At 43.0% G+C, this 576,716-nt stretch overlaps 2 protein-coding genes and 5 long non-coding RNA genes across 9 annotated transcripts; 4 read left to right on the top strand and 3 right to left on the bottom strand.

Moving 5' to 3' along the window:
* Window positions 1-94,912: 94,912 nt before the first annotated feature.
* Window positions 94,913-571,614, bottom strand: LOC309367141 (craniofacial development protein 2-like). The gene is made up of 2 exons (XM_081906495.1): window positions 570,455-571,614; window positions 94,913-94,974 (listed from the first exon to the last, which is right to left on the bottom strand). Exons 1-2 carry the CDS (start codon window positions 571,490-571,492, stop codon window positions 94,945-94,947), a joined length of 1,068 nt encoding a protein of 355 aa, XP_081762621.1. The 5' UTR covers window positions 571,493-571,614; the 3' UTR covers window positions 94,913-94,944.
* Window positions 145,141-145,527, bottom strand: LOC309367347. Its single transcript, XR_014167067.1, has 2 exons — window positions 145,412-145,527; window positions 145,141-145,334 (listed from the first exon to the last, which is right to left on the bottom strand). It is a non-coding gene; the product is annotated as an uncharacterized lncRNA (long non-coding RNA).
* TRIB2 (tribbles pseudokinase 2) lies at window positions 145,978-169,625 on the top strand (the record flags this gene model as incomplete). The annotated part of the gene is made up of 3 exons (XM_081906500.1): window positions 145,978-146,247; window positions 152,401-152,693; window positions 167,039-169,625. The coding sequence occupies 3 exons, from the start codon at window positions 145,978-145,980 to the stop codon at window positions 167,505-167,507; spliced, it is 1,032 nt and encodes a 343-aa protein (XP_081762626.1). The 3' UTR covers window positions 167,508-169,625.
* LOC309367423 lies at window positions 164,793-166,706 on the top strand. The gene is made up of 2 exons (XR_014167159.1): window positions 164,793-165,508; window positions 166,550-166,706. It is a non-coding gene; the product is annotated as an uncharacterized lncRNA (long non-coding RNA).
* Window positions 185,201-207,523, top strand: LOC309367437. 2 transcript variants are annotated; one of them, XR_014167173.1, is made up of 3 exons: window positions 185,201-186,246; window positions 186,796-186,929; window positions 207,478-207,523. It is a non-coding gene; the product is annotated as an uncharacterized lncRNA (long non-coding RNA). The 2 variants fall into 2 exon arrangements; XR_014167174.1 differs by lacking the exon at window positions 207,478-207,523 and adding an exon at window positions 188,385-189,142.
* Window positions 341,085-342,675, top strand: LOC309366208. The gene is made up of 2 exons (XR_014166574.1): window positions 341,085-341,488; window positions 341,857-342,675. It is a non-coding gene; the product is annotated as an uncharacterized lncRNA (long non-coding RNA).
* On the bottom strand, window positions 467,094-537,156 carry LOC309367369. 2 transcript variants are annotated; one of them, XR_014167098.1, is made up of 5 exons: window positions 537,029-537,156; window positions 536,643-536,718; window positions 533,492-533,560; window positions 489,933-489,994; window positions 467,094-467,164 (listed from the first exon to the last, which is right to left on the bottom strand). It is a non-coding gene; the product is annotated as an uncharacterized lncRNA (long non-coding RNA). The 2 variants fall into 2 exon arrangements; XR_014167097.1 differs by lacking the exon at window positions 533,492-533,560 and having other exon boundaries at window positions 536,633-536,718.
* Window positions 571,615-576,716: the final 5,102 nt, after the last annotated feature.

Raw genomic sequence — 576,716 nt, 5'->3', positions numbered from 1 at the left:
AGCAATATAAAAAACATTTTAACCCATTAAAAGTAGTATAGAACAGTAAAAGGACTCATTACTCAAGAATGGCTAAGAGCATATTGAAGATCACTTACCACAGATGAGTTATCCCTTGTGAGTTACAATGCACGTAAGGCATTCTTAAGCATGCTTACATGGGAGTAAATCCAACTCTGAACTCATTGGGAGTAATTCAGAGTAGACAGGAATATGAGTATTACATTGAGCATTTCAGAGTAACATATCCAGAGTAAAAGAAATAAAATTACCAGGGATTTGTATGTTGTGATGCCACGGGATCCAGCTGTTTGTGTATGTGGTTTCTTGCCATGCGAACTGGATCATTCACATAAAGCAATTATGCCTCAGGCATGACTTGTGGTGGCAGACACTTTGATTAACTTTTCCTGTTGGGAATGGAGAGAAGGCAAAGAGCCTTTTGTTCCACAGGAGCTTCCATAGTTCTGGGGTTTCCACAGTGCTGCTTACATCAGTGCGGTATTTCTCAGAACACCCAAGGTCCCAATATTGTCCCTGTTGGGAAAATATGCTCTGCTAGGGTTCTAGGGGCTTTAAACTCCGTGGCTGCTCTGTTCTGCTTCATTATCCAAAGTTTGGTGTTTGGACCAAGGAGTGGGGAAGGGGGAAGTGGCAGATCTGGGTACTTGACAGGAGCTCTGTCAAACCTTTTTCAAGTCCTTGAATCAGCTTGATCCTTCTAGGATTGAACTCCATCTCCATGCAGAGGCTATCACAAGAACTATAGGCTTTTATGTCATTGTTGCCGTCCCAGCACTTTGGGACATCCTTGGGACATGTGCCTCTATTTTTAATTCCTTTGCAAATGCTTTTCTATTTCGCTCCATTAACTAATTTATTAAATACGGTAACTATTTACTGTGTGTGCGTGTGTCTCCCTCCCTGCCCCCAGCCCTAACATACTTAGGGGACATTTTAATTTTTGCAATTTTTAATTGAAAATCAGTATAAGAATATTTTTGAATAAATGAATAGATATAAATGCCCTGCTCATACAGGATAACACTGACTCAGAACCACATACAGTGAAGCTGGGAAATTTGTCGTTAAATTTATGCCAAGAGTATTATTCTACTGACTATAATCCACGTCACAGGTATGGAAAAATAAGAATTTAAAATGGCGTCTGCTACAGTTTGATTTTCCTTCTGATGAACCGTCTATAGCTTGTCTTGATGTCCAGATTCTTCCCCACTATCTTCTGTAACAGGCAGTTGTCTGTAGAGCATCACTGGCAGTGCATTTGTTTGGCTGGAAAGTGCTTTCATTTTCTTCCTGCTGTATCTATTTTTAGTAGGCTGAGAAGAAAAGGTACTTAACGTTTTGTTCCTTGTATGTGAAGAGAAATGACACTTCTTTGTTGTGCGGAGACAAATTTCCATTCACTAACCTGAATGGGCAGAAAAGCATGAACCGGGTTAAACAATAGAATTGTCAAACCTTAGGCCGCATCTAGTCTTCTGTGAAAGTCACCCCTAATCTTCTGCAAATAAAGTTGAAATAAAATAAAAACACTCCTTTTGAAATATCCCAGGAAACCCTTGCCAAGTGCAATCCATCGTTTAGGAAGGGCTTAGTTTCAAACACGATTTCCTTCGCCTGTGCTCATGCACGTTGAGTCAGGAAGCTACAGTCTAAATCAATGCCAAATGTGTTTGCTTTTAAGACTTCAGGCGGCTTGTACGTAAACGATGGATCCAGTGATTCATAATTTCCATCCTGATTGTTTGCATTTCAATTTACACCCAGGCAGGTGAGCTGTCATGTTCAGGATCATCAAGCTATAAAACTGATGCTATCCATTAAGCCAGCTATTTGGAAAGGAAAAAAAATTGCATGCATGTAAACAAGCTCAGGAAAGGGAAGCATATTTCAAAAAAGGAAATAATTTTGCCTTCCCCCTGACATATAGTAAACAAAAGCAAAGATGGAGGGTTGCAACCAGTCTTGGAGTGGATTGCTCAAGGATTATGTTCACAACTTGGGAGTGCTCTTCAACTCAAAGCTAACTGGGCAGTCCTTGGTGATCACTGGGGAACGCAGGGAGTAGACAAGATAGGCTTTGGTTTGATCCAAAACCACTCCTCTTCTGAGCAGGGCCTAGCCAACAAGCAATTTTGGCAAGGTGGGTTTTTGGTAGTGTTGCTTTGCTTTTTTCAGGATTTTATTTTCCCATTTGCTTTGACATTTTAAGCTATGCACAGAATGGCTCTCAAACAGTGCAGAAAGTATTATAAACATAATTAAAACAAAAGAGCATGCAATAAGGTACTGACGTTTTTTTAAAACAACAGCAGTGTACCAACAATGCAGAAACTGAAAGGTAGAAAACATTAAAAATTAACTGTTCAGTAAATTAGAATGACTACAAATCTAAACAAAACATTTTCTTTTAACCAGCTACCAGATGCTTGTGCGAGAAGCTGCCTCTCCTTGAGAAGCGAGTGCCAGTGATTACCACCAATTATATATTTACTTGCCTTTCCTCTAGGGCTTTCACATGTTTTCTTCACAACAACCCTGTGAGGCAGGTCAGGTGGAGAAACAGTGAGTGGCTTAAGGTCACCCAGGGGTCTTCATAACTGGGTGGAATTAGAACCTGAGTTCCTAGAGTTTGTGCCTTAACATCCCAACCATTATACCATCCAGGTTGACATAGCTTAGTAGCTAAGATAGTGGTGGCAAACTCAAGGTCCATGGGCCAGAACCAGTCTGCCAAGACAGGGGAAGTGTCCTGCCAGCCTTTATCTCCTGATCTCAGTGCTGTGGTGCTCAGCGCTGAGATGGGGAGATCAAATTCCTCTGCCTGCTCTGTAGGAATTACTCAGTTAGAGGACTTTTCCCTCCCATGTCAGTGCTGTGGCAGATGGATTGGAAGCACTACTTGTTACTCTTCAGAGAGCATGTGTGCATGTGTGTGCATGAGTGTGCATATGTGAGTGTGCGGCTGTGTATGTGTGTGGTTCTGACATTGACTCACCACACGGATTATTTTTAAAAGTTACTAGAAAGTAGGTAAGCTATATCCCATCTGCTTCCAGATAAACAACTGTAGGCGACATATATCTGAAGTTTGAGTTACCAACTAATCATATTGCACCAGAAACATATTTATTCAGCTGTTAGCACAAAAACAAGCAGCTGGAAACCAACTCCCATGCTAACAGCAGCAGAACTACTGGGGACTCATTTATTTACTATTAAAATGTATGCAGTTGTCGGGGCATCTGGTCTAATTTTATTTTGTCAAGACTGGGTACCTGGGAGGGATGGCTGTTTGAATAATCTGCAGGCTGCTTAAGATGCATGAGGTTGTATCATTAGCATTGGAGTTTCTCGCAGAAATCATTTCCGGCCCCAATTTGAGTTGAGATATATTTAACGTAGCATATCACTGTTTTGGATGCATTCATCATAGGTGCTTGTGTGCAAACTGCACTGAGCTACCAACAGGAGAGAAAAAAAGAAAGAGAAAAGATGAGTTGCTCAAGAGGAGGAAGGTTGTGTTTTTTCCCCACTTCATTTGCTTCCAGAGAAAAAATGAGACTTGCAAAATGTACAGTCAGATAATTGTGTCCAAGCCAAAATTGCATTTAGTTGCATTCAGTTGAAAAATACTGTTTCGTGTTTACATCACGGAAAGGAATATGTAACAGCAGCCTAACACTCTTAAAATAAACTCATTCTGTTCCTGGTAGGGAATAACACCCTGGTAACTCAAATGGGCTTAAGCTCATTTTGTTGCTGTATGTTGACGTATATCCTTGGCCAGTTCTGGATTCCATTTTGATGAATATATGGATTCACAAATTTCAGGGGTACTGTACATCTTTAGAAACATTTGAGAATTAGATCCAGACTTAGCAATGCTTCGACTAGACCCACTAAACCCAACCCTGAGTAGAGAACAATTTCAGTTTCAATAAATGGAAACAGAGGAATTAAAATAAGTAATCAACAAGATGTTTCATTCTTGGTCCTAACATCAGAGGAAGCAGGTCAGGAGAAGCTTCAGGAGAAGAGCAATTCTTACCCTTATTATCTGAACACCCTTAAAGTTAAAAATATTCAGAATGGCATACAGGGCTGGAAAAAGCAACATAGCAATCAATGACAATTCAGCAATAATTAACCTCAGCCCTTATTGGTGCTTGGGGCAGTCACTCGCTCTCAGCCTAACCTACCACACTAGATTGTTGTGAAAATGATATAGGAAGGGGGACAACTGTGTATGCCACCTTGAGCTCCTTGAAGGAAGGATGGGATATAAATGTAATAAACAAATGAATAAATAAATTATATGTGAGGGACAGGGAGGTTGTGTAAAAAAGAAAACAAAAGGGATGTGGAGCCATTTTTTCAACAAAGGAAAGGAAACAGTTTCCATTCAAAGTACCATGCAAGTCGTTTGATCCCAAAACCAGTGCTTCACAATGGCAATGTGGAAGTTTGTTTGCCCCTCTTTTGTTCTGACATTGCTTGAAGACCATGCTGATCCAGCAAGCTTTTGGTCCGTCTGCCACTTGAATCTATTGTTTGAGGGCTCTCTGTTGTTGAAGGTTCTACCTGCAGCTTTTCAAGCTTTTTGTTTAGATTGCTTTATGACTGCTTTGTTTAGATTGCATTTTTATTGTTTATTTGATGCGAACTGCCTGGGACGTTTCTTTGGAAATGGAAAGGTGGAATGGACATTCTTTAGTAAACAGATAAATAAACTACAGCAGTTAACCAAAGTAAATCCATATTCTACTCATATCTGGCAGGGTGTGCATTCATCACAGTTCAAGACCCTAATTCAACACTTTGAAAATCAGCCCAATTTGGTCTGAACTGAACTGATTTGAAGGCTGTCTGATTCAGATCATGGTCCAAGGCCAAATTTCAATTTGGAAAACTGTTTTGTTCTGGTCATTTTGTTCTGGTTCACTATTACGGGGGAGGGGAAGAAAGAAAGCTTCCCCCCCCCCAAGCACCATTTCCCCATTTTTGACTTGTAAAAATACTGGTGGTGGGTGGGAGAGGGTTTTTACCATCTTGCTTAGTTCTAGTGGCATCAAAATGTCTTGGGGGCCAGTCATGCAATGCTGGCAGGTGTGTCTGGCCTGGGGACTTGCCTAGAAGATTGGGCCACAAACTGGAGGAGAGTGAACAGAGGGACAAAGCAAATGGAGAGATCATAGGATTAGTACTGTATTCACATTTCCCTTGGTGTCAACCGTAGATGCAGACTAGAGTTGGCCTTCAAGGAGGGGTCAAAGACAAGGAAGAAAACTCTTTGTCCAGGTTGGGTTGCACAGAGCATGGAAGAAGAACTCAGCAAAACACTCAAACTTATTAGGAAAAAGTCATTAGGAACTTGGTGCTAACCAGAGTGTGGCGCTTAGGGCTTTTTCAGATAGTGACAACAAAATCATTGGTTGATGTTTGATGTTAACTAAACTGTTATCTTAGGTGATAATTAAGACAAGCATTAAAAAGCATGTCAATTAGCTGAAAAACATTCATTTCATGTCTAATTAGGCTAACATCAAAAGTGAAAGACTCACTCGGTAATTTCCAAGGGCTCTTTCCTCTGTCTTGGTGTTTTATATATATATATACATATTTAAAATGCCACTTAGCTATGAACTTTCTTTTTGGGAAAGTTTATTAACTGGATGTGAAGTCCAACTCTGAAAGAATGGCGAAACCAGACACATTTGCTCAGAGGACACTGTGGATGGATGCACTAATCATGCCCATGAAAAGTGCTCATTTAAGATGAGTGGGGCTTTTCAGACACAAGGCTATAAATGCGAAGCCCCAATTATCCGAGCATCCATTAGCCTAGTTGTCTAAATTAGGTCTTCTGTGCTTCAAAAAAATAAGCTGGTAATGGAAAACATGGAGAGACAGCTGCCATGGATAAAATAACCAGGAGAAGGGAGAGGGGAGAGCAAATGAGATATGGGAGGGCCATTGGTTTGGAACCTGAGACTTGGGAGCCAAAGAAAGGTTGTTGAGGGTCCCCTCTGCCACCGCCTTCTTCTCCCATTATGGCCCCTCTATACCGCACTCCTGAGGATCAGAAGATCCTGCAGAACAAAGTGGGATGGTCAAGTGGCCAAAATCAGCTGGCAGCACCTTGTGTGAGCAGAGCTCCATTACGGCAAGCAACCATACACATCACACCTAATTCTGGAGGGACCGCTGACCATCTCAGGAGTGGCACAAATAACACAGGTGACGAGAATTTGTCACTTTTCTATGAGTATCACCAGTAGACAGAGTCAATGCAAAACAAGTTAGTTTTAAAGTTAATTTACCATCTAAAAGTCAGTTTCCCTTTAAGAGAGCCGGTGTGGTATGGTGGTTAGAGTGTTGGACTAGGAATGGCATTCAAATTCCCACTTGGCTGTGAAGCTCACTGGTTGAACTTGGGCCAGTCACTGCCTCTCAGCCTAACCTACCTTGTGGGGATCAAAAGAGGAGGAGGAGAACCATCTATTCAACCTTGAACAACTTGGAGGAAAAGGTGGGATATAAACACAATGAATGCAATAAATAAATACAACAAATATATATTTTTTTTAAATTGAAGGAGGTTCAGATAAGCCCCCTTATATGCTTTGAATGATGGGAGATGGGACCACTGCACTGCAGGAGCTAGCCTTGCTGGTCCCCACCCCACCAATTACCTTTTCAGTGACAGAGAAAAGGGAGCTTACTCATGTAGTGATGTACAGTGGTACCTTCGGTTACAGACGCCACTAACCCAGAAATAGTACCTCGGTTTAAGAACTTTGCTTCAGGATGAGAACAGAAATCGCGCGGCAGTCAGGCCGACTTGAAGCAATCCATTCAGGACTCCATATTGCACTTGTAGCTCACCAAATGAAGTTCTGGGTGTGGTCCAGAAATAGCATGCAGAGGGAGGTCCATTGCAACCTCACACTGGGCTAGTGCTCTGCTGCTATCCAGAGGCCCTCAGGATCCAGATCCACTCTGGATATTTAGTAGAACAGACTCCTCTTTTCCCCAGAAGTTCACCAAAAGAAGCTGGAGTAGACCTACTAAGTTTAATTCACTCCTAAAGAGTCACGATTCAGAAAAGATTGCCTCTGATTTCTGTATGCATTTTTAATAAATATGTTTTTTGACAAAAAAGAGAACATCAGATTAACTGTGATAGTGAGCATCTGCAGTTATGTGGGCATCATGTTGCCCTTGGTTCTTAAGTAAACTTGATAATTTCTGGAGTATTTATGTTACATTTTATATCCTTTTCAAGAGAATTGGTGAAACACACACACACAACCAGTTCTCTTGAAAAAGATGCAAATTGCATATCCTATTTAATTGCATAATAGAAATTAAGCAGAATCTATTCAGCTATCTATACTTTTACACACACACACACAGAGCAAAAATCCAGAATTCCAAAGCTATTTTTGTTTGAACTCAGAGTTTTACTAGCTTTCCACCCATCTGGATAGAGAACAAGGGGGAAAATACACTCGCGGCTACTCTGTGAAATGGATTTCAGTAATCATAAATCCTCTTTACTCTCTCATCATGCAGATGGTGTACAACAGCAGATGCAGAATAATGGAAGTTGCTTCAGTGTTCTCTAGATCATGTCCCAATTTAACAATTTAGGTGTAAAAATCTTCCCAAGAAGCTCTTTTCTTTCTTTTAATTTAGTTAGGGTTTGTTTCAGTTTGGCAATGCTGCATTCCTAAGCACATTGACATGGAAATAAGCCCAGGGAGACTTTACTTGTGAGTAAATGTGGCTCAGGCTGAAAATGTATCTTTCGCATTTAATTGATACAGGTCCTCTGAGGAGGGAACTAGCTGTGTCAATGAACCATCAGCTACCAGACCCATCAGCCCCATGTTACTGTCCCCCTTCCTTACCCTAGGATGATGCTACATTATTCATTTTCAGAACTACATATAACACCACAAGGCCACCATTTTTATTTTCTTATTAGCAGCTACAGGGCCTTCTTACCCGTAGGTGCTAGGGATGCGGGGCACCTGGGTGCCAGGCTCTCAGGGGTGCCAGACCAAGAGTCCGGGGCCCAAGAATTGAGTCTGGGGAAGAGCCCGTCCACCGGTCAGAGCGCCGCAGCAGGCTCTTCTGCTGCGGGTGGCTCTGCACTGTGAGTTCAGGGGCGACCGAGCCAGTGAGACACTGAGGTGGTCAGCTGGCTGTGCCTTCCTGTGCGCCTGGGACTGGGCAACCTGGGGGGTGGGGCGCGGGGTGGATCTTTGCACCCTGGTGCCACATGTGCTTACGACAGTCCTGAGCAGCTAACCTACCTTCATTCTCACATCTATTACTCTAGCTTGAGAAATAGTAGTTTCTGACCATTTGATGGTAAGAAAATAAGGAAGAGTAGACTGAATCAGGCCCAACCTTGGTCCGGCATCCTTTTCTCACAGTGGCCAAACAGATGGCTATGGGAACCAGGACCTGTGCAGAAGAGCACTCTTCCCTCCTGTGGTTTGCAGTGACTGATATTTGGAAGAATTACTGCCTCCAAACCGTACCAGGCATGGCTCACTCTTACTCTTTTTTCATTAGGTGGCATGAGAACTTTCAGGCTCTATTTCAAAGGAATAACAACATGGTACTCCTTCTTACTGGGACGCGGGTGGTGCTGTGGGTTAAACCACAGAGCCTAGGACTTGCCAATCAGAAGATCGGCGGTTCGAATCCCCGTGACAGTGTGAGCTCCCATTGCTCGGTCCCTAGCAGTTTGAAAGCACGTCAAAGTGCAAGTAGATAAATAGGTACCGCTCCAGTGGGAAGGTAAATGGCGTTTCTGTGCGCTGCTCTGGTTTACCAGAAGCGATTTAGTCATGCTGGCCACACGATCCGGAAGCTGTACGCCGGCTCCCTCGGCCAGTAAAGTGACATGAGCGCCCCAACCCCAGAGTCGGTCACGACTGGACCTAATGGTCAGGCAATTGTATGGAGAAAAAGATGGAAGCCTCCATGAAACTATGGGGGCAGCTGTCTCCCCCCCCCGAATGTTTATGGATGCCTTATAGCAGGATTGGAGAACTTACGTCCCTCCAGATGCTGTTGGACTCCCCTAATGATCAGCTGGCATGGCCAATGGCCAGTGATGATGGGAGCTTTAGTCTAGCCACAATTTCCTCATACCTGCCTTGCAGAAGATTTCTGTAGGATATACCACTAAGGGGGAAGCCCTCTGTTTCGCTGCACAATTACTGAGGAAGGTGTGGCATGTCATAACATAATGCTCCTTTCAGAGGCTTTCTCCTCAAAGTTTTTCACTGAGCAGCATGGCAAGAATTGGGCTTTCTGTGTGCTTCAAACAGCTAGAAATGGTTGTTGTTTACAAAAAGAAAAAAGAGCCATAGAAATTCTTGGACCACCTCATAAGTGCTTTATAATTTCCTTTTCCATTGTAAAAGTAGGCTTGTCCTTTTTGTATTTTGCCTAAGAAATCCACACAGGCATTGTGGGACCTACGAGACCACCTCTCCTAGTATGTCCCACAGAGGAACTTACGGTCTTCAAACAAAAACATCCTGAAGGTCCCAGGCCACAGAGAGGTTAGGCTGGCCTCAACTAGAGCCAAGGCCTTTTCGGCTGTGGCTCCGATCTGGTGGAATGCTCTGCCACAAGAGACTAGAGCCCTGCGGGACATGACATCTTTCCACAGGGCCTGCAAGACAGAGCTGTTCCACCAGGCCTTTGGTCAGGGCACAGCCTGACTCCCTCCTTTGGCAATCTTCACAGAACTTTGGCCCAATGGTTGTCATCAATTTGATTTGAATTACTTTTATACTGAAATTATTTTAGAATGTTGTACTATTTTATTGTTGTTAGTCGCCCTGAGCTCGGCTTTGGCTGGGGAGGGCGGGATATAAATAAAAATTATTGTTGTTGTTATTATTATTATTTGATGGCATGGATTTGCCTGCCTACTCAAGTGCAAAGGACACAAACATGATTAAGACCATTTTGTTCACACCTCCTCTCACAGAAGTAATTACGACAGGCGAAAAACATAATTCGAATCCTCCCCCTGCCCCAGATTAGTGCACTTTTGGAAAACTGTACTAACATAATGTATGGTGCAGCATTCTGAAGGCATGATAAATGTGATGCTGATTGAATTGCATACTGAACTGGAGGGAAAACAACATCCTCATTTGGTTGCAGTAGTTTCTTCATAAGGTGTTGGGACAATGTGGGCGATCAATTTCTCTGGCTGTAAATTTTCGTTTTTCTTTAAATAGAAGAGACACATCTTGAAGTATTACCTCAAACACACACACACATGCTGAAAAGGTATCTTCAACTGATGGCAGTATTGATAGAACAGAATTTCAGAGTGTTCTGAATACAGTAAAGTACCTGCTGAGTATGATTTACAGACTCCTACTGAGAGGGAATAAAGAATGCAGCCATGCCTCCCTTCAACCAATTTATAGCCTTCTGCAAAAGCAGTGCATGTGAAACAGCTATGAGTGATGGCAGAATGAGCAAACTCAATGTAAGCTTCCAGCACGGAGATACCCAACAATAGCCCAAAGAGAAAACACACATCCATAGGGTGCCAAAGGAGACGTATCTCTGTCCCGTACAATGTAGGGACAATTCAGTCCATCCATATTCTGTTCTTTTGTGGGACTCAACCGTTTCAAAAGCTGATCAGATACCGCGGCAGGAGTAAAATAAATAGGAGTGAATACAGACACAGCTGGAAAATGGATACAGAAAGAAGGAGCAGGGAGTACAGTTCCTGTTTGACCTTTTGGAAAATATGGGTGCAACCCCAACCTCCCAACCTGTGTATGAAGATGCATGGAAAAGGCACCTTAGGAGATAAGAAAAACAATGGATCTGAATATACAAAATCCAGGTTTGAAGTAGATTTGCTGAGTTCTAAAATTAAAATATTGTCAAAAATGTATAAATTACTTTTAGAATGGCATGTGAAAAATGAGGAAGTTAAATCGGTTGTGACACATTGGGCAAAGGATATTGGTTATAATATACAATTAGAGGATTGGGGAAAACTTTGGAAAGATGGAATAAATTTTACAGCTGGCAGTTTGCTTAAAGAAAATGTCATGAAAATGATGTAACACCAGTGAAGTTAGCAAAAATGTACAGACTAAATAATCAATGTTGGAAATGTAAAGAAAAAGAGGGTCCCTTCTATCATATGTGGTGCATTTGTAAGAAACTGAAGGCTTTCTGGGAAATGGTACATAATGAACTTTAAAAAATGTTGAAATATACATTTGTAAAGAAACCAGAAGTCTTCCTATTGGGTATTGTAGGTAGAGAAATACACAAGCAAGATAAAACATTGTTTTTGTATGCAACAACTGCAGCAAGAATATTATCTGCCCAAAAATGGAAACAGGAAGAGATCCCAACAAAAGAAGAGTGGCAAATGAAAATAATGGACTATGCCAAGTTGGTGAAACTAACTGGGGAAATTCAAAACCAGCAGGACCAGACCTTTTTGAAAGACTGGAATAAATTTACATTGTATTTGAGAGACAATTGTAAACAACTGACATCATTAGTAGGGCTACAAGAAGTTTTGTAAGGTTAGAGATATCAATTATTATCAATATGATGTTTAAATGGTGTATTTAAGATTTGGATTTAAGGGTAATAATAATAATAACAAAATGCAATATGAGAGTATAATTAGGAAGACCATTAGTTGAGGAGGAGGGAAGTCTCAGGCCAAGATGGCCAAGTGGTTTTTATATATTAAATGTAAGATGGATGTTTTGTCAATTATTTTAAATAAAATTTAATAAAAAAATTTATATATATATAAAGGAAAAGGCACCTTAGGAAGGCATCCCTCTTGGGTGGAAAGTGGGCCATTTGTCTCATGGGCTGTGTCCTTCACACCCAGAAAAAAACACCCTTGTTGTTTATTAAGAGGGAAGGTCCTTCTTCCTGCTAATTCCTCTGCCTCCAAGAAGGGCCAGGTAGTAGGGAACAGGAACATTATTCCAGAAAACCTCTGGGCCTTTCAGCTGTCCCTGATCTAGTCTTAAAAGATTGAATGTAAGCTTATATATTCAGTGAAGACAAAGTGGCTCTCAACATACAGAAGGTAAAACGATATTCTCATGCAGGCAAGGCTAGGGATTGAGATAGTGCCCACCCCTTGGCTTGCACACACTCAGCCATAGTGGAGAATTAGGTGCATGTGTGTATTCTCTAGGGCCCTTATTTACAACCAGGAAACCAACTGTTGTTCATACGTAGACTCCATTATGTTCTCACATCCAGCTGAACATATGGATGCTGGGAGATGGGATTCGGGACACATGGAAATTGAGGGTAGGGACTATGGGCATTATAGTACTCTTCCCGTCATGCATTCAATGGATGTATGGATACGAGTCAAGTCAGTCAACCTCTCAATGTGATCAACTGTCCAAGTCCAGGATCCATTTTTGTTCAGAAGCTGAATACAGTTCAGCTGAATACAATACTGTGAGTCAAGATGACCATCAAAGTCACAACGTTCTTACCGATCTAATAGTTGGGAGATGGTATTTCTTTTAAAAAGTATTTAATTTGAAGTCAAAAAGTTCTGGCTGTTTTGACAAATTTTCTTAAGTTACTTTCCTCTACTCTCAGGCATTTGATCGTTCATTTTATATCCTGCTATTTGACGGTTCTTGTTATTTTGCTCTTTTTAAGGCTGATCATGCTAATAGACCCAGGGAATGAGAGAACTAATTGTTGGAAGGGGTGCATTATTAATATATATATATATATATATATATATATATATATATATATATATATATGGTCTAGTGCATGGGATTGTTATATTTTACTTCCTTGCATTGCCCCTTTAAGGAGACATAAGAAAACGATTAAATAAAGAAGTAATGGTGGTGATATTGGTGATACTATCATCATCCACCAGTGGAAGTTTAACATGTGGAAATTTAGCAAAAGGTCACTGAAGATATATTTAATAATATCAAGGCAGGGACAAATGGTGGTATTGCTGTGATAATAAATCTATATCATTTTAGTTAGGAAATGAGAAGCATGTCTGAAAAGTCTGTAGGATATGAGTCATGCTTGGCACCCAACCCGCCTCGCCCTCTGATATTACTAAGAGATCTTAGAGCCATCTGATGGAATTATGTGTCATTTTCAGGACTAAAATTAGTCAATGTTCAAGATGCCCTAATGGAGTCCCAGTGAGTTTCACCACTGATGGAGAATTCAGAGCTATGAAATCTGTCAAGATATGCCCAAATGGATTGTAATAATAGTTCTACAGCACTTTTCATCCATCTTGCATAACTTCAAATGCTTTAGAGAGACAAATGAAGGCTTCCTGCATGAAACATTTGCTGTTGGAGATATCAAAACACACACACACAAAAACCATCTCAATGGCGGTAGGCAGACTCAGGAAGTTGGGTACTATGTCCACTTGCACTTAAGTGGACAAGATTGTGAAGTTGTGCCAAAAACTAATGTGGTGCTTAATCATAGATGCTTTCATGCTAAAGTTGGAGGCAAGTTCATAGATCAGGAGATAATGGGATATATGACACTGATTAGGATAAAAGAAAAATCGATAAGGGGAGACGTGCACTCACACTTGGCTTCAGCAAATCAACTCCATCAATGACAGGTTATATTTTGTGCTGTTCTGCAATTGCAGTTCCAGCCATTCCAAAGTTAGCCTTCATATTGGTTTAATCCAAAAGGTTGCCTTTATAGAATTAGAAGGGGTATTTTCTTCCTTACAAAACAACAAGCACATTCTTGACAAAGGGTGTATACTCAACAGGGAGCCTCACCAAGACCCTGTTAATATGGTGTATGTTGATTTATTTTGAATACTTATATGCTGCAGTAAAAGAAGGCAATGGTTTAAAAACATTCTTAACCACCTTAATTCTTAATGACACTACAGATTCATCAGTGCACTCCTCATTGGATCTTGCATGTATGGTTGGACTGTTCATTTGAGAACTCAATGAAAGAGGCTATTGGAGGTGGTGGAGGAACAGTAATGGGGAAAATGTCCCCTCTTATTGCTCTTTTTGCCTAATGAGACCTGCACAGGCTGCAGCGTCTGAGTCCACCACCTCAAAGTGTATTACAGAGTACCAGGCCTGGGTCACTTAGCATTCAAAGGAGGTAGGAGTTTCTCCTCACCTAGGCAGAAGGTATCATTATATGTTAGGATGCAAGATATCATACATTTACATTATGGATGCAGAACATGCGGCACTCCAGATGTTGCTGGATCACAATTCTCAACAGCCTCATTCAGCATGGCCAGGGAAAATGATTGGAGTTGCAGTCTATCAACATCTGGAAAGCCACAGGTTCCCCACCCCTGTTTAAACAGTAAGACAGGGCAACAGTTTAAACACACTAGAGCATCTTCCTGCAAAAGGTTCTGCTACAGTTTAATCTGTTCGCTCCTTCTTTTGGATGCCTGTCAGCCACATTTACATTTTATTTCTGTTTTAAAATGGAAAGCTTAAAAATTTGGAGGAGCACACCTACCTTCCCCCCAACATACAAACTTCAGAAAACAAGCATTTGTTTACATATGGGTTGCCACAGGGGACAATAGCTGCTTTGCTGAGAGTACTGGGTAAGTTGTTGTTGAGGATGAATGTCTTGTCTTCAAAGGTGAGGGTCTCTTTAGGCATACACTTGACCCAATTCTAACCTATTTTTTGCTTTGATTTCAGCTCTTCAGGCAACTGCATTGCTGGGACATGATGGACATGTTACCTAATTGTGACCCAGGTATATGAACTACAAGTTCTGAGCATATGAAAAAACTTCAGCTCAGAATACTTACTGTGAGCCAAGTTCAGATCCAGATTTTGGGGGGCCCTGGGCAGACTCCCCTGATTAGGTTCCTTGCCAAAGATGCAGAGTTCCCCACCAACCTGGTCCATTTGTGCACCAAAATGGTGGTGCAGCCACTTCTCCCTTCAGAAGCATCAGTGCTATAATCTAGTACTGTAATTTTTTATTTTTTATTTTGCCATCCTCATCACAGAAGTGTCTGTGGAGAGGATATATTGATTGAAACGTCTAGCCAACCAGATCGGTAGCTGGGTCCCTACTGAGGATATTCAATGAGCCAACATGACAGTGATGTGGGATTGAAGAATGGAATGATCGTTCTGTGATATTATGGCAGTGGACAAAGCTGTAATGTAACTTTTGATCAGAAAAGAAAAGAAAAGAACAAGATATCTCAAATGCTGTCCCGTGCTATCTCACACAACCCTGTGGGAGATAAAACAGGGCTGTTACTGAGCACTGGTCCAATCAGCCATTTGGAACCCAGAATATTGCACTGCTGCTGGGTAAGCCCAGTGTAAGGTACAGTGTAAGGTACAGTGGTACCTTAATTCGTTCCGGAGGTCTGTTCTTAACCTGAAACTGTTCTTAACCTGAAGCACCACTTTAGCTAATGGGGCCTCCTGCTGCTGCTGCTGCGCCACCAGAGCACGATTTCTGTTCTCATCCTGAAGCAAAGTTCTTAACCCGAGGTACTATTTCTGGGTTAGCGGAGTCTGTTTCCTGAAGTGTATGTAACCTGAAGAGTATGTAACCTGAGGTACCACTGTATATTGCTTTAGCTTGAATAGCTCAAACTATTTGGTATATGTCCACATCTTTTTCTTTAAAAAAAGTGTATATGAGTGATTTGTAGTGGGCACACACACACACACACACACACACACACACACACACACACACACAATAAGGGATAAATCTAGTTCCACATCTCTGCACATGAAGATCCAGTTGTGACATGTAAGAAGCAAATTGGCACAGCATCACAGTCTCTGGGACTTTTTGCAAAATCACTGTAAGCCTTGACCTCTCTGGATTTTTGAACTCTTTAAGCTACTTCTTGGGCTCTTTCAAATGATTGGGAACAAAATGCAAGAATTGCTGTCTTCTTTGAATGCAATGCTTCCCCTTCAAAACGATCAGTTCTACTGTTTTAAAAATAGAAATGGACTTGATCCTGAACAAATAAGGAACAAAAAAGTGGCCACAGATGATAATATAACACAGAACTGAGACTAGATGGGTTTCAGAAGGATGGGGGAGATGGGGGGAGAGAGAGAGAGAGAGAGAGAGAGAGAGAGAGAGAGAGAGAGAGAGAGAATAATGAGGGCAAAACCAGAAATGTCAGCTTTTTCTTATAAATAATTACCTTAGTACTTTCCTTTATTTCCAGTATACATAATGCACTCTGCCAGGGCCGTCTTAAGCATATCTGGCGCCGTGGTGCAAAGTTCCCTCCGCCCCCCTGCAGTGGCATAGCGTGGGTTGTCAGCACCCGGGGCAAGGCAAGTAATTTGTGCCCCCTAACCCGTGGATTTGTGCCCCCTAACCCGTGGATTTGCGCCCCCTAACCCTAACCCCCAGATGTTGCGCCCGGTGCGGCCAGCCCCCCCTGCACCCCCACGCTACGCCACTGCCCCCCTGTTTCCCAGATTTTTTTATGGAGGCTTGCACTGCCGGTGGGGCTGGAGGAGGCGGGCATTGGCTGGCGGGTGGCTCCTTCGGCGGGGAAGAGGCAGAGGCTGGACACGGCGCCTCCCGGCTCAGCTGGCCGCTTTGTGCCGTGGTGGCCATGGCAGACGGAGGCTCCAGGTGCGGCGCTGCTTCAGCGCGGCATGGCAGAGCCTGGCGAGGGTGGCAGGCTGATGCTGGGAGGTGCCGCGTCCAGCCTCCACCTCTTCCCTGGCACCCTCCAGAACTTGGCACCCCGGCGCCCCATGCTACTAGCCTCTATGGGTAAGACGCCCCTCCACTCTGCAGCTCTGTCCTGTACAACTCTTTTGTTTTGCTTCAGTGGAAGTTCCCTTAGCATGCTTCCAGCAGCATTCATACAGACACATATAGAGTTATTTCCCCTTTCAGTGTACAACTAAACAATTATGCTTAACAATAGCTCCATGCTATATTTGCATGCAGAAGAACCCTTAAGTTCAATCTCTTGCCATCTTTGCTAGGGGTGGAAAATATTGACTGAAGAAGTGCTGCCCATCAGTGTAGTGTCGACAGTAATGACCTGGACGGACCAACAGACTGGCTCGCTTCCTATGTTCCAGTCTCGGAGAAAGTGAAGGCCAATGTTTCTCCATATCCAGGTTATTCATGGCGGATATTTTATTTACAAATCAGATGTGTTCATGTTAGGTTCTATTTAGGAGTTGTCTTGCTTCACTTGCAAGACCTTATTTTTCTCCTCCTAATATTGGATATATAAAACAGACCATTTTCTGACGAGTCTTAAGGAGCTGCCGTATAAACATGCTGTCACATTGATTTTATGTAGCAGTGTTGCTGTTACTAAGTGCCTGACAGCTCTGACAACTCGATCGATAAGTGATTCTTTTCATGCAGACCTGCAGGTGCCTTTTGTGTGTCCCCCCCCCCGCCCTCTGGAAGATGACAATCAGACTCATTAAAGACAACACAAAACATTACCAATGACATGTTTCATGTCAGATAGATACAGATGGGCCCTATTATGATTTTATCGGGAGTAACTGATTTAATCAGCTTTGCCAGGACTTAGCCTATTGTTAATAATGCAATTTAAACCCCGTTCTCCCCTGATTTTGCAGCAGCCTATCTCAAATTTAAATGGTTAGAAGTGATGCAGATAAGCTCTTAGCGCCAATCATATTAGCAACTGAAAGAAAATGGCTGAATCGGCCCTGCCTGTTTGACATTCATTGTGAGGGATTATCCCATTCAGTTACAGAATCCCCTCCTTGAATGGCCAACGAGGAACAGGAAATGGCTTTCCAGAGCTGTTATGACAGATTTAGGCCCCTTAATTTGGTCCGCTTATTTCAGCACACACAACCAAATTCGAGGATGCTGCATTTTCAAAGCGGATTGAAACTGAATACAAATTTTACGAAACTTCATTCGTGTGTGGAATTTCCTTATTTTAATGCCCCGGCGCTTCTGTTTTGGGATGATTCGGTAATGAAATCCGTGAGAGGGATTAATTTCTTAAGGCCATCTTTGTCTACCTGGTGTTCACCCATCTAGTCCAAACATCTGGAGGGTGCTAGGCTGAGGAAGGCCTGTTGAATGAGTTGCCTTTTATTTTCCAAATCTCAGTTTCGACGAAATGGCAAAGGAGGGCTTGCCTTAGGTGAAGATTCATAGGACTGCCCTTCCCCTCCCATTCAAAATACAACACAGAACACCACAGAATATTCAGAGCATTGGCATCCAATAAGTTAATTAAATTCCAATGTGCTTCAAAGCAGGGAAGGAGAGCAAGCAAAGTATATTGTACTAAAGCATGGGTGAAGTAGATCATTCCAGATAAGTCATAGTTAATCTACAAAACTCAGTAGCTGGGTGTCCTGCACACAAAATGGAGGTGCAGACTAGTTTGTTCATGTGTCTGTGAGTAATTTGTTGGACAGGCAGTGCATTCAAGCCAAAGATTCTTCACATCAATCTATATACACCTTATATTGTGAGGGGGAAAGATTGTGTAATTCAGATATCTATACATATCTGCTTCCTTACTAGGTAAGGTAAAAAGGTAAAGGACCCCTGGACAGTTAAGTCCAGTCAAAGGTGACTATGGGGTGTGATGCTCATCTCGCTTCAGGCCAAGGGAACTGGTGTTTGTCCACAGGCAGCTTTCTGGTTCATGTGGCCAGCATGACTAAACCCTTATGGTGCAACAGAACACCATGTCAGAAACCAGAGTGCACAGAAATGCCATTTTACCTTCCCACTGTAGCAGTACCTATTTATCTACTTGCACTGGTGTGCTTTCGAACTGCTAGTTTGGCAGGACTTTGGACAGAGCAACGGGAGCTCACCCCATCATGCGGACCGCCGACCTTCCGATTGGCAAGCCCAAGAGGCTCAGTGATTTAGACCACAGCATCACCTGCATCCCTGACATTCCTGCTCCCTTACTACATATACACCACCACTCCAGCCACTGAGTATGCCAACTTGGCCTTAAGCACATTAGCCAAGCTCTGATCAACAGCAGATAGCAACACAACCACCAGGATAACTCACTAATGTGATGTAGAAAATGTCTCTTCCACATTCCAATTATGGTTGAGTCCCGAGAATGCCACCATTGCAATCTGTGGAGCATATCTCAAACAGATTTTCGAAGACCACATTCTTCACGTCTGCATGGCAGCTCCAGAGGAAAAGGAGAGAAACATCATAATTCAGGGAGTCCCTCCAGATTTATGCAGATCACAAGTAAGGCATCAAAGTAAAAATGCACTCTTGCTCGTACTCCAGAGAGACTAAGAACAGAAGAAGAGCCTTTGGATCAGGTCCATTGTTCATCTAGTCCAGCATCCTGTTCTCACAGTGGCCACCCAGATAGCAGATAATAGAATTTTAAAGTTGGAAGGGACCACAAGGGTCATCGATTACAACCCCCTGCAATGCAGAAACCTTTTGCCCAATGTAGGGCTCAAACCCACGACCCTGAAATCAAGAGTATCATGTTCTACCAACTGAGCTAGTATCAGATACCTGTGGGAAACCCTCAAACTGAACCCCAGCACAAGAGCACTCTTGCCTCCTGTGGTTTCCAGAAACTGGTATTCAGAAGCAAACTCTTTTAAACCTAAGTTAGTCTAACCATGTGCTTTGTGAAGAAGTACTTTCTTTTGTCTGTCTTGAATATTTGAACGTTCAGCTTCATTGGCTATCCAAGAATAATCTGTGGACATCATTGGGTTTGTTGCCCTGACTTTGGAGGCCTCAGTGAGGACAGCCTCAGAAGTGCTGGTGGGTCCATGTATGGCTCTGCAGATCGAACTTTGGTTCCCAGCCAATATACAGTGGTACCTTGGAATATAAACGCTTCGTGTTACAAACACTTCGGGTTACAAACTCTGCTAACCCGCAAGTAGTACCTCGGGTTCAGAACTTTGCTTCAGGATAACAGAAATCGTGTGCTGGTGGCGCGGTGGCAGCGGGAGGCCCCATTAGCAAAAGCACGCCTCAGGTTAAGAACGGTTTCGGGTTAAGAACGGACCTCCGGAATGAATTAAGTTCGTAACCCGAGGTAGCACTGTATTCCAAATGAGGCCTCAAAAAGGCCTTGTACCATGTTTCCTTATTGAGATGTTAGACCACAGCTCCCACCATCCCTGAGCCACTGGCCAGGCTGTCGGGAGCTGATGGGAGTTCAACGATGATGGGAAAGTTACAGGTTCCCTAACTCTGCCTTACCGGAAACACTGTAGCCAGAATATCCCCCCACTTCATTTGCAGCTGCATCACATGGGGGTTTCCCTTCAAATGGGGCAGCCGAAAAGTAGGATATGAAATTTTAAAGTAAAAGTAAATAAATATTAAGAACACAGTGCTCACTCTTACAGGTCTCCCTCAAGGTGTATCATTGTATCCAGGATTGGCCTAAGACATTTTGGTATCTGAGGTGAGCAATAAAATGGTACCTCCCTCCCCAACCAGGAAAGAAGGGGGGAGTACAGGTCTACATCAGGAACAAGGGATGATGGGATAAAAATCTACACCAGGATCAGCTGCCCCTATGGATCCTGCCATCTGAAACGGCCCCCTCACATTGCCTTATGGGTGGGCTGGCTCTGACTGTATCCACAAAGAGATAGCCATCTTAAAACTCTAACATTATATGGAGCAATCGGAATGGCATTGCTTCATTAAATGTGGCATTTCAGCTGGCAGTACTGTGATTAGTTGAAGAAGGCAAAGTTCTTTCCCCCTGCCCCAGCCACCAATTTGAAATACTTTTCTCTCCCTAACAATATCAGTAATGCACTTGCACAATTTTGATTACCGTGTTATTTTCCATGGCACAATGAAAATTGTAATAATGGTTTCCATTTCCTCTAGAAATTCTGCAAAGTCGATGCCTTAACACCATTAATAATGTTGGAAGATTCATGCTTATTAAAGCCAAACAAAACCACCTGGTTTTGATAGCTTCCTAATCCGCCTTAAAATAAGAGCTACTGTAGACTTTCTCTTTTTCTTTTCCACAGCAAAGCTCTGCAATTATGGATTCACTCAGGCTTTGTTTTTCTTTCTTTCTTTTTCTTTTTTCTTTTGCCAGCATGCTCTGTGCATCTTCTGTGTGCAAACTCCTACAGCTGTCAGCTTTAGGCTGACTGTGAAAAACATGCCTCTCTCAATGTTTCAGATACTTCCCCCCTCCCTCCCGTTTGATAGTTCATGTGACAAGTTATCCAGACGGTGCCAAATTACAGAGCTCAAATCGCAGATGGGTATGATTTGTACCAGATAGGCCAGGATAATCTGCTCTAGACAGAGGACTTCTATAAGTGGAAACACAGTTGTGAAACACCTGCCCAAACTGCTCAGCTTCAGTTTGCTTGGAATTTTTTATTTTTATTTTTTAGTCACTGTGTTGTCAATTGGAACCTCCAATTGCTGAATGCAGGCTCCATGCAGTTGCTGGCACATAGCAGGCTTATCAAACCGGATTCTGTACAGCTCTCTGGCAGGGTTCTTATACAGCTCTCTGCAGCATGGTCAAGAATGGATAGACCTCATGGGGCAGAGATGCAGAGACAGCTTCCTGGCACTGCCATTTCCTGGATGTACAAAATGGAACAACATAAGAATATAAAGAGAGCCAGTGGCTGATCTAGTCCAGTTCTCACAGTGGCCAACCAGATGTCTATGGGAAGCCCACAAGCATGACATGAGCACAACAGCTCTCTCTCCTCCTGTGGTTTTCAACAACCGGTATTCAGAAGAATGCTGCCTCCCACAATGAAGGGAGAACATAGCCATCAGGGTTAGTAGCCACTGGTAGCCTTATCCTCCAAGAATGTCTCTAATCCACTTTTAAAGCCATCCAAGTTGGTGGACAGTCAGGGTGCCATTTTGTCCCTTCACTTCAGGCAGCAACATTTGTGGTGTAGTGGTTAAGAGCGGTAGACTCGTAATCTGGGGAACCAGGTTCGCGCCTCCGCTCCTCCACATGCAGCTGCTGGGTGACCTTGGGCTAGTCACACTTCTTTGAAGTCTCTCAGCCCCACTCACCTCACAGAGTGTTTGTTGTGGGGGAGGAAGGGAAAGGAGAATGTTAGCCGCTTTGAGACTCCTTCGGGTAGTGATAAAGCGGGATATCAAATCCAAACTCTTCTTCTTCTTCTTTGTGAGCCAGCTCTAGCTGAAAGTTTTACATGCATTGCATTCATGGTTTTTTTAATTACTTTTTTTTAAAAGAAAAAGGTTATTATACATCATCTGGAACATTTATAGAAGGAGGATCTATGTAGAAATAAATTGTGTGTGTTGAATTTACTCCTGATGAGTTCTGCATAACACTGGTTCCTAATATCCTTGCCTGATCATGGATGTTTTCAGGGGAACCATGGACAGTGGTCCCCCATGTTTTGCACACAGGACTGTTTTCTACTAGGAGCTGTGCATACAGCATTGTGGGTCCAGCTCTGTGGAACTCCCAGCTGTGATCAGATGCAAGTCTGGAGAGCCAAAGGAGCTCAAAACGACCTCTTCCAGCAGTTTCATGTAGATCCCCACACCTGATCTACATAAAACTGATGGAGGAGGTCATTTCACGATTTGCATTGTGGAATCACCAGTTTGCTAATGACTCCCAACTCTGTCTCTTACACTCACCTGGTCCAAGAGAGTCAGTAGAAAGGTTGGACCTTTGTTTGGCAGCTGTGAAAGACACGATGAGGTGTGGAAGATGGCTTTAGGAATTTATTCTGCTTGGCGGATCTCATGAAGTCTTATAAGCCTAATGTAGAATGATTATTAATTTAGAAGTCTAATTATGCTTGCCTGCATAAGGAAACTCCTAATAACTGCTGGTGAACGGATGTTGGCAATGGCAGAAGTAATCAAGCATTCTCAGATTCCAGATGTAATTGTAAGCTGGGATGAAATTGCATTTGGCACCAATATAGTTTCAAAGTATCTTTAGCTTGTCTGAATTACTGTTCCAAAAGTGGGGCTAAGCACAGCTTGTCATGCCCTGCAATTGTGCTGAAAGCAGATAAAATAAAAATAGTCACCAGTTGCTGACATAGATTGTCAGCAACGGTATCCCCACCCGCTGAACCGAGGAGCCTAGGACTGATGACCCTCACACCTTTCAAAAGAAATAATGATTGTTATAGAATAACCTCTTTCATCACATTTTCAAGTTATTCTGTCTGTGCTGGGCTGGCAGAATAATTGGTGGTGCGTAGGAGGAAAAATAAAAAAAATACTGGAGTTCTGAGGGTCTTCAAGGGGCTTAAAAGCCATGAAATTGATTGGTTCCATTTGTAGTGTGTTATCTGGGATCACTCAAAGAGCGGAGGTGTTCTGTTTTTATGATGGGAAGTCAAACTTGCCAACTTGTTCTAAATAATACAAACTTGTATTATTATTATTATTATTATTATTATTATTATTATTATTATTATTATTATTATTACAGTGGTACCTTGGGTTACATACACTTTAGGTTACAGACTCCGTTAACCTTGTGTTAAGAACTTTGCTTCAGGATGAGAACAGAAATCATGCTCCAGTGACGTGGCGGCAGCGGGGGACCCCATTAGCTAAAGTGGTGCTTCAGGTTAAGAATGAATTAAGTACTTAACCCAGGGTACCACTGTAGTCGGTTTCAGAGAAAAGGCAATAACACATAAGGATTATGTATGTGTATTATATTTTATGATGATTCTACAACATTCAGGCTCAAAAAGTAGCAAACACATTTTAATATAAATAGACTCTAGCACTGTCATGTCAGTTTTTGACTCTTCAGATACCAATCATTTGAGCAACCAATAGGAGCAGTTTGCAAACAGTTCATTTTACAGTTTTTGATTGTTTATTTTTTACTTCTATATCCTCTCTCTCCTCTAAGAAATTTATGTCCCAATCTCTTCTTCATGTTATCCTCACAGCAGAGGAACTGTGATTGGCCCAAGGGCGCCCAGTGAACTTCATGGCTGAGTGGGGATTTGAACCCAAGTCTCCCAGAGGTTCAGATTACCTAAGTAATTTAGCAGGCCTGGGTGAACACAAAGATCTTCACCAGACATCTGTTGGCAGCTTGTTTGCCAGAAAAAAACTGAAAACAGTTTCAATCATTTTATGAAAATGGGTTTGTTTGTTTGTTTTTGACAAAATCTGAATATTCATGAGAAAATTGATGTCCTATAACATTTACCAAGCCAAAAGATGCAAAATCAGAACAGAAAGAATTATTATTATTATTATTATTATTATTATTATTATTATTATTATTAAAATAATTATTTCCCTAAGACTCAGCTCTGTAAAACATCACACAGAATTTTTACTGGAATTAGTTGCACTGAAGTCACCATAACTTACCAAATGTAAAATGCACACTGTAATTTATGTTTTGGTGGAGCCAAACATTAACTAGGGCTGCGTTGAGAATTCTCAACAATATTTCTTTAATTTGAATTGCATTAATGCCATGTGAGCTGGCTGTCTAGACTAAGGGGTGATTTTATTTTTTTAAAAAAGTAAAAATTAAAACCCAGCAACAACAAAATTGTGCTGTGCCCACTATATCTCTGCAGAACATAAACTTGCTATAGCTGGGGCAGGGGGGGCACATCTTAAAATATTGCTTTTCAGAAAGAGAGACATATTTTGTATTATATAAGTTGAGAACATTTCAGATAAATTTTGACAGTTTCAATTTAATGGGAAGATTCCTTCCATCAGGAGCAAATGGAGTGAAGGCACTGGTACAGTGATGGGCAAAAAGTGACTGAAAATAAGAGAGGCTGAAGGTATTGAAATAGTGAGTGCTCAAAGCAAGCTACAGTTGCTTTTCCTGGAAAAGTAGTGAAATGACAGAAAAAGCTTCACCTCCTAAGGCTTCCGTTCTTCTATGTAGAGTTTGGCCTATCTAACTTGATTCCACTGAATTCAACATTTTGGTGCTCCTAATGACATAATATTGTGCTTTAGATTTCTTCCTTTCATACCACACAACCCTGGTTGACAGTACTAAATCCTATATATTTACGGCATGCAACATCGCAGTGATACGCCTGGAGAAGACAGGAAATGCTGAGAGGGCATTGAAGAAGAAAACTTTCCAGAAGTTTGCTAATTTGCTAGGTGCTCAAACAGTCACAACTCAGCCTTTTACCCATTGTTTGATTGGCATCCCATCTAAGCTGGAGGATGAAAAACCACCTCTTTTCATTGAATATTGAACTTTATGTAAGCTTGGCATGTAGCAAGTTGGCAACTGGCTCTTTCTCTAGTCATCAGCAGTCAGAACGATTGCTGTCAATTTGCAGTATCGGCCCTACCATTGGGCAAAGAGAGATGGCTGCCTCAGGCAGCCAATTGTGGGAGCCTTGAAAGAATGGCAATCTGTCTGTTAATTTTTATTGTATTTTAACTGCCACACAAAGGTGCTTGTGGGTTTTTTCTGCCTTGTGTGTCTTGATGTGGGGAGAGACACCATTTTTTTCTAGGCAGCCAAATGTTTTGGGCTGGCTTTCTCTGGCTCTACAAAACAAACCCTGTGTAGTTATCAGCCCTATCCAAGCAGTCAAATAACCTGTGAGGACTTCACTAGGAAGGGAGTGTGGACACTTGCATACCAGCCCTCATTCCCAGGTTCCCTATACATGCATGCTCCATCCCTGACCTTCCTAGGGGAATGCCCAGAGAGATATTGTGCTTGCATTCAGCTGAAGAAGTCTACAAGTCTTGTGATCCCAAAACCATGATAAGGAGAGTTCCTGAATGTGAGAAAGCTTGTGTGTTCAGCTGAATGCTCTTGCAAGCTCTCTTTAGACCTTTCTGCTGACTGTAGAAAGGTGTATGCAGAGATGGTGGTTAGAGTGGGACACCTCCCTCCCATTTAAGCCCTTGCATATATTTTTTTGAATGCTTGAATTTTAGAATTTCATCTACCCATTCAGTTCTCATGACAGAAGAGGAAGAGGAAGAAGAAGAGGAGGAGGAGGAGGAGGAGGAGGAGGAGGAGTTTGGACTTGATACCCCGCCTTTCACTCCCCTTTAGGAGTCTCAAAGCGGCTAACAATCTCCTTTCCCTTCCTCCCCCACAACAAACACTCTGTGAGGTGAGTGAGAGGCTGAGAGACGTCAGAGAAATGTGACTAGCCCAGGTCACTCAGCAGCAACATTTGGAGGAGCAGGGAATCAAACCCGCTTCACCAGATAACAAGTCCACTGCTCTTAACCACTACATCGCACTGGCTGTTCACCTGTTCAATACACTGCATGATTGTCTTGGTTTACCATAAGTTTTAAGCTCTACTATGTTTTTTTAAAAAAATATTTTTATTAAAGTTTCAACAAATTTTTATCATAACAACACAAAACAACACAATAACAGACAAAACATACTATAAAACATAAAAGAACAGAAAAAAGTATATAAGTTCAAATCTTAATTTCTTGTAACTTACTTTCCCGACTTCCTCACACCTCCCCTTTCCATATTCCAATTTCTAATTTATTTTCAGCAGATTCTTCCACTATTTTAATTAATTTTAATATTGCTTATTTTCTTTTAAATTAACCATTCCACTACTGATCACTTATCTTCTAATCTCCCATCCTTTTAACCTTGATTAATTTTGCTATATTTCTTTTACTTATTACCCATAAAACATCTTTACATATTCCTTTCAACTTTGTCACTAATGCCACGCTATCTTTATATCCTGCATCACATTAACATTCAAATAATTTACAATGTTTTTGCAGATAATCTTTAAATTTCTTCCAATCTTCTTCCATTTGTTCTTCTCCCATATCTCGGATTCTGCCAGTCATTTCTGCCAATTCCATGTAGTCAATCAATTGCATCTGCCATTCTTCCAGGGTGGGCAAATCTTGTGTTTTCCAATACTTTGCGATGAGTATTCTTGCTGCTGTTGTTGCATACATGAAAAAGGTTCTATCCTTCTTTAACACCATCTGGCCGACAATGCCCAAGAGAAAGGCCTCTGGTTTCTTAAGGAAGGTATACTTAAATACCTTTTTCAGTTCATTATAGATCATTTCCCAGAAAGCCTTAACCTTTGGGCACGTCCACCAGAGGTGAAAGAATGTTCCCTCAGTTTCCTTACATTTCCAACACTTATTGTCAGGCAAATGGTATATCTTTGCAAGCTTGACTGGTGTCATGTACCACCTATAAATCATTTTCATGATATTTTCTTTCAAAGCATTACATGCCATGAATTTCATACCAGTGGTCCATAACCGTTCCCAGTCAGCAAACATAATGTTATAACCAATATCTTGTGCCCACTTAATCATAGCTGATTTGACCGTTTCATCCTGAGTATTCCACTTTAACAGCAAGTTGTACATTCTTGACAATACCTTAGTTTTAGGTTCTAACAATTCCGTTTCTAATTTCGATTTTTCCACCTGGAAACCTATTTTTTTATCCATATTAAAGACCTCTCTGATTTGGTAATAGTGTAGCCAATCTCGCACTTTATCTTTTAGTTTCTCAAAACTCTGCAATCTCCATGTGTCTCCATTTTGTTCTAGTATCTCCCAATATTTCGGCCATTTGGCCTCCATATTGAGTCTTTTCAGAGCCTTAGCTTCCATAGGTGACAACCACCTTGGGGTCTTGTTTTCTAATAAATCTTTGTATCTTGTCGAGACATTAAAAACTGCTTTCCTGACAATATGGTTCTTAAATGCTTTATGAGCTCTAACCTTGTCGTACCACAAATATGCATGCCACCCAAACGCATTATTGAACCCTTCCAAATCCAGAATGCCAGTGTTTTCAAGAAGTAGCCAGTCCTTCATCCAGCAAAAGGCTGCTGATTCATAATATAGCTTCATGTCTGGCAGGGCAAACTCCCCTCTTTCTTTAGCATCAGTCAATATTTTAAATTTTATTCTGGGCTTTTTGCCCTGCCAGACAAATTTAGAAATATCTCTCTGCCACCTCTTGAAACAGTCCATCCTGTCCACAATCTGCAAGGTCTGAAACAAAAACAACATTTTTGGCAATACATTCATCTTTATAGCAGCAATTCGACCCAACAAGGAGAGCTTCAAATTTGACCAAATTTCTAAATCTTTTTTTACCTCTGACCAACATTTTTTCATAATTATCTTTAAATAAATTCAGGTTTTTGGCTGGCATATTTATCCCTAGGTATTTCACTTTCTTCACCACATTTAAATCTGTCTCTTTCTGAAGCTTTTCTATTTCCGTTAACATCATATTTTTCTCCAATACTTTAGTTTTTTGCTTATTTAGTTTAAATCCTGCCACCTGACCAAATTCCTGAATCAGTTCTAAAACTCTTTTCGTATTAGATTCTGGCTCCTGCAACGTCAAAACCAGGTCATCTGCGAAAGCTTTAAGTTTATATTGTTTAGCTCCGACCTGAATTCCTTTAACCAACTGGTCCTTCCTAATCATATTCAAGAGCACCTCCAGGACCGTTAAGCTCTACTATGTTTACAGTCGGGCACGAGTGGTGCTGTGGGTTAAACCACAGAGCCTAGGACTTGCTGATCAGAAGGTTGGCGGTTCGAATCCCCCTGATGGGGTGAGCTCCCGTTGCTTGGTCCCTGCTCCTGCCAACCTAGCAGTTTGAAATCACGTCAAAGTGCAAGTAGATAAATAGGTACTGCTCTGGCGGGAAGGTAAACAGCATTTCTGTGCGCTGCTCTGGTTCGCCAGAAGCAGCTTAGTCATGCTGGCCACATGACCCGGAAACTGTATGCCGGCTCCCTCGACCAATAAAGCAAGATGAGCGCAGCAACCCCAGAATCGGCCACGACTGGACCTAATGGTCAGGGGTCCCTTTACCTTTACCTTATGTTTATAGTCATGGCTCCCCCCCCCCCCCGGCAAAAATAATAATCCTGGGAACAGTATTTTATTCGCTCAGAGCGCTGCAGTTATTTTTAACAAACTAGTTATTTGAAAGGTAGAAAGTCAACCAGTGCAGCTTTCACAATTGTTGAACTTCCATGCTGCTAGAAGGGTCACCTACTGAATTTCTGTCTATTGTGTCGCTGCTAAAGATGCCATATTTGCAAACTATTCAGCTTGCAAAAATGTCCTATTTAGTCTGCATCCTTTCTCCCCCAACATGCCAAGTGGTGCGACAGGCAGCAATAACATCTGAGCGCCATTTTCTAGTTTACAATGTCCGTAAGGGAGAAAGCTGCTAAACCATTATGCCTAGGAAACACTGACACAGACAGTGCTAGAGGATGAAATGATGGTAACTCTATCAGGTTAGTATATAGAGGTCGAAAGATTTTTGCCTAGAAACTGAAAGCTTGGCCCAACAGTAAAGCAAAACTTATTAGAAATAAGATGACCATGTCCAACATACCCAGCCTCAATTTATTGCAGAGGGTGAGGTTTGTTTTCCCCCTCCCCCCCAAAAAAATCACACCATCCCTTTCAAAGCCCATCAAGTGCATCTGGCATACATTTGCAGACATTTTAGTAATTCTCCTTTAAGGATTATTCAAGCAGAGGAAGAATGTTCCCTCAGGAGATAGCTGTAAAAGCCTTGTGAGGTTCTGTTTTCCTTTTGAACTGTTGACAAGAGCTGTACACCAGCACCAAGTGGAGTTATCCCCCATGTTTAATTTCCTGCCATCCTAGGGGGTACGATATTAGTCCATCTTGCTGTTGCTTGCTTTACATTCCCTCTAGGACAACAAATTTGGAAGGAAGGCAGAAAAGGGACTATAGGGATAAAAGATTTTCCTCAGAAGGCAGTGGTGACTCCTTTGCAGTGCCAATAAGTGAAGAAGAAGCATCAAGGAGTTTGGGTTTTAGTGCTATGGGGAGTCCCCTTATAGTCTCTGTGTTGCAAATCAGGCCACCCACTGGTCAGAGAAAGGTTAACCTTTAGTAGCAACCTGGTCATTCAGAAGCCATGAGAAAGTGAAGCTAATTTCATTACATGGAGATAAGTAACATCATGTCTGCTGAGCTGACAAGCTGTTGTTGGGAGCACAGAAGTAAACTTGGGCTGCTGAGAAGAAACGCCTTTTAGAATAATAGAATCGCAGAATTGTAGAGTTGGAAGAGATCCCAAGGGTCATCTGCAACGCAGGAATCTCAGCTGAAGCGTCCATGACAGATGGCCATCCAACCTCTGCTTAAAAACCTCCAAGGAAGAAGAGTCCACAACCTCTTGAGGGAGACCGCTCCACTGTGGAACAGCTCTTACTGTCAGAAAGTTTTTTCTGATGTTTGGTCGGAATCTCCTTTTTTGTAACTTGAAGCAATTGGTTCGAAACCTGCCCACCAGAGCAGGAGGAAACAAACTTGCTCCCTCTTCCATAGGACAGCCCTTGAGATATCACAAGATGGCTATCATATCTCCTCTCAGTCTCCCCTTTTCCAGGCTAAACATATCTAGCTCCTTCAACTGTTCCCCATAAGGCTTGGTTTCCATACCCTTGATCATCTTATAGCGGCAGCTAGACTGGTAACTGGGAGCAGCCGCCGAGACCAGATAACACTGGTCTTAAAAGACCTACATTGGCTCCCAGTACGTTTCCGAGCACAATTCAAAGTATTGGTGCTGACCTTTAAAGCCCTAAACGGCCTCGGTCCTGTATACATGAAGGAGCGTCTCCACCCCCATCGTTCTGCCCGGACACTGAGGTCCAGCACCAAGGGCCTTCTGACGGTTTCCTCACTGCGAGAAGCCAAGTTACAGGGAACCAGGCAGAGGGCCTTCTTGGTAGTGGCGCCCGCCCTGTGGAACGCCCTCCCACCAGAACAACAACTACCAGACTTTTAGAAGACATCTGAAGGCAGCCCTGTTCAGGGAAGCTTTTAATGTTTGATGTAATAGAGTATTTTAATATTATTATTATTATTGGAAGCCACCCAGAGGGTTGGGGAAGCCCAGCCAGATGGGCGGGGTACAAATAATAATAATATATTTATTATTATTATTATTATTATTATTATTATTATTATTATTATTATCTTGGTTGCCCTCCTCAATACACGTTTCAGCTTGTCAACATCCTTCTTAAATTGTAGTGCCCACAATTTTCAGTTGGTGCTTTGAGTGAGCTCTGGGCAAGAGATGGGCAAAGATTTTCTCACTCATTTTTTGCATGCCATTTTGCTGTTAAAACCCCAAGAGTAGAGAAGGGCATATCTGTCCATTTTAGTTTCTCTAAATTTCTCATTTTCCAATCTGAAATTGAGTTCTCCACATTTCCACATCAGTCTGCATTTTTTTTTTTTACAAAAAAATGTCCTCATGAAAATCCACCAGCATTTTAGTGAGAAATGCTCCCAATGTGCACATTTTTGCATGCAATGTTGCCCAATTCACACATTTTTTTTTGCAAAGCAATCTCCCCTGATATAATGCATTTCCATATGCTGTTTTCACTAATATATGCATTCAAATGCACACTTTACTTCAGTAAATGCTTTTTTCTTACATGGCTGGAGAAGGACGCTGGAGGATTTGGGAAAGTGCCAATGTCAAGGGATAGCTGGGTTTTGATTTGCTTGTTGTTCAGAAATTATGAAGCAAGTATGACTGCTTTTAAATGTGAACTGAAGTTCTCCCTTCTCCCTACTCAGGAGTCAGGTTAGTTAAAAAGTGACAATACTAAATGCATATTAGCTTTTGTGCCTTAGAATATTTTGAAGGCTAGGGCAAGGAAGAAAGTTAGGAGGAGCAAAAGATGTAATTTGAAGTAAGAAATGAAAGGGAATCAGGGACTCAATGGAAGGGGGAACTGCTGGTGGAGATTGGGGGTCAGGAGTTGACTAGTAATATTAATGCAAGCGAAATAAAACATAAATTTTAAAGGATGGTTTGAATCTTTTTTCAAAAAGTCATGGGGTGGGGGAGAGAATGTTGTTCGAAAGACTAAATCCTTTGGGTGTTATCAACATGTTTTTCTTTTCTTTCTTTTTTTAACTGGGATTTTGCCCAGGCCATAAAATTCCACAAAACTCCTTTAAAGGATGTGATCCTATAATTGCACTTTCAGCCATGGAGCCCCACCGAAATGACTCGTAACATTTGTTTAGGAACCCAGCCAGTTTGTGTGGGGTACTGGGATATTGGCTTCTTAGCTCTCTCGACCACCTGTTCTTTGGAAACCTTTCTAAGGCTGCGTTTGTTGGGAGATGATATTTTAGTGCCGTTCCTCATGTGGGAGAGCTAAGAAAATAAAAATCTGGAGGAAGGTTAGATATTTCCCTTTGCCAAACACAGTGTTGAACTCCTTGGCTTCCCCCTCCCACCCGATCAGCTCCCTGCAGGGCCCCTCTGCCTTTAAACAGTGGCACAACACCAAGATATCCAAGTGATAAATATTTCCCCACCATTGCATTGCCTTGACCTCCCGAGGCATCCCATTTGTCTCTCCAGACCTGTTTCTTAAGGGAGGTGTTACACAAACAGGTTCCGTATGAAGCAACAGCAGCTGCCTTATAGAAGGTCAAACAGCTTGTCCACATAGCTTAATACTTTCCGTTCTTCCCTACTGTGGCTTTCAGGCAGAGAGGGCTTTTTCTTACCACCTACAACCTCAGGAATGGGGAATCTCTGGTCCTCCAGGGGCTGTGGGACTCCCATCATCCCTGATCATTGGCTGTGCTGGAGTTGTAGTTCAGCAATATCTGTAGGTTCCCCACCCCTACGCTGCCCGGTACTTGGGACCTTCTGCATGCAAAATGTGTGCTCTGCCACTGAGTGATGGGCTCTCCCATCAATAACACAGGGTGGAATTTCACAATGCATCCACTCAACCCAATAGTTGAATGGTGCCCCGCCCACCTGGGAATTCGTTTGGCTATTTTGAGATGCCCCAAATTTGCCAAAACATATTGTCCCAAAGGCAGTGGGATGCGACCACTATGCCTTTGCCTCCACATCTGGGGAAAGGTGGGGTTGGTAGGTAGGGCTGGGAGTAATATCTGCTAGGCTTCATCTTTCAAGCTTTTCATAATAACAATAACATCCACACTAGACACACCATGCCTCCAGCCCACATGCTTGAGGAAGCTCATACTTGTCAACTTTAATGCCTTCCCCCTACCATGTTATTTTGGGCAAGGAGTGGGTGAGACCAACATCAGGGAGTTTTGGTGCCATGACCCAAACACTGGAAAAATTTAGTCTAATCTCATACTGCCATGTTGTTTTCTGATCTGAATGAATTAATTTCCTAACAATCTGCCCCCTTCCCCTAAATTCTTCATTTGGGTGTCATCACCAGGAACCAGGATGTGTTAAAGATATAGGTTTAAAATGCATAAAGTGATATGTTTGAATGCATTATTCTGAGAAATGCTTTGCAGATTGGTTTGCATTAGTCGGGAAGCTTGCCTCTATGTAAATATGGCAAAGAAAAGGGTGGATGTTTCCATTTCAGGTTAAATGATGACGCATCCCAGAAGCCCAAGCAGAGATCTCTCACAGCAGGAGATGAAACCTGAGAACTCAACCTCTTAGTCAGTTGGTGATGACAGCAGGAGCAGGAGCGGCAAAGTTCTACTGTGATGAACAAGCAAGTTCCTTAAGATCTCTCTCTCTCTCTCTCTGGAACCAGAAAGAAGAAAGTCATTGGTCTGAATTAAGGACAGGAGAAATGAGATTCTCTGCATCTGAGGACATGACTTTTACATAGTTCAAAGTATAATGCAGCATGATTAAATCACTGCAAAGTTTTATTTTATATTCTCAGAAGTGTACTAACATCTCATGCTAGGGGTGGGATGAAAATAACTATTGGGTGTTATTTGAATCGGCTTAGAATCTAAACTAGAATCTATTTCTGTGATCTTATTTGTCATGCTGATATTTTCCTGAAGATGTTGAAATGTAAGTAATTTATTTAAATACATAACATTATATTCCAAGTATATTTACTCTGAAGTGGGAATGGATGAGCCTGTCATTTTTGGTTTCTTCAGCTTCCCATCTTCCCAGTTTTAAATTCAGTTCTCCACATTTTCACACCAATTTGCCATTATTATTTTTTAAATCCTCATGAAAATTCATCAGCATTTCGGTATGAATGTACACATTTTTGCAAGCAATTCCTTCATATATAGTGCATTTTTGCATATTTTCACTAACAAATGCATTTTGATGCAAACTTTCCTCTAATGAATGCATTTCTGCACACATTGGGTTGTGGGAGAACTGCACTGAAAAATTCGGAGAAGTGCAAATTTTGAAAGGCAGCTGTGTTTCGGTTCATCCTGTGGATGAGGTAGTTTCTCATTAAAAGGCAAATTGAATGAAATTTCTTTATTTCTCACAATTCTCACAAAATTCTGACAAACTTCAGAGAAACTAACTCCCCAGTAACCATGCTCAGGACTGTAGCCTTAACTAGCAATTCTGAAAGGTTTGGTTTCTGATTCACAGACTTCAGTGATATAATCATTTTTGTCTTTGTGATATTACCCATTAGTTCTAGATGTGTGAGACTTGGTTTTCTTGTGGCTATGTTGATGTCTTTGCAATGTCAAATTCACAGGTACTGAAAGTATTGTCATGCTGTCCTTGTAAGGCCAGCTGCATAAGTGGTAAGTGGAAAAAATCTCTTTCCCAGGGGAAAAGTAAAGGACCCCTGACCGTTAAGTCCAGTTGCGAATGACTCTGGGGTTCCGGCACTCATCTCGCTTTATTGGCCGAGGGAGCCAACATTTGTCCACAGACAGTTTTTCCGGGTCATGTGGCCAGCATGACTAAGCCGCTTCTGGCAAAACCAGAGCAGCGCATGGAAATGCTGTTTACCTTCCCACCGGAGCGGTACCTATTTATCTACTTGCACTTCGACGTGCTTTCGAACTGCTAGGTTGGCAGGAGCAGGGATCAAACAACAGGCGCTCACCTCATTGCGGGGATTTGAACCGTCAACCTTCCGATCAGCAAGCCCTAGGTCCAGTGGTTTAGACCACAGCACCACAAAATTATTAAGTGGGCCACATCCTTGTGGGGAGGGGGGGAGCTAATGGCATTCAATGAAGAGAGAAAATCTTTTGTAAGGTCAGACTTTACTCAGAGTAAGTGGTGATGTTAGATAGCGACTTTCTATTTAATGTTCATGGTGTGTTTGTATATAGCTGAAGAAGGAGCATCTGTTTATATTCTAGCCTATACATTACAGGCAACAAATTGCTGTTACTACTTTTCAAAATCAGCCAACTTGAAGAAAAATGAATGAAAACTGTGGGGGGTAATGGTACCTCTGCCAATGCTCAGATGTGCAAGGGCTTTGCATGAACTAGATTTCAAGCAATGACCAGGAAGTAACTTGTCATTTGCTACCATGAAGTAACTTGTCATTTATTAACTATCCCACTCCCCTTTTCCCAGTCAGCGAAGAAAGACATGAATGAAAATTACATTTTTTTAAAAAAAGGAGCACCAAACTAATGATAAGTTTTTCATATGATTGATAATTTATCAATCACCTTCAACAGGAGGTGACCAAAACTCAGGGCTAATATGGGCTAATATCATAGCTGTTAACTTTCCCCTTTTCTTGCGAGGAATCCTATTCGGAAAAAGGGAAACGTTGACAGCTATGGATAATGTACCTCCTGGAGTGACTTGTGGGGTTCTGCTGGAGTTGTGCTGATCCTTCGTAGTTCATGATGCAGTACTTTCAGGTGTGAAAGGGTTCCCAGATATTGTCCTGGTAACCTTTATAAAAGCAATGGAAAACCCATGGCCCTCCTGATGTTGTTGGACCTCCACTCCCATCAGCCTCAGCCAGCATGGCCAATGGACAAGGATGAGAGGAGCTGCAGTCCAGAAACCTCTGGAAGACCACAGGCTCCTCAGCCCTAATTTTACAACAGCCTCACAAAATCACTCCCCTGTTATTAGACCCATGTTATAAATGGGCAAGGAACTGAATCTATAATGGCACCTGCTGATGTTATGGCTAAGGTAAGACTTGGGAACTTTCTAGCTCACTACCATACCACTGCTTTCCAAAATATACTAATTATTATCCTCCAGTAACTATTCCATTAATTTTTAACTGCAACACAGTGAAGGGAACTCTCAGCACACTTAACAAACCATAGTTCCCATGGTTCCCAGGATTCCTTAGGGCAGCGGTTCTCAACCTGTGGGTCCCCAGATATTGTTGGACTACAACTCCCATCATTCTTGAGCTCTGGCCTTGCTAGCTAGTGGTGATGGGAGTTGTAGTTCAACAACATCAGGGGACCCACAGGTTGAGAAAGGCTGCTTCTACAACTGTTTAAAGTGGTATGGTATTGTTTTAAATGCATAGTGCAGATGGGGTCCTAACATTGTTTTGTGGCATAATCATGATTGAATCTGGAATGGTGGTCTCTTTCTCACGCCCAACATTCACATTTACCCAGTCAAGTTGAAGGTAGCTAAAGAAGTCACTATTGAGCTTTCAAGGCCATTTTGATTTCCTCTTTACATATCACTTTCTACTGACAGTTCTCCTCCTACTCTGCGAGCCCCATAATATTGACCTGGCACCACTTGTCTGTCATTGCTCTGAGAAGTGTTGCTTTCGGAATTATCATTCCACACAGCAGGGCGCTTCTAGAATAACCTTTGCTGAGTGCTATTTGCACATACATTTCTATGTGATTGAAACCTGGGGAGCGGGGAAGGGTGTTGGAGGAGATTAGCGACTTCAGACACAAGGAGAATTGCCCAGAAAGGTAATTTTATAGCAGTGTATAAAATGAGTATGCTAAAATGACCCAGAAGATTGTCTGAATACACAACACAGCTCTACTCTGAAACAAATCTGGCCTTGTAAGGAAGTGTAAAATGCTCCAAGGAAGAAGAGCAGGTTATAAGTATAATTTTATTTAGTTGGTTAATTAGTTATTACATTTAGATCCCACCCTTCCTCCCAAAGGAGTCCAGCATAAACAGAGTGACAACTGACAGAATGAGAGACCCAGAGTGAAAGGTTATGACCTGGGAGGTCACAGTTCAAGGAACCACACGGCCATGAAGATCGCTAGATGAGTCTGGGCCAGTCATTGTCTCTCACAAGGTTGTTTTGATGATAAAATGGAAAGAGGGAGAACCATGTATGCCACTTTGAGCTCCTTGGGGGGAAAGGGGGGATATCATCATCATCATCGTCATCATCATCATTTAATATTGAATTTGGAGATGGGAAAGGTAGGTTCAAATCCTCACTCAGCTATGAAGCTCAGGGTTACTCTTTGGAAAACCCCAGGGTTGTACTGAACTTTGCCATAGCAAACCATAATCAGAATTGTTGCCCAGAATGTTCTGGGCTTGATCCCAGCCTTGGCTGCAGTCATGAACTGGGAATACACCTCATTTAATTAAATAAGATTTACTTCTGAGTAGACGTGGGACGCGGGTGGCACTGTGGGTTAAACCACAGAGCCTAGGACTTGCTGATCAGAAGGTCAGTGGTTCAAATCCCCACGACGGGGTGAGCTCCCGTTGCTCTGTCCCTGCTCCTGCCAACCTAGCAGTTCGAAAGCACGTCAAAGTGCAAGTAGATAAATAGGTACCACTCCTGCGGGAAGGTAAACGACATTTCCGTGCGCTGCTCTGGTTTGCCAGAAGCGGCTTAGTCATGCTGGCCACATGACCCGAAAGCTGTACACCGGCTCCCTTGGTCAATAAAGCGAGATGAGCACCGCAACCCTAGAGTCGGTCACGACTGGACCTAATGGTCAGGGGTCCCTTTACCTTTACCTTTACCTAGACATGGTTAGGATTTGACTGTAGTCATGCTTTGACTTAGACTCACTGAAATTGTGGGACTTACACTAGTTATGACTAATATCAGTACCATTGATATGATAAGGTTTTGTTCTATGCATGACTAAGTCTTGGATCCAACCCTCTCTATTTAGATATATATGTATCTGCTGCTGCCACCATTTAATTCAATTATGTTGTGCACTACTATGGCTTAAAGCTTTCAAGACCTTCTCTTTGTTTTGCTTCCAGCTCTTTCCTTAACCACCTGTCACTCTTGCCTGAGATTTGCAAAGAAAGGCAGCCTTTCCAGGAATGCTCGAATGCTCTGTGATTCACAGAATTGTGCGTGTAATGGAAACTCAGGTTTCATAATGCTCCCATTGGAGATAGCTTATCGTGTGGTTCAAAGGCAGGTAAGCCTTTCACTGTTTGTTTTAACATGTGATAAATGGGCTTATCTCTTCCCACAACCTGAAACGCTTATCAGCCAAACAGGGTTCGATCTATAGTGCTGTGTCCCTTCAAAACTCAGAATGACACAGGTCACTTAGTCTGTGTTAGAGATTGCAGAAGCCAAAGATACAGGCGTTGACTACGTCACGGCTTTCCTCAATAGGTTTCTTGTTCTAAAGGTAAAAGGTAAAGGTAAAGGACCCGTGGATGGTTAAGTCCAGTCAAAGGCGACTATGGGGTATGGCACTCATCTCATTTTTCAGGCCAAGGGATATGATGTTTGTCCACAGACAGCTTTCCAGGTCATGTGGCCAGCATGACTAAACTGCTTCTGGCTCAATGGGACATTGTGACAAGTGCCAGAATGCAAGGAAATGCCATTTTTCTTCCCTCCGCAGTGGTACCTATTTATCTACCTGCATTGGTATGCTTTTGAACTGCTAGGTTGGCAGAAGCTGTGAGCAATGGGAGTTAACCCCATCACACGGATTCGACTCGCCAACCTTCCAATTGGCAGGCCCAAGAGGCTCAGTGGTTTAGACCACGACGCTACCTGTGTCTTGTTCTACATGAAGGGGAGAGGCCTCATGTGGGATCTCTACTCTACACTGAACTGCAGGAGAGGGCAGAATGTAGAGACTTAAAAGGCCCTCTGCCAGAGGTCCCACCCACAGAACATTTGTTGTCTTCTGAAAGAAAGGCTGGGCGCCATCAGCCACATATGTCTTGTTATGTATTGAAGTTCTCACCCTGGGCCAGCAGGCGGATACTGTAGATAGTTATGCAAATGAAGGATCGAAAGTGACGTTCAGTGACTGGATAGTTTGTATGCAAATGAAGGATCAAAAGTGACGTTCAGTGATTGGATAGTTTTAGAAAGTTGCTACAGTTACATTGTTCTGGAGCTCTATATAAGCAGGCTGACTGAGCTCCTCAGTTAGTTCTGTTCCAGCTTACAATAAAGAGCTGCTTTGGAAGAATCGCTGTGTCGTCTGATATGTTCACCCACAACTTAACATGTATGATTTGAGTTGTGCACATATGGTTCTTTGCATCACTATCATGATAATCATCATGAAGTATACTGCCCTTCATCTGAAGATCACAGTATAAAAACGCAAAATACAACACATAACATCTACACTTGACACACCATGCCTCCAGCCCACATGCTGCTCCCAGCAAATCATTGCCTCCCACAATGCAGTGGGCAGTAGGTAGGAAGAACCTCACAAAGTTGTATCAAAAACATCAAGTAGTACTCATCCATAGTAACAATTTTCTTGAGCAAAAAACCCCTCTGTTGCTCAAGAAAACCCCATATTAATCAAACATTTGTGACAGCAAAACTATCACCTCTATTAAATGTGGCTGAGTTAAATTCATAGGCTAATTGATAGAAATTAAAAACAATTTGGAGAGAGCAGAATTTCTAAAAACGAAGGGCTGTACGTGCTTTCTTAGAGGTAATAATAATATTAATAATTTTATTACTTGTGCCCTGCCCATCTGACTGGGTTGCCCCTGCCACTCTGGGCGGCTTCCAGAATTTACAAAAACATAAAAAAATTAAACATTAAAAACGTTCCTATACAGGGCTGCTTTCAGAAATAATAATAAAGTGGCATAAGGTTTGCCATGGCCCAAGGTTTGACCAAGCAAGAGGAAAGCAGGAATAAGAGCTAAGTTGGCCATATTTAATGTGTGCTTTGCCTCCCACAACGTTCAGGAGGTCAATCCCTCTTTTGTGAGAGTACAAAGTTTCCTGCCCACATCAGCTGTTAATGTAATAGCTTCATGTCGAGAGATTATCTAGCTATAGGCACTTAGCAGACATATGAAAGGAGGAGAATAATTACAGTGGTGGCATGAGTAAATTGCTCATCCTTCACAAGATGTTCCACTGAAAATAATGGCCAGGGGTTGCAGTGACCCAGACGGGAATGGATTAATTGTGTGATGGGACCACATAACAGCTTAATTAAGTTATAGCACATCAAGGAAACAAATTTCCCTTTTTGGTATAACTATGGTAGTTAGTTGATAATTTTATACAGTGGTACCTCGGGTTACAGATGATTCAGGTTACAGATGCTTCAGGTTACAGACTCCGCTAACCCCGAAATAGTACCTTGGGTTAGGAACTTTGCTTCAGGATGAGAACAGAATTCGCGTGGTGGTGGCGTGGCGACAGTGGGAGGCCCCATTAGCTAAAGTGGTACCTCAGGTTAAGATCAGTTTCAGGTTAAGAACGGACCTCCAGAACGAATTAAGTTCTTAACCTGAGGTACCGCTGTATTTTAGTTTGCACACACACCACACATTTAATGCAACTCTTCCAAAAGAATCCCAAGATCTTTAGTTTGTTAAGGGTTTTGGGAATTATAGCTCTGTAAGGTTCCTGGGATACTTTGGAGCAAAATCTGCTTTAAATGTAGGGTGTGTGTGCAGCCAAAATCGCTAAGTACACTGATCTCAGTTATTCCTGTCTTTGTTGTTGTTGTTTAGTCGTTTAGTCATGTCCGACTCTTCGTGACCCCATGGACCAGAGCACGCCAGGCACTCCTGTCTTCCACTGCCTGCCACAGCTTGGTCAAACTCATGTTCATAGCTTTGAGAACACTGTATTCCTGTCTTACCATACTTCAATTAAAGCTCATGGGAAGATGCAATGAAGCAATACCTTCCATGGGGCTTTCTCAGATCAGAAAGCAAAAGCAGCCAGGGAGGCTGCAGAGTGCCAGGCAAATGCACACCCAAAGCTAATACATGATTTTAAAAATGGTGGACACACCAGGCTTACAAAATCTACACCTCAACAGAAGTTTATTTCGAATTCCAGCAAAATTTGCAATTTTGCCCCATAATTTGATTGCATTGCCAGTATCTTTGAATCATTTTGGAATCCCCGGCTTATTGAATTTGGAGAAAAATTATGGATGTTATAGCCCCATACCTTCAAACCAAAATGGAGTACTACAACTCCATTGTCTTCTCTGGCCAGTAGGAGCTCTCTGGGATCTGTGGCAAAGGACTTTCACATCACCTGCTGCTTGAGATCCCTTTATTGGAGATGTCAGGGGTTGAAGCTGGGACCTACAGCATGCAAAGAAAGTTCTCTATTACTGAGCTAAAGAGTGTTTTAGATCTGTAACTTCAGGTATTTCTTGACGAACAACAACCACCAAACACTGTGAGAAAATTCTGAGGAAAGCTTTGAGCCCAAGTCAGTCAGACCTACATTGCCGCCCAGTACGTTTCTGAGCACAATTCAAAGTGTTGGTGTTGACCTTTAAATCCCTAAATGGCCTTGGCCCAGTATACCTGAAGGAGTGTCTCCACCCCCATTGTTCAGCCCAGACACTGAGGTCCAGCACCAAGGGCCTTCTGGTGGTTCTCTCACTGTGAGAAGTGAGGTTACAGGGAACCAGGCAGAGGGCCTTCTTGATAGTGGCACCCTCCCTGTGGAACGCCCTCCCATCAGATGTCAAGGAAATAAACAACCATCTGACTTTTAGAAGACATCTGAAGGCAGCCCTGTTTAGGGAAGTTTTTAATGTTTAAAGTTTTATTCTGCTTTTAGTCCTCTGTTGGGAGCCTATGGGCGGGGTAAATAATAATAAAAATAATAATTGCCTACCTATATCCACTAAGAAAGTTACCACCTGGGTGAATGAAACAACACAATAATGTGTCTCACTTGATGCCCTAGCAGTAGAAAACCTTTAACTATCTGTTATGCATCTAGTAGGCAGCAGTTTTTATTGCATGATGCTTCTTTAACAGGTATATGCTATAGACCTGAATTGCGTACCAGTTAGAGCCACCACATCTCTCAAAATTACACACTACCCATATTTGAAAACACCTTATATTGGGAAACATGAACTGGAGAGTAGTTCTCTTCTCACAGCATGTTCCCATGATGTGCACCGTGGGAACTGATTCTCAACAACATGATTTTATTCTTGGTCTGCAATATGTGCCCATTCACATTGCGACATGTGACATGGGTCCTTGCCAAATGATACGGATTGCTTTAGAGCTGCCTATGTATCACTTGATAATTCAATGCCTGAAGGCTGAATATCGCCTCTCAATTGACTGCACTGAAAGCAGAGTTTCTGGGGCAATATGAGAGTTTTGTTTATGGAGTTTGTCCTGGGATTTCTCGTTCACATGTGCAAGTCATTACTTGATGCTGCAGGTCTCAACTGCGTGTGCGTGTAAGAAATCAGACCTACTCCTGGGACTAGATCCATTAGCTTTGAACTGGGTGTGATGAAAGTTGTCATTTTGCTTCTGTGAAATATTCTACATTTATAAACCGCATGTTCTGCAACAGCACCCAACCATTGCTTTGTTGTTGCTTTCTAAAAAGTTCAGTTAATTTCTAGGTTATTTTACTTTTATTCGATTTTGCAATCAGAGTTATACAACTGCAAGAACCCCAATTGGAAACAGCTGTACACAACGTCAATCAAAGCACCTTCCAGCTCGGGAATCTTACACTTCTGTGAACTGCCAATTTGTGTTCACAATTTCTTTCCCCTCACTTTGGTGTCTTGCTAAACTCCTGTCCAAGGGCAAATTCTTCATTCCCCCCCCCCCCCCAAATGAACCAGACTGGCAAGGTTGCTATGTACACACAAGGATAAAGATATACTCTGGTTACTCAATACATGTTTTGCAAAAGTTGACTGTTTCAAACAAAGTTGCAACATGCCACACAGTTTTGCAACACTGGGTGGAAACTGAGCACCTACATTTACAGACATATCTACCTTAGGTGGCTGCTTTGAACGTTTTTCATGGAATTGCGTCAATGAGAAACACACACGCCATGTTGCTCTTTTTATAGATCAGCTGTTACTCAGAACAGTTCAGTTTCAATCATAGGCAGGGCAAAACATTGCAAATGGTAGCCTGGAGTCTTGTAATGTCTGCAATCCGAAGGATATTTAGGTAGTAACTGGATGTAGTGCTGATAATGACAATCCTGTGTCAGTTTCTTTGCCAATTGTAGTTAAGGAACACTGAACATATCATCATATATTTTCTGCCCCTGCACAATACTGTGTGTCACTGTCACAGGGATGGCAAACCCATGTCTCCTCCAGATGCTATTGGACACCAACTCCCATCAGCCTATCTGTTAACTTTGCTGACTGAAGCTAATGGGAGTTGGTGTCCAATAGCATCTGGAGGGCCATAGGTCCCATACTTCTGAGTCAGCATGGAGGAAAGCAGGGACTTTTCCCTACATGTGGTGGCCTTGGCGAATTGTACACTCCTGTTGGATACATTTTTTTCACGAAATTCAGTTGTACACCAGGGCTCAGGTTGCAAATAAATAACCTTTTAAAAAAACAAATCCAAACCAAAGTTTAAATCTTTAGTCATCAGCTATCACAGGTAACATGGCTGAAGCTTTATAAAAGTGCAGGGTTATAGGGACAGTGAGGATTCTAATTTGCATCTGTATTTACAAGTGTGAAGTGTTCCTGTTCAATATTCCATTCCATTTTCCCTTTGCACCTCCCAGTTTTCCCCAATACAAAGTCAGCATTCCATGGCTACTGAGCATGCTCCATCATCACTTGGATTTTTTTTTGGGGGGTGGGGGGTGGGATTACCTCACCTCCTTATGGTTTTCCCCAAATATCATTTGTACTTCTGGACACTTTGGGATTTTCCCATGTCCGCCACTACCTCTGTCTTGTGTGCGGATGGTGCCATACATACGGACCCCCACTCAGAGAATGAGCTCACTATTAGTTTACTATTAGGTGTGTGTGGACCTAATACGGGGACATTTATACATACATGGATGTGCATAACTCACACTCAGTACTGGAAGACCTGCAGTGTGTCAAGTATCAGGTGGTATGGCAATGCTGTCTATGTTATCTGTGATGGCTCATTCATTGCCACTGCACTTATCAAAGGATGTCAGTGCCTATGTAAAGCAGGTCACAGAATCACACAGAGGTGTGACAGAGCAGAATTAATAGTGTAGAATCAATTTGGAGTCTGACAAAGGTGCCATCTTCTCAAGATGATTGAGGGGGCCTGACGCAATGTCCTGATGTCACGTGCATGATGTCGCAAAGAGCCAGGGGACAGAGCCAAATGTCCTCTGAACATTGAGGGGGCCCAGCCCCCTAAAAAAATTGAAGGCGTGAGGTGCCTTGACCTCTAGGATCTGGTGCTGATGGACTCTGAGGTGCAGATGGAATCACATTTCCTCAGTGTTTTCTCACTTGCGATCCAAAAGTGTTTCCATCTAGAATTTCCCTAGTAGCTTAATAGCTTATAGTACAAAGTGTACTAGGTTACGTATGGATACAGGTGAGAAAAAAATATTTCCCCCAGTCAAATCCCTAGGATTTTTTAGAAAGAATGAACCTGAACTTTAGGCCACCTTTACAAAAACAAAGGATTTACTTCAGGATGCCACAAGATTAGCCAGCCATAGTAAGGAGGAGTTTTGTGACCCATATCTAGGTATCACAAGCATGCCTCTTACTGGAATTGAACAGGCAACTCTGAAATGAACTAGGAAAAACTCAGAGAAACATTAACTATGTCTTCACATGGCAATAAGGACAGACGCAAACAATAGCCAGGGCCAATTATACCATCTCAGCAGAGAACATCAATTGCCCCAGGCAGCTTCATGTGAAGGGGGTGCTTTATTGTGCAAGGGGCTCTGACTGCAATAACTGTGTCATCTGCTTTCTTGTTTGGTGCTCTCTCTCTCTCTCTCTGCCCAGAGGGCTGCAAATGCCCTAAAGACTGTAACTGATTCAGTATAAGACAGCTTCCCATGTTTCCTCTAGAACGCTGAGGTTCAGCTTCTGGAGCCTGCTGCAAGATTGTGTCATGGTGGGGGCCAAATAGTCTTGGAATTAACAGGGCACATCTGAACACATGGTCAGCAGCCAGGATTTTGTTTTCAGTCCTAGAACTGAGCTCACAGTTCTGTCACACTAAACCCCACTCTTGGCTTCCCCCTTCCTTCACCTTAGCATAATTTGGAAGGGAAATTTTGTTGTTGTTGTTGTTGCTATTGTTAAGCAATTGGGAATCAAAAAGATTGCTGATCACTTAAGGAGCTTCAAGTTGGGCCTTGTTTAATCATTGCATGGATGTTCCTAATACATTGCACACACACAAACACGCCCTGCATCAACACAATGTTGTGGAAATCAAAATGGCAGCCTCTCCATTAATCAGGATTTCCCCTTGCTGGGAAAAATCCAATAGGGTGTGGTTTTTTTTTAATGACCTGTTTGCAATATCTGAATGGTCCATTTACAATATTAAGCTCCTGCCTGGAGAGCTATCAGTAGATTCTAAACTGCCTTCTGTCCACTGTTGAACAAGATCTGCAGCAAAAAATGTGTTGGTGCTGTCTTGCAGGCATCACTTAGATGCTCAGGTAAACAAATTATACCATCTGGTTGTGTGTATTACTTCACTTACCTCAAAATATGGTAAGCCAGCTGCATTTGGAGAGCCCTCCTGTCCGTTCTCTGCTGACTCTGACCCCTGACTTCTGCCCTAGAGGCACCACCAGATCAATTCCATATTGGTGCTCTGCTTGCAATGAAGTGTAGTGAGATAAATTTGATTTTTAAAGGAATGGATTTATCCCACCAAATTGCTACGCTGTATACTGAACTGCCTGCTTTCTTGAAACAAAGGCTAAAAGGATTTGGTTGGTTTATTTTTTATTTATTTTTTGAAAAACAAAAATCCTTCATTCTTGACAATTGGGAATATACATTTTTAGAACAACAGTACTGTATGCGTTTGGGCAGAGGAAAGGAATTGACATGGGAATCGAGCTCTGGTCTACGGAACAGTTCTATATTGGAATTGGAAAAACCTGTCTCTAAATAACAGACGGTTTGAACTATTGCTTATAAACAGGAAACGTATATGATGTTAAAATAATGAGTCACTTACGGTGTTTATCAGAATCAGGAAAGAAGCCAGCCCCTCTAAACTAAACAAATCCCTTTTTGTGAAGCCAATCCGTGCCTTATAGCATTGCGCAGGGTGATTCATCCTGTTCAGCCTGCTTTAATGGAAAATACTTCGAGCCATATCAATGCAGGGTGATATATTTAGACGTCATTATATTTAAACAAATGCCATACATGCTTAGTTATTCACAGTCCGTTTCGTTATACTTTTGGATCTTTGTCAACCCCATCCATCACTTTGCACCTTGGGGAGGGAGAAGCAAGGGGGTTCACATCTTACATAGGCATCCAGTGGGTCCAGTCCAGCCAAATTACACACTCATGTGACATTCATTTAAACAGAGAGATTTAAAGATGTGCCTATAAGGGGGTGTGAGACTTAAAAACCCTATTTTTGTGATGTTCAATGAAAGAATGAGGAGAAATTCAGGATGCGTTTAGAGACAGCTATTCAATTCGCATTTTCCAGAACAATATGAGAATCAAAACACAGCCATCATTTGAAATTTGGCACTGCACTTCTCCCAACGAATGTTTCTACACTAATTCAAGTTACAAGAAAGGAGATTTGGACTAAACATGAAGAAGAATTATTTGGCAGAAAGAGCTTTTCTACAATGGATCAGATTCCCTCGGGAGGTTGTGGACTCCTCTTCATTGGAGATTTTAAAGCAGAGGTTGGATGGCCATCTGTCAAGGATGCTTTAGTTGAGATTTCTGCATTGAAAGGGGTTGGACTAGATGACCCTTGGGGTCCCTTCCAACTCAATAATTCTATGATACTATAATTCTATGATTCATGAATAACAATAAACAGCTATCAAGTGCTGGTCCACCTTACAAGACTGTGTAGACTTGATTGTAATGTGGTTTTCAGACAGCAAGGGCACACAGGATATTTGCAGAGTCCAAACTACTGGGGAGATCATTTGTAAAATGAAAGAAGAGCATTGCCAACACTCCTCAGCTAACTCAAAGGTAACTTTAAATGCAACAAAAACCATGCACTTCACCCCTGAGAATTTTCACCAAGATTTTCACTCCCCTTTGATAATGTTCAAATGCAATATGTTTTCTGATTAATTCACAGGGAATTGTAGGGCAGGGGAAAACCAAATAGACGTTTACTACAGCATTGTCTCTGCTTTTATAGGTTCTGCAGGTTTTTGGAAGCAAATCCGAAAACCTGCAAAACCTGTTTGTCTCCAGCTTTCGAAATGGCCTTATTGTAGCTACCTACCTGTCTACTGAGGGAGAGAGGTTAATAGGGTTGCCATATTTTGAAGAGCAAAGGAGAGGACACATTTGCCAACTTCTACTCTTAACCATGGATCGCTATGATGACTCTCATTTTATATACCCATGAAAAAGAGGATGTGTCCTGGAAAAAGAGGACATATGGCAACAGAAACCGTTACTGTTGCTTTTATTTTATTTCCCCCTCTAATCCAATGTGCAAGGTGCTCCAAGTGTCAACCTGATAAACAGCAGAAAGCACAATCCACAAACCATTAGTAATACATTGTGCAGTGAGTCACTGATTACAGCCATCGTAGCGACGAGCCCTTAAAATAAAAGATATGCTTTTATTGTGGCTTTAATCACACTTTCCCTCACCATGGCCCTCAGACCTTCAATAGTAATGTATTTCATTCATATCATTTAAATGCAATGAAAGCACTTTTGTTCTCGGCTTTCTAGAGGAATTAAACTTTTGCTTGAAAAAGTGAAGCTTCCATGGAAGACAATTATTCATGGAAGCCACACGAAATCGTCTCTCCCTGCCTCTCGCATTCATCTTATCAATAACTTGTTTGTTTTTTGTTTTTTAAAAATGAGGTTACATGAATGCAGTGGTCTGCATAAATCCATTGGTGTGTGCCTTGCCATCTGCTCCGTCATCTTTCCTGAACTGTAAAAAGTGCAAAGCGTAGGGTCTGCAAAATCCATATGCAAAGATGTATGTTTAATTCAGCTGAGATTTGCTGTCACAGCAACCCTCCGAGCAACAAGGCAAGCCATATAACACTCAAGGACAGTCGCACTGCTGTCTGGGCAGGCAGGGTTACAAATGATCACATTTGATTGCATACAAATTGATGTAATTGCAAAATCTAAACCAGTTTTATCAGGAGTGCATAGATTTCTCTAAGGCAGGAGTTTTCAAACTGTGCTCCAGCCTGGGAACCTTGGAATTTCTTTCAGGCATATCAGGAGTTTCTCGAGAAGAAATTCGGAAAAGCTCAGCAGTATCAATTTCCTCTTGTGATCCAGATTTGTAGAATCATGCTGAGTTCATTTATAGCCAGCAAGTCTAGCATGAAAACAGTGTGCCCCCTGTAACATTATTCAGAATCCACTGCAACATTTTGGGGTTCATCAGTGGATAGGTCCAAACCAACAGAACATGTATTCCGCAAATATATTAGTTTTCTTATAGAAACTATATTTTAGCAGGAAGATGAGTAGCGCATGTTTGGTTAGGGACATAATAATGGTTTCTGGCAAAAGACAGTTTACAAATCAAGAGTCAGTTGGAAACATGGCCCCCTACCTAAATAAACGGTAGAATGCTAAGGTGGGTGAGAACATTTGAAAACACCATGCAATAATAATGGTGGGAGATGACCATGTTTGACTCCTCCCTTACACTAAACCAGTCAATCACAAACCACAATGAAGCCTTCTGAGTTTGGAATCTGGGAAAGGGCTTCTGGGTCAAAGGACATGACTGCTAATCAGTCTTCAGCCTTGGCACTTATCCTCTTAATGAAGCACTGCTGAGGCAGTGTTGTTTAAGGCAGAGATGTGGAAACAGATGCCCTCTGGATGTTGTAAGGCTACACCCACCCATTGGCCATGGCTGGCTGGAGCTGATGGAGTTGGGAGTCCAACAACATCATTTGGAGGGTGCCATAGGTTTCCTGCCTCTGACTTAGGCATCATAGCAGAGTATAAGAGGTGTGGACAAGGGAAGAAATGTCAGGGAGCATAAATTGAAAGCTGGAACATCAAGCTGAAAACAGAAGTTTTCGGACAAGGAATGGATACCCCTCCTCACTAATGGCTTCATCTTTTTTCAGACACACCACTTTGCCAAAAAAACAGCAACACCCTCTATTAAGGAAATCACTGCCCAACTAAAATGTAGGAAAACAGTGGTACCTCGGGTTACAGACATTTCAGGTTACAGACGCTTCAGGTTACAGACTCCGCTAACCCAGAAATAGTACTTCAGGTTAAGAACTTTGCTTCAGGATGAGAACAGAAATTGTGTGGCGCTGGCGCGGCAGCAGCGGGAGGCCCCATTAGCTAAAGTGATACCTCAGGTTAAGAACAGTTTCAGGTTAAGAATGGACCTCCAGAACGAATTAAGTTCTTAACCTGAGGTACCAGTGTATCAGGTTCTGTACAATGACTCCCTTAAAGCAAGATATCGAAGGGAAAGCATGGAGGGCCTTCTTGCAAACTGGGCTGTGTATACCTTAACACCAAATCTGTGTGGTGGGGTACATGACTTATTTGTAAATGCAAATAATCCCAGGGTCAATCTCTGGAATCTCCAGTTTAAAACAACAACAACCAGACGAAAGAGTGTTTTATGGGAAAGACCTTTGCCATAGATCCACTTCTCCACATGGGCATAGCTGGGGGGAGGAACTGCCCCCCTGATCAAGTAAAACAATAGAAATATTTAGCTAACTGACCAGTCATGTTGGTTCTGCCCCCTAACCAAAGTCCCCCCAAACAAAGTCCTGTCCCCCAACAAAAATCCTGGCTGTGCCCACGCTTCTCCACTATGCTTGTTTTTTGAGTGGTGGTTGCCACTGTTTTTATTCTCCCCACAAAATACCCTGGAATGACACTGAATCAAGGACATTACAGGTGATGCAGAATGGTGACCAGTCTCTCAGCCACACCCTCCTGCTGCTATGACATGCATCTGCAGCAAAGGGGGGAAGATTCCTTAGTCAAAATGGAAGAAGCTCTGCTCTTCTGGTCACTGCTAATGGGGAGCCCCATCCCTGAGAAGCTGTTGAAGAATTTATCCTTGCTCCTCAGACAAACTCAGCTAAATGACCTCCCCTCCCTCTGATTTCTTTGCCAAGAATTAGAGCAGAGAATTTTGAGAGGCCGTTTTTGCCCAGCTCTAAAGTACAGCATCGAGTAGCATCTTCCACATGTGGCAAGAGAGAGCACAGACAGAATTTCCATATCCCCTCAGCCACGATGATTTTTTAAAAGAAGTCAGTTCAACTGTGAGTCCACAAGTGCTGAACCATCAAATGGCATGTGTGAAGAGGCCTGTAGACTTGGGGGGGGGGGAGGAGAGAGAGAAAGAATGTTTTTTTTTATATAAACATTGCCCCGTTATTTTTGGCGCAGCTGAGGATCTGTTTATCACTCATTTGTGAAGCTCTATGTCTTAATATAGCAGCTCGTCAATTCAGAGGTAACTAATATTTCATTCAAGGTCACATTTCTCCCCCTACCCCGAGTTCATTCATCATTATCTTTCTTTCCTGAAATCCAGTATAAGTCATCTAATTGCAAAGGTGGCTGGCAGCAATGCCGTATGCCGCACGCTATAATTCAATCCGTGGTACTATACTGGAAGAAGAGGCTGCTTAATATATTTTCTGCAGCTGGGGAAACATATCAGGGGAATCATTTGCACTGGAAAAATGGCTCTGGTGGGTGATCTCATCCATCCTTTTGCAAGGTGTGACAAGAGAGTTAGGAAACTGACGATTTCATATCTCATCGGATTTTTGTAGGCTAAGAACATCCAAAATCAGCAGAAGAAGGGCTCAGCCCTCTGATGTGACAGCTATAAAAAGACTATTGTGAGTAACGAGTTGCCAAATGGAAATGGTCAGACTCATCAAGATAAGTTGCACCTTAATTATATGCTTCTCTGAAGGTTTCTACACTAGCCTGCATATGGAAACTCTTAATTGAGAAGGGTGGACCAACTTATTCTTAATCAGTTTCAGTGATTTTGGGTGTCCTATGCACAGATTTTATATATTTTTTTCTCCCCCATCATGTTCAGACCTGCAAAGGGAGAAGAAACAGTTTTAGAGCTGCAGAACAGACTCGAATCCCTCCAAGCCCTCTGAATGTTTGTCAGAATTGCAACACAATAGCAAATTCCACCCCAAAACTTATATGTTTAGCAATGACACCCACCTGCATGTACAGCGAGTTTAAATAATTATGTTGCAAGGCTTGCATTGCAACATTCAAGTTGATAAAATGAGGCCTTGGTTTACATTTCGTCAAAACCGACATAGAGCAGCCCTAAGACACACACAGGGCAAGTAATGTTTGAGCCATTGGGACCATGCAGCTTCCTGGAAGTGATTTAGGGTGCAATCCTAACCCCAGATCTGATGGGGTGAGTGAGTTAGGTTGTGATGGATCTCTGGCTCAGAAGCCTAGTTTCTGGGTCAGTTAGCCTGTGATGCAGTAAATCCTCAAATCCCCATCTCAAGTGCGTGTAAAGGTAAAGGGACCCCTGACCGTTAGGTCCAGTTGTAGACAACTCTGGGGTTGCGGTGCTCATCTCACTTTACTGGCCGAGGGAGCTGATGTTTGTCCGCAGACAGTTTTTCCAGGTCATGTGGCCAGCATGACTAAGCCGCTTCTGGTGAAACCATAGCAGCACACAGAAACGCCGTTTACCTTCCCGCTTGATGGTACCTATTTATCTACATGCACTTTGACATGTTTTTGAACTGCTAGGTTGGTAGGAGCAGGGACAGAGCAATGGGAGCTCACCCCATCGCGGGGATTCAAACCGGTTTACTTCTGATTGGCAAGCCCTAGCCTCTGTGGTTTAGACCACAGTGCCACCCAAGTGGGGGTATCCTGGAGTAATTCCACATTTTGCCTCAGGCCTCGACTGGGTGAACCAGGCTTGGTGGGACGAAAAATGGGTGTTCTGGGGAAGTGGTAGGGGCAAGAGTAGCAGGGAGGACTTATGCTACAACCTAACTCAATTCAGCTCAGTCAGCTGTCCAGTATTAAGTTGCACTACAAACAACATGAAGGGACGTGGGTGGCGCTGTGGGTTAAACCACAGAGCCTAGGACTTTGCTGATCAGAAGGTCAGCGGTTTGAATCCCCGTGACGGGGTGAGCTCCCGTTGCTCGGTCCCTGCTCCTGCCAACCTAGCAGTTCAAAAGCACACAGTGCAAGTAGATAAATAGGTACCGCTCCGGCGGAAAGGTAAACGGCGTTTCTGTGCACTGCTCTGGTTCACCAGAAGTGGCTTAGTCTTGCTGGCCACATGACCCGGAAGCTGTACACCGGCTCCCTCGGCCAATAAAGCGAGATGAGCGCCGCAAGCCCAGAGTCAGTCACGACTGGACCTAATGGTCAGGGGTCCCTTTACCTTACAAACAACATTATTGGGATAAAATAAAAGGAAGAAGAATGCACGGGCAGAGGATGTTTAATTCTCTTCTTTCCATTGTTTTCATTGAGTTCAAAATCACCCTTCCCAAACTGCTTTTACAACCACAGGTAGGAAAAGAAGATTTCGAAGGACAAATCTGAACGGATAACAACCACCAGGAAGGGGAAGGTTTAAGCAGCCTCTCCATCCAGTTCAAAATCACCCTCCCCAAGCTGCTTTTTCAACCCATATATGTCCCCCCCCCAGGCAGTTTCCCCTGCAGATGAAAAGGCAGGCTCAGGAAAACAACTTTAACTTAAAACAAACCCAAGGAAGGGAAAGCGCTGAGCAGCCTCTCCATACCTCCCCTTCTTCCATTTAGGCAGCTTTGGGTAAGGGAAAAAAGGAGAAATAGTTATGGGATTTCATCTAATGTGTAGTTTGAACTAGGTGCTTCAACAGGGCAGAGAAATCAGAATGACAGATACCCAAGCTAAATTTCAATATATAAATTGTCCCTCTCCCTGCACCAGTCAAATCTTTCTCATAGATGATAGGTAGATAGATAGATAGATAGATAGATAGATAGATAGATAGATAGGTAGGCACGATATAAAATAGATAGTAAGGTTTATATGTTATCTTATGTGAGCGCTGACCAGCTTTCATACTCTACAACCAACTGTCCCTGCTGTAAGCTTCAGAATTGATATAAAAGCCAAATCTGGCTTTATATGTGTGTGAACATAAGAAGAGTCCTGCTGCATCAAACAAAAGGCCTATCCAGTACAGCAGTGTGTTCCCCCGGTGGCCAACCAGACACCCCTGGGAAGCTGCCAAGGAGGACATGAGTGCAACAACATCCCCCTAAATCAAAGTCAATAGCTCCAGCTCAAAAGTTCTTACTCTGGAGCAGTGCAATTTATTTCAGAGAGAGTGAGCTACAAAATAATCAGACTTTCACAAGCACATGTCCCTTTGCTCTGATGGGATTTACTCGCACAGAAGAGCATTGGCCATCAATTGCCTGCACAGGAACTCATCTGAATCGCAGCAGATGGCATGGGACTTTCCCCTATCACTAAGGAACAGGATCCATCTGCTGAAAGGCGCTTCCTACCAAAGGAACATGTATCTCTTCTGCGCCACTTTCATGTCCTGCCAATGCTTATATACCTTTTATCTTGAAAAGGCAAAGAGAGATCTCCACCTTGGGTTGTACATGTGAAAATCCCCACTGTAGAAAGCTGAAAGTTCAAATGAGCATGACTAAGACACTGCTAGCAAAGATAAGGAGCGCTTGGCTGTGGCCACTGAAGTATGTACAATCTCCATATAAATATATATTGGATCAAGGGGTTCTGTTACAAACAGGAAGAACAATATCCCGCGGATACATGCCATCATCCGAGTTGGCGAAAGTCATCTTTCTGCCTGGGGCAGAGCAGCAAAATGGCAGCCCTCTGCCTGAGTCAAGGTGAATGGTGCCTGAGACTGAGCAAGTTATTTTGGCATAAAATCCCATAAGAGATCCTACCCATTGACACATGGGATACATGTTTTCAGAGCCCACTTATTAGGAAAACAAAGTGGTAGAAACTAGAATGTCCTTCTCAGTGAGTACATTGTGCAGAAAAGAAGAAACAGAGATTTAAGTTTTAATAAATTATTGGTGCTTCCATTAAAAAGCAGCCCCTTTTTTCAGTATGAGAAGCACATTTGAATATCCACACTCCTATATATAAATACAGTATGCCTCGCTCAGTTGATATGGTAAGATTATAATTAATTAAATTGAATTTTCAAATGCATCTTAAGAGAGATTACAGAAATAGCCAGTAAGCACCTCCAGGCAAATTTTAAAGTACATTTCTTTGTTCAGTTGCATTTACTAGTATCCCCCCCCCATTCCTCAAAGTATAAAAAAACAATTAAAATAGTAAAAAACATTAAATGCAGCATCCTTGAAACAAAAAATATATAAACTGTCACCTGTGATCTACTGATTAAGGGAGAGTAATAAATTGGCTGTGATGGTGGTGTTAGTATATTTAACAATTTTCTACCCTTTCATGATACCCCAAATCAGCTGCCTCAGTTTGCCTAATGGTGGAACTGGCCCTGCACATGATAAGTTGGATACAACCAGATGTGAATAAAAATTGAGGCATGGCTGGCTCAGGGTTCACAGTGAGACACATAGCTTCTCTGATAAAAGCCCTCTGAGACCAGGGTGAATGCTACTCAGGATTATGAGGAAGTCACAGACCTGCTTAAAAAGTAGTCTGAACAACTGTGGATGCCTTTATTTATTAAACAGTAAAGCCATAATCCCCTAAGTAATCGCTCAGGTTGTTCTCCGTAGGTAAAACATGCCATAAAAATGAGAAACGGCATCAATAAACAAACTGTTAAGTGCTCTGAACTGTGACGAACTTTCAGCAGAGCCAGTACTGTAAATAATGCAGCAAGGATATTGATGGTGGATATTGATGGTGGAAAGAAGTGACAAGTGTATAGGAAAGGGTTGTTTGCCTAATGCTGGACACCAGGACAGAATGCCTGCAAAAAGAAGATGAGGTCTTTCTTTCTTTCTTTCTTTTACTTGATAGAATAATTGATAGCTTGCTTTTCTTTTCTAAATCAAATTGGCAAGGACGCGGTTTCCTACGGAGCATGCTAATTGCATTACAATGTTACACCAAATCACATTTTAATTTCAGGGACAGAAATGAAGACCTTGAGATGATGAAGGATTCTAAGGCTGCAATACTATACATGCTTCTTCAGAAGAAAGCTTCACCGGACAGTAGCACTCCATGTTTAAGTAAAACATGTGTGGGTATTTCACTGCTTGTTCCATCCTTTAGAGGTGCATACCCCGCAAGCGTCCTGGAAAAAACTTAGCTGAGATTCCTGCATTGTAGGGCATTGGACTAGATGACTCTCAGAGTCCCTTCCAAGTGTACATTTCTATGATTCAAGTACAGACTCACCTGTTTGTCCAGGCATTTGTAGGTGATTAGCATATCCCTTGATGGAGTATGAGTAGCCCACCCTGCAGTTTTTAATTGTTTTCCTCCTAGTTGTAGTTTTAGTTCTTCATTGTTATGCTGATGTATAATTCTCACTATTTTAGTTGGTTTTATGCAACTCTGTGTTGCACACTGTAAATTGGTTGCACTGTTTCCTCACCTTGAGATCTTTTTTATGAGAAAGAGCAGATTAGAATTATCTCTTATAAATATGAATAAATATATCTGATTTACTTTGGCTATAGGAAGGGACATGTGACGCTCAATGTTTACTCAGAAACAAGTTCCAGTTCTAGGACTTACTCCCCAGTGAGTGCACAGGGAGAACTTCACTGCAAAATTCAAAGAAGTGCAAATTTTGAAGGATGGTCGTATTTTGGTTCACACATGTTGGTTGTTTTGTTTTTTTAAGCATGGATTCTGTAGATTTGCCTTTAATGCAAGCTAAATCAACTTTCATACAGCCCTTAAGAGAAAAAGGCGCTGAAGGAAATTGCAAACCACAAGCGGGTAAATAATATTATTACCAGAAATTTTCATTACAGTTAGTATGAAAGGTGTGGTAGTGGCAATCATCATGCACTATTCATCATCACTACCACCACTAGGAATGCTTCAGTTTCCCCCTCCCCCTCTTGCAAACAGTGAACTAAAGAGATTTACTGAAGGGAAAATAAAGAACCCAAATGAAAGCAAATAAGCCATTCAGCAAGAAAACGACTCCACGCTAAACTGCTGGTACTGATTGGTTTTCTACGACCAGCAGTGTGTATGAATAGCTGTTTGCACAGGTTTTGTTGTCTTGCTTCATTTCCTGCAGAGTGTGGTAATCAGTGTTTAATTATTAAAATATGATGGAGAGACCAACCCAGCTTTGCGGCACAATTTGTTGCTCTAACCTTCTCAGAAAGTTTCCCAGGTGGAAGGTATTCAGCCGAGTCCCCTCTAGCTTAACTCAGAGACGAGCAGTGTGTAGGCTGAGCACTGTGGTTCATGCGCAATACTGAGCGGGGGAGGATTGCACCTGTATTTCCCTCCACCCTGAGGGGGGAAATGAGCAGAAAAAGAGCCAGAGGGTGGAAGCAACCTCTCCAAACAGCTTGCGGTTGCAATCTTTTGAATAAGGATGAGGAGCATGTGGTCTTCCAGATGTTGTTAGACCGCAACTCCCATCACCCCTGGTCATTCTGAGTGATGGCGACTGGAATCCAGCCTTACCTGGAGAGTCACAAGTTGCCCATCCTTGCTCTAGAGGTGACATTTGTCAAATGTCTATATGGAAGGGTGTAGTTTTGACTTTCATCACAGGATTGATGAGGTCAAAAGGTGGTTGTGAGTCGAGGACCTGCCACCCGCTTGAGGTTAAGAAAGATACAAGAACACAGTATATTAGGTTAAAAGGCTGAAAAAGGCCACAACTTTATTGATTACAGCATGTGAGTGGCATTAGCTTAGATATTGGATAAAACAACAGAGCATGACTCCACCCCCTCAGGAAGGGGTGAGTCAAGGGTTAACTACCAGTAGGAGGAGCTTGTTGATGCAAATACAACTGTAAGCTCCCCCTGATGTCGCTGGGGGTCGTGCCATGGCCCTAACCACAAGCAAGGGCGTCGGACAGGATCCACGACCGCCGGATTCCTTTAACGGAATACACAAAAAGTGGAGGGATAGGTGATGGCCACACCCTGCCCTCCAATACACAAACCCAGCAGGGCAATGAAAGGGCAGTGCTGCCTTGGCCACATTTGAGTGGCTAAACCCTGCCCCCAAGCTTCCGCCCGATTGGCTGGCTGCCAGGGGGTGCGGCGCAGCAGCCGGGACAGCTGATGCAGGGGCCGGAATGCCCTCTGCCGATGCAGGAAATGGCTCCCGCTCACATCTCCTCCCCTCTGGAAGTAGGAGAGGCTTTCTCAGAAGTATCATCCAGCCAAGAGAAACGAAGTAAGTTCAGTTCTGTTTGCTGACGTTTCTAAAGGCGATCACCCAAGGCCTGCTAGACTCGCTACTATATTTATACTGTCATGGTGGTACTGATTTTTCTTTACTTTTATTATAAGCCAACTTTCAAAATGTTGGTAAAGGTCCTACAAAGTTGCGTGTTACGCTTTGGATGAGCTACCGCAAAAAAAGAGAAGGTATTATGCAAGTGAAAATTCGTTGTTGCATTTGAAATGAATAAGTTAAATGCTGGTTAATGTGTCACTGTTCTGTAACTGAAAAGGCTTCAAAGAACATAGTGATTTAAAATAAGTGGTGTTCCAATCTCTTGAGAGGAAGCGCAGCGTATGAACGCACCAAATAAATAGCATCCACCGCATTGCTGCAATTATATACAGACCGTTCTGACCTTGTTCTCAAAGAGCACAGAGGCCTCTTAATAATGGCACTGGGTTTTGTTTGCGTATGTAACATTAGTGTCTCACATCGAATATAACTGATCTGTAGAAAGGATTCTATGAACGGAAAACAGAGACGCTGTATGTACTTTTGTAACCTAATGAAATCTTTAACCAAAACATTTTAATAATAATAATAATGGCTGGGGATGCTTCATTTAAAGGTCTGATGAAGACAACCAGCCTACCAATGAATGTGGACACTTATGCACCACCGAAAAGAGGGCGAAAGAAGACACACATGTGCATACAATTCTCATATTCTCATTTATACATATCAAACGCAAATTTAGAAATGCTCACTATAATTTAAATGGAAATGCAGTGCCTCTTGCCGTAATGGGGAAGGCTGTGACCACATGACCTGCTCAGTTTCCTGTCAAAAAGTCCTGCTAACTGTTGATTGTCAACACTAAGACCTCTGTTGTCCCTCATGATGGTTGCAAATCTTTAAATTGGACTTTGACCAGACAACACCCAGTTTCCAAAAAGTAAAATTTTCTACCTCAGTTTTGTTTTGTGGAAAGGTATCTCTCCCCTTGCCATGCTTTTGAAGGTCAGGGGCCTTATTGAGGGGTAAGGCTTGTCCACATTTTCCACTTAGCAGTCAGCTGTTGTTCAGAGGCTTTCCGTTCCATCTCCATCCTCTGAGCTGCTTTTTCAGGGATCCCACTCTTACTTGTCCAAATGCTACTTACTCCCATGGCCTGTTCAATATGGGACACAGGGAGGGACCCAATGGCCACAGACCACCGTTTCACCAGTGCCTCAGACCATCAGTCCATCTACTTCAATATTGTCCACCCTGAATGATTGAGGCTGTGAGACATTTTTTTCTCTCTACTACCTTTTCTTTGATTTGATTTGTTTTTGTTTCATTTTCCTTTCGCGTTATTGACTAAATATGCATGATATGAACCCACCTAGAGTTATGTGAGTTATTCGTAGTCGCTGGCAACAGATAGTCACCCACATCTTATAAATAATTTACAGTCTTTGGTCCTCTTCATTTTAAAATATATGTTTTAATTGTGCTTTTAATTTTCAATTGTTGTTGTTGTTGTTTGATATTGCATTTAACTGGCGTTTTCATCTTGTGAGCTGCCCAGAGAACTTACATTATGGGATAGCTATCTAAATTCAGTTAATAATAGATACTAGATAAATAATAATTACTTGGGAAGATGGTAAATACATTTCAAAAACAAACAAACAAACAAACAAACAAACAAACACATAAAAATGTACATTAAATCTTAATAGATCTTATTACATTAGCTCTTAATAGGCCGGCTGGGATGGTAAACAAACAATGATGCATGAAAGGACTCAACATTATCTCATAATAATATCAAGACTCCCATTCAGTACAAAAAAAAAAGTCAAACTAAAATGAGCTCAGAGGCCTTATATGCCTCTCTCAGAGGAAATAGGCAGTTAGCTGGAGGTCAGTCTTTGAACCCAACTACCTCATCTAAGGGACAGATAAAATCAAAGCCAATCTGTTGCTTATTTTAAAAAAGGAAATCATCAGAGATGCTTAAACCGCCATACAAGATGTTTAAGGAGCATAAACTCCTCCAAGAGAACTTGCAATGCATCTGTGTTGCTGCCTCTTCTGTTCTCATTGCCGAGGGCTGTCCTCCATTCCAAACCTTGGGCATAAACTTCTATTGACTTTCTTCCCATGTTCTCACTGTCATCTTGGGAAGGTGTCGTTAGCAATTTTTCTCTTGCTGTTCAGAAGATAGATCAATGTCAAAGCTGCTGGGGGGTAAGGTTCCTTTATGCATCATCATACGAAGGGGAATTGTGCATAGATGGATTAAAATTGAAAAGGTGGCATTCAGCTGTTTTACTCAGAATAGATCCACTGGAATTAACGGACCTAACTTAGTCCAACACCTTAGAAGTAGTAGACACCCTGCAGCTAGGGATGGATAGATCTGTCCATCTCCATTTCTCATTTTTCCAATATTAAGTTCAGCTCATCACATTTCCACTTCAATCAATCATTAAATCAATCAATCAATCAATCAATCAATCAGAATTTATTATGGTCAAAGCACAACTGGGACAGCTTTCACAATAATAAAATATACATGTCAGGTTGTGGTTCTTTTTTAAAAGTGTGCATTTACCCCAATATCTACATTTTTTTGTAAGTAATTCCACCCAATATACATGTTTTGGCAAGGAACCAAGCAGAGGGCCTTCTGGGTAGTAGCACCATTCCTGTGGAATGGCCTCCTTTCAGATGTCAAGGAGATAAAGAACTACACAACTACACAACTTTTAGAAGATATCTGAAGGCAGCCCTGTACCAGGAAGTTTTTAATGTTTGGCATTTTATTATGTTTTTATATATGTTGCAAGCCACCCAGAGTGGCTGGGGAAACCCAGCCAGATGGGCAGGCTATCAATAATAATAATAATCCCTAATATAATTAATTTTTGTAAGTCTGTTTCAGTATTATATGCTTTTTGATGCACACATAATAGACACCCATTTTTGCTTAGGGAACTGCATCACAAAATTCAAGGAAGTGTGAATTTCCAAAGATTTTGGTTTGTGTATTTCAGGAAGCATGACGGTAGATTTAGAGGATAATGAGAACCAAACTAAGTTTTTCCTCATCAGTATCAATAATCCCTATCAGATAATGTGTGTGTTTATCTATTGTAGAGATGGCTTTTCACATTAATAGCATGATTTGAGGAAAGTGTTTAATATTCTCTTAAATAGAGTGCTAAATAAGGCAACCTTTGCACTGTTAAAAACAAAAAAGAATTTTTTCCCATTCTGCAATGAATTTATTTGCAGATTAGATTTTGCTCCTGATGCAGAGAGGTGTATTAAATATGTGTGTGTGTGGTGTGTGTTTTTAAAAAAGTTGGCGGATTTTAAATGAAACCCAATGACATGAACCAGTTGTCTAAATTCTAATTAACTTTCAGCTGAGGCAAAGCACTGAAACATCACCAGTAGTTTTTGGATGGTATAAAGGAGGGAATTTAAAGCTAATCCCTTAGGGAAAAGCACAACATAAAGGTCAAACTACATATTACGTTAATTGCATGGCTAGTAGCCATGCCAGGGGATTTTTCCAATTTGACCCCCCCCCCCAGTTTCTTTGGGGGCACATAGAAAGGGGGAGGCTTAACCCTTCGGTCCACAGCTGTGATTCTAATAAAAATTGCCTCCCTGCCCAATATTCATCAGTTAGCCGTAGTTGGGGTGGCGGGAGGAAGCTTCCAAAGGTACCTCAGGTTAAGAACTTAATTCGTTCCAGAGGTCCGTTCTTAACCTGAAACTGTTCTTAACCTGAAGCACCACTTTAGCTAATGGGGCCTCCCGCTGCTGCTGCGCCGCCAGAGCACAATTTCTGTTCTCATCCTGAAGCAAAGTTCTTAACCCGAGGTACTATTTCTGGGTTAGTGGAGTCTGTAACCTGAAGTGTATGTAACCCAAGGTACCACTGTATCAGTATCTGTATCAGTATCAAAGTTTATTCCGGTCACAGACCAGCATAAGAGAAAACATACAGGTAAACTGAGCACATAAGACTTACAACAGGTAAGGAATCAAAGCTTGAAACCGTGCAAATGTTTAAAAATCCCAGTGGTCCAGTTTGGCTCCTCTGCATCTCCAGATATGTGCCAGATATAAATGAACACAGGCTGTTTTCAGAGTGTCTGGAAGGTCTATAATTGTTACTCGACCTCTAGAATTACTTCTCAATAAAGAACACCAGCACCATTTTTGAATGAGATGGTTTTGCCACACCTGTTCCACGTTCTTCCATGATGACTGCATGAAACTGTGCTCCACAAGGTCAGGCACAGGGGTATAGCACTGTGATGTTGCCATTCTGAACAGTTGTATATTACTTGCTGCTGGCAGAATGCATGCGGTGTTGTTGTTTTGCTAGCATGACTCTGGATTACAGGGGGCAGAGAAATTCAATTTGGTTTGCATTAAAAGGCAAACCAGCATAATTTGCACTTTCTGAAACAATCTGCAAAGCTGTCCTTTGCACTTCTCAGAATATTCGGGATGCACTTCTTCAACCAAGTAATGGGTACAAAAACGTACTTGTTAGGGGAAAGTGTGCAAAAAAAGTTCATGGGCGCTAGTAAGAATAACATAAAATGGATTATATATGGGGAAATGGCTTTTGAAATATACTTGGAGTCGAGTGTGGATTTCATGCTCTTTATTTAGCTCATCGTAGTGAGGAATGAAAGTCCCCCCCCCCCAATATCTGCTTTATATACATTATTTACACAATGGGCCGCACGTGATTGGCTAATTCTGGGATTCTCCTGTAGGCCAATCAGGTTGCGGATTCACTTCCACCTGGAGCTGGATTGGGTGGCTCCTGTGGACCAATCATACTGCTGCATTGTTCTAGGACCAATCAGACTGCTGCATTCTGGACCCTATTGTTCTAGGACCAATCAGACTGCTGCCTTTTGGATCCTATTCAACTCAGTACGTAACAGCTTTGCAAATGCAAATTACATGCAAGTACCCTCCAAGTGCCAAAGGAGGCAGAGGCACTTGCTCAGTCTTAGTGGTGTCAAAGGGGCTAGACTTAGTTGTCACTAACCTGCCCCATGGATTTCAGTGGGACTTAAACATGGCAAACTTTTTGTGTTGAGGTTGTGGATCATAGAAGCATCCTATTTGAGCAGGGATATGCCATGCTGGCTGAGGATGATGGAAGCTGGAGTACATAAACATCTAGAGGGCCCAAGTACGTAGTCTCATATCAAGTACCCATGCTTCAGACTCAATCTGCATTGCAGGATTTTTTCTGCATCTCCATATGAATACATAGCTTGCAGTGGATTCTGGGTAAACAAGGATTTCGACCAAAGTCCAAATACAATATGGACTTGTTGGGTCTGTGTTACAGACACTGGGTGCAGGCACTTCCTTCTGGGAATCAAACAATATTTGCAGTGGTCAGTGTCTATTGGTGAAGCACCAAGTCCAGCCTTGAGCCAGAGCCTCCACCTGCTAATCTTCAGCACCTTATCTCAGGTGCCGCCAGTACTCTATGCCTTTGAGCATGTAGTTGGACTGGGCTGAGATCTTCTGGATGCTGCTAGACTATAATTCTCATCATCCCTAACCACTGGCTATGTTGGCTAGGGATGATGGAACTTGAAGTCTGTCTGGAAGGCCAAGTGTTCATCATGTCCTGTTCTAATGCAACAGAGAGGCACAAGGCACTAGGAATCTCAGCCTCCAAGGCTGGTTCAACAGTCTCAGTGTAACTTGTCACAATGGGCTCAACAATGATTGACTCTCTCATTTTGGTTCACTTCATTTTGTACCAGCCCTGCCCTGCTTCTATCCCATCCGGTCCCTGAGCTCCAGCCTCTGGCTGCTCCAGCTGCCTTTGGCTCATGTGCCCATCACCTTCCTGGTGTCAGACCTGGACTTCATGGCAGCCTGTGGCAAGCTGGGCAAGTGTGGAACATCCACGGAGGAGAAAAAGCAAGACAGAAAGGCTTTGGGTATCACCCTATGCCCATATCTGCATCTCTTCCTTCAAATCACCCCTCTCTGCATCTTTGTGAAAAGAAAAAAAGGGGGGGGGAATCCCTGCAATGCCAAACTCGCTCCTCAATTGCAACTCCCACTCTTCTGCTGTTGCATAATGTTTTGACAATGTCTTGGCCCAGAACCAAGAATTTGGCAATTTAGAGGAATTAGCAAAATGCTAATTTGGGCCTTTTGCTGGCGGTGCACATCCCCCCTCCCGACACACAGACACATCCAGCTGGAGCGATAAGGCTATTTGCAAATAGTATCGAATCCAAGACCGAAAGAGGCACCTGTCACCAGTCGCAAATTGAGAATGAGGGGCTGGCGCTCGAGGAATTGAGGGGAGATTTCCTTACACAAGAGGATCTGATACTGTATATGGACAGCAAGTGAAGAGCAACTGGTGTTAAGAGTTTTAAAATAAGAGCAGGACACATGCCGAGAGAGAGAGAGAGAGAGAGAGAGAGAGAGAGAGAGAGAGAGAGAGAGGAGTGTGCCTGTTTTGAGCAACTGTTTCCGACAAGGTGGGGATGGAAGCTGACTGGATTCCTTGTGTACTTCTATTTCAGTCATTCAGAACAATGGGCTAGCAGCAAATGCTTAGATGAATAGACCCATGTCCTTTGGATTAGGATAGTGTCACTGTGGTTGCAAACCATGGGGTTGGGGATGATGATGATGAAGAAGAGTTTGGATTTGGTATCCCACTTTATCACTACCTGAAGGAGTCTCAAAGCGGCTAACATTCTCCTTTCCCTTCCTCCCCCACAACAAACACTCTGTGAGGTGAGTGAGGCTGAGAGACTTCTAAGAGACTTCTGAGAAGAGTGACTAGCCCACAGCAGCTGCATGTGGAGGAGCGGGGAAGTGAACCCGATTCACCAGATTACGAGTCTACTGCTCTTAACCACTACAGCACACTGGGATGGATGTACCTCACAGCAAGAAAGAGAAAAGATGCGAGAACCACATGTGATTTATTGCCAAGCTAATTCCAAACACTTTTGGAATGTTCAGAGGGAAATAAACAATTAAAATATGATGTTTCTTGTGTCCTGAGATCTACTGATGAGGTCTGTATGCCTTCACTGGTAGAGGCACAGACAGCAAGCCATGAGATACAGGTCAGAGGTTCTCAAGTCATAGTCTACGGGTGACTAGCATTCTGTGGACATTCAGGTGGCCCACAGAACAGTTGTGAAACAGTCAAAACTATCTGTATTTGGTCCTCCACTTAATTGCCCCCACATCTGGACAATGGCCAGGGGGACTTTTCAGCCAAAATTGAATTTTTCAATATGCTTTAAGAGATCTCAGTGAACAGGCAGGCATATATGGAAGAAGGTGTTATAATAATAAATAAATTAGATGCAGCATTCCATAGAACACCATTGAAAGCTAGTGGCCAAGTGGTGTCCAAAATAATGAAGGCAGCATCTAAGCATACCCAAGCACTAGTACAAATGGAAACTATGCTGGGGAGTGAGGAGGACGTGGAGAAGACCTCTCAGAGCAGTACCCCTGGGCCAATGGTAGTCAATGTGGTGCCCTCTGGATGTTGTGAACTACAACTTCAATCATCTCTGAACATTGCCCATGCTGCCTGGGGCTGATCTGAATTATAGTACACAGTATCTGAAGAGAATTCTCTTGTCTACTCCTGCCAGGAACCATGGAAAGGGGGAAAGTGAACACCCCCAGTTTATGATTGTAGAAAAGTTGTGAACTTGAGAACATGACTTTAGAGAAGGCAAACTGTCCAACAAACTTTCTATCCTAAGCTTGCATCATCTCTATCTCATCCGGTCTCTCTCTCTCTCTTGTATAAATTAATAAACTGAGCATTCCCATGATAACATAATGTCAAATGAATAATGAATGGAGAGGTGAAGGTCTCTCCTCACCCCACTCCTTGTTCCTGCCTCATTGAGAACTTCAACAAGGAATTTGAGGTCAACAGCTGGGGTAAGTTGCCATCACTTCTTTAAAAGCTGGGACAATTTGTAAGGCGTACTAAAGTGAGAATATTTCATAGGCCACCCGAAGAACTGAGAAGAATTTTCCCAGCAAGCTGGACGGCTGGCATCCCCTCTGATCATAATCCAGCGCAAACTGTACCAAGAAAAAAACCAAAACAAAAAAACAACAGTGTTACAGAGAAGGATTTAGTGACACCCAAACTTCTTCACAAACAATGGGCAAGCACCACACAGTTCTCATGTGTATTAGTTTTGCTTCTGTGTTCAACTACACTGTGGAAATCTCTATCTAAATTGATAATAACCTTCACAGTCATAAAAAGCTGCCTTGCTCTGCACAGTTCTGGCAGCTGTTGACAATGTTACACTTGCCTCAGCTAATTGAGAAAACAGAAACTGCGTGCCAGGAGGGGGGGGGGGAGAGAAAGAGGGGGGGAACACCTCTAAGTGAGCTGCAGGACATTTGCAAGCCTTTCTTAAATAAGGAACCCCTTGCTATCTAGACTGATAACAACTCTCACAGCTGAAAAAGTGCAAATGGCAAGAGTGCCATTTACTTATGGCATTCAGAGCCAAGTATGTATGGATACAAGAGATACCCTAGCCTAGCCCATTCTCTCATCTACTTACCGGTCAATGATAGTGGGTAGTAAGATATTTTAACTGCAGCATATGATGTTTCCTACAGGAAATAGTTACAGCGGTTCTATAATTAACTAAAGGTCTTCACCCTCATCGTGAGCAGTTTTGACAATTTAAGTTGCTCTCCCGACTTTCTCCCAGTGAATATATCCTGAAAAGATTTCCTTTCTTTATTTCTCGGGGTAGCAAACCTAGCTTTGCAAATGAGTGTTAACTGGACCAAAGCTAGATTTCCATGCAAGTTTGGCACCCCAGTAGTGATTGCTTTGCTGTTCACATAATCAAATTGGTTTCATTGCATGAAAATACAACTCACGGAAGGAGTGGATGCACATGTTAGTTGTCATTTCACCCATTCACCCTATTGCTTTTCTGTTCTATACCCATAACATAACAATTCTTTTGTTTTACTTGCTACCTTTTTCACAGAATCACCGAATCGTAGAATCATAAAGTTGAAAGGGACACCAAAGTTCATAAGGTGCAACCCCCTGCAATGTAGGGATCTTGGCTAGAGCATCCATGACAGATGGCCATCCAACCTCTGCTTAAAAACCTCCAAGGAAGGACAGTCCACTACCTCCTGAGGGAGACTGTTCCACTGTCCAACAGCTCTTACTGTCAGAAAGTTTCCCCCTGATGTTTGGTCGGAATCTCCTTTCTTGTAACTTGAAGCCATTGGTTAGAGTCCTACCCTCCAGAGTGGGAAAAAACAAGCTTGTTCCCTTTTCCACGTGACAGCCTTTGGGATATCTCCTCCCAGTCTCCTCTTTCCCAGGCTAAACATACCCAGTTCCAGTGCTTTTTTTCTAAAAAGAAAAAGAAAATGTTAGGGGTACTCATTTTGACTCAAGAAAATCACCATTGGGAAAAATAAATACAGTAAATGCACAAAAGTGCAAAGATTCACAAAATGTTTTGGGGTATGCGTCCCCCTGCATACCCCCAGAAAAAGGCACTGAGAGCCAGTGTGGTGTAGTGGTTAAGAGCGGTGGACTCGTAATCTGGTGAACAAGGTTCATGTCTCTGCTCCTCCACATGCAGCTGCTGGGTGACCATGGGGTAGTCACACTTCTCTGAAGTCTCTCAGCCCACTCACCTCACAGAGTGTTTGTTGTGAGGAGGAAGGAAAGGAGAATGTTAGCCGCTTTGAAACTCCTTAGGGTAGTGATAAAGCAGGATATCAAATCCAAACTACTACTACTCCCTCAACCACTCCTCATAAGGCTTGGTTTCCAGACCCTTGATCATCTTGGTTGCCTTCCTCTGCACACATTCCACTTGTCAACACCCTTCTTAAATTGTGGTGCCCAGAATTGGACACAATATTCCAGGTGTGGTTTGACCAAGGCAGAATAGAGTCATATTATTACTTCCCTTGATATTTTATCCCAGCTGCCTTTGCAAGATACTCAGGGTGGCATGGATAGATTTTTGTACATAGGAAGCTGCCTTATACAGAGTCAGCCCATTGGTCCATGTGGCTTAGTATCATCTACACTGACATACAGCTACCCTCCAGGTTTTCAAAGAGGGACTATTTCCATCCCTACCTGGAGGTGCTGGTGGTTAAATCCAGGACCTTCTGCATGCAAAGCAGATGTTCTACCACCGAACTTTCACAATAGCCTTGTGAGCTGTGTGAGACTGGGAGGAAATGGCAGGCCCAAAGCCATTCTGTAAATTCTGTAGCTGAGCAAGAATTTGAACCTGGGGTTCCTGAGCGCACATCTGAAATTTGAACCACTACATCACTCTGGCTCTTAGTCTAGACCAGAGATAGAGAATGGGATGGCCTCCAGAGGTTGTTGAACTCCTATTAGCCCCATACAACACGGCCAATGTTTAGGGATGATGGGAGTTCGAGACCAACAACCTCCTGAGAGCACCATCTTGGCTAACTCAGGGTCAGATAACATACTGTCCAACATTTCTCCAATGAACATAGGGATGTCCTAAGAAAAAGCGGTACATTCCAGGGTCAAATCAGAAACTGGGATGGCTTCTGTAAATCTGGGGCTGTCCCTGGAAAATGGGGACACTTGGAGGGTTTGTTGTCAATAGCAATTGTGGGACCAATGCAATCTCTAATCCTTGTAAGGTTCAAAGAAAGATGCCGTCATTTTTAAGCTGGGAAGTGAACATGGAATTCCTAAGAAACCCGTATTTAAGTCTGCACTGAGTGTAGCAGCTACAGTTGTATGCAAAACGTAACAAATGTACAGTCATCTTGTCTTAATGAAGCCCAAACACATCTGCAAAGTCTTTGGGAAAAGACACCTTTTTTGGAGGGGGAAAAATGCTGCTTTTCTAAGAAACCAGCGTGTGATGCATTAACAGACTGTGGGAACTAAAATGCCTTGAAGGTGAAAAAGTGTTCTGAGCAAGTGTTTTCACAGATAAGTCTTTAATTAAAGCAGTGTGTCAGGGTCTCTGTGAGAATGAAGCATAGGCTGTGCATTCAGCACTCAGCTTCTACATTTGTTAGCCAATACTGTCAGCTAATTTAGATGAAGCATGCTTTCACAACATTGGACTATTATTTATTTCTCTTCATTTTATTTATTTCTGAAATGCATAACCTGTCATGTGGCCCAGGCAGGCCCTCAAATATATTTATTTAAGGTTCTATCCAACGTTAAAGTAAACCCTTTTTTAAAAAAAGAAAGAAAAAAGGACATGACTTCCCTAGGTCCTGAGTAGAACTTAGTCAGATACAATCCCTAGGATATTTTAGAACTTCCCTTCTCTCCAAAAAACCCCACCAGCGTGACTGACCTTCAATGGTTTCCATCAAGAGTTGAAATATGGAAACAACATTTTAACTTTTCTTCTCATTAAATGTTAAGGACCTCATCTGTGCAGGGACTGGAGTGAAAAGCAAATGAGCCATTGAACTGAGGTAAAACAAGCAGCAACATTGAATCCAAAATGTGGCCTGATCCAAAATTAGTGATGTGGGTCAGCATGGTGGGGAACAGCCAGCTGTAGAGCATCTGCTTCAAGTGCAGAAAGTCCCAGGTTTAATCCCTGGCCTCTTCAGGTAGGGTGAAGAAGAGAGATCCTTCACCATGATCTAAAACCATGGTGAGCTGCTACCAACCAGTGTAGACAGTACTGAGCTAGATATACCAATGGCCTAACTCAGTATATGGGAGCTTCATTTGTCCCATATCAACAGACTCTCCAAGTGTTCCTATTTTCCAGTGACAGTCCAGGATTTACAGAAGCTGTCCTGGTTTCTCATTTGATCCTGGGATGTCCCAGTTTTCCTCACAATGCCCCAGTTTCCATCAGAGAAATATTGAAGGGTATGGTAGGGTGTCCCCAGTGCTATTTTCCTGGGGGGACATAGGGGTATGTTTTAAAAATTAGTTTCTCCAGCACGGTGAACCATCAGTTCCATTGCTACCCCTGATGGCGGCCTCATTTCCTGTCACGGTGTTTCCTGAGTCTCAGATGGAATGAGAGTACACTTAAACATTTTTTAAAAGAAAAAAAGCACTGGGTGTCCCTATTTTCATTGGAGAAATGTTGTAAGGTATGGAGTTATCTAACCCCCAAGCGATCTGAAGGCAGCCCTGTATAAGGAAGTTTTTAACTGTTTTATGTTTAATTATGTTTTTATTTAAGTCGGAAGCTGCCTAGAGTGACTGGGGCAACTCTGTAAGATGGGCAGGGTATAAATAATAGAATTATTTTTATTATTACTATGGAATGGGATTTCTCTTTTTCATCAAAGAAATGTTGGAGGGTATGTATTAAAGAGTGTGGGGCTTAAAGAAGTGGGGCCTATCTAAGCAGCAATCTACAGGTGACACTGAAGTTGAAATCCTAAAGTGTATGTGAGGGGGACAAACTATGAAGGTGGTTTTACCACCTTGAGCCACTAGGGTGGAAGTGAGGATAGTTCTTGCATTAGGTAAAGGACCCCTGACAGTTAAGTCCAGTCGCAGAGGACTCTGGGGTTGTCCGCAGACAGTTTTTCCGGGTCATGTGGCCAGCATGACTAAGCTGCTTCTGGCAAAGCCAGAGCAGCGCACAGAAGCGCCGTTTACCTTCCCGCTGGAGCGGTACCTATTTATCTACTTGCACTATGATGTGCTTTCAAACTGCTAGGTTGGCAGGAGCTGGGATCGAGAAATGGGAACTCACCCTGTCACAGTGATTCGAACCGCTGACCTTCTGATCGGCAAGCCCTAGGCTCAGTGGTTTAGACCACAGCGCCACCCATGTCCCTAATAGTTCTTGCATTATCCCATTCATTTTCTTGGAAATTTTTTTTCAAAAATGTTGTGTGTCCCCCCCCCCATTAGAAACAATGTTTTCCCTCTCATTGGGCTCCCCAGGCTAATGTACCTTGAAAAGCCTTGTTTGGGCAATTGGCTAGCATGAGGAATGAGATCAGGCATTAGGGAATGATAACATCTTTAATTAGAAGCCAGTGACAATACTGGATAGGCTACGATACAGCCAGCTTCAGGGTTATCACAAAGAATCAGTACCAAATGTGGATGCTACGAACAAAACAAGATTTACTCTGTGGAAAGTTAAGGCTAAGAAATGATCAATCTGTGCCTTTGGCAAAACTTGTACAAAATACAAATTATTTAACAGTAATGAACTTCCTGCCAGTTGTAATTCACAGCAATGAGGGGAGGCGATAAAGAAAAAGGAGATTAAATCATAAAGATAAATCCAACTTTTAGGATGGGGGAAAAAACTCCCCTATATTTGCCCTACTAATAGCCAAGAATGGTGACAGAAATATATTTTAGGTAACTGTCATAGGCTTAAGAAGAATGAAGTGATTTGGCCGTATGGTTCAATGGGTGGAGACACGTCCCTGGTTTTCTGCTGTCAGTGAAATTAAAAAGACATGAAGGTTTGTATAGATAAAAAGTGGAGGAGAGGAGAGATAATGGTTCCAAACTGCCTCCGATAAGAGCGTGATGACAGAAATGCAAGGAGGCTCTAATGGCTAAAAGTAGAGTGAAGTAAGACAGGGAAGCAGTTCTGACTCCAGAGCTTAGTTACTTCATGAGAAAAATCTTGATAGAGGTCAAGTATTTCAGCCAGGAGGGAAAAGAAGTACAGTGGTACCTCGGGTTACAGATGCTTCAGGTTACAGACGCTTCAGGTTACAGTCTCCGCTATCCCAGAAATAGTACCTCGGGTTAAGAACTTTACCTCAGGATGAGAACAGAAATCGTGCAGCAGTGGCGTAGCGGAGGCGGGAGGCCCCATTAGCTAAAGTGGTACCTCAGTTTAAGAACAGTTTCAGGTTAAGAACAGACCTCCAGAATGAATTAAGTTATTAACCTGATGTACCACTGTATGCTGCACACAGATCTCAGTGGCAGACCCTGGGGTCTCAAATTTCAGTGGCGCCCTAGTCAGCGCCAAAATGGCACCCCTCTGCCTCTGACGCTGCATTCGAACTCATAGTTGTGGCACCCTTGGAGGCGGCCCCAAGGCTCCATGTCCAGCACAGCTTAACTGCCCTAAACCCAGATCTATATAGGGCAAAGGTGGGGAACTTCAGGCTCTGGTCCTCCTATTCAGTGTTAGAAACTGAGACATGAAAGCTAGGAGATAAATGGCACCTTAACCTAGGTTATGGGCACAGCAACAGAATTCTAGGTGCACTATTTATTTATTTTTAAGGTAAAGGTAAAGGGACCCCTGACTGCTAAGTCCAGTCATGGACGACTCTGGGGTTGCGGCGCTCATCTCGCTTTACTGGCCAAGGGAGCCGGTGTTTGTCCGCAGACAGCTTCTGGGTCATGTAGCCAGCATGACTAAGCCACTTCTGTTGAACCAGAGCAGCGCATGGAAACACGGTTTACCTTCCCGCTGGAGTGGTACCTATTTATCTACTTGCACTTTTTGGCGTTCTTTTGAACTGCTAGGTTGGCAGGAGCAGGGACTGAACAATGGGATCTCACCCCATCGCAGAGATTTGAACCACCGACCTTCTGATCGGCAAGCCCTAGGCTCTGTGGTTTAGACCATGTTTTTAAATAACAAGAATTCAAAGCTGAAAATGAATGAAAGGCAGCTAAAATACGATGTTCATTTTTCACAGGGTCTAGCCCACCCTCCTAATATTCTTAAGAGGGTCTGTTCTCCAGTCTTCAGAGAGTAGCTGGAAGTGTGGGAGGCAGAAAAACGTTTTAATCTGAAATCATGGGTGCAGTATTGAGCCCAGAGCTCAGACACTGCTTGTGCTAATGAAATGCCCTGTTGCAAAATGCACTGTTCCAGTTCTATTCTGCCCTTCATATTTTCTTCAAGACCCTCCCCAGCCCTCCCTGCATGCCTCAGGTGTTTTTCCCTGACCAAAATGTGTCATTGAACTGCTTGTGTTTCTTGCTTGTCTGGATGGAGGCTGTGGAGATGTGTACATGTAGAAACCACTGACATTTGTGTAGGTGGAATGCAGCCACACAGCGTCCTCTGCAAAGGTATGAGTCCAATCTATTGCTCTACCTACTTTTGCCTCAGGACCCCACTGACTTTCTGCCTCTGGACCAGCCCTGGAAAGGTTGCCCATGAGGGACTGTGGAATTTGTGCTGAAAATGATTCCTCACACCTGGTATATTAGGAAAACTCTATTTTTGGCAAAGGAGTGCCATACACTCTCTTTTTATACACAAAAGAGAGGAAAGGAAGTGAGTTGAGGTGACCAGGGCCAATTCAAGACATTTGCCTGAGGCAAAGGACAAGATGGCACCTTTTCATAATATATGCCAACTAGCCTGGCAGTCAATGACACTGATGACAGGATGGAGTTCTCCATTGTAATTGTAGGCAGCACGCTAGCTTAGCTGGTGAAGGGCAGACTGTGTGGTGCACAGCTCTGTCCTCCAACATGACTCCAATACTCTGTGGTTGCTTTGCTGCCCTCTCCCCATCATCCACCACTTAGAGATACCATCCACTTGAAGGACTCTTTATAGTTGCAAGATTTCAACTGCACAAACCACAACCACTCCCAGCATCCCAACACATTGCATAATGTATCTCACATAACAAGAGGAGGGTTTTTCTCATACCAAGACCATGGACCTCCTCATCCCAACCAACATGTTAATGTATGATTATGACCCTATACATGCAAGTTTACCCCTAGACAAGTAGGCTTTCTGCGGGTTTCAGAAAACCAGTATTTAAAAGGTTAAACGGGGGGACAGAGACAAAGCAGCCTTCCCCTAAGAGATGAGCTGCATTTGCAAATAGTGTAAGATTTTGTACGGCTTTTTCAAAGCATAATTGCTACATGGGAGAAAGCCGATAAAACAAATTACGGATGATCTCATCAAAGTAATAATGGTTCATCACCCATGTGGGCTGCCTGATGTTCCAGTGACAGGAACAGCAAGTTTATTTTCTGAAAATCTATTTGGATCAATTACTAGGCGGTCAAAATTTTGTGTAATATATCATAAGCGGGGTGCAGGGGAAGGGAGCGAGTGGATTTTTCATAGAAAATAAAATAAAAGCAAGATTGGAGCAATAGGGAATGGCAAATATGTATTTCTGAAGGAGTGTTTTGACAAGTATTTGAAGATTTCACTAAAAAGAGGAAAAGAAATACATTTAAATGTATGCACTTTCCAAATCCTTTTATTCCCAATATCTAAGAACCAAAGGCCAGTCTGGAGAAAGTGCACAAGTAAACATTTTCACTGCAGAAATGCATGTTCTAATGTAACGTGTTGCTACATATATTAAAGACTAGTAAAATCAGAAACCGAGTGTAGCAGAAACTGACCTGTCGACCCATCCCTCGCTACAGGTTGGTTTGTCTTTAAACCTGATAGACGCGTCAACTGCACTAACAAATGTGATTGCCTGCTGGTATCTTCACTCCCCCATTATAGCAACATCTTCTGCTAACGTTACAGCCCAAAGTGATTGGGGACGTAACACATGGCAGGGTTTTATTTAGAAAGAGGAAAATGGCCTCCTAGAAGACACGGCAACTGTATTTCTCATTTTGACAGAAAAGGGCAAAAGTACCATATGATTTGACAGCGTCTGAGTCTTTTGAAAACTTTTAAAGCCTCTTTTGGAAGCTGAGAAGCCAGAAGTGAAGTCTGCTTTGATGGGATTAACCTCCTGGACGTGGAGTTACCTGGGAGAGGTTTTCGTATTTCAATCAAGGTGATAAATATCACTGAGTATGCTTGAGGTTCCGTGGCATCATAATTCCATCGTGGAAATGCTTTAAAAGGCAATTATTCTAAATACAGATGTGTGTTGATTTTACTGCACTTCGATGACTTCTCAGAAATAAAGGTACCTGTGAAATCAACCTTCCCCAACCAGGTGCTCTCCAGATGTTTTCGACTACAGATACCAACTGTCCCAGCCAGCATTGCCAATAGTCAAGAATGATTGAGGTTGTAGTCCAAAAACATTTGGAGGGCCACAGGTGAGCCCTCACAGATCAGTTACTGCCTATATTTGCCAAACTGGGTGCCCTTCATGTGGCTCCCAGCAGCTGTAGACAACATGACCAACATGGGTTTCTCAAAAAAAAAAGTCATGCCAGACAAATCTAATTTCTTTTTCTTTTTTTATAGAGTTACAAGCTTGGTGAATCAGGGGGATGCTTTGGATGTAGTGTATCTCAATTTCATTAAGACTTTTGACAAAGTTCCCCATGAGAGCCTTGCAGAGAAACTAGAAAAATGACCAAACCCAAAGAATGCTCACTAATGGTTCCTCATCATCCAGGGCAGGGGGGGTGACAAGCAGGGTGCCACAGGGTTCTGTCCTGGCCCCGTTGTTGTTCAGCATCTTTATAAAGGACTTGGATGAAGGAATTGAGGAGATGTTCATCTAGTTTGCAGATAACACCAAACTGGAAGGGGTACAAGTGCTGCAGAGGACAGAATTGGAACTCAGTATGATCTTAACAGGTTGGAGAACTGGGCGCAAAGTAACAGCATGAATTTCAATAGGAACAAATGTAAGGTTCTACACTTAGATAGGAATCACTGGCTGCACAAATATAAGATGGGGGACAACTAGCTTAACAGTAGTACATGTGAAAAGGATTTAGGGATTTTAGTAGACCACAAGCTTTACACAGGTCAACAGTGTGGTGCAGTGGTGTGGTGGGGATGCATTTGCAGTTCAAGACTGCATCAACAGAAGTATAGTGCCTTGGTCAACGGAAATCATAGTACCACCCTATTTTGCCTTGATAAAACCACACCTGGAGTACTGTGTCCAGTTCTGGGCACCAAAATTTAATACGGATATTGTGGCCTCCCAACCTGAAGGACCATGTTCTCATATGAGTGTGACTAAATCTTGTCATCTGCAGTGTAAGTCCTCCTTTTCGTCCCACCACTGAGGTTAAGTGGGAATGCCCTTTGAAATGACCTTCCCAGAGAAACTAGCCTGGCCTCAGATCTCACTTTTTTTTTTGTTTTTAAATAAAATTGCTCAAGCAGGAATTCCAGAAGAGGAAACAGCTGCTTTGGGGGGTTGTTGTTGTTTAAATGATTCAGCTGGTTTACAAAATGTAACACTTCTTTTTTTGGTCTTTTATATCATTTCACTGTTTAATGTTAGCGTGCTGTTTTATTCTTTCGATAGTATTCTGCCCCAGTAGCTTATGTTGATGAGTGGCACATAAGATCACTAAATAAATAAATAAATAAATAAATAAAGTGTGTGCAAATAAATAAGGAGGGATACAATTGTATTTTTGGAGACACGGCTGTCACCCTTGTTATTTAGTGTTAGATGTCAACCTAAGGAGTGATTTTTTTCCTTCAGGCATTTAGAGTAGGCTGAGCTGAAGAACTGGTTGCTCCTGCTCCTGGTTTGCTGTTTGATCATATTTATTGATAGTTTATGTATATATTATATTTTAATGTATTTTTTTTTAAAAAAATGAATTTGACAGTGTTACACCCTGGAAACTTTCAGGTTGAAGAGCAAGTTATAAATGGAATGAATGAATAAAATACATTAAAAATATAAGTACTAAACTGAAACCTGACTCAGAGTTTTAGGGTTTCTAAACACCCCCCCCAATATATTTTGTTCTTCTGAAATACCTTGTGCGGTATTGTGAAACCTACAATATTCCAGTTACGGACGCGGGTGGTGCCATGGGTTAAACCACAGAGCCTAGGGCTTGCTGATCAGAAGGTCGGTGGTTCAAATCCCCGCGATGGGGTGAGCTCCCGTTGCTCGGTCCCTGCTCCTGCCAACCTAGCAGTTCCAAAGCACGTCAAAGTGCAAGTAGATAAATAGGTACTGCTCCAGCAGGAAGGTAAACGGCGTTTCTGTGCACTGCTCTGGTTTGCCAGAAGCAGCTTAGTTATGCTGGCCACATGACCCGGAAGCTGTACGCTGGCTCCCTCAGCTAATAAAGCGAGATGAGCGCTGCAACCCCAGAGTCGGTCACGACTGGACCTAATGGTCAGAGGTCCCTTTACCTTTACCTTTAATGATGATTACCCATGGAATATATTACAAGCGTTTCAAGTTCCAAGGGCCTGCAATTTTTTTTATTTTAAAAATGCGTTTTTATGTGTTCATCTGTTTTGAACACAACACAGTAAATAGTGTCCTGTCATTCCCACCCAAACCATGTACTTTGGAGAGAGGCTGCATTTATTTTCTGTAGCTGTTGCTGGAACTGAGTGGTCAGAGCATTTTAAACATCAATTTGTCAAACCTCCTTTCTTCAAAACAAACTGCAGTCAGTAAAGTGCAATCCTTTGAAATGGGATTCCTTTGCTTCTGTATTGTTTGGCCAGAGGAATGCAAGTCACTTCTATATTTGGGGGGAAAGCAGTGCTTCCATTTCCTTTTTAAAGCACATCATACGGAGACGATTGCTGTTCTCGCTGCAGGAAAACCTCTGCTGTTGAAAACCAGGAGGCCAAGCCTGAAAAATCCAATTCCACAGTCTAAAGGGGTTTTCTGCTAGGTGGCTGGAGGAGGACGAGGATAATCTATGAACTCTTCCCTTCACACAAAGGAAACACCATTAATCACATTTTGATCAGCGAGTAACATCAGCACAAGCCCAGAGGCCATGTCTGTTAGCTCTGGTAGGGAGAGTGTTAGCCAGCAGGGTGACTAACTTGGACTTATTTCCTGTTTTATAAACCCAACTTTGGGTAAAAACACTAAAAATAAGTGTTGTGAACTCTGCCCCCTCCCTTTTAAGTTCACTTAAAGATAATCAAAAAAGCCTTGCTGAATCAGGCCACAGGCCCGTCTAAGCCAGCACTCTGTTCACACAATGGCCAACCAGATGCACACGGGAAGGTGATTCCCAGCAATTTGTATTGAGAGACTTATTGACTCTGACAGTGGAGGGTCAATATAACCAGTGAGGGTGGTAGCCATTGATAGCCTACAAAAAAACACACATCTGTATATCTCCCACCATTTTTTGCAATCAATTTCTTCTAATATAATTCATGTTTGTGTATTACTTTTACTAACGTGTTCATTTCTATGCACATTTTTTACCCAATACTTGCATTTTGGTAAACAGTGTTTGGTTTGAGAACTGCATCACAAAATTCAGATATGTGCAAATTTCAATGGATGGCTTTGTTTCAAGGTATCATCTCTTGCTTCGAAAAGTCCAAATTTGATACATTTTCAGGAACTGAATTGACTCTCTCTCCCCCCCCCCCCCCCAGCCCTAGTCGATGGATGTGCTATTGGCTGTTTCTGTACTCTGTTAGGACCTCTTCCTTCTTACTGTCTTACTTTTTACTATGATCTTATTCCCAGCAACCAGGTTGTGAAAATTTTACTTGCAAAAAAAGTAAGATTTGAGGATCATTACTTGTGGAAGTGCTTTTTGCTTTATATATGCATCTCAGGGGCATCATATTTTCCCCTCACAAGACTGGCTGCTTGCCAGAGGCGCCATGTTCTCAAATTGATTGAAGGGGTGATGTCGCAAGGAGCCAGGGAGTGGAGCGACCACTCTCTGAACACTGAAGGATTCAGCCCCCTAAAAAAAACATTGGAAGGCTGAAACTACCTTGGCCCCATGAACTGGAGTGTATGCTGCCAGACCCTCTAAGATTTCTCCATTGAAAATAGGGACGTCCTATTTTATAATAATAATAATTTTATTATTTATATCCTGCCCATCTGACTGGGTTGCCCCAGCCACTCTGGGCGGTTTCCAATGTATATAAAAACATAATAAAACATATTTTAAAAACTTCACTATACAGGGCTGCCTTCAGATGTCTTCTAAAGTTTGTATAGTTACTTATCTCCTTGGCTCGGGTGTGTGTGTGTGTGTCGCATAACTCCATACCCTCCAACATTTCTCCAAGGAAAATTGGAACATCCTACCATACTCTCCATACTCTCTGATGAAAATAGGGACACCCTAAGGAAAAGTGGGACATTCTGGGATCAAATCAGAAACCTGTAAATTCAGGACTGTCCTTGGACAATAGGGACGCTTGGAGGGGCTGTGCTGCTTCCTGTGTCATTTATTGCTGGTTGATTTTGTCTGGTGGGGTGAGGAGCTTAGAAATTACCGAGCTGCCTTGGGTCAATTTCATCACTCCCACCCATACATCCATTTTAAAGTCAACTTACTAATGTTACAATTTGAAATAGCTGATGTGGTTTTTCTTGCAATTGCTTTGCCAGTTAAGTGATGGCATTCCACTCTTGTTCAACAGGGCATAAAGTTACAAAACATTATGCAAATGAACCAATTGTCATAAAACTGACTAATGAGCTTTAAAGGCCAATTATTTGTGTATGTCCACTGCTTAGGCTAGACTCATTGATCATTCCAACTTGCAATTACACATATTGCTTCAGTGCAGGTTTAAGCACTTCAGCATCTACAATTTATGATATGCAGCATTATAGGCCCTGAGTTACAGAAGATGGAAATAAGACAAGCAAAACCAGTCATTTTCTGACTTCAAATTATTCCTTGAATAATTTGCGTGTGTGCTTTTCTGCAAGGTTCATATAAAAATGACAGATTGGTAGGAACTTTGTTTAGTAAGATTTCTTTATTGTGTGCTGCCAGCTACCAAGTTATCATTTTGATATGTTTGGTAAATGATAGCACACACATCTAATCCAAATAGACATAAGATATGACTTTATTTTCCATGCTATTTTTTATTTTTTAGCATAGCAAAACAGGAAGAAGTAATCAATAAACCCAAGGCAAAAACATTACACTTGTAAAAAGAACCTGACAAACTGAGCTTATGGATGTTTATTCAACAGAGAGCCCCACTGAATTTAATTGAATGTTGTTGGACTCCAACTCCAATTCACTACAGTCACCATTGCCAATGGTCAGAAAAGATGGGCCTTGATATCCAGCAACATCTAGAGGGCCACATGTTCCTCACACTACTTTAAAGAACGGACACCTGTAGATTAACATAATTATGTTTATACTGGAGTTAATGTGAAACCCCCTGAGAAGCTGATTAGAATTGGATAGATCCAGTCCATGTCAATTTTAATTTTAATTTTATTTAGTCGTGTAGCCATTCTGACGTATTATTATTATTTTTTTTAAAAAATATTAAACACGCACACAATATTCACATTTAACTGTAAGCATTTTATATGCATCTCCCTAAAATACATATTTTGTTTACATTTCCTCTATAAAACATGCAGTTTTGTATGCTTTTCATTTGCATTCCCCACTAAAACAAGCATTTCATGTATGTCCTTTCCCTGTAATGTACACATTTTTGAAAAATGAAATTGCATTGCAAAATTCAGGTAAGGGTGCAGTCAATTTGATAACTGGCAGCATTTGAATCCATGTAACCGAATTAGATCAGTTCACTTTAAAATGTGGAATAAACAAAATGTTCATCCATGCCTAAAGCTCGTACATGTGAAAACTGCAGGTGTTCATTGAGTGCACCAACCTATAGTTCTGTTATGATCATACCAACCAGCATATTGTATCAAATATGAACTCACTGAGAAAGGGATGGCAGACATTTTGGCAACAGGGCAATGAATAGGTAGCAGAAGGCTACATTCTCCCTAACAAAAACAACCAGTGACAGAGGTTCTCAATTCCTCATCTTCCCTCCTTAGTGCTCCTCCTCTTCTCCGTGTTCTCCATTCGAAATCAACTGTCAGACTGTGAAAAGCAATTTCAACACCAAGTAAAAAGAAATCAGATTACCATTGCTCATAAACTTTGGGCAGGACCCCCCCAGCCGGCTCAGATATTTTACTGGGGGGCAAAGGGACCTTGGCCCCAAGAAGTTAGCTCCTATGGTCAGCAGCATCAGTGTCCCACAAGTGTCTGCATACCTGTGGGACATCCTGGGTACCAACCCAGAGCCTCCCCCCATCTCACTCCTTCACCACACACCATCTCCATCCCACTGGATGCAGCAGCAGCCATGAAAGCAATTAGGTAGTTCTCCACCCCCAGCCCCATGAACTGTAGCTGGTTTTCCAAACCTTATGCCAAATTAGACCATTGGCCCATCAGTATTGTCACAATGGCTTGTGGCAGATCTTCGGGCCTTTTCTAACAATCCCTGTCCTAAAATGCTGATGATTGGGATTATTTGCATACAAAGCATTGTTGTTGTTTAGTCGCTTAGACGTGTCCGACTCTTCATGACCCCATGGACCAGAGCACGCCAGGCACTCTTGTCTTCCACTGCCTCCCGCAGTTTGGTCAAACTCATGCTGGTAGCTTTGAGAACATCTCCAACCATCTCGTCCTCTGTCATCCTTTTCTCCTTGTGCCCTCCATCTTTCCCAGCATCAGGGTGTTTACCAGGGAGTCTTCTCTTCTCATGAGGTGGCCAAAGTACAGGAGCTTCAGCTTCAGGATCTGTCCTTCCAGCGAGCACTCAGGGTTGATTTCCTTCAGAATCGATAGGTTTGATCTTCTTGTAGTCCACGAGACTCTCGAGAGTCTCCTCCAGCACCATAATTCCAAAGCATCAATTTTTTGGCAATCAGCCTTCTTTATGGTCCAGCTCTCATTTCCATACATCACTACTGGGAAAACCATAGCTTTTACTCTATGGACCTTTGTTGGCAAGGTGATGTCTCTGCTTTTTAAGATGCTGTCTAGGTTTGTCATTGCTTTCCTCCCAAGAAGCAGGTGTCTTTTAATTTCGTGACTGCTGTCAAAGCATATCCTCTGATATTCTTCCAAAATGGCTCTCATCCAACACTGCTGAAGGTAGTTGTTTGGTGGGGATGAGGTGTCAGGAGTTCAGCCTACACTTGAGTAGGACCCTAGCAGAGACACATGCCCAACTGGCATATTCTCTCCCTCCTGGTCAATCGTTCGAGAGCTTTAAAAGCTTTCTTCAGCCCAAACATCACAGATACCAATGCCAACCGACACTGGCACACTTAGGGATCCTCAGAGTTTGTGCATCATGCATTTTGGCTAATCTACTTTATTTACACATAAACACACACGGAGCACTGCAACATGGCTCCCTTCCTCTCTAGCATCAGACAGCAAAGAGAAAAGGAACAAAGGACAATAGTCCCACTTCACGGAACACAGTAACACAAACATCCTGTCTTCGTCACTTCCCACTCTGTGGAGTCAAAACATATCATGTCATGTGAAAGACAACAATCCCATGACTGCAATAATGGAGCAGGAATTCTAACAGTTGAACCCCTATTCTCACCCCACCCCAGCTGATTTGCAGGATTCCAGATTTTTCTTTCATGAAGGTCCTTCCCGCCTGTTGGACTGGTTTGGAAGAATCACACGTAGGACATTGGTTTCCATGTAAAATCCACCAACCAGTTAGGAATACACATGCAGAAATCTGCCAGCCAAAACTTCTGCCCCCGAAAGCTTGATATTTTCTCAGTAGCATATGGCTTTTAGCTGGGTCTATGGAGAAAAGGCTCAAAATAGAAATTTTGTCCTTCTATACAGATGGAGCCCTAAGACATCCATCCATTTAAAAGGTTAAAGCCATGTTATAAAGCCTTCAGTTAAGTTATTTATACAATCAGAGAGAGAGAGGTCAAGATATTGATTTCTGCAAAATGCCAACAGTTCAGGAATGAACTGTTCTCTCTTTCACACAAGTCATTTTAAAGGAATTATGGGTTGCTGCTGACTGTGGAGCTTTAAAAAAAACCCTCAAACCAATTCTGCATCAAACACAAATATAAACTTCCCATTTTGCAATTACAGTGGCTTATGATCCGCTCTAGAAATCCCGAACCATTTGGGATGTGGGACATCATTTGGAAATCTCAGAAACCACTGCAAGTACGACAAAAGCCTACTTCATAGAAGAAAAAACTGGCGGTGCCCCCCAGCAATGCAAAATACAAAAACACGACCTCATTTTTTTTAAAAAAATAGATGGGGCATGGGGCCTTGGTGAGGACCAAGGTGGCATCTGAAGGCATCACACTGGGAACTCCATATGTATTCCACGCATCCAGGCTACCATCAATCAACATTAGTAAACATTTTTGCTCCAAGAAATATATGGGCTACCAAGAAAGTATCATGTCCTCCTGGGTTAACAAAACGGCATTAAAACCATTAAAACTGTGAGGTTCTTTTTAGTAGAAACCATAGAGCTGCTGCTATTGAGAAGGAGAGGTTCGTTCCTCTTCACTGCTCCAGTGCTCCCATTGGTCTCACAACCCCAAAGGTGGCCTCCAATTGGCTCACCAGTCTGCCCCTCTTGCCATAGAGGAAATAATTGAGATTATAATGTCAGGCTGCACACTGGAGCATCAGCTGCAGGTGCTGGGTTCTTCTTAACATGTGCCACTACCATCATTTGCTCATGCCTTGCTGCTTGATCAATGCCTCCCACCCCCAGGGCAGCAGGACCCTGCACTTCTGCCCACAAATCTGACCCTAATAGAACCAGTGGGTTTAGACCAAATTTAAATCTCTTCCCTTCACATGTTATGTCTATGCTGTACTGATATGTCTCTGAAATGTTAAAAACAACCAGTGTGGATAGTTAAGTATACATAGGATCAGAATATAGATGTTCCAGCTCTGATTGGTTACACAAGTCCATCAAAGCTGGAATCATCGTCATTTCGGTTCAGCTTGGGGGTGATGGGTTGTCCTCTACCTAATATGCTTGAAACAGCTTTGTTCTTCAAACAGGAGCTTGCATAATCAGTATGTTTCACAATAAGAGCTTAATTTATTAGACAAGAAATATGCTTGTCTAATAGTCCCCTTTCTGCAATCCGATCTACACAGCTAAACCCTCCCACCTGCACAGAGTTTAACTGAAGTTAACGGAGCTCTACAGCTGCTGAGATTTCCCTGTGCAGATTGTATTTCATGCCATGTAGCTATTTTTTATTATTATTTAAAGCACAATTTAATTAAAATGCATATAACATTCAAGTTGAACTTTCCATTGATATAGTCAGAAATCAAACTGTTGGTGGTGTTTTGGTCCCTAAGATCCATGAAACAAGCATATTTCCTAGATCTAGTTGGGGGACATTTTTTGTTAACGTTGACCTTCAATCTTGGTTTTTTTTTTTTTTTAATCTTCTAATTGAGAGACTTCAGATTCATAAAATATATCAAGGTATTGACATTGGGGGAAAAAGTGGACAGAGAAAGGTTTTGTTCCCTTTTTGTAACACTGGAACTTATGGACACTCAACGAAGTTTAATGTTGGAATATTCAGGACAGTACTTCCTCATGCACTGCGGTCAGACTATGGAACCTGATCCCATTGGAGGCAATGATGGTGGCCACCATCTGAATGACTTTAAAAGAGGTTTAGACAAGTTCATGGAGGAGAGGGCAATTGATGGCTACTGAGCTGGACCATAAAGAAGGCTGATCACCGAAGAATTGATGCTTTTGAATTATGGTCTGGAGGAGACTCTTGAGAGTCCCATGGACTGCAAGAAGATCAAACCTATCAATTCTTAAGGAAATCAGCCCTGAGTGCTCACTGGAAGGACAGATCCTGAAGCTGAGGCTCCAATACTTTGGCCACCTATGAGAAGAGAAGACTCCCTGGAAAATACCCTGATGTTGGGAAAGATGGAGGGCACAAGGAGAAGGGGACGACAGAGGACAAGATGGTTGGATAGTGTTCTCGAAGCTACCAACATGAGTTTGACCAAACTGCGGGAGGCTGTGGAAGACAGAAGTGCCTGGCGTGCTCTGGTCCATGGGGTCACGAAGAGTCAGACAGGACTAAACGACTAAACAACAACAACCACAATGCCTATGCCCTGCCTTCACAGTACTCTTCTGAAAACCAGTGGTAGGAGGCAAGAGAGCTCTTGTGCTTGGGTTCTGCTTGTGAGTTTCCCACAGGCATCTGGTTGGACACCTTGAGAACACGATGCTGGACTAGATGGGCCATTGGTTTAATCCAGCAGGTTCTTCTTGTGTTCTTATGTTCACCCTTAACCTTGTACTTGACATATAGCACTTGCAATCAAGCTCCATTTCCTTTCTGGGTTTTTGTTTAAATTTAAGTAATTTAATGCAGCTGGACTGTTGGCACATCATCATGTAAATTTGAGAGTGCTCAGACCTTTTGACCTACTGGAATTGAGATGTTAAGTCTGTTGCTCCGAGCGGCATTTCAGAAGCCACATGGGCTTCTCTGTATGGCTCGTTCGCAATGACTCAATTACAGAGAGCGTCTTCTAGAGAGCAGAACATTCTACACCCCTTCTCTCCTGCTCACATGACCTTGATTTCTCCACCATGTAAGCACTAAGCATATCCCGTGGTCTCACATGCTGTCCACTTACAACCCAGCCCATGTGTCTTTGCTTTTAGAAACTAAAAAGTTTATAAAGCCTTTGAAGACAAGAAGTGTGTGGGATGGAGATATTGAGCCCTTGGCACCTGACCTACCCCAGAGTTATAAAAGGTAAAGGGACCCCTGACCATTAGGTCCAGTCGTGACCAACTCTGGGGTTGGGGCGCTCATCTCGCTTTATTGGCTGAGGGAGCCGGCATACAGCTTCCAGGTCATGTGGCCAGCATGACTAAGCTGCTTCTGGCTAACCAGAGCAGCACACAGAAACACTGTTTACCTTCCCGCTGGAGCGGTATTTATTTAACTACTTGCACTTTGACATGCTTTCGAACTGTTAGGTTGGTAGGAGCAGGGACCGAGCAAAGGGAGCTCACCCCGTCTCTGTGATTCAAACCGCCGACCTTCTGATCGGCAAGTCCTAGGCTCTGTGGTTTAACCCACAGCGCTGCCCCAGAGTTATGGTTTTTGCTAAAAACCCTTTATTGTCCAATTCACTCGAAACCGTCAAATGTTGCAGTGGAACTTGTGCCGGTGATTGGTACTGCTTTGGAGTGAATTGGACGACATCATGTTTGGGGCTAAAGGTTCACCACATGGGTTACGGCTCCATTTTGTGGAGCGCCGTGAAATGTGGAGTTTTTAACGCCAAATATCAAAGGAAGCCTTGCCCCGAGCTTTGGCGCTGCTTTTGAGTGAATCGTACAATGTCGAGTTTTCAGTTAAATCTTGACCCCGCAGATTAGGGCCCTGAGGGTACATTTTGTGGGGACAGTGTGAACTGTGCAGTTTTGACCAACAAACCTTGGAGGGAGCTTGTGCTGGTGTTTAGATCCACTTACGTGTGAATCAGACGATGTTGGGTTTTTGGTTAAATCATGATGCCACAGATTAGGGCACCGAGGGGATCATTTTGTGGGGCACTGTGAAACGTGTTGTTTTAACCATTAAACATTGAAGTGGGACTTGTGCTGGTGTTTGCAGCTGCTTTGGAGAGAATCGGATGACAGAGTTCAGTGAAAACTCATCAGAGACAGTTACAGTTGCAAATGGCAACAAACTGTGCAAGGAAAAGGAGCAGGTTAGCTCAAGTGTGTTGCAAGTAGAAAAACTGTTTGTAATGAAGTGAGAGATGTAATTTACTTGCCCGAATTAAGATTTTGCTGAGTGCGACAACCCTGACCAAGCGTGGTTTTAATGTAAATTTGAATCACAACAACTGTGCAATTGCCAAAGATGGTGTTTTGTATGGACTTTTATCCGAAAACCCAACGTCATCCAATTCACTCCAAAGCAGTACCAAACACCAGCAGAAGTCCCACATAAGGTCCAGATCTGATTGCACCCCTAAGCTGTGAACCTGATCTTTAAGGAGAAATGCAAATTTATCCAAAACAGGTTGAACACTGCCTCTGTGGTCCTAGGAAACACTTAGCAACAACACACACCTCCAGTTCATCTGGATTAAATTTCAATGTATTAACTCTCATCCAGATTTATTACTCCCAGGCACATATGATACAGTACATGGCAAATGGTGGGGGAAAGGGAGAGGTAGTATTAGATTAGGTATCGCATACAATGAAATTGGTTTCAGGTCTATGATCACACTAGCGTAGATTAGATTCATAAGCATGCATTTATATTGTAGGGAAATCCAGTCTTTTGTAGCGTTTTAGTTACCTTGCTACTGAGGAGCACAGAGTGGTTAATCTATTCCATGTTATTGCTATTCCATGTACATCCTTTAGAGGAAACATTGAAAGTATGAAGAACCCATTCCAGGCCAGATGGCTGCAGTGGGCTCCCTGCTCTCCCCTCATAAAGCACCTCCCAGCCTCCAAGCGATAGTCATTCCTGTTCATGCAATACTGTTTTGGAACTTCTACAATCCTGTACAGAACAAAGCAACCCAGAAGTTCAAAGTGATTGCTGAGAAACAGATTCCCCTTCTTGAGACCTCCTAAGGAGCCTGGAACTGGGTGTTCTAGCTAGCGGTGTCTAGCCAGACAGCTCCACATTAGAGAATGTGCGTCATTTGCTGCCAATTTGCTACGAGATATCAGCATCTTGTCCAGTGGAGGTCCTTTTCATGTTTTTTCTCTCCTCTTATTTTATTCCATCTGGAGAAGGGAAGAGATTTTAGGGGAATCAGATAAGAAGGAGTATATTCATATATCATAAAATCAGCTGCGGATTGGTTCCTGGACAAGAAAAAAAACACCCTCCACAGTGCAAGTTGCCAACTGAGAGATGGGTAGTTGTTAAAATTCAGTCCAGATGGCTGTAGAGCAAGCCTAACTAGGGAGCAGGTATAATGCAGCCATTGGGAGCATTGGCTGTATGCGATATATATATATATATATATATATATATATATATATATATATATATATATATATATGTGTGTGTGTGTGTGTGTGTGTGTGTAAAGGTAAAGGTACCCCTGCCCGTATGGGCCAGTCTTGACAGACTCTAGGGTTGTGCGCTATAGGCCGGGAGCCAGCGCTGTCCGCAGACACTTCTGGGTCACGTGGCCAGCGTGACAAGCTGCATCTGGCGAGCCAGCGCAGCACACGGAATGCCATTTACCTTCCCGCTAGTAAGCGGTCCCTATTTATCTACTTGCACCCAGAGGTGCTTTCGAACTGCTAGGTTGGCAGGCGCTGGGACCGAGCGACGGGAGCGCACCCCGCCGCGGGGATTCGAACCGCCGACGTTCCTATCAGCAAGTCCTAGGCACTGAGGTTTTTACCCACAGCGCCACCCGTGTCCCATATATATATATATATATATATATATGCTTTCGTAGATTTTCACGGGTACAGGAATGCAGGTTTTGGTGTCCTCGGGTGTCTTCCCGTGTAAAAGTTGGGGTGTCTAGGCGACGTTTCCACACCTAGCAACTAATCCACACCTAATGACCCACCTAAGTGGTACTCAGGATATCACTCAAGAAATCACTCAAGATATCCCTCAAGTAATTAAGGAACAAAAGAAGAAAAGGCACACTAGCCTGGGAACTTCCTCTCTGCCCAGAACATTGGAGGCTATACACCACACCCCCTCAACAGTATTTATAGGAACTCAAACACTGAGATCCTGCTCTGTTCCAGTAACAAGAAGCCGAAAGCACCAGCCTGAAGATGACGAGTGAGACCTCGTCGAAACGTCGCCTAGACACCCCAACTTTTACACGGGAAGACACCCGAGGACACCAAAACCTGCATATATATATATATATATATATGCTTTCGTAGATTTTCACGGGTACAGGAATGCAGGTTTTGGTGTCCTCGGGTGTCTTCCCGTGTAAAAGTTGGGGTGTCTAGGCGACGTTTCGACGAGGTCTCACTCGTCATCTTCAGGCTGGTGCTTTCGGCTTCTTGTTACTGGAACAGAGCTATATATATTACCGTCTTGCTGAGAAGCTTCAGCCAGTCATTCTCTCTCAGCATCAATTTCTCCATGGCATGGGGATAATAATGCTGGCCTACCTGACAGGGCTATCTGCAGTAAATACTAACATACTTTATCTGAAGTGCTTCATGCACCTAGACCACACACACAGCATCTCAAAGATGCTGAAGAGTAATGGCCAACATATGCACCCAGGACAAACAGCAAGATGAGAGCTCTACTGAACCACACTTTTCTTTTCACATGTGTCATGGCCATATTGGCTCTTGAACCGGCAACTTGGGGTGCTTCCAGGCTGTTGCTATTTCGGAGTGGGATTCAGTTGCATACTGAGGCTGCTCAGTTAAAACTGACTTGCAGATCTTGTGCAATTCGCATGCTTCTCTCACCAACCAACTACAGTGGTACCTCGGTTTAAGAACAGCCCTGTTAACGAACTATTCAGGTTACAAACTCTGCAAAACCGGGAGTATTGCTCCGGTTAGCGAACTTTACCTCGGTTAAGAATGGGAGCCAAATGGTGGCGGCGGGAGGCCTCATTAGGGAAAGCGCAACTTGGTTTAAGAATAGTTTTGGTTTAAAAATGGACTTCTGGAATGGATTAAATTCATAGACCGAGGTACCACTGTACCCCTAAAATCAGACTTTTTCCCAATAAGGAAAGTGTACTGGAAATGGAGGAATAACATACTTGATGCAATGCCATCTATGCTCCCTGCGAATAAATCAGAACAAATGCCAATTAACCAACAGACATGGCCAATGCAGGCAGGGCAGCACAGCTCACCTGTTAGAATTCTGCTCCATGATTGCAGTCATGGGATTTTTGTCTATCACATGACGGTATATGTTTTGACTCCACAAAGTGGGAAGTGACGGAGACAGGAGGTTTGTGTTACTGTGTTCCGTGAAGTGGGGCTATTGTCCTTTGTTCTTTCTCTTTACTGTCTGATGCTAGAGAGAGAGGGGGAGCCATGTTGCAGTGCTCCCTGTGTGTTTCTTTGTAAATAAAGTAGATTAGCCAAAATGCTGAGTTGCTGGGGTTCTGTCACGCAAGCTGCGAAGACTCTGCGGATCCCTAAGTGTGCCGATGTCTGTTGGTATCCGTTGCTGTGATGTTCGGGCAGAATAAAGCTTTTGAAGCTCCCGAACAATCTACCAGGGCCCTACTCGAGTGTAGGGAAAGCTTCCCAATGGCAAGCATGACTGCTAGTTCCTGAGAGCGGGAGGGACGGGGGTGCAGAAACAGGAGCTGATTGCCCCACTGCTATGTCCACACAAAGCTCCCCACCCCTCCCCTGTCCCCATCTCAGGAATTGGCAACAATGCTTGGCATTGGGAGGGCAGGTGGGCCATGCCACCCTGCCTGTGCCATCCCACCAACCCTTCCTGCAAACAGGTAATATGGAGGTGACCTGTATAATAACCTCACAACTATTAAAACAATAGAACAAACCAACAACAAACCATTAAGCAACATTTTAAAATATACACAGTGTGCCATAAAAGCACCCTGACAAGTTTTAATGTGACAAGTTTTAGGACTTGTCCAGAAGCCAATAAAAAGGGTACTTGTGAGTATTCCACAAATGTGTATGCAGATGGGCCATTGCATATACAGATAGAACTTGAGCACTCTTCAAGCTTTCATAATCAGTGTAAAATGCATGAGAAGAGGCAAAGAGGCAAAGAGACAAGAGTGGTGACCTCACCCTTCTTGCCATTTTTGTTGTCTATGATTTGGAGGGTGACCTTTTGAAGCAAGGAGACCACTCTACCTATGTAGGCTCCTTTGACATTTTAGAAAGCTGTGCCCAGGATGACTCCATGAATGCAAGAAGTTCCCACTTGAGGAAGCTCATGGAGAGTGACAAAAATAGCAAAAGAGCCGAGTTCCCACTCTTGTCCTCATGACCCTCCTTGTACGTTCACAGTGATTATGAATGCCCGAAGAGGATTATAGCAGTATCATCTCAAACTGAAGGATTTTAATTTAGATGTGACCCTCTTCTGGTCATCAAAGGATAGCCAGCATCAATGTACCATCACTTGATATCTTTACACTGGGTTCCTGACACATGGGTGTGTAAACCAGTCCTTGGTCCATGGTCCCTAGCTTAAATGAAGGAGGGTATCCATTACCCAAGGATGCTTTGAACAGATTTTGTGAATGGGCCAAACTTAGGAAAAATGGAATTCAGCGTGCATCTTACAGCATCAGAATTTCAGGTTGTACTCACCACCAAAGAGATACTGGTATTTGTAATGCATGAACATCAGAAGCTGCTTATAGCAAACCAGACCCCTGGTGCATCTAGCTCACTTACTGCCTACAGTCAGACTGCTAGTGACTTGCAAGGGTTTCAGGCAGGAGTCTTTCCCAGGCTTACCAAGAGATACAAGGCATTGCTCCTGGGACCTTTTCCATGCAAATCATGTCCTCTTCCACAGAGCTACAGTTCTTCCCCATGCACCCTTAATTTTCTGTCTATAGAAGAGCTTTCACTGTTGATCTAACACACATTTATGCCCCCATGCCCATCACTTCAGCTCTAATTGTAATTCAGCTGCAAGTGCTGTGGCTGGACAACATTGATCTTTACGTATTTGTGCTTTGTTTTGAACTGTCAGTACTCAAATTGAAACAGTAGTTGAGGGCTGTCATATTCGTCCACTGAGCTGGACATTAACAGACAGGAGTAAGGACAAATAGTCTGGAGATGAAGTGATGGGGAGACAGCTTCACCTGTTGTCATTCAGCCTGTCAGGCAGCCATAAAAAGTGAGGGAGCCGTGCTAGAACACAACAATGGGAGAACTTTGGACAAAATGCAATCTATACGCAATTCACTTTCAGCTGCATTGGAGACCCAGCTGACCAAGAGTCACTCAACTGCATTAAATGGTCCTACTCTTAAGGTGTTTCATAGGGAGCTCTTGTTGCCTAAAAAGCAGCAATCAAAGCACTGAAAATGGGCCAATCAGCAAGAAATTTCACATGGTACGTTCTGTGACTCCCATGTTACAGCCCTAGTGCTGGGCTCCATATTAATGTATCTCTGTGAGATGTGGCCTTCAGAAGGTTGAGTCTTCACATGCTTGGCATACTGCTGCCAGTTCTGTAACTCAGGCGTCTCTAGAAAGAACACTTTTGAAATCTATCCTGTGGAAAATTCCTGTGTGTGCTTTGCAACTCAGCTAAAGGAGATGATATGGCTGATGGGGATAAGATGATGGAATGGCAGGTTGTTGTTCATTTCCAATGTCCCTGTATTCTGCAATTTAGACATATTCTTCAATATTATGTGACCATTGCACCAATTTTTTTATATTGAAGCCTTGTTATACAGTGGTGTGAAACCAGTTTCGATATAGTGCATCAATTCTCACAGCCCCCTCATATTTAACTGGTGGTTAGGAGTGCATAGTTAGCTAATTCAGACAGATATAATACTGATGGCACATGATGGGGTAATCTTCAAGGCATATGACTTGAGCATATCTTGTGGTGTCTTCTTTCCAGAGGACCACAGATTCCTCACCTCCTTGTTTTAGGCATGTTCCTAATATGATAAAGTGCCACAAAATAACCTCCACATGGATTCGTTTGACACTAAGAAGAGACTCTTTTTCAAAGCATCGCCTTCTTCACAAAATAGGATACTTAAATATAGCAGATCACCCTGTCTGCTTTTGTGAGAACATAACTAGAACGATGTCAAGCAATAAATTCTTACATTGCATAAGATTTCAAAAACAACATTATTGAAAAGTGTATATGTGGTATTCTTCGCCCAATTGTACAATTACACATTTTGTTTTCCTCCCGCATGTTAATTATTAGGATCCTGTCCTAGAATAATTGCCCTCCTACAACAATTATTAAAGTGTGAAATTTGATGCGCAGGCAGTGTTTACAAAGGGACAACGGTGATGCTCATACTTTGGCCTCATAACTTGCGAATATTCAAGAGTGAGAACGAGGGTCACCAGCCCCTGCATATTGTTCTTTCATTAACTTGACATTTTGTGGAGCTTTAAAATGTTTTGAGAAAGCTCTTTGCAAGGGCTTAATAAGGGGTTGATCGTTTTGTGCTTCAGCTATTTAATAACTTCACTGAAGTAAAATAATGCTGATGTAGGGAAAGAAATATGTGTTTTATCCATCCCAGCATTTTTTTTTAATTGGCAAAGCATATTAATTGGCAGCACTGAATTGCAAAAAATTAAATTTTTCAATATATCTAGCAAGACTTTTGGCATCTCTCTCTACTACACTGTGATGAGGATACTCTTCCCCTATGTGCTGCTGGTTTTCTGGATCAAGGATGAGCTACCTGAGGCGAACTTGACCCAGACAGTTGGAGTCCAGACCATGGAACAGACAATTACAGCCAGTGTCATGTTTCAATCCTTTTCCCAGTGGAACGTTGGGTGATGGCTATGCTCAGGTCTCCCGGTGCTCCTTGTAAATATTAAGATCGCCCTCAACATGCTGAAGCCAGCTTGACTGGAGTGGCTCCGGACTTCATGTTGCCGTGACAACCACAGGGTGGTCCCAACATATTGTCAGGCCAACACATGTGTTGTTGTTGTTTAGTCGTTTAGTCGTGTCCGACTCTTCGTGACCCCATGGACCAGAGAACGCCAGGCACCTCTGTCCTCCACTGCCTCCCGCAGTTTGGTCAAACTCATGCTGGTAACCTCGAAAACACTATCCAACCATCTCATCCTCTGCCGTCCCCTTCTCCTTGTGCCCTCCATCTTTCCCAACATCAGGGTCTTCTCCAGGGAGTCTTCTCTTCTCATGAGGTGGCCAAAGTACTGGAGCCTCAGCTTCACAATCTGTCCTTCCAGTGAGCACTCAGGGTTTCCTTCAGTATGGAGAGGTTTGATCTTCTTGCAGTCCATGGGACTCTCAAGAGTCTCCTCCAGCACCATAGTTCAAAAGCATCAATTCTTCGGCGATCAGCCTTCTTTATGGTCCAGCTCTCACTTCCATACATCACTACTGGGAAAACCATAGCTTTAACTATACGAACCTTTGTTGGCAAGGTGATGTCTCTACTTCTCAAGATGCTGTCTAGGCCTGTCATTGCCCTTCTCCCAAGAAGCAGGCGTCTTTTAATTTCGTGGCTGCTGTCACCATCTGCAGTGATCATTGAGCCCAAGAAAGTAAAATCTCTCACTACCTCCATTTCTTCCCCTTCTATTTGCCAGGAGGTGATGGGACCAGTGGCCATGATCTTCGTTTTTTTGATGTTGAGCTTCAGACCATATTTTGCGCTCTCCTCTTTCACCCTCATTAAAAGATTCTTTAATTCCTCCTCACTTTCTGCCATCAAGGTTGTGTCATCTGCATATCTGAGGTTGTTGATATTTCTTCCGGCAATCTTAATTCCGGCTAGGGATTCATCCAGCCCAGCCTTTCGCATGATGAATTCTGCATATAAGTTAAATAAGCAGGGAGACAAAATACAGCCTTGTCGTACTCCTTTCCCAATTTTGAACCAATCAGTTGTTCCATATCCAGTTCTAACTGTAGCTTCTTGTCCCACATAGAGATTTCTCAGGAGACAGATGAGGTGATCTGGCACTCCCATTTCTTTAAGAACTTGCCATAGTTTGCCTTGGTCGACACAGTCAAAGGCTTTTGCATAGTCAATGAAGCAGAAGTAGATGTCTTTCTGGAACTCTCTAGCTTTCTCCATAATCCAGCGCATGTTTGCAATTTGGTCTCTGGTTCCTCTGCCTCTTCTAAATCCAGCTTGCACTTCTGGGAGTTCTCGGTCCACATACTGCTTGAGCCTTCCTTGTAAAATTTTAAGCATAATCTTGCTAGCATGTGAAATGAGTGCAATTGTGCGGTAGTTGGAGCATTCTTTGGCACTGCCCTTCTTTGGGATTGGGATGTAGACTGATCTTCTCCAATCTTCTGGCCACTGCTGAGTTTTCCAAACTTGCTGGCATATTGAGTGTAGCACCTTAACAGCATCATCTTTTAAAATTTTAAATAGTTCAGCTGGAATACCATCACTTCCACTGGCCTTGTTATTTGCAGTGCTTTCTAAGGCCCATTTGACTTCACTTTCCAGGATGTCTGGCTCAAGGTCAGCAACCACACTACCTGGGGTATACGAGACATCCATTTCTTTCTGGTATAATTCCTCTGTGTATTCTTGCCACCTCTTCTTGATGTCTTCTGCTTCTGTTAGGTCCTTTCCACTTTTGTCCTTTATTATGGAAATCTTTGTACGAAATGTTCCTTTCATATCTCCAATTTTCTTGAACAGATCTCTGGTTCTTCCCATTCTATTGCTTTCCTCTATTTCTTTGCATTGCTCGTTTAAGAAGGTCTTCTTGTCTCTCCTTGCTATTCTTTGGAAATCTGCACTCAATTTCCTGTATCTTTCACCATCTCCCTCGCATTTTGCTTGCCTTCTCTCCCCCGCTATTTGTAAGGCCTCATTGGACAGCCACTTTGCTTTCTTGCATTTCCTTTTCATTGGGATGGTTTTCGTTGCTGCCTCCTGTATAATGTTACGAGCCTCCATCCATAGTTCTTCAGGCATTCTGTCCACCAAATCTAAATCCTTAAACCTGTTCCTCACTTCCACTGTGTATTCATAAGGGATTTGACTTAGATTGTATCTTACCGGCCCAGTGGTTTTTCCTACTTTCTTCAGTTTAAGCTTGAATTTTGCTATAAGAAGCTGATGATCTGAGCCACAGTCAGCTCCAGGTCTTGTTTTTGCTGACTGTATAGAGCTTCTCCATCTTTGGCTGCAGAGAATATAATCAGTCTGATTTCGATGCTGCCCATCTGGTGATGTCCATGTGTAGAGTCGTCTCTTGTGTTGTTGGAAAAGCGTGTTTGTGATGACCAGCTTGTTCTCTTGACAGAACTCTATTAGCCTTTGCCCTGCTTCGTTTTGATCTCCAAGGCCAAACTTGCCAGTTGTTCCTTTTATCTCTTGACTCCCTACTTTAGCATTCCAATCCCCTATAATGAGAAGAACATCCTTCTTTGGTGTCACTTCTATAAGGTCTTGTAAGTCTTCATAGAATTGGTCAATTTCAGTTTCTTCAGCACAAGTAGTTGGTGCATAAACTTGGATTACTGTGATGTTAAAAGGTCTGCCTTGGATTCGTATCGAGATCATTCTATCATTTTTGAGATTGCATCCCAGTACAGCTTTCACCACTCTTTTGTTGACTATGAGGGCCACTCCATTTCTTTTACGGGTTTCTTGCCCACAGTAGTAGATATGATGGTCATCCGAACTGAATTCACCCATTCCCGTCCATTTTAGTTCACTGATGCCCAGGATGTCAATATTTATTCTTGCCATCTCATTTTTGACCACCTCCAACTTACCCAGGTTCATGGTTCTTACATTCCAGGTTCCTATGCAATATTTTTCTTTACAGCATTGGACTTTCCTTTCGCTTCCAGGCATATCCGCAACTGAGCGTCCTTTCGGCTTTGGCCCAGTCGCTTCATCAGCTCTGGATCTACTTGTACTTGCCCTCCGCTCTTCCCCAGTAGCATGTTGGACGCCTTCCGACCTGAGGGGCTCATCTTCCAGCGTCATATCTTTTATATGCCTGTTGTCTTTGTCCATGGAGTTTTCTTGGCAGGGATACTGGAGTGGCTTGCCGGTTCCTTCTCCAGGTGGATCACGTTTGGTCAAAACTCTCCACTATGACCTGTTCATCTTGGGTGCCCTGCTCGGCATAGTTCATAGCTTCTCTGAGTTCTTCAAGCCCCTTCGCCACGGCAAGGCAGTGATCCATGAAGGGGCAACACATGTAGCTGGGCATACTATGGATTTTATTTTCATGGTTGGGTAGGGAGAGGGTGATCCAAAGGTGAAGGATGTTAAAACAGACCCTGTGCCATGGTCAGAACACCTCCTGTTGTTTTTTAGACTCTTTTCCCTTTGTGGGGATGCAGTCCACCTCCCAAGTCAAGTGGTGGAGCCAGAGACAATGAGAGGGAGAAAACAGTGGGGAACCTTAGGCCCTTAGATGTTGCTGGACTGCAACTCCCATAATCCCTGACTATTGGCCATGCTGACCAGGACTGTTGGGATTTGGAATCCAGCAGCACCTAGAGGGCCCCAGGTTCCTTATCTCTTGATAAGTAAGACATAATACAGGTGGGGGCTGGCTGAAGGGAGACTGAGGTTGGCGGGGCACAGTGCCATATGCAGTGCTGGATTTACATTTTTGGGGGGGCACTCTCTCTCCCCCCAAAAAACTAAAGAAAAAAACCCTGGATGTATATTTCCAAAATATAAGATAAAAAACAAATAAAATGGCTTTAGATACCTATTAGGTCCATAAATTACCATATAGCATATATTCAACACAAAAAACAGCAACAATTTGTTGTTGGCAAAGAACAGCTGGACATATAAAGGGCCCCATTATGAGCTTAGGGCCTCATCAAACCTAAATCCGGCCCTTCCCATATGCCTCAATGGACCAGCCTCTGTTATTTTGTTGAGGCAGAGGGTATCTCCTTGATGACAAATTTGTGGAAAGTTTTAGAAATCTTATAAATTGCAGATCATGTCTGATAAATGTGGAGAGAGTGGTGGGCATAATATTTGCTGAATGGACGAGTAGCTGCTGGCTGGAATGTCTGCTCATGCCCTTCCATTATGGCAGGAATGGGGAGCCAGTGCCTCTCTGTTGTTGGACTTCAACTTCCATCATTCCCAGCCAACATGGCCAATGGTCAGGCATGATGGGAGTTGAAGTCCAGCAGCATCCAAAGGGCCACAGGCTCCTCAACCTTGTGTTATGGACTAAGGCTGCATCTCATGCTAGTCGTACCTAAAGCAGACCCATTAACGTAAATGGACATCACTAACTTAAACCCACTACAGTGGTATCTCGGGTTAAGAACTTAATTTGTTCAGGAGGTCCGTTCTTAACCTGAAACCGTTCTTAACCTGAGGTACCACTTTAGCTAATGGGGCCTCCTGCTGCCACCGCGAGATTTCTGTTATCATCATGAAGCAAAGTTCTTAACCCGAGGTACTATTTCTGGGTTAGCGGAGTCTGTAACCTGAAGCGTATGTAACCTGAAGCGTCTGTAACTCGAGGTACCACTGTGATTTCTTGTATCCACTCTGAGTAGAGCTTAGTTCATGGGTAGGCAACATAAGACCCGGGGGCTGAATCCGGCCCAATCTCCTTCTCAATCCGGTCTGTGGACGGTCCGGCAATCAGCGTGTTTTTACATGAGTAGAACGTGTTATTTTATTTAAAATGCATCTCTGGGTTATTTGTGGGGCATAGGAATTCGTTCATCCCCCCCCCCAATATAGTCTGGCCCCCCACAAGGTCTCAGGGACAGTGGACCAGCCCACTGCTGAAAAAGTTTGCTGACCCCCAGAAGCCTTAGTTATAGCAACCCCAAATCAACAAAATCCTACACATATTTACAAGTATTTTGTTGCTACTATTCTTTTTATTGTGGACTAGGAATTTAAAAAGAAAAGAAGAAACGAGATGGGGGGGAAACCATGGTTCTAGTTTCTATGGCAGCTACTAGAATTAACGTTCATGTGCTTCAGGATTTGATCAAAGCCATGCAGATTTCTAATCACCTTGCCTGTGCAGGCTCACTTCAATTATGTTACAGTCCAGACTACTATTAACTTGGGATTTGGCTAATACATTCCTGCACTAATACTGAGATTATGCTGTTTTCCCTTTCATTGTAAAGCTTTATTACAAGGCTCTGACATACACAAGACTGTTTAATAATGTCTGCCCAGTTAACTAAATTATAATTTGCCCGTGTTTAAAACGACTTTTTCCAAATCACAGTACTAAAGCGAGGGGCGTGGGGGAATCACAGCTCCCTAATACAGGTTTTACGGTTCCTGGGAGATATGCAGTATATAACACCTGAAAAACTGACAGACGTCTGCTGAAAGCTACTAAGAAAAAGAAATCAAGTCTGGCACACAATTGTCTGCAAAATGAATCTAATGTAGAGATGCCCACAAGCTGCCTATTTTTTTCATTATTTATGATTGGCAAACAGGCTTTACATTGCTTGGGGACTCTTTGGGAATATTACTCATTTTTTTTATCATGTTTCCACATGGTGATTCATTCTAATTATGGAATTCTGCCTACACAGAAAAACAGAACACCGTTCTCTTCCAAAATTACTTATTCAGATTGCAGCTAAATTACAGAAACGTATCCTGCTAAGAGGCAGAGAAAAGAGACTATTTAAAGGTATCCAGCCTATGTAAGAGAGGCAGACAATTTAGGGCTCATCCACACCGCACATTTCTAGGTGCAGGTCTGGGCTTTCAAAGTCCAGGTCCGAACACGTTTCTTTCTGCCCTGCTGCTTTCCCCATGAAAACCCACTCTTTACTGCTGAATCAAAGCAAATGGCAATCTGCAGAAAACTTGAATTGCTGTTTGTTCAGATTCAGCATTAAAGAGCAGGTTTTCTTGGGGAAAGCAGAGGGGCAGAACAAATAAAAATAAATAAAGCACTCAGACATGGACCAGGAAAGTGCCTAGATAGATGGCCATTTCAGCGAATACATGGAGGTTGGGTACTAGGACCAGCAAGGTGTAGTAATTTTGGGCGCAGGGACAGTGGGTTCAGCCTCCTTCACCACCTTCACAATTACTGTGGATGTGGAGGTAACCTCTGAAAAGAACTACAACCAATCCCTTAAGCTCTAGTGACCAGTGGTATAGTGTGGGAGGGGTCCCACAGGGGTGGTTACCCAGGGCACAAAATGGTTAGAGGGCGCAAAATGTTGACATCCTGTGCTGCCTCAATGCACTGCATGCTTCCAGTGATGGGCTCTGTTGAAAATAGCTTCTCCATGCAAACCAGGAAGTGACTCTTATCTCTGTGTCTGCAATCTTCGGGGTGATGCAGATGCTGTTAGGCAGTTGAATGAGCATGCGTACTCCGTCCCTTTCCTTCTTCCCAGCCCCCAGCCCCAGTGGCCCCAGGTGCTAGCAACCCATGCTATGCTGCTGCTAGTGATGGGCAGCCTTTTTTCTGCTACAGAACCACCAGATCTAGGATCTAAGATTGGAGCTTAGCCTATCCCCGGTATATATATACTGCAGCAACAGCCAGCATTCACATCAGTGTAGCCACACACAAGTGCAAGCACACCCTCTCTCTCTCTCTTTTTTTTAAAGTCTTTTTATTGAGCTTCATTTCTCACATACACACAATGTAAAACAAACACATTAAAGGCATCAAAAACAAAAAGAAAAAAAGAGCAAGAAAAGAGAAATATTAAGAAAAAGCAGAAAAGGAAGAGAACAAAAAAAAAAAACGAAAAAAATACAATTAGACTAATACACAACAAACACTATCTGACTTCCTTCCCTCCTGATTTCAGACTCCTAATTTTAAAAATTCCATTTTTACAGCTGTTATTGGTTATTGATTTATACATCGTAAGTTTTATAACAAACCTGCTATAGTTGGTAGGTTTCCATAGGCAAGCACACCCTCTCTCATTCACCTTGACATGTCTCTCAAATCTTCTGTAACAAAAAAAATATTTTCGCTTTCATTCCAGTTAGCTTGCCGCTACTTTAAATCTACCTCATGCATGGGAACATGACCACTTTGACCCCTGAAGGAAACCAAGTGCAGAGAACGAGACGGGCAAGCTACACTGGGAAAGCTCAGACTCTTAAAACTGCAGCCGAGATCCTAATTGAGTTGCTGCTCTAGGGTATGGCGTCTGTAGCATAATGATTAATCCAGTCTCACACCTAGAGGAGCACGTTGCATAAACACACAACAATAAAAACACCCACCCACAGATCACCTGCCCTATGAATGAATGCAAGGTCCCATCTGCACTGTGCATTTGAAGCAGGATTATCATGCCAGTCTAAACAGTCATGGCTTCCCTAAAGAATTCAGGGAACTGTGGTTGCTAAGGGTGCTGAGAATTGTAATTTGCAGAGAGGTATTAGGGAGGGTTGCCATACGTCCAGAATTTCCCGGACAGAGCTGGAATACCACAGCTGGAAGCAGTGTCTCGGTGGAAATGTCTGGGGAAATCTGGACGTATGGCAACCCATGTCAGCAGTGTTGTTTGGGAAATTTTTCCCTTTTTTGCGATTTTGCCAAAGAAGCTCAAGAACTTTGGGCAAAGCTTTTGTGCCTGATTTTCACTTTTTGAAAAATGGAAACCCTATATTAAAAGGTAAAAGGTAAAGGTACCCCTGCCCGTACGGGCCAGTCTTGACAGACTCTGGGGTTGTGCGCCCATCTCACTTAAGAGGCCAGGGGCCAGCGCTGTCCGGAGACACTTCCGGGTCACGTGGCCAGCGTGACATTGCTGCTCTGGCGAGCCAGAGCTGCACACGGAAACGCCGTTTACCTTCCCGCTAGAAAGCGGTCCCTATTTATCTACTTGCACCTGGGGGTGCTTTCGAACTGCTAGGTTGGCAGGCGCTGGGACCGAGCAGCGGGAGCGCACCCCGCCGCAGGGATTCGAACCGCCGACCTTTCGATCGGCAAGTCCTAGGCGCTGAGGCTTTAACCCACAGCGCCACCTGCGTCCCTAACCCTATATTAGGAGACCCCTTTTTCCCTGAGAGACAATTCCCTAATAAGAGGGATTGACTGTTCAACCACTTTTCAAAATGCTGCTCTGTGAGGGGAACAGAAGGTCTCCTAACAATTCCCAGAATTAAAGTGATATGATACTGCTTTAAATGTATAATGCAGGTAAGTCCTGAGTGTCACAGAAAAGTTTGAGGAGTGGGTCTGTGCACTCTCATCCTGGACAGATAAGCTGGGTCTGTGTCATCTGAAAAACAATTCCAATATGGGTGCAGACTGGGGAAGATCTCTAGTTAAAAAGCTTTGTTGGAAGAAGTCTTCATGAAGTACTGACAATATATTGAGTAGGATTGAAAGGTCAGGGAAAGACCTACAACTGCTGCCAGTCAGAGGAGACAATCTGTATTAGGTAAGAGAAAGTGCAAGGCAGCTTTGTGTGCTTCACCCCCCCCCCACACACTTGATACCTAGGTGAATGAGATTTTCTGGATGAGTGTCATGTTATGAAACCAAAAGGCAGCAGTTGCCAAACATTATGCTAAGTCCTTCTGTATTTGGAATGTTGTTTCCTGGAGCTGCAGCTTATTATATGCTTTGTGCTTAGGCACAGATAATGCGGTGCAAGAACACACACGTGTACCAGCCCAGTTATGAATGGCACATGTGTGTACAAACTGCAGCAACCCCTCTTAAAAACTGGAAAGGGAGGGGAGTGTGTCCCAAACTTTGTTGATCACTGATCACGTGTGCAGTAGTACCTCTACTTACGACCACCTCTATTTGGGCCCGATCCAAGTTGCGACCACGGCAAACCTGGATGTAAATACCGGGTTTGCCGTGATTCACGCATGCGCAGAAGCGGCTTCTGCCATTTGCGCATGCGCAAAAACGGCTGCCACCATCTGCGCATGTGTGCTGTCACCAAATGCAGCTGCGCACAACGGCGCTTCTACCAGCAACCCGGATCCACTTATGGACGCACCTCCGGAACTGATTACGCCCGTGAGTAGAGGTTCCACTGTATTTAAACTAGAAAAACATGACTTATCGTTTTGCATGCACCATCCATCGCTGATTCAGGTGTTTTGCATTCAGGTATCTGCACCAAAGTACAAAACAGACCATAAGAAGAAGCAAGTGAAGAGGGTGATTTCACAACTAGAGAAGCTTGAAACCTGAACTCTTCCAGTTTGGATAAGCCTCACCCCAGACTGACTTGAATTCAAGCTCATGAAGAAGCTTGCTCTCACCCAACTCCTTCCTCCTCACCTTGTTTGAAATGATATCTCCAACTTAACCTAAGAAGCGGACAGCAGTGGGCTGTAGCTCTGTTCTCCCCCTCACATAATAGTTAACCATGTTAAGGAGTCCGTCTCCTCAGAACCTCCAAGTGTCATTATAAATCATTTCCCAGAAGTCTTTTACTTTTTTACATTCCCACCACATGTGGTAAAATGTGTAGGGCGTCTCTATTTTCATCAGAAAAATGTTGGAGGGTGTGCTCCCTACATAGGGCTAGGGTGCCCTGTGTATGGTTCCAATATGGTGTCACATCCAGGAAATAATAACATTAATGATAGTTTTATTATTTGTACCCTGCTGATCTGACTCGGTTGCCCCAGTCACTCTGGCTGGCTCCAACATAAAAATAAAAATAAAAAATTATCCCTATACAGGGCTGCCTTCAGATGTCTTCTAAAGGTTGTATAGTTACTTATCTCCTTGATATCTGATGGGGGAGGCATTCCATAGGGTGGGTGCCCTCTTCCTGGTTCCCTTTAACTTCACTTCTTTGAGTGTGAAAGTCCTGGGATGCTTAGCTTCAGGGGTAAAACCAACCCTGGAGTCTTTTGGACCACATTGGATCTATGGTGTTTTTTTTATATATATATATAAAAATGGCTTCTCACAGTGCTAGAAAATAGTGTGGGTGCAGGGAGGAAAGCTTACCTAGGTACATTTTTGGAGATTGTGCTTCTCTCACAACTCTGTTTGCAAGGCACATAGCATCTCAAAGAACAGAGGGTTTTTTTATGAACAAATTCAATCTAAATTTGGTGCTCCATGTATTTCCTGCAGCTGTGTATCTTCTATTTGTGTAGCAGTGGGTTCAATGGCACACTGCTTATTAGAATGGTTTCCAAATGCTCCAGTAAATCTCCATGGAGAGCTACCTCTCTCTCTCTCTCTTTCGCACGCCCCTCCAATTCCGCCCGAAAAGTGAGTAGAAATGGAGATGTTTAATCATAGGAGTCCCGTGTTTTTAAATAAGGTGAACAGCATGCATAGAACAAAAAATAAAATAAAAAATGCATTATTCATGGGATCATACTGTTTCTAAAGCTTAATAAAGAATTTGATTAATAATCTCAGCACATGTCCCACATACTTCTGCCCTGGTATGCATACAGATGCAACGTATAAGATTAGATGCGACTTGTAATCTCCTCTTGTCATTTGTGCTTTTCAGGCATTCGGGATATGGAGGAGTCGAGTCGGATGGCAAAGCCAAGCTAAGGAACGTGGAATTGTTTTCATTCCAGAGAAGGTGTGGGTGGTCGTCCTCCCGACTTGCCCCATTGCCACTCTTGTTGCACAGATTTGGATATTTCAGAGACGAAAATCTATACTCGCCGCCTAATGGACCAATAGGGAGCCGAGTTTCCACTGAAATCAATGGCAAACATCCATACAGTTTGCTAAAACATGGGGCCTTACTTTCTATGATCACAGGCAAGGCTGTTTCCCAGTGCTATCACCTAAAACAATTTAACCAGAAAAGCAAAGGATTCAACCTTGGCTCTTCAAAATGCAAAGTATATGGCGCAAATTTGTGGGCGCCATTCCCCAAGCAACCTTGACTTCTGTGGGTGTGGCAGTGGATGTGCAAGACCAATGAATGTGCTAGACAGGGAGAAACATGCTGTCTTGGACGAGCTATTTAGGCTTACTGAAATGCGTTTTGCTTCCCTGGATGTTTTTATTCTGTGTGAGGAATTCAAGGCTGCATTAGGGCAATTGTTCTGTCAGTGCAAGCATTTCAGCTTGTCATATGGAACAATCCCCCTCTTCTTCTCCTGCAAGCTATTCTCCTAAGCCCCTCCCCTGAGTCAATTGTGGGAGCATGGAAGTGTGGGGGGGGCACTTCTGCTAATGATAATCATCAATTGAAACTGGCTAAATCATTGATCTTTTCCAATTTGAAATTGTTGATTTGTTTTGTGATACTACTACTACTACTAATAATAATAATTCTATCCTTTATATTCCACCCATCTGGCTGGGTTTCCCCAGCCACTCTGGGCTGCTCCCAGCAGAATAGTAAAATCACAATAAAGCATCAAACATTAAAAACTTCCCTCTGTGGGTTAAACCACAGAGCCTAGGACTTGCTGATCAGAAGGTCGGTGGTTCGAATCCCCACAATGGGGTGAGCTCCCGTTCCTCGGTCCCTGCTCCTGCCAACCTAGCTGTTCGAAAGCATGTCAAAGTGCAAGTAGATAAATAGGTACTGCTCCAGCAGGAAGGTAAACGGTGTTTCCATGCGCTGCTCTGGTTCGCCAGAAGCGGCTTAGTCATGCTGGCCACATGACCCGGAAGCTGTACGCCGGCTCCCTCAGCCAATAAGGCGAGATGAGCGCCGCAACCCCAGAGTCGGCCATGACTGGACCTAATGGTCAGTGGTCCCTTTACCGTTACCTTTTATACACGGCTGTAAACTGCTTTCTCCCCCTGTGTTTCAAATTCTGATAATGAATGGGTGTCTATTGTAAGCTGCTTTGGGTACAGCTCACTGTAGGAATGCAAAATAGAAATAAAATCAATCAATCAAATTCTTCTGATGATTTTCCCAAGCAGGAACTAGGGCTGGGTGATATCTGGTTTTCAACATCGTGAAATATCGGTAGCTAAATATCGCTCACTGGACTGAGTAAGCCCCCTTACCACTCTGGCTCCTGCGAACAGGAGCTGTATGGGGGCTTGATCAGTAATGGAAAGAGGCCTCCTATCAAGTTATCAGGCCCCAAGGTGTATAGGGCTTTATAATCTGTTACAAGCTTCTTGAGGCAAGAAGTCCAGATGAGATACAAAATAATAATAATAATTGACAGACTTTTCATTTGCAAGGTTGAAGTGATTTTTTCAAAGGCTGTGTTTTATCTGCCAGGCCTATCTCTGTTACGTTTTGTTACTTTTTGTTAAGCTGCTTTGAGAAATCTCTATAATAATTAAAAAAAATAATAATGTATAGACATCCTTAAATGAAGATAGAAACTTGTTGGTTGATATCTTGGTGTTATCTCTTCTTGGTTTCCTTTTCCTCAGATGGACAGTTATGAAACAGACTTAGAAGGTCCAGCCACCCACACTAAGGTCACACAAACAAATTCATGAAGTCAGCATCCTTAAGAGAGAACTCAAATAGCCTGCCCTATAGTACTGACAATGCCCTCTGAGATGATCAGAACCCATCAGAACCCACCATATTCTAGTAAGTTTGGCAGCAAAACAAAATCTCTGGAAACTAAATGGATTGCAAAACTTCAATAACCCTGAATAAATAAATAAGTATTCCAGCCCTGTCAAACTATTTCAAGAATGGAACTCTTGAATAACCCTCACAAACTACAGGGGGTTTCACAGAACTGTCTCATTAAAAAGAAAAGAAAAGAAAAGACAGGCGCTTTTGTCAAATACTTATGGATTCCAGGCAGTGCAGGATCTGTCACAAACAGAGGGAGCTTCCAGATGACCTACGTATGGAATATTCATCCCTATTTGTTTGCAGAAGGATTAGACGACTTCGGCTATTTAATGAACATTTGCATTACCCTCTCTGTTTCCTTATTGCATAAAGCCCGATTTTGTGGGGATGCAGGTTTCTAGTGCAAGAGCTCTCAAAAAACTTTAAATGTGCAGCTGGAATTTGCCAGTATGTGACTGAATCCCAACTGAAAATAGCAACAGTCTGGAAACGCCAAGAGACTTAAAATTTGTAACGGAAGATGAGAAATGTTTTAGAAACGATTACTATTGTTACTGTTAAGTTTGCTATGCAGCTTGTTGTGATCTCTGCTGTGATGTGTGTGTGTGTTTTGCTGCTCCTTTTCTGGGTGTGGAATTTATTCTTCCATGCTTTTGTTTTATTTAATTTAGCTGTTCTCCATTATATAACTGTTCCCTTCAGTATGTAAACATAAAGGTCAATATAGCATAATGTCAAATGGGGCATTACATCATGTGGAGAAACATCAAAACAAGAGCAGTTAATCTACAAGTTGTTTCATTCTCTCTCTCTCTTCCTTTGCCCCTAGCCTAAAGGTTTATAACACTCAATATCCTATGTTTTTTATGTCATGGGTGATCATAGGACAACTACTTCTGTATGTATTTTGCCTCCTCAAAAATATTGTGAAGAATTAAAAATGGCCGTCCTTTGACTCCATTGAAAGCTTCACTACAGTTCCTTAATGGCCCCAAGGAGGTGTTCTGGTCTTAGTATATTCTAGGAATAATATCCAGGGATGGGGGAGAAATTCACTTCAGGGTTTCTCCATGCTTCCTCTTGTCCTGCTGCTTTCCGCTGGGGAAATTGCTCTTTAGCGCTCAATCGGAGCAAACAGCTATTTGGGTTTTCTCCAATTTAGAGCAAAAGAGTGGAGCAAGTGGGAAAACTGCTCAGACCTGTGCTTTCTAGCCATGGAGCAAGCAGAAGTGTGGACGAGCCCTCAGTTTGCATTTACAGTGGTACCTCAGGTTACAAACACTTCGGGTTACAGACTCCGCTAACCCGGAAGTACTACCTTGGGTTAAGAACCTTGTCCCAGGGTGAGAACAGAAATAGCGCACTGGCGGTGTGGTGGCAGCACGGTGGCAGCGGGAGGCCCCATTAACTAAAGTGGTACCTCAGGTTAAGAACGGTTTCAGGTTAAGAACGGACCTGCGGAACGAATTAAGTTCGTAACCAGAGGTACCACTGTAAAGGGAAATCTACCAAACCCACAGCTTCCCTATCAATGTATGAACCAACACATAGCCATCCTTCAAAATCCACACTTCTCCAGACTTTGCAGTTTTCAAGTAAAGTAATGTGCACCAAAATAATAATAATAAATAAATACATATACCAGGGCAAACATGCATATGTAAGAATGTCTATATTAGCAAATATTTTGGCAAAAAGAGCACAACATTGGGGGAAATTGCTCTGCAAAAAAAGTGTATATATTAGGAGACATTCGCACCAAAATACTGATTAATTAAAAAATAAGAATTGCAAACTGTTATGAAAATGTGGATAAAAATGAGAACGTGAGAGAAACTGAAATTGACAGATTTCCCATCCCTAGTCTCACTCTAACAGCCTTATGCTGATGTATACTAGGGATACATATGTGGCCCACATCCCATGCACAATATTGGATGCCTATTTCAGTTATTCCTTTGCAGATATGCTTAACTGTTCATGAGTAACCACTGGCACAGCCTCTTTGCCTTTCAGCCTTTTCTTTTCTCAGCAAAGGGAGACTTGCAATGGTGTGGGGGAAAAAATAGCTTAAATTGCTAGGTGGTTTTTCCTCTGCTTCCCTCCCCCCTCTGTCTTCAAAATGCAGTTTCCTGGTTTAATCTATCAATGCTATCTACATCTTCTATTATGTGCCATCAGTGAATTAAAAGGTGTTTTCATGCTGCGCTGTGCTGAGATATCATTTTGCCTGTGAATACTTCACTACCATATGCCGATCCCCTACTGACTTGCGGGCGTCGTCAAGCACACCTACAAGAGTATTTCAAGGAGAATTCAAGAGGGATAGTTTTCAGGGCTACGCACTATTAGAGTGAATTAATGCTGGCAAAGATACAGACAGCCGAGATGGATAAGAAAATTATTTTTGCCTTCGGAAGAGCCTCTGTCATGGCCCAAAATGTGCCATTTCCTTGTTACAAGTATATGGCAGCCAGTTAACAATTCAAAACCATCATAGGCAGACATTGACAGGGAAGGAGAGCAACTCTGTCAAGTCTGTTGGAAAGGCATTGTGGCCAGAACATCCTTGACCTCCAGACCTGAGCATTGATGTTTGCTGATGTCAGGCTTCAGGGAATCTGACCCCCCTCCCCCACGGCTGGCAGCCAGAAATGGGAAAACAAGAAGTTCTTACCATGGTATTTTATTCAATATTCACAGAGAGAGAAGTCCAGTTGCACCAGGAAGTCATCTGACCATGGCACTTCTTTTGTTTCACTTTTACTTAATGTCAGATCACCAACATCCATAGAGGTGAACATGTCCGTGGCTATGAGTTGGGCCAAACTTATTCAGGGACAGCCCCATGGAGGCCATGCTTTCCACGAAATCTCGAGCGACCCCTTCTAAGGTCATGTCAGCATGGATGTTAAAATCCCCCAGGACAACCAAGCTAGGTGTCTCCAGGAGCACATCCCACCATGACATGAAGCAGCTCGGGCAGGGAATCCTTGGTGCAGCTGGGAGGTCGGTACACCAAAAGGAATCCTGTACTGCCCCTATTCCCCAACTTCCGGAACATGCCCTCAGAAAACTGGGTCTTCCCAATAGGATGCCTGAGGGCTGAAGGACACTGAGTCTGTCAGCTGTCCCTCCCCTGGTGTTTCTTTCTCCTGCTGTTCCTCTCCCGATATTTCCCAGCTTCTCCCCACTGCAGCCTCTGAACTGTGACCTTCTGCAAACCACTGTTCTAAATCTATACTGTCCTCCTGTTTTCGGGAGGGTTCGGGGGTGGTGGTGGTCCCCACCATTCCTCCTCAGTCCAGTTCCTGACATCTGAGCTCCCCAATTTGGATTGCTTTGGGCTTCAGTGGTGGAATAAAATAGTGTTGTGTGTGAACCTGCATGTTGCCTGAGTCCCTTCTAATTCCTGGGGTCCTGGATCCAGCAAAGGTTAAAATTGTTGAACTAGCCAGGCAGGTTTATTGGTGAGTTAATCAGTTTACCTATGTCCACTGTTACTATAACAAAGCAAGTTGTTCTGTGCCAGAGGGGTAATGGGTGAGTCCCCTCCCTCACCTGCAATCAAGAACTTTAGAAGTGATGCTCCTCTACATGAGCTTTCTGCCTAGGACTCTTATGATATCCCAAGCTCAAGGGAGGAAGGTCCACGTGTGCAAGTCTACCCCTACTGAGACTATAAACAGCTTTATTCAAACATCTGCCAGGACCTCCAAGATGCTCAGTTACTTCACTGACTACTGACAACAGATATATGAGGATCTGACCTTCTTGATGGTGACACCACTCTTCCTTCCCCAAGGATGCCTTCGAGTGTGCTCTCCTGGGTTGACCCTTTGATGTGAACAGTCCAGGTTTTGCTCTTATCAGCTCTACCCATTCTGCCAGTCCTCACTGGGGTCGCTGTCAGCTGCCTCTCAGTTGTTGTGTGTTGGTGATGGAGGCACAGCAGCCCTGATATTTGCTGGGCTCCCAAATTTGGTTGGCTCTTGGCTTCAGTGGTGGAACAAAAGATGTTCTGCTAGGGGGAGACTGGCTGCCTGTGAAGGGTCCAGTTTCCCTCCCACCCCACATTAACTATTGGGATGCCAGGGTAAACTTCCTGGCATTACAGGCCATGACAGACTGGCTCCAAGAGGTATATAATCATGCTAAATAAATAACAAATGAATATCATATATAGTCCCAATTCCAGAATGATGCATATCTCAAATCCAAAATGATTTCTGGCAATGGCAATGAATGGCACATTCAGGTTTTGGATGGGTCGGTTAAAGTTCAATACTAGTGCTGATCTCTTCGGGCCAAGAGAGTGTGACACCGAAACAACAGCTGTGGGTGCAGACACAAGGTAGCAAAAGCATTAGGCTGTTATAAGGAACAAATGCTACACTAGATGGCCAGTGAGCCATTGCATCAGTTCTTCTGTTCTTGCAAAGAACTGGCCATCTACATTTGCAAAACCTAGACAATGATCTTTTTAGCATTGATGAGCAGCACAACGATTCTAAGTGTAGAGTCAGTAGTGCTCAGGTGCTCCATTTAATGTTGGCACATAGGTTTGCCAGAAGGTAGGCATACTGTCATTCTTGACTTCTCTCTCTGTTTGGGCTCTTGACATCTCAGTAGGAGGATGTGTTCAAGTGCAGGTTGGCTGTCAATCAGTGTTCCATTCAGTTCCCTAGCTATTAAAAAAAAAAAAGGCTTGAAGGCGAGGAATTGCTTTGAGTGAAGAGGCACCTCACACACCTTGCTGTTTTGGCAAACGTTGAAAATGTCAAGATTTCTCAACAGTCTAGGAAATTGCTTCCACTCTGGAATGCTCTGATTTAAAGACCTTCTTTTGCCCTTGAATAAAAACCAACAAAATAAGTCTAAAAGTCATGTTTGTTACTAGAAGTTCTTTCCCCTCACAATCTGTTCTGCCTGACTGAAATGTTGAGCAGGCAGTGTTAGCAGGTGAAAGCTCAATACTGTGCAATTTATTTGCCACACAGTATTTAGCTCTTCGCTTGGCATAAAATGAAAAGAGACAGTTGGCACCATCCCACAAAAATAAATGTACACCAAGTCCTTCCCTCTCCATTTTAAAAAAGGGTTGTATTCAGTGTAAGTTCTGCTCATCATAGACCCATTGAAATTAATAGGCATAACTAACATGTCTCAAAATTTCAATGGGTCTATGATGAGTAGAACTCATTGGAGTTCTACTCATCATAGACCCATCCAATGAAAAATGGCACCCTTTGTAGGGCTGGGGAGCATGTGGTTCTCTAGAAGTTGTTGGACTTCAACCCAACATCCCTGACCATTGTCCATGCTGACTTGGGCTGATGAGAGTTGGACTCCAAGAACATTAGGTGAGCCACCGCTTCCCCATCCCTGGTGTAGCTTGGCCAGGAGAGATTGTTCACTTCCTTTTAGCCTGTCAGACCCTAGCAACCATTGAATTTTGATTGCATCACTTCCTGCCGGTGGCATGAGGGAAGTGTGTGCATACGTAGTGCGTACATAGATTGCTGCAGTGTTGAGAGAGGTCCAAATGTGTGATTTAAAAACAACAGCACCTGGTGGTAGGAACCTTCTCCTGATGTGGGCTTCACCCTGTTTTCAAACTCAGTGCATTCACAAATGTGACACCTTATTTGAAGACTGGGGAAACGGTATCAGATATATACCCCCGTGAGGAAATGACATATCAGGTCAGAGCCCCTTTATAAGTCTCCAGGCATCATGGAAGCAACATTTAGTCAATATATTATTTGTTTATTTTAATACTTGTATCCAAACTTTCCATCATTTGGGGAGCCATAGAAGACTTTCCAGCCACATTAAAACTAACAATGAAAAGACATAAAACCAACAATTAAAAAAATAGAGCAGGAAGAAAGAGAAGTTCATATTCAGAAGTATCACTGGCACAATTTATTTGGGTGGGTGAGTACATAGGGCTTGTAATTGTTTTGCTGATGCTTTGTTAATTATTCTATATGATTTACGCTGTATTTGTGATGTTTGGCTATGTTCTGTCATGGTATGGTTAGCCGGTTTGGGATTCATTTGAATGAAAAGTTGCATAGAAATATAATGAATCAAATCAAACCAGGTCTCATTTTTTCATTCAGACAAGCAAAAGGCATGAGTAGAATTTCAAGGACGCATTCTAGCTAGACAAATAAGGGTTCAAAGGGAAGCCAGTGAGCGGTGTGACCTGGGGAGAGTTCCACATTCCAGCAGACCAGAATCATCTCTGTCTTGCTTGGATTGCTCCCTTTCAGCCAAATGATGCCACATTATCATTCAGAAGGTCAAACGACAGCTCAGCTTTGCGAAACCGGTAGTGTAATATTGGCTGTGTATCTGGCATTGTCAAAAGCAGATGTTCTCAAAGTGTGCTACGCTAATTAACTCCGTTGCTTAAACAAACCTGTTCCTGCTTCCTCGGGAGGATTTAGCTCCTAAGATTCATTCTTGTCACAGGTCCATAAAAAAAGCCAATTAAAGAAAAGCAAAGGGCAGGAGCCATGCAGAATCACTACCTTATTGGGTCTGAATGCACTCAATTGGTTCAACAAGTGTGTGGCAATTGGCCTGCAGGGCGAGGCTCCATCCAGTTGGGCTGGGTGTGTTGGCACTCCTTTTTCCTGGCCCGTTGAATGACTTCTACAAAAACAGGCCTAGGAATGTTCATGCCTTCAGAGAGACCCACCTCACACTTTGAGAACCAGCAATCTGGAAACTTATTAAAGTGTTAAGTGTGTAATAAAGTGTATATTGCAAAATTATAGGTCATCTTGGCTGGCTGCATTTATTGCTAATGTTAAACATGTGAACGGAAAGGGATGTTAAAGAAAATGAGTGATGGTTATAAAATTTAAAAAAGGCTTGTGGAGAGAATTTAGTGGAAAGTGAGTCTGGGTTTTTTAGCCAGAAATAGCAGTTTTTTTCAATAAGAATAATAATGGGTTTTAGATTTTCTTTCTGTGAGGTTCCTGGAATTCCAACAAAAAAGCCCAGCAGAGGAATTGCAGAGTCCATACATCTGGAGAACATAAAATAGGATTTATCGCTTTGGAGGAAATCGCAAGTGTACAAATGCCTGTTTCAACACTGTTCATAACTGAATGTATTTGGCAGGGGAGCAAAGAATTAGACAATCTTTACAGCCCAGCTTTTGATCCAGACCTGCACAGTAAATAACACAACACCAGCTGCATCCCTTGCCCCTGTGCACACAAAAGATTTGTGTTTTAATGCATAAATGGGTATACCACCTACTGGGAAGCTCCGTAAAGACCCCCACAAGGTCAATCCTGTTCCCTATGCAGAAGGAACTTGTGCCATGCATGAAATGATGGTGTTACAAATCTCTGTTGAATGGCATCCTCTGATCACTACAGGCCCACACAAGAGTGAAAAACACAGGTGTGTGTGTGTGTGTACACACCCCCCCCCTTTGTCAGTCACATTTGGAAGTGCTACCACTAGGGACTGCTTGGTTGGTGCTGATACATGATAGGGTCTTCTTGGTTGTGGTTCCCTGTTTGTAATCTGCCTTCCCTGTCCAGGTGCACCTGTTGCCCCCATTATTGACTTTAAGAAGGAATTTACAAACTTTATCGTTTACTCAGGCATTTAGCATACTTTTTTATGAAATGGTGCGTTTGCCTCCTTGGGCTCCTTTGGGAGAAAGGTTGGAATATAAATTGAATAAATAATAATAATTTAAACTGCAAAGCCAGTAGCTGAGGTTTCCTATCAAGGGACCGTGGGCAGAACTGACCAGGGTTAATTCTTTACTTCACATAACATTGATTATTATTACATATTATCTTTATTTATCACTTTTCACAAAAAGATTTCTCAAAGTAGCTCACAATTAATAAAATACAATTAAGCTAATAAGCAGAAGCACAACTTCCCAAGATATCATACCTCTTTGGTTTGTTTAATTTGCTTTATTCAAAGATCTTGTTATTAGATTTTTACAGTTCATTTTTAATATGACGACTGTGGGCTCGTTTGATAATATACTGTAACGAAACCTTTTGTACATTTGAAAACTACTATGCAATTGAAACCAAATCTACGGAAACAGCAATATAACAAAATATTCAGAAAGTGCATTTCCATCAACAATTATAAGGACTAATACCACCCAACCCATGACAAGACATATAACACCAAACAGGCCGGAAATCATACAACAGTCCAATCTAATTTAATAACGCAAAGCCATTGTTTCTCAGAACTTTCTGAATTCACCCCACTTTACAAAGGGTTGAAACTAAAGAAGAAAAAGTAAAGATCCCTTCCATGGACTTTCCCCTCTGCTGCTTCTTGAACCAGACCTGCTGCTTCTATTTGCCCTGCTGAATGACTGGAGTCTTGTAGAGGTAAGACGAAAGGCAGTCACAATTCTGGAAAAAGGAGTGGAGAATGGCGAGGGAACCTGTGGCCCTTGAGATGTTGCTGGACTCCACCAGGCAGTGTAACCAATGGACAGGGATGATGGGAGATACAGTCCTACAGCATCTTGGAAGGTCACAGTTTCCCCACCCTTGCAGCAGAGGAGGACTGGTGTCTAGCCAGGGGATTTTGCCGTCTCTCTGTAGCTCTCTCTGTAACTCTCTGACTGTAGCAGTCAGAAAGGCAAGTGTGTCCCCATCTAACCTCCCAGTTGAGGGAAACGTCAACTGCTCAGCATGCATGGCTGAGCTGATGGTCCTTCCTACCACCTGAAAAGCTCTAAAATAAGAAGCACATTTTGAAACTAAGAAACTTTTTGTTGTGGGTGTCAGGACAGCCCTTTATCCAAATATAGCAGGGGTGTGCACTGGCCACAAGATTCAACTTGTATCAATCTGTAGCTTTGGGAAGCAGTTCTGATCTGTTTCAGAGCCACTCTAATTCACTTTTTAATTTGGGGTGCAAGCAGAACTGATGCAACCTCCCCCCCAAATATGCCATCCTTGTGATGTATTCAGTTAAAATGGATTTTTTGCAGTTACAATGTATCTTACACATAAACAAGATCCATAAATAAACAAAACAGGGGGCAGGTCTACTTCATGCCTACCTGAAGGTCACATATTTCTCAAGAGGAGTCCATCCACAATTTGATAAGCAGTGGCACCATGTTTCTTTTGAGGATTAAAAAACCCCCAAGAACCTTGAAAGCACAAGTTGGAAAGATCCAGTTCTGAAGAGTAGACCACCATATTGCTAGTGTAAGATGTAATAAAGTTACATCTGAAATGTTAGATCTAGGGGAAATACAAAGGCCACTATTCCTCCACCCGTGGTTGGTTTACACGTAGCCAACAACTGCTTGAAAACCTTTGGGAAGAAGAGCTGTTCCCTTCATTTACATTCCAGCACCAAAGAAAAGCTTAACTCCTCCAGACATAAATACCACTGCTTCAGGGAAAGGCAGGCCAGGAAGATGGTCAGCTCTGAAGACTGGATCAGCCCAGTGGGCCACTAGAATAGGAGACATAGTCAATTTAGCTCATAATTTGCACTTCCTGAAACCGTGTGCAAATCCAAACACAGCTATCTTTCAAAAGGTGCACTTCTCCAGATTTTGCAATGCAGTTATTCAGCCAAAAAGAATGTGGATAAGGATGCATCTATTAGTAAGAATGCTATACAATAATAGCATGCAAAATAATATAGAAACTATACGAAAATAATACAATGGAAGCTTTCAAAAATGTGTTGGGTGGGCAAATCGGTATACAAAAATGTATAGGTTAGGAGAAGCGTGTGCTAAAATTCTGATGACTTCTTGTGAATACTTTTTTTTTAAAAAAATCACAAACTGATACTGCAGTTAATATTGGGAAAGTGAGACAAACCAAAATTGGTGGATTTGTCCATCCACAACATTGATATATTTTGGAAATAAAAATAAAATATCTCTCTCTCTCTCTCTCTCTCTCTCTCTCTCTCTCTCTCTCTCTCTCTCTCTCTCACACACACACACACACACACACACACACAGAGAGAGAGAGAGAGAGAGAGTTTGAATGTGTGCTCTTTGCTTGGAGAATAAACCAAACTTCACTGGAAGGAGAAGCTAAGACAGTGCATGGGCACTAAATTCTCCGAGACACAAGAAATTTAAGGATGTGCTTAATTACATACATCTAAAGTTACTATGGTGCTGAGCCCTTTCGACTGACCTCTCTGATCCACAGGAGGTGTAAATCAACATAGCTGCACTGAGGTCAATGGGGTTCTGCTGATTTATACAACTGGAGGGTCTGTCCCACTGAGCATAATACAAGACTAATGACTCCTGCAATCACTTCAGCCCTGGCAGCTCCAACGAGTGCAGTTTCGTGTTAGTTATGTATCCTGCACGCACACCAGAGCTCCAACTTACTGTAAATAGAAAGGAGAGTGCCTTGTTGCTGAATAATTTATGGCACATTAAAAATGGCCCAAGGCAATAGGCTTTTCAGGTTCCACAAAAGCCTTATGCACTTCCTCCCTGTGCAATTACGTAAAGGAAATGCTGACTTTCTGAGCTATGAAATATAGATTAGCCATTCAGTCAGAGATCAAAAGTACCCTTTGCAACAGGGAAGGCCTCCTTCATCAGGTTTTCAGATTTCCTGCTCTCACATTCTTACAGCAATTGCCAAGTTTAATTCGGTTCAATCTAACAGATGGGGATAAGAAGGACATCATAGCCACCTCTAAATAGTTCAGTGGAAGCAGTTATGGCATCTGTTGACCAAAAATGGAACCTCCTGGTGATTCTTGGGTACAAAGGCAAAACTCACAGACTGGGGACCAGACTTGTCAATGACAAAGGTGACAGTTAGGTGCTTAGTTCTCAATGATTCAAAGTGTGTTTTAGACACAGATGTGCAAGTTTCCAGCGCAGTAATGAGCGATGCCCACACCAGAAGTAGGTTTTCAACGATGCCTTTCCTCATCCTTCAGGACCAGCAAAATATTGTGTTGAGAATGGCTGGGGGCCTTTAAAAGTAGTGATGCCTGAATGCCAGTCTCTCAGGGCTGAGAAAGGACTGTCCTTACCAGTAAGTAAATTTTGCCAATGTTCACTTTTTATCCAAAGAATACAAATTTAATTTGGGGTAACCAACATAGTGCTATCCTGGTGCTGCTGAACTCCAGTCAGCCCCAGCCCAGCAGAGATGGTGTGAGTTGCAGTCCTAGATTGGGAGGGTGCCTCATTGGCAACCCCTTAATTAATCACAGATTCCTTCTGTGAAATAGTCATAAGATAGGTGCATTGCAGATTCCTTTGTATCCTAAGCCTGGTCATATCAGTGCAAGCCCTATGTCAAGGTAACCCTTTGTGTAGGGCTCTCATATTATACGACCTTCCAAACATATTGGCTATAATCCAGCACAGAGTTAAGTCCACTTAAGCTCTCTGAAATCAATAGACTTAAGCATACCAAACTCTGGGCTGAGCTCATGTCCACTGGGCACAGTCCAATGGCAGGTGCACTCAAGCTACATTGAAACCAATAACAATTAAGCACTTAAATCTCATTGATCTCAATGGAATTTAGACACCCCTGGCTTCCACTCATCAGCCATCCCCTAGTCTATTAGGATGAGCGATTATGCTCTATAAGCATAGGTTGGTAGGGCACAAGAATGTAGTTTCCTTCATTAAAGTGGTACCTCAGGTTACATACGCTTCAAGTTACATACACTTCAGGTTACAGACTCTGCTAACCCAGAAATAGTGCTTCAGGTTAAGAACTTTGCTTCAGGATGAGAACAGAAATTGTGCTCCGGTGGCGCAGCAGCAGCAGGAGGCCCCATTAGCTAAAGTGGTGCTTCAGGTTAAGAACAGTTTCAGGTTATGTACGGACCTCTGGAACAACTTAAGTACTTAACCCGAGGTACCACTGTACTCCATCCATTTGTAAAGAGCTCAACTGTTTAGTTACTCGTTCATGCAGAGGGATGAGAGAGAAATTTGATTCAATTCACATTTAAAGATGAATCTATCAAATTCGCATGCTCTAAAGCAATAGGAGCACCAAAATTCGCACTTACCGAATTTTACAACAGAGTTCTCGAACCAAGCAGAGATTCATATATTAAGGGTTAATGTTGTCCAAATGAATATAGTGGTGAAAATAACACAAAGTATTGTTGCATCAAGAGAAATTGCTTGCGAAAATGTGTACATGAGTCAAAGCTATGTCCAAAAATACATTTATTAGGAGAAATTGGCACTAAAATGCTGAATGATTTTCAAAAGGGTTTCTCTCAGACCAAAGGCAAATTGCTGGAGAAATCTAGAGAAGTGAATAGAAGATTGGAAAAATAAGAAATTGAGGGGACTGGAATTGACAGATCCTCCCATCTCTAGTCATGAATGTCAAATTTATTTTGCCATTTGTGTGTTAGAATATGTTTGTTGCATTGCACACATTTCCAGCAGTGGTCTTCACAGTGACTGTCATGCTTTGTTTACCCACAATACCCTGGATGTTGCATTGCTGCAGGACATCTGGGAGGAAATAATAGGGGAGAAATGCCAGCTGGCAGCCCCAAGGAGCAATCCCCAGAGTACATTCTTCTGCCACTGGAGACAGACAAACTCCTTACCCATCCCAAATGGCACAAAGAAGTATGAATGGGATTCCCATTTAGACTTCTGAAGCATTCATTTCAGACTGAATGAAAATTGAACCAAATAGGTTCCGTTCAGTTCACTATTTCATCCAGCCCGAAGGCATACCCCTCTAGCTTGGATCAGTTGCAATACAATTATCTCTGAGGCAGAAGACAACAATGGACGGTACCCAATGAAGTAGTTCCATTAGAACAAAGATTTCTGTTTGTGCCATGGAAATCCCCTTCCCTCTCTCTCCTCACATGCCCCTCACACTCTCCTCAAATCTGCTCCAGACAGATGGGGGCACAGATTTAGGGGGAATGGGGAAGAAAATGGGGAGGGTAAACTCTGTTGCACAGCCACATAGTAAAAGTAAAGGGACCCCTGACCATTAGGTCCAGTCATGGCCGACTCTAGGGTTGCGGTGCTCATCTCGCTTTATTGGCCGAGGGAGCCGGCGTACAGCTTCCGGGTCATGTGGCCTGCATGACTAAGTGCTTCTGGCGAACCAGAGCAGCACATGGAAACACTGTTTACCTTCCCGCTGGAGCAGTACCTATTTATCTACTTGCACTTTGACGTGCTTTCGAACTGCTAGGTTGGCAGGAGCAGGGACCGAGCAACGGGAGCTCACCCTGTCGCGGGGATTCAAACCGCCGACCTTCTCATAGGCAAGTCCTAGGCTTTGTGGTTTAACCCACAGCGCCACCCACGTCCCTGCACAGCCACATATTGTTGTTGTAAGAACTTTGCTGAATGATGTCCAATGACTCAAAGAATGAGTTAGCATTAGGGCTACCTGATGCCCAATCCCCTGAAAGCTACAGATCACTCTGGGCCATCCTACCCAAATTGTAGCCATCCGTAACTGTCTGTACCCAACTCAACCGATGCCCAAGTTCCTCTGAATATGCCTGATTTGACTTGGGCCTCAGTTGGTATGCAACTACTGTGTAAAAACCCCCCTCTGTCTTAGCATTTAACAGAGTGTTAGTCAATGAGTATTGAAACATTTCCCGCAAACAGGTTTTCACTCACACAATGTTTTGTTTTACTCAAAAGTCCTACTACATTCAATGGAACTTAATTATTAGCCCCAAGGCCCAGTTCCCTTAGATTTCACTTAGGAGAAGATGCTGTCAAAGCAATACTTTATGAGGCTTCTTTTGATGTTCCAAGGAAGTGGTGAGAAAGGAAGGTGGGAGATGTATGCAATACTTTATGAGGCTTCTTTTGATGTTCCAAGGAAGTGGTGAGAAAGGAAGGTGGGAGATGTATGTTCTCCTAAGGTGGCCTGCCATTCGTATTTCCTATCTCACAGTTCTTGTCAAATGCTCCCCCCACAAAAAGGTGCCACCTGACCAGAATAAAATGACCCAACCTATTCCTGCACCTTAAAGAACAGACATGTGTAAGATTTTCCTGTCTGCCTACAACAATCAGATACTTTCTCCTCACCCAGGTAGGAAGTTTCCTCTTTGGATATCCTTCTTTTGAAGCACGCTAGACCAGTTCGCGGCATAACATTACATAAGCCTCCCGAGACAGCTTTTGAGTGGCATGTCACAGTGACAGCGCACAAAATTGTCATCTAGGGTATCAAATGGGATTACCATATAATAGAGAGATGGAGAGGGAAATGGTTTGACAAGCAATGATGTGCCAACGTTTTAACATAAAAAGCGCTTGCCAGATCAAATGCACTTTCTCTCTGTGGATGGAATATTAGCTGCGGCAAACTTAGTCATGCCATCCTTGTATAATCCTCGCTATGGTACAGCCATAGGGATGCAAGACAGCAAGGCTTCTGCTTGAATACTGGGCTCGGGATGGAGCCCCGTGGCAAAACTCCTTTTGATTTCAATGATAGGCTAAGATCCAAGAGGAGCAGTTGTGGCTGGTGGGTGGAGCAAAGGCCAAGAGCTGCCCTCCCAACACAGGCACTGCTGCAGCTTACCTAGAGGGTGGGGTAAGGGGGCAGTGAGGTCAAGGTTGTGTGGATGCACTGGATTGGCTGCACTGGGGCATCCACCACCCTGACCCACCTCAGTGCCATCCAGGCAACCTGCAGTGATGCCAGTGTTGGGAGTTCACCTTGGCTACACCTGCAAAAGAGGAAAGGGAATGAGAGGTGTTCCTGAGCTGCACCTGTTCTCATTCATGACAAGCTGGATTCACCAATATACCATATTCCACACAGCTGTCAGAGGTATAGGGGTCCTCTTCTCCTTTGTATTTGGTCATGCTACTGGAAGGTCAAGGTCAAGGACCCCTGGATGGTTAAGTCCAGTCAAAGGCGACTATGGGGTTGCAGCTCTCATCTGGCTTTCAGGTCGAGGGAGACTGCATTTGTCCACAGACAGCTTTCTGGGTCCTGTAGCCAGCATGACTAAACCACTTCTGACACAACGGGACACTGTAACGGAAACCAGAGTGCACAGAAATGTTGTTTACCTTCCCGCTGCAGTGGTACCTATTTATTTACTTGCACTGGTGTGCTTTTCAAAGTGCTAGGAGCTGGGACAGAGCAACAGGAGCTCACCCCATCGTGGGGATTCAAACCACCGACTTTCTGATTGGCAAGCCCAAGAGTCTCAGTGGTTTAGACCACAGCGCCACCCGCGTCCCACATACTGAGAGGATATAGTGTGAAAGGACCATGAGGCTGCCACTTTGCTGGTCAGCATTTGGATGACAGGCCACCTTAGAACAACCAGAAGAAAGGTGGGATAAAAATTTTAAGGAAATAAATAAGAATGAATGAATGAATGAATGACTGCAATCCCAGTACTTTGCCTTTATTGAAATCAATATGACTTACATAGGTGTAAACATGGTCAGGACTGAGCTGTACTGCATAAGAAAGGAACCCAATGTAGCTTTTATTACCAAATACAAAGTGTATTTTACCTGGAACTGGCACTATTACAGGTACTACATAATAGTCATTCTGCACTTGTAAGAAGTTAGGATGACAACACCTAAACTTTGGAACTCCCTGCCAATTGACATCAGGCATGTGCTTTCACATGTTTTGGCACCTGCTAAAAACATTTTTGTTCAGGCAAGCTTTTTTAGACGTGCAGAAAATGACGTGTGTTTTAATCTGTTTTTAGCTTAAATATTAACTTTAATTATGTTTTGACTTTTCTTAAACATCTGCTTTTAATTTTGTCTTTTATTGACACGTATAACACTTGCTTCATTAATTTTTTTTAGATTTTTTTAAAAAGAAATTCTACGAAACAGGACAATCGTGTAGATATAGTTTCCCTAAAATTTCAGTTCTTGGAAGGACAAAGAAAAAGAAAGAAAACACATTGTCTTCCATCTTAAACAATGAGGGAGGGACAGTGCAGGATACTTCAGGAACCCAGGAAAATGTGCAGCACAGCATCATTTTATTTAAACAACTTTAGTATCAACAAGTTCTGAAGAGTTAAGTCTTCCAGAATGTTTCACGGCTGGCCGGCTAAGGCTACATTCAGACAGCACTTTATTCTGCTTCCCCAATGCTTCCTTACCTGACAATGACCACATTTTATATGATCTTTCACATGATGGAAAAGTCACTTATGGAAATCTAGCAGAAGTTTAGTGCTCGTTTCCCTGTCAAATGCTTCCAAAAAAAGATATGTTTGCATCCCGTTAACCTGAAAAATTGTGGGAGTTTTGCGCTGTAATTTCCCTGCAATATGATGACAATTTGAGCGGTATTCTGGCATACGGCTCTCTCTCTCCCCCCATTTTCACAAGTTAATCCTAAGGGAACAGAAGCACACATGCTCATAAAGGTGGCGACATGTCCAATGATGTTCGCTGTTGTGTCACACGGAACCCATTGTTGTGATTGAAATTTAGTGCAACGTGGTGATAAACACCCCCCCCACCAACCACAGTTCCAAAATGCAACAGGAAATACAGGTGCAAACAGAATGTTAGAAACCGGGACAGAAGTGCTGACATTATAATCAGAAAAGCTAATGTGAAAATCTCAAAATCTGGATGCACCGAATCACAACATGAGGTCTACGTAAAACAAAGGCTGGCACTCCTTCAGATTCTGGTATGACGTAACTGCTAGGAAAATGTGAAGTAACAACAACAACAACAGTAATAACAACAACTTACTATTTATACCGTACCCATCTGGCTGGGTTTCCCCAGCCACTCTAGGCAGCTCCCAACAGAATACAGTAGTACATCTGGTTACGAACACTTCTGGTTATGAACATTTCAGGTTACGAGATCCGCTAACCCAGAAATAGCTGCTCCTAGTTGCAAACTTTGCCCCAGGATGTGAACAGAAATTGCGCACCGGAGGCGCGCGCACAGCAGGAGGCACCATTAGCAAAAGCACACCTCAGGATAAGAACAGTTTCAGCTTAAGAACAGACCTCCAGAACGAATTAAATTCATAACTAGAGGTACTACTCTATTAAAAACACGATAAAACATCAAAAATTAAAAATTTAGGAAGTAAATTTTAGGTTTATATATGCATGGGGGAAATACTGCACGTTTTGTGAATTCCTAGAACATACTTTCTACTCCCACTTATGCTTGGTTGGAAATGTCACCCTTGTTCCCGTGTCAGAGGGTCCAGGCGAGACAGTTTAACATTCATCTGGCCTCTGCAAGCAGGCTGTTGCTTACATGTTCCCCTCGCTTTATGTTGGCCTTCTTCCTAGCTGCGTTGCACAATTTGGTGTCCTCCACCTACCTCCTCCTCCTCCTCCTCTTCCTCTTGCTTCACCTCAAGCTATGAATAAAGAAAGGCAGTTGGGGTTTGGGTGTCGTGTTACTGATTCAACAACTTGCATACCTTTCCTCTGAATCGCTCTTCCTGAGCCCCTCTCTGCACCAGCGGCTGCTCCCGCTTATGTAAAAGCAACACGAGCTTGCTGACAAAGAGCAACAGCACTGAGAAGCACTGCCAGGCGTGATGGGGGAAGGATGTAACAGGGGAGGGCCGTAGCTCAGTGGCGGAGCATCCTGCCTTGCATGCGAAAAGTCTTCGGTTCAATCCCCGTCATCTCCAGTTAGTGCAGCCAGTACATGGCTAGATGGAGTGATAGTCCGACGCAGTTAGGGACGCGGGAGAAATCCGATTCAGGTTGCATTTCAAAGCGAACTTACCCAAGTCACAACTGCCCGATTGAAACACGAATGGAAACATGGCTCTCCTTCGAAATTTGCACTTCTCTGAATTTTGCAGCGCAGTTTTTTCCAGCCAAGAAATGTGTCTAAAAATGCACGCTCCAGGGTAAAGTGTGCCTGAAACACACGTTAGTGAAAGTAGCATACAAGTCTGCAAAAAAGTGTGTATGGTGCAAAATTTCACACAAAAATGTGTGCACTGAAATGCTGATGAAGTTTCACATATTTATAGACATACATACATACATACATACATACATACATATACAAACACACAAACTGATGTGAGAAACTGAACCTAAACTTGTGGCGGGGGATAAAGAGAAAAGGAGAGAGACCAAAGTTGACAGATTTGCCATCCCTGGACTCAGTATAATGGCAGCTTCCTATATTCTCATCAGCTATGGTTCTAGGGGACTTACTGGAAAGCAAATCTCATTGAAAGGAATGAGAGCATACAATGCAATTCTAAGCACTGAACGTAGAAGCAAGTCCCAGTGAGTTCAGTAGAATGCAACCCCAACCCCACTTACCTGAGTCAAAACCCCACTGAATTCAATAGCGCTTACTTCTGAGTAGATGTAGTTAGGACAGCCCTCTTACTTCCAAGTTAATATGGTTGTAAGTAACCTATGCATGCTCTCTAGATATGCCATACTGCAATGCTCCCACACCTTGAATGTGATGAGGATTAGAATGAGGAAACTGGCACCTGGGAGAAGAGCAAAGTTCCATTTCCTCCCATATCTGCTGCCAATTTAGTGTTGCAGGGATGCATGCTACTTTCATCACCTTGAAAAATGCAGAATTCAGGATGTGCCTTTGGTGAGGTATCACTTGAAGTGTTTTTACGGCACTGTGCTTTAAGAAATGACCTGCTGCCATTTTTAAAATGTTACCTGATGTTTCTGTTGGTGGTTTATTCTATTGTTTTAACAGCTGAAAGCTTATTATATAGGCCACTTCCTGTTTATAGGAGTGGTTAATGGGGCGGCACATCATGGTAGGTGCAAAAGCCAGTTCAGGTCACAACCCAATACTTAGGAAGGACCGTAGCTCAGTGGTGGAACATTGATATCAGAATTTTGCACCTCAAACAGCACTTAAAGTCACAAGAGCAGGTCAAAACTTGCTTTTTGTCCTTTGGACACCTCACTGGGATGTCAGACACTCCAAAAATTAGATGCATGCAGCCTGTAGAGCAGTGTTTCCCAAACATGGGTCTCCAGCTGTTTTTGGACTACAACTCCCACCATCCCTAGCTAGCAAGATCAGTGGTCAGGGATGATGGGAATTGTAGTCCAAAACAGCTGGAGACTCCCATCATCCCTGACCACTGATCTTTCTAGCGAAGGATGATGGGAGTTGTAGTCCAAAAACAGTTGGAGACTCAAATTTGGGAGACAGTGCTATGGAGTTTTCATCTCTCTCTCTCTTTTTGCCTGGAAAAGGCCCAAGCTGCTTATGCACAGCATGAAGAGGCAGTGAAGGAAGAGCTTCACCTGTTGAATTTCTACTTATCATGCAGTTATTAAAGGCACAGGAATTCTACCGGGAAGCAAATGTGCCAGTTGGCTCCGTGGACCATCCATATGTTGACCAGTCCTGTTCTAGCTTGTCCGCAGATGAAAATGTCAAGGTACCTCCCAAAAGACTGTCCCATTTGACAAGCCTTATAAAAGTAAAGGTAAAGGGACCCCTGACCATTAGGTCCAGTCGTGACCGACTCTGGGGTTGCGGCACTCATCTCGTTTTATTGGCCAAGGGTGCCAGCGTACAGCTTCCGGGTCATGTGGCCAGCATGACTAAGCCGCTTCTGGTGAACCAGAGCAGCACATGGAAACACCGTTTACCTTCCTGCTGGAGCGGTACCTATTTATCTACTTGCACTTCGACGTGCTTTCGAACTGCTAGGTTGGCAGGAGCAGGGACTGAGCAACGGGAGCTCACCCCGTCGTGGGGATTCAAACTGCTGACCTTCTGATCGGCAAGTCCTAGGCTCTGTGGTTTAACCCACAGCACCAACCTTACAGAAACCCAAATCCTTATACAGATGTAATTTCATAGACATGAACACAGATCTGAAGCTGATCCCAGGAGACTATCCTTTTGTGAGCTTTGAAGAGTTGAATAAGAGTCCCCCAACATGTAGGACATACCTAACTCTTTGTCATTTCAAACTCCGTTTCATAACCCTTCCATTATTTATTCTGTACATCATCTTATCATGTTGGCATGGTAACTGCCTAAAATTGGTAACAGGCTGAGCTTTTATTGCCGTTTAATCAAAAAGTTTTCAGTACACCACAATGCTCTGAGTACAGAAGCTAAAAATATTTCTCTCCTTGGAGAATAAACAACTGTAGCATGTTTTACTTACATGCAAAAGAGAAAAGGCCTGAATTTCTTCCCAATCAAGAACTCAAGTTTGTGTGTAGTTCACCAGCACTAAGTAATCTCCTGAATGCTTTATCTTGAATATATTTTATTTCTCAGCAGTCACATTCAAGTCCATTATTTTATTTTATTTTGCTACGTTTTCATCCTGCATTTCCTCCAAGTTTCTCAGGGCCATGTATATGCCAGTCTTCCAGCAACCTCTGATTTTATCATCACAACAACCCTGTGAGGTTGTTTAGGTTGAGTTAGAATGGCCCAATCTGAGTTTTACAGATCAGCAGGGATTTGAACCTTGATCTCCCTGGCCCAAAATCTGAAAGCCCCAAATCACCTCACCATCCTCGCTCTCAGGCAACTGAGATACAGTGGTACCTCTGGATGCGAACGGAATCCGTTCTTGAGCCCCGTTCGCATCCTGAAGCGAACACAACCCGCGTCTGTGCATGAGCGAGTCGCAATTCACGACTTCCACGCACGCACGTGACGTCATTTTGAGCATCTGCACATGCGCGTGTGGCGAAACCCGGAAGTAACACGTTCTGTTACTTCCGGGTCGCCGCGGAGCATAACTGAAAAATGCTCAACCCGAAGCTACTTCAACCCAAGGTATGACTGTATTAGACAATCCTGTTGTTGTAGAAGTGGTTACCAGTTTGTTTCTGGGCCCACTATAAGGTGCTGGTTCAATTGACAGTATCAACTATCTCTTTAAGGAGGTGTGTTTGGATATTATTACTATCAGTGCTATTTTTCTAGAAAAGGGGATGCCGGATCTCACCACAAACACCTCCCTTCTTCTCTTATAATGGCAATGGTGCCCACCTGAGAGATGCCAGGACTGAGTTCTGGTGAGTTCCGGCTATTCGTCTTATTATTAATTACAGTCACATCCAGGTAAGCTATACATGTATACAGTACTATTTTTCAAGAAAATTGAACACCTACCTTGTTCTGTCATAATGGCATTGGCACCCATCTGAGTTCCAGCAACTGCCAGTTTGGGGGGGGGAGCTCTGCATGTATACATATACAGTGGTGTCTCGGGTTATAGACGTTTCAGGTTACAGACTCCGCTAATCCAGAAATAGTACTTCAGATTAAGAACTCTGCTTCAGCATGAGAACAGAAATTGCATGGCGGCGGTGCGGCGGCAGCGGGAGGCCCCATTAGCTAAAGAGGCCCCATTAGCTAAGGAGGCCCCATTAGCTAAAGTGGTTAAGAACAGTTTCAGGTTAAGAACGGACCTCCAGAACGAATTAAGTTCTTAACCTGAGGTACCACCCTAAAGGGAAATCTACCAAACCCACAGCTTCCCTATCAATTTCCCCCTTGTTCCTGGTACAGTGGTACCCTGGGTTGCAAACACCTTGGGTTACAAACACTTCAGGTTACAGACTCTTCTAACCCAGAAGTAGTACCTCTGGTTAAGAACTTTATCTCAGGATGAGAACAGCAATCGTGCGGCGGCAGCGGGAGGCCCCATTAGCTAAAGCGGTACCTCAGGTTAAGAACGGTTTCAGGTTAAGAATGGACCTCCAGAATGAATTAAGTTCTTAACCCAAGGTACCACTGTAATTAAAGCTGGCTTTGGATCGCTGATAAATAAGTTATGACCTGATGGACCTCCTAGTGGATGCAGATGACAGCACCAAGAATTTAGAGTGCTGGGTGGAGACGAGGAAAGAGCAAGACCAATAAATCACACACAAAGAGGCAACACCTGTGGAAAAGGATGTCCTTACAGACATGTCCTACCAAAGGCTATGGCTATTATGACATTCCCCAAAACCAGGAATACAAGTTTCCAAGGCACCTTCTGTGTCCTTGCCTAATTATTAGAGTTCACCCAGAGACTGGCTTCCAGCTAAGTTTCTCAGCGCCGGCTGAGCTGTTGCATCAGCGAAAGCGTTTCACGTGGGAGGGACTCAGGCTGCAAAACCAGCCCGTAGGAAAGGAGTGGCGGAATCCCTGGTTGCAACAGCCCACCTCCGGCAGCGTGAAGAAAGAATGCATTCCCCATGGGGAGGGCTCAGTCTGCTCTGCACAAACAAGGAAGGAGTAATGAGACGCCGTGTGCATGTGCGTGGAAACTGGCGAGAAGCGTAATGGAATCTGCACAAACATTCAGAGGGGTCGTTAAAGCCAGCCCGCCGTTGTGAAAAGCATGGGTGGCCGAGAGGCCAGGGGAGGCAGGTGGGAGGAGCAGGGAGCATTACTCCAGGGTGTTTTACAAAATAATTTCCTCCACTCCGCAGCAGAACAGGCATTTCCCTTATTTAGCTTTATATGAAGGCGGGTGTCGAAGCAATGATAGAAGGAACACTGTTAATTCCTGCGATATCAATTGCCCCAAGGATTACCTCCACTGTGGACAATGACTCACAACTTAAAGCAGATTCGATACTCATCATTTCAAGGAGTGACTGGTAAATATTGCAGCCGTTCTGCTTTTCTGTGCAATTATCTCAAAGTGCGGCTGTAAAGTACAAAAGGTACCTGTTTCTCGTTTGCAGCACGTTCTTGCCTATGGCCTGGTTTGCCCAGATTCAATGCACATTTTAAAAATTAAATAAAATACTGGGTACTGTAGTCTGTTAAACATGATGGGAACTGTAGCTCTGTGAAGGGGAAACTACAATTCCCAGGATTCTTTGGGGGGAGGCAGTCAATGTGCATTAAATGTGTGTTGAGTATGCTTTAAAAATATCTTATGGGTCTACCCTCTACTGTTTTCTGCTAGTTCCCAGGGACTTAACCTTGACAACAGTTCATGGTTAAGAAGGAGAAAGCTTAACCATTAGCCTGAGTTTGGCTGATGCACCAAGACTTAACTGTGTGTGCTAAACAGTCCAAAGCAGTCACAATCACTAAGCCATGATGTTGCTTAACATTGTGTGTGAATGCAACTTAGGTCTACTCAGAGGCAATTCAGTGGGGCTTACTACAGTTCTCATCATCCCTTACCACTAGCCATGCTGGCCCTATTACAGCTGGAGAGTTATACAAACTCCTCATTTCTGAGTTCGTAAATTGTTATTGTATTTAAGTATTTTTTCCCAAAACTTTGATACATAGCATTACTGATTCTTCCCTCTTCCCAGAAGATAAGCACTTCCTCTTCATCCTTCTGTGGTTTCCCTATCTCTATTTATTTATCTTTCCACTTTGGGATGTATATTACTCTTGCTGCTGTTGTCACATAAAGAAATAGATCAAAGCATCTGTTTTGGGAATGTCTGAATAGTACAGTGGCACCTTGGTTTAAGAACAGCTTAGTTTATGAACAACTTGGATTAAGAAAGCTGCAAACCCGGAAGTAGGTGTTTTGGTTTGTGAACTTTGCCTTGGAAGCAGAACATGTTCTGCTTCCTGTTGAGTGTGTTCCATTTGTAAATTGGTTTAAGAACGCTTTGGTTTAAGAACGGACTTCCAGAACGGATTAAGTTCGTAAACCAAGGTACCACTGTATAAATGGACAGGACCAAACCAGACTGTAGAGCAGGAACAGGAAACATCCTATAGCTTCCACTTTCCTTCTTCACTGGTCATGCTGGTTGGGGGGGATGGGAGTTGGAGTCCAATAACATCTGGAATGCCTCAGGCTCCCCATCCCTGCTGTAGAGTAGAGAAAACATACTGGAAAACTCTTTCGCATATAAAAGAGGGACAATCCAGCCCGGGAGCAAAATTTCTCATGGGAACCAGTATGAGAATATTTCCTGTTTCACAGTTATCATGTTTGCTGCTTTCTGGGGTTTTTTTCCACACGGGTAAGGGGATGATGGGTAATGAAATGATGGTCAGTTTTTTTATCGCAGGATGCAGCTACTGCCTAAGGACATCTGGAGTTCATTATGTAAACAAAATGTAGGAGAAAATCAAAATAATAACTGTTTTGAAATTCCTGATGGCCCCATTCGCAAAGAGCTCACAACATGCCATCATTCCTGCAGATATCTTCTGCACACCGAACTTGTCCAGTAGGTTGCATCGACCTGTCTCAGCATTTTGTCTTCTCATGCATTTCTGGGAGGAAGTCTAGTAGGGAATTCATCCGAGAGCTCCTTTATGTCAAGGTGAGGAAACGGCAGCTTTCCAGATATTGTTGGACTACAACTCCTATCATCCTCAGCCAGCCACAGGCCTCCATCTCTGCTTTATATGGAAAGCGTTATTTTATACAGTTAACACTTCTATGTCATTTTAGCTGTTTTGTGCTTGGGAGAGAATAATCCCTGCCTGATTTACAACACACAGAAGTGATGTGATTTCCTTTAAGTCATTTTAGCACCATCAACTTATTTGTACTTAACTCCACTGAAGTACTTAACATCTGAAGTAGCTTGAAGATCAGACTGCCATGCAGATTCCTGAGTTTCTGTGTTGTTCACTTCAGTCTTCCCATGCTGTCTTTTCATCCTTGAGATAAAGATGGCATGCTTTGCTGGAAATAAATGATGGGCGCAGCATAAGGTAAAGGTACCCCTGCCTGTCAGGGCCAGTCGTGACCGACTCTAGGGTTGCACGCTCATCTCGCTCAAGAGGCTGGGAGCTGGCACTGTCCGAATACACTTCCGGGTCACGTGGCCAGCGTGATGAAGCTGCATCTGGCAAGCCAGCACCAGTGCCGCACACGGAAACGCCGTTTACCTTCCCACTAGAAAGCGGTCCCTATTTATCTACTTGCACTTAGGGGTGATTTCGAACTGCTAGGTGGGCAGGAGCTGGGACCAAACGATGGGAGCTCACCCCGCCGCGGGGATTCGAACCGCTGACCTTTCGAACAGCAAGTCCTAGGCTCTGCGGTTTAACCCACAGCGCCACCCACGTCCCACCAATTTATAAGCCTCCACAATCAGCAAGGAGTGCAGCATAGCATGAGGCATATACCAGTATGAAATTGGAGGAGAGCCAGCCTTCTTTGTGTGAGTCAAGCTGGCTTAACTCTCCCCAAGGAAGGGGACATAAATTCATTCATAAAGCACACTACCTTCTGGTGGTTCCCTCACCGCAAGAAGTGAAACTACAGGGAACCAGACGGAGGGGCTTCTCAGTAGTGGCATCCACTCTGTGGAACGCCCTCCCATCAGATGTCAAGGAGATGGGCCTTTAGAAGACACCCAAAGGCAGCCATGTACAGGGAAGCTTTTAATCTGCGATGTTTTATTAGGTTTTTATATGTGTTGGAAGCCACCCAGAATGGCTGGGGCAGCCAAAAAGAGGTGGGAAGGCACTAATGAGCAGTTGAGAGCCCTGAATGACCAAAGCCTCAACCATCAGCTGGAGTTTCCTAGTGCAGCCGAGAGGAAAGGAAGGAAGTGGCTTGGATTCCTCTAGCCACTTAGACGTGAGACAGCAGTTGCCCATATCTGCAGATGGTACTGGAAAGCTGATATATCTAGGTTGGTACTATACCTGTTGGAATTAAGGAGTTGAACAAGTTGCTAGCACATCCAGAGCAGCAGCCATGTTCTAAGTACCTTTTTCATCATGTTCCTCTGAGACTTTATCGTTTTATCACTGCAAGGAATAAAACAGTCAATGCACTTGGGGGTAAAGCCATTTTGTCCAATATAGGAGTGGGTGGTATAACTTGAAGCCAAGGTAACTACCATCCATGTCTGCTAAGTTGTATTTGGCAGCCAAGTGTGGCATCAAAAGGAGCAAACTATAAGCATATTATTACAACCCATGTGAGCACATTTAAATCCTATGACCCTTAAGCTTTTTGTTTCTCAGGGGCCTAGTTTCACATGTTATGCAGAAACACAGCCTGTTTGCTTCAGAGTGGACAATCAGCAAGGAGCTGCAGCTGATCTTTGTACATTTCAAACATATTATGGGGGCGGTGGCTTAAAAATGCCATTTATTTCATGGCCCAAAGGCCAACCAGCGGTGAGTCCAGTCCAAATCCCATTGAACTCAATTGTAGAGCCCCCATTAACATTCACAGTTCTGGGTTGCATATCTCAACAGTATGCCTAGAATGACTCTTAATAAAGTGACTTAGCTTACCTCAAAACACCCTTTTCCCTTTCACTTTTTTATGAGAGTAAGCAAATGTTTTTGTTAGCAATGAAAACCCATTCATTATATAAAACAGCAGCTGGGAAGTAGGTGGTGGCAGAGCTGTTCAAACTCCGAAGCAAACAGCTTGTTGTCTTCCCCCTCCACGAGTGTTGTTTCTTCATATTTACGTCTGATGGTTGCATAAAAGCCACCTTTAATGACATCTGTGGAGCGTTTCTGAAACGTTAATTTTTCTCTGAGACCTTTTGTGTTTAATCTGGAGGGGTGAGGAGAGAGGTATGGCTTATTCAAACAGCTGAACATGCCAGGTTTCTTTTGTTCCTGATTATCTGTTTTCTTTCCAGCGTTCTCTTAATATCTGAAGTAAATGATCTCTTTAACATCAGCTGTGAAGGCTATAAAACCAAAACGAAAGAACAAAGCAATGCTACTCTCTAACCAAGCTTCATGCTGACATCCCAAAATACCAAAAGCTTTGGTCTGCCCTTCCTTGCTGAGATTTATTTGAGGAAGCGAGAGAACTTGGGGGAATAGTCCATCTGTGTGTTGAGTCAGGAAGCCAGACACTCTACCTTTTCATGGTACCCCAAGTGAAAACATTGCAAAAGTATCTGTCAAAGATCAGGAAAGCTCATTTGGGCTTGGGTTGTCACCAGAAAATGATTTTTTGTGCATTTGTCACAGTTTGGGAGACCTGTCATTAATAAATAGAAAATATTTTCTGTGTTTTTTTTCTGAAGGCAGAAATAACTTCAATCTGTTCTGCCTTGGAAAATAAGCATGGCGGAGACATTTGATTCAGTTTGCATCAAAACACAAACTTAACTATTTTGCAGTTTCCAAATCAATGCATGAGCCAAAACACAAATATCCTTCAAAACTCAAAGTTCTCTGGATTTCATAATGCAGTTCTCCAAACAAGTAATATGAGCAAAAAATGCATATGCTATGTATAGAAAACACATATATTGGGGGAAATTGCTTTGTATACAGTGGTACGTCGGGTTAAGTACTTAATTCATTCCGGAGGTCCGTTCTTAACCTGAAACTGTTCTTAACCTGAAGCACCACTTTAGCTAAAGGGGCCTCCCACTGCTGCCGCATGATTTCTGTTCTCATCCTGAAGCAAAGTTCTTAACCCGAGGTACTATTTCTGGGTTAGCGGAGTGTGTAACCTGAAGCGTATGTAACCTGAAGCGTATATAACCTGAGGTACCACTGTACTGAAATGCTGAATTTTCATGAGGATTAAAAAGTAAATAAATCTCAAAGTGATGTGGAAATGTGGTGAACTGCATTTAAGAACAGTAAGAGCTGCTTGGCAGTGGAAGAGACTCCCGCCAGAGGTGGTGGACTCTCCTTCCTTGGAGGTTTCTAAGCAGAGGTTGGATGGCCATCTGTCATGGATGCTTTAGCAGAGATTCCTGCATTGCAGAGGGTTGGGCTAGATGACATAGCTGACAACTTATCCTTTTTTTTTCAGGGAAATTCCCTTATTCCGAATAGGATTCCTTGAAGAAAAGGGGAAAGCTGACAGCTATGCTAGATGACCCTTGGGGTCTCCCCAACTCTAAATTTCTATGATTCTGAGACTGGAAAAATAATAAATTGCGACAGATTTACCTATCCCTAGTGGAGTGTGCTTTTGGAGAAAGCAACAAATGATCTCGAGTGTGAAATGAAATCTCAACCTATTAAGACTTAGATATAAAGGCTCCAGTTCAGACTCAGTTGCACTAAATTTCCTTTGAGATAAATGGGGCTTAATTCATGACTAACATCATGATCCTAACCATGTATTCTCAGAAGCAAGTCCTACTGAATGGGGCTTACTCTTAGCTGAGTGGGATTTGGAGTGCAGGCTATGTTGTCCCTTTGACTTCAGCTGCAATCCTAAACACACTTAGTAGGAAGCAGCGAGCATTGAACTCAGTCAAACTAATTTCCAAGTAAACATTTATGGGATTGTGTTCATAATGCATAGCATTCCTTTGTTTGTCATAGCCCTTCTGACACTTGCACAGTAATTACCATATAATTACTGCATAAGTAAACAAAGAAAAATTAGGGAACAGTTTTCCAGAACAGTATTCTGCTCTGGTCAGACCTCACCTGGAGTACTGTGTCCAGTTCTGGGCACCACAGTTCAAGAAGGACACTAACAAACTGGAACGTGTCCAGAGGAGGACAACCAAAATGGTCAAAGGCCTAGAAATGATGCCTTATGATGAACGGCTGAGGGAGCTGGGCATGTTTAGCCTGGAGAAGAGGAGGTTAAGGGGTGATATGATAGCCATGTTCAAATATATAAAAGGATGTCACATAGAGGAGGGAGAAAGGTTGTTTTCTGCTGCTCCAGAGAAGCGGACACGGAGCAATGGATCCAAACTACAAGAAAGAAGATTCCACCTAAACATTAGGAAGAACTTCCTGACAGTAAATGCTGTTCGACCGTGGAATTTGCTGCCAAGGAGTGTGGTGGAGTCTCCTTCTTTGGAGGTCTTTGAGCAGAGGCTTGAAAGCCATATGTCAGGAGTGCTCTGATGGTGTTTCCTGCTTGGCAGGGGGTTGGACTCGATGGCCTTGTGGTCTCTTCCAACTCTATGATTCTATGATTCCAAGTCATTATTTAATAATTAAAATTGATTACCAACAAAGTGAGTAGATAAAACAACCCCCATACTGCTTTGGTAGCAACCATACCCAAGAATCAGTTGTATGGACTTTGAGTTTGTAAACTGAAAATGGGAGACCTGCAACAGCAGTTGTCTGTTGATGGCAGAAGACATTCTCAGGTGAAGGCAAATGGAGATAATATCTGACCTTGAAGCTTGATACTCTTCTTTACAGAGGCGTATATTGTCACAGCTCCAGGCCACAGTGACCTTACATTGTTGGAACAGAGTTGTCTCAGCCAGACAGTTTTTGCCTGATAGGCGTGCTGGTAAATTACTGAACCTGAATTACTGATATCCTCCAAAAAGCATGCAAACAGAAACTTTGGCACTGTGTGTCTCATGTCTAAGCAGAGTACAAAGGATTGCTTTAACTTGGCTGAGGGATACCAGACCAAATGCCAAAGCGCGTTTCTGTGATGGGACAATGAGCCCTCAAAAGAAGTCCACATCTTAGGCTTTGTCTAAAGGTTCCAGTGTTAATGTGTACCAGGGTGTCAGAGCAGACCTTACAGACCAAAGGAGGCTGCAGAGACTTCACTTGAACAATTACTCTTGTTGTTGTTGTTTAGTCGTTTAGTTGTGTCCGACTCTTTGTGACCCCCTGGACCAGAGCACGCCAGGCACTCCTGTCTGCCACTGCCTCCCGCAGCTTGGTCAGGGTCTTTTCCAGAGAGTCTTCTCTTCTCATGAGGTGGCCAAAGTATTGGAGCCTCAGCTTCACAATCTGTCATTCCAGTGAGCACTCAGGGCTGATTTCCGTAAGAATGGATAGGTTTGATTTTCTTGCAGTCCATGGGACTCTCAAGAGTTTCCTCAAGCACCATAATTCAAAAGCATCAGCCTTCTTTATGGTCCAGCTCTCACTTTCATACATCACTACTGGGAAAACCATAGCTTTAACTATACGGACCTATACAACTAGAGCAATTACTCTAGGGATAGAAAAACCCATAAATGTTGGTTTCTCTTAGTATCTCGTTTTTGCCAGGTTTGGGGGATTCTCTGCCCCCCCCCCGGTAGCATCAAAGAAGAAGCAATAAAGTGTGTATTTATGGTTTTATTCAGTTACCAGGTTGCAAGACAAAGAATCCAATCCTTAACTCCATAGTGATGTTGCTCATTCTGAGCTCACTCCCCTTCTTTCCCAAGCAATAGCCCGTGGCCGTACAGGTGGCCTCAAGAACCAAACTCTTTGAGCCCTTTGCTCTTGCAGAGTCCTTTGTTCTTCCAAGGGAAGCAGAGGAGAAGGAGGGGGCAATCTCCAGCCCTCCTCTTCAGTCCAGTCCCTGACATTTTCCCATTTTTTTCCATTCAGGTCCCCACCCTTCCAAATCAGGTTGTGATTTATTTATTTTTAGAGTCCTCATGAAAATTCACTGGCGTTTTAGCACAGATTTATTCTAATATACACATTATTGTATGCCATCTCTCCTAAAGTAATGCACCTTTGCATGTATGTATTATTTTTATTAGTAGTATTTAAATTTATTAGTCACCTAAAAAGTCCCCAAGTGACTTACATTAAAAACAAACAAATGCATTATACCATGTATAAAAAAAGATTCATACAAAACATTAAAACTTCCACAAAACACCCTTCTCCCCCATAACAGCCGTTTTCAATAATTATTCAAATTTTTATGCACACTTTACTTGCTGGTGTACTGCACTGCAAAATTCGGAGAAATGTTAATTGCAAAGGATGGCTGTGTTCCAGTTCACGCATTGTTTCAGAAAGGTTGAATTAGGTAGAGACATTTTTAAATTTCTTCAACACAACACTTAAAATCCCATCTTCCTGTCAGAGGGTGGCAGGATAGAAACATTATTATAAATTAATCAGTTAACCCGATTTGCCCATCAAGTGCTCACTGGACAGGAATATGCATCCAATTCTGGCTCTCTGCTTAGTGCTTACTATGTGCTTGTCTCATTCTCTTATTAAATGTGCACACTTAAGATTCTTTTGGGACATGGGTGGCGCTGTGGGTTAAACCACAGAGCCTAGGACTTGCCGATCAGAAGGTTGGCGTTTCGAATCCCTGCGACGGGCTGAGCTCCCATTGCTCGGTCCCAGCTCCTGCCAACCTAGCAGTTCGAAAGCACGTCAAAGTGCAAGTAGATAAATAGATACCACTCCGGCGGGAAGGTAAACAGCGTTTCCGTGCGCTGCTCTGGTTCGCTAGAAGCGGCTTAGTCCTGCTGGTCACATGACCCGGAAGCTGTACGCCGGCTCCCTCGGTCAAGAAAGTGAGATGAGCACCGCAACCCCAGAGTCAGCCACGACTAGACCTAATGGTCAAGGGTCCCTTTACTTTTACCTAAGATTCTTTTAAAGTATGCACAGAAAAATGTGCAATATTAAAATTGAACCTTGGTGCCCTTTTCCCCCAGGAACTCTCAAAACTGGATGTCAGGAACAATAACAAGGAGCATTTCTTAGCGTTGTGGATGTCTCTGATCTGAAATCCTAGAGAGTCACTGCCAAGGACAATACTGGGCTAGACATATCAAGGGCATGACTCAGTGAAGGGCTACTTCCTGTATTCCTAGGAATGCTACATTGCCCAATGTTTGAGAGGAGGGAAAAAAAATGTCCTTCCTACAGTCCCGCTATTTTGGGACAGTTCTCGCCTCTCTTCCACATTGCGGCAGGAAGCGCCCAACGTGACTGTGAGACGAATCTTAAGAAACTGTCCTATTGATTCAGACCATTAGGCCATGTAGTTCTGTTACTGTTTGCTGCAGCTTTCCAGAATTTCAGACAGACGGGAGTCTTGACCAGCTATACCTGCATATTAAACCTGGGACCTCTTGTATGCAGTGCATGCGCTCGGGAAGTTCTCTGACTATTTTAATCTGCACTATGTTCTGCTAGGTCACTGTTGCTGTCAGCTCCTGGAGTTAAAATCATTGAGCTGGCAGCAGGTCACTCTTGGAGTCTTCGCTTTTTCTGGACCTGCTTGGTTTGGAAATCTGCCAACATCACAGTTTGGCAAGCGTCAGAGTGCAGAGTTAGCTATTCAGAGACAGTAGGGCTTTGGGGTTTTTTGTTTTTTTTTTAATAAACTAACTGTTGCATCATTCTGGCAGCAGAGCATTAATTACAAGGCCTCATTCTTCATTTTCCTCCTTTTTTATATATATAAAAAAGATGTATTTATGACACATAAAATAAACATTTTCATATTTGGCACGCCTAATTATGTTGATAATTTAATTCCCAGCTCCCTTCATGATATCTCCATTGTCATAGTGGTTATGCCCAAAATCACACAGCAAATGACTAATCAGATCTGGAACTAACAGAAATAAAGTTAGAAGATTCATTTGGTATATCCCAGTAGCACAAGCCAGTCTTCTCATTTCATTTCAAGTTGGGCTGAGCCAAAATTTCTTGGGAAACAATTGTCCAGTCATTTCTGTTTGAATGTTTGTCTCTGAGCTCTCTGTGGACCCCGTTTCGATACTGTTGAAGGTGGCTCAAGCCAGCAATGGGCTTGGACCCCTTTCTCCTAGCTTCTCCTAGCCTAGCCTGCTGTTTCGTCTAACATTTTACGAGCCAAAACTTCCAAGTAGAGAATTTTCTGGAGGTGAGAATATTTGGCAACATCTCCCCAATTTTACCCGCAATAAATAATGTGGAGAATTTGGGAAGCCGGTTTGGAACAGCCCTCAGCCAAACGTACGGTTGCTGAACATAACCTGAGGCAAAGGCTGATGATCTCATCTGCACTTCATTAATATCAATCAATCAATCAACAATAAATAATCTATTAAATTTATATACCACCTTATACCCACAGGTCTCAGGGTGGTTCAGAATATAAATCACAAAATACATAATCAAAATAATTTATATTATATATTACTTTGATTTACTTTAGCTGCCTTTCTAAAGACTTAGGTTTCTTTCTCCATTATTATTATTTTAGACAGTTGATAAGTCGACAAGCACTTCTGCACTCTCGCAGCTGGAGGGTGGGGGGAATGCGATGAGCTACTATAGGTGTAACCAATAGTAGTACATTGCTGAACGACAACTCCCATCATCCCTGACCATTGGCTCATCTGAAGGGCATTGCTTTGGCTACCCCTGGAATACTATCTGATACTGTCCCCTGAAAAGGACTGCACAGGATAAATAATTGGCAGAAACAATCCCTTGTCACTTCAGCACATCACTTTCATTTCCTTGCAGCCCCCCCATACAACGGGAACAAAAGGCAGAGCTTTCTGAAATGCTGGGCTTGCTGTTTTACACCACATTTCGTCAGCTGCAAAACCTAAAACTGCTTTGTGCGCATCTAATTTTTGTTTGTCATGCAGCACGCCACTGTAAATCTTGCACTTCTATTAAACAGCACCCTCCGGATTTATTTATTCTTAAGAGGAATGAGCAGTGCGCAAGCTTTTAAGTCTGGCTAAGCAGCAGGATGCGACTACAGTCATATTTCATGTTATGTTTGCTTCATGTTATGTTTTTTCAGGTTGCGTCCCGCAGCGGCCCAGAAGTACCGGAAAGGGTTACTTCTGGGTTTCGCCGCTCACGCATGCGCAGAAGCGTTAAATTGCACCGCACACCTGCGCAGATACGGCGCTTCAGGTTGTGGGCTTTTCATGTTGAGAACGGGCCTCCAGAACAGATCCTGTTCACAACCAGAGGTACCACTGTATTTGCTTGGTTCCCACCCCACCTCCGACTCAAAATCTCTGCATAAGGAGTTGCCAGCATCTTCTCTGGAAGTCCCCAGCTGTAGCCCTGGGAGGTGAGGAGGTGGTTGCAGGAGAGAATTGGCAGGTGGGAGGAGTTTGCGGCAAGGGCTGTTGCTCAGTGGTAGAGCTTTGCAATGCAGAAGGCCCCACATGCAATCCCTGAAGCTCCCAGGTAGGGCTGGAAAAAGTAAATAATTAAAGACAAAACAGCACAACAATAACAACCCCCCTTCCTACAGACAAATTTAAAAGGCTGTAGAATGTTAATCAGCCAAAAGGTATTGAAGAGGAACATTTCTGCATGGCACCTAAATTATATATAATGAAGGCGCCCGGCGAACCTCCCTGGGGAGAGCATTCCACAAATGGGGAGCCACATAGCTGTCAACCGTCCCTTATTTGGTGGGAAACTCCCTTATCCCAGCGCAGTTTCCCACTGCTGTCCTGGATTGATGATGTCCTTTAAACTTCCCGGATTTCAAGCTTGCCCGGCTCAGGAGGGAAGCAGTGGCGCGGGGTCCTCCGCCGCGAGAGAGCGAGAGCGATAGCGTGCACGAGCTGCCGTGTCTCCGTCTCTCCCTTTCCCCCCTCAGGGGCGCGTCGTGAGGAGACGGGTGGTAGGCTGGCAGGCAGCCCCTCTCTTGCGAGACTTCCACCGCGCTGCCAGAGGAAGCCGGAGGCGGCAGCGGCAGCGACTGAGGAGGCGGCCTGAGGGAGGAGGAAGAGGAGGGGATGGGGAGGGACACAGAAGGGTGGTGCTTCAGTGGCCGCCGTGGCCCCACAACCGCCTCATGCCAGGCTCGTGGGCGGCGTGGGCGAGAGTCTCTCTCCTTCCCTCCCTCTCTCGGGCGGTGAAGGGCTGATGGAACTCCTCGCACCAGGACGACGGCAGCCCCAACATGATGCTTAGTATACCCTCCAACCAGTGCAGCGTCTTAATGTAGTGATTTCCCCCTCTGCATCCCTTTCATAACTCTATTTTTTATAAATCATTTGTCCATCCATAGTTCAATTTTTTACTACAAGTTTTCTGTCAATCCTACCAATGTATGTAACTCTTTACAATAGCTTTTCAAATAAATTATAAACTTTCCCCATTCTTTATTAAAGAGGTCCTCTTCCTGGTTTCTAATTCTGCCTGTAAGCTTTGCCATCTCGACCTGGTTCATCAGTTTTGTCTGCCACTCTTCTTGGTCGGAGTTCTTGACCCTTAGGATCATCTAGTCCAACACCCTGCAAAACACAGTCAGTGGCAGCCAAAGCAGCATGGCTCTATCAGTGGTGGATTTCTATATAAGCTAAGTAAAATCCCTTATTTTGGCTGCGGATCCCTTATTTTTGAGGCTGCTGGTCCCTTATTTTCAAATCTGTAAGTTGACAGCTATGGGAGCCACTACAGAGAAGGCCTGTTCTTGTATTGCAACCTCCGGACCTCACATGGAGGAGGCACACAAAGAAAGGCCTTAGAGGATGAATGCAGAGTCCGAGGCAGTTAATATTGAGAGAGGTGGTCCTTGATACTGAGCCAGATGGTATAAGACTAGGTATAAGGCACCAGCCTATGTGCTTACCCATTTAAATGCCTGAAAAGAGCAGTGATGAAGGGTGGTATAATAATAATAGAAACAAAACCAACAGCAGCAACATATTACAAGTCACGGGTTCCCCAGTTCTGAACTATAATGGGCAAAATAATTTTGTGTTGGCTAAGCCTTTTAATTTATTGTGATTGACCTATGCTGTCTTTTCTCCCCAGAGATAAAGCATATTTCAATAGCATGTTGTTGTTTTTTAGATGATTGTGCATATGTCTTGCGTTTTTTTCCTAAGAAAATGAGTAAGAAAAGAAAGACTATTAAATTGACATGCATTCCCTGGATAAAATGTCCCGAATCAAGGCCATTTTAGAATTTGTTAAGGTCCCTTGACCTTGCCTCCATGAAACTTCCTAACATTTTTTTTTTATCTACCATACAGCCTTGCAGAGTTTTCAAAGGGATTCCAATCTACGCTTTCAAGTTGGAAGAAAATTGCTTTCACACTTTATAAAACTAATCAAAAAATCCATTCTGCCACCCATCTAGTTTTGATTTATATTGGTTTGCTGGATATTTCCCCCAATGAAGTAATAATAACAATAAATTACTCTTCAAACGAATCATCATTTTATGAATATTTTTATTTGATATTCACTCTTTCTCCACTGCCTTCCCTGCACCTGCAATATGCTAGAGTTCCACTTCCCTGCCATTTTTTGGTTTTTACTGGCCCTGCTCAGTGACGGCCTGACACAGAGATTAAACAGCAAAAGTCTTTCCAGCCATGAAGATAAGTAGCAGAAAAATTGACACCAAATTAATTTCCATGGGTCAGACTGCTGTTAAGAGCACAAGAGCAGGGCCAATATAAAAGGCAGTGGCAGCAGATCCAGCTCTGGTCACTACAGGCTATGAATCCCGCGTATCTCTTCCAGCTTAAAAATAATAATATTTTAAATAGTTAAATTAAGTTTTATGGCTGTATTAAGAGATCTTTTGCTGCTTTGAGCAAAGTCATGGAACTTCTGTAATCTACAAAGAGAGAAAATATTGCACTTCATGTTGTAGCCTAATATGATGATAATGATGATGATGATGATGATGACGATGATGATGATAATAATTTATACCCCACCCATCTGACTCGGTTTTCCCAGCTGCTCTGGGCCATGTCCAACAAAGTATTAAAAATACAATAAAACATCAAACATTAAAACTTCAGATGTCTTCTAAAATATGCATTGCTTTTATTCCTTGACTAGGGTCTGCCCCACTGCTTACTCTGCTCACCAATTCCCTCCCCTGCCCACTCTACCCTTGTGGGGTCCTGTGTGCCTTCTGCCAAGAAAACTCAAGAAAGTAGCTTATTTCTCTCCTTTGTCCTCCCTGCCACTGTGGAAACCAAGGGAAGGATGCAAGCTTTTTCCTCTTGCTCCCACAGCAGCAGGATAGGCTGGGGAGGGGGAGACTTCCTCCCCTTCGTTCCCCTCCTTCCACAAGTGGCAGCAGTGATAGGGGCTTGAAGGGCCGCTTAAGCCTCCCCTTTTTGTCTCATGCCGCCACGACTGCTGTGCATCTAGAGGCCAGCCAACGCTTCTGTGTGCCTATCTCATCTCTGGCCACTTGAGGCTGTCCATTCACCAGCTCTGGCCATGCTGTAGTTCATAGCACCACCTGTTGGTGACCAAGAAAACTGCACCATGACAACACAAACACATTGTTATTATAAAGTAAGATCATTTTTATAACTTTTTTTTAAAAAAAAAAGCTGAAAAAGTGAAGGATTATTAACTTCAGTGAAAGAAAGCGACAAGGGAATGGTTTCTCCCTCCCTCACCTTCAGGGTGGCTCACTACTTTTAAAGGGCTAAGCCAGAGTGGTTAGTAGAAAACATCCTGAACTCTTTTCCTTTAAGTTGCTGGGTGCTGATGGATTCTGCCACAGAGTAAGACTACAACTTCAACCCCACTTAACCGGGAGTTCACCCCAATGAATTTGGTAGGGCTTCGGAATAAACATGGTAAAGGTTGTGTTGTAAGCCCATTTATTCCAGAAAAAACAGGGCTTTTACAGCTATTCTAGTATGATGTGCCAAGTTGTTGTTGTTGTTGTTGTTGTGTAGCAGTGCTCCTGTGCATGTAGTGGAGAGGGAAAGCAGAGGAGCACATTCAGAAAGGGAACCAGGTGTGCCTGGGTGATTAATGGACCCTCCTTGCTGTGGCAAGTGAATGAGAAGGCCTTGAAGTTTATTTAAGGGAAATTATCATAGATGGAGCCAGAGAATGAGAAAAATAATCAAGCAGAGACTGGGTTTTCTTTTCTTTGATGGGGTAGCTATGTACAGCCCTGCAGTCATGCTGATCACATTAAACTGTGTTGTTTAGGGGCAGAAGGTGCTGGCTGCATTTTTCTTTAGGGGTGTCATATTTCAAAAAGTACAATCCCTGACACCCGCAAAGTTGTTGAGCTTTTGAGCAAACTCCCCCTATGGCATTTTTACACCCCAAAGCCATGACATTTTCTGGCATATGACGAGCCTGAATTTTGGGGACTCTCCTTCCTGGTGCTGCGATCCTGGGTGGGTGGACTGCCTGGAAGTGCCCTTACGTTTCAAAGGTTGTCGTTCAGCCACTAGCTCTCCAAGTGTAAAATAGCTCAATTGGTAGGGCATGAGACTCTGAATCTCAGGCTCACGGGTTTGAGCCCCACATGGGGCAAAAGATTCCTGCACTGCAAGTGGATGGACCAGATCACCTTTCCAACTCGGTGATTCTATGAGAAGCAGCTGAGCATCCCCTCTCTATGGGTTTGTGTGGAAGTAGGAGCGCCAGTTTGGCCCCACCAGCATGGGTGCCCGGGGCTGTGTGCATGATCCTGGCGCCAAAATGTGTGGGTGCCCGGCCCCTTCACGGGGAATTTTGTGGGTGCTTGGACACATAGGGAGCAGCCACTTATGTGTGCAAGCTTCCCTGAGTGAACGTCCCCTTACCATGCAACTGCCACTGGGAAATTTTATGTCAAGTGTTGCATTGCGGTATACTTGGCACGGATTGTTGCATTCCGACGATCATTTCGGGTGAGGAAGCCAGGCTTTTCATTATAACATTTCGACGTTTATATAACCAAGTTCTTCATTAAAAAAAGAAGAAGGAAACCCTCGATGTAGAGATGCACGAGGATGCCGGGAGGAGAGATAAAGAGAAAATCCCCTCCAAACACACTGCAAACTGAGGCTTAAACGGAAACAACCAGAGGTCAGTGCAACGCCACAACTTGTCACTAGCTGTAGTAGCAGCAGCAGCAGCAGCCGCCACGGCTCACAAAAGCTCCTATTTCACAGCTCGCGCTGCGGAAGGATATTTTACCTTGTTTACCCTGCAGCCGGCTCATTGAATGAGTGGAAAGAGGGAAGGGGAGGGAGAGGCTTGGGCAGGCTTTGCTCGTGTGATTGGCGCTTCGCCGGCTCAATGGGGAGGCACCTCGGGGCTCGGGGCGGGCCCTCTCCGCGGAGCCAGTCGGCTCTGCGGCGGCGGGGACTGGGCAGGCAGTCAGTCTCTTAGCCAGCCAGCCAGCCTGCTCGCCTGCCTGTGCGCTCCGGGTCGGCGTAAATGCGCTGGAGCTGCTGCAGCCGCCGCCGTTTGTGACACCCAGTAAGTAGAGACGCAGCGAGAGAATTCCCAGCGCACGTAAGTAGCTATTAATACGTGGTGGGGAAGATGATGCCTTGCTGAAAGGGATTGGCTCGGCCATCCCTTTCCCTCCCTACCTCCTCCTCCTACCTCCAGGAATTAAGAGAGATCGACGCCTGAAATAACTGAGTATATATACATATATATATATATATATATTCTACACACACGCACATATTCAACGTGCATCTTTAAAGTAGCAGCATCTCCTCCGCATCTCAGGACTCTCTAAAGGAGGGACAAAGAGGAAGCCGGCGAAAGGAGGTCTCCTCTCTTGCAGAGCTACTATTGTTAAGTATTCGCCTTTCATGCTGCTGCTGCTTTTGCATCATCACTACCATCATCATCATCATCGTCGCTGCAGGCGCGTCGCGCTCCAGGATTTGCTGAAAAGCGAAGGGATTTTCTCCCCCCACACTTGTCGGAGATAAATAAGCAAATCAGCCCCGCGCGAAATGGAAGAGCATTGATCCGCGCCTGTCCTTGATTGCACTTTTTGTCTGATCAAAGGAAACACGCGCGAGGGAGGGCGCGCGCACACGAGAGCCGTCGTCTCGGGCGCGTGGATCTTCGCGCACCTCTCTCTTTCCCGGTGGTGGACGGTGCCTTTCAATTTAGGAACGTTTTCCCTCCCGCAAAAGAAAAAAAAAAGAGAGAGAGAGAGGAGTAAAGAAATCGATGACCAAATAGCGTCTTTCTATTTTTCTCTGTGTGTATTTGTATATACATATATATTTATATCTATATATATTATATTTTTCATCTTTTTGTTGTTGTTGGAGCTCCTTGCTGACCCTCTGAAGTTAAATGCTCCCTCGTCGTGGTTTTGGGTTTTTTTTTGCATATCTGGATAGTCCTTGCTATCAGGGAAAAAGCTTCAGACGCCATCTACAGTTAAAACGTAGGGAAAGAAATTGATTGGGGGGAAAAAAGAAGGGGGGGGACCCAGTCGTCTGTCTGGTTACCTGAACTTAACACTTTTCCAGCCGTGCGAGGATTTTGCAGGAGCGCAGAGGAAGCCAAATACTAATAACGATTCTCACCTCTCTCCGTTCTCGACTTGTTCATTCCATTGTTATTTCTTTAAACAACAACAACAACAACACAGCTGCATTTCCTGAGAGGCCACGTTTTTGGAAAGACTCACGCTTTCGCTTTGTTTGTGTCACTTTGTTCTCTTGCGCAAAAGCTCCCCGACGTGCCGGGCTTCTCCGGGAGAGGGGAACCCTTCGGCTTGGCCATCCGCTCTCCAGTCTCCGCGCCCCCTACCTCCTGTTTCCTCTCTCGGCGACATAAACTGGACACTAACCCCACGGAAACCTGCCCTCCGAAATCCCCCTCTTTTCTTCCGGCGACAGCACAAAGGCATCGTTGCGGCCGGCCTGATCTTCACAATAAACACCCCTCTCCAAAACGGTTGTGTGTGCGCGCGCGCGCTCTGCTGCTGCTGCTCGCTCCCGCCTGCATCTGTGCGTGTTGTGTGATTTTGGGGGGGGGACCTTTTTTTGGAGGGCTTGCTCTCTCCATCCCCATGAACATACAAAGGTCAACCCCAATCACAATCGCACGCTATGGAAGACCTCGGAATAAAACCCAGGATTTTGAAGAGCTCTCTTCTGTAAGGCCCACCGAGTCCAGCCAGAGTTTCAGCCCCAACCTCGGCTCACCCAGCCCGCCAGAGACTCCCAACTTGCCGCATTGCGTTTCTTGCATCGGGAAATACTTACTGCTGGAGCCTCTGGAAGGAGATCACATTTTTCGAGCCGTGCATCTGCACAGCGAGGAGGAGCTGGTTTGCAAGGTAATAACTTTCCTGCCTCTCTTCTCTTCTCCCACCCCCTGGGATTTTTTTAATATTTTTTTTAAAGCCTTTCTCTGTCTAGCGAGTTTATTTTTAGAAAGTACTCCGGAGTGGGGGCTGGGGGCGGCGGCGAGCCATTGATTTAAGCACTGGGAGAAGTTTAATTAAAACAAACAGGGAGAAAAAAAAATCCTTGCATAATTTAAACGGCTCTCAGCAACTTTCCAGACAATGGCCACGTTATAACGGTGGCCTGGAGCCAAAGACTTGGGGAGGGGAGGAGGAGGGGAGTTAGGCTCTGAAGGCCACATAGGTGGAAGTACGTTTAATCTAATTTCCCTCCTCTCTTTCCTTTCTGACTTCCCAAAAGGGAATCCCTTGCTAATTTTCAACCGGTCCTCCGAGGATATTTCACTTCCCTTGCGTGGTGCTGGATGCAAACTTGGCAAGTTGGCAGCTTTGCCTCTGTGTAAGACTGCAGTCCTGTATAGGCTTACTTGGGAGGAAGCCTGATTCCTCAGAGAGGGAGTTTTACTTGCGAGTCGACATGTGTGGGATTGGAATGTGGATCCGAATTCTTTTTTTTTTTAAAATGCACACGAGCACCAAGCCTCCTTGCTATGGATTGTTTGCAAACACAATCGCCCACGTTTCAGCAGGAAACAACAACAACAATAATAATAAATCCTTGCACACTTGCATGCTTATTTTGTTAGAAGGCCATGCAGAAAACAACAACAGGGCTCCGACTTGGTAGGTTGCTGGCTTCTCCGGTCTCTTCAGCTCCCCAGTGAAGGTAAACTGTGGAGAAAGGAAGTCCACATGCTTCTCCTATGGAGGGAAGTGGCGTCGTCCATTCACTCAGAGGCGATACTATTTCCTTTGTTCCTAAACTGCTGTGGTTACTCTTTCTTTCGCTCTCCCTGGTGCCCTCTTGGAGCTCTGCTCCTGGAACAGCCCCTGGAAAGGCTGCATGGGAAGATTGCCACACTACACCACCTTTGTAATTACAGAACATTTTCCCCCAAAATGTGTATTTTTATGGGATTGAGAACAAAACCCAAACAAGCTGCAATCCTACTGTTGAATCGGTAGGCTGTGATATAGACACATGGACTACCCTTTAAATAATCCAAGCTTTTTGGTCACTGTAGACCAGGTGGATGTTTTTATTTAGATTCATATGTGGTGGCAAAATTAAACTGCAGCCCCTGGTTCGTGGCAAAGAGCTCTCTGTTCAGGGCAGTAAAAAAATGTACTGGCCACCCGTGAGTCATGAACCTTAAATCTTAATAAAGATTTAGTTCTGTGCAGTTTATACCTGATTATGGAAAGTAGAGCCTCTCTGACCTTGCAAGGACTTCCACTGCACAAGGAACCAGAAAGTGGAGCGATGGTGCAGATCATTTAAAATGCATGCATTAGTTTGTCCAAAATAGATGCAGATCAAAATATTATCAGCCTCCTCTTGTGGGAGGTGCAGATGAAAGCCAAAGAACGGGCAGCTGAAATGCAAAGAATGACATCTTTATGAAGGTGCACAAATCTCGCAAGGCTGCCTTATCTGCTTGAAGATTTTCAGGAGCTAGTAACTTCTTTTTACGCATCTAGTAGTTAAATCAGATCCAAAACCACCTGTGATTGTGTTCTAAAGGTATAGGAAACTACTGTGCGACAGAAGCAGAACTCCTGTATGAAAGAGCATCTTTGTCCATTATAATGTCTTTGAGGAAGTGTTAGGAATTTTCATGTTTTGAGGACACTGGCAACCATTTTTCGTAACTGAACGCCTCCCTTTAAACAAACAAAAACATTTCAGTTCCCCTCGCTTGCAAAATTGTAACCCTTCATGTTTGCCTTTAAAAAAACAAAACAAAATCTGCCTCTTTGGCTGATCCTGAAAAAATAGTGCCCTTGCATATACAGATAATCATCATCATCATCATCAACCGATTTGTCTAAGTAAAAACAGGCTTGTGGATTTCCCCCCCTGCCCCACCCCCATTAAGAGCCAGTAAACAAAGGGGGGCTGATGAGGCTTAATTTAATTTGGCTGGAACCCCCTGAGTATGCAAAATGCCATTCTAGAATCCAAATGAGCTCCTTTTTTTACACTCGCTGCTGGAAAGAGCTAAACTGGACTACCTATAAAGTCACATGTCCTGACTTTGCATTAAAAAGAACAACAAAGATAAGCTTTGGGGGAGCCAGTCAAAATGACATTTAAAAAAAAGGCTCTTAGGGGGAGATTTGGCTGTTAAGGGGAAACATTTTGCTTGCATGAGGGCCACATGTTTTTATAGTACTTAGAAGGTGGTCATGGCTGCGATCCCTGATCCTGGTTACCTAGGAGTAAGCCTCATTGGATTCAGCAGGACTTCAGAGTGGACAAATAATATCATGCAGATGATGTGCTGCAAGATTTCACAAGGAGACTGCAGTTGTGGTGGGAATGTATATCTGTTCCCACAGCTTCTGGTATCATTGATGGGTTCCCCTGAAAGGAAGACATCTGGAGGACACAAAAACAAACACCACCTGCAGTGGTCTTCCCTTTTACAGATATGTAGTTAACCGGTCACCAGCCCCAAGTAAAAGATCTTTTCTCTTTCCACGCGTCAGGAATAACAGGAAGAGCTGTGGCGAATGCAGTTCATGGAATTGCCGAAGCTTGCACTTATTTATAGAAACTTGCTAGAGAGTTTCTCAACCTGCCGCAATCCTCTGCATGTTTACCTAGGACCCATTGAATTGGGTGAGACTTAGTTCTGAATGGACATGCATAGGATGTTGCTAGTAGGTATTTCAGAGGCAAGCGCTGTTCCGCTTCAGAGCATTACAGAAGATAATGGCTTCAAGACAGGTTTTGCGTGCCTTAAATTAATTTCTGAATTGCTAAGCTACAAGCTATAGAAAGAGCAAGTGGTGAGCCACAGTCATTTATCCTTACGTTGCGCAATATGGTTGGCTTGCGTTCTTCAGCATTAATCTGACTTTGTAACTTCCTGACCTTCATTACCAAGGGACAAATGCATCAGAATCTCGCAGCCTTTGCGAATAATGAAAGCCTTTGTGTCACGCACTGGTTATGCCTTCTTACTGCAGTGCACCCGTTATTCTCAATGAAACGTTCCCATTGCCTGGAATCCAAATGTCTCAAGCACTGATTCATTCATAATCGCTGGATTAGTGGAACATTTTTTTATATCTATATTTGAGTTTCCCAGCATGCTTGGCGATTCCTTGCCATTTCATTCACGAGAACGCAAGGTGGATGTGCTTGCAAGGTTAGAGAGCCACTCGTTCTGCTTAAAAAAGATGCACTAAAAATCTCCATAAGGCAAATACAAGTTTGCAAGTCCATTCGAACATTTCCCTAGTCTTATGGGTAGGGAACTCGCAACCCAGGGGGCCCAACCCCAAAGTGACATCTCATATGTTTGCCATCATTGCGTTTGCACCTAAGTTCCCCTGTTGCACATCTCCCAGAATTTTCTCCTATGCAAGCCATCACAAGCGAAGGGCTATCCATTTTGCCTCATCTTACAACCGCCCGCCCTGTCACCGTGTGAACAGCAACCGAAACCTTGTGTTTTCTGTTGCTTAGCAACGGAAACACAGCAGAGTCCTTCCCTCGTTTTTTTAGCATTTCAGACACAACTCTGAGACGTCACCAATGGCCTCTAACTCCTTCCTTTTGTGAAACAGCAAGGGAGGTGTTTTCTGTATCGCCGCTCCAAATTCCTATGTGGCGGTCAACCTTGGGTGCTTTGCTGTTGTTGGACTACAACGCCTATCCTCCTCAGCCAGCTTAGCCAATTGTCATGGAAGATGGGAAGTGTAGCCCAAGAACTGTTGGGAACCTAGGGTTGAAGAGCATGGGGATAGACAAGGAGTGGGGAATGGGATAGACTCTGCCAACCTCTGTTGGTTCTTGGGGATGGAAGAGGCCATTGCCTGCATATTGGAGAGGGGAGGAAGGAATTTGAGAGCCTTCAGCTTCCATATGAGTTGCGGACCGTGGCACTATTTGTGTTGCCCAACAAGAATTTTGACTTCCCTCATTCCTTCCACTGCCAGAGAATAGAATCATAGAATTGTAGAGTCGGAAGGGACCCTGAGGACCTTCTAGTGCAACCACCTGCAATGCAGGAATACACAGCTGCCCCATCAGGGAATCGAACCTGCAACCTCAGGTGCATTATCAGCACCACGTTCTTTAACCGACCGAGCTATCCAGGCTGTGGAAAAGGAAGGTGGTGTGTAGAAATGGGAAACAAGGCTGTGCCCTCCAAAACTACAACTTTCGCCAACCCCAGGCAGCATGGCCAGTGGTCAGGCATGATGGGAATTGAGGTCTGAAGGGCACCATGTTGACTTACCCCTCTGATAACCAGAAGAAGGCGGTGATAGTAGCACAACTTGGTGTGCAAGATGGGTGGGTAAGGGGGAATCTGTGGTCCTCCAGGTGTTGCTAGATTACAATTCCCATAATTTTTGACCATTTAGACCATGGTGGCTGGGGCTGATGGGAGATGGAGTCCAACAATGTATGGTGCCTCAACCCTGGTTTTTTAAAAAATAAAATGGGAATACAGAGGTAAGGGGGAAACTGGGAGACAACGGAGAGTGCAATTATCTCATATAAGAAGAGAAAGGTAAATTATGTCAGTAACCAATTTGTGTGAATGGTAAAATGTTAATAAAAGTTTTAGTTTTTTTTTTTTAACAAAACAACAACAGCCCTGGTTTACCAGAGAGTATGGTCCTTTTAAAGAGATGTAGCATGCTCTGCTTACTCTTTAAAACCCATGGCAGAGTTTTCATTCAGATACAGAGCCAGTGTGATATAGTAGCGAGATTGTTGGACTAGGGCCTGGGAGGCAAGGGTTCAAATCCTCTCTTGGCCTTGAAAGCTCACTGGGTAACCTTGGACCGATCACTGCCTCTCAGCCTAACCTACCTTGCAGGATTCTTGGGATTAAATGAGGAGCGGGAGAACTATGGTTGCCACCTTGAGCTCCTTGGGAGGAAAAAAGAAAAAGGTGGGATGTAAATGCATAGAACCATAGCATAGAGGAGTTGGAAGGGACCCCAAGGGTCATCTAGTCCAACCCCCTGAAATGCAGGAATCACAGCTAAATGAGTGTCTGGGTGCTGGATCCATTGGTGATATGGGTGGACGGACAGATTGGACAGCCCCTCAGAGGCAATGCATAAAAGCAAAACAAGAGTGGGGGAACCCTAAATGTTTTGAAGCATGATACAGTGGTACCTCAGGTTACATACGCTTCAGGTTACAGACTCCGCTAACCCAGAAATAGTACCTTGGGTTTAGAACTTTGCTTCAAGATGAGAACATAAATCGTGCTCCGGTGGCTTGGCAGCAGCAGGAGGCCCCATTAGCTAAAGTGGTGCTTCGGGTTAAGAACAGTTTCAGGTTAAGAACGGACCTCCAGAACGAATTAAGTACTTAACCCGAGGTATCACTATACAGTGGAACCTTGGGTTGCAAACGTGATCTGTGCGGGAGGCACGTTCACAACCTGCAGCACCGTATCTGCGCACACGTGTGATGCGATTCAGCTCTTCTGCGCATGCGTAAAGCGTGATTTAGTGGTTCTGCGCATGCGTGAGTGCCGAAACCCAGAAACCTGAAAACATGCAACCCGCAGTGTTCCCAACCCAAGGTATGACTGTACTTCCCTCCCCTCCCCTTTGCTGTAACTTTATTGGCCATCCAGAATCAGAATTTTCATAGATTCTGAGCTGTCGTCGAATTTTTTTGATGCTTTTGTTTGCAAAGAACTGGATGTTCCTTTTTAAAACAAGCCTATTTATGTTTCTCCCCTCTTATCAGCCAGGAAATTAGGCCATTCACTTTCCTTTCTCTCGCGGATATAATTTACGTAGGCCGGTTGGAGTGTGTGTTGGGGTGAAAACCCTCGTTTAGTTTTCGTAAGGAAGAAAGCACTTCCAGACTGCTCAGGGCATAGTCTGCTGAAACAGAAGCGCCAGTTTGCAATTTGGACATATTTGCTTTTGTAATATGCAGAGGGGTTTTTATTAGTTTTTAAATCGGTGTGCCTTTGCTACAGCCGGTTTCCTTTCTCTCTCTAACCCTTTTGTTTTTATTGCCAATTGCATCTCTAGGTGTTTGATATCGGCTGCTACCAAGAGTTGCTCGCGCCCTGCTTCTGCCTGCCCCCTCACGACAACATCAACCAAATCACTGAAATCATTCTCGGGGAGACGAAAGCCTATGTGTTCTTTGAGAGGAGCTATGGGGACATGCATTCCTTTGTTCGTACCTGCAAGAAGCTGAAGGAGGAGGAAGCAGCCAAGCTGTTCTACCAGATAGCGTCTGCTGTGGCGCACTGTCACGACGGCGGGCTGGTGCTGCGAGATCTCAAGCTGCGGAAATTCATCTTCAAGGATGAAGAAAGGTAAGGGATTTCTCTCCCTTCCTCCTGGCCCTTTGGAATCCACCAAGGAGTGTGTCAGGGATGCAGTGTTGAAAGGGGTTGTTTTCTGAAGGCTCGTACTGTTAGCCCCATATGGAAGTAGAGGAAACATTCCTGCCAGTTTTGATGGAGGATCTCAGAGAGCAGGTGGTGGTTATTCCACCTTGTTTCCTTCTGGTCCCTGGGGTGAAACCACTGCCGCCATGTAGCTGAAGCTAAGCAGGTCTAGGTGGGGTGAGTGTCTGGATGGGAGACCTCGTGAGAATCTGTACGGCGATGAGTTACATGAGAGAAACATGGGATTAAGATGTAATGAAATTACACGCATGCATGCATACACACACACGCACGCATGCAGTGTTCCTCATAAACTAGAATCTGTACAAGTTAACTTGTGATTTTCCTCTTAAAACCAAAGTTAATACTCCTTCCGTACACACACACACACACAATCTACACTCACAAACATATCTTTTGAACAGTGGATTTCTATTTTCCATTCATTTGATTCCTGGGAAAAAGTGGGTTGTTGTTTTTTGGCAGTTACTGTAAGAGATTGCTTTGTGGTAGAAAAGCGACGGATGGGTTTATAAGATAAATAAAAAGAAGGGATGAATAAAGCGTGTACCGCCCTCAACCCCACCCCGGTTTGGCGACTGCTTAATCTATATTCTGCTTTTTGGAGCAATAAGCCCTTGTTGCCACGGTGTTGTAAACCCCAACCTACCCTACCCACTGAACGGATTGGCCGGGATTCACTTCTGCCTTACGGAGAATCTTGCACCAAGTGACCCAAAGGGCTGCCTCTGTTGATGACAGGTGGGAACATGGAGACTAGAGGCAAAGAGTGTGCCTTCTCATTCAGGTAGAAATGTGTGAATCACTTAACAGACCTTTTACTGGCCTGTAAAGCTAGGACAGGTGTCGCTGCTGCTTTTCTAAGCGGGGCAAGCATGGGGACATCTGGGTTGTTTTAGTACAGAAAACTCTCCTCTTAAACGAGTGTTTGGTTCCTGGGGTCCACTCGTAAAACCCAAAAACGTGCAAAGCCAGGAACCCTCCGAACTGCTGCCCACCTGTGGGGAGCTGCTTACCTGTCTTGGGGCTGCTTACCTGCCTCCTTCCCATAGCTGAGTAACACTGCAATAATAGCTGTGTAAGGTGGAAATAAATAAATCAAGAGAGGGTTTCCTCCTCTTTCCATTCATTTATTTTCTCCTCACCTGCAGAAAGCTGTGATCGTGTAAGTAAAAGAAGCATAAGATGTGAGTTACCTGTGTGATGTTTGTTGTTTTCTCTCTTTTTTTAAGAGAGATGTCACTTTTGGAGCAGAGGTTCTAACACACACACACACACACACACACACACACACACACACTTGCAATGCATTAAGCTTGACTTGAAAGGACCTTTTGTAATTCTTTGTTAATGTAATGAATTAGCACATGTTAATCTGGTTTTTTAAGCTTGCTAATAATATCCACAGAGGTAAGGAGACTGGAGGAGGCAGTGGAAGGGAAAAAAGACATGTTGCCTGTGTGATGTCCCGTAAATACAGCAGGATTCTTAGATGTTTGGGATGACTGGATAAGGCAAAGGGGTGTTTTACCTTTTCATCTTGGCACTATAAGCAAGCAAGAGTGAGTGTCTGCTAATCAGTGCTGATGATTAGAATTCCTTTCCTGTGCTTATCAGTTTTCTAGGGTACTTACATCATGTAAGGTAAATGCCATGGCTGGAGTTGACAGGCACAAGAGGGAATGGTGCTAGAACAATGAGGACCAGAAACAAAAAGTTGCTCAGTCTTCAGGGTGACCTGCAAAACATTTTTTTTTTAAGAGTTACAATTTTTTCTGCATTACTTGAAACCTCCTTAGCATGTTTCATAAAGTCTTCTTCAAATGCAAAGCGTGAAACAGTACATTCCTGAAACCACAATACAGTGGTACCTCAGGTTAAGTACTTAATTTGTTCCGGAGGTCCGTTCTTAACCTGAAACTGTTCTTAACCTGAAGCACCACTTTAGCTAATGGGGCCTCCCGCCGCCGCTGCACCGCCGTAGCACAATTTCTGTTCTCATCCTGAAGCAAAGTTCTTAAGCTGAAACACTATTTCTGGGTAGCAGAGTCTGTAACCTGAAGTGTGTGTAACCTGAAGCATATGTAACCCGAGGTACCACTGTAATTGGTATCTACAAAGAAAAAACTGGCTAGTGCGTTTGACTGACTGGTGAGAGTGTTTAGCTTTCCTTTCCTTTTGCCATCGCTGGATGAATGTTAAAAATGCTCTCACACTTTTTGACTGTTTCCCCGCCTACCAAGGAAACCAGGAAAGCTTTTAAGAGTAGACAGAGCATTTGCCTGTTGTGTTATACACACACCCACACACTATGCATGCACCTGTGCTCACACAGGCAAGTCTTTCTCCTTCGCTTCCCATTTTCCAAATACTGGAAAATGCCCAATTCCTAGCTGGCAATATGGATTTGGCAGAATAAAATTGGTGGTGGTTGGTGATAGGAAATGTTAACTGCAAACTTGATTAGTTGGATCGCCTTCTCAAGCTGTGATGTTCAAACTTCCCTAGCATAATTCCTGGGTGACGTGGAATGAACTTTTGATTGTATTCAAACTACTATTGATTTAGAATTCAAACATCTATAAAGTTTTCGAACTGCTAGGCTGGTAGGAGCTGGGACAGAGCAATGGTAGCTCTCCCCATCACACAGATTCGAACTGCTGACCTTGCGATCAGGAAGCCCAAGAGACTCGGTGGTTTAGACCACAGTGCCACCTGCGTTCCCCATCCCCCCCTTGCTTGTAATGTGTTGGTTTCTCCCCCTAACCACCCACCCTGGGCCTACAATAGAGTAACTGGAGTCTTGGTTGAAATGAGAAGTATTTTGAACACAGTTCCCCATGTTCCCCTGTAGTGGAACATGGAACTTAAATTTAACTTAGGAGACTTAGATCAGTTGATTTGCAGCTACTTTCATGCAACGGCTTTGGGGTCTTTTTCCTTGCACACCTTGTCACAACTATGAATTTGGGAAGCCTGGTTGGGGCGTGTGCCCAAAAGCCTGAACTGGAATACTTATGTGAAAGCAAAAAAGCCCCCTTCCATTTAAACACACACACCCATTTTCATCCAATGAATGGGACGCAGGTGGCGCTGTGGGTTAAAGCCTCAGCACCTAGGACTTGCTGATCGAAAGGTCGGCGGTTCGAATCCCTGCGGCGGGGTGCGCTCCCGCTGCTCGGTCCCAGCGCCTGCCAACCTAGCAGTTCGAAAGCACCTCCAGGTGCAAGTAGATAAATAGGGACCGCTTACCAGCGGGAAGGTAAACGACGATTCCGTGTGCGGCTCTGGCTCGCCAGAGCAGCGATGTCACGCTGGCCACGTGACCCGGAAGTGTCTTCGGACAGCGCTGGCCCCTGGCCTCTTAAGTGAGATGGGCGCACAACCCCAGAGTCTGTCAAGACTGGCCCGTACGGGCAGGGGTACCTTTACCTTTACCTTATTACCTGAATGAAAGTTTCAATAGGCTGCTATTCAGCAAATGTGTCCTAGATGCTTTGAGTCATTCTGTTGTTTGTTGGGAACTGCCCGAGAAGCCAATGGGCAGTGCATACAACTTTGCCTACGATATTGTTTGCTTGAAATGGCAACACCTAGATCTCTTGTGTGGATGGAGTTGTCGGAGCAAAATGGATGCAAATAATTTGATGTTGGGGCCAAAGCACAAAGGCATGGTCCCATCTATCTTTCAACTCTGTTGATAAGGATCGATCTGTGGGTCTTGCATAAAATAACTTTTATGCTCTTTTAAATTATAAGAGTCTAGAGCTAAAACACTCCCTAGGTACAGAGCTTGCTTTGAGTGATAGATTTATTTTTCTTGCCAGCAAATTATTAATGTTTGGAGGGTATTAAATCTTCAATTATATTCAAATATTAGCTGTCAAAATATTTGACACTGAAAAAGTTTGTGCTTGTTAATCAGTCTTGTTAACAAGGTTGGGATCATTTTTAAAATATTGAGACTTAAGGCATTCTGTTTACTTCTGAATTTCCTTGCATAAAAAGAGATTTGTCTCTAGGTGAGAGTTGAGAAAGAACCTGACTTGCCTTTGTGTTTTGTGCTAATATAAACATCAGTCCCAATAGTTTAAAAAGCCAGTGTGGTACATGAATGCCTACTAGGTCTGTATGTAGTTATGTTGGTCTGTATGCTTTCATTATCTAATCCCACCTGCTCACCTTGTTTAGCTAGGATTTGCATTACAACCAAAATCTGCAAAGGCTAGAGTCAGTCCTAGCAAGACCTAAGCTGATCAATTAGCATATCACTGTAGCAGCAGCATAGGAGTTCCTTCCTCATGGCACAGTCATACCTAGATGGAATAGTAGTGTAGGTATGATTCCTTCCTATGCCCCTTGTACCTGGACCTCCAGGGAAGACAGCAGCCAGGCACAACTGGCTTGCAGGAAAGTAGGTATTGTGCCACTGTGGCACATAGGAAGTGACCTTGTAACAAGTCATAGCATTGGTCCATCTAGTGGTGCATTGTCTGCACTGGACTGGTAGCAAGTTTCCAGGCAGGATTCCAGGCACGGGACAGTCCCACCTCCTTGGGGATGCTCGGGACTGAACCTGCAAAGCTCTCCCACTGCCCTTCTCCTTAGGAGTTGGACCTAAGGCATGTTGGACCTATGGAAGGAGTTGGACCTATGGAACGCCCTCCCACCAGATGTCAAAGAGAAAAACAACTGGGAGTGGCCGCTGAGACCACATAACACCAGTCTTGAAAGACCTACATTGGCTCCCAGTATGTTTCTGAGCACAATTCAAAGTGTTGGTGCTGACCTTTAAAGCCCTAAACAGCCTCGGTCCAGTATACCTGAAGGAGTGTCTCCTCCCTCATCGTTCTGCCCGGACACTGAGGTCCAATGCCGAGGGCCTTCTGGCAGTTCCCTCGCTGCGAGAAGCCAAGTTATAGGGAACCAGGCAGAGGGCCTACTCGGTAGTGGCGCCCGCCCTGTGGAACGCCCTCCTACCAGATGTCAAAGAGAAAAACAACTACCAGACTTGTAGAAGACATCTGAAGGCAGCCCTACTTAGGGAAGCTTTTAATGTTTGATACATTACTGTATTTTAATATTTTGTTGGAAGCTGCCCAGAGTGGCTGGGGAAACCCAGCCAGATGGGCGGGATATAAATATATTATTATTATTATTATTATTATTATTATTATTATTATTATTATTATTATAGCTAATGGGGTATGCACAGTCCTACTGCATTGCTTTCTAGTTATACCTTCCTGTAGATGCTTGGGTAAATCATTTCAGGTTTTTGCTCTGCTCTGCTCTGTTTTGTTTTATTTAACAATTCAGCGAAAGGAAACTCAGCCCACAAAAATGTGACCAGAGACACAAGCTGTTACATTCCTTACCGGTTGCCAAGTAGTAAGATTTCTCAGAGCAATGAATGACTCTGGTTTTTTAACCGCCTGTCACCCTTTATTGCAGCCAGCTGATTTACAGTGATTTACAGTTGGAGCTAGTAACCTTTTGAGCAATGCTTTGGGTAAGGGGGGGGGGTGAAGCCATGGAGGAATTATGGGAGGCCCCTGTTTTAAGATTCATCTTAAGGCTGAGCTTATGAATTTATTGGTTCCGGAACGATCACGACATCGGTGATGGGTTTCTGCAGTCATGCTAGGTCACAAAATGCTTTGCAGCTTTCGTAGCATGCTTCATCTCAGAAACCCTGTGTGGTAGGCTGTTGCTTTTTCCACTTGAGGAACTGAGGCTGTAGAGTTTGGGATTTGACAGACTCCTGGTTGCAGAGGTTATGGGGTGGGGTGGGGGGAGTCCCATACTTTTTTCCCACACTGAATTTGTCCTAGTTGTCAACATCAAGTGGCAGCACTGATCTGTTAAGTGTCGGCCCAACACAGACAGGACTGAGCATATATTCCAGATTCTTAGATCAAGGTAGCAGATGTGCTGCTCTCCAGAGGTTGTTGGACTAAAATTTCCATCATTGTTGACCATTGGACCATTGCTAGCTTGGTTTGACAATATCTGGGACCCACCGTGTTGGGTATCCCTGCCTTAGATGCCAATATGAAATTTCCAGGGATCTGTGCGCCAAGCTACACGTTGCACTTAATGTATAGTGTACCAGGATGTCGCCCAGTTTCAATTTTAGTTAATTGCAAGTGCGAACGGAGATGAGAATTTTTCATGGGATCACAGCTGAAGAACAAGCTTATCGGAGTCTCTGACAGCCCAGATTGCAGGTTGGTTTTGAGCTGGAATTTTGTGTATGTGAGGTATCACCTAGAATGATATTTTGCTGAATTTCCTCCCAATAGGTTTTGCCACCTGCACCTGATTTTGCTGCTCCCTGATCTGCTGTTTCTACCAGCACTCTTTGCCTGGTTTGTGGGTCTGGCTGACTCAGCGTAGGAAAGGATATCCACCGTTTGGAAGACCAGCCAAAAGCACGCTTAGAGCTTGGATAGAATGTTGGAGGAGGGGAAAATAAAGATCTGCATTTAGTTTTAAATTGAATTGCATCCTTTTACGGCTATGTCATATGTGACCCATCCTCTGTAAGACGATGTCAGTTGGTTTTATGGTACTGCAGATCTCGCTGGTAAAAATTGAGTGGTGTTCCATTTTCCTTTGTATTCCGGATTCTTTCCTTTATCCACTTTGATATCTGTGCCATTCCCTCTTGCTTTCTTGTGTAACTCTCCCCCCTTGAGGTGCACACATGCTGAGAAGCCATGTTTATGTAACTATGGAGGATGATAGTCCTTATTAACTCAGAACCGAGAAGAAAGTCGCAAGGTCAAATGAAGGGTCATCTTTGCTGTGGCAGGTGAAAGAAGAGATCAGTTTTCATCTCAGAAGCACCCCGCTTTTTTCTCATGATTTTGGAACTTGTCCATGTGTAGAAAGACTGTGGGAGGGGTTTTTGTTTGTATTTTCGTCCCCTTTGGGCAATAACTCTCATTTATCAAATAACAGAAAGGGAATAGTTATGGAACTTCCTTGGCATCAGAGTTTAGACTACTCTTTTTGGATTTCAACATCTACTCATGTTGTCGTTTAGTCGTGTCCGACTCTTCGTGACCCCATGAACCAGAGCACGCCAGGCACTCCTGTCTTCCACTGCCTCCCGCAGTTTGGTCAGACTCATGTTTGTAGCTTTGAGAACACTGTCCAACCATCTCATCCTCTGTTGTCCCCTTCTCCTTGTGCCCTCCATCTTTCCCAACATCAGGGTCTTTTCCAGGGGGTCTTCTCTTCTCATGAGGTGGCCAAAGTATTGGAGCCTCAGCTTCAGGATCTGTCCTTCCAGTGAGCACTCAGGGCTAATTTCTTTAAGAATGGATGTGTTTGATCTTCTTGCAGTCCATGGGACTCTCAAGAGTCTCCTCCAGCACCATAATTCAAAAGCATCAATTCTTCGGCGATCAGCCTTCTTTATGGTCCAACTCTCACATTATTCGCTTATATTGTGTAACAAAAGATTCAGCAGTGGAATTGATAATCCTGATGAATGTTGGTGCCTGGAATCTCGAGAAATGGTACATGTAAGGGTTTGACAAATCAAGTCTTGCATCTGCTCCTGATTTTTTACTCCTCCTTTCCAAAGTGCCACATCGCCAAAGACCCAGCAGGTCTACAGGACTGTGAATGCACATAGTGGCAAGGATGTTGTAGTTCCATGCTCTAGAACTTGATGTGATTGCATATACCCCTTGTGACATGCTCCAATTGACTCCTTTGTTTGAATCCTACCCTCCCATTGTGATGGCCCCCACTGACTTGCTTTGGGGTTTGTAAAGTCATGTTGCTTCATTCTGAAAACATAACATTCCACCATCCCTGGTGGGGTCCCAGTCATGAAGCACCATCAGATCCTGACTAACTTCAGCTCCAGGGTTGAAGGGACCTGTGGTTCTCCAAATGTGTTGCTGGACCACAGTTCCCCTCATCCTTGACCATGCTGACGGGGGTTGATGGGAGGTGGAATCCAGTAACATCTAAAGAGCTGCAAGTTCTCAACCCATCCTGTTCCTTCCTTATCGTGCCAGCAGGGTCACCGTGTTGTCTCCTTAGCCCTGGCAGAAACTCAAGGCGTAGGCTCTTTCCAGATCAAGTGTATTCTGCTTGCGCGGTTACCCACTACTAGTGTTGCATAGTGCTCTGCCAGCATGCTGGGCGAGTGGAGCGATGACATTGTGCTCAGTGGGTTTCATTTCAAGGATAGGATTTCCCTGTGCATCAGAATCTCTTTTGTAACCCTCGGATTCATCAGGGAAGAATAATGTGAACCGCTGTAGAGGGGGGAAACGTGTAGGACAGGCTGATTGTTTGCCAGAAACGGATGCTAACTCAGGAGTTTTCTTTGAAGGTCCTTCTGGAAAAGGCTTAATTGATCAGGTTTTGTTACATTGCAAAAGGGCCAAGTCTGAATGGACTCGAGTAATGAATGGCATATTGATAAGAAATTCAGAATGGTATTGTTTTTCATGGGCTTCCCTGACGGTTTCTATGGGGACAAAGACGCATTTCCCGTCTGAGTGCTATTTGCTGCCCTCTGATTGCACTTCTGTGGTTTCATTCACCAGTAATGGGAAAGCATTCACAGGCAGAATAGCTTCCCCTTTTTAAATAGCAATGATTCAAGCTTGCTTTTTTTTTTTTTTTAAGCATTAGACTAATGCAGGGTTCTGTCAGTGATCTGAGAGCTGCATAATGCTGTCTGCCCAAGTGCTTCTTCTATCTCCTCTTCCGAACTGAAATGATATACTCTAATTACACTGGCTCTGACAGAAGGCTTTGCATTATATAGTAAGTTTTATAAAGCGGATCTTATCTAGCTGTGTGGAAGCCCCTATTTATCTAACTAATTTCAGCGCAACCATTCCCATGGCTAAGGGAAACAGCAAAACAATTGGTTTACAGGATGTCTTTAAAAATGGAAGCTCGTGTTAGGAGAATATTTTTTTTTTCTTCATTCCGACTCTAAATCTAGATTCTAATCTAAAACGTGATGGTGGCAACTTGCTGCTTGAAATATCCATTGGAGTTTTGTGTCCGTTCTGCCTGTGGCACTTTGTTTAGCAGCTGGGTTCAAAAAAAAGCATTGCAGGCGATGCCATAAATACAACCCTAGTCATAAATGTAACCCTAGTCACTGTTGTCTGCGCCTACCCTGCATGCATGACACAATGTGGCTTATTCTTTATACATTGCAGATAATTTGGAAATGACGTGTTTCTCTCTCTCCCTCCCCCCACCCCCCATTTCCTACCATGTGCTAGAGGCAAAGAACCACCCTCTGGCATTCACTTCTACAGACTTGGGAGAGAGGTGACAATTCATTGTCCTGGGCTTTCCTACTGTCTTGCAGGTAGTCTCTCTTTCCCTGCATTTGAGATTGTGCTGCCAAGCCAACCAAAATTATGGACAATACCGCCTTTCCTAATCATAATGTGTCATGCTTTTGTTTCTCTTACTCTTCGGATGCACTAGGGTAGCAATTGTCTATGCTAAATAATTTTAGGGTTCTTGTACTTTCCCCATAATCAGTTTTATGAACAAATGAAGCCTGCCTCTCTCTCTCTCTCTCTCTCTCTCTCTCTCTCTCTCTGTGTGTGTGTAAAAAGCTACCCAGACATTGATCCACGGTGTATTTGCTCTGGGCCAATCCATTCAGCAGGATGAAAGCATGGCTCCTCCTCCTCCTTTTTTCTTTATCCTGCGAGAGATTATAGTGGAACATGCAGATAAAGGCCAGCTGTTGTTCAGTGGCCTGGTTTAAACAAAATCTGCTTTGCTGTGACTGCAGGTCCTTGATTCTTCAGTACAGTATAGAAAGGGTTGGTGTGTGCGCGTGTACTGAGAATCAAACGAAGCCAAGCTTGGTATTCCAGTCTTTGTGGCAGGAGTCAGACATGTAACAAAAGGACACCCTTTTGTTCAGAAAAACCCCGGAGTCCATTAAGCAACAGATATCTCAGGAAGGGAGACGAGAGTTGAGGTGGGGAGGATTCCTGACCCTCCAATGTCAGATTTTCTGCTAAAGAATAAACAGAAGAATAGAGAGAGAGACATGGGACGTGCATAAATCTTTTGGAAAGGTAACCAAGGCAAGGACAAAAAGCACGCTGCTTTCTGGTTTCTTATCTGTGGCAGTTATGGGCATTGCATGTTGACTGACACAACAGCAGAGATAATTGAGGGAAAGCAGGGTTGGCAAAAGGGTGGGGATGATGATTACATAAATTGCCAGGAGATGAACAGAATAAAGCAAATACCCTGTATGCATATTCAGCATGACACATGCTTAAGCTAACAGGGTGTACAAAGGAAAGGCAGCTTCTATATTCTTCAGAATTTCTGTGTTTTCTAATTTTCATTCCGGAGACCCAAACCAACCAACTCTCCTAAGTTGTTAATAGATCTGTTGCTGGGGTAGTTCTGACTATAATAAAGCTAGCAACACTTTGGTGGTAGGGATTTCTCATACGCTGAATTTGTGCTAGAACTGTATGGGAACGTCATTTGTGGGGACTGGGAAACAAATATGCTTCCACAGGTCTCAGGCATGGAGAAGAAGTATAGCTCAGAGATACAGCACAGGACCTTTCCCCCGTCCCCTCAGATTGTACGTGAAATATAAATGGTATGTGCTTCTGAGAAAAATCACCTCACGTGTCATTGTTTTGTATTCGGCATTCAAAATTCGCCAGGTGCCAGGCGCATTTTGACTTGGTTATCAACCATTTTGTGACCAAGTGCCAAGATGGCGCCTGACGTCTCCCACCATCTGGAGGTGCATGTTTTCACACATCAGCAACATATCCTGTAGTATTCTATCCGTTGTATTTAATTAGCACAATCAGAAATAATTTCAGGAAATGAAAGGTTGTGTTGAAAAATACAACTTTCAAGCCGTCTGGCCCCCAAACGGCAAACAGGTGTTCCTTTTTGGCGACTGTAACCCTGGTTTAAGGAGCCATTTGGCGCCTAGCTCATATATGTCTGAGTTTCTAGCTCTTATTTGTTTGCTTGTTATTTGCATCTGTAAACCTCCCCATATCAAGGAAGATCTCAGGGAGGAGAGCATACATAATAAAAAGCATAAAGCAATTAATTTAAGCATCGTTAAAATCACATTAGATCAATAAAAACTATCCGCAACAATTCAGCTGCAGCATCTGAAATGGTCATATTCACTCCCAAAGCTGCGCCAAATGCCTCTGTAAGCAGATGTGTCCTAAGCTGTTATCTGCAAAACAATCAGTGAGGGAGGCTGACTTAAAAGAGAAGCTGCAAGCAAGTTTTTAAGTATGCCTTGATTAAGAATTGGAAGGGTCAGGGCTATATGCTTCAGATCTTGCTTGCATCCGGTTGTTCATCCTTCGGGCAAGAAGTGCCCGACTGCAGCTAAAGAGATAGTGGCTGTGCCCCGTAGTAGTTTATTTCTGTGTTTGTTCCCGGGTTTCACTTAAAGCTGGTCTGTATGTTGACCATTTGGAAATGGGTGCATGTGCAGTACTCTGGCAGCACCTCCATTGTACATCGAGCGAAATGTGCCACTCAACGTGCGGCTACAGCTGCACTTACGTTGGCCTGGATTTCTGCAAACCTTCCACCTATTTTTGGAAGCGGACAAACAATGGAAATAGGCCATATATCTCACATTGTGTGTTGCTGGGTAACACACACACACTCAGGTTAGGTGTCTGTTGTGCACATAGTATTTCTAGATCGTAAACGTGAACCGGCCCTCCAAGAGAGACAAAGCAGTCAAGGGCAGCTTTTGCTGGTGCTTTTTAAAAAGCAAACAGTTGTTTCTGGAAGTAGTCACGTTATATAAGAATGGCATGGAAGTGAAAGCAAAGTACAGTGGTACCTTTGGTTATGAACTTAATTCGTCCCGGAGGTCCATTCTTAACCTGAAACAGTTCTTAACCTGAGGTACCACTTTAGCTAATTGCGCCACTGCGCAATTTCTGTTCTCAACCTGAGGTACTACATCTGGGTTAGAGGAGTTTGTAACCTGAAGCGTTTGTAACCCAAGGTGTTTGTAACCCAAGGTACCACTGATGATTATGATTATTTATGAAAGGAGTCCAGGGTTGCAAATGTAATAAGGGCCCTGCTGGATCCAGGATTAACGATATACCAATATATCACTATGTCTGAAATAAGGATGGAACTACGCAGAGGCATTGTCTAGCTTCACGGTTTTCCCCGTACACACACGTATTCAGTCATACCTCATGTTACGTTTGCTTCAGGTTGTGCTTTTTCAGGTTGCGTCCTGCGGTGATCCGGAAGTACCGGAAAGGGTTACTTCCGGGTTTTGCCGCATGTGCAGACATGCAAAATGATGGATCCCGTTCGCAACCAGAGGTACCACTGTATCATGATTCATGATATATTGCCAGGTCAAAAATTATGAAACCGATATCACAATATGGACTCCAAATCAGCTTGGGTCAATATATCACCCAGCCCTACTTTATGCTCAACATTGCACCTGGGATTTAGTTCTCAATGATGTAGCATAATTTTTGTTTGGGCTGTATGTACCACTTCAGATGGTTTGGTGGGCAGAGAGCTCCTCATGGGGCAATGCTCCTTCATTAATTATTTTTCATATCCTTCTACATGGGCAACTACCAGGTTAGGGAGAAAGTTTCTAGTCTAGTTGACTCAGTGGCATACTGTTTATTAGTTTTCTATGTAGAATAAGTTTTGTTTAATGAATAAGAATTCAATCTCACAATCCACATCTGAAGTGGTATAGTCCAGACACAGGTTTATCACCTCAGTTAGGCCTTGGACAACATCAGCAATGCACATGTGTACCTGAAGGTTTTCCAAATACTGTTGCATTCCCACACTAGTTTCTTAAATTACTGGTATAAAAGATCCCCTTTGTGACTTGATAGGATAAGTAGCATATAGTATGTCACTAGGGCTTTTGAAAGCTAGTGAGTAGCATCCCTTAGCAATGGCTTTTACCACATTTTATTATTATTGACTAGCTGGGACATTATCAAATCAAATTTTACTACTTCCTTACTGACACTGAGAACTGGAAGTTGACTTCCAGTGGCATGCAATGGCTGCTTTTGAGAAGATTTTGGAATATAGAGGATGCACTGAGGGAGAAATCAACAATAGCTTTTTAGCCATGGTGAAATGCTAGCTTCTGTCCTGTTAGGTAAGAGCTAGTGAATTAAACAATTTATGACTTCCTTGTCCAAAGGGTCATTGTCAAAAGGACTTGCTGGTAAATATGGCTGGATGCTTTTAGTTTTTTTATTGGCTATCTGTTTTCTAAACTAGAACCTAACAAGCTGGTGGTAGAATACTGAGCTAATTGCTCGGTTGTCCGTGAATATGAGTGGGTGTGGGTGTAACCTTGAGGAAAGGAAGATTCAGTGAATAAATGAACCCTTTTGGGGTGCTAGATTTCTGGGAAACTTCCAGAGCTTACGAGGCTACTGCAGAGGCCAGTTGCTATACTAAACAAATACATGACTTTGCATCACTTGTGTTCATTTTCTGTACTTAAGTGTGAGAGTCTGGTTGACTTCTAAGGCATGTCTATATACTTTTTTTCTTACACAAGTGAAAATGCTCCTGTGAGTCACCATGATCTGAAGTTACTGGGTTTTTTTTGTCCTTGTTACTGTTTTCTTCTTTTTATTTTAGGGGTAGTCTTATAACTGTTTGAGTTAATAATAATAAAAGAATCACTTTCTGTCAAATTTTTAAACAAATACCTTAAGCAAAATGAAACAAATACTTTAAACTTGAGAAATGGGGATTGTGTCTAATGGGAAAACCATGCCTTGGAGGGAAAACTTACTGGGTTATGAGTTACATTGGTATCTTTTCAGTGTAGTCTTTAGCTGTGTTTATGAAGCATCTCAAGTGTTGTTCTTTTTTAAAAAAAATAGTAATGGAGACGATAGGCTTTGGTTTGGCTTATGTAGTTCTCTGCAAGCCGTCGGTTTTCTAAACTAAAAACCACTGGTGTTCCGCTTTCCAACAAGTCCAATGAAATGTGTGAAAGGAAACTTCTGAAATAGTCAGTGCCTATCTTAAACTCCCTGGATATTCATTTGCCGGACCAGCTTCTGGCATTTTGGGAAATACTTGGGTCGTTTCCCAGTTTTGTGAGCATTATTGAATGTCCTTTGTCTTGGCGCAACAAGGCAACAGCGTGGGTATTTGTCAATGAGTCTAACTGTGTCCTGTCTCTTCTTGCCCTAAAGGACTCGAGTAAAATTGGAGAGCCTTGAAGACGCTTACATTTTGCGAGGGAACGACGACTCCCTTTCCGATAAGCATGGATGCCCCGCCTACGTGAGCCCAGAGATCTTGAACACAAACGGCAGCTACTCTGGCAAGGCGGCCGACGTGTGGAGTCTAGGAGTCATGCTGTACACCATGCTCGTTGGACGCTATCCCTTTCATGACATTGAGCCTAGCTCTCTCTTCAGCAAGATCCGCCGCGGGCAATTCAGCATTCCAGAGACTCTATCCCCCAAGGCGAAATGCCTTATACGTAGCATTCTGCGCCGGGAGCCCTCAGAAAGGCTGACTTCGCAGGAAATTCTGGACCACCCTTGGTTTTCTACAGATTTTAATGTGTCTAATTCAGGATATGGTGCTAAGGAAGCAACGGATCAGCTGGTGCCTGACGTCAACATGGAAGAGGACTCGGACCCGTTCTTCAACTGAGCGTCGGGGACTAGTGTTTTGGGTGCTGCATGGCCAGGAAGGGACAACATGAAGGGAGTCCTTTCTGGCCGTGCAGAATTATATCTGTGTCTCAGCCTGGCTTGATAGCAAGAGAGAGAATGAGAGAGACAACCTGGAGTTCTTTTTTTTCCTGGTTGGAGAAGGAACGCCCAATAAGTGAGCTAACACCACAGATGTAGCATGTGGATGGTTTAGATGGGAGGAATCGTTGCTATTCAGTTAGATTGACATAGAAAATAACGGAGGCGGCAGCACACAGAGAGACTGTAGCTTCTCATCTTTATGGAGCCAAGGACACTACGCATCCCAAGTTCCAGTGCAGCCACTAATCCACTCCTGATTCCGTTTCGTTTCATATATTTACAGTTCCCAGTAAATAGAAACTTTTGCCTCAACTTGCATCTTGGCATCGCACTGTTAGATATTTAACTTCAGCCATTATTCAGGGAAGGTACAACTAGCTATTATTTTATTCTTTGTTTTCCTGGATTATTTCCCACCCCCCCCCCAACAAAAAAAATCTGATGTTTAATAGTTACAAGTGGGATTCATTTTCGGCGGGCGGGGCGGGGGGGTAGCGCACAAAAAGGAACACACGAGAAGTGGGTGCTAAACCATGCCTTTTGATAGGTTGTTCTAAAGTTGACGTTTCTCCTTATTTTATTTTGGGCCAGGAGGAATTAACATTTAAAATGTTCTTTTCCACGTCCCTTGAAGTGATGAAAACTCACAATCTGTTCAGGGTTAGTTTGATTATTGTTGTTATTATTGGTCAAATGGCTTTGTGGCAGGAAGCAGCTACAATTCAGACGTATTTGACTGTTTTATTAGCAAAACTGACAACAACGAAAAGGAATAATTGTCCATATTTGGGGTTATGTGTTTTTCTTCTTAACCGGGATTGAAAACACTGGCTTCCAGTATACTGCACATGAATTTTGACCACAATATTTGGGTAAGGCTACCTTTGCATCACCTAAAGAAGAAAAAGGGGGAAAGCCCTAATCCTGTAAACAAATTTTCCTCTGACACCCCTGAACATGATCAGAAGAGCTTTTTTTATTTGAAGGGAAAAAGGCACCCCTACACTTACTTTGTGGAAAGGCAATGACTTGGGTTTTCTTGTTTTCATTTTAATTTTCTTCTCATTGATCTATTAATAAGCTGAATATTACCACGACACAGATCTGTCTTCTAAAAAGTACACGGTAATATGCACCTTTTTGTATTGTCAAGACTTATTTATTGATTAAACTGTCACAGTTGTGATGAATTAAGCCAGTACTTAATTACGGGTTGACTTGGGGGTGACATGTTACATGCTGTAGTTAACACACTTCTGTTTTGCTCTTCAGGTATTCCTGTCCCTAAATGATAATACTTTATTTTTTACTCTTATTTTAGCCTGCCCACCCAACGCCACCACCTTCCTTAGAGAGCTTTCATTTTGATTTAGACTGGCAAATGATTTTTATTACTGCTTTTTATATTGCTGTATGATATTGAGGGGGTGTTGGGGTGGGTGGGGACACAAGAAAACAAACAAAACAGAGATCTCTTGGCATAAATATTTGTGTTTCCAGTACCTCAGTTGTTCTGATGTTACTGCCTGTATGCGTTTTTTGTGAAGTGGTCATGTTTTTTGGATAGGTACACGTGGACTCTGTAGTATGTAAATGTTACTTGAATTTCGTGCTTAATTATAGTTATGTGGCATGTGCGTACTTGGCATTTGACGTATGGATGCTATACACCTGCTCTTGCAGGGAAGGTTTCGATCCCACTCTCAAGTTGATAGTTCCACAGTTCCTTATCAAGAGACAAAGCTGCAGCTGACCTGCCTTGGTTCTATTTTGGTATCTTAAGAATATAAAGGAGTAATGTTTTTACACTCTGAAGATGGTGCTGTGTTGAGGGATTTCTTCTTTTTTAAAAACAAACAAAACAACAATGTTTATTATTTTATAAACTTGTAGGAGGAAAGATTGGTGATGTGCATGGTGGGATTTTACTGCCTCTGGTGCTTTGTCTTGTATTTGGTTTAATGTTTTTTGTCCTAATCTCTTCAATAAACAAAATTGTGCATATTTAACTAAATTCAACTTGTGAAGGCTTTATTATTATTATTATTATTATTATTATTATTATTATTATTATTATTATTGGTTTACTGCCCTATATACATGGGTCTCATTATTAACCCAGGTAAAGGTAAAGGACCCCTGGATGATTGAATCCAGTCAAAGGCGACTATGGGGTTGCAGCGCTCATCTCACTTTCAGGCCGAGGGAGCCGATGTTTGTCCACAGACAGCTTTCCGGATCATGTGGCCAACATGACTAAACCGCTTCTGACACAACAGAACACCGTGATGGAAACCAGAGCGCACGGAAACGCTGTTTACCTTCCCGTCACACCAGTACCTATTTATCTACTTGCACTGGTGTGCTTTTGAATTACTAGGTTGGCAGGAGCTGGGACAGAGCAACAGGAATTCACTCCGTCACAGGAATTCAAACCGCCGACCTTCCGATCGGCAAGCCCAAAAGGTTCAGTGGTTTAGACCACAGCGCCACCCGTGTCCCTTCTTAACCCATGGCTAGAGGCATGCAAGCACAAGATTCTGAAAATATAAAGGGGGAAGGCCCATAGGAGTAGGGCACATGTTTTGCATGTAGGAAGACCAAGATATAACCCCTGGAGTCTTACAAGGACTCCTTGCCTGAAGAGTCACTGCCTGCCAATGTAGACAATGGATAATCTGATTCTGTATAATGCAGCTTCCTGTGAATTTTTCTTTCTTTCAAAAAAACCCCCCAATCTTAGTTCTGAAGTCAGACTTGAATACTAGACATAAAGACTTGGAATATTTGACTGAATCTGCATTAGTGTCCGAATTAAAAACGTTGGATTTTAACTCTTTGCTACATACAAGCTTGATTTGCTTAGAGATGCTGATTTTAAAATGCTTTCCTTTTATTTTAGGGCATATTCTCTGCATTTCAAAACAACACAGTTCTGTTTATGAAAGGTGCAATTTAGAATTACACACACAGACCCTTCCTCACGAGATGGCTATTAGGTTAAAATTAGCCAGACACATTGTAGTTGTGTGTTGAATATTTTGGCAATAACTGTTGATGCAGAGATTCATTCATTAATTTAATTTATTAGTCACTTCATACTGGGTAATCCCTAGGCAACTGACAAATAAGTTTAAAAATTTCTCAAATGTCATCACTTCCGCCCTTCACTCTGAGGACAGATTGTGGTAAGCACACAATAGCTACCATTTCTCAGGTAATGACTTTTTAATTTTAAAAAAGGTGTATAAAGTCTCGCTTTCAGAGGTGCATTCTGCATCCAAGAGAATCTGACAAGATGAGATTCCTCCCAGAGTGTTTCCTTGTGGCTTTTGGCACAATTACTGCTGCCTCTGCAGCGGCCGTCTTGCAGTTTCATATTGTTCCTCAGAACGGCGACAGGGGGGGAAATCATTAATATGTAAACTTGGAGAGAAATTGGTTTTTAAATGCAGCCAGAGTTTAAATTACCAGAAACTCTTTCCAATTAAACTCCTACAATAAATGTGCTTTAGAAAAAGCCCTTAGAAAAAGCAGGCTGCGATTCCTTCCTTTTAAGAAAAAAAGGCAGCTTGGGCAAGAGGAGTTGAATTTCACCGCCACCTCTTTCCAACTTCTCTTACTTCAGCCCACCTCCCTTTGGAGCCTCTGTGAGCAGCTTCTGTTCTGTTTGGGTGGAAATAGTTAGAAGTGTGCCTGTTTCCTTTGCACTGCCAATAATTATATAAAAATGTGGCTGACTAATGGTTGCTCATTTGCAGGGAATTATATTAAACACGGAGGCCTGCTTCGTGCTGGTGTGAGGGAAACCTTTAGGCTGAAGGAGCCAGTTTCCAAATAAGAGGCAGGTTTATAAATGCCTTGGCCTTATGTAGGCCTGAACTTTCCTACGTTACACAGTACTGAGATCTGAGTTGCCACCTCTTTTTATTTTCAAAGGTCCTGTGAGGACATACATCATACATAACTAATGCTGATTTTCTTCCAGGATTTTTCCAGAAATTCTCATCACCACTAGGTTTCCCAAACTTGGATCTCCAGCTGTTTTTGGACTGCAACTCCCATCATCCATAGCTAGCAAGACCAGTGGTCAGGAATGATGGGAATTATAGTCTGAAAACATCTGAAGGCCTAAGTTTGGGAAATACTGGTGTAAAGGAGTGAGTTCCACTTCCCAGCCCGCCACATTCACAGGCAAACAGTAGAGTTTACAGGAGCCTGATGCAATAAGTGTCTTCAACTGCAAGTTAATGGATGCATACCTGCCCTAGTCCTCAGCACTGTAAATTGAAACAGAAGAGAAGATTTGGTAGGGCTCAAGAATCTTGAAAAAAAGCATAGGCTAAGGTGCCCTTCTCAGTACTGCAATGGCATGAGTTTTGCCACAGGAAAGCAGGAGACTTTATCAGAGACCAAGGACCTCAGTGCTTTTTTTTTTTTTAAGAACAGATGAGGTTCTGGTACTCATATCTTCATAAAAGTGCTGTCAGAACCTGATGGGCAACCAAAAAAGAGAGAGGTGATGAAATTGTGTACTATCACAAAAGCACCTTCTGTATATATGTGTATACCGACATAACACACTATTTAAACCTGCAACCATTTTTTGTAAGTTTATTTTTTTTAAAAAAAATTATTAAACAATTTTAACAAAACCAATTATCAATCAAAATAACCAATTACATTTTTTGCCCCCTTTTACCCCCCCTTCCCTCCCTCTCCCACCCACTAAGGACTTCCTTCAGCTCCCCTCTCTGATTTGTTTGCACATATTATTCTCTGCATGTTAAAAATGGTACATATCATTACCTTATCTATCATATATTGTATTAACAAATTTGTGGGTGTTTATTCAAAACCTGCCAAGGAGTCCAAATCATTTTGCTTTTTTTTTAGATACTTTGTAAAAAGATCCCATTCTTCATTGAAGTCACGACTGTCCTTCTCACGTAATTTAAAAGTTAACTTTGCCAACTCCCCATAACTCATCAATTTTCCTTTCCACTGTTCTTTCATTGGAGTTTCTCATTTTTTGTATGTTTCAGTCAATATTGCTTATGCTCTGCTGGCTCATGGCAGGTTGCAGATGACTTACAGTAATCCATTCAGCATGACGGCCATTTAAAAGACATCAGGACACAGCTGAGTTGACTTTATACATAGAAATACATGCCACTAAATAAACTGAAAGAAACGATGGGCTACTTCCAAACCCACACCCCATATTTTCCAGGCAGATGGCAGAAAGGGGAAAGTATTGGGCAAGGAAGCAAAATAATCTTCAAAATCTTGAAATGATTCTGCACAAACTCTAAAACGGCTGAGTGAAACCCCATGACTAACAGCAAATACCAAAGACGTTACTGGACATCAGTGTTTTTCTTAACCTTTTGTTGAAGTCTATGAAACGTTCTAGCGAACTCAAGTATTCCAGCAGCTCTTGACTCATCTGTGCTTTCCTTGTCCCCCATTGCAGCAGCTGTGAGGGGATGTTGTTAAATCCACATCCTTAGAGATGGCCAGGAAAATTAGAGGCAGATATATGTGATTAGCAGGTACAAGATGGATTGTATGTTGATCTAATGAAACCCAACCCTACACCCTGATGATCTGTACTGGACACAAATATTAATTCCAGAGTCCACAGGTGGGCAAGACCTTTATTAGGACCAACCAAAATGTCACAAAAATGTGACAAGCTTCTGAGATCTCTAGGAGTCTTCATCGGGAATGAAGTTTCACAAGTTCGAGTGTGGATGGAAGAGGAAAAATAGTAAGGCTGGATGTTAACAGCCATGATGTCTGCTTACAGATTAAACAAGGCAGAGATTGCAGTCTGTTTACACATCTGCCTAAAATGGAGATTACAGGCGAAAGTGAACCTAGAAAATGCCCAGGTGCTGAGATATCAGGGTACGCACTCGGGTTTCTGGGATAAAGAATGGCTACTCCACCCATTTCTTCAAGAAAGCAAAGCCCAAGTTGTAAGTTAAAATTCCACACCTCATATGAGACCCGAAGTTCTTGGCAGGTAGAATGTGAGTATGCCACATAAAGCCTATTTTACCTCCAATCCTATGCAGAGTTGACACTGGGTTCCATATCAGGTTGCCCCTGAGCCAGAATTTCTCATTAGAGTTTGGATAAAGGTAAAGGTAAAGGTAAAGGGACCCCTGACCATTAGGTCCAGTCGTGGCCGACTCTGGGATTGCGGTGCTCATCTCGCTTTATTGGCCAACGGAGCCGGTGTACAGCTTCCAGGTCACGTGACCAGCATGCCTAAGCTGCTTCTGGCGAACCAGAGCAGCGCACGGAAATGCCGTTTACCTTCCCGCAGGAGCGGTACCTATTTATCTACTAGCACTTTGAGGTGCTTTCGAACTGCTAGGTTGGCAGGAGCAGGGACCAAGCAACGGGTGCTCACCCCGTTGCAGGGATTTGAACCGCTGACCTTCTGATCGGCAAGTCCTAGGCTCTGTGGTTTAACCCACAGTGCTACCTGCGTCTCAGAGTCTGGATAGTACTTTTCTAAAACCTCTGGATCCAGGAAGGACTTTGGCTGTCTGTGTGTTTAAGCTGTGCCACCCACCTACGCTCAACCTGTAAGACAACAACAGCAACAACTCCTGCAAATATTACAAAGCACCAATAAACCTCCAGCAACAACCTCCTTTCAAAGGAAAGGAAAGCTGGAAAAGTGCTGCCGTCCCCCCTCAAAAACATAACTATGAAACTCTTCACTGCTTGTAGAAGTGCCATGAAGAAAGCGCAATATTCTCGTTGCTTAATGTTTGGGAGTTCAGCCAGCGGTGGAGCTAGCCGCTTGAGCACTCGGAGTGGCACACATGCCGTGCAGCCAGGGGGCAGGGCAAGCCGCCCAGGGGGGCGATTGGCACAGCGATTGGCTTCCAGGGGGGTGGTTCGGTGATCCGGAAATACCTTTGAAAGTGACCCGGAAACTTCAACTAAGCCAGAATGCGGCAGCTAGACTGGTGACTGGGAGCATCCACCGAGACCATATAACACCGGTCTTGAAAGACCTACATTGGCTCCCTGTACGTTTCCGAGCACAATTCAAAGTGTTGATGCTGACCTTTAAAGCCCTAAACGGCCTTGGTCCAGGATATCTGAAGGAATGTCTCCACCCCCAGCGTTCTGCTCGGACACTGAGGTCCAGCGCTGAGGGCCTTCTAATAGACTATTGTATTTTAATACTCTGTTGGAAGCTGCCCAGAGTGGCTGGGGAAACTCAGCTAGATGGGCGGGGCATAAATAATAAATTATTATAATATTATTATTATCCTCCCAGGGGAGATTTTGTCACACCCCCCTCAGGGATGACAACCAGGGTGGACAACCCCCTCCTCCTTCCCCCTTCCTACGCCCCTGAGTTCAGCAGATTAGATGCTTTTTTGTGAGGCTAAACAGTCTGGATACTGCTACTGTGTGTTAGTTTTTTGAAAAACACAACAACACAGCAGCATGAAATAGTACTTTTACATTATTTATCCTAACCTTTGAATTATAATTTACTTTTAGTGTACCACTGGGTCGCTTGACATGCATGCATTTATAGCAGTTTTCCAAATTGTTAGAATTAATGTTGCAATACATCATTTATATTGCACTGCTCTGTGCTTCTGGTTTTATTCATCTTCTTAACAATCATGTGAAGCCAGTCCTACTTTTTTTCCTGATCTGGGGCTGAGACAGAGGTGAGTTGCTTAAAGATCATTCCCCGGTGTTTTGCAAGTCTCTCCCTGCTTCGTTCAACTCATGAGCCAGACCTAGTTCACTTTGCCCTTGGTCCTAAGTTTAAACTTGGCACGTTGAACATGGGTACCAAATGCATTCATATTTCAGTGGCAAAGCACATGTGTAATTGCTGACCCCAACTGTGAAGGATGTGCACGCATTCACATTTCCTTGCAATAAACAATGTGCCCTAGATAGTTTCACAATTTCCATATTCATTGCAGGGAAACATGACTGTAAAACACTGGTGTGCTGTTCACAATTCTTACCATTGTGCATGGATTTTACCATTTAAACTTGAGACCTTTTTATGACTCAGCTAAAAATACAAGGTATGAAACAGCCTTACAGATGCTAGGCCAAGAATCTGGTAGCGGTTTAAGTATAACTGTTTCTGACTCACAGGTAGGCACTTTCCATTTTATTATTTTTCTGACTTACATGTCAACACTTCCCATTTTATTATTTTTGCCCTGGGAGCAATTTGCCAAAACGTTCTAATGTGCGGAAATATTAAAATATGGAAATCACCTCTCATTACGTGGCAGGTTTCATATTTGGAGCAAGAACCAAACTCAGTCATGTAGCTTGTATGTGCTTTTGTAACACAGGAGAAAAAGTGTTTTGTTTTTTTTAAAGTTTTCTCTTATATTAGTGCAAATGAAGTTTTCTCTTTGGTTTTTTAAAAACTGTTTCATGGAGTTTGGTACAATCTAAATGGTGCAATAAAGGATGCTTTTTGTTCCATAAACTCATACACAGGTGAGAAAGAAACAATGAATGGAAACAAAGATGGCATCACATTAGTTCAGAAGTCGGCGACCTAAGGCCCATGGGCCAGAAGGGTCTGAACTGAGCCGCCCGCTCGGTGAGTCCCCGTGTGCTGCACTAAACCAGCACAGCACAGCACGGGGACTCTCTTCCGCAGCTCCGGAAATCACTTCTGCGCATGCCTAGATGCTGGAAATCATGTCTGCGGTGTCAGAAATCACTTCTGCGCATTCTCCTGTGCGGAAGCGATTTCCAGCGCCGCGGACATGTGCAGACATGATTTCTGGTGTCGCACTGCACGGGATCTCTGCGGGAGTGATCCAGCCCATGCCCGGTAAGCCTTGTCGACCCCTGCACTAGCTTATCAAATCTCTTTAGAAATATTGTTCTGTTTGTCACTAATCTGAAGGAAGCACATAGCCAGGAATGGAAGGAAGCAAGTGCTCCTTCAATGAACTTTTTCTTGCATCACATGACCCCTTCAGAGAACATGTGAGCAGGAAATGGATCCATGACAGTCAGCTATGATCCTAATGGCACATCCTTCAAGCCATGACCCCAATGCATGCACATCCAGCAAAACACATGAAAGGGACTTGTACGCACATACCACTGTACACCTGATGGAACATCTACACCATTGCGAACCTACTTCACACAAGGCGTCTGATTGTGTAGAACCAACGATGTGTGTGCTGATGTGTGTGCTGATGTGTACATGCTGATGTTCGAGGTGTGGCTAGGCAACATGATCCCAGACATGCGTTCTCAGAATGGCCATTTTCACACATCACATTAAGCAATGGTCACTGGCCAGCTTTAGACTAATGCTTGCTGTTTGCTTACAAATCCTGTTTTGTTAGGCAGCAACAAGCCATGTCCTGGAGTTTGGACACAACAGAAAGCCAAGTTTATTGGTGGCTTCCTGGCTTGTTCCTCCCAATTTTGCCATAGGAGGAGCAAATTGGAGTGCGCCAGCACACTTCTCGTGCATCATAAACCATGCTAAGCCATCAGCCGCTTTTTATGGAGACATATAAAGGTGGGCACTGTGTGTGAGAGTGAATACTTCATATGAAGAGGTCTACTGCCTGGAATAAAAGCATTTTGAAAAGGTCACCTCTAGCTGACTACCTCTTCATCGTTTGGCCAGAAGAGACTTCAAAACGCACTCCATGCTCTTATATATTTCGCAGGTCAGAATCCTCCCGCTAAGGACGGTATTGACTGAAAAGGATTGTTGTCGAATGAGAGGAATTAATGATTTTGCTCTTTCACAGTGAACAGGAAGCTTTCAAAGGGCTTTGGCTCAGCTCATTGACTGCTGAACCTCTGTGGAAAACAAAAAGGTTATGGTTTCAGTAAGAAAACCACGCTCTTCCTCTCACGAGTTTGCTGACTTGGTTTTCTTAAATTTTATAATGATGAAGGAGCAGTGTTTCATTTTCAAAAAGTCCTGGATCGAACCCCTAAGAACATGGAATATAACTACCTCAGTTCATACGGTGGTTTTTGGGCTAATACGTGCCAGTTGTTCCAAGCCCCAGTATTTTCTCTTTTGAAGAGATTTGGGAAGGAGCTTAAACAAAAATTTAAAAATGTCCACATGCCCTGCACAAACTTCTTCATGTGCCTCCTCCATGGGAGGGTGGCAACACGAGTATGGGCCTTTTCTATAGTGGCTCCTTGTTAATAATAATAATAATAATAATAATAATAATAATAATAATAATAATTTTATTTATACCCCGTCCATCTGGCTGGCTGGGTTTCCCCAGCCACTCTGGGTGGCGTCTAACAGAATATTAAAATACTATTAAGCATTAAAAGTTTGTGGAATGCTCTCCCCTGGGAGGTTTGCCTGGCTCCTTCAGTATAGATATATTAGGTGAAAACGTTCCCCTTCCACCAGGCCTTGGGTTGATTGATATCCTACAGTCTTTTAAATTGTATCTGTGGAAGGGGTGGGGTGGGGTATTGTTTTGCTGTTTTGGTTTAATTATTTACTTGTGTTTTATCTTGTATTTTATTCCGTGAACCGCCCTGGGATCTCTTGATGAAAGGTGGTCTATAAATTAAACAAGCAAACAAGCTGAGTATGTCCTCTTGCTAGAACATGTCTCACACCATCACTATATAAAGCAACGCAGGACAGAAAGGATTCATGAGTTGCAAAAGTTGAGGTTCTTTTAGGTTTCAGCCCAGGCATCTCTAGGAGTTAAGTCTGCAATCCTATACCCTTACTTCAGAGTAAGCCTTGCTCAGCTCTGTGGGACTTACATCAGGAACATTGGAAGTTCCCTTATAGAGTCAGGTCATAAGTCCATATTGCTCAGAATTGTCCAAAGAGACTGGCATTGACTGTCCAGCATTTCAGATAGGGAACATGACCAGGCGTATCTGGAGATCCAGAATACAGTGGTACCTGAGGTTAAGAACTTAATTCGCTATGGAGGTCCGTTCTTAACCTGAAACTGTTCTTAACCTGAAGCACCACTTTAGCTAATGGGGCCTCCCTCTGCCTCTGCGCCACCGCCATGAGATTTCTGTTCTCATCCTGAAGCAAAGTTCTTAACCCGAGGTACTATTTCTGGGTTAGCGGAGTCTGTACCCTGAAGCGTCTTTAACCCGAGGTACCACTGTAATGGGTTGTAGCCAACGAAAAATGGCTCAGAGTAGCTTTTAAAAGCTGCATCATACCATTTGTCATGGCTTCCTCCAAAGAACCCTGGGAAATGTAGTTTATAAAGGATGCTGAGAGTGGCTGGGAGACCCCTCTACCCTTCACAGAACCGCAGTTCCCAGAGTTCCCTGTGAAGAGGGATTGACAGTTAAACCACGCTGAGACTTTAACAATGACAGCAACAGAGTGAACCACCTCCTCCCCTTACCAAATTATACTGCTGAACTGAAGAAAGTGGGGAGGCAGGGCTTTTTTTTCAGCTGGAACTTGTTGGAACTCAGTTTTGGCACCTCTCAGTTGGGCACCATTGCCATTATAAGAGGACAAGGGAGGCGTTCATGTTGAGTTCTGGCACCTCTTTTCCTAGAAAGATAACATGGAGGACTGTTGGAGGACTGGCAGTGAGAGTTTGGGTTTCATTTCTGCATGGATGTACCTTGGACCCAAATCAGTTGTGGTACTGAAAACAAATCCCGGGGTCTGGAATTATTTAACGCCCAAGTCTATGTCTTTTGTACCTGGGTCTGGTTGGTGGGGCCTAAAAAAAGCAAAGGAAACCCCACAAGGCCTGTGCGTCCCTGCCCTATGACGTGTTGCCAACTCTGCAATGTTGCCCTGGGGCTTCATGACAGATTCTCCAGACTTCCACAACAGATAAATCAAATGAAATGATGGAGGTGGAAGGTTTGGGCATCACCGAAACCATACTTAGCAAGAAGGAAAACCACGTTGTACGCTGTACAGATTGCCATCTACCTAAATAAATGACTTCACTGCATGGATGCCTATTGCTTTGATAACTTGGAGGCCCATGACTCAACATGTCTGAGAGGTGAGAGTTACTCAGGTGTCTGGTTTGTCAGATGTGTTAAAACATGCATTAAGTGATTTTGATCAAAGAACAGATCCGTGGTGCATACTCAGCATAGATTGCATCTGGGATATTATATCGACTCTCCGGTAATTTTAATAAAGAGCAGGTTTGATTTTTAATAGCCTGAAAATGTAGGATTAGCACCCTGAGCTTCTTGGAGCTGAGAAGAATCCCGACTGAATATTGTTACAGATTTGGGAGGGGGGACTCCCCCACAATCCAAAATTTAATAAATGGTAGGTTTTTGATTATTTGGGATGTGAAGGGAGAAATACAAGCTGCAGAGGAATTCCTAGACTAGCCTATGCAAAACAACTTTGCCAAGCCAGAACCATTAAGAAACAATACAGGGTTATTGAGGGCCATCAGCCATGCAAGAGAACTGTCTCACCTGCTGCCCTGAGCTGTGAACAGAGGAGTTTGGAAGGTTGCCAGGGTAACTGTGTGTTTGAGGCGATAGGAAAAGGAAGTCTGGTAGCAAGGGATTCTGGGAAGAAGAAATGAGGTAGAGAGACTGGGATCCATCTCTGGGCAGGCTGGCTGCAGAACTGAGTGGGAGAGATGCCTGGGACTCCATAGCTATGGCGGACAAGCCCCTCTTGAAATGACCATGCTGTAAGATCTGTATGCCCTCCATGCAGACTGAGGGTGTAAATAGATGTATAAACCATATTTCTTAAAGCTACGACTGTCTCTGATGTGTCTCAATTCTCTAAAGGACCACAGACCCTGGAACCCCATGAACTCTTGCCTCCACTTGGAGGAGGCACCCAACATTTGTAACAGCATTACAGTGGTACCTCGGGTTAAGTACTTAATTCATTCTGGAGGTCTGTTCTTAACCTGAAACTGTTCTTAACCTGAAGCACCACTTTAACTAATGGGGCCTCCTGCTGCCGCTGCACCGCCGGAGCACGATTTCTGTTCTCATCCTGAAGCAAAGTTCTTAACCCGAAGTAATATTTCTAGGTTAGTGGAGTCTGTAACCTGAAGCGTATGTAACCTGAAGCATATGTAACCCGAGGCACCACTGTAATAGCTAGGAATTAGCAGAGCTTGAAACTTGAAGGAAGCTAGAAATTAAAATACTCTTCTTTCCTCATTAGTCTAATCCTTCTTTCCTACATTTCAATTGGTTAAAAAAACACAAACCACTTCAGAGGACTGATTCACACATGCAACCTTACCTTTTTATGACTACAGCACTGAGTATCATTTGCATGTGCTAAAACAACCAACACAGGTCAAAGACAGAACTTGTACAATGTTTCATTTCAAACTTAAGTGGGAAGGAGCTGCTGATTCAATGATTCAGGATGGGGTCAATTGCATGTGTTCTTCTTTATGCATTTGGCCATTCTTGGTAGTGCCGTAAGTTCATGGTTATTTGTGCAATTGCTTCCCAATTGGTATGAGTGAGAAATTTGATTTGGTTCACATTTAAAGGTGAGTTGATCAAACATGCACTTTCTTTTTCTTTTTTGAATATTTTATTTGTTGAATATAAGAACAACATATAATCAAATACAAGCAATCAAATAGTTTTCCTCTAACCCCCCTCCCCAAAAAACAGACCTAACTTTCTAAAACAACATAAGAACCAAAACACAACCATCCTTTGAAATTCACACTTATCTGAATTTTGCAATGAAGTTCTTCAACTAAATAATGTTTGCAAAAATGTACATAGTAGGGGGAAAAGTGCATAAAAATTAACACATTGGTGGGAAAACATGAGAAAACGCATTGTATTAGGGGGAAATGATTGCAAAAGTGTGCAATTAATCAAAGCTGCATGCAAAAATGTGTTTATTAGGCAAGATTACCAATAAAATGCTGAAGTTGATTTTTTTTTAAAGTTCCAGATTGCTGCAGAGATATGGAGAGCTGCATCTGAGATTGGAAAGATGAGAAAATGGGGGAACCAAACTTGCGAGCTTCTTCCCACCCAAATGACTGGATCATTTTAAAAGAGGCCTCTAATGGAAAAGCTGCTTTCATGTGACTGAGGCAGTATTTAAAAGGCTCCTCAATGAAACCACTTCACTCATTCAGCAAATCACTCATATCTCACTGTGGGATGAACCATTTTGTGGCTAAAGCACACCTATATGAGTCAGCCCTCTCTGAACCATTCTGAGCAGACAACTAATATATTGAAACTAGCACAAAAATCATTTTTTTAAGAAAGAACAATAATTGCATAACGACCAGGCAGAAGACATGTTGTTGCCTGAGGTGAAAGTGAAGATGGCGTACATCCATTTTATGTGCAAAAGCTGACCAAACTGTTGGTGGAGTCTTCCTTCAGCACTGGTGATGGGACATGTCACGGCAAAAAATTGGCAGCTGTTTCTTTAATGCTTAAAAAGCTGGGTCAGCATGAGTCAGCGGCCTGCACCGGGTTGTATATATAGAGTGAGAAATGTTAGTTTGTTGTTGGGTTGGTTGGTTGGTGAAAGCTGGTAGTGTTGATGTGTGTACAGTTGGTCAGTTGCTTTTGCAAAAAGACTTTTAAGAATAAAAGCAGAAAGTACTCTGCAGGGATACTCTTCTCATGGACTCTTTTATGCTGACAAGGGCCTGAGGACCAGGCTGAGGTGGCAAAGGGAGGTCAGAACCTTTCTTCCCCCCCCCAAATAACTGACAGGACAATGCCTGCATAGCAAGATAGGAAGTTGCCTTATATAGACTCATGCCATTACTCCATATACATGGGATAGCTCAGTTGGCAGAGCACGAGATGCATAATCTTGCATTGCAGGGGATTGGACTGAATGACCTTTGTGGTCCCTTCCAAGTCTACAATGCTTTGATTGTCTACATGGATGGACAGTGGCTCTCCAGTGTTCCAGACTGGAGAAATTCCTGTCAGCTCTACCTAGATTAAACCAAGTACATTTTGGTATTCATGGTCTACGTTCACTCCTGACAGGACCTTCCAGTGTCTAGTTATGATGTTTCTTGCTGCTGAGAGTGACTTATGAGTTCCTTGTCATGTATGTGTGCATTGTCATCTTGGAAGATATTTAATAAGGCTAACTAAATACAACCCCCCCAAGGACCTTCTGTGTGCAAGGCTAGAACTCTTCCCCACCATACCTGAGGGAAGCAGGTATGATAAGTCAGGGGGATGCCCAGCCCCCCACCACTTCCTGCCTCACAGCACCTGCCTAATGAGGAGGCCACCTCACTCTGCCAAACGGCAGAGCTGGCCTAGGTAGTCACCAGTCATTTCAGTGCTGTGCAGAAAGGATGTGTTCACAACCAGGAAAATGGACTAAAAGTCTTGGCAGTTCCTGCTCTCAGCATGTCTCTGAGGCTGCAATCCTGTACCCAGTTTCTACTGAACTTGCACTGCGTTTTTTTTTTGGCTCTGTTTCTCCATGGCTTTGTTTTTATTTATTTATTTACAGCTGTTGAGGGGGACAATTGTTATCAGGATCACAGCACATAGGGAGGGGAGATTTATCCCTTCCTCATTCCGGACACTGAAAATTGCAATGGTGGGGGTGATATCTCTCTCTCTTTCTCTCTCTCTCTGTGTGTGTGTGTTCCAATTGATGCCAGTGTCAAAGAAAGCAATCAGACAAATGCAAGATCCTCACTTTGTGGTGTATTCAACAGTGGGCCGTATCCAGCACTTCTCCCCCCAGACCAAACTCACCGGACCACATTTCCAGCACCTCTCAGGAAGGCGCCATTGCTATTCTAAGAGAACAAGGGAGGCATTCATGGTGAGTTCTGGCACCTCTTTTTCTAGAAAAATAGCACTGGTCGTCTCTGATGTTAGCCTACTCAGAGTAGACCCACTGAAGTTAATGGATCTAAATTAATCAAGTCTATGAAAAGTGCAAGTAGATAAATAGGAACCGCTCCGGCGGGAAGGTAAACGGTGTTTCTGTGTGCTGCTCTGGTTCGCCAGAAGCGGCTTAGTCATGCTGGCCACATGACCTGGAAGCAGAGTCGGTCACGACTGGACCTAATGGTCAGGGGTCCCTTTACCGTTACCTTTTTACGAATTTCAATGGGTCTACTCTGACTGGGATTAGGACTGGCCACTACCCCCATGCTGCCATGTCTTCAGGATGGCTGCCTGAATAAATTCTCACAGAGGAAATTGCAGACTTCAAACGCAGCTCCATTAACTGCAATCAGGCCCTCAACCATTACCCATTCTTAGTGCCCTTCTACAATATAGTGAAAGGTTTGTGCTACCCCCCTCCCCACCTCAGAAGCTAGTAATTAAGTGGATTTGCAGTTCAGCAGATCATAAACTCCGGCTCCAGCTGTGCAGAACAGTATGATTAATAGTGAATATGAGCAACCAATATAACTGGGCAGCACTGGGGGTATTGAAATGATTTGCAATGTTCTTCCTGGAACTCAAAAAACAACATCAGACATAATGGAATGATTGATTTAGCAAATTCCAATGGAAGCTTGGTTGGTGGGACTGTTACTAATAAGATTCAGCTACAATTTGCCCGAAACCCATCGTCCACTGTTATATCATCAAACGGACACAAGTTCCCATAAATCTTTCCATTTCCTTTGTTTCGTCTTTCGACCTCATCACAGCCTCTTAATTACCTTGTGTGGGTCAGAGAGATGTTATTGTCAGCCATCTTCCAATGCGCCCCTAGTGGCCACCCCCTAATTATGTTTTAATCTATTGCTTTATGGCACAGGATAGTCTGTAAATTTAAATAAAATGTAATAAATAAGCTAAATGATTGCTACCTCGTGCCACATTCCATTGCAAGACTGTGACTAAATGTAGACTCTATGGCTGCAGCATCAGTCAACTTTCCCCCTCCTCCAACTTATCTAGCCTGATGAAGAGTTCTGGAGAACTGAAAAGCTTGTGTGCTATTTTGTAACATGCTATTTTGGGAATGATTTATTCTATATGCAAGTAATGAAGCCAGACTCTCTAAGTGTTCCTATTTTCCAGGGACAGTCCTGGAATTATGGAAGCCGCCCTGGTTTCTAATTTGATCCTGGAATGTCCTGCTTTTCCTTAGGATGTCCCTATTTTCATTGGAGAAATGTTGGCGCGTATGGAATAGGACATCCCCAGGGCTCCATCCCCCCAGCCAGAACTCACAGAACTTTGGTACCTCTCAGGTGGGCACCATTGCCATTATAGGAGAACAAGGGAGGTGTTCATGGTGAGTTCTGGCACCTCTTTATCAAGAAAAATAGCATTGCCTATTCCTACTTTCATCGGAGGAATGCTGAAGGGTATATCTCTACAGTGGTACCTCAGGTTAAGTACTTAATTCGTTCCGGAGGTCCGTTCTTAACCTGAAACTGTTCTTAATCTGAAGCACCACTTTAGCTAAGGGGGTCTCCTGCTGCTGCCACGCCACCGGAGCACAATTTCTGTTCTCATCCTGAAGCAAAGTTCTTAACCTGAAGCACAATTTCTGGGTTAGCGGAGTCTGTAACCTGAAGCGTATGTAACCTGAAGCGTATGTAACCCGAGGTACCAGTGTATTTTCCTCAAAGAAATGTTGAAGGGTATGGATGAAGCCACACTGGGAATGGGAGGGAGGATCTAATTCAAAATGCATTAGGAGTTTTTCTACACATTTCATTGCACTTTAACTAGTTCCCTTGGACTTCTGTTTCTTGCATGACAAGTAACTCTTTATTTTAGAGTGAAATTTAAATGCTCAGAAGAGAGAGAGAGGTGGGGGGGGGATTTAGATCAGGCATGCAGAATTCACATCCCAGTTGCAAGTATGTTTGGTTTAAGCAACTGGGGAATAGTGGTGTGTGTGTGTGTGTTTTCACTGCTAACCTTTAGCCAACAGCTCTCCTTCCTGACAAATATGTTCATAAGACACCCCCAACACACACACACACCTTTTAAAAAGTCAGCCATGGTGTGGAGCTGCCTGGGGTTCAGCAGTTGCTCACTCAGGAGAAAATCCTACAGCAACCAATAAGTGAGAGCCAAAATATGTTGCAATATTATTTTAGAGGATTCATCAGCTTATTTCCTGCCAGTCTTGCATAACCCTCATTTATTTCTGAAGCCTGCCTTATGTGGATTTTTGTTGTTGAAAGTGTTCCACTTTCAGCGAACGCTTGGGTAATTCACGGAAACAGATGACTCATTAATACTTTCCCCCTGATGATATTATTCTGATCTTCTATAACCCATGGCTTTCTGTATTCTTTTTAGAAGAGTGCTATTTGTTTTCTCCTGAGCAAAATTCCAGCTCTGAAGTACAGAATGCACATGATGAAAACAATACTTAGAAAAAGTTCTCCAAAGTCTCTGTGAGCCTCCAATTCCTGGGAGAGCATCTCCAGGAATGCTCTGAGATCAGAAAGAGAGCTCTGACCTCAGAGAGGTAGATCTGATGTCAGGTTCCTCCTCACCCCTGTGGCAACTACCACAGAGCTCTGATACTGGTAGGGTCTAAAAGGGGTGTGTTTGTGTCAGAGGAGGACCAGAAGTCGGATGGATCTGAAAGCTCCAACACCTTCTTAGTTCCCACAAACAAGGAAGGAAATCACACTGGACCAGGAGCTGAGGTGATTCAATCCTGTTTATTAGTTAGAATAGGAAGGAAATTGTGTGCAAAAGAAATGTGGGGAAGGGGAACCTCTGGAGAAAGAAAAAACTGGTGCTCCTCTAGGCAGTCCAGCAGGGCAATGAGCAAAGCAATGTCAACAGCCCTTTGAGCCTTAGGACTGCAGCCCTCGTGGATTTAAATAAAGTGGCTCACATGTTGAATGATATGCACCCGTGAAATACAACAAGTTTGCAAGTCTACTCTCCTGATCTTTAGGGAAAGATGAAAATATATATGAATTAAATGTTTGTGTCTTAGTTTATTTCTTTTTAAAGCACACAGTCTATGGGAACATTGGACAAGGAGGGGTAATTCTGATGGTGGAATCAGTCATTAAAAACTGCAAAGTTAAGAACTCACTCGGTTTTGGGTGTTGTCTTGTATTGTTCATTCAACCTGAATGTGGCAGTTGGTGATGGCATTAAGGGGTTGTATCTTGCTATAACACAATACTATGTTTGTTTTAAATCTTCAGGTTGTTGTTATTTCTCCTTCTTCCCATCAGCAGTAGACTATGTTTCTCAGCACATCACCTCCAGAGCGGATAGAACAAGCTAATTGGAACCCTTATAGACATCATCAGATGACGGCGGTGTGTTAGTGACTAAGCCTGAAGGAGAAAATTGCTTCAGGTTGCTTCAGGTAACTAATTCACACCTCTTGAAATGATCCATGACCTGAAACACAGCTATCCTCTGAAATTTGCACTTATCTGAAATTTGCAGCTTAGTACAGAAGTGTATTTATTAAAGGGATGTATGCAAAAAATAAATAAATGCATCTGTTGCTGAAAAAGTGATTATATTAGGGGGAAATCTTGAAACAATTTGTATATTGGGGAGAATCAGATTCAAAATGTGTACATTAGGGGAAATGTGCAATAAAAAAACTTGTGCATTTTCATGAAGGCATTTATTTATTTTTAAAATCACAAACTGATGCAGAAATGTGGTTGACTGAACTTGATTAGAAAAATGAGTAACCGAGAGAAACCAAAATTGATTTGCCCATCCTTATAGTGAAGGAATGGGTTTCCCAAATCTAAAACCTGACTGTGCAGTCAGTCTTAAACAGGCCCCCAAATCCCCATTTTTCCTTCTCCAAGGGTGCATTAGCTAAAAACCATTAACTTGAGCACTTGAGCAAATGTATAACAGGAACCCAGCTGTATAAACTGGCAGTGAATGCAACTCATTAATTGCACAACTTCAGTCAATCTACTGGATGATGATGAGCCTGTGCTTTTAGGAAAAGCAATATATACTTGAAAAATGGAAAGAATGGAGCCTCAGATGTCAGCTACAGTTTCTACATCTCAGACCCATCATTACTAAGGCTTCAGTTACTGGAAAGAATGTGTATCAAGATCTAGTTCTGTAACTGTTAGCAGAGCATGCTGGTACCACAAGGCCAGAGATTTTCAACCTTTTTGAGTCCATGGCACCCTTGACCAACTACATTCTTTCTGCGGCACACCCCACTGCCCCAAAGAGAAGTGCTGCCTCATGCTGCCCCACAGGGGCCTGGGAAGAGGATGCCCCCAGTCTTAGTGACCCAATGAAGACTGGCCAAAGGTCGACATGAGGCCTGCACAGAGGAAAGATTCTCCTTCAGCGCCAGGCACTCAGCTCCCAGACAAGCCTTGCACACAGCAAGCCCAGGAAAGGCCAGTGCAGTGACTGCCTGCCTGGCCTCCCACTAGTCTGTCCATTCCCAACAGCAAGGGCTGGAGGGCTGGCTGGCTGGGCTCCCTCACCTGCTTGCTTGCTTACTCTGAGGCCGCCTCAGCTTCGGGCAACCAGCACCCCCTGACCAGCCCCAGAGGCACCATTCGCCTGGGGAGCTGTTGCAACAAACAGCCACACAAGCCTTCGGGAGGCAAAGACATGAGAGGGCATCAGAGGAGGGAGAGAAGGAAAGAGGGACAGAGGCCAGTGTTGCCCACGACACCCCTGCCCATCATTCAAGGCACCCCAGGGTGCCACAGCACACTGGTTAAAAACCACTGTCCTAGGCCAGTGCTGACTGGAACTTGATTTTAATAATTGTACATCCTGACCACCATCTGACCTGTGCCTCCTTTATGCCACCATGCAGGAACTGCTGCAGGCGCAAACCCTATATGAAGTTGTAGTTTTGTGCCAGACAGGAACAGTGCCAATTTTGCCTGCGTCATCAGCAAAAGTAGCGTGTGGGTGGAAATCCCTGGCACTGCACATCGTGAATATTATGCTGATCCTCTTCTTCCTCATTCATTTGGACTCAAAACGGAACGTGGGTGGGAAATGCCTTTCCACTATAAGAATTTTTAAAAAGCATTTTCCCATCACTAAGTGCTCAAATGCATCTCAGAGAGACTGGACAGACTGTCCAATTGTGAATAGATGGAGCCTACGTGGAAAATATGTACCTGTACAAGCTATGAGAGGGGTGGGGATGCCATCGCAGTGATAGAGAATCACAAAAATGACGCTTCCCTTAGAAGGGCCATGAAACTATTCTTATTGTCTTTCCAGAGGCAAGATGTATTTATTTTTCTTTTCATCGAGCTTTTGGACAAAAATCCATTTTTAAGGAGCCCCTTCTTTTAGGAATGATATGTATGTATGTATGTATGTATGTACGTATGTGTGTGTGTGTGTGTGTGTGTAGTGCTTTTTTCTGGGGGGACACAGGGATACACATACCCCTAAACATTTTGTGAATCTTTGTACTTTTGTCCATTTACTGTATTTATTTCCCCCGATTTGTACTATAAAATGGTGATTTTCTTGAGTCAAAAGGAGAGTACCCCTAAACATTTTTTAAAGAAAAAAAGCACTGTATGTATGTATTTCTCACTCTTCATTAAAATCCTTGGGCAGATGACAATAACATTAAAACAACCAACAATAAGATACAATAAAATGTTTTTTGTTTCTGTTTTGTTTGTTGGTTGTTATTTTTTTTAAATTAACTTTGGGAATTTGATTGGAAAGTAGCGTGGACATTTAATTTTCTTTACCCCACCCCCTAAAAATTTCAATTTTAAGGAGCAAAAGGTAAGTTTTGAGAGGAAAGCAAAAGTGTTAACCGCCCACTTTATTTTAGTTAGAGAACCCATCTGTACTGTACACAAGCCTACCCAGGTGCTTAGAAAGTTGAGGTAATTTTAATTTGTTTCGGTATGTTATTATTATTTATTAAATCTCTATGCCACTCTTCATCCGAGGATCACAGGGCAGTTTACAATATAAAACCACAAAAAATACATACGTAGCATAGTAACAAACAACAACAATACCACTGCCCAGTTTTAAAGGCCATAGATTGTTAAATTAGCCAAAGGCGTGTGTTTTGGGGTGTCGTGAGAGTATGATCCCGAAAAGCTCTGGGATCTTGCACAGGTCGTGTGACTCACATGGGAGCATGGCTGGAAAGAATTGTGCCCTGGTTTGGGGACTGAACATGTTGGAGGGTATGAGAATGGGGGCAACTGGGAACACTTGCTCAGGGCCTTGGAGAGCTAAGCTGGCCAGGGGGCTCCACTGCGGCCTGCTACTAGGCTTATGTTGTCATTGCAAGAATGCCCTTTTCCTCCCAACCAATCAGGGACTTAGTGCAAGCCTTTGATAGTAAAATCTGGACCTGCTTTACTGCATACTATCGTGTAGCGTCAGATCGGATCGGGCAGCGATGCCACAGTCTTGGCTCTCATGGGCAAGACTCCCACCCTGGGCCTCAGACAAACTCTGCACAGGCCTGGCTGAAGCTAATCACTTTTTAAATAAATAAAAAAGCCAAAATAAATATCTGTGAGTTTCTGATGTTTTGGTACCACTATCCACAGCGTATCGTGCGTGTACGCATATGCAGAATGGTTGTGAAATATATCTCTGTATGCGCCTCAAAGCCTTTTGCGTTCTTCCAGAACAAACACAAACTTAGATACATTTTTGGATGAATGGTTTGTGCATCAAGGGGGCATGAATGTAAGTAGGCTGTTCTGATTGAAGCCACTTGACATTTGAGTTCCTGAAATGAATAATGGTAATTCTTAGAGTGCATATACCACATTTAAATATCTGAATCAGGACTCACTTTTGGGAACTATGCAATATCCATGCTTGTGAAGCTTATGTTGAACTCATTTTTATTTTATTTTTTTGGTCTTCCATCTCTCATGGACTTCTTGGGGTTTTGAATTAATACCACAAATATGGATGGATTGTTCTGCTTACACCCCTGTGTAACTGAAGTCGATGGAAACATTTCATGCATGAAGATTGTTACTCTGGGTTTGAGCTGGGGTGGACCTTGGTAATATGGTCCTCTATACGAGGCCAAAATTTGACAAACATCCACCCAGCCCTTGCGCTGCCTTCCCAAAGCCAGCTAAGCGAGGTGCTGGGCTTTGGGAAGGAGGCATGAGGCTCTAGTAGGCCCCTAGTGCCCTCCCATCTCCTTCCAAAAGCTAGGCTTTGAGCAGGAGGAAGGAAGACTCTGGGACCCTGTCATAGCCCTCACGCCTTCTTCCCCAAACCCAGCACTTACTAGACTTTGGAAAGGAGGCGGGAAGGTGCCTCGTTGGCTCCTGCACCCTCCTGTTGGGGAAACTGGTCACACTGCCCTAAATCTATCTTTGATGAGGCACTTGCCTTGTTGCCTGCAATAAGTAAGAAGTGCTTCCAGTTAACCAAGTGCACCAATGCACATTGCACTCAAAATGCATGCACAGAGAGTGTTCCCACAGTCCCTGCATAGAGGACTGCCAGTTCTGAGCAGAGAAAAACCTTACGTCCATTGGGGCAGAGCCCATCAGCTTGGATGGGTGATGGACACAATAATAATAATAATAATAATAATAATAATAATAATAATAATAATAATAATTTATTATACCCCACCCATCTGGCTGGGTTTCCCCAGCCACTCTGGGCGGCTTCCAACAAAGTATTAAAATACAGTGGTCTGTTAAACATTAAAAACTTCCCTAAAAGCTTCCTGATGTTGTTTCCCTCCATTTTCCATCGAGCCCCAGACAGCATAGCAAATGGACAGTGATCATAGGAGCCGTAGACCAACAATACCATGTTGTGTATCCCTTGATGGCACATCATCCACATTTCTTTGCCCCTCCTTGTGGTAAAACCAACTTGGGGGAGGAGCGACAGTTAAGAAACCCCTCTCCTTCCACCGCTTTTCCATTTCAGATTACAGCCTGGGTGGCTGGGAATTTCTTGCTTGAATGACCGCCAGCAAGTCCATGGAAGAAAACTCTGAAGCCATGCAGAACAGATCACTCCAAAAAGTGATTCGGTTATACCCTAAAGTCCATCACCATATCCATTAAATGGCCAAAGAATGAAGCATTTTTGGGGGGGAGGGGGAGGGGGAAATTACACACTACTCAGACACATGCTGTGTCATATATGGCTGCAGTAGGGCTAGGAGATGTATTGCAATATTGTCCAAAACCGGTTTGAAGTCCATATTGTAATATCGGTTTCATTATTTTTGACTTGGCGATATATCACGAATCATGATGTCCGCGTGCTATGCAAAAATCACAACGGGGAACACAGAGAAGCCAGCCAATGCCTCTGCATAGCTCCATCCTTATTTCAGACATCGTGATATATTGGTAAATCGCAATGTTTCGCTGGTGATATATCACGATGTTGAAAACCAAGGATGGCCTGGCCCCAGCCTTCAGAAGAGAAACAGATGAGAAGGAGTGATTGCTTCCACTTATTGTTTTTCTTCCAACGCTACTATGAAAGTACAAAAGACATGTCATCTTTTGCATGTAGTCATCCTCATTCAAATTGTGGTTGTTGTTTCTAAAAGCATCCAGAAAGAAGGAAATAGACATGGCCTACATCATTCCCTCGGGAAAGCGAATAAGGCCTTTGAAACACATTGTTCGAATACCAAAGAATATTCAAAAAATGTTGTATGAAGGCTGCAGAGCTCCTGCTGCACTTTTGGAATATATATACATACACACACACATCAAACTGGTAAGCGAGAATCATATATTAAAAAAACCCACAAAGTCCTTTTCTCACAAAGGCTAAGCAGGATTTAACCCAGCTCCTGAGAGGAAAACAAAGTATTAATCTATGTCAGTGCCAAAGCAACAGGATGAGGATGCTATATTAAGAGTAAATGAAAAGGCTTTTCTCTTTTTTCTGTAATCTCAGTGTACACAGGTCACCTGCCCAGTCAACAAATCTTTTTTGTATTTCCTGGTAATTTCTTTTCCAATGTACTTGGTGGCCAGTTTTTGTTGATTGTATGAAACCATGTCACATGTATATTTTTTTGAACTTGCTTTATCCTTCAAAGAATTTCAGAAATGTGGCTCTGAGCCAAAAACCCACAAAGCCCACACAGCAAGCAAAAACGAACCAGATTTGGGAACTTCCATTTCAAAAATTTCCCATTTTAAGAAATGGGCACAGGGAAAGGGGGGAGATTGATTGATGCTTTTACATTTGGTTATTTCTCTTCAGAAAACAGCCCAGAAAGAAAACATCACAAACAGCATGCAAATACCATAAAAGAGAAGAAATGCCATTCAGTTATTTTTAACAACAAAAAACCTTTTAAAAATCATAAATTTATTATATATTTAAAAATCTTTAGAGCTGGGCATGATCTGTGCGGACCCACTGGTAATGTTAGTGTATATGGCTAACTTCATTGATTTCAATAGGCCAAATCTGAGCAGGGATGGTACCTGCCTGATGTCTAATGTGTTTATAGTATACTTATAGTCCCCTCCCCCCACCGATGAGCTCAATAGTGAGCCAGAGACATTTGAGATTTGGGTATGGATGCAAATTTAGAAATAACTACTATAATTGAAATAGAAATGCAATGCATCTCTCCAAAGTAGGGTAAACTGTGGCCAGGTGACTGCTACTCATTCATCCGTTCAGGTACTTAACTTCTGAAACCTTTCTGTTATGTATTAAGCTTGGATCTTAGAACAATAGGCAAGTAGGACCCTAGAATACAACAACTGATTGGCCTGCAGTAGCAGCCCAATCAGGCTCCAGGAGGGAAGCAGAATCAGCCAATCAGACGGGACTCATTGTGTAAAGAATATATATAAAAGCCTGAGGTTTTGGGGGAAATTCGATCACTGTTTTACAAGCTGAAATAAAGAGCATAAAATCACTGCAGGACTCCAAGTATATTTCACTTACCTTCTTATCGTTCTTTACGTTTAAACTGGATTTCTACCTTTGGATTGAGAACATGTGGCTACCATACAAGACAAAGCCTTGGAATAAACTATTTTGGTTCAACAAAGTTCACTGAAATATCTTACCTACTCCTAAAAGTAGTTCCCATAATTGCCAGGTGTACGGAATGTGAATTAAGTTCATTTTGGGGTAGAACTTTCATCTTCAAGTTCTTTCCCCTTCATGTATTTTTCACTCTTTAAACTTAAAGATAGTTGTTGTGAGGAAATAAACAATTTGCATTTCACTGTGAGTTTTTTAAAAAATGTTTCCTTTGTCTTCTTAAATATGCTTTGCACTTTAGCACAGTGGCTTCTAACATTCTGGATGCTGAGAAAATTTGCCAAAGGTGGTCTGAATAAATTGTGAACTGAACAGGAACAAAATTGGTTCATTTTGTAAAGGGTGGAGCATGAATTGGAACAGATTCATTTTGAGGGGTGTTGAAATTGATTGACACCTAGTTCCTTTTAAAACAAGCACCACAGAGGAGTTTAAGCAGGCCTCTCTTCACATACACTGATACCTCGGGTTACATATGCTTCAGGTTACAGACTCCGCTAACCCAGAAATAATACCTTTGCTTCAGGATGAGAACAGAAATTGTGCGGCAGTGGCGCGGTGGCAGCAGGAGGCCCCATTAGCTAAAGTGGTGCTTCAGGTTAAGAACAGTTTCAGGTTAAGAACGGACCTCTGGAACGAATTAAGTACATAACCAGAGGTACCACTGTATCCAAAGACGGATGCAGAATCCAACAAAACAACCCAGAGTGCCCTTTGACTATACTTCCAGAACATGGACCATAGGAAATATTTTCAGGACATACTATTTTGGGGCAGCTGGAGAGAGACAGCATGCTATCAGTGATGTGTGTGTGTGTGTGTGTGTGAGAGAGAGAGAGAGAGAGAGAGAGTTCATGAAAGTGAGAATGATCTTTAACTGAGTCTCGTTGTCCCACCCCAGACATTTATATACATCAGTGAAACTCAGCTGAGTCATTTTTCACATGGGTGGAAGCAGCTGCTGGCCACCTCATTATACAGCAGCTCACAATGGAGTCGTTCATTTTCCAAATAGTGGAGCTTTTGTGGCGGAAGAATCCTAAGAACCAAGGGCCATGTTTGCATGTTATAGTTCAAGTATACTGTGTGGCTTTATAATCACAGGATAAGGGAGAAGGCACCCACTGGCTGTGAATGGAAGTATTTTTCATCGCATTTGTATCCAAGTTGCTGAGGTTGGTATGCGCTGGGTTTTTCCTTGCTTTATCCTCAAGACAACACTGTGAGGCACATGAGGCTGAGAAACAGCACATAGCCACCAGCATCTCACTGAGGAAAACAGGGCAAGTTTTTGTGTCTGCCGAGCTGAGCCGAAAGTTGGAATTGGAAGCCGGTGGAGTGAAATGCAGGGTTTCTGAAACCAGGGGAGTGTCCTTTCTGGAAAGAAATTCCTCAAACATTTGTAGGGATAGAGGTGGTAGTGGTGGCAGCAGCAGCTACAGTGGTGATCTTTCTATCCTAAACCTTTTAAAATTCAATTCTGGTGCCTCAGGCAGTAGCTGAGATCCACTCAGTGGCTATTAGTCACCATTTTCTGCCCAGATTGTGAATCATTCTAGGGGAACTGGGGAGGGAATTCTTCATAATGAGGCTTGTGCCTGTTCCTTAAGTCTCTTTTCCTCCTACCGAATGCTAAATCGCCACAACCATTTACAAAGTTCTTTATCTTTACATTGGATTTGGGCCACACAGCCCTTCAAACAGAGGACTCCTTCAGTCAGAGCAGTGTCCTCTGTAAATTAGGAGACCTGGTTCTCCCTGCACTGAGGAGGAATGAAACGTATTGTGGTGAATTATATTTACAACTTCCATTTGCATGAATGGAATTAGTCTGAAGTCTAATTCTTCATTTCCGTTCCCACTCTCAAGCTCTTCTGCGGCTTGCTTGGTTGTGTTCCAAGTCCTTGATGGGGGACTTGTTTTAAAGCAGCCTTTCTCACCCTGTGGGTCCCCAGATGTTGTTGAACTACAACTCCCATCACCCCTAGCTAGCAAGGCCAAAGCTCAGGGATGATGGGAGTTGTAGTCCAACAACATCTGGGGACCCACAGGGTGAGAACCGCTGTAAGTTTGCTCTGGGAATAACACAATGCTGGAAACTTTATTATTATTATTATTATTATTATTATTATTATTATGGTGCACACCGGTCTACATCACTGGTGAATGATGTAGTCCCAAACTGCAGTTTAGTCTTTGTGTATTGGTCCTGCACATTCCCATGAAAGGCAATATCCCATCTACATTTAATGGATGGAGGAACTAACCTTTCTATGGGTAACTTCGTTTGCCCCTTGGTTTGCATACTAGTCTCTGAAATACAAACAATCTCTGGGTCAACATGCACACTAGCCCTGCAAGTGGGTAACTATATCACAACCTTCAAAGAACTACATGAAGTGATAAGGCAAAACACTGAGGCGACAGGAAGGAGAAATCGTTTGACTGGTGGATATCAGCTCTCAGGTTCTGAGCCTCAGGGAGGGACACAGCAACTCTAAAGTCATGCCTCTCCAAGGCAAGCCTCTAGGCCAGTATTTCTCAAACTTGGGTCGCCATCTGTTGTTGAACTACAGTCCCCATCATCCCTGACCACTGGCCCTGCCAGCTAGGGATGATGGGAGTTGTAGTCCAACAACAGCTGGATAACCAGGCTTGAGAAACACTGCTCTAGGCTGTCCTGTCTGTAGGAGCCACTGCCTTGCTATCTAGGGAGCAATTGCCAATATGTCTAGGATCCTGACTCTAATTGCCATTTCCTGTCTGGGAAGCTTCCTATGTCATAATTAATATCTGCTCATTCTCCCTTATTTTGTATAATTATGACTTCCTGGCCTGTGAGTGTCCTGGTGCGGTGAAGAAGGATGGGTCTGTTGCCTTTTGTGTAACTTCCAGCTCAGCTGAGAGAGTTTACAACTCACAATTTATCTGTGCCTCCCCTAGCTTCTAATTTGGGAAGAGGGATGGGTGGGTATGAAATGCGCATTGTGGGTCAAAGCCTGTCCCACTCTGTGAACCCTGAGACCTCCGAGTATAGGGTAGTATAATAATAATAATAATAATAATAATAATAATAATAATAATAATAATAATAATAATAATACTCTCCCCCCAAAAGAGGGGGTATCTGTGGTTCCACTATACAAATGCACACAATTCGGCTCTGCAGGCTAAAAGGCTACAGACTTAATTTGTCACAACTTGAGAGTTTGTGTTCTTTTCACAGCGCAATCCTATGCTTGTTTAGTCTGAAGTCAGCCCCTTATGTTCAACAGGGCTTATTTCCATAGGAATGTATCATAGGACTGATCATAGGATTGTAGCCCAAACAGTTATTTTCTATGTTAATATATGTATTTTTTCTGAAGGAAATAATGTTTGTTTGCGTCTGACTGTGTTGTTCTGATCTACTGTATCCAGTCACTGCTTTGCTGCTTGGTTCGTGCTTGAAAGAAACTTCAGTTAGTTTGGGGAATCTAAAGACCTCTTGACCAGAAATGACACTGGATATAATAATAATCAATAAAAAATATTACTTGTACCCGGCCAATCTGACTAGGTTGCTTCCAGCATATACAAAAACATAACAAAACATTAAACATTAAAAACTTCCCTCTATGGGGCTGTCTTCAGATGTCTTCTAAAAGTTGTATCTCTTTGACATCTGATGGGAGGGCATTCCACAGTGTGGACGCCACTACTGAGAAGGCCCTCTGGCTGGTTCTTTGTAGCTTCAATGTCTCGCAGTGAAGAAACTGCCAGAAGGCCCTTGGAGGTAGACCTCAGTGTCCAGGTGATGGGTGTGGAGCCGCTCCTTCAGGTATACAGGGCCAAGGCCATTTGGGGCTTTAAAGGTCAGCACCAATAATTGTGCTTGGAAATGTACTGTGAGCCAATGTAGGTATATGATGTTTTACTGGCAGAATCCAGCATAGGCACACTTACGTCTGTTTGAAAGCAATGAGTTTAAAGCTCTAGATTCAAGGGGCTTATCTATGCAGAACACAATGCTGAATTGTGGCTGCTGTTTTTCTCCAAAACCCAGAGTTCCCTAGGTTCTGGTTCTGTCTATGAAATCATCTGATTGAAATTTCGGATCGCTGATGCATCTGTTAAGATTGGGTCTCATGCCTTGCAACATGACACTCTCCCTGGCAGTTTTGAAAATGGAACTTACAAGTCATTTGCTCTCAAAAGTCAATTGCCTATTGTTTAAGAGGGACACAACCCAGCGACCTGGAGCATTGGGGGTGGGGGGTGGGGGCTTCGACTGGTTCATGATGCTCATCGCAAAATGTGCTAATGTAATGCAAAGAGGCATTTATTTTTCAATTGAATTCCTAACCCTGGAAACTTGGACGATGTTAATCTTGGTTAATAAATGCATTGCTTTGCTCCCGTGCAAATGGCTTCAGCATTTATTGGAGCAGAACAGCCTTTGCAGCAGCTTGCGTTCAGTGTTCTGGGGTGGGGGGTGGGGATACAAGATTGATAGAGACACCTCATTTAAGAATACATTGCCTTGAGCTATGTTATAACTAATGTACATACATCAACATTTATTGAACATACTGTGCACCCTTGGTAGAATGTTCTGGGATAAGCTTTTCCTCCGAATTATCATAGTATATGTTAAAGAAATGCTTACGGCAAACAGAGATCTCTCAGTGTTAGCCTTCGCCTGCAGTCCCCTGTGGCCCCACATGTGCTTCTCACTAGGCAGGATTACACTTCCGTTGCCTGCGATGCACATCAGTCAGCTTTCCCTCTGCCATGTCCCTTGGAGGGGGGGGGGAGGTGCACTTTGATTTTACACTATTTACCTCAACTAAGGCTTGTTTGAATTTTGGAACTGGGCCAGGGAGATGGGCATGGAAAGCCTTTCTCAGCCTTGCAGCATTGTCTGTGCCCTTGAGCAAATCACACCTTACAAAGAAGCTTGAGAAGAACATAGTATATAACTGCTCTTCTGAGCTTCTGGGAATCGTAGCATCATCGGATTGTAGAGTCAGAAGGGACCCTGAGGACCATCTGGTCCAACCCCCTGCAATGAAGCAATATGCAGCTGACCCATACGGGGATAGAACCTGCAACCTTGGCATCATCAGCACCACACTCTAGCCAACTGAGCTAAGATGGATGGGATACAAAGAAATAAATGAATTAATGAATAATCTTCCTATAAGCTGGAAGGGGATACTGCAAATGCGCTTTGAATTAATTCATTTATTCTTTACATTTATATCCCGGCTTTTTCCTCCAAGGAGCTCAAAGTAGTTTACATGGTTCTCCTCCTCCGTATTTAATCCTCACAACAACCCTGTGAGGTAGCTGTGGTTGAGACGGATTTCCCATCTTAGTCCAGCCCTCTAACTACTACAACACACTGGCTTTTCGATTTTGTGTAGCCAGTGGTTTGGTTCTAGTCAATTTCCTTCTTTGCTGTAACATCTCTGCTGGATTATTATCTCTGCTGTTAATCTTCAAAGCCCTCATTGGTTTATGAAAAGATTCTTCTCCGTCCATATATAGCTGGCTGGACCCTATGATAATCTCCAGAACCCAACTTTGGTGATGTTGGTGCCTAAGTCTTGTTTACGGCAGCGACCCAATTGTATAATGCCTTCTCCAGAGAGGTCCGCTTGGCACCCACACTGTGGTCCTTGAATAAAAAAGAACGCAAAAGAGCCCTGCCCCACACATTCCTCAAAAGTTGCAGGGATCCCAGGCTGCTCATGGACTGCCTTCATGCTTCTCGTGAAAGCAAAGGGTAAGTCAGTAAAGGGTAGCTGTGGGGAGGAGGGATGCAATTGAGAAACAAAATGTCCACGAGGGAAGAGTTAAGCAACCCACTGCCACAGTCCCTCCTGAAGATCACAAGCTGCTTTTGTTTTCAAAACAAGAACAAACCATCAGGAATATGTTCAAATCTGCATGTGAAATCTAGCTTTGCTCTTTACTGGGAACTGAAAATGGAAGGAAACTGATTGGTATGTCCTAAAGATCAAGCAACACTGAGGAGGAATGCTGGCCTGGCCTCAATTTATTCCCTTGGGGGTGGACCCAATTGGCTGGTTGGGCTCGCCCCCCCAGGGAATCCCAGCCCCCAGGCTGGCCTGCCATTGGCCATTCCACAGGTAGGCAGGCAGTCTTTCCCAGGTTGGCTGCCAGATCTTCGACCTGGGCAACCTCACCTGACCATTGAGGTTAAGCGGACTTTTAAATCATTTGATAAACAGGTTTTACAGATGAACTCTTGAGGAAAGTAGTAGCTAGCGTGAGTCAGTGAGACCTTATTATCCCAAATGACTTCACATGGATGTTGTGAAAGTACAACGGGGGAGAAAACCCAATGTTCCTTAGAAGAAGGATTGGATTTAAAAAGAGGGAGAGAGGCTGTTGATGAAAAACAATTCAAAATTAGCAATTTCTTCCTGCAACATCCTATGCCAAAGCAGCCTTTTAGCAGTGATCTCTGATCATCCCACTCCATCTCCTAATTCAGGGTTAATTAGTGCAAAAGTTAGATAAGATCGGAAGGCAATCGTTTCAACATTTCCATGTTTTGCTTGAAACCTCTCCCAGCCCTGTAGCTGATGAAGTTGGATGTTAAAATGCTAACAGCTTTTAATAGATTCAAGATGAGTGGGATCATGTAAAGAAATCATGAGTAATATGAGTAGGTTATATATTAAATATTTGTCTTTAATATTGCTAATATCTTAGAAAATATGTTCCCAGTTGAAATATGTTATTTCATCAGCAAATAAATGAGACAGTGATCTCTTCATCTCATAATTGTGTGTCCCCCCGCTTTATCTTCCGTAGTTTTTATATTTGATTGAAGAACTGTGATTTCTCTTGTGTTGGCTTTACATAGAAGGGTACAGCACTGTGAGATGCAGTGCAGATAAGGGAGAGCAAACGCTGACCGAATTAGCCATGTGGTCTACAGAGGCACATCTATGGAATTTCTATATGTAAATATTTAATACGGCAGCCTTCTTGGCTGGTATGCTATGCTTGCAGAAAAAGGTGATCTTGGAATATATTACATGCACGGCTAACCTCTATAATAATAATGCAATGCAGACAGGGATTGGTTGGCATTTTGGTATGCTTCATAGGAACCAACTTCTAGGGGGCAAGGTCCCTTCGTGTCCCCATATAATATTTGAGGGGGCTGAGCCCCACCCCCCAGTTGATGAGCAAATGGTATTCATGTGCCATGTTTCATGATCAATTATGTGGGGGGATTACCCCCCAATATTTTATTCAAGTTGGCACCCCTGGTATGTCTACTGAATTACACCAGTAGCCTTCAGGTACATTGCAATTTGTTGTTTAGCCGTTTAGTCGTGTCCGGCTCTTCATGACCCCATGGACCAGAGCACACCAGGCACTCCTGTCTTCCACTGCCTCCCGCAGTTTGGTCAAACTCATGTTGATAGCTTCAAGAACACTCTCCAACCATCTCGCCCCCTGTCGTCCCCTTCTCCTTGATCTTTCCCAACATCAGGGTCTTTTCCAGGGATCTTTCCCAACATCAGGGTCTTTTCCAGGGAGTCTTCTCTTCTCATGAGGTGGCCAAAGTATTGGAGCCTCAGCTTCATGATCTGCCCTTCCAGTGAGCAATTAGGGCTGATTTCCTTCAGAATGGAGAGGTTTGATCTTCTTGCAGCCCATGGGACTCTCACGAGGCATCTTGCAATAGGCATCTTCAAAATGGAAAGAGTTTAGCTTATACAGTATGCCTTTCCAATAGCACCCTTTCTAGTAGTTTGCAGATGCAGCTCACTGGATGGGGCAGAGCTGCTGCACTAGTTTCATGGCAGGCGGGTCAAAGTTGCTTACCAGGAGAGAGAGGGGAGAGAGGTCAGTGCAGTAGAAGCAAACCACCAGGGATGCCTGCTCTTGTCAGTGGGTTCCTTGCTGGAGTGTGAGCCCTCAACCAATGCCCACCATACCAACTCTTGACTGGGCTTAGGTTAGCTGGTTGGCTTCCCTGCAGCCTGTGCAGCGGCAGCTGAATTTTTAAAGATGCATCCCACAGTTGATGGACTTCAAAGTTCTGGCAGTAGCCACTGTGCTGCCAACACGAACGCTGAAGCGAAAAGGGCTTTTACTATTGAGACAGAAGAGCTTTTCTTCACCTCTGGACACAGCACAGGGCTTTCATGACACTCCTGTGATGTCATCTCCCCTTGTAGCCAGTAGGAGCCTGCGTCATCTGTGTGAGCCCATACAGCAACGATGTAGATTATTTCACATCAAACGTACCGCAGATGGTGACCAGCTGGGGAGCCAGATTTATTATTTCTTAAAATGTATCATCCCTTGTAAAATATCTTAATCGCTATCAGCCTCTGCAAATGCCTGGCTGGTTGACAGAGCGAGCCGCCTTCAATCTGCAAAGGGGAGCTACAAGTCGTACAAAAATGCTGCAGCTCCCTACAAAATTCTCACACCTTTTATTTTGTGGACGGCTATTGCTGCAGTGTTTTCTTCCCGCACTTCCTTTTCCGTAACTCAAAACAACGCTGTAACCAAGCATGCAAAGGAGCAGACATGGATCAAAGTTCACCTTCTGTTCAGTCCATTGAACTCATGTAAGGATATGATGCAAGCCCCAGAAGACTTTCGGAATTGCTATTTGTTTTATCTGGGGGGGTTACTCTGCCCTTTTATAACCAGAATGGAAAACTACTATTATTTCCTTTGCAGAGCTCAGTGGTTAGAAAACAAAGTAATCAGAAACTGGGCGGTTCACTCCCCAAAGTAAAATCAAGCCGGTAAATGCAGTAAGAGTAAGCAGTGCAAATGAAAAGAATGAAGGTTAGGAATTTTAGAGGAGGGGCAATGGGAGGGACGCTGCGCTGCAAGCCAAAGAGCTAGGAACTGTATTCATTGTTGCAGCAACATTAAGGAGGTGAATGTTGAGCCTCAACGAGGAGGAGCATGGAGAATCCATTTTTGGCATGGTTGCATATAGTGGTGGATCGCTGAACAACGAGCACCCTTATGGACCTGGTTGGTGCTGTTGGTACTGTTGTTTTTTGCTGCCAATTTTCAGCCGCACTTGCAGCACATATATTTAAAGCACTTTACAGCATCACTTTAACTGTCATGGCTTCCCACAAATAATCCTGGGAACTGCAGTTTAAGTGTGTTGAGAGTTGTTAGGAGACAATTATGCCCCACACAGAGCTACAGTTCCCAGAGTGGTTTAGCAACCAATCCCTCTTCCTAAGGAACTCCCTTTAACCTGACATCTCACCATTGCCACATTCAAGCACCGCTTATTGTGCAGCATTTATTGAACAGCACTATCGGATCACTTACTATATTTAGTGCCCTCAGTGAATTAACTCCCTTTGCTGTCTTAAAAATAAATGCTTGTGCTATATGGTTTGGGAACCAACTCTCCTAAAGACTGTCTACTATATGGGCATTTGAGGAAAAGAGAAGGGTGCTCAAATAGTTAAACTCAATTTCCTTGAGGAGAATCTCAAGCTGGTTCTGCTCCTAGTCAGTCTCACCTACAAGGGCAAAAGCTTACTTTGGGATCTAGGTATGTGGAGACCGATCTGGCTTTCTATAAAAATGAAACAACCAAAATTCAGTTCTTCCCACAAATTTAAATATGCCTTAATATAAAAAACCACTGGGCTTATTTCTCTGCAATTTGGCAGGTTTCTTACCCAGTAGTACTTCCCTTGTGTCTGTAATTTCCCACAAAAAATATGGGCAATTCTCTTGCAGGTCAATCTTCAGGTATCATATCCTCAGAAGGGGTGACCTTTTCTGAAAATTTCATCGAAATACTTTTTGAAATAAACACATAAATAAATTAAAATGAAATAGGCAGGCTTTGTCCTTTTCGGAGGGGCTTATATGTTGCTTGCCTGCAAATTCCATCCACTTCTGTCAAAATGAGGAAAATGTTACAGCCATTTTTTTTTTAAAAACTGTCCTAATGAAGTGTGTTTGTGTGTGTGAAGTTGTTTCAAATGGACCCTGCATCTAATGAGCCAACCTTCAAAGTGCCTCATACCAATAGAGACTGTTTTCTGAAGTGCTGACTCAGATGAATATTGTGGTTGGTGCACTCACCTATTACTTATCACCCTTGAAGTTATATCTAAAGTGAAGTGTGACTGGTGAAATCTTGTGAGACATTGAACCAAATACAGCCTGATGGCCCTGTATTGTGTTCTGACCAAGTACTTGACATCCTTAGTCCCCCAACCAGTTATGCTGCAAAAATGAGAGGCTTTCAAATCAGAACACAGCATTGCACAGTAAAGCATACAGTGGTACCTCGGGTTACATATGCTTCAGGTTACATACGCTTCAGGTTACAGACTCCACTAACCCAGAAATAGTGCTTCAGGTTAATAACTTTGCTTCAGGATAAGAACAGAAATCGTGCTCCGGCAGCGCGGCGGCAGCAGGAGGCCCCATTAGCTAAAGTGGTGCTTCAGGTTAAGAACAGTTTCAGGTTAAGAACGGACCTCCGGAACGAATTAAGTACTTAACCCGAGGTACCACTGTATATCATTGATATTAAATCACATTTCTTTCCAGTTGCTTTATTGGAGTAGAATTTCATACACTTTTATTATTGGGTTGAAGAAACTATTTCACTTCTCTGCTGTCTCCCACTGCATGTTTGCCATGATTTCTATTCCAGAAATGGAAGCCTGGAAGAGAGCATTGGGACCCTCTCCCACCCTACCCTGGGAGAAGCAGTAGAGGCTGAAAGTGGGTAGCAGGGTGTTGCTAAGCAGGCTTCCTAATGCTGCACATTACTACTAGTTGCTGAGAGGAGGTTTAAGGCAGTGGGGAGCTAGGTGAGGGTGTGTGGTGGAGCCAATCCAATGCTCCTGCCACTGCGCCCATATCACACTCAGCTCCCTGCTGCCTTGTCTCCTCCTTTCCCTTCTCTTCCTCTCGGTAACTGGCAGCAGCATGCGGCATTGGAAAGCCAGATTTGCAATGCTGTGCTGCGCTGCCAACTATTACTGCTTCTACCCCCTCCTGACTACATGTTTAAAACTCTAATTAAACTGTGCAAGACCACCCCACTAGCAATTCAATTTGGGGCCCAGGTGCAGGTCAGATTTGCACCACATTGGGACTCATATCAGAATGCGGCATGCGCATCCCTAAATTTTGTTGAGGGTTGGCCATGTTCCCCACATCGTACAGATTCACTGTGTGTTTGTTTGTGTTTGTTTGTGTGTGTGTGTGTGTGTGAGAGAGAGAGAGAAGACACCAAACAAACAGACAGACAAAATTAGAATCCTCATAACAGCAAGACTCTGTATCTTATACATAACTGTGCCATCTTTAGATACAGAGTCTTGCTGTTATGAGGATCGAACTGCTTCTTTTTTCAGAAACCACATTAAAGAACATGTGCTGGACAGCTGCAACACTGAAGCTGATGAGTTTGCTTATGATCCTGGTGGTTGGCACATCGAAGGAAATTCTTGGATCTGTTTGAACAGCAAGGCCCAAGCAACAGATCCACGAATATAATTTAGTGCCGATGTCACATATTTGAACAATAGTAATGCACATTGCTCTTCCCAAGTTATCCAGAATTCAACAAGTGCTAATTGTTTATTGCACTTTGCTTTCTACATTTCATTACATTTCCCTGATGAAATCCTTTTCTTCTGGAAGCACATTAAATGACTGTGTTGACAGGGCAGCTTAGAAAGGCAGGAAATCAATCATCTGGTGAGTTAGTCAAGTGATACGTTGCTCTCCACACTTTGAGGAGACTGCAACAACAGCCTATTTCTAGATAAAATATTGTTGTAAAGTAATAATGCACAAATATGCTTGTCCTTTACGTTCCATGAAGCTGAGTGCTAATTTGATGTTACAGTATTAGCATATGGGACTGTGATCCATCATGGCAATATAGTATGTGTATGAGACTGGTGGTTCATGAACAGTTCCATTGCAATTTTCACATTGCTAAGTACTGAAAAACATTGCTGCATCAGGGCAAGAGGGTGTGGAAGAATCATTAAGTGGAACCTCTGAATGCAAATATGATTATCTGCTGGAAGATTACACAGCTTGCTGGAACATGGCCCAGTTTTTTTTTTTGTGTGTGTGTGTGTGTGTGTGTGTTTAAATGATTTAATCATAGATGCAGACCACTGGTGGTCCTCCACACAGACATGAGTGTCATAAAATCATGCAGGGTGGGATGCTGATATATGGCTCTAGTTGGCTCATCATTTGGAGAAGCCCTGCCAAATATTTCCGTATTGTATCAATTTTGTTTTAATACAGGCAACCACAAAAATGTGATGGATAATTCTGATACAAAAACATAATAATTTTAATGGCCAAATAAAAGCAAATGGAACATCTGTGGATTTTTCTAATCTGTCATCATCTAAGATTAGATTTATGGGTTTAGCAGATTGTAACTCACTAATGGTTGTGTATTTTGCTTATTTACCTGCAGCACACAATTTTTAAAAAATGTATATATACAAGATTTAGGGAGCAATGGGATGAGTGGATATCATCTTCGGTACAGCTGGAGATATGCCGGCATATCTCCAACATCTTGGCTCAACTGGGACCCAGCCTGGTGGATCTTAAGATGGTGTAAGCCCTGAAGAAGAGGCATGTTTGGTGCAGGACCAGAGAGGGGGAGATCTATATCATCTATCTATCTATCTATCTATCTATCTATCTATCTATCTATCTATCATCTATCTATCTATCTATCTCTCTATCTGTCTATCTATCTATCTATCATCTATCTATCTATCTATATCTATCTATCATCTATCTATCTATCTATCTATCTATCTATCTATCTATCTATCTATCTATCTATCTATCATCTATCTATCTATCTATCTATCTATCTATCATCTATCTATCTATCTATCATCTATCTATCTATCATCTATCTATCTATCTATCTATCTATCTATCTATCTATCTATCTATCTATCTATCTATCATCTATCTATCTATCTATCATCTATCTATCTATCTATCTATCTATCTATCTATCTATCTATCTATCTATCATCTATCTAATCTATCATCTATCTATCATCTATCAATCATCTATCTATCATCTATCTATCTATCTATCATCTATCTATCATCTATCTATCTATCTACCTATCTAACCTGGCTGACCAATTCTGCACTAGCTGAAGTTTCTGAACCATTTTCAGAGGCAGCCCTGTACATAACACGTTGCAATAATTAAACTGTTCCTGCTGGGGGAATGCCACTGCCCCCACTCCACATTTATGAGCCCTCTCTGGCTGCAGAAAGCAATGCAAGGACCCTTTCAGTTTAAATGACTAGTGAAATACCCCCTTGACACAATGATGGTGGGAAGGGAGGGAGTAATACCGGTCTTGAAGAACACTACCTCTGAGGCAAGTTTGCCCCCAAACATTACTTCTTCTTCTTTTAACACCCACCCACTTGGAAATAGTATATTTCTTGCAATTCAAATAGTGGGACTTGGATGTTACATTCCATAAGTAAGACACGTTGGTTCTTTTTAAAGAAATGGTTGTAAATACAGCTTGAAATTTCCCCTATCCATACCAACTGATGGTATTTGTCCAGCTCTATAAATATTTGACTTCTTGTATGGCCAGTTGGCTTGTATGCTGTTGCCTTTTACATGATGCGACAGAAGCCAATTATTTTTTAGTGAACATGCATCTTTTATGTGGTTGAATTTTTTATTAGTCTAAATACAAAATATTTATGTTCCATTACATATTTACAGTCCTGTTCATGAAAAAATAATGGTAATCTCAAAGCAGTAATTCCCCAGAAACTGTTTAAAGGAATGTTCTTCTGCAATTTCCTGTTTCCCACAGTGAGTGAAACTATTTCTCATGGATGTGTGCAGAAGATTGTCTACAGAGTGGTTGCCATAGTCAGCTTGCAAGGAACGCACCTTTGTTGCCTGACTGTGCTTCAAGCAAACACAGCTGGACCTTTGGCTATTGACCTGTACTTTCCCCCTAGAATAAAAATGGATCCAGCTATTTTCTTTTCTTTCTTTGCAACTGTCACACAAGGCTCCATCATAGGAGCCAATTCCTATGGGCCATGGGGCTTCGGCCCACATAATAAAATATTTGAGGGAGCTGGGCCACCACAAAGTTGATGGGCATTCTCATTCAAATCAAATGTGTGCACTGTATCATGTGTTTGAATTTGCAGAGCAGGCCCTACCTGGGCCCCCACAAAAAATTATTCAAGTTTGCACCCCTGGGTTCCATTGTCCATGCGCGGGTCGCGTTTCGCCGCTTCCGCGCATGCACGTGACATCATTTTTACCGTCGGCGCATGCGCAAGGAGTGAAACCCAGAAGTAATGCATTCCGTTACTTCCAGGTTGCCGTGGAGCACAACCTGAAAATACTTATCCTGAAGCGTATTCCGAGGTATGACTGTATTGTCTGTTGTCTTTGTCCATGGAGTTTTGTCCATGGACAGCATCTTAAAAAGTAGAGACATCACCTTGCCAACAAAGGTCTGTATAGTAAAAGCTATGGTTTTCCCAGTAGTGATGTATGGAAGTGAGAGCTGGACCATAAAGGCTGATCGCCGAAGAATTGATGCTTTTGAATTATGGTGCTGGAGGAGACTCTTGAGAGTCCCATGGATTGCAAGAAGATCAAGCCTATTTATTCTGAAGAAAATCAGCCCTTCACTGGAAGGACAGATCCTGAAGCTGAGGCTCCAGTACTTTGGCCACCTCATGAGAAGAGAAGACTCCCTGGAAAAGATCTTGATGTTGGGGAAGATGGAGGGCACAAGGAGAAGGAGACGACAGAGGACGAGATGGTTGGATAGTGTTCTTGAAGCTACCAGCATGAGTTTGACCAAACTGTGGGAGGCAGTGAAAGACAGGAGTGCCTGGCGTGCTCTGTTCCATGGGGTCACGAAGAGTCGGACACGACTAAATGACTAAACAACAACAAATGACTGTATTAATATACTGCCCTTCTTCCGAAGGTCTCAGGGCGGTTCGCAAGATAAAAATACAAGATAAAAGCACACATAAATAATTTAGAACAAAAACAAAACAGAGCAAAATAATAACTCCCTTTCTCAAACACTTTTAAAAGCCAATAGAATATTAATCAGCCAAAGGCCAAAATATCCTGGGTCAGGCCTATAAATAATTAGCATTGATGATAGCCAATGTTATCCATACTCAGACCCATTGAAATAAAGGGAGGAACTTTCATCTCATTAAATTTCACTGGATCTGCTCTGGGTATGATATCAACCCAAACAATTGACTAGTTTTGGAAAGAGATTTCAGTTTTCTGACCCTGGAACATCTTTTAAATATTTGGGGTTACACTTCCAGTGTCATAACCTGAAGTTGAGCTGTACCAATGACCCATTTTCAATTTCTACAACCTCCCCATCCACCACCCCCGGGAACAGTCATTAGTTTTCAAACTATTTCCCACCATTACAATAATTTTGGGATACTATTATAAACTTAATTTCTGCCTGATATACTTTGGTAAAGATTCTAGGAAACATGTTTGGGGCCTCTTGAATTAGCCGGCCCTTATTCAAAAAAATCAGTTAAACTTATGCCACAAAGCAATCTAATGTAATAGCATTGTTTAGGTGCATATTGGGGCCCATAAGCAAATGTGTATGTGTGTGTGTTTTTAATGAAATTTACAGATGCTATTAGCAAAGTGGTCTTGCTCATACCATTAACGGAAAGCTTGGTATTTGGGGGATTTTTTTTTTTTGAAAATGTTAATGAAGCCACCTCATTTCATGTTTTCCTCCAGAACACTCCATAAACAGATGTTTCCTCGAATGCTTTTAAAAACCCCGTCACATTAGAGTACTATTATGGGGAATTTTATGTTCAAACGTTGACATTCCAGTTTAGAATGAGAGGCGTTGTGTGTGCATCCTCTTATAGCAGAAAGCCAGCGATTCAAGCTTCTCTGGTGTTTTGTTCTCCTGCTATTGGGTTCTGCTCTTCCGCTGTTTCCTCCAGCCTAGCCTCCTCCCGCTTTCTGTAATGCTGTGAGAGAGTTGCTTTGGCCAGCTATATGCCAGAGTGGACAGCTGGCAGGAATAGATGCAGAAAGTGAGCAATCGTCTCCTCCTCCCATCACACCCCCTTTTCTCTTTGCTAGACTAATTTGAGGCTGCTTTCGCTCAGTGCTGTCTGTAGCAGGCTCCTGGAGTATGTTAAAGCGTACAAGATAAGAAGAAACCCAGCCAAGTAGGGAGTTGCTGGTTTCTGTTTTTAAAAATCCTGGCATTTCAGGCAGCGTGTATCGGTGGATGTGCAGGGTTCCCTTTATTTGCTGGAGGCAATGGAGATTTGTTTTCAGAGAATAACTTTAAGGGCAGAGAATAAGCAGGGAGCCTTCCCTTTCGAAATGGCATGCAGGCTGCAATCTTATACGCATGGGCAAATAAGCCCTACTGAACTACATAGGACCTGTGTTGTGGGTAGACACATATGTACAGTCATACCTTGGGATGAATACGCTGCAGCTTAAATATTTTCGGGCTGCACTCCACGGCGACCCAGAAGTAACGGAGCGCGTTACTTCCGGGTTTCGTCGCTCGCGCAGACGCAGACGCTCAAAATGACGTCATGCACATGCGCGGAAGCGGCAAAATGAGACCTGCGCACGTGCAGCCACACAGTCGTGTCTTACGTTTGCTTCAGGTTGTGAATGGGGCTCTGGAACAGATCCCGTTCGCATCCCGAGTTACCACTGTATAGGATTGAATAGACAGGTGGCTGAATTCAGTCTAGACGTAGGGCTGTCTTTAGCATAGCTTCATTAAGACACACACTTTGGATACTTGTTTATTTATTATTTATTAAATTTGTATACAGCCCTAGATCTCAACATAAAATCACAATATATACATAACAAGAACATACACAACACATTTTAAAAGGGCATTGGATGTCAATCAGTCAAAGGCCTAGCTAAAGAGGAAAGTTTTTGCCTGTCAGGCGGCTGTAATCAACTCCCACGGCTGGTTGCCAGGAACGTACAAAGACAAGGAAAAGTCCTTACCGCTTGCTTTTTATTCAATATTTACAGCGAGAGGCTTAGAACATAGCCTCTTGGAAAATGGCGTTGTCCTGAGTTAATCTCCACCTTCCTCATTTGTCATCATCATCACCTCTACGGGTACCACTAAGTGCCCTCTGCCTTCAGGCTCGTTGCTCTCCTTCTTTTAAGACTCGCCGGGTTCTGGGAGATGGTGGGTCTGGAATGCTTTTTAGTGATAACATGTCGGCCAGCTGCTCTTCTCCTATTATTTCCCAGCTTCCCCCCCCCCCTCATCTTCCTCTGAGCTGTGACTTCCTTCAAACCTCTGTTCTAGTTCTGAACTGTCTTCCTCTTCTCTGGAAGGGTCAGGCTGGGAAGGCGGTCTCCAACTTTCTTCCTCTGTTTAGTCCCTGACATCACCTGGCACCTAAAGGTGTATAATGAAGGTGCCAGCTGAATCTCCCTGGGGAGCGCATCCCACAAATGAGGAGGCACTGCAAAAAAGGCCTGTTCTCGTATTGCTATCCTCTGGCCCTCTCGTGGAGGAGGCACATGAAGACTTCTTGAAGTTGGCAGATCAAAACAGGGTTGTTATTTTTCCAAACTGCTCAAGTTTTGTTTTGAATGCCTGCCTTTCTAGTGTGAGGAAGAGGGAAGAAAAGAAGACCCACACCACCTCAGCTGCGTCATGTATGGATGTTTATTACTTGAGCCCTGTCCAGATCTTATTAGAATAAGTGTTACCTGAACATGTGATCAGAACTCCTGCTTTTTCAAGGATAATGTGGAATGAGCTCACACACCAGTTGGATGCATGTGATGCCATTCCCCTCAGGGCACTGCTTAGATAATGTTCAGACAGAGCTTCTAATAACTGGTACAATTTTGATTTTATTGCTTCCCCTTTAATTTTTTGTGTATGTCGGGGGCGGTGGATGGGTGGAAGTAAGTGGCATAACAACAACAACAACAACAATAATAATAACAACTTATTTATTTATACCCCACCCATCTGGCTGGGTTTCCCCAGCCACTCTAGGCAGCTTCCAACAGAATATTAGTAATAATAATAAAAAGCGATAAAACATCAAACATTAAAAACTTCCCTAAACAGGACTGCCTTCAGATGTCTTCTAAAAGTCAGATAGTTGTTTATTTCCTTGACATCTGATGGGAGGGCATTCCACAGGGCAGGTGCCGCTACCAAGAAGGCCCTCTGCCTGGTTCCCTGTAGCCTCACTTCTTACAGTGAGGGAACCGCCAGAAAGCCCTCGGCGCTGGACCTCAGTGTCCAGGCTGAATGATGGGGGTGGAGACACTCCTTCAGGTATACTGAAGTAAATAAGCAAGTCAATAAGCTTTAACTCATTTACTCCTATTCACTTGTGCTGCACATTTTCTAAAGTGCTCTTGGCTGTCTATGGTTACTACTTGACACAGTTTCCAAAGGGACATTGTATCTGCCTTGCGGTGCTTAAAAGGATCTGCAGTGATCTCTAATTATGTACTTCCACTGCGCCTGTTGGGTTTGTAGTGGTCTGAGGACAGGGCGCATGCTTCAAAGACCAGGAAATGGAAATAGGGTGTTTTTGTTTTTGCTTTGCGTTCATTCTTTGGAAGAACGTCTTATGATTTTTCAGATGATGGTCATGTGAACAGGAAAGCAGACATACTTTGGTGGGGGTGGGATGGGATTATGTCTTGGGCTGACTGGGATTGTTCCTTGAGACACTGAGATTTGGGATTGGGCCAAACATGCTGACAGATTATATTTCCTGTTTGTTTTGGTGAGAAAGCACAGCAGAAGCTTGTCCATCTGAAATTCTTTTTTATTTGGTGGTTGAGGGGGGATAGATAACAAAGTTGAACTCTGAATGTTCCAAGCAATAGAGAGCAGAAAATGTCAATCGCTTGTACTTCCTGTTCTCCACCATACCGCCATGTTGGATAATGCTTCTGAACTTAATTTCGGTGACTAAGTCTGAAATTCTACACACATTTTTGGGGATGGTGGTGGGGAGGGGAAAAGTTCCATCAAATTTAGTAAGATTTGTTCTGAGTAAACCTGCATAAGGGAAGCGAAGATAAACCCTGTGGTTTCTTCAGTTTCCAGATCCGCATCCTGCCTTTTAATGAGGCAACACATAAGAAGAAGAAGAGGGGTGTTCCTTTCCATGGAACCATGGTGGTCTTTAAAGACAGGATATCTGGCAATGCTTTAAATGCATTATATTTGGCAATGGCCATGCATTAAAATAACAAAAACAAAGAAAAGGGAACTGCAGATGTGTCCTTTCTGCTTTTTAAGCCTTCCAGAAAAGGAGACGTTCTCCATATTTTGAAATAATATTGTCTGTTGGATGTCAAACACATTAAATTCCTTTCCCTCTTCTTTCCCTTAGCTAGGGGGATTGTAGCTGGGAATTTACTGGGAAACATCACGAGCGTCTGAACATTCATGAATGAAGGCATTTGAATTCACTGGGTGTTGACTGCTTTAGACCTCTTGTGTTTCATAAACCTTCTGAGATTTTCTCAGTCCATTCATTCATGGGTCAAGCAATTGGCCTTGGATCAAACCAACACAAAACTGCTGCAGTTTCTGAAATGCACTGTTAATAGACGAGCTGTAATATCTGATTTAGGTTTCCGTGAGAGAAAAATTCACCTCCTGGCAATATTTATTTGTTTATTTCATAAATGTGCACATCTTGAAATTGAGCTGAGGTGGCCTTATATCATCCATATCCATATGTCTTATAAAGAAAGCAGATGGAAATCAGTGCAACTGTGTGGTCCAACTCAGAATAAGGCTGCTTTATATGGAACATATGAAGCCTTCTCCACTCCTTATTAGGGATGGGAAAAAATCTGATTCAGTTCAGATTTAAAGGGAAATCTATCTAACTTGAAGTTTCTGAAACAACACAAGAATCCCAGTGTAGTCAACCTTCCCTGAATTTTGCAGTGCAGTTCTCCAGAAAAGTAATGTGTACAAAAACACACACACTAGGATAAAGTGTGCATAAAAATGCATATATTGGGAGAAATTGCCTTGAAGAAACGTTGCTATGGGAACATTGCTATGTAAAATTGTATCTATCATGCAAAATTGCACACAAGTGTATATATTAAGAGAAATTCACACCAAAATTCTGATGGTTGTTTTAAAAATTGCAAACTGATGTGAAAATGTGGAGTGCTAAATTTAAGACTAGAAAATGAGAAACACTGGAATTGGAAGATTCACCCATCCTTTCTCCAAATGCATTATTTTCCACTTAGTTCAACAGGTGCTTGAATCCTTTTCCTGACCATCATTCTCAATTCTAACTGGGTACACCACTTTCAGGTTAGATCCCGATCACAATATTTAGCATTTAAGTATCTTATCAGATAAAAACAATGAAAAGCTATTACCACCCTTCTTGCATCCCCTTTCCTACTTAATGAGCTTCAGATGTACATGTTCATTGGACAATGTCTGTAACATTGGGTGATGTTTCGTACATGTGAATGAGTAATCACCGATCAAAAGTGCAGAGAGCACTTTCATCAGCAATGCATTTTCAGTGGAGGCAGTTTACTTATTCACCTACATGCCAGTAATTCATACGATGTCAAAGTCAAGTAGCTGTTTGAAGCTGTTTTCTGAGTTCAGTTTTTCAGAACAAGGTTTTGGAGTTTATGAAATCCATAAGCCTTCACAGATCCTCAAGAAGACGTTTTGAACTCTGAAACAGCAGAGCGACAGCAATAATAATAATAATAATAATAAATTTTATTTATATCCCGCCCTCCCCAGCCGAAGCTGGGCTCAGGGCGGCTAACAACAGTCAAAATAGTTCAACATTCTAAAAACATTCATTATAAAATTAATTAAAATCAAATTAATGGCAACCATCAAGCAAAATTCTGTGTAGGTTGCCAGAGGAGGGCGTCAGGCTGCGCCCTGACCAAAGGCCTGGTGGAACAGCTCTGTCTTGCAGGCCCTGCGGAAAGATGACAGGTCCCGCAGAGCCCTAGTCTCTTGTGACAGAGTGTTCCACCAGATTGGAGTCGTGGCCGAGAAAGCCCTGGCTCTAGTTGAGGCCAGCCTAACCTCTCTGTGGCCTGGGATCTTTAGGATGTTTTTATTTGCAGACCGTAAATTTCTCTGTGGGGCATACCAGGAGAGGCGGTCCCGTAGGTACGAGGGTCCTAGGCCGTATAGGGCTTTAAAGGTTAAAACCAGCACCTTGAACCTGATCCTGTACTCCACCGGGAGCCAGTGCAGCTTGTATAGTACTGGATGAATATGATCTCGCAGCGAAGACCCCATAAGGAGTCTCGCCATGGCATTTTGCACCCGCTGGAGTTTCTGGGTCAGTCTCAAGGGCAGCCCCACGTAGAGCGAGTTACAATAATCCAGTCTGGAGGTGACCGTCGCGTGGATCACAGTGGCTAGGTCAGGGCGAGAGAGATAAGGAGCCAACTGCTTAGCTTGGCAGAGATGAAAAAATGCCGCTTTTGTTATAGCTGTAATCTGTGCCTCCATAGAGAGGGAGGTATCGAAGATTACACCCAAACTCTTAACGGACGATGCTGGCACTAATTGCACCCCCGCAATGAACATTTTTCTTCAGTAAACAATGGAGCTCCTCTTCTCTTTGTCTGAATTATTGTGGTACTTCATTCCCTCTCCTTGCACACTTAAGTAGCTGCCATTAAATTGTCCCCAAAGGCCCAGAGAAAGCTCTGAAGGAACATAATGCAGTACATCTCTTGATGTCAGGCAGGCATGACTGTGTAAGCAGTCTTGATGACCGGCTGCTTGGGATTTGAGTCGTCTGTTTGCAGAAGTCCTCGCTGACCCACAATCTATTGGAGCCAATAACTCTTAAACCAGGAAGAGGCTTCTTTGACTGAGGGCAGAGTTTGATAGAGTTGCAGCTCCTATTTAAGGCTGAGGTAAACTTGTGCTGAAACAACATTTGAGCTCTGCTCTTGTAGAGTTTCCAGTCTGAAAGGAGCTGTCCAGGGTACCTTTGGAACGTAGGATCAGAACCCTCAGACTGTTGAGGCAGTCACTTGGAATGGAACAGTTCACTGGGCTTAAATCCCACGGAAGTTACACTTGTGACTAACTTAACTCCCATTAATGTGGGAGGCATGAAGCACCATTCACTTTCTTTAGATCACAACCTCTGAATGGGAACTGTCTCCATCTAATGTGAGAAGTGTAGGTGTAACCTCTGGGCTACAGTAATCACTCTTGTTATGGTTTCTCCCACTCTTAAATAATCAGAGTAGCATGAGGTGGAATCATGGGGGAGTAGCAATCAATGCAAGTAGTGGTCCCAGGAAGCTCAGCTACAGAGTCTATAGATCTATAAATCCAATGGTTAAACATAAGTTGTCTATAGCATTCCCTGCAGAATTGATATCTCAGTAATTATGTTTGTCTGGGGCTCATAGGTTTATACAAACAACTTATTTAGCAAGAAGAAGTCTGGAGGGCGTTTCCTCTCCTCTCTCACACACTTTTGGACAAGAAACTGGCCTGTTTCTGATCTTTAATGGATCCAGATATTTCAAAGCATTGACCTGTGATAGACTAAAGTTTCCTAACTCACTGCTCTAATATCTTTGCCGTGGCTAAAGGACAAAACACAAACCTATAAATATAGACATTAGGAGAACACCACTGAAGGAAGCAAGGCTCTGTATGTGTGTGTTCAGGATCATAGTCCAGTAATCAACCCATAATGTGATTATGTGGTTGAATAATAATAGAGTTGTTCCTCTAATTGAATCAGCCTATGCAGGAGAGCCACAGACATGACTCAAAGGAAAGAAATCTTCGGTTTGTGGGGTTCCCTCCCCCTGATAACATTTGATCTTTGTCATGTCTTCCAGCACTCTGATCAACAGCTTGTCTGCTGTTTTAAGCTACTCAGGAATAATTTTTTCTCCCTCTCCCCCTCTCTGCCATTAATTTAGTTTCTTGTGCCCCATCAGACTGACAAACTAAAGCTAAACATATTTTCCTCTGTAAATAAAGACCATTTATATAACTAAAACTGTAAATGCAGACTGAACTTAGCATGTGGTTGCACAAATGCTTCAGAATACGCACACACACACACATTTTCAGAAGTTGTGTTTTTTTAGCATTGTGTTGCTGAAAGTAGATCAAGGGCTGAGATCATTTCTTTTGAGTTGTCGCTCAAAACACTTTTTAAACACTTGATCCTGGTAGCATTGTTGTCAGTGTATGACAGAGTATACAATGTTGAAATAAAAATATAATATGAATCTCAGACCCATATAAGCCTATCTGCATTAGACTGGATTGGATGGATACATTGGGAGATTTTCCTTGTTGCATGTAGCCAAGGAATGACTTCTAGGCTAGAGCTGTTCAATTCAGGAAGGCAATTTAAGGAGGAAGGGAGGGGAGGGGACTAAAGGCTAAAGCTCTTTTCAAGGTGATATATCCCTCTCAAAGTGGTTTCCTATTGCATCCCATCCCCAGCTCCATCAACCTCACTAACCCCTTCTGCCAACCCCTTATTTATGCCCAAATTTCCAAATTCTTCATTGTGACAAATCCTGTCTGATTTATTTCTTCAGATAACTACATGGGCATCTTTAAGGAAGGTCCTCGTTTTCCCTAAAGCTTCAGATTTCAGTTCTAGACTCATACAGGACTTAGTGATACCTCCATTCTAAAACTGCCACGCTTCCTCTAAATGGACCATGATCTGCACTAAATGACTTTCAAGATGATGGTTTGAAGTTCCAGCTGGTGCACTCCACCACCACTAGCTCCATCACCTCTGCCCATGCCCTTCTACTACTTATCAACTGTACATATCAACTTCTTGCTGTACATATCAACTTCTCACACTGACCAGTCTGTGGGCCACTGGACACCCAAGATACCTTCCGCCATTGGAAGCAACTGGGGAAAGATCATTTAAGTGCCAAAATCTACTTACGTTCTACTATATCTCAAGAGCATTTAAGGAGTTCAGCAACGTTAGCAAACAAAGGTTCTTCACTACAAGAGGTAAATCATGACAAGTAACAACCTTCTGTGAAGGGAATGTGAAAGAAAACACGTATACATTTTATGAATATTTAACAAACTTTCATTCATTTTGTTCCTTTAAATAAGGTTCATTTTTAGAGGAAGAGAAGTGTTTTCCTTTTGCTTCTACATATGTGTATATCATTAATCAGAAACAACAAAAAAATTAATAATATACTAGTGGAAAGATGTTGCTGTTAACTATCTCATTCTTATGCATTTAGCTGTGTCAATTCCCACCCCCTCCTAGACATAGTCATGTTTATTAAGGTGAATAAATAGGTCCTCCCCAAAGGGCTGTGCACAGGCCCCACGGATCATAAATCTGTTACAGGGGAACAACTGAGTTAGTGAAGAATGCATTCCTGCTCCCCTGTCTACCTCAGTGTGCATATGAATAAGTATGTGAGTGAACTTGGCTGGCTGAAAACATGCTCTCTGACATGTAGTTCCCAACCATGCACTCACCCCTTTATGTGGCCCTTGGGGCCCCAAAAGGTTGCCCAACCCTTCAGTATGAACGTTTGTCTGAATCCTGAGACATATGAGAAATGAAAGCTGCTGTAAAAAGAGTCACAGAAATGCATGATAAGGAGTTGTGGGGGGAGGGGGATAATTGGGAAACCATGTCTCTTCCTCCTACATGGAAGCGTTTCCCTCCCCCCAAGGGCCTGGAAGTCATTCTGATGTAAGAAAAACTTTCACTTCAGCACAACCAATTCTACCAGACTCACTGATGAAATGCTGTGATTCATTCTGCACGTTCCAGCACGCCCGTTCTTTTTATATCAATTAAGTCTTAGATGCCCTATAAGCAGCTGTCGAAACCAGAAAGAGGCCAAAACTCTGTAATGTGCAGAATGATCTAACTTGGATCAAATATGTCATTAGAAGCATTAGGGGATTTCCACTGTATTGTATGTTTTTGGAACAGTTTTGTTGTTAAAACTCAGAGATTTAGAGGGGAAATTTCTTATTTATCATAAGATGAAATAGCTGCAGTATAAAATGGGGAAACATCAATAATCTTTCTGCATCTATGAATTTGTCTGTGAACTATTAGCTACTCAAGTTTGGATGAGCGGAGTGCATTATAGTTTCCATTGCCTTAACAAAACCCTATAAATTCACTTCCTGTTCCTGTTCATACTTGAAGGCACCAAAACTAAGGCTGTATGTCATAGTCATTCATCATAAAGAAGTCTCATTACCTGGGAGAGGGAAATTTTCTGATGCTTGGAGACATGGAGTTCCATGCAGAGTAAGTTGAACGTAGGCCCATTGAAATCAGAGTGGCAGTTTAGTTATGACTAAAAAAAGTCTCTAAAAAAGTTAAATGAACTTAGTTTGAATCCAGACCATGTTTTGTATGTTTGGCTGTTGCAAACCCTCTTTGTGGTTGATGGTCATGGACCCCCCCAACCTTTGGAAGGGCAGCAGCGACTGGCTCCCCTTGGGTAGAAAGGCAGTTGGACCACAGCGAAGGTGAAGGAATTTGAGACATGTGCATCACAGTGGGAAAGCTGAACCATCCTAGACAGAGTTCAAATAGCTCAAAAGGAGCTCTCGCTCAAACAGAGGACCATTGTAACAGATGTTGTCTGCTACTCCCATGATGTGGTGGAACCCACAAATAAAGGGTTGATAGTTATTTTAAACATCCGAGATCTCCTTTATGGTTCTGTCATCAGGGATGGAGTTCAGGTGCTCTATATAGCAGCCTCTGGTTCTCTACATGTCAATTTCCATCAGTGCCCAACCAGCCAATGAGGTTGTGGGTCAGGGATGGTGGGAGTTGTCTAGCAACATCTGGGAAGGCCACCAGTCTCTCCCCCCCCATTCCTGCTGTAAAGGGAGGGCTGATGAGAATGGAAAGGAGGAACAGAATCTAGGCATGAGTGTGGTCATGTCTACCTTCCTGGGTACCATCGAGTGGCACACGTACCTGTTCCACATTACAGACTATTAGAGTATTAGACTATTAGAGGAAGAAGTGCTCAACCCATTACAATCCTACATGAACTGCACATTCAGTTTTCATAACAACTCTGCTCTCCTTGTCTCAATGTCTTCATTTGTGGCATCTTTAGGCAATGAAAAGAGAGCAGATTGAAATCATTATAGACACTGAGCTTCTATGGCCAATATTTATCAGTATTGATAAAGTGCATGTTTCACTCAGAAAGTCAGCTAAGTGCTCAGAAAAGGTAGGAAAATCTGATATACTGCTTTCCCCATACTTCTTGGAGAAATGTTAGCTTAAATTGGGGGGAAAGGAGGTATTTATTAAATCTAAGTATTGATTCTGCCCTGGTGTAATTTTTCTGCAAATCAGTGAATATGGAACTTCCAGATAACACAGCAACTATAGCCCTCTGCAGGCGCTACTTGGGACAGGTAAAAAGGTAAAGGGATTCCTGACCATTAGGTCCAGTCGTGGCCGACTCTGGGGTTGTGTCACTCATCTCGCTTTATTGGCTGAGGGAGCCAGCTTACAGCTTCTGGGTCATGTGGCCAGCATGACTAAGCTGCTTCTGGGGAACCAGAACAGCGCACGGAAACGCCGTTTACCTTCCCGCCGGAGCGGTACCTATTTATCTACTTGCACTGACGTGCTTTCGAACTGCTAGGTTGGCAGGAGCAAGGACCTGTACTTGGGACAGGTACATCTTCTGATATAAGGTATTTGGAAATATTGAGTTGCAACCAGAAGAAAATAAGTTGAACCTGTATTTCTGAAGCCTCACTGCACATTTTAGAAACTCTGGAAAGTCAGAATTCTAACACAGATACAGGCTGTGCAGCTTCAATGAGCACAGGAGGCTCCCTGTTTCAGTCAACTTCCCACTCACAAAGGGTGATGAACAGTAGTGGCCAGCAGGACAATGGGGCAATGTTGCTCACCTGTCTTCCCAACAACGTGCATTGCTGCCAGTTACTGAGAGGGACAAGGCAGCAGAGAGCTCAGCGCAGTGCGGGTACAGCAGCGGAACCAATCTGATGCTCTTTCCGCTGCACACACACCAGGCTGAGCTCCCCACTGCCTTGTCCTTCTCCCTCTTGATAGCCAGCAGGGATGATGGCATTGAGAAACCAGGTGAGCAACAATGTCCGTCTCCCCTGATCAGTCCCATGGTGATGACAACTATAATGGGGAGGGGATCAGCACTAGCAAGCTCATCCCCATATCCCTCCCTCCCATGTTTACTCTCTGAGAATGTCTGAAGAGGCTTATAAGAGGTTAATAAGTGCCTTATCATGCCAACTGCATAGGGCAGAGGCTTGCAACCTTTTTGAGTACACGGCTCCCTTGACTGACCACATTTTGTGGCTCTCTTGTGGGGCTCAGGAGCCCAGTTACGTCACCACTTGCCTGCAGATCTGGCAGCCTCTCACCCTTTTTCAAACACCCCCCCCTTGTGCAGTGTTCCCTCAGCCTCCTCTCCTCTCTCCTTGGGGCAGCTCCTCACACTGCCCCACAGGGGCCTGGGAAGAGAATGCCTCCAACCTTAGTGGCCCAATGCAGACTGGCCAAAGGTGAGCATGAGGCCAGCATTTTACTCACCTTGGGAGGCAGCAATGGCAGCAGCGGCACCAATGGACCTGTATAGCAGAAAGGCTCCCCTTCAGCACCAGGCACTCAGCCCCCAGGCAGGTCTTACACACAGTAAGCACAAGAAAGGCCAGCAAGGTGTTTGGCTGCTTGCCTGCTTGCCTGACCTCCCATTTGTTTGTCTATTCCCAACAGCAAGGGTTGGTGGACTGGCTGGCTGAGCTCCTTCACCTGCTCGCTTGCTTACTCCAAGACCACCTCAGTTCATGGCAACCAGCACCCCCTGGCCAGCCCCAGAGGCACCATTCACCTGGGGAGCTTGTAGCCAGGGTTGCTGCAAGAAACAGTTGTGCAAGCCTTTGGGAGGCAGAGATGCAAGAGGGCATCAGAGGAGTGAGGGAAGGAAGGAAAAGAGGAAAAGAGGCCACTGTTGCCCATGGCATCATTTAAGGCACCCCCATGGCACCCTGGTTGAAAACCAGGCATAGGGGAACTGAATGAGGTGTTCAAACAACACAGTACAGTGGACGCTTGGGTTGCGAACGTGATCCGTGTGGGATGCACGTTTGCAACCTGCTGCGTTTGCAACCTGCAGCGGCAAGTCTGCACACACACGGGTTGCAATTCGGCACTTCTGCGCATGCGCAACCGCCGAAATCCGGAAGTAACCCGTTTCAGTACTTCCAGGTTTTGGCGGGTGTGTAACCTGAAAAAACGCAACCTGAAGCGGCTGTATCCCGAAGTATGACTGTATGCAATTGGCAAAAACATTACAGTATGAAAACAAGGATGATTTCTTGGGTTGTGACACATTTTCTTTTATGTACACACACACATACATACATACATACATACATGTGGTCACCTTGGCATGTCTCAGTTCAAGCTACCTAACAAGGCTGTTTTGTATGACATGCATCTTTGAACCCCTTGGAGGAAGGACAAGGCATAAATGTATCAAATATAATTAAGGAATGCCTTTGTCTGAAAGATGTAGGATTTATATCCAAGGGAATGTGTTCCCAATTAGCCTACCAGAGTCTTTCCCAAGGCCACCTAGTGAGTCTAGCTTCAAGCACAGGACTCCCTCGCTCCATTACATCATAGCAACTTTCATGAAGAACCCCCCACTTTTTCTAGAGTTATTATCCACAGATTATTGTTATTTGTGTTGCCAGCAATGAGATGCTCCCAGAGCTATCTTCAGTCCTCTTTGTGCCTGTCAGAAAAGTATTAACAGACTAAGATGACTGTGGTTAAAATGGCACAATTTCTGGCACGCTTGTCTCTGTAGAGACTGATCTCCGCCCCCCGCAGCATGATAAAATATTGCCTAGTGACTAGCTCTCTCGCAATGCCTGTGCTTTGACTAGGAATCTTAAAAGTTATTTTTACTACTGCTACTATTATTATTCACATTTATTATACAAAGAAAAAGTCTCATAGTCACTCGATGAGATAGAATAAATTGAGAAGAGAAAATATTGTATTAGATTTGGATATAAGAAGAAAAGGTATGTGTATATAGAGAATGATTCAGTTCATTGTAAGATACTGTACCTGTAACTATCTTTTTCCCAGTTAGCTTGGTGGCCTTCAGCTATTGCTAAGTTCCATTTCTGTCCCCACTGAGTCATAGCAGCAGATAGCCTCACGTAGAGCCCAAGGCTGGTCAAAGTTATTGATGCCTGAAGCAGAATATCCCAGAAGTGCCTCTCTCCACAGTAAAAACACAATACTAAACTAAACAGCGGACAGCTGTCTCTTTCGGATCAGCTGCTTGAGGTGTTTGCTTCACCCTGCCTAACGATAAACCTGACCTTGAGTTTGTCTTGAGGGTAAACTGTAAAAGCTTCCTTTCACGCCATGGACAACTAACATTGGCATGTATGTGTTGGCAGGTTAGTAACATTTGGGGGGACTGTTGCAATTACTTTGGTGTGTTTCCATACTCTCCAAGTGTTCTCCAGTCCTGAAATTATGGAAGCCAATCTGGCTTCTGATTTGATCCCGGAATGTCCCTCTTTCCTCCACCAGTGCTGCCAGTGTTGGGACAAGCACATTAGCTGTACTTGCCCCAAGTGGCAGCAGCAGTGGCAGCTGTGAGGGAGCACCCCAGTGCCTCTCCATGGCCTCTTCATGGCCTTCTCCCTTGAACAGCTCATAGTGGCTGATGAGCAAGGAGGAGGAGATGCTTCTGCCACTGAAGCTTAGCTCTGCATGACACACTGGCTCTGAGGAACAGGCAAAGGACAGGGCCACCCGGGGAGGGAAGAAACTGGGAGCAGAGTGGAGCAGAGCACAAGGAGTCTTGATTATTTTTTTTAAAGTGCTTTGTGTTTTCATGTGTTTTTAAAATATATCGGTGCATGTTTTTCTTTGTGTAAATATATGAAAGAATAGAATAAAATAAAATTGGGATTAAGAGGTTTTCTCAGGACAGTGGCTGGCATTTGAGCTGTGTCCCATTGTAATGGTGGTGGCACTCGCCCTTCTTCTGATAAGAAATGCTCTGTGAGGGGTGGGGTGAAAAGGGGGGTTTGAGGAGGGTCAGTTTTTTTGGGGGGATTGAGAAGTGTCCCTATTGTCCTCAGAGGAATGTTGGACGGTATGTACTTCAGGAACTGTACTGAAGATATGGAGACTCCAAGAGGAGTGAGTTGTGAGGGCCAGCTGTGATCCACCTTGGGTTGTCACAAATGCGAACACCACCTTAGTCAAAGGTGAAGAACCTGTGATCTTCCAGGTGTTGCCAGGAGACCATCAGACACAGTCGGTAGGGCCAGTGGTCAGGAATGATGGGAACTGTGGTCTGAGAACTTCTAGAGGGCTGAGTTGGCCTGAGTTACTGGTATGATAAGAGAGAGTTACATGTCAAAGACAGTTGTATCACCCCTCTCCCCTTACCCTAATATATCACAATAACATGCCACATTTTCAAACGTATCAGTCAGAAGACAACAGTTTTCACCGGGAGCCACTGGCATAATTTTGAACATTTCTTTTCTGACGGAAGGGTTTGTTTGCTGCTAAAACGACATATATTACTTCAAATTTCAATTACTTGTCCTATTCTATTGCTATCACTTTCCCGCGTTAGAGTTTTCCCTTGGAAAATGCTAGGAATAATTTTGCCCAATAAATCCTGTGGGTTTTTTTTGTTTTTTTTTAAAGTTATGCCATTTTCTCAGAAGAAAAGAAAAGAAATCTCACCAAAAAAAGAAAAAGAAAAAAACCTTGACAACAATCCTGTTCACACCATGCTATTTCTAGCCGGGCTTTTAATGCTTTGATGACTTCAAAAGAAAAGGCAGCATGTTAAGCCTGCTTAATGTGGTATCTCAGTGAAAGACAACCAGCATGGATGACTAACCTTTCTCTTTCTTTTGCTTTGGAACATTTTAATTGTAATCCAATTATTCTAGCATATTTGATATACATCCAACACACTTCCCCTCTCTCTCTTTCTAAAGGGTGCACTAAAATGACTTTTTAAGACTTTCTACAAAATAGTGAGTCAGAAATGGGTTCTCCACACCCCCCCCCAACAACCAAAGGATGAGTCACAGAATCGCCAAGTCTCTCTCCTTGGAATGTACAAATAGAAAGAAAAAGCAAATTGCTAGGAGGGAACATGGGAAAGAGTCAAAGCTCAAGTGAGTTGCTGACACCCTGTTTGGAGCAATTGCCTGTCAGACTTCGGACCAGGCCGGTGTGTAACCTGTGACCTGACAAGTCACATGCAACCCACTAGCCACATGCTTTGGAATGCCAAGTGCTTATTAAGCCCTTGGCCTTTGTAGACCCAGAGGGAACACACACAAGCACACACACCTATTAAGCCTCTGGCTAGCTTCGTTATGGCCGATGTGCTTCTATGCTTTGCTTGGTTATGCAGGCATTCCTAACATCATGCAATTTAAACACACATACACAAAAAAAACACCCAATTTCCCCCCTACAAGTAGGTTACCAACATGAAAGTAGCAGTTTCTGCAAAAACGGTTGGGGCATGATTATCCTGCGATCCAGTTGTGTGGTGCTCTCTTGAAGTCAGCTGCTTGCTCACGAGTGTATCTCATTTTCTGCTTCACCACCAGTGGAGTATACTCTGCTTGGGGTCTGGAGTCCTGGAAATTCCCTAACCACCAGCATAATGAACCTCCTCTGCCCAGCATAATGAACTTCTTTAGCTAGAGAAGCAAGAGATGTAAATTCAGATATGCTATCTATGACAGTGACTCATGGTCTCTCCATTGTAAGAGTATGGAGGGCATGAGAGTGGGACACATTGATAGCCATTTGCACTTTCTGTTGATCTAAATATAGAGAAGAACACTCAAATTGAAAAGCATTGATGGGAGATAGATGCAACTGTTAGAATTCCTGCTCCATGATTGCAGTCATGGGATTGTTGCCTATCACATGACGGTATATGTTTTGACTCCACAGAGTGGGAAGTGATAGATACAGGATGTTTGTGTTACTGTGTTCCGCGAAGTGGGACTATTGTCCTTTGTTTATTCTCTTTGCTGCCTGATGCTAGAGAGAGAGGGAGCCATATTGCAGTGCTCTGTGTGTGTTTCTATGTAAATAAAGTAGATTAGCCAAAATGCTGAGTTGCTGAGGTCTGTTACGTGAACTGTGAAGACTCTGCGGATCCCTAAGTGTGCCGATGTCTGTTGGCATCGGTCACTGTGATGTTCGGGCTGAAGAAAGCTAATGAAGCTCCTGAACAATCAACCAGGAGGGAGAGAACATGCCAGTTGGTCGTGTGTGTCTGCCAGGGTCCTACTCGAGTTTAGGACGAGCTCCTGACAGCAACACCCCTCTGTTTGAGATGTGTGTTTAAGCAGGATATACATTAATAAATTGCACACATAAATATCTGTGAACTTTCTCCACTGATTGAATGAAAATGAAGGCATGCAATGAAATGTACCATAAAGCATAGTTAGATGGTCACTTTGTATTCACAGTACAGTTTACAAGGAAATGAGATAGAGTAATGTAACAGGAAGGTACAGTAAGAAGCATACATTAAAAAAACCCACCACTCACACACCCCACATGTATGGGTTTTTTTTGCGCAAGAGCATGACGGCCATTTGATTTCATTGGGAGAGCTAACTCAACAGAGAAGGCAGTAATCCTAAGCATGCTCACTTGAGAGCGCACCATCAAATTAGTCATGCCTAGAGCACACCTATTGATATCTATGGGCGTTAGGCTAGTCTGTGAGATTTACTTCCAAATAAGCACACACAGGAGGTCTAAACAGCCCAACTCTTCTCTTGAAATCAGTGGTGTTCCATAGTTCTTCATTGTGCTTATATCATGCTCATTCTATGACTATGAATCCAAGCCTGAACATATTGGCTTAAAATAATTCTTCTGTTTTGTTTTTATCTCTTTGCTAATGATTTTACTTCAAGGATGACTTCCTACCTCAGTAAGGCATCTGTTTTTGAACGTATCCTTTAATGGCTGCTTCATGCACATCGGTTTGAAATTCAGCACTGCGAAGCAATCATTTCAGCACCAATAAATAAGAAACCATATGCGATACTTCTGGCTTTCTGCTGGTGAACTGCTTGCTGTTTTTTTTTTTTTATGAACCACTCTTACAATACCTTTTGAAGGGCAGTGTGCAAATCCATCCATCCATCCACCCACCCATCCAACCAACCACTTGTATAACAATGACTGTGGTCTACTGCATGCCTCCTGCCCATTGCAATCTTAATTAAATCACCACCACTTAGAAGTCATGGGTGGTATTCACCCAGGTTTTACTCAGAGTAGACACAGAACGTTACTGAGTTGGGTGCATTGAATATCAATGAACCAAACTTGGTTGAATACCAGCAGCTATTAAGTGCATATCCAAAAGAAGCAAGGCACACAATTTAGCCGAGATCATACAAGTACTATCATATTCTATGAACACAAAGTTATTCTGTCTTTTTTTCTTTGCAGGAAGCATATATGTAGACTAGTTGTTGCTCTAAGCATTGATAGCACGAATGTGTGCATGTGTCCAAGAAGTAGGATATCAATAGATTTCTATATTATAATGATTTATTGTGGGAGGGGGATTCTCCTATTTATTTGATGTTGCATCCCAAAGGGAAAAAGGGAGGACTGTTTGCCAAGGCAGGAATGCAGCAGGGCGAGGCAGTGATGAAGTCAGGAGAGTTCTGAGTTGGCAGTGGCAGTCTCACATGGTCTAGACAGCGGAGGCTGGTCCAATTAGGGCTATTGGGGCACAGCCTTCCCAAGGAAAATGTCAAGCCATTGTTGTCAACGCCAAAAATATCAAAGCCATACATGCTTTCCTGTCCCCCTTCCCTCCCACATGTTATACTTCTATTTGACAGAAATATTTGCAGAGCTCTTCTAAAGTCAATCTACTGTTCTCCGGCCAGTCAGGTTTCTGTACTGCTCAGCTAATCCTAATCCAAAAGTGTAAAGGTAAAGGACCCCTGACAGTTAAGTCCAGTTGCAGACGACTCTAGGGTTGTGGTGCTCATCTCGCTTTATACACCAAGGGAGCCGGTGTTTGTCTGCAAACAGTTTTTCCGGGTCATGTGGCCAGCATGACTAGGCCGCTTCTGGCGCAATGGATCACCAAAACCAGAGCAACGCACGGAAGCACCATTTACCTTCCCGCCGGAGGGATACACACTTTTGGGCGTGCTTTCAAACTGCTAGGTTGGCAGGAGCTGGGACCGAGCAACAGAAGCTCACCCTGTTGGGGGGTTTCGAACTGCTGACCTTCTGATCGGCAAGCCCAAGAGACTCAGTGGTTTAGATCACAGCACCACCTGCATCCCTAGCTATGGCAAAGAGGTCCCTCCCATGTGCCACTGGGCAGAAAAAAGTCATGTGGCAGACATTTAAATTGCAGGGGGAGTGGCCCCTTCTCCAGATCCTGCTGGAAAGTCTCCTAGTCAATCTGTTGTTACGAGGGCTGACTAGCAGTCTATCAGGCCGCAGAGGAACCAGCCCCCACTGCAGGTTGCCAAGAACGGACAAGACAAGGAAAAGTCCTTACCATCTGCTTTTTATCCATATTCACACAGAGATGCTTGGGAATGCAGCCTCTTGGAATAATGGCATTGTCCTGATTGAGTCTCCGCCCCCTCCATCTCTCCCATTTCCTCACAAATCATCACTATGGGTGCTGAAAAGTGCCCTCTGCCTTTGAGCTCTTTGCTCTCCTACTTTCAATGCTTGCCGGGTTCTGGGAGGGGGGGGGGTCTGGAATGCTTTCTAAAGACACTGTATCTGCCAGCTGTTGCCTCTCCTGGTGCTTCTTCTTCTTCCTCCTCCTCTCCCATTATTTCCCAGCTTTCCCCCTCATCTGCCTCTGAGCTGTGATCTCCCTCAGACCTCTGTTGCAATTCTGAACTGTCTTCTTCTTCTCTGGAAGAGTCAGACTGGGGAGGCAGTCTCCACTATTCCTCCTCTGCCCAGTCTCTGACAGTCTCAGTATTGGCCTAGTAGAGCCGCATGTTCAGAGCTCTTCTATCTTTGCACCTACAAGTGCTATTCATGTGCAGTTCTATTACAGTGGTACCTCAGGTTAAGAACTAAATTCGTTCCGGAAGTCCGTTTTTAACCTGAAATTGTTCTTAACCTGAAGCACCACTTTAGCTAATGGGGCCTCCTGCTGCTGCTGCGCTGCCGCCACGTGATTTCTGTTCTCATCCTGAAGCAAAGTTCTTAACCTGAGGTACTATTTCTGGGTTAGCGGAGTCTGTAACCTGAAGCGTATGTAACCTGAAGCGTATGTAACCCGAGGTACCACTGTATTTTAAAAAATGAGTTTCTCACGGAATGCTCTGCCCCTACCATATTCTTCCTATGTGGGGTCATGGAATACACACAGCCCTACAATAGGAAGTAAAAGGTAAAGGTTGGGACGTGGGTGGCGCTGTGGTCTAAATCACTGAGCCTCTTGGGCTTGCCATTCAGAAGGTTGGCAGTTTGAATCCGTGAGATGGGGTGAGCTCCCGTTGCTCTCTCCCAGCTCCTGCCAACCAAGCAGTTCAAAAGCATACCAGTGCAAGTAGATAAATAGGTACTGCTGTGGTGGGAAGATAAACAGTGTTTCCATGCACTCTGGTTTCCATCACGGTGTTCGATTGCATCAGAAGTGGTTTAGTCATGCCGGCCACATGACCCAGAATGCTGTCTGAGGACACACACCGGCTCCCTCAGCCTGAAAGCGGGATGAGTGCTGCAACCCCATAGTTGCCTTTGACTGGACTTAACTGTCTAGGGGTCCTTTACCTTTACTTTTTTTTACATTAGGAGTAAAATACACCAAGTGAGATGGCTGGAGTTCAGAAGTAAAAAAATACTTCCAATGTAACACCTCCATTTTGAAAACAAGATGAAATTTGCAGGTGAAAGCAAGTCCCAATAGCAGCATTAGAATGAACTGTTGAATCCCTGAAGTGAGCTATTCCTAGCAATAGATTAGTAAATCCTTAGTTTTTTCTTCAATTTAGACACGAACTGCCACACCTCCTGCATGCTTCAGCCTTAGTAAGATCTTGTTGTGTTACAGTTAAAAAGTAACTCCCAGAGTACCAATGTTTTAAAGTATGCACTCCCGGCGACGCCCCACAGCCCACACTTAAGTTTCTAAATACCGATTGAATCTCTTCAATTAGGCTCATAAAGTGGCACACAACTGGGTTTGGAAATAATATAATAGCTGAAACATAGCAAATGCTAATCTTTTGTGCGTTACAAGAACATTTCCTATGCTGGTTGTCCATAATTCCGCCTAACGGGAGCTCAGTGGCACCACTTCCCCTGGCTTTCCCCATAAACAAGGATAAAAAGAGGTAATGCACAACCACCCATAATAATATACAATTCTTACAGCCAGTGAATAAACTCAGTAATTAAGAAGATGAAGCCTGTTACTCCTGAAATGAGCTAGAAGAGTGACACTTAAGCCCACACACAGGCAGTTTTCAGGCATCAACTAATTAATGCTTACAAAACTCCTGTATGGTACGTAGGTAACTGGAGGACATGCTTGAAGGGCTTGTGAAGAGAGTTTTGCTGGAGTATTTTTAGCCGGCGAACAGTCTTCAAAGCAGCCTGATCCAGCGATATTGACAGAGTCAGGAAGTGAATGGGAAGCAGGAGATGGAGTCATAGAAAGATCAGAGCTGGAAGAGTTCCAGGGGGATGCTGCAGCTGAATCCCTCTGCTTCTGGCAAAGGATGCTCTACGTCGGGAGTGGAGGGTCCTCCAGATGGCCAGGGGGATTCTCTCACTGAATTCTCTCTCAGAGATCATTCTCTGATTTCAGAGTTGCAGCATTGTTGAGCAAGTGCTGAGGTGAAGGCCACAGCCCACGCTGCTGGTGAGGTCCATGGAGGCGGACCTTGATGCTTGAATCACAGTTGCAGGCCCCATCTTCAGTTTGCAATGTGCCAGAAGTTCTGCTTCCCGCACATGGTGTGTGTGTGTGTGTGTGTGTGTGTGTGTAAGTCTGCTGCCACAATAATAGGTCCACCAGCAATCTGGTGCATTGCACTCTGGGAAAATAAATAGGGACAACTCCTCCCAAGGAGATGGCACTCACCCAAGTGTCCAGGTGGAGCACTTTGGCTGCAAATGCAATTTTAGTTCTTATGTGCACGGCAACCTGAAAGGTCTGCTACTGTCAATACCAGACCCCCTAAGTAACCCTATTCTCCAGGGATAGTCCTAGATTTACAGAAGCCATATTGGTTTCTGATTTGATCCTAGAATGTCCCGCTTTTCCTTAGGACATCCATATTTTCACCGGAGAAATGTTGGAGGGTATGGAGTTATGTGACCATCAAGCCAAGGACTTAGGTAACTAGGCAACCTTTAAAAGACATCTGAAGGGAAGGTTTTTAATGTTTTATTATGTTGTTATATGTTGGAAGGCACCCAGAGTGGCTGGGGCAGCCCAGTCAGATGGTGGTGGGGGGTATAAATAATAAAATTGTTGTTGTTGTTTGTTATATAGGATGTCCCTATTTTCATCGTAGAAATGTTGGAGGTTATGGACTCCAGCTGTCTCATCACAACATTTAGGCTTCTCAGCATGTGATGCGATGGCTAACAAGCAAAGCATCTATTATAGGTGGGCCCAAGCATAATATGACAATGTGCTCACTCTGTGTGAACGGAGGTGGCAAAATTCTCAAGTGGTGAGATCAAATTCTTGGAACATAACTGAGAGCTCTTTCATTCTGTTTTCATGCTCCACGCTCCCCTGAGCTGTAGGAAGTTCTCAGAACAGCGGGAACCATTTCCTTTTGAGGACAGAGTTCTGCATAAGAGTTAGCATGCCTTTTGTAACTAACTATTTATAAATGTGCAGGTTGAGCAGAGGGGGAGGAAACATGCTCACATGGAGGCCTTGCTCAGTGCCAAAAATAGTGCCAGTCCCTAAAAGCAATAGCATCGCCCAAGACTGTTTCTTGCCAACCAGATACAAAATGAAAGACTTCTTTCCCTGATCAGTCTTAAACTGCCAAGCTTTCTCTCAGAATCCATGCATGACGAAAACTTTCTGCGGCTTGCAGTAGCCACCCACCACCTAAGGTTGTCAAGGCTGCAATAACATATCCACTTACCCCAAAGACGGTGAGCCCCATTGATTTTGATGAGACCACAGAGCCTAGGACTTGCCGATCAGAAGGTTGGCGGTTCAAATCCCCACAACGGGGTGAGCTCCCGTTGTTCGGTCCCTGCTTCTGCCCACCTAGCAGTTCGAAAGCATGTCAAAGTGCAAGTAGATAAATAGATACTGCTCCAGCGGGAAGATAAATGGCGTTTCCGTGCGTTGCTCTGGTTCGCCAGAAACGGCTTAGTCATGCTGTACGCCAGCTCCCTCGGCCAATAAAGCAAGATGAGCGCCGCAACCCCAGAGTCGGCCACGACTGGACCTAATGGTCAGGGGTCCCTTTACCTTTACCTTTACATATGAGTAGACTTCTACATAGGGATGGAGGAGAAATTCAATTCCATTCACATTTCAAGGCAAGCCTACCTAATTCACACTTTCTGAAACATAGCTTTTTTTCAAAATTTGCACGTCTCCAGGTTTCGGAAAACAGCTCTGCAGTCAAGTAATGTGTACAAAATACACATGCTAGAGTAAAACATCCATAGAATCATAGAACTGTACAGTTGGAAGGGACCACAAAGATCATCTAGTCCAACCCCCTGCATTGCAAGAATCTTTCACCCAATGTAGGGCTCGAACCCATAAGCCTGGGATTAAGAGTCTCATGCTCTACCAACTGAGCTGTATTAGTGAAAAGAACATACAACATAGTCAAATGGGCAGCATAGAAATTATAAATTATTATTATTATTACTACAGAATGCATTATATTAGGGAAAAGTGTTTTGCGAAAAGGTGGATATTAGGCAAAATTGCGAACAAACGCTTATATTAGGAGAAATATGCTTGAAAATGCTGATGAGTTTTCATAAGGACTTGGGGGGCGAATTGCAAACTGGTATGGAAATGTGGAGAACTGAATTTAAAAGTAGAAAATGAAAAATAATAATGAGATAAACTGATTACTTGTATAGCAGTGTACTGTAAGCGAGCATTTTTGGCTGTACGAAAAGCCTGAAGAGCAATGACTATTGTACAAAGCGGCAGCAAGATGTTTACATCTAGTCATATTACAAAATGTCGTAGCGCCCTGTCTTGCAATATGAACCTACCTTACCTATACAGTAATTCATATCTTAAATATGAAGTGAGGAATTTCCCCTGCCCTCTAAGTGCTTTGCTGGTGAGGATTAAGGTAGGCTTTCAGTTGGGTGGGAGAAAGTTGGAGGTTCATGGGGTGTGGGTGGGGAATGAGCCAAACTATTTCCTATTTTCTGGGGGAAACATTTCAGAATATTCTGAACTAGTATGAAGAAGATGCTGCAGCCTCCCATCACTACTTACAACATATCATTTCAGGAAATGTCAATGCATAACTTTCCTTACTGAACCTTGTTTCATTTCATTTCCTTACTCTCTTTCATACTACACTCACTGGCCATATTTTTAGGACAGAGAATATGCAGAGCACCCAGTGCCTTCACCCCTCCCCCAAGCATACAATAATAAATAATATGGCACTAATGGGAAAAACTGATCCCAAAAAGGATTTGAGTTTCCTTCCTTCTGCTTGGACAAAAGTGAGGGATTGCCATTGAAAAAAAAACTGCACGATAAATAATCTTGTAGCACCACCAAGTGATGAAAATAACACAAAACAAATTTTGCATCGTTTTGCATGCAGTTGGATGTATGCTTACTTGGGAATAACCATCCCTGAGTTCAGTAAGATTTGTTTCCAATTGAATATGCTGGATGGATGGCTTTCTGGACTAAGGTGGAGCGTCAAATTTGTTTGCTAAAAAACCCGACATTGGTCATCACAAAAGCTACAAAGACTCAAGCTGACAACACAGGATGTCTCCAGCATATTGGACCCCATTTTTGCAATAATTATTGGTCTGCTAGAGCAAACATGGAAACTTTAGACATAACATATCATCTATCTATCATCTATCTATCTATCTATCTATCTATCTATCTATCTATCTATCTATCATCTATCTATCATCTATCTATCTATCTATCTATCTATCTATCTATCTATCTATCTATCTATCATCTATCATCTATCTATCATCATCTATCTATCATCTCTCTCTCTCTCTCTCTCTCTCTCTCTCTCTCTCTCTCATCTATCTATCATCTATCTATCTATCTATCTATCATCTATCTATCTATCATCTATCTATATCTATCTATCTATCTATCATCTATCTATCTATCATCTATCTATCTATCTATCTATCTATCTATCTATCTATCTATCTATCTATCTATCTATCTATCTATCATCTATCTATCTATCTATCATCTATATCTATATCTATCTATCTATCTATCTATCATCTATCTATCTATCATCTATCTATCTCTATCTATCATCTATCTATCTATCTATCTATCTATCTATCTATCTATCTATCTATCTATCTATCTATCTATCATCTATCTCTATCTATCTATCTATCTATCTATCTATCTATCTATCTATCTATCTAATCTATCTATCATCTATCATCATCTATCTATCATCTATTTCTATCATCTCTCAACTGGTTTCCCCCTACTGTTTAAAAAGAGAGAGCCCATGTTTGTAGTTGTTAGAGTTTCGTACTGAGACCAGGGTTCAAATTCCCTCTGGGCCATGAAGCTTACTGAGTGACCTTGGGCCAGTCACTGCCTCTCATCTTAACCTACCTCACAGAGTTGTTGTGGGGATTACATAAGGAGGGGGAGAACCTTGTGCTTGTACAGTGGTACCTCTGGTTACATACGTAATTCGTTTTGGAGGTCCGTTCTTAACCTGAAACTGTTCTTAACCTGAGGTATCACTTTAGCTAATAGGGCCTCCCACTGCCGCCGCGCCGTTGGCTTGCAATTTCAGTTCTCATCCTGAGGTAAAGTTCTTAACCTGAGGTACTACTTCCGGGTTAGCGGAGTCTGTAACCTGAAGTGTTTGTAACCTGAAGCGTTTGTAACTTGAGGTACCACTGTACAACCTTGAGCTTCTTGGAGACAAGAGTGGGATTTAAATTCAATAAATAAACAAACAGTTAGGAAATGGTTGGGAGAATCTCTTTAAAAACCTCATCCCTAGGGTATTATACAGGAGTTAATATAATATTACAGAGTGAACAATATTTTGCAAAAATTCAGAGGTGTTCCAACATATCTCCCCTCTTGGTTACATCCATACCATGTGTTAAAATCACTCTTCATAACTTCTCCCAAAGAACCCTGCTAACAGTGGTTCATTAAAGGTGTTTTGTTCACAGAGCTACAAACTACAGTTCCCAGGAATCTTCATGGCTGTCAAACTGGTATTAGAGTGTTTTAAATGTATGCTGTGGGTGTGACCTAAATATGCTGTGGGCACTATTAGGAATCTCCAAGCAGTGAATGCTTTCCCCATCGCATTCCATATTTGAAGAAGAATGAGAACGCTGTCTTTACATAAGAGATACTTGGGGTGCTGCTAGCAGTCAAGAGTTGTATAATGCAGTCTCTGTGACTCAAGTAAGAGATTTAGCAAACTGGCTATAGGCTTTACAGTTCTTGACAGTCTCTACCCCCCACCACAAAAAAAAAAGGAGACTCATTGTGTTTGGGTATTGTGCAGGTGTGATTTTGCTCAAGGGGCTACTTTTGTGTGTGTGTTTGTGTGTGTGGTGATGAATCATCTGTACTGATCTGTGTGATTTCTTGAAGCAAAAGCCTGACAGCAGCACTTGGGTGTTTGGAAGTTTGTGCAATGGAAATTGTCATATCGAGGCAATTCCAGGAAGGCCTGAAGTGCATCATATTTAATCTGCTGTCAGACAAAGTGTTTTCTCTCTCCTTTAGCTACAATAGCTCTGTTAGTCAGAAGCAAGCACATTAACAATTTTATATAAGGCATGGGTGCTGTGCCCCCGTTCGCTCCACTCACCGAGCCCCTCCCCTCTCCCCCATCCTTACACGGTAACCTATTAGATTTTCCACTTTCCACCTTATGCCACTGCGGTTCCACATCCTGACACTCTCTGGCCTGTTACTTCTGGGTGTCTTCTTCATCCCCAGCCACTGCTCCTTCTGCTCTTCACGTTGTTTCATGCTGAAACGAAACCCTGAAGCTCAAACTGTCATGGGGGCCCCTTCACAGAAAGGTCTGGGTAACCATGGTTATCTTCTTCACTGAGGTTGTTCCACGACAGATCACCACACTGTTACAACATCTGTGCTACTTACCTTCAGACTTTGGAATTGTAAAATAAAATAAAATAATAAAATAAATAAAATTTAAAAATGTAATTTGACCCAAATCAGGTCTACTGGACCCATTTTTTAATAATAATAATAATAATAATAATAATAATAATAATAATAATAATAATGTGAACCAAAGTTTCTTCTGGGGCCCCTCTGGGATTAGGGGCCCTGAAATTTAAGTTTAATTAGTTTCATAGGAGATCCACCCCTTATCAAAAAGGGGTGTATCCTTTCATTGGTGGACTTGGGGGGGGGCTCAAATTTTAGCTGTGCCCTGTGCAACCCTCAAATTGGGTGCCCCCAGCCTCCCGCTTTCCATTCTACATCATAGTTGTGGCACCCCCTGCAGCGCCCCCGAGATTCTGCACCCAGTGCAACTGAACTGGTCACGCTCCCCTAGATCTGCCTCCGATCCTTTTGGTAGGATTGCCAAATATTATTTTATTTCAGGTCAGCTTTGACCCTCCAGATGTTGCTGAACTTCAACTCCCATCAACCCTAGCAATGGTCAGCAATGATGGGATTGGTAGTTCAACAACATCTGAAGGCCCAAAGGTTTCCCACATTTGACACAGAGAGGTACACAGGCACAATCTTCCCCAATAACCAACCTGCCTCCTCCCATTCTATATTTGTTGTTGCTCCTACCTTGCACTGCAAATGTCCCTTAAACTCCATATACTTCATCTTTTCCCTCCTGGAAACACCAGAGGTCTAAACCTGTCTTACACACTCTGCTTCTGCCTTCCAGGCTTTTCCTACCCCACTAGTAATTAGTGGGACTAAAAAGCAAAGTGCCAAAGCATGCCAAGTCTGGTCCCTTTCTTTGATACAGCCACTATCTTTAAACAGCACCCAATAATTTCTGGCTGTAATCTTTCACTCCCCACAACACCACCACTATCAATTCTCTTTCTGTTTTCTCACAACTCTCTCTCTCTCTCCTCTTCTAGCCTCCCTGCCCAGCATTCAGGGAAGGGCTGGCAAGGGAGCCCCCATCTCTGATCATAGCAGCCTGGTTTGGCCTTCCCTGCTGCCTATCAATGGACCAGACTGCTCTGCATGCTGCATGACAACAGCCATACAATTTTATTATATAGTAAGAAGAAGAAAAAAAATAGGCATCTGATCAATCAATCTGATCCAACCAGTTGATTTTCTTTTGTCTCTCAATTAATTTGCAAACTACCTGCAAGCCTGTCAGGAGCACTGAAGTGTACAGTAATAAACTCTGCCTTCACACTGCCTCAATGATTCATATTGATTTGATGACAGGCTACGATGCCTGCTCTGATTGCCCCTGTGGCCCTTGGCTTTTATCCCAGCAGTGCTTTCTCATTTCAGTGATTGCCTGCTTGCTTGCTTGCTTGCTTGCTTGCTTGCTCTTTCTCTCTCACTTCAGTGCAGCAAATGCAGTTTCCCATCCCCTTTGTAGCATTCCAAGCGAACAATAAGCTGGGTTTTTTTAAAATTTGTGTCTCTCCCTCTCCCCCAAATTTCTCCCTTGTGTGAAGTGGTTAAGTTGAGCATGTTGCACAATTACACACACACACATACATACACACACCGCTTAGCACAAAGTGTTTTGTGTGGGTGCGTCCAGGAAAGACAAGGGAAAGTCAATTGACATTACTTTCCCCATGAGTGGATCTTTAGGTTCATGAACAATTTATTCTGCACAGTTGATGCTATTTTAGTTTGGTCCTCCAAAGAGATATAGCTCATGCAGGTAAAAGTGGCATATGAATGACTCTGTCTTAAAAAGTGTACCCACAAAACAGGAGGGTATATGAAATGCTTCATTATTATTATTATTTTTAAAAAAGCAACCCCAAGATTATATAGTCTGCCACTTGCAGAAGAGTCACTGTAGCTATCCTTCTAACATTTGGCAAAATTCATTCCCTCAGAAGGGGCAAACATGCATGAACATTTTATTCAAGTCAAAGTTTTCTTTAAAACACACCCACCTATCCACACCAAACTTTGAAAGTTGCTTAGCTCAAAATCCCACGGACCCACATGACTGCAATTTTTACACTCTGGAAGGGCTACTATGCCTGCAAATTCCACCCTCTTCTGCCAAAAGTGGAGGGGCAGGAGTTATAGCAATTTTTAAAATTTAACAATAGTGAATGAGTGGAAATGAACTGTTGGTTTCAGACTGCAAGCTGATGAGCAGCCTCCAAAGTTGTTCCGGTTGTTTTCTGAAGTTCTGGATTAGGAACTTTTGAGCCAGTGCACACCTTTAATGTAAATGATTACTGCTTTGCAAAATGCCCAGATGTAATATCCCATCTGGCAATTTCAGTCCCCCCCCCCATCATCTGCTTAAGTTAAAATGTGTCAAAAAAGCTTTGGAAAATTAGGCCCTAAGGATTTAGTAAAGCCAATGTATAACTACTGCACCACACCGAAAAGGAGGAAAAACACCACGCTGTGTTCATTCAACTCCGATCCTTCTACCTAAAATGGTCATGTGAATTGGCCTTTGCAAGCAAGAGGCCTCGTTTCCTTGGAAACAGTTCTGATAGATTGTGTTTACATAGTATGAGTCAGAAAAAAGATGTATGTCCAGTAAATTGCTTACAAGCTGTAGCTGAGATAATATATCAAGAGCACCTCATTCTGCATAAAGAAACTGAGCATTTTACCCCTCTATAAGACACACCACATTCAGATCAGTATAAAAAGCTGCCTATCACCCACTATCATCCATTGCCCCTAAAGGTTTGCTTCACTTTCTCCAGAGACTGTCCCTTCCGCAATTTCCTCTGTCATTCTATGTCTTTGGTTTGTCTTTGAAATGGGGATGGGGAACATGTGACTATTCAAATACTGCTGGGCTATAACTCCCATCATCCCTGACTATTGGGCCTGCTGACTGAGGATGATGCGATTTGGCACCCCAACCTCTGCATTAAATAGTGCAAGACGCTGCAGTTTCAGAAAATTAAGTCCAGTGGCTGCTTCTGGTCTTGAGCACTGGAGAAACCATACCCCAACCCAGTGCTGGATTTACGTATAAGCTAAAAAGCTATAGCTTAGGGCCCCACTCTCTTGGGGGCCCCCAAAAAAATTAAAAGAAAAAACCTGGATGTACATTTCCAAAATATAAGATAAAAAAACATATAAAATAAAGCCTACATACAGCAACAGTGTTTTATGTTGTGTAGGCTCCTATGATGCAAGTAATGGGCTCCACCTGCTAGCCTTTCCCCTAAAATATCACTGGTTCGCTCATTTCTATATATAACCTATGGAACTCTCATAAGTTCCATTATCACTTATTTTTGCTTATTAAAGCGCAAAAATCAAACACTGGAATGCTCAAGCAGGCAGAAGGTGAAAACTACCATGGATAAGGGAACGCAGCTACAAGCAAGTTGAAAAGAAGAACGAAAGACTTAGTAAAACCTCACTTGTTGTTATCTGACATATTATTGTTATTTTTTTAAAAAAATCTATATGCAGGAGTCGGTAAAGGACAGCTGAGAGATAAGGATATTTATTTTTAAAGAGGATGATAATTAGAGATAAATTTGTAATATAAGCAGCATGTAACAGGGGAAGAAATGGAAATAACTGAGAGAGTGGGAAGCCAATTGTGTTTTTTTTTTTGGGGGGGGATTATTAAATTAGTTTAACAAAAGTTACCCAGAAGCAAATGTGGCCCTCAGTCTATTAAAGTTTCTTCACCATCTGATACAGACAGAATGGGCCAGCACTAAAGTTACACTTCAGGTTAACAGCTTAATCTTGGCTCTGGATTCCAGAGTGTGCTGTCCTAGGTTCTGATGATGGGCTAAAAGCACGTTCTTCTTTGTGACTTGCCTGTCAAACTCTGGAAGTAATTTCTGACCAGGTCTGTATGTATTCCAGTGGCTTCAGTCACAAAAAAGAGGTTTATCTGGATCTGTCCCGAAATCTGCCTTCCGAAGTACCTGCCACAGGCTACTGGTTTTCCATGTGACTGCCATTTCTCCCTGGTCAGGGATGGTGACAGAATCTGTCTCAGCCAGATTCCATTCTGACTTTTGCAATTCTTGGATGGTTTCCAGGCCAGACCTCTGGCTGGATTCAAATGAAGTGCTTTGGATTTTGGAACAGTTTTTAGTTAGTTTGTTAATGTGTTAGTGTGTCAATTTGCAAAGCTGCATAATGGGTAAGAATGTGAGATGGAACAATACCATCATTTTAACATTGCATCATTTTGCAAATAAAGGGAAATGAAAAAAATGAAAGATGCACTTTCAGAGTTCACTATGGAGCCAAATTCACTGAAGGAAGAATTCCAATCCTGCCCATGCCCCCCCCCCAAAAAAAACACACACACGTTGTAAAAGCCAAAATGACAGGCAGATATATATTTGCACAATTTCACCAATGAGCCAATCTGGAACATGTAAAATTAAAGGAGGACAGAACTAACCTAGCATTTGGGAACACATTCTGGAACACTTGTGGAAACAGAACTGCTCTGTTCTGCTCATCCCTGGTTTTGTAGGTGAATCCTGTGCAAGTTTTCTCAGAAGTAAGCTTTGCTGAATTGTGTTAGAGAGTCACTCCCAAGGAAGCATACATAGGATTGCAATCTAATAGTGCAGTCCTAACCATGTCTACTCAGAAGCAAGCCTTATTGAATTCAATAGAACTCACTCCTAGGGGCTAGGATTGCAGCCTTAATTATTCAAGTTGACTTTAAAATTTTGCAAGTTAAAATCACACGCACACAGCCTTCACCTTGTGTGAGCTGGTATAATATCTTTGAAGACTGAAGCCTATATTTTCAGTAATAGGATTGATATCCTTTGTTACTGTAAAGTAAATCACCCCAGTATTCTGTTACACAATTTTTTTTTTAGTATTTAAAGTTTAATGTTTCATCAACAAAGCCTCCTCTATTATTTTTGCTCAAATATTTAAGGGATTTGATATTCAAGTCTCCCCTATGAGCAAGAATATTATCCCTATTTTCCCCAGAAGGGAAGATATAGGACAGAGAGGCAACATTTTTAAATCAAAGTTGTTCAGTGTACAGAGGCATCTGAAGGAAATAGCATTTTTTTTACCAGAAAAAAATATCCTTCACCTTTGTAGTGTGTTTCCTGTCACTGCTGTAACAAGACTCCTTGGCTAACATACAAGATTTCTTCTGTTGTGGTAAAACCTTTGAGCGTGAATCCATTTTTTAAAAAGAAAAGCCTTATGCCAAATATTGAGTTCAAAGTCAATTTCCTATACTCTCCAACCCAATCCAGATCTCCGTCATCCCCAGGGTATCCTTGATCTAGAATCCCAACAAAGGAAAGCAATACAGTGGTACCTCGGGTTAAGTATTTAATTCATACCGGAGGTCTGTTCTTAACCTGAAACTGTTCTTAACCTGAAGGACCACTTTAGCTAATGGGTCTTCCTGCTGCTGCCGCGCCGCCGAAGCACGATTTCTGTTCTCATCCGGAAGCAAAGTTCTTAACCTGAGGTACTATTTCTGGATTAGCAGACTCTGTAACCTGAAGCGTATGTAACCTGAAGAGTATGTAACCCGAGGAACTGCTGTATACAAATATGTTCTTGAAATGTAATTGATGGTGGGATCATTCTTGGGGAATGATTCTAGTTCACCTAAAGCCCACTGGTAAGGGTCCTTGAAATTAAACATTTCAATCAAAGCACAGACATATATATGATAATCACGAAGAAGAGACTGATGTGGGATTAAAAGAAACCTAAAATCAACATTGGCACTGAACATTTCCCAGGCATTCAACAAAAGAGGTTTAAAGATTCTCTCAAGGCAAATCTTTAAAAATGTAGTATATACACCGACAACTGGGAAACACTGGCCTGTGAGCGCTCCAATTGGAGAACAGCCTTTACCAAAGGTGTCATGGGCTTTGAAGATGCTTGAACTCGGGACGAAAGGGAGAAACATGCTAAGAGGGCAGCACGCTTGGCAAACCCTCACTGTGATCAACTCCCACCCAGAGACCTGTGTCCCCACTGTGGAAGGACGTGTGGATCCAGAATTGGCCTCCACAGTAACTTATGGATTCACAGTTAAAAGCGTGTTTATGGAAGGCAATCTTACTTGGCTATGAGTGATCACCAAAGAAGAAGAAGAAGAAGAAGAAGAAGAAGAAGACGACGACTAGCATTTTATTTGCTTTCCCATCTGCTACGCAATTCCCCATTTCCTATCATCTACATGGTGAGATCTGCATTCCTCACAGACATTTAGGTTAGCACCCTTAGAGACACGGCAATTGTGTTCAGTTGTTGCTGAACTACTAACTCCCATCGACTGAACTTGCTGGGCCAAGGATTACCAGCCTGCTCTATGATCCAATTCGCTGTTCACATGGTTGAAACTGTGCAGAGTTTGGTTTGGGGTTTGGAATTTTGTATCCGATGTTCACATCGGAAGTCACCAACTTATCATCTAGCCATTGCAATTATAAAGGACTTTGTGAGGGAAAAAGCCTGCCACATAAACAAGAAAGGGAATTGCATGATTGCAGCCCTAGTGACACTTCTTCAAATCAAAGTCAAATGAAGTGCACCGAATCTGGAATTTATCCTGTGTAGTGCTGGCTAAAACAGTTAATCTGTTTGCTTGCTACAAACCTGGAGCCCAACTTGGCAAGATCCACTAATTTGTATTTTATTAAATCCTGTCAAAATATAATTTAGAGTTAACTCCTGTGACAGTTTGAGAGAAACTAAATGAGGAAACTTTTCGTGGGTGGCATCTGACGTGCTACTTTGGGTTTGATGGCAACAATATTGAATCTGCATGACAATGAGGACTGTACTTTCAGCCAATTGATATCTGACTGTAACAGGCATGGCAATCTTTTTCTGTAGATTTGCTGAGTATACAAGGTAGTTGCCTCACATTGCCCATGCTTTCTGAAGACAGGCTTAATTACTTTAAATTCAGAAGCTTCCACGGTCCGTCCATCCCGCCCACCATCACTCTTTAAAACCCATATATCCATATTATTCCCTAACAATAGAGACTGACATTGCTCTTTCCAGGCTGCACAATTTACAGTAAAAAAAGAGGGAAAAGGAAAGGGAGAGAGGAGAAAGTTGTGTTATTTGGGAGGAGTACAAAGGAGTCACAAGCAGACCACCTACAGAGCATTTAACCAATGGTGGTCTGATTTTAATTGTCCCGTGCACTGGTAAAGTTTTCTTGTGATCTATGGCACTTAAAAGTTTCCCACGTGTAATTTCATAGAAGCTACTTTCTGAAAAGGATTATCTTGCTAAGCACCGTAAGAACCCAATTAAAAGCAATCTCTTGATTTCAGAATCTTTTTGATCACTCTTCAGTCGCGACCTGTCTCCAAATCCCCCAGCCACTTTCTGCTCCAGACTGAATACCTCAGCTGGGTGTGTTCCCAGCTTTGATACAGCCTCGGTTCAAATGCTGGTATTACACTTTATCTGATCGCAGCAGAATTTCCCTACCTCCCACTGCAAATAATCAGAAAAATGGAGCTCTAAATTCTTTCCTGATGATGATGGGCTTTCTATCACAAGTGTTGAATCCTGAATACAGGGGAAAGAATAATCATACATTTTCCCAAATAAAAGTGTTAAAACGTTCAAAGCCTCTGTTTCTTTGCTTTTTTGATTTTACAGAATAAATCTGTAAAAAAAAGCAAACTTTGACCAACTAGTTTTCAGTCTGAAAGAGGATGAAAGTTAGGTTTTTTGTTTCTGTTTTAAATTGAGATGGGTGGGGAGGTTGTCACCTTTGGGCTAACCCACATCATATAATGATGTATGGTGATCTCTCCTTCCTTTGTGCTATGACCCTCCCTCCATTATCATAACTTTCATGGAAGCTGAAAGTAGGTTAACCCATCGATTTGTCAGGCGTTCACTGAATTGTTGACTTTCTCTTTTCAGTGGCATCATTTACTGGCATGAATCATGAACAAAGTCTTTTGAGGCCAGCAGGCCACATACAAAATGGGTCAGGTAGACAATTCGCTTCTACTTTTGAGTTCATTAGTCAACATTTTACCTGCTAAAGTTGAATGGCTTAAATCAGGCTTGATCTGCATTTTGCTGAGTGTGTCAGCATTTAAAGGTCGTCTCCCTTTGTGAGCGCAACATATAAATGGCAGCCGATGAATATGGATAACGAGGAATCGGGAAACTTCAGCATATATAAGAATAGTGGATGCCACTCTTTCCAACTCCCATGCTCCCTTCCCTAGTTTTAGTGGCTTATTCCTGATGTTATAGTGTCAACCAGTCCTTTTATACCAAAGAGATTCAGCTTATTCTCTCTAGGGCTGATATTTGAATGTTGATAGCCCTTCCCCTCTTTTCTGCCTTTGGAATATTTATCCAAGGTCTGCAAAAATCTAAAAGTGGACATTGTCCAGATAGACTTTGTGGGGTGGGGTGTGGCCTTGGAAAAGAAGTGCCTACTTCTGGTGGGATGGATGGATATGCCAATTTTGGTTCTCTCAGTTTCTCATTTGTCCAACATTAAATTCAGTTTTCCAGATTTCTGCAGCAATTTGTGATTTATTTATTTTTAAAATCTGCATGAAAATTCATGACCATTTTAGTGTAAATTTCTATTAGACACATTTTTATATTCAGTCTTAACTAATATACACATTTTTGCAAACAATTTCACCCTAATTCAATGCATTTTTGTGTGCTATTTTCATAAATACCTTCATTTTTATGTACACTATCCCCTCAATTATGTATTTTCTCATTGCAAAATGTAGGTAAGTGCAGATTTTGAAGGAGAGCTGTGTTTCGGTTGAATTCATGTATTTCAAAAAGTGTGACGCTGATAGATCCGGCTTTAAATGCATACTGGATCGAATTTCTTACCCATCCCTTCTTCTGTGCTCCAGATGTGGAAGATGTTTTGCTTTAACACCTTATTTAGCATACAAATCCTACTTCATATGATGGAAACTACTTCCACTCTTTTGTCCTCTTACTCCCCCAGCACCCACCATTTCTCTGCTCTCCTTCCAAACCCCAAGCAGAGCAATGTTGCAGCTTCATGTACAGCAGGGATAGCCAAGATGGTGCTTTTCAGATGTTGTTGAACCTACAACTCCAACCATTAGCCATGCTGGTTGTGGCTGACAGGTGTTGAACAACTTGAGACCACCACACTTGCAGCCTCTAGTGTGGAGTCACTTCTGAGGGTTTTGGGGGAAAGAAGATCTGCATATTAATCCAGAAAGTGCGGATCAGGTCAGTTTCATAACAGCATTCGCTGACATCAAGTCCTTCAAGCATCCCTCCTCATGACACTCACCAGAGAGTGGTGGAGTATTCCTGTCTGGTTTTTGACCACAATAAAGATTGATTGATTGATATTGATTGATTGATGAAGTATTCATTGCAGCATGCATGGCAAGCAGAATTGTGATCCCCGGTGCTTGAACTATAGCCATATCTATGGCACTTACTGCTATAGCTGGAGAGAGAAGTGTTTACAACTAGTTTATCTGCGAACCCCGCGCCCAAAGACATTTGAAAGAGGGACTCGGGGAGCAGATCATATGATGGTGCCTGTTGAAAGAAAACAACAAGCTTGATCAGCAGTTTTAACACTGAATCCAGAAGAAACTGTGTATCTTGTGCAACAATTAAAAAGAAGTAAATAAAGGGTGCTGGTGGAGGAAATAAATGAAATATTTCACGGGGGCAAATCCCACCAATCACTAATTTTAGTGTAAGCATTTTGGAAGGACACACACAGCGAGAAATCAGGAGCCGGGGCACAGCTGTGCTCTTGTGCAACTCCAGAGTGTTACAGTGTAGTCACAGCTGTCCTGTTGTCCAATTTCCATTCATGAGACACTTGAGCAAGAAGGCTTAATTGATTTAGAAAGAAATGGAGAGGCAGGAGGAGTAGAGGGAGGCCTGGGCAATGCAACCTTGGTGGGCTGGAGAGTTCATGTGATCCCATTTGATTTTCTCCAACCTACCCTGGCTTGTGGGTGACTTCCAGAGAATGGAGAGAATAATGTCTCTCCAGGCATCTTGACAGAATGTTTAATTGACTGAATCATGGCAAAGGAAAGAGGGAGGTCAGGGGCTATGGGCAAAGCACAGCTTTTAACTTTGGAACAGCTAAAACCAGCTTCTCCAGCTAAAGATGACCATTTTCATGCCCATCCCACATTCAGATCAAAATGGTACCCGGTGCCTTCATCATAGTCCTTTTAACTGAGAATGCAATCCACTATACTGGACTCTAGGCAGATCAGATCACATCCCTTCCCAGGCCACACCCTCTTTTCACAGGCCACACCCCTCACCAACCCTTCTTTGCACCCACTTTGAGTGATTTTCCTCAGCTGGAACTGAATTCTGATGGTGCCTCTTGCTTGCCTGTAAGGAGAATAAAGAGGGGTGTGAGAGTGAATGTGGAAACTAGCCTACTTGTCACAGGGCTGACAAGAAAATCAGGCCATTCACAGGTCAGAGGAGACGCGAGGCTAACATGCTGTTAGTTTATGTAGGAAAGGAAAAAATACAAGGAGGCTCAAGCGGTCAAACTCCCCTCATGAAGGAGTTGCTTGAACCGGTGTGCAACCCCTCCTTTGCTCTCTAGGCCTCAGAGTCAGGGATCCTCCTCTGTGATCCTCTGCTACAGCAAGTCTCAGGAGCCTCTCTCTGTGTCTGCTTGGCCCTTTGCTCAGCAACATGTAACATCCTTCCATGTTCTAGGAGTAAGTGGGGCCGGAAACCCATCAGCAGTGAAGCTGCCACGATGGTTATATTATTAAGTATTGACACTGTTTGGAATAAAAACAACATCTTAGGTAAAACATTCATCTTTATGGCTGATATTCTACACCCAGCAGTGAGAGTTTCATCCTCCTCCATATTTCCAGTTCTTTTATAACTTAAGACATAAGAGCAGTGTTTTTTTCCCTTTAAAAAATGTTTAGGGGTACTCTTGTTTTTACTCAAGAAAATCACAATTTTATAGTTCAAAACAGGAAAAATAAATACAGTGAATGGACAAAAGTACAAAGATTCACAAAATGGTTCGGGGTATGTGTACCCCTGCACCCCCTCAGAAGAAAGCGCTTGGTAAGTGATTGATTAGAGATTGGATTGGATAAGAGATTGATAAAATAAAATGATAGATAAGATTGTACCTCCCAGTTTGTTACCTGCTGGCTGGTATCCCACAACCAGGATCTAGAACCTTCTTCTGAGCCTTCCCTGAGGGACCAGTGGGGTGGGGGGCTTCTACCACTCTTCATCATCCAGCCCATCCCTGACACTACTATACACAGTTAAAATTCCTCATAAGGGAGCTGGTCCTAAAGGAAGAACTGTGAGGGGAGAGACTTTGTCAGGCAATTTGTATTGTATTATTTTATGTACTGTGCCTTGTTGTCGTTTTATTAATTGTAGTTTAGAAATTATTTATTGTAACTGTTTAACTTTTATATGTTATTATTATTTTTGATACTATTCTGATGATTGTTGGATGTTACTGTTTTGATGTAGGTTGCCTATTTTAAAGTTTTGTTTTATTATCACATTTTTGTATTGCATTAGATGGTTATAAGATGTACATTTTTTGTTTCTTCAGCTTGTAAACCGCCTTGAGTACAGTGGTACCTCAGGTTAAGAACTTAATTCATTCTGGAGGTCCGTTCTTAACCTGAAACTGTTCTTAACCTGAAGGACCATTTTAGCTAATGGGGCCTCCTGCTGCCACCGCTGCATGATTTCTGTTCTCATCCTGAAGCAAAGTTCTTAACCTGAGGTACTATTTCTGGGTTAGCAGAGTCTGTAACCTGAAGCATCTGTAACCCAAGGTACCACTGTATTGTAAGATAGAAAGACGGTATACAAATTAAAAATGAGGATGATGAAAATTTATATTTGTTGCTCTGCCCACTTTCGCCTCTGGTACTGGCCACCATGGCCTTTGGGAGGTTGCTTGGAAGAGAATGTGGCCTTTAAGCTAGAAAAAGGTTCTCTACCCAGGATTTATAGGTCAACTGGAGAAGAAAATGGTGGATTCCTTGTGCCATGTCCTGTTTGACCTTCATAGAAGCACTTCTGAAACAGCAGGTGCCTCCCTGTAAATCTCCCAACTTCTGTGGTGATTAGCTTAGCTTATTCACTTCCCTGATATGACACTGAGAAATATAAAGAGAAGTCTAACGTAAATGTCAAGTCCAATAATGGCGGATTCTGTGACATTTACAGAACCTACTCAGCTTTGTTCCCTAGATTATTGCTCATTCTGCCATTTCTCTGAAATACATAAAGGCCGTAATATACTTTTAGATGTGAGTGGCTAAATTTTATGGATGTTATAATGCTGGGCTGAAATTCATCCCCTCCTCTCAACAGTCTCCCCCAAAATATTATTTCCCTAACAAGCTGGTTTTCTTCATTCTTGTGTTTGTTTGTGTGCATTAGAACTAGCATATAAATTTTCCCCAGTTTTTCAGGAGGAGGTAACTGCTTCCTTTACTGGGTCTCAACAAATAATAATAATAATAATAATAATAATAATAATAATAATAATAATAATAATAATTTTATTTATATCCTGCGCTCCCCAGCCAAAGCCAGGCTCAGAGCGGCTAACAAGAATAAAAGTAACACAGCATTCTAAAATCAATTCATTTTAAAATCAATTCAAAATCACATTAATGGCAACCATTGGGCTAGAGTTCTGTGAAGATTGCCAAAGGAGGGAGTCAGGCTGTGCCCTGGCCAAAGGCCTGGTGGAACAGCTCTGTCTTGCAGGCCCTGCAGAAAGGTGTCAAGTCCCGCAGGGCCCTAGTCTCTTGTGACAGAGCGTTCCACCAGATCGGAGCCACAGCCGAAAAAGCCCTGGCTCTGGTTGAGGCCAGCCTAACCTCCCTGTGGCCTGGGACCTCCAAGATGTTTTTGTTTGAAGACTGTAAGGTCCTCCGTGGGACATACCAGGAGAGGTGGTTTAGCATTTTGGGGAGAATGTTGCCACTGCCCTTACTTAACTTTATGTGGTGGCCAAGGTGATTTTCTTGTCCTCCTTTGCTTTTTCAAAGAAAATGCCAAAGAATCCTGCCCTCCCTATCTTTCAGGAGGATTTCATTCAACAAATGGTTGAAAAATGAATTTTTGAAATTTTACCTCCAATTCCTCCATCGCAGCATGTTGGGCTAGGTGACCCAGTTCTAGGATTCTGTGAAATTTTCAGCACAGCTCTTGTGATATATACAGTCCCTTCTCTCAGATACATTTTCCAGGTGAACTCTTTCAGCCTGAGTCAAGTGCATGTGCGTGCTGCAGCCTGGACTATGCACACATAGCCCTGACAATCATCAATCGCATAGGGGTGGCAGAGGGAGATCTAATTCTAGCCCCCACCCCCACCTCGCTTCTCTTTCTAAAGAGCTGATTGACGCTCGCAGGATTTTCCTAACAAAGCTACATTCACAAGTCTCAGTAGCTGAATTTGGGAACATGGATCTGTGCACAATGCAAATATTTTTTGTCCTGGCACAGAAAAAAGCATCAGCTTCTGTGCTGACTGGTTATGTGCTTCTGTGCTGACTGGTTATGTGGATTGGACCCCGCCCCCCACTTACTTTCTCAGTGGATTGCGTTTCTGAACAATTATGCCTTTCTCTGCAACTTTGCAAAGAAATGGTGATAGCATATTCTGTACAGGAGCTTTGTGCTGGCTGCCAAAGAGACGAGGCAGTCTCCTTCAGAATAAAAACAGCAGCTTGTATCTTCGATAGCTGGACCGAAACCAATACAGAAAATCCAAGCCACAGGTACACCTTTTGCTTGCACATGGCTATAACTTCCCTGGATCCTGGTCTTAGCTAAGCCGTAAGAATTTTAAATGGGATATATTTTGATTTGCTTTCTGGGTTCTCGCAGCTGTGCTGAAGGAACATGCCTGTGGGCATTGGGCAACATTGCGTCACAGCAGGGGACTCTGTGCACTGATGCGCACTGATCACAGTGACCCGCCGGAGACCTCTGAGTGTGCATGCCGGTGCTTGGTTCAGTCATTTCCCCCACTCCAATCCAAACAGCTCCGTTTGCTGCTACTGAAGTAGGAGAAAACCCTTGGCAAGTGTGAAATTAGAGAAGAGTTTCTCAAACTTGGGTCTCCGGCTGTTTTGGGACCACAACACCCATCATTCCTAGCTAGCAGGACCAGTGGCCAGGGATGATGGGAGTTGTAGTCCAAAAACAGATGGACACCCAAGTTTGGAAAACCCTGAATTAGTGGGTTGGGGGGGGGGGCTGAGCCTCTTAATCCCCATTCCATCTCCCTTCTGCAGGATTCTTCTTGCATAAACTTACATGGGAGAAGGGAAACCCTGTAGGGAGAACCAAGGGGCATGGGAAGCTGCCTTCTATTGAGTCAGACCATCAGCCCTCCATATTGTCTACACTGACTGGCATCAACTCTCCAGATTTTCAGATGGGAGTCATTCCCAGTCCAACCTGGAGATGCTGGGGCTTGGACAAGGAAAATGCTATACTACTGAGCTACAGTGGTGCCTCAGGTTAAGTATTTAATTCGTTCCGGGTGTCCGTTCTTAACCTGAAACTGTTCTTAACCTGAAGCACCACTTTAGCTAATGGGGCCTCCTGCTGCCACTGCACCGCCGCTGCATGATTTCTGTTCTCATCCTGAAGCAAAGTTTTTAACTCGAGGTACTATTTCTAGGTTAGCGGAGTCTGTAACCTGAAGCGTCTGTAACCCGAGGTAAAACTGTATAGCCCTTCTCTAATAGAGCTTGGGTGGACTTTGGTCTTTCAAATTTCAGCAGCACCCTGTGCAAGGTCAAAATTTGGTGATCCTCCCCCCACATCTTGCCTTATCTTCTGCTCAATTCCCAATGTCATAATGACAGTGCACTGTGGCACCCCTTAGGCTCTGCACCCAGTTCCTCTGCCCTAAATCCACACTCTGAGGGAGTGAGAGCGGGCCCTACCCCCAACAGAAATGACCAACATCAGTGAGATTCCCTTCATGCACCTTCCAGTTTAATCCTGCAGCATCGTTTCCTGACTGCCATAGGAATTTGGGGTGCCTTTCATTCCCTGCCCCAGACAGGCATGCCAACTCTATGGAGCTGAGGTCTCTACAGCTGCCCCCAATGTCCACTGGGATGGGACTCAGCCCCCCCACAACATCTTGAGGGGGGCAGAGGAGGCCTGGCGGGATGTCGCCCCATGTCGCGCAGCATCTGGAGACGCCACACAGACATATCGTGAGGAGGCCTGGTCGGCCTCTCCAAAAGCGACAGATGTCACAAACATAATGTCATGCACACACAATGCGCATCACACGCATGACACTAATGTTGGGTGCAAATTGGCACCTGTGGCCCCAGAATTTGTGTAATCCAAGAGGACCAGAAGGTTGTCTATCTCTCTTTCATATGTGTATATATATGCCTAGGTAAGGAAAAAGGTAAAGGACCCCTGGACAGTTAAGTCCAGTCAAAGGTTACTGTGGAGTGCGGCACTCATCTGGCTTTCTGGTCAAGGGAGCTGGCGTTTGTCCACAGACAGCTTTCCAGGGCATGTGGCCAACATGACTAAACCACTTCTGGCACAACGGAACACTGTGATGGAAACCAGAGCACACAGAAACACCGTTTACCTTCCTGCCACAGCTGTACCTATTTATCTACTTGCACTGGTGTGCTTTTGACCTGCTCACTTGGCAGGAGCTTGGATAGAGCAACGAGAGCTTACCCCGTCGTGAGGATTTGAACCGCCAACCTTCTGACTGGCAAGCACAAGAGGCTGAGTGGTTTAGCCCCCAGCGCCACCCACATCCCATGTATATGCCTAGGTCATGGGTAGAGCCTGCATCCTGTGCATATTCACTCTGCCCACATCACAGCACCCCAAAAGGGCTCTCGTCTTTCTTCACCTTGTTTGCAATCCAGCTGCTTGACTTCTTAATTGCACACTGTGTTCTCCTTTCCCTACTGTGATTGTTTCCAAAGCCCTGCCTTTTTCGAAATGTAGAAGGATCTAAAAACATATATAACGAAGGATTAAGATGTCCCCAAATTGCATTCCCACTTGAGATTGTTTATGCACGGCGGATAACGTCATCCTCAAGCCTAGGCTTGTATGGCATGAAAGGCGGAAATTAGATAATAACAGAAGTAATTTCCAGGCATAAGAATGGATTTCAATTTCTCAGGCTTGACACAAAGGAGCTGACTGCAGAAGTCGGTCGGCTTGTTTGTAGCGCAATACCTAATAAAAGAACCTGAATATGCCAGACATATACATAGATAAAAACAGGCTTAGAATAGACCTGCTGTTGTAATGTTTGTCTAATGTGCTTTAAAAGTATGTTTCGTGTTGTGATGAGAAATATAAGCACTTAAAACTTATTTCCCAGAGAAAATGTATATTTAATCTCTGTTTTTTTGTATCAACATTTCACAACTTCGACTGATTTACCATATAAAACAGACAAAGAGAGAGACAGAATAAAGCAGGACCGGCTTACTTAACTGAAAGGTATTGAGCATATTAAGGGCTAAAGAAGCTACACTAGTGATAGATCAATTTTAAAGATTTCCTAATTTAGATTCTTATCATCAGAGCCATTCCATTGAGAATTTTGTTTCCTGCCCCAGAGCCAGAAGATCTATACAGCCTTCAATCCCTCTTGCTATAGTTCTGGTAGTGAACATATCTTCACTTAATCAGGTTTCTCGTGTTTTCTCATGCTCAGTCCCTTTGTTTAGTCCTGCTGCTGATTTCACTGGATTTGTTGTCTTAAGTCTGAATCATGAGTTACTCTTGAACATGTTTGTATACTTCATTTGTCTCAGAGAATCGGGTTCTGCCACTTTTCGCTTGTCTGAGCAATGGGGGAATACTCTGAAAGAAGGTAATAAAAGATTAATTGAAGATTCTGCTAAGTCTCTCTGCTCCTGGGAGCAGATTTCTGCTGTGGTGGATCTGCAGGTTTCACCCTAAATTCCAGGGTTGTTATTTTGCTTTTGTTTTAAATGCTTCCATGTTACATAAATGGTAAAACATTTCAGTGCAGCAGTGCAAGCAAACTTTTAAAAAGCTTGTGCTCCTCAAAATAATTTATGTGCTTCAGCACAAAAATACTATGCAAGCTAGAGAGATTTTGTGTGTGTGTGTTCTGAGAAGCTTTAATTGCATATGCCCATTCTTACTGTTAAACTTGGTGCCCATCAAATTTTGCTGGATACACTCTGCTTTCCTCCTTTCTTGGTTTTCATAGGGTGGGCTGCTATTGCATGGCCAGGCGGAGACCCCAGGTAACCCCCATGAGGAATAATGACTCATGACAACGTGTTATGGGATTAAAATTGGCCACAACTTTATTAAACTTTCAGATGTAGGGAGACCTACAGAAATTTCTCTGTCACTTCGTCCTGTGCTTCATTGTTTTGCAACTTTTAAGAACAGCTGCAAAAGTTGCTTTGTCCCAGTAAATACAGTGGTACCTTGGTTCTTGAACGGCTTGACTCCCTAACAAATCAGCTCCTGAACGCCGCAAACCCAGAAGTGAGTGTTCTGGTTTGTCAACATTTTTTGGAAGCTGAACATCCAACGCAGCTTCCAAAGCTTTTGATTGAGTTCAGGAAGCTCCTGCAGCCAATCGGAAGCTGCGCCTTGGTTTTCAAATGGTTTTGGGAGTTGAACGGACTCCTGGAACAGATTAAGTTTGACAACCAGGTACCACTGTAACCTGTTGCCACCAGTTTTCCTCTCAGCCTGGGAAGAGCTGTCTGTCGAACAGCAGACGACTCAATAAAGAACCTTATCAGTTCCTTGGCAGTTCAATAAAGTGCTCATTTACTGTTTCCTTTGCTTTTGTTTTACTTGAATCCATAAAGCTGAAATACTCTTGATCCGCAGAAGCCATTTTCCTGTTCTCCTGCTGTTTCATCCCTTGCTTCAGTTCACACGACACACAGTGGTGGTGTGTGTTAACCTGACACTCCACTTGCTTCCGATGTCGAAGCAGAGGTCGAACCCATGCAAAGAGATGAAATCACTGTGTGGTTTTGTGTCCAAGGCAAAATGCAGGATAATAGATGGTTTGGCTTGCTGGAGTTGGCAGCATATCAAGGAGCGAGAGGCAGCACACAAGAGCAATCTCAGCCTCTCTGCAAAGAGTACCTAGGATTAATATCTGCATTAAAGATTTTCAGCTTCTTTTTATGCATGTTCAGCAGGGATAGTTACTTGGCTGACCCTTTTCAACAGAAGATGCTTACACACCTGGCAGCACAATTAGAGGTGAGCAGAAGCAAAATGATGGTTTTTCCTCCTCCCCACCCCACCCACGCCGTCAGCACAATGCATGCTAGAGAATAATTAGTCCCTGACTCCCAATTCATCAATAACACCTATGCAGTGCTCACCTTGAAAGGATATCAAGCTTTGAAGCCATAGCTTCAAGCTAGCCCTTTCCTGTATCTGGGAGACCGGCCAGTTGCCTATTCTGGATGGAGTTCCCTCAGAAAGATACTGGAGCTGAGGCTCCAGTACTTTGGCCACCTCATGAGAAGAGAAGACTCCCTGGAGAAGACCCTGATGTTGGGAAAGATGGAGGGCACAAGGAGAAGGGGACAACAGAGGACGAGATGGTTGGATAGTGTTTTCGAGGTTACCAGCATGAGTTTGACCAAACTGCGGGAGGCAATGGAGGACAGAGGTGCCTGGCGTTCTCTGGTCCATGGGGTCACGAAGAGTCAGACACGACTAAACAACAACAGCCCTTTCCTCTAATTTACCATGGTGAAATGAGTAAGCAGAGAACATTTGTAGAACATGCTGTCAAATCTATATGACTGATTGTTCAGTCAATTTGCTTTTGGCATGCTATGGTATGAGCACACACAGAGAGACACCTTTATTTCTTTGATGGAATCTGATCAATCAATGGGATCTAAGTTGCAGTGTGTGACAAATATAAGTAACTCTCTCTGAGCAGGGCTGTCAGCACAACATTTAACACACTTGCCTGGTCTGATGAGTGGTGCGCCTGCAGGCTCCTTCCTCCCCCAATCCTTTCCTTCTTTCTCTTGCGCACAAAGCTTCAGCAAAGGTATATTAGTTTTTTAAACCACAGTTTCCCATGCCACCAGAAACGCTGGCTTGAAGGATCTCTCTCAACCAAGTTATGAAACCAGGAAGCAATCCGGACACAAACCATACTATTCACATTTCCAGTTGATGTCCTGGCCTTCTCTTTAATGACCAGAGTCGCCCCCCCCCCATCAAAATACAGCACAGAGACATGGGTCTATTGCATAAATGCACTCATTCATTACATAATCTTTTCCAAAGACTATCAGGCTGTTTCAGGACCCCAGAACCAGTCAATTTTGCTTCATCTTAGGGCTGCTATATGTTCCGGAATTTCCTGGTGTCTGAGCCATATTTTTTGAAATCAGTAAAGAAGTTTGGGAAAGCCTGGGTGTATGGCAGTGCATTTTGGAAGTGTTGATTTTCTGGTGAATTTCCAAAAACTTGACTTTTGGGGGATATTTTTTTTTGGGGGGGGAGCTCCAAAGGTTTGCCCAGTAAAGCTCAACAACTTTTGTGCCTGGGTTTTCACTTTTGAAATATGGCAACCCTATCACAGCAGTCAGGAGAGCATGAGACCATCTCAGGGTTGTGGGTTTGAGCCCCATGTTGGGCAAAAGATTCCTGTGTTGTAGGGTCTAGATGACTTTCGTGGCCCCTTTCAACTCTATGATTCGATGATCATCTATGTTGGAGATGTATGGAATACTGGGGCAATTGCACAAAATCAGTATTCGCCAAGGAAAAGCTGGCAGATTGCTAGCTTGCATTTACTGAAGAAGGTAGCACATTTGTACAGGAAGCACAAGTGCACAGGTACAGATACAGCATGTGTGTGTTCAGACAACTACCTAAATATGCTTATAGTTGTGTTCCTTTCTTAAATCCAAATGGTGTCTCATCACTTCATTCTGGAGTGTTGGGGAAACTACAGCAGTTGCTGTTCTCAAACTACTTTTCAATGTTTGATGTTTTATATGTGCTGGAAGCTGCCCAGAGTGGCTGGGGAAACCCAGTCAGATGGGCGAAGTATTATTATTGTTGTTGTTGTTGTTGTTGTTGTTATTATTATTATTATTATTATTATTATTATTATTATTATTATTATTATTATTTCAAGGCAGTAACTTGTATAGGCACTAGGACACATTAAAACAGAATGGGAATCACCTCTGCGATCTCCCATTCACTCTAGAGTGGTTTACTGCTACCACCTAGTGGAAACATGCTAAATGTTCATGGAGAACATATAGCATCTACAATCCAGGGCAATGTTCAAAGCAAACGTTTATGAATTAAATATCACACCAGAGTCGGGAGAACAAAGGCAGTTTGGTGCATAATTCAGCCTGGGACTCTGAGTTCTCTCTTGTCACAGTTCTATTGCCCAGTTGACGAGCCAGTGGAATTGGCAGCAGCTTGCAAACCAGCTGTCCTGATTCAGCTTGGAGGGTGATGATTTTCAGAGCCCCATTCTACGAATGACTCCACTTTCCAACTCTCTGGAGCTAAGGACCCAAATAGGCACCACAAAGCAGGCGTCCATGTCTCTGCTTTGTTTATTGGGCAAGAGCTTCAATTTCACTCTCTCTTCCCCTCCCTTACTGCCTTACTGTGCTTCATTGCTTTTATATATATCCTGCCACCCGCCCTGAAGAGAACCTGCTTTTTATAGTTCATTGTACTGTAGCTTTTTTTGGGAGGGGGGGGGTGGCGGCAGTGAAAATAATGATTCAGCAAAAGGCTGACGGCTGTGCCATCCCATTTCTTGTCCTCACCCAAAGTATATGAGCAAATCCAAATCTTGTTTCTATGTTGAAAAAATAAAGCCAATGGGATAATGATTAGAGAGCAATACGAATTCCGCTTATTCCCCATAAACATCTGGCGCAAGCTTTCTTTGAGGGCTGATCTAGCCCTTTTACAGAGATTTGCAGTGTTGTCTCTGGCAAGACATTTCTCCTTGGTGTGTGAGGTGGATGGACCTATAGCCTCATTCATCTCTATCTTTAATCACAATGATGATGATAGGGCTGCCATACATCTGGGTTTTCTGGGACATGTACAGATTTGTCCGTCGCAAATAGTGTCCTTGCAAATAGTGTGCTGGCAGAATTTCCAGAAAGAATACAATGTCTGGTAAAACCCGAATGTATGGCAGCCTTTCCCGGTATTTTATTTTTGTGTGTGTGCATTTCCTTTCAGAAAGTTCCCAAACCTCAAATTTTGGGAGGATTTTTCAAAGAAAAAACAAAAGCAAAAAAAACCCCACAAAAAACTCAGCAACTTAACTGGGAGTGGCCACCAAGACCACACACCGATCCTGAAAGACTTACATTGGCTCCCAGTACGTTTCTGAGCACAATTCAAAGTGTTGGTGCTGACCTTTAAGGTCCTAAATGGCCCTGGCCATACCTGAAGGAGCATCTCCACCCCCATCGTTCAGCCTGGACACTGAGATCCAGCTCCAAGGGCCTTCTCTGACGGCTCCCTCACTGCGAGAATCAAGGTTACAGGGAACCAGGCAGAGGGCCTTCTTGGTACTGGCACCTGCCCTGTGGAACGCCCTCCTATCAGATTTCAAGAAAATAAACAACTATCTGACTTTTAGAAGACATCTGAAGGAAGCCCTGTTTAGGGAAGTTTTTAATGTCTGAGGTTTTATTGTATTTTTAATTTTCTGTTGGGAGCTGCCCAGAGTAGCTGGATAGGCCCAGCCAGATGGTGTCGCGTATTCTACGCGAAGCTTTCAGCAGAGACGCTAAGAGTTCCAGGGTTTTCTAGTGCAGTCTTTTTTTAATGTGAGCTATTTACACAGGCATATACAAAAGAAACAGTCCATACAGAGTACTTACAAACAAATACTCTCCTCCACCACAGCTCTACAGCACAACCACCATACAGGACAACCACCACACCAACCACACCCACTGTTACACAGGCTCTCCTTTTAAAGCAGGTGATACTAATTACACTCCTGCTGAGTCACTCTGACCCAGCAGAGTATTGCATCATCCTGAAGCCTGCAGGCTTATCCAGTATCCTGCAAATCCCAACACTCCTCCTTAAGTCAAAGGCTTGAGACCTAATAATTCTCTTAAGTCTCGAAATTTAGGAGCATCCAAACATTTTGTATACAAATCTGCCACATTACATTTTGTGTTACAGTGCTGTACCTTTAACACATTTCTTTCCAAAGCATTTTTCACATTTCCGTATCTTATAGCTATATGTTTGCTCTTGCTTTTAAAGTTCTGTTGGTTAGCAAGCTGTTGTGCAGCCATGTTGTCACTTAGCACAGTGATTGGCATTTCAGAAGGTATTCCAAGCTCTTTTGTTAGGCAAGCAAACCATTCTATTTGTGATACACATTCACTTATGGCTGAGTACTCTGCTTCACAAGTACTTGTGGCAACAAATGTTTGTTTCTGGGATTTCCACTGAACCAGGGCATTTCCAATATATATGGCATAGCCAGTGGTAGACTTTCCATTTTCTCTGTCCCCCCAGCTGGCATCAGCGTATGCATACACTTGCTGATCATATCCTGTATCCAGCACCAGTTTGTAATCTTTTGTGCCTTTCAGATACCTTAGGATTCTTTTAAGTGCTAGCCAATCTCTCTGAGCCGGGTCTGCACTTCTTTGGCTTAACATGTGCACTGCCAATGTTATGTCAGGTCTTGTCCAACAACTTAAATATAACAGAGAACCCAACGCTGTTGCATTCTCACATTTTTGCCCTTCTGGTTCATTTTTGTACTGGGTAGTTATGGGAGTATCAACCTCATTTGCCCTCTCCATTCCATATGTCTTTAGTAATTTTTCGATTTTTTTCCTTCTGACTCAGAGAGTAGATGCCCTTTTCATTTCTCTGAACCTCTACTCCTAAGTAATTCTGAATCTCTCCCAAATACTTCAGTTTGTATTTGTTACCTAGGCTGTTTATAAACCAAGACACTTGCTTTTGTGCAGTTGTTATCAGACAGATATCGTCAACATACAAAAGTAAATAACAAACACTTCCTTGCACCACTGCTGAATATAAACAGGAATCAGCCAGGCTTTGTTTGAATCCCATCTTTTTCAAAGTTGCGTCTATGCATTCATGCCATAGACGTGCACTTTGGTGCAACCCGTATAGTGCCCTTTGCAGCTTTAACACCATGCTGTCTTTTTCCAGCTCATAACCTGGTATTTGCTGTAAATACACCTCGGCGTCTATAGGAGCATTTAAATATGCTGAGGCAACATCAAAATGATTAACTTTTAACCCTCTTAGACTTGCCATTGCTAAAACTGATTTTACTGTTTCAGCCTTTGCTGTTGGGGCAAACACTTCATCATAATGTATCATTTTCCTTTGTGTAAAGCCCCTTGCCACCAACCTGGCTTTCCTCTGACAACTACCATCAGCCAGCTTTTTCACTTTAAAAACCCACTTACAGCTTATGGGCTTTTTACCTTCAGGCAATTCTGTAGGGACAAACACATTGTTGTTTAGCAGAGAGTTATACTCTGCCTGCATTGCCTTTAACCACGCCTCTTTCTCTAGGGTAGGTAACTCTTGCACTTCTTCAAAGTTTTCTGGCTCAGTTACACAAACCTGGTTTATGGTGGCTGGGAACCCATAACGGTCTGGAGGCTGACCTTTATTACTTCTTGCAGACCTCCTTGGTTCATTAATCTCATCCCTTGGGCTACCTTCAGGACTGCTTTTGGGGTGGATTGACTCTGTAGATCTACCTCCTCCTGTCCCTGTTGCACTTTCTTTTCTCCCCTGCTCCATACTAGCAGCTGGAGAAAAATGCTCAACCTTTACCTCCTCCCTTTCAGTTTCTCTGGGAGAGTTGCCAATTCTCAGCTTTGTTTCAACTGCCTTATCAGGTATGCTCGGCAGTAAAACTTTTTCTGGCAGCAGGTTTGCATGTATCTTGGGCCAATTTCTTTGCTCATTAAAGCTGGCTGATCGACTATAACTCAAAAGATTTTTATCATCTTCAAACCTGTAAGCTTTCGTACCACTTTCATACCCAAGAAATAGCAACTGCTGTGCCCTTTTCCCACCTTTTCTTCGGTTCTTTACAGGTATGTCAACCCATGCCTTTGTCCCAAAGATTCTCAAATGTTGCAAACTGGGACTTTTGTTATAGAGAATTTTATAGGGTATGTCATCTAGTACCCTTGACCACAAGCGATTCCCAATATAATTTGCGGTCTTAATACCCTCAGCCCAGTACTTAATTGGGAGATTTGCATCTGCTAGCAATGCTTTCATTTGTGTCTGCAAGACACCTCCCCTACGTTCTGCTACTCCGTTCTCCTGAGGCATCGCCACATTGGTAAGCCTATGTTTGATCCCTTGGGAACGCAACCAGTTTCTTAAGGAGCTTGCCATAAACTCTCCTCCCCTGTCTGTCTGAATAGAGCACACTTTTTCGCCAAGTTGCCGTTCTACCCTTCTTACCCAGAACTTCAAAGTTTGGGCAACGTCAGACTTTTGCTTCAATGGATAGACCCAGCCAAATCTAGAATAGTCATCCACTAGGATCAAGCAGTACTTGTTATGGGAGACACTTGGTGGAAAAGGACCAGTTACATCAGCATGAATCAACTCTAGTGGTTTTTTTGGTTTCTCTCTGGCTTGCTCTTGCTACTGGGCAAGCCCTGCTTTTAACCTCCTTGCAGATATTACAGTCTAAGTAATTATCACAACTTTTTATGTTTTTCATCCCCCCACACAACTCCAATGTTTTGTTTAGCACCTTATAGCTAGCATGAGCCAGACGCCTGTGCAGGAGATGAATACACATATCATGGGTTGGGACATTTTGCACATTAGCAACCTTAGACTCACACTGCAGTACATACATATTAGCTCTAAGGTTAGCATTTGCCAACACTGCCCCATTTTGCTTTATCTGGCACTGGTCTCCCACAAAGTTTACTTCAAAGCCTGCTTTTGCCAAGTCAGGAATGCTTAGGAGATTGTTTTGCAAACTAGGCACACACAACACATTCCTGAATGTGTGTCCCAGTTGTGGGAACACAACCTCCCCCTCACAAACCACATTAGCTTTCTGGCCCGTAGCAAGACTTACATGTTTTTTGTTTGAAGCCCTAGCATCAGTTAGCAGTCCTTTTCTTTTACAAAAGGTTTGAGAAGCTCCACTGTCCAGAACCCACAGCTCTTCATTTTCTTGACCATCTGCAGACACCCAAGCGGTAGACTCTCTCTGCTGCCTCTTGTGCTTCTGCTGTTTTTGTTGTTTTCTCGGGCAGTCCCGCAGCAGATGTCCACTGGACTTGCAGCAAAAACACCTTTTTACTCTGTTGACCACCGGCTGGTCTGCAGTAGCTCCTCCTGGCTGTTTCTCCGGCTCCCGACACCTCTGCTCTTCCCGGCTGTTGTTCCCTCTGGGATGCTCCAACAGCTGGGCTGAGGTCATCTTTCGCTCTGCACGCCTGTCCTCCTCTGCATACAACCGTCCGGTAACGTATTCCAGAGTCAGCTTATCAGTCTCTACAGACTCTTTTTTTTTAATATAATTTTTATTAAAATTTTCCAAATTAAAAACAAATTAGATCCGATTCATACATTTTCTTCCAAAACCAAAACCAGGACTTCCCCTTCCCACCCCCAGTTGTGTTCCAAATCTTCCGAATAAGCAATTAAGTTCAACAAGTTCTTATCATATAACTCACTTAGCATCAATGACCCAATTTTTCCAAATACCCATCCCCTAAGATCGATTTTTTCCCTTCGACGAGGTCCCCCTTTCAAAATTTTATAAAAAACAAGAAAAAAAAAGATATAAAAATAAAAAATATTTTTACAGCCTTTGGATTCCAAATTTCCCTCCCCCCTTTCCCTGTTGTGCTCCTTCTATCCCTTCCTCCTAGTGTCTTCCTGAGGTGCCTACCCGCTCCATCCATATCCCTCTAGTAGTTTGCCAGTCATATTTAATTACAAATGTCCAATCTTGGAGGGAATCTGTCTCAAAAAGGGGCCCATTTTTTCTCTCCAGATTTTTCTATCCAGGGGTAAAAAACTCCCATTTAATTCCCATAAGCTTGTCAAATCTGGATGTCCCAAATGTTCCCAACTCTGTCCAGTTCATGATGTTTCCATATTCTTGTCATTCTCTCTCCTCCTTCTATTTCCCTATTTTCCCGCAGAAATGTTCTTTTTCCATGACCTTCTTATTTTCTGCAGAGGCTTGTTGTTCAGATCAGTCTCTACAGACTCGAGGGAGTTGACCAGCATATCATAGCTGTCAACAAGGGAACTCAGGACTATAAAGACTTTGTCCTCTTCCCCCACAGGCCTCCCTCTTAAGGCTAGCTCCTGGAAACAGCCTGTTAGGAATTTTAGGTGGTTTACCAGGGAGTCCCCCGGTTTCTTCCGACACTGGTACAGTCTCCTGGTCAGTGTTATCAGTGAGCCAGCTGTCTCTCGCACATGGACAGCCTTGAGCGCATTCCACGCCTCACTTGCCGTCACCTTATCAGCTACGTAGACTAGCTGGCTGTCGTCCACTCCAAGGATGATCGTAGCCAAAGCTTTCTCATCCTTTTCTAGCTGGGCCTCTGCTAGTGCCAGCTTTTCGTCGTCGTCCTCATCTTCCTCAGGGGGCTGCGGTGGAGTTTCCACCACCTTCCACAGTCCCTCACGCTTGAGGAAGTGTTGCATGCGGACCGACCAGATGCTGTAGTTAGTGGCCGTCAGCTTCTCCAGCAACACGCCAGTTCTGGACTGCTCCATCCCTGCAGCTCACCTCCAGCACCCACGGCTAGATACCTGCCACCTGTACTCTTGCGCAGCGGAAGCGTGCTGGGCCCATAACCCTGTCGCGTATTCTACGCGAAGCTTTCAGCAGAGACGCTAAGAGTTCCAGGGTTTTCTAGTGCAGTCTTTTTTTAATGTGAGCTATTTACACAGGCATATACAAAAGAAACAGTCCATACAGAGTACTTACAAACAAATACTCTCCTCCACCACAGCTCTACAGCACAACCACCATACAGGACAACCACCACACCAACCACACCCACTGTTACACAGGCTCTCCTTTTAAAGCAGGTGATACTAATTACACTCCTGCTGAGTCACTCTGACCCAGCAGAGTATTGCATCATCCTGAAGCCTGCAGGCTTATCCAGTATCCTGCAAATCCCAACAGATGGGTGGGGTATGAATAACAAATTATTGTTATTATTATTTTCACTTTGGCAACCCTACCAAAATGTCTGGGTTTTTTTGTTTTCTGTTTTTGTCCCCACTGGTGGTTTGGCAACATGCGCTCTTCCATTTCGCCAAGCAGATCTTTACAAAAGGGAAAGGGACTGAGAGCTGTGAGGCTGAACCTCCTTCCGAGCTGGCGGAAGGACGCAAGGAGGATTGTGGGCTCTGCAAAGCTGTTTACGTCAGTAGCTCCTCCCGTGTGCAGCTCTCTCCAGTCATGGATGACTGATGGTGGTCTCCCTCCCTTTGGGGGGAAGGGGAAGGAAGAAGACAGTGGGAGATCCAGCTCCTCTTCACGTGTTTCCTCTCCACAAAGGAGCATTGTTTGGATGAAGCACTGCGAGGGTTGAAGGAGCCATGTCTTTTCCCTTCACCCTCGCTTCCCCTCAAGGAGGATGAAGAGGCCAGCTGGTGGTTCTGATTCACAGAGCTCTTTCTGCAGGGAGAACAGCCTGGAGCTGGTTTTTGACTTTTAAAGTCCTATGCGGCCTAGGACCCATGTACCTACGGGACCGCCTCTCCTGGTATGCCCCACCAGGGCAAGTTCCACAAATGACAACATTTTGGAAGTCCCAGGTTGCAAGGTAGTTAGATTGGTCTCAACTAGGGCCAGGGCCTTTTCAGTACTGGCCCTGATTTGGTGGAACACTCTGTCACAAGAGACTAGGGCCCTGCGGGACTTGACATCTTTCCGTATGGCCTGCAAGACAGAGCTGTTCCACCTGGCCTTTGGTTTGGACTCAGTCTGACCCAGGCCCTAAAATGGAAACAATTAGGAATGGGTGAGTCACAGACCGCTACCCTCAAAACTTGTTCACGTGGCTCAAAAGGGCCTGATTCTCTCTCACAAACTATTAGCCTATCCTAGAGCTGAGACCAAGGCATCAGGTAGTGGCTCCTTTGTGACTGGAGAGATTCTCCCAGACTGCTCTTCCTTTCTCATGTTCCTTTGAACACGAAAGAAGACTCTGCCAACAGCTCGATGCTGCAGGATCTATTTCTGCCTGGAATCTTGGGAGTTGAACTACAACTCCCAAGGATTATGGGTGAAAGAGTTGCAACCAGCTTTCCCCTCAGTGATCCCAGATGGAAGGATATACTGCAGGATCAGTGTGAAGCTGTGAGGAGAACCACTGGTGTGGAAGTTGGGTTTTATTATTAGACAGGAAGCAGGAAAATGCCTTCCCTTTCCCTCCACATTTGACCAACTGGCAAATCTGAAAGTTATGGTTTCTCTCAGGTTCTTATTCTTCCAGGTTTTCAGTTCAATTCTCCACATTTCTGTATTAGTTTGTTGTTGTTTTTTTTTTAAAATCCTCACAAAATTCATCAGCTTTTCATTGCAAATTTCTCCTAATATGCACATTTTTGCCTGCAGTCATGCTTCTTAGATATATATATTCCCACAAATAACACCCCTTTGTGCTATTTTAATGAATACATATGTTTTTAATGAAGGCTTTACTCAGGGATATGATTTTTTGCAAACTTTTCACTACATTGCAAAATTTGGAGAAGCGCGAATTTCGAAAGATGGCTGTCTTTGGCTTTGTGGATTGTTTCAGAAAGTGAAACCCTTTGGCAGGGTTTAAATAAACATATATAATGTAATTAGAGAAAACAAGAAAGATAACAATGTGATAATATACTACTATATATAAGCAGCAGAATGAAACAAGTGGTTTAACAAACCAGAAACAGAAATGGAGGGAAGCCAAGGGGGAGAGGGGAATTTATAGAACAATTGTTTGGTTAAGTTGAATTATGCATGATATATGTATGAAAACCAATAAAAACTGATTTTAAAAAGAAAGAAAGAAAGAAAGAAAGAAAGAAAGAAAGAAAGAAAGTGTGAATTAGTTCCTTTTCCTTTTGAATTTGACCTCTCTTCAATCCCTTCCTCCTTCTCCATGTTTATCTGGTGGAAAGGCGGCTTGTTTCTCATCTCACCTGCCTGTATTTGCCAGGCAGTTCCTTCAGTTGCACATCTCTAGCAGAAGAGCCCTGTTGCCCAGGGCATCCCTTAAAAGATGGGTTGAGGAGATGCAAATGGTCTTTGCATACCTTTAAAAGTAAAGTGAGAGTGGAGTTTTGCCTGCCTGCCTGGCTTCCTAACCTTAGGCAATAAGATCAGTAGCTTTGACGGTGGCTATTTCTGGAGGAGAGAGGGGGGGTGTGGGAAAGATAGTTGCTATTAATGATTCTCTCTCTCTCCTGGAAGCATTAGTCTTGGCAGGTGAGTTACAGCACAATAAAGTCTATGGTGACCTTTCCTTATTCCACTCTGGCTACAAGTGGATAAAGTTACTCACCACTTTCAATCCTCATATATTGTGTAGTGCGCCTGGCTGTCATAAAGTGTGCTGGCTTCCCACCCAGAGGGAGCTATATTTCATCTGCAAGTGCAGTGATCCCTACACCGCTATTATTGCACTGCACACGACACCGTCTGTGTAAGGTACCTGAGGGGGCTGATTCTTCTAGAGGAACGGCTTCACACAATTGAAAGACAGCTTCCTAATGGGTTGCAGCAGAAGGCTATATTAGCCTCGCTCGATTATATTCAGAGCTTAATTCAATACAGATATTTTTTAAAATGTGAAGAGGGCCAGTAATAACATCTCTGCACGGGTATCGCCAGTCTCCCATTCCTCCAATTTTGGAGACGGGGCTGAATTCCTTAAGGGGTGCATTTAATTATTTTAATTCACACCAAGGTTATGAGTGCAAAAATGCCCTTGCCTACTTCAACTCATGCCTTTGACTTGCAAGTGTATATTTCTTTATCACTCTTGAATGTGTGTATAATTGTTGTAGTTTAGTCATTTAGTCGTGTCCGACTCTTTGTGACCCCATGGACCAGAGCACACCAGGCACTCCTGTCTTCCACTGCCTCCTGCATTTGGTCAGACTCATGCTGGTAGCTTCGAGAACACTGTCCAACCATCTCGTCCTCTGTCATCCCCTTCTTCTTTTGCCCTCAATCTTTCCCAACATCAGTGTCTTTTCCAGGGAGTCTTCTCTTCTCATGAGGTGGCCAAAGTATTGGAGCCTCAGCTTCAAGACCTGTCCTTCCAGTGATCACTCAGGGCTGATTTCCTTCAGAATGGAGAGGTTTGATCTTCTTGCAGTCCATGGGACTCTCAAGAGTTTCCTCCAACACCTGCTAGCAGAGGTATGTTCATGGGCTGCTACAGTTGAATATGTCTCCCTCGGGAGGTGGTGGACTCTCCTTCCCTGGAGGTTTTTAAGCAGAGGTTGGAAGGCTATCTGCCACGGATGCTTTAGCTGAGATTCCTGCATTGTAGGGGGTGGAATGGATGACCCTTGAGGTGCCTTACAACTCTATGTACATATCAATGTAGCTTATGTTCTGCAAGTAACAATATGTTCCTGGCTGCCTCTGGAAACCTCTCCCTCTCAACCTGATGATTATTAAAGCAGAAGATGGAGACAGTGTTGTTTGCCTAGACTAAATCCTGTCCTTCCCCACATTTGCCCTGTCCTGTTTTTCGACTTCAATCCCTGGCTGCCATTACACATCCCTCCTCCCCCAATTGAAGGCTGATTTGGAGTTTTCACACCCTTGGCTTGCTCAATGCAGGGGATCTGTTAGCTGTTGTGAGGCGAAATTTGTACCTCACAGGTTTCAAGGTGTAGAGCTGGAATAACAACCCAGAAACAACCATACTCACCTTTATTGTTTTCTGTTTGGCTTTACAGTTTTATTCTTACTAGGTTTAATTATTACATGTGCCTTTTCGAAATTGGAAAATCTCCCTTCAATTGCTGTGTCCATTTTAAAAAGTTTTCTGATGATACAAATGGATTAGGTCTATTGCTTGTGAGCGTTACATTTTTTCCAATCTCTTTTTTTGCAGCAAAAGGCAGGCGAGTCATATAGCCAGGGAGAACACACAGGGAAGACAGAAAATTCCGATGAAAACAGGAGCAGGGGATGTCGGTGTTCACTTATTTGTCCCACGTTTGGAATAGAAATCAATCCGGGGACTATGATCCATTGTTGATGCTCTCAGTCCACAAGCAATACATAATTGATTAACTCTCCCCCCCCCACCACTTTGCATGGAAATGAATAGGGTAGAATAGCATAATGGTAACCTAATTTATGTAATTAATCATGCAATTTTGCCACAGGCAAGCAGCAAGACAATTAATGCACTTTTGGGTAGTATATGAACTGCAGTGGAAGAGAAACAGAGCTGCGTGCAGCAAGAACAGGGTGGAACAGAAAATGATGCTTTCTTGTATCCCTAAGGCCATGTGTTTTCTCAACACTTGGAAGATTTACAGCTCCGCATATGTGAACTGATTTCATGAAAAACTTTGTATCTGAGGTGTAGCATTAGCCCAATACATCTTGCTGCCTGAGGCAAAGGACTCTGGTGGTAGTACAGAGCCTTCTGCCAAACTTGGAGCAGGTTAGTTTGTGGGACACAAGGCAGGCCACACAGCTCCTTCTGCTAATAACTCGCCACTCTTCCCCACCCTCCAGCATCTGCTGCCTGAGGCAAGTGTCAGACTGGCCTAATGATAGGGCCAGGGAGGAGAAATATCTGTAGCATAGGAATGAAGGAGACGTGTTCAGCTTGAATGCAAATCTACCTAATTCGCAATTCCCGAAACAATGGGCAGATTGAAACATGGCCATCCTTTGAAAATTACACTTCTCTACGTTTTGTGATGAGCACTCCAACAAAATAATAATAATAATGCATATGGCGGGGTGGGTGGGATGCATGCCATAATGCAAAGCAACTGTGCAAAAATGTGTTATATCAGAGGAAATTGCTTACAAAAATGTGTATATTAGGTAAAGCTGCAAACAAAAGGGATGTGTTGGTTGACATCTGTACAAAACTGTATACGCATATTTGTACTGACTTTTTAAAAAATTGCAAATTGATGCAGAAATGGAGCAAAGTGGAAAAATTGATTGATTGATTGATCTTTATTACGGCCATTGGCCCGTCACACCACCATAATGTACTTGAACCTCCAATTTTAAAACCGCCAAAACTTACAAAAAAACAGACAAGAACCAAAGCAAAACAAAAACAAAAGACCAACATCATACATTACAACAAATTTGTAGCATAAACATCGCCCTCTGCTCATAAATTAATAGAAGACATCAATGGTGATATCACCTAATTACATCCTAAACATAGATCATGGTTTAAAGGGATTATCCGAGCCACACAGGAGTCCATTTCTCTTCTTTAGGGATAGGACGCTGACCAAGAATCTGGCAACCATGAGTGATCTTAGGGGGTCATCATCATTTAATAGATATCTCAGTTTGGCTTCAGTCGTATCATCGGCAATTCCCTTAAGATATTGAGCAAGAAACTTGCTCCTGGCCGATAAGTGAAAAGCACAATCAAGAATTATGTGATGCAACGATTCCGGTGCCCCACAATTACAATCACATAAGAGCGATATCTGTCCATTGGAGAATCTATTTCTCAGCACGTTCGATGGGAAGGTGTTGAATCTTGCCTTTACAAAGGCATATCTATGAGCTGAGGAAGTTAAAGAATTCAAATAGTTTGGGAGCCTTAAGAGGGGTAATAAACCAAGATTTAGAGGTGAGCAGGTACCATTGCCCAAGATCATTTTCTGCTGCAAGTCCATCTCCTCTAGCTTACAGGTTACTGTTCTTTTAGCTGGAACTATGTCCTGCTCTAGTAATTTGGATGGGGAGATTCCCATTGCCGTTATTTTCAGCTGTAAATTTTTTACCCATGGGCTCTGGAAATCATCTCTCCACATACATTGTATCAAGTACAAGTTTGGGAGATTGTGCCATAGAGATAACCAGTGACAAAGAATGTGCTTCCACAGAGCATTTTCCAGGGATACAATATTAAGTTCCATGCGTAACGCTGTATTACTTACACAGTTGGGCAGTTTCAATATCCCTCTTAAAAACTGATTTTGAATGACCTCCAGGTGAGATAGGTTGGCAAAAGTCCCCCAAATTGAGATGGCATAAGCAATTGTCGGGATCACCTTGGCCTTGAAGACTTTCAACGCCGATGGGATATGAAGGGCCCCATCAGTGAAGAAGAATCGCAAGATCGCCAAGGAGATAGATTTGGCTCTATTTGTAACATAGGCTACATGGGCCTTCCATCTGAGGTTATGTTGTAACCAGACTCCCAAATATTGGAATCTATAGACTTGTTCGATGATTCTCCCATCAATTCTCCAATTATGGAGTTTCCGGCTCTTTGAGAAAATCAGGATCTTAGATTTTCCATAATTAATTGTAAGGGAATTTGCGTGACAGTATGATCCAAAAATTTTTAGGGCCCTCCTGAGACCTACTCTAGAAAAAGAAAGAATGACTGCGTCATCCGCATATAGTAACAAGGGGCAGCGATAAAGTGCTAGGCGGGGTGCATGAATCCTTTCTTGGGCCTCTATCAGGGGAGTCCTCATGTCACTTATGAACAAATTGAACAGGAGTGGAGCCAATATACAACCCTGTCGAACACCTCTGTTAATGGGAATTGAATTCGTGAGATCACCCTCCAGGGTGAATCTCACTCTGGCCGCTGAGTTCTCATGGAGTTTGATTATTAGCCAGAGAAGCCTTCTGTCAATGCCCCAGCGGGTGAGTTTTTCCCAGAGGATGCTCCTGGGGATACTATCGAATGCTGCCTTTAGGTCAATGAATGCCACACAGAGTTGGCCACCTTTTGGGGTGGAATATTTCCAGGCAAGATGCTGTAAAATTAGAATATGATTAATTGTTGAATGTTTTGGGCGGAATCCAGCTTGTTCGGGCCCAATTAATTTTCTCTCTTCGGCCCATTGGATTAGTCTGTTCAACAGGGAGCGGGCATACAGTTTCCCCACTATTGAGAGCAGGCTGATGTTCCTGTAGTTCCCCGGGTCATCTGGTGAGCCCTTTTTGTGGATTGGAATGATAACAGCGTCCTTCCATACGTCCGGAATCATTCCAGAGTTGTTAACTGCATCGAAGATGTTCGCCAGGACCTTGGCCCACCAGTCCGCGTGGTATTTTATAGCTTCTGCCGGGATCAGGTCTGGCCCAGGCGCTTTCCCTGTTTTAAGGTTGACGATCAAGTCATGGATGTCTTTCGGATCGGTAGGGGGCCAGAGGGGAAGCTGATCTTGAAATTCGTCTCTTGTGTTAACGATACAGTCAGTTGTGGCAAAGTAATTTTTTAAATAAGATTCCCAAACCGGGGCGGGAATAATAGTTAGAGGGTATCTTTTAGTTCTTTTATTTACCAGGAGCCAAAATACATAACTGAGAGAAGCTGAAATTGGTAAATCCATCCTTCCCTGTTGTTTCATCTTTTTATTGGTAAAAACCTTTCTAAGATTAGAGTTAGTCTGCTGTTCCTATTCTGTATAGCAGCTTTCAAAACAGAAATATTTTTCCCTTCAGTAGATGGCACTGTTTGCCAAAGAGAGCCGTTTGAAGTGCAATGCAACTAACCATTTTGGCAAAAAAGTATTTCTGTCAGCACTTAAGGAGCAGCTTGTTGTTGTTGTTTAGTCATGTCCGACTCTTCGTGACCCCCTGGACCAGAGCACGCCAGGCACTTCTGTCTTCCACTGCCCCCCGCAGTTTGGTCAGACTCATGTTTGTAGCTTCGTGAACACTGTCCAACCATCTCGTCCTCTGTCGTCCCCTTCTCCTTGTGCCCTCAATCTTTCTCAACATCAGGGTCTTTTCCAGGGAGTCTTCTCTTCTCATGAGGTGGCCAAAGTATTGGAGCCTCAGCTTCACGATCTATCCTTCCAGTGAGCACCCAGGGCTGATTTCCTTCAGAATGGATAGGTTTGATTTCCTTGCAGTCCATGGGACTCTCAAGAGTCTCCTCCAGCACCATAATTCAAAAGCATCCATTCTTCGGCAATCAGCCTTCTTTATGGTCCAGCTCTCACTTCCATACATCACTACTGGGAAAACCATAGCTTTAACTATACAGGCTTTTGTTGGCAAGGTGATGTCTCTGCTTTTTAAGATGCTGTCTAGGTTTATCATTGCTTTTCTCCCAAGAAGCAGGCGTATTTTAATTTTGTGACTGCTGTCACCATCTGCAGTGATCATGGAACCCAAGAAAGTAAAATCTCTCACTGCCTCCATTTCTTCCCCTTCTATTTGCCTAGAGGGGATGGGACCAGTGGCCATGATCTTAGTTTTTTTGATGTTGAGCTTCTGACTTAAAGCTCCTCTATTCCAAATTTGAACTAGCTGATTGGTTTTTTCAGTTTAAAAAGTGATTTAGATAGGAATAGAAAGCCCAGATTTAACTCCTGTGATACACTGAAGCCTGTTAAATAATATGTGCTTGAGAAATGTGTAGGTTTCCATCTATTTATGCTTGTTAACAATGCTGTTGAATCTAAATTGTTGCCTTTCTCCCTGGATTTGTTCCCACCCAACCAAAATTTTGTCACATGTTGAAATCTGGCTAGTTGAAAACAAAATCTTTTTCATACCCTACTTGTCATAACTGAAGAGGATAGACGTGTAGACTTGTCACGTTTTACACAGGCAGAAGCTGTCTCTACACATGTAGGACTGCTTGTGTGAAAGACTGTGCACTTAGAAACAGAGAATTGTAGAGCTGGAAGTCATCCCATCTAGTCCACCCCTCTGCAATGCACCTGTCTCAACCCGAGCCAGGGCTTTTTCGGCTGTGGCTCTGATCTGGTGAAACGCTCTGTCACAAGCGACTAGGGCCCTGCGGGACTTGACACCTTTCCGCAGGGCCTGCAAGACAGAGCTGTTCCACCAGGCCTTTGACCAGGGTACAACCTGACTCCCTCCTTTGGCAATCCTTACAGAACTCTAGCCCAATGGTTGCCATTAATCTGATTTGATTTAATTTTATAATGGAATGATTTTAGAAAGTTTTATCATTTTATTGTTGTTAGCTGCTCTGAGCCCGGCTTCGGCTGGGGAGGGCGGGATATAAATAAAATTTTATTGTTGTTGTTGTTGTTGACGTGTATAGCTCAAGTTGTATTGTGGGTGTGAGTACACACTCTACAGTTGAATGCTAGATGCGAATAACTGTACACATGTACAGTTCAGTTGTGTAGGCAAGCACATAGATTATACACTCATTGAATGTGATATGTAGAAACCCCCACTTGTCTAATGGGTCAGGTAGCTGAGAGTTTTCATCATATTAAAAGAGCCACAGTTGGCATCAGGCAACCTGAGGTGGCTGCTGAGGTCCCAGAGTCCTGGCAGGGCTCATTGCTGACACTTGCCTTAAACACACCTGTAATTCCTGTTGCAGCCCTGTTGGTACAGTGCTGGAGGTAGCTGCCAATGAAAGATGGCATTGTGGGATATTAAAATGGTGGCTAAACCTAATTGTCCAGTATGCTTTCTACCAGCACCGTCAGATAGATCCACCTAGGCCCAAAAATACGTGAGGAGCTCCATCATTGGGTACTCTGTCCAAGGTCCTGGAACCAGTCCTGCTCAAATAAAGCTGCACCCTTCTGATATTGACTGTTAATGGACAGCTCATATTGATGGTTTTCAGATGGTGTTCCAGGGTACACTGGGGTTCCTTGGAGACTTCTCAGGGGTTCCTCAAGGAGTAAATTTGTAATGATGGGGGAAGCTAGACTCTTGTTGCTATTCTTGCCATGCAGTGTGTAGCCACAGAAGAGCGTGAGGTTGTTTATAGGGTGCAATCTCAGGGCGGCACAGAATATTTACTGGGTTTGATTTAGAAGAACGATTTTGGGGAGACAAAAACTTTATCTGACCTATGATTCAAGATGAGAATAATAGAATTGTAGAGTTGGAAGGGACCCTGAGGATCATCTTGTCCAAACCCCTGAAACGCAGGGATATGCAGCTGTGTCCCATATGAGGATCAAACTTGCAACCTTGTCGCATGATTAGGATTGTTCCATTTGGCAAACAAAAAGGCTTGCACTGATGGAAAGATCTCCCTTCTCCTTCCCCACAAGATGTTCTCCCAACCCACCGAGTGAGCCAATTACAGGTGTGGGAGGAGAGAAGGGGGAATTATGCTAGCCCCCACTAAAACAACTGTTAGGTGAAGAAGTCCAATGCACAGTGTCTGAAAGCTACTAGTCTAGACAATGGAGAATTGTAACCCAATCCTATATTTTTTTTGTGTGTGTGGCTCTTTATTAATTAACAGCATCTCCTGCACTCTTCAGTTCGTATGACCCCTTTGTCTACTCAGTTTTTCTAATCTTGGTAAGGCGGTGGGGGAAAGTATTGTGGAAACAAATCATATTTTTAAAAATGGTTCAGCTCTCAAATGAATAGTGATACTGAGTAGCTTTGTCATTTATCCAAACTATCTCAAAGAGGAGACTGATTTACATTTTATTGTACAGTTGGAGCAGCAAGTATGATGCATTGTGCTGCTTTCTACCTCAGCATATCAGCTGATCTGCAAACGTTAGTTAGTTTGTCACAGTTTTAGCTATGTAAATTGCATTAGCAACTTAAGAAACATCCACCTGCATTGCATACATTTAATCTGCAACTGCAAGTGCACCAAGTAAAAGTTATTCACTCTTTAAATGAGAGTGTCTTGCTTAGTTTTTATCGGAGGGAAAAGAGAACTAAAGGGTCAAACGGCCCAGGGCTGTCTTCCACACAACTCTGCAAAATCTAATTCCCACAAAGGGAAGGGGCAATAATAACTTGCTTTAGAAAGCACAGGGGGCATTTTCATTATTATTATTATTATTAAAAAATCCTACCTTTGAATCCTTAAGAAATCTAGAAAGGCAGGCAACAAATTCCATAAAAACCACAATTATTTTTTGTGTATGTGTGTTTTAAATTTGTAAAGTAGAATACAGTCGTACCTTGGTTTTTCAACAGCTTAGTTCTCAAATGTTTTGGCTCCTGAACGCAACAAACCCAGAGGTGACTGTTCTGGTTTGCGAACTATTTTTGGAAGCCGAACGTCCAACGGAGCTTCGGCGGTTTCCGATTGGTTGCAGGAGCTTCCTACAGCCAATCAGAAGCCGTGCTTTGGTTTCCAAATGTTTTGGAAGTTGAATGGACTTCTGGGATGGATTCCGTTCGACTTCCAAGGTACGACTGTACTGAAAAACTGCACTTTGTACCACAGAAGCCTGTAGCAGAAACACAATCTGCCAGTGGGTGTCAGTATGAGCACCACTGTGAAAGAGCCGAGTTTGGCTGCAGATGAATCCTTGCATAGGAAAAGAGGATCAGTCTTGCTAGTGGACCTCTTATTGTTCTGTTGAGGATAGGGCAGCAATGATGTCTCCCCAAGAGGCTCTTAAAATGGAACAATCTTGTCAGGGATTTCTAGGGCAATGCATCAGCCCAGCCTAAGTTTAGGAGAAAAATACGTGTGTGTATGAATAAACCCAAAGCCTGTGATAAGGATTGCCATGTCTATAAAATTGTTTGCTGCATTGTTACAGATGGCACAGCAGATATACCGAGAACTCTCCAAAGCATTGTTAGAAACGCAACCTGTAGCGTTTTATCTATGTAGATAAAAAAAATAATTCTTCCTGCATGTGCTAAATCTCTTTGGGTAGAAGTGGGATTTTATTTTATTTTAATGGGCATCTGCACTGGCCTTTCTGAGGCATAAATACGGCATCGGTTTCGCCCGATTTAATACTAGTTATTTTTTGGAGTGGGAAACAATGACAACATGCAGAATATAATTCATGGCTTGGCAGCAAGATAGAGACCCTGCCTTCTGTCTGGGAATTGCTATCCTCATCATCGTACAATTGTTATTAGATAAGAGCATAAGAAGAGTTTGCAAATGGCTTATCTAGGGCAATACTCTGCTCCCAGGTCAGCCAGCTCCCCATGGAAAGCCCACAACAGCAGTCTCTCTAACCTGTGATTCTCAGCAGCTGCTATTCAGAAGTTGTAGCCATTGTGGCTACTAGTCACTGACAGCCTTATGAAGCTATGACCTGTAACGCAGCAAGCAATCTCCTGCACAGTGAATCAGTTCTGTTTTCATTTAGAAATCTTTAGTTATTACACATGCATATTCCAAAAAGTTACAGTAGACTTGATTAATAACTACATATTAATTTAAAACATAATGAATGCTTAACATCTTAAGAAAGAAAATGTGTGTGTGTGTGTGTGTTCTGGAGCAATGTACGTAAGTTCTGGAGCAATATCGCACATTGATTTAAAATATAATGAATACTTAAGATCTTAAAACAGAATATATAAATATATGGCAGTGTGAGTAGCTCTTACAAGTGAGATCAGACAAAATGCTGCAACATGTCCTTCATTCTGAAAGGAAGCACTTGTTCAGGGTTCCAGTGAACCTTTGCCTCCAAGCAGGACTTTCAACTTTTTTCCTCTTTCAATAGTCACTCAAAGTGCATAGTACCCAGGCCTGTTTTTTTCAAGGATGTGTGTATAACACAGCCTCTCTGCCAACTCTCCCAGGGAACCATTACCACTGAGCCTCTTGGGCTTGCTGATCACAAGGTCGGCGGTTCGAATCTGTGCAACAGGGTGAACTCCCATTGCTCTGTCCCAGCTTCTGCAAACCTAGCAGTTTGAAAGCATACCAGTGCAATTAGATAAATAGGTACCGCTGTGGCGGGAAGGTAAATGGTGTTTCCGTGCTCTGCTCTGGTTCACCAGAAGCGGCTTAGTCATGCTGGCCACATGACCCAGAAAGCTGTCTGTGGACAAACACCAACTCCCTTGGCCTGAAGTGAGATGAGCACCACAACCCCATAGTCGCGTTTGACTGGCTTCAACCATTCACACTCAGAACCATTTCAGACTTTATAGGATGGGCATGTTTACTGCAGGCACCCTGATTTTTAGAAGCCAAGAGATGTTTTTCTCTAAACATGCATGGAATATGTGTTCCTGGGAGCAATGACTGGCCAGGCATTGACCTTTTGCATCCTGGGTGCTTGCAAAGGCATCAGCGACATAATAATAATATAATAATAATTTATTATTTATACCCCGCCCATCTGGCTGGGTTTCCCCAGCCACTCTGGGCAGCTTCCAACAAAATATTAAAATGCAATAGTCTGTCAAACATTAAAAGCTTCCCTAAGCAGGGCATGCATAATTCTGCATGCCAGGTTTGATTGCAGACCTTCTGAACCATTGGTCTCAGGCAGAAGTGGGGAGCCTCAGGCTCAGTTGCTGAATGTGTTCCATGGTGCTCTCTCCAGGCTAGGCCCTTTCTCAGGCCACTCCCCTTTCTCAGGCCACTCCCTCTCTCAGGCCACACCCCCTTCTCAGGCCACACCCCTCCATGGCACTCCTTCATGCCTATCTTTGGTAATATAGTGCCCTGAGTGAGGTCACAATTTGGTGCCCCCAAATAGATCTTCTCAGTTATGAAGCTTCTCAATTTTGCGTCCCCTTGGCCAGATGCCCTGTGGGGGGGGGGACAGATCACACACCCCTAAATCTGGCACTACTGTACAAAGGTCAGAATTATATCTGTTGCTCTGCTACACCAGTTCCAAAGATATTTTAACACGGGATTGCAAAAGTTGCAGAAGTGCACATTTTGATGGATAGCTGGATTTTGGTTCGGGCATTGTTTTGGGAATTTGCCCATTTAAATTTTATTTGAACTTAATTTCTCTCCCATCCCTGGTTGCTGGGTGTTGAATTCAGGAATACTTCTCTCAGTATACATTGTACTTCTCTGCATAACCTTCACTTGCCCAGAACACCAGAAACACTACGGTTTTGCATTATTGATCTCTAGCTTATTGTTCTTGGGGCTTGTTTGCTGATAGTTCTCTGATGAGCAGAGTTCCAGCTATTCACATATATAACTTAGAACAAAGGGACTGACATACTTAAAGTCTAAGTAAATAAGTAAACAAATGTCATGGCTTATCACTTCAGCTGAAGCACTGGGCTCTATTAAGATTACACAGTATAGGCTGGCTGAGCACAGCTCCAGTTCCTTTTCGGCGTTCTCAGTTTGATCATGGTTACATTCGTAAGCTAGACCTAGCAATTCAGTTTGCCAATGAACTTCTATAAATGATGCATTTTGTGTGTATGTGGCAGGGGGAGTATCTGCAAAATTCAGCGGAGACCTGAAAATGGCTGCCATTCTGTTCCATTCTCATTCAAATTCAGAGTTATGCCTCCCATAGCTTTGCATGATGAGTCCTCCCAGGGGCTTTGAAATGGTCACCTACAAGAGGCAATTTTCAGTAATGAGGCAATATCCCATTGCATCTGGAAAAAAAGCATTTCTCATTACTGTTGTTGCAAAAACAGGGGGAAGTGGTTGAGCAAAGAGAGGGGCATTTATCTTCAAGTATTTGGGTCTATGTTATTTGCAAAATAATCACAATGTGGTAGAATTGGAGAGGCATCAATAACTCACAATGCCGTAGCACTGAAGTTGTGTTTATAGGGCCACCAGGCACTAGCAATTATGGCATTTATATTTCCATATAATAAGCAACTGGTTTTCAAACCCTCTGCCTTCATGGTGGAACCCATTCTACCCCGAGTGCCCTGCCAAGAATTGAATGCACAACAGCACTGCCAAGCAGAACACTGTGAATCAAGCAGATCCTTTATTAATTTTGCAAGGAATAAATAGCTAGCATCTGCTCTCAGGTAGAGAAACAACAAGGAAGAATAATCTTTGGGATAATGAATCTCTCATGTTGCATTGTGCAGCAAGTAAGATTGCTTTCTTTTATTTCAGGCCAGTTAATATTGTCATCTGTAAATGGTGCACAATAAGGTTACAAAAGATACAATAAAGATAAAACAAAACACAACAACAGAAAAGCTTACTTAACATGCTTGCTAAAAGTACTGGCTGTTTATTTTTGTTTTGTTATTCTTTTGCAATCAACTGGTGCATAGATTTCATAAAATAAATATATAACCGGGGCTTATCTGAACTCAGCAGGGAGGGGGTTCTATAAAAGTGGGCTCACATTGCTAAATGCATAGCCTTTCGTGGATATGAGCCATGCATCTGAACCAATAGCAGAAACTAGTTTTTAGATATGCTGTAAGCTGCCCAGATAGGGACGTGGGTGGTGCTGTGGGTTAAACCACAGAGCCTAGGACTTGCCGATCAGAATGTTGGCAGTTCAAATCCCCACAATGGAGATGAGCGCCCATTGCTCGGTCCCAGCTCCTGCCAACCTAGCAGTTCGGAAGCACGTCAAAGTGCAAGTAGATAAATAGGTACCACTCCAGCGGGAAGATAAATGGCGTTTCCGTGAGCTGCTCTGGTTCACCAGAAGTGAATTAGTCATGCTGGCCACATGACCCGGAAGCTGTACGCCAGCTTCCTTGGCCAATAAAGTGAGATAAATAAAGCGCCGCAACCCCAGAGTCGGCCATGACTGGACCTAATGGTCAGGGGTCCCTTTACCTTTACCTTTTTAAGCCGCCCAGAGTGGCTGGGGAAACTCAGCCAGATTGATGGGGTATAAATAACATCATAATCATCATCAACTGTTTATGGTTTCAGAGCCTACTCTGGTTCTGAATGCCAGTCCAAGAGACTTTGTATCAATTCTACCTGGCTTTCCTTCATTTCCATCCCAGCACAGTACAGTGGTACCTTGGTTCTTGAATGGCTTAGTTGTCAATCAAATTGGCTCCCAAAAGCTGCAAGCCCAGAAGTAAGTGTTCTGGTTTGTGAACGTTTTTCGGAAGCCAACATCTGACACAGCTTCTGCTTGAGTGCAGGAAGCTCCTGCAGCCAATCGGAAGCTGTGCCTTGGTTTTCAAATGGTTTCAGGAGTCAAACGGAGAACCAAGGTACCACTGTACTATCTGGGCCCAGGCAAAGCAGCATAACTGTGTAACAAAAGGCAAAATAGAATGTGTTGCAACAGCTGAAACTCCTCTTTGCATTTTTAGAGACAGCAATATATGAGGCAAGACAAAGTACAGAAATCAGACTAACCGGACCTCTCTGCAGCTGAACCAACTGTAGCTACTCAGGGTGAAGTGAGGACACTTCCTCAGTCTTGCAAAGCAAGTAGCCAAAGCCCATCTTGGCAGGTTTAAGGATGGGAATCCCAACAGACAAGCAAAGGAGAGATACAAAGGGAAGGGGTGGATATAGGAGGAAATAAAGTTCCATCTCCCAGACGAAAGCATTGGCTAGCAGAGAATTACAGAAACAAACCCATTTTCTCTGGTATAAGATGTGAATAACATAAATGGAAGTCTCAATAATTTCAATATCACCATGGCAAATGGTTACAATTCTTCTTTCCCATAAAAGCAGCCCTCCGCTGTGAAGTACGGATGGTATACGACAAGTGCATTCTGTGCCTCTGAGCTTTGAAATGAAATGAGATTACAGTTCTGGGCCGCTATAATCAAAACAGCATTTGGGGGAAGAAATACCTTGAGTCCTGTAATAGATTGGCGTACAATAAAACATTCCATTTATTTTATTTATTTATTTTTGAGTAGCATCTCTTCCGTGGACCATATTCAGGAATGGTTTAGAAGTAAAATTTGCCATCACAAAATAAAATCAAGAGTGAAATGAGAAAGGAAAGCCATATAAATTACAAAGCAGAGTCAATAAGAAGAGGGGGATTGTTGTTTTTCTTCAAAAACTAGATTTCAAAGTAGGCATAACCCAAAAATCCTATGAAAAGCAAAAGGTCAGATTCAAGTGTGTCTAAGTTCTGGTTTAAATGAGTATCCTTGATTGACATTCCTTCCTCAATGCCTTCCCGAAAACAATGTTTTCTGCTTGCCAATTTCTCAAGTTTCTGGGAAACAGCATGTTTCTTCATGAAAACCTTCATGCATTTATCTTCACCTTTGGAGATGATCACATCTCAGAGTGTGATGCACTGCATAGCCCTCTGACAACAGAACAACAACAAAATGATGTTGTATTTATTATTAAAAGGGAGCATTGCATGGAACCATTGGCTCACCCAAGAATTGGGTTCATAAACTGGAGAAGTGTTTTCCTCCCTTGCCTGAGCCCCTACGCAAAAAAATTAACCAGTTTTGAATAGATAACCTGCCACTCTACTCACCAACCAAGAGTGAATAATATTAACCCTGCCATGATACACATGCACATCATATACTCCATCGTGTAATAGGTGACTTTTGCACCCCTGGCAGGGACCAGTTTTACCAACCCCCTAGGTGCAGTGACCCAGTGACCCCAAAAATAGTTTTGGTAAGGCTAGGCACCTGAACCTTCTTAACAAAGCCACTTTAATAATGTTGACAGAGTCCAGAGAGAAATTAAATCCTGCTTTACTGAACAAAACTGAACAATGCGTGGCTTGAGGAGAAGGGAGCTTTTGTCTTTCTTGCTTCAGGCCTTATATATAGCACAGAGACATTCAACCAAACATACAGGCGAAAAATTCCCTCAGAACTGCACAGCCAATCAGAATGCAAACTCTGTAGATAGCATGCTGCTCTCCCTTCCTGCTAAGCAACACCTCCCCTCATCCCCCTCTTAGCTAGTTGACTTTAACATGAACAGAATTAATTCTTAAGTTATAAATGAAATGATCCTTGCTGTTGCATCTCCAGCACACCCACCCACCCACCCACCATATACTGCAGCCCTTGGTCCTACATTATTGGAGTGGCAGTAGATGAGGTTTCCAGTTAATAGGGAAAACCAGCAAAACATAGGTTCCTCTCTTGTCTGCAAACTGAAAGCCAAAATTGGATGCAACATTTTTAAAGCCAAAATTGGATACAACATTTTTAAAAAATTCTGAAACAAGTCAGCTGTGTTTCTTGCAGCCGCTACAGTGATCCAGGCAGTACCTTAGCTGCCTCTCACCCTCTGAGTAGCAGACCTGGCTATCTGAAATGTACTTGGCAGCACAGCCTAGATTTATGCAGTCTTTCCAACTGCTGCAGGATTCCTGCCCGCTCCTCTGCAAGCAAAGAAACAGTTTCACCAGAGCTCTCTTGCCCCCTGTTGTCTTCCCTCTGGAGGGACTTTCCTGAGCTTCTGCCGCTGGCGCTTCAAAAATCGATTGTCAGCTTGCTGAAGTCTCCCCTGCAGAGTAATCCCCTTCTCTGCCTCCTGATTCCTCTAGTCTACTTCAGTCCGCTCTGTGATTTGAGCCAGCTACTAGGAACAAGCCCTGGGGCCTCTGGAAAGCTTACAACATCTCTCCTCTTCGCTCTCCAGGGTGCCTATTTTTATATGAGGGAGGTCTTGGCCTTCCTCAGGTACGCCCCTCTCTACAAAGCTGAGCCATATTCCAAACAGCCACAAATACAGCTTTCTGAGACAAATATTACAACCACCCCTTAAGCTCTTCTCCCATGCCTTTCATGATAATGTTTTAGTCCCTGTGGTACGGCTGGTGGTTTTGAACTTTTACTAGTTACTGTTTCCAGCTCTTGTAGTTTACATTGTAGCTTTGGTTTTGGGTTCTTTCTTTCTTTCAAAAACAGAACAAATATGGGATGGTTTTGGCTTTTAAGTCTTATTGCAGATATTGTTGCCTATCCCCACCCTGTTTAGAAATGAAGCCCTTTGTGTTCAGAATTGGCAGGTGGATGGCTGATGGTTAAGGACAGTAAGTTTAAAACCAACAAAAAACTATTGGCATGTAAGGTTAATTGTAAGGAACGGAAGGTGAATTAGAAATAATCAGGGAAATAATTCTGCAACAAGAAGGACCTCTATGAACACACAGAGTGCGCGAGACCAATTTTTGGAAAATGTGCATTAAATTTGTTTTATTGTGCCTGATTTGGTAAGAATTTGGAAAATCAATAAAATGATTTGGTGAACATGTAAAAAGAAAGAAAGAAAGAAAGAAAGAAAGAAAGAAAGAAAGAAAGAAAGAAAGAAAGAAAGAAAGAAAGAAAGAAAGAAACTGGAGTTCAGGCCAGAATGGCACATCTTGCTCCAGATGGTTTTCTCTTTCAAATGCTTAGATGTATATTCAGACATTTTGTCCAACATTCATTCATCACAGAATTAAGTGTGCTTAACTCTGTGCTGGATAGTTGCCTTGGGGAACGTAATTAGTCCCACTGTTGAGAAGCAAATGAAAAGTCGAGGTTATTATAAGGCCATTATGAGTGGGGCTCCGCTAAAATGCCTGCCATACATTGGGGGATAAGGCACAAATAACTCGCAACAGAAGCCAGCCAGAGTTCAGTCAGTCATGGAAGGTAAAATAATAAAAAGGAAAGGTAAGACTTCCTTAAAAATAAAAAATAAAGTGTGAGTGCCAGAATGGGGGAAGATAAAAAGACCACAACCGTTTGCACATCAAAGTGAAGCTACAATCAGACTCATCCTGAGGCAATCTAAGGTGTAAATTACTTGTGGCGTAAGAATTAATCTTAAAAATGTGTCTGAATATATCATAAGCTGAAACTAGCTGGGAAGGCAGTGGAGCCGTTCCTTCTCATTGTTGATAAAAGAGTGATGAAAAAGAGACAGAGAAATCAGAGAGTCAGAAAGATGCAAAAGGTGGAGAGGAAATCAAACCCAAGCCATTGCCTTTAACAAAACACCCCACCTTGAAATTGTGTGTGTGTGTGTGTGTTAATAAATCTCCTCCACCCAGGTCTCATTTAACTTGTGGTGGATGTGTTGCTGCCTCTGCATCCTGAAAACTTGCGCAAACACTGAGAAGAATGTTCCTTCAAAAGTGATCGGGAAAGTGTCTAAGATTTTGAACCATGTCTCTACATAGAGGTTAAAAGCTAGTAAGTCATTGCAGCTAGATAGCATTGACCTGAAAGTTGTGAAACATATAATGGGTTATCTTTGAACTAGAATAGGGGTAGTCAACCTTTTTATATCTACCACCCACTAACGTATCTTTCTTGATGGTAAAATTTCCTTCCCACCCACCAGTGCTCGATGGAAGGAGGATTCAGCTTGTGCCGTAGAACCCCCTACCGCCCACCTAGAAGCCTGAAACGCCCACTAGTGAGCGGTAGGGACCAGGTTGACAACCCCTGATCTAGAACATGTATCACAAATTTATTGATTGGATCCAGAGAAAAGCCATGTTTGGAGATGGTAAGAAGATGCTTTTCCTAATCCATCCTCTCTCCAGAAGCACCCTGAAATCACTTTCCATGGGTTCGGGGGCTGAGGAGGAAGATACCCTTCGCATGTATAGAATGCAGTTTTTCACAATAGTTTTAAAACTGCTGTGATTAACCAAGGCTGTCCTGAAATTTTTACTACTTCATTTTCCTTCCTGCATGGTTTGGGCTGATATGGCCTTGGAATATAAAACTCAGGAGTATGAACTGAAAACATACATACTCCATCCTAGGGCTGGGCAATAGCTGGTTTTCAGTATCGCAATATATCACCAGCTAAACACCGCAATATATCAATATACCACGATATACAAAATAAGGAACTATGCAGATTCTAAAAGGACAATGTCCTGGCAACTGCTACTACTTAAGGGCCTAAAACTGATAAATGATGGTATTATCTATCAACTCATGGTCACTTTCAGCAGCAGGTGAGCCAAAATGCATCCAAATGAGACTTTTAGTTTTGGACTTGGCTACCAAATGGTGCCATTCAGGAGAATCCAAAGTACGGTGAGGAATACAATAGTGAATACAAATAATCTGGGACTGCCAGCAGGCCTGCTAGGTGGCAGCAGCAGAATCAACAATGGGGATGGCAGTGGTCGGGGTGGTGGTGGTGCAGAAGCAGTGGCAGGCTGGCAACAGGGGCACAATAATCAGCAGCCTGTGAAGCCTCACCACTGCAGCGGGTGGCAGTGGCAGAAGCAGTGGCGGCGGTCTGTGAGACCCTGTCATGGTGGTGGCAGTAGCGATATATTGCCAGCTCAGAGAGTATGAAACAATTATCACGATGTGAACTTCAAACCGGTTTTGGGCGATATATTGATATATTGCCCGGCCCTACTCCATCCTTTTTATTTATTTCTCTTTTTTTGCCTTCTAGTGCCAAATACCTTGACATGTAGGTGTTGTGAATGCTCAGTACCAAAATGGTCGAGTGTTAATGTACAAAAGAAACTGGAGATATGTAACAAAGTTGTGAAAGCCCAGACTGTTCTGTTCTCGATTGCTTCCCTATTTAGAAACCGCTTCTGTAAATTAGTTTGCATTTACAGTATTTGGATCAAAGTCTTTGGCATTGGAGGAAAAGATATTCTCATGGAATCTATGTTTGTTTTGTTTTTTAATGCCAGTGAATTTTTGGGTGTTTGTCTTCTACGTCTCCCTCATCTGTGTGCACAGAACTTCAATTTTGATCTTCTCTGCATGTTGGAAATCTATTTCCTTGTGAGCTTGTACTACTAGGTAGCAGCTAGACTGATGTTACCATAAAAGCTCTTGGATTGCAGCCCAGTAACAACTGGAGGGCATCTGAATGCTGCTCACCATATGATACCATATCAACCATACGAAGCAAGGCAGCTTGCCAGGTGCTCAATAAACATCCTTTTTTGCTGCCTGCATGGGACTGCAAAAACAGGTGTGTTTTCAAGTACCTTGCATACTACAATGTATAGCTGCCAGAATGGTTTGGTCAGTCAAGATATGCAGGTTGGGTAGAGGAAGATAATGTGACAGAACAATGCCATGTAAAATTCAACTGAAATGTACAAAGTTGCCTTAGACTAAGATTGTAAAAGCTATGGTTTTCCCAGTAGTGATGTATGGAAATGAAAGCTGGACCATCAAGAAGGCTGATCGCCAAAGAATTGATGCTTTTGAATTATGGTGCTGGAGGAGACTCTTGAGAGTCCCATGGACTGCAAGAAGATCAAACCTCTCCATTCTGAAGGAAATCAGCCCTGAGTGCTCACAGGAAGGATAGATCCTGAAGCTGAGGCTCCAGTACTTTGGCCACCTCATGAGAAGAGAAGACTCCCTGGAAAAGACCCTGATGTTGGGAAAGATTGAGGGCAAAAGAAGAAGGGGATGACAGAGGACGAGATGGTTGGACAGTGTTCTCGAAGCTACCAGCATGAGTTTGACCAAACTGCGGGAGGCAGTGGAAGATAGAAGTGCCTGGAATGCTCTGGTCCATGGGGTCACGAAGAGTCGGACACGACTAAACGACTAAACAACAACAACAACAAAAGATTGTTGGTGCATCTGGCTCAGTACACCAACAGTGGGGAGCCTCCAGATATTGTTAGACAATAACTCCCATCATCCCTGAATATTTGCCTTGATATCTGGGGTTGGTGGGAACTGGAGTCCAAGAGCAGAGGGATGACCACAGGTTCTTCATCCAAGGTCTACACTAACCAACAGCAGTTTCCCAGAGTGTCAGGCAGCAGTCTTCCCCAGCCTGTCTAGGCTATCTTACATGCAAAGCATGTGCTCTTCCTTTGAGCAACAGACATTACATGTCCAGGAAATGGACAGTGCCATGGACTGGTAGGACACAGAGGAATTGTGAGAGGAACCATCTGGAGAAGCACCAAGGGAAGAAGGCTTAAAGCCCAGGACATGGTGGTCGGACAATGATGAGTGGTGAGAGGCAGAAGATGGGGAAGGGGAGGTGTTGGAAGCTGAAGAGATAACAGGGATCAGTGAGCTGGGAGAGTCTGTGGCAAAGAGAAGCTGAAGCAGGTGAATGGGAGGAGGGAGACCAAGAGGCAGAGATGAGTCAGGCTAATGAAGAGCTATGGGTGTCTCTGCCTCCTGCTGTGACAAGCTTCTTGCCCGACTCCCAGAACCAGGAGAGGCATGAAACGGGCAGAGCAAATACAGGTTGCACACAGGTGCAGTCTCCAATTGCTTGGGAAAAGCCCTGGAGGGGGGGAAGACATTGATGGCTGTGGGAAGGTGGGGACCTTTAGTCTTGGCAATTGGTTTCTTGGAGGAAGACCTACAGGGTATGAGCTGCTGTGCTCATTAGGCCTGACACTCATCCAAGTCTGTGAAGACCATATTTTTGCTAATAAAGTGTTGCCACCAACTTTCCAACTGTGTGATCTAATGACCAGCTCACTCTGTGACATCTGGTTGGCCACTGTCAAGTGGACAGTGCTGGACTGGATGGGCCATTGGTCTGATCCAGCAGGCTATACTTTTGTTATTGTGTTAATACAGTATATGGGGAGAAATGTGCTTCAAAGAGTTAAGTAAGTGGGGAGTTGTTCAGTGTGCGGAGAAAGAAAACTTTTACAATTATACCAAAGTCCCTCAGGCACATGTAACTCTCAGTTCCTGCTTATTACTTCACAATTTCAGCTAGGAGGAATGAGATTTCCCTCATTGTGGTCTATATGTGAAAGGATGTTCATTGTGCATAATCTAATCCAGATGACAGTTCTGGAAACAGCAAGCTAGGAAGAAGGTGGAAGTAGAATAACCAAATTGGCTTGGAATTAGTTTCCATTGCCGTACTTTTTTCACAGCTTCCTATCATGTTCTGCCACAGCGTAGCCAGTGCTTAATGAGTTCCTTCAATCCTCTTGCATTTGCCTTCATGGTGTCTGGAGCAGCTTTTCATTTATCTCCATAAATTGAACTCTTATATGACGGCTTGTGAAGTTTGAATATTATGAAGAGGGGTCATTGATAGCATTGATTGAGTGTGCCCACACTGCATGGGAAGCTACCTCTACTTAAAGAATTGAGAAGGATTAAAACTCTTTTTTTGCAAGTGGTTGAGATTGAAACACAGTCCTGCGGTCCTCAAAATATAGGTACCTGTGCTAATGAGCAAATTCCCCAAAGCGATTATGGCTCTTGGACAGAGTTAGAATTTCATTCCATTGTCATTATGACAAACCACGGCAATTTATTTCTTTAAAGGAGGCAAGGGAAAGAACATGGTATAAATTTTATTACCAGAGAAGTGGGGTATTTAAAAGAAAATAACCAGCGGAACCCTTTGTTATCAATCTCTCCCTGAAATGCTCCTCTTTCTCAAGTGAGGTAACAATTAGGATTCGGCTTCCTTGCTCCTTGTCATGGTGTAGATTAGGGGAAGGGGGAGGGGTGTGGATGTGGATGCCATTCTGGTGGCTACTGTGATGAAGGAGGAGTTCTTTTGCCCCCTCCCCTTTGTTACAGTGGACCAATCCAATCCTGCATACCTGAACCTGCTCACAAATCAGAACACATGTATCAGCTGGACTAGGTCCTTCTCCAGATGGTGTAATTCAGTTTCAGTCCCCAAAAGTGCACATACACACACAAAATATGTAGTTTATATTTTTAAAATGTGCGTGTGGGAAATGCAGTAGAAAATACACATGTAGAAGAACGTAGGAACGTAGGAAATGTGTGCAGTGTACATGCAGAATTCCCATGCATTTCTTCAGGAAGTCTTCAACAAAGAGATGGCATGGATGTATGACTGAGTGCCATTGGAAGTGGCATTGAAGTCTTAGGCTGTTCCATCCATCCCTATTGCCTACGATATATGGAGTAAAGTCTTTTGACTTCCAGTAGAATACAGAGGGCTACACAAAGTAACCAAAGCAGGCTGCATTTAAGATAAGCACTATGGTGAATGCCCAAAACAGTGGGGTAAGCAGCCTGTGCATTGTATTTTCCCTTCCCATGGTATAAGGTTTCTTTGTTTATTAGAAATGTAATAGAGAATCTACTACCAACCACATGTCTGCAGATTTCTGTCTGAAAACTATAGTCACTTCTTTTTTGCCTGAAAGCAAGAATAGTTGACAGGGTGTTGCCCAGATATTGGGGTTAGAATTAAAAATAAACCTTAGGATGCCATCCTCGTTATTTTTTGTTGTTGTTGTTTAGTCGCTTAGTCGTGTCCGACACTTCGTGACCCCATGGACCAGAGCACGCCAGGCATTCCTGTCTTCCACTGCCTCCTGCAGTTTGGTCAAAATCATGCTGGTAGCTTCGAGAACACTATCCAGCCATCTCGTCCTCTGTCGTCCCCTTCTCCTTTTGCCCTCAATCTTTCCCAACATCAGGGTCTTTTCCAGGGAGTCTTCTCTTCTCATGAGGTGGCCAAAGTATTGGAGCCTCAGCTTCAGGATCTGTCCTTCCAGTGAGCACTCAGGGCTGATTTCCTTCAGAATGGAGAGGTTTGATCTTCTTGCAGTCCATGGGACTCTCAAGAGTCTCCCCCAGCACCATAATTCAAAAGCATCAATTTTTCGGCGATCAGCCTTCTTTATGGTCCAGCTCTCACTTGCATACATTACTCATGCACAAGTTCTTTATCATGCCATAAGCAACAGCAAGATAGTGTTCTCAAAGCAGTACAGTGTGAAACTAGCTAAGCACTCCCAGGTTCAACTATTTTTTCAAAAAGTGTTCATTATAATGTTGATGAAAAAGCAGAATCTTTCTTGTAAGTTATGTAAGATTTAATCATCCTTCCCTCCTCCTTAAATTATATTACCATTTGCTTTGATGTTTTTCAAAGCCGAACTTTCTGACAAAAGCTTGATCATCTAGAAATAGCCTTGCCAGGGATGGTGTTCTCTCTCTCTCTCTCTCTCTTTCTCTCTCTTTCTCTCTCTCTGCCTAAGGTTAATTCTCTTACAAGGAATGGCTGGCCTTTCATGCCATAAAAAGCGTGTGTAAAATGCAGACACAGTTGAAAAACCCATATTGGGTCTTGTAACTTCCAAAGAACTAGGTTGCTTCGCAATTATGACCATACTAGCCTGATCTCATTCTTTCTCTAGCTCTGTCTTTTTTCTTTCTTTTTTTTCACTGAACCAGACCTTCAGGGACTAAGCATTAATGTTCTTTTCTTTTCCTCCTTGTGGTTACTTCATGACTAATCTGCCTCCTTGTTTTAGTGTTTGTCACTATGTGTTTTAATTATTGCTATTGTACCCGCAAGGCTAAGCATGCCATTATAATCAAATATTAAGGCTTTAAGGGTAGGGTGGGGGCAACGCTCTCTCTAAAAGGCCTCAGTGACAAGTCATCCCCCCCCCAGGCCCTGCCAAACACAGGCTTTATAAATTATACTTTAGCTTCAGGAACTTTTGAGGATTTTGCTTATTTGTGCATTAAGAACAAGGATGGCCATGGAAAGTGTCCTGTTTTACAAAAGACAGCCTTCCACATGCCCACCACATTTCTCCAATGAAAATAGGGATTCCTATTCAGTAATAATAATAATAATAATAATAATAATAATAATAATAATAATTTTATTATTTATACCCTCCACATCTGACTGTGATGCCCCAGCCACTCTGAGCAGCTTCCAACATACCGTATATAAAAACATAATAAAATGATAAATATTTTTAAAAACCCTTCCCTATACATGGCTGCCTTCAGTTGTCTTCTAAAGGTTGTATAGTTACTTTCCTCCTTGGCTCAGGGGCCACATAACGTCATACCCTCCAACATTTCTCCAATGAAAATACGGATGTCCTAAGAAAAAGCAGGACGTTCTGGGATCAAAACAGAAACTGGGATGGCTTCTGTAAATCCATGGCAGTTCCTGGAAAATAGGGACACTTGGAAGTTCTGCTTCTATTAGAATGGCTGTCTAAGGTGAACTCTATCTGAAGAGTTAAGAACACAAGGGGAAAGCTACTGTATTGTGCTAAAGGCTCATCTAGTCTTGCGGCAGCTCAGTGCCTTAGGAAGCCCACAAACAGGACCTGAGTGCAACAGGACTTTCTCCATTTGTGATTCTCAGCAGCTGAGGTATATCGTCTCTGACAGTGGAGGAAGAATATAGCCAATACTAGTAAGGTAAAGGACCCATGGACAGTTAAGTCCAGTCGAATTTCACTTTGTGGTGTGGCACTTATCTCTGCTTTCAGGCCAAGGAAGCTGGCGCTTGGCTGCAGATAGCTTTCTGGGTGATGTGGCCAGCATGACTAAACTGCTTCTGGTGCATGGAGGACCATGACAAGTGCCAGAGTGCATGGAAATGCTGTTTATCTCCCTGCTGCAACGGTACCTATTTACTCACCCTGTTGTGTTCTTGAGCTGCTCGGTTGGTAGGAGCTGGGACAAAGCAACAGGAGCTCACCCCATTGTGTGGATTCGAACTGACGACCTTCCAATCCATGAGCCCAAGAGATTCAATGGTTTAGACCACATTGCCACCCGCGTCCCCCTCAATACTAGTAGCCATTGAGGACCTTATCCTCAATGAAGTTGTCTAATCCTCTTTTAAAACCATATAGATTTGTGGTTGTCACAGCCTCTGGTCTAATCCAAGTTTGGTTTAAAGAGAAATCATCATCAGAAGAGAGAGCAGGGGCTGTGAAATTGTCTGCCAACTGTTATAAATATCTGGACAGGAGACTGGGTAGGGTACAAATAATAAAATTGTTGTTGTTGTTGTTGTTGTTGCTGTTAATATTATTGGGGTCACCTGGTCTTTGACACCATGGTGAGATGCATTTAAAAAAGTATATGAATTTCTTCTAATCTTGCATCTATACATAGAGGAGGATATCAAATTAAGTTATGCTCAGAGTAGGTCTGTTGATTAACACTGGGTATCACCCATAAATCTGTGTATGCAAATTTTATGCAAACCAATGTCCTTTTCTTGGTGATGCATAAGTGGCCACACTTTCTTGACACTTCTGCCTTGGAGCATTAAGTCTATTACCTATGTTAATGAGCTCAGCCTCGCTCCACTATAATGCAGATAAATCATTTACTTGTATTAAGTGTAGGTATAGTGAATCTTGAATGCTGTAGAGGTTAAATTGTTTTTCGAAGGTCGCACACACAAACACGCTGGTGGTTCAAAAGGTCAGCCCTAGAAACAGAAACGTGAAACCTAGTTATTTTGAGAAACAGAAATTTGGCAAAACTCTGCCACTTTTCTGGTTGGCTCAACAATTGGGAGGGGAAGTTGGGGCTGGCATGTTAAAATTATAAGTTCAGTATACCTGAAATGCTGTGTTTGAATGCATTGTATTTTGAATGTTGCAATGGGATGTTTGGCTTAGGCAAAAAAGGTTCCACTCTGGCAAAAGTGTCAGAGAAGGCTGGTATTTTTTTCCATTAGAGTGAGATAAGCTACCTGATGACTCATCTCTGGAAACATGAGCTGCAGAGCTCTCACTGCAGGAAGCCGAGACATTAGAAGCCTATGTGTGCTTGGTTGGAGATGGCTAGCAGCAGCAGCAGAAGTTGAAGAAAAGTTCTACAATGATGAAGAAACTTGGAATCTCCCTCTGGGACCACAAAGAGGATAGTTTACTGAACTGCCTAAAGGAGGGAACCCCACTGCTTTTAATGTTGATTTTATTGTAACTAGTGTTTAAGACTGTTCTGCAGTAAAGCTTTGAAACTCGTTCTTGTGATGGAAAGAATTCATCCAAATCAGGGATTCCACTGAACAACTTTAGCATTGCAATCAGGAGGAAAAGAGCTGAAATCAGAGGAAGGAAACCAGGGTGGAGAGTTTGCAGGGGACTCTGTGTGTGTATCCACATTATTTTCATCTTCTAATTGATATTCCAGCCTCAAATGCAACCACAGTAAGCTTTTCAAATCATTCAGTAAAATATAAATTTTCTGATGCCTTGATTTTCATCCTATGTCTAGTTGCCTTACCACACCACCCAGTATTTTGAGCTGGTTGGGACACTAAGGAACTGTATAAGAGACAAGAAAGCCGTAGAACACAAAGGACTGTTTTAGTGCATCCAAGCAGGAGAATAAAGGCATTCACATGGTGGCAGTAAATTTAAGCAGCTCATTCTCTTCCCTTCACTCTTCTGCTGCAGGCTACGGCCCATGGACTCAGCTACATTAGGTTTTTTGTGTTTTTTAAAAAAAGTTATAAATGTATTATAATGCTGTGACACCAGCTGTAGAGCTGAAATCAGAACTGTGAAATTTTCCATTATGAGTTTTAAAATGTGGGAATGTAGAGAAAATATTTTTTTGGGGGAAATGATATACAATGAATTGGAAAAAAAAATGTTTAAAATGACATTTGTAAAAAAACCTGGAAGCATTTTTGTTAGGGATTGTAGGACAAGACCTGCCAAGAAAAACAAAAAAAAACTTATTTATGTATGCTACAACAGAAGCAAGAGTCTTGATAGCACAAGGATGGAAGAATGAGGAAATCCCAATGAAAGAACAGTAGCAAGAAAAATTGATGAGTTATGCAGAGTTGGCTAAATTGACATATAAATTGCGGGACAAGGACAACTGTGGCTTTAAGTAAAAATGGGAGCTTTTTACAAGTTATTTAAAAAGACAGCAAAATGAACTGGACTCCTTGGAAGGTTTTGAATAAACATACACATATTTATTGCTTGATAACATGTTAGATAGACAATGTAAGGATATGTACAATTTAATAACACACAGAGAAAAACGTGCTGAGAAATCAGAGAGAGGAGCTGAGGGAAGTCTCGGGGGGCGAGGGGAGGGAGGGAGGGATGGAAGGGAGGGGGAAGGGGAAAATAATGTATGCGATTATATGGTTTGATAATTTGTTATGTTGAAATTGCTAATAAAAAAAAATAAAATAAAAATAAATAAAACATTTCCCCCCAGAGCATTTCCAGAACATTTTTTATTGCTGTGTAGATGCAGCCCGTGTCAACACAGAGTGGCATAATAGTAATATTGCAGCTCATCTCTGCAGAGTTGGGAAGAAAAGGGAAGGGTTAAGAGGAACCTAGAAACCTATCTTAGACTAAATCGATGTTGTCTACACCAACTCACAGAAGCTCTCAAGGGTTTCAGAGAAGAGACATTCTCCACTCTGCTTGGAGATGCAAAGAGTGTGCTTTACCACTAAACCATGGTTGTCCTTAGAACAGGTGTGGGGGAGGTTTGACCTTCCAGATGTTGCTGAACCCACAGAAGCCCCAGCGAACATGGGCAGGGTTGATGGAAGTTGCAGTTCATCAACATCTGGAGGGCCAAAGGTTCCCCATAGCTTTCTGTCTTCGGGGAAGGGGAGGAAATATGAACAAGGGGCAGGGATTCCAAGTACCAACATCAGAATGTGCTGATCACATGGTAACACAGAAATGATAATACTGTAACCAACTTCTACTTTTGATGCTGTTTGGTGCATTCCACTGCCTAGCAGTGTTAAGGTTTAATAGAATGTGTTTCTCTACATTTCAATTCCTTCGCTTTACAGCATGGGTAGGAAAACTAAGCCCCGGGGGCCAGATCTGGCCCAATCGCCTTCTAAATCTGGTCCGTGGATGGTCCAGGAATCAGCATGCTTTTACATGAGTATAATGTGTGCTTTTATTTAAAATGCATCTCTGGGTTATTTGTGGGGCATAGAAATTCGTTCATTTTTTTTTCTTTTTCAAAATATAGTCTGGCCCCGCACAAGGTCTGAGGGACAGTGGACCAGCCCCCTGCTGAAAAAGTTTGCTGACCCCTGCTACAGGATTGGTTGCTGCCTGTCAGGGGCTCAGCTAAGTTGTATTTGTGTATGTGTGTGCTCCTGAATTTTGGGGTGGTATTAGTGAAAACGATCTCCCATACCCAAATCCCCAGTGCCATTCTGTTTTGTCTTGAATAGGCAGATATTTGTAGGGGACTGAACCCTATCTGCTTTCTCCAACATTGGCCACCTCCCTGGTCCACCCAGGTTGGAGGCCACATGCCTGCTCCACTATGGAAGCTAGAAATATTTTCTTTGGCTTGTCTTGGTTGAGGAGATCCTGAAGTTCTCCAGCCTTACCTGCTGCTTTCGGGATTATTGTGGACTGGACTGTAAATAAGGATTTCCTTTTTGACAAGCATCGATTTAAGAAGAAACTTGACAACCTACTTACCTTTCACCAGCAGCTGCCTCTTTGTATCAGAGTAGAGCTGGAATACAAATGCACTGAGACACATTTTTGAGCATGATCCTTCAGCTCAAGTGTCTTTTTTAAGCTTCGGATTTTTCTCTTCATGAAGTCTAACAAGCAGATCAATAGCAGAAATTCCAAGTTTACACCTGGTGTATTGTCTACTGCAAGATAGTGTTTGTAAGTATGGTGGTGTGTTTGTGTGTTTGTGTTTGTGTGTGTGTGTATTTATCTGGACGGACTATAGTCTTGTGATGGTCAGTCCAAATTGCTATAGAACTATCTCTTCCTTTTTGAAAAAACAACTGATGAAGGTTTGGACACCTGATTAATGGCAGAAGAAAATTAAATGGCCAGTTTGGTGTACTGAGGAACACTCTATCCCTGTTATGGACCACCAGTTGCATGGATGTGAAATCTGCAGCCCTCCAGATGTTTTTGGACTCTCAACTCCCATCATCCCTGAACACTAGCCAGATGTCCAACAGCTGGAGGTTTTTCAATGAGGGAAACTGGAACACCACCCTGGAAGAATTTTATGTCATCTCTGTCTTCCACAATGCTTAATAATAAATAATAATAATTTTATTATTTGTATCCTTCCCATCTGACGGGGTTGCCCCAGCCACTATGGGCAGCTTCCAACATATACAAAACATAATAAAACATTACACATTAAAACCTTTCCTATATAGGGCTGCCTTCAGATGTCTTCTAAAGGTTACATAGTTACTCATCTCCTTGACACCTGATGGGAGGGCATTCCATAGGACAGATGCCACTACTGAGAAGGCTCTCTGTATGGTTCCCTGGAGCTTCACTTCTCATAGACAGGGAACTGCCAGAAGACCCTTGGTGTTTGACCTCAGTGTCTGGGCTGAACAATGGGAGTGGAGACGCTCCTTCAGGTATACATCTTCTATTTTCAATTGCAGAGAGTGCAGTCTTTACTCTCCAACTTGTTTTTATCAGTCTTCTTAAATCAGCCAATCTGCCATTTTAAACTCCTAAGCTATCACTATGGGCAGTGCCCCAGTTTATGTCTTCAGGGAAGAAACAAAGTAAACACATAAATTCAGCACCTGATACCTTAGCATTTTTCTAGGGTGGCTGGTACCTCCAGACTGACAACTTGGTCTTCTCCACTTCCTTTTTCTGTAATAGGCACCTGCTACTCGACAGTCTACCTAGAGGAGCAGGCTGAATTAAAGAAGAGGATAGGGAGGGCGGAGACTATGGCCACCCATGACAAATCACAATGCAGTCTGTGAGCATGTGAAGATTGGTCCCTCGTTGGGCACTACATTCTCAGAGAGAGGCAGACGGGCCTCTTGTTCTAGTCTCATGGTGGCACCCTGCTAACAGTGAGTGATTTATGAACATGTTGGGAGGGAGATGGCAGCCATGGCTGTTCTGCTCCTCCTGGAATTGGTGCCATTTTCTCTTCCCAACTTTTGCCTTCTCTAGTCTTTTTGAAAGTAAGAAAGAAAGAAAACCTGGGGGTGAAGCAGGCTAGAAAATGGCAGCTACAGCTGCCTATCACACCAGGAATCATCACCTGGGGGAAGGAAGCGATTCTTTGGCTTGCCTGCCTCTGTCCAAAGGCTCCCTATCACTGGCTTAGAGGTTTGCCAGTGATAGCTTGGCATTCTTTGAGCCCAGTCGATTATTTTCATTTTTTCTTTTTTCCAGTCTTGTGGGCAGACGTTGCCTGTATTTATAATAAGAGATGCAGAATTTATAAGGGAATGGATACAATGAACTCAAAGTTAAACATCTAGGAAAGATCATTAGCATGCTTACTTGGGAGTCAAATATATTTCTGAGTACATATAAAGGAACTGAAGAGCTTAATACTGGTTGGTTCAAATTTGTAAAGAAATAGAAAAATGCAAAGAGTTTTACTTTGCATGAGTCATTTCCCAAATAATAACCCCCCCCCCCATTTTCACACCAGCTGCTGGAGCTGATTCTAGGATGCGACTTATTAGAAGGGTTAAAGGTCTTGGTTGTTGCTTTGGGCTTTTCTGAGCATCTTAATAATTCTTCAGACAGAACAGATAAGAGAACATTTATTCTGCTTCCCATCTGACAGACCGTAAGTCTAAGAATGGAGATGGTAAAGAGGTGACAGTTCATTCATGACCACATTTGCAAAGAATCCTGAGAGCATGGTTAAGTTAAGCCATGTGAAAAGCACATCAATATTTTAGATTATTTTTAGCGGTGCTTTGGTTGTACTTCACATCCATATTTCTAAAATATGTTAAACCCTTGAAAACACTGCAATAAAATAGATATAAAGCAATCTACAGAAGAGCTAGCTCAAGTATGGAGAGCAGCCTTGGAATATGAATTAAAATAGAAAAATATTAGGCTAGCCTATTCATTGCAAGCCACAAATAAAAATGATGTGATGTTTGTGCTCCCTTAAAACTAATAGATGGCAAAGAGCTGAAATAATAATGTATCAGAACTTCAGGATGATTTCTTTTTATTCTGTACTATACAAAAAGAAAAGACACAGTTTGGATTGTATAGATCAGTCTTTTCTCATTCCTTGACAGTTTTGCATTCCCTTAGTCCCATTTTTGTGTGCATTTTTTTTATTAAAAGCAAAAAATTGTTCAAATGGTTTGCATTTTGTAAACATTTTATACACATTTGTCCATCCAAATAGATGATATATGAATTTCCCCCAGAAACTTTCTTTTGTGTAGTTTTTTTAAACAAAACTAAATCGCAAAATTCATACAAGTGGATAATCGAATTGACAGTTGTGTTTTGATCTGCACCCAGTTTTTCATGTTGCTGCAACTATTTGCATTCTTTTTTAAAAAAAATCCTCATGAAAATTCATCAGCATTTCTTCTAAAAAAGGTATTTTTGTATGTTGTTTTGACTCATATATACATTTTGCAAGCAATTTTCCCAAATACAATGCACTGCTGTATGTTATTTTAATAAGTGTAGAGGAATAAAATTGAGGTCTAAATGAATGTAATATATTTCTATTCATTCATTCATTCATTCATTCATTCAAAGTTATAACAAAACATATTTTCCAAAAACATATCCTTATTTCCCCCACATTTTTCCTCCCCCCTCCCCCCCACAGAATCCATCCTCCCACCCCACCCCGACTTCCCTCAGTTCCAGTCTTTGGTTTCTCCAATAATGCTATTTTCTGCATGTTACAGAGTTGTATAGATCTTCAAACTGTTTAGCTAATTATTATCAGTAAAAACATTGTGAATGTTTATTCAAAACCTGCCAAGGAGTCCAGTTCGCTTTGTTGCATCTTCAAATACTTTGTGAAAGGTTCCCATTCATCCTTAAAGTCACAGTTATCTTTGTCCCGTAACTTATATGTCAATTTTGCCAGTTCTGCATAGTCCATCAATTTTTCTTGCCATGATTCTTTAGTTGGGGTTTCTTCAGTCTTCCATCCTTGTGCTACCAGAACTCTCGCGGCCGTTGTCGCGTACATGTAGATGTTTTTCAACTTTTTTGGCAGGTCTTTCCCTACAATCTCCAACAAAAATGCCTCAGGTATTTCTATCACATAGGTATATAGAAATTTAGAAACCTTTTGGAGAAAAGGGATCTATGGCTGATAGCCATTAGACTGTACTGAATTGTGCTTTTACAACATTAAAATACAAATGCAATGTGAAATAGTGCATAAAGCTATTCTAGAATACCTGGCTGTATACCTATGTAATAGAAAGATATTATGTTCATTTAGACCTTGACTTTATTCATTTTTTGTTTGTTTGTTTTCACTTATGCCTGCATTTTTGTACACATTACTTGTCTGGATAATGGCATTGCAAAATTCGGAGACGTGCACATTTCTGAAGGGTGGCTGTGTTTCAGTTTACATATCATTTTGAAAAGATGCATTTGGTAGGTTTGCCTTGAAATGTGAACTGAATCAATTTGGCCCACCACCCCTAGTCTAGGGGAATTGAAACTGGAACAATGGGACTTCCGGGTTAGCGCCATCGCCTAATGGCGGATCCCCTCCGATCTCCGGAGGGAATCTGCTCAGCAGAGGTCGGGTCCTGCCGCGGCGGCGACGCGGGGACCCTAAAAAACCACAGGCGCAGAAGCCTGTGGACTTGGTGACTCGGTGGGACCATTTGCGCCCCCGACCCGCGAAGGAGCCTTTTTAAAGGCTGCGGAACGGGGGACGGGGAGCGGCGTGGTGCTGAGAGTCCTCTGCTCCCCCTGCTGAGTGAAGCCACATGCCATGGACGGAGAGCACTGACTTTTTCCTCTGAACATTTCGACTAAAAGCAACAACCCGTGAGTAATACGGAAATTGGACTTAAAAGAGAAATCTTTTTTTAAAATTTGGCACGATCGGGGAAGACGCAAAAAGGAAATCCGTCTCCCCGCCTTGTAAACAACTAAATAACTAAGGTTGAGAGAATATCTTCTTCTTTATTGGATAAAAGTAATTAATTTCATGATTGGACAGTACAAGTAATTTTGCTGGAGGATAAGAGTTGATTTTGAGAGCTGAAGTGTAACCCCCCGGGACCCGGGAGTGATCCGCGAGAGAGCCTGTTGAAAAGATACAGAGGACTTTGACAGCTGTCAAAATTAGCTGTCAAAGTTGGGGAATAAAAAGAAACATTGTTTCTGCTGCCTTTGCTGGTTGGATTTGTTACAATTTGGTTATAAACTGTTGAAAACAAAGAGAAACAAGTTATTTTGACTTTGGGACTGGAATTAGAAGGATAGTAAGTAACCATAATCCCTCTAGAGGGGGTTCTGGGACACTGCAAGAATGGCTGCAAGTGGAAAAATACTCACTGAGCTGAACAGGACTTTTTATCTCCTGGGAAAGCTTCAAGAACAGAGCGATATTTTGGCTACAAGGGTAATTACACTGAATGAAACAGTAAATAATTTTACTGAAACTGGAAGGGACTTGACTCAAGTCTTTGTCGCTGAACGAAAAGCCCTTGTAGCAGAAACAAAAGTCTTTGCAGCTGAGCAGGAAAAGAAATTTGATAAATCTGAGAAAGTGGAACAAGAGATATATGATGATCTGGAGGGAAATGAAGGAGGAGCTACAATGCTGCAGAAGGTTAAGGAAGGCCAGAGGCCTGGCAGGAAGGATATAAAGGAAAATAAGAACTGGATGATGAAGATTTGGCTTGAATTGGAAAATGAAAAACGGCGAGACCTCCCTATGTGGAGACCTGAAGACCTATGGATTACAAATTTGACTAAGATGGAAGTTGGAGCTTTTGGGACATTTAGATTCAAAAGGATTAAGAAACAAGATTTGAGCTCCACTTTTGAATATAGAGGTCTGGCTGGAAGAAAAATGGACATTATTGAGACAGGGTTTCTCCAAGATTTGAGGTTTTACATAAAGGACTACCCAAAAAACTGGCAAAGAGGAACTGAGAGAGAATTGAGAGCCTCGGATGTAAGGTCTCCAGGCTGAGAGCAGATAGACTGATAAACATTGGGGATTGAAACCGGGAAAGGGGGGGGGATTTGGAATCCAAAGGGTGTATAACTATATTTTGATTTCTTCTTCTTTTTATTTTGTTTTGTTATGAGTACAAAAATGGGGAAATCGTGGAAGAGAACAGGGGTCGATCTTAGAAAAAGATTCTAATGTATAAAGACTGAGGTTCATAAGGTAGAATTGGTTATACAAAATGAATTAAATATAATAATGAACTAAATATAATAAGGTCAAAAATTGGGGATAAGAACTTGTTGAATCAAATAAAAGGAATTGGAATACAAGAAGGGGAGGTGTGGGGAAGTCATGGAAATATGTCATTGAAAACAAGGCTTAAAAGGTGAATATTTTTTCTTTTTTAATTTTTCTTTTCTTTTTTCCCTTTGTTCGTTCTTTTCTTTTCTTTTTCTGTATTTCTTGAAAATTTCAATAAATATGTTTTGTTTTTTTAAAAAAGAAACTGGAACAATGGAGGTGCTATGAAGCTGTCAAGTGCACTCTATGGGATGCATTTTTGTTGGTGGTATTTGGCTCATGATAAGTGGTAAAAGGAATGAAGGGTCTTTTTTCATTCCTTCCCAAACAAATATATGTCCCTAGCGATTCCTTTCTAATCCCAACAACAAAATTTTAACATGTAACCTGCAGTGCCATGCAATGCCCTTATACCTGGCAGCAAGTCCCCTAAGGACATCAGATTTCAGTCTAAAACGACAGGACAGTTGCATAAAATGCCCTCTGCTTATCTAACTTCTTTAAATAAATGGTTTGTTTTGTTCCCTGCCAGATCTGCCACCTGAGTGTCAAGGATTTGTATATATTTATAAATCACATATTTGGAACTGAACGGGCAGTACTGTTTAACATCAAAGAACCAGCAAATTATTACCACTTGTTATGGGAAACCTATTTGTCCAATCTTGAAGCATTCCCATGATTCAAGGCTTTGGAGAGAATAAAAATAGCCGTTAATTCCTAATTGCAAGAGGATAAGCTTCTATGTAGTAAGGGAGCATCTTCAGGGAATGGAACAGAGAGATACCAGAAGATAGATGGTGCAGCTCAAATAGCGAAAACAAATGGGCTTGAAGGACAGGTGTGTTTACTTTGAGCCGATTGATGCCTCCAGGTTTATAAATGGAACTGGCTACCTGAAGGATTGGGATTGGGCTGGGTGGTATTCATCATATAGAAGCTGATTGTACAAGCTGGCTAAAGACAAAATACAAGCCGTCATCATGTGCCGGCCTAATTGCAAGCCACATGTGAGTTGCACCATCCTTATTTTTCCATGGGGCCTTTATTTAGCATATGAAAGATGTCTGGTAATGCTAAAATAATTTCTCAGTGCCCAGCTGAGCTCCACTTCTTCAACAATGCATCGCACTGTAGCGCAATGCCCAGTTCCCGGGCCATAAAAGGCCTTCTATTGAAGGAGCACGGCACTGTTAAATTAATTTTTCAGTGCTATAGCCTGCAAGATTCAACCTGGATCCAAGCATAGTCTCTTGGGTCTCATTACGTGGGATATAAAGAAATCACTTATTGCTTGATGGAGAAGACAAAGCTCAACTTGTGCTGTCTAAATCATAATGGCTTGAAAGATAATAATAATAATAATAATAATAATAATAATAATAATAATAATAATAATAATAGAAACTGCAAGTCGCTTGAGGTGCAAGCCCTCCTCTTTCAGCTCTAAATGTAATTTTAACACGACAAACAGCACTGATGCATGTACTTATGTACTGACAATGAGTTGCTTTGCTATTTGTCAGTAATGAGTAATTACTCTGGCAAGTGCACAGTTGCTTGACAGGAGCAATATCAGAACGTATCAATTAAAGAAAATAATGAACCCGACACGAAGAAATCCTTTGAAAGTAAGCCCAGTCTGCTCCACTGATTTAAGTGAGAGCATAGGGAGAGGTAGAAAGTGAGGGAGTGTTGCTGTTATTGATGGCTATGGGTCAAGGTGCTTTTTCACAAACAGAATAGAATAGGAATGCTCTGTGTTGCTCTCCCACATCTGATACAGTAAGAAAGCATAAAGATGTCCATAATTCATCGTATTTAAGACAACCAATTTCCTGTGCTCTTAAATTCTATATTCTGCCTTCACTAGTCAAGGCAGTAAGAATCTGTTTACCATTTGCACTCAGATAGGGTGCGGGTGGCCCTGTGGTCTAAAAAGAAGGTTGGCAGTTCAAATCCCTCTAATGGGGTGAGCTCCCATTGCTCAGTCCCAGCTCCTAGCAGTTCAAAAGCACGCCAAAAATGCAAGTAGATAAATAGGTACTGCTCTGGCGGGAAGGTAAACGGTGTTTCCGTGCTCTGCTCTGGTTTCACCAGAAGCGACTTAGTCATGCTGGCCACAGGTAAAGCGAGATGAGCACCACAACCCTAGAGTCATCTGCGACTGGACTTAACTGTCAGGGGTCCTTTACCTTTACCTTTAGGGCTGGAGGAGAAATTCAATCCTGCTTGCATTTGAACAAGAAACCACCTAATTTGCACTTCTCAAACCAATAAGCAAAACAAAACACAATGAGCCTTCCGAATTTGCCTTTCTCCCAGTTCTGCAATCCAGTTCTCCAAACAATACCATGTACCAAAATGCATATATTTGGGGGGAATTATGCATATCAATTGATATATTAGTAAAAATAACATGCATGATCTGCAACAGAGCTCAATTCCCCTTACGAGAAGCAAAGCATTGACCAAAATAAATGATGTTAAATAATGAGAACGTGGTATCAAATGGTGTTAAAAGGCCTGGGAGAATTGAAGGGAACTCTTTGTCCTGCACTGAAAAAACATTAAAGTAGGTGCTGAGCCAGGCAAGTCCTTCTTGGGAGAACATTCTAGCAAGCGGGGGCACTACTGAAGATGCACTTTTTCTTGTAGCCATACTTCACTATGTAGGGTCACTCAGAGGAGAGACTCTGTAGATGATCTCCAAATGGTGTTGGACTCCACCTCTCATCAGCCCTAGCTAGCATAGCCAATGGTCAGGAATGATGGGTGTTGCAGTCCAATAACATCTGGAGGGCCACAGGTTTCTCATCCCTGATCTAAAGGCACAGATAGGTGTATATGTAAAGAGGCACATAACAGCATTCAATGCGGCATGAGAAAGCATTTCCAAAAAACTTGATACCTTGCCTAATTTAACTTATTCCCATCATCTCGACCCACAAAACAACTGCACTCTAATAGGAACTGGGCTTTCAGCCCATCAAAAGTCATTTTACTCCCCACTGTTGCCTTTGAACAGAGACTGCAGGTTTGCCAAGTTACGGGGAACCAGGCAGAGGGCCTTCTCGGTAGTGGCACCCGTCCTGTGGAACACCCTCCCACCAGATGTCAAAGATAAAAACAACTATCTGAAGGCAGCCCTGTTTAGGGAAGCTTTTAATGTTTGATGCATTAATATTTTGTTGGAAGCCGCCCAGAGTGGCTGCGGAAGCCCAGCCAGATGGGTGGGGTATAAATAATAAACTATTATTATTATATTATTATTGTTAGCCATCATTTGCTGAAATTAAGCAAGATTACATTTCTCAAGCTAGCGCATTCACAAGGGTGGTTGTCCTGGATCAGATAATTTATACCTGGCCTCTTGATCCTTGTGATTCATGAGGCAGCTAGCAAAAATAAAATATAAAATCACAACACAACCTTAGACACCTCAACAAATAAAACAATCAGCAACACAAAACAAATATCACAACAGTGTCATGCCATGGACGGCAGGAGTCACCCTTTAGGGTCAGTGTGGGAGGATTATTATTTTTCTCTAGCTATGCTCCTAAGAATGCAATTCAAGCTTCTGTTTTGATCTGCTAAATAGTAAGGTGACTTTGTATGCCTGATACGTCATATGACTTATTGCAACTGCTTCCAACAGGCTAAAATGTTACCGTCACTGCAGATCTTAGTCTCGTACAATTATTTATCCCTTACAGCCAAAAGCTGTGTGGAATAAGAGGTGTAGCTCTGACCTTTTGTACAGCAGGCTACATTTGACTTGCACAGAAGCTGAAGTTTCTACATACTAGGGTTGCCCAGTGCTTTTTTTCTGGGGGAATGCAGGGGTACGCACACTCCTAGACATTTTGTGGATCTAAGTTTGGCCTCATTGAGGGGCAGTATTTCAATAGGAGTAGGAAAATGAGAGTACCCCCAAACATTTTTTTTTAAGAAAAAAAGCAATGGGGTTGCCCATACTTCTGGAATTTCTCAGAAATAGCCATCGGAAATTCAGCCGCCGGAAACAGTTTCTGGGCTGAAATTGGTGAAATGTCTGGGAAATCCAGACGTATGGAAACTCACCCATTCCGGAAGTGTAGATTTTGGTGAATTTTCTTAAAAGTAGCTCAAAAACTTGATTTTCATGTCCAGATTTCCACTTTTTAAAATATGGCAACCCTACTACACAGAGAGTTCTCTACATTTGACCAAGGGAAGCAGTTATTGTGGTAATTAGATTTTAGTTCCCAATTGCATAGTAAAAACTATGCAAATTGAAAGTTTAGAAAACATATAATTTTTACTCAGTGTATTTGCAGTTGCAGATATTACACACACACACACACAAAATGCAGGTGGAAGTTTCTTTCAGTTCCTAAAACATCTTACATAGATTTAACTGTTACAGACTAACAAACATTTATAGACTGACTGATACAGACATATCTTGGAAGTCAAAAGGAATCCATTCTGGAAGTCCATTCGACTGCTGAAAATTTCAGAAACCAAGGTGTGGCTTCCAATTGGTTCCTGATTCTGCAGGCACACCAGAAACAATAGTGGAAGCCGCACCGGATGTTTGGCTTCCCCAAAAACATTCAGAAACTGGAACACTCCCTACCAGTTTTCGATCATTCAGGAGCTGGAACGTCCGACTCCCAAGGAGTTCAGGAGCCAAGGTATGACTGCACTCCAATTCTTGAGGCAGACTGCAGTTCAACAAAACAACACACCGGCTACTCTAACTGTTAAGACTCACAAGACTGTTAATAACTGAACCAAATGAAGGAACTGCCACAGAGCATATGGCATCACAGGGCTCTACAGCCCTTTCAAACATTAACGTTTTACATATGCATTTTGGATGCTAACATCCCACAGTTATCAGGGTTCAAAGACACATTTCAGCCAGGGAAAAGGATTTGACAAGGGTGCAGGGCAGGACTAGTGAGCAGTGTGGCCTGGTGAGAGATCCTCAGGACCAAAGAGAGGACTGGGGCATTGAGACCCTGGACCTGATACTATATTCCCTACCTTCTCGCTTGCAGTGCAGTATTTTGGCATGAGGCAGGTGTGAGATTGTATTCCCAAATATAACTTCCAGGCAAGTGAGCAAATATAAAATAAAAAAGAAATGAGGGAGGACACTAACATGGCTTCAAGCTATGAAATCTGATCTACTTTATTTTTCTCTCCCTATTGTGTGATTTAAGAAAATACATGTTTGTATTAGTTCAGCACTGATGTTTACAGTTGATGGCATCCGAGTATTTGATGGTTTGGAATTGTTCTTCTCCTGTAAATCTATGACCAAAAAAGAAATGGAAAAAGAATTTGAATCCTCTGGTGACTGGGGAGTAGGAAGAGGTTAAAATGGTGTCATAAAAAAAAGGTTCAGAAAGTGTTTTCTTAAAGAGGGTAAATAGCACTACCATTTTCTTTTTCAGATGTAGGGATGTGAAACAACTTCTATTATTTTCTGTCAATATTTACACCTAAATAGTGTAGAATGAGATGTAATTCAACTCCAGTTATTTGTTTAAATTGAAATTACAAGTTCAACTGAAGAAGCACTACAATGGGTTTGAAAAAAGTCTCATCACCATTTTTAAATCCTTTTGATTTTTACTTAAAATTTAGTATGTGTCTGCAATAGTTCATGTATCAAAATAACAGCATGACAGTGGACAATACCAACACACACACACACACACACACACACACACACACCAACCCCCCCCCAAAGAAAGCCAATGCTTAGAATGCCCAGTGACTTCCATTACGTAAGTGTTTCATTGTTGAATTTTGAATATACTAAAGAGGTTATTGGCTAGCTAGGCTTCAAGTTCAAAGAAGCACTGAACAATCTTGAATTGTCATATAGCAAATGCAGAAATCATACATAAAATGAAACCAGTTTACAATGTACTAGAGCAATACTGTTTGTCAGCATTTTCTCCTAACTCTGTTGAAATAAACAACAAACCAGTTTAACTTACCCAGGCCACTCTGGATATGTTAGCCTAACTGCCGGTATATGGCTGCACTCGAATCCCAAGCACCCAAAATGTTCATTGCATACTATATTGTTTCATAAGTGGCTGCAGCTAACAATTTTGCAAGCTATCATTCAATTGCATGTTACAATTGATCCCAGTGTAAGTGGTCTGATACACGTTAAGGACAAACCCACAACAGATCAACCATGTTGAACAGGCAAAGGAGGCAATGACCACAGTAGACTGATGAATTAGCAGCATCAAAATATACTGAGCTCTTTGAATCAAGATGAGTAATAATTGGCCCAATGTAGTAGGATGTTGATCTGCATACAGGCACGAGTGCAATTCATGAATTGTGACGGGATATTTTATTTGTATATTAAAGCATACTAAACTTTCTAGGTCTACATCCGCTGAATAAAGTGGGCGTTCATAGAAAGGTTCTAGAAAGGTTCTAGAAAGGTTTTAAAAATTCCACAAACTGCATCCTTGGAACATCCCAGTTCACCATTCCTTTGCCTTCCTTCCAAATCTCCCTGTAATGTCATGTCCAATGAGTGAATGAATGCAGAGAAACGATTGCTTTAGCTTGTCGGTTCAGTGGTTGGTGAGTTAGGCAACTAATCTGCTGTTTTTAACAGTGAAATGTTGGTATGAATCTTTGGGCACAGTTGGCTGGCGGTTAAATGACAAGCTCAGCACCCACGTTAACTGTACCTATGTGAATGAACATGATGGTGTCAGATTTTCATGATCAAATTTGTAAAGACCATAGAAGAACAGCGTTCCTTCTTGTAATCGTATCACTGCTCCTATTAATTTACCTTTCTGAACTTATTGAAATGTCTTGACAGCAAGTATCCACTCAGGTCTGCTGTGTGGTCAACATGAACATGCAATTTTTTTTAAAAAAATATGTCACGAATTAATGTTTCATCTGCAATATAATAGTGGGCTTGTGCAGTTTGCTTCCTCTCACTCCAGTAACAGTCTACTTAATCATAAGTGTTGCCAGTAAGAACCTAAGAAGGGCTCTGCTGGATCAGGTCAGAGGTCCATCTAATTTATCACCTTGTTCTCACAGCGACCGTTCAGGAGCCCAAGGGAAGCCCACAAGGGTAAGGTCTCAGTGCAACAGCTCTCTCCTGTCCTGAGGTTCCCAGCAACTACAATTCAGAAGCATACTGTCTTTAACAGGGGAGGTAAAACATAGTAATCAGGTTTAGTAGCCATTGATTAGTTTTTAACTGCTGCTGATTTTAAATTGGGGATGGAGCTATTAGAAAATACTCAGTTGTTTTATGCTCTTTTAATCTGGAGAGCTGTGCCTTGAAAGGTAAGCTAAACATTCCACTGGATTCTTACCCACCTGCCATTTATGTTGCTTCCCTCCACTCCCAACATTTGTTCAAATTTATCAGCCAGAATCATCAGTAAAGGTAAAGGTACCCCTCCCCGTACGGGCCAGTCTTAGCAGACTCTAGGGTTATGCGCTCATCTCACTCTAGAGGCCAGGAACCAGCGCGGTCCGCAGACACTTCCGGGTCACGTGGCCAGCGTGACGAAGCTGCTCTGGCGAGCCTGCACCAGCGCAGCACACGGAAACGCCGTTTACCTTCCCGCTATAAAGCGGTCCCTATTTATCTACTTGCACTTAAGGGTGCTTTCGAATTGCTAGGTGGGCAGGAGCTGGGACCGAACGACGGGAGCTCACCCCGCCACGGGGATTCGAACCGCCGACCGTGCGATCGGCAAGTCCTAGGCGCTGAGGTTTTACCCACAGCGCCACCTGCGTCCCGTTAGAATCATCAGTAAAATATTGCTAAAACGGTGATAAACAGAGGTGAACTGGTGGCATTCACCTTGTTCCAGCAGGGGACCAGGATTTTGGCTTTTACATTATTTCCTGGATGATTTTCATCTCTATTTTTCCCCTTTGAGCACATCAAGTTATTTTGGAACTGCTACATCTAAATAGATCTGACAGGATATTGATTGCACTGCCTTACTAGTCATTTTATAACTGAGATGTGTAGCATTTATGTGGGATGAAAGCCGCCAAGCTGGTGAATGCCAAACACCAGTTAATGTCTTTGGTGTTGAGCAATCCAATTAACATTCTCTTCTATGGGCACAATTTATGTTACAGCTCTAATAGAATTGCAAGTGGGAGACACTTGCAACATAAAAAGTGGCTCTGTTGCCTTTTACTCATTAATGGAAACTTTCTTATTAAGAGGGTAAAAGGACATCCATAATTAAAAGTTGAGGTCTTTGGGGAGAGGGTTGGCCTAATTCACAATTTTATTTTTGCACAGATAGTTTACTCTAAATAACTCCTTCCTTTCACATTACAATATGCATGCTGAGGCCAAAGTAGAAAATGTGGTGATTTTCTTTTGCTCCAAACTATCACTATTGTGGTGGAAACAGCACAGAAAAAGCAAAAAATAAAATTAAAAAGCCAGTTTTCACATTGAAGGTGAAATTATTCTTAGCAATGTCTCCTCATCCTGAGCAATGGCAAAGCTAGTCATAGTGTACTTTAAATAAGAAGCAGTGATAAGCAATAGACCTGGTCTTGCATGTGCAAAGCTTTCAGTCAGTGATTTGAAGAAGGACCAACAGATACCAATAACCAGGTCTCTGTACCTTTAAAGAAAAAAGCAAGGCTCTAAACCTAACATGGACATTTTTTTTAAAATTCCAACTTTGTAAAAGATTCTCCTAAACTTGGGGTGCCAGTGTTCAGCAAGGCATGATTTCAACAAGCAGGGATAAGATGATGTTCTGTACAGTCGTCATGTGACAGTGAGTTAGCTGTATACTTCATTACGTTTCTTACAATTGTGGCTCTAGTGTGTTTACACCAGTGTGAGACATTTTGAGAGTCCTGCTCTGGAATGAGAGCCATTGCTGGTTCTCTAACACAATCGACTTCGAATTGGGACTGTGATTCCCTTCCACCTCTTATGGTCTCCAGGCTCAAAACGATGCCATTGAGGATCATGGGAAAATCCAATTCCCAGGGGCTAAGAAAGAAGTAGTAGAAACTTATGACTCAAAGAGGAGGCATTTCTCAATAAGTGCAAGGCCTTAGTCATGCCATTACAAGATCAAACGGCACCACAATCAGCTTGAGCTGACTAGATGCACACAGTATGTTCCACTTGTATTGCAGAGGACGTGTGTTCGAAACATCATCAAAATGGTGAGGTGATTGAATAGATAATTGAAGGATGCTTGCCTTTGAATAATGGATAATTGAAGGATGCTTAGCTTTGAATAAAGCCCATTATCTGTCAAGGTATAATCAAATTGCCAATCAATTCCTACATGCACCACTGGGAATTGAATGCGGACTTTTGTATAAAAGGGTTATTTTCTCATTTCTTTAGCAGTTTGTTTAAAGATTTAGAGATTTTTTTAAAAAAATAGATTAGGATTGTACAAATAATGTAGATGTGAATAATATTTCTTTTTTAAAGAAACATTTCAGAGAGGAAATGAGTTTCTTGGGAAATAAAATGCAAATGACATTTTAGACCTATTCCTGATACTTAAAAAGCAAAGAATATCTGAACAAATGAGCATCACTTGAAAAGCCCATGAGCCTGACCTGGACAAATGTATTGTAACAATTTTCAGAGATTAATGCTAGGGAAGGAAATGTTGAGTCTTTGTATGCTATAAGCCAGGCATAGGCAAACTCTGGCCCTCCAGATGTTTTGGGACTACAATTCCCATTATCCCTGACCACTGGTCCTGTTCGCTAGGGATAATGGGAATTGTAGTCCCAAACATCTGGAGGGCCGGAGTTTGCCTATGCCTGCTATAGGCCTATACTGATTCTGCAGCACTCTTAACGGGCCAAAGAATCCTAGGAACCTAGAAACTGCTAGGTTTGCAGAAGCTGGGGCGGTGCAATGGGAGCTCACCCCATTGCGCAGATTCAAACTGCCAACCTTCTCACAAGCCCAATAGGCTCAGTGGTTTAGACTACAGCACGACCTGTGTCCCTGTGACCTGGGAGTAAGCTACACTGAAATCATACCTAGGTCTGCAGTATAAACTGGTTCAAGTCTGCAATGTAGGTACGTAGGTGCTTTCTATGATCATTCAACATCCCTGACTTTTGTCAGATTTTGCAACAGTGCCAAACAGCATTTTCCTTGACAGTACCCGTGGTCAGACATAGCAGAAATGAGATGCTACCTGTGAAAGAGAATTGGGTTCCTTCAACTCTGGTACTGGGGCCAAGATTACAATGTGTTTTGGACTGAACATGCAGGTTTTTTTTTTTTTTAAATGCATCTCTCTCTCTCTCTCTCTCTCTCTCTCTCTCTCTCTCTGTGTGTGTGTGTGTGTGTGTGTGTAGGACTAACGCGGTCAGAAGAAATGTGGACAGGGATGTCTTAAAAAACCCAAAAACAATTCTCTAGTGATGTGCATAGAAATATTGAAACAAAATAAACTCACAAAATCAAGAAATACAGCATGAAAGCAAAACTAAAGCCAAATTATCCCCCTGCTGGTTTTATACTGCTTTTAAGGGAACTGTTATGCCTATGTTCTTTTTAGATGGATTTTGGCTTTTTGTATTATTTATAATTGATTTTACTGTTTTTATTGTGTTTGTTGTTTACATTTGGGTTTGTTATTGTATTCTTAATGGGTTTGTAAACCACCCAGAGAGCTTTGGTGTATGGGGGGGGGGGCGCACATAAATTGAATAAACAAACTAAAGCAGTTATAAAATAGATCTTGAAAAACAAAACAAAAACCCAACACATACCAGGCAACAAAAAGGCAAGTTTTAAAACTGCATAAAATGATATCAAGAACATAAGAAAAGCCCCTTCAAGTTGTGCGCTCTGTTCTCACAGTGGCCATCCAGAAGCCCACAGGCTGCCCATAAACTGGACCTGCTTGATTTGCACTCTCCCCATGTGATTTGCACTCATATCCTGTTTACAGGCTCCCCATGGACATTTGGTTGGCTACTGTGAGAGCAAAATGGCCACCAGGCAATGGCTTTTCCTATCTGCCTTGCCCTACTCTCCAGCCCTAGGAGCCCTTCCCACACCATGACTTTGAAAACAGCAGAAGCAGCTGGGAAGAGAGGAGTACAGGGTTTTGTTTTGTTTTATAATAAAATAATGTTATAAGTTGTGTGTCCTTGTTTCTCAATTTGATCCTTCTACATGGTTTTGCATGTTTTGTGGTATTTTATGCATTTTGACTTGCCATTGTTTATACTGATTATAGTTCATTGTGATTGCTAAATGCAGCCTTTTAATTATTATTTGCTGATATTTATTTTTACTGTTTGCTGTTATATTCTAATCAGATTATTGAATATTGCTTTATTCGAGATAAATTGTTTACTTTAAAGTAATGTTTTTTATTGTACCTTTTTGTATTACATCAGATTGTTATTAGGTGTGTGCTCTTTGCTGTTAATCTTGTTGTTTCTTCAGCTTCTAAACTGCCTTGTGAAATGAAATACAGTGGTACCTTGGGTTAAGTACTTAATTCATTCCAGAGGTCCTTTCTTAACCTGAAACTGTTCTTAATCTGAAGCACCACTTTAGCTAATGGGGCCTCCCACTGCCGCCACACCGCCGGAGCACGATTTCTGTTCTCATCCTGAAGCAAAGTTCTTAACCCGAGGTACTATTTCTGGGCTAGCCGAGTCTGTAACCTAAAGTTTCTGTAACCTGAAGCTTATGTAACCCGAGGTACCACTGTATTTTATGCATTTTGACTTGCCATTGTTTATACTGATTATAGTTCATTGTAATTGCTAAGCGCAAACCTTTTAATTATTATTTGCTGATATTTATTTTTGCTGTCAGCCCTGAGTGCTCACTGGAAGGACAGATCATGAAGCTGAGGCTCTAATACTTTGGCCACCTCATGAGAAGAGAAGACTCCCTGGAAAAGATCCTGATGTTGGGAAAGATGGAGGGCGCAAGGAGAAGGGGACGACAGAGGACGAGATGGTTGGACAGTGTTCTCGAAGCTACCAGCATGAGTTTGACCAAACTGCAGGAGGCAGTGGAAGACAGGAGTGCCTGGCGTGCTCTGGTCCATGGGGTCACAAAGATCCATGGGGTCACAAACATTTTTGCTGTTTGCCATTATATTCTAATGGATTATTGAATATTGCTTTATTCAAGATAAGTTGTTTATTTTAAAGTTATGGTTTTTTATTGTGACTTCTTTGTATTGGATCAGATTGTTATTAGGTGTGTGCTCTTTGCTGTTAATCTTGTTGTTTCTTCAGCTTCTAAACTGCCTTGTGTTTGGTCATGTTATTTTTCTAGAAAAAGAGGTGCTGGAACTCACCAGGAACACCTCCCTTATTCTCTCATGATGGAAATGGAGTCTACCTGAGAGGTGCCAGAAGTGAGTTCCGGCAGAAAAAAATCCTTGTGTTTAGTAATATAGAAAGTCAGTAAACAAATTACAAGTGAAATGAAATGAAATGAAATGAAAATGGTGGATTGGATGCGCCTTTGGTGTGATCCATCAGGGCTTTTATTATTATTCCAAGCTACTGGTTTTCAGAGGCCTACCACCTCCAACAGTGAAGGACATAGACACCACATCTAGCAGCCACTGATAGCTTTATCCTTCGTGAACATTGCCCTTCATTACAGCTTTCCAAGTTGGTGGCCATAACTACATCTTCTAGTTGGCTGCTGGGTGAAGTGGCGTTTCTTATTGTCTGTTCAGAATTTTCCAACATTCAGCTCCATTAGATGATCACAGGTTCTATTATTATGAAAAAAACTTCTCTCACCCCACAATGCATGGTTTTATACACAAGTATCATGCCTCCCCGTACTTGCCTTTTTTTAAAAAAAAAAAGAGTAAAAAGGCCCGAATGTTGTGTGTAACCTTTCCTTGTTGCTACAGCACCTTGATTATTCTTTTTGCCATTTTCTGCATTTTTCCAGCTCTACAATTTTGAGGTCGAGTGGTACATTAAAACATTTTTTCTAGTTCATTTTTATCAAGAGCTTTCAACATTAGATACAGCAAAAACCAAACTAATTTAAAGGGAGAGAGAAGAAACAAACCAATAAAAATAAAAATGAAAAGAGACACACACACAGGGAGAGAGAGAGAGAGAGAGAGAGAGAAAGAAATGCATTCCTGTGTGTATCTTCATTTATCCCAAATATAAATCTGTGTGAGAGGTACATTAAAACAAAGCAGCTTCAACTCTTTCCTTCCCTGCTGCAATCCTACATTTACTCTCATCTGAAGCTTTTATTTGCTTTGTGGGGGGCTGGCCCATTTACATGTAAGTTTTCCCTGGATTTGTCTGAATCATAAAAAGAGGAAAGTTTACATCTTCCTCTGTTAAGGCAAAGCATAAAAATACAGTCTCGGATTGCATGGTGACCCTAGCGATGAAAACTCTTGCTGAATCAAAAGCAGCTGATCTAGTAATAATATAAAATGATCTCATTTTAATACTTGACAAAAAGAAAGTAACTCTTGACAAATACGTAACTCTGGGTAGCCACTGGAGAATATCTGACTTGAATGAATTGTATGCTGACTTCAGAGAAACCCGGATCATGACTTCTAACTCTCTGAGATGTCTTGCAGGTCTGCCTAAGTCGTGTATCCTTGATGGTTTCTTTGAAAATGTGGTGTAGGCAATTTCTCAAGCCCTAATGACACATTTGATCACATCCTAAACAGTAATAGATGGCCAGCATGATTAATCTCCTCCAATCTCACTATTATATTAAAAAAATAAAAGAAACATCAAATGTCCTGCTCTTGGAATAGGAACATTCAATCTCTATCTAGTCAGCAATTCCTCTTCTTTCCCCCTAAAATTACAAGGTGGTGATTGGAAAATGGCCCAAAAAGTCTTTTTTCCAATTAATGCCCTTTCTTCTATCTCACATTTGCTTGAATAGTGTATATATATATATATATATATATATATATATATATATATATATCCATCAGATTATGTGTGCACCAAGTAAATTACATAATCCCCACCTACAATAGGGAATGCAGTCCTGAGACGGGTGGGAGAGCCTGTCGCCTTAAAGTGTTTTGTGGAGGTTTTAGAACTGTTATCGAGCACCGCATTTAAGATCAAATTAAAGCCAGAGGCAATTATGATGCAGTTATTCGCTTTCTCCACAGACTCTGAAAGGCAATGGGTATCCATTTTGTTCAATGTCGAAGTCCAAAAAGTGACTGCATAACTTTTCTCGATTGCTCTCCTGTCAAATGTACCGAGAAATGAAGCAGCTTCTTAGCCGTGTGGGATTTCCAAGTTCCTATACTATTATCGCCGCGCTACCTGGGAGCAATCAAGTTGCCTAGGCAATTATACTTTTTGATGCATTAGGCTTGGGTGGCGGAGTCGTTTTGTAGGGGAGGTAAGTAGCGTAGTGAGCTGTGGCACTGAAGTCCTCTTGCCTTTCTGTGTATCAGAGAAGAGCGTACGTCGCTGTGTGGATGTGTTTGCTTAGGAATAAATTAGCATATTGAAAACCCCTCCATGATCCAGATGGCAGCCGACCCTTCACTCTGCGTGGAAAGGAGATGTGGGGAAAATAATATCGGGAAGTGGAGGGAAAAAGAGGCTGGTAACCTCCGCCAAAGTGACAAAAGCTTAATATAAAATATGAGAGCCATATATCATGGGGTTGACAGGAAAGAGAATGGTACAGAGGGAAGAGAATACAATCTGATATCCAGGAGAGAGGTCAGGCAAAGACATCAGAAGTGATGGAATCTGAAGGATATACTCTGACACCTCTCTGTCCCCTAATACAATGAGTATATTAAAAGACGAAAGCCCCCTAGTGAAACCTAAATGGATGGAATAGATGGGGGGATGGAAGATGAAACACCTGTGGCTCCTGACATCAGATAGGTTGAAGAATAGAGATGCGGGGGGGGGTGAGGCAAGCATGGAGAGAAAGGAGAGATGTACGGAGGGTGAAATAGAATTATGCTGTGGATGCCACAGGCACACCAGGGGCAGTGTAAACTGCAAACAAAGCATTGTCAATTCCACGAACGGGTGAAAAACACAGTTCAGTTCACATTAAAAGGCGAAGCTGCCTAATGTGCGTTTTCGAAAGCAATGCACAACTCAGAATGCAGACGTTATTCAAGATTCACACTTCTCTGAATTTTGCAGTGCAGTTCTCCAGACCCGTAGTGTGTGTAAAAAAAAAAAAAAAGCATATACTCAGGTAATGCATTTGTTACTGAACATAATATACAAAAACACACCACATTAGGGGAAATGGTTTTGAAAAGATGCATGCTATGCAAAAGTTAATGCCTCTGTTAGCAGAATTCCCCACTAAAACGCTGGTGGATATTTGCAAGGACTCATTTTTTTTTGTTTTTGTTTTAATCAGATGATTTGGAAATTTGGAGAGCTCAACTTGAGATTGGAAAAATGAGAAACTGGGTGAAATCAAAATAGAGAGAACCACCCATCTCTGGGTAATGCCCATTGTAATTATTATGAAAGGAGAGGCGGTAGTCAAGGGTCATTAGATGACAAGCCTGCAGATAAAGCTCTGTATTTTATGTAAAAAAAAAAAATTAATGTACTGTGCCTGCTTGATACATAATTGTTTTCAAAAAGTATAGGGTTGTATCCCACTACGTTTGAGTAGACTGATTGAATTCAGTGCACGTAACTAACTGAAGCCTATTGATCTCAATGTGTCTACGCATTGGATACAACCTATTATAGTTCTAAAGCAAGCAAATGGTGCTTTTATTTATTTATTTAGAACACTCACCAGTATATCCTGCTTTGTACAGTCCCAAGAGGCTATCGAAGCAGCATACAACATGTGAATCACATTCATTTTTGGTTATCAGGAACAGAAATACAGGCAGTGACCATTTTGCATGTGTCCAATTGATGCACGATCGATGACGCACACGTCTTTCTGGACCCAAAAGAGGGCAGAACGGGGGAGTGGAATGGGGTGGGGCTGGGTAAAATGGGATGTAATCTTGCCTTGCTCACGAGAATTTACAGAATACATGTTACTACTCCAAATCAATGTAAATGTTGGAAATGAATACCCATGTAACACTTTCCTTGTACAGTATCTTTGATTCTCCATTTGAACATATTTTTTAAATGTGAAAGGTGCCTAACCCTTTACATGTGTTCAAAATGTTCCTATGGAACATACTTTTTAGGAAAAGGGGGTTCTAATCAGACATGCTGGAATCTTACCTCCAACCATTTGAGACCCTGTGTACTTTGCGAGATTTCGTGTGATTTCAGGCAAAATCTTCCTCCAAATGGCCACGATCGTGCCCAAAATTGGTGGCCATTGGCAGAGGCAGCAGGGCAGGCAGGCACCCACAGATCTCTAAAACATGGGTGTTGTTTATTTTTCAAAAATCCAACTCTTCTTCCTGATTTGGATTTTCTAAATTTGTGTCCCATGTGAGGTTTGATGAAACTACTCTCCCCCACAAAAAGCTTTAACTTCCCTACTGTTCCCCCAGGTTTTTTTTGGGGGGGGGAATTACTTTCCTCAATCCATTTATATCTACTGGTTAAATGTTAAAATGCACATGATTTCCTGAAAGGCACATCTGCTAAGAAATAACACTATCAAAGATTGCATGAGCGATTTGCTCTAGCCAAAACTGGAAAACAAAATTGGAGCTCTCGGTGTTTCTATTACCTCTGTGGATGACCTAGAATTCTGTTCAGCTTTGTCTTCTTAGCTTGTCTGGTAGATGATTTGAATGTCATGTCTGTCTAGTCTTGGCATAAATATCATCCTTCACCTCTATTAGTAAGAAAAGGATACTTATATCTGAAGGTAGACTGCCAGAATCCAAACCAATATTTATCTAGTGTAAGTACTTGACATTTCCAAAGTATTGTTAAAATAATTAAGTTGTTAATTATTTCTAAAGAAAGCAAATGTTACCATTCTTTTTCTAGAAATGTGGAAGCTAATGGAGAATGCTAAGTGAATTTCTCATTGTCACGAATGAGTCAGACTGAATTATAAGTGGAGGATTGAGGGCTTCCTGTCTCTCTGTTTCAAGTTACAAGTAGGTAGCTGTGTTGGTCTGCCGTAGTCAGGGCTCATGGGATCCATTCAGGGCTTCTTGCTTTCCCTATATACAGGCATCACATGCCCCATAACTATCCCATTTTACTTGGGACATCCAGGACTCACAGAGGCCAATCCCAGCATCTCTTTGCACCCCAGAATGTCCCCCCTTTTTTTGGTCTGGCGCTCCTCTCCTGGTGCCAATTTTGGAGGGTATGGCACCATATGATTTCAGCCTATGAACTTTGGAACATAGCTACTGACTTGAATCAATGTTCCCTGAAACAAGCTGTTTGCTTATTGCAGTCTTGGAATGGGAAACTTCTTTGACTCAGTGACTACTGGTATCATTCTAGGATGGGAAGCAAGGAGGAAGTCATCCATTTCATTGGTGTATGCAGAATTGGGTACAATGGAGTCTTTTGACAATGGTTTGAATACTGATGGGGTAACTGCTATAGGAGGTATGGGGTGGGGGAATCATAGCAAATCTTGTTCAGTCCACACACATTTGTTGTGATACACCTATATAAAGCACCCCTGACATTCAGAAGGAGGGTGACAATAATTCATTTTCGTTCAGATTCAGCTGGTTCGAGAGGTGAGCTTTTTCGTATAGTCAGCCCTGCTATTCATATCCACCCTGAGTCTCTGGGGGATTCCCAGGATGAGATGTGTCTGTCACATCTCATGCTGGAAGTCAGCTGTAATGGCAGATATAGGCAAGTGTTAACACTTTAATGTCTGCTAAGAATGTGTGCTCCACTAGGCCCAACACTGGGCGATTCTGATACATCAATCAATGCTAATGTTACAAATCACAGTGCTGCCTATTTTCTAATGACATTGAAAATGCATAGATTTTCTTCTTATTTTCAGCTAGCTCCCTAACAAAATAATAATAATAATAATAATAATAATAATAATAATAATAATAATAATACCACAGATGTGTTCGGACCCTTTCCTTTTAGAAGCCATCTGAAGGCAGCCCTGTTTAGGGATGTTTTTAATGTTTGATGTTCTGTCACATTTTTTATATTCTGTTGGGAGCTGCCCAGAGTGGCTGGGGAAACCCAACCAGGTGGGCGGGGTCTAAATTAACAGCAACAGCAACAATTTCCTCTCATGATTTACTTTTCTTTCCTCTAAATTACCACCATCAACAGTAACTTCCCTTAGCAGTTATGATGTCAGTGGTTTCCTCTATCACCGGCAGCTCTAGTGCTGTGCAAAAGTAAAAAAGAAAAAGAAACAAAGAAAGAGAACGAAAGAAAGAAAAGAAGAAAACGTTCTCCAGTTTCTTGAAATGTTTCCCTCCCCCTCCTGCAAAAGAAGTTTCCTCTGGGATGCGTCACTCAGAAAGTTGTACAGAAGGAAATGCAGCCTTGGGCTGAAAAGTGTTCCCCATCCCTACAATAAGTTATGAGAGTTTGATTTGTAGAAACATCTCCTCACTGGTCCAATGCCTTGGGGCATCCAGTAATATACAGCCTTTGGAGCTCTGTTACTTGCAGCCCCTATATATATGGTGCAAAAGCCAAATTCAATGACACGATGCTTGATTACAAAAATCTGTATGTGTGCGCGAGAGTGGTACCATGTAGCAAAGAGTCACTATATTTAAAGCAGTGTCATGCCACTTTAAATGGCCATGGCTCCACCACCCAAAGAATCCTGGGAACTGTTGTTTGTTAAGGGTGCTGAGAGATGTTCAGAGAAGCCACCATTCCCTCACATAGCTACAGTTCTCAGGGTGGTTGAACAATCAGTCCCTCGCCCCAGGGAACTCTGGGAATCGTGGCTCTGTGAGAGGAATGAGGATCTCCTAACGACTTCTAGTGCTCTCTGGTTTACAGGGCCGGAAATGAATTTTACTCTCAACCACAAATGGCTCTAGACTGAGAGGTTTTTTGCCTTTCAGTTGGTAGCAAGTGTTTGCAAGGCATCTCACCTGCACTGTCACAAATGGGAAGATGTGGAAATGGCATTGGGCAGAGTATAGGCATATAGACCCCTTTAGGGGCCTTGGGTGGTGTACAGTCCCCAGCCCTAGCTTGAGAGGGCTGGTCTGGTCAATAGCCATCTCAAGTTACCCACAGTCCCAGTCCTGTAGTATTGCACCACATTGAGTCTCCAGACAACTCCCAAGACAATGCCTTGTCAGGTGTGCAGGGATTAAGATTGGACTTCAGGTCAGAAGATCCTAACCAAAGCCTTTGCATGCAGCCCCACCGACTGGTCAACCTGTGGCCAATTTTCACAAGCATGTCTCTTGGTCTGTTGTTGATTTGCACCCTCACCTGGCCTTGAAGGAGGCCGCAGGATGCCTGCCCCACAGAGAGGTTAGGCTGGCCTCAACTAGAGCCAGGGCTTTCTCGGCCCCGGCTCCAATCTGGTGGAACGCTCTCCATAGGCGCCGACACCATGGGGCCTGAGGGGGCCTGAGCCCCCTCAAAAATTCGTTTTGGGGGGGGGCTCTGCCCCCCAATAATTTAAGAAAATTATTAGTTATATTATGCTTTGTAAAATCACAAAATTATGTTGGTATTTTTTTATTTTCCTTGTTTGACGATAGTTACCTTTTAAAATGCATTCAGTAATGAGTTAAAACAAAGCCACTCCCAATCTAGAGAGGGGGTGGGGTTACGGGCTCTCGACCCATCAACAATCTCGCGGGGCTGGCGTCAGCCCCGCGAGAAGCGGGGATTCCCCCTAGCTCATTAATATTCACCGCCCACGGCGGCAGCCAATCGGCTGCCGCAAAGAGCGGGCACTCACAGGTTCACTTAAGGTCGGGGCAGCCCAGGGCTCGCCCCTTTCGTTCCCCCAGCAGCAGCGGTTTGGAGGTCTTGGCCCCCCCCAATATTTTTATAAGTCGGTATGGGCCCCCGCCCCCCCAATATTTTTTATAAGTCGGCGCCCCTGGCTCTGTCTCAAGAGACTAGGGCCCTGCGGGACCTGACATCTTTCCGCAGGGCCTGCAAGACAGAGCTGTTCCACCAGGCCTTTGGTCAGGGTGCAGCCTGACCCCCTCCTCTGGCAATCTGCACAGAATTTTGCTTAATGGTTGCCATCAATTTGATTTTAATTTGATTTTATAATGAATGTTTTTAGAACGTTGGATTATTTTGATTGTTGTTAGCCGCCCTGAGCCCAGCTTCGGCTGGGCAGGGCGGGATATAAATAAAATTTATTTTTATTATTATTATTATTATTATTATTATTATTATTATTATTATCCTGGGAAGCACTTGGGGGCAACTCATGAGATCACCCTCTTTGGCATTCATTGGGCGGGGGAGCAAACAAACATTCTCAGATGTTAACATTCACTTCTAAACTTGCAAATGTCTTGAGTTCCCATCCACTGGGTACAGAATAAAACAAACTTCCAGTTTCAGCCCAATAAGCAATTTATTTTTTGTCCAGTTGCAGAGAATCCTTATTTGTTCACATTATTATTTCTAGAAGATTGTGTGCAGCTCAATGTCTTGGCAGAATGATTGGTTTTAGATGCCTATCTTTCACATGAAGTGAATGATTGAAACTAAGCCGTTTTTACCCACCAGCAAAGCATCTAGTCCTGTTTACCCACCATGTCACGTAATTTCATAAGATACACACTTTTAAAAATGAGAATATTTCTGCACCCTCCATGCTCAGATATGGACTTGCAACCAAACTACCCGCATTGCTCTTTGGTGGTAGAGGGGTAGGGGTAAACACTAGGTTGATTAGCTGGCAAGTAATAGGAAATACCCCTTATGGAGAATGACTACTAGTCAGAAAAGTGAATTCTGGGCTTGACTGACAAATGGTCTTACCTGCAGTGAGTTATCTTCCTGTGCCTCCTCTTTAGACAGGCAACCAACTGGGGCTTTTAATTGTTCGTTATTCCAGGTTTTGCAGCTGGTTGTTTAGATTTGAAATTGGATTTCCGATTTTAAAGGTTGCCTTAGTTTGCTTTTTAACTGTGAATGTTGTGCTATTGCCTTGTTAATTGTGATGAACTTTTTGACATGGGATCTATGAGCATAAGGAATGAAGAGACAGCAAAAAAAGTAAAACGTGATCACAGATAATTTTGTTGTTAAATTTGTATACCTTCCTTCATCTGAAGATCCCACAATAGAAAAATACAAAGCGAGACTACAAAATAAAACAAAAACAAACCAATGACCCCCTTCCCACAAAAACATTTTTAAAATCTTGGCCGGGAGTGATAATGATTAAATTGCTGAACAGGCTAGTTCATGAAAATTAAAACAATCCTTTTCTTACCTTCTGCATAATATTTATTGAAGCCCAGGAATTATTTGAGGAGCCATTCCTAAGCCGAATAATCATGTCACCTTCCTAGAATGAAACATAGACCATTTAGCATTAAAAAAAATCCATGTCCTTGCTTCATTCAATAAACTTTGTAAAAAGGAATGTTACATACCTGTCAACTGCCTTGAAAAAACTGAGACATCCCATTTCCCCCCATGACAGCACAGTATCCATTTAGGGTGCCTTGCTCTTGTGTGGTTTTAGGCTGAGATCTCACCCTCCCCCCCAAAAAAATGTGCAAGTCACATGAGTCATGTGACTTGCCCAGCGTTTTGGACCCAGAAGATGGTGTCCCAGATTTGGGCCACGTTGTGCTGCAGGAAAGGATGTTGGTTACTGGGCAGAATCTATACAGTGGTACCTCAGGCTACATACGCTTCAGGTTGCAGATGCTTCAGGTTACAGACTCTGCTAACTCAGAAATAGTACCTCAGGTTAAGAACTTTGCTTCAGGATGAGAACGGAAAGCGTGCAGCCGTAGCACGGCGGCAGCAGGAGGCCCCATTAGCTAAAGTGGTGCTTCAGGTTAAGAACAGTTTCAGGTTAAGAACGGACCTCCAGAACGAATTAAGTTCTTAACCTGAGGTACCACTGTACAGTGCAATTAATACACATATTGTCATAATCTTGTCATATTAGTGACAAGAGTGAAGCCTTAGCCAAAGATTGGCTGAGCTGCAGTGATGTCATAGAGGAGTGGAGCACGTGGAGTTGCTGGCTGCTATTAGCTAAACTGGCCTGAATCTAATGAGACAGACACAAGCTGATAAAAAGGAAGACGTGGGCCTCAAAAATGAGGATGCAGAAACCTCTGAACTGAGCAGCAGGAAAGGGTCTATTTAGAAGAGGAATCCTGGAAGGGAAGAGAGGAGAAAGCAAGACAAGCTGAGAAAGAATGTGCACAGAGAAAAAATACACATGGCTCTCATCTTCAGATTTGCAGGCCACTAGTCTGAATATATTTGGTGGAAAAACAGTGAAAATTCCAAGAGCCCCTTTTGTCTTGCTTAGAAAATATATCAGCACGCAACATAAAATGCTCAAATCAGTTTTACGCTTCCTACCATTGGGTCACTAAAGAATGAGGGAGAGATATTTTTTTAAATCTTACTTCCAGTAAACATACTTAGTTGCTCTTTCCTAATGTCTCGGTTGACATTTAAGTGTTCACAAATCATGCATTTCTAATAATCTTGGGAAAATGTCAGTGTGTTCTCTAATGGGGTGCTTCTGCAGAGTAACCTCTGGCTGCCTTTTACATGTGGGCTTTCAGCGCCGTCACTTATTGCCAGGCCACTGCATCTGACGAAGTGCCTAACCTCATGTCACTGAATAAACAGAGGCACCTCTCAAGGAGGCTTCTCTTAGAAGCTTCTCCTTTCTGGTTACCACACAGAGGGAGGAGTTTCAAAAGAGCCAAGCAGTGCTATTTTTCTAAAAAAAAAAAAGGAGTGCCAGAACTCGCCATTAACACCTCCCTTGTTATCTTAGAATGGCAATGGTGCCCACCTGAGAGGGGCCAGAACTGAGTTCCTGTGAGTTTCTACCTGGAGCCAAGGCAGCTTTTTCTGCTTTGGATGCCATGTTTAAAGAAAATAAAGATATTTAGCTGAGTGGAGGAAAGATATCTCACCAACTTAAGTGGAAGAGAAGAAGAAGAGTTTGGATTTGATATCCCGTCTTTCACTCCCTTTAAGGAGTCTCAAAGCGGCCAACAATCTCCTTTCCCTTCCTCCCCCACAACAAACACCCTGTGAGGTGAGTGGGGCTGAGAGACTTCAGAGAAGTGTGACTGGCCCAAGGTCACCCAGCAGCTGCATGTGGAGGAGCGGAGACGCGAACCCAGTTCCCCAGATTACGAGACTACCGCTCTTAACCACTACACCACACTGGCTCTCTAAATTTTCTAAATTTAATCTCTGTTTATGAGAGGATAGTGAAGCAAAATTCCATATGTCAGTATTAAAGTAGAGGAGAGAGATGTGGGTGCCCACAAGAATTTTTCCAGGGCAGGGGGAAGAAAAACAATGGAAGCAGGAGTGACCTGGTTGTTCACCCCCCCCAAAAAAAGAGAGAACAGTGACTGTACATTTTCCTTCACATCTCAGGTTCTACAAGTGGTTTTGTTGCGCTAGGGTGCTCAGGTGCTCAAGTGTTTTAATTCACTTTAAATGCACAAACCTACAGTTACACTCAAATTCCTGTTTTGCAGAAGGGAACGGTTTGGATGTACTCTATGCTGTGAGATAGTGGATACATATATTTGTGGGGGGGGGCACTGTTGATTTTAAGAAAGGAAGAGAGACAAAAGAAACCTCACCAGCTTTGAGGCAACAGATGCACAAATTTCCCAACACTCTTTGAGGCGGATTTCAAATTACACTATTGATAGTCAACCTAAAGAAAAGCCAAGGGTAATTAGGTTTCAACCACCTGAAACAGAAGGTTTCAGATTAATCCAATGTGCCCGATGCAATCGTAATGTAAATAATTATAGACATTCACAGTCTGAAAAGTTTGCTTAGCTTTTCTTTTCCTCCAAGGTGACATTCATTGGTTTCTGACTATTTGACTAACTGCCTGGCTATGTACGCAGCAAATGTTTTTCTGCTTTACAAATCTCCTTGGGAAAAGGAAGCTACTTCAGCCTTATAACAGGTAAAGCTCTTAACACAATTTACACTGAATCATAGAATTATAGAGTTGGAAGGGACCCCAAGGGTCATCTAGTCCAGCCCTCTGCAATGCAGGAATCTCAGCTAAAGCATCCATGATAGATGACCATCCAACCTCTGCTTAAAAACCTCCAAGGAATGAGAGCCTACAACCTCCAAAGGGAGACCTTTCCACTGTCGAACATGGAGAGAAATAAACTGAAACGGGGCGAGGAATAATAGCAGAAGTTTAGAAAACAGTTTTTAAGTGCTTATACCAGCTACATACCAGCTTAGTTGACATGCTTGGCAAAAACAACAACAGAATGGAGTATCCTAGGAAAAGTCATGGCTGGCCCTGAAGTGAAGCATTCCACACTGCAATATTTTTTTGTCACAGAGCCCTCTTATATTACAGTTACCACCACAGACCAATGAGATATAAGCAGCGGGTCCATCAATGAGGCTGTGAGGAATGTTAATGAAGCACTTTGCTACACTTCCCACCTTTCAGAATATTCTTCCTTTTCTGCTTTTCGGCTTCCATTCCCAGAGTAGAGTTTATTTGGGCCCATCTAGAAGAAGAAGAGGAGTTTGGATTTGATAACCCACTTTATCTCTACCCTAAGGAGTCTCAAAGCGGCTCACATTCTCCTTTCCCTTCCTCCCCCACAACAAACACTCTGTGAGGTGAGTGAGGCTGAGAGACTTCAGAGAAGTGTGACTAGTCCAAAGTCACCCAGCAGCTGCATGGGAGGAGCGAGGACGCGAACCTGGTTCACCAGATTACAAGTCTACCACTCTTAACCACTACACCACAGTTGCTCTCTAGTCTTGTCTAGCTTCCTATTCTCACAGTGGGTAACCAGATTCCTATGGGATCCTCACAAACAGGAGCCGAGCACAGCACCACTTTCCCCTCCTGCAGCTTCCACCAGCTGGTATTCAGAAGTATACTGCCTTTCACCATGGAGGCAGGGCACGTCTATTGTCGCTGGTAGTTCCTCATAGGTTCCCTTGCAGATTTATTATTATGTTCATTTAAAATGGCATAGTTTAATAACCTTGCGAGATGGGGGAGGCTGAGAGACTGGGACCAGTCTAAGGTCGCCCAGTGAGCTTCATGCCTGAGCAGGGATTTGAACTCTGTTCTGCAGGGATTTGAACTAACTCTCTGGTTAGTTCTACTCTCTAACCACTAATCCACGTGCTGCTAAAATGCAAACGGGTTGAACACAATCAGAGATGGCTAGTAATTTTCATGAAACCACTTTTAGTGCATTCATTAGCAGCCACTACTCTGTAAACATCCTTAAAATGGTATTTCTGACTGCCTTCCAAGTGCCAGGGGAAGCTAACAACAATTGTGGAATGGAAGGGTGCTTTTTCAAAATGTTGTTTTATTGTACCGTTTCCCAGAGAACCAATTTAACCTAATGATGGTGAGCAATGGCTAATACTTAATTAGGTTGTTATAAAGACCCCCCCCCAAATTAAATGGAATTTGGTCACCAGCAGCTGGTTAAGTAGTGACTTATCCAGATATTAAAGCGGTGGAAAATACATTTTGCTTTTCTTGTTGCTTCTTCTCAATTCAAGATGAAAATGAAAGGTAATGATAAACGGAGGGAGGGTTGGGAGGATATAGCTCGCATAGTTCCCCTTTGCTTACACTGGAGTCATGCATATGTAAGACCATAAAAATGCTTGACTTTCAATGTAATCAAAGTCACATCCACACCATACATTGAAATCACATTTGAAGAACACGGGTTCCCCCAAGGAATCCTGGGAATTGTACTTTGTTAAAAGTTCCTGGAATTATAGGGTTTAACTACTGTTCCCAGGATTATTTGGGGGAAAGTCATGTGTTTTAAACATCTGGTGTGGTGGTGACCTCATTTCCTGCTTCTTCAGTGTGATTTTTGGTATGGCTACTATCCATGTTGGATTTTTCTTTTAAATAAATCCATTCATTCATAGGAACATATGTTTGTTCCAGGTGGGTCAGTCTTCCAACAACCAGTTGTACTACTTCAGACAAATACAGTGGTACCTCTGGTCCACTTCGTTCTGGAGGTCTGTTCTTAACCTGAAACCATATTTAACCTGAGGTACCACTTTAGCTAATGGGGCCTTCTGCTGCTGCTGTGCCGCTGCCGGGCAATTTCTGTTCTCATCCTGAGGTAAAATTCTTAACCCGAGGTACTACTTCCAGGTTAGCAGAGTCTGTAACCCGAAGTGTTTGTAACCTGAAGCGTTTGTAACCTGAGGTACCACTGTATACCAGAAAAGCTCTTAAGTGTGCGAAGAATAAAAACTCCCGGTGAACAATAAATTTACATAAAAAGTAACACGTACCAAGAAGACCAATGGCAAAGGAATTAATAATTGCCACCCTAGGTTCTGGTGCCTCATTTAAAACAATGTGAGAAACTCAAAGTGGCTGGAATAGCTGGCAATTCAATGGGAGCAGGAAACGTGTAAAACTCTTGGTCCCTTGTGCAGTGGAAAAAATTGATTACTACGGAAGAAGCCTTCCCCTGCAGAGGTTCCAGCTCTGTTTTCCTAATTTCTCTTTCAACAAAGACCATCAAATGCCATTAATCTCCAGCTGGTGAGTGAGGGCATATGCATGCTATATACACCACAGGTGTTGATGATGAGTTTATTACTTTTAATTATAATAATTCCCATACTAAAGCCAGAGCCAAATCGCTTCTTCTTCTTTTATTTACACCTCCGGTTGTGAAGAAATATGAAAACAGAAAATGTATCATTATATCTTATTGAGGTGATAATGAAGCTGCTTTGCTCACACGAGGGGGGAAATGGTTTTGTGTGTTTCCTCCATGATGAGTCAGTGCGGCATAATAAGCTACCTGGCATTTAGAGGGCGGAGGACGTCCTGCAAGGAGGTCAAGTTATTATAAAAGCACAGCCAGGTGCGGAACGGCGATTTGCTGCTGTAGCAGCTGATCCCAGCCATTTCCTGACATCCAGATCCTCAATATGTTCTCTTGAATGTGTTAGGTGCTTCGTAAAGCAGCCATTTTCTCTCTCTTCAAGTGATCCCTCTCATCTGCAGCACGAGACATTTGTGTGGACAAACCTCATGGTTGAACTAAGCTGTGCCTAGCTCACAACAAGTAAGCATCATGTTCACTTTTCTGCCTATATATAAAAGTGCATTCCTTTCGCTTCCAGGCATATAAAAGTTATGACGCTGGAAGATGAGCCCCTCAGGTCGGAAGGCGTCCAACATGCTAGATCCAGAGCTGATGAAGCGGCTGAGCTAAAGCCGAAAGGACGTTCAGTTGCGGATATGCCTGGAAGCGAAAGGAAAGTCTAATGCTGTAAAGAAAAATATTGCATAGGAACCTGGAATGTAAGAACCATGAACCTGGGTAAGTTGGATGTGGTCAAAAATGAGATGGCAAGAATAAATATTGACATCCTGGCCATCAGTGAACTAAAATGGACGGGAATGGGCGAATTCAGTTCGGATGACCATCATATCTACTACTGTGGGCAAGAAACCCACAAAAGAAATGGAGTGGCCCTCATAGTCAACAAAAGAGTTGCGAAAGCAGTACTGGGATGCAATCTCAAAAATGATAGAATGATCTCGATACGAATCCAAGGCAGACCTTTTAACATAACAGTAATCCAAGTTTATGCACCAACTACTGGTGCGGAAGAAACTGAAATTGACCAATTCCATGAAGATTTACAACACCTTATAGAAGTGACACCAAAGAAGGATGTTCTTCTCATTATAGGGGATTGGAATGCTAAAGTAGGGAACCAAGAGATAAATGGAACAACTGGCAAGTTTGGCCTTGGAGAGCAAAATGAAGCAGGGCAAAGGCTAATAGAGTTCTGTCAAGAGAACAAGCTGGTCATCACAAACACACTTTTCCAACAACACAAGAGACGACTCTACACATGGACATCACCAGATGGGCAGCATCGAAATCAGATTGATTATATTCTCTGCAGCCAAAGATGGAGAAGCTCGATACAGTCAACAAAAACAAGACCTGGAGCTGACTGTGGCTCAGATAATCAGCTTCTTATAGCAAAATTCAAGCTTAAACTGAAGAAAGTAGGAAAAACCACTGGGCCGGTAAGATACGATCTAAATCAAATCCCTTATGAATACACAGTGGAAGTGAGGAACAGGTTTAAGGATTTAGATTTGCTGGACAGAGTGCCTGAAGAACTATGGATGGAGGCTCGCAACATTATACAGGAGGCAGCAACGAAAACCATCCCAATGAAAAGGAAATGCAAGACAGCAAAGTGGCTGTCCAATGAGGCCTTACAAATAGCGGGGGAGAGAAGGCAAGCAAAATGTGAGGGAGATAGAGAAAGATACAGGAAATTGAATGCAAATTTCCAAAAAATAGCAAGGTGTGATAAGAAGGCCTTCTTAAACGTGCAATGCAAAGAAATAGAGGAAAGCAATAGAATGGGAAGAACCAGAGATCTGTTCAAGAAAATTGGAGATATGAAAGGAACATTTTGTTCAAAGATTACCATAATAAAGGACAAAAGTGGTAAGGACCTAACAGAAGCAGAAGACATCAAGAAGAGGTGGCAAGAATACACAGAGGAATTATACCAGAAAGATATGGATGTCTCGCAAACCCCAGGTAGTGGGGTTGCTGACCTTGAGCCAGACATCCTGGAGAGACATGCTGTTAAGGTGCTACACTCAATATGCCAGCAAGTTTGGAAAACTCAGCAGTGGCCAGAGGATTGGAGAAGATCAGTCTACATCCCAATCCCAAAGAAGGGCAGTGCCAAAGAATGCTCTAACTACCGCACAATTTCACTCATTTCACACGCCAGCAAAGTTATGTTTAAAATTCTACAAGGAAGGCTCAAGCAGTATGTGGACCGAGAACTCCCAGAAGTGCAAGCTGGATTTAGAAGAGGCAGAGGAACCAGAGACCAAATTGCAAACATGCGCTGGATTATGGAGAAAGCTAGAGAGTTCCAGAAAGACATCTACTTCTGCTTCATTGACTATGCAAAAGCCTTTGACTGTGTTGACCACAGCAAATTATGGCAAGCTCTTAAAGAAATGGGAGTGCCTGATCACCTCATCTGTCTCCTGAGAAATCTCTATGTGGGACAAGAAGCTACAGTTAGAACTGGATATGGAACAACTGATTGGTTCAAAATTGGGAAAGGAGTACGACAAGGCTGTATATTGTCTCCCTGGTTATTTAACTTATATGCAGAATTCATCATGCGAAAGGCTGGGCTGGATGAGTCCGAAGCCGGAATTAAGATTGCCAGAAGAAATATCAACAACCTCAGATATGCAGATGACACAACCTTGATGGCAGAAAGTGAGGAGGAATTAAAGAACCTTTTATTGAGGGTGAAAGAGGAGAGCGCAAAATATGGTCTGAAGCTCAACATCAAAAAAACGAAGATCATGGCAACTGGTCCCATCACCTCCTGGCAAATAGAAGGAGAAGAAATGGAGGCAGTGAGAGATTTTACTTTCTTGGGCTCCATCATCACTGCAGATGGTGACAGCAGCCACGAAATTAAGAGACGCCTGCTTCTTGGGAGGAAAGCAATGACAAACCTAGACAGCATCTTAAAAAGTAGGGACATCACCTTGCCAACAAAGGTCCGTATAGTAAAAGCCATGGTTTTCCCATTAGTGATGTATGGAAGTGAGAGCTGGACCATAAAGAAGGCAGATCGCCAAAGAATTGATGCTTTTGAATTATGGTGCTGGAGGAGACTCTTGAGAGTCCCATGGACTGCAAGAAGAACAAACCGATCCATTCTTAAGGAAATCAGCCCTGAGTGCTCACTGGAAGGACAGATCGTGAAGCTGAGGCTCCAATACTTTGGCCACCTCATGAGAAGAGAAGACTCCCTGGAAAAGACCCTGATGTTGGGAAAAATGGAGGGCACAAGGAGAAGGGGACGACAGAGGACAAGATGGTTGGATAGTGTCTTCGAAGCTACAAACATGAGTCTGACCAAACTGCGGGAGGCAGTGGAAGACAGAAGTGCCTGGCGTGCTCTGGTCCAGGGGGTCACGAAGAGTCGGACACGACTAAACAACAACAACAACAAATTTCAGTAAATTAAATCACTGTACTCAACATGTCTACTCTAATTGGCTGTCTCTCTCCAAGGTTTAAGACAGGGCGCATTCCCATCCCAGGGATTGGACCTGGAACCTTCTATAGGCAAAGTGATCTCTGTGTCTGAGGTATAGCATCTCCCATTCTTTTCTTCTCCTCCTTCTAGTAGCAAATACCAAGAATGCTATTTATGCTTCATGACAACACCTGCTATTGTATGGAACATTTCATCTTTTCATTTTTTAAAAACCTTGTGTCATCCCACTGTTTTCAGTTGTTGTTGTTTTTTTAAAAAAATCCCGAACCATTATATAGGGATGGTATATCATATTATTGACCCTCAATTGCAGCTGGGATGTTAGTAAATAGGATAAAGGGGAAAGTCTAGACAATCTTGACAAAGAGACCATTAGGTTTATCTGTGCATTTCCCACCTGTAATTGCAATCGTCTTTGAAAACCCTACCTTGTAAGTAAAACCTGTCATCTGATACTCTGCAAGTGAAAATGTACAAGTTATCGATTCATTTTCATTTCTGGATATCCTACATTTTGCAGATGCACCAGGGTGCTAGCATAAAGAAAACAAGGAGGAAAGTGAAAACAAGAAAGGCTGCAGATGAGCTGCTGAGTAACACACACACACACACACACACACACACACACACACACACACACACAAACACCCACATGATGCTTTAAATGTCATCCTCCAGTCTTTCTACTTGAGCCCCAGCCCAAACTGAGTGCCAGTAGTGTGATGCCTAATAAAAAGAAGGAACAGAGTTTTGTGGAATACCACAGCATAGTGCCAGATTACAGCAGTCCTGCAGCACTTTCTGGAACAGACACCTCAGGCAGAAACAGAAGCACAGACAAAGAGTATCCCCCACCCAGACAGGCAATTCAAAAGTATCCTACAATCAACTGATGAGGAGTCTAGAATAATCTACATGGGTGCATTTCTTCTGTGGTTCATCAAGCCAATCACAGCCTACCAAAGGCTCAAAAAAGCCAACTGCATTTGCGGCATGCCTGGTGCTGCAAAAACAGGGGTGATGCACTTGGTGATCACCTCTAGCTTTCAACGTATGTACTGCATTCTGTGCTAGCCTTGGTGGGTCACAACAAATGGTACAGACCTGCTCTTAATCTTCATACATTATGAGCCTAGTTCACCAAAGCACTTCCATCTGACTCCCATTTCTACTATATGCTAAGTGAATGGGGCAACACACACAAACAACACAACTGTTTGATGAAATGATGCCCTATGCAACTTCTCCTCCACAGTTTGCTACTGCTATACCAAAAGAACTCTTGCCTTATGTTGGCCTTCTTAAATTGCTTTAGCTCAGCTCTAAAACTAGTGTAAGGTAGTAAATAACAACACTGAAGGGCCTCATTGAATCCTGAAGTGAACCTGGCTCTGACGGCAAGCAACAAACATCACAATTCACAATTTCCCCCAAGCAGTTGTTGACAGTTGTCTTTTCTTCTTTTTCTACAATTAGTCAATATCTGTTTAAGCAAAGTAGCAAGTGCCATTGAAAGACCATAGTGCTATTGATGAGTGCTGGAGATATCGCAGCAGCCGTCCTAATGAACTGAGCTGAAACAGTTCTTCCCTGGCTTCCCAAGCTTGTAAAAGTGGCCAGTTATCACCACCTTGGTTTGTACGGGATTGGTGGCCACAATGAAGGCACCAGGTGGAAAGAATTAGCACCCACATCTGTCCCCAACTTGGATTGCTTTAGAAGAGGATTACAGAAATTTGTGGAGGGAAAAGCTATTGATGGCTGCTAATCCTGATGTTCTACCTGCTGAATTAGGTGGGCTACAAATCTGATCCACCAGGGCTCTTTTTAGATTCTTAGGTTCCCCAACAGTGCTGGATTAAGACCTTAAGAAGACCCTAAGCACCTTGGTGTCCCCATACATATCTAATTTAAAATATAAACAATAAACCATAAAATTTTATTTTTCAAAATGAAACAAAACCCACAGTACAAGATGAAAAATAATGTTTATTTTTGCATACTTCCACTTTATTTATATTTGAAAAAATTGCTCCTACTTTTTCTACTTGCAAAGTCTTTGATCAGATCCTCATAACTAATCTATGCAACACATCTGCTTCTATACTTAGTAGAGGTAAAGGCATCCAGCCTGCCTTGTTGCACAGTTGTTCTGTTGCACACTTCAACTGAGAAAATCAATGCTCAGCTGAGCAATTTGTGACCATTAATGTTAAAAATCAAGCCATTTCTGTGGCGCACCCTTCCCTTGATGCCCTAAGCACCTGCTTATTTTGTTTGATGGTTAATCCAGCCCTGTTTCCCAAGCCTCAAAAACACATGGGGGCAAATGACTGTCTATGCATACTGCCATCACAGTACTGAGGACATCTCAGTCAGCTGTGAGTCTTTGCCATTTCTGAAAGACAATTTCTGTGCTCACATCAGGGAGTGGGAAGAGGTGGGTGTTGTCCCAATTACATAGTGTTTTTGGAATCCTGCAGGGTCGAGAGGAGGCAAACCTAATCTGGATAAAATATGGGGAAATCAGAAGTGGGGCTCCCTATCGTAATTCAAACACAAGATCATTTATGCTTGGGAATCAACAGTTTAAGAGCAAACCCATTTCAATTGAGAAAAGCATTACAGGTGAACATCCTAAAAGAAATAGGGCACCAGTTTCAAAACCATGGTGGGCCTTTTCACGATAAGTGGATTCAGAGTACCTCCAGGCCATCATAATTTTGCCAGAGGGGTGGATTGACATGTCAGAACTTTAGGTTTGCACAATTAGAGTGAATGAAGGTACTCTGTTGTCCTGGGGTGAACAAATGACTAAGAAGATGTATGAACACCTTGCAAACAAATCAGAACAAATGCTCAATAAAGGCTGGATTTAAGCTTTGTGCAAGCAGGCATGCTCAATAAATAGGTCACCTAGAGCTGTCCCCACAATCTTTCCCATATATCACCTGTATTCTGCTGGTTCCAAATCCTTGGGCTTCTCAGAAGCTCATCAGGTGTTCTTCAAGGAGACAGCTTTGTCCAGTGCTTCCAGTACTCCCCAGGAATAGCCACAGAGGGGAATAGGGTATGTTTATTCAGTGTGAGAAAAAGTCCAACAGGCCTGACTAGCATCCCCTGTTCAGTAAGCACACATCTTCCAGAACCTTCTTCAACGTGCCATGGTACTGTGGCCTGGACACAGGAACTCCTTCGTAGACAAGTCAATGTGGAAAAGGTTCTCTCAAGGTAACATGTGAGAATACATTATTGCACTGCCATAGTACAGAAAACAGTTAGTTTTGCAAATGTTATGGGCCCAGTTTTTGAAACGAGCTGCCAAGGAAAATAATCCCACAGAGAATAGGTGGATGCAAGCATTCAGCAATGCAAATCCATGCAAATAAAGCTGTGATAAGTAAGAAAAACAGATTTTCCAGTACAACCCCCCTTCTTTTTTTTATATGATGCCTCCTTTTAAGCTGCTTGTGAAGAATTAAATCAAAGCATCCCACAGAGCATTAAATCTCTTTTTATTAATAAAGAAATCAATTACTACACACCAGCAATTTACCATTTGCATTCTTTCTGCTCCGCTTCAGATATTTAATAATCATAATGGTATGTAAAGAAGTTTTTAAAAAGAATAAGTGTTTCCTAATTCCCGAAACAATTCTTCAGTTAGTTATAGAAAAAAACAAAACCTTAAATAATAAAAGCAACATTAGTTATTTTCTTTCCAGTTTTTTAATCTAACAAGATTTTGCCCGTTATTAGAGTAGTTTCTTCAGACTGTGCATTTGATTTTATCTCTGGCATTTATATTTGCGTGCTCAGGCGCAGTGAGCCCACTGCCTGGTATCTTGCATATATGATTAAAGAAACACAGGAAAAACATCACTTTCCTGACCACGATGTTCTGGGATAAAAAAAGGCCACAATTTTATTGATTGCAGATGTAAGTGAATTTGTGTCATGGACGGGCTGGATGCAGATGAGTGGTGGGAGGCATGAGCTGGGGAACCCCCAAGGGAACCTCAGAGAAAGAAGACTGAGAGCCAGGGGGTTGGTGGTGGGACAACAATGAGTTGTCAAAGAGAGAAGAGGGAGCGGACTGGGAGGAGGAGGTGTCGAAAGCTAAAGAGGCAACAGGATTTAGTGAGCAGCAAGAGGCTATGGCAGAGAACAGTCCAGAATCAGAGGCAGTAGCAGAGGAGGGTCAAGAGGCAGAGAGGAGACAGGCTGCTGAAAAGCCAGGGAATCTCCCCCTCCTGCTGTGACCAGCTCCCCTCCTCCCCTAGTCTCCTAGAACATGCCGAGAAATGATGAGGGCAGAGCAAAGAGAGACAAGTTGAAGGAGCCTTATGCTGTCAGTGAAGGAACCAGGGAAGGAACCTTAGGGAGCAAGTTCTCTCTCTTTTTGAGTCCTGGTGTTATTTCTGTATCTGGGTTTTTAGCTCTGTGGGCCCATCAGCGTATTTGTCATTTGTGTCTCAGTCTTAAGATATTACTGTCATGCCACAAGTCTGCAAGCCTGTAAGCTGTGAATTCCCGAAAGCCATTTGGGAACCAACCAGCTTCCCAAAGGCTTTGAAGAGTCAGCATTAGCATGAATATGTCTTCTCAAGATGCTGGCTGTGTTTTCAGTATGCCACTGAATTGGGTAATGCAGAGCTCAGGAAGTGCCTCTGCGCTCCTTCTGGGCTGGAGTGTGTGTGCTTCTGCTGAGGCGATGCACTTTTGTTAATCTTGTAATTAAAGGGTAGTGAATTGTAGCATGGGGGCATATTGATTTTACGCCGCATTCATATTTGTGCCATCCTGCATTCGTTGCCACTGTGTTTACCTACATTTGATCAGCTTAAAGACAGCATTAGCCAACTGAGAAAATGAGATTAGAATGAGTTGTTTGGCCTTGCTTGAGGTAAATTCTCCCTTCATTGCTTCCCCCCTGACTAAAATACTTGCTGAAGAGCTACCAAGAAAGGAAATAAACCTATGTGAAGACATTTTTTCCTTCTGATGCTGCAGTAGACAGAGCTTTGATGGGTGAACTAAAACTGGTCAACGAAGATAGAGAAGAAAAATGGGTGCATTGACTCTTCCATATAGTAACTATATCCAGCTTTGAGCATACTAGTGGAAAGGAAGGACATAAATTTTAAAAAGGTACATAGGACACAATTCACACTGAAATAAAGAGGAGCTGTCAAGGCCAGACACCTAATTTTTTTTCTGCCTGAGGCAATGAAGCAGATGGCTCTACCTCATTCCGTTTAAAGAAGTCCCTCCAACTGGTGGTTGATTTTTGCTTTAGGGCTGGTGATGCAATAGCACCCTCCACCATGCCTAAGAACAGCACACACCAAGCTCTGCCATCCAAACTTTGCTGCCACTTCCTGCATCCCAGGCAGCTGCCACCTGAGGCAGTCACTTCACTTTACCTAACTGTAGGGCTGGCCCTGGGAACTGTGCAAAAGTACTACTGGCCAAGGAGAGGTCAAACACCCAGTGAGGGGTGGACAAAGGGTGACATGGCTCCATCAGTTGACTAGAAGACAGAAGCTGACTGGTGCTAGAAGACTGGTAGTTGTCTGGTGCTAGGTTCTCCCCGGAAAACCGCCTGGATCTGAAGCAAAAGGTTCTAGCTCTTTCAGGCCCTTTTATGCAATTAATAAGAGAACCACATTTTACAATTTCCTCCTCCATGCTTTTAAAGGAAAAAGAAGTAATTGTGAGGCCAGCCTGTTTTGTGCAAAGTCCTCGTTTCCCCGCAGCCATTTCCCACTCCCTCCACATGTGGACAATGTGGCACCAAAGAGATATTGCTCTGTGCCACTGCTTCCTGAGTTATAAGTGCTTGTAAACAAGTGTTTCTTGTGTGATTAGTACTCCTCTTGCATACAAGTTTTTTTCTGAAGAGTTGACATGGCATCGTTATCATCAAAATGCCACCCTGTATTCCCCACCATAACTGGATATACCCTTTCAAGGTGGAAAACTGATTACTTTAAAAAGTCCGTACCAATGACTCTGTGATATCTCAGCAACCCATTCACAGCATAAATTTCCCATCTGGAAGCACCCTAAGTCTTCATAGGCAGTGTTTAGAAGCTGGTAAAGGTGTGCTGTGATTGGGTGCTACTACACTGTGTCATGGTGATGCAGGTAAATAAACCTTTATTGTCACTACACCCCCTGTGTGCATTGAAATTAAACGAGCCCCCCTCCCTCCCACATATACACTCAGTCTTGTTTGTGCTCTGTGTGCTTGTTGGAAGTCAATTGCAACACCAGGGTGATCAACACCAGGGAGGATATTTTTCTCCTTCCCATTCTTTTTTTTTCTTTTTTAAAAATAAATTTATTTGGTTTTTCAGATTAAAACTTTACAATACATATCAAACAGGCAACATAAAAACAAGATTCCAAGGAATCTCTTGGACTTCCCTCCTCCCTTTTGTGGGTCCTATTGTGAATCATTTCCTCCTGCATCTTTTACGATAATCCAAATCTTTTACATCTCCTTTGTGTCCAAAATTGACCATTAAGCTACAAGTGATATTCCAATCCTACTAACAATTTTAACTGTTTACAATGGTTTTTAAGATAGGTTATAGATTTCCCCATTCCTTATTAAAATTTTGATCTTCCTGATTTCTGACTCTTGCGGTCATTTTAGCCATTTTGGCATAGTCCATCAACTCGATCTGACATTCTTCTCTGGTAGGGACTTGTCAGGGAACTGCCATCAGCTCAGAGGCAAGAGGTGGAAGGGCAGTTGTGTTATAGGGAACCTCCGAAGATCTTGCAGAGCAGTTCCTCCTCTGGTGAGGAGGAAAGCCTCACCTCCAGTTAAGAGGAGGTGGTGGGACCAGGGGATGCTTGGGAGAGCCTCAACACCGAGCCTGAGCAAACCGGAGAGGAGGGAAGTACCCCATTGCCAGAGCCCATTCTGCGCAGCAGGTTTTGGCACAGGGAGGGGAGGAGAAGGTTGGGGGTCACGCGACTGTTATGCTGGGGGAGATACAAGGACTGACTACTCCCAGATTCTGCCAGCGACTGAGCCTGACATGAACTTGCAGCGCTCTTCACTGTAAATAGTTTGCACTAATAATAAAGCCTGGAAAAGACAGGTCGGAGTCTTGCCTGTTCGCTCTTGAGCAACCACACCACCATCTTTATCTCCTTTCCATCTCTGTGGACCAATAATGTCTGTGCAGCCATGGTTGCCCATTACATGGTGATGTAGGTAGGGTAATAGTCAACACCAGGGTGGATATTTTCTCCTTCCCATTCTTTACTGGGTCTGGTGAAATGCTCTGCTATAGATTGAAGGAATGTAGGATTTGGTGTAAAGCAGTGTTTCCCAACCGGTGTTCCGCGGCACACGAGTGTGCCGTGAGACGTTGCCTCGTGTGCCGCGAGATGCCTGGAGGGAGGCGGGCGAGTCGGGCGGCGAGAGGCGGGGCGGCGGCGGCGAGGAGAGGCCGCGCCTCCTGCTGCTGCCTGGCGCTCCTCCTCGCAGCCGGCAGCGCTGCCTGGGCGCCTCCGCGCGACTCTGCCTCGCTGGGTTTGGTCTCCCAGCAGAGACGGGTCACACGCGCCCCTCCCTCCCTCCCTCAGCCTGCGCGGAGGGAGAGCCAGAGAGAGGCATCGCTCCTGCGTGGCGGGAGAGGGAGCAGCCGGAGCGATGCCCCAAACGAACGCATGGGACCGGAGGGGAAATCCTCTCCGAGGCGGATTGAGCGCAGCTGAGAGAAGCCTTTCGAGGAGCTGCCGTGTCCCCTGGAAACCCCCTTCCCAGCTCTGCCTCAGCCGCCGCCGCCTCAGTTGCCGCCGTCCCTCAGTCCCTCGCTCTGCTGCCTCCTCCCACCCCCAAAGCTTGGAGGTTCCCCAGCAAGGGGGAGGGAAAAAACTTTCACTTTTGTGCGTCCCTCCCGGCGTGACGCTGCGCGCTGACGTCACGGGGCGGGGCTTTAATGGTGGTGTGCCGCGAGATTTTTTTTCAGTAAACAGGTGTGCCGTTGCCCAAAAACGTTTGGGAAACACTGGTGTAAAGTGACATCTGTTGCCATCCACGAGACTTTCCCATTTCACCAGCAAGCCAGCATACATTTATTTGCCAGTGGAGTATACGACCAGCATAGCATTTGAATTTTTTTATTTATGTCTTGGGCATATCTCAAGCTCTCCTCTCTTCCTGTAGTGTGGCTTCCACTAAATCCTATCTCTGCTGTGCTGGAGCATCCATCTCAAATTCTCAATGTTGCTTTAAATCAGTTTATTATCAGACAGCAAAATGTAGGTAGCATTTGAAGAGGTACGTAAATGTAAAATTAATGTTTCACCCTAGTAATTGTAAAATAGTGGAAGTGAAAATGGGCACCTTAAAGATTAATGGAAGGTGCTTGTAAGTTTAAATTGGCTCATACTCACTTCTTTGTTTTAATGCAGTAGATCCAGAAAAGCATTATATGCTTCTATATTTGTTAAAAGGAAGGCAGGGAATGAAAGATATGCAGGTTTTGTGTGTGTGTGTGTGTGTGAATGAAACCTAGTAACTAGTGCAGATAAAATGCTTTCCAGAGAGTTTTATCACCAGGTTCTCTTTTATTACATAATGTAATGCTATCAGGTTGTCTTTTGCCATTAGACTGTTGAGAAAATAGCCTATGACAAGCCATGCAGATATAATGAGAATTGTAAGTACATCTACAGTTGGGTGTATAAAATATTTCTAATACACATGGAGCAAAGAGTTACTTGAATACACTGTCACCTTCAGTTTTATCACAGCGAAACTGGTCTCAGTTGCAGCATATCTTCATAAATCTTTAAAAACATGCAACTGGAAAATGTTAAGTTGAACTCCCTTTCACAGTTTTGAAACATTATTATTATTATTTTTTTAAAAAAATCCTTATGCACAAACATATTTGTAGATTCCTGTTCTGCATGGGGCCAAATAAATATTTTTATTTAATTTTGTCAGCTGGGGTGTGGAGGGAAGCGATGAAATCCACTGTCTCGGGTGGCGTAGCCTGCCAACATAAAACCTACCAGCTGAACACTGCAAGACAACACAACTATTTTGAAGCCTTCCCTTCTTAGTTTTGTATAAGATCAACCCTACAGCTAGCCACTAGCCAGCTAAGATATGTTTGAAGGCTACTCCACCATTGGAGGAGGTGGAACACCACCAGTGTGGTATGCCCATCAAGTATAGAGTTCCCACTAGTGGTACTTTGGCAGGAATAATGGTGAGTGAGTCATTTGGGGGCATGTGGAGAGGGGGTGGCTGTGGGATTTCAGAATCCCAGACCACTTCATTCTCTTGTCACACTTTGATTTCAGGCTCCTCCTACAACAGAAGCTCTGAGAAGACAGATCTACGTCCTGGTACTTCTGATGTGAATCCACTGGCACCAGAGTCAGCACCTTATTCCCCAATCCTGAGGAAACACTTCTGTCACCAAGATTCCAATGACTGGATCACAGATTCCTCACAGGAGAGCCTGGAGCGTTCACAAAAACAATTCCTACACTTTGAAACCCTAGCGCCTAGAAAAAGCCAGCACCTGCAGAAAAAGACAATGGATCTTTAATTGGAGAGTGGGAATATTCACGGTGCAGGACTTCCATCTTGACTATGTGGCCCACGCTGAAAAGCTCTGCCAATTGTCCAAGATGTTGCAGGGATAGCCTGTATTTTCTGACTCAGCTGTAGGCCTGCTAACTGTAATCTTAGGAACCAGTACCTAAGGCTTGGACTTAACCACACCATTTCAATTTGTCTGTTTCAGAGCCCTGAATCTGCTGTTCTTTTCATTATATCTCTCTTTTTTATTGCTTAGTTAAGAAGTGCTAACATAAGAAAAAGAAAGAATCAAAAATGTAAACCAAAAAAAACCACCACAGCCTAGAACGATGAAAGTGTATCTCTGCTCCAAAAGAGTAATAAAGTATTGAGACATACAGTAATTCTGAAATAACAAGCACGTGTATAAATGAAATTAATTTTCTACCTGTGAGTTCTACCATTATAGAAAATAAAAGTTCTATAAAGCCTTAGATGAGCCAGACATTTGCATATACTGATGACGCTGAGTGAACATGTGCCTCAATATTCATATATGAAAGAAGACAATGTCACATACATACATACAAACAAACAAACAAACAAACAAACAAACAAACAAACAGTTATTCAAGCTCTGCCCTTTAGATACTTTTAAACATATCTTTTCAAGGAGGGCAAATTGCCAAACCCTAGAGTATTAGCAGTCCAAATTACAAAGATGGAAAGTCTTTGAGAATTTGGCAATGTAACCCCAAGCTGCTGTTAAAGGCAAAGGGACCCTTGACAGTTAAGTCCAGTCGCGAACAATTCTGGGGTTGCGGCGCTCATCTCGCTTTACTGGCTGAGGGAGCTCATGTTTGTCCACAGATAGTTTTCAGGGTCATGAGGCCAGAGCAGCGCACGGAAACGCCATTTACCTTCCCGCCGGAGCGGTACCTATTTATCTACTTGCACTTTGTGCTTTCGAACTGCTAGGTGGGCAGGAGCTGGGACCGAGCAACGGGAGCTCACCCGGTCGCAGGGATTTGAACCACCAACCTTTCGATCGGCAAGCCCTAGGCTCAGTGGTTTAGACCACAGCAGCACCCCTGTCCCCTGCTGCTGTTAAGAGATAATAAATTAGTTCTTTTGAATCCTTTTCTGTTTCCATATACAGGCTCAACAGTGTTAGGTGAAAAGATAGAACAATAATTTCTTTAGTTATTAGAGAGATCTTGGTGAATGCCTTATTCCAGAACTGAGCAACCCCAGGAAACTTGCATCCCTCAAAGATTGGGGTGGCATGCAGCAGTATGTATTGTGCAAAGAAGGCCTTTCTCTGTGCTGAATCAGCTGCCAATCCTTCTATTTATATTAAGATTTCTGTCGTACCCTTCTGTTACCTACTAGGCACCACTCATTGGCATTAACCCAGGTGATCTCCAGGTGATCTCCAGTGGATATAAGTTTTATTCTCCAGGGTCCATAAGGTAATATTGCATTGCCCATCAGTTCTGATACCTACCATTCTAACATGAAATACTTAAATCAGCCTCTCCATATGTTAACTCTTTGCTGCAGTATATCTTTGCTGCACAAAAATTCTTAGCAATGATTTTCCAAATGGGTAGCAAGAAAAAGTAAGTAAAGGTAAAGGGACCCCTGAACATTAGGTCCAGTCGTGACCGACTCTGGGGCTGCGGCGCTCATCTCGCTTTATTGGCCAAGGGAGCCGGCATACAGCTTCCGGGCCATGTGGCCAGCATGACTAAGACACTTCTGGCGAACCAGAGCAGCGCATGGAAACGCCGCTTACCTTCCCGCCGGAGCGGTACCTATTTATCTACTTGCACTTTGACGTGCTTTTGAACTGCTAGGTTGGCAGGAGCAGGGACTGAGCAATGGGGGCTCACCCCGTCGTGGGGATTTGAACTACCAACCTTCTGATGGCAAGTCCTAGGCTCTGTGGTTTAACCCACAGCGCCACCCGTGTCCCTAGCAAGAAAAAGTAGATTTGATCAAATGCTGTTATCCAGACGTGCTGAATAAAAGAAGTGAATGCTGCAGGGGCTGACAAATCACTCAGCTTAGAATCATTTAGCCTGGAGGAATATTATGGGGCCAAGATAATAATTCTACATGCTGCTACAGTTCTGAATATGTATGAGCTTGTGGGACCCATTGACTTGAGAGCAACTTACCAAGTGATGTGCATGGTGAAGATGTAGACCTTGATCATTCAACATAATCAGGATAGACTTTGCTCCTTGATGCTTTGTTGCTTGAATGTGCTAAAGTATTCAAACAAACAAAAAAAATGTTTTTCCCCATATATGCAATTTCAAAACTTTGTCTCAATATGTTGGTTTTCAGTTTCCTGCTCTGATGAATCTGAAATACCCTGGATCTGACACGCTGTCACTTGATTTCAGGAATGAAGTTGTTCAAATTGATAGAAGATTTTTTTTCCCCAACTGTCACTCTGTATTGAGGTTCGTGGAGTTTCATTTTTATTGGGAGGTTGAAAAGAAAAGAAAAGAAAAGAAAAGAAGAGTTTGCTTGAAATATTGAAGTCTAAGTCCCTATTGTGTATAATGATAGAGCTTTTAAAATAGCTAGCGGATAAGCAATGCCATCAAATTGTCATTTATCACACAATCAGGTTTCCAACAGAAGTGATGTTATGAAACTAATTTACTAAAAATACATTTTAAAAATGCTGCCTTTCTCCCTCCAAGAAGAGAGTGCCTAAAAAAAGTGTATATTAAATTTCATTACTGAGAAAAACATGATGGCAATGCTAGGCTATGATTTGAAGATGCGTCCCGAAATGATGGCAGTATTTTTTGGATGTCGTGCTCTCACGGGGCTGTGATCTCGTGTGACACACCCCAACACGTGTTTTTGGGTGCCTTGTGAGATCTCACCCTGCAAAAGCATTTTTTTTCAGGGTGATAGCAAAGCGTGGATCATGTGACTTGCAGAGAGCTTGTCCTGGAAGACATGTGACCCAGTTTTGAGTATGAAAATGTTGGACGATACGAGTTTATTTTTATACTTGGTTGACCCACACAGAGAACAGATTAAAGAAGTGAGAGTGTTTATTTTCTTTTACTTTTATTTTTATCATGTATTTTTTAAAAAAATATATATTTGCACTAATAAATTTCATATAAGGTTTTTTTTTTTACATCCGATTACTGGTATGTCCAATAAATAACATGTCTTATTCAGCAGAACAGTTTCATATGGGAAATATGTGGTGGTAGCTTATTGTTCTGGTTCAACCATACCAGTTAGTACAAATTAGCATATAGTTCGGTTAATTAAACTGTAAATTGCAATTTTCTATCGATTTCTGCAGTTCCAGCTTCCTTCCAATGAAGGTGATTTACTCCTTTCTCAGCCAGGCCCCCCAACGCTCCTTGATAAGGTAGAATTTAAAGCCTAATTTAAAGACATTGATAGGGATTTATTCTGGGTTGAACATTTAAGCCTATGTTTGCATATGTTGACAAATGGTTGTATGAATGAATCACGACTTGCCATTGTATTAAGGCCCAATATATACGCTCCTGATGCAGTGGAGATTCCACTTTTTCACACCTGCATCCACAATACATCTGTAATGTGGGTTAGTTGACCAGACAGGAAGTTTCCATGTCAACACACCTTTCTAGGAGCTGCTAGTACTCCTAGAGTAACTCTCCACTCTTTATTTCATGTGATTTTACCATTCAGACATTACCAGTGTGGCATGCTTTCCTGAAAGAGCCAGTGACAACCATGTCTTCTAGTCAAAAAAATTGACTTCCTCACTGTTCGTGATTGGGATTTGCAGGTCTGCAGCATCCCAAAGCCCGAGACACAAGAAATGAGACCTAGCCACGGCACAAGGTCACCAGCTATGTCAAAAATCTAATGTGTGAGTTGGGCCTTGGAACGTGGCCCAGTGTTAAAGGGGCAGAGCTAGGGATGTGTAGGCCCAGAAGAAATTTTTTAACCTGGGCGGGGGTGGGGTGGTCTTTTATTCCTGCACAGTGCTTATACATAACTGCTGGTGCTATGTATGCTAGTTACGTGCAAACTAGTTAACGCAGGTATACATGTATGTATCTCATACGCCTGCATACTTAAAGGTCGCATCAAGTGCAAAGTGTTCAAGAGCAGCTGATGGCCCTGATGTTTAAGGAAAAGAGCTATGTGCTGGAGGTTTTCCACCACTGCCTCATACCAATAACAGACACAATCAAAGGCTGGGACTTCCTGTACAGTGGTACCTCGGGTTACATACGCTTCAGGTTACATACGCTTCAGGTTACACACTCTGCTAACCTAGAAATAGTACCTTGGGTTAAGAACTTTGCTTCAGGATGAGAACATGAATCATGCTTCGGCGGCGCGGCGGCAGCAGGAGGCCCCATTAGCTAAAGTGGTGCTTCAGGTTAAGAAAAGTTTCAGGTTAAGAACGGATCTCCGGAATGAATTAAGTACTTAACCTGAGGTACCACTGTATTTTTCAAGAGGCTTCCACAAGGGAGAGAATGAGAGATTGGAGATATCTGAAGATCAGCACTGGAGTTGGGATTTATCTCAACTTCTTTGTCACCTGGTTGAAAACATAGCTTCCAGATCAATCAGCAATTGCTTTTTTTGTGACCATCTCACTGTTGAGTGCTTGTTCTTAAGAGAACCTGTCCTCCCACATTTTTTGGGGGGGGGGGGGTTAATATTATTTTCCTTCCTGTACAGCCCTAATTGCTCACACACGCCAGAGTTTTATGCCAGCCATAAAAGAAAATGAAGGAGGTCAAGACCCTCAGATCTGTTTACGCTTGGATGGAGCAGGCAAAATTTAATACACTTTCCAAACAAAGTTCCTGCATCTCAGAATTCATTATGTTTTAACTTCTCTTTGTTAATCTACCCAACCATCACGTTGCAATCAAATTTCGTGCTGATTCCTTTTATATTTTTATTGGGCCATCCTCATTCAGTCTGAGCAGACTTTTCTCACTAATCACTTGGTCCCTGCCCTTCCTAGTTAGACAGAGCCTTGTATATATATTCCCATTTTATAATTTATATTTTAAGTGATTGATACATACCAATGTAAAGGTCCCTATTGGGACCATACAAGGTTAGTATAGTTTAGATCTGAGTTGGTGGCCACCAACTTGTGTGGCTTTAAGAGGAGAACGGACAAATTCATGGAGAAGAAGACCTTTGATGGCTACTTGTCATGATAACTATGCTCTGCTTCCACTGTGGGAGGCAGTAATGCTTCTCCGTACCTGTGCTGGTCTCATGGGTTACCTGAGAGGCAAGGTCCAAATCCGGTCCATGGTCAAAGGTGCAACGTGGAGGCAGCCCGTAGTAGCTGAAGCTGGGTGTAGGGCAGGGAGTCAGGTGAAGTCAGGAACAGGCTTGCAAGCAGGGAGCCAGGGCAGGTCAGGAGCTCAGGCAGGAAAGCAGGACAGGGTGCAGGCAGGAACTAGCAACCAACAATGTTGATCCCACAACTTGGGACTGGGGCTGGGTGGCTTTTATCTGCCCCGAGGCATAGGGCAGCCCCGATCCTCTGGTAACTCGCCTCTCTTGGCCTGGAGGCGAGCACTCCTCCTGCGGGAACTTAGTTCCCTCCACCTCTCTGCCCTGAGCCTCTGCAGCTCAGGAGAGGCTGGAGGGTTACCAGACCCAGAGGCAACCTCAGCTTCCTCTGACAGGGCTGAGAGTGGAGCACCTGCAGGCAATGGGTCCTCCATCACCTCAGGAGCCAGAGCAGACTCAGCTGATGCCTGCAAGGAGGATCCAGCACAGGTGAGGACCCTTCAGGCTCAAGCCCCACCCCGGCTCAGCTGGTACTGGGGGCGGGGAATCCTGTGCAGGCTGGGATCCCTCAGGTTCAGCATCCGAGTCCGATTCACAGGCCATCACAGTACCAATTGCTGGAAACCACAGGTTGGCAGATTGCAGAACCTGCTTGCAGGTTCTCCAGAAGAATCTGGTTGGCCACTGTGAGAACTGGATGCTAAAGTAGACAGGCTATTATTCTAGCACTTAAACAGCTACTTGCAATCACACAGAGAAAAGATTTCATGTTTAGCTCCCCCATATGGGCTTCACAAATGGAACGAACGTGAGCATTGCCTGGCAGCAACACATCAAGGTGCTCACTTAGGTGCCATCATGAGTGTGACATTCACTAACAATGAAAAAAATATCGGCCAACTTCATGCGCTCTGTTTTTCATTTTCCCCATTTTAAATTCAGCTCACCACATTTCTGCAGCAATTTGTAATTTGCCAGCCTTTTAGTGGATGTTTTCTCTTATGCATTTTTTTATGCAGTTTTGACTTATGTACAGTGCTATTTTTCTAGAAAAAGAGGTGCCGGAACTCATCACGAACACCTCCCTCGTTATCTTAGAATGATAATGGCACCCACCTGAGAGGTGCTGGAACTGAGTTCTGGCAAGTTCTGGCTGAAAAAAAGCCTTGCTTATATAAATATATGTAAATTTGCAGGCAATTTCCATACATATATTGCATTTCTGCATGCTATTTTCACAAATAAATGCATTTTGCTGCACACTTCCCCCTAATATATGCATTTTTGTAGAACTGGATTGGAGAACGGCATTGCAAAATTTGGAAACATTAAAATTTCAAAGCGTGACTGTGTTTTGGCTCACAGATTGGTTCAAGGAGTGTGAATTAGATTCTTTTTCATTAAAATGCAAACAAAATCCAATTTCTCTCCCATCTTTAGTTTGAACAGGGCCGGAGTTAACAGGATTTTTCACATACCTTATTTCCTACTTAAGCGTGTTCTGAAGCCTTGGCATAGGGAAAAGAGCAGACTAAGACTGTCCCCTCCCCCCCTTCATCTTTCCATCTAATGTAAGTAATTTGACATATCTCCGAAATAGTTTGTGACACACGCTTACTCTTAATAACATTGCTTGCAGCAAGAAGCAGGCTATCCTTGCACTTGCTCAAGTCTCATTCCATTTAATCTTCATAAGCACTTGCTGACATTCTCCGTATCGTCTCCCAAACAAAAGTCAAAGGAGATGTTAATTAAAAATGGCTTTAAGATTTATTCTTGAGGGAGAATTATTGAACAAGTTCTGTTTTCACAGTTAAGCGCTTAACGTGCTGAGCTTTGCTTAAAGGTGAGGCAGAAGTTCACAGCGCTGTTAGATATATGCTGAAAGATCTGGCAAAGTTTCACAGCAGTCTTACTTGCCTTTCTACTTTCCAAGCTCTTCCCCTCCACTCCATACTGGCCAGAACATATTCCACCCATTTTTTTAATTGTACAGTCATACCTTGGAAGTCTAATGGAATCTGGCTTCACTTACCTTTCCCTTTGGCCCTGCCAACAACAACAACAACAACATAATAATTTATTATTTATATCCCACCCATCTGGCTGCATTTCCCCAGCCACTCTGGGCGGCTCCCAACAGATTAAAAACAGAATAAGACATCAAACATTAAAAACTTCCCTAAACTGGGCTGCCTTCAGATGTATCTAAAAGCCAGATAGTTGTTTATTTCCTTGACATCAGATGGGAGGGCGCTCCACAGGGCAGGCACCATCACCGAGAAGGCACTCTGCCTGGTTGCCTGTAACCTCACTTCTCTCAGTGAGGTCCTCAGCGCTGGACCTCAGTGTCAGGGCTGAATGATGGGGGTAGAGACGCTCCTTCAGGTATACTGGGCCAAGGCAGTTTAAGGCTTTAAAGCTCAGCACCAACACTTTGAATTGTGCTTGGAAACATACTAGGAGCCAATGTAGGTCTTTCAGGACCAGTGTTATATGGTCTAGGCAGCCACTCCCAGTCACCATTCTAGCTGTCACATTCTGGATTTGTTGTAGTTTCCAGGTCACCTTCAAAGGTAGCCCCACATAGAGCATGTTGCAGTAGTCCAAGTGGGAGATAACTAGAGCATGCACCACTGGCAAGACAAGCTGCAGGCAGGTAGGGTCTCAGCCTGCGTACCAGATGGAGCTGGTAGACAGCTGCCCTGGGCACAGAATAGACCTGTGCCTCCATTGACAGCTGTGAGTCCAAAATTATTCCCAGGCTGTGCATCTGCTCCTTCAGGGGCACAGTTACCCCATTCAGGACCAGGGAGTCCACCTCACCTGCCTGCCCCCTGTCTCCCAAAAACAGTACTTCTGTCTTGTCAGGATTCAGCCTCAATCTGTTAGCTGCCATCCATCCTCCAACCGCCTCCAGGCACTCACACAGGACCTTCACCACTAGTCCACAATCCCTGGAAGGTTGCCCCACCCTGCTGAGAACGTTCCCCACCCCTGCCTTAGAGCAAAAGATGTCTCACATCCGCCAGCTACCTAGACGCACATCTATCACAAACATGCTGATCGTGCAATAGTTATGCATGGGCTGAAATGACTCCCTTCTTGCAACTCATATTCTTTCAGGATGTTGCTGAGCATGTTCCTGCTCCTCCTCCGGCAGCATAAAGGATGAAGGTTAGACATTTACATCAGGTTAAAAGTACCACAAAAGCAGGGCCGCTTCTACAAAACAAATAGGTGTTTGAATACTGATGAGACAGAAACAGATGAGCTGCCCAGGTGAAGAGTTATGAAAGAGCAGAGTAAAGCAAAGAAATGATAAATGTTTGCAGGGTTGTACATAAGCGCTATTTGAGCGGGGCTATGGGGAGCTCTGTTCTCATACTAACTATGTGCAGGCAATATGTAGATCTTCAGTGCCATTCTTCTTCTAGGCATAGGAACTGGATTGTAAACATGGCAGCAATCTCTCCATATCCCTCAGATCCTAAGACTGTAGGCATGTATGTCAAGCAAAACATTTGAAGAAAACTACATCCACAGTTGTGATCTGTGCTCTGCTGTTTGGGATCCACACCTACAGGTATAGCAGTTTATGCATTCGTCCTCCGAAAATAGTGTAGATTTTTTTGGAGAATTTCTTGGAGATTTTGCAAAAGAGAGCTCAACAACTTCTCTTTTGTGTCTGGTTTTTCACTTTTTGAAATATGGCTACCCTACTATTGTATGCACAGACACTGGGTGTGTGGAGGAGGTAAGAATGGCACTGAACGGCTGAAAGAGGTTGTAGTCCCTGAATGTTTTGATACACCAAGGGAAAAATAAGTAAAACACTTTCCAGTTCCCATGGAATTCTGGCAAATGATGTCATCACTCTTGCCTTGAAAAACCTTCTGTATTCACTCCTCCACTACATCACTGCCAGTGATGGACCATTGTCTACTTCCTCCTCCTGCTGATGCCTAGAAATAAACTATTTATATTTCGTTCCCTAAATAAATATGGCCCTCTCATCCCAATTACACATTTCCTCCTATCCTTCTCAGAAAATGAATTCAATCCACCGAGCCTCACTGAGATTTAACGACCACTGTAATTTGTTAGGATGAGTAAGAAAGATTTATATGTCTGGCATTTTATTGCTCATCTCTGAGCATTCATGTTCTTCTGTTTATCATCCCTTTGTCCCCTGAAATATTTGCTGCATTTATGCAGTGCTCTTTGAATTTGCGCTTCACAAATTTTCATGTGAGACATGAGTTTCTTGATTCTGTGCTTCTTAATAGAACAACCCCCCTGCCCCCTATTGTTTGGAAGCCCGTAAAGCTATAGTATATAACATAACCAGCAAAAAAGGGACAATATTCTTTATTATTATTATTATGTTAAAATGTATAAAATAGTCAACCTCCCTGGGTTAAAAAATGAGGTTATTTGTATGCGGATGAGCATTGTAATCTGCATGTGGAGAGAATGTTCATGCATCAGTGGCTGTTATTGTACTGAAAATATTCCTCAGTCTTTACTACATATGATCCTTTGTAGAGGTGGGAAAAACCTTAGTGTAAGTATGCTGAAAAAATTGCATGTCTGTTTTTCCTCACCCAAGCAGTATCAGGAAAGAATGTGTTTAAAGTTATTTCTGCAGGTTCTCCAAGCGGCAGATCCTTAGGTTTACAGATGGTTCTCTGTGTTAGAAATAATAGACTTATTATTTCTTGAGCAACTTCAGAAACTAAGCGTTATACATAAAACAAGTTCTGCTCTACTTGCCACTGGCAAATCCGAAAGATGGCTTTTCCACACCCATCTGGAAGCAGAACTGAATATGTTCATCCAGATGTTCCAACCCAAACCAGCTTTTACTATAGATTGTAGTAAGGCAACATGTTAGGTGTTTTGTTTGTTTGAGAAAATCACTTTGGAAAAAAGCTAATTGTACAGCTTAAGTAGTTACCCATAAGAGCAATTAAAAACAAACACCCACAGAGTTAAACATGTCCTGCTATATGACTTTTAGATGTTTTCTTTAACCAAGCCAACACTTATCCGTTTTCATCCCTCAGGTCAATTTCTGGGTGCCTCTGTGGTTTTTTCTTGGTTCATTTCTGCTGCTGGGCCCAATTGCTCTCCTACGCGATGTAGTATTTCATCTCTCTCAAGGTTTATTTCACCCCATTCCTTCTCTTGCAGTTCTTGCAGTCTAGCTCTTAAAGCTTCTGACTCCACCATAACTCTTCCCCTCTTCAATTTTACAGCTACTACCTATTATCCAGCCCAACATATTTTCATTTCCAACCTTTTAACCAATCAGGAGAGTAGATGCCTAGTTAAATTTCTATCTCCTCTTAAGTTTCCTTTGGCTTTTGGCCCTTTGATACAGGAGAACATTTTGTGCAAAAAAGCAGCCTTTTTAAAACCCACATCTCAAAACCAAAGAACACCAAAATGGCTGAAAGCCCTGCTCCTTCACATCTAATCCTTGAAATTTGTTGAAAAGGGTGGGTTTGCCTAATGAGCACTGTCTGTGGAAGCCCTGCATAAGGACTCCATTTGCACAATGGGGCTTTCCTCCATCATCTCCCCCCCTACCCTATGCACCCCCTGAAATTTGGTTATGAGGGGTTAAGAGCTTTGGAATAGTTGGGTGGGGAGAGGAGAGGTGGGGTTGTTTTGTCCTGCAAGCTGCAATTCTTTCACAGATAGAACATTGACCATAGCTTGATGTTGAATTCTGCCCAAAGTACTGTTCCCAAGGGAGTGTGTGAGGAGAACCACGGGACATCTTATGTGGCTTTAGGCAGCAGAGCAAATTCCTCAGCTCAGGGAAGTTCCCTTACTAGACTACGGGAAAGCTCACGTACTGCTATTTATATTAGGAATATTTGACCTTTGATCGTGCTAACAGGCTGATGGGAGCTGGAATCTAAAAGCATCTAGAGGGTCACAGGTTAGCCACTTCTGCTATATCTAATCCTTGAAATTTGTTGCAAAGTCTAGATAGTTTTGCTTATAAGCTCCCTCAAATATCCAAAGAAACCTTTCTTCGGTTCTCGTTCTGTCTGTGTTTCTCACTGTTTATTTCCACTTTCTCTTTCTCTGGCTTTCTTTCCTTCCTAGTATAGAATTATGTATCCTATTAGAGACTAGCCTGAGTGAACCTTTGTACCCTATTATTAGAGTTAAAGCTTTCTGCAGAATTTTGCCCAGGTTCATCTCTCTTTGTCCTGCTGTTCTGTAAGAGGACACAGGACTGCATTATTATATTTGCTTTTAGCCTTGCCTTAGCAGTCAGTAGCGGAGCATTGTCCAAAAGCAGAAATGCTATATGCCAACAATTCTGATACATTTTTAGACAACAAATCTGCAAATGCAAATGAGCTTTAGGAATTGTTTGCCAGACAGTCCCAGGAGGTTCTGGTGACTATCCTTCTAACTGATAACTATCCTTCTTTAAAAAAACTTTTAAAAGCATATCTTGTGATTTGAATCCAGTATAGGAGCCTGCAGACAGGTAAACTCAGGGCAAAGACTGGATAAAAGTGCTTTTCTCTGATAACATAAAAGCTTCCTTGGCAGCTTTTCAAGGACAGAGGAGAATGAGGGGAAAGTTAGGATGCAGAATTGCTCCTACTGATAGAAAGGGAAAAAAAGAGTCCTGATTCTTAGGTGGGATTAAATAATTTGGTGCAAAAAGGTAGGCTCAGATGTTACCTGAAATGTTACCTTTTTTTGTACCTGTTCACTGTTAGCAGATGCTGATGTTTTCTTTTTCGAAAGAAGACCCAGAGAAACTTGCAAAACATTTGAAGGGTACAGGAATTGCATTTCGGAACCATTTGTTGTTGTTTTTCCAACCAAGCTGCTTCTTCGTCACACTGTGATCCCAAACATTTGGGTATCATGTTTCGAGGAAGATGGCTTCACCATCCTATGCAGCTGGTCAACGTTATCTAAGTGACAGTGTCAAAAAGCCAATTACGAATGAAGTCAAGAAGAAAGTGTGGCTGTGGCAGAAGAGATAAGGCATTTTTGCCACCACACCACACATAGGCGCCAACTCTCAGCCCCCACCCCCCGTATGGGACAGCTGAGCCTCAGCCCCCAATCTTGAGGGGCTGGAGTCCATTGAGACTCCCCTTGTTGAAAACTTGTGACCTGCTCCTAACACGCATGATGTCATACATGTGTTTTGCACATGTGACATCATGCGCGCATGGTGAGCCTACCAAAGTCATGAAGAATTTGGCGCCTCTGACACCATGATTGCTGTGGTGTCTTCGCCTACTGCTACTCATAACATGGACTCTTTACCTCATGCCCAGTTAGAGCTAATATTGCTCTTGACTAAGATTATTCCTGACCTCTAGCTGCCTTTTACACAATGGGGCAAATATTTTATCCCACATGGGGCATTTTTCACAATGGGGAAATTTGTTTATAACATGCCACTCCCTGTTTCAAGCTCAGGCATAGACAAAGATACAAACTTATATTTCCCTCTGATTTGATACATCCATTAACTGCTGAACTAAAACTTACATTGTTGTTGGGTTTTTTGGAGCTTAAATAATTATTACCACTTAATTCCCCCCCCCCCCCCGGCCTAACCCTTAAGTGGGCTTTATCCAATATTGGATGAATCTGTAACCATCCAGCATGTGGGGAAATCCTTAAAAAAGAAAAGAAAATTAAGATGACCAAGGTGACTGTATTCAGTTGGGCAAGACTTGGAAACTTGCTGACATGCTCTTGATATAGTTAAGACAATCCCTGATTATCTCTTAGGGTCAGATGCCAAATTCCTATTCTCCCTCAGGCATCCATCTTTACAGTTCTGGTTTTCCAGTAATTGAGATGTAATATTAAGCACACTTTCTAAAGAACCGTATTCTTGATGAGAGTCAGAAGTTCAATTATAGTGGAAAATAGAAGATGGCTGCATCTCATTTCTCTGAATATAACAGTGATCCTAATGTTGTGTTTTTAAAGCTCAGCAACTTGAACTTTAGTATCAGCTCATTTCCCAAGTGTATAACCGCAAAGCCTTATTATTTGCTCACATTTACTCACACGGCATTTTAATGGGTTTGTTTGCAGCATTGGTGAATGAAATGATACCATTGTATTTTTTTCAATGAAGCTCCCCTCCAAGGCTAAACCTTAACTAAGGAAAAGGGGGGGGGAAGAGAGATTGCCCTTACTAATGTCCACCTCTTCTTGACTTTTACTCCTCCCCCCCCCCTTCTGTTTCCTGCACAGATGGGCCAATAAACATAATCAGAGATGCTTTAGGGGTTGATTGTGTTTATGCAAATGCTGTACTGAGCCCTACGCATCATTTTTGGGATGCTCTTTGCCCCCCTGAAAAGGAATCTTGCCCTTTTTCTGCCTTTTTTGTGGAGAATGTATGAGTATTTTGTGAAATGTTAAGGTTTGCGTTTGGTGCTTATCCTAATAAAATTACAAGGTGGCTGAGGTCTATACATATGCTCTTTCATTTTTCAAATCCATCACTGCCCTCTGACCCCTTTGTAATTGTATGATGAAAACACACACACACACACCATCAGCTACCTCATACCTTTTTAAGGGTAAGCACCCACCAAAATTTCACTGGAATTCACAAATTTCTGGTGTTAACTTTTCTATATGGTTTTTATTGCATGGTTCTATGTACTGTTGTTGTAAACTGTTCTATTTTTTTAACAACAACAACAACAAATGAATGAATGAATAAACTAAATAAAAAACAGATACTGCCTTCCTTAATAACTTAAATACCAAGCGGCCAGTGGCATGTATTAAAACTGCAATATGTATCAGAGGTACTCTGCACCAACCCCAGTCCTTACACATGGGTTACATTTGACTACATTTCTTTGTTGTTGCAATGCAAATTCAGTAGCCTCCCAAAGTCTAAAGCTTGAATCCTCCCTACGCCATAAATTCACAAAAAGCTCTTAAAACTGAGGTACTCCTTCTCAGCTCTTTTGCTGACTCTGCAGTATCATTAAATATTTACCTAGCATTTAGGATTTTTGTTTCAGGGCCACAAAGCTAACCCAGCACTGTGTGGGAGATGTGCAGGAGGAGACTAGATGAATGCTTCACCTCTGGTTATCTTGCAGCAAGCAGGAGGGTTGACCCTCAAGGTCCCTTCCATTTAGCATTCAGTGTTGTTGGTTGTTTGATGGGTATTTGTGATGTGGACTGGATTTTGCCCAATGAGTCCCATTAGTAGAAGACCTGCACAAGGACTTCTGCTTGTGCAATGAGGCTTCCCTCCTCCTACCACATGCCCCCATCCCCTCCCCCTGAAATTGGTTAGGAGAATCCCTGGAACAACACATGGTGGAAGGAGATGGGGCTTATTCCATCCGGCAAGCCGAAATACTTGACCTGATGGAAGGAAGGCCTTAGCACAATGCTGAATTCCTCCTGTGGAATGGTAGCTTCAGGGGCACAGACTCCATGTGCCTATTCCAGTGAACAGATGAATCTAGGACTCAGGGCTGCCTCTCCACCATCAACATCTACCCAGCTAAGATGTGGTGGTGAAGCTGAAATTAAACACATAGGTGGGATTCCATTCCATATCATTATTACCTAAATAACGCATCTGATACGGGTGTTCCCCTTCTGTTTTATTTCCTTTGTGGAGCTAACTTTCTCTTCCTTGAAATACATCTCCACACTTCTCCTTCTCGTAGATCCTTTGGCATAATCTCTCCAGACAACAGCCTGAAAATGTATGAGGAACATTTTTATGAAAGTTCTGACAACTTGCATAGCACCTTGTCCTTTCTCCGCAGCCGCTGTTCTCCAGTTGGCCTGTTCTGCTACCTCTTCTGGTGGAAAGCAGGATGGAGTTTGCAAATCAAAATGGAACATTTTATTTTATTTTTTGAAGCACTTCAGTATATGTGTGAATTAGGAGAAGGCTGAGGCATTTTTCTTTTTGTTCATCTGTGTCAAATTTAATAGGCCGTTCACATTTTAAAATGTCAATATCAATGAGATTTAAACTGCTGGGATAACAGCAAACTACATTGGGAAAGGACAATTTGAATGTTTTGCTTGTCCGAAAATAGGAATTATGGAAGAGCAAGCACGGATGACCGGAGCAGAAGAGTTGCAGAATGACAAGGGTGGTGGCGAGGGGGCTGGAGGAGGAAGAGTGATTGGCGGGAGGGGAGTGAAAATATTTTAATAGCTTTTCATATGATGAGAAAGATTAGGGGAATTGATTTAATTTTCACAAAGGAGATCTAGTGAGATGCTTGAATGATGATGAGGCTTAGAAAACAGAATTAAGAATTACTGAATTGTATTGGATTTTGCCTCGAGAATCTTAATCATGCCATAGTGGCATGCTGTAGAGGCAGAATGCTCAATGAATTTGCAGAGGCGGGGGGCATCAGAGGTAGCATGGTAACATCTTGGTATCTGATGATTTGTGTTTATTTTTCTTTTAAAGGTGAAGCCAAATATCTCTTGAATAATAATAATAATAAACTGTTTTTCAATCCTGAAAAATTTTCCATTTACATGAGAAGACAAAAGAGTGATCCATATTAGTTATGGCTTAATTTTTTTGGGAGGGGGAGGGCATGGAGTGGCACATTAAGTGTGCCCAATTTTTAAAGTCAAGGGTAATCAATCCAAGGCCATGGATGATGGCAGTTGTCCAACATTTGGAAGACACCATGTTGGCCTCTCTCTCATGTGGAAGAAACTTTCCCTGTTCTGAAGATTTCATGGCCCTTTTAACAAGACCTTTAATAACTGAAAACTCATTTCCAATACATTTCTGAATAATGAGTCAACTTTATTGCTAAGCCAATGCAGACAGAAGGGATTTCTTCCAGTATTTCGTGCATATGACATTTATCGTAACCTTTAACATTTACGCTCCTTCTACCTTGCTGTTCTGTCACGGTGCCCATTTCCCAGTTGCACTAGAAATTGCTAAGCTCATTGTCCATTCCAACGAAAGCTAGTTTCCTCTCTCGCTGCTGGTGGATAAAGTCAACCGGGTTATTAAACTGGACTCCATTTTGATTTGCAAGATGCAATATAAGCAGCGCCAAGACAATTTCTGCTGGTAACTTGCTGGTCACCCACAATGCTTATAAAACCTTGGAGAATTTAGAAGTCAGTAACAACATGACAGCTCTTCTGAGAGGAGATGCTTCTCAAAGTGCCTCAATGCCTGTTTTATTTTCATACTCGGGAATATAATCTTTCTAAAAGTCAGGTATATGGTGTCTCTCAAATTTATAGTTATTCTGTAAATTATTCTCACGCTCAAATGATAAGTATTAGAATAAGAGATATGCTCTATAATTTGCTTTAAAAAAAAAGAGTGGAGGAAGATCATACCTCTGAGAAATTAGTTTCAGGAGATGGATAGATTTTTGGGAAATGGATGAACGGCTTGTTCTCAAAACCTTCCTCTGCTACATTATGCTTCAGTCATTTATTTCTCCATTTGCATTTTCCTTTTCCTTTGGAAAAAAGGTATTTATACTGAGTCACAGGACGCAGTGTGCTTCTTCCCTGCCCCCAAACTCAGTAAAAACACTTAGGTATAGCAAGCTCCTTGTTGTTGCTAATTTCTCAAGGTAACTAATATACCAGAAGTCAGGTTCCGAGATCTTCCAAGGCCTTGGGCAGCATTGCCATGGTCTTACAAGGCCTCAGATGTGACTTCCGGTGCTTTGCAAGGCACCAGACGTTGCATTGGGGGCCCTGAAGTGTGGGTGTATTTTATAGTTTCAGCATTGCCATGGTCTTACAAGGCCTCAGATGTGACTTCCGGTGCTTTGCAAGGCACCAGACGTTGCATCGGGGGCCCTGAAGTGTGGTTGTATTTTATAGTTTCAGCCAAGCAGCCAAGGGGTAAACAAAATCTGAATGTGCACATTGTGTGTGCCGCAATCTTGAATAATGATTTCAGTAAAAATTGTTGTTGCTGTGGATGTTCGAACTGCTGAGTTTACCTTCTGCTGCTGCTGCTGCTAATAGTATTACATTATTGCATTATAGGATAGCAGTGCATCAGAAGTGTCTATAAGCCAAATGCATTAGAAGGACTTGTTCTGTACGACATGCTGATTTACATCAGCAAAGGTAACGTAACATGCTTAGTTGTTCCAAGTAAAAGTTTTCTACTATACTGTTGTTGCTTTTGGATTCCCTCCCACCACCTAATGGACTAATGGATGAACAGAGTTACTTGGAATTCTGGTATGCTTCCTTTGTTAACGTGTTACTTTTGTCCAACTTAGCATCATATGTTACCTGAAATTCTGTGGTACAGCCTGATAACGATGAACAAATCAGGATTTTCTATTTCTGGTCCATGTCTTTTCCTTATGTGTTCACACATCAGTCCATTCTTTCCAAGCAATAATCTACATTTTAAAATTCTGCATGGAAATCTACATTTAAATACATAATTAAATATTATTTTCATGCATTTTCTCTGAAAATACACATTTTAAAATGCATTTTAAACTGTTTGGCACATTCAGAGACATTTCCAGATACGTTAGCCTCGGAGGGTCATATCAGACCAATCCATATCAGAATTTACAAAGTTGACTTCCTTAAGCATTCTAATTATTCTGTGTATTCACCATCTCTCATTGAGAACAGTGCCTTCAAAGTACAGTGGTACCTCGGATTTAGTACTTAATTCGTTCCGGAGGTCTGTACTTAACCTGAAACTGTTCTTAACCTGAAGCACCACTTTAGCTAATGGGGCCTCCTGCTGCAGCCGCGCCGCCGGGTCACGATTTCTGTTCTCATCCTGATGCAAAGTTCTTAACCTGAAGCACTATTTCTGGGTTAGCGGAGTCTGTAACCTGAAGCGTATGTAACCTGAAGCGTATGTAACCCGAGGTACCTCTGTAGTTTTCTTTTAAATGTTGACTAAAGGTAAAGGACCCCTGACAGTTAAATCCAGTCACGAACAACTCTGGGGTTGCGGCACTCATCTTGCTTTACTGGCCGAGGGAGCCAACATTTGTCCACAGACAGTTTTTCCTGGTCATGTGGCCAGCATGACTAAGCCGCTTCTGGCAAAGCCAGAGCAGCACACGGAAATGCCATTTACCTTCCCGCTGGAGCGGTACCTATTTATCTACTTACACTTTGACGTGCTTTCGAACTGCTAGGTTGGCAGGAGCAGGGACCGAGCAACGGGAGCTCACCCCGTTGTGGGGATTCAAACCACCGACCTTCCGATCGGCAAATCTTAGGCTCAGTGGTTTAGACCACAGTGCCACCCGCGTCCCAAATGTTGACTATCTGATAGTAAATAGATAATTCTCCTTTGAAAATATTTGGCGCTGAATAATTCATCATTTGCTATCCCTCCTAATCCATTCTCAAAAGGCTGGTTTCTTTATCACACATCAGCTGCATGAACAGTAGTCTGTCTGTATGCTCTAAGGAGACTGTATTCTGGCAGAAAGACTGCATAAATAAAAAATTGTTCAGTAGCACCTTATAGACCAACTAAGTTTGTTCTGGGTATGAGCTTTCGTGTGCATGCACGCTTCTTCAGATACCTCTGTAGATATCTCTGCGTCTACAAATGTATGTAAATGAAACTGCATTACTGTCATTAAAGCGAGATGAGCGCCACACCCCATAGTGGCCATTGATTGGACTTAACTGTCCAGGGGTCCTTTACTTTACCTTACCTTACCTGACTCTTCCTAGAACTGTTTGGTGTTGCTCTGCTCTTTTGGCACACACTGCTGGCTTAGGATGGGCATTCTGCACATGTCCCAACAGAATCATTCCCGAAATATTATATTGATTGTACAGTGGTACCTTGGTTCTCAAACTTAATCCATCTCGGAAGTCCGTTCAAAACCAAAGCATTCCAAAACCAAGGCGTGCTTTCCCATAGAAAATAATGCAAAATGGATTAATCCATTCAAGACTTTTAAAAACAACCCCTAAAACAGTGATTTTACATGAATTTTACTCTCTAACGAGATCATTCATCTATAAAATGAAAGCACTAAACAATGTACTGCAGTCACACGATCAATCAGTCAGTAGCTGAACTGGGTTCCACACAGTCACAAAAACAAAACAAAAAGAGCTACAAAAACACAAAATAAATTGCAAAAACAGACAAACCACAGCATAACAATCAAATCGGAAGCGTAACACTCAAAATGGAAGTGTGGCGCTCAAAACAGAAACGTAACACTCAAAACGGAGCACGTTCAGCTACCAAAAAAATTTGCAAACCAGAACACTTACTTCTGGGTTTGCAGTGTTTGGGTTCCAAGTTGTTTGAGTTCCAAGGCATTTGAGAACCAAGGTACCACTGTACTTGAATATTCCAGGTGCACCTGCCATCCTGTCTTGGCACACCAGTGTGGTGCACCACAGCCTTTGAGAACTACTGATCTAAGCTGTCTACTTCAGGAATTGACAAGCCAAAGCAATCAAACTCTGCAATGGTGCGTTGGCCTTGCAACTATGGGAAGGAAACATACACACACAACCATTTGACCTTTTTGGTAGATAAAGCCAATATTTGAAATCCAAAGATAAATGTCATCGTGCAGCTAACATTGTTGACATGCAGAATTCATTATGGGAGACTTTTGTGTGTTTGTGTGTTGCTACTAAAACACAGAGGTTCTTCTCCTTTCCCCACAGACACCATGCCGTGCACTGGAAACAAAAGTCAGAGCACATGTCTCGAGGGCTAACTGATGATGATAGTGTCTGTATGCAAGAATGCAGCCTTGAATCAATTAATGAGCTATGTGCCCAGGATTGAGCCTGGGCAATCAAAAATCAGAAGGTATCAGAAGCAAATCTTAACCGCATCAGAGACCAGGGAGAGAATCTGACATTTTAGAATGTTGTTCATAGATAGCTTGAAAATCCTGACAATGTAGACTGGAAATTGTTATTTGCATAATTCTGATATATTTTAGAGTGGCAATGTATCACGGCTCTCCTTTACTATGAAGTTCCATTAATCCTTCCCCACTCATGGAATTCCCTCCCCAAAGATCTCCGCTTGCCTTTACCTCTTGGCTTTTTTACTCTGCCAAGCTTTTTATTGATTTTTATCTTATGCTGTTTTTAATTACATGCTATTTCTTCCATTGTTGTTTTGCTTTTATCCCCCCCCCCCCCGCCATTTTAAGCTGCTTTGCGAAAGGCTTGCCCTGCAGGGCAAGGTAGAAAGAGAATAAATAAATACAAGGAAGGAATAGTTTCTAACAGTTAAATCTCCTTGTGATGATTTAAGGCCTTCTGCAGCCCGGAATATGATGTGGGTTTTGAATCATGCGTTAAATGGAACTTGTCGATAGTTTTGGGTGCTACTTTCAATTACCAGGGAGTGAGGACTCATCACTCTGTCATCGCTGATCTTCCCACAGAGCAGAGCTGGGGAACCTGTGGCCTTCCCTTTGTGCTTGAATTACAGTTCTCACTGGGGTTGATGGGAGCTGGAGTCAAGCAACACTGAGAGGCTTACTAGTTTTCCATGCCCGCTCTAAACAAAGTTTGAAAACTACCAACAGTAACAGTAGCACAATTATCTATCAGTTTTATAGGCAGTGATTTATGAACAACCAAAGCCTGTCAGTAAGTGGCTGAAAAATCTCGGAAGTATTCAATCCATCTTTCAGACTTGAGTGAAGTAGTATCTGATGGGTATAAACTTAACCTTATCTCGGTGGTCTGGTTGAACAACATTGTAGTTGATATAGACAGCATGACATACGGCCATGCCGTGTGAATTGGTTGCACTAAGCTCTCTGGAAATAATTTCTTTTCTCCGTGTGCATTGTTCTCTCTCTTCACACACACCCTGACCAACTCTTAACTGACGCGCTGTTTCATTTTAATCAAAGATGATAAAACTTTTCTATTCTTGTGCTGGTTAAAATAATCCTCATAGTGAGTAATTGCTTACTTTTCGATAGAGTTGCCACACACTTCTTAATCCTTTTAATTCTTCTTTGGCAGCTCACGCTAGATAAAAAGTAGGATGGCAGAGAGGAGAAGCTATACAAATCGAACACGATTAAAAACCCAGCTGTCTGTAACAAAGTCTCCCGGCTCCTTTATCTGCTAAGGAATAGCGCCTGGCTCGGAGCTTTTTAACATTCCTTTGTCCTCCAGACCATAGGTGTCAGAGGGAGATGAACTGGTGCGAGGGAATTATTCCCCCGACTTTACAACACTTTCTTAATCCATTATCTATCGTCTCATTGGTTTGACGTTGATCTCCAACGGCTGCCTATGCAACTACTGGAAAAACTGAAGACTTCCTGGGCTGTAGTTAATCATAGAATCGGTTGCTGCAAAGAAACGGAAAGAGCAGCACTTGGGTGCAATTTCTCCCTCAATTTGTCCAAGTGAAGCTGGCTGAAGGAATTACTGTGCCTTCAGATGACCTGAATCCCAACTCCTGCGGCTCAAAGCACAGGCTCTACCTCTGTTTTCAGAGCTGTCAGGTTATGGCTTCGGCTCATCCGCTTTGCCTACTGTGCCACCAACGCTGCCTCCAGAGATCTCAGAAATCATGTTTAGTCCCTCCTCTCCAGAGGAGATAGTTATCCTGCCTGTCCTTTGTGCCTCTGAGAAGGCAAGAATGCTTTCTCAGTTGTTCAGGTCACAGAGGTGACAATGCAGGTACGAACAGATGGGACTGATTCAGCCCTCTTGGAAAAGTGCCCACCTCTTTCCTTTATAAGCAGGGTTGTAGCGGGTGTATCATTGTTGGACCAGGGTCTCTGCCAGTGTCATCTGCTGTGGCTTTGAACAGCAGTTTGCCTATATATTGCACTAACTCAGCGTAACAGCATTTGGGTAGAAACCACAACTTGGGTTTGAGTTCTTTGTCGAGTGGGACCCAGTACAATGTTCCAGATGCAGCTCCTCATTTTGAAAGATTTGGCATGTTCCCAACACTTTGTTTCTATGCGGAAGAGGTAGGCTGATCCAGGGGTGCCAGGTTTTTAAAATATTGGGGGGGGGGGCAGGTAAGCCCCACCCCACACAATCGACCACATGATGCAGTACATTTCCAAGCACAATTCAAAGTGTTGGTGCTGACCTTTAAAGCCCTAAATGGCCTCTGTCCAGTATACCTGAAGGAGCATCTCCACCCCCATCATTCTACCCAGACACTGAGATCCAGCGCTGAGGGCCTTCTGGTGGTTCCCTCACTGCAAGAAGCCAAGTTACAAGGAACCAGGCAGAGGGCCTTCTCGGTAGTGGTGAACGCCCTCCCACCAGATGTCAAAGAGAACCACAACTACTAGACTTTTAGAAGACATCTGAAGGCAGCCCTGTTTAGGGAAGCTTTTGATGTTTGATACATTAATGCATTTTAATATTTTGTTGGAAGTCACCCAGAGTGGCTGGGGAAGCCCAGTCAGATGGGTGGGGTATAAATAAATTATTATTATTATTATTATTATTATTATTATTATTATTATTATTGCAGTGCACACACACCATTTGAAGGGCAATGCTCATCAGCTTGCAGGGGAAGGCCCCTCAAATATTTTATGGGGTGGGTAAAGACCCCTTGGCTCCTAGGAATTGGCTTTGATGGGCTACCCCCTGCCCCCCCCCCCCGTCTGCTTCATTAGTTGTGAAGACATTTTGCAGCCTCTGTGAATACTGGACTAAAAAATATCCCAGTCCCTATAAATATATAAGAACTCACTGTTATCCCCCTCAAATCTGAAATTTTATAGTAGTTAGAAATACTTATTTAATGAAAAATTATTTGTTTTTCTTTAAAAAATTGTACCTGCCCCTTTCTAAATATAATGCACGCCAGCTAACAATGGCAATAAAAAAGGGAAGATATTCTACATTGAAATTCATTGGCTGAAGTTGGTCATGTCAATTAATTTCAGTGGGTCTACTCTGAGTAGGCCTTGCATTGACTATAACCCAATAAAATTCTACTGAAACACTTAAAGCATAAAACAGTGATATAAAGCATATTCCATACAAACACAAATAATAATGCCAACATCATTATCCCCTTAAATGCGTAGCATAAAATAAATAATAATAATAATAATAATAATAATAATAATAATAATAATAATAATATGGAATCAGAAGAGAAGTCACAAGCTCCCTAACTACAGAGAACTGGGGGGAAAAATGAATAGATTTGCTGGTTGTGTCACCCAATGGTATCCCATAGGCTACAGACCTATGTTGTGCCTTAATCACACCAGTCTGTTGGACCAGAAAATGGCTCCTGATAAAACTATTGGATGAATTCCTAGTTTCATCATGCATACAAATTCCATGTTTCTTCCTAATTGGAAAAAGAGAAAGTAGCAGAAACCCAGCAAGCTGCACTGATTTGGCATTTCATTTCAAGGCTCCCTTGATATCCTTGAATATCCCAGCCTCATTTGTAATCTTTAATTTCTCTCAGGCACCGCTTCTCATTGATATACCCTCTTTTAAATCCTGCATCCCTGACTACATTAAACTACTCCGGTGAGAATGCTTGTGAGGCTTGTTTTATTTATTTACTTATTTAACAATCAATGCTGTCTCTTGGTACCTAGCGGTTTAAAGTGATGCATGGGACCAAACGTACAAACAGCTTTAAGGACAGCCCTATTGTTGGCCAAGCCCTCTTGGATTACTTGGACGGTTATTTATTCAGAACTCTCAGTTGCTACATTTCCAGGGCAGAAATAGGGAGCCATGAGAAGGATTGTTGCAGTCATTGCTGATGGTTCTTTAAAAAGCGATTAAAATGCATCTTGGAAATAACTTGAGCAGTGTCATGGGATGTGCAGATTAAAAAATCTGCCTTGGAACCCACTTCAGATAGGGGGCTGGCTTCACTTCAGTTCATATCAGGAAAGACTCGTTTTGTTTCAGACTAAAGGAGAGCCTTATTAGGTTTTCTGAAGCTTGGGATGTCTCTCTGTTGAATATGACAGTTGCTGCTGTCAGCACCAACAGAGACTGCTCTGAAGTCCTGCACTTGCGGCATCTTTCAAATGCACCATCAGAGTTCTTAGGATTCTTATTGCATGTGAAGAGAACAGTGAAATGTGGACGATTGTGAATGTCTGATCCATGGATTTTTCCAAGAGGTATGGATAAGGGTATTTTGCGATACTGGGAGGAACTTCTCCACCTTTGACAGTTTCCAGCTAGGGGGCCTCATCTTAATTCAGGATCTATGCCAACTCATCTTTACGCAAACTGAAGTTTTAGACATGGAAATGTTCACAAATGATGCGGAACCTTACGTAGAGATCAGTTCATAATTATTGACCTGATATGGTGGTTAGTCTCATGGTTAAGGTCTGGTGGCACATGATGAACCCAGTTTGCTGATTGGAGCTTGGATGCCATATTGAGTTCCCTGTCTATAAATCAGGTTGAAATCATTCAGGTGGAGTTCCCCATCTTTTATATTTCTTCTGGTGCTCAATGTCTGTGACAAAGAAGATGGTAGAATGTTGTGTGCCTTGATGACCAATTGGACCAAAAGGAGGTAAGAGCAAGCCAGAGAGGATGTAGAACCTCTGGTTTCTATGGACATCAACTGGAGGTGGGTGAGCTAACCGAAACTTGCCTCGTACTAACTTGGAAAATTTCTGAGATCTTTCATTTCTAATGAAGATCTTGGATCATTTCTCCAAGGCAAGTGCTCAGAAAAATGCTTGCTCCCAAACCATGCCAGCCCATGCAGTCCTTTGGTGGCCAGGATCCACAGCTCACTGGAGCACCTGGCTTTGCAATGCAATGCAGAAGGTCCCAGGTTCAACCCCTGACATCTCCAGGTAGAGCTGGGAGACACTCCTGCCTAAAATCTTGGAGAGTCATTGCTAGTTAGTGTTGACAATGAGCTAAATGAGCCAATGGTCTGACTCATCTATACCTATGCTGTTGAATGCTATCCCAGCCAGACTCCTTCTCCCAAAATAAACTCACACACTTGCCTTCTGACTTCTGAAGATGCAGAAGTCATGGGAGCAGTAGTGCACAAGGAGAGGATTGGAAGGAAGCTCTCCCCGCATCCTGCTTTCTCCAACTGAAGTATGTCCAGGGTTTACGGTGTATGTGGCTTCCTCCCAGGAAGCTGCCTTGAGTTCAATCAGGGGGAAAGGTGGGGTATAAATAAATATGTAATTGGAAAGAAGACAGAGTCCCTACCAGAGAGGAATGGCAAACCAAGCTGTTGGACTATGTGAAAATGGCAAAACTGACTGGAAGGCTCATGAACCAAGAAGACCAAAACTTCAATAAAGAATGGGGGGGGGGATTATAATTTATCTAGGAGACCACTGTAAGCAGATGAAAACATTAGCAGGATTTTAACAACTCTTGTAATGTAGCGAATACCATGGAGAATATGGAAAGATACAAAATATGGATTATGAATACGCAGATGAGAGGGTGTACAGTAGGACCCATGGAGAGGAAGGTGGGAAGTCCAGAGATTTGGAGAAATCTCAAAATATGGATATGAAATTTGGATTGCTATAAACTAATTTTTGTAAAACCAAATAAAAATATCTCTCTCTCTCTCTCTCTCTCTCTCACACACACACACACACACACACACAACACTGTGATTGCAAAATATCCATGGGGAAGCCACACTTTCCAGTAGTCATGATTCTAAGAAAACAGCTATGGATTGTTTGTCTTTTGGTGCTGCTAGGTAATAGGCGCTTATTGCATGCTGAACCTGTGATCTTTTTCCTTCTCCAGGAAGGCCGGCTTTCATTGGATTCTTCAGAGTAAGCAGTGGGATGGAAATATTCACATAGCACTTTAGATTGTGCTTTCAGTTTGTATTCAGATAGAGATGATTCCCAAGTACAAAGCAATGCATATTGGAATCAGCTGGGAAGGGCATGCGCATGTATTATTCACTACTAGTTCCTTTCAAATACACCAAGGAAAGAGACAGGGAAGAGATCAAGCTCCCGCTTCCATGTATATTGAAAGCAAGTGGCAAATAATACATGCAAACACATTTCCCAGTGAGGGCAGCAGGCGTGTACTTTGTGCTCGGGAATCTGTACCGAGTGCAAAACTTGTGAGAAGCCATCCTGAGGAAATCCCACGATGAGGGACAGGCCCCAGACGAACGCATCCACAAGCACACTAGGAGTTTGAGGAGTTGCACAAAGGAGGGAGTCATCCCATTAGCTCCCCCCCCATAATGAAATACAAAGATTTCTCCACCAGCGTTTGTGATAGCAGTGTCATTGGCAAATTGAGAGGTCATCCCAGCTGAGCTCTCTGAGTTAAGCTTGCCAAAAAAAATTAAAAAAATATTCAAGCAATGGAATGACAGGACTGAATTTTGCCAGATCTGCACAGGAAATAGAGAAACACTCATCAGGAAACACTCTCTTCACAGTTTCATCCATCCATCCCAACTCAACCAAGCTCGACACTCTAGCTCTTCCCCTGCTTTGTCAGAGATATTCTGAATTTGGATTCAGTCAAATATTCTCTCTTAAAAAATAAAACAAAATAAAAATCTTATCCCTGACTCGGTAATGAAGTCATTTGTCATACATAATAAGGTTTAATTGCACCATTTTAAGTGCTGTGTTAAATTTATTTTGCTCTAAATGCCAAGTTGGAAGTATTCAAAGCAAACTGAGCTGCTGGCTTGGTTTTTTTGTGTGAGATTATTTTACTGCTTACTGCCATATATTTTATTAATAAAGCCTCTTTTGTGTACTGTGGTCATTATGCAGAGAAATTAAGCATTCTGAGTTGGATGCCAAAAACATGGAAATGGCATTTGCAAGCCAGGATTCTGTAAATGCAATAATGGGAAAATGCTCAATGGATTGTGTTTTTGCAGGGTCATGGAGAGAGAACTTTGAGGTCTCAAGGTGTTTCAAAGATCTAGTTCCATTTACAAGTGCCACCCTCAAGGGTTATAACACATTTTATTGGACCATGTTTGGGAACCTGCTGTCTTCCAGCTGTTGCTGAACTCCAACACTATGGAATCTATGGGGGTGCTGTGAGTTGAGGTCTGGTGCAAACTGGAGGGCCATCGGTTCCAAATTTTCATCCTATCTACTCTACTCCCCCCCCCCATAGTTAGCAGGAAGACATAAACCCCATCAGAAATTATCCTCCATGCATTCCAAAGATGTGTGTAGGGGGTATTATGTAAGCTAAATAGCCCCTTTCTCCACTCCTACACATTTGCATGCTAGGTGAAAAGTCTGAAATGGGTGACTATGAGTGTAAGTTCCCTTTTTTTCCCTTCTGGCCAATGTGCTAAGCAGATATGTCATGGATGGCTTGATGACTCCCCTCAATTGTGGGGCCTCTGTCCCGCTTCCCTCTATCTGCTTTAAAACTCATGTGGTCTGAAGGTTTCATGTTGCCTTACGATTTTTTATTATTATTATTATTATTATTATTATTATTATTATTATTATTATTATTATTATTATTACCTTTTAAACTGTGAATCCAGCTGCCTACAGTCCTAGCTTGCTGCAGTGCGCATTCAATGAACAAAGAGCTAGTCTCACCTGGGAGTGATGGAACTTGATGATGTCCTGTCACTTACAGTGAGCTTTCTACAAAGCAAACATGGCTGCTTCCAGTGTTTATATGGGCTAGTTTTCCCCTTACTGACTTTAGTGTGGATTATTTTCTGTTGTTCCTACCTATGAGCTAAAGCTGTTCAGATGCTTTTTGCCCACAATCACCTCTGCAGTACTTAGTGGCTTTAAAAGGAGCAATAATTTCAAATGACCTTATATTGAGCAATAACTATGTAAGGGAAAGGAAATAAAAAGAATAATTTCAGCACCATAAAGATCAGTTAAGCCAAATAATTGGCTCTTTAAATATATTTGTTATGCAGTATGGAAAGATCCATAGTGAAAACTTAAAGTAATGCATTTTAAAATCACAGATCTCTTCATCCATATTTTAAATTCCTTTTCCCAGCCTCATTTCCTGTATAAGTGCAAGTGCTACCAGAGAGGTTCTCTGTTCACAGACAGGAAGCAAGCAGTTCCTCACAGTTTGTGCTGCAAAGACAGAGAAGTGTCTTTATTTACCCACAAGAAAACTGTTGAAGGATCTTAGCCAGAGCCTGTTGAATATAGCAGAGCATACGCAGAATGTCCAGAAGCAGTCAGTTGCAGGCAGGATGAAGCAGGAACAAGACACTGCTACTAGTAACTTGGTTACTTATAGGTTTATTATTTACAGCAGAATCACAAGTTGCTATATACAGGATACAGACACAGTTCTTAACTCTCTCACTGAACAAACTCCAACAACTCTCAGAACACACACTGACCAACCAACCAGGAAAGTCATGAGTCATCATGCCTATGTCGGTAACCTCGACCAATAGCAGAGTTGTATCCAAGGTCCCATATCTCTAGGCAGAATAATTCCCTCTGCTCAGTCTTCTTGGCCTTCGGCCAACTCCTTAATTGCCTTTGTGGGAAGCTGCATCAGATAGCACGTAGTCAAAAATCCCAACAAAAACTTATTGCCTTGCTTGTAGTACATCTCTCGCAGTTCCAGGTTTAGGTCACACTACCCTAATCTCCAAGCGGTGGGAGATTCCAAGGGTAATAGACACACTTACCATTGAGGGTGGGCTGTGTGGCTGGCCAACGGAAAAACGGGGCCGGGAAATGTGTGATGAGACTTTGCGTAGTTTCTCCCCTCATCTTAGCTCAGAAATGTTGTGATAGGCTGAAGTGCTGTGATTTTCCCCAACTCCCTCAGCAGCATGATGGTTGAATCTTCCAGGTCATTGTGCAGAACAGTACCGCCCCCACGGACCGCTGCAACTTCCCCTCTTGCCTGATAGCATTTGCTGAAGTTCCCAAGCCCCTTTGCAGATAGTAAGAACAGAAGAGACAGTAGCATTCACCTCTCAGTTCTTACAATGAGTCAAAATTCCGTTCCTTGAGACCCCCCTCCTCAGCCTTGCAATGGCCAAGAATAGGCAGGAGACCCACTTCCTCAGGCCTGTGCAACCCTTCATTCCTAATAGCATTTGCTACAGACATGTCGTCGTGGTTAAGAGTGGTGGATTCGTAATCTGGTGAACCGGGTTCGCTTCCCCGCTCCTCCACATGCAGCTGCTGGGTGACCTTGGGCTAGTCACACTTCTCTGAAGTCTCTCAGCCCCACTCACCTCACAGAGTGTTTGTTGTGGGGGAGGAAGGGAAAGGAGATTGTTGGCTGCTTTGAGACTCCTTAAGGGGAGTGAAAAGCGGGATATCAAGTCCAAACTCTTCTTCTCTTCTCTTAAGATCCAGAGTCTCAGCCCAAAGTTCATCATCCCCTCTGAAGATCTATGTGGGCACGTTCCTCTCACTCATCAAACGGCTGGTGATATCAGTGCCATTGTAGTTTGGAGCACTCTGTTTTTGTGTGTATGTGTGTGTGTTGGGGAACAGATTCATTTTCTTCTCTTTCCGCAGACCACCACCACCTCCTCCTCCTCCTCCTCCTCCTCCTCTTCTTCTTCTTCTTCTTCTTCTTCTTCTTCTTCTTCTTCTTCTTCTTCTTCTTCTATGATGTGGTGGTCTTTTTTCAGAAGACCTGTGAAATTCCTGCGAGGTGTGTGTGTGTGTAAAATTCTGGTTTTACAAATTCTGGGTTCAGTCAGTCCTAATGCTTTTCAGAACTTCTAATAATCTCAGCCCGAGTTTTGATGGTAGATCAAGTGGGGGGGGGATGATGTTTTTTTAAATGAGTAATAATCTGGTATAGCTCTCAAATATGACTGCAGCTGTGATTGACGATACGTAGGTACGGAATGGATTTGTGTGGGTGAATAATAACACACAGGTGAGGGATTTTCAACCATTTGCCTCTCCTCTAGGAGGAACAGACATACTTTTCAGGTACTGAGTAGGAGGGGAAATGACACTAGATTTATATAAAGGTCCCTTTCCTCCTCTCCTCAAAGAAGAAACCACTGAAGTCTGTCAAGTGCTAAAATTCTGGAGGTGTTCACGTGCAGTCATTCTGACTGAAGCATTTAGCTTTTCCCCCTATACCTACCCAATGAGCAGCAGTTTGCTGACCTTTTTGATGTGCTACTCTGATGTAAGACCCATATTCTGGCTCAGCCACAAATATGGCTCAGCTGAGCCAAGACCACTAGGTCTTACGTAGATGTAAGCCCTGCAGAATGAGTGCCCTGAAGGAGGGAGTGGCACTGGGTGGGTAGGTGTTTATGCTGGACCCTAACTCAGCTCAGTCACATGACTTGCAACCCAGTAGAACTCATGCTGTCCAAAATGGTGGTCCTTCCCCTCTGCCAGGCTTAGGCCAGCTCAGTCAGCAATAGTCACGCTCCTGAATGGAGTTTGGGACATTGATATATTAACCAGCTTCCTATACTTAGGTTTGCTAAGTTGCTTCAATCAGCTGTGACTTCCTTACTTGCTGTCCGCTGCTTTTAGTGTTCCTCTAAGGCCGAAGGGAGTCATGAAACATGCTGTGGCATCGTTCTGACCAGAGGAACAGGCGGAACAGCGATTCACATCTTGCCCTTCTCCATTTCTCCCTCCTGATATCATTAAGGTAGGTCTTCCATGGAAGGCAGCTGCCAAGGGGGGCATTTGGAACGTAAAACAATAACATTTATCAATGAGCTTCCTCTTGCACAGCAGGTAAATTGCTTTCTTATTAAACCCAACAACAATATTAATACAATGCAAGGGGGTTGCAGAACACTTGCTCACGTTAAGCCTCAAGCTACCGAGAGAGTCCATGGCAATTATAACACCATCATCTATTACAATAAACATTCCCCCCCCCCCCCGTAGCCCTCTTCTGACTTGCTGCTTTTAATAACCATAAACCACAGGAAGCATTATAGGTAATGTACTACTGGTTATCATTGATCTTGACATCTGTAAATAAAATATATATTTAATGAAATGGTCCTAGGGGGAAATATGTAAGCTGCCTGTTGTTTTTTGCTGCCTCCAGCTGTTAGGTGTTTTATTCAGAAGTGGAAAACGTTGCATCTAAGGTAAACTGGAAGATATCTATCTCTCTATATCTATCTATCTATCTATCTATCTATCTATCTATCTATCTATCTATCTATCTATCTATATCTATCATCTATCTATCTATCTATCTATCTATCTATCTATCTATCTATCATCTATCTATCTATCATCTATCTATCTATCTATCTATCATCTATCTATCTATATCTATCTATCTATCTATCTATCTATCTATCTATCTATCTATCTATCTATCATCTATCTATCATCTATCTATCATCTATCTATCATCTATCATCTATCTATCTATCTATCTGTCATCTATCTATCTCCTGTCTTGATGGTATGTACTGGAGGTGATAACTTCATGCCCTTAAAATTCCTGTTCTTTCCTTCTTTTTCACTCCTTTATTTGTTGCTCTTGCTTCACCTTTGTACTTCCTCTATAATCTTTCTCAGTATCATAACTGTAAGATCTTTGGGGCAGAAACCTGTTGGTTTTTATTCTTGATGTTGTAAAGTGCCAGTGTCTATTTGATAGGGCAATATATCATGCTGATCTTACTCAGAGTAGACCCATTGAAATTACTTCACACAGCTAACTTAGGTTCAGTAATTTTAATGCATCTACTCTGAGGAGAAGGTGTGTATGTGTATTTCATCTTCACTCCTGTACGCCACTGTACATTTCTAACCAAAAACCGTCTAGGAATGATTAAAATTGACTTAAAAAATAGACACCCTATCAACAACTACAGGTTCTTCTTCCACTGTATGGAGCACCACTCTGAAAGCACAGGGTAGCTTGCCCTCCGTTTTCAATTCCGTAGGTGTTTAAGGTAAAGGTAAATGTAAAAGACCCCTGGATGGTTAAGTGCAGTCAAAGGCAACTATGGGGTTGTGGCACTTATCTTGCTTTCAGGCCAAGGGAGTTGGCATTAGTCCACATACAGCTTTCTGGGTCACGTGGCCAGCATGACTAAACCGCTTCTGGTGCAACAGAACACCATGACAGAAACCAGGGTGCACGGAAATGCAATTTATTTCCCCGCCACAGCAGTACCCATTTATCTACTCAAACTGGCGTGCTTTTTAACTGCTAGGTTGGCAGGAGCTGGGACTGAGCAATGGGAGCTCACCCCATTGCAGGGATTCGACCCACCGACCTTCTGATTGGCAGACCCAAGAGGCTCAGTAATTTAGACCACAGCGCCATCCACATTTAAGATAGATCGATAGATCAATAGGGAAGATAGCAAAGACTAGAATCTTACCCAAATTCCACCAACAATTTTCCTGGAGTTTCCCATGAAGCTTGAAGAGATTTCTGAGTTTGCAGTGTCCAAAGCTTCTTTTTCATGAGCACTACCTGGAATTGTTCCTTTTCAAATCTGCGGGCATGGATAAGGGCTGATGTGATCACACCCTTGCCAAACAACAGCATACTCTGGCCACACAATGTTTCACACATGCCTTCTGTTGAACTGACTTGATGTAGAAACCTATTCAAAAGAATAAGACAGAACCAGCTAGAGCGGCGGGTGGGCGGGGGGGGGGCAGTGAGGGATGGGGGCACAGCATTTCAAGCAGAGCTTGTCAAGTGTTTTCTATTGACAGGCACTCAACGCCCCATTGTGCCATCAAGGGGGTGGCACAGCTGGATCATTTCTTTAAAGAGCCTTACTGCCACTAGAGTTAACAAATGGCAGTTAGACTCTACCTATCTGTGCTAGAAAGGCAGTCATCTTCACAAAGCAGGATCTTTTGCTGGCGGATTTGTCTGTCCCATTCCGCTTTGGTGTGCTCTATCTCCTCCTTGGAAAATAGCCAGCATTTGAATTGCATTATCCTGCATGATTTATAAGAGAGATTGAGCAACGATGGCCCTAAAATGATATTGTTGAAGAACATTAAGAGTTATGGCTGCCTTTTTCTGCTTAAGAACTTCATACTATGGCAGATTTATCCCTCAGAAGGTGTAATAACTTGAAGTGAGTTTGCTAGCTCTAAATGTATATATATATTTCTGTGGCTGGTTACCTGGGTAAGGTTACAGAGTTCTGTTTATATGTGTACTAGCTAATAGCTCTCCGTGTGTGACAGATGGGGAAGAGAAGTGAGATGGAGATGTTTGGTCCTTTCCCCAAACCCAGCACCCATTCACCACACCAGAGGAAGAGGAGGAGGAGGTGGCGGTGGCAGCAGCAGCAGGGTGACACTTCTCCATCACTCCAAAAGAAGAAATGCAGGGCAAAATTAGCACTGATTTGCATGTGATTGTCATTTGGTTCTTTGTATGTTTAGATGGAAACTTGGAAACAATTACTGTAATGGAAATAGAAATGCAACAATCCCACCTTAGTGGGGGTGGTTGGCTGGGTGACCTGTGTGCATGCTCAGTCTGTTGTGAAGATGATAGTAATAGTAATTTATTATTTGTACCCCGCCCATCTGGCTGGGTTTCCCCAGTCACTCTGGGCGGCTTCCAACAAAGATTAAAAATACATTAAAATGTCACACATTAAAAACTTCCCTCAGCCTTCAGATGTCTTCTAAATGTCAGGTATTTGTTTATCTCTTTGACATCTGATGGGAGGGTGTTCCACAGGGCGGGCGCCACTACTGAGAAGGCCCTGTTGAGGCTGTTGATGGGCAAATCCAAGCCCCCTACTCTCTTTTCTTGTGGTTCTTTATTGTAAAACCAGACCTGGACAGGGCAGCCTTTCTAACACCACCACCACCAAACAGGTAACTGGCAGATCTTCTAGTACAGGGCTATCCTCTGCAAAGCAGGGCATATCATCACCCAAGGAGAAGCTTACCTGGCCCCCATCCCTAGCTGCATCTACTACAGCAGCAAATGGGGTGGTCTAGAAGAAGAAATGGGTGAAGCGACTGTCATCAGTGGAGTAGAGAATGAGGTACAGCCTGCCTCTCCATACATGGCCCTGATCTGTTTCCCAAACTTGATCATGGTCTCCAGGTTCTGGGAAAGGATGCTTTGCTCTATAAATGAGAGGGTTTTAAACTTTTTTTAAAGGAGGGAATTTGGAAATGTATCTCCTCCCTGCAACCTACGTTGACCTGGTGTTTGTGTGTACAGTGTGGTGTAGTGGTTAAGAGCGGTGGACTTGTAATCTGGTGAACTGGGTTCGATTCCCCGCTCCTCCATATCCAGCTGCTGGGTGACCTTGGGCTAGTCACACTTCTTTGACTTCTCTGAAGTCTCTCAGCCCCACTCACCTCACAGAGTGTTTGTTGTGGGGGAGGAAGGGAAAGGAGAATGTTAGCCGCTTTGAGACTCCTTAGGGTAGCCCTAGTAGCTGAATTTTAGCCAGTTAGTGTCATAGGTGGAAGCCAACCATTGCTCTCTTCTGCCGCTTTTCAATGCTGTCTTTGTTAATTGGTGCTGATTATTTTTATGTGTTGAAGGTGTATAGGTGGTTTTAGATCTGTTGGCAGCCTGTCAAATTCCCAAGATGAACAGGTGTGGTATGGGAATTTCAAATTCACAAACAAACCAATGAATGGAGTGTGCTTCGGCCAATGCATGTGGGGCAACATGCACATAATAGTCATGCGACCGTCATGCCACAAGAGCTGTACGTTCATCCTGGAGAAATATGCTTCAGAATCTGCGCAGACAATGCAACATGGAAAGTAGTCCCCAAAGGGAAAAAATGTGCAACTCCTTAAACAAAGCACATGAAAAGTCTCTGACCCATGAATGGTCAGTTTCCAGTTCATGTCAGTTTCACATGTGCTTCTTCATAAGCCTCTCTCACCCTGTTTTCACATCATTCTGCCTGCCCCTTTTAAAGCAAGAAGTTTCCATAAATATTTGTTCAATTACTATTTGTACATGTTTCTAAATGAATTTCTTTAAATTGATAATGACCTACATGTGCCAATGTCAGCACTGAAGCACTGTTTATTTCACTAATGATGATAGACATAGGCTGCCCTATGATTTGCAGTTGCCAGGATCCATTAAGTGAAACCAAATTGCATGTAGGGAAGGATGCAATTTCCACATTGGATTGGAGCCTGATGTAAGTCATGCTTAGAGTAGGCCAGCTTAAATCAGAGGGAGTAAGCATGAGTAACAATTTTAAATATGTCTGCTCAGAAGTTAGTCCTGTTGCATTCAGCAGGGCTTACTCCTGGGTAAATAGGGTTAGGAATACAGCCTAAGTTTTGGATGTAAGAATGAATGCTTCAAAAAGATGGGCAAAATTGTGTCAGCTGTACAATGTATTTAGCCAGAATAGAAGTCTATGGTCCAACAAGGGTTATGCTTGTCTTAATTTCCGCACAGAAAAAAAAATCCCTCCAGTAGTCATTAAAAGACAATTACTCTTAAAAATATATGTTCTTGAAAACAGCAATAATTTCTAATGGTGTGCTTAATTAGTAACCTAGTGCCATGGTGACACTACCTAATTATACCCTGAGATTATATTGAAATTTCTGCCAGAACTATGACATTAATTCCTTGCAACTTGTAATTCACTGGAATGAATTCATGATAGTGTTTTGAAAGACTAAGCTGTCTGAAACCTCATTTGGCTTAGTGGGGGGGGGGGGAGCAAAAACCATTTGGGCACTTGACTGACTCCTATAACCAAGGGAAAGCCTTCTTCATAACCCTTGAAAAGCACATCTCACGAAACTGACTGCAAGACACTGAAGAAAAAACAACAGTATCCAGCTCGCAGGTTGGAAACCCAGGTGCAAATCCCTTCTCAGGTCTTCTTCACACAACCACAAACAACCGACCATATTTGGGGCTTTCCACAGCATACCTTCCAGCATTCCTCAGATGAACATAGGGACATTTCTCACTTTCCCCCTAACTGACCCTTCTAGATTCCCACATTTTTGTCCATTGCTCCCCTCCATGCAGAGCATTTCCTATCAGAAGAAGGCTGTGTGCCACCACCACTACACCAATGAGATATAGTGGTACCTCGGGTTAAGAACTTAATTCGTTGTGGAGGTCCGTTTTTAACCTGAAACTGTTCTTGACATGAGGTACCACTTCAGCTAATGGGGCCTGCTGCGCCGCTGCGCAATTTCTGTTCTCATCCTGAGGTAAAGTTCTTAACCTGAGTTACTATTTCTGGGTTAGCGGTGTCTGTAACCTGAAGCGTCTGTAACCTGAAGCATCTGTAACCCGAGGTACCATTGTACAGCACACATAACACACCCTCTACCATCCTGAGAAAACCATCCTGATTTTGTTTTATTCTTTGGTAGATTTACATAAAGAAGCACCCACACCAATAAATAAATTCTAGAAAGGGGCAAGATTACATGCGGTCACACAAAGCATTTTATTATTATTATTATTAAAAAATCAAGACTCCTTGTTCTCTGCTCTGCTCCTCTTTTCTTCCTGTCTAGGCCTTGCCCTCTGCCTGCCACTCAGAGCAGACATATTACATGGGGCAGCTGCTGCATCCTTCTCCCTCGCCTGCTCTCCTGCAGCCACTAGGATCTGCCCAAGGAAAGAGGCTGGGAGAAGCTATGGAGAGGCACCTGTCATGGATGCTTTAGTTGAGATTCCTGCATTTCTGTGGCTTGCACAAGATGACCCTTGGGGTGCTTTCCAACTCTTCCTTTCCATGATTCTATGAATTTAGGGAGCTGAACTGGCCCACGGTCCTCTTGGAAACCTGAGGCGGCTGCATTAACAAATGAGATAAAAATTGTAAAGTAAGTTGTACGTTGTCAAACACTAATGGAGTGATTAAGCCCTCCTATTGATTTTAATAGAGCAGAGTTCTTCCCCTGTCAATTGCGATCTCATTTGGACAAAAAAACACAAATTGATATGCAACTAACTGCATCAGCTTTATGAGACCTGCTAGTAAACAGGCAATTCATTTTGGGTGCTCGCCCTGAACATTCTTCCGATACTAAACTGGTTCTACCAAATTAATTCTGCAGAATGCAGAAGTTCAAATAAACAGGAGACAGAACAAACGTCTGTTCTCTGTTGGAAAAACATTCAAATGGGTAGGCGCGAGTATAAAATTTCCGCTAAATGCGGTTATTAAATACAAGCAAGAATAATGGCTTGTATTTCACGGAATGATATACACTTTGTTTGATGAGTGGGGGGAGGGGGGATTCAAATATAAAACTAAGCACCTGAAAGCATTCCCCCTCAGCCTCATTAGTTTCCAGGCATCGGAAAAAGCAAAGAAGAATGTTAAGGAAAGGAAAGATAACACGGCTGCCTACTTATTTCCTTAAGAATATTCATGTGTAAGATATCAGGGAGTCTGAAGAATAAGAAGAAGCAGCAGGAGGGGGAGGAAAAAAGCCCTTGCCGGCTAGGTGTAACAACAATGAACAACTTTTGAAGTTATTTCAAGGAAAAGTTAAAGGGAAAACACACCCCAAAGAGAGAATGTTGTGAAAAAGAAACGCGGAACAAATGATAAATTAATCTCTGTATTCCGAAGTAGGTGGGTGAGTGAGCAGGTAACAATCAGTAGCAATAGCAGCAGCTGGCTCTGGCGAGAGATGGAAGTTGTGCAACATGACGTAATGGGACTACAGGCAGTGGCGGAGCTTCATGCTCATAAGCTAATGTTTATTGGATGGATTTCTTCCCTAAATTGATTTTTGAATTCTGAATTTATTATTCATGTTTTATACTGTATTTTATGCTGTTTTTTGTTGCATCAATTAAGTGTTTTAAATTTGTTGTTAGCCACCCTGAGCCCAGTTTTCTGAACCGGGAAGGGTGGGGTATAAATAAAAAAATATTATAATTTATTATGCTCCGGCACCGGGGGGCGGAGAGCAGGTAGAGGCAGGGCTGGCACACGTCCTGGGGGTGGGGCGCACTACCCACAGGGGCATGGCGGGAGTGCTGGGGGCATGGTGTGCCACCTGAAGGGGCGTGGCATGCCGCCTGTGGGGGCGTGATGCCCAGTGTGGACGGGGGGGGCAGCCGCGATGGCACCCCACCAGGATCGTGCTGCCGGGGGCGCTGCGCTCCCCCCGCTCTCCTCTTCCTCCGCCACTGGCTACAGGAATTGGTTGTGCAACCAGCCTTGAACGCCATGTTGGCTTCCTGCCCTTCCTTTGTGCAGGCCACTCTAGTGCTCTCCCATAGGCCAGCTATGAGTTGTGTGGTGGGGAAAGCAGAATGAGCCGCCACCAAACTTGGGGAGGAGGATCAGCAGTTGTTTGTCCTGAGCTGCGGCAACAGTCGTTGTGGCAGCTGCGAGGGAGCATCTCATGGCTTCTCCATGGCTGCCAGCCTCCTCCCTTGGAGAAGCTCATAGCTGCTGCTGGAGAACAGTTGAGTAGGAGGAGAGGCTGCCATCGCTGAGGCCCTGCCCTGCGTGACACACCGGCTCTGAGGGGCAGGGCAGAAGGCAGGGCCGCCCTGGGTGGGAAGAAAGGGGGAGCGGAGCAGAGCACAAGAAGTCTTGGATTGTTTGTTTTTAGTACTTTGTGTAGCCACGTGTAATCTTGCCCCTTTCTAAAATTTATTAATTGGTGTGTGTTTTTCTTTTCGTAAATCTGCCAAACAATAAAATAAATCAAAATTGGGATTAAGGGGTTTCCTCGGGATACTGGAGGGTGTTTGTGCTGTGTCCCATTGGTATAGTGGTTGTGGAAATGCCCTTCTGGGAGTGGGGATGGAGGGTCGAGGAGGGTCAGTTGTGGTGAGAAATGTCCCTATTTTCATCTGAGGAACGTTGGAGGGTACATACTTAGGGCTAATGGGAGCTGGAATCCAACATCTGGAGATATACAAGTTCCACATCCTTACCTTAGACCAATGTTTCCCAAACTTGGGTCTCCAGCTGTTTTTGGACTATAACTCACATCAACCCTAGCTAGCAGAACCAGAGGTCAGAGATGATGGGAACAGAGGCCCAAGTCTGGGAAATACTGCTCTAGGCTATCTTTGAGGAAATGAGCATGTCATTACTGGCTTACTGGCTACCTGAAAAGGATTTAGCATTACCATACATGTAGAAAAAAAGGACCCAGCATTAGGCTCTTTGGGCTGCTACCACAATGGTTCTCCAGGTTTAAGATTATTTTAAATGCGGCACACTGCAACCTTCTTCCCAAATGGAGTGAACAAAAGCATCGAATACCCTAAATGCAACCCAAACAAAACAGAACGAAAGGATCTTGCCAAGCATTTCCCCCCACCCCAGCTCATTATGTTACTAAATGGCCCTTTCAAACAGCAGGTGCCATAATTTGACCAGCTCACTCTACTTGCAGGTTTATTTATTTTTTAGCTCCTGCGGCACAGTGTGCTGTGAGCAGGCCCAAGAGTGTTGTCCAATATTGCCACAAACAAGCTCAACTTGGGCTCAGCAAGGTGTGTTTTATTAGCAGGCAAACTCATTTGGCAGCCTGTCTCAATAAACACGGATTTGAAAAGGTAGGACAAAAACACTAATTACCTAATGGACATTTGTGGTCTGAATGGCTCAGCGGATTGTCAGCTGACACATGCAGACTGGGCCGCTGAAAGACATTTTGACTTGCATACGATATCCGTCAAATACGCTGCAGGTGGTTGTGTGTGTGTGTGATTTGCCCCCTTTTAAGTAAATATATGAAGGCTCGACAGAGCAGACTATCCAAATGGGAAGTTCTGGAATGCAGAAAAGCATCACTGTTGCTAACAGAAAGAATGAGTTTACGCAAGGACTAATCTCTCATGAAGCCTTTTCGATAATTGACTCAAATTTTCTAACTGAAGCAACGACCGCTTGAAATGTTATCTTTGTGGGCAGGATTAAATGCCAACTAATGAGCACCAGACTGAAATTCCCAGGTGTCAGAAAAAGTTATTCATATATGCAACAACTGTGGCCTGTGTTTTGTTAGCCCCAAAACAGAAAGTGAGCGAGGTCCCAGCTAAAGAGGATTGGCAAATTCAATTGACAGAATATGCACAACTTGCAGATTTAACATATAAACTAAGAGAGCGAGAAGAATGTACGTTTGAAGAAGACTGGAAAACTTTTATTGAATATATGGAAAATAACTGTATACAACTGAAAATGCTGGCAGCATTAAGATAAATTCAAAAGGGTAAATATTTTTTGATGGATGTAAAAGTGGAAAATTGATTTGAAAGGTTATAGTAAAATATGCAGGGATGTATGGCATGTAAAATGAACCATGGAAAGAGAAGAAAGGAAGTCACTGGATATATTAAGGTTTGTAAATGTTTATTTGAAATAGTAAAACAGAAAATTTAATGAAAATTATTATTTTCAAAAGCCAACAAATGAGCGGCGACTGCACTAACCACTCTCTTTGTTTATGTGGGGCAGTGGTGGAATGACGCTGCATTAGGAATAGGCACCCCTGCCAATTCCCCCCCCCTCCCTTCGGTCTCTCATTTTATCCAGTCTGAAGTTCAGTTCTCTATATATCCAAACCTGTTTGTGATTTTATTTTAAAGTTATCTGAAAAAGAAGTGAATTTCTTCCGATGTACACATGTTGGTTTGCAATTGATCTGATTGTGCACATTTTTGCAACATGGTTTAACTTAATAGAATGAATTTCCATATGTTCTTTTCACTAATATACACGTGTTTACCTGAGAGTGCATGTATTTTTGTACACATTACCCGCTTGGAGAATGTCAGGGAACTGCCATCGGAGCCAGAGGCGGAGGGAAGGCTCCAGAGGGATGCCGGAGAGGGTCCCAGCAGGCAGAGAGGCAGCCCATCTGCTGGGGAAGGAAATCAGCGTAACACCAGTGGAGAAGGGGGGCAGATCGGGGAATCGGAGAGGAAGCTCCAGGACTCTTCACCGGAAACCAGCGGAGAGAGCACAGGTGCTCTGCTGCCCACACCCTCCCTGTGCAGAAGACTTCCGCGCAGGGAGAGTAGGAGGAGACTTGGCGTCAAAGAACTTCTTTGCTGGAAGAAGTTCAAGAAAGCCCACTGACAGATTCTGCCAGCGACTGAAACAGCCACGAAGTGAAGGGCTGTCCAGACAGAAAGGGTTCAGCCAGGTAACCTAGCCAGGAATGGTGGCAACTTACGCACGAGCAACCCCTATAACCATTACAGAGAATTACACTGCAAAATTCAGAGAAGTCTAAATTCTGAAGGATGGCTATGTTTCACTTTGCATTTTGTGGCCAAAAGGACACATTTGGAAAGCAAACTTGTGACTTTAACTCTGTTCTCCCAGATCCTAATAAATATCCTGCCATTTTTGTTCCATATTCCGGAAAGTGGACCTAGAAGTGCATAAGCTGAAGGAAGGGAATAATTGTTTTCCATAGTTCTGTGTCACACCTTTTAACTGTCTGCTGGCCCCACTTATAAAACCTCCTACACCTTGTCTGGTTGCCCTGCCAAGCCCAGAGTCCACCAGCTGCCACTGCCCATAGGCATCTGGTTGGCCACTGTGGGAACAGGATATTGCTCTCGGTGGTCCATTGGCTCGATCCAAGCAGAGTTCTTACGAGGATAAATCCTGCCAATGGAAGCACAGGACAGACAAGGGTGGTGTCGGGGACCATGTTGAGGAGGGCTGCACAGATAAGGAATGGTGGGAGCATCCTCCCCTCCCTGCTCCTTATCAGGATCCTGAATCTTCCCAGGAGCAGTGGAACAGTATAGATTCAGAACCATAGTTCACAGAGGGACATAGTTCAGAAGACAAAAGGTGGGAAGAACTGTGTGGTCAACAGCTAGGAGAAGAAGAACTGGGAGAGAAGGAGTTAACAGACTCCGGTTTGCTGGAAAGTGTCCACCTGATCAGTCCAAGGTCAAGGAGATTAGATAAGGTAACTGCATAGAAGGCACAGTGGTTGCGAGATCAGGTTGCAAGACGAGGAAGTGGCAAGTGTGACTTGGAGGGGGGTAAACCTTAACTGGGAGCACCTTTACTCTGAGAATGGACTCTTTGTTCTTTCTCTGTGATTATTAAAATCTCTCTAAATGGTAAGAGACTATTTTTGCTTTGTTCTGCATACCCATGGCCAAAGGGAGGGAGGAAGCAGCTTCCCTGAAGCCTGACGGGTGGAGACGCAACCTGTTGTTTTTGAACAGGCAGATACTGGGATGACATGCAGTTAGGGCTTGGCGGTAGAGCAGTTCCAGCTACAGAAACCTTGGCACAAGAAAACCAATGCTCTTCATAGTGGGTTTCCACCCTGGATTGCAAAATCATTCTTGGAGAAAGAAGAAGAATAGGATTGTAGAGGTGGAAGGGCCCCTAGGACCATCTAGTCCAACCCCTTGCAATACAGGAATATGCAGCTGTCCCATAGGGGATCGAACCTGCAACCTTGGCATTATCAGCACCATGTTCTAACCAGCTGAGATACCCAGCTCCTTGCTTTAAATTACTTCAAGACACTGGAGATACACACCAAAAAGAGTTTTTTGTATGAGGGATATTATTTGCTATTCCCCATTATATTAAAGATCTGTACAATAAACAATGTTCCCTCCTTGGAGATGACACCACTGACTCTTGACACTGGCTTAGACAGAGGAAGTGAAATAAGATGCCACCAGAGATGGGACTGAACTAGATAAGTTGGCCTTTCTTTTCCCCCATGTGCTAAACTGTGATAATAGGCAAGACACATCAAAGATTTTATTTTTTTAATGCTTAATTTTGTTTTCTTCTAGGAAGGTTGCAGTCAAGACCAAGGATTTCTGTAGAATCAGAGTGAACGGAATAGCTTAGCCTATTTTCTGCCAGAAAGAGGCTGGGTATGTTTACAGTGTTTTGTGTGGTAAACAAACAAACGGGTCCATCTTTAGTCATCACAAGACATAATTCGGCTCCTTTCCCTCTTCCCATGGAAGTCAGAGAAACTTAGTTTATCTGGTACAAATTCACCTCTGTTTACCATTAAAAAGTGCATATATTGATGAAAAAGGATGACTGCTGAAATGGAACATTATATAAAATATAAAATTACTAGATATGTTTACATTATTTCACGATAGGGCGGCTTAGCCATATGTGAGCAACAAACTTTATATCCCAGTAAGCAGCCTTAGGGGCACTGTGATCCCCCCCCATATCTCTGCCTAAAATATGGGGTAGTAATACTGAGGTACCTTAGAGGGCTTCTTTAAGGAATACTGAGCTAAGTTAGCAATCCAAACCCAAGATCTGCTAGGTTGAGTGGGTTAGGATCCAATGGATCTCCAGCTCAGCAAGCTGATTTATGGTCAGCTGGGCTACACCAGTGTAAGCCCCACACCCTGACTCAGCCAAGGATAATCCAGCATAAATCACTCATCCTGCTTCAGCCAACTGAGTCAAGACTGGTAGATCCTATATTAGTATGAACCTTGAAAATTGAAAGTTCCAGGGGAGTGGACCAGTAGGAGGGGACTTACGCTGTATTTGAATTCCAACTTAGTTATGTGATCTGGCAACCCACTGGCAGAAAGGTTAAAGGTACCCCTGCCCGTACGGGCCAGTATTTCCAGACTCTAGGCTTGTGCGCTCATCTCACTCTATAGGCCGGGAGCCAGCGCTGTCCGTAGACACTTCTGGGTCACGTGGCCAGCATGACAAGCTGCATCTGGCGGGCCAGCGCAGCACACGGAACGCTGTTTACCTTCCTGCTGGTAAGCGGTCCCTATTTATCTACTTGCACCCGGGGGTGCTCTCGAACTGCTAGGTTGGCAGGCGCTGGGACCGAACCATGGGAGCGCACCCTGCTGCGGGGATTCGAACCGCCGACCATGCGATCGGCAAGTCCTAGGCGCTGAGGTTTTACCCACAGCGCCACCTGCATCCCTTGGCAGAAAGGGTAGTGGATTTCAAATTCTATTTTAAAGGCTTGCTTTTTATCTGTCAGGCATAGGCCAGCTCAGCCACCTATAGCCTCAGACATGAATGGAGTTTGCAATAGGGCTAATTTATGCCAGCTTAATTTAAGTTTCCATAGATTTCACCAGCTTCTTATAATTAGGATTGACCTGACAATTATCAAGAATTATGGACAAAGAGGTAAATCGTGCAAGATCACATCGTGCCCAAAATGGCGGCCATGCTCTCGTGGGGGGGGGGGGGATGGGATGTCCCAGTTTTTCTGGGACACTGGCATATGCAATACCATTTGGTCAAGTTTTTCTTCCATGACATCTGTCACTTTCAAGTCATTCCTTTGCCTAGTCTTCCCAGCCTTGTGCCTTCCAGATGATTCAGACTACAACTTCCAACAGCCTCAAAGAACATGGCGAATAGTCAGATATATTGGGAGTTGTAGTTCATCAGCATCTGGGAGGCCTAAAAATGATACCGAGAAAGAGAACTCTATGCTCTTCCCCAGAAGGCCATCTTAATTAGGTTCCTGTAGTTAGCCCTTGGCTAAGAATGAAGTTATTCTGAATCGCTTCAAGATACATTTAAGACAGAAGCTTTAATTTAATACACTCTGGATTCATTAACCCCCTTCCTCCCCCCGCTCCAATATATACAAGCATATGCTGCTAATGTCTAAAGAAGTTGGAACATTTTGAGAGCGAATGGTGAAAAGCAGCTGTTGGAATAATGTTCGGCGCACAGGAATTGTGGATCCGATACCATGACCTGTTTGCAGGATGTGCTATAGAAAACCCTTGTAATTTTTGACACCTGGAACACGCATGAAACAAATTGATACTTAGGATTTGTTCTCTGCAAGTCTGCACAACCAAGATTATAGCTGCTCTAATCATTTGTCTTCTTGCTCAGCTTCCAAATGTGTCACATAACTTTCAGATTTCGGAAAGAATGTGTTAACTAGTTATTCCTTGTCAGGGACCATCCATATGGTGAACAGTTGTTTTGTGTTTTTTTGCCATCACAGCCATTGGTGTTTATTATTAATTCAAAAACCAACCCCTCCCAGAGTTTATTATATTAGTTGTATGCATAGCCTACACATTCTGATACATGCACCTAACCCCTTCAAAACGATAGTCTTAGCAACAGAAGGGGGATTATGAATTAACCAGGTAAACATGATTTTATTTTCCTTCACATTTGGACAGTATCGGTGTATGCTGGATTACATTGGTTTTTAGAGCAGTTTTTAACTAAGTAACTGCACAAGCAAATCAATTTCCACACAATGGAGAGGTCTGATTGCAGAGATATATGAAGTTGGTTCTTGTTAGCAGAAAGGTGTATTAACCTCATTGGGGACTATGTTCAGATCAACATGCTTGAAGCCCTGGCTCTGAGGTCAGCTGCGTTAATAGTAGTAGTAGTAGTAGTAGTAGTAGTAATAAATTTATTATTTGTACCCTGTCCATCTGGCTGGGTTTCCCCAGCCCCTCTGGGCAGCTCCCAACAAAATATTAAAAACACGATAAAACATATTTGGTTTAATTCCAAGGAGCCCCTGTGGTCAGTCAGAAAGTTTGGCTGTTATTCAAGTTAGGACAGATCTCCGTATCTGGCATTTGAAACGCTAGCTTCAGTTTTAGTGGTGAAACCATAGGCTGTCTGTGTGCCTTTATAAATTAGAACCATAGGAAGGATAACAAGGAAGGATAACTAGGCTGTTTAATTATATAGAGGAATGCGGTTTGAGGTTGTTCTTTTTTTACTTTCTCAATTTCTGCTCAATGTACCTCCTGACATTTGGCGATCTAGGACTCATCATGTTTTAATCACCTTATTCATGGCATTTCTTGGAATGAATTATTTTTCATCCTCTATTACAGTGCCACCCACATTCTGCATTAAACTGAAATATGCTTTAAACCCATCCCCTCCCCCCAAAAAAGATCAGGAATCTGGGCACCGAAGTCTGCTAGATGTCACGGACTCGTGGGATGCAGAAGATAGGGAACCTCCAGATAGGGAACCTCCCAAAGGAAGAAGGCTCAGAGCTAGGGGATTGGTGGTGGGTGACGATGAGTGGCCAGAGGGAGAAGAGGGGGCAGAATGGGAAGAGGAGGTGTCGGAAGCTGAAGAGGGAACAGGGTTGAACGAACAGGATGTGGCTGGGACAGAGAGCAGTCCAGAATCAGAGACAGAAGTGAAGGCTGGAGAGGAGGGGGGGGGGTCAAGAGGCAGAGATGAGGCAGGCTGCTGAAGAAGCTAAGGAGCCTCCCCCTCCTGCAGTGACCAGCTCCCCTCCCAACTGGTCTTCCTGAACCCACAGAGGTATGAAGAGGGCAGAGCAAAGACAGACAAGATGAAGGAGTCTCGGACTGCTAGGGAAGGAACTGGGGAAGGAGGAGACTCAGAGAACTGTGGGAAGGCAGGCACCTTTAGTCCTTGGGGCAAGATCTGCTGGGAAGAGTTGCTGTGCTCACTGAGCCTGAGCTGTTTTGTTTTTCTGAACAAAGTTAAATTCACTGACACCTTGTGAGTTACTGCTCACCTGCTCCCAACATCTACCCTGAACGTCAGATTTTAGAACTTGGTCTCCTGACCGGCAATTGCATGGCAGTGTTTTGGCCTATGGCAGTACTCCAAGATGAGAGCACCAGCACATTATTTACAACAAAGAGTACTGACTTCTGGGATCTGCTGAGCCTCCTCTTGCCACACTAACCTTTCTGGTACCTGAGGCAGAAGACTCCAATGGTGCTGTGCTTGAACCCTAACATTATAACAACAAACTAAGTAAATGGCTATTTAACAATAGCCCCAAACTTGCTCTTGAAGAAGGGTGGTAGCTCATGTTTCCATGCTGAAGGTTCCAGGTCCAATCCTTGGTGGGGCTGGGAGAGAATCCCCGACTGAAAGCTTAGGGAGTCAGTATCAGTCAGTACAGACAAAGCTGAGCCTCTTCTGTCCTTCTAATTCTGGGGTTGTTGAGAGTGGGGATTGGTCCTTTTAGATTCCCTTCCAACTGAGTGGTGAGGGTCAATTCAGCAAGAAGTTTGTTTAAGAGGTCCAGCTGGATTGGCCAAATCAAGCCTGGTATGTATCTCCAGTATGAAGGAGAATTGCTGGTGATTATTGCTGAAGTGATTGCATGGTGGAAAACAGGGACAGGGAATCCATCTCCCTCCAATCTCCCATCAGCTCCAACCATCATGACCAATGGGAAAGTATGATGGGAGTGCGACAAATGCCTAAACCTATGCATTCTTCTCAGAAGTAAGCCCCACTGAAAGTAATGGGACTTACACTTCTGGTAAGTAAGTACAGGATTGCCAAAGTCTCTTAGAAGTCAAACTGAAGGGTACTGCAAGGTGCTGGAAAACTTCTATGATGCAGTTATCAGCGAGGGAAAATCTGGCTAATGTAATGTCCAAAGTCAATAGTGTTTAGCAGTGTACTTACAAGAAAACATTACTGTATAAATATGACAAAAATGTATGCAGCGAGGAAAACATAAGCCAGGAATAAAACAAATTTGCTCCTCGCAGATAAGAAGGCATTGGGTAAATAACAGCAAAGGCCTACAAGCAAAACTAGGTCTCATAAGATGTTTGTTTAGAGGACTCTGGGAATACATCACAAAACAAAATTTTAGATACATCACCAAGATTCTGAAGAGGGTTCTATCCTAAGGAGGCAGAAATGTAGGATTGGTAAACTGAGGGCTGGAGGTAAATGGCAAAAGTATCAAAATGCATGAAAAAAACAACTTTCAGCTCTACTGTCTAAGAAAGCAAGGAACCTAAGAATATCATATTTTTTGCTCCATAAGACGCACTTTCCCCCTTAAAATCTAAGGGGAAATGTCTGTGTGTCTTATGGAGTGAATGTGTCGTCCCTGGGGCTGAGTGGGGGGAACCCAGACTTCCCTCGCCAGCCCCGACAAGCTCTGGGAGCAGTGGGAAGGCTGCGTGCAGCCTTTCCACTGCTCCCTGACCTGCTCTTTGGGTTGAGCAGCTATGGGGTAGCCTGCGAAGCCTCCGCAGGGCAGCGGGGAACCTTCATCCCGCTGCCCTGGGGAGGCTTTGTGTGGCTATCCCTTGGCTTTTGCGGGAGGTGAGGGAAGGGACAGAGCGAGGCTCTCTCACTTCCCCCACCTCCCGCAAAAGCCCCCAAGAGCCGATTTTTTTTCTTGATTCCCCCCCCCCCCAAAAAGTAGGTGCGCCTTATGGTCAGGTGCGCCTTATGGAGCGAAAAATATGGTAATTAAAGGATAAGCCATTTGGATGTCTTTCTCAGCTGAAATCCTTGTAATTCCAGATGAACTGAAGAGTCTGGACAAGATCTAACTTTGTGTCAGTGGCCATGATGGGATTCCATTTTCTTCCCTCCCCACTTCAGCCCCCTAGTCTGCTCTGGAAAGTCATACAACCTTCTGTAGAGTACTTTGTTTTGGAGGGGTATATGACTGCTGCAGCTGAGAGGGGAGAAAAGTGAAGTGTTTGTGGAAGTGGAAGTCCATACCACAAGTGGGATACCGTGAGTAGATATCCTCCAACTGATTTTTGTAAGTTTTCTTTTGGAAAAAGGTGAAATATAGAATCTTCTTCTCCTTCTTCCTCTTCCTCCCCACTTACAGATAAAAACAAGGAAAACAGCTGAAAACAGAAAACAATAATTAAACAATTAAACATTAATAGAATTGAAATGATATACATATATAAAATAGGTTTAAGACATACAAATAATTACAATAAAAACTGCAGGAAGGTAAAAAATATGCATGCCATGCTAGACACCAGGAGAGTTGTGTGGCTACCATCCAGAGAACAATCACTGCTTCTCCTTCCAAGAACTCCTAATGTATAATGTAATGCCATTTCTTCAGGATTTTCATATCACCTGCAACAGGGCATCCAGTGAAGAATCATTAAACATGTATAAACATTATTTATGTATGCCACTACTGCAGCCTGTGTTTTGTTAGTCCCAAAATGGAAAATCAGCGAGGTCCCAACCAAAGAAGACTGGCAACTTAAGTTGACAGAATATGCACAACTTGCAGACTGAACATATAGAATAAGAGAACAAGAAGAACATACGCTTAAAGAAGATTGGAAAACGTTTATTTAATATTTCGGAAATAATGTACAGCTGGAAACGCTGGCAGCATTAAGATAAATTCGACAGTGTAAATTTAGATGGATGCATAAATGGAAAACCGATTGGTAGTTTTTGTAAAATATGCAGGGATATAAGATATGAAAAAGGAATCATGGAAAGAGAAGAAGGGAAGTCATTGATATCTTAAGTATGTAAAATGTTTATCTGAAATTGTAAAACAGAAAACCTAATAACAATGTTGTTGTTTTTTTTAAAAAAGAATCATTAAACATGTATCAATTTATCATACCCTCCTTTTTTTACTAGAAGTTTCTAAAGAGAAGATATCGATTCCATTTGACATTTAGTTTGGCCCTTGGTGATGCTTAAGTCTCACTGGAATCAATGCTAGACGTTGGCTGCTTGTCCCATTGGTTGCAGTAGAAATTAAAAGTGGTGGGGAACTGAAACCCTAAACCCTCTTGCTAGGGAGTTAGCCTCATTGAACACTGTGGGGCTTACTTCCAAGGAAACACACAGGTGCAAAAAAGGAGGAGGGGCGTCGCTGAAGAGCCTCCCCCCGTCGCCGCCGCCCCCCTTTCTATTGCAGACCAGGAAAGCGGACTAATCTGGAGCCAGGGAGGCGGAGGACCAAGAGCACTCTTCCGGTGAGCCGCGATTCCAGCGCAAGCAGGGTTTTACCGTGCGGTAGAAACCCGGGCTATTCTGAAGGATAGGGGCAACTCCAGGGCGCGGAGACCCCCCAAAACTCCTTTGAAGGGTGTTCAAGGAGTCAAGTACCCGACACGACCAAGAACAGGACAAACCGGCTGCCAGGTAACCTCGTAAGAGGCGAAGAGCGTAGCGGGGAAAGCCCGAGGGTCGAGGGGAACCATTTTCTTACCTTCAGATAGCGAAGCCCTGCGCTTGCAGGAAGAGCGGCCCGCTTTCAAAAAAAAGAACTTTGATGCTTAGTAGTTTGGTGGCGAAGAGCAGCAACAAGGAAGTCTCAAAGTAACCTAGAGAAGTAAACAGAGTTCAGACTATAGTCGAAGCCAACCTAGACGCGGCGAAAATCCAGTACTAAAGAAAGTGAGCGATTTGCCCGGGCGGTAACGCGGTCCTCTTTCAAGTGCACCCCCCCAGGAAGGGAAAACAGCAGCTTGGGGGGGAGGTGGAGGCGGAGAGACTTGTAAAGAGCCCAAGGAAAAGTGAGAACAACATTCCTGGCGCATAAAAGACTACAAAGGGGAGGGGGAGATATTTCCCTCCCTCCTCGGCTTTTCTTTGCATCACACACGAAAGTGAGAGACCCGGAAGAGAAGGGAAACCCTCGCCGCCATTTGGTGTAGAAGTGCGGAGTCTGAAGAAGTGAAGAGGGGAGAGGACGACATATTCTGACAGCGTAACAACAGGGTTTTGCCGGCACTTCTCTACTTGGCAAAGGGGATTCGAAAACGAGAAACGCGAAACCCCCCTAGAGCTCCAAGGACAGGGTAAAGATAGGTTAAAGACAGCGTAAAGACCCAGCGGGAACGCGAGCGGTCCCGGCGACTTTCTGAAACAAGATGGAGTAGGTGTGAGTCGACTACCCCCTCCCTTGCTCCCCCCTCCTCCCCTCCTCCCCCCTCCCCCCACTTGTATTTGTATCTGTATCTGTTTCTATACCCCACTGTTTAACATCCCTCCTCCCTTACCGAATACCCAACTCTGCCCAACTACAGGATCACAGGACTAAAAACAATTGGACTATAGGATCAATAATAACTGGACCTACAGATGGGGGGAAGGGAAGTAATATTCGTTTATGGGAAGTAACGTGTGGATAAAGTGAAATTGGGGTTACGACGCAGATGGACACAAGTACATTACAAACCAATAACACTGCCCGCGGACTATTGGATATGGGCATTTGGACTCAGGAATCATTGATAACTAGGGATTATTGGCCATAAGGGATATTGACTAAAAGAGACCCTGACTATTATAAAGACTTTTGGTTATTGTTCCTGAGAAGTAACCAGGGACAACAAAGGTAAATGCTAATGTGAATGCAAATGTAAACGTAATGTAAATGTAATGTGAATTTTGGAAAGGAGGACGGGATTGCAAAGAAACAGAGGAAGGTACCAGCATTAGAAGGTACTAGAAAAACTAATTTGGGGATAGAAAGGAATAGTAAAAAGGAAGACTGATACAAGGGTACATGATGTCACTCACGGGGAAGAAAGGAACGAACGGGGGAACTCCAGGAGAGAGGAGAGGCTCCAAACAGGAGGGAGACTTTAAGTCAGAGATTCTGAAGATGTTTGCGGAAATAAAACAAAGCCAAGCTAATGTAGAGCATAAATTAGAACAAGTGGATAACAGAATTGGGAAATTGGATAAAAAAATGGAGGAAACAGTGAACGAATTAAAGGGCCAAATAAAAGAAATATCTAGGAGGACGCAGCTCGCAGAGGAAGGACTAAAAAAGACTAAAGTAGAGTTGAGAGACATAAAGAGAGATAAGGAAAAAATTAAACTAGAAGTGATGGAGCTAAGTAAGACACAGGAAGAGATGAAGGATACCATAGCGATGAACGAATTAAGGCAGAGGGAGGTGAATTTGAGGCTGAGGGCCATTCCGGAGACACAGAATGAAAATGTAAAAGAAAGATTGACGAAGGAGTTAGCGGATTGGATGGGTATACCTATAGAGGAAATGGCCAACAGCATACTAAATGCATTTAGAATGCGTGTCAATGCAACTAGAGCAAAGAAGCTCACAGGTGATTGTTTGATTACGTTCAAAAACAAAGAAATGAGAGATTTGATCCTCCAGAGGAACAGAGAAAAGAGACTAAATATAGATGGGAATTATATAATTATCTTTAAAGATGTCCCAATTAGACTACTTAAACGGAGAGACTCTTATAAACCCTTGGCACAAACATTGAAGAAGAACAAGATTGAGTTTAGGTGGGAATTCCCGGAAGGGATATCATTTATATATAGAGGGAAAAGACATAAGTTGGTAAATCAAGAAGAGACCGGGAAATTCCTCAGGAAATATAAGGAACTTAAAGTAGACACAAATGAAACAGGAAGAGCAGAGAGGGCCCAATCGGGAGAATCAAGAACGACAGGGGATCAGGAGGAGGAGGGGAGTGGATCAGGGGAGGAGGTAGAAGAAGAAGAGGGAGACTTAGGGAATACACAAGAAACAGGAGGATTATAAAGACTAAAAAAGAAGAAATTAAGCACTATGGGATTAAAAATTTGGAATTGGAACATCAATGGGATGAATGACAAAAAAAAGAGAAATAAAATTGAGCAATGTTTGAAAAAGAAAAATCTAGATATTATTTGTCTCCAGGAGACACACGTGGCCAGAAAGCATAGAAAGGTTCTGATTAATAAACGGCTAGGGAACGAATTTGAAACACTGGATAAGGTAAAGAAAAGAGGGGTGGTATTGTATATCAATAGCAAAATAGAAGCCAAAACAATGTTTAAAGATGAGGAGGGGAGGATGATAGGGGTTAACATCAATTGGCAAGGAGAAAGGATGATGGTAGTCGGGATCTACGCCCCGAATGGTAGCAAAACGGAATTTTTCGAAAGATTAGAAGAAAAACTAATGGAGTATGCAGATCAAAAAATAATCATAATGGGGGATATGAATGCGGTTATTTCATTGGAGATGGATAGACGCAGAGATGGAGGAAGTAAAGAAGGGAAACTACCAAAATCCTTCTTCTCTATGGTGGAGAATTACAATTTAGTGGATATATGGCGTCTTAGACACCCTCTTGTGAAACAATATACTTTTTATTCGGAACCTAACCACTCACTCTCACGACTGGATCAGATCTGGATCTCAAAGGAATTATGTCCAAGAGTTAAATCTATAGAGATAAGACCGAAAGTAATATCAGACCATAATCCAGTAGAGATGGAACTAGAAAGCTTAGAGAAAAGAACATTTAGATGGAGACTAAAAGATTACTTGTTAGACGATCAGAAGGTGGTGGAAAAGGCAAAAAAAGAATTGTCAGAGTACTTTAAGGAGAATTGTGATAAAGGGATAAAAGACAATATAGTATGGGATGCTAGTAAAGCGGTAATAAGAGGGTACTTCATTCAACAAAACGCAATCAAAAACAGGAACAGAGAGAAAAATAAAGAGGAAATTCTAAGACAGATAATGACAAACGAATCAGAGCTAGCCCAAAACCCCAATTGTCTGAAAACAAAAGAAAAAATAAAAATCCTACAAACCCAGTTTGCTACAATGATAAACAAGGAAGTAGAGTGGAATATTAAAAGACTTAGGCAAAGAAACTTTGAATTTGCGAACAAGCCAGGCAAATGGCTTGCCTGGCAAACGAAAAAAAGGAAAGAACAGGGGACGATTAATAAAATAATAATAGAGGGGGAGGAGAGAACTGACCCCAAAGGAATTAGAAGGGAGTTTCTTAATTATTATAGAAACCTGTATAAGGACCAGGAAAAGGTAGGTTTAAGGAAAATAGAAAGATACATGAAAGATAAAGGGGGACAAAAAATCCCGGAGGAAGGGAGACAAAGATTAAACATAGCAATTGAAAACGAGGAAATCGAGGAGGTAATTAGAGATCTCAAGAGGGGCAAAGCACCAGGCCCCGATGGATTTACTGCCAGCTATTATAAAGAACTGAAACCTATTCTAGTAAGACCCTTGAAAAACACTATGAATAACATCTTAAAGAAAGGAGAAATTCCAGAAACTTGGAAGGAGGCATACATCACGTTTATCCCCAAACAGGACGCAGACCTGACCCAAGTCAAAAATTATAGACCAATCTCGCTGCTGAATGTAGACTATAAGATATTTGCAGGAATTCTGGCAAGAAGGTTAAAGAATGTATTAGCAGATATCATACACACAGATCAGGCAGGCTTCTTACCTGGCCGGCAGATGAGAGACAACACAAGAAATATCATTGATATGTTAGAATTCCTGTCTGTAAGGATTGATAAACAAGTTATAATGATGTTCATTGACGCCGAAAAGGCATTTGATAATGTGCTATGGAATTTTATGTTGAGAAACCTGGAACACATGAATGTAGGCAAAGACTTCCTTAATGGGGTAAGGGCAATATACACAGAACAGAGGGCCAAACTGATCGTAAATAATATGGTAACGGAGGAAATAAAGATAAGGAAGGGAACAAGACAAGGATGCCCGCTCTCCCCGTTACTATTTATAACAGTGTTAGAAGTCCTTTTAAACGCCATAAGACAAAATGAGAATATTAGAGGAGTAAAGCTAGGACGGAATGTGTATAAGACCAAGGCCTTCGCTGACGATTTGGTAGTAATGACAGAAGACCCAGAAACCTCTGTGGGAGAGATATTGAAGGAAGCAGAATCATTTGGTGAAGTGGCCGGGTTTAAACTAAATAAGACAAAAACAAAAATGATATGTAAAAATATAGATCCGAAGACAATAGAAACAATCCAACAGCAATCACAGATAGAGATGGTCAAAAAAGTTAAATACCTCGGCATCTGGCTAACACCTAGAAATATAGATCTCTTTAAAAACAACTATGAGCCGATGTGGAGGGGAATAAAGAAGGATTTGGAAAAATGGGGACGACTAAAACTGTCAATGTGGGGAAGGATCAACATAATCAAGATGAATGTGCTAGCAAGATTAATGTTTTTGTTTCAGACTATTCCTATAATAAAAGGGAATAGGATTTTTAAGGAATGGCAGAGGGTAATTTCGAGGTTTATATGGCAGGGCAGAAGACCCAGAATACAATTTAAACTCTTAACAGATGTAAAGGAAAGGGGGGGCTTCGCCCTGCCAGATCTAAAACTATATTATGAGGCTGTATGCCTAAGCTGGTTAAAGGACTGGGTCAAGCTAGAAAATACGGAGCTACTAGATCTGGAGGGCTTCGACAACTGCTTTGGCTGGCATGCCTACTTATGGAAGAACAAAACGAAGGCACATAAGGGGTTTGGTAACCACATCTTTAGAGGGCCGATAATCGAGGCATGGGAAAGGTATAAGAACTTGCTAGAGCCGAAGACACCACATTGGCTGTCACCTCTTGAAATTATAAGTATAAAAACTACTAACATGAGAAAGAACTGGGCATCATATAATCAGTTAGTAACTAAAGTGGAAGGGAAATGGAGAACTAAACCCTATGAGCAGATAAAAGAACATGTTTACGATTGGCTTCACCACCAACAAGTGAATCAGATGTTCAGCAAGGACTTCAAAGAAAGAGGTTATGCAGACAAAGACTCTAAATACCAGACGGAGATAATTAACAACAAAGAGAAAAATATATCTAAGTTATATAGAATGCTGCTTGATTGGAACTTGGCTGACGAAGAAGTTAAATCTGTAATGATTCGCTGGGCTAAAGATATAGGTCACAGTATTCAATTTGAGGATTGGGAAAAATTATGGAAAGATGGGATAAACTTTACGGCGTGTACTGTGATAAGAGAAAATGTTATGAAGATGTTTTACAGGTGGCATTTGACACCTATGAAACTTGCCAAAATGTACAAGGTGGACAATAAGTGTTGGAGGTGTAAAAAGGTAGAGGGCTCCTTCTACCACATGTGGTGGGAGTGCGGAAGGGTAAAACAGTTTTGGGAGAAGGTTTACATCGAATTAAAAAAGATATTAAAATACACGTTCATAAAGAAACCCGAGATTTTCCTATTAGGGATATTAAGACAAGATATAAAAAAGGAAGATCGTAGACTGGTATATTATGCGGTTACGGCAGCAAGGGTTGTAATAGCGCAAAGGTGGAAACAACAAGAAATCCCGACGGTGGAGGAGTGGAGAGGTAAATTATCGGAATATGCTGAGCTTGATAAGTTAACGGGGAGAATTAGATATTTAAAGGACCAGATATTTACCAGCGACTGGGGGAAATATGTAGACTACTTGGAATACGTTTGTGATGGAAAAATAACGCTCAAGGGATTTAAAGACGTACTGTAACAGACTAGAGGTTATTGTGCAAAGAAAATAGAGAGTAAGAGTAGACATAACGACAATATAAATGAAGAAACGCGGACATTAATTTTGGCTACGAATGACTTGCGATTTAGCTGAAGGAAGTCCTGAAAGAAACAACTATGTGAAAGAAGTGATGTAAAAATATCTATTTGATGTATTGTTATTCGTGTATATTTTTCTGTTCTCTTTTTCTGTTTTTTCTTTTTCTTTCTCTATTTTGAAACGCTTAATAAAAATTTACGTCGAAAAAAAAAAAAAAGGAAACACACAGGTGATCATTTTATTTCATTTTTTTCTCTGCAGTCTATAGAAGTTTATGATGGTAACCAACAAAGTAGTTGTTAAGCACAAGAAATTATGTTGATGCAGCAGAACTTGCCCTCCCTCTCCTTTCTCTGCACCACCATGCCATCCCAAAACCTGCTTTGGAGGGTTGGATAGATGATAGATTTAAAGGGGTGAGCAGGAAGAAGAGAGGGAGGCGAACTTGTGCAGTCAAAAATCCTCCTTCCAGTGGAGCCACTATGTTGGATGCATCCTGTAGACTCCTAGGCCTTTCAGATGCTGCTCTTCTGTTTCGTGGTTTGATTATTCTCTTGGTTTTACCTTTCAAAACTTGGGCATATCTAATAAAAAAACCACATTATACAGTGGTACCTCGGGTTACATACGCTTCAGGTTACAGACTCCGCTAACCCAGAAATATTACCTCGAGTTAAGAACTTTGCTTCAGGATGAGAACAGAAATCATGCTCCAGCGGCACAGCAGCAGTGAGAGGCCCCATTAACTAAAGTGGTGCTTCAGGTTAAGAACATTTTCAGGTTAAAAACGGACCTCCGGAATGAATTAAGTACTTAACCCGAGGCACCACTGAAAGTCATGTTAAAAGCCCATGAGGCCATATCAAACATGTTATTTCATAAAAGTAACAAATAGCTTTATAAAAATGTTTTTATAGTTAAACATAATGCAACCATCGTGTCTGTGCATCAAACGATTAAACCATTAAATTTTATGGCCTATATTTTTTTCCTACCAAGCTGCTGTGCAGAGGAGATTGCTATATCAGAACACAGCTTCTTCATGACCCTGTTGTTGTCGATGATGATGATCTTTCAAAAATCTCACAGAAAGTTAATGCTGTTTCAAAAACTGTAAAATAAATAGATATGCATTATTTGCCCAGTGTTTTTTTAAAACAACAACAACAACACACCCACACCCACTAACCCCAAAATGAAAATATGGTTTTAACCCACACAGGCTAACCCACCATATAGTTAAAGCATGTTACTTCCCCCAGAGAATCATGGGAACTGTAGATTGCTAAAGATGATGGGTTGTTTTTTAGCTCTGTGGGGATAAACTACAGTTCCTAGGATGGCTAGGGGGGAGCCATTTGATTTAAATGTGCTTTAAATGTATGGTTTGTATCCCACCACGGCAGACTTTATCTCTTTATATCTTTTCTTAGCTAGAACATTTTAACAGATAGGGTGAAGAGCTGCTCCCACAAAACAGAGCAAACCTGAAAATGTTGGCAGAATGCTATGTTTTAAATCTTGAAATAGGTCTGAGATGAAACCAACAACAAAAAGTGTTAGGTTGTGATGTCAATGTCTATATTTTTCATTCTTTTCTGAAATGTGTTCAGTCAATTGCGCAATAAATAGGTCATTCTTCAAGAAAAATATTTGCTTCTCCCCCAACTGACAAAAGGGATAAGAGATCTATGTGGAAGATATATTCTAAGCTACATTTTACCTCTACAGAGGTTGCTACTGTAATACTTTCAAACAAATTCTGCCTGCACTGAAAGTTCTGCAGATTTATTGGACGGTATCTGTCGCAATATTATTATTATTCTTTAAAAAAAAACAAAAAACGAGTTGGGTTACTTTTGTAAACTTATTCTGCTTTGGAGAGGCTTTTATCAAGCAGCACCTTGGCACATTTTAAATTGTATTTATGTTTTAATTTATTTTTGCACGCTAACAACCGTTACATTTTTGATAAGCTTTATCTTGTGTTTCTTTTCCAAACAGGTAGATCTGGAACGAATCACTGTTTGTATAGTTTGTGGATTAGCAAAGCTCCCGCGTTTGTCATTGAGCAACAAAGGAACAATTAACTTGCCTTTCATGAGCAAAAATCTAAGTTGCAGAATGGAGCATCTCCCCTTTGCCTCTGCATCTCCTTGCCCCCACCCTATCCCCGGTCCCCATGCCAATATGCTTCTGGGAGTTGGAGAGGGGACCACTGAGAATGAAAAAGAGGGACCATTGAAAAAGAGTTGGCAGAAATCACCCCCCCCCAATATTGGACTACTGCAATGCGCTTTATGTGGGGCTACCTTTGAAGGTGACCCAGAAACTATAACTAATTCAGAATGCAGCAGCTAGACTGGTGACTGGGAGCGGTCGCTGAGAACACATCACACCAGTCTTGAAAGACCTACATTGGCTCCCAGTACGTTTCCGAGCACAATTCAAAGTGTTGGTGCTGACCTTTAAAGCCCTAAACAGCCTCGGTCCAATATACCTGAAGGAGTGTCTCCACCCCCATCGTTCTGCCCAGACACTGAAGTCCAGCTCCGAGGGCCTTCTGGCAGTTCCCTCGCTGCGAGAAGCCAAGTTACAGGGAACCAGGTGGAGGGCCTTCTTGGTAGTGGCACCAGCCCTGTGGAACGCCCTCCCACCAGATGTCAAAGAGAAAAACAACTACCAGACTTTTAGAAGGCAGCCCTGTTTAGGGAAGCTTTTAATGTTTGATGTATTACTGTATTTTAATACTTTGTTGGAAGCCACCTAGGGTGGCTGGGGAGACTCAGCCAGATGGTCAGGGTATAAATAATAAATTATTATTATTATTATTATTATTATTATTATTGAGAGAAGGAGCACCTTAAAGTCTAAGTCATTGCTATGTCTTTTTCTTAAAAGACATGTGACTGTTGTTAGCATCCATTTGTCTTGAAAGACAATTGGGTGTGCTTCCAGATCAAACATGCAGTGACTTCCCCAGGGTTCAAGCCTGAACAGTATGTATGGAGGTCCTGGGCTGCCCAGACAGAAAGACTCCCCTTTCAGTTTCGCTAATGAGGTCCAAGGAAAAGCTGAGCAATTCGTTTGGCACTAGCTTGGCAGCAGGAGTTGCTGGAAGCAGGCATCCAAGAACAAGATCATCTTAGGGACACCACTCTGAAATCGTGTAATTTTACTTTTTAGCCGTTTCTTCTCCCAAAGATATCCCACAAGGCAGTGGAGGTTTAGGATCAGAATTTTCCTTCTCCTAAATGGGCTACCTTCCTGGGTTGGCGAGCCCCATCTGCCCCTCACTTTCCTCTGCAGCACATTCAGAAACCACTTTCTTGGTCAATGGGCCTACTATTGGTCTCATCCAAAGGTGAATAAACTAGGCTAGATGGAGCACACCATGTCCCCCATCAGAGGTACTACTCCGACTTAACACCCATACATCCCTATACAGCATGTGACTAAGGACCAGTTAATATAGCCTGCAGAGTCATGTGACAAAACCCTTACTTGGATTGGCCCACTTTAAGCTACAGAGATTGATGTGGGGGGGGGGAGTGTTAAAGGGGTGTGGTGTGTTTCCACCACACTAAAATTGCCTACATGTAGTTGACATGTTAAAGAGAAGCCCAGCTTGGCCCTTCTTAATTGCTATTTAGATCGTGAACATATTTTCCCTCCCTTCTTTAGGTACTGTGGTTCTTTAGGTAGCTATGGTTTTGTAGGCCAAAAGCAGCACTTTGAATTGATATGCTGAGGGGTGTGTGTGTGTGTGTGTGTGTGTTTAACATGAACTGAGAGTAACTTGGCTTCCCCCCTCCCTTGGTGAGAGACCATTTTAATCAACCCTCACTCCAAAAAAATGTGCAAATACAGGAAATGCTTCAACCATGTTCTACTGAGCAGTGCCATTTTTCTAGAAAAAGAGGTGCCAGAACTCACCATGAGCACCTCTCTAGTTCTATTAGAATGGCAATGGTGCCCACCTGAGAGGTGCCAGAACTAAGTTTTGGTGAATTCCTGCCAGGGGAAAAAAGCCCTGCTGCTGACTATATAAACTGACACTTGTTGGTAGTGCCTTCCATGCCATTTATGAGTGATTCTGGATGGAGGTCTCTCCATTAATGCAACCTGGACTTGTAAGAAAGGGGCTTTTTTAGGAATTGCAAATGGTACATGGGATCAAAACAGCATGAGTACAATAATGCCACTTTATCTGCTCCAGTGGAAACCACAGCTGAAGCACTGGGCTGCCTGTTTTCCTTCTGTTTTACTGCTGCAGCGATTACCACCTTTATAGATGCATTTAGCATGCAGTTGTTGATTGACAACCTAATCCACATTTTTATGTGATTGGCTGGCAGTGGCAGCTGCCTCCCAGGAGTCATGTGTGGAGGGGACTATGTCTTTTGCGTCGAGATCAATAATAAATCTCCCACATTTGACGCTGATGTTTAGTCAAGGAAATTGACTTTGCTTTCTGTGTCCTCAAGGGTGAATTTTTTTAAAAATGGGTTCAAGTTTTGAGGATAGTTGTTAATCATTTGGGGGGCTTTACTTTCTATGGATACTGTCCATAAGAGGATTTCAGATTTGAAAGGTTGGCTTGATTTGTTATGATAACTCTTATTTATGGGCATGAATCTTCAGTAAGTATTTGCATACCAATTACTCTCCCTTGCCTTTTTTTGCAAACTAATCCTGCTTTTTTATTTTCCTATTTCAGGCAGATACAGTCCAGTAAATCTCAGTTTGAGACTCTCTCCCAAAGGATCATCATGGCAACTCTCCCCTCCCCTCTTAAAATACAGTGCACATCATATTTTTGAGAAGTTCATGAGGGAAACGTATTATTGTGACCCAAGGTGATCTGGTTTATGGTTGGAAATAAAAAGAGCAGATAAGGTTATACAGTACCTTCCATTATGTCACTTCCACATGGAAAGTCAGGGCTGGTGTCACAGGTTGGCCATGCTGGGCTCCTGACCAGGCCTACAACTTGGTAGCTCAACTGCTGGTGATCACCAAACCTCCCTACAATATGACAATGAGAACAAGCAGCAGCTATCACTGCCACACTTCTTCTCTGCCCACCCTGCCCCATGGAGAGCATCTTACTCACTGGGCCTTCAAAACCTGGACCTGGCATTATGAAAAATGTGTAACCTTTATAAAGTTATTTACTTCATCAAAGCAAGGTTTCAGAGGATGGAGTCCAATATGAGGTAGGTATGGTTCATTGGCCATGGCCAGGCTGCAATGCTGTTGACCATTAATGGTAAGCGGACCTCCTGAAATGCAATACATGTGGGGGGGGGACAGAAAAAATACCCTGAAATGTAACTATACAGCTTTGTATGCTAGTGGTGGTTTTCTTGCCTTGTGCCACCCTTTCAATGCATTAGAACTTGGGAGAAAATGCAGCTCTGATCACTTTGATGATCGCCATGGCCTTCAGCTGACCTCAAACAAAAATTCTGAGGGTCTCGCTTTCAACTCCAGCTTTTTCTTGATTACCCTTCACTTATGCTTGATTGCCCTAGTCCTGCTTGCGTTATCTCAGTAGGCTAAGAACAGAGGACCTTTCTGCACAATAATGCTTAAGTCTCATGATTGCTTAAATTGGGTATCCTTTTTTCAAGTCCACATGATTGCAGAGTGGGATGCTATGAGCTAACAAGAAGCCCTCGAGAAGCAAGTAACTGCTGTCTGGTAAGAGTCAGAAATGCAAGTTTGAGTTTTAGCCTAATAAAAGGAATTTAGCTGTTCTTTGGGAATGCCAAATGATGATCATTTAAAAAAAATTAAGAGCGATGAACGTAATGCTTCCACACAAAAACAGTAGAGTTTCTTATTTACCACATCTGCTCTTCCGTACATATTTTTGGTATTTTAGCTGTATTTCATAATCAGGTTCTTGTGCAATGCTGGGTGGTTTTCTCTCAACACCATGTGTTCATTCTAGAAATTTATTGTTTTCTGAATGCCCCAAAGTGTAATATTTTGCATCTGAGGAAATGTGAGTATCTGTCCATTAGAGCACCCACTGCAATTGTATTTGTAGAAACACTAAGTTCATCATTGGAAGCTATGCTTCATGTTCCTTTGTCTTCTGAGGTGCATTGACACATGGAACAGGGTTGTAGTGCCCAGGCTATGAAGCCAATGGAACCCAAGGTTCCATTGGCTTGTCTCCCTCTCCAATGAGCAATGTCAAGATTGCTATTTTGCCTGGCTTATAATATGGCTTGATCTTGCTTTCTTGTTTATTCTTTTCTGCTGGTTATGTTTTGATGAAATACATGACATTTTTAGAGTTGCCATTATAGTCAATGTGGGAAGGGTTAAACAAAATTTCAGATTTAATAGATTGGATTTGGACGAATTAAGTTGGAATGATGCAGAGCGGATCTGAACCAAGCTGGGCAACTTCAAAATACAGTGGTACCTCGGGTTATAGACGCTTCAGGTTACAGACGTTTCAGGTTACAAACTCCGCTAAGCCAGAAATAGTACCTCAGTTTAATAACTTTGCTTCAGGATGAGAACAGAAATTGCGCTGTAGCGGCAGTGGGAGGCCCCAATCATAGCTGTCAACCTTCCCTTTTGTTGCGGGAAATTCCCTTATTCCAGCGCCATTTTCCGCTGCTTCCTGCTGCTATCCCGGATTGTTAGATATCCCGTAGACTGTTCCCGGGACAGGTGAGGCTGCTGATCCCTTATTTTCAAGGCTGCTGATCCCTTATTTTCAAATCTGAAAGTTGACAGCTATGGCCCCAATAGCTAATGTGGTACCTCAGGTTAAGAACAGTTTCAGGTTAAGAACGGACCTCCAGAATGAATTAAGTTCTTAACCCAAGGTACCACTGTACTACAGATACAGGACATGTCTTGCAGTTGCTATACATCTTGCTCCTATATGGGGTCAGCCCAAAACCATCTGGGTATGGTAGACTGAGCTGTATTCTATACTGACTGGGATAATATTTGCTGCTAAATCCAGAGTGTGGCTTATGCCCAGATGGCAGTGCCAAAGGTAATAAATTGAAGTGCTATTTTTAGACTGCCTTCTCCCTTTAGTGCCATCCAGTAACAATATTTTGTACATGTACACAGAAAACCAAACACCATCTAAAAGCTTATTCTAGAAAGATAAACATGTGCAAGGGAAGGTAACCTCAGATTCAAGGCTGTGGACTTGACTATGTTTGGCGAGCATCTTTTCTTTGTTTCAGTCAATTGCCTTGATTGTTTCTTGCAAATGTTTGATGCGCTGGCTGTTTTCTAGGCAGATCTAAAACCCTACCTTGTACCCAGGTGTGCTTGGAAAGGGTGTGTGAGAGTGTGGGTTGAATTTCCAGGCAGTTTTAGCCAATACTGATGCGCAGAGCTCTAATTCTCAGAGAACAATACAGTTAAGATAGACACATGCCACACTATCGGCTTCTGTGCATTAGCATTATGAGCTAGACAAGAAGAAGATGAGCAATGGCTTGGGGTAGAGCATATGTTTTGCATGCAAAGGTGCCAATCACTGGCATCTTTAGGTGGCACTGGGAGAGATCCTGGAATATCAGAGAACTTCTGCCAGTCATTGTAGACAATGCTGAGGTCAATGAGCCAATGGTTTGACTTGTTATAAGGCTGCTTTCTGTGCTTCTAAGCTCATATATGCTGAGCCAATTCTGTATTGGAAAGCATCACACATTGTAGTCACACAATTGCTTGGGGGATCTGGGAATTTATTTGTAGTAACTCTCAGATCTCCTTGCTCATTATTATTCAAGAAAGCATAGATTATCAATTTCTTAAAGAAATTCTCCATTCTTTGTTACAGTACGTGTCTTCTTATCACTCCAACACGCACCGAGCTGCTGATGATATCACCAATACCTTCTGGTAGCACACTTAATTAAGGTCACACTTAAAAAATAATAATAATGGGCTCTCACTTGCTAATTGCTTCTTTTTGATGAGCACAGGCTTAATTTGGAGAACTGCTAAATGTACTTTGGCGCTCTCTCTCTCTCTCTCTCTCTGTGTGTGTGTGTGTGTGTGTGTTTAATAAAGGTTAAGGTACCATTTTCTGCATTAAGGTTTAATGAAAATGCATTCTTCCTGCAATCCACCGGTGTTGGAAGCCATACAATTGGAATGATGGCTACACAGAATTAGGGCTCATTTAGATGTGTGCCTGAAGCCCTTTTCAGGTATTCATTGGGCAAGTCTCTCAGGTACACAACCCAGTTCTATTCACAGTTTCTCACCCTGCAAACATGGAGCAAACTGGGTCCACCTCTCATCGCCAGATCTGTTGACTTCTGTGAAAAAATGGCACTCCTTTCTACTTGTAGAGATTTAGACCAGGGTTTCCCAAATTTGGGTCTCCAGCTGTTTGGGACTACAACTCCCATCATCCCTAGCTAGCAGGACCAGTGGTCAGAGATGATGGGAATTGTAGTCCAAAAACAGCTGGAGACCCAAGTTTGGGAATCCCTGGTTTAGATAGTGGAGGCCAATCCATGATAGCAAATGGGGCACTATTCCACTGGCATTAGTCAACCAGACCTAGCCCCCCTCTGCTTTATTACTTGCATCCAAATCCAGGGTTGTTGTGGTGCCACTGTCACCTTCCTCCCTCTTCCCATACCTGAAAAGCTGGAAAAGGTTCCAAACCAAACCGAGCACTTGGAAAGTGCTTTCCTAATGCTCTCCTGACACCCCAATGCTATTTGTTCAACCCTCTAGTATCCAAATGCCACCCCTCCCTTTCCCCTTATTAGGAGCAGTAAGCAGACAAAATGGCAGTGAAATGAGAAATGCTTCTATCCCCTCTCCATCGTTACCCAGGGTAGAGCTTGGTGTAATGGATGCTGGGAGGCAGAGTTGATTCACAGGCTCCTGCAAATGCATTTTGGTTTAGAATAGACATAGCTGTCAACTTACAGATTTGAAAATAAGGGACCAGCAGCCTCGAAAATAAGGGATCCACAGCCAAAATAGGGGATTTTCTGGGCACAGGTATGTTCAGCTTCTGAGCACCTCTGAGCCAAAGGCAGAAAGTCCAGCCAGCAGCCAAACGAAGCCTCAAGTGATGGTTCCCACAGCGCAGCAACCCGGCATAGGGGATGCAGCAAGTAAAACCACCGTCACCTCTCCGCTGCGAAGTGCTGAGCAAAAGCGAGTCCCCAGGCAATGCGGCTGATTTGATCAGCACAAGGCATGCAAGCTCCACCCCCCAGTCATTCGTAGACTCCTTATTGGGTGAGCAATGCAGCCAAGCAACACAGTTGGAGTCTCCTTCCTCCCTGGCCGGCTGGGAGGGAAGGAGAGGAGCTGCTTCCTTTGAAACCTGGGAAATTTAAGGGACATCATCAATAAGGGACAGCAGCGGGACATGGCACTGGGATAAGGGAGTTTCCCGCCAAATAAGGGACGGTTGACAGCTATGAGAATAGAATGGAAACTTTATTTGCCTCAGCCAATGGCCATAGCAACAAGAGAACATTACAATATACACAGAAGAAAGTGAAAATTAAATATAAAAGCATCGCATTTTGGTTTAGCGGTACTCCTCACTATTAGTTTCTTCTCAACCAGCTCTGACAACCGGCAGTGGAACTCAAGCTATGTCTAATAAGAAGTCTGTCCTATTAAATTCAACGAGGATTGCTCCCAGCTAGGGTGGGATGAATCTGTCAATTTCCCCACCCTAGTTTCTCATTTTTCAGAACTTAAATTCAGTTCTCCCTGTTTCCACATCAGTTTGGGATTATTATTATTTTTTAAAGTTCTTATGATAATTCATTAGTGACTTTCTCCCAATATACACATTTTTGTATGCAATTTTGCCAAATGTACACATTTTGCAAAGCAATTTCCCTAACTTACCATAATGCATTTTTATATGCTATTTTCTCAGACAGATACAATTTTTTTGCACACTTCCCCCAAGTATATGTATTTTGGATACATTTATTAGCTGAGGAAATTCACTGCAAAATTCAGAGAAGTGAGAATTTCAAAGGTTTGCTGGGTTTCAGTTTGTGCATTGTTTTGAAAACTGCCAATCAGGTGGGTTCACTTTAAATGTGAATTAGGTGGGTTAACTTTAAATTGTGAACTGAATCAAATTTATTCCCTATCCCTATTCCCAGGTAAATGGGATTAGGATTGCCGCTTTAGCCTTCAGATGCTCCTCATCTGTTGTATAGAAAGCAGTTGTATGACTGATATGCAGTTATTTTCAAAGGGTTAATTAGGCCTATGATATTGTTCCAGTACAGAAAGCTTTGCACCTTTTAAGGACTTAGCCCTGATCAAATGACAGTTTAAAGGAAAGACCAAATTCCTCCTATAAGAGTAAAAGGATTTGTGCTATTACAACGATGATGCAAAGTATCCTTTTGAATTGGCACCAATTTGTTGCACAAAGCTTCTTCCATTACTTTATCTCCTACCCCCCCATCCAGCTTTTTGTGGAGGATTCCACTTTCAGAACAGTTTGAAGTGAACCCAGCAGTCTTAAACCTTCTTTAAAACACACACAATAAAGCACAGCTTCTTAGTTATTGCAAATGTAATTTTCTGTCCTCTGGGAATGCAGCCAGGAGCTTGGCAGTGGTTCTGTCATGTGCAGTCTGTGGGAAGAGAAACAAACACAAATGCTAAGAAGGATGGGCATTATTTTGCAGGGCTGAATCACAGCTCATCCTCAGGCACTCGCTGAACCTTCACTCTCAGCCATGAGCATGAGGAAGGCCTTAAATATGATGATTTCTCCTCTACCTTGCTGGAGTTGGTTCTCTGTTGTTATTGAAACTGTGCTTTAAAAAAGAAATAGGCAGTTTCAGTCCACAACTCACACGTTGTTTTCCCCTGACATTAAAGGCATTAGAGAAGGAATAGTGGCAATATGATGAGATAGTGAAAGGTCCTTCAGACAGGGGCGTAGCTAGCCACTCTGGCACCCGGAGCGGTGGCGCAGGGCAAGCCATCCACGGGGGCAGCATGGCAATCCGCGCATGGGGTGGAGCAATGATCCACCCATGGGGGCAGAGTGGTGAGCTGCCCACAGAGTCCGCCTGGCAGACGCAAGCCCCACACTGCCATTTTGGGCAGCGTGGGGCCCCGAGCCACCGCGTCACTCCCAGGAGAGATGCATATCTCGAGCATGCTGCGGGCCAGGCCCCGTGGTTAATGCCGCCTCCCATGGTGTGCCATTTTGTCATCCCCTCAGGGATGACACCCAGGGCAGACCGCACCCCCGCACCCCCTTGCTACGCTCCTGCCTTCAGACAACCTGTTTAGTGAAATTTCATGCTAATTTGCTTATGTGGTGATGGTTAGACTGTGCCTGGTCTTTAGTGAATGTTTGTTCATCCAACATTCACCTTAAATGCATGTCTTTCCATTCCTTATTACCTCTCTCCACATTTTTCAGTGCATTTCCTTGTCCATATGTTTTTTAATAGAGGATTTGTTACAGTTGGGCCACAGAATGCTTTAATCTAGTTTAGATGCATGAACCTAAAGTTCTAGGATGTGTTTGAATTCCTCCTATAAAATACTGGACATCTGGTGGCACCATGAAAGAAACTCCTGGGGATCTACACTTTTCTTTTCTTTTAATCTACAAGAACAATAAACAGGTTCATCGTTCAGAAGTTTCTACTTTCTGTGCAGGTGGCATTCTTCAAGGAGCTATTATTGCTATTGAGGCAAAGTGTTTGCTATATTGGATCACACCACTGCCTGTGCCTCCTCAAGTCCTCCTTATTCCTAGAATATCATTGCCTAGTAGCCCATTCCCTGTTGATGAAGTGTATCTCAGTGGAGGCAATGTGTCTCAAGCTGATCAAATATTGATCTGGTGGCATTCTAAGTTTTAAGTCAAACAGAACAAAAAATGAAACTTCATTCTGCAGCTTTGTCTGCTGGTCATGAACTCTTCGTTTCAGCTTAGCTTCTGGATTAGCCTAAAGTTGGCACTTTCACAGTGTGAACTTGCCCTTGATCTTGAGGTCCATTTCTTCCCTGCAGAAAGACGAGGCTGGGGTGGGGCAGGTTGGCTTTTTCTGCAATGAGGAGCAACAAGTTGTAGCTTGGAAGTGCTTCAAGCAGTGACTGTAATCCATGCATTCCATACAGCATCCTGACTCTCAGGCATCACACTCCAAGGAAGTTGCCATGGGAGTGTTGGGATGGGGAGTTCACTAGCTCCACCTGTTTTTGTTGCGGTCTTGTCTGAAGCCTCCATTGAGGCTCCCTGATCACTTTGGGTTCCTGTAAAGCCAGGCAGATAACAAAAACAGGTATGGAGGAGGTTGGAGCTAGCACAGTGACCACAATTGCCTCCTGATATGTAACACCTAGAGAGGGGTGTATGGCAGTGGAATGCAGTGGAATTTTTTGTAGGGGAACAGTTAGGGCCCAAGGCACCAGCATGTGAAGGTGTGGGCGATGTCACACACATAAACTTCACAACTCCCTCCCTAAACCAGGCAAAAGCTTTCTGGACTTTGGGAAGGAGGCGCCAGGCTTTAATTCTTTAATACACTAATTTACCGGGAACATTTAGGGGACTGTCCTAGTCCCCCTAGTCCACTGACTGCACACCACTTGTGTGTGGAGGTTAAATCAGTGGCTAGTTAACTGAGAGGTGGCTTGACAAATTGGATTAATTTTGCAGTGCCCCATGAATATTTGTCTGCACACCCATTGTGCCATGCAGATATATGTACGTATCAGTCTTTTACCTGTGTTGTTCCTAGTGCGTCCCTTTTCATCCATGCCACATAAGCATGCTTGTGGGAAGAGCAATGTTTCAAACCTTTGATCTCCCTTGCACCTAACTGCTACCATTCCCAGCCTATGGTCTCTGTAACCCAGGATCTGACCTCTCTCACAATGAGTGTCACATAACCAAATCTGCATGGGTGCAGTTAAGCTGAGATGTGGTTGGCACCATTTTGATCAACTTAGACGCCGTCCCAAACAAAAGGCAGGCAGAGCACAACTTCTCTCTTTGCTGGAAAACTTTCGTTGTACGTTGAAGTCTTCACTTGAATGTGGCCTTAAGTAAACATTAAATATGAACAGTGTCAGATCTGACACATGAACAACTTGTAGCTAAATATTTATATGTAAGCTCCTTTGAGAGGAACAGCAGGATTTAAATTAAATAGTTTATTGTAGGTTTGTGTGTGTGCATCTAATAAAGAGATCCTGCTTATTTCAAATACTGGCATAAATCAAAAGTCCATTATGTTTCGCTCCGTTTTAAGCTTGGTGGTACTTAAACTCCAAATAAAATTTCTATGGCATTTTAATGTGTAAATAACCATGCAATTGTTAGAATTTTTCATGGCTCACATGCTCCTCTGGCAATAATTATATTATTACAGTGTAATTGCAAGAATTATATATTTCTCCATAATCTCCCTACCTGAGGATAAAATATATTTCATTTAATAATGAAATACAACATTTCAGGCAATCCTATTTTTTAAAAATCATTCTGTAGATATTGGTATCATGTGTGTGCATGCATGCATGAACGCAGGCATAATGTATTAGATCCCAGGGCTATTCTCTATCTCTTTTCCAAATATCCATCCAATGGAAACGTCCTGTTTAAGGCTCAGCATGATTCTGTGGTCGAGATCTTGGTAGAAAATGCATTTTCCAGCTAAACTGGGTATTATTCATCAGCAGTGGTTTTGTAACAAAGACTTTGCATAAATCTTTAAATGCTTTGAAATGAAGCAAAGTTGCTGTTTTTACCTGAAAATATCTTTGCAGATGGGCATTAAAAATTGAAAAATACAATTTAGATCTGATTTCTCAAGTCTGCATGGAATAGAATTAAAAGAAGAGGGGAGGTAATTTGCTCCTGCTCCTCATTACTACTACAGTCTCATCCCACCCCATGCCTTCCATACTATTCTAGAGGTTTCCCCAACTGACCAAAACAGATTTCCCAGAGGCAGAAAGGATGGCAGTGGGAAGGAAGGGTCAGAGGAACACACATCTTCTGTTATGTTAGCAGCTGGCCACTTACACCACAGCAAATAAACCATCCCCCCCCCCATTTATAGTTGGTCACCTCAGGCCAACCCACTCCAAATATCTGTGTGGATAAGTGTGTCTTTTCCAGCACTGAAACAAGAATGGCAGTGCTGGGCATATATCAAGGGAAATGGAGTTCCACAAAGGACCATGTCTCAATTTCACAACAGTCTTGAAATACACTGCCGTCAATCAACAGCAGTATTACATGATGTCACAACGTCAGTGGCCAAGCCAATATCCTTTTTTTCCATCTCATGGTTTCTCCATAGGTTGTATCATGTTCCATGCAACTTGCTTTCCGTTTTTTTCTTTTAAGTAATTGTTTTGGAATTGCACGCATGCTGTCTGCTGTAGTCTGCAGTCTGTTTGGTCTTTTCTTTCCTTGTTTTGCTTACGGGTTATTAAGCAGCATAAATGCATGTGTATGTTGATTAAGACATCATACCAAAGCTATTGCTAAGAGTGCATGATCACAAAGGCCCAGGCAAACATATAGACCAGAGGTCCCAAACTTATTTGGCCGACTATTCCCTTTTCAGGGGGGAAAAAATTACTCAGCCCTCCCCCCCAGAAATCTACTTTCTTGAAGTGAACAAACAGAAAGACGCAGTGAAAAAAATGTGTTCTTTTATATATCTACATTTCTATCTATGTCCTACAACATAATAAATAAATAAGTAATCAGTACGACTTTATGTCACATTGGTAAGTGGCATTATACAACAGCTGAAACATGTATGAATGTTTTTTTTTTTTTTCAAAACTGGATGAGGAGATGGACTAGGCCCCCGGATTAAAAACCCATGGGGCAGACCAGAGTGAAGCCTGCTGGCTCAGTCTGATCTGCCTCAGGGACAGGGACAGTGCCACAGCCCTCCTGCCAAATAGGCAGGCAAGGTGCTATTCACTTCCCAGTGAAGCTGAAAATGGTACGCCCAAGCCCAGGAAAACCCCTCACCTCCAGCGTGACAGTTGGATCCCAGGAAGGCAATGCCAGAGAAGGCATTGTCACAATGACACCAAAACTGGCATTAAACATCATTACACAACAGAATAATAATAATAATAATAATAATAATAATAATAATAATAATAATAATTTATCATTTATACCCCACCCATCTGGCTGGGCCTCCCCAGCCACTCTGGGCGGCCTCCAACAAAATATTAAAATACAGTAAAGCATCAAACGCTTCCCTAAACAGGGCTGCCTTCAGATGTCTTCTAAAAGTCTGGTAGTTGTTGTTCTCTTTGACATCTAGAGGGAAGGCGTACCACAGGGTGGGTGCCAGTACCGAGAAGGCCCTCTGCCTGGTTCCCTTAACTTAGCTTCTTGCAGTGAGGGAGCCACCAGAAGGCCCACAGAGTTGGACCTCAGTGTCTGGGTAGAACGGTGGGGGAGGAGACACTCCTTCAGATATACTGGACCAAGGCCATTTAGGGCTTTAAAGGTCAGCACCAACACTTTGAATTGTGCTCGGAAACGTACTGGGAGCCAATTTACATCTTTTAAGACCAGTGTTATGTGGTCTCGGCGGCCGCTCCCAGTCACCAGTCTAGCTGCCGCATTCTGGATTAGTTGTACTTTCCGGGTCACCTTCAAAGGTAGCCCCACGTAGAGCGCATTGCAGTAGTCCAAGCGGGAGATAACCAGAGCATGCACCACTCTGGCAAGGCAGTCAGCAGGCAGATAGGGTCTCAGCCTGCGTACCGACACTTTGAATTTTGCTCAGAAATGTACTGGGAGCTAATGTAGGTCTTTCAAGACCAGTGTTATGTGGTCTCGGGGGCTGCTCCCAGTCATTTACGAATGGTTGTTCAAAATCCTCTCCTCTCCTCTCCTCCTCTTTATGCCCCCCCTTATTGTTATACAACATCCCACAAATGCACCTGAGACTACTACTGGCCCCCTGGATGGTTCCAGCACCCCACAGGGGCCGTATCATCCTCTCATCCTCTTTGGGAAACAATGATATAGACTAAGGCAAATATGCTGAGAAGGAGAATGGGATGTGTATTTAATTGCTACCTGTTTCCCTTTCGTCTACGCCTCAGCATTACATTCCACTCAGCATTGGCCCAGTGTTATTACCATTTCCCAGGTTTGGTTTTACAGCTTCTGTAAAATAAGTTTAGTGCCGAGCCCAGTTTCTGAAGGATGGGTGCCTTGTTTCAATCTCAGCAAAGTAGTGAAAGGCTGAATAGGGATTTATGAGCTTGTGTGGGGAAACCTGCAAAGCCATCTATCTAGCACCTTTTGTGGGCACTGTGTTTAAAAGAGGTGGAAGAAAGAGATGGATGTCACGGAGAACGAAATGTTCTTGTTTATCCAAAGAACAAGGAGAGGCAAAAATGCAGCTGTTCCACCAGCAGCGGTCTTGAATTCTGCAAGAGCAAGATCTCTGGAGAGTTGCTCCCAGAATGCCATAGATTGTATTTATTTAACCTTATTAACAGCTCAGGGGACTTGGGATGCTGGGACATAGGAAGCTGCCTTATAGCGAGTCAGATCAAGCTCATTATTGTCTGTGCTGATTGGCAGTGGATCTCTAGGATTTCAGACAGGGACTCTCTCCTTGTTCTACATGGGATTGAACCTGAGACCATCTGCAGATGATCAACCACTGAGCTATGACCCTTCCCTCATTGTCTTGCCCTCACTGGTTCTCTCTCTCTCTCTCTCTCTCTCTCTCTCTCTCTCACACACACACACACACACACACACACACTTATCCTAGAGCACGGATGTGGAACTTGTGACCCTCCAGACATTAGAGGTTCCTCATCTAGGGCTAGTAGAACTTTTTTAAATTACTTTTTTAATTCAAAATTAAAACAAAACATATTATCCAGAAACATATCATCCTTATTTCCCCCCCTTTTTCCCTCCCTCCCTCCCTTCCCCCCACAGAACCCACCCACCCCCCGACTTCCCTCAGTTCCAGTCTTTGATTTCTCTAAAAATGCTGTTTTCTGCATGTTACACAGTTGTATAGATCCTCAAACTATTTAAGTAATAATTATCAATAAAATGTTTGTGAATGTTTATTCAAAACCAGCCAAGGAGTCCGGTTTGCTTTGTTGCGTCTTCAAATACTTTGTAAAGGGTTCCCATTCATCTTTAAAGTCACAGTTATCCTTGTCCCGTAGCTTGTATGTCAGTTTTCCCAGTTCTGCATAGTCCATCAATTTTTCTTGCGTGTCGAGGTCCTCAGGTGTCCAATGATGCCTGGAAGATCCGATATTCTCCCACCCCTGCCCTGGAAGAAACTTGCACATTCTCCTCTCTATTTAGTATATTCATCATGTTCCCCTGTAGGTTTCATGGCCCATTTTAATGTCAGCTTCACTGTTAGACCTCTTGAAATATTCACCTTCACTGTGCCCTTCACAAAATGCAACACACGTTAATCATACCCCCTTCTTAATGTTTTTAATAGCAATAAATCTGATTTTCCTATCTCCTTCTCATGCAGTACTTATAAGACCAGAGGCACTTCATCAATCTTTTCATTCTGTCTCTGTAAGTTTCCCAAACCTTATTGTAACAAAGTACCTAGATTTATATGCACACGCCAGGTAGCTTCTCATTAACTTTCTATAAGCAGAGTCAAGATTATCTCATTTGATTTGTGGTATACTCTTATATTGCAACTTCAGCTTATTGCATTAATCTGAATATTTTCTTGATTGCTTCCAAATGTGGACCTGATGATGGTGATGACTTGGGACAGCAGGTAACAAGGCAGGCTCCTTTCAGATCACACATTTTGTATGCTAAACATTGTACCCAATGTTTCCAGAAGCAAAATGTGGTTTGCAATTCCAACAAGACTCATTCAGAGGGAGGGCAATAGTTCCTGAACATGCCAAGCACTTTGCTTTCAAAGCAATCTGAAAAAGTGCCAGAAGGGAGCACTAATAATCACTGAGAAATCTTCACAAAAACCAACCTCTCCTTTTAACTCCACCCTAAATTTTCCCCCTCCACTTCCTCTACTCTTTCCAGGCATGTTCTGTGGTTTGAAACTCTGTGTCTTAGCACCTCTTTATTTGCTCCAGAGCTTTCCCTGTGAAAACCCACTCTTTAAAGCTCAATTGGAGCAAACTTCAATCAACAGAAAACCCAAATTCACATTTGCTCCAATTCAGCTTTAGAGAATGGATTTTTGCAGGGAAAGCATGGGGCAAAAAGAGAAGGAAATTGTATACAGAGGGTTAAAGCATAGACTGGAAAGTGTGGGCCAAAATGTAAGTGTGGATCAGCTCACCATCTGCTGCTTAAACCAGATTAAAGGCAACCAGCACTTCTTCAGGTGTGTGGGCTATAAACATATCCTGAAGGTCAGGATGAATTTAGACAGCTCCACCACTTGAAGGGGGTGACAGCACAATTTGGGTTCTGTAACAGGAAAGACCGCACACTCATTTCAAGTCACACAACTGTTAAGGATATTGCCAAGCCTGAAACTGAATAGATTTGCACTCTCGTACTTGGCAATATGACTTCTGTATGTCTCTTCTCCCACACTAGGCTCTCATTTGTTTGTTTGTTTGTTTTTAAAAAATAAAGGATTACAGCAGTACAGTGGTGCCTTAGTTCTCAAACTTAATCCGTTCCAGAGGTCCGTTGAAAACCAAAGCATTCCATAACCACAGCGTGCTTTCCCATAGAAAGTAATGCAAAATGGATTAATCCGTTCCAGATTTTTAAAAACAACCCCTAAAACAGCAATTTAACATGAATTTTACTATCTAATGAGACCATTGATCCATAAAATGAAAGCAATAATCAATGTACTGTATTATAAAATAAATAGTACAGTAGCTGATAAAAATTAAAATTAAATATTTTTCTTACATGCACTGATGATAGTCATTGTTTGGATCGGGGGCTTTTATCCATTTTCACAGTCACACACTCAGTCAATCAGTAGCTGAACTGGGGTCCACACAATCACAAAAACAAATTAACTGAAAAAGCCTCAAAAACAAAAAATGGAAAATAAATAGCAAAAATAAAAGCGCCCAACTTAATCTGTTCCGGAAGTCTGTTTGACTTCCGAAATGTTCAAAAACCAAGGTGCGGCTTCTGATTGGTGCAGGTGCCCTGGAAACAATAGCTGATAACCGCATTGGACGTTTGGCTTCTGAAAAACTTTTGAAAACTGGAACACTTACTTCCGGGTTTCGGTGTTTGGGAACCAAGGCGTTTGAGTACCAAGGCATTTGAGAACCAAGGTACCACTGTATTTATCTCTTCTTAATCTAGAAGAGAATATGTTTGTACCTTCATTGATTTGGAATGATAGGAGTTGGAGTCCAACAACATTGTGTCTAAAGACGTAAAACAGGACAGGAACTCAGCAACCCTGGACTCATTTGCTTCAATCCAATTCGTGCTGCCCTCATGACATATGGACTCTACCTGTGGTGAAACACAGGATTGGCTTAAAGGTGAGTAGACCATGCATGCATGTGTGTGCTTGCACATGCGTGCGCACACACGCATATGGGTCTGATCAGACCTGATGATTTCTGAATGCTAAAGAGATACGTGCAAGACAAATCTTTCTCTCATATCCTATAGAATCTGCAGAATTGTTGTAAAATCTTGGAATGTTAAAATGTCAAAAGGTATGAGATACAGAATTATAGCGGTTAAATTTGAAACATGAAAAAACTTAAGGAAAAAGAGTTTTGAAATTGATCAAAGGTTTGCTAAGAATAACACTTTAAAACTAAGGATGCAGTGAAGGGGAGGTTTGGGGAAGTCACATTAGTGTTAGTTTGTGTTGTTTTGTTGTTGTTGTTCTTGTTTTGTATGTTTCTGTTATTGTCTATGTTGGTGAAAATAAATAAAAATATTTTTTTAAAAAATAGAATCTGCAGGCTGAAGATGAAGCTGTGGCTCCATCTTTACTCTAGGTTCCTCCTGGCTTTACAATCTTTAACATGAAAGTTGGGAATTGAATGACACAACCAATTTACTGTAGTCTTTCTTTTGTCAATAAAGATCTGTCACACATTTGGAAAAGAGCCACTTTTGAGAATGTATGATGGTTAGCTTGAATATGTATGTCTCCAAATTTAAATCTGTCATCGAGCTCAGCCTCTAATTTATCTTAGGTATATCAAGCTTTTTCATGTTTGTTCAGCAAAAGGAAAATAAAGCCCAGGATTTTCCCCTTAAAAGGTATCTTCTGCCCACAGCGCTTGAAAAAAAGAAAAGGACTACATTTTGTGTGATTGAGACTCTAAACGGTAGGCATGAAAAATAACTTGACATTTTAATACACAGAGAGTATTGATTACTAACCATCTTATATCTGACTTCGAGATGGGCTATTATGTATGCCTACAGATGTTTCCGCTTTGAAACCACATCAAAGAGGCCCATGATAATATATGCTAATTTCTGCACTACCTCAGCTTCAAAAACCTTGAAGGTGGTGATGCTATTTCTGTGCTGATAAGGTTTCTTTGGTCAGTATGTAAGAGGTTATAGTCAAATGGAGACATTCCAGGTATCTTATGTGAAAGCAAACTTTCCTCCAGGTTTGGTGCTACTTTGAAACATTCCCCCCCCCCCCCATATTTCAGGTCAGCAGCTATAATGCTCCATCACAGTTTGTTCCCAATTGACATGAACTTTGTAGTTTTGTGATGAAATAATAATAATAATAATAATAATAATAATAATAATAATAATAAACATGGGACATGGGTGGCGCTGTAGTCTAAACCACAGAGCCTAGGGCTTACTGATCAGACGGTCGGCAGTTAGAATCCCCACAACGAGGTGAACTCCTGTTGCTTGGTACCAGCTCCTGCCAACCTAGCAGTTCAAAAGCACATCAAAGTGCAAGCAGATAAATAGGTACTGCTCTGGCGGGAAGGTAAACGGCATTTCTGTGCGCTGCTCTAGTTCACCAGAAGTGGCTTAGTCATGCTGGCCACATGACCCAGAAGCTGTACACCCGCTCCCTTGGCCAATAAAGCGAGATGAGGGCCGCAACCCCAGAGATGTTTGTGACTGGACCTAATGGTCAGTTTTGTGGTCTTAAAGTACATCATGCTCTAACTTTTCTGAAGCTAAGCAGAGCTAAGTCTGGACAGTGCTTGGATCACAGGCCTGCCCATGAAGGGAAGACAGGACACAATGTCACAAACAAAATACAATTTTCAAATCACTCATCAGGGCCCTACCACACACTTTGGGGAAGTTGTCCAAAGTCAACATAAATGTTTAGTCAAATGGCAGTAATTAAGGGCTGGAACCAAAGAACCCAAGAGGAAGAAAAATATCCAGTAGCACCGTTTATGAGGCATTTTTTTGTCTAAAGTGGTTCATTTCGAGCTGAAAGTGGAAAATGTTCAGCAGAGCCTTCCCGTGCAAAGAGCAGTGTGGTAACTTTTCAAGACAAGGGCAAACGGAAAGAAAACAGAACTGGCACGAACAAGAAGGGTGATGCAAAGTACTAGCTGCAATGTTCAGCTAGTCCAAAGTTCTGTTCTCACAGTGACCAGCCAGATCCTCAGTAGTTAAACTTGTATTTAGGATTATTATTTTTTGAATAGAGGTTTATATCTAGTAATCTAAAGGGGGTGATATCTGCCTATTTTAAAAGGAATGAATATTAAACATAGCCATGCACTTTCTTTCCCCTCTTCTGCATGTTAGGTCACAAAAGTCCATGGCATTGATTAGCAAATTAATTAGAATGTCCCCTAAGCCCCGGGAGCTGGTCTCTTGTGTCCATTAACATACAGGCAGAAAGAACAAATCTGCTTACCAGCATACAAAATGAATTGATATTCTTGCAGAGGCATTCGCTTCTTTGAACCCAGTTGTTTAATACCTCCAGCTATCAGCAAAGTTGGATGGGGAATAATTGAGTTTTGTGAGTGAAATTAAATAATACCGTGCTTTCTGACTCTCCCCTGAGGAGCGTGCACCATTTCAACATTCAGATGAACATTTGTATGAATAGCGAGAGAGAAAAACCTTAACTTTCCTTTCGAAAACAACGGGATTGCCATCTTTTAAAGCTACCACTTTCCTGGGTTTGAGCACTTTGTTATCTCGAAATGCAGATGGGGTGGAAATGTGAAGCTGCGGCAGGTTTCTGGTTGCAAGTTTCCCAGGAAATTGCTAGAATTACTCCTCAAGACCTTCAGCCAGGCCCAAGCATGCTCTCTTGTCTTTTGGTGGGTGGGTGGAACTCATAATGAGTTTCTCTACAAAGGATTCATTAAGCAGCTCATGCATGGGGATTGCACAGTAGGGACTACTGCCCTCTCAGCATCACCACTACTTACCAGGATGGAATGCAGTGGGGTGATAGCAGTGAGCTTCGGGTTGCACTGGATTAGCTTCACTGAGAAGCCTGTGCAGACCTGATCTCACTGCCAACCTGGGCTGCCCCCATAGCATCCTGGTAAGTGACAGCAAATGTCACCCACCACAGGAAAGAAGCATGCTGGGGCAGATCTACACTCATGGTTTTTACTGTTAAGGAAGGGTTAAGGAAAGGTTTTGATAATGTACATGGATACATGACATCCGACTTTTGACATTCATAATGTGTTATTACCTTGCCTTTTTATCGCTTAATTTTAATAATAACAATAACAACAACAATAAATTTATTTATTTATACCCCACCCATCCGGCTGGGTTTCCCCAGCTGCTCTGGGTGGCTCCCAACAGATTAAAAACAGAATAAAACATCAAATATTAAAAACTTTGCTAAACAGGGCTGCCTGTTCTCGCAGTGAGGGAACCACCAGAAGGCCCTCAGAGCTGAACCTCAGTGTCTGGGCAGAATGATGGGGGTGGAGATGCACCTTCATAATCATTTTATGCTGCTATATCGGTGAAACACTACTCATGTGTCCCTATGTATGCATGGATAACAAAGGACATGGAGGGATACAGGGAGGAAGAATTAAAATGTGACATCAGAGGGCAGAGCAGAGCAACTAGTGACCACCAGCAGGGAAAGAAACAGCATTTTGCAAAATGGTGTGGCCAGGTATTACTTTCACTTGACGGGGGCGAGGGGGACAAGGCAAAAAATGTTTTAATTAACAAGTATGCCCTGTGACATTTTAGAATAACATATCTAATATTATTCCAATAGGGGGAAATAATATAAAACTGGTTAGTGTGGATGCAACCCTTGTTGCTAGGGGAAAAGGGCAAATGACAGAGATTTCAAAGATTACTAGAAAATAAGACAGAATCAGGAAAAGTGCAGTAACATGGAGGCGGAAACGAAAGCTCTTTAGAAACCCAGCAATTCCTACTGCTTTGTGTCCAAACAAATCAATTACAGCTCTGATTTCATTCATTGTCTAAGAGCGCCAACAGCCAGGAACAGCCAGGCTGGGTCATTTTACCCAAATGTACCCGCACATTTTGATTCATAACTTTCTTTCTAGGAAGGCTAGAGACTTACTTTTTACAAAAAATGAAAGCTCAGTCTGGGGTCATTGCCTGAGGCTACCAATGAGGGTTTTTGTGGGGGCTCGCAGGAAGTGGGTTGGTGACCACTGTGCTATAGTGTCAGGAGGGTGTCTCTGCCCTACCATACTAGCCATTCCATCTAGTTCAGCATTGTCTAGACTAGTTGGAAGTAGCTGTCCAGGGTTTCAGCCAGGAAACACTCCAAGCCATGTGTTGGGAATTGAATCTAGGCCCTTCTGCATGCAAAGCAGATGCTCTACTGCTGAACTATGGTCCTTCCCATTACTTTCATTTAGCAGCACATTATATTCTAAAATATGACTCGTTGTTGGAACCCCAGCATAGCATCAGTGTCACCAATAAGGTTCTATCTCAATTTAGAAAACAGCAGCAACAATATTGTTGCATATAGCTGACTCCCATTTCAGATGCCATACCTACTCTTCATAAACAAAAAAACCTGCTTTTCTGTGGCAGCCCTCCTTTGTCATTTTTTCATATTCCTTTTAAAGAAATGTAATTTACTCTCTGTTAGCAAGTCACTTCTCTTCAATAGTTCTATTCAACAGAATGCCACTATTTCGTTGCTTGCTTCTTTTGCAGTTATGTCAGACAAGAGCCTGAAGAAGCAATATGGTACGTGGTGTAGGCTCTTTATTTTAAGGCTTCCCTGTAACAAAAGGTTTTGGATAATGCAAAATGTTCTTTGGATTTGAGGGGTGGTGTTTGCTGTATGGGTAATTTTCTTGTGTATCCTTGTGCTAGGCTTAAAACTGTAAGCTTTTGTCAATCTGCCCTAGGCTTCGTCTAATAAAATGTAGCAAATGTTCTGGTCATTCAAACAATTGCTTGCCCTCACACAAACAATTATGCCCTCTTCAAGACACAAGGCAGCTTGTGGGTTTAATCAAGGGCCACATTTTTATTATAACTTGCAGGATCTGCTACAAGCAGCGAATTCTCTCAAACAATTCATTCTAACTGTGTCGGCTCCCTAACACTTAAAGCACAAGCTCAGATGTTCTGTTGTTTCCTTTTAAATAAATGGCTGAATGCATCTTACTGATAATTCTTGGATCAGTCTACTGACTGAGCTGTGTTTTCCTTTGCCTGTGTACAGAGGAGGCAGGTAACAGCTTCCTCCCACCCCTTTGGAAAGGGCAATGCCACCAAAGCCCAAGGACAGCTCTCTTGCTATGAGCCAGACAGATGTGAGGGGTGGTTTCATAAGCCACCCTTCTTCACCACTAAGATAACTCAGCCTACTCAGCAGGGAAGCCTGCACAATTCTTGGCTAATCCACCACGAACCTGCCAATGCCTACTAAAATCCACAGCCAATGCATGCGAAAACAGCTCACCTTTAGTGATCTTCACAAGGTGACAAATGTGGGGGGAAAGATGTTCCTTGCAGCCAATTATGAGATGCTGCCAGGCTGCTGTCCTGGCAACAGTGCTGCTGGGGGAAGCAACACAAGGTGTTAAGGAGAAAGCTGACCGCCAGTCATAATTGGCTCGTGAGCAGCCACACCCCCAGAAGGAAGTGGGGCATATTAATTACCGCCTATGAGCTGCAACATGGCCTTACTGAAGTCCCTTTTAATCAGGATGTAGGGACACACCATTATCCCACCCCCCAAAAAACAACCCTCCACCTATTCACACATATGGCTACAGTTTTGCTTTGCTTTATTTTAAAGAGAAACTCTATTGTGGAACATGAAGCGAGACAAAGGCATCACTCTTATCGGGCACACCAGCAAATGCAAGTTTGTGATTCATTCAATGGGTGCTAATAGGGCCCTTTTCTTAGCAGTTTATATCCTTGTGCTGAAGAGTAATGTTGCACTGTTCAGAAGCAGAGACAAGGAAATGACTTTTCTTGAAGCCAGAAAAAGATACCAAAGATATTATCCAGCACTGCCTCACTTTTACTGTCAGCTTCATTTTTCTCTGCAGCAATGGGCTGCAAGTCCTTTCTGATGGAGAGCTATAATTGCCAATAATGGATTGTAATACCATTGGCTCAAATGCCCAATTTTGTGCACAGAAAGGTTTATCTGGGAGGGTGAAGGGAGGGATTTTCCTGGAAGAAAAAGATGTCCACCTCAAGAAATTCTAATACATTGACTGCCTTGGTCAATTGGTTGCTAGATTTGAGGCATCTTCTACGAAATGGAGAAATGTTGTAAGAGTCCACTGAAAGGTGCATGCTCAAAGGGGTGGATCTGTAATATGTAGGCTTGCTTTCTGTTTTCAAATGAAGTAGCAAAATTGGGTGCATAAATATACTTCCCCGTCTTCTTTTCAGCATTTCTTGTAATGTGCAAAAATTAAAATGGTGCATCTTTACCCACGGAGTGATGCAAATGCATCCAATGTTTGTGTAGCCCATACAATTGCATGTGGAAGACATAGGTGGGTTCCCTTTGCTTTTCCTTTTAATAAACTTATGTAAAAAGAAGCCCCTGGAAGAGCACAAAGACATTTTAGGGCAAAACAAACAAACACACATACACACACACATGTACCATCAATCCTAACTTATCATTTCTTGTTGCTCGTAAGGTATCTGAGCCCTTTTCACTTTTCATTTCTAATTGTGATGACAGATTTAGGAGGCTTTCAACACTATAGGCTAATATGGAATAGCTAACATGGTGCCCAAGAAATGTTGATAGACTCCAACTCCCATCAACCTCGGCCAGCATTGCCAGTTGTCAGGGATGGTGGGGATTCTTGTCCAACAACATCTGGAGGGTACCCTGTTCTCGACCTAGATTGTGTGCTCATGCTAATAAATAATCCCTCCATGTATGACAAAGGCTTGTTGTAAGATATTGTTGTAATGTTCTTTAAAGCAATTTGTCCCATTGGTAAATAATCATTTTCCACCTTAGATGTTAGTTGCTGTTGTTAATTGTTTCTATTAGCTTTCAAAGGAGTTTCTCTTCCCTCTAAATCTTTTGCAATCGTTAATTTGGGCCCAATCTTTCTGCCTATATGTGCAAGTGTGCATTTTTCCCTTACAGCAGTGTTTCCCAAACTTGGGTCTCCAGCTGTTTATGGTCTATAACTCCCACCATCTTTGACCACTGCTCCTGGTAGCTAGGGAGGATGAAATTTGTAGTCCAAAAACAGCTGGAGGCCCAGGTTTGGGAAACAATGTCCTAGAGGATCTCCATAGGGTTTATTAGAACCTTCCCCAACTCCTTTCCCACCATTGGCTAACCCTTATTGAGGAGTGGATGGTGCTGGGCACACAGCAAAGCATACAGCCCAGCTGAATCAGATCAAAGGCTCATCTCGTCCTGCATCCTGTTTGCACAGTGGCCCACCAGATACCTTTGGGCTTCCCAAAGGCAGGACCTGAGTGCAACAGCACTCTCCTCCCTTGTGATTCCCTGCAAGCAGTATTCAGATGTTTCTTGCCTCTGATGGTGAATGTAGACAGACTGTCCAAAAGTTCCTATTTTCCAGGGACAGCCCCTGATTTACAAAAGCCATCCTGGTTTCTAATTTGATCCCTGAAAGTCCCGCTTTTCCTGAGGACAACCCTGTTTTCATTGGAGAAATGTTGGAGGGAATCTGACTCCTCAGCCATCTGAAGATAGTCCTGTATAGGGAAGTTTTTTAAACGTTTACTGTTTTACAGTGTTGTGTGTGTGTGTGTGTGTGTGTGTGTGTTGGAAGCTGGCCAGAGTGGCAGGACAACCCAGTCAGATGTGTGGGGTATAAATAATAAAAATATTACTATGCAATGGGACGTCCCTATTTTCATTGGAGAAATGTTGGAGCGTGTGTGTGGATTGTGGCATGCAGTCACTTTGTAAGAAATTAAAAACAACAACTGGTGATCTGTATTTCAGTTTAATTTTCATGTGCTGCAAAACAAAAGCCGTGAATAATGAATGGAGATTAGTGAAGTTTCTTTTTTTATCTTATTCATACCCACTCATCATTAATTCAGGAATGGGGGCTTACCCTTCACCAGCTGCAGCCACCACCTCCCCACCCCAAAACATTTATTTTAAGGTCCAACTAAAGTTTTGAGAGCACCGACAAAAGTAACCTAGTCTGGAAATAGACTGATTCATTCATCCATACTCTCAAGTATGGAATTAATAAACCCAGTTCTAGCGACTCAGGTATGCATGCTAGGAGAAGGGTTGTCTGGTTCTATTTCATAAGTTGGTGAATATTTCCAAATGCAATATGGCAGACCTGTACAACTTGTTCACCAAGCCAAACATAGATGGCCAACCCTGCATGAAAGACTTGAATTACTTCCTATAAGCCCTGCCGTTTGAAAAACCAAAGGAGTTGCAAGCACCTGACAGGTCATAGCTCATGGGTTGCATTCTGTTTGATGGCTTATAAAGTTTTGCAAGTCTGAAAAAGGAATATCTAACTGCATATCTAAAGCTCTCCAAGCTTTCAGCTGTGCTGTTAATTGATGCTTCTGACTGATGCAGATTCTTTTTCACAACTACAGTATAACCATTTATAGCTCTGTCATGCTTCCATTTCATTAGGGATGGGTGAATCTGTCAATTTCACTTTCTCTCAGCTTCTAATGTTTCCAGCCTCAAATTCAGTTTGCCACATTCCAGCACCAATTTGAATTTTTTTAAATATATAAATGTCATCACATAAATGTATCGGTCTCTTTGTGTGCATTTCTCCTAATGCAAACATTTTTGTATGCTGTCTTGCATAATGCACACATTTCCCCTGAAGGAATTTCCCACTTTACAATACTTTTTTGGGGATGCTATTTTCACCAATAAATGCATTTTTAGGCACACTTTCCCTAATACACACTTTTTTCTGGTTGGAGAGCTGCATTGCAAAATTCAGAGAGGTGCAAAGGACAATTGCATTTTGAATCGCAAATGGATTTAGGCAGTGTAAATTGGGTAACTTAATGTTAAAAGCAAAGCAAACCACACTTCTCTCCATCCCTATTTTTTGTTCCCTATTTCTAAGCAATGGTCAAATTCACAAATTGTTTCTAATGCCAGTGCCAAATACTCTCAAGAGCCAAGTTTTCTGTAATCATAGTGTGTGTGTGTGCGTGTATCTATAATCTCCTCCAGAGGTCACTATGCATATCCATTTCCCCAAACCCTTGCAGGATAACTTTAATGCTTAAATCTTTCAATGTTAGTTGTTGATAAACAGTTGATAAGGCTTGATGACAAATTACCTCTGTAGCCCCACTGCACCCCACAGATTACAGATCTGTGCAATCCTATATATGTCTCAGCATCTTAAAAAGCAGAGACATCACCTTGCCAACAAAGGTCCGTATACTTAAAGCTATGTTTTTCCCAGTAGTGATGCATGAAAGTGAGAGCTGGACCATCAAGAAGGCTGATCGCTGAAGAATTGATGCTTTTGAATTATGGTGCTGGAGGAGACTCTTGAGAGTCCCATGGACTGCAAGAAGATCAAACCTATCCATTCTTAAGGAAATCAGCCCTGAGTGCTCAAGGACAGATCCTGAAGCTGAGGTCCAATACTTTGGCCACCTCATGAGAAGAGAAGACTCCCTGGAAAAGACCCTGATGCTGGGAAAGATGGAGGGCACAAGGAGAAGGGGACGACGGAGGACGAGACAGTTGGACAGTGTTCTCGAAGCTACTAGCATGAGTTTGACCAAACTGCGAGAGGTAGTGGAAGACAGGAGTGCCTGGCATGCTCTGGTCCATGGGGTAACAAAGAGCCGGACAAGACTAAACAACTAAACAACAACAACATATATGTCTACTCAGATGGGAGCCCCATTGAGGTAACTGAGACATAATCTCAGGTAGAGTCATATAGAATCAAAGGTTTGTGAAGTTGGAAGGCACCACGATGGTCATCTAGTCCCACTGCAATGCAGGATCTTTGGCCTAACATATACACAATCAGCCTATATGTTATCTACTATTCAATCAGTAAATGTTATCCGGTGTGATTAGGGACACACACACACACACACACACACAAAAACCAAGAGGTAGGAACCCACAGCAAGCTTTCCCCATATTCAGCAGTGCTGTTACCATTTGCAAAAGGTACGAAGAGAAACTGGACACTTTATCTTCCTGCCCTTGACTTGAAATTGTACAAAGGGAGACTGACTGACGTCCTCCCATGTTGAGCAGATTTTTACATTTTGCATTATTCATTCGAAAAAGTTGCACTCTTATCTATTTTGGCCAGAATAAGCAATCATCTTCTGCCAGCTGGGACTGTGCTGTGTTTATTTAAAAAACAACAACTGGGACCAGACCAGCTGCTACCTTGCATTCTTGTTTCATATCTACATGGACAAACATCTTTCTCCTTTGCTCCAATTTTATCCTCACAGCATCTGTATCAGGTAGGTATGGCTGAGAGATGGTGGCTAGTCGGAACTGCTTTCCAATGAACTTCATGGCAGAGTTAAGAATATGAACCTGAGTGTCCCTGGTTCTAGCTGAACACTCTAAACAAGCCCTTTCCCCTATTGTGTCTTTCCCTTGGGGGCAGTTGAAACTTATAGTTCTAGTTCACAATTGCCTTCCGACACAAATAGTTGGAGTGCCACAAATCCTTGCATAGGATGGTCACGACTCTCTTCCTTTATGGACTGAAGAAATATGTGATATAAAACAGTGTGTTATCTAGGCTGAAGTCCCGAAATAACTTCTTCTGCAGCAGGTTGAGGGAAATGTGGATTCTTTTCTTCAAGAGATGCTGATCATAGAGGCTGCTAGGATATTTTCCTTGCTTGAAGTGGAAATCAGAAGCTTAACACTATGGGAGCACCTGTGCCAGCAATGACCCCAAAGTTGTGGCGCTCAGTGCTGCATAACATTGGGCAGACCCCATCCCTTTCAACGGACTTGGGAATCTCTATGGTCTTCAGTGGCTAATGCAAAATGCTGTTGCCTATTGGGGTTTTGCTTGGTTTACTGATGGTTTTTCTTTTGGCCTTTTTTTTTGTTTTGGCATTGCTGCTGAGTAGATGGTTTTATATTGCGTTTTATGGATTATATTTTAATCCAGTTTGTAAGGAATACTACTTCCAGAGGGCCACAGGTTCCCCATGCCTAGTCTAAAATGATATTTCCATTTTGCCACCTGAGTGGCTCAGACAAGTCTCAGGTGCAAAATGATGCACAGAGGACCACTAGCCATAAGGGCTAGGTTCTCCCTTCCTGGTCAAATTATTATTTATCTATTTATTTATCTATTTATTTATACCCCGCCCATCTGGCTGGGTTTCCCCAGCCACTCTGGGTAGCTTCCAACAAAGATTAAAAATACATTAAAACATCAGTCATTAAAAACTTCCCTAAACAGGGCTGCCTTCAGATGTCTTCTAAATGTCAGATAATTGTTTATCTCTTTGACATCTGATGGGAGGGCATTCCACAGGGCGGGTGCCACTACCGAGAAGGCCCTCTGCCTGGTTCCCTGTAACTTGGCTTCTTGCAGTGAGGGAACTGCCAGAAGGCCCTCAGCACTGGATCTCAGTTATTCAGTTTTTATGCCTCTGAATACCAGCTGCTGGGAATCACAGATGCTGTTGCACTTATCTCCAGCTAGCAGGTGAATTTTTTTTAGGGAAACAGGGCCAGAGGCACCAGCTTGCAAGGGCGACTGTAGGGAGGGGGGAAAGGGTGATGTCGTGACATTGTGACATTGCATGCATGAGCGTCATGCTTCCCTTCCTAAGCTGGTCAGAAGCTTCCCAGGCTTGGGAAGGCAGTGCCAGACCTCTGAGAGAATGCTGGAGACTTCCTGCCTCCTTCCCAAAGCCAGTTGGACTTTGGGAAGATGGCAGAAGGGCTCTTGGACCCCGTTGAAGCATCATACCTCCCTCCCTAAGCCAGGCAGAAGCTGCCCAGGCTTAGGGAAGGAGGCGCAAGGCTTTAATACTTTAATACTCAAGATTACCACAGCCAATCACAAACAAACAACCACACCCTAGGCCAACGCCAACCTCGCTCACCACCAAAGGAACACAAGTGAACAACACAAGCAATGCTGACGCTAAACTCTACATACATTAAGCATAATAGAAACATCACCACCCGACCCCACCCCCACCCATCTTCCCTCCCTCCACCCCCTTTTTTCCCTTTCTTTTCTTCTCCCCCTAATGTCTCAACAAATGAAACGGATTTGTAAAAATGTTACATGGAAAAAATATGAGGCATTACACTTACTTCTGTAAAACAAGAAAATCCTTAATAAAAGAAAAAAGGAAAAAATACTTTAATACTCTAATTGTCCCAGAATATTTAAGGGAACTAGCCTAGTCCCCCTAGTCCACTAACCTCACCTCACTGGCCATTGGTTTAAACCAGCAGGCTCGTTTTATGTTCTTATGTGGGGAAAAGGTTCATACCAACAAGAGTTGGTGGGGGGGGCAGGAAACAGTTTGAAGAAAAATATAATATGCATATGCTGTGACAATTTGTCACTCAACTTCAGCCTAGTGAGGGAAAACATGAGTCAGGGTGATGACTCAGACTATTTCCTATCCCTGTCATTTTCACGTGTTTATTCATATGCTTCTTCCTTCATCTATCCAAATTAATCTGCATTTTTTTTAAAAAAAAAAACACTTCACAAACATGCACATTCAGATATGTCATTTTGCATTTTGAGCATATCTTATCTCAATATACACATTTCTGAATGCACTGTGTCCCAAAAGAAGCATTTATAACTAAATGTTACCTCAGAGTTTACATCTATAAACACATTTTCTGTACTTTCCTTTTCTTAAAAATGAGCATTGCAAAATCCAGAGGAGAATTAAATGGACCAGATAACAACATCCTGCTCTGCCCACGAGTTTGGGAGCTGTGGATAAAGTATTCTTGTACTTAATTGACAAACTAATCTTACTTAGTTATTTACTAAAAACATTTTATCCCCTGCTGTTTTATCACATTGGCTAAAATGGATTCAAGTAAGTGGAGGAAGGGAAGAATTTGTTATTCACAGCGGGGAGAGCTGCCATGACAGGTAAAACCCTCCAGCTGCAAAAGAAGCCAAGGAAAACTACCAAGGTAAGGAACTTTCCACATGGGAAGACTAAATATCTATCTATCATCTATCTAAGGGACACGGGTGGCGCTGTGGGTTAAACCACAGAGCCTAGGACTTGCTGATCAGAAGGTCGGTGGTTCGAATCCTCATGACGGGGTGAGCTCCCATTGCTCGGTCCCTGCTCCTGTCAACCTAGCAGTTCGAAAGCACGTCAAAGTGCAAGTAGATAAATAGGTACCGCCCCGGCGGGAAGGTAAACAGCGTTTCTGTGTGCTGCTCTGGTTCACCAAAAGCGGCTCCCTCAGCCAATAAAGCGAGATGAGCGCCACAACCCCAGAGTCGGTCACGACTGGACCTAATAGTCAGGGGTCCCTTTACCGTTACCTATCATCTATCTATCTATGTATCTATCATCTATCTATCTATCTATCTATCTATCTATCTATCTATCTATCATCTATCTATCTATCTATCATCTATCATCATCTATCTATCTATCTATCTATCTATCTATCTATCTATCTATCTATCATCTATCTATCTATCATCTATCTATCTATCTATCTATCATCTATCTATCTATCTATCTATCTATCATCTATCTATCATCTATCTATCATCCATCTATCATCTTCTATCTATCATCTATCATCTATCATCTATCTATCTATCTATCTATCTATCTATCTATCTATCATCTATCTATCATCTATCTATCTATCTATCTATCTATCATCTATCTATCATCTATCACCTTTCCACTTAGAAACTAGTCAGAGCCAAGTGAGCCACTGTCCACACTTTTCGAAACAAAAGTTCCAGTTGGGAAGATCTGCAACTGCATCTCAGAAGCAAGATTCATACAACCAGAGGAAGACAAGTGGATGATTGGGCCACCTTTGGTTTTGTTCTTCTCTTCACTGTGCTCTGACACATTGAACCAAATTTTCATTTGTCAGCTCATCCTACATCTGCATTGTTATGTTCTCTGCCAAACTCACACATTTCTCTTTATGTTAGCTGTCATGGCATGAAGGATCAAAGACCATCAAATGCCAGGTCTCCCACTGAAAGCAGTAAGACACAGGCGCACCTCTTCGACTGCAGAAATGGTTGTTTGCTCAATTTCATCTGTCTCTGAAAGCATTCAGCAGGGGGGATAGCTAAACAGCAGTTCTTTACAGTTGAAATGATTCACAAACTAGAGCAAATTGAATGTTTGCCTCTGGCAGATAACCTCTCTTTGCTTACTGTTCCCAGATTTTATGTGCAGAAGAAAGTGAGGGGAAAAGAAAATATTGAAATCTTAACTGTAGCTATCAGAACATTTCCCTACTTTTTATTTTTTTGCGCATCAGACTCCATTTATTTTGCAGGGAAATTTATATTATACTTTATATACTGTTTGCACAGAGGGTGGTTTTTGTTTTCTTTTTGCCTGGTATACTTGCAGTTTTTGGTCTTTCGTTATTACAGCACCTGCAAAATTGAGTTTCTGCTATAGTATAAGCCACAAAAATAAAGTAGACCAAAGCTTTACATACATATTCCATGGAGCTGGTCTTTTTTAAATTTATTTTGCATAATGCCTAGGAACATTAAGCTCATGATATCACAACAGCAGGAATAAGCTCTACTGAGGCTGGATTCCATCTGCCTAAGTCCCTGCAGTTCCCCAGGATGCCTTGCTGGGTAGTTAAGGACATAAGGCAAGTCTCCCTAGGATAGTGAGTGTCATTGCTGCCAGAAGTGGCCCAAGAGGATAATTGCATCTTTGGGTTATAACCGGGGGGTGGGGTGGGGTCATCACTTTTGTGTCATTTTGTTGTTGTTTTTCTTGGGTAGGGGGCTGTCATATTTTTCTCGAGGCTACATCCAGAGTGAGACTTCCAGAAGGCAGCCTGGAGCAGTAGTTTCATGCAGGGCTGGATTTAGAACTGGAAGGTATTAATCCGTTTTGCATTACTTTCTATGGGAAAGCGTGCCTTGGTTTTGGAACGCTTTGGTTTTGCAACAGACTTCTGGAACAGATTATGTTAGAGAACCAAGGTACAGTACCACTGTATATAGAAATGAGCAAACCTGTGATATTTTAGGGAGCAGGTTACATCACAGGAGCCTACACAACACAACACACTGTTGCTGTATGTAGGTTTTATTTTATTTGTATTTTATCTTATATTTTGGAAATGTACATCCAGGTTTTTTTTCCTTTAATTTTGTTGGGGGGCCCCAAGAGAGTGGGGCCCTAAGATATAGCTTGTTTAGTGTATACGTAAATCCGGCACTGGTTTCATGCCCTGGAGTGTGAAATCCAGCATGAAACTGTGCCCTTCCTGGGTGGGAGACACTGGAGAATGGCAAGGTTTAGTGTTTTTTTAAAAAAAGAATCTGGGATAAGAGTTGGGGTGTGAGCCACGTCCAATATTTTTCTTTGTATATCCTCTCTGTCAGTGTTGGGGAGGATTCACCCACCAAGGGTCATGGTGGGTGGCCAGGTTCCTCCAAGCACAGGCAGGCAGGTGATGTAGCCCTGTTTGGCTCGGGGGTGGGGGGACATTCTGGTGGCATAAGTAGCTTGTCCACCCCAGGTGCCAGCACCTATGCTGCACCACTGCTCTTAGTTGATATCCCCTGACGTTGACCTTGTTGTAGCTTCCAAGAGTTGGGCCAGGGATACTGTGTGTCTAGCCAAGGTCAAGTGAGGGATGGGAGTGAGCCTGCCATCCCTGAGATGGTAGGATGGGGGGGGGAGAAACAGAGGTGAGCAAAGTTATACAGGGGAGAGAAGGGGGGCTGGTTATATCATAGACCTTGCCCCCTCTGCCTCACAAACAAAATGGGAAAGAGGGAGCGAACAGAGGGGAGAAAGAAGGAGAAGGCGAGACACATAGAGGAAAGTGTTGCCCCCCACCCCACCCCACCCCACAGCTAGCTCCACTCCAAATATATTTGACTTCAGCCCTGTCGACCCCCAGTCCCTGAGAGAGCACCCCCCCAAAAAAAAAGAATGCCGTTTTTATACATAATGAAGGTTTTCTATCCCTGGAACGCACTGACTTCAAGACAAGTCCATATCAAACCACACCCTTCTTCAGTAACATAAAAAAATCACCCCAAATAAACAAAAACCCATACAGTGAAGTCCAAAGATTATGGGCCGACCTAAATCCAGACACCAGCAAAAAATAAAAATAAAAATTCATTCAAAGAGCTGCTGCTTTGACCATTGCCATGGATGTGTTTGTATGAATCTGTGTGCACATTCTGGAATTTGGAGGTGTGGTAGAATTGCAGGTCAGGGCACAACAGAGGTATCAGAAGACCCCTCTAAAAAGCAGCTTGTACATATGCTGTTTACTCTAAGGTAGGCCCCACTGTTATGTATGTCAAGGCAAAAGGATGCTTAGGACTGCAGCCCCTTCTTCAGACACTTACCTAGGAGCGAGCCCTGTTAAATTACTTCTGAGTAGACATGCATACAGCTGCTTGGATAATTTATTCCCCGCCCACCTTTTTCCCAGAGACCCTCATATCCATTGTGCTTTCCTGTTTTAACGGGCACTGTGCTGCGTTTAATTATAGGCTATGTGAGGTTTGGTTCATATCTCCTCTCGCCCCCTGCTGCGCTCGCCTCCCTTGTCCCAGATATCTCCACACACATGTTGTTTACACTCGCTGATTATGCAGCAGTCACATAGTAGCAATTGATTAGGAGTCAATCAATATCACAGCAATTGGCAGGGTCCTACAGAGTGCTAGAGCATTGATTCACCTGCCACTAGAATTCACACAGCTGGCTTCCTTTTAGCCTGCTCTTTCCAATGAAGCAAGGCAGAGAGAAAATGGAAACTATTTATTTGTCTGGTTTTTTCCTCGTTCTTTCTTTTCTTAAAAAAACAGCTTCCTCAGGAGAAGTCATTGGAAATTTGTGTGTTAGGAGCTGCAGTGGTCAAAGTATGCCGTATTATGGCTGCTCTGGGTCAGCAATCAAATCGTGTATTTAAAGCATCACATTTAGGTTCTGCAAATGGCTTCTCAAAATTATCTACCCTAATTATGGACAGAGAAACTGAAGGGGTCTTTTCAATGAATTTCTCCAGGGAAGAGGATAAATTCTCCAACATTTTCCCAGGGATCTGACTTCCATTTAGCAGTGGCAATAGCACAGCTTTTTTCCCTTTCCCTAAGGTGCTGTTCTGTTTTGTTTACCTTGCCACCATTTTGCATCCTCCACAATAAGATGAAGATAAAGGACCCCTGGACAGTTACATCCAGTCAAAGGCAACTATGGGGTATGGTGCTCATCTTGCTTCAGGCCAGGAGAGCCAGCATTCTCCACAGACAGCTTTCCGGGTCATGTGGCCAGCATGACTAAACCGCTTCTGGCACAACGGGACACTGTGACAAGTGCCAGAGCGCACAGAAATGCTATTTACCTTCCTGCCACAGTGGTACCTATTTATCTACTTGCACTAGTGTGCTTTTGAACTGCTAGGTTGGCAGAAGCTGGGACAAGGGAATGGGAGTTCACCACCATTGAGCGGATTCAAACTACCAACCTTTCTATTGGCAAGCCCAAGAGGCTCAGTGGTTTAGACCACAGGGCCACCTGATCCCTACATCCTCCACATTACCCTGGGCCTGGCATCGTTGTGGACCATGGTGGGTGGGTGAACAACAAAGCACCACACACAAAAACAATAGCAAATATATGAAGTATTTCTATTGACAAGATTGAGGGGGAAGGGAAGTGTGTTTTCTCAGAAAAATGGCCTTCTGTGTAATTTCTGCTCAGCACCAATAAGATCTGTCCCTGTCTTCCCGGCCCCAATACTTTGTCATATAGTTAAACTGTGGAAATGGCTCCCACCAGCTTGGACAGTTTTAAAGGAGCTTGAGTCCAAATCATGAAATACATCAATGGCTACTGGCCATGATGACTATGCTCTTCGTCTACTGTTGAATACCAGTTCCTGGAAATTGCAAGTGGGCAGAATAATATTGTACTCCAGTCCTGCTTGCAGGCTTCATATAGGCATCTGGTTGGCTACTTTGAGAGCAGAATGATGAACTAGAGCAGGCATAGGCAAACTCAACCCTCCAGATTTTTTGGGACTACAACTCCCATCATCCCTAACTAACAGGACCAGTGGTCAGGGATGATGGGAGTTGTAGTCCCAAAACATTGGGAGGGCCGAGTTTGCCAATGTCTGTAACTAGAGGAGCCATTGGCCTGATTTAGCAAGTTCTTCTTAGGTCCTTATGTGTTTCTATAGCCATCGAAGCATGCACTTTGTACCAATGAGCACACTTGCTGCTGATTTTCTCACTTTTTATTTTTTATGCTGCTGCTGTTACAAACATCTGCATTTCATTATGTAATTTGTTCTTACGATACTATTTCAATAATTGTTTTTATTTTTATGTTGTACAGATATTGGATCATGTAGTGATTTTTGTGTTGCATGCTGTAAACTCCATGAAGAGCTCAAAAGTTCATGACTTTCCTCTTTTATGTCTCAGACAAATCCAAACAATTCTTTCTTACTCCCTCTTTCAGCACACACAAACAATTATCCTGTTTTCTTAATTTATTTACCATGCTCAGCCCAGCGATTGTCTGCATTCCTCATTCTAAACCTTTCTCTCTCTCTCTCTCTCTCTCTCTCTCTTTTTCTCTCTTGCCTTCCATTTAACTCCCTACAATTATCTTTTTGTTTTAATTGCTCTGTCCAAAACTGAATGTGGGTTTCTCAATAAGGTCAAACTATTGTCAGGATTAATGGAATAATTACCTCATTTGTTTTACACAGGAGGCAGCTGCTAGGACAGCTCAATAAAACATTAGTCAGTTTTGCAACCGCTTCACATTGTCAATTCATATTTACTTGATCATCCATTACAACTCCCAGATCTTCCCTCAGGTACCTTGCCTAGTGACTGTTCCTCCATTCTCCATTTGATTATCCTTTCCAATTTAGGTTTGCCATTAGTGAACTTTTCATTGATTTTCTTTTTTGAGGGGGCAGACACCTCCACTGCTGCAAGGCTACACTTAATTCTGCCATGCCCCAACCTAGTTTATACTCAGTTTATTTAAAGAGCTGTGCCAAAAATGTGAAAACAACAACAACAAACAAACAGACATTTTGTAGCACACTGTTTTGGGAGCTGGTAATTCACATTGAAATGCAAACTGAATCGGATCTTTCCCACATCCCTATATGTTAATTGGTATCTGCATCCCAGTCAATTTGAGGTTTTGCAGGCATGCTTTGTCACGCGGGCCACGTGACCCGGAAGTGTCTCCGGACAGCGCTGGCCCCTGGCCTCTTAAGTGAGATGGGCGCACAACCCCAGAGTCTGTCAAGACTGGCCCGTACGGGCAGGGGTACCTTTACCTTTACCTTAACAGCACCTTGAATCTGGCCCAGAACTGAATTAATACTCTTAGAAAAAGGAGGTGTCGTATGAGCAAAGCAAGCCATGGCAGTTAAAATTCTGGCAGTTTTGTTCCATATTAACTGAAGCATTCAGGCCACCTTTAAGTGCAGTCCCAGTCAGGGCTGGTTCAGTTGTGGGTCAGCACAGGGACTCAGAGACGAGCAGTAAAGTTGATTATTTATTCAAAGAGACAAACTACAGAGAACTCCACGGGCAGGACTAGCCTGCAGAAGCAGTTGCCAGGACTGAGGATCTGAGCTCAGAACCTAAGGCTCCTCCACAGCAAACACCTTCCCAACAAACTCCTTCAAGGGATGTCTCTCTGTGCCTTTTGCTCTGCTACACCCTCCTCGTTCTTGGGAGCAGAGTAGGAGGGGAGAGGAAAACAGTGGAACTGGCGTGTTTCTGTGGATCTGTCATGGCCTCAGCCTCTTCCTCTTCAGCCACTTCTTTCTCACTTAGACCTGTTGCTTGCTCGGCCTCCAACCCATCTGCCCCTCTGCCTTCCCCTGAGCTGTCTTCTGTATCCTACCACCAATCTCCTGGCTCGGAACCTTCCTCCTCTGATGCTTCTTTGGTGGTTCCCCGGCTGTAGCCTCCCGCCATTTCTCCTCATCTAGGCAGTCCCTGACTGTCCCATATATAACACATTGCAGGAACATAGATCACTGTTGTGGCCAAACTATCTTTGTTGAGAAGTGACCGCAGCTGGAGAACTAGTTGTAGCTGGTAAGAGGCACTTGCTTTCACAAATGCTGGGTAGTCTCTTCTCGTGACTGGTTATAGGAGTACCCCCAGGCTGTGATTTGTGGAGAGTGTAGACCCCTCCTCCTCGAACAGGTTCAGCACCATCTCCCTCTACATAAGGACCAACTACCCATAGCACTTCCATCTTGGCAGCATTCAGATTCCTTGTATTGGACCTTCCCCAGTCCATTACCAATTCCAGGCACTCTCATAGCATCACCTGATTTAGAAGGCCAGGAGAAATAGAGCCAGGCGTCCTCAGCATACTGATGGCACTTAACTCAAAAACTCTGGATGATGCCTTACAGCAGTTTCGTATAGTTTTAAAAGCAAAGTGGAAATTTTAAGACAGGCCTTAAAATGGACATAGTAGATTTTGTGTGTGTTTTTTTTGCTCTTTAGAAACTTTACATACTTTCCAATTAAAGACCCATTTATTATTATCATTCATGCTACTTAAGCAAATGTCTGTGATTAAATATACTTAGACACTGTGAAGTGACTTTAAAATTTCCTGCCATCTGACCTCTCATTTTCCCCCCTTGTGCCCTGAAGCACAGAGCATCCATTTGCTGTTTTCATTTCAAGCAGAGACTGAAGGAAAGTACTTATTTAATACCGAAGCTTTATTTAACACTTCCTTTCTCTTCCTTTCTCCTTCCCAACCAGGAAGCATCTCCCCCTTCAACCTTTTCATCCACTGATAATAGCTTCTCATTTGGTGTCTTTTCTTCTCTTCTACTTCCTTCATATCTCAAGCATCCTTTTATCCTAATCATCTATAATTTTCACTATTATTTCTATTGTGATAAATGGCTTTGAATAAAACCATTTTTATTATCAAATAACTTTTTTTAAAAAAATGTGCTGTTGAATAATGAGATACTTCTTGGCATACTTCTTGGAATACTTCTGTCCAAGTGGCTCTGTAAAAGCAAAAGTATACCAATTAACAGTGAAATCCTATACATGCCTACTCAGAAGTAAGTCACATTGTGAAAGACTATTGGATTGCACGCTAGACAATTGAATTGTGGCTTGCTACTGAATATTCATTTTTTGTCCTTTAAAGAAGCCTTTGAAAGAGTGTGAGCCAATAATTGTAGAAATGGTTTTATAGGTTGTTGTTTTTTATTTTTTATTGTACACAGCTTGGTAGCTTCTGGCTATGAAGAGGTTTATTAAATAAATAAATAAATAAATAAATAAATAAATAAATAAATAAATAAATTAATAAATCGGAAGATCAAACACCACCAATAGCAATAATAGAGTAAGTATACCCCCAGTATATTTACTTGGAAGTAAGTACCAATGTCTTAGATAATATTGCAGTCTCCACGCAGACAATAGTCTGCTACAAACCAAATCCGGATGCAAAATCTTTGCAAATCATACAGCAGCTCGTGCTCTGCTGGAATTCAGTTTTCTTGAGCCAATGCCGTGTCTTGGCACACATTACACTGCGTAAAGTATCCAATGGGGGGGGGGAATTAACCTTGATGAGTTGCTGTTTACAGAATGAGGAATCTTCTCTGTAAAGGTTCCAGTATCGCTCATGTTCAAACCCTGATTATTAATACACACCAAAGAGCTTCTGGATGGTTTCTAGCAGTAGTTGCTGCCAACAATCAGTCCTGGATAGACAGTAATAAAGACGGATTACTTTGGAGTACATGACTGCATGGGGCCGGCGTCTCCTGGTTTCCATAATGGATTGCTCTGCTATTTACAAATGAATATTCACTGCACAATAACATCCTTTACATTGGCCGCAGGGAAATGTTTCGTGGTTTTATAAAGCAGACATCTCCTGAGCTAATCGGCCTTGATGAGTTTTGCAGGCCCACAAGACCACCAGATGACTCTTGTTCATTCGTAACACTTTTTGCACATCAAAAGAAGAAGTGTGTCTTCCGCCATTCTCTCTCTTATCCAAGGCGGTTTATGAAAATATAGTAATGGGTGAGCTCTGCCAAGCTCAAATTGGATTGTTCTGGGGATAAGCAAAGCAATTTCTCTCAAATTTGGGTTACATGGGAATTGGAAGGTGAGTTGCGGGAGGAGCAGACCACTTCCACTTTTGCAATGGAACTCCCCTCCTTTTCTCCCCAATGGACCCCCCAAATATTCCTTTGATGCTTTGGGGAACACCAAAGAGCAAATTTGGTGGGAGTGCAGGGGCAAGTTCCATTGCACAAGCAGTTGTCATACAAGGAGGAGAGAGACTTCCTCAGCTGCTTCCTTAGCATAACCCAGAAGAAGATCATAAAGAGAGGTTCTGTATGGTCTCTTGACAGCAGCATTTGGATGGGCACGAAAACTGTTAATAGGGACATCCTTGCTGGTTTTGGTTCTGCTCAAAGTGCTTCAATAGCCCATACACTGGAAGACAATGGTTGGGACTAACTGCAGGAAGGTCATAGATGGGAGATACAGCAACGGCAGCAATGATGAAGAAAGGACCTTAACTTGTATAATATATTTGGCTGTAGATAAATTACTCGCCCGTGCCTTTATTTAAGGCTCCTGGGTCATTCTGGCATTGCTTTGCATACCCCATAGAACCTGAGTTCTATTACACGCATAGTTTTGTTTCCCAATGGTCCCATCAGGGTTTGGCCTCGCTGTTAGGCAGAGTAAGGTGGGTTCCTCAGGTATCCAAAGTGGGACCGTGGAGGGGGGAGCAATGGCATCCCCCCACTCGATGGTTCTTTTTGAGTCCCACAGTGGATGAGGGAGAATATATAGTATTTTTGGATACCAATTTAAAACTATTCATAAAGGTTTTTTTGCCAGGCCTTTTAGATTATGATATTTTAGCTGGTTGAGTGGATTTTTAAAATAATAGCATTTCCGGAGCATCCTAAATTGTATTGGCAGGCTCCATGAGTACAAGAGACACCCCACTTCAAAGAGTCACCCAGGCTCCATCTTGTGGAGGGTCCTAAAGATCAGGAAAAGTGAAAAGTGTTGTATTGGAAAGAGCTGGGCTTGCCAGTGTACCTCTGCTTTACCTCATAACCTCTCACTGGAGGGGAAGACCATTTTTGCAAAGACAGGTAAAACAACTTCTCAGTTAATTTAATTAACAGAGAGGGTGAAAACTAGCTCCTGATTGAAATGTCCCTGCATCACTCTTAGATAGGCCTAAATAATTGTTTACAAATACAAAAATGTCTAGCCCTACAGATTTCTTCTGTATTGGCTTTTAATTTCAGGCTTGATAAACCTGCTGATGGATGCATGTGCGATAGCCCTGCTTGTTAGTCACTTGATATTTCAAAAATGAAGGTACAATGCACTTTAAACAAAATGATGTTATGTGGGAGGCAGATCAAAAACTGGAGAGTATAAAAGGGAAGATCCAACAGAGCGTGCGATGCCTCCCCTCTCCCTTTATGTAGAAGAAACCAGATTCTATCCCCCTTCGCTGTCATTCCACAAGCAGCCACTCCCCTGCCCAAGTTCAGCAACTTTCTTTGAGTGCCAGAAAGATGCTCATGCCTTGCAAATTAATAATCTTTCTTCCTCTCTCTCACAAACAAGTGATGTGCAATTAGCAGCACACCTGCTTCCGAAATTGGCCATTACAATGCGACACTTTTCAGCAAGGAGTCCCAAGCACCTTATTGATTTCAAAAGAGAGGCATGTTTGATCAATCCAAAACTTCATCACTCAACACCCTCCCACTTGCGCGCGCGCACACACACACCATACACACACACACACACACCCCAACAACACTCTGAGAGAAATAATCTACAAATTGAGCCAGGAGTGAGCAGATCCTGAAGCCAGCCAGAGCCAATTTTGCTACCAGGCTGGCTCCGGACTGCTGAAACTTCTGCTGCCACCACCACTGCTGAGGGGGGACCGGGGACGCCTGGTGCATCAGTTGGGGGAACTGCTGACACACACATCCCCCTGCAACCCAAATTGAGCCAGGAGTGAGAGTACTGCCCAGCAGTGCTACGGGGCAAGGAAAACCCTGGAGCCAACACAGGGAGAAGGGGAAGAGGAGAAGGAGAAGGAAGAGAGTGAAAGAGGAAGGAGGAAAAAAGAGGGGAGCCCCAACCTTGCCGTGCCACTGCCGCCACTGAGGAGGAGAGGTAGGAGAACACCAGGAGGACAAGGACATGTGGCCGAGCCCAGGCCTACCCGAGCCTGCTCCATGGCGGCTAGCACTCCAAGAGAGCAAGTCAGGGCCCAGAGAAAGGCCGTGCGACAGAGGAGACCACAGAAGAGAAGATATTATTTATTTGTTTGCTTCTTAATAACTGTTTTTTTCTCTTTTCAAAAAACGAAAAGAAAAAAGTGTCCCCAGATTCTTTGGGGGGGAAATCTGGTAGCCTTTCTGTAGATCCATGGTAGAACATCTGCATGGCAAGCAGAAAGTCCCAGGTTCAGTCTTCAGAATCTCTAGACAGGCCCGGGAGGGACCCCTGTCTGAAAACCTGCAGAGCCAATACTGACCCAGAGGAACTATCAGCATCCTCTATTCCTATGACTTTGCCTTTCCCCAGGTTTCTGACCATGCAAAGAGAACATTAAACGTGTACCTGTGTACACACCTCCACATCAACACATCAACAGTGTGGCCTTGTTTCCTCCATCCATGTGTTCACTGGACATGCAAAAAGGGCTTAAAAGTGCATTCTAAAGGTGGATGGGTGCTGCATTACATTCGACAGAATTTAAGGTGGAAATACACTATGCTTCCTAAACTTCACCTTTGTCTGTGAAACCTTTGGCACAGCCGCCTTATTCCCATGTTGTAACTTAAAACACAACCCTAATCTCCCCCCCCACCACCACTGGGTGTGGCTTGGTGGAGTGACAGGAGCACTGGTACACCCACAGCCCAGCCACTCACAGGGAGTGTAGTGGAAGGATTGGGTCCAATCACTATCCCCGTTCTAGGATGTGGTTACCACACAAAAGCAGACGGATCATGTTAGAGTCCAGCAGATACCAGGCCAGTTCAGCCTCTCCCCAACCACTCCACCTCCATCATCCTCTTTCAGGCAATTCCACAGATTACTGCTGGCAGGTAGCCTACCAATGGCATGGCCACCCACCCCACGTGTTTGGCAGGTGGAAGGGTGAATGCTGTTCCAATAGGGTGACACATGCCTCACTTTGTTAACAGCAGGCAGGTGGACAGTTTAGCCAGCCAAGAAAGTGCCCACCTTATCCAAACTAGGGATGCTGGATAATTCCAATGAAAAGAGAAAAGGAAATGGGAATCACTGCAGTCCATGTGTTCAGCTATGGTCAGGGATGGAGATTAGTCAAGCAAATAGCATTGGTATTGTGTCACTCAATTGTTGTTGTTGTGTTTAAGTCTGCAAGAGATATGCAATCAATGCCTTTTTAAAGATTATTCTGACCTTTCCGTTCCAATGAGATTCATGTGAGATACTTACGTAATGTATATTAAATAGTGGCAAACGAGATAAATAATACAGTGGTACCTTGGGTTACATATGCTTCAGGTTACAGACTCCGCTAACCCAGAAATAGTACCTCGGGTTAAGAACTTTGCTTCAGGATGAAAACATAAATCGTGCTTCGGCGGCGCGGCAGCAGCAGGAGGCCCCATTAGCTAAAGTGGTGCTTCAGGTTAAGAACAGTTTCAGGTTAAGAACGGACCTCCGGAACAAATTAAGTACTTAACCTGAGGTACCACTGTATAGCATTTCACAGAAACCAAGCTGCAACAGAATGGAAACAGTGCTGATTGTGATGAATTCAGGTCAGAGTGGAAATAGACGCCTTCTTGCATCCCTAGCCCAGACTGCTCCCAGCTCTGTTGACCCGTAACTAAGTACAGCATGCAGAACTCTTGCTTGCTGGTTTTTCCCCACTTGTGACAGTTATATATAGAGATCACTTAGAAAAATATGTGCCACTACAGATGTTTGCAGCTTTTTGCTTCGATATGAAGGACCTAAGTACAGTATGTGGGCAAGCTATGGATTTAAGTTTGATTAGCAGCCTCTAAAAACCTTCCCAAAAAATCAAACAAAAGGATTCTGTTTTTATCTACCTCCATTATGTCCCACAAGGCAGTCACAGTTCTCAAATTTATGGGCAGTACTAAAAAAAAGAGAGGTTTTTCCTCTTTAACTATATATACATTTGGTGGCATGTCTTAATTCCTATCAGCTAGAAGCCTTGATCAATTCTATTCAGCTTTGTTATACTAATACCTCCTCACTTTTATTCTCTTTTTCTAAGGAGGCACTGATGACCTTTCAGATGATCTCAGCAATGATTAGCTCTCTCCATTGAGCGGTATAATAAACTATACCTGACAGTTTCACTTTTCCTTACACCAAGGCAGTTCACCTAACATCATAGATGAGAATTTGAACTTTCTTGCTGCATTCTCTCAGCTGAAGGTATATGCCAGTGAAATAACAAGCATGCATAATTTCGAGGAAATGTTGAGAGACTGCTAAAAATAATGGGTTTATTTTTAATGAAAGGGGGATATTATTTCTGGGAGAGGTGTGTGTGTGTGTGTGTGTGTGTGTGTAATAACTGAAATTCCTTGTAAATGAAGCATTATGTACTATTCTGGTACTTGGCAAAGTATAACAAGGGTAGTCAATATGGTGCCCTTTAGATATTGCTAGTCTACAACTTCTGGCTGGGACTGATGGGAGTTGGAGCCAACCAGCTTCTGAATTTGAAGGACAATAGTTTAGCTCCATTAATACAGATGGACATATAGTACATACCTGTCTTCTACCAAGGAGCCAGTTCTGTCCCCTGTGCAGGCTGGTTTTAACAACAAACATAGCACAATTGATCGCTGTTGAATGATTATATTCTGAATTACATTAGCGACCCACCCAAAAGCTGCATGTCACATGTGTTGATCTCTCATCTGCCTTTGACTCCATCGACCAGTAGCATCCATGGGTAAACAACTGCTGTTTCACATACTGAGCTCTAATATTGCTGGTAGAATTTGAACTGGATTTGTGGGATTCCCCCCCCCCCCTGAATACATATATATGAAATATTTACATCAAGGGGCATTAAAACAAGGGTCCATGACCCCATATTGTTTAATTTCTGTATAAATGCTTAGCTCCTCTTTCTCTCCCTCAACTGGAAATCCCCCTCAAAAAAACATCTTCTTGAAAATAACATTTTAATGTTATTTTTGACCCAAAGCAGGGTTGACTGCTAAGGATGTCAAGAATGTCATCTTTGATGTAAACTTTGGATTCTACTTTACTACTCCAGGTGAGCTTCTGTTCTATATCTTTGTTTTTATAAGATTTTCCATCATAGCAGACACCTTTGCATTCCTCTGAGTAACCTAGCCATCTTTTCTGACTGAGTGATTTTTCAGGATTTTTTATAGCCACATTGAAGCTCTTTAATTTACTTCCCTAAATTCTCCATTTTTCCCTTGATGCAGCGCTTGACCTTGAGTCTGGCACTCAAAGGAGTCTCTTGCCTGATTGTGATTTTTGCCACCCTCTGTTGATTCATGTCGTGTGCTTCTCAGTTCTGATATGTAGTTCAATTTCTTCCCTTGCAGTGTTATATATTGCATCAGGTTGAGGGACGTGGACTAAGACAAATGCTAAAAGCACTAACCATGATAGGACTTCCTCAAGATATCTTGAAGCGTGTCTGCGAGAGGAGCAATCTCCAGCATATCTTTATTGTAACTGCTGAGTGGGAAAGGCATGTGCTGAATCTAGATGAATGTTATAAGGATTATTAGGTCTGGTTCATGCAATACTCTGTAAGTAAAGCCCAATGTGCACAGCAGTCTCCAAATGCCCGAAATAGATATCTGTTCTAACTGTTGCGAAAGTTACTCAGGGCTGATCAGCCCCATATCAGTCTTCTCCTTATCCAATTATCTGAGCAAGAAAGATCTGCTACTTGTCTGAAACAAAAGAAAAAGGAATATCCTTCTGGCTTACTCTCTTGTCTCAATATATTTGCAACTTTAAGGGGGGGAAACCAATTTAACAGTATCCAGAATTGGATATGCTTTAAAAAAGCAAATTAATGAATCCATGCAATATTTCTAATCTAAAGACAGCTGTTACAGGTACGCCAAAGCTTCTATATACATGGTTCCTTATTTTACAAGCTATTGTACAAACGAGACTTTTTTTGTCCTAACAATCAGGTGTCTTAACCTGAATTTGCATATAAAATTCAAATGATAATTTTTACATCTAAGAGGCTTAATCCTAAATAATTCCTATATATATCATTTTCACATCAGTAGCAGCATATATATATATATATACATGTGCATATAGGTAGAGTCAGGAAGCGAGATATGAGAAAATGAAATACTAAAAATGTGACTAATGTAAAGACAAGATTACGAGAGGAAGAAAGGTAGAATCAAGCATAGATTTGACAAAAGCTGGTTAATACGCATTAGACATAAACTCTTAAACCCTGCCATCATCATGTACTATAAGGATAATAAAACTGTCCTTTGGATTGTTCAAATAATGTAGAGGAAGCAATTTGAGAAATTAGGAAAAGATGTACACAACAGATTTTCCACATACAATGAAAGCGTCCACTGTTTAAGCTGCTTGATGCCAGAGCCAATGACCTCCATTCCTTTGAGTCCAATAATCTGATAGGGTGCTTTGTTAGTGTCTGAATTCCTTGGAAGTGTAGCATCCCACTTACCCGGGACATAGGAATAAAGTTCCTCTTTGGGCACCTATATGGGCTTACCTGTACACAACATTGTGCTTTGCTATCTCTCTTATGCCATAAAGCATAGGACGTGGTGATAAATGAGTTACAAATCGTAATGCCCATAGGTACATCACACAGTTCTGTGGAAAAGATGTTTTATGTGTTCCATAGAGTGTCCTCATGGACCAAGGATGGGAAACCATAGACCTTTCAGATGCTGTTGGACTCCAATTCCTATCAAGCCCATCCAGCATTGCCAATGCCAGGGATTGTGGAAGTTGTAGCTCCTGCAGATTCCCTATCCCTTTAGAGTGCTGCTAACAGAGGTGCCATCATCTCAAGTTGATGGAGGGAGCCCAATGCGACGTCCTGACATCACACACACAATGTCACGAGGAGCCAGGGTGCAGAGCCAAACATCTTCTGAACATTGAGGGGGCCTGGCCTCCTCAAGGAAACTCAAAACATTGGGGGAGCCAAAACTGCCTTGGCCGCTAGAAGCTGGCACATATGCCTGCTAACATGGTATGAATGTTCTGTGCAACCATTGTACTTTCTTGCTCTGCTTTTCCTATATTACTGCTTTCCTCAAACTGCATGTGCATCCTGTTTGGGGCCTGCTACTGTTTCAGCCAGCTCTTCTGAATTCCTTCAGGTTTGCTGCCTTTTCTCCCGGCCAAATAAGATAAACATATAGGTTACTATTCTTTGTGCCCTTTACAAATCAAGTCCCATTTGCCTATTAGGAATAGTAGTTATTAATCTATTAATCTAATAAGCATCTCTCTCTCTCTCTCCCATGTTGCCAACATCCTTTCAATCAATACTACTGAAAATGCTAGAGGCAATTAAGACTGGGGAGAATTGTTTTTTTTTTAAAAAAAAATGTGGCTATGTGTAAAAGTTTCAGCAATGAATACCACTGTGCTGAGGTTTTGCTTTTTAAAAAAATAGATATGGCAGACTCAATTAGCACCACATTAGCAATACACTTTGTATAAATAAGTACGCTCGGCAAAGAAGGAAAAATATCAATAATCCACTGGCAGCCACTCAGTATCTCAGCACTGCGCTTTCAACACATATAGGCGCCTTAATTAGAAGTTTGCCCATGTGCGTGCTTCACTCATTAACTGCCTCTTTACTGAAAAGGAATAATGAGCTGAGTTCCTTAATCTGACATTAATAAATTGCCACCATTTTGGGAGGTATTTGAATGTAAAAATGGTGCTGTTCATTATCAAAATTATGTTTGATGAGTTGGTTTTGTTCTGGCTCATTTAGTGGGTTACTTTCACCCGATGGAGCAATCCATGCCAAGGGTCGGGGAGAAGGAATGCACGCACACAACTCTAAATAAACCAAATGGTCCCTGAAACAAATGCTCTGTTGATAAGGGAGAGGTACAGCTGTATGAAGAATCTGTGTGAATTCTGAAAGTGTAAAAATTGCACAGCACCATCAATACGCTACCCAGTTTGAACAAGTGCAACGGCGTGAGGGAACCTCTAGCCCTCTGCATGCTGTTGGAGTACAACTCCCGTCATCTTTGACCATTGGCCAGGGCTGGTGGGAATTGGAATCCAGCAATATCTGAAGGGTCATAGGTTTCCTGCCGCTTGAGAGGTGATGCAGTGGAATGGCAAAGAGGGTGAGGTTTGAGCTGGGAAATTATCGATTCGGATCTCACCTCAGCCATGTACATGCTTGGTGGCTTTAGCTGAGTCTAAAGCTTTCCTCACATCCCATCTGAGTATCTGCAGCAGGAGAAATATGAATGCAGCCTATAAAACCAGGAATTATTTATTTATAGCATTTTCATACCACTTTGCATAATATAGATCTCTAAGCAGTCACAGTACAAGAATAGCAGTCAGTGACCTTTCCTAAAAATCAGATTTGGAACAGGATGAAAGCAAAACAAACACATATACCATGTCATGAATGAGCCAGCTCCCAGCGAAGGTTTGCAGCCAGCGCCCAGGGAAAGGTTGCTGTCAACTGAAGAAAGCAGCCAAGAACAGAGAGGGTTAACTGCCATACAGGATGAGCATCTAGTGCCACCTCCCCTGCCCTTTGGAATGCCAGCTGATAAGGGAATGGTGGGCAACAAGCTAGAATGCAGTCAAAGCTTGCCGGAAGCACCAAAAGCCATGACAGAGTTAAGAGACAGCCTCTCAGAGAATGGGGAAGAGGAGGGAGCTGACCCACTCAGTTTGAGGCCCCGGCGAATGGGATGGCTGCAAGATAGGAAGCAAAACAAAAGGCGTATGAAGCGAAAGTTCAGTTGCTTCTTCGTCAGACTGGAAGCAGTCTTCAGAAGGGTCATCTTGATTGATGAGGGTGAAGGTTGTGTTAAAGCTGTCCGGAGCTATCTGTTTGTTTTGACAAGAAATCATCCTTTTAAATTAACTACGCTCACTGTGCTATCAAGCCGGGGACCGGATTCCTGATATATCAGAAATAAAGCTAAGCAGGGTACAAAAGAAAGAATTCAAAATGTTGATGGTGGAACTCAGTATCATGCTAAGTCTATAGTTATATCCATTTCAGCCTGTCAGACATAATGATGCCCCCTCTCCTTTCCGCATGTGCTCTTCTAGGGGTTAAACCTTATCCAACAGCTGAAGTGGGAATCAAAGGCCATGGGGGGGGGGAGGGCCCCTCTCCGAATCATGCTGGTGGGTGATTGTTCCATCCAACTTCTTATGAATGAACATCTGCCATATTTAAGATGCAAGCATTGATCTGATTTGTTTGTTTTGTTGCATCATTTCTCAAGGCGTGATTAAAGGTATTCCACAAGAGGCTCATTTGTCTTAACATATGCATTTAAGCACCAGGAGACATGTGGAATTAGAGGGAGGGGAGCAAATGTCTTGAGGATTAATGGGCCATACAGATTAACGGCGAACAGCATCCAAACATGCCGCTAGCATTATTAAATGTATTCATAAACTGGTTATTTAATTTTTAAAAAAGGCATCAGTGACATCTAAGATCCATGGACAAAAAGTGCACATAGCAAACTGCCGTCAACATTTTGAATGCCATGTGATCGATTATGTGGGGTGGGCCTTACCTGGGCCCCCACAATATTTCATTCAAGTTAAGATCACAGCTTGAATTGGTTAGCCAAGTTGCCACACAGGACTGTTAACAAGGCCTCCCATAAACTTCCAGATCTATAGGGAAAGATTCTTGTCTTCCCCCAACCTATTCATTCCATAATGTGAAATATGGTGGAGGGGTATTAAATAGACTAGGTCCTGTGAGACAAGGGTGATTGTAGAGAGAGCTCATTGAAGGGTGAGACTATTATGAATTAGGTCCAAGTTATAGAAGGGATCTTATTTGGAATGGGTTTGGAGAGAGTGCATTCTTACTACCCCCTGTCCAAAACATTTTCTAAGACTTAGAGCCATTCCCATTTTAAATAACCATCTTCTGTTCTTTTTTCTTCATCACAGTGAAAGGAGAATCATCTGGTGATGCATCAATAAATATCTTTCTGTCTGTCATCTTTAGGCTGCCTCTCATTCCTTCCATCATTCTCCCTGTCTATGATTAAAAGATCAGCCTATTCACTTTATTATTATTATTCTGATGAATGCAATGCACCTTAAGTGTTCCCTTGGTCGGCCCAGATTATTAAACTTTGTCATCTCTGTTGAAGTTGAATAATCCATTTTATTAGCTAGTTATTTTAGTCTCTCAATCACCATCCCTAAATCATTTACCATATTTTTTGCTCTATAAGACTCACTTTTTCCCTCCTAAAAAGTAAGGGGAAATGTGTGTGCATCTTATGGAGCGAATGCAGGCTGCGCAGCTATCCCAGAAGCCAGAACAGCAAGAGGGATTGCTGCTTTTACTGCGCAGCGATTCCTCTTGCTGTTCTGGCTTCTGAGATTCAGAATATTTTTTTCTTGTTTTCCTCCTCCAAAAACTAGGTGCGTCTTGTGGTCTGGTGCGTCTTATAGAGCGAAAAATACGGTACTTTTTTTCTCAAATGAGGAACAACAACTAGATTTCTCTCAAACTCAATTTGTTTAACAGTGGAAAGGAAGAATCTCCTTTCTTTTATTAATGTTATGGGACTTAATATACTTTTAAATAGAAGGTAATAGACATTTAAACAGAAAATAATGGAACAGCGACTTTGGCAATGAATGTTTTATTGTTGTATATCAAGTTACTATAGTCATTTCCTTAAAGTTGAGATCTTTAATATAATATACAAATTGAATCTTTTATATATAGTGATTTATTTCTTTTTGCCCATGTTTTAAATTTAGGAGATGCTTAATTGAACTGGCATAAGAACTTCCACAAAATATGATAAAGGCTTTTCAAGAGTTCCAGTCAGAGGAAGCAAGTCATAGAATCTCACTTCAGATTCTCACTTCAGTATGCAGGAACATCACTATCCTGAACCAGCAAAGGGTGAATTGGACTCATGAATGCAAAAGACTAGCATGGCTGGGAGTAGACGAAGTGAATGGGTACATCAGCCTATGGACACACCTGTGCAGAGTAAACTCGCAGGCGTACCCTTTGTCCTGCCCCAACACCAATTGCATTTTAGAAACAATTGTGCATTGTCTGTATAGAAAGTCCAGCGTGGAAGCTCTTCCTCATGTGTATGGGCTCAATATATTTAGAACAGGTATCAGCTATCATGATCACATGGTGCCCCTACAGGTGAGGAAGAAATTTTCACATTGGCCTTTCAGTACAGATGACTATACAGTGGTACCTCTGGTTACAAACTTAATTTGTTCTGGAGGTCCATTCTTGACCTGAAACTGTTAGGTAATGGGGCCTCCCGCTGCCACCACTGTTCTCATCCTGAGGTAAAGTTATTAACCCAAGGTACTGCTTCCGGTACCTTCCGGTACCCGAGGTGTTTGTAACCCGAGGTACAACTGTATACATGATGTTAGAAAAAGAAGATCCAATATTAGGAGTAGGGCTAAAAGTGTTGCTCCACTCTGGAATGCATGCAGGGATTAAATAGTAATAGTAGTAGTGGTGGTGGTAGTAGTAGTAGTAATATGATGATGATGATGGTGATGATGGTGACGATGAAACAAATCGGCAGGCAAGGTCAAAAAAGAATGGGAATGTTTTAAAAATTATTTGACAAAATACGGTTCCAACAATAACACTTCGCTGTGCCGAGATTAATTTTGCAGATAGTAAAACAATTTCTTCATCCCAAAAGGTGGACAAACAATTAAACACAGAGGAAAAATAGAAATAGTTGAATTGAAACCACAAAGAGGGAACTGAAACCACAAAGAGGGAAGTCACCAAAATCATAAATTGATAAGAATTCAGCCCAGTACAAGGGATGTTGTCTACAAGATACCTTAGTACTGGTTTGAGTTAGTGAGACATTGATGACCGCCTCACAAGTATTTTTTATTTATAATACTTTTTCTATCTTGTCGTGTTCTTTTTTCTTTTCTTTCTTTTCTTTTTTCTCTTCTTATTCTTTTTTTCTCTTGTACATCTGTATTTATATAGTTATCTTAGGTTTTCAACCAATTTTACAATGCACAGTGTAATAGATGCTTAAGTCTAAGAATATCTAATGTACAACCAATTTATCTTTTTCCTATGTATGTCTGTAGAAATTTTGCAAAATAAAAATTAATTAAATAATAATAAATAATAATAATTATAATATGCACAAATAATACATACATAGAACACTTGCATTTCTGCTCCATCTGAGCATTTGAATATATATTTCAATGCATATTTCTAAATACACATTCTCTCAAAGTACACATGTATGTATGTGTGTCTCTGTGTGTGTGTGTGTGTGTGTGTATATGCATGCCAAGAGCCGCATCAGAAAGTTTGGGAAGTGCAGCATCCAGGAGATGATTAAATTCCGATCTGTACATTAGCCAATTGGATGAGGATCATGTTGAGTTCCTACTGGAATTTGCAATAATCAATTCTTTGAGCACTAAACCAGACTAGACACACAGAGCTCAACAGATGGATAGCTCTGAAGGTGCCAGAACCACTAATCATCTGTCTGCAGAAAGAGAAGAAAATGAATCTGTTCCCCAACACACACACATACACACAAAAACAGAGTGCTCCAAACTACAATGGCACTGATATCACCAGCCGTTTGATGAGTGAGAGGAATGTGCCCACATAGATCTTCAGAGGGGATGATGAACTTTGGGCTGAGACTGTGGATCTTAAGAGAAGAGAAGAAGAAGAGTTTGGATCTGATATCCCACTTTATCACTACCCGAAGGAGTCTCAAAGTGGCTAACATTCTCCTTTCCCTTCCTCCCCCACAACAAACACTCTGTGAGGTGAGTGGGGCTGAGAGACTTCAGAGAAGTGTGACTAGCCCAAGGTCACCCAGCAAATCCATGTGGAGGAGCAGAGACGCGAACCCGGTTCCCCAGATTACGAGTCTACCGCTCTTAACCACTACACCACACTGGCTCTCTTAAGGCAGCTGGCTCATATGCTGATATTTCAGCCTGGTTCAAAGATTTACATTTCCCAATTGGGATATCAGTTGGGTATTTGATAAACTTTTTATTAGGAGACAAGTCTGAAAAAGTGGCCTGTTTTCCCTTTAGAGTGACAATTTTAATGAGAAAAGTTTGTGGGGATGAGAAATTTTTCAGGGGAGCAAACGGAATGCCTGGTTTTAATAATTATTTCAACTGTGTAATGCATTTTATTCTGTTTTATGTATTTTATCTTTTCCAATGACTTCAGCTATACAAATAAATAAATTATATTCTATTCCATGCTGATATTCAACCCAAAGTGCTACAAAACTGTGTTTCATCACAGTTTATCGGTGCCAGCAGCAGAGAGTTGGACATTTCAAGCCTTCTTCTAATGCAGTGTTTCCCAAACGTTTTTGGGCAACGGCACACCTGTTTACTGAAAAAAAATCTCGCGGCACACCACCATTAAAGCCCCGCCCCGTGACGTCAGCGCGCAGCGTCACGCCGGGAGGGACGCACAAAAGTGAAAGTTTTTTCCCTCCCCCTTGCTGGGGAACCTCCAAGCTTTGGGGGTGGGAGGAGGCAGCAGAGCGAGGGACTGAGGGACGGCGGCAACTGAGGCGGCGGCGGCTGAGGCAGAGCTGGGAAGGGGGTTTCCAGGGGACACGGCAGCTCCTCGAAAGGCTTCTCTCAGCTGCGCTCAATCCGCCTCGGAGAGGATTTCCCCTCCGGTCCCATGCGTTCGTTTGGGGCATCGCTCCGGCTGCTCCCTCTCCCGCCGCGCAGGAGCGATGCCTCTCTCTGGCTCTCCCTCCGCGCAGGCTGAGGGAGGGAGGGAGGGGCGCGTGTGACCCGTCTCTGCTGGGAGACCAAACCCAGCGAGGCAGAGTCGTGCGGAGGCGCCCAGGCAGCGCTGCCGGCTGCGAGGAGGAGCGCCAGGCAGCAGCAGGAGGCGCGGCCTCTCCTCGCCGCCGCCGCCCCGCCTCTCGCCGCCCGACTCGCCCGCCTCCCTCCAGGCATCTCGCGGCACACGAGGCAACGTCTCACGGCACACTCGTGTGCCGCGGAACACCGGTTGGGAAACACTGTTCTAATGTAACATTTTGTGTTTGCATTTTAATTTCTCAACTGCCCAGAGTAAGTGGATACATGTGGGAATAGTGCTTTGAGATTGGTTGTCCTTGCTGCATTTGTAATTAAACAGATGACATATTGCAGTGAAATATGGCTCTGCTTGTTTTGTTTTATTATACGTTTTATACTGCACTTCAATACAGTTATTTTCTGTATGGTTATAAATATTTTTCAGGGTGGCAATGCATGTATACATGTTCACAAGATCACTTTGGAAAGTGAACAATGGGTACAAAAATATCTGGCCACAAGAAGCTCAGATACAGTTACATTTTACACCTTCAAATACTTCATATCAAAAAGATGATTGCAGAGATAACCAAAGAGAATGCTTCAGAGAAAGATGAGTTGCAATTGGCCTGGCTCCTGCGGACAGCTCCTTGTAGAGCATGGTCCTTGGCGATCCTGCCATCTTCCATTCTGTGCCTGTGACCTCTGGAATCTCATACTTCTGTAGAGATGAGTTGGCATCTATCATATCATATCATCATATCATATCATATCATATCATATCATATCATCTATATCTACCTATCATCTACCTATTTATTATAATAAATATCATCTATCATCTATCTATATCATCTATCTATCTATCTATCATCTAGCTATCTAACACTTTTTATTAGAATGGTCTAGATTTGTTTTATGAAACTTGTATTTTATCCAGCTTGGGCAGGATCTTTAAATAATGAACATTACAGGAGCCAATCATCATTAGATAGATAGATGATAGATAGATAGATAAATGATAGATAGATGATAGATAGATGATAGATTAAACAGACAGATAGATGATAGAGATAGATGATAGATAGATTCAATATCTAGGCTTGCACCATTGAGGCCTCATTAATTCTCATCACTTTAACTTTTGAAGACATTCTGGCTCCCTCTAGAATGGAATCTGATTAGCTTTTACAGTGGTACCTCGGGTTACAGACGCTTCAGGTTACAGACTCTGCTAACCCAGAAATAGTACCTTGGGTTAAGAACTTTGCTTCAGGATGAGAACAGAAGTCGTGCTCCGGCGGGGCGGCAGCAGCTGGAGGCCCCATTAGCTAAAGTGGTGCTTCAGGTTAAGAACAGTTTCAGGTTAAGAACGGACCTCCGGAATGAATTAAGTACTTAACCAGAGGTACCACTGTATTCTGTAATTTGGATACTTCCCAGCAGACAATACAGTTTCATCTGGACCAGTACATAGACAAATGTGACCAATTTGCCCAAGCGCTTAATATATCCAATGACTCTCTGCTTGTTTGGCTTCCAGAAGATCCCAGGCTAAACTGCTTTTCACATCAACGCCCTCTGGAATAACTTCTCAAACAGAACAAACCATGGATTATGAGTTTGAATGACTCTTATGGTATGGGTGGGATGAGGAAAGAATTGGAAGGGTGGATGTCCTCTAAGCTGGAAGAGGAGTCTGGTAAAGTCATACGTCCTACCTGAATGGTGTGAGGGGACTGGTTCAACTGATGCTTCCCTTCTCTCTGAGTCTGTTCCTGAAGCGGATGGATTTCAGAACTTTTGAGAAAACAGCATTGAGCAAATCTGAACAGTAGTGTCCATCCCCACCCCACATCCTGTGTGTTTGTTGACAGTGGTGATGACGTAGGACAAAGCCAGCCAGGTTGATACCAATCATAGCTATAATTACAATCATTTCTCATAAAAATGGCAGTAAATTAAACATCAGGTTTGCGGAGATGTAGGGCGCTGCAGAGTTTAATTTGAAGATTGTTGTTAATTAAAAATACATCTGAGGATCTGAATTGAATTGGGGCTTCAGAGCTGGGAAAGGAGAGCAAGCTGATGTGGAGAGGCAAATGGTCCCTAAGGTAACCTCCTTTTTTGTTTAAGTGCTACAGAAATTCATGTGCCAGTATTTGTAAGTCACCGTTGACCTTAGAGTGCTTTCAGAAAACATGAATTGGAGATCAAACAAAAGCATTAAAAACCACACAGTGGCAATTACAGTGGTACCTCAGGTTATATACACTTCAGGTTACATACGCTTCAGGTTACAGCCTCCGCTAACCCAGGTTAAGAACTTTGCTTCAGGATAAGAACAGAAATCATGCTCCGGCAGCGCGGCAGCAGCAGGAGGCTCCATTAGCTAAAGTGGTGCTTCAGGTTAAGAACAGTTTCAGGTTAAGTACGGACCTCCGGAACGAATTAAGTACTTAACCCGAGGTACCACTGTATTTGAGGGGAATGTCTACAACAGGGAAGACTGGGGGCATGCACAAAGCCTCTCCCCAAGACCTAAAACACTGAGCAGGTTTTGTAGGATTATTTTTTTTTTTGTAAACTCTATCAATCAATGAATTGATTTCCAAACTGTGTACCTTGCTCCCTAGATGCCAAGTGACATTCCGGGCTCTGCTTACAAAAACAAATAATAATATAACAACACCCAAAACAACAACATCTAAAACAATGGCAATAGAACCACATATGAAGAGAATTTTTTTTTGGGGGGGGGGAGTGAATCTCTCGCCCCAAGCATTTTGGGTGCTTCTGTGATTATGCCGAAATTACAGCGAGTGATTAAAGTCACTGGCATGGAAGTATCAATTCAATAGCTTGTTCCTTTATGTCGTGTTTCACTCTCATGCAGCTGGTTGCATGGACTAGATTCATCACCAGTGATGTGCTTGCTACTAAACAGGAAGCTGAGGAGTGTAAATCTTAACAGACTTTCAGAGGAGCAATCATGTTTCCTTATAACGTTTACTGAAGGGAGCCCATAGGTGAAATTTCATCTTCCCCATCCTTGATTTCAAGGTTTCATATGAATTACAAAATAAATATTTGGTCACGTACTATTAATTCACCGGCTAATTAGGGACTCAGCAAGTGTTTGAAAGGGCAGGAAAAGAAATAGTTTGTGGAAAGAAATAGTTTTTCTTCTCCTTTTTTTTGGTAAGGAAGAACATAAGAATCTGCCTTATACCAGGTTAGATTATCGGGTCAAATTCTACGTGATGGGAAATGTGCGTTTGCAGCTAATGAACGTGCAAGATTTTCAAAAATGCAAATTGCATTAGATGGAGTGTACATGTACATGCTGATAATTAAGAGGATCAGAGCACACATATAATTTAACTCTTTCCTCCCTTGCCAAAGTCCTGGGGGAAATCCCTCTTTTTAAGCAAGTATTTTTGTTTTGCAAGGGTACCCCCCCCATTGCTTCCTATTTATGTCCATGTTTATAATCCACCAATTGCTAGGTAAGAAGAAGCTTGCTACTCTCTGCAGAGTTTATGCTGGAAGCAATTATATGTTTACTTTTTAAAATGTCTATGCCCATATGTCTGGCACAGCTAGGGATTTGTGGGAGGAGGGATTCTATTCAATTCTGTTCGCGTTAAAAGGAGGACCTTCCTAATTAATACTTTCTGAAATGGTATGCAAACTAAAATACAGCTGTTCTTTCAAATTCACACTCCCCTGAATGTTGCAATGCAGTTCTCCAGCCAAACATCTTGTACGGATATGCTCACACTTGGGTAAGGTATGCAAAAATATATGTGCATGTATTAGAAAGAATAACATATGCAATGCATTATATCGCTAGGAGTTTTTAAAAATAGCAAACGATGCAGAAATGTGGAGAATGGAATTTAAGACTGGGAAAATGAGAAACTGAAATCGACAGATTCACCAATTCCTAGGCATGCCTTGCATTTTTATTTTTATTTTTTTAGGGAGCTTATGGCAGGCATTAGTCATGGGTTCTTCCAGTGTTTTGGCCAATGTGCTGGTATGCACTTTGCTCCAAGCACTCCTTCATCCTTCACCTTGCCCAACACCCTTAATGTAAGTGTTGTGTTCTGAAGGCTGGGACTCAGACTATGTTTAGTAGATGTGTGGTTTGACTCCACAAAACTACATGTAGACCAGCGTTTTTCCTTCCATACACTGCTCTTGTCTTGATAGCCTACTTTAACTCCTGGGGTAGCTTGTGGCATTCTGAAATCCTGGTCCAGATAAACGAATGGATGGCTCTGCCATGAACATTCCAGTAAGAAGAGTCCTTTTTAAATATAAAGGTAAAGGTACCCCTGCCCGTACGGGCCAGTCTTGACAGACTCTGGGGTTGTGCGCCCATCTCACTCAAGAGGCCAGGGGCCAGCGCTGTCCGGAGACACTTCCGGGTCACGTGGCCAGCGTGACAAAGCTGCATCTGGCGAGCCAGAGCTGCACACGGAAACGCTGTTTACCTTCCCGCTGGTAAGCGGTCCCTATTTATCTACTTGCACCCAGAGGTGCTTTCGAACTGCTAGGTTGGCAGGCGCTGGGACCGAGCAGCGGGAGCGCACCCCGCAGCAGGGATTCGAACCGCCGACCTTTCGATCGGCAAGTCCTAGGCGCTGAGGCTTTAACCCACAGCGCCACCTGCGTCCCCCCCTTTTAAATATACATATATGTTAATTTTTATTAGTTTTCAAATTTTAACAAATCCATCCAAATTAGTTAAATTTAATACATTCCCCCCAAAAAGTAATTAGGTTTCCCACTCCCGTTGCGATCATATGTCCATTAAATTCCTGATGTTACTGCTTCATTCTTCTTATTTGATCAAATAATAATAATAATAATAATAATAATAATAATAATAATAATAATAATAATAATAATTTATTTGTACCCCGCCCATCTGGCTGGGTTTCCCCAACCACTCTGGGCAGCTTCCACAAAGACCAAAAATACACTAAGATGCTACACATTAAAAACTTAAGATGTCTTCTGAATGTCAGGTAGTTGTTAATCTCTTTGACATCTGATGTGAGGGTGTTCCACAGGGAGGGTGCCGCTACCAAGAAGGCCCTCTGCCTGGTTCCCTGTAGCTTTGCTTCTCGCAATGAGGGCACTGGACCTAAGCATCCGGGCACCTTCTCAACCTTTGACTAGTTTTAATCCATTTTCATGGCCATCCGATTTTGTTACCTTGCAATCAGCACCATTGTCGTTTCCAGAACATATGAACCCAGTAAGAAGAGTCCTAATGAATCAAACCAAAGTCCTATCTAGTCAAATATTTTGTCCTCACGAATGAAATGCCTGAGGAACCCATTCTGGTGACACCGTGAGGAAGTGGCTGAACCCCCAACACAGCTATCAACTTCTCAGCATCCGGACTACTTTGCTCTGCAGAGATCAACAGCCCAATCCACGTGTTGATCTGCTGTATGTGAACAGCTCATCCTGGAAGATGCTGCCGTGAGCATTTTTTTTCATTGCATAGTTAATATCTTATTCATACTTGATACCAGTGCAATTATTTCCAGGAGTTGCATTCGTTAAACAAGAGACGGGAAAAGAGAACTTGATTTTATATCCAATTTATATCCAAAAGCCTTGACAGGAATGCATTTTACACTTACACCGGGAGATAAAAATAGTTCAGCCAGATTGGAAGTTGCTCCTCGCTCCCTCCCCGTCTTTTTCCTTCTCTCATATTCTGTTACAGGAAATAGTTTATTAGGTTTTTTGCTGATGCATAATCTTTACACAAGAGAGGAACCAATTGCATATGAAGTAAATGTTGAATTGTGCATATTGAGTGTATCCCCCCTCCCCCCCCTCAGCTCTACCCCATTAACGAATTCACCAGCGACAAGAAGCAGGATGCTTCAGTCTTTCATTTTCAGGTCTGTGATTTAGAATCTGTAAGCTCACTGGACCAAAAAATATATCTCTGCAGAAAACTATTATTGGAGCGCTTTGTCACTGAAGCATAAAATGCTGACATCAGGAAGCATTATCCTTCTGATGATTTCGTATGTTTGGCCCATTGGTAGCCTCGCCATTTGTTCAGGTGACATGCATGACATTCCCAATTTCTAAAGGATTATGGGATGTACTGAAAGATTTGTGATTTTTTAAAAACAACAACAACGTGTAGAGACCAGCCTTCTTCTTCCAAGCTGTGAGGCACACTTTACAATTCATGGACATCGTACAACTTTGTGTCAGCTGTCAAAAGCTGCTCAGGTTGACACAAGGAGTTGCAGTAGCCCCTTCGAGTGTGTGTGTGTGTGTGTGTGTGTGTGTGTTTCTTTGAACAGCAGACCCCCCTGACATATAACAAACTGCTGTTTGAGGGAAAACAAGGTTAAAGCCTCTGAGGACTCACACAGTCATTTGACAAGTCTTTGGATCCTTGCCAGCAATATCTATAAAAACCACAAAGTCTCATTTATTTATTTCCTGTAAAAAGTGGGGGAGCGGGGAGAGGGGATAAAGGATATTGCAGGTTTTGTATCCTACAGGGATTTGACAGTAGAGAGAAGGCTGCCTGATGGCTGGAGATTTGGAAATAGTTCTTATGCAGATGATAAACTTGTGTCTCTGGGCTATAGCGCTTCAGAAAGCAGTCGGAGGCAGCATGTGACAGAATACTCCCTCATATAATAAAATTCCATGTATATTATATGCACACACATACACAATAGATATCAGGGAGGAGTGTTCTAGTCCACCCTCTACCTGACATCCCAGTTTTCGATCCTAGATTTGTTTTATTTATTTACTGGTGGAACATTCAGTCATTCGAATTTAGCATGAAGTCTAAAGCAATCCAGCCCAGACACAAGATTACTACCTCAGTGAGAACTAGGTCTTGGTTTAAACATGTTAAAAAATGCCTTTCCCAGCAAGACCAAGGCCCAGCAAAGTTTGAATTTTTGAATTTTGGCTTCATTGTTTTTTGGGGAGATGAGGAAGCTAGGGGGGAACATTTTTTTTGGGGGGGGTGGCTCAAAACCATATCAAAATATATTTGAAAATGCAATTTTCTTGAAAGAAGGTGCATTTTGAAATGTGTACTTGGGGGAAAACTATGTTTTAAAATACTGTTTCATTGCAACGCATCTCAAGGCTGTTTTTAGCACTAAAAACACACCTACACCAATATGTGTTGGTTGAAGCAGAAACTGGAAGCGATTGGGATACACATGTGAAGACGACATGGACCAGAAGAAGATTGATTCACCCTTTCCCTGTATTTTTGTATGTAAGAAACTGCAAGACTGGAGGATGCCAATTTGAGCAGAGGAGAGTGGGGAGGAAGAGGCTACTTAACTCCTTCCCCCTTCCAGCCATCTTCCTGTTCAAAACCCTCCCCAGACCACTACTTTTCTGCTTGCAGATACCTGTTTTTCCCATGACGGGAAGAGAAGCAGAATAGAAGTTATTTTCAGCAAGTGGAAAAATGATTAACAGATCTCTCCTCACCTACCAACTTTCCATTCCCATCTGCTGCCTATATGTATGAATTTCCGTGTGTGTGTGTGTGTGTGTGAGAGAGAGAGAGAGAGAGAGAGAGAGAGAGAGAGAGAGAGAGAGAGAGATAGATAGATATGTAACTGCTTGAAGTGTACAGTTTTCACTAAAATCCAAAGTTTCTTCACATTTATAACCATCACTCTAGAACGGTTCTGTCATGGATACCTTTGTTAATATTACAAAACAGCATTTCCTATTCACAGTATTATAAATCTTACATGGCTCCATGGAAGTAATGCACTGCTACGTTAATATTTTAAAACAGTTTTCTCTTTGTGGCATAATAGGGGCTTGTGCAGGTGAATTGTTTCGTATCTGAAGTATTCATTATATGTTTAGAGATGATCTGAAGATGCCTCAATTTTTTCATTGATATATGGCTTGGCTCATTTTAGAATATCACTCAGAAAAGTATTTGAAGTAGAAGAGAGAAATGCAGCTTTATAATCCACAAGTACTTTTCACAGAAATAAGGATGAGTCCTGCAGGACATTCAAGAAATGGCAAAGATGATAATGATGACAACTTGTGTATACATACATGGAAGGGAGGGCTGTCAATCAGTGGTAGAGTCTCTACTTTGCACACAAAAAGTCCCAGGTTTAAATTCATGGCACTTCCAAGCAGAGTTGAGAAGGAACTGCATCTGAAGCCCTGGAGAGATGCTGTCAGTCAGTGTATATAATACTGTGTTATATGGACCAACTGTCTGACTCTGGCTAAGGCAGCTTCATGTGGTGGTTTGACAAAAGTGAGAGAAGACAGATTTCTACCCCGAGAGGCCCATAGGAGCAAGGAAGACAATGGACAAAGGGAAGGGAAGAAGATATGTTACCTAGTCAGAGCACTGAGGAAGGTGGAGATTTCTGGATAGGGACAATATATTTTATTTCATGTGATGATTTTACTTTACACTGAAACAGAAGGGAACAGAAACCTTTTCCATACACATTCTTCATTGCAGTCCAAAGACCCTTTTTTTTTTAATTCCGAGGAAAAATATGCAGTATAATCCTAAGCATGGTTAAAGGTAAAGGTAAAGGGACCCCTGACCATTAGGTCCAGTCATGGCCGACTCTCGGGTTGCGGCACTCATCTTGCTTTATTGGCCGGCGTACAGCTTCCGGGTCATGGGGCCAGCATGACTAAGCCACTTCTGGCGAACCAGAGCAGCACACGGAAACGCTGTTTACCTTCCCGCCAGAGTGGTACCTATTTATCTACTTGCACTATGACGTGCTTTCGAACTGCTAGGTCGGCAGGAGCAGGGACCAAGCAATGGGAGCTCACCCCATTGCGGGGATTCAAACCACTGACTTCTGATCGGCAAGTCCTAGGCTCTGTGGTTTAACCCACAGTGCCACCCGTGTCCCCAAGCATGGTTACTCAAGTGCAATTACTTGCCAGTACGTTTGGTAAGGGGTATAGCCTAAGGAAGACATCCAATGTCATGCAAGCACATTTCCACAGATACAATGAAAATTTCTTTTCTCTTCAATGCCACACTGCCCCCAAATCTGTTGTAGTGGATCCCCTGACCTGGGGAGATCTGGGGCTGTTTCAACCCATTCAGGCTGAAGACTGGATGGGGCCAATTTGGTTTGTAATCTGGGCTTCATCCAGATTGGTCGCAGAGCCCTAGTTCAGATGATTGAAGGTATCTCCACAGAGATAGATGATAGATATAGATAGATGATAGATAGATAGACAGACGGATAGATATAAAATTGAACAACCAAGATATTTTTAAAAAATAAAAATTCCTCGTGCATAGGAAACTAGAATCCAGGTAGAAGAGTACCAGCCCTGTTCTTCCCTCCCACTTGAACACATTATTTCTGAAATGGAATGATAGTCCTAATAATAACAATTTCTGGCCTAATGCTACCATACATTTTTACATGTCGATATCATAGAAAGTTCTCTAATACATTGGAGAGAGCTTTAGGAAGGTAAGAGAGTGCAATAAACAAATTCTCTCATTACCTATGTCTGAGCCACGCTGGAAGGCACTGGAGACTGGCGTCATCCTTGCAAACAACAAGAAGAGAAATCTAATGAGGGGATTATTTGGTTTTAAGAGCAAAAGGCCATGCATGTACATGAGTGAGGAATGGGAAGAAGATCTAGCTTAAGAAACACAAAAAGTATTGTTTAAATAAATTATTTCCATTTTAAATACTTCAGATCCACAGTAATGGTTTTTGTGAGCAGGTTTAAAACATTCCATTGCACTCATCAAAACGGAGTCTAAAAACATTAAAAATACATACATACATTCCTGATTTAAGTGTACACCTACAAATCTATAGTGTGAATATACTGAACATGTTTGCAGATGCTTGTAGCAGGCAGCTGAGATTGGGTTTGTCCTGCAATGAGTGATTGTGTGGAGTTACATTAATTGGCATTCTTAGTTTATGCTCGACATACTTACAATCATAGCATTGGAAGGGACCAACAAACTAACTGTCGCTATTTTCCAGAGATGTCCCTGATTTAGAGAAGCCATCCCTGTTTCTGATTTGATTCCAGAATGTCCCACTTTTCCTTAGGATGTCTCTATTTTAATCAGAGAAATGTTGGAGGGTATGGCATTATCCACCCCCCCCCCCAAGCTGTCTGAAGGCAATCCTGTATAGGGAAGTTATTTTTTTAAAATTATCTTCTTATTTATGTTGGAAGCTGCCCAGAGTGGCTGGGGCAACCCAGTAAGATGTGTGGACTATAAATGGAATGGGACATCCCTGTTTTCAATGGAGAAAAGTTGGAGGGTATAGGACATGGGGGTCATCTAGACCAACCCTCTGCAATGCAGGAATCTTTTGCCCAATGTGGGGCTCAAACCCACAACCCTGAGATTAAGAGCCTCATGCTCTACCGACCGAGATATCCTTGAAATCGTTAAAAAACACCTTCCCACACCTGCACATCTCAAGATGATCTTCAAAGGTCTTATCATGAAGAGATTTTCTGAGTGGCTTCTATCTATATGGTTACCTCTAAATGTTTTAATGCATGAAATTTGTGTGTTTGTGTGTGTGTGCTTGTGTGGGTTGTTGTTGGTTTTGGGGGGAGAGAGAACAACATTCTAGTCCACATGCTTTCACTGGTTGGCTGTGCCCTTCTCCCTTTTGGATTTCAACCTATCACCTGGCCGCTAACCTGTTGGGATGGAGCTTGCTTGAAATAACTTTGCAAGGATCCATTCCGGTCTAGTAACTTTGAATGTAACTGAATCTGGATTGGAGGGGGGCAGGTGTTGCCGAAGGAGGTCAGGTGGGTTGGTTGGACAAATTTAGCTTGGCATATTCCCTTTCCTTACAGAGGCTGAGACACAAGAACAGGCTCAGGTTTGAGAACTAAATGGAGCTGAGGAAACAAGACATGTCCACCCTTAAGAGATTTAACGGGGAAGCTGTGAGTCTGAGTAAGCTGTAGATCCTCACCTATTATTAATCTGTGAGTGGATATCTATAGAATCACAAAACACCAGAAATCTCCTCTAACTCCAGATGCTGCATCCAGTGTGGTGTGGTGGTTAAGAGTGGTAAACTCGTAATCTGGTGAACCGGGTTTGCTTCCCCACTCCTCCACATGCAGCTGCTGGGTGACCTTGGGCTAGTCACACTTCTCTGAAGTCTCTCAGCCTCACTCACCTCACAGAGTGTTTGTTGGGGAGGAAGGGAAAGGAGATTGTTAGCCGCTTTGAGACTCATTAGGGTAGTGATAAAGTGGGATATCAAATCCAAACTCCTCCTCCTCTTCTTCATCATCACCACCATCATCCCTGGATTTAGGAATAGATGGACACCAGAAGCAGCCTTATAGTGAGTCAGAGCCCTGGTCTAGCTAGTTCAGTACACTAGAGGTAGCAACATGGCGACCACATCTTTTTTTGGACTACAACTCCCATAATTCCATGCCATTGGCTACAATGGTTGGGGATGATGGGAGCTGGAGTCTAGCAATGTCACCATGTTGGCTACCCTTGGTCTGCACTGGTTGATTGTGCTCTCCAGGCTATCAAACAGGAGTCATTTTCCCAGCCCTCCTAGGAGATACCAAGGTTTGAAACTAGGACGTTGTGCATGCGAAGCAGGTGCCTTACTCGAGAGCCACAAGCCTTCCCTTCCCTTCTTATCTCACAGCTCAGAAATCGCTGAAAAGAAACACCAGCTTTCTCGATCTGAACTGCAGAAGAGCACCGGTTTCAAAGAACAAACATATCACAATCATCCACGTAACATTTTTTATCTGCATAAAGTTTAAATCTGAAGTAAATATGTCTGGTGCCCAAAATACAACCTGATCTCCCTCCTCTCCCTCCTAGGCTCATTAGGGTGACCACAGTTGCCACAGGTCCTAATTTAGGAACTGAGCTCTTCAATAGATTGAAGATGCTCATACCTGTAGGGCTCACTTGTTAAAGAGCAAAGACAATCTGTAGACTTCCCTTTTGACCGCCACATTTTGCCAGGTTAAGACATGAGGTAAACCCTGTTCTCAAGAAGTGGCTTCTATCAGCATTATGAGCAGTAACTTTGAATCCTGATCTAGCTGCCAGGGAAGACTTAATCAGGCTGCTTGCAGGCTAGAGCCTTTAGATATGTAACATTGTAGTTAGGCACCCTGTATCAACAACATGGAAGATGAGGCATATAAACTCAGGGCCGGATTTAGGTTTGATGAGGCCCTAAGCTACTGAAGGTAATGGGGCCCTTTGTATGTCCAGCTGTCCTTTGTCAACAACAAATTGTCGCTGTTTTTTGTGTTGAATATATGCTATATGGTAATTTATGGGTCCAATAAATCCATACACAACACAAAACACTGTCACTGTATGTAGGTTTTATTTTATTTGTTTTTTTATCTTATATTTTGGAAATTTACATCCAGTTTTTTTCCTTTAATTTTTTTGGGGGCCTCCAAGAGCGTGGGGCCCTAAGCTATAGCTTGTTTAGCTTATACGTAAATCTGGCACTGGGGTGAGGAACAGGACTAATACGAAAAGCCAAGACGTATAAAGAAAACACGCAGCAAACAATATAAATAATACAATGTATGATAATTAAAATCAGCAAAAGACGGGGGGGGGGACTTTTTTGCAACACCTGAAGCAATTTGCAGACCAGATTTAAAATATAATTTGCATGGTGGAAAAATGAGGGCACATGAGAAATATCACAATACAGTAGTGAGTGAGCATTCAGTGGGCAGAATTCGCCTAACAAACTCTGTCAGTGTAAGCCTTGCATAAGGGCTTTCCCCCTTCTCTCCACACACCCCCCCCCGCACCCCCTGCTCAAACTAGAATCTGCGCAAGGGGGTCTGGCAAAATCTCAGAACAGCATGCAGGGGGAGGAGATGAGAGTGCTAGCACAGCTGGAACATTTGGAATAGTGGAACATTGAATTCTGCCCAGGATGTCCATCTGCCTGATTGGTGAGATGTCCTTTTTTGAGGGACGAGATCCACACAAAGTCATCTATTCATTCATCTATTTAAGAATCTCTAGAACCTCCCCCTTCCTTGACAAGTGATTCTAGGGCAGATGCAATAAATGGGAACCAGGTTTTTCCTACGGAGCTTCTGTCTCCCACAAAATGTTATGTGCATGGGGGAAAGAGCAAGACTGCTCCATCGGTGCAAAAGCAGGACAAGCGGAGTGATAAGTGTAGCCCTGTTGAGAGCATTCATAACACTCACATGTAAGCAATCACATGGGGGGATGGGGTAACACTGCTAAGCTGTCCCACACCCTCTGGCATGTCATCTGTTCATGATTTAGAGCAGGAGCATTTGGTTGGGAGGGCTGGTAGTGTTGACATTTCCATTCCACCTTAAGGAACAGGCATGAGATGGCTGTGTGTCACATGTCTGTTTACATTCCAGCACAGTATGCTGGGAACTTCCGTTTGTGTACAGCTTTTGCTCTAGCTGTTCTCTCTGAGACGACATGAGAGAGAGACGACATGTTTCTTTGTCTGATTTATGATTAATAAATCTGTAGCTATAGTATGACTTCACACGCCTCACGCCTATTCTGTGTGCATGGTACATTCTGCTAAAAGAGTGCCCTGCCTTCTAAAGTCCGGGTCGCTGATTTACAACGGAGCACGGGCTAATGGAAGGAGACGTCCGAGCTGGGACTTATCAGCTGGCCTCCTGGCCCTCTCCATGTTGACAGGTAGCACACACCTAGCCTCCCAGCACCAGCGTCACTGAGGTTTACTGGGAGCGAGAGCAGGAGGCAGCAGGGAGGTCCACATAATTCCAACCTCCCAACTGCATTGCTCATCCTTTTCTCCCATCCAGCAAGTCATAGCAACGCTGGAACCAGGAAGAGGCCAGATGTACATCACTACTCCTCTCTCCTGGCTCCTCCAGAGTCCTCCATGAGTTTGAAGGCCTAGATCTGCAACTGAGAACTTCCTGTGGCCTGGCTGGTTCTGAACCTGCACGATCACAGTGGCCTTTTATCTCAAGGTTGATTTGACCAGCAGGATGACATGCGTCGAAATCTAACCTGGTGCATCCTGTGTTTGGCTCCTAATATTCTGCTTTTATCATGTCTCCTGTGAGTGTGGTATTTGCCAGCTGTGCAGATATAATGATTTAATCCTTGGCAATTTAGTCTCAAATTAATGCCTTGCAAAACAGCAAATTGTGAATCTCTGCAGAGCACGGGCATTAAATATCTTGGCAAAGAGGAGGAAGCGAGGGGGAAACCAAGGAATTAGAATGCATCACAGTAACAGCAGGGCACAGTTTTGATTTAATAGTTTATTCTGCAGAGCCCCATTCAACATGGCTGCAACGTGCTACATATCTCACGAGGAGTAAATATTTCACCATTTGCATTCCAAGCCCCCATTCCACCCTACACGTTTAGCTGTTGAATGTGGTTAGCTGGCATGTTACAAGCTGCTGCTGCTGCTTCTTCTTCTTCTTCTTCTTCTTCTTCTTCTTCTTCTTCTTCTTCTTCTTCTCCTCCTCCTCCTCCTCCTCCTCCTCCTCCTCCTCCTCCTCCTCCTCCTTCTCCTTCTTCTCCTCGTTGTTGTTGTTGTTACTCTATACGCGCAATGAAACCCAGAACCAGTTTTCCAGAATGGGAGTTGCCTCTGGTTAAATTGTATTACATGTTATGAGGTAGAGAGGTTTGTGGAGGAGGGAATTGAAATGGTGGCTAGATCCAGTTGCCTGGCACTGCTTGGAGTACAAGGCCAACATGTTTATTAAAGGGGATTAGGTGCAGGAGGGAGCCCTGGCATCTGCCCAAGGTCACCAGGTGTTGATGCCCATCATGTACATGATACATCATGTATCAGAGCACTTGGTAGAGCATCCCGGCCCACCAAATAGCCCAGAGTAACCTTTCAAAATATGCTGTCAAATGCCTCAGAAGAAGGAAAAAGTTTTATCCATTCAAAACCTACTGCGGCATAAAAGCTTTATGGCCTCACTTACCAAATATTTCAGGGTTCTTTGTCTTTCTTTCCCTTTTCCTTTGATGGTACAATAAAAATACTGCCTGTAACAACAATATAGAAGAACCATTAGGGAGGGGAAGGAGAACACATTGTTTTCTCATGCTCATTGCCGTCCTACGCTACGATAACAATTTACTTTGACCTTTGGAAGAAATGCCACAGCTAAAATATTACTAAGGGAGACACATTTTACAATACTTTTTTTGTAAACTTCTTTGAGGAAGCAGGACATGAAGTACAGTGCTTGGCTAGTCTAGAAGAAGAAGAAAATACAACGAAGGCCACATCATCTCTCCCTCCCTCCCTCCCTCTCCCTCCCTTTCTTTGTTTAAAATGTTTTCACATCATGGGGTTGCCTGTGAAATTTACTAGCTCTACTGGCATTGCATATAAACTGCTTAAAATCTGCCAAACTTTGTGCAACCATCAGTGTGCCTCCGAAGTTTCCCTAATGCTGGGAACAGGTGTGCACAGCCAAAGCACAGTGCAGGGCTATTTGAAAGCCCCTTTGCAAAGAACCCCACACTGCTTCCAGAGGCTGTCTCTCCTTCATCCAGACTGCTGCCCCACCTCCTGACAGCACCAGATAGCTCTGGGTGGCCAAACCCAGGGTGATTCAGGGCTGTCACAGTTTGACTCAGTCAAAGCTCAGTTACTCTTTGGTTTAGGATTGGGCTTTGGTAGAATCTGGCGCACAGCCTTACCTTCTACCCACTGCTGTCATCCAATACCATTCCCATTTGCTTTCAGAAGGCAAACCAGGTGTGGAATGATGAGGGGTTTTGGCCATTCAAAGTGCTGGCCTGGGTAATCCATTACCGCCTCTCCTGGTATGCCCCACAGAGGAACTTACGGTCTTCAAATAAAAACACCTTGAAGGTCCCAAGCCACAGAGAGGTTAGGCTGGCCTCAACTAGAGCCAGGGCTTTTTCGGCTGCGGCTCCAACGTGGTGGAACGCTCTGTCACAAGAGACAAGGGCCCTCCAGGACTTGGCATCTTTCCGCAGGGCCTGCAAGACAGAGCTGTTCCACCTGGCCTTTGGTCAGGGCGCAGCCTGACTCCCTACTTTGGCAATCTTTACAAAACTTTAGTTTATGGTTGCCATCAATTTTGATTTTAATTCATTTTATAATGTTTTATAATGTTGTACTGTTTTAGTGTTGTTAGCCGCCCTGAGCCCGGCTTCGGCTGGGGAGGGCGGGATATAAATAAAATTTATTATTATTATTATTATTATTATTATTATTATTATTATTATTATTAGCAGGCAGGAGGGTGGCACCAATGGAAGATGGGTAGCAACTGGGACTTGTTGTAGCTCCTTAGTATTGCCTTACCGATCCCCCTGCTGGCCTCTAAACCGTGGGTCAGCAAACTAAGGCCTGTGGGCCAGATCAGGCCCAATTGCCTTCTAGATCTGGCCCGCGGATGGTCCGGGAATCCAGGCAGCAAGCATAGCGCATGCGAGCAATGGTTTTTGCAACTCAGCCAGGCTTGGGGGGTCAAAAGTGAGGCAGGCGGCTGCTCAAGACAAGACCCTTTTTTGTTGCATAAGCACAGCAATCTTTTCTTCCGGGGTGGAGGATGTGGAAGAGGGAAAAGGAGCCACAGTTTGGATTTCCACCATGGAGCTGCCGGCGACTGACCTCAGGAAGGGCACTTGCAGCGGCAGGGACTCAGAGGCACCTCGGGAGCGACACCTGCCAGTGTCTGTGGCGGTGGTGCTCCCTGCCAAAGGAAGGGGGGAGTGCCTGGGCGGCTGCACTCCAAAGCAGTTCTGTGCTCTTCCAGGGAGGCCACTTGTTAGCTGCACGATGAGAGCCATGGAAAGGTAAACGGCCGCTGCCACCTCGTCTTCCCTCACGCGGGGAAAAGAACGTTTTTGCTTGAGCGGGCAATGGCTTTTCCCTTCACCCATGCATGCACACACGCTCTCCTGTCAGGGCTGACAGGAATGGCACACTTACCTCAGCCTCCCACCCCACCCCTGCCTTACGAGAGAAATAATAACTGTCAACACCAGTGGCATAGCGTGGGTTGTCAGCACCCGGGGCAAGGCAAGTAATTTGCGCCCCCTAACCCGTGGATTTGCGCCCCCTAACCCCCAGATGTTGCACCCGGTGCGGCCGGTCCCCCTGCACCCCCCACGCTACACCACTGGTCAACACATAAAACACAAAGGAAGCAGTGTGGGTGTAGGAGGGAACACCCTCCCCCCCAAAAATCACATTTGGGCAACGTTGGGGTTGGTCCCAATAAGGGTTTTTTGTCAAAAATGCGGGTCATAATCATGGCAACATATAGTCTGGCGCCCCACAAGGTCTGAGGGACAGTGGATCGGCCCCCTGCTGAAAACGTTTGCTGACCCTTGCTCTAAACTGACTCAGAAAGAGGGGGAGGGTGTCGGTCAGCAGCCATGAGCACCTTGCAACCTTAGCCTGTTTAAGCTTTGTGGGTCTGCTATTGTCACTGTTAAGTAGTGTCTGGCATGGTGCGGCAGTGGGGCTTACCTGACCTCCCAGCAGCTGTTGCTTATGGGCAGTGGCGTAGCGTGGATTGTCAGCACCCGGGGCAAGGCAAGTAATTTGCTTTTTTATATATATAAATTTTTATTAAGGTTTTTTTAATACAAATGCATATTTAATAACCAACATTGATTATTTAACATCTTTTCATTACTACATTGGACTCCCTCACGTCTCCCGCTCCCACTTGCATCATTATAAAATTGTTTCCAAGCAAATTATCATTTTGTTTGCAATCTTAAATCCATTCATTTAAATACGGTCTCTTCCTTTCTCCAAAAAGGAATATATACTTTCCTTATTTCCCTTATCATTAAACTCAAATCTAATTTGATGGTAGACAATTATTTCTATTCTGACATCCTTGTTAACATTCAACCAAATTACAGTACTTTTGTAGATAAATCTTGAATTTCTTCCAGTCTTCTTCAACCCTCTCCTCTCCCAGGTCTCGGATTCTGCCAGTCATCTCAGCTAGTTGCATATAGTCCATCAGCTGCATCTGCCATTCTTCCAGTGTGGGTAAATCTTGAGTTTTCCAGTTCTTAGCGATGAGTATCCTTGCTGCCGTTGTTGCGTACATAAAAAATGTTCTGTCCTTCTTTAACACATTCTGGCCGACAATGCCCAGAAGGAAGGCCTCTGGTTTCTTGGTAAAGGTATATTTAAACACCTTTTTCAGCTCATTATATATCATTTCCCAGAAGACCTTCACTCTAGGGCAAGTCCACCAGAGGTGAAAGAATGTTCCTTCATTTTCCTTACATTTCCAACATTTATTGTCAGACGAATGGTATATTTTGGCCAGTTTAACTGGGGTCATGTACCATCTATATATCATTTTCATTACATTTTCCTTCAGAGAATTACATGCAGTGAAGTTCAACCCAGTGGTCCACAACCTTTCCCAGTCTTCAAACATACTATCATGCCCAATATCCTGTGCCCACTTTATCATAGCCGATTTAACCATTTCGTCTTGTGTGTTCCATTTCAGCAGCAAATTATACATTTTTGAAAGTACTTTAGTCTTAGGTTCTAACAATTCTGTTTCCAACTTCGATAAGGCAAGTAATTTGCACACCCTAATCCGTGGATTTTAGCACTCGAGTGCGAGCGCCTCCCCCAGATGTTGCGCCCAGTGCGGCCGGCCCCTCTGCACCCCCCACGCTACGCCACTGCTTATGGGGAAGGGGTGGAAGAGCAAAACCAGGAGCACCAAATTAGTTCTGCAGTGCATTGACTTCCCCTTCATCCTCCCCTTCTTCTTCCTAGCAGTGACTCAGCTGTTGGGAAGGCAGGTCAACACTGCTTTCCCACCACTTTATCCACTCCTGTCACTGTTGCAATCAGATTTACCTGTATCACTGCAGACTACTGTCTGCATTTACACCCCCCTGCAAAAGTGTAAATGTACCATGGCAGCTAGGGTGCTTTACTGCATTTGGCACCACAGCCTCTCCTCACCAACCCTTTGGGCAATTATCTCAATTGCTACTGTTATTAACTCTTAGAATATAGTAGCAGCCTTATCTTACACCTAAAGTATGTTGACGATGTAAATACCATATGAACCAAATTGAGTTTGTCAAGTCAGGTCATTTAGGATTCAGTTTGCTGGCAATCAATCAGAGTTCTTTGCCGAAAGCTTAGGAAAATGTGTGTGCAGATTTGACTTGATTTGCTCATTAATAAGGGCTTTAGAGTTATTAAAGATGAGTGCCTACTACAGGTGGAGACTTTCTTTTGATGGTTTGCCACCAGAACCAAATTTAAATAGAGCGGCTTGTTCAAGGAGATTTGGAAAACTCATTGCTGGTGCCAAAATTACCTTTTGATTGCGTTAAAAACATGCTTCCTGCATTTGCCTTCGTCGTAAAGTGGATTTTGACAAACAGCTAGGATGGAGGCTGAGACAGTGAAAAGAGCCACAATTGTTCATGTGGATATTATGATATGCTAGTGGTGTGTTAGCAACTCACCACTTCCTGGAATTCTCCTATAATGTAGAGTAAACAAGGCAGTGGCAAAGTAGACTTTCACCACATGACTGTGATGTATGAGAGTTTTCACATGATTGGGCACCACTGTAAAAACAATGTGGTTGTATGTATTTCTATACTTGATTGCATTAGTTAAGTACAGTGGTACCTTGGTTCTCAAACACCTTGGTTCTCAAATGCTTTGGTTCCCAAGCAATGAAAACCTAGAAGTGTTCCAGTTTTTGAACGTTTTTCTGTTAAATTCATGTTAAATTGCTTTCAAGTTAAGAACTTAATTCGTTCTGGAGGTCCGTTCTTAACCTGAAACTGTTCTTAACCTGAGGTACCACTTTAGCTAATGGGGCCTCCTGCTGTCACCGTGCCACTACTGCACGATTTCTGTTCTCATCCTGAGGCAACGTTCTTAACCTGAGGTCCTATTTCTGGGTTAGCGGAGTCTGTAACCTGAAGCGTCTGTAACCTGAAGCATCTAACCCGAGGTACCACTGTATGGGTATCTTCTCCAGATTGCTACAGTTGTTTCTCAGTTGTTTCTAATACTGAAGATATGTCACAATGATGGTTTTCTGTCACTAGGTGTCACTATTGTGCAGCTGGGCCAATTAAAAGCCCTTTAGAAGTACATACATGAGAAATACAGAAGGGGTCCTTACAATTAGGTCAATATTCATTTTATATGGTAGGAACGGAGAAACCTTGCCATCTCCCTGGGCAGAATGAATTGACCCAAGGAAGAAATTTGGGGGGCAGGAATGATAAGCAAGCATAGGGAAAGATCTGAGTAAAAACTAGGACTGTCAACTGATATTTTTTTTAAAAAAAAAGTTGAGTAATTACCTGCCTTTAATAAAGTGGTTCGTTAATACATTTATTCAATTTAAATAAATCTACATACACTTAGAAAGTGCAGCTCTCTTCTCATTATACAGCAAGTTCTGTAGCAATTCCAAGGCAGCATTATAAATCGCATGCCAAGCTTTACTAATGAAAGTTAAGCCTCTTTTGGCATATTAGGAGAATCACTTGGAAAATGTTCAAAATATTAATAGTATATTTGGCTCTGAGGTCTACACATGGCAAGTGTAAGCAGTGGTGAAATGTGACTATACTTGAGCTCTGCTACTACGAATTTGAAACTGACGTGATGAAGATGATGATGATGATGCATTGTTAAATATAAATATAAATATGATTATAGAGATATATGGAGGAAGATGTGTCGCTATGATAATGAAAAATGAAACCTCCATAGTTAGAAATGGTATACTACTGATTGTCAGGTACTGAGGACAAACATCAAAGGAAGGCCATTGCACCCTAGCTGTGACCTTCCCTGACTTGTCACTTTTGCATATGGTGCCCTATACTAGAGATCCACGAGACTAATCCAGCAAGCCAATCCCTATATCTCCATGTTGTTGTTGTTGTTGTTGTTGTTGTTGTTGTTACCCCATCAATCTGTCTGGGTTCCCCCAGCCAGTCTGGGCAGCTTACAGCATGCATTAAAACATAGCAAACCATCAAACATTAAAAACTAAACAAATATTAAACTATTTACAGTCTGCTATTTAAGGCTCACATCATAAGCGTTAATCTTCCACAACACTTGTTTCTAATTCAGTGTTAGAGAAATTGACCACATATCTCTTGTACAGACATGGCCAAAACACAGGCGTATCCCTCTCTTGCTTGCTAGTTCACATCTAAGAGTCCCTAAGTGTTAGGTATGCTTAGGGAAAAAGGGGTTCACATTAAAATACTTGTTGATTAATAATAGGAAATGCAAGAATATTTTAGCCAGGTTTATGGGATGGAGGATGGACAGGTTGGTGTCTTTCAGGTCCTTGCCGCTTTGTTTTTTCACCCATGTATCTGTTCTGTCACATTTATGCATTCATATGAGAGTTTAAAAAAGCTTGCACATTTGCCTTTTAAAATGCATCCATATTTCAGATTTTAAATGCATTTTAATATGTTGCTTGAACTGAGATCAGCTTTGGAATGTTTTGGAAGTTCTAAAGCTGGTGGATAATTAAGTTCCCAGTATTAGTCTGGGAAGTGTGGGTCAGGTCCATTTCTTCTGGAATACAAAAATATCAAATTCCTCAAGCATCCCTATTAAAAAAAATTGTCTTTCTTTGTCAGGACAATTATAATAAATTTGTTCAGAATGTGTATTATTGGTAGGTTGAAAAAAAAACCCACTGATTTTTGTCTCTTTTTTCTTAGTTCAATGCAAAGGGTATAAATTCCAATTCACATGCAAAATTATGACATTTCAGAACTATGTTTGGGCACTGAATGTTGAGCTAAGATTCAACCAAAGGTCAGAAAACCCTGACCTAGCTAATGCCCAGACATGCTGTTTTTGCTATCCACTATAATCTCTTATTTTGTCTCTGTCAGGTCTTACCAATTCTGATTTCATTTTGTCAGAGTAAACATACATTATTAATAAAAGAGGAATAGAACATTTTCTCTTTCCTTTGTCTGTTTCTTCTAAGTGTCTTCAACCGCCTTGATAACTGGGGTAGAACAAATTGAATTCTTCTTCCGTCTCCCCTGTTATACTGAAAGTGAGTCAGCCAAATGTTCATGGATTCCGAATGTACAGTATTTATGTTTATTTATCACAGCTGGATCTAGCTTTCCAATGTGTAATGGTGGGAAGTTTCATGTCGGAAGCAGAGTTTTCTTTCTCAGTGTTGGAGCAGATAAAATTAACCATTTAGACAGAAATCCTCAGCATTCTGAGAAATGAGTAGCACCCAAGTGGCTTCTCTGGGACTCAAGCCTAGGCAGTGTGTATGGAGGTCCTGGGCTGTCCAGAAACCAAGACCTCCCTTCTTGGCCTCACCAATGTGGTCCAAAGGACAGCAGAGCAATACATATGCACAAGGTGCCATTCAACCATCTTAGAGACTCCACTTGGTGTAAGGTTTACTTCTTAGCCCTTTTTTCTCCTGAAGGTGTCCCGCAAGGCAGTGGAGATCCAGGGTCAGAGTTTTCCTTCTCCTAGGTGTGCTAGCTTCCCAAGTTGTCACACCCCATAAGCTTCTCACTTCCCCCTTGACCATTGGACCCACTATTGGTCTCATCCTCTCAAACCACTAGAGTCTGTCTTCACATGCAACTTTCTGACTAGTTGCAGGACCTAGCAGAGTAAACGCAGAATCCACAGAAGCAATTGGCGACTTGGCTGCAGACAGGATAGACGAAGCAGGAAGCAGGAACTTGTAGTTAGGTGTTTATTATATACAGGAACGGAACACGGATCTTTTGCTAACTCTCTCTGACACAACTCACAACTCCTACACTGACATAGAACTCTGAACTCACAAACTCCTGAACTAACACATTCCAGTTAGTAGGCCATTAATTATCACTCCCTTGAGAGAGCTTGACCAATCAGGGAACGGACTCCATGTCTGTTGTCACCAGGCAGACTTACTCCTTCAGACTGCCTTCTGGTTGTCTCCCAAACCTTAATTGACTCTGTGTGAGTAGGTGCACGTATTCAGATTCCCAACAGAGGAAGTCCCAATTTGAAACCAATCGACTACCCTCACCCTGGTGTTCCTGGGATGTGGCTCCTGTCACAAGCTGACAGCTTCTAGAAGCCACAGGTGAGAGCTGAGTGCAGAGTGGGGACCCAAGGTGAACAAACTAACCCAGAAGGAGCATGATATGTCCCCCACCAGAGGTACTATGCTTCCCCTAACTACCCACCCACACATTACAACACTAAAATCACCATTAACATATCCAGTATCAAATGCAATAGAGAAACAGGCACTAAAATTACATATTTTTATTACGTACATTTGCTCTCAAAAAAATACGTTGATTTCAGCCACATTCTGATAATATGTCAAATTCTGTTTATTGCTAATCTTGAAAGGGCATTTTATATCACTTTATGTAAGCTGCTTAGAGACATTTTCTTTTTGATTAAGTGGTACATTGTTGTTAGTCGTTTAGTCGTGTCCGACTCTTCGTGACCCCATGGACCAGAGAACGCCAGGCACCTCTGTCCTCTACTGCCTCCCGCAGTTTGGTCAAACTCATGCTGGTAGCCTTGAAAACACTATCCAACCATCTCGTCCTCTGTCGCCCCCTTCTCCTTGTGCCCTCCATCTTTCCCAACATCAGGGTCTTCTCCAGGGAGTCTTCTCTTCTCATGAGGTGGCCAAAGTACTGGAGCCTCAGCTTCACAATCTGTCCTTCCAGTGAGCACTCAGGGTTGATTTCCTTCAGTATGGAGAGGTTTGATCTTCTTGCAGTCCATGGGACTCTCAAGAGTCTCCTCCAGCACCATAATTCAAAAGCATCAATTCTTCGGCGATCAGCCTTCTTTATAGTCCAGCTCTCACTTCCATACATCACTACTGGGAAAACCATAGCTTTAACTATACGAACCTTTGTTGGCAAGGTGATGTCTCTACTTCTCAAGATGCTGTCTAGGCCTGTCATTGCCCTTCTCCCAAGAAGCAGGCGTCTTTTAATTTCGTGGCTGCTGTCACCATCTGCAGTGATCATTGAGCCCAAGAAAGTAAAATCTCTCACTACCTCCATTTCTTCCCCTTCTATTTGCCAGGAGGTGATGGGACCAGTGGCCATGATCTTCGTTTTTTTGATGTTGAGCTTCAGACCATATTTTGCGCTCTCCTCTTTCACCCTCATTAAAAGGTTCTTTAATTCCTCCTCACTTTCTGCCATCAAGGTTGTGTCATCTGCATATCTGAGGTTGTTGATATTTCTTCCGGCAATCTTAATTCCGGCTAGGGATTCATCCAGCCCAGCCTTTCGCATGATGAATTCTGCATATAAGTTAAATAAGCAGGGAGACAAAATACAGCCTTGTCGTACTCCTTTCCTAATTTTGAACCAATCAGTTGTTCCATATCCAGTTCTAACTGTAGCTTCTTGTCCCACATAGAGATTTCTCAGGAGACAGATGAGGTGATCAGGCACTCCCATTTCTTTAAGAACTTGCCATAGTTTGCCGTGGTCGACACAGTCAAAGGCTTTTGCATAGTCAATGAAGCAGAAGTAGATGTCTTTCTGGAACTCTCTAGCTTTCTCCATAATCCAGCGCATGTTTGCAATTTGGTCTCTGGTTCCTCTGCCTCTTCTAAATCCAGCTTGCACTTCTGGGAGTTCTCGGTCCACATATTGCTTGAGCCTTCCTTGTAGAATTTTAAGCATAACCTTGCTAGCGTGTGAAATGAGTGCAATTGTGTGGTAGTTGGAGCATTCTTTGGCACTGCCCTTCTTTGGGATTGGGATGTAGACTGATCTTCTCCAATCTTCTGGCCACTGCTGAGTTTTCCAAACTTGCTGGCATATTGAGTGTAGCACCTTAACAGCATCATCTTTTAAAATTTTAAATAGTTCAGCTGGAATACCATCACTTCCACTGGTCTTGTTATTTGCAGTGCTTTCTAAGGCCCATTTGACTTCACTCTCCAGGATGTCTGGCTCATGGTCAGCAACCACACTATCTGGGGTATATGGGACATCCATTTCTTTCTGGTATAATTCCTCTGTGTATTCTTGCCACCTCTTCTTGATGTCTTCTGCTTCTGTTAGGTCCTTTCCACTTTTGTCCTTTATTATGGAAATCTTTGTACGAAATGTTCCTTTCATATCTCCAATTTTCTTGAACAGATCTCTGGTTCTTCCCATTCTATTGCTTTCCTCTATTTCTTTGCATTGCTCGTTTAAGAAGGTCTTCTTGTCTCTCCTTGCTATTCTTTGGAAATCTGCATTCAATTTCCTGTATCTTTCACCATCTCCCTCACATTTTGCTTGCCTTCTCTTCCCCGCTATTTGTAAGGCCTCATTGGACAGCCACTTTGCTTTCTTGCATTTCCTTTTCATTGGGATGGTTTTCATTGCTGCCTCCTGTATAATGTTACGAGCCTCCATCCATAGTTCTTCAGGCACTCTGTCAAATCTACCACCAAACCACCAAATCTAAATCCTTAAACCTGTTCCTCACTTCCACTGTGTATTCATAAGGGATTTGATTTAGATCGTATCTTACCGGCCCAGTGGTTTTTCCTACTTTCTTCAGTTTAAGCTTGAATTTTGCTATAAGAAGCTGATTATCTGAGCCACAGTCAGCTCCAGGTCTTGTTTTTGCTGACTGTATAGAGCTTCTCCATCTTTGGCTGCAGAGAATATAATCAATCTGATTTCGATGCTGTCCATCTGGTGATGTCCATGTGTATAGTCGTCTCTTGTGTTGTTGGAAAAGCGTGTTTGTGATGACCAGCTTGTTCTCTTGACACAACTCTATTAGCCTTTGCCCTGCTTCGTTTTGATCTCCAAGGCCAAACTTGCCAGTTGTTCCTTTTATCTCTTGACTCCCTACTTTAGCATTCCAATCCCCTATGATGAGAAGAACATCCTTCTTTGGTGTCACTTCTATAAGGTGTTGTAAGTCTTCATAGAATTGGTCAATTTCAGTTTCTTCGGCACCAGTAGTTGGTGCATAAACTTGGATTACTGTGATGTTAAAAGGCCTGCCTTGGATTCATATCGAGATCATTCTATCATTTTTGAGATTGCATCCCAGTACAGCCTTCGCCACTCTTTTGTTGACTATGAGGGCCACTCCATTTCTTTTACGGGTTTCTTGCCCACAGTAGTAGATATGATGGTCATCCGAACTGAATTCACCCATTCCCGTCCATTTTAGTTCACTGATGCCCAGGATGTCAATACTTATTCTTGCCATCTCATTTTTGACCACCTCCAACTTACCCAGGTTCATGGTTCTTACATTCCAGGTTCCTATGCAATATTTTTCTTTACAGCATTGGACTTTCCTTTCGCTTCCAGGCATATCCGCAACTGAGCGTCCTTTCGGCTTTGGCCCAGCCGCTTCATCAGCTCTGGATCTACTTGTACTTGCCCTCCGCTCTTCCCCAGTAGCATGTTGGACGCCTTCCGACCTGAGGGGCTCATCTTCCAGCGTCATAACTTTTATATGCCTGTTGTCTTTGTCCATGGAGTTTTCTTGGCAGGGATACTGGAGTGGCTTGCCGGTTCCTCCTCCAGGTGGATCACGTTTGGTCAAAACTCTCCACTATGACCTGTTCATCTTGGGTGGCCCTGCTCGGCATAGTTCATAGCTTCTCTGAGTTCTTCAAGCCCCTTCGCCACGGTAAGGCAGTGATCCATGAAGGGGCAGTGATCCATGAAGGGGAAGTGGTACATAAATCTTGCTAAATGAATGGATATGATCATAACTGAGCAGCTCATCACAATCCTGACAGCCCTCCCTAAAGGCCTGGGCAAAGAATTGCATCTTCACCTATCATCCAAAGATCAATAACATGGGTGTCAGATGTACCTTTACGGGAAGGATAATATGGAGATGGGGTACCACCACAGAGAAGGCCCTCTCACATGCCACCACCTAACAAACTTCCCTTGATAGTAGAATCACAGGGAGGGCCTCTCCTGCCAACCTTAATCCTTTTCACTTCCACCCATTCACACTAGGGTCTCTGTTCCTGCTGGGGCTTCAGCTGAAACAAGTGGGGAGGCAAATTTTCCAGATCCCACCATAACCCCAAAGCCCCCAGCTCCACTTCACGTGCTGTTTTAGAGGCTCCCCTGGCCATGCGGAACAGAGTTGCAGGAGGCACAGAGGGCTGCATAGGTAAGGGGAATCAGCAAATAGTGCCTCCCTCCCCAATGGGAGCACCTCATGAGTGGAGTACTTCTCTGAGGAACTTGGAATCTGTCCCTTTAAAAGATGTATTTGTCGACATGTAAAGGGTCGAAAGGCCAGCTGGCTAGCCCCAGCTAGGTAGTCTCCTTCCAGCCGTCCCGCTGCGAAGACCCATCAGCCTCTGCTCCAACATAAATCAGCGACCCAAGCATCAAAGCCAGGGCACACTATATCAGCAGAGCAAACTGAGCACACAGAATAGGCATGAGGCTTGTGGAAGAATACTACAACTACGGATTTATTAATCATAAATCAGGACAAAGAAACATGTTGTCTCTCTCTTTGTCTTCTTAGAGAAACAGAGGAAAGCAAAAGCTATACATACAACAGAAGTTCCCAGCAAGCTGTTCTGGTATGTAAACAGACATGTGATATGCAACAGTTCCATGTCTGCAACTAAAGGTGGAATGGAAATTCTCAACAGTATTCTCCTACAATGCACCCATTGAAGTGTCAAGCATTTACACCTTTTTGTTGTCCTGCAACATTTCACAGTAAAACACTGAGAATTTCAAAAAAATGTGCACTCTGATCCATGAGGACAAATAGCGTTGAGGCAGCCAAATTAATACGCTTGGCAGGCAAACTCCAGTAATCAGTGACAAATCCAGTATATCACAGACACTGGTGCACATAGTGAGAAAATAAGTGTTAAACCCATTAAGCTGTACAGTTATTAGTTATTGATTGTGTGTGTGTGTGAGAGAGAGAGTTACATAAGCCAGTGAGACCTATAAGAAGGGGACAATATATTTATAGACGCTGCATGCACTTTGGGAAAGTTCGCAAAGCCTTTCTTGTGTCGGTGCTGTGACATTCACCTGCTTCACCTTCCAATGTGCATTTGAATGAGGCCAGCAAGGAGTCAGCCTGAAATTCTCCCCTCCTACCTCTGCAAAAATCACACCACTGAGCCAGTGGGAAATTCAAACTACTTCAAGCGGAACAGCCACCGAAGCTGTTGAAACATGAGATAGCAGCAAGCAGAGCACCCAGTGTGCTGAAATCTTATTCAGGACATGATTTGTATCTCTGGATTGTTCGTGTGAGCTTGGCCTGAGGCACTGAGCATCAAGGGGATTGGAGGGGGAAGAAGAAGGGCTAGAGAACAGAAAGAGGGTAGCAAGGAATGCAAACCCACGGACTCAAAAGGGCACGTTCTCAAAGCCCGTGGGGGTGAACAGCTTCATCCTTACTCGATTCAAAGCCGCATGCGACTCCGGTGAAACAAGATGGTCGCTTCATGTAAAATGGGGATGCGTATGCAGGAGTGGACTCAGTAGGTGGAAGGAAGAAAAATGTGATGTGAAGCCCAGCATAACTGAGTACCAGTGGTGGGATAGGAGAAGCAAGCACTCCCCATCCCTACCGCTGGACACAGGAAGAACGGATGCTGCCTTATGACAAAGCAGACAATTTGTCCATCTACCTCAATATTGCCAGCACTGGCTTGCAGCAGCTGTCCAGAGCTTTCAGACAGAAATCCTTCTGAACCCTACAGCTGGGATTGGACCTGGGGCCTTTGCATGCAGTACATGTGATGTACTAGGGAGGTGTTCCATTTTCACATGCTCTCACCTGCAATTCACTTCCTTCCGTACTTCCTCCACTGTGTGTGTGTGCGCTGTCTCTCCATTTTATGCTGCAACCCTGATTTGTTTGTGCTGTGGCATTGCATCAGTTTCATTGGTTATGAGGCTTACTTGCTTCCATCATTTAATAAGAAATAACGTTCCTAGCTACATGCTATCTCCACATGTCTGACATCCAAGTGACATTTGCAGGTAAGTACTTGGGGTGGCGCTGTGGGTTAAACCATAGAGCCTAGGACTTGCCGATCAGAAAGTCGGTGGTTCGAATCCCCGTGATGGGGTGAGCTCCCGTTGCTCGGTCCCTGCTCCTGCCAACCTAGCAGTTCAAAAGCACGTCAAAGTGCAAGTAGATAAATAGGTACTGCTCTGGCAGGAAGGTAAACGGTGTTTCCGTGCGCTGCTCTGGTTCTCCAGAAGCGGCTTAGTCATGCTGGCCACATGACTCGGAAGCTGTACGCCGGCTCCCTCAGCCAATAAAGCGAGATGAGAGCCACAACCCCAGAGCCGGCCACGACTGGACCTAATGGTCAGGGGTCCCTTTACCTTTTACTTGGTCTAAACTGGGAAAGAACCCTCAAAGTGCTAAAACAAAAACCCACACAGCATTACTCTGGATCCCCTTATGGGTGCACTCCATAGGTGGCTCTGCTCATTTTCTGTTCTGCTTCATCCTTAATGCCTTTGCCTCTGATCTTAGCTGAAGGATGAAAACAGTGAAGGTGAAAAAAGTACTAGTAGGTTTGTAATCAGTTCCAAAGCAAGCTAGTGGCTTCCACCAAATGGAGGAGGCAGGTTAGCTGCCAAGCCCACTTTAAAATGGGAAACATTGGTTGATGAAAGACTTTAAAGGTCATGATGGTTTTAGAAGTCTCCAAATAACCTTTTACTCATCTGCTGTATCCTTGCCACAAGTTTCTTTCCAAGAGATAAGAGGCAAAGTTGCAACCAGAACCTAACTTTAACAGTAGAGGCTGGTTTATAACTTCGTTTCCTTGCATCAGAAGAATAAGTCTGTGGGTTCAGAGGAACAAGTACAGGCGGCTAGCTGAGATCTTCAAAATGTAATTAGGCCGAGGAAAAACACACTTGAAGGTTCAGGAGGCTCATGGAGAGCTCAGGCAGCTCTCTGAGCTCATGGATCCAAAACCAGTTACCAGTTTGAATGACAAAAGACACACAAAAGAGGAGGATGGGCAATAGTCTTATTCCTGCTTCGTGAAGTTTAAAGTACAGGTCATTCAAACTCTCAGTGTTCTCCGCAGGAAACTGATATTATTTGCATGAAGAGGTAAAACTTTTATGAAGAGGTTCTGTGGCTCTGTTTGTAGACTTATACAGATCCTCCAAGTCTGGACCTCATGCTCATATGTTTGTGTGGATGTTCTACCTGAATAGTCCCTGATTCTAAGGTCCCCTGGTTCTAAGGATTGGGATTCCAGAAACCTCCATGTGAAGAGGTCTGTGGACAATGAAGGCTTTTCTTCCTCAAAGTCCAGTAGAGAGCAAGAGTATAAGACCCTTTTTTGCCTGAGTACCACATCCCATCACTTCCCTGGGGCTGGATACAAATGGTGGGTGGGACCAGGTGAAGAAGTGGGCAGAGCAATGGATGTGGCATTTACCTTTGCAGAACAGGTTACACCCCAGCCTTGAAAAACTCAGTGGTTACTTACTATGCACAAACCTTTCAGACCTTCCATCCTCCTTCAAGGCAAGCAAGAGGCGTTTTAACAGTTAAAGGGCACATTCTAGCCAATCAAAAGCATTCAAGGATGCTGTGGCTTCTGGGAGGCGTGTGTGATCTGGGGAACGAGCAGAGTGGAATAAAGAGGCCTGGAGGACCACATCTGCCCTCCTCCTAGGCCTGTGCTTTCCCAACCATGAATATAGGATGTGGTTGCTCACTCTTTTGCCTGTTTGCTTGCCAGTAGGAACTTAATAATAACAATATTAATCTTCTTATTTATACCCTGCTCATTTGGCTGGGTTGCCCCAGCCACTCTGGGTGGCTTCCAAAACATATAAAAACATAATAAAACATTAAACATTAAAAACTTTCCGATACAGGGCTGCCTTCAGATGTCTTCTAAAAGTTTTGTAGTTCTTTTATATATATATATATATTATATTTTTATTAGTTTTCAAATACAAAAACAAATTTATACATTCCACACATCTTAATTACATCTTACTTCTCTTTTTTGACTTCCCTCAATTTGTCTGCCATTCCTTCCTATTGTTACTTTTTACACATTTCTGCCCTTTTAACCCTTTCCTCTCACAGAGCTTCCTTAAAGCTTACAAACGTAATTTTATTATCACTCAGTTTTTGCATATATTGGATAAACTTTTCCCAATCTTCTGTAAATCTTTGATCTCGTCGATTCCGGATCCTTCCTGTCATTCTGTCCAGTTCTGCATAATCCATCATTTTAGTTCTCCATTCTTCTATCGTAGGTAATTCCTCCTGTTTCCATTTCTGGGCCATCAATATTCTTGCTGCTGTCACTGCATATAAAAAAAACCTTCTTTTCTTTCTTATTTGTCTCATTACCTGTAATGCCTAGTAAAAATGCTTCTGGATTCTTAACAAATGTATATTTCAACATTTTCTTCAATTCATTATAAATCATGTCCCAAAAGCATTTTACCTTCTTACATTCCCACCACATATGAAAAAGGTACCTTCTTTTTCTTTACATTTCCAACATTTGTTACTTATCTTATACATTTTTGCTAACTTCACAGGTGTTACATACCATCGGTACATCATTTTCTTTTATAACTGTGCATGCAGTGAATCTTAAACAATCTTTCCAAAGTCCTTCCCAATCCTCCATTTGAATATTATGCCCTATATCTTTGGCCCAGTCGATCATAACTGATTTTACCTCCTCATCCTTCGTACGCCATTCCAGTAATATCTTATACATTTTTGCTAAATTCTTATAATCATTATTCAATATTTCTGTCTGAAATTTTGATTCTTTGTCAGCAAAACCCCTCTTATTTAAATCTTTTCTAAACATCTAATTAATTTGAAAATAATGCAGCCAGTCATTCGCATAGTCCTTAACTTCTTCAAATGATCTCATTTTCCATTTCCCTACACTTTTACACATTAGCTTCTCATATGTCACCCAACCCCCTGTCATATTGACTTTCTTCACATTTATCGCCTCCAACGGCGACAACCAATATGGAGTTTTTTGTTCCAACAAGTTTTTATATCTTTCCCACACTTCAATCAAAGACCTTCTTATAATGTGATTTTCAAAACCTTTATGTACTTGTCTCGTGTCATACCACAAATACGTGTGCCACCCAAATCTATTATCAAAACCTTCAAGATCTAACACATCCGTGTCTTCTAATTTCATCCATTCCTTCAACCAACAGAGGCAAGATGCTTCGTAATACAATTTCAAGTCTGGCAGGGCGAGGCCTCCTCTTTCTTTTGCGTCCGTCAATATCTTAAATTTTATCCTCGGCTTCTTACAGAGTTTTTAGTTCTTAATCTCCTTCACATTTGATGGGTTGGTGTTCCATAGGGTGGGTGCCACTACCAAGAAGGCCCTCCGCCTGGTACTTGCTGAGCCCAAAATGCTTGCTAAACGATCCTCGCCGGCTCACATTTCCAGACAAAATGTAGCCTTTTGAAGCAAGGTTCATGTGAAGAGATGCACAAAATGATGCTGGAGTAATGATCTCTCCAGCACTACTTCGTTACTTCAAGAATTAAGCAAAAGAACTTCCCCATCAAATCTGATCTCAGTGACAGGCATCATTGTTCTCTGTCTAAATGCATTCTTTAAGCTATTGCATTATAGTATATGCTAGAGTTGGGAAAGGTAGAAGATAGTAAAACATTCAGATCTGACAAAGGGGAAAAAAATCACCAGAGCCTCATGTTTCTTGCCACATTTGCAGTAGCATGTATATAATTAATTCTTGCTATTTATGTAGCAAGGTACTGCTGGTACTGCTGCCTTGACGGCGGATGTTCCTTGCAGTGTTCTTAGGGTGTGTTCATCCCCCCCCCCAATTCTATCTAGTTCTGTATAATATGTATCTGTCAAAGTTTTATAATAACTGGTATTTTTTCTTCCAGTTCTGATTGCTGAAAAGATGCAGACATACGATAACTGCTATTTTCTTTAAAGAAATCAGCATGGTTTTGAAGGATGGTTTATAATGGCTCCAGAGGACCTCAGAAGTATATATATATATAAAAGGAGCAGGTAGAAACTGTAACAAACAAAGAATAAAGAAAGAATGCCTGATTAAATCAAATAACAGCAGAATCTCTAGGTTGAAAAGGTTAGAACAGTCTGAAAGATGGTGCTGTGGGATGAAGCAAATGTTGTCTGAGATTATCTGAATAAAGGCCAAATAGGTTTTGATGATTTCTGGAATGGCGCAAACTGTAATTTGGATGCTGCACCTGAAGTTTGTGTTTTGCATCCTTTTCGTGCAGCAAAAATAAATGAGCAAGATGGGGAAATAGCTTTCCAGCTGACCCCTGTTCAAAAAGTTATTACTCCCCATCTTTGTAGCTGAAAAAAACACGACTTGGCTGTTTGAAATAATATCCCTTAGCAGTGTATAAAATATTGGTATGGGACTTGGGTAGCTGTGGGGGAGGGGAGGGACCTTCAGTGTTAGCAACTGCTTCATCGTAGTTCTTGCCCCCCCCCCCACCAAAGAAGCAGTTGCTGAGACCAAAGTTCCTCTCCTCCCCACAGCTAAGTCCCCTCCTTTCCAGGGTTTTTCCCCAAGCAGTCAGAGATGGCGCCTACATGCCTGTCTTTGCTCCTTCCACTTCATGGCCCTTCTGGTTCTGGAAGACCAGCAGGGAAGGGAGCTTGTCACAGCAAGATGGAAAGACACTGTGACATTTCACCAGCCTGACTCATCTCTGTCTCTTGGCCTCTCTCCTCCCATCCTCCTGCTTCAGCTTCTGCCTCTTCTCCGGACTCCTCTCTGCCACAGACTCTCCCAGCTCACTAAACCCTGTTCTCTCTTCAGCTTCTGACACCTGCTCTTTCCAATCACCTCCCTCTTCTCCCTCATCGTTGCCGGCTCTGAGTCTTCTCTTCGTGGTTCCCCAGCTGGTTCCTCTCACCAATCTTCTGCATCCAACCAGTCTAAGACAACCTGGAAGGTGAAGGCCCTGACTGGCTCCAGCTATAAACGCCCCCGCTCCTCTTGAAGTTACTGCTGGAGATGATCAGACTGGAGTTTTCCTTAGGGATATTTTTGCAGCTACTGACCTTAGGTATTTGTATTTCTGTAAATAGACCTTAGTGTGACTTATTAGTAGATTGATTAATCTTATATGTTCTAACTCCCCTGATGTTTGTATATTGATTTAGATTTTCACAACATCATAGAGTTCAGGATTGGGGAACCTCAGGCCTGGGGGTCCAGGTGGAGCACCATGTGCATCACTGGCCTGCTCTGTGCCCATCTTTAGTGCTTTTGCTTAGCTGGGATGTGACCTTGAACTTGTGATAATGCCTCCTTCTCACCAGGATAGTGGAGCTATGTGTGGAGACCTCTGGCTTTTGTGTGATCAGAATGCACCATGTCGTGCAAAGGTAAAGATCACATCTGTTGTTCCATCCACTTTTACCACTGGCCACTGCTGAGTGCTGGGCCACTTGGAAGACTCCCTATGAGAAAATGAGGCCCTTGGCAATAAATACTAGTGGATCTTCTTGAAATATTACATTTTAATATGCTAAAATATTCTGATGTTATAAACCGCCTTGAGCAAGGCTTGCAATAGAGAAATAATAATAATAATAATAATAATAATAATAATAATAATAATAATAAATTTTATTTATACCCCGCCCTCCCCAGCCGCAGTTGGGCTCAGGGCGGCTAACACCAGTAAAATTACAGTAAAAACATAATTTAAAACACAGGTTAGAATGCAATTTAAAATGCAGTCTCATTTTAAAAGTAGCCCATTGATGAAAACCATTAGGGGAGGGAAACATAAGGGTCAGACTGAGTCCAAACCAAAGGCCAGGCGGGACAGCTATCTTGCAGGCCCTGCAGAAAGATGTCAAGTCCCGCAGGGCCCTAGTCTCTTGTGACAGAGCATTCCACCAAGTCGGGGCCAATACTGAAAAGGCCCTGGCCCTAGGTGAGACCAATCTAACCACCTTCTGTAGCACCCTGCTTGTGGTTAACGCTTAGCTGGAATGAAATATTCAACGCAGCAATAGAGAAATTAAAATAATAATTTATTTGTCAGACAAATAAATGATAGGCACAGTAGTATATGGTTACCAAAGCTCTGTCCCTTCCAGCCCTGATGGCCAGCACTTATATTTCCTCAGCCCAGCCCCCTTGCTCCTCCTTTGGCTGCCTCTGTCCAATCAGCCTGGTTGAAATTCCTATTGGCTGTTTGCTAGAACCAATCATAAAAGATACACCCATTTCCTATTACCTTTTATGGAAGACAAAGAGCTCTATTTCCTTCTATCCATAAATGGCAGACAAGTAGCCATATATCTTACATTTGCCTCGACAAGGCATCTTAATTACCAGATCACCTTTTGCCCCTGTTGCCCCTGCATTCCAAAACAAATGGCTAAAACAAATGGCTTGTGGTATTAAATTCTATCGAAACAGAGATCTTGGGTTCACATTCTCACACACCATCAATGAAATAAGAATCTAACATTTCTTACTTTCTAAATCCTTTGCCTAATTACATTAAGCCAACAAATCTCATACATAACATAGATAGCTTTTTAGAAGAAAAGGCCTTTGCAAAGTAAAAAAGGAACTCAGTAAAAAACAGCTTCAAAAGAAGCCTCTTCAGTTTACACCCCCCTTTCCCAGCCAGCTGCTTTTCCCATTAGCTCTCCCCAAAATTTATTGCCCTTTAACTCTCTCAGTATACCTTAAACCTTAGGAAAATATGGCTAGAGTCTGATGGGAGGCACATGGTATTATTTTCTGTTAAACAATAATTCTTACTATTTACCAACTTTTAATTAGTGTTTTTGCAGCTTGATTGTATTCTGTAATATGTAGGGTCAGTGTAACATTTGCTCCCAGCCTGTAATTCCCTTTTACAACTTTGAGAAACTTGTCTCCTGCTACTGCTATAAATCAGGGGGGCCCTTGTTCAGGAGAGCAGGAAAATAAACAACTACCAAAGTACTTAGCCAGCTGGTTTCTGCCTGGCATGGAACATACAAACATTTGCAAATATATCTTTAAGCTCATTTTAAAATACAGGCCTTGATCAGATGCCTCACTTCCTTGCGACCTGGGACCTCCAAAATGTTGTCTTTTGTGGACCTTAAGGTCCTACGTGAGGCATACCAGGAGAGGCGGTCTCGTTGATACATGGGTCCTAGGCTGCCTAGGGCTTTAAAGGTCAAAAACACATTGTTGGCCCAGGGTTGTTGCAGGAGTAGTTGCTGTTGGTTTTTTGTAACTTAATTTTAGATCTTGTTTTGATTCATGGGGAATTTGTTCAATTTGGTTGTGTATTTTTAAACGTTTTGTTTTTTGTTTATAACTACTTTTGTTATGTTGTGGTTATCCCCCCCCCCATGTTGTAAGCTGCCTTGAGCATAGTTTGAACTCTGGAAAGGTGGCATACAGATAAATTTATGTGTGTATAACAGAATAAATGGATGAAAAAATGCTCATCCAATTATTCTACTGTTTCTCCTCTACTTTCTCACCTGCACCCTGAATAAAAAGTAGACAGGAGGGATTCAATAATGTCTTCACACATTATGTTCAACTTTGGTGTTAAATTGGCTGAGCAAACACAAGTGACATGAACCGCAGCTTCTGAAAAATGTAACCAAAACAGAATTTCTAATATATATTTTTTACTTCGTTGCTCAGTGGTTAATGTGTTCTCTCACTGACAATATTCTTGTTCAGTATGTTCACATAAGCATTTCATGCTTGAACTGTAAGAGCAATTAGCATTTATTTGTATGTAACACAATACTAATTGGGACATCATCCAAAAGTGACTACTAATTCTTCCTTGTCTTGCTCTACACATCTGGCGCACTGTAAAGTTATTGTTCCGTTATGCCACTTTAGGAGAAGAGGTCACGTAGGATTTGGATTCTAGGACTTTCAGGTGAAAAGAAGAATGGTGAACTGTGTGAGGAATCTTTGGCACACCAGATGTTGCTCAACCACAATTCTCATCAACCCCCAGCAGTGGTCAGGGATGAAGGAAGCTGTAATACAGCAACATTTGGAGGACCAAACCTTCTCCACAAATGTACTACAGTGGTACCTTGGGTTACAAATACTTCGGGTTACAAACACTTTGGGTTAAAACTCTGCTAACCCAGAAGTAATACCTCATGTTGAGAACTTTGCCCCAGGATGAGAACAGAAATCGTGCGGCAGCAGTGCGGTGGCAGAAGGAGGCCCCATTAGCGAAAGCACGCCTCAGGTTAAGAACGGTTTCAGGTTAAGAACAGACCTCCCGAACAAATTAAGTTCATAACCCGAGGTACCACTGTACATCTGAACTTCCATGCCACAGAAAAGAAGCATGTTTATAGGTGTCGCACCTAAACCTGACCTCCAAGGTTTTGAACCCCCCCCCCCAGCAAAAGTGGCTTCCATTTTTCTGCCTCCATTTCTCTGGGCACTATGGAATTCCAGTGGATGTGGAGTTTGGGCCTTACCTTACAATTGTGAGGTGGCTGAGGGTGTTGTGTGAGCAAACATTCTTCCAGCTCTCTGCAGCCCCCCTTGGCTGCCCACACTTCCTGCTCTGAAGACAGCTCAACGGAAGGAGTTACCTCATGACTTTTCCCCCTCAGATTTAACTGAAGCACAGGCACCGAGTAAGTCTGCAGAGTACAGACCACTGGATTTGCAGAATGAAAGAACACTCACAAACACCCATTTCAGAGAAATTTTACCTCACCTTTCATAATGTTGAATGCAGTTTGTTTTCTCATGAATCGATGGAGAATAGTGCAACAAAACCTGAGAGAGATTTGTGGTGTGGCATTACTTCATAGTTGCCTCCCTAAAGTGCTGGTTCTCTCTGTGTGGCCATAATCCCTGCCCCAGCTCAGTTCAGAATAAACATGCACTTTTTCATATTGCTCTCTGGGTATAGCTGTAATCCACTGCCACTCCTAGAAAAACAACACACTTGGCGACAACAGTACCTTTTAAATTTGTTCCTTACATTTACACACACACACACACACACACACACACACACACACACATGCACACACACACATATATATGGGTTATAATTCCATAACGTTTTGAATTGTTAATATGGCACATTTAATATACATTCCATCTCTCAGACGGTGACAATTTTAACTTTTGACCTCCCTCAAAAATGGATGTCTACCTAATACGTAGTCCAGTTGAAGGGGATGTGAGTGAGGTGTTGCAAACGCCATCTGACAAATTCTTAAAAGTATTTTAAAAAGAGCATAGTGGATTTTTTCCCCCAGGCTGAAGAACAGGAACAAATATCTTTGCATCACTCATGTGTCAAGCTGTTTTTCAAGCAGGGATAGAAACAAGTTCTGTAATCCTTGGGAGATCATAAATCATGCAGCTTTTACCTCGGCATCACATTACGCTACGCCTTGCCACACATTTATGCCTCTTTCAAGACGCTGCAATCAAGTCTAGCGAGTGACTGGTAGCCTTTGAGGCCAGGCACAAATCCTATTTCCATAGTACAGAACATTGTATAGTGGTTAGATAATGTGTCGGTGATGAATCTTCCTTCTCAAGTTTCTAGCTTCCTTATCTGTCAAGGCTGGGGAATAATCACCTTTGTTTTTGTTTTTTGAGTAAAGCGTGTTCTCATTAAAAAGAGAGCACGTGTTGTGGATGGGGCCAGACAAAACACCCACGGTTGCCAGCCAGGCTGATTTAAGGGGCTTGGATCAGATTGGTGGCTGGTGTTACTGGGGTAAATTTGATGTTGCCAATTTAGGGGTGGGATCAGTGGTTATTTAAGCAAGGTCCACAGCATGTTCCTTTCTCTTTCGCTGTGGACACCGGATCACCCGCCCGCCCTCCCTTGATTGGGCTTCCGCTTTGACCTTGCTATGCCTGTCATGGGGTCGTTCGCATTGGTGCAGGGGCCTGGTAGGAATTTTTCCTTTTGGCTGATTAGTGTGTGCCAATTGGGTTTTGCCTACTGCGTAGCAAATCGTCACAACTTGTAAGGTTGGCGGTTAGGCATTGGTTAAATTGGTTGGTGGTGGAGTATGGATTGGCTGTGCCTGCCCCTCCAATGCTGCTGCTGCACGGGTATTCCGTTAAAGGAATTCTGGGGCTTACCATCCCTTCGTCCAAACCCCTGGAATCGGGTGCGGGCCGCATAAGCTCCAAGGAGCATGCGGGGAGTAACTGAGGGTCTGTGTCGCAGCTCCAGTTGTCCCTGATCTTGTTCCTCCACACTGACTCTCGCTGGAATCCGGGAGTCAGTGCTATCCCCCAAGGCGGGGGGGATAGCTAGTCATAACCAATGCCTAAGCAACCACTCACAATTTGTATGATAATAAAGTTGTGGCCAAAATTATGCCAAAAACCTTAAACAAAAATTATGTGTGATGTGTGAGTTATTGGGGTAGGGGTGTTTTGGGGAACCTCAGCACGCAAACACTTGTGATTTTTCTAGTTGTATAGCTTTTTTGCTTAGGAGCCCACTTTTGGGACAACAAAAAAATGGAATGAATAAATGCCTAATGTTTACTAAGAAATCAACCAAATAGCCCAGCCCAGCTTAGTGAACTGTATGACATAATGAAGGAGTAGCATCAAAAAGCACTTGTTCTTCCAGGGATATATTTAATGGTCCAGTTGCTAATATCATGTCTAAGATTTACCCAGGAAGCTCAAAGCTGCCTGGAAGCAAAATAAAGAACTTAGGTGCCTGGTCTTTGATGCTGGAAGAAAATAAGAAAAGCCTTATTTTGTTGGATCAGGCCAAAGGCCCACCTAGTTCAGCATTCTATTCTCATAGTTCAGCATCCTATGCTCATAGTGGCTAACCAGATAACTATGGGAAGCTCACAAGAAGTGTGCTCTCACCAGTGCTATTTTTCTAGAAAAAAATAGGTGCTGGAACACCTCCCCTGTTCTCTTATAATGGCATTTGCGTTCCGGCGAGTTCCAGCTGAAAAAAAGCCCTGGCTCTCTCCATTAGTGATTTCCAGCAATTGTTTTCCAGAGTCATTCTGCCTCTGACAGTGGGGGCAGAAGATAGTCATTGTGTCTAGAAGCCATTTTTAGGGGGAGAACTGAGTAGTCAGGGGTGCCAACTTGAATAAAATATGGGGGAAGGGACAAGTAAGCCGTGCCCCACATAATCAATCACATGTGCATACACACTCATCAACTTTGGGGGCCCCCAGCTCCCTCAAATATATTATTGGGGGGGACAGGGACGGGGACAAAGGCCCCTTGGCTCCTAGGAGTTGGCTCCCATGCAAGGAGTAGTGAGGAAAAGAGTATTTTGATTAGAGGCTCTTATTTTTTTTCTGTAACACATTTTAAGGGTAAATTACAGGTTTGGGAGAGAGATTCATGTGACACAAGTATCTGCAGCAGCAAGAAGAATCTCTTGTGGTGTAAACTCATGCAAGCCCACATTGAAGTATGTCCCATTGCAGGGGTAGCAAATGTGGTGCCCTCCATATGTTGCGGGCAAACATTTTTACCAAGCCCAGTTGCATCCAGCTTCCCAGCCACCAGTTAGACTTCTTCGTTTACTACACGGAATTCTTATGTGAATGGCTGAGACTATGGAACTACTTGTCTCTGTGAAACGAAGTGTTTTGACAAGTCGGGATGCTGTGTCATTTGTGGCCAGTTCAGGCCCATAGATGTCTACACCTCTAGTAAAGAAATAGATGGTAGAGAAACAGTAACTGCCATTAATCTTTTTCCTGCTGTGGGCATAAAAACTGATGAAGAGGGGTGATTTTGAGAAGAAAAATGGGAGGTGACGAAAGGGTTAAGCGCCTCTTCCCTCCTGCTATTTTCCCTTCACAGCAAAAGCTCCCCAGGCTGTTTTTCATTTCAACAGCAGGAGAATATTACATGCAACTGTGTGTAACATCTAGTAGCTTGCCCCTTGGTTAACCCAAGGAGAGAAATTAGCCATTAAGTCAATAACAATTCCCTTTTCCCGTGCCATAGTTCTAAAATGGAATGTGTTCTGGTACACATCCTACACGCAAAATTCATCATCTCAGGGCTGTAGCTAAATATGTTCACGATTCCCCCCCCCCCCATTATCCTAATATCTTTGTGTGCACGTTATTAAGCAAGTGCATCCATAAGTCAAGATTACATTAATTGAGGTTGATTATTTAAAATAGCAAAGCCTACCATTGCTAATCTGGGAAGGATAAAAGGGTGGGGGGAGAGACTATACAATGGACTCCAAACAAATCAACTCCTACACATCAGCTTGAAAGTATAGCTGTAAGGAATAATTAACATTTCCAAGAACAAAAGGAAATGGGCTTCATTTGCAAGGATTAGCTAATTGTTTGGGTCCATTTCCTTTTCAGACTATTCACATTTCTGCATGTACAATTAGACATGTCTTTTATTTTTCCAGTATAAATGCATAAAGCAATAAATTGACTTTGGTTTGAAGGCAAAGTAAAAGGGAAGTGTTGACTACTTTCAGCCTTTTAAGAAGATAATCAGCAATAATGGATAGCAATGCCTTAGGAAATATATAAAAGAATTTACTTACCGGTATGTCAAAGCGAAAAATAACGATAGGGGTGGGGGAGAGAGAGAAAAAAAACAAGGAAGAAAAAAAATACCTTGTTTGATTGGTGCTGCTTTTGTGAAGACTGGTAATTTCTGTGCATTAAGGTGCATTGCCATAAGCAAGAGCCACCAACACAAGCAATTAAGAGGGCTGCAAAAATGCACACGCACACCCCGCAAGCACATTTTGTTCATTGAATAAGGGAAGGAAACAGCACCAGTAGCAGACTACACCTCAGCCCTTAAATTACACCATTAGGAAATCTTAATGGATTTATGCTGGGCTGCTAACATTCTATGCACTAGTGCCAACCTCTTTCAAGAAAGAAACAATTCCAAGGATAATGTCACCTCTACTTAGGATGATTTGCACCTCAATCTTTGGGCAGCTCAGTTTCAATATAGGCAATGTTGATGGTGCAATCCTGTACATGTATACTAAGATGCAAGGCCCACTGAGCTCTAGATAAGTGTGCCGTGGAATTACAGCTAAAATGCAAGAGCATAACCCTCCAATATTTGTCTGTTGGAAATGAGGATTTCAATAATAATAATAATAATAATAATAATAATACCCCACCCATCTGACTGGGTTGCCCCAGCCACTCTGGGCGGCTTCCAACATATATAAAAACATAATAAAACATTAAACGTTTAAAAAGCTTCCCTATACAGGGCTGCCTTCAGATTTCTCCTAAAGGTCGTATAGTTACTTACTGTATTTTTCACTCTATAAGACATACTTTCCCCCTCCTATAAAGTAAGGGGAAGTATGTGTGCATCTTATGGAGTGAGTGCAGGCTGCGCCCCGATCCCTCTTGCTCTCCTGGCTTCAGCGATAGCCACGCAAAGTCTCTTGAGCACAGCGGGAACACTCCTGCATCTTCGCTCAAGAGGCTTTGCGTTGCTTTCTTGTTTCTTGTTTTCCTCCTCTAAAAACTAGGTGTGTCTTATGGTAGGGTGCGTCTTATAGTGCAAACAATATGGTATCTCTTTGGTTGAAAATCGCATAACTCCATACACTCCAACCCATTTTTGATGAAAATAGGGACGTCCTAAGGAAAAGTGGTACATTCCGGGATCAAATCAGAAACTGGGACAGCTTTGTAAATCTGGCAGTGTCCTTGGAAAATAGGGACACTTGGAGGGTCTGCAAAGCATGTTCTCCATAGCAGAGAGCACGTGTTGCGGTTGGGGAAACAGGCCACCCTGCAGTGACTAGACAAACTTGGTGAGGAACCCAAGCCTTTAAGTGGTTAACATTGGGTTGCTGGGGAGTTTTGATTGTTGCCAATTTGGAGGAGGGGTCAGAGTCTTTAAATACAGGGGCCAGACGTAGGACGTCCTCTTGGCCATTTTGCAACGGATCACCCGCCCTCCCTCCCTTTTATAGGGTGGTTTTTCATGATCGCTTGACCTTGCTATGCCTGTCATGGGGTCGTTCGCCTTGGTGCGGGGGCCTGGTAGGAATTTTGCCATCTGGCTGATTGGCTGGTGCCATTTGGTTTTTGCCTACTGCGTAGCAAATCATCACAACTTGTAAGGTTGGCGGTTAGGCATTGGTTAAATTGGTGCTTGGAGGGGTAAGTGCCTATCCCTCCAAATGATGCGAAGGGAATTCCATTAAAGGAATCCAGGGGCTTGCTTGCCATTCTTTTCGTCCTTGTCCCCGGAGTCGGACTTGGGCCGTGCAAGCCCCACCGGAACATGAGGGTGAGAAGTGAGGGACTGTTGCCCAGCTTCATTTTCTCACCCAATACTTGTTTCCCACGCTGGCTTCCGCTGGAATCCAGAAGTCAGCTCTGTCCCTGGGGTAAGGACAGATAGTCATAACCAATGCCTAAGCAACCACTCACATTTTTTGTATTTGAATAAAGTTGTGGCCAAAATTATGCCAAAAACCTTAAACAAAAAATCATGTGTGAAGTGTGAATTTTTTGGTGGGTGGCATTGTGGGACTCAACATGCAAGAGGGCTTGCTGGCACATTTGGCTGAACACGTAATGAGAATCTGGCCCCTGGTGATGCAAGCTTCCTGATTAACTTGTAGGTATGTTCAGTCAAATGGGTTTACAAGCCCAGTTCAGGCATTCCCATTCAATGTGGGAAGGATGGAGGGAAATGGAGCAGGCATGCCTGACATATGCACACCTCCCCTCTCCCCAGTTTAAGCAGTCAATCCTTCTTTCAAAGACATGAAAGGGTGCTTAAAACTCCACTGTGTGAAGGGATCACCCCTTCCCCCTTGCATGAAGTATCTCCCTCATTTTTTAATAAAGTGGAAAATATAGTCAACAAATGCCAGTACACTCGTTAAAGATAGAGAGTGAAGAAGCTCATTGATTCTAGTTCGTAGTATATTATGTATGGGCTTGTGGGGCATTTAGAGTAAAACAGCCTGAGGAGAACCCAGTTTACACGCTAGCACTAGGCTAAAAGTGCTTTTTTTGTATTCAGAAGATTATTATTCTTTTAAAAAGAAAATATATATATATCGTATCTTTAAATAAACCAGTTTAAAACCTATTCCAGGCATTTTGCGTTCCTTTTCCTCGGACATTCCCATGACCCATTTTTAATGCATTTAAAGCAAAATGTTTAGTGAATTTTAGTTTTCATGCTGACATGTTCAATCAGGTGGAAAATTAAATCAATATGATGTAACTCCCAGTTGCATCTAACCAGCATCTTTGCACTGAATGCTCAGGGTTTCACATATACTAAAAACAAACAAACAAACAGGTTTCCATTAAATTAAATGGCAGATCTGGGGTTTTCATAGCAAATATTCAATCCATTATCATTTTCAAGGAGGGTTTCATTGCACAATCAGTAACATTGCCAAAGGATAATGCACTCTCCAGCTGTCTCCATTTCCTGGGGATAACCCCTATTTTCTGGCAGTGGTCTCTGCCAGAAATCATTGTTCTTACTTAGTCTTTGTTTGGGCCAATATAGTGTTTTCCTAGCATATCTTTTGAAGCATATCTTTTGAAGACTACCACTGCCGTATGTCTTTCATGAACTGTTTTTGGCCCTACTCACACAATGCATTTAAAGCACTTTGTTGCCATTTTAAGCAGCCATGGCTCCCCCCCCCCCAAGAATTCTGGGAGCTGTAGTTTGTGAAGGCTGCTGAGAGTTGTAAAGAGAAGCCGAAGCCTATTCCCCTCACAGAGCTGCAATTCCCAGAGTTCCCTGGGAAGAAGGATTGACTGCTTAACCACTTTGCCATGACTACTTGTGTGCTTAAATAAGTGTGGCAGGGTCAAGTGCGCCTCTTCCTCCCAGTCCTCCTCTTCTTTGGCATCTTGCCCCCTCTTGACAGGTTATTCTCATTTGTGTGTGCCTAGTTGCTAGGGAAGGTGACAACATTCAGTGTTGTGTGTGGTGTGGCGTAGCTGTGTATGCAATAATTTCATTTCATTTCTTTAGCTATTAGCTATAGCAGAACAGAAAGAACGTTCAAGATTAAGGAACTAATTTACCTTTTAATTTCTTGGCTGCCAGCACAAATAAATAAACATATAGGGTAGGGAGCATGTTCAAGGGTGTGGTATTAGCTACTGCCATCCTGTCCTTCTGGCTTAATCTTTTACTACATTGTGATTATTTCCTGGGCCATATCTTCCTTATACAACTCTTTCACCACATATCTTCCATGGAGACACTGTAATAAACCCTGGAGCACAGACCACTTTTTCTGAAAGTTATTCTCAAATTTTCAGCACCAAACAGCAAAAAGAATACAAACTCAGTTGTGCAAAGAAACGGTTCAGTTTCTATGAACTCTCCTTGGACACCCTTGTAGTGTGCTGAGTTGTTGGTGAGAGCATATAAGATCTAGTCTTGGATTGTACAAGTATCTCCAGCAACCATAAGATTGGACTCTGATCATACATATGAATACTACTGCTGCCCATCAATGCATTTTCAATTATAGTTGATAAATGCAGACTATCATCAAGCTCTTCACAGCTTTTCCTCCCCTAATTATCCTGTCCTAAAAGTTCTGATTCTGAAAAAGAAATTCTTACAAGATACACACACACACACATCCATAATCGTTTCCTACTATGGAGCTTCTAATCCGTACAAATGTCCAGCTTGTATCTGCTTAATATTTCCTGCCATGAGATAAATGTCACTCAGTTTTATGGAGATCTCACAGTGTGTGTGTATGGCGGAGGGGCGGGACACATAAGAATATATCAAGTAAGCAACAAGCAGGCTGAGACATGTGAATTTAATTTGTTTGGGACCGTGTTCACAAGTGTCTCATTCTTATGCTACTTCTGTAAGCTTGGAGGCAGTTATAAGAAGACCAAAAACTGACAGTTGTAATATTTTATTCCAGATCTAAGTGCTTATAAAATGGAGATGTGCTGGTTCATTTCCTGCCTTTGTTTCTTTGGGCGTAGTGTGAGAAGGCTACAAACAGCTTAAGTTCCTATTTTTGAATTGTTTCCCTTGAATCAGTCTTTATTCCCTGAATTACTGCTAGGCTGAACAATTGTATGTGTAGAAGCAATGATTTATACTTGGGGTGAATAATGTAATCAGAAGAGAAACAGTCTCTCTCTCCCTCCTTGCATATTGTATGGTAAAAAACCATTGGTTAAGAATGCTAGTTGTGACTAAATTCTTATCACTATGTCCACATGTCTATATTTCCACAGTATGTTGGACCAAATTTAATTTATGCCACCCCTGAAATCCCCTTCTATCTTTGATTATTCTTGCTGGTTGGTGTGCCCTTCTATATATTTTTTATTTTTCATTGGATTAGGATAATCATTGGTTTTCATACCTATATCAGTCCCTCCAATTACTCAAGCTGGATGAGTTGCAGTGAGTTGCGTGTCGAAGTCCCCAAGCCACCCCTTAAATAAATCACAATTCACACAGAATTTTTGTTTAAGGTTTTTGGCATAATTTTGGCTACAAATTTATTAAAATACATAAATGTGAGTGGTTGCCCGGGGACGGAACTGACTTCCGGATTCCAGTGAAAGCCAGTAAGGGAAATATTAATATTGGGGAGAAATGGAGCTGAGCCACAGGCCCTCACCTCTTCCCGCATACTCCCAGGGGCTTGCGCGGCCCAAGCCCCATTCAGGGGTACGGATGAAAGAACGGCAAACCCCTTGATTCCTTTAACAGAATTCCCTTGCAGCAGCAGCATTGGAGGGGCAGGCACAGCCAACCCTTACCCCTCCACCAACCAAATTTTAACCAATGCCTAACCACAACCTTACAAGTTATGACAATTTGCTACACAATGGCACCAACCAATCTGCCAAATGGACAAAATTCCTACCAGGCCCCTGCCCCAAAAGCAGACGACCCCATGACAGGCATAGCAATGTCAAACGCAACAGCCCTAAATTAGGGAGGGTGGGCGGGCGATCCAATGCATGCAGCAAAAGAGACTGAAAAAAGCTGCATGCCGAGAATATATAACCTTTGGGCCAACCCTCTAAATGGTAACATCAAAACCTCCCCTATAATCCAAATTGGTCCATTCACAGTCATGGCCATCCAAATGGTCCCACCCAGTAACCAAAAGGGAGTGTCCTATTAGACCCCACCACAACACATGCTCTCTATGGAGGAGAACACACTTTCTGGCTGGGGGGGGAAAAAGTCCTGGGTATCAGTATGATACTTTAGATATATCCCTAGATACTAGGGAGGTATCTAAAATATGCAGATATGCAAAACAGGTATTTGTTTTGCTTTGCTTTAAAAAGAGCAAAAGGACAAATACAAGAACATCCCAGTGAGAACTGAGTTGGTATGTGCAAAACTGGTTTTACTTTATTAGCTGGCAACAGAGTGCAGGTGGCCTGAAGACAACGGGAAACGATGGTTGAGTGTCATGTATAGACTCAGCCTTAGGGCTGGGTGTGCATAAAATATATGGAAGTTGGAGAGATGTTGTCAGAGACCGGACACAGCTAGCAGAGGCTGAGAGCCAAGGAGACAAGATAAGCCTGGAATGCAAAACAAGGGAGGGCAGCCGATCTGTAGGAGAAACTTCAATTCTGAGTACAAATTGCAGGAAGGGGAAGTCCAAGGGGGAAAACACAAATGGTCAGCTCAAGTTCGGGCTCAGAAGCAGGAGCACCAGAAATAGCCTGTCCAAAAACTTGTAGGCTCGCGAGAACATGCGAGAGGTGGGAACAAGAAAGAAAACAAAAGTGGGGGCTTTGTTGCTGGGGAGGAAGAGGCGGAGCTCAGACTCGGCAACAGCAAACTTGGGAGAAGACACCGAGGACTGAGCTCCGCAGTGATTTACTTGTTTAATCAATAAATCTGAGATAATTACTGCCAGAGGTGTCTCGCTTCTGTGGGAGAGACCCAAGCCATTACAGATATCATGTAGGGATTTTGTTTGTTTGTTAGCACTTCGTTTTCTGTTACAATGCACAACCAGTTCTGTCTGCAAAACCAATGGGATTCTCAGTTGTCCAAACATTCATTACCCAAGCTGCACTTTCCCACTTTTAGGTCTCTCACTTCCTCTAATGACTGCACAATGGCAGCTTTGCATCGGTCTGGGTATTAGGTACAATGCATAATGAAATCTCTCCCTGCCCCCCTCCTGCAAAAACCAAATCCATAAATAAGAATGATGTGGCCTTTTGAGCAAGGGCGAATTTTGTTACATGGATGGAACTTGAGGGGGTTGTCAAGAGACATGAATGTTAATGTAGGTTTCAAGGCAGTTCCCAAACCGACAGCATCTGATTCCTACTGACTGCGGCTTGCTGATAAAATGCAAATTGCAGAAACAATGCAGAAAAGAGCAAATAGCATAATAAACAATTACTGACAATTTGGTAATTACATAACTGCTGGAAGCAGTGTCTGGGATGCTTACATTTCAGGGCTTTTAGACCAAAAAAAGAAAAATAAAGACATTCAATATCCCTTTGACCTTTTTTTTGGATTCTGGCTAAATTTTCATTCTGGATGACATTATAACTGTCATTCAAATTAGGATAGATTATGTAGTAGTTTTCAGAAAGTGTTAATTACACATCTTTGAATCTGACTCTACAAATCCATTTGTATTAAGTCTGGAGACTTATTGTTCTAAGCTTCTTCTTCTTTTTTGCCTCCTCTGTTTCCAATGGGAAATTTCAATTTATATTGTTATGGCAATGTTCTATATAAGGTCAGTTAAAGAATATCTGCTTGCTCCAGGCTTTTGCCCACTAAAAACTTATTCATGTCTTTGAAATAGTTCTTAGAACAGACATCATTCCTAGAATGATTTTTAGCAAACACAAGAGTACAAATCTAATTATTGCTTTTCCTCATGTGTTTATCTGTTGTTATTTTTATCAGTAAGCTGCCTTGACTCCCTGTCAGGGAAAAGGGGTGGGTATAAGTAACTATATACTAACTATATAATAATGCTAAACTGCGTTTCAATTACATGGGTTTATATCCAGTGAAGTTGTCCCAATTAGCTGGAAACAACCCATTCATTCTAGAAGCCCAACTGAATTCCCTTATTTTCAAGTCAATCTGAGGCTCAGGAAAATGCCTCCTATCCTGAAAGCACCCCTTAACATTTCCCCCCCAAAGACACAGTCCCTTTTCCTTTCCTTGTCTGGCAACTGGTAGTGGTGGGAGTAGGGCTGCCATATTTCAAAAAGTGAAAATCTGGACACAAAATCCAGACACATGGAACTAGGGCAGCCCTAGAAAGGAGTAGCAGTATGAGGGGTTTGATTCTTCCTTTCCTCTTTGGGGGCTGCCACTCCCCTTCACTCCCAGAAAACCCCATAGAAATGACTCAACAGCATAACATTGCACTGTTCCCAAGGGGTAGATTGATACTTTTGCCTCAGGTTTGCAGGTCGTGGGGCGAGGCAGTAGAGGAAGCACCTCAGCCATTCCTATTGAGTTCCCTGCCCCTTGCCCTCTGCAGGAAACCGGAGCTATGAGTGTCATATAACTTCCCTACTCCTCTTCAACTTACTCGCTGATTCTTATGCACTGAAGGATGCTGTTCCATTGCCATAGTTGAAGCAAGATCCAACTGTACGTGGAATTGTGTGTGTGTTCATAAATGGGATCCTCCTCAGAGAGGGTCCTGGTTGCGCACGGGCCTTGGGACACCCCCCAATTTATTGGTAGGGTCCTGGGGTGGGGACAAGCTTGTACAGTACGGCCCCACAGTCACGCCAGGCTGCTTGTGCCAATCCGGTTATGGAGGCATGATTGTGGGGCTATCAAAGCGACAGAGTGACGTGGCCAATGGCTCTTGCTTAGCGCTGCCGAACACCCAGCCTCCCGTCCCTATGGGTGGGTTTTTTGCTTCGGCCTTGCTTCGGACATGGTGTGGTCACCTGTTTTGGAACAGAGACCAGGTAGGATTTTTTTCCATTTGGCAGATTGGCACTGGCCACTTGGTTTTTGCTAACCCCCTCAGCAATCGTCACAACTTTGTAAGGTTTGGCTATTAGGCATTGGCTTGGGGAGCTGTGTGGGAGGGGAGGTGCAGCCATCACCTGCCGCTCCATGAATAAGGGTATTCTGTTAAAGGGATCTGGGCATCCTGTATCTTGCCTGAAGTCTGCTTGAGAAGCTAAGGCCATGCCAGGGCCACAGGAACCCTGGGGTGAGCTTAGGTTGATCTACATCCATGTTGCTCCCTCGTTTGGTGTTTACTCTTCCAGACTTTTTGACAGAGAGGCAGGAGTCAGTTATAGTCAGTTGCCAACGCCTGAACCAATACCACTCACTTTGCTGTAATCAATAAAGTTGTGGCCTAAAATCTGACCAATAACCTTACACCAAAATTACATGTCAGTGTGAAGTTATTTATTTGGGGGTTGTTTGGGCCTTGAGGGGCAATGTGCTTTGCCTTGGAACAGGTCCAGGCAGCTGAGGACAGCCAAGTTGCTGCCTGTTTTGTTGAAGGAAGGAAGGAAGGAAGGAAGGAAGGAAGGAAGGAAGGAAGGAAGGAAGGAAGGAAGGAAAATGAACTGTTGACCATCCCATATTTAAAAGAAAGATGACTCTCCCCTCCCTTAAAATGTATTCATCTTTCCTCCAATCACCAAACACCCTCTTGGTGTCCACAGGAGGTGAAAGGTACACAAAACTCAGGCAGTTTGAGGTACTTAGCCCCACTATTGTGCAGATTCCTTGCTTTTATGTGCAGGGTTGTAAGTGATGGGGATGGAACAGGAAAAGAATGGCATGCAGCTAAGGTATGTGGAAGACGTAAGAAACAGACGCTAGAAGAGCCAGTGTGGTGTAGTGGTTAAGAGCGGTAGATTCGTAATCTGGGGAACCGGGTTCGCGTCTCCGCTCCTCCACATGCAGCTGCTGGGTGACCTTGGGCCAGTCACACTTCTCTGAAGTCTCTCAGCCCCACTCACCTCACAGAGTGTTTGTTGTGGGGGAGGAAGGGAAAGGAGAATGTTAGCCGCTTTGAGACTCTTTCGGGTAGTGATAAAGCGGGATATCAAATCCAAACTCTACTAGAAAGTATTTTGAACATACCCAGGCATCCATATGTGATAACTATTGTTTTGTTTCACATGTGCCTTAAATAGAGCAGGTTTGAAGTAGCGCCAAGAAACTCATTATTCAAGACGTCTCCAAGAAATATTGGACCCCAGAAACAAATTTAAAAAACAATACAAAAGGGCATACATGTAATCATTTGTATAAGTAATGTTAAAATCTGTTAACAGCTCTTCCTAGAATGAAATAAATGCAACTCTAATGTACAAACACGTCGAGGTATGTATTGATCCCCTCTTATAACAAGGGTTTGGGATGAGTTGCATGCTAAACTGTTGTTCAAGACCAAGGTTTTGTTTTGTTTTGTTTTCATTCTGAAATCAGAGCCTATTTGTGAAATATGAAGAAATAGTTCATATTTGCCCTAGGGTAGATGTTTGTGAGTTTGCATTGCCAAGACAATAGATCATTTGTTACTGGATATATATGCAAAAGCAAAAGCAAAAAAAAAAAAAAAGCATTTCCAAAACTCTTTTTTAATTTAATCCCATTAGTCCTAGTTATAATTCCTTTTATTATGGGAGCTGCATATCCTGCTTGCTTGACTCATACATAGTCAATAGGTCCACTTACATGAATAAAGCAACAGGGCTTTTGGCCTTTATTGAATAATTATTTCCTTTTCGTGTTTACACCTTGGAAAACCTGGGTTTCAGCCAGAGTATACTTTTATGAAACAGGATTTAGGTACAGAACCTGGTGATTAATTTTTATTCATTTTGGTCGTTAACCTTTCCTCTCTCCCCCACCACCCCATTATTCAATTTTGGGAGGGAGCCTGTGCTGTGCAGGGGATTATTCTTGGCGATTGCATCATTCGAAATACAGGCAGCTGGTGTTTTCAACAGGGTTCTGTAGACCACATGGCCATTTACAAAGGTTGCTGATATCATATGCTTTCTAGATCAGTAATCTTCAGTTTTTTCATACCTGGGAGCCACTTTTAACCTAAAAATGAATTTAGGGACTCATTCATTCATCCCCTCCCCCACCCACACCCCATATTTATTTGGTTGAAGTTGCAAACCATGTTAGATAAAATGGTGATGGGTTGTGACCTACCAGTTCATCTACATAGCCTGTTAGCACTGGGGAGGAGTCAGTGAATATTTGTTGGTTGTTAGCACCAGTGAAAGGAAGACATGTATTCATATGGTGAGGTGGCTAAATCCTATGCCCTTTTAAAATGTGAAGTTTTTTGTGAGGGGATTATTGAGTTGTTGTTTTTATTTTGATTATGTATTTTGTTGTTGTATATTTTGATTTTATTCTGTGAACTGCCCTGAGACCTCCGGGTATAGGGCAGTATATAAAACAAACAAGTTGGAGAGTGACAGCCATAATGGTCAACATAGAAGCAGACTGTCAGTAAGCATGTGAACAGGGGTGACATGGTAGGCACTGACTGTGACTCACCTAATAAAGCCTATTAGTGGAAGCCCTGTGAAAGGACCTCTACTTGTGCTACAGGGTAACCCCCACAATGGACTCAGGAGGGATCAGGAGAATCCCCAGAACAGCACGTGGGGAAAGGGGAGGGGAAAATGTTCATTTTGGCAAGCTGATATGTAACGCAATGTTTGCAATAGTGTGGTGTTCAATTCCACCCACTGTTGTTTTACTTCCAGAAAGCTTCGGACAAAATCCCTCATCGAAGGCTCGATTTTTTTCTATCGACTTTCTCCACCTCATGTAAGGAACTCCATTTCTCTCCATCTCTCATCACACTAGAACCAGGGGTGGGGTCATCCAATGAAGTTGAATGTTAAAAGATTGAGGACAGAGAAAGGGAAATATTTCACACTGTGCACAGTTAAAGCTATAGAAATCACTGTTGTAAGATGTGGTGATGGCCAGCAACTCAGGTGGCTTTATAAAAGGGGATTAGACAAATTCATGGAGGATAAGACTATCAATGGTCTACTGGTCATGATGGCTGTATGTTACTTCCAGAACCTGAGACAGCCTGCCTCTGAAAAGCAGTTTCAGGAAACACAAGAAGTGAAGAGAGGGCTGTTTGTAAGAATAGTGAAATCTCAGCTAAGAAGCTAAAATCATATGACTAGCACACTTATTTGGAAATTAAACCAATGTCCAGACTTTAACATTCAAAAATTTTATTTGCAGAAACTTTTAGTTTTTGATGAATTACAACATTATATTTACAATTACATGCTTCTTCAAGCATGGACTTACAGTCTCTTCTTCTAACTTCCAAACCACCGCATTTACCTCTCTTTCCAGAGCTCAGCACTCAGCCTTCTGTATCTCAGTTAGATGATGCCTTGCAGATCCTATGAGAGTTTTCCACTTTTACCTTCTCCTGCACCTTTCCTCTCTTTCCTTCAAGCTGAGAAGAAGCACTCCAACACTCTATTCCACTTAGCAGTGTTCACAGTGGATTCTAAAACACAGCCATCTTGCTTCACACAACACGGAGTCTCTCCTTCACTAGATACCTCCCATGTGATCAACGTTAGCCAATCACACAAGAACTACTAGAGAACTCTCTAGAATTCAGTTACCAACCAATGAAATGTAAACACATAATAATACATACAAGCGTTCACAATTTCAGTGGATTAAATTGCTATACCTAACACTGTTGCACTCATCTCCTGCTTCTAGGCTTTCCATAGACATCTGGTTTGCCACAGTAAGAACAGGAGCCTCAACTGCACTGGCTTTTTGTCTGACTCAGCAGAACTCTTACGAATTCTCATGAGGACTAGTGACAATTGCAGATGAATGGGGAAATGGGACAGAAATTATGTGTGAATGCACACATGCGTAACTCCTCAGGAACCAGAAGCAGACTGATCCGTCACACACCTAGAGATGTTTCTGGTTCAGGTCTGAGTTCAGTTGCACTTCTACACACATTTAGCAGTGAGGCTCATGAAAGCTGCATAATCATTAAGTATCTTCAAGTGGTACTTTGAACTAGATATCATTTCCTCATTCATCTCCCCCCTCCCCTTCCCCACATTCCATTGTTAATCTAAAGAATGGGTCTCGAGAAAGAGAAATTGAGCCTAACACGCTTTTTCAGAAAATTGCTTTGAGGTGTTCCATCACATTTGCAAGAAGTTCTTCAGAAACAATTTTAATTAAACAGAAGTGCATATTATTATTCCGGGATTCCATGGAGCGGGTTGGCTAGTGGTTACAGGATAGGAAGCCTAGGGATTGATTCACAACAGCTAGGTGCTAACTGCTTTGGAGCTGCTGCCATGGAATTAAAACATCTCTCTTTAAATGTTGCAAATCATCATGTTTTGTTTGCAGTTACTGTTTTCTGTTTCTTTGCACTACATCACTGCTGCCCGGGGAAGATATAAAACCTCTCCAGTGGTACTGGAGCCTTAATTAACATTTTCTTGAACCTCTGCAAATCAGCTATCCGGACATTCTAGTTAAAACCCAAACTTGCCAATGCCTGACTCCTTAAATTAACATTTAATTCTAAAGGACTGCAAATCAGCTCGCTGATCATCCACCATCATCTAGGGAGCTAAGCGGAAAGAAATAGTCTCTAGTACAGTGCAGGAATCTATACTATCCTCTCCCATCAAATTATCCACAGATTCTTCATTTTTGTGTGTTTTTCTCTTTCTCCCCTCCCCCAAGTTCTCTGTTTCTTTTGCATGAAAATATATAGTTATACCTTTCCAAGCGAAAAATATAGCGGTGTTGGGTTACAGAAATTAAGCAAGCATATAACATGCAAAATTACAGAATACATCGCTCTGTGGGGAAGACCTATTTTTCAAGGCACTTGCCTCTTCAGCCTTCCAGTGAAACATTTCATAATTAAAATGAAAGCTTGTTCCGTCAGTGCTCCATTCTGGAGTAGCATGCATAAACTGCAGAGATTCTTTTATTGTACAACAGACACTATTTTGAAATATTTAGTTGCTTAACTTGCAATTCCTGACTCGGGGAGATTTCCAGTCTGTAAAATCTCTGTGGAGCAGCCTTATCAGTAACCTAGACTCCTGTGGAGGGATATCCCGAGTTTTAAATTTTCCTTTGCATATAAGGGGAAAGAATCTCAAGCAGAAGTGCATCTGTCAAAATGGCATTAAGTACTTACAAAAAGTGCTCTGTATAGTGCACTTCAGAATCCTTCAGATCTGAACCACCTAATTTGTGGTGGTTAGAAAAGGGCAGTGTTAACAGTTACGCTAAGACCACACATTTAAAACAGTAGAATACCACATTAAGCAAAGAATTCTCCTGAAGAATTCTGGGAACTGTAGTTTGTTAAGGGTACTGTAGTTTGGGACGCTGGTGGCACTGTGGTCTAAACCACAGAGTCTAGGACTTGCCGATCAGAAGGTTGGCGGTTCGAATGTCCTCAACAGGGTGAGCTCCCATTGCTCGGTTCCTGCTCCTGCCAACGTAGCAGTTTGAAAGCACGTTAAAGTGCAAGTAGATAAATAGGTACCACTCCAGTAAACGGTGTTTCCATGCACTGCTCTTGTTCACCAGAAGCGGCCACATGACCCGGAAGCTGTACGCCGGCTCCCTCGGCCAGTAAAGCGAGATGAGGGCCGCAACCCCGAGTCATCCGCGACTGGACCTAACGGTCAAGGGTCCCTTTACCTTTAAGGGTGCTGAGGGTTGTATAAAATGCTACATTCGTACAAAGTTAGCAACACACACACACAATATCTATTCATTTGCCTCCTGGCATACCCTCCCTCTTAGACTGCAGGTTCTCACACAGGGTCCAAACAAACTCTCAGCTCACCCACAAAAGTAGGCAAAGAGAAGAGACCTTGGAAGCATTGGACACCACCTTAGTCTCTCACTATAGACTTGCTTTTTATGGGCAGGCCCAAAGTGGATGGTAGTTCCTCAGGCTGCCCACAGCTGTGCCCATTCAGCCTCACTCTCCACACACGGTTCCAGATACAGCGGGTTTGTTGAGTTTCCCAGGGGGTCCAAAGGTTGGGAAGAGGGGGGCCCTCCACTCACAGCTCCTTCTTCACCCTCTGCCCTTTCCTCCTCCTCCTCCAGCTGCTTTAATGTCCCATTGTCAGGGTTTGCTTTGGAGGGGGGGCAGGCACCAAGGTGAATGGCACTTCCTCAGGTTGTCCACAATTCAGCAGCATTCTCCACTTTCCAGAGAGGCCCTAGGGCATTTGTTTTTGAAACGAAAGTCGTGACAAATGCTTTTGCAGTTTTGTTTTCTAGCAGACACTAGCAATTTCAGAAGATAGATAGAAATTGCCCCTGCAAAAAATGACAACAGCGGCACTTAAGCCTGCACAAACAGTAATCTTTTCTTCATCCCTTCAGTTTTAGGGTCCCCCCCCAAACAGGTTGCTTCTTCTTCCATGTTTAGTCATACAGGTGAACTCTCCTAACCAGGAAGCATGCAATGAAACAGTGAGACATCACAAGGCTGCAAAGCCAATGAGGTTTGCTTGCATGATGACTTACTTAAGGGAAAGAGTGATGGCAACTGATGGCAATGCAAACAAATGAACAAACGTTTTAACAGAGAGAGAGAGAGAGAGAGAGAGAGAGAGAGAGAGAGAGAGAGAGAGAGAGAGAGAGGGAGGGTAGATTGGGGATGGGGCACCACTGAAAACATTTGTAAAAACTATGAATTGTTTTGTCTCTGCTCTAATTAAAATGCTTAATTTTATAGGTCTATGATCTGACTGCTCACTTATTTTATTCCTGGTTATAATTTTTGTTGTAATATTGTTGTCGTGCATAATGTTTTGGGGACGTGCTTTGACTGTCTTTCTCACTGAAATGTGGGCTATATTTCTAGGAGAAAAATAAACATATAACAAAAAAGGACATGCCCAACTGCCTTGTACAGGACTGAAATAAACTGAAAGTAAAACACCATTAATTCAAAATGCAGTATATGGAAAATCAAAATTACCTTAGGCAGTATAATGTGGATTTTTCCAATGCCTAATATTTGATCTTTATTTGTACTGCTTTGGGGGAAGCAAAAATTATTGAAAGTTGTAAATTACATATTGAACTGTGTCCTGTGGTCATTTTTTCCAGTGCAGCTTTATTCTTCATCTCTCCAAGGGAGGAGATATATATCCATATTTAAGAGCTGTAGTAAATATGCTTTTCTCTGGGTCTCTTGCCCACCTCTTTAGCAGGAGAACCATAATCATGCATGATGAAAATCAAAATGCCAAACGCTTAGCTGATCTATGATCCAAACTTACAACTTGAAGCATGCTCTAACAAGGTAATGGGAACATACCGTTTCTAGAAAAGTTTTTCTTTCGTTTTCCCCCCATGTTTCCCTGAGGCCTGTTAACAATGTCTGTATAATTAGAATGACATTTTGAGCTGTTGAATGCCATGCAAAAAGTAAGAGATGGTGATACGATTCGAGATGTTCGAATTTAACGTCAACTTGACTGGCATTGCCATAACCCCATGCATATCTTTCTGGGTTGGTACCTCTTTGCAGAAAAGAACATCAAGTACTCAAGGTTCGTTAAATCCGAGGGCACCATCCCACCAAAATGGCAGCACTTTTCTGTTTTGCTGATTTCAGGAGGCAACTTAAGCAGTTAATTCACTCCGATCAATCTCAATGGGACTTAAAGTTTTACTCTTTGACTGTGCCATGACTCTCAGTACATTGGAAGGAAGTATAGGTATATAGGGAAATGGATCCCTTGCTCCCACTTTATGTAAAGAGAAGTTTATATATTTATACTTCTTTAATGTTTATATTTTGGACACTATGGAACTCCCAGTCACAGTAACTCAGCATTAGGGATTGGCAAATCTGCCAATCAGAGAAAACAACAATTTTTCATTGTTTTCACTCTTAAGTTGAGTTCTCCACTTTTGCATGTGTTGACAGAACACTGCCCCAAAAGCCAGTCTTGACAAGAACACGTGTATGATTTCATCAAGATCCTTCAATTTCACTGGTGCACACTTATGTTCCCAGACACTGGTTTGCGTGCTAAAGCCCCATGACCCTGTTGCTCTCTACATAGTGAAATAACCAGGCCAGACAACAGCGTATAGAGTTTTGTGCTTCAAATAGGCCACAACTTTATTGGTTCAGATGTGAGGTTTGGGCATAGGCATTGGGTGAGACCATTTATTTAATTCTAGTCTGTCTGCTGGGAGTGTATCTAAGGGTAAACCATACCATGGGGGTGGGGGATTATGACCTACATTGAATAGGGGTTCTATGGCCCTAGCCCCCATCTGGACGTCGAACAGAAGCAACTACTCAGGAATCCCTTTAACAGGATAGCCTTAACCAAGGAGGGATAGGCAGAGACTACAATCTCCCCTGCAATCAAGACTAAGGCTTGTTATATCAATCACAAAAATATTATCTATATCATATCTATCTATCATCTATCATCTATCTATCTATCTATCTATCTATCATCTATCTATCTATCTATCTATCTATCTATCTATCATCTATCTAATCTATCTATCATCTATCTAATCTATCTACCATCTCTATCTATCTATCTCTATATCTATCATCTATCTATCTATCTATCTATCTATCTATCTATCTATCATCTATCTATCTATCATCTATCTATCTATCTATCTATCTATCTATCTATCTATCTATCATCTATCTATCATCTATCTAATCTATCTATCTATCATCATCATCTATCATCATCATCAATTATCTATCTATCTATCTATCTCTATCTATCTATCATCTATCTATCTATCTATCTATCATCTATCTATCTATCTATCTATCTCTATCTATCATCTATCTATCTATCTATCTATCTATCTATCTATCATCTATCTATCATCTATCTATCTATCTATCTATCTATCTATCTATCTATCATCTATCATCTATCTATCATCTATCTATCTGTCATCTATCTATCTAATCTATCTATCATCTATCTATCTATCTATCTATCTATCTCTATCTATCATCTATCATCTATCTGTCTATCATCTATCTATCTATCTATCATCTATCTATCTATCTATCTATCTATCTAATCTATCTATCATCTCTATCTATTCTATCTATCTATATCTATATCTATCTATCATCTATCATCTATCATCTATATCTATCTATCTATCTATCTATCATCTATCTATCTATCTATCATCTATCTATCATCTATCATCTATCATCTATCTATCTATCATCTATCTATCTATCTATCTATCTATCTATCTATCTATCTATCTCTATCATCTACCATCATCTATCATCGTCTATCATCTATCTATCATCTATCTATCTATCATCTATCTATCATCTATCTATCTATCATCTATCTATCTATCTATCATCTATCTATCTATCTATCAATCAATCAATCATCTATCTATCTATCTATCTATCTATCTATCTATCTATCTATCATCTATCTATCTATCATCTATCTATCTATCAATCAATCAATCATCTATCTATCTATCTATCTATCTATCTATCTATCTATCTATCTATCTATCATCTATCTATCATCTATCTATCTATCATCTATCATCTATCCAACCATATGGGATACAGGTGGCGCTGTGGTCTAAACCACTGAGCATCTTGGGCTTGCCAATCAGAAGGTCGGTGATTCAAAACTGCTTTATGGTGGTGAGCTCCCGTTGCTCTGTCCCAGCTTCTGCCAACCTAGCAGTTCGAAGGCACACCAGTCTGAATCCATGCGACAGGGTGAGCTCCCATTGCTCTGTCCCAGCTCCTGCCAACCTAGCAGTTTGAAAGCATGCCAGTGCAAGTAGATAAATAGGTACTGCTGTGGTGGGAAGGTAAACGGCATTTCCGTGCACTCTGGTTTCCATCTCAGTGTTCTGTTGCGCCAGAAGCGGTTTAGTCATGCCGGCCAAATGACCCGGAAAGCTGTCTGTGGACAAACGCCTTTACCTTTTACCTATCTATCCAACCCTCTGTTTACATAAGGACACTGGGTAGGTGAGGATAACAATATAAAAGAGACAAAGTCTAAATCCAAACCCCCAAATTGTACATATTACTGCATCTTGATTGAATTTATCCCTGCCTCCATTTATTTATCACTTCATGCATGTACATCAGCAATGCATAAAAGAATGTAAAAAGAGCCCTGCTGGGTCAGAACAGAGGCCTATCTAGACCAGCATGTAGTTTCCACAGTCGCCCACCAGATGCCTACAGGAAGGAAATGAGGGCAACAGCCCTTATTCACTATTGTTCTCCAGCATCTGGTATTTAGAGGATGACTGCGTCTCATCCTGGAGCTAAAGTCATCATGGCTAGCAGCAACTGATAGCCTGTATGCTCCATCAATTTGTCTAATCCCCTTTTAATGTCATCTAAGTTGGCTGCCATCACTGTATTTTGTGGCAGTAAATTCCGTAACATAATGTGTTCTGTAGGAAAAATTACTTCCTTTTGTCATTCAGCATCCTTGAACAACTCTGAGTTCTAGTATTATGGGAGATGGAAGAAGGGGAATAAAGCTCTATCACCACCCCACCTTACACCTTTTTTTCTAAACAAACACTTGCTAAGCATTGTAACCTTTCCTCATAGGAGAGCAACTTCAGCTAGTTTGGAATCAATGTACAGTGGTACCTTGGGTTACATATGCTTCAGGTTACAGACTCCGCTAACCCAGAAATAGTACCTCGGGTTAAGAACTTTGCTTCAGGATGAGAACAGAAATTGTGGTCCGGTGGCGCGGCAGCAGCAGGAGGCCCCATTAGCTAAAGTGGTGCTTCAGGTTAAGAACAGTTTCAGGTTAAGAACGGACCTCTGGAACGAATTAAGTACTTAAACCGAGGTACCACTGTACCTTCAAAAGACAAACCAATATACTCTGAACCAGAAATAAAGAATTCATTAGTATCTTTTTTTCTCTGATAAAATATTTTCAAGCCACATATTTGCCTTGCAACTGAACAGAAAAAAGAATGCATTCCAACATTCCTCATGAAAACAGGGACATTCTATTGGTGCCGCTTATCTTTGAATGTTAAGAATGGTTTATTTGTCATTTGCCTCTTTATTTATATCTTCATTAAAAGCAAAATTACTTCTACAAGAATCAAAAAGAAATACCTTCCTGTGTAAACTTCTGTATTGAACACTGTATGGAACAAATCCTTCTTGGAGAGCAAGGGTATTTTCTGGTACTAGAAGCATAGTAACCCTCAATCCACTCTGAAATGTGTATATGACATGTAATATATTCCACTAGATGGCACTGTTTCTAGCCATCTTTTGTAAGATTATATTCAGGATGCTGAATAATAAATGAATCAGAATGAAATGTCTATTAAAGTAAAGTCAGAAGGCGCATTACAAATACCAAACAAATTTATCTTGCTTAATATTAAAACGGTAAATATCAAAAGGATTAATAATGATTTGCTGCTGATTCAGAAAGTGTTGGAAAATAGCTCTTTTGCTGACTAATGGCACAACATTATGGCAATTTGAATGTGTACATTTGTTAAATGATTCCCATGCTTCTTGAGAGTTGAAGAACAATGTGCCTTGGCTCTCATTCTAGCATTTCAGTTGTTTCTTCTCAGACAGGACCACTCCATTTTTAGTCATTCTGTTTCTGCAAAACATTTTATTCCCTGTATGCCATGATTTTATTGTCTGTTTGGCACTCCAGTGTATCTGTTTATCCCAGAATGCTTTTAGGAGGTATGTTATTATTAGCATATTGACAAACCACCTTGCAGATGGTTTGTCAATATGCATGCAGATGGAGCTGAAAGATCAGGAGTTCTTAGGATAGTCCAAATTTGCCTTTCTATGTAACATTCTGTAAAACTGTCCCTTCCCTGTACCTGGCCCTTATTACCAATCTACAAACAATTTATGGATGGTTGAGGATTGTAAATGATTTCACCTACATCAACGGTTTCTGGTGAGGCCCCTTGATCTTTTTTTATAGATGGCTGCCTATTACTTGAACACCAATCAAATTATGATCAGCCATGAAACTAGTTTTGAACCAGGTGGAAAAGTTCCCTACGTCATGGATAACCAACATACAGCAGTAAAAGATGCTGCAATCCTGAATGCCAGAGATGTTCTGACAGTTAGGGCTGGACCTCTGAATGGCTCATTTTAACTTGACTTTCTGACGGGGAACCTCACTTGGTACTTCTACCAGCCAGTGAATTTCATTAACAGCCAGCCAGCACATGGGCTTCTGCCACTGGGAATGGCAGATGGGGTGAAGGTAATGATGATGATGTAATACAGTCAGCATGTATTTAATAAGCATGGACATGTCTATCAGAGCAACCATATGAAGTCTAGCTTTGTGAAGAGTTGTTTATCTTTATTGAATAGCGTGTGCGTGTGTGTGTGTGTGTGAGAGAGAGAGAGAGAGAGAGAGAGAGAGAGAGAGAGAGAGAGACTACAGACAGACAGATAGAGATACTATAGAGTGCAAATCAATGGATTACATGTCATCCAGCTTTATTTATTTTATATCTTGTATCCTTGAATAGCTCACTTATTTGGGGAGTGTGTCAAACTCCCAATTAGATGTCAGTGACAAACTTGGCTCGCACACTTGGGACTGAACTGAGCACCTCTGAAGCCAAATACCACGACTCTCCATTTTTTACTTGAGCCAAGATGACTAGGTTGTTTCTGCTAAGCAGCAATTGAGTCCCTTTTTTTTCTCTCAGGGCCCTAAGCAAGCACCTAGCATAACTCATAATGAGCAGCAGTTTACACAAATCCAATTAAGGGCTGAAGGTTGAAAGTATGGCTTCATAAATGTATTGATGTAACTCGCCGCCTGACTCTGCAAAATGCAAAGTTGTAGGGCAAGCATCTTCAAACTCGTTCGAAATAGGATCGTTGTAAATTTTCCTATAAGGGTTTCCTCCACCACACACACACATGGAAAAGAAGCCAACATCTAAGTATTAATGGACACTATAGCTCTCAGCAGCTTTCACATTAACAGAATAAGTCTAAACAAGTCTATTGGTAGAATCATTTCCAGATAATAGAATCACCTTTAGGTAAGTGGGTATAGGATCGTATAGGCTGGAACTTCCCGAAGAGCTTGTCCGCAGTTCTGCTTGTGTCATGCCTCGAAAGCCTGGGTCTGAGCAGTTTTCCACTTGAGCCGCACTTTCTAGTCATGGGTGTGAGTGGTTTTCCTCTTGCCCCACTCTTTTCAAAGGGAAAATCCAATCAGAGCAAACATCAATCCCGAGAAAACTCGAATTGCTGTTTGCTCTGATTGAGAGCCTAAGAGCAGTTTTCCCCAGGGGAAAGAAGAGAGACAAGAGGGAGCATGGATAAGCCCTTAGTAATACTCTGAGCAGCCTCATTTAAATCTATTGATTAACTGAAACCAATAGTCTGTTTTCAATACTCCCATGTGCGAACTATTATTTTCATTTTTTATTTTCTCTGTGTATATACTGCCCTTCCTTCCACAGCAGCCCTGGGCTACCAACTCAAGCAATAGTGCCATTACAGGTGGAGGCTGGGAAAGAACTCTACTTAAATGGTTTGCTGGAAGAGGAAGGTCTCCAGTAGGTGCTGAAAAGGCAACAGGGACAGCACTTTTCTAATATCTAAAAGAAGGGAAATCCACAGGGCAGATGCCACAATACTAAAGGCCCAATTCTTATATCTTGCAGAATGGACTTCCTGGTAAGATGGCATTCGCAGGAGCCCTTCACCTGTAGAAGGCACAATTTCATACCCTCCAAGAATCCTGATTTGCCAGGGACAGTCCTGGAATAACAAAAGCTACCTCAACTTCTGATTTGATTCCGGAATGTCCCTGTTTCCTCTGCCATTGCAGCCAAGCTCAGGGAGGAGGCTGGAACTTGTCCTAAGTGAGGGTGGCAGCTGTGAGAGAGCATCTGGTTGCCTCTCCATGGCCACTGCTACTGGCCTTCAGCAGTTTATAGCGGCTGCTGCAGAGTGGACAAGGAGGAAGAGGAAGAAAGAGCATTTGGATTTGATATCCTGCTTTATCACTCCCCCTAAAGAGTCTCAAAGCAGCTAACAATCTCCTTTCCCTTCCTCCCCCACAACAAACACTCTGTGGGATAAGTGAGGCTGAGAGACTAGCCCAAGGTCACCCAGCAGCTGCATGTGGAGGAGCGGGGAAGCAAACCGGGTTCACCAGATTACAAGTCCACCGCTCTTAACCACTACACCAAGCTGGTTCTCATGGGAGGAGAGGCTGCCATTGCTGAGGCATAGCTCCACATGACATGCAGGCTTTGAGGGGTAGGCAGAGTGCAGCGAATGAGAAATGTCCCATCTGAGGATTGTTGGTGGGTGTGCAATTTCCTGTATACTGGTCCCAAGCTGTGTAGGGGCTTTATACACCAAAACCAGCACCTTGAACCTAGCCTGGTACTGAACTGGCTTCCAGGTGTGACTGAGATGCAGACCCATGTCTAGCCAGAAGTCTCACTGAGTTCAGTTGGAGTTACTCCAAGGTCAGCGTACATAAGATTGCAGCCCAAATACCTAAATTATAGTTGCTCAGCATGGATAACCCAATCTGAACATCTTAAATAGCAATCTTTGAGAAGAGCTCTCTGCTTTTTGTTTGTTTTTGTGTGTTTGTATCCTTAATCCACCACACTCATTTGCTGGTGTCCCTTTCAATAATGAAAAGATATGAATTCTCTTCTATATCCAGTTTACCTTGGCTTATTTTTCTAATCCTTCTATTTTGTAATTTGCGCAGATTCGTCTTGCGGAAATAATTTGAGTAGTGTTATAAAGTTAAATACACACAAGCCTTCTCAGAGCTGGATTTGACTTATAATTTCTCTTACATAACTTTTATAATGTTGTCTAGCAACGAGCTCACTTGGTATGAATCCAGATCTTCAGTCCTATCTGTCTTTCATGCTTTCGTTACAAGAGGTTTTGAAGAAAAGAAAAGAAAAAACCCACAAGAGTTACTGTACAACCTCTGTTATTAATTGACTAATAGTTGTGTGCTAATAATAGGACATTGGAACATTTTCATGCTTATTAATAGAATAATGTCAATTTTCTAGAAAACTTGCAGTCTTCTTTTTCTACGATAAAAAGTACAGCATTCACCATTCATACTTTATAGTCATTTTAATAGGCAATTACAAAGCCATTATAACTCTCCATGTTCTCCTGCTAATAGGAACTACAGAGTACACTATATATACACTGCTGCATTGTTAATTTTCCCTTCTCCATAGCCAGGCAAATGGTTGAAGGAGAAGAGCAGCACTTCTGATTTGTGTTTACTTGGAAGTCCCACAGAATTCAATGGTATTTGCTCCCCCGAAAGTGTGTTATAGGTTGCATTTAATGTTAAACCCACCCAGAATAGACCAATTGAAAATTATGGGCATAACTAACTTAGGTTGGGACACGGGTGGCGCTGTGGGTTAAATCACAGAGCCTAGGACTTGCCGATCAGAAGGTCAGTGGTTCAAATCCCCGTGACGGGGTGAGCTCCCATTGCTCGATCTCTGCTCCTGCCAACCTAGCAGTTCGAAAGCACGTCAAAGTGCAAGTAGATAAATAGGTACCGCTCCAGCGGGAAGGTAAACAGTGTTTCCGTGCGCTGCTCTGGTTCACCAGAAGCGGCTTAGTCATGCTGGCCACATGACCCGGAAGCTGTATGCTGGCTCCCTCGGCCAAAAAAGCAAGATGAACGCCGCAACCCCAGAGTCAGTCACGACTGGACCTAATGATGAGGGGTCCCTTTACCTTTAACTTAGGTCCAGAAATGTTCATGGGTCTACCCTGAGTAGAACAGCTGGTTACAAACTATAGGACTTTACTGTCTTTTGGAGAAGTAAAAATCCAGATCAGTGTATCTGAGAGCTATTGGGCTATAATCAGGGTGTCTCAAGTGATTGTATTGTATTGAAGTTGCTGGAAAAGCATGCCTGTATTTTTCCATGGGGCTTGAGCAGTGATATTTTTCTAGAAAAATAGTTGCCAGAACTCATCATGAACGCCTCTATTGTTCTCTTGCAATGACAATGGTGATCACCTGAGATGTGCCAAAACTGTGTTCTGGTAAGTTCCAGCTGGGGAAAAAGCCATGGGCTTGAGATGGAGACCTGCTGTAAATTTCCATTACAGAGGTGGAGTGATCTAACTCTTTACAGCCCAATCACATGCAGTCACAATACTTGGATGGGGTTACAAGATGTTTGCATATGTTAATGAAGAAAGTCCTCCATCTTAGACCACATTGGTTTTTGTTCTCAACTGCTGAGAAGAACAGGCGTGCTTTCTCCCTGGAAAAAACAGCCTGAGGCAAATAGGTTGGAAATGGGAGAGAGAAGGTGGTTTGAATAATAAAGTCATGTCTTTACTGAGAGTGGTATATATCTGATGCAACATATTTCCATTGTTTTTGTAATGTTTGGAGCTAAGTTCTGTTAGTAAAGCTTTTTGAACCGTTTTTGGGGGGCTAGAGAAGTTAATTTCTAAATGGGAATTGGTTTACAAAGAGAAAAAGTTCTACTTGAGTTAAATTATAAAATCCGTCAAAGAAGAACTTTGCACTTCTACAGTTAAAGTTTCAAATTTTATTATTATTATTATTATTATTATTATTATTATTATTATTATTATTATTTACACTCCCCACCCACCTTTTCTCTTTTTCCTAAATATATTCTGTAATGCTGCTGCCTTGGCAATCATCACCATATTTCCCCCCCTTTCTCCATTTGTTTTATTCTTCCATTATTGTTCTGGCCAACGCATTTCACCGCCTGCCTCTGATTCTCTCTCTCTCCCTAACCACTAAAGTCTCATAACAAACCGACAGAAACATTTACCTGAGGAAGCTTAACAAAAAGAAAACCCCCCAAAGAATATAGAACATGCTGGCCATCATGATGCTACTAACACACACAAAAACCTCTTTGCTAAAAAACCCCACGTCCTTTGAATACATTTCCATGAAAGGTCAGGTAAAGGGTTAGAACTACTGGGGTTTTGTCCTCAGAGAGGGAGGGATTCCAAACAGCCGAGCGTTTTAAACATTTATCTAAAAATAAAAATTTAAAAGATAGGTGCTCAGCCTACCAAAATAGATTTAATTTTCTTTTAATGTTCCTGTAAGCCTGCCAAGATTTAAATTGGATGTCTGGATTCAATTCTGGTGGAAGGAAAATGATATTACCCAGCGCAAGCCCACTTTGGGAAAGTTGAGAGCTTTAAAAGTTTTATTTGCTCATCAAAATAACATGCCCAAGCAGTGCACAGCCTACGAGTCTTTCAAAGGCAACCTATTGTACACACCCAGAAGCTATCCATCTCCTGGCATATTTCATATGACTGTGCCAGGGGCAAAGTGTAAGGCTTTTAAATATCAGAGAGGAATTCTTATTTAATTGACTCTCCATTTGATGGGCCTTGCCCACTTATACCTATCTGCTTCCCTTCCTTCATTAATTCAGCCTCACTGTGGTCATCTGTCATTCTGCTGCTTCTGAAGATGCTCCACTCTAATGTGCTCTTTGCTGCTGGATGCTGTTGCTTCTGCCTCTTTACTGGACCAATGTAAGAGAAACAGAAGAGAAAAAGACTCTTTCGGAAACACAGGAGATGAACATCGCGTCATCACTTTTTGTCCTCTCTTCATATGCAAAGCACAACATCCAGCAATTATCAAATAAATGGCTCTCAAGTTGTGAACGGTGTCCGTTCCAATATGCAACAAAACAATCAAATATTTCATTGATCATTCCTGTTTGATTCCCCCCCCCCTCCAATTTTCTCAGCATCCTCTTTCAGAAAACTATCATTATTAGGCTACGCATGGAACATTATCATTTCCAGCCACTTACACTGGCTTAAATTGTTTTAGGACTTTTTTCATTATTTTCTCTGGAAAATTGTAACCGATCCTCAATTAGAACCATGAATTAGATGTCCAGACTATTCTTTTTCTTATTGTTATTAGTCAGTCACTTTGCGCAAAAGTCTCAGAGAGACTTCACAAGATAAATATTATTTACAGTATTAGAAGACTGAACGAAATACACACATCTGAATTCAACCCACAATCCAGCAGCCACATCTTACACTGGGTAGCACAGAAGTGAACTGAAAGCTGTTGTGGAAAAGTTTTTTTTTTTAAAAAAAAAGGATTAAAGAAAAGAAAACTTCACTCAGCGAAACAGAACAGAAGATGGGGATGAAAAATATATTATGACCTCATATTATAAATCAACAGTTAGAGAAAGAAAATGGTTGGAAGCCATGCATAAGTCAGAAACACATTCAATCACTGGGAAAACTGTGCACAATTCAACTACCTTGCTATAAAAATGTTTCTTAGAACATTCTTTTTCAACGATTTACAGGTGGCAAAAATAACTGCAGTGTGATTTTGGCATTTGTTTTCTTCACAAAAGGTGTACAGGTAGTGGAAACATTCAGTGGATGGAAGGACACTAAACAGTACCCAGTAAACTATCTGGTAGGCCTACAGATGCTGCTGAACTACAGCTCCCATCAGTGCCAGCCAGAATGGCCAATGGCCCAGGATGATGGGAGTTGAATTAAACAGATTCATACACCAAATTACAGAAGAAACAGAATAGATGGACCTAGTGAGGCAGGCATGGATTTGGTTAATCTTTCATATTATGGCGCCCAGTGCGAGGCTAAAATTTGGTGCCCCGAAATGGATCTTCTCAATTATAGATCTTCTGAATTTTGCATCCCTTCAGCTCTGTGCTCTGTGTGGGTGGACGTCCCAAACAGCCTTAAATCTAGGGCTGAGTGAGGCCCATCACTGTTCTTTACAACATTCTCAAGATTCTTGACACTTCTGTTGGGAGAGAGAGTCCTTTTTTGATGCTGAGATGCTGAACTCTACAACTCACAATCAGAACATATAAGGTTCTTTTCCAGTTTCAGTGGTTGAGCTGGTTTTGATATGAAGACTTGAGTCAAAATTCCAGTTTGCTTATGGAGCTCCGTGGGTGGCCTCAGGAAATGTACTGTCTACCTTTCTAGCCCTCCATATTTATTATGTAGAAAAGTGAGACTGGTGCACATGTTACATTTAATTCTGCTTCCTCCCCTAGGAAAAGATGTCGGGAAAAGGCCTGTATTAAGAACCCTGCTGGCATGTGCACCAAAGACTCTCCTCCCTGCAAGAGAGGGGAGTGGTTGTGGGCGGGAGCTCGAGCTTCGCCCCTAGCAGGGGGCGTTAGCCCCCTGCCTTCACCTCACCTGGCTGGCGCCCACGCCCCTCAGCAGGCATCCAACCAGGTGCCTGAGGGGGGGCGTGTTCAGCAGCCTTTTGCTTCGGCGACAGCCTTCGCCCGGCCTCATTCTTCGTCCTCTCGCCACGAGTCACCCACCCTCCACTCCCTTTTAGTAAGGGCTTAGGTCACTGGCCTTGCTATGGACCTTAGGTTGGTCGCCCTGGTTGTCTAGGGGGCCTGGTAGGAGTTTTTCCATTTGGCATTAGGCCTGTTTGGTTTTTTCGCCTACCTCGTAGCAATTGTCACAACTTTTTGTGGTATTGGTGGGTAGCTTAGGCATTGGAATAATGTGTTGTGCTGTGTCGAAGAGCTAGGTGTGGCCATCGCCTATGCCTTCAATTTTTAGGGGTATTCCATTAAAGGAATCTGGCGGTCGTGTATTCTGTCCGATGCCTGCTTGGCGGGAGGCCATGGCACGACCCTCGGTGACATTAGGGATGAGCCTATAGTTGGATCGGCAACAACAGGCTCCACCTACTGGTGAATAAACCCACTTGTTCAAATCCAATGCCTAAGCCAATACCTTTTCACTGCTGTAATCAATAAAGTTGTGGCCTTTCCTTGCCCATTAACCTTATATCACGTGTCCGTGTGTATTCTTTCCACATTGTGGGGGTCGGGTCCTCGAACCACAATCCCAAAATTCAGTGCAGACCAACTTGGGGTCTGTTCAGGTCAGCTTCATTTCTTCCTCCACCACTTACTATTGATTTTTTATTTTATTTTTAATGCTATAACTTTCATTGAACTTTTGAAAGAAGTGAATGAAATTTGCCTGCCAAATTTCAGAAGGATTGCTGTTGTGGTTTTCCTACAAGGGCAGCCATTGCAATTGGGTGGTGGGTGGTGGTTTGTTTGTTTGTTTGTTTGTTTGTTTGTTTGTTTTAAGGAATTGCTTAATCTCTTCTAATATTTTGTGAGCAATTAGTTTCAAAACTGCAGACATGAAAACGGCAGCCCTGGGTTTAGAAACAAAACACACACACAGTGCCAAATTGCAAACAAATAGTCTGGCATTTTTTGTGATAACTATCTTTGAATTATTTTGTGTGTGTGTGTTTGGTGGGGTGGGGAATTCAAAGTGATTTACTTTCTATGCAAAGTTGTTCCATCCGATTTCAAGATTAACCTGTCAGTTAAAATGAAGATGTTCCTCTACCATCTCCCCTCTACATCCTGTAATCTTTCTTAAGCTTAGAGACATTTTCACTCTTGCAAAGCTGTTCCCTCTCCAAAGCATTGGAGACTGCTGCTAAAATCACTACCTCTGATTATAAACTAGACCTGTCAGTCACACAGCAGCTCTCCTCTCCCGCCTTCTGATCCTGGTGTTTTCTTTAAGCTAGAGACATAAGTTTTGATTCGGCAAACCTGCTTGAGATGGTGAACTTAGAGATATAGTTATGCTTTTAGTTGACATTTGTCTGCAGCATTTTCTAAAATGTCTGGGTTGCTCAGACACTATGAATCACTTCAGGTGGCCCTGCATTGGGTAACTCAGCTCTATAGAGATTCTCTCTCACCTCAAATGAACCCAAGGTTCCTCAGCGGCATCCCGCCTCTGTTTGGGATTCATCCAAATCCCATGTACAGCCCTAGTGTGCTCCCCTGTTTAATATAATTATTACATTACCAGCATTTGTGTGAAGCCTGAATCAGGGTTCAGCAGACAGTACAATAGCAATGTACACTTGAGTGCATTCTTGGTTCTTTTGGTTTGTGACAGCTGTATTGAATTTGGATTGCTTTCCTTAAAAAAACCTCCCATATGTACATTTTTATTTTATTTTATCATTTCATTTCATTTTATTATTTTATTTTATTTTATTTTATTTTATTTTATTTTATTTTATTTTATTGTAAAGGGTGTTTAAAGAGATAACAGAAATCACTGGGTTAAAGCTGACCAAAAGTCCAGAGGCCTCATTATTATCAATTTATGATGGGGTGGAAGGTTCACAGGACTTGCTCACAAATTTATTGACAGCTGCACGAATTATGATAGTTAGGAAGTAGAAGGGGCAAGCAGAATATAAAATGGAAGAATGGTATAAAGAGGTGTGGGATATAACTATTAATGATAAATTAACATGTGTCATTAAGGTAAGATGGGGAATATGCAGGAGAAATGGTTTTGAGGACATACGGAGGGTGTTTGTAGAATTTGCACTGTTAAAATGGAAAGGGGTCAAATCATCTCAAGAGGTGTTGAAGTTTTGGGAGGTTGGGTATTTACAATGGAATGGTCTTGGTGGTGGGGTGCACATTTTTATTCTTATTTATTTATGATGATTATTTTGTCAAACTAAAATAACCCATAAAACTATAACCCATCTTTCCTCCAAGATGTTCAAGCTGGCATACATGGTTCTCACCATGTTGTGCTAACATCAATCCTGTGAGAGGTAGGTTAGGCTGAGCGACTATGACTGGTAATGAGCTGCATGGCTGAGTGGGGATTTGAACCCTGGTCTCCAGATCCTAGTCCACTACATACCACATTGGCTTTCACTGAATTTATTTTTCAATTTTGGCTTTTGTCTGTCGCCCAGTAGAACTGCTGTGTGTTTTTGTGTCTTAAAAGAACAACAACAGCAGCAAAAGACCTAGAGAGAACAAGGCCAGCACCTTGCAATTTATTGGCTTGTCATAATCGTTCATTTGCCCCAGGAAGGAGTGTATAATAAATCACTTATCCAAATGAGTTCGGATATTCTACATTAAAGACGTTTGAGTTTAAAACTGCTATTCTTGGCCAATTTACAATGGATAATTCTTGCTACCTGGTTATGTCTCACAAGGTAATCAATACTTGACAGAGCAGGGCAACCTGTAATGATGCAGTCTATTGACTGGGTGTGTGACTGCATTCATGCTGTTTGTCATTAGTTGTAATTTTGGGGACAAATCTGTCGTTGGATCTTGAATGGCAGCTATAATATACTCTGCTTGAACATGAAAGTTTGCTCTGTCTTCAGGAGTGTAATTGATTTCTTTACTCTTGGCAGGAGCATCACTCCAGCCCATCTTCATTTTGTATCTTTTAGGAGCAGAATTAGATAAGGGGTAGGGAGTCTGTGGCCAATTCCCCTCCTCTCTAGTCATCCTCACCAGGAATGATGGGAGTTGTGGCCTAAGAGCATGTGGAGGGCCAAAGGTTGTCCACTCCTGAATTAGAGATTTGATTTGCAGATTAAGCTGGGTCTAACACACGTCAAAGTGCAAGTAGATAAATAGGTACTGCTCCGGTGGGAAGGTAAACGGCATTTCTGTTTGCTGTTCTGGTTCGCCAGAAGTGGCTTAGTCATGCTGGCCACATGACCCGGAAGCTGTACGCCAGCTCCCTTGGCCAATAAAGCGAGATGAGTGCCGCAACCCCAGAGTCGGTCACGACTGGACCTAATGGTCAGGGGTCCCTTTACCTAACACAATCTTATTTGTTGGGAAGGGAGCATTTGCGATTGTTGGTTTGACAGAAAGAAACATTGCATAGAATCTGTCATCCCATGCTTGCAACTCCATCTGCAGGAGATGATCTCCTAAAGCATTTTCTCTCCTTTGCTGGCTCCCAGATGATGAATAATCACAGCAATGTCCATGGTTATTACATAATATGGGAGCCATCCACATGTGCCTTGCATATGTCATATGTTCTAGCTGTCCTTCTTTACAATACTGCAATGAGTGTTGTAATTTAGAGACACTTCCTTACAGGGGACATAGGAAAGAGAGTTAAGAGATAATTTAGAGAAGAGCCCCACCAGATGTTGTTCCTATCTATAACTGATCGGCAATAAACCATTATATTAACTTATTTTACTTGACCTTTATGGGGGTGAACCCCATGGCGTCAGATTAAAGAGCAAACAGATGTTTGAAGAAGAAGTAGGGGCAGCTGGATACTGTGGACAAGAAGAGACCCACACAAACATTGAGACCTGGTTGCAGGAGGTAGCAGGAGAATGGTTATAACAGAATGCTTGCAACTGTCATCCAGCCAACAGGTGTCTGTCAACATTACTGAAAAACTGCAGAAAATTCAGGCAAAGATTTGAACTTTATCCATAGGGTGCCATAGAGAATGAAAAAAAACCAGATAAACTATCTTTTTTGTTGCATGTTGTTAGGAATAAGTGCAGGAGATATACAATTTCTTTTCTGCAGAGTAAGAAAAGTGAATATAATGCTATAATGACTAAATTCACCGAATATTCTATACCCCCAAAACACTGAGACCATTGAAACACATAGAGTTTTTTTGTACACATATGGAAAATTGATGGGAATATAGAGCAATAGAGGCCCATGAGTTAAAAACCTCTCAGCTAGCCCTTTGCACTTACAATATTAGACTCTCTGAGTTCAGAGCCAATATTTTTCTGTAGCATTAAGGAAACCACAGTAAGGAAAAGAAAGTTGCATGAAGAAGGTGTCACTTGAGTGGGAAAGGAGAGCTTAAGATATGCAGAGTAGCAGAGCTGGTGAGAGCTCAAGCCAGCGTGACTAATGGTCATGGATATTTGGAGTTTGGAGTCCAGCAACATCCAAACAGCCACAGATTCCACACCTCTTCAGGTAAAGGAGGGTGTGCCATCACGAAATATAAAGACACCATATACAAACGTAGGCTACCTATCCCTCATAAGTTTAGTTGGAAAGGGCTCCTTTGGTCTCGTTGCCACCACAGCAGAGCTGTACAAATGGAAAGGTGAAGCCCACACTTGTTGATTTCTTTCTCCTGCATTGGGGTAAACAAAGGCAGAGCAATTCTAAGCAAAGGAAGGTGGTGGAACTTAATGCAGTCTTAAATTCAGCGGGTGCAAATTAACTCTATTCCAAACTCATTTCAGGTGATGGGTTACTGCCATCTGAGCCAGTCTAAGTCTGGCAGAGGGAAAACAAACCCTTCTTTTTGCCAGTATAATCGACGCTGAGTTGCCAAGTCACATGACTGAGCTAAATGGAGTTAAGATCCAGTGTAAGTCCCCCTGCCCTGCCTCTCCAGAGCACCCATTTTTCAGGGCTTAGTCGTTTTTCATAGTGTGAGCCCTGGCTGAGCCAGGTTGAGCGACTTACACTGGCATAGCCTGGCTGTGCTGCAAATTGATCAGCCAAGCCATAGATCTGCCAAATTCTAACTCTCTCAGCTCAGTGGATCTTGGGTTCGGATTGCCCATTTGTAAACTTTCTGCTTAGATCTTTGGGGGTGGGTGGAGTAATTGTTCACATCAACCTTCATTTGTGGTATATTCTCCCAGCCTCTTCATAAATCTGTTTGAGTCATATTCAGATCATGTAAGACAGTATTAAACTCCAGTAAAGATAAAATGAAGTGAATATAAGCCAAAAGGTTATGTTGGGTGGTATGCTAATCCAACAGCGTTTTGTTTATTTAATCATGTTTTGGTGTTTCCGTTCTCCCTTCTCGCTATAATTCTTCCATAAGGGAAGTGGCCATGGGAATTATGTTTTCAAAGCCAGATTATGTGTTTTGTTGGGTGGTATGCTAATCCAACAGCGTTTTGTTTATTTAATCATGTTTTGGTGTTTCCGTTCTCCCTTCTCACTATAATTCTTCCAACTTTGCTCCTGTGGTTCCACACTTCTCATTTATTTTTCACTCACAGTTAGGTATATAGCACTCATTCTTTGCTTCGGTTAATGGAAAATGACCTTTTGGTTTCAGGCTTCATATCTGTACCTCTCTTACGGCTGGGCGACAAACCGCCGAATGAATTTCTCTGAATTTCTCTTTCAACAATTCAACACTGCCGTCATACGAAATGTCTTTCTACTTGTATTATTTTTTTGGGTCACTGGTGTCTTCCCCATTTTTTAATGTCTTCGTTTATATATGTAAATGCTGCTTTTTATATTTAAGAAAACCCATGAAATTTTTCTTAAAATTGAGTCTTTTTCTAAAGTTATTAATAATTGTCTTTTCAGCTGCAGCATTTACTTTGTTCCCCTCAACTTCTCTGTTGCTAAGCTAGATTTCTTCGCTGAAACTTTTAAAAGTGCTTTTCTTCTATCAAGACATCCGAAGTTATGTATTATTACATGTTCTTAAGTGTATGCAATTGTGCCTCTTACACTGATGGAAAGCTCTTTGATCCAGCAGAACCTTCCATCAGCAGGATGGGAAGGGAGACAAATTTTATGGATTTCCTTCTCTCTCTGCTGCCCTCCATGTCACTTCTCATACTGCTTGAAAGGATCACCCAGCCCTCCAGTATAAATTTCGGAGGAGCAGTGGAAAGTATGAATCAGCAAACCAGCCTTCAGTTCCACTGAGGAAAGGCCTCATTAGATCAAGGATCCTTCCATGATTGCAGTGCCCCCTCATTGGACATGTCAAGTCATTATGAATATGGATTCATAATTATAATAATTATTAGCACATAATCATCTATACTGACACAGCAACTCTCCAGGGTATCAGCTAGGGATCTCTCCCTGCCTGCCCTACTTGGGTTGTAGCAAGGACCCTCTACGTGCAAAGGAAACATTCTAGCAGTGAGCTACGGCCTTTTCCCCAAAGTGACAAGCCAGGGTGATCTCATTCTCTCTTTATGCTGCTGCTGCATGTGATAGAAGCAGAGCTTCTCTTCATTTTTGCTGCCTGCAAATAGGATGGTGAATTGAAGGGGATATTCCAACTTAGCCCTAAAACCACAAACCTTGGGACAAGCCAAACCCAAGAGCCACTGGGATGAACAAATTAGGATCTAGTGGATCTCGGGCTCAGCCAGTGGTATAGCGTGGGGGGGGGAGCACAGGGGTGGTTGCCCCAGGTGCAAAATTGGGGTGGTTGCCCCAGCTGCAAAATTGTTAGAGGGTGCAGAATTTCAACACCTGGTGTTACCTCAATACAGCTGTGTGCTTCCATTGCTGGAATCCATTGAAAACGGCTTCTCCATGGGAACCAGGAAGTGACCTCTCCAGACAACAGGACTCTTCTTTTCTTATCTCTGCAGCTGTGATATCCTGGGCGACACAGACACTGTTAGGTAGTTGAATGTGCATGTGTCCTCCATCCGTTTTCCTCCCTCTCCCCCTTCTGTTTGGCCCTGGGTGCCGTCAACCCATGCTACACCACTGGGCTCAGCTGACTGGTTCCTGGCACAGACAGACTACACCAACATAATCCCCTCATCCTTGCTCAATGAGAGATGTGATGGCATGAATCCTGGCTCAGCCACCTGAGCTGATATCGGCAGATCTTGCTGGTGTAAACTCTGAAAAATGGGGGGATGGCAGTTTCAAGAATGGATGGAGTGGGGAGACTTATGCTACATCCAAACTCTGCTCAGCTCAGTCTATGACCTGGTAACCCAGCAAAACCTGGCAAAAAGGGTGGTTCAAATCAAATTATTCTGAAAGCTTGTTTTCTCTCTTCCAGGCTTCGGTGAGCTCAGCCTATAGTAGCTCCCTTGCTGAACAAAGTTTATAACAGGGTTAATTTACATCAGCTTAAGTTCAGCTATTATTAAGTTCTACCAGCTTCCTATACATAAGGGAAGTGGCCATGGGAATTATGTTTTCAAAGCCAAATTATGTGTTTTTTCCTCCACTCTCACAGAATCAGTGCATATAAGCAACCCTGGCTATTGTTGCCAATTGAATCAAGGGGGCGGAATAATTTTGCGCAGTGAAGGCTATGCGCTTTAGCATTTGCAACTCAGAATGCCTTTTTAAAAAGATGCTCATAAAAAAATAAAATTTAATGAGCAATTTTAAAAATAAAAAGTTGGGCAGTTTTATTTGCTATCTTTGCCTGCAGGTTCCATTGCAATTATGCTGGTTACAAACATTTAACAAACATATTTAAAACTGAATATATAACAAGTTTATTATATTTTACAACCTGATCCTCAAGGCATAAAAACTGAGTAGGTCCTTTATTGGGCTAAGTGTTGATATCGTTTATTGGATCTACACATTCTAAGTTAATTCTGTCAAATCACCCAATAAGGATAAGGTCATGGAACTGAACCCCCGAGTTATCGCAAAAGTTTACAAAATGTTTTAACAACTGTTTGGTACAATGAGAGTTTCTGCATCCATTTCAGTGAAAGCAACATGACTAACAGAAAGATACTGACTTGGGTCTGAAACTAAAGCACCCCTTTCCGTTCACAAAAAATGTATTTGAACCCGTTGAGGATCCTGCTAGCAGAAAAGTGATAGTCATAGATTCCTCCTTCTCCAATAGTGGTCCACGTGGTGAGCAAGAGCAACAGAGCTATCCTCCTGGCACTGCAGTCACTACAACTTATCTCAACAGTGCTGGGGTGATATATGGTAGTGAGATCAGGGCTGCATGTGCTACACATCAGTAGGTGTGATGGGTAGGACTTGTTCTTAGTATGTTGGAGGAATGGCAGGAGGCACCAGCTAGGGAACCTCCCAAGGGAAGAAGGTTCAGAGCCAGGGGATTGGTGGTGGGATGACAATGAGTGATCCAAGGGAGAAGAGAGCAGATTGGGAGGAGGAGGTGTCAGAAGCTGAAGAGGTAACAGGGCTTAGTGAGCAGGAAGAGGCTGGGGCAGAGAGCAGTCTAGAATCAGAGGTAGAAGCAGAAGAGGGTCAAGAAGTAGAGTGGGGGCACGCTGGTGAAGAAGCCAGGGGATCAAGCCCCCTGTTGTGACCAACTTCCCTCCCCTCTGATCTTCCATAACAGAAAGAAGAATGAAGAGGGCAAAGAGAGACAAGATGATAAAGGCTTAGGCTGCTGGGGAATGAACCAGGAGAGGAACCTTAGAGAGTTCTGGAAAGGCCTTCAGTCCTCACAACTGCCTCATTGGGGCAAGGCTTACTGGGAAGAGTTGCTGTGATCACTAGGCCTGCATTGCTTTGGGTCCTTTGAATAAAGAGTTAACTTCACTGACTCCAGGTGTTTTATTGCTGACCTGTCCCTGACTCCAGCTGTTGACACTGCTTGAGCATTTTATGTATTTTTCATTGCTCCAGCAGATCCACACCATACATTTAAAGCACACCAAGCACACATTTAAGCATGTGACTCCGCCCACAGAATCCTGGGTCACATGACTGAACTGAACAGAGTAAGCCCTCTCCTACCCTTCCAGTCCTGCCCCCTCCCTTCCAGTTGTCCAGGGCTTATCCTGGCATATGTTCTGCTGGCTTGGCTCAACCAGCTGGGTCACAGCTGAGCCATGATGAGGGAATTACAGCATGTCAGCATATCTTTGGCTGAGACTGGCATAAGGCAGCTGATCCAGGAACCAACCACATCCCACCTTGCTCATCCCAGCTGATCAAGGGATAGTATTTTGCCCTTAGATGGAAATCTACTAGAGGGGCTACTTCTGCATCTCCCAAAATGGGGACAGGAAATAAGATGTAGATTTTGGTAAAATGTGCCTATTCTGTACATAAAGACACAAATTTAGAAATAATGATTATTACTGAAAAATAAATACATCTCATCATAGCAAGGAAAACTGTGCCCAGATGACTTGTATGATGCCAATATGCTGCCCAGGTGCTAACTTTTGACTTCAAGGTACCTGATCTCCCTTTTAACACTTTTTTTTTTGTCTTTCCAATTGATTTCAACCAGACACTATTTCAAACAGGGAACTGTCCTCTCTAAAGCAGGACAGATGGTCACCCCAAACTGTAATGACCTCTGAAACATGGGTGCTCCCCCAATACAGCTGCTTGGGCTGCCCTGGTAGGAAATCAACAGCGCTGTTAGTCAGCCTTTTGGGAGATGTTGGATGTTGTTGGAACCATTCCCGAATTCCTACATGCAGTGAATACAAGAGACCAGAAGTTGTTGACCCAGATGCCAAAGTGTACACTTTTTAAATGAAAGTGAAGGAGATTAGTTGATAAGCTTGTTTTGATCTTGGCTTATGCCTGATCCTTATGGGGTCTGGCAGCTTTCAGAGATGAAAATCTGCCTTGGGCAATTATGTCAAATGTAGTCCTGACCCCAGCTAGGCATTGCATCAGCATTTGTAATGGAAAAAAGTGCATCTGCTTCTTGATGGAACCAGAGCCCTCAAGGCAATTCTAACTACAATAGTTGATGACGTTCAGGAAGGAAGTGCTTTCAGTAGAGGAACAAAACATTAAGTAACATTAACCTCAGGGAATAAACTCTGGGATAATCCTGGTTGAGTCAGCCTGGTTAAAATAGCTGATTTGTTTATAAAGGTCCACAATCATTATAGCAAATTGTTTGGTTGATGCTGCTTGAATGTTAGCAGAGTGGGCTAGTGGATATGGGTACCATCTAATTATTTTTCTTGGTGCTTCCCAAGGGTTTCTGGTCGGCCACTGTAAGAACAGGACACTGGACTGAATGGGTCACTGGTCTGATCTAACAAGGCTCTTATGTCCTTCTGCTTCTAATTCTCCCTTCAAATGGCATGAGTGTGGCATGCTTGGGATCATCCCATTTTATCCACATAACATCCCCTGTGAGCTACATTTGGTTGAGGGCTGGCATCCTACCCCAAGCTACCTAGTGAATTTCAAAGTTAAGCAAAAAATTCAACCTGGGTTCCCCAACTTCCCATCCAGATTTTTGCATTCTAGTTACACCATGACGAATCTCTGAAAATGGATGTCAGACCTCATCAACAGCAATAAACAAACCCACCAACCAACCAACCTCATACTATAAAGAGATTTTCTTGATGGCTCTGTAGATGGAGTGATTTGACACTGATTTAGCATCAACACAATCTGTTGCCCAGATGCAGGGCTCACATACGGTAATTCACAACACTGAGCCAGATTCAACTAAATAGTTGCTCTAGAAGAAGCCAGCATAACAAGTCCTGTCACTGCAATGGGGCTTTGCTCCTCTCTTTGCCCTGAACCCCCAAAATCATCTCTGAGTGGGTCAGGAGAACCCTCAGAACAGTGCATGAGGGGAGATCCTTCTGTCTGGCAAGTAGAAATATTGAATTTCTCCCATTATCTTTTTGGTAGAGGAGAAGAGACATGTTTTCTCCTCCATCACAGAAAATAATGTAGCTGCTCAAGTAAATGCCTTAACCAACCCTTCATCATGTAGGAACAACCAAGGGAGCAGAGGCCAACCAGCTACATTAGAAAAAAACAAAACACAGATCTTGTCTTAAACTGTGTTGGTGAATGCCATTCTTGCAGTATGTTGTCATTTTTTTTATTAATGCATTTATATTCTTCCTCTCTGGCTGCCTAATGACTCACGGATGGAGCTATTAAGGAGAGTAGTTGTGAGAAATAATGAGCTTTATAAGCAGGAAAATATCTCGGAGATTTTGCTTCCAGGGAGCAGCTAGCTGATGATTTGAATAGTGGTAATTCTGATCAGCTTTCATATTTCCATGCACTATGTTTTCCTGATGGCCAAGGCTCTCTCTAGGATCAGCAGATGGGCCACTGATGGCAGTTCAGGTGTAGGGAAGGTGTATGACTTCAAATGTGGGAAATGTTTAATGTGAACTTCCCCGTTGCTCATGTATATGGTCCCATTCAGCATCAGCACCAGCCCCTTTCCAGCTGAAGTGGGATCAAAATACACATTGTATTCTGTCTCCTAACTCTTCCCTTTCTACGTTTTTGAACTTCTCCAAGCCAAAGACCTTACCTTAAGGGAGGAAGAAGATACAATACTGCCAGTGCGGTGTAGTAGTTAGTGTGCTGGACTAAAAACCTGGGAACCCAGAGTTCTAGTCCCTACTCAGCCATGACGTTCACTGGGTGACCTTGGGACAGTCACTCTCAACCTAGCCTACCTCACAGGTTCTTGTAACGATAATACAAGACGATGGAGAACCATATATGCCACCTTGAGCTCCTTGGAGGGAAAAATGGGATATAAATGTAATCAGTGCTATTTTTTCTAGAAGAAGCGGTGCTGGAACTCACCATGAACACTTCCCTCATGGAAATGGAGCCCACCAGAGAGCTGTCGGAACTGAGTTCCAGCGTGTTCAGCTGAAAAATAAGAAGCCCTGAATGAAATAAATAATAGGAATATGAAGATAGGAGCTAACTTGCACTCCTTGCCTGGCAATGAAACATCATTTCCTTCTGGTGCGATTATGAGGCATATAATTTTAATGAGACTAGTTCCTGACCCCACAAAACCCATTCTGGAAGGTACCTGGAACCACCTCTACCCGGAGGATGGGAGATGTAATGAAAATGTTAAACAGTTGGCATCTGAGCAGCAGAGAAGCAGAGAGAGGGAGGGGTAGGTTGGTTCTTTTTGGGGCCAGGCTATGAAATATATACATGAAGGTGCTGAAGAGGTGCTTCTCTGGCTACTAGGTGCAGGCTTTCTTGGAACTATGGTTGCTTGCTTGTGTGCCTTCTTTCTTCATATCTAGGTGTCATAGGAAGCAGTATGGTAGACAGGGTAACCTGGCTTCCTAATGGTGTGTGTTGCTGCCTGGTGCTGAGGGGTGGAGAGGCAAGACAGCAGGGAGTTTGGCAGGTGCAGTTGCAGGTTTAGGGGCATCAGATTGGTTCTTCCACTGAGCCTGCACTGCACTGAGCTCCCTGCCGCCTTGTATGGTGAGCAACCTTGCCCTGACAACCACTGTTGATCAGAAGCACTGTATTTCAGCAGTAGATCATCTGATTGACATGGAGAAAGTCTCAGGCTCAATCCTTGGTCCTTGCAGGATAGGTTAGGAAGACTCTCTGTCGGAAACCCAACAGCCAGGGTAGACCGATGGTCTGTCTATGTTGCGTGCCCAGTTGTCCCCATCTTAAACAATAAATAATGAGACACAAGAAGTTCTTATTTTGGGTGAAATCAGGCCACAACTTTATTGACTACAGATGTAAGAGGTTTGGCATAGGCATTGGGTAGACCACACTCCTTCTGGTCTACCTGCTGGAAGTACTTAATTTGGGGTCATCCGGAAGCGAGGGAGTTCCCTCTTTGGCTGGTGCCTGGGAATCCAGACAGAAGCATCTTCCGTGGATCCCTTTAGTGGGATACTCCATTTACCGGAGGGGCAGGAAGAAGCTATAACCTTCCCTCACAAACAAATGCATAATAAACCACACTGCAAATCTGCAGTTTTTGACAAGGAAACCAGTTGTGTCATGCAGTATCTTCTGAAATAGAAGGTAAACAGATATAAGGCAGATAATCTGTCACATAGGAAATCAGTTCCATTTCACATAAACAGCTGGCGACACCTTGGAAGCTTCTGTGAGTAATTTCAATGCATGGAGCAGCAACTGAGGTTTTGAAATGTAGCGACTGTGCTACAGTGTCATTCCCGAAGCAATTGCAGTGGGCGTCAAAATATTTATCGACCTCCAGCAGAACTAGATCATTAAGAAAGAAGAAGTGTGCATGTTAAGGTCAGCCGACCTGAGAAAGGAAGAAGGGCTGAAATCAATGAAGACATCTCCCCTGTTTGAAAGCATAAGCTGCTGATTACCATTCGGTACACAGGAGGATGCCTGTGTACTCTGCTCCAGAGGGAGGCTTGGGGGCTCAAAGAAAGCCCCACAGAGAGACAAGGTGCCTTAGGCAGGCTTGAAGCAAAAACACTGTGAATGATTAATTACTTCAGCAAAGTCGGTGTTCTAAAGAAAGCACAAAGGTTGCAGGCTTTATTTGCACAGGAAGGTGGGGACCCACAAAACTATATTTCAGTAATTTCCTGAGTCTGAAAGTGCTCAAGTGTCAGTGCAATGGGGTTGCCATCTTTTCTCCGACAGGCTTCATTTGCCTTTGCGACATGGCAGGCAGACGTTCCACAGGTCCAGGGCATGCAGTGGAGGGGAAAGCATCACCTGCTGATCTTTTGCGGTCGTGCAGCTCTTCATGGCACCAGAGCCCTTCCAAAAAACAAAATGGCCATCCTAGAGTGTAATGATGAAGCCATCACCAATGTTTAGAGAGGAGAGTTTTGGCTAAAAGGGGGAAACCCCGGGACTGAAAAGCACTAATTGCACGCGAACCACATGGATTTATAAATCTGATTTCTTCGTTGATGTGATCTCTAGTGAGCAGAAGTGCTCTTGCCTCACATAATGGGCTTATAAATCAGATGGCTTATAAATACCACTGGTGGTGCTTGACTATTCCTTCTCTCTAACAGCACAGAAGTGCAGCGCAGGCCTGGCTCTCACAATCAGATGGGATGGCAAAGTTGCTTCGGGACTGGATGACTCCAGACTATGAGCCACTATTTCTGGTGGGGGTGGCAACTGGAAGACAGATGTTGGTCAATGGAGCAACACAGGAGGAGCTGCACTGCAGAGCAGGCTAACCCTGCCAGTTACTGAGAAGGCAGGAAGCAAAGTATCAGGGAGTTAGGCACAGTGCAGGTGCAATGGCAGAACTGATCTGCTTCTGCTTCTGCACTGTGCTGCCCTTAGCAGTAACTTTGCCCCTATTGGTCACTGGCAGCCGTGAGTGGCATTAGAAAGCCAGGCCAGCCATCAACCGCACCTGCACCACCAGCCACAACTGCACGGCACTAAGCGGAACATGCCAAAGTCAGAAGTGGGGGAGGCAGGGTGGGTATGTCACATGGGTGACAGGGATGTTTCAGGTCCCCAGGGCCCACTATACATGTTTTGCTGCCCTGTGTTTGGTTTCAGTACTTGAGGAAGCATAAGGTGGGTGAAGGAAGTATAAGCTCTAACGGAATGTTTCAATATCCATTTCAAAGCACTGTGGATTTAAGTAACCCTGCTCAGTTTGTTCAAGGTGTAGCAGAGATATGTAAGAGATAGAGACATGCTTCCATCTCTGTGCCAGGGATATGAGATGTCTGTACCTCCCTTTTGCACCAGAGCTGTCATTCTGCCATGATTGTGCTTTGAAGTTTCTGATTAGATTCAAGGGGCTGACTTGTATTTGATTCTACCCGCCCAACCCACCCAAGGATCTGCTAATCTTGCAAGAACAGGCTCTTCTTGTGAGATTTACAATGCTTTCTTGCTTCCAAATGCCTTGAAATATCCTCCAATTTTGTTGCAGTATTTCAACAACCCCTGGCTAAGCAGAACAAATAATAATAAAAAATCAATAACTTTTTTTTACCTTGGTACAGGAGGTCAGCACAACATCAGTGCACCTCTTCAGCCCGCTTAAAATCCTCGTGTTATGACGGGACTTGCTAAAAGCATAAGTAGAGACAAGAATCTGTTGAAAGGTGCAAGCTCATCACTTTAGACCTCAGTAGGAAACTTTCAGAAACAAACCAACTGTAGTTATAATTAGAGGTGGGAACATTTGCAGTCTCTGGCAAATAGTTTCCAACTTGGCTCCAGTTTCCACTTCACGGTCACAGAGAGAAGTGTGTGTTCATGCAGCGGGAGATAGAACCCAGGAAAGTAGTACCCAGCCTGTGTTTTATTGTTTCTGTTTGTTCATTCTTTGACCTGCTTTCTGCTAATCTGCCAAACTCAAAAGCCTCGTTCACTTACCAGAGCAAAGAGGGTCCTGGCAGATGACCTCACAGTTCCTGCTCTGAAAAACGACAACCTGGAGCTGTGTTCCTCTGCATTCCTCCTCCACAACAGCACTTTGTGGGACACGTAAGGCAGCAAAGAACTTCAAACATACCTCTGCAGATGGGTGGATGCCTGCCATAGTCTTGCGTGTTGAGGTCCCCAATCCACCCCCCAAAATAACTCACAACGGACACGTAATTTTTGTTTAAGATTTTTGGCATGATTTTGGCCACAACTTTATTAAAATACAAACTGTGAGTGGTTGTTTAGGCATTGGTTAAGACTATCTGTCCCCCCGCCTGGGGACAGAACTGACTTCCGGGCACCACCGAAAGACAGTGCGGGGGAAAGCAAGTCGGGGAAGAATTGGAGCTGAGACACAGACCCTCAACTCTCACCCGCCTGCTCCCCGAAGGCTTGCCGGCCCTAGTCCCATTCCAGGGATTGGACGAAAAGATGGCAAGCCCCAGGATTCCTTTAACGGAATTCCCTTTCCGCAGCAACCATGGAGGGGCAGGCCCAGCCTATCCTGAACCCCTCCACGGAGGGGTAGGCCCAGCCTATCCTAACCCCTCCTCCACCAGATTTATAACCAATGCCTAACCACAACCTTACAAGTTGTGACGATTTGCTACGCAGTAGGCAAAAACCACCCAGCCAGCCAATTTGCCAGGTGAAAAAATTCCTACCAGGCCCCTGCACAAAGGCAGACGACCCCATGACAGGCATAGCAAGGTCAACGCAACAAACCCCTTATTCTAGGGCGGGTGGGCGGGTGATCCGTTGCACGCAGCAAAAGAGAAAGTACAAGGCTGCGTGCAGAGTATTTAAACCTTTTACCCCTCCCACCAAAATTGCAACATAACTTTTGCCCCAGCAACTCGGCAATCCAATCAATGCCCCCTGGCCATCTTGGAGAACTTACCCAGCAACAAAGGGGTGGCTCAGTAGACCCCACCGCAACACGTGCTCTCCCTGAAGGAGAACACGCTTTGCGTGTTGAGGTCCCCAATCCACCCCCCAAAATAACTCACAACGGACACGTAATTTTTGTTTAAGATTTTTGGCATGATTTTGGCCACAACTTTATTAAAATACAAACTGTGAGTGGTTGTTTAGGCATTGGTTAAGACTATCTGTCCCCCCGCCTGGGGACAGAACTGACTTCCGGGCACCACCGAAAGACAGTGCGGGGGAAAGCAAGTCGGGGAAGAATTGGAGCTGAGACACAGACCCTCAACTCTCACCCGCCTGCTCCCCGAAGGCTTGCCGGCCCTAGTCCCATTCCAGGGATTGGACGAAAAGATGGCAAGCCCCAGGATTCCTTTAACGGAATTCCCTTTCCGCAGCAACCATGGAGGGGCAGGCCCAGCCTATCCTGAACCCCTCCACGGAGGGGTAGGCCCAGCCTATCCTAACCCCTCCTCCACCAGATTTATAACCAATGCCTAACCGCCAATCGAGCCCTTTACGCTCGCCGCCAACCACTCACAATCCCAACCCATTCTTCAACCCTTCAATTACCGCATCCAACCAGACATCATTCCCCAGCTTGGAAAGATGTACCCCATCATTGCGGTAAAGGGCCAGAGCCTTGAAGGTAATATCCTGGTGGTAAATCACCAAACCACCCAATTCCGTTACCCTCTTGCTCACTGCAGAATTAATGCGCTTCCTGGCCCTTTCAGCAGCCTTGGGTTGAGAAATGCCCTGCCAATTGCTCCTTTGCAGCAATTGTGACCAAAATATTTTAATGGTAGGTATTAAGGTCACCAACTCCCCCAAGTCTTTTTGAATCGTGGAGCGCAAAGTGGAGCAATCAACCTTTGCCATAAATTCTCCCCCAACTGCACCACAATTGCCAAAGGGGGACCATGTGAAAGCACCCTCCGCTTAATTAGTGGGATGAATTCACTCCACCGCATTCCCCGTCTGGATATCCACGACACCTGTACGTGCTGTGGGAAGCCAAGATCCAGTCCCCTTCCAGACTGCCTCGCTCTGATGCCAGCCCAGTAAACGATGCTGTGCCCGACAATCCAGATACGGACTGGAGCGAGACCTACAGGGTGGAGAACAAGCACACATCAAATACAATAATTCAACATCTCTTTCGCACGTAACTTTTGAACGCATCAGACTTCCACCGGCCCAAGTCCTTAATCCTGTGAGCCGACAACCCCCAATGGGCTGCTGTTGTAGCAGCACCAATGCGAAAGGAATGGGGTGCGAAACCATAAGCCGGGACCCCACAAGCAGAAATAACCTTACGCATTACCTTGGAAAACTGATGCCGTGCCAAGGGACGACCATTTTCGTGAATGAACAGTGGACCCTTCCCAGAGGGCCTCACTACTAAGAATTTCCTCAAATCCTTAACCGGGCAAGGACCCGGCTCCCCAGTTACGGGGAGCCTTATAACTGCCCCCCGACCCAATTGGTCCGTTTTCGAGTTCGCACCACGATTCTCACTTCCACAGGGGATAAACATACATCCTGAAGCAGCAGCCCCCTGGAACCGCCATCTCGCCTAGCCTCCATGACCACTTCCCCCACTCGTAATGCGGCAAAGAATGCAATTGAAAAGGCCGCCGAAAAAAGGCGGGCCTCATATTTGGACCAACAAACGACCCTTAATTTGGCACACATTCTACTCAGCAACTCAAAAGTGATAGGCTGCCGAACTGCTTTGCTAGGGGGAGCAAGATGACCCCAACCTTCCAAGGCCTTGCGCACTACATTCCTGCCTGCTGTCCTGTGAAGGTTGGAGCCTATTCCAACCTTCAGAGACCCTGCGCACGACACACTTTTAGAAGGGTCTCTAAAAAATTAAAGCTTTACTCTAGCAGACATTGCAGCGGACTGAATCCTGATAGTTTTAACACTGCATCCGATCTGCAGCAGGTGGGCGAATTACTGCAGGTCCTGCTCAGAGGATGGGGGCAGGTTCCTCTGAATGGCCGAGGACTGCCAGCTAAATTTTAAGAAATCAGTCCAGGCCTTCTCATAAGACCTGAAAGCAGATGGGGAAACGTAAGCTACTACTCCTCATAATTATTAATTGTTGCCAAGTGCCAAAGGAGCTCCAGAAAATCCGGCTATAGCTGGGCGTCCAGAGCCCAGGATCTGAAGCTCTCCAACTGAAAAAACCAGATAGAGCAACAGCAAAAACATTAGATGATCCCAAAATAAAGCGAGCAGAAACACAATATTAAACCTTAAGCATTGTGAAGACTCTGCCAGAGCATGAGGACCGTTTTGCCAGGACTCTCATACTGCCTGGTTATCAGACCAAGACAGACCCGACGGCCCCTAAACTCCTCAGTCCCGATGTGCACTGACACTACAATGGGGAAAACTTGAGAAAAGTTAGGTTACATGTGATTGCCTTGCCCTGCCAGGCTCAAGGCCACTGTGCATGACGATGAAGGGACCCCGGGCCATGAGACCACCTGGCCAAGCAGGAATGGAAGGGGCAGCCTGGAGCAACCACCCTGCATGCAAAATTTAACTAACCTAGGAATGATAGGATCTGACAAAGCAACACTTGCTTCAGAGGAAGCACTACAAGAATAACATCCTTCAAGGCAAACAGCTTTTCCACAGGCAAGCAGATGTTTGAGCAACGGTATCCAGCTAGCCCCCAAATACATTAAAAGGGGCAGTAGGACCCACTGTCCTCCACTGCCAACAGAATACCCAGCTCCTCAGGGAATAAAGGGGCATCTAGTAAGCTAAGCAGAGGCTGGTGTCACATGAACCAGCCAGTAAAATAATCCACATAACGATACCCCCAGTTAAACGAGTCTTGACTTGCAATGTTTAATCCAGAAAGGCGCTAAAGGACTCAATAGGCACAGCCTATGGAGCAACCCACTGGCGTCGCCTTATCAATATAAGGACCATACAATTAAAGCCTAACTACTTAAAATCTTGAGGGTGAACCGGCAGCAGCCTAACAGCCGATTCAATATCGCATAATGCCAACAAGGCACCTCCTCCAATTTGTTGGTAAGCTCAACTGCCTGATCCAAAGATGCATATTTCACAGAACAATTCCGGAGGGATAGCATCATTCACTGAGGTGCCTTTGGGATGCGATAAGTATGGACCAGATGGAATTATATGGGACTTTCTTAGGGACGATCCCCAAAGGGGATAAATGAAAATCGGGACTAGAAGGAGAATCAAGGGGATCCCACCATACGTCCCAATGCAAGCTGCTTCCTAACCTTCCTTCTGGCTACCACAGGTAGCTCTCTAACTGGCTTTTGAGTTACTGTATTCTGAGCCACTGGCTGAAAAGCCAGAGGAATCCCAAACCTTGGGAAAAACCCTTCCCACAAGCACAAAGCTACTGACCCATCTAGATAACCTTTTAGCCAGACTTTCAAGGGACATATTTTTATGGAAATATGGGCGAGAGGTATTGAGTTATTGCTTGCCAGCCCCCACTTGGGCAAGATGCCCTGCCTTGTGTTGCCACCATGATGTGTAAATTTACAGGGCCAACACTGGCCAGAAACCCTAAAGAAGTCCCAACAAAGCTGCCACTGGGCCAGCTTCCTGCATACCAGCTTCAGGTTCTATTGCTCAGGGAATTTCCATTCGAAATGTGGAGCTCCGCAAGTGGTCCACATGTCCCCGTCCCTGCGATCCTAGCGAGCTAAGGGGATGATGGCAGCCCTGCGTCTAACATTCCCATCATAGTGAATTACCACTTATAGAATAGTGGGGGTTGGAAGGGACTCCGAGGGTCATCTAGTCCACTCTCCCACAATATAATCATCATCATCATCATCATCTATTTGTACCTCTGGGCAGCTTCCAACAAAATATTAAAATACAGTAATGCATCAAACAGTAAAAGCTTCCCTAAACAGGGCTGCCTTAGATGTCTTCTAAAAGTCTAGTAGTAGACATCTGATGGGAGGGTGTACCACAGGGCAGGTGCCACTTCCAAGAAGGCCCTTCACCTGGTTCCCTGTAACTTGGCTTCTCACAGTGAGGGAACCACCAGAAAGGCCCTCGGCGCTGGACCTCAGTGATGAGGGAGCATGCAGCTGTCCCATACAGGGACCAATCCTGCAACCTAGGCATTACCAGCACCATACGCTGACCAGCTGAGCTATCCAGGATGGTCCCTAAAGACCTGGAACAGCCTCACCCTGACCCTTGGAGAGGTCCAAGGTGATGTCTGAATCATCATCAGAGCCCAGGGATGGTTTACCTGCAAGGAGGTGTAAGCACCATCCCTGCTCCGCTTTTTCCTGCCTCTGAAGATGCTTCCTTCTGGAAGCAGGCACCTGGGGCATCAACAAGTCATCCTCTGCAGGAGAGGCAAGCTCTGGAGGCATCTGCAAAGGCCCTGTCATAGTCTGCAAAAGAAAAAACCTAAACAATGTGAGGAACAGGTGAACCAATGCTTTGTGCACCATATGGGGATGCTATTCAGGCCAGAAATGCTGCCAGAGGCCATCAAATTCTAGGGCCAAGCAGGCCAAGCTAGGCCAGACATAAATGTTTCCAATGAGATAACAAACTCGAGGCAGCCCACCACCTGTCCAGGTACCCCTGCTTGCCCTTTAGAGGGAAGCACCTCCTCAAGAAACCCAAAGTTCTTTTTGCGAGCAATATCACAAATGGGCCAAACTACCCAGCAACAAATTAGTCCAAAAGGAGCAGCTTGTTTTGCTTTGTTATAACAATGACTAAATGGGGGATATGAAGCCTGTCTCCCAGGTCCTAGTCCTGCGCTCTAGCCACTAAGCCACAATGGCTTGTCTCAAAAATGGCGGTCGCCACTATCAGGGAAAAACAAACTTGAAGAAAATAAACTTGTTCAGAAACAGCATAGTTAAAGAGCATACAAAGAGTGCTCATTGGAGGCACAGAGAGCCTCTGGCTCCACTCTGTCTGCCTAAGATATACATTAGCAACAAGTGAGCCTGCAAACAAACAGATACATTCTTATAGAGAGAATGAGTCACATGTCACAGAAACTTAACAATTTACTGTACTGCTAACTGTAGCAGGCTTAGGCTAGAGTGATATGTGCAGGCCGAGCAGGCCGTGAAGGCCTCCATGCTTCTGCTCTCTGCCTTTTTGTCTCATTGCAATATTAAAGGAACTCAAAATAGTGCTCCCGCCGAAGGCTAGATTAAAATTCAGCCAACAGCACTGCAATCACCCAAAATAAAGCCAACCTATGAGGATACTATAAACGAAAGTGATTCCAAGTAAGCTGGGAATTTACTGTACTGCTAACTGTAGCAGGCTTAGACCTGAATGATATGTGCAGGCCGTGAAGGCCTCCTTGCTTCTGCTCTCTGCCTTTTTGTCTCATTGCAATATTAAAGGACCTCAAAATAGTGCTCCCGCCCAAAGCTAGATTAAAATTTGGCCAACAGCACTGCACACACCCAAAATAAAGCCAACCTATGGGGTCACTTATAAATGAAAGTGATTCCAGGTAAGCTGGGAACAGCCCTGACTAGCCCCACAATTAAACAGGCGAAAATGGGAAAAAACTTTTTGCAAAAGAAAGCCCCTAATGGGGGCTCTCTCCCTATTGGGAAAAGCAAGCAAAGGAGGATTATGCACAGGCAGTGCTCACAGGTACAGGGAGAATCTTCCCAAAGGGCAGGGTAAGGTGTGGGGTGGGAAATCAAACAGGGGAAAAAAGGGGGGGGAATTAAATTAATTAAGGGACTAGAGAAGATTAAAAAGAAGGGGGAAATAAAGAAATGTAACCAGACAATGAGAAGATCGCTCCACTGTCCTCCAGACGGTCCAAGTGCTCCAGGTGATCCGTTGCACGCAGCAAAAGAGAAAGTACAAGGCTGCGTGCAGAGTATTTAAACCTTTTACCCCTCCCACCAAAATTGCAACATAACTTTTGCCCCAGCAACTCGGCAATCCAATCAATGCCCCCTGGCCATCTTGGAGAACTTACCCAGCAACAAAGGGGTGGCTCAGTAGACCCCACCGCAACACGTGCTCTCCCTGAAGGAGAACACGCTTTGCCACTTGGTAATTAACCCTATGAAACTTGCAATTGAGTGACTCCGTTCAGCCTAACTTGCAAATCAACCCTTAATAGACCCGCTTCATGCTCCCTGAAACTGCACTGATGATTCATCTGATATAATTACTGTCTTTAACACAAACAAAAAAAGTGGGGCGTTTGGGGGTTAAAGCAGGGAAGAGTGGCAGCTTTCGGTTTCTGATAGAAGTTGTGTATGGAATGACAGAGGTCAGGCAAAAGAATTTTAGCACTCAAGCGAACTTGTGACTGTTGTAGCAGCAGCAGGGTGGCTGTGACAAAGTGCAGTGACATTTACAAAATTCTTTGATTGCTAGGGACGATTAGGTGCCCTGCTTTGTCAAAGGAATAGGTACTATCTCTCTGTAACTGCTGTAAAAGAGACAGTCCTCAGAGGAATAAGTTGCAATAAAAGTTAGTTAAGCATCAAGGCTGGTAATGTTGGCAGCTGTAATTCTGGAAACTGTGACATGTTTGGCCTCCTGTGAATGCAGCTTTTGCATGTGTGTGAAAACAAGTGCCACCAGAAATAATGAACGCTTCTCATTCAGACTAGCAAAAGTTCAGACCCTCCAAGTGTCCCTATTTCCCAGGGACAGTCCCGGATTCACAGAAGCCATCCCAGTTTCTGATTTGATCCTAGAATGTCCCGCTTTTCCTTTGGAAGTCCCTATTTTCATCAGAGAAATATTGGAGGGTATGTAACCCCTGAGCCAAGGAGATAACTAACTAGGCAACCTTTAGAAGAAATCTGAAGGCAGTCCTGTAGAGGGAAGTTTTTTAATGTTTAATGTTTTATTATGTTTTTATATTTGTCAGAAGCTCGCGGTGTATAAATAATAAAATCATCATCACTATCATTGTCATGGAATAGGATGTCCCTATTTTCATCAGAGAAATGTTGGAGTTTATGAAAATTCAGATTAACAAATGTAACCACCACTGTTGGAGGCAATATACTAGGAATCACAGGTGAGTAGGCATGGTGAGGAAAGGAGGCTTGACTAGATAGGCCTCTGGCCTCACTCAGCAGGCTGCTTTATACATTCCTGTATTCTATATCCTGACTGAGAGACCTAAAATCTCTTGAGAAATTTCACAAATTCCGATCAATTTTCTTTCAATATAATTTCTATAGCCTTGAGCAGAGAATGTTGCTTTTGGTAAAATTTGGTAGCAACTTAATGTGACTCGCCTAGGTATGGCAGAGAGATTTGGCCTGCTTTGCAATTTAATCCAAAAAAAAACCTACCTTATTCACACTTCCTGAAACAATATGTAGACAGAGATGCAGCCATCCTTTGAAATGTGCACATCTCCAAATTTTGTGGTGCAATTCTCCTACCAAACAATGAATACAAAAAAAGAACGTATTAAAACGAAGTGTGCATAAAAATGCATATATTGTCAAAAACAACACACAAAATGCATTTTATTAGGGGAAAGTGCTTGTCAAAATGTGTGTATTAGGCAAAATTGCATATGAAAAGTTGAACTGCACATTAAAATGTTTATGAATTTTCATTAGGAGTTTTTTATGCAAATTGATGCCAATATGTGGAGTACTTATCCTACATTTGGAAAAATGAGAAACAGAGAGAAAATGGAACAGACAGATCCATCAATTCCTAGACCCAACCTCATCAAAGTTTCTTTTACGTTCCCTTAAAATTCACACAAGTTTTCCTCCTGAAGAGGACCTTCCGAATTTCCCTCCAAGTATGGTTTCAGCCACAACTGATGGGCTGCATTTGGCCTTTTGTTTTAGCGGGATGGGAAGCAAAGGCCTGGTTTGTAAACAACAAGCAACAACAACAACAACACATTATTTGTATCCCACCTATCTGTCTGGTGTTGCCGCAGCCACTCTGGGCAGCTTCCAACAGAATGTACAAAAGCACAACAGAACACCAAACATTAAAAACTTCTTGATACAGGGCTGCTTTCAGATGTCTATGGAAGGTCGTATAATTATTAATCTCTTTGACACCTGATAGAAGGGCATTTTACAGGGCACGTGTGTTTACCAAGAAGGCCCTCTGCCTCATTCCCTGCAACCTCACTTCTTGTAATGAAGGAACCGCCAGAAGGCCTTTGGAGCTAGACCTCAGTGTCTGGGCTGTACGATGGAGTCTCTCCTTCAGGTATACAGGGCTGAAGCAGGGCTTAAAACAACAATAAACTATAAGTGGTGGAATAATATGACTGAGTATAGGAGATGGAAATCACCTAGTGCATTCTTTTTTATATAGGAGGGGTTGAATTTTCAAGTTTTCTCTTAGAAACGATGTCTACCACACACATCTCTAGTGGTAGTTGTGGTGGGACTACCTGTCTTCTGCATAATAATATGCTCCTTATTCCAGGCACATGACACCATGTCGTGACAAATGTGTAGCTTGATGATGATGAATGAGTTGTGCTGCACAAAACAGCGGTATCAGCTGCACATCTTCCCAGTTGTGCAATTTTGATTTTAATTAATTTTTATAATGTTTTTATAATGTTACACTGTTTTAGTGTTGTTAGCCGCCCTGAGCCCGGCTTCGGCTGGGGAGGGCGGGATATAAATAAAATTTATTATTATTATTATTGTGTGGGACAGATGGGATGTGGCAATTTGACAGGCATGAATACATGTGGGACATTATCCTTTGTGTTTATGCTTGGATGAAATGGGATTAGCCTTCTCAGTCCTTCTTTGCACACCTTATTCTGAAAGGCTAATAGAACAATCTTAACTATGGAAAGCCAGTGTAACCCAGACTGGTATAATATACCCCAAATCCAAGGATTGTCTGAGTGGGACTACTACCAGGCGAGCCAGCAGGTGAGGGTGGGCTGGAGTTTTGAGGACTGGGCCCAGTGTCACATGAACAAGCTGAATGGAGTTTGGAATAGGTGTAAGCCGTGACCCCACCCCATCCCTCAGCACACACCCAAAATACACTGGTGTAAGTTCCACCTGGCTGAACCAGGGTGAAGGTGTTATGTTGATGGATCTCCATCTCAGCTGAAAGGAAGGACCTGTGCCAGTCTAGCACGGGCTCAGCAATGAAAGCCCAAGAGCTGCTGAATCCACACACTCTCATCCCAGCAGATATCGCGTTTGGATTGCGCTATAAAATGACTTTGGCATCTGAAGGTTTTCTTAAAAAAAAAAAAAAGGGAGGAAAAAGAAAACAATGTCTACAGATTTAGGTTACTTTTCCATAAGCAGAAGCAATTTCCTCTCCTTGCAAGCATTTTTCTTCATATTAGAACAGAATGAATAAAACAGGAGTTATCACTAAATGTCAGGTATATGTGATCCTTGCTCTATAAATGCAACATCCTGCAATTGCCCCATGACTGTTCATTCAGGGCTCAATCATTACTAGTCATATCATCCCACATCCCACCTGCCAATATGCATATGTTGCATACAGATATCTCAGGAGTGTAGCTCTCAATTCCCTTAAGGACTGCTGAGAGGGAGAGGGGATTCTGAATGGTGCCATATGTGCCAATGGTGGAAGGAAGGATGCAAAAGGTAGCTTATTTATAGCCTCATTTCTCATAAGTCCATTTCTGAATGAAGCTGCCATATACTGAGTCAAGTCATTGGTTCACCTAGGGCAATACTGACTCCAGGATTTTAATTTATTTTATTTTTTAAATATTGTTATTAGCAATTTCAACATAACAAATATCAAACCAAATAATCATATACATTATTCCCTTCCCCCCTTCAATCCCTCCCCCCCCGAGACTTCCCTCAGCTCCTCTCTCTGATTTCTCAGCACATATTATTCTCTGCATGTTATAAAATTATACATATCCTTACATTATCTATCTACCATGTTATCAACCAATGAATTTGTGTATGTTTATTCAAAACCTGCCAAGGAGTCCAATTCATTTTGTTGTCTTTTTATATAATTTGTAAAAAGCTCCCATTATTCCTTAAAGTCACAGTTGTCCTTATCCCACAATTTGTATGTCAATTTAGCCAGCTCTGCATAGCTCATCAATTTTTCTTGCCACTGTTCTTTCATTGGGATTTCCTCATTCTTCCATCCTTGTGCTATCAAGACTCTTGCCGCTTTTGTAGCTGTTGACTCCAGGAATTTAAACAGGGGTCTCTCCTATCTCTACCTGGAGATGTTGGGGGTTCAACCTGAGTCTTTTGGATTGCAGAGGAGATGCTCTTCCATTGAAGTATTGCCCCCTTTAGTCACCTTTCTCTAGCACAGAAGATTGTGCTTAGCTAAAAGAAGTCAGTGTCCGAAACCAAATGCCACACATAAGATGGAGTTACTCCCTTATCACTATGAACATCAGTGGGACCTTAACAGTAAGTAACCTTTGTGTCTCTGTGTTGTTGTTTTTATTAAAGATTTTCTTGGGCAACAAAAGTACTGCTTTCAGTTCCTTTCTACAGATCAGCTACATTCAGTGTGGGACACTATTGTTATAGACAGTGTAAGGTTGGGGGAGAAGAGAGGTGGTGGGAGAGAGCAGGGGAGAGAGAAAGGGGGATAGTACACTTTCCCACTTTTGCATAGTGCATGAGTGATGTTTTTGTGTCAGCGTCACATGGGTAGGTTCTTTATCTATTCATTTATTGGTTTCTGTTTATGGTGAGAGAGAATGGGGGGTCCCAGGGCATGGTTGGTTGCCTTCAGTTGACTGCACTGAGTTTTGTTTGTTGGGTCAAAGTAGCCAGAAGCGACTGCATCCACCCATTGTTAAGATTACACAATCATAGAATCTTAGAGTTGGAAGGGACCCATGGGTCATCTAGTCCAACCCCCAGCAACACAATAGAAAATGCAATAGAATGGAAATGTAATAGAAGGAAAGGCCGACTCTTGCAAAGACCTGTTTTTTGTGGTTGTCTGATGTGGAGAAGTATATAGAACGTCCAAATTTCTTACTAAGGCTCTATAAATTTGTGTAACAAAATTTAAATGGAGTATGGGAAATGATTTATCCTCTAAAGGTCAAGGGGTAGAAATGTAAAACACTATTAGTAGCAGTATTCTTGTTATTATTATTATTATTCTGGTTCCTCCATTTAGGCAACCCAGAGCTGGTGTTTTGCCTCATTGAAATATGATGCACTGGAATAAATATTGAAAAATCCCAATGCATCATATCCATTTTAGGGAGAGGAAATATTCATCCCTGGGATGCCATTGTTTGTCTGAGCAAATAATTGTGTTATGTTTCTCTGAACTTGGACAGCTTTCCATCTTCTTGTTCTTCTTTTCTTTTTCTGTTGGCACCCTTCCCCGTAATAACAGCTTCCACCTTAACACAGTTTAGCATTACAGTAATCTCTTCATGTCAGTTCTTACGGTTTAAGTTGGACAAGTGACATGCTGTGGGGAGACAGAGTCGTAAAAACCCTTGTCATTGAAAGCTGGAATTGTACATCTTAAGTTTGCATTCCGGCCATTAAAGCACCAGCTGTTCATGGCTGGGGGCAATATATAGTTTATTTCTCTTTCAATCACAAGTCCCACCACTTCTCCAAAAGGGAGCCTGCGGAACGATGGCCATTAATATAAATTTGAAGTCAGAGAAAAGATTAACACTGAAATTTTCCATGCCTGAGCCAGCAGACACTGACAAGCCCTTGTGATTTAAGACGCCACCCTGACACTTTTGATTATAATTAAAATCACAGACATATGGAAGGCAAATAGCTGGATGTCAGTTGATCTGTCTGGGAAAGTACAAGAAGACAGAGTGGCAAAGTAATGGGAAACTAGTTTCTGTCTCGACAGAACACCCTTCTTTTTGTTCTTAGCCTTAAGCTTTTGATCACTGCTTTAGCAACACTACAGATCTGCCAGCTGTTTCTTCCTGGTCTCAGCAATGTCAGTCACTTGGCAGGGCACTCTCACCAGTATTTGTTCCTTGCCACTTTCTTACCCATTGGCCAACTCAAAAGAATTTCCGTAAACAGAACAACAGGCCGCTGCTGTCAATTTTAAACCTTCTTCCACGAGGGGCCTTTTTTTCCAGATTGAAATGTTTGCCAACAAGTGCTGCAGAGAAATGGGTTCTTCCAAGCTGTGTGATGTGTTGTTCTAATGCCATATTAAGTGCGAACAGAATAGGAACCCAAAATGCGTTAGAAGTGCAGATAGAAAATAACTTGAATTCCTGGCTTGCAAAATGATAAGTGGCACATGGATGAGAAATGCCATCATCTGAACAACAATAGTCTACAAAGAATGGAAGCCACAGGGAGATATATTCAGGACTAATGACAAGGGTAGAGGTAAAGTATATGCGACTTGACAATGGGAGCTATCTGGTAACAGCCTGGAGGAATTGGACACAACATCTACGAATGAAGAGCAGAGCGAATACATAACAATCAATCTCACAATGTAACTCAGCAGCATTACTGTAATGAGTCCCCTGACCGGTAATCCGTATTCATACAAAATACGGAATGCCAGAATATGCAGCCCTTTCCCATTTATCCAGGACACATGCTGCCATGCTCTCTAGCTCTTTTTGTGTCGAACTAGTTTTGTGCTTTGGTTCAGTCCCGTGATGCAATGAAGAACCTGTGGTGTTTGGACCATGGCCTGAGTTGGTTTTACTAAACTCATTACCTCAGGTGCAGTGAGGGATATTATCTTATCACCAGTGTGGAAGCAATATTTAACTCCCAGTCCAGTCCATTTCTGTACATGGAATAAGGAGGGTACATCACCTTGTCTTTTGCACCAGGCTAAAAAGTATCCTGCGTTGACTCAAGCAACTGGCCAATCCTGGATCACACTAACACTGACCTCCAGATCAGCCTGCCTTCAAGAACTCTGAAATGATTTCACATTAAAGACAAACGATCTTCCTGCTAGGGCTTGCCATACAACAGCCTCGCCCAACCTGGTGCCCTAGAGATGTTTTGGACTATAATACTCATCAGCCCCAGTCAGCATGGCCAATGGTTAGGGATGAGGGACTCACGGTCCAAAATGTTTGAAGGAAGGCCCCAGGCTGAGGAAGACTGCAAGTAAAACAAAGGGAAGAAAGCAACACAATTGAGGCATTATTTTTGATATGTTCAATCTGTTGTTGGTTTATTATTATTATTATTATTATTATTATTATTATTATTATTATTATTAAATTTCTATACCACCCTTCATCCGTAGATCCCAGGGCAGTTCATAACATAAAAACACAAGATAAAAACACAAAATACATAATAAAAACAACAGCAACAACAAAAACCAACATAACATCTCCCATCCCCATTATACAGATAGAAATGGTTCAGAATACCTCTGCTGGATTGTAGTTTTAAAGCTGAATTCCTAAAGATTCTGTCAGAAAATCCAAGGGTGAAACACCCACTTCTAGACACAAATATCAAAACTTTTAAGTGCTTAGATAGCATAGCAGAATAGAATTACTTTGTGAACCATTGCTCTTAAACATATTTGGAACCTATGTTACTTTAAAGTAATTTACTCACTTCGACTGTAGTTTTAAAAATACTTCTCTATATAACTTTATCATATTTAAACATTATTCTCTCGATGATTACTAACTTACATAGTCTTGGCCAGAATATCTAACATTGTAACACTTCCCATCATCGGAACACATTAATTTCTACCTACATACTAACATAATAAACTAATAGGATATGATTTTAAACATCAAAATTCCCATCTTTTGGAACATTCAGTTTGTTAATTTATAATTAAATAAGCTATTTTCACATAAAATTAACAGCAGCAGCAACAATCCCCCCAAAAAACTCTCCTAGACAATACCCCACACCATAAAGGGTCCGTTCAGCAGCATTTCCGTCCCAGGCCAGGTGAGGAAATGCATGCAAGGCAGGGAGCGGGTCTTCCAGGACTCACAGCCATGATGGTCATTGGAAACAATGAGCTTGTTCACCATATGCATTCATATAGAGCACTGCATAAACCAGAAGTTCCACACATAGGTTGAGGCATTCATAGCTCATAGTTAAACCCAGTGGCGTAGCAAGGTCAGGTGGTACCCAGCGCAATTTTTTTTTGTCTCCCCCCCATTGAAATTCACCCTCCCTCACTCCACCCGCCCGTCAAAGAAAACCATGCAGGCAGTTATCCGATGTAGATCCCGCCTTCTCCCCCTTCCTCACTCCACCCCCCATCAAAGAAAGCTGTGCCCTGCTCTCCTCCAGCAGCCTGGGGGCATGGGGGGCAATGGCGTGCCACCCGACCGCGACTCCCAAGCCTCCCCTGAGCTATCAAAATGAAGGGGGAAGGCTGCCGGCAAAGTGGTGCAGCTCCCCGCCTCCACCCGACGACTCAGGGTAGGCTTGGGAGTCGTGGAGGGACAGTATGCCAAGCATCGCCCCCCTCAGTGTGTGTGTGTGCATGTGGCTGTGATCAAAGCTATGCTGATGCTCATGAGGCAAGGCAGGGTCCCGCTAAGGGCAGGATATGGACAGGACAGGCAGGGAGAGCCTGGCCAATTGCTGGGAAGGGGACACGTCACAATGCAACTCAACCCTGCTCAGTTCCACAGGCAGCGTCGAGTTGTATTTTGTCACCCTCTCATTGATGATACCCGTGGTATACAGCCCCCCTCCCCGCCCTCTTCCTCCACCAGTGGTTAAACCATGGAACTCATTTCCACAGGAGGGAGCGATGAGCACCAACCTGAACAACTTTACAAGAGGCTATGAGTGGCTACTAGCTATTATGTCTATGCTCGGCCTACATGGTCAGAGGCAGCGGTGCTTCAGAATACCAGTAGTTTGAAACTACAGGAGGGGAGAATTCTCTTGTGCTAAAGCCCTGCTTGTGAGTTTCCCACAGATATCTGATTGGCCATTGTGGCTGATCCAGCAGGCATCATCAACAGCATGCAGTCATGAATCCCATAAATTGCAACTGACATGTTGTGATGGAGACATGCATTATTTAATCTTCTCCGAACCTGCTACCAATCAGTAGTTTTAAAGATGAGAGAGAGAAAACATATTTCTCCACTATCTCTGCACCATTAACAATTTTATGGTCCATAATAATGTCTTTAGCCATCTTTGTCTTTTGCTAAATTAAAGAGCCAAATACTTTAATCTTTCCTCAGAGATAAGGGGCGCCAATCCTTTGATCATTTTCTTTCTTTCTTTCTTTTTTTTGGTACCTTTTCCAAACCTAGGGTATTCTCTTTGATAAGCGGGAAACCAGAATTGTCCACAGTATTCCAAATACAGCAGCACCCCAGAATTTATATAAAGGAATTGCAAATGCTCCCCCTTTTAGCTTCAGTCCCTTAATAACCCCTTAGCCTGCCATTTGCCATTTTTCATGGCTGCTGCACACGGAGTTGACATTTTCATTGAGTTACCTCTGGATTCTGTTTCCTGGATCGTCACAGCCAATTCAGAACCCAAAGACATATATGTAAAGCTAGGGCTCTCCTCCCCCACCCCAAATCTCCTTCAGTGTACATGACTTTACACATTGATCCAGCAAGGTGATTTATGTTTTGAAACTGACTGAAGCACTAGAGAGAAAAGTATTGCCTGAGGCAGAATCCTCTGTTGTAATTCCGCCGGATTCTGGAATTGTGTTGATAATTACTGTGTCCACTGCAGGTTGCTTTTTGGCAGAGCCTGCCATAAAGCAAAGGTGAAGCGACCTGTTTCAGGTGGCAAAATTGGCAGTAGTGGCAGGGGAGACGATGTTGTTGTTGTTGCTGCTGTTTTTATCTATTAACTGCCCTTCATCCTAAGGTTTGGGTCTTAGGTTTGAGATTATTATTATTTAAAAGAAAATGCTTATTTCTCTTATTACGATCACGCTTTTATGCAGTTTCACCTAATATACATATATTTGCAAAGAGGTTTTTTATTTTTTGCTGAAGCTATGCATTTTAAAATGCCATTTTCTATATACGATTTTTTAGTACATTTTAACCCCATGTAGTGCTGTGGGTTAAACCACAGAGCCAAGGACTTGCCGATCAGAAAGCCAGTGGTTCGAATCCCTGCGACGGGGTGAGCTCCCGTTCCTCGGTCCCTGCTCCTGCCAACCTAGCAGTTCGAAAGCACTTCAGAGTGCAAGTAGATAAATAGGTACCGCTCTGGCGGGAAGGTAAACAGCGTTTCCGTGCACTGCTCTGGTTTGCCAGAAGCGGCTTAGTCATGCTGGCCACATGACCCAGAAGCTGTCTGCGGACAAACGCCAGCTCCCCGGCCTATAGAGTCAGATGAGCGCCGCAACCCCAGAGTCGGCCACTACTGGACCTAATGGTCCTTTACTTTACTTTACCTATGCATTTTGCACGCATTAGAACTATGCTGCAAAATTTGGAGAAGTGCAGATTTGATATAATGGCTGTATTCTCATTCTCACATTGTTTTGGAAAGTGGAATCAGGTAGTTCTCCTTTAAATGCCAACAGAATCAAATTTCTTCCCCATCCCTACTAAGGATAATCTTTAATTGGTGGAAAAAAACTGGGCACCTGCAACTTGGCTTTAGTTGGCTCCTCTCAAGCTTTCGTTCTCTCTTTAAAGTTCAGTTCACGTATTCCTACATCAAAGAAGCATGTTGTACTACGCAAAGATAATGCAGAAATTGTTGCTACTTTAAATGTCAGAGCCAGTCACTTTTTCTCTAAATTCTTTAAAAAGGAAGAAGCTAGTCTAAAACTTCCACCGCCTCCGCTTCATCAACCGCTTCTGCCACAAAGCAGTGTCTGTGTCGCTGCGGCATGTCTGGGAAAACAACAACACCTTGACTGCGGAGATGCTCATCAAAGGTTTTATGGGAAAAGGGGATGTTTATGCATGCATGATGGAAATGCCCACATATTAATATTTATAGCATCCTTATGCATGCAGTGATGAAGATAATTGCAGGGTTACAAGCAATCATCTGACCCACTGGTTATCCTGGTTGGCATGTCGATTAATGGGATTTACACAAACAGGGTGGCTAAGTAGCAGCTTCCCATAAATCCTATTACACTCGCTTGTCACTAGGCAAGTATTGAAATAAATGACTAAAGATGCACAATTCAGATAGAAGATATACGATCAAAGGAATCTAGAGTAGAAAGGAAGCAATCCGTCTCCCGTGTGCATGCACACGCCGCCTTACAAGATAAAGGGATATTATCTACTGTCAGATGAGTCCTGCTTGCTTGCGTGTCCAGTTTTGGCATATCAGTATTCTGCAGAGAGCCAACACAGTGAACCAAATGCAAAGCCAGGGGTCCCCACCATCGCACTGTTGCGCCATCTCTTTCGAAAAGAGGATGGCTTCCCATCTCCACTTCTGAGAGGTCTTAAGTGTTCTAGGTTCTGCAGAAGAGCAGCTGGTGAACCCAACAATCATTGGTCATGCTGGCTTGGGATGATGGGAACTGGAGTCCAGCAAAATCTGTAGGCACCATGTTAGCTACCCTTAGATTAAACACGCACACTCCAATCCAATGGTGTGGTTTGGGGAGATGGGGAAAGTGACCCCAACCTCTGTTTGTCTACCCAAATAGCTGATTTCCCAAATCTCAGCATTCGAAATACAGTGGTACCTCTGGTTACGTACTTAATTCGTTCCACAGGTCCGTTCTTAACCTGAAACTGTTCTTAACCTGAAGCACCACTTTAGCTAATGGGGCCTCCTGCTGATGCCGTGCCGCTGCTGCGTGATTTCTGTTCTCGTCCTGAAGCAAAGTTCTTAACCCGAGGTAATATTTCTGGGTTAGCGGAGTCTGTAACCTGAAGCGTATGTAACCCGAGGTACAACTGTAGAGGTTTATATGTCCAGACCCATCTGCTGGATCTGAAAGGAGAAGGTTAGAAGCAGCACCTTCTGCATCCAGACAGGAATATACAGTACGTTGGAAAGGCAGTTTCTGCACACATTTATTCTATTACACTGTATTTATTTATTTATTGCATTTATATCCCACCTTTTTCTCCAATGAGCTCAAGGTGGTACACATGGTTCTGCCTCATTTAATCCCTGGGCCGCTCACTGAAAGGGAGTAAGTGGCCCAAGATCACCCAGTGAGTTTCATGGCACAGTAGGGATTTGAACCCTGGTCTCTCTGAGGTCTTAGTCCAACACTTTAACCAATACACTGAACTAGCTTTCACACAACACTTTTAGCTGCATCTACAGGTAAATATCAGAGACGCGGGTGGCACTGTGGGTTAAACCACAGAGCCTATGACTTGCCGATCAGAAGGTCGGCGGTTCGAATCCCTGTGACGGGGTGAGCTCCCGTTGCTCAGTCCCTCCTCCTGCCAACCTAGCAGTTCGAAAGCACATCAGAGTACAAGTAGATAAATAGGTACCACTCCGGCAGGAAGGTAAACAGTGTTTCCGTGCACTGCTCTGGTTTGCCAGAAGCGGCTTAGTCATGCTGGCCAGATGACCCAGAAGCTGTATGCCAGCTCCTTTGGCCAATAAAGCAAGATGAGAGTCGCAACCCCAGAGTCGGCCACGACTGGACCTAATGGTCAGGGGTCCCTTTACCTTTACAGGCAAATATCAGGAGCTGGGTTAGGAGGAAACATCTCAGTGTGCAATGGGGTCTCCCACCCCAATGAATACATGCATAAACAGGAGTGTTGCATTTTGAACAGCAGAAAGACAGAAGAGGATTCTGCATATTATCTTACAGAATGCAGATAGGAGAAGGATGAAATTCTCCGGCGAAAGCAGTAAAAAAATGCTTCATCAGATACATTTGTACATCTGCCCATCAGCACTGCTGTGAGCAAAAACTGGTTAAGGGTGGAAGCACCATTAAGTTATCGACAAATGTTTTGGAGGAAAATGTGCAAAGCTCTCTTTTTAACAGTGGCTATTAAATAAACCACAGCTGTGGTTTCATGGCTGAAATACTTCCCAACGGAAACTGAGCTAGCAATCCCACCCGACGAGAAAAAATAGATTCCCTATGTACCTGCGGATTTTGAAACAGAGCAGAGCTGTTGAGATTTGTGCCCACACCTGCAGTGTGCTTCCCCCGTACAGGAGAACTTTCCAGCAGCTGTAAAAATAATAAATTTGATTATTGCACCATTGAAGGGCGATAAGCGGCTAGGAGAAAAGTTAAGCAGCGAGGTGGCTCTCTGCAGAAGTTAATGCTAAACTGTCTAATGTGTCAGTACAATTTCAGCAGGGGACAGCTTAGTGGAACAGGGGAGAATGTAGACATCCCAATTCGTCCATGTTTTTCTGGGAACGGAGGAGAGAATCGCCACCCTCACCTGCATCAGTTTTGCATCTGCTGTTCCCAGTTTTGCATTTTCCTGGAATTTGCTCTTTAAACATAATATAGCTGTGAGATCTGAGACAGTTTCTCATTACTTGGCTCTGCATGGTATTCGGATGAAGCCTGGGCTGAAAAAGAATTATTCTGAAGAATGGAAAATGTGAATTAGTTCTGATCTCATAGATCTCCTAAAAATAAAGGAGAACAGTGTCGTGTGGTCACGTAATGCTGGGGGTGCGGAAATGATTATATATCATGCCACTATAAAGGATGTGCGGTGGTTTTGTTTCGGAAAGCCTCAATTTGGTCTCAAACCTTTGTTTCGCATCTGAATTTAGATGAGCTGCTTAAGAAAGCAATCAAGAGAGGAAGGAAAGGCTTTTTGGAAGATTTGATCCCCCCAAAATATTATTTCCCTTTAAAAAATTATGTTTTGGGTTTGTTTTTGTTTTTTTAAAAACCTACAATATGTAGGGGTCCCACCCTCTCCTGTGCTGCTGTGTACATAATAAAGAGGTACCAGTCTATGAAAAATGTATGTTTTGTTTTCATTCCCTTTGCTTTTTTAATTTATTGACTATCTTCTCTGTTAACACTAATCACAAAACTTTCTTGTGCCATGAAGTCAGCATGGCACCCTCCAAAAATTTCCAATATCAGGGTATCGCTAGTCCTGCTGCTAGCCATCGTTGCCCATTAAGGTGTTTATAAATGCTGGTCTGTCGTTGTTTAGTCATTTAGTCGTGTCTGACTCTTTGTGACCCCGTGGACCAGAGCATGCCAGGCACTCATGTCTTCCACTGCCTCCCACAGTTTGGTCAAACTCATGCTGGCAGCTTCGAGAACACTATCCAACCATCTCGTCCTCTGTCGTCCCCTTCTCCTTGTGCCTTCCATCTTTCCCAACATCAGGGTCTTTTCCAGGGAGTCTTCTCTTCTCATGAGGTGGCCAAAGTCTTGGAGCCTCAGCTTCAGGATCTGTCCTTCCAGTGAGCACTCAGGGCTGATTTCCTTAAGAATGGATGGGTTTGATCTTCTTGCAGTCCATGGGACTATCAAGATCCTGTAAAATGCTGGTCTGTATGACACCCCAAATAAAGTTTAAGTAATGCCAACTCCAGACATTTAAAAACATTTTGCCCCATTATTGCCTTGATTTCCCTGAGCACCACCTCACTTTAGTGCGGATCCACCACATTCACACCCCCTTCGATAAATTGGAAGGTGGGGATGTGCCCACTCACTTGGATGACTTTATAAGAGAGTTGGACAAATTCACCAAGAGGAGAAGGCTAGAAATGGCTACTAGTCATGATGGCTTTGCTTTGCCTTCACAACTGGAGGGAGTAATGCTTCTGAATACAGTACCAGTTGTTGGAAGCTACTGGAGGCAAGAGGGCTCTTGTGCTCAGCTCCTGCTTACAGGCTTCCCACAGGCATCTGGTTGGCTACTGTGAGAACAGGAGACTGGATCAGATGGGCCATTGGCACCTGATCTTCCTGGGCCTTCTCAGATTCTTATGCTTATCCTGATCAGGTGGATTGGCCATTTCTCAATGAAATTGAGTCAAATAGAGAGAGCCTCCTACAGAAACTAGTCAATAATGCCCAGTGTTGCCCTCATTGTGGGGACAATTCAAATGGGCCTTTACAAAATCTGCTAAGTGTGAACTTTGTGTTTATCCTTTGTTTTGGATATTGTTGCAAATATGTGTGAAACAGGAATGATGACAGCAACAGGGATTCTTTCCCTGCTGCTGGACTTGAAAGGAAGGATGCATGCTATTAATTGCTCCACAGTACTTGATCATTAGATGGCATTTTCTGTCTTTCTCTCTCTCTCTCTGGCCACTGGAGTTGAGGTTGGATTGAAAATTCTAAACTGTATGCATTTAATGAGAAAAGGAAAAGTGCTCTGCATGCAAATTACATTTATTTCGCTCCAGCCGGCAAGATAAAAAGTTTAATCTAAAAAACTAATAATCACAAAACAGAAATTCATCACTATAACTCATTTCCTTCGTGTGCATTAGGAATTAAAAAATAAACACCAGAGGAAAGTGTGTGCCTGAATCCCACAGGCTTTTAGAACTATTCAAAAAGGATCATAATTTAACAGCTGAACAACTGTAACATCCTTTTATTGATGAATTAGTTGTAGCAGTTGCGCTTGTGCTGATGGATGAGATTCTTTATGCCATGTTAAATCTTGGAGACGGAAGTGCTACAGGCTTCGGTCCTGAATCCAATGGAGCAAAATGGCTTGCATTCTAACTTTCTTTCTTGGAACAGAGAGGTACATTCATGGAATGAGCCTTTCCCATCAGTCAGTGACCCCACTCCCCATAAGCTGTTCCTGGGACAGGGAACTTGTGGGGAATGTGTGGGATATGATGTGGGTTTGCGGCTGAAATTGGAGGATGGGTGAGTAGCTGAGGAGTAACTTAGGATCCCAACCTTCTCAAGGTCACTTTCACACCATATATTTAAAGCACGATGATACAACTTTGTACAGTCCATGGCTTCCCCCAAAGAATGCTGGGAGCTGTGGTTTGTTAAGGATGCTGAGATTTGTTAGCAGATCCCTATTCCTCTCCCGTAGTTACAATTCCCCGAGTGGCTTAACAATCAATCCCTCTGCACAGAAAACTCTGGGAGTTGTAGCAATGTGAGGAGAACCACTCTCAGCACCCTCAACAAACTACCACTCACAGAATCCTCTGGGGAAAGCCATGGCTGTTTAGAGTGGTATCCTATTGCTTTAAATGTAAAAGTGGCCTACATTTCATAGTCTATGCATGTGGGAATGTTCAGCGTAGCAGGAGAGGATATATTGTTTATGAATATCCTTCCTAACTTGCGCTAGCAAGTTCCTTTTACTTAGCAGAGTGCATTCCCCTTTACACAGAGGAAACTAGTTGCAAAGTCATGTGAATTTCTTAAGACAATACACAATTCAATCTGGCTTGTCCAGATTGAAATGTGTTCTAATATATTCCTGGTAAGATGCCTTGAATCCCTCCTAAAATAATAAAGACACCACAGTCTTATTCATAAGCAATAAAAAGAAAGTTTACTCACAATCAGGCAGAGCACAGTGTGATCCCTGAAGGCAAGCTTAAGGCTTAAAGTTACAAACTTATACTAACAGGTTTACCTCATAAGGGAGATGACTTGAGGGACAGCTTGGCTGGCAGCCAGCCATTCATTTCAGGAAGTTTGCAGGACGAAAAGAAGATGGAAAAGAGAGAGAGTGGCAGCCTGCCTTGTCCTTTTACCAGGTCTGGAAAGGTCATGCCCACACACTAGAATCATAGAATCATAGAGTTGGAAGAGACCACAAGGGCCATCGAGTCCAACCCCCTGCCAAGCAGGAAACACCATCAGAGCACTCCTGACACATGGTTGTCAAGCCTCTGCTTAAAGACCTCCAAAGAAGGAGACTCCACCACACTCCTTGGCAGCAAATTCCACTGTCGAACAGCTCTTACTGTCAGGAAGTTCTTCCTAATGTTTAGGTGGAATCTTCTTTCTTGTAGTTTGGATCCATTGCTCCGTGTCCGCTTCTCTGGAGCAGCAGAAAACAACACTAGTCACATGCAAGGAAGGATGCTCCAGGACAGGAGGAACAGGAAGTTTCAACTGGCTGGACCAAACATTCCCTTGCATTTCCACTCTAGCAAAACAAGGAATGTTATATTTGACTGCTCCCAGTGGATTACATCCCACAATGCACAGTCCAAAGCCATCACAGTGAACACTTAGGATTCTGGCTTATTATAACTTGCCTTCGATTCTCTTTTCACAACCTTCCATGTAGTGAAATGTAAATGACGGAATCTTGGAGGTGAGCGTGTTAATTGCTAAACAGATGTTTGCCTGCTTAGATGTCTCTGAAGTTGTAAATATAGATTTGCAGGGACCACCAAGAACAGAACAAAAGCTTCAGATCAAAGTCTTCCTTTTTGGTGTTTTCATCTAGACTCCTTCTATCAGAATCACCAGGGAGAAACGGCAGCGTTTTCACCTACGGGGACAACATGCGTGTGCCTGATCCAAGTGCGGATGTAGAGGTGGCATCAAATTTGTCCCAAAGTGGAATTCAAGAACTTCAGAAACGAGGAATGTTGAAGAAACCAATACAAGTTCTCGTAGTGGGGCAGTAGCAGTTGGAGAACATCCCTTTCTGCATGGACTGTTGATCAAAGCCCTTCACATGTTCAGTCCCTCACATGAATAGAATCACATGGTGGGGAGGGCACTTGTCCTGCTTGCACCGCTCCCTTCATTGCCCTGGTGTGCACCATGCACTGAAGGAGAAGACCTGCACCACCCAGGTTCTAACTCATATTTAGAGCTCACATGCATAGAGCCGACTCCCTACATCACACTTCGTCCTCCGACAAGCAGAAAGCAGTAGGACCCAGCAACATATATGTGAATGAAGGGAAGCTTGCTCCCCTTCTCCCCCAGTACATTTTGAAGTGCAGGAGTTCACTGCCTTGTAGCAATCCAATCTTAAAATGATAAACGTACAAACTGCTGTGGCTAAGCTTTCCTGGTCCAGGAATGGCCGTAGCTGTTGTGCTATTGTTACATTCATATTCTGTGCTTCCTACTAACAGCTCAGATAAGCATCCCCCCCCCCTTACAACCACCTTGCAAGAGCTATTGGACTTAGATGTGTGATTTACTTTACTAATCCCTGCTACTATTTGCATAAGGGAGGAGGCTCCTATTTGCAATAATGGTGCGCTGTCAGCCAATGTGGTGTGGCTCTAATGAGTGTCCGTCTCATTTGGGCCAATTGTGGTTCAGATCCTTGCTCAGCTACGAAGCTGATTGGCTGGCCCTCTTGGTCCATGCTACCTGACAGCTTAGTTGTGAAGATAATATTGGGGGGGGGGTTAATATATCCCCTGCCTCAAAATCTTTGGAGGTAGGGTGGGATATGAATAAAATTAATTAATAAAGGGTGTTAGGTCTGTACACAGAAAATATAATTATTTATACTAGGGTTGACACCTAAATATCACATAAATTTAATTCTCCGGCCATGTTTGGAGGCTCCTCTCTGGATGAGACATTGAAGTGGAGGGGGGAGATGGGTTTTGACAAAATTCGTAAATATTCCTCTGGGTGGGGGGAAGGATGGCATGTTCGTGAAAGCAGTCACAAACACTGGTACAGATTCTCAAATGAAGTGTGTTGTGTGTTGCTTTTCACTCTCATTTGGAGTCCACGGCTGGTGATGCAACTCTCCACACACTGAGCAAAAATCACAAGGTCAGGGACTGGAGTTGTCTCCAAAATTTGGTAAAGCAAAATGTGAAGGCCAATTTGAAGATTCTAGCCTGTGAGCAGCAGTAAGGATTTCATGGTGAACAGCAATTTCTCTCAGCAGTTTCTTTCACATGTCCTTGGCGTCTGTTTAATGGGAATGGTGCACTGTTGTAAAGCAAAACTTTTCAAAGAAGAGAGGGTGATGGAAAAAGACAACACATGTTCTTCTTACCTGTTTACAAATGGAAAAAGGACAGGAAATGCAATGGCTTAAATGAAATTAGAACATAACCTTTAAACTGAAGAATTCTAGCTCACAATGAAAATGTAGACATATACATGCCATATCTTAGGTACAGTCAAAAGTACCATAAATCATAATTGATGTTTGCTTTCACCTCCTTCTCCCAAGGTCTCTCACTCCTTTTATCATTTCCCCCTCTCCTTTGGTAGCGCTTATGAATTGTTGTTCATCTCAGGGGCCTTTCACACATGATGAGAGAGTGCTTTTGCATTTCCAAATGTGCGCCCAACAGGTCTTTTCTGTCAGTTTTGAAAGGTATCCCCATGAGTCTGAAAGACATGCTAAGTAAACATGCAGCTGAGAGACCATGGGAGGTGCCGGAGGGGGGTGGGAGACACATTCTCCCCAAACAAGCAGCTCAACCCCCCAGACTCCCTCATTGCTGGACTTCTGTCATTAACATATACTGTTATTTTTCATTCAGACATCTTAACATGTGGGACACAGCTTGTCCACCTAATAATATACTTTGCCTCTTCTGTTCCCTGCCCATTTATTTTCTGATGCCTTCACTGTGAGAGACTTTGCCATGTTTGCCTCATTTTTTCCATGCCTGAAAAGATGCAATTGACTCTGAAGTCACAGTGGCCCATCTAGACTTTTGAGGCCCCTTTCCAAGCCTTTCAGTTCCACCAAGTTTCTTCCTCTCCTGACATTTCACAACCATTTGAGCTTGAAAACTCAAGGCTAGACTGACTGCCATGCTAAATGTGTTCCTATCTTCAAAGGCTAAGGCCAGGGGTGGGGAACTTCAGGCCTGAGGGTCAAAAATCCAGACCTATTTGGCCTTTGGGACTCTGCCAGGCCACACAACTTCCATTCCCAGATGCCGCACCCTCACCGAAAGCTTTTGTCTAGCTGGAATGTGCCTTTGAGATGCCTGCGAAGAGCACAGAGAAGACTTTCTATGTATAGAAACATCCTCCTTCACTGTGGCTTGAATATAACCATGTTACCAATGCAAAGGTAAAGAGTCCCATGTCATCCTCCATTCACTTTTGCCTCACATCCCACCTACCACAGGCGTGTTGGTGTATTGCCAAAATGAACTTGAATCAAGCACATCCTTGAAGCATATCTAAAATGTCCGCTTGGCAACAAGACTTCTCTCCAGTGGCAAGTGTCTTTATCATGGCATGTGGTGGAGAGTGAGGCAGTCAGTGTGGCTGCCAGAATATGTGGAAGAATATCTGAGAGCCTGTCTCTCTGGCCGGGCCGCTGAAGGGAGTAGAGATCCGTAAATAGTTCTGTTTCTTATTTTATATGTAGGCCAGCAGTGCCGTACAACCTGTAATGTAAATAATAAAGACTTTAAGAGAAGAACTGGATGGTTGAGGTGGTTATTCATGTCACGGGAGTTCACCAAGAGAGGGCTAGACTGCAGTTGCTGTGAAGACACAGGAAGACTTTCTGAGGAACTCTGCTGGGACGAAGAAAATGAACCCCAAGAGTTGTCACTCAGGCATTAACAAATTGTGTGGCTCTCAGAAGGTTGTCCAGGAAGGAATGTGGACTGATACTCCCCCCCCCCCCAGCTTAGATATCCTGACTTGCCAGCAGGAAAATCCCTGGCCAAGCTGAGGGAGTTTCTTATGTCCACTTACTGCGCCACAGCAGATCATGCCCAGCCTGCTATCAGGGCACAGCAACATTTAAATCCTGCTTAGTCTTAATTAGTTTTTGTTTGTGCAATCTTTAAAGATCAGAAGTGCCATATAACCCTTATTTATTACTCATTTTGGTTGCCTTTTAAAAACGTAACCTTTTGTCAGAGTTCTGCTTTTATTGAATAATTAATTGTGTTTAGCATCTGATGCACTTTTCGGCACTGGAGTGTGACAGCAGCTTGACAGTTTAAAATACTTTTAAAGGAAAAGTCTCCTACTCTATAATTTTCATTAGCCGCGTAATGTGTGATTCTTTTTTTAAAAAAGTAACATGGCTGGTATCTTAAATGCCACTGGGTTGCCAGCAAAAATCTACTTAGCATTTGTGTTATCACTCTAATGTACGTGACAAAGACTGAACAACTATTCTATGAATAACAAGTGGGTAAGGATCTATGAACTGGAAAAATGTGGGTGCTCTTGGACTTATCATTAGTTGAGCAGTCTCAGCCAGTCTGAGGGAAATGGGCTGTGTTTTCGTTTCGGAGTATTTTTAGCTGGAACTTGCCGGAAACTCAGTTCTGGCACCACTCAGGTGAGCGCCATTGGCATTCTAAGAGAACGAGGGAGATGTTCCTGGTGAGTTCTGGCATCTTTCTTTCCTAGAAAAATAGCACTGATAAGAGTAAGGAAACACATATATGCCTCCCGATTCCATTGTAGTTTTAAATCTGTATCACCTTTCCTCACTGTTGTGCTCCCTCTATCAGAATGTAAGGCAGAATGATCCCTGGGAAAAATTACAGGATCTGAATAAAAGAAAACCTCTCTTGCTATGTCTACTTCCAGGCCGCCCAGAGAACAGCATTTGGCTTCTCTAGTGCTACAATTCTGTTTGCATAGAGCAGACATGTCTCATTGGTTTCCATATTGAACACAGCATTGAAGTGATCAGCATGATCGGCTGCTTAAGCACTACTAAATATGCATTAGCACCCTGGCATACTAATTGCTCAACTCCTTTGATAGGAGTTGATAGGAGTTTCTTTCTTTATTGTCTAGGGACCCATATGCATCTCAGGGAGTGGCAAATTTGGCACTTGCTGCCTACATTCACCTCTGTTAGTGCTTCTTCTTCAAGCCATGTGACACACAAACACTCACCATTTTCCTGGTCTAGTACCTTTTTTTGGCTGGATGGGTTCACAGCTTTTGCCTCTTAGTTCCTTTGGCAATACAGAGCTTTGGCAATTCAATGCATGCCAAATTTTGCACAGTCCCATGTTATCAAAATACTAGTTTAGCAGTGTCTCCTAACCTTGAGCTACTTTGACTAGGGTATCAGCAACAGCTGCATATAACAGTTCTCCCTGTCAGAATATCACTAAGCATGGGATTCAGTTACCCCCATTGTATGAGGCAAGAGGGACAAAAGTGTGGATGAAAGCCTCCCCCCACTATTTATGGAGTCATTCCAGTCCAAAAAACAGGATACATTGTAGTGTTGCATAACCCTGGATGTCCATTAGAGATGTCAATGGTGTCATATCTTATCTTCTGCAGCCTCTGGAAATGCTAAATATTTTAAAGTCTGGCATAAGTAAATACTCAGCAGTCTGACCTTGAGATACTTATGGCCTTATTGACAACCTGTCAGGTGCCACATTTTTTAGACCTTCTGCCTCTCTTGCTTAGTTTCCTGGTATAGATTTTCTGTAGGATAATTTAACTTTTAAACTCCTGTCGCCTTCTAGTCTTGCAATGATTGTTACTGTCTCCATTTTCCATATCCCTTACTCTATTAAGTTTCCCCTCAAGAGATCATATCTATTGGTACTACATACTGCAAAACCTCAACATCTACAGGGAAAGGTGGGTTGGGCTGTGGCATATTTCCCCCACCCCTTGAAATTGGTGAATTCTGAGCTTTCAAATAATATGGCGTATCCGCGATTAAGGTAAAAAGTGGGAGATAAATCAGATCAGTCTGTGAATAGGTGCTGTCAGGGGTTCAGGAGCAGAGGCACAGGGGAAGGAGGAAGTGGAGAGCGAAGGGGAACAATCCGAAGGCAGTGTAGGTGAGGATGACAGTGGGACAAGAGATTCCATGAGTCTGTCCAGTGATTCGGAAGATCCCCAGAAGGGGGCACCTATAGCCAGAGCAAGGGGGGTCCCGGGGGGGACACACCAGAAGCAAGGGACCAGCGGTGACTCCCAAAGCAGCAGCTGGAGATCAGGACCAGCTTCCCCACCGGAGCGTAGCGGGGGGGAAGGGTCCCACGTGTCAGGGCCGGCTTCCCCTTCAGGGGAAAGAGAAGATGAGTCAGGACTGACCACGCCCCTATCACTGAGTGAGGGAACAGAGGGGAAGTCAGAGCCAGCTAGCCCCCCCGAAGGTGGAAACAGTGAAAGGAGCAGCGTAACGGTCAGGAGGAAGGTTACCGGCTGGGCGCGCGCGCCAAGTTCAAATGCACAGGCGCGCGGGACAGCCGGGAGCGCAGACTGGGAGCCAGGTCCTAAAGCACGCCGGAGGGAGGGGGAAGAATCCACGGACTCAGCATCAGAAGAGTCCAGAAAGGGCAGCACCCCAGCGGGCAGGAGGACCCAGAGGAGAAAGGAGCAAAGGAGGAGGTGGAGCAAGGCTAGGGTCTTGAACTGGTGTCTGGGGGGAGGAGATTCAGACGGAGCTTCAGCGGTCTAGCATTGAGACGTAGAGCTGCGCGCCGCGGCTTTGGAATCGAAACTGAACCTTAATAAAGACTTTTGTATAATAACAAGAACTGGCGTTGGTCCTCTGTGAGCTGGGACCTTGGGCAGCTCTGACAGGTGCGCAGAAAGAATTTGGGTGGATACAGAGCTTTAAAAAACCCTACTCCCAAATCTATTATGCTGAGGTGATTTTCACATGAAAACTCAGCACAGCCCTTGTTATAACATCTCTAGCACAACAAATTGATGAGGTGCTCTATTTGCCCACTATATATATATATATATATATATATATATATGCAGGTTTTGGTGTCCTCGGGTGTCTTCCCGTGTAAAAGTTGGGGTGTCTAGGCGACGTTTCGACGAGGTCTCACTCGTCATCTTCAGGCTGGTGCTTTCGGCTTCTTGTTACTGGAACAGTTACAGTAACAAGAAGCCGAAAGCACCAGCCTGAAGATGACGAGTGAGACCTCGTCGAAACGTCGCCTAGACACCCCAACTTTTACACGGGAAGACACCCGAGGACACCAAAACCTGCATTCCTGTACCCGTGAAAATCTACGAAAGCAAATATATATATATATATATATATATGCTTTCGTAGATTTTCACGGGTACAGGAATGCAGGTTTTGGTGTCCTCGGGTGTCTTCCCGTGTAAAAGTTGGGGTGTCTAGGCGACGTTTCGACGAGGTCTCACTCGTCATCTTCAGGCTGGTGCTTTCGGCTTCTTGTTACTGGAACAGGCTCTGTTCCAGTAACAAGAAGCCGAAAGCACCAGCCTGAAGATGACGAGTGAGACCTCGTCGAAACGTCGCCTAGACACCCCAACTTTTACACGGGAAGACACCCGAGGACACCAAAACCTGCATATATATATATATATATATATACACATACACAAATATCTGCTGCCCCTTTGTTGCATACACAGGCTTGGGCAACAATCTAGTTCCCTGCTTTGTCCTTTACACAGCCTTCCATAAGTTCTTCTGTATCCATGGGATTCCCACATTACTACTCATCCCCTGTGTTAATTTTTCCATGTGAGAAAACCTGTGCACATTAGAGGCTTCTGTGCACCCATGGGTGTGTGGAACAGATCAGGCTCTTGGTGATAAATTTACTCCTGCTTTCTAAGAGAAAATAGATTATTTGGAAGGAGAAGGAGAAAAAGAAGAATCCCCGTTTCACAGGCACAAATGGCCTCCAATTAAAGACCTAAGTACAGGCATAGGCAACCTCGGTCCTCCAGATGTTTTGGGACCACAACTCCCATGATCCCTAGCTAACAGGACCAGTGGCCAGGGATGATGGGAATTGTAGTCCCAAAACATCTGGAGGGCCGAGGTTGCCTTGTTGTTGTTGTTGTTTAGTCGTTTAGTCGTGTCCGACTCTTCGTGACCCCATGGACCAGAGAACGCCAGGCACCTCTGTCCTCCACTGCCTCCCGCAGTTTGGTCAAACTCATGCTGGTAACCTTGAAAACACTATCCAACCATCTCGTCCTCTGCCGTCCCCTTCTCCTTGTGCCCTCCATCTTTCCCAACATCAGGGTCTTCTCCAGGGAGTCTTCTCTTCTCATGAGGTGGCCAAAGTACTGGAGCCTCAGCTTCACAATCTGTCCTTCCAGTGAGCACTCGGGGTTGATTTCCTTCAGTATGGAGAGGTTTGATCTTCTTGCAGTCCATGGGACTCTCAAGAGTCTCCTCCAGCACCATAATTCAAAAGCATCAATTCTTCGGCGATCAGCCTTCTTTATGGTCCAGCTCTCACTTCCATACATCACTACTGGGAAAACCATAGTTTTAACTATACGAACCTTTGTTGGCAAGGTGATGTCTCTACTTCTCAAGATGCTGTCTAGGCCTGTCATTGCCCTTCTCCCAAGAAGCAGGCGTCTTTTAATTTCGTGGCTGCTGTCACCATCTGCAGTGATCACTGAGCCCAAGAAAGTAAAATCACTCACTACCTCCATTTCTTCCCCTTCTATTTGCCAGGAGGTGATGGGACCAGTGGCCATGATCTTCGTTTTTTTGATGTTGAGCTTCAGACCATATTTTGCGCTCTCCTCTTTCACCCTCATTAAAAGGTTCTTTAATTCCTCCTCACTTTCTACCATCAAGGTTGTGTCATCTGCATATCTGAGGTTGTTGATATTTCTTCCGGCAATCTTGATTCCGGCTAGGGATTCATCCAGCCCAGCCTTTCGCATGATGAATTCTGCATATAAGTTAAATAAGCAGGGAGACAAAATACAGCCTTGTCGTACACCTTTCCCAATTTTGAACCAATCAGTTGTTCCATATCCAGTTCTAACTGTAGCTTCTTGTCCCACATAGAGATTTCTCAGGAGACAGATGAGGTGATCTGGCACTCCCATTTCTTTAAGAACTTGCCATAGTTTGCCGTGGTCGACACAGTCAAAGGCTTTTGCATAGTCAATGAAGCAGAAATAGATGTCTTTCTGGAACTCTCTAGCTTTCTCCATAATCCAGCGCATGTTTGCAATTTGGTCTCTGGTTCCTCTGCCTCTTCTAAATCCAGCTTGCACTTCTGGGAGTTCTCGGTCCACATACTGCTTGAGCCTTCCTTGTAGAATTTTAAGCATAACCTTGCTAGCGTGTGAAATGAGTGCAATTGTGCGGTAGTTGGAGCATTCTTTGGCACTGCCCTTCTTTGGGATTGGGATGTAGACTGATCTCCAATCTTCTGGCCACTGCTGAGTTTTCCAAACTTGCTGGCATATTGAGTGTAGCACCTTAACAGCATCATCTTTTAAAATTTTAAATAGTTCAGCTGGAATACCATCACTTCCACTGGCCTTGTTATTTGCAGTGCTTTCTAAGGCCCATTTGACTTCACTTTCCAGGATGTCTGGCTCAAGGTCAGCAACCACACTACCTGGGGTATACGAGACATCCATTTCTTTCTGGTATAATTCCTCTGTGTATTCTTGCCACCTCTTCTTGATGTCTTCTGCTTCTGTTAGGTCCTTTCCACTTTTGTCCTTTATTATGGAAATCTTTGTACGAAATGTTCCTTTCATATCTCCAATTTTCTTCAACAGATCTCTGGTTCTTCCCATTCTATTGCTTTCCTCTATTTCTTTGCATTGCTCGTTTAAGAAGGTCTTCTTGTCTCTCCTTGCTATTCTTTGGAAATCTGCATTCAATTTCCTGTATCTTTCACCATCTACCTCGCATTTTGCTTGCCTTCTCTCCCCCGCTATTTGTAAGGCCTCATTGGACAGCCACTTTGCTTTCTTGCATTTCCTTTTCATTGGGATGGTTTTCGTTGCTGCCTCCTGTATAATGTTACGAGCCTCCATCCATAGTTCTTCAGGCATTCTGTCCACCAAATCTAAATCCTTAAACCTGTTCCTCACTTCCACTGTGTATTCATAAGGGATTTGACTTAGATTGTATCTTACCGGCCCAGTGGTTTTTCCTACTTTCTTCAGTTTAAGCTTGAATTTCGCTATAAGAAGCTGATGATCTGAGCCACAGTCAGCTCCAGGTCTTGTTTTTGCTGACTGTATAGAGCTTCTCCATCTTTGGCTGCAGAGAATATAATCAATCTGATTTCGATGCTGCCCATCTGGTGATGTCCATGTGTAGAGTCGTCTCTTGTGTTGTTGGAAAAGCGTGTTTGTGATGAACAGCTTGTTCTCTTGACAGAACTCTATTAGCCTTTGCCCTGCTTCGTTTTGATCTCCAAGGCCAAACTTGCCAGTTGTTCCTTTTATCTCTTGACTCCCTACTTTAGCATTCCAATCCCCTATAATGAGAAGAACATCCTTCTTTGGTGTCACTTCTATAAGGTCTTGTAAGTCTTCATAGAACTGGTCAATTTCAGTTTCTTCAGCACAAGTAGTTGGTGCATAAACTTGGATTACTGTGATGTTAAAAGGTCTGCCTTGGATTCGTATCGAGATCATTCTATCATTTTTGAGATTGCATCCCAGTACAGCTTTCACCACTCTTTTGTTGACTATGAGGGCCACTCCATTTCTTTTACGGGTTTCTTGCCCACAGTAGTAGATATGATGGTCATCCGAACTGAATTCACCCATTCCCGTCCATTTTAGTTCACTGATGCCCAGGATGTCAATATTTATTCTTGCCATCTCATTTTTGACCACCTCCAACTTACCCAGGTTCATGGTTCTTACATTCCAGGTTCCTATGCAATATTTTTCTTTACAGCATTGGACTTTCCTTTCGCTTCCAGGCATATCCGCAACTGAGCGTCCTTTCGGCTTTGGCCCAGCCGCTTCATCAGCTCTGGATCTACTTGTACTTGCCCTCCGCTCTTCCCCAGTAGCATGTTGGACGCCTTCCGACCTGAGGGGCTCATCTTCCAGCGTCATATCTTTTATATGCCTGTTGTCTTTGTCCATGGAGTTTTCTTGGCAGGGATACTGGAGTGGCTTGCCGGTTCCTCCTCCAGGTGGATCACGTTTGGTCAAAACTCTCCACTATGACCTGTTCATCTTGGGTGCCCTGCTCGGCATAGTTCATAGCTTCTCTGAGTTCTTCAAGCCCCTTCGCCACGGCAAGGCAGTGATCCATGAAGGGACCAGTGGCCAGGGATGATGGGAATTGTAGTCCCAAAACATCTGGAGGGCCGAGGTTGCCTATGCCTGCCTAAGTACATGTTGCATTAGGGCAATGATTAACAGCTGCAATGTGGGGTTTTGTAAAATAAAACCACTTCCTCTCCAGGTGTATCCTGTGCCAACCTATTGTAAATATACACTCTAGCACACAAGTAGAATGGTACACCAGACCATCACAGAATTCCTGATATGGAAAGCTGGAGGCTCAATATTTGAATGATTTGCATTGCAAAGACGCAAATCATGCAGAAAGGCAAAACACTATAATGGGAGTGTAACACTGAGCTCTGGCCTTCCTTCTGAGTTAGCATGCATAGAACTGCAGTTATAAGCACACATTTTTAATGCTATCATTGAAATCAATGGGATTTTAAAATGCTTAGTTTGGCCGGATCATTCCCAATGCGTGGAATGATTTTTGAATTTTTAAAGTTCCCTTCAATTTAGACATTTGGGAAAAGGTCGGAATTAGTTTTCACTTTCATTCTGAGCCCAATGATGCCTTTCCTAAGAACCATTTCACCACTACAAGCTCTAAGTGAAATGAAAGTGATTTGCTCAGCAAGGTACCTAAAAACCATCCCTGCTGAGGCTTTAAAATATTCATTTAGGTCCCTCTTAGGGAAGAGTGATGTGCTGATCCAGTCATTATTTTGACACTCAGATGAATTAATTGTCAGATATGTACATATTTCATATTTGTTATTTCCATGAGCCTAGGTGAGATGTTCTTCCTATAACACTGATTTGGCTTCTTGGAGCTATTTAGAAAGTTTAACCATGTTTGAAATTACTGTTCCTGCAACTCTTGAAAAGTTTCATAGAGTCATCAGAACTGGAGAACTCCTTACTGTATTTTATTAATGAGGTTCTCCGGGTTAAACTAATCATTTATATATTGTATTCCAATATCCAAAGTTCTCAGATTACCAACAGGTAATTTAATCTACCTGAAACATGCATCTGCAAGCACTGCCAAAATCCATTTGTTAAATTTGCATATTTTCATTTAACATGACATTGCACAGTGCTGTATAATGCAGGGCGGAATGCAAACTAGACAAGGTGCAATCACATAATGCTTCATAAAGCGAAGGCAAAACTGAATTGCTACACTCACCCTATTCATGCTTACTGCTTGATGGAGTTCTTCTTTACAGAGACACTCCATCAAATGCCGAAGGTTGCAATCTTTGACGGTAAGGCCTATCGAACTCTGTGGGGCATATTTCCAATTAGGCAGGCATAGGATTGTGCTGTGCGACATTGTAGGATCATATATAGGCTATTTCCACAATTCTGCAAGGTTTCTCCCGGCTCTGCTATTTCAGATCATAAACCACATGCTTCCCTGGTGGAATACATTATGCAATTTGCTGTCAGTTCCAAGTCATAGCATACATCCGTGTTTCACAATGGAGCTCACCTTATCTTGCCAAAGGATACATTATCTAAAGGCAAATTAATGTTGCTTTAAGCCAATATGGGATCAAATTCCTATAGCCTTGCTGTATTACCCAAGCATGTTTGTAGCTTGTAAATGCAGTGGAATTACTGCTGCTGCTGTTGCTGCTGCTGTGGTTGTTAGGCCTTTTCTGCAGTGGCTCCCCATTTGTGGAATGCTCTCCCCAGGAAGATTTGACTGGAGCCTTCATTATACACCTTAGGCATCAGGCAAAAACGTGCCTCTTTATCCAGGCCTTTGGCTGATTGTTATCCAATGCCCTTTTAAAATCTGTTGGGGTGGGGGGGTTGTTCTTGTTATGTATTTTGTTTTTTTAATATTGTGATTTTATGTTGTGAACCAGCAGGTATACAAATTTGATTAATAACAACAACAACAACAACAACAACAATAATAATAATAAGGCAAATGACCCCTGGACGGTTAAGTCCAGTCAAAGGTGACTATGGGGTTGTGGCGCTCATCTTGCTTTCAGGCCAAGGGAGCTGGTGTTTGTCCACAGACAGCCTTCTGGGTTATGTGACCAACATAACTAAACCGTTTCTGGCACAACAGAACACTGTGACAGAAACCAGAGCACACGGAAATCCTGTTTACCTTCCCACTACAGCAGTGCCTATTTATCTACTTGCACTGGCATGCTTTCGAACTTTTTGGTTGGCAGGAGCTGGGACAGAGCAACGGTAGCTCACCCCGTCATGGGGATTCAAACTGCTGACCTTTCGATCAGCAAGCCCAAGAGGCTCAGTGGTTTAGACCACAGCACCACCCACATATAATATTTGTATACTGCCCTATACCCACCGGTCTCAGAGCGGTTCACAAAATAAAATCGCAATATAAAAACACAAAATACGTAAGCAAAATAACTCAGACTGGACGCTAGAGATGGGTGAAATCATCATCATCAGACCACAAGTTTATTGGGCAGGCAAGCAGGGTTGGCACAGCAGTAGGATGAAGATCAGTGCCTATTCCACTCAACCCCTCAACCAGCTCTGAGTTCTGGAATGGCGCAAGCCAAACATCTAGGATCCACCTGGGCAACTGGAAAGAGGGAGAGATTCCAGCCAGTCAGGTGCCGTACCCAGTCCTCCCCCCCAAGCACCTTACGATACGATACAATACGATACGATAATACAATACAATACAATACAATACAATACAATACAATACAATAATTTTTATTGTCATCGCCCCATACAGAACAATGAAATTGAAAATCTACATCAGACATTCAGAAACCAGCAAGCCTGCTATCCCAGCCTGGTTAGCCCCCTAAAAACTCTGATACCCCATAATTAAATACAACATACTCCCATATAGACTACCTTACACTGCATTTAAAACCAAAATCACATTTGAATAGAAACTGTTTCTCAGGCGGCTAGTCCTAGTCTTTATAACCCTGTACCTTCTTCCAGAAGGCAGAAGCTGAAAGAGATGTTGTCCAATGCTATTTATAACCAAAATGGGGGGGGGAGGGAATACCTTCTTAATTGCCTAAAACAAAGAAGCGTTTCACTGAGGGAAAGGCACAAAACAACAGCAACAACCAAGGACCAATTCCTTTACAGCCTCATCAACAAGTGACCCTTGTGAAGCTCTAACACCAAGGCAGGGTGGGAAGCTCACTGGGCAAAATGGTGCTGAACCATCATGGCCAAGACCTTCTGAAGGTCCTGGCCTCTCTCCACCCTCAAAGATCCCATTGGATGATATCATTTCTGTGAAATCTCCTGAGAGCACCTTGGGGAGATGAAGCCCTGCCTCCCATTTGTGCCCAGAGCCCTCACACCTCCAGGCAAAGCTGCCCCACACAGAGGCACACAGAGCGAGACTAAGTTATAGCACATCTCAAAACATGCATGTCAAAAAGTGAATTGGATCTGTGGGGAAATGCTGAACTATTGGACCAATATTGGACCAAAGAACTATAAAGCACAGAAAGAGATAAAACCAGAGTATCAATAAATAAAATATTCAAAATATGAAGGCTATTTTTGAGCATCAACAGAGAGAAACTACGCAGAAAGAAAATAATTCTTGTTGAAAGGGTTTTTTGGGTTTTGTGGGGGGGGGGGTTTTGGAAGGGAAGAACATTTTCCTGAGCATCTGTTCTACACACAAACACCATTACTAAACCTTGAAAGAAAATAAAAGGATTTACTATTGTTGCCAGACAATGACATATATTGTGTGGTTTTTTTCTGTGAGTTTTCAGCTGTGAGAATCCGATTCCTAATTAAACCAGTGGGTTTAAGTGTGCCTAAACCTATGGTGAATTGCAACCCTCAAGAATATTCCTGTGATTGTCATTAGGCAGAATGAGGAGCCCATCTAATGAAAAAGAACCCTCTGATAATGATTTCAGGCATTACTGATGTTATTTTTATTGCAATGGAATGGGACAGGTTCTTGGGGAATTGTCTGCTTTGGGGGCCAAAACAACTTGCCTGGCCTGGGATATTATTATTTGGCCACTTGGGGTGCCCCACCTCAGAAAGAAAAATATTGGGGGCCAGCCTGACAGTCATGTACTGTGTGGCACCGGAAACATGATGTGCTGAATGCCAAGCACATAAAATATGGAAATCAAACACAGACACACAATTTGGGGTTTCTCACTTTTATTTTTTGCCTTGAATGTTCATACTATACTTGGAAATGCAAATCGAGCCTCTCTGAGTGACACTTATAGAACCGTGGAATCGCATTGAGCAACCAAGGTTGAAAAAAGTGCACCTGAAAAAGGAGTGCCTCTTGCTTTCCATTCAAAACTCAGTTATGATTCACTTTGATGTCTGATCATCTAACGTGCAGTGTCTGCAGCTCACCTGGAGCTGTCAGTCATTTCCCAGCCAAATGAAAAAGAAGCCACCTTATGTATGTGACCTCATCCATCTCCCTCTGCTCACGTTATAAAAATGTCAACATCATTATCATAGTTTCTCCCCTCCTCCTTTTTATTCATTTCTAATTTGAAAAATGTGTGAATATCACCCCTCTCCTTCTCCCACCCTTTGATGTTAAAGGACCAATGGAAGAAAATAATAATTAGCAAGATATTCTGGGTACAAACACCTGGTTGTTTCAAGGAGCCTTGTAAACCATGGCGATTATGCCCAAATCCTGCTGCTCTTTCCTGCCAAAATGTTGAGGAGTGGAAGAGAATTTTCACCGCTAGGCATTTCAGCTGCCTAAACATTTGAAGAAGGAAGTACATTTATGATCCCCTATGTTGCCACTAACTGGACAGTAAAAAAAAAAAGTTAACTAGACTTAAATGTATAGTTCAATTTGCACAGCGGATCCACAGCAAACCACAGCCTGGAAGAATGATGGGGAACCCACCCCCCAAATGTTGCCAGACTC

Source organism: Podarcis melisellensis, assembly GCF_964234715.1.
Source record: "Podarcis melisellensis genome assembly, chromosome: 3".
Classification (NCBI taxonomy): domain Eukaryota; kingdom Metazoa; phylum Chordata; class Lepidosauria; order Squamata; family Lacertidae; genus Podarcis; species Podarcis melisellensis.
The sequence above is the reverse complement of the archived record's forward strand: the minus strand, read 5'-3'. Positions and strand labels throughout refer to the sequence as shown.

Bases quoted from the DNA above. Each gene is read 5' to 3' on its own strand.
- LOC309367141 (XM_081906495.1), bottom strand. From the start codon at position 571,492: ATGCCTGGAAGCGAAAGGAAAGTCCAATGCTGTAAAGAAAAATATTGC. The intron at 94,975-570,454 runs GTAGATGGTGAA...AGCGGGGGAGAG, and splicing joins GAAGGCAAGCAAAATGCGAG to AAGGCAAGCAAAATGCGAGG.